Genomic DNA, 576,716 nt, shown 5'->3' on the forward strand with positions numbered 1-576,716 from the left:
ATTCCAAATGCGGATAGGCAAGTGAGGTCCGTGGGCCTCCTCTCCCTTGATAAAACATGGGGGGCAGTGCCTGTGGCTCAGTGAGTGGGGTGCTGGCCCCGTATACCGAGGGTGGCGGGTTTGAAACCAGCCCCGGCCAAACTGCAACAACAACAACAAAAAAAAGGGTACCAGGCAGGGCACAGAAACTAAATTTGATTGCCCTGGATGTCCCGCGCTTACTAACTGCATGGCCTTGAGGAAGGGACCTAACCCTTCTGAATCCTGCTTGCCTCATGCATGTAAAAGCAAGCCCTTGGTAAAGGAAAGCCGGTATCACTAACAAGGCAGCACAACCCAAGAATAAAACCATCTCGACGTATTCTCTCCCTGCTTGTCACCAATGGACCAGCCACCACATTCAGAAGAGCTTTTATGCTTCATCCGTGCTGATAAGAATGTACTTCAGTGGGCTTAGAAATCATGACCAAGACCACAGAACCCACGGATACAGGACGCTATAAATTTTCACATCACCCCTGACACACTTTGGAACATATTTTAAAGCTCATTATTGGGCCAGGCACGGTGACTCATGCCTAGAATACTAATACTCTGGGAGGCTGAGGCTGGTGGTGGATCGCTTGAGCTCAGGATTTTGATACCAGCCTGAGCAAGAGCAAGACCCTGTCTCTAAAAAAAGAGCTATGTATTATGGTGGGTGCCTGTAGTCCCAGGTACTTGGGAGGCTGAGGCAAGAGACTCACTTGAGCCTAAGAGTTTGAGGTTGCTGTGAGCTGTAAGCTGGCACTCTACCCAGGGTGACAGAGTAAGACTCTGCCTCAAAAATAAATACATACATAAATAAAAGCTCATTATTGCCATTATAATCATTATTATTTTGGTAAAAATGTGCAAACACACCTAACAGTAGAGTGAGTCAGTAATTACGACCATGCTATACTTGCTTTGACCAATCTTCCCTCCTTTTATTCCCCATTAATTTTGTTTTTTTTTTTGAGAGACAGGGTCTGGCTATGTTGTCCAGGCTGAAGTGGCAATTCACAGTACAATCTCACAATGGATCAGCTTGGGGAGTTTTGACCTATTTACAGTATGGGCTAGTTTACTCCCCTTTAGGCAACTGATGGTCCCCTGCTCCTGGGAGGTCACCATACTGATGCCCAACTTAGTGCAGACACCTGATCAACATATGTACGACCTCCCAGAACTGCTGGGCTCAATGATGCTCCCACATCAGCCTCTTGAGCAGTAGTAGTGGCACCTGACCCCCGCAAGTATTTTAAAGGATATCATACCATAGAATGACTATATTTAACAGCAATATATTATACAGATTCAATAGCTAGAAGTAGGGTATTGAATGCTTCCAATACAAAGAAATGATAAATGGGAAGGGTATGGTGGCTCACACCTGTAATTCCGACACTCTGGGAGGCTGGGGAGGGTATTTTGCTTGAGCTCAGGAGTTTGAGACCAGCCTGAGCAAGAGAGAACAACTGGGTGTTGAGTTAGGTGCCTGTAGTTCCAGCTGCTCAGGAAGCTGAGACAAGAGAATCACTAGAGCCCAAAGTTTGAGGTTGCTGTGAGCTTTGGCATCACAGCACTCTACTGAGGGCGACAAAGTGAGACTCTGTCTCAAAACAAAAAAAGAAACTGAAAACAAAGAAATGATAAATGTTTGGATGACAGATACCTAATTACCCTGATCCGATCACCATACACTATGTGTATTGCAATATATGTAAATATGTATAATTATCATGTGTCAATTAAAATCTTTTTAAAAATAAATCATATCAAAAGAAACGAAGGAAAAGAAGCAATGAAGAAAAAAGAAAATAGGGTGGCACCTGTGGCTCAAGGAGTAGGGCGCCGGTCCCATATGCCGGAGGTGGTGGGTTCAAACCCAGACCCGGCCAAAAACCACAAAAAAAAAAAAAAAGAGGAAAAAAGAAAATAAATTATATCACAGACTTCACGTCATTTTACATTTATTTTGTTATTCATGCATTTAAAAAAGTTTATCTAGGAAAAATGCCATTATCACATCCGACAAAATGAGCAATGATTCTTTGACATCACCTAACACCTAGTTCATATTCCAGTAGCCCCAGCATCTCCCAAAGGTCTGCTTCACCCTTGATTTGATTAAGTCGGGATCTAAACGAGGCCTACCTGCTGCCTTTGGTTGTCATATAAAACCCTTTTCTGTTAGAAATTATAGCAGGTGACTGTTGAACTTCTAACATCTTTAGCTTCCCTGGACCCCAAGCACAGAACTCAAACAAACAAACAAAAATCCCAACTGATTTTTCAAACATGTTTATCCAAGAGAAAAAGTAGCAAGCCAGGGGCCCCCAAAGAAGTGCAGGGGCAGTTAAGAAGTGTGTCGGGAGGGCCTGTGTTCTCTCAAAGCACAACCCAGCCTCCCTGACTGGGTCCAACATTATATCCAGGTGTTGGGCCTCAAGCCCACTTCAGCCCGTTGTTTCTTGCCCTCCCATGGATTAATCCCCTGTCAAGCCAGAGATGCTCTTGGGGAGACAGGCCTGCGTAGCATCCCATGTGTCAAGGTTCCCTTTGATACACTTTCTCTCCCCTTATCCCTTCAGACGCACCATGACTCCTCCGCTGGTCATGGCCCCAGAGCTTTAGAATCCCTGCACAGCGACTGACATCCCTCCTTTGGAGAGGAAGTGGGGGATTTTTCTTTTTTGGTCAGAAATCATTGTTGATCTGATAAGATGTTTTCTCAGCGAATCAAATGTCAAATTGGGAGTACTGTGAGTCAGGGATGCCATAGCACTTACAGGGACTAAGCAGCTTTGCCTGTTCATTTTGACTGCAAGGATGTCTCCTCGGGTCTTGTCAAAACTCATTTTGTTTGTTTTTTTTCTTTTTGATTGTGGAAGAGAGTGGTTCAGGAGGAGTGATGCATGAACAGGGTTTCAAATGCATGTGGGAGGTAACACATTGTCATGTATTTAAATTGCAATGCTAAACTGTCATAACTGTTCACCCAAGGAAAAAAGACAGGCAGGTATTCTGTTGTACAATAAATATAAACGTAGTAATACTAATTAATGAAGCCAATATGCTTGGTTGAATTTTTTTAGTGGCTACTGCTGTGTTTATTATTTTTTATTTATTTTTTAACATAAGTGCCTTACAGTTTTGCTTTTTTTTTTTTTTTTTGTGGACATAGAGTCTTGCTTTATGGCCCTCGGTAGAGTGCCGTGGCCTCACACAGCTCATAGCAACCTCCAACTCCTGGGCTTGCGCGCTTCTCTTGCCTCAGCCTCCCAAGTAGCTGGGACTACAGGCGCCCACCACAACACCCAGCTATTTTTTTTTTTTTGGTTGCAGTTCAGCTGGGGCCGGGTTTGAACCCGCCACCCTTGGTATGGGGCCGGTACCTTACTGACTGAGCCACAGGCGCCGCCCAATTGCCTTACAGTTTTAAAATCCATTTTTTTTTTTTTTTTTTTTTGCAGTTTTTGGCCGGGGCTGAGTTTGAACCTGCCACCTCCAGCATATGGGACCAGCATCCTACCCCTTTGAGCCACAGGCACTGCTCCTAAAATCAAATTTTAATTAATTACACAACCAATGTGTGAATCTGATTTATTCTGAAAAAGTATTAATACTTCAGAAATAAAGCTAAAAGTCCTTGACCATCATCCCTGAACTCAGTCCCTATTTCCTGAAGAGGGAGCTGCTGCTGTCAAGTTGCCATATACAAAAAACAGGACTTTATTTCTAAGCATATACATTCATATATACATATTAGACCTAATTTTGAAATTCTTCCAGGAGCAGCCTGTGTGTATTGCCTGCTGAAGGTAATGGTAATGCATTTTCAAGAGCTATCATCAAAAGTGTTAGGGTACCAATTGATTGATGCTTATTATATAAAATCTGACCCACAAAAATTCTTGGTGGGCGTCCATAAAAAATCAACTTTGGTTTCCTTTGATACACACAGTTTTGATATGAACCCAAACATTAGCTTGTTATGAGGACAATGTGGAAAATGATCATTCTCTTTTACCTCCAGCCTTACATCTTAGATTCCTAAAATTCACTATCAAAGTGGAATAAAAATGAATTTTCCTAGAGCGTGCCATTCACTTCACTTCTGTCCTCTCTCATTAATAATATTTTGCATTGTTTTGCTACTATTCCTTCTTCCCCCATTTATTAAATGTGTTAAAAAGATGGTGGAACAGGAATAAGATTGTTCTTAACCAAGCTGTTATCAGTTCCTGGTGAAAAATAGAAAACATTTAATGTGATTTTTTTGTCTCATGTGCTCTTAGATATTTCCCCAAACGAAATCTTTTTTTTTCTAACTCTGTCTAGATTTCTACTGTGTTAAAGTGATGGCTGCCCATTACCACGCATCCCTGTCCCGAAAACAAGATCAGGGAAGCACAATAGTCAAACACAGATACTTTTAATTCCCTCCTAAAATAAATCAAAGCACCAGAAGTCCGAGTTCACATAGTATGTGGTATTAATAAAAATAATTATCATTAAAATAATTATCATTAACAGGTACTAAATGCTTCATATTTTTCATGGATCATTTAGAGCACTTTTCACGTATCAACTCATTTCTTTTCAAAATGACCTTAGGAGGTAGATACTCTTGCTCTTAGAGATGCTAAATGTAAGGGGCGGCACCTGTGGCTCGAAGGAGTAGGGTGCCGGCCCCATATACCGGAGGTGGTGGGTTCAAACCCGGCCCTGGCCAAAAACTGCAAAAAAAAAAACACAGAAATGCTAAATGTAAGCATTGAGTGAAGTGGATAGATCAAAGCCTTTCAATGGTGGAAGTTGACATTTTCGGGGCAAATATAGATTATTAACAAGAAAACAAATGAATACACCAAATCCTTCAAAGAGTGATTAGCGCTATGAAGACCTAACGGGACCAACTTTCATCTTCAGAAAAACACAGCATGCAGTCATCCTGCCATTCTGTAGATGAAGAAATGGAGGCTTTGAGGGAGTGCCTAAGGTCACGAAGGTGACAGGAGGCAGAATTAAAGATGGCATCTAGGAGTTTGTGACTTTTTGATGCAATTTTACATGGAAGATTGCATCACGATCATTGGAGCCTTTTTCTTTCCCTCTGACCCTCCCATTGGGAAACCAAATACAGCTATCTCAACCCACCAAATGTGGATCATTTCTATATTTTTGTGCAGGTGAAAGTGTCAATCTGTTTCAGTCACTCAACTGGTATTCCTGAATAGCAGCAGCTGGGGGTGGTTGAGTGAGCTGGACAGAGGCGCTGGCACAGAACTCGCAGCCGGGGGTAGGGGATGTGACAGTAAACTAGAGGACAAATGAGTCTGCACATGTGACAAACAACAATACCTGTCATAAAGAAGAAAACCAGGGACCTGCGTGGACATGACTGGGTATACAAGGCTACTGAGCAAGGGTGGTCAGGGAGGGCTTTCTGAGGAGGTGAATTCTGAGCTGAAACCTGAGTGACGCCATTATGCAGAAAGCTCGGGGGCGGGGGAACGCATACTAGGAGGGGGATTAGCAGGGACAAAGCCCCTGCTGTGGGAACCAGTGTGGCACATTCAAGGACAGCAAAGGAGGCCGCAGTGTCCAACACGTGAGAGAGGCAGGGAACTGATGGTGCGGGTCCCTGGGGCCACCCTAAGTCAGATGGAACTTATTTGGGGATCTAAAGCGCAAAAATCGTGGCAGAATATATTCCTGTGTAGTGCTCCCATGGAATGTCCCAGAGAGTGAGGAATTTGGCATAAGAGCTGTCTCAAAAAGAACAGCTGAGCATCGTTCCCGTAGGACGCATAGGAAGGGCTCCCGCACAGGCATCACAGCCAGTTCTAGCAGCGTTGAGCACTTTATCCACATTGAAACCTTGCCGGCCAGGTACGGCATCACCTTGTTCAGAAGTCAGCCTTCAGCTTTTCTTGGCTATTTAAGTTGATTTAGAGTCTGCTAAAATGGGCGGTGCCTGTGGCTCAAGGAGTAGGGCACTGGTCCCATATGCCAGAGGTGGTGGGTTCAAACCCAGCCCCGGCCAAAAAAACCAAAAAAAAAAAAAAAAAAAAAAGAATCTGCTAAAATTACCATTTCAAGTATTAGAAATCAGAAAACCTAGAAGGTAAAATGCTAAATTACACATAACAAGAGCATCAGGGAGCATTTATATAAGGGATTGTCTATTTTGTTTCATACTCTGAATAAATCCACTGCATACAAGGGGCTCCCCAGCAAACTCCATGGTGCCTTCCGAGGAGGGAATGCAGGAAGGGGGACAGAGAGGATTTCCCTGCACGCCCCTTTGTGCTTTTAAATTTTGTAATATGAGACTATATTATCCTTTTTTTATGCAGCCATAAAAAAGATGGAGGGCGGCACCTGTGGCTCAGTGGGTAGGGCACCGGCCCCATATACCGAGGGTGGTGGGTTCAAGCCTGGCCCCGGCCGAACTGCAACAAAAAATAGCCGGGTGTTGTGGTGGGCACCTGTAGTCCCAGCTACTCGGGAGGCTGAGGCAAGAGAATGGTTGCCTCAGGAGGTTGCTGTGAGCTGTGACGTCACGCCACTCTACCGAGGGCGACAAAATGAAATGCTGTCTCTAAAAAAAAATAGATGGAGACTTTACCTCTTTTATGTTTACATGGATGGAGCTGGATCATATTCTTTTTAGTAAAGTATCTCAAGAATGGAAAAAAACATACCCAGTGTACTCAATACTATTATGAAATCAATATATAATCACCCACACTTTCGTATGAAAGATAAAACACAATTATAGCCCAGAAAGAAGCGGAGAAGAGGAGGGCGAGGGGAAGGGAGGGAGGGGACAGGTAGTAGGAGGTACTCGGGGGACCTCACCTACTGTGCACATTGCAAGGATACATGTCGAATATATTAATAGTAGAGTATAAATGTCAAACACAACTATTAAATAAGTGAGGTGAACGCTATGTTAACCGGTTTATGTATTTTTATGATCTAATAAAAAAAATAAAGTGGTTAAGTGAAAATGCTCCAAAAATAAATACATAAAACTAAGAAGCAATGTAAACAAGGCAAACTTGGGTTCGAATTCTGGTTTTACTATTTCCTGACTGCATAATTAATTTGGGGGACATCATTTTTCTCATCTATAAAATGGGATCGTAAAATCTATCCTCAAGGTTATTGGGAAGAATAGCTCAGAATCTGAAACTACATAAACCATTAGCAAATTCAAAAATTGATTCTTAAGGCTTGGCGCCTGTAGCTCAAGCAGCTAAGGCGCCAGCCACATACACCTGAGCTGGCGGGTTGGAATCTAGCCCGGACTGCCAAACAACAATGATGGCTGCAACCAAAAAATAGCCAGGCGTTGTGGCAGGCGCCTGTAATCCCACTTACTTGGGAAGCAGAGGCAGGAGAATTGCTTGAGCCCAGGCGTTGGATTGCTGTGAGCTGTGATGCCACAGCACTCTACTGAGGGCGACAGCTTGAGGCTCTGTCTCAAAAAAAAAAAAAAATCGATTCTTAAGCAGATACGGTGTCTCAGAAAAATAAAGATGAAAGTGCTAAAAATAAAGGCAAAAATACTAACAAATGAGAATTTGTGTAATGAGGGTTTTTATAATTTTGTAATGAGAGGAAAAGAATTTTCTAAGTATGTAATAGAAATCAGCAGCTATAAAGGAAAGATAAATTTGGCTACAAAATAATTTTTTAATCTATAACAAAAAAGCATAAATCCTCAAAAAAATAATTAAAAAAGGGAGGAGTAGTTATATAAATAAACACATTTACCGCATAAATTTTTATCAGTTAAATAGGCAGAACTTGTAACTGGTACATTGTTCTAAGTGCATCTTAAGCTGGTTAATTTTTTTTTTTTTTTTTTTTGGCCGGGGCTGGGTTTTGAACCCACCACCTCCGGCATATGGGACCAGCGCCCTACTCCTTGAGCCACAGGCGCCACTCTAAGCTGGTTAATTTTTTTGTTAGCTTCTGAGAATGTTTTTCATTATTATATCTTGAAGGGTTACCACGTGGGGGCCCTGGGCTGAATTCTTTTGTAAGAGAAAAACTTTCTTCATTAAAACTGAGATGAATGAATGGAAAATAACGTAAAAGTTAAACCATTAGTTGATTATACACCACGTTTAATCTATTGTATTCTTTAATGGATGTTTTTGTTGTCTCTGTTTAGAGAGAATTATATGAAATCATCGCTAAGGCATCGTTTACTTGGAGTGATTTATTTTGGGGGAAACCAGATGTTTGGGGCAGCTGATAATGCATGAAAAGCCGCATTCTTTGCTGTTTGTTTTCTAAGGGTGTGTTAGGCAATGATGACAAATATTAAGGAACCACATGACTTTGTCTTACTGACACGCCTGTGACTGATCTTTTTTATCAGTTGGTCCAAAACACAAAGAAAGAAAATTAAATAATGAGCCCTAATGTGTGCACAGTTCAAGAAGTTAATTTAGATTTAGATTGCCAGCCTGCCCTTTGTGTCTTTAAAAAATGTTAACAAACCCCCTACACACCCATACTCTCTCTCTCTCACACACACACCCCACATACAAACATATACGAACTCATGGTCATACGATCTGGTGGAAATGTTTCTAAAGGACCACTGTTAGGTCAGGAGGAAAAAAAAACACACTGTGGCCGTTTGGTTTGAATAAGCAGTACAATCGCCATTTGTCTATTTTTAAAATTCCAATTCTTATTGAATTAGATATGTGGACTCCGACGAAGTTGCAGGTAACCGCTGAGCTACTTGTGCGGCTAATTTCAGAAATGTAAAGTAAACACAGGCTTGAGTAAGTCACATGATACGGTTTTAAGGTAACATGCAGAATGGGGTGGTCCTGGCTGTTTGCGTAATTTCTCTCCTGGTGTCCAGGTGATCCCGCAGGTGACACGTGACGAACTGGGAGTCCCAGATCCACGCCCATAACCCACCAGGGCAGCCTGCCCCTCAACTCTGCCTCCGTTAGAGGTCAGATCCTACCATTGGGAGTTTCTTTGATGAATGAAGCCTTCTGGCCCATCCTGATGCTAGAGACCAGGCAACCCCAGATGTGACTTCAGCCCCTTTGGTATCACTGGCCCTGCCTCCATTTTCAAATCATACTCTCCAAGCGGTTCAACCTAAGTTGCCCTGTCAATGCCAAATATGGGTTGTACTTTGCCACCCAAAGTTTGCAATATCTTGGGCATAACTTTTTTCCTCTTACACTGAACTTAAAATAAAGTCACTCTTTCATGATTCAGAGATAGAAGCTTCCAGGCCTTTCTGAGCTAAACTTTATTTTTGATTTCTAGTGCCAGAAATAGCCAACAGTGGGCATTATCATCTGGCTTGACCAAAGGTCAGCTCCCTGGCTTTGTATGTTAATGAAAGATTGTAATGAGTTTAAATAGACAGCTACACGCACAATGCGGCTGTCCTTGGTGGCATTATCAGCAGGGAGATTTTTATCAGGAAAAACATGTCCTTTTTTTATAATGTGAGCCTCAGTGCACATTTTAAACATCACTGGGGGTAGCACGGTTTTTCCTCTTGTGAGTGGAGAACTTTGATGGCTCCAGCCACAGGGCTGGGGAGTGAGGCCCCACGGCGCTCAAACGCAGGCTGTGTCAATAGGACTAAAAATAGTGGTAAGTTGAAAGATTCGGTGAGTCAACACGTAGGGGTTAGTGAAGGGAGGGGAATGTAATCAATGACTCAGCTTGCAGACGTTCCTCCCCCTAATTAATTTGCTGTTATTTAAGAATCTATAAGAATGAGCCATCCTGCCGTGTTGCGCTAGGCGCGGTTCTCAGAGCTTTGCAAATGTTAACTTGCTTAGATCCGCCAGTAATTTTTCTTATCCACATTTTAATAATGATGGAACTGAGACACAAGGACTGTGAACCTCTGGCCCATGGGCCATCTCCAAGCTACAGAGTCTGGAAGGTTGAGAAAACTCACGTAAAAATGTGAACTTCTGGCTTTTCTAGAAAAATGGAAAGATTGGCTCTGGGCTCACATTTCCTATGTAAAGACCATTGGCTGGGGCACGTAGGTGAGATTGAGAGACTGTGCTGAGCAGCACACGGACGTGACCGCTAGAGACAGAATGGCTTTCTCCATCACTAGCGTTTCCGCCTGGCCTACTGCACACATTTCTGACCTGTGCCTGGGCCCTGAGGTCACTGGAGTTGTGACCCTTATATTTCAAGTGTTTAGAGTTCACTGAAGTCAGATCATTGGTGATAACAGGGGAGAGGAAATGCAGAGGTGGTGGAGAACACGAAATATTTGTTGAATGAATGAGTGAATGGTTCTCTGGTCTTGGGTTGAGTTTCCTGCGTGGCTAGAAAATATAACAAGATGGGGTGGCGCCTGTGGCTCAGTCGGTGGGGCGCCGGCCCCATATACTGAGGGTGGCGGGTTCAAACCCGGCCCCGGCCAAACTGCAACCAAAAAATAGCTAGGCGTTGTGGCGGGCGCCTGTAGTCCCAGCTACGTGGGAGGCTGAGGCAAGAGAATCACTTAAGCCCAGGAGTTGGAGGTTGCTGTGAGCTGGGTGAGGCCATGGCACTCTACTGAGGGCCATAAAGTGAGACTGTCTCTACAAAAAAGAAAAAGAAAATTTAACAAGAAATGCCCTAACATGATAGTTTGCTGCAGGGCTCTGCCGTCAAGCTGCAAGCATTCAACTCTCTCTTTATTAGCTGCTGCGTGGTCATCTCTGAACTTAAGGGTCACCATCTGTAAAATGGGTACAAGCAAAGTAGCTGCCCCCCCCAGGTAGCTGCATGAATTAATGGGATATAAGATGTTTGGCACAACGCCTGGCTCCCAGTAGGTGTTCAAAAAATATTAGCTGTAAAAGTCTTTTAAAAATGCACATTTTGGCTGGATGCAGTGGCTCACGTCTGTAATCCTAGCACTCTGGGAGGCCGAAGTGAGTGAATTGCCTGAGCTCAGGAGTTTAAGACTAGCCTGAGCCAGAGCAAGACCCCATCTTTAAAAACAGCTGGGCATTGTGGTAGGTGCGTGGAGTCCCAGCTACTCAAGAGGCTGAGGCAAGAGAATCTCTTGAGCCCAAGAGTTTGAGATTGCTGTGAGCTGTGACAGCATGGTACTCTACCCAGACCAAAAAAAAAAAAATTAATAATGTACTTTTTTGGCTGGTAGTGGTGGCTCACATCTATAATCCTGGTACTCTGGGAGGCCAAGGCAGGTGGATTGCTTGAGCTCAGGAGTTCGAGACCAGCCTGAGCAAGAATGAGAGCCCTGTCTCTACTAAAATAGAAAAACTAGCTGGGTGATATGGTGTGTACCTATAGTCCCAGCTCCTCGGGAAGCTGAGGCATGAGGATCACCTGAGCCCAAGAATTTGAGGTTGCTGTGAGCTCTGATAACACCATGGCACTCAACCCCAGAGTAACAGAGTGAGACTCTGTTTCATTAAAAAAAAATAAGCACCTATTAGGAAATCCAAATAAAAGTCTCTAGTTTAGTATATAATAATGCAATAAGGTTAGTTTCTTAACAAAGATACTTGCACCCTTGGTGAAGGGAAAAGAGGTGTACTGGAACTCTGTACTGTCTTTGTAACTTTTCTGTAAATCTAAATTTATTCTGTATTAAAAAGTGACTGTCAATTATGTAAGTCCCTTTTCATCAAGGGCAATACCAAATAGCTACTAAAGAAAATTCTGAAATATATCGTCAGGTTTTCATGCCATAAAATCTATGTTTGTGAAATCAATTCTTTCCCAAATTGCTTTTCTATTATTAATTTTTTTTTTTTCAGTTTTTGGCCAGGGCTGGGCTTGAACCCGCCACCTCTGGCATATGGGGCCAGCGCCCTACTCCCTTGAGCCACAGGTGCTGCCTGCTTTTTTATTATTTTAAAAACACAAGGTGATTTTGAGAAACAGCACTTTCTAAATCACTGGCTGACCCAATGTCATGACATGAACAGGCACTGGGGAGCCATAGTGGGCATCAGAGCAGAGAGAGAGCAACATTACCAAAGTCCCACTTTGGGATCAATGTCCTGGCTGAACCAAAGAGGCAGGATGAAGGACAGAAATCAGACCACCTGGTCTGAGTCTCAATTTTAAGATGCCACCCTCCTGTGCGACCCAGAGCAAGTCACTTAAATTCTTTGAGCCTCATCCAGCTGTAGGATGGGCATATTCCTAGTACTTACTAGAGGTGAGTTAGCAGAGGCCTGACCCACTGAAAACATTGAATAAATAATATTGTTGAGTATTTCCCTACCTCTTTTTGTCTGGACAACCATGTGTCTTATTATTTTTCCCCAAAACTCCAATCAGAAGACAGTGTTTATTTTAGAGGCTAAGATGGATTAGTTGGGTTTGTGAAGCTAAAGTTTCAGGGCCCCTTTCCTGGCCTGGGCAGGGGCCCTTGCAGTGTATTCACATGGTGATGTGGATTTGCAAAATTTGTGAACATGAGGTGATTTTATAGGCTTTGATTTGAAGATACCCCATCCCCCCTAACTGTAAAGTCTCAAGTCTCACAAAATCTATCTGAGCCCATGGAAGAGAGATACCAGCACAAGCTCCACAGAACCAACGGTTCTTTCTCTGCACTGGGATTCAACGGCATTCACAGCACCGTGATGAAGTCGGGACCCCTGGATATGGGACCTAGGTCAGCTGACTCCAGATGCCTCAGCTGTGTGGCCTCGGACACCTTCCCTCACCTCCCTGAGCCTCATCTCCTCACAGGTACCACGGGAATGAGTGAAGATGATACACAACTCTCCACAGACGTTTGCTTACTTTTTAAAAATTGAAAATGGCCTTAGTCATACTGGGATTCCACGTGCAAAGTTCTAAACATCAAGTAACATTCTTACGCATTAGTCTTCTTGTTCCTAAATGGTGCTGAGATACCCCACATTCAGGTCACCTTCCAAGCTTGATTGCCTTCAGATTCCAAAGGACAATGCCCCTCATATGACAACAGCCGTTATCTCTTAGGAGGATAATAAAACAACATCTAATCCCAGAACCCTGGAATGTGAGCGCTGAGTGGGGGGAGGGGTGCAGAAGCCCTAGTTGAATGATCAGTGACTATTCCAGGGACTGAAACAGACAAGCTGGAGACCAGGAAAGTCCTATCCCCTAACCCCCACTCCCGAGGCTCCTGCACCCAGTTCTGAGCAGCAGCTGATGTAAAGTGATGCCAGGTGGGGCATTGCTAGGAGAGTGGTTCAAATCCCAGTTCTACCACTTACCAGGAGTGTAGCTCTGGGCAAGTTGCATAAAATTTCTAGGCTTCACTTCGCTCATCATAAAATCAGGACAGTAGTAACTACTTGATAAAAGTACGGACATACAGCGCTGAGCATAGTGGTGGGTACACACTAGCTGCTCAGTAAGTGTAGCTCTAGGCAGCAGAAAGTGGCCTCTATTTTCCTATTTCTTGAATGTTTGGTGGAACTCTAAACCTGCTTATGCCCAGTGTGCATGGGTTTATGGACACGTGTGTGCCTGCGTGTACACGTCAGGTACTGATTTACTTTTTCAACAGCGTTAGGTCTATTTAGGTTTTCTGGATGATCTCGGTTCAGTTTTGGTAAATGATGTTTCTTTCGGAAGTTGTTAATTTTGCAGCATTCACTCTTTTTTCGCATGAAATTTTTTATGGTATTAAATTCCAATCATTACTCTCTTCTGCATCTGTCATTGTTAAGTCCTCTTTTTATCCCTGATCTTTTTTATTTACATGTGCTTTTTGATCTGTAATCCTAGCACTTTGGGAGGGCAAGGGAGGAGGACTGCTTGAGCCCAGGAGGGTGAGGTTGCAGGGAGCTATGAGGTCTGATCACACCACTCTACTCTAGCTGGGGTGACAGAGCAAGGCTCTGTCTTTAAAAAAAAAAAAGCCGGGCAGTGCCTGTGGCTCAAAGGGGTAGGGCGCTGGCCCCATATGCTGGAGGTGGTGGGTTCAAACCCAGCCCTGGCCAAAAACTGCAAAAAAAAAAAAAAAAGCCTGTTATTACTATTTTTTTTTTTTTTTTTTTTTTGTGGAGACTGAGTCTCACTTTATCGCCCTCAGTGGAGTGCCGTGGCATCACACGGCTCACAGCAACCTCCAACTCCTGGGCTTAAGCGATTCTCTTGCCTCAGCCTCCCGAGTAGCTGGGACTACAGGAGCCCGCCACAACGCCCGGCTATGTTATTACTATTTTGCTATCTTTAAAAGCTTTAGTTTTATCATCTCTAAAATGGGTCCACAGGAGGTTTAAGTGAGATCGTTGTGTACAGCACCTGGTCACACATGTTACTTGTGGTTGGTGTTACCCCTGAGTGTACCATATACTTGTTACCATCCATTATATCAGTCACAATTGTGCCTGGGGCTTCCTCAGGGGTCCTGGGGCCAGCTACAGAATATCCAGAGCTCAGTGCAAAATGAAAATGTGGGGCCTCCTGTTAAAATAGCATTAAGAATTTCAAGATGGTGACCACAGAGCCCTGAACCTTCTGAGTTGAGGGCCCTGGTGAGTGCATAGGTTGCATGCTCCTGAAATCGACCCCGTCCTCTCCCCAGGTCACCCAGATAGAGAGCTGGTATCCGGGTCTTGGAGGACGATTTTTACAAAGGCCTCCTCCCCTTCCCCTGCACACATATACCTTCTCCATTCTTCTGATTCCAGGAACTTGGAAATCCAACTGGCCCTTAAGGCCTGATCCTAATGCAATCAGGGGAACACCAGATCCACAGTCAGCCCCCAAATCCAAGGCCAGGACAAAACCCTGGATAAATTACAGCTGTTATACAAGCCACTTTTTCACCTTGTTCTCATATTTGTTACTTTTATAGTCATAACTTAGTGAAGCCAGCAAAATTGGCCATTGACAAACTTGATGGTTAAGCAAGGCTGATGGGTTGACAATAACTAAGGCACAAGAGAAAGTGATAAGCTTCAAATTGAAGTCCAAACTGTACTCTTATTTTTATTTATTTATATATTGACAGAGTCTCACTCAGTCGCCCAGGGTTCGAGTGCCATGGCGTCAGTCTAGCTCACAGTAGCATCAAACTCTAGGGTTCAAGCGATCCTTTTATGTCAGCCTCTGAAGTAGCTGGGACAACAGAGGCCCACCACAATGCCTGGTTATTTTTCCTATTTTTAGTAGAGATGGGGCTCTCACCCTTGCTCAGGTTGGTGTCAAACTCCTGAGCTCAGGCAATCAACCTACCTCAGCCTCCCAGAGTGCTAGGATTACAAGTGTGAGCCACCGTGCCTGGCCCAAACTGTACTTTTAAATATACTATACAAGGATACTTTGTTTGTTTTTGAGAGAAAGTTTTGTCACCCTTGGTAGAGTGCTGTGGCGTCACAGCACACAGCAACCTCAAACTTTTAGGCTTAAGCGACTCTCTTGCCTCAGCCTCCCAAGTAGCTGAGAGGCTGTAGCACCTGCCACAACACCTGGCTTTTTTTAGAGAGGAGGTCTCACTCTGGCCTAGGCTGGTCTCCAACTCCTGAGCTCAAGCAATCCACGTGCCGGTCTCCCAGAGTGCTAAGATTACAGGCGTGAGACACCGCACCCTGAACAAAGAGACTTTTCAAAAGAATGTGTGATGTTTTATATTGATGCAGCTCAGAATGAGATTTTTCTATAAGAAACTATTTCTGTGAATTTGCAAAAGGCTAAGTTAGCTTGTGTGCAGTATGCATGGCTGGACCGAAGATCATTGAGATGCTAGAGTTTTCTCTGCTGCAAACACTGCCGCTGTCCAGTGTGAGTAGGGACCAGGTCCTCCCCCATCAGCCATCATCCCTGCAGCACTGACCACATGCCATGGCTCCTGCTCAGAGCTTTAAAAGATTATCTCATTGAGTCCTCTCCACTCCTGTCTGGCTAGTAAGTTAACCAAGTTCCCTTAAGAAGTCATCATAAAGCGCTACCCAATACAGTTACTCTGTCATATAAACATGAGTGACAAAAAGAGATACATATACAGGAAAAATAACATCTTTAATGTAAATGGTGCCAAGGCCTTTACACCTACGGCTGCGTTTGAGTCTTACATTGGTTTTATGCGAAGACAACATTGTTATTATCCCATTAGACAGATGAGGAAACTAAGGCTTTAGCAAGTTGAGTGACTGGAGGCCGGGCAGCTACTGATGGCTTTATAGAAAGGGCCATAGAAGCTGTTACATCTCCAGAAACCTGAGAAGAGACCCTTCTTTACTTTCTTTCCAGCGAGGGCAAACTATGCTGCCAATGTTTTTGATTTTTACTCACTTATATTTTTGTCCAACACGGAACATGTTTAGCCTTCAGTGCTCAGAGAGACAGGGTAACAAAAGGCCTCAAAATCCTGAAGCCATAAGAAAAGAAAAAAAAGAATAGGTGGCTTGATACCAGTGATGAAAGAGTTAAAAAAAATTCTTTTCCTTATAAGCCTTAGATGTTGCTAAACCAGGACAGAAACTTTTACCCACCCACCCCCCGCCCCCTCAGGATATAAGTAAACACTGTATGTAACAGATCTGTGCTCCCTAATTACAGGCGCTGGGCAGCATTGCAATGCTAAGGAAACCCAGAGACAGACAATGATGAGTGAGGGCTGGAGGTGACACAGGCTTCCTATCTTTTGTTTAAGATGGACTCTTTTTTAAATTTGGAGAATAATTAAATCAATTGAAAAGTAATACCTGCAGCTGCGCTACTTCAGATTAGCAAATATAAATAAATATGCAGTGGTAGTATCTCAGATCTTATTTTATTTTATATTTTATTTCATTGAATTTATTTTTTAATTTATTTAAGGTTTTTGTTTTTTTTTTTCCTTGCAGTTTTTGGCCAGGGCCGGGTTTGAACCTGCCACCTCCAGTACATGGGACTGGCACCCTACTCCTTTGAGCCACAGGCGTTGCCCTTTCTATTTTATGTATTTATTTTTGAGACAGAGTCTCACTCTGTCACCTGGGTAGAGTGCCCTGGCATTATAGCTCACAGCAACTTCAAACTCCTAGGCTCAAGCGCCCCTTTTGCCTCAGCCTCCCCAGTAGCTGGCACTATAGGCACCTGCTATAACATCCAGGTAGTTTTTCTATTTTTAGTAGAGACAGGATCTTATTCTTGCTCAGGTTGGTCTTGAACTCCTGAGCTCAGGGGATCCACTTGGCCTCCCAAATGCTAGGCTTATAGGCGTGAGCCACCGTGCCCAGCCTCAGACGTTATTTTAATAAAAACTAGAACAATACCGACAAAATTGAGCCCACTGTATCTTTCTCAAGGCCTTCTTAAATGTCTTACTATCATGAAATTGATATGTTTCCTTCTTGCCTATGTTAACAAATTTAATATATGTATGTGCATGTCTACAAGCACATACAGAGGGTACCCAAAAATGTGTATACGGTTTAAGAAATGAAAAAAGCTGGGCGGTACCTGTGGCTTAAGGAGTAGGGTGCCAGCCCCATATGCCAGAGGTGGTGGGTTCAAACCCAGCCCTGGCCAAAAACCGCAAAAAAAAAATGAAAAAAGCTGTATTAAAATTGTAATACTCAAGTATTACTTCTGTAATTACAAGAGATACAAGATAACAAACCTTATTGGTATATATTGAGTATTATACTTTTAATACATTTTTTCCTTGTTAAAATGTGTATATATATTTCTTGTCACCCTCTGTGTGTGTATCTGTTACCTTTAAATGTTATAAGGTATTTTTAACTTTTAGACAAAGTTTTTCCTTGCACTTATCCTTCTGTTTTGAGATGTAGTGTGTGGAAACACATCATTCCTTTCTTTTTTTTGCTATTCTGGCCATGCCATGAACCTCCTAATGATAATCTTCATTCTTCTTTTTTTAAATTAAAAAAATTTCTAGGCTCAGCGTCTATACTCAGTGGTTAGGGCACCAGCCACATACACTGAGGGTGGCGGGTTCGAACACGGCCTGGACCTGCTAAACAACGACAACTACAAAAAAAAAAAATAGCTGGGTGTTGTGGCAAGTGCCTGTAGTCCCAGCTACTCGGGAGGCTGAGGCAAGAGAATTGCCCAAGAGTTTGAGGCTGCTATGAGCTGTGATGCCACAGTGCTCTACTGAGGGCAACATAGTGAGACTCTGTCTCAAAAAAAACCCCCCAAAACAATTTCTTGTTATTGCTCTGTTGCCCACGCTAGAGTGCAGTGGCGGGATCAAAGCTCACTGTAACCTTGAACCCCTGGGCTCCAGTCATCCTCCCGCCTCAGCCTCAGCTGGGAGGTTCTTCTCTAGACTTCTGCTGTCCAGGGGTCACCATGGAGGCTGCTCCACACTTGAGATCTGAGTATTGTGTCTGAGGAAGTGGATTTTAATTCTACTTCCTTTCCATCTACTTTAGAACTTCAAAACTGAGCCAGGTGTTGTGGTGGGTGCCTATAGTCCTACTTGGGGGGTTGAGGCAAGAGGGTCATTTGAGGCCGCGAGCTTGACGTTGCTGTGATCTGTGACACTCTGTTTCCAACAAACAAACTTCAAAACTGATACTTTAACCAGTTATTAGAAAACTTTTAAGTATATTTGATATAATTGTAGGGTATGGATCTACCTCTACCCAGGGTGACAGCGTGAGACTTTGTTCCCCACCCCTCCAAAACCATATTTCATCATTAAAAAAATGTTTTTTGAAAATCGTTTTGAAATGATAATATTTTGGAAAAACTGGGTTCACCAAAATAAAAGACATTATTAAACTTAATTTTACCTGACTTTTTTCTATTTATTTATTTATTTCTTAGAGATGAGGTTTTGCTCTGTTGCTAAGGCTGGTCTCAAACTCCTGGCTTTAAGCCATTCTCCTGCCTCAGCCTTCCAAGTAGCTGAGACTACAGCCACACACCACTGTGCTCAGCTTGTTTTACTTTTTTTTTTTTTGAGACAGAGTCTCACTATGTTACCCTGGGTAGAGTGCCGTGGCATCACAACTCATAGCAACCTCAAACTCTTGGGCGTAAACAATTCTCTTGCCTCAGCCTCCCAAGTAGCTGGGACTACAGGCACCCGCCACAACGCCCAGGTATATTTTTGTTGCAGTTGTCATTGTTGTTTAATTGTCCCGGGCCGGGTTTGAACCCACCAGCCTGAGTGTATGTGGCCAGCACCCTATCCACTGAGCTATGGGTGCCGCCAAAATAAATTATTAAGATAAAATCTAAAATACATGAAAGTTATTTCATCCATTTCTGTTTTTTTTTTTTGTGGCCGGGGCTGGGTTTGAACCCGCCACCTCTGGTATATGGGGCTGGCGCCTTACTCTTTGAGCCATAGGCGCTTTCCTCATCCATTTCTTTTTATCTTTTTAAATCTGGCTTCTAGAAAATCTAACATTCGGCTCAGTGCCTGTAGCACAGGGGTTATGGTGCCAGCCACACACACCGAGGGTGGCAGGTTTGAACCCGGCCAGGGCCAGCTAAAACTACGATGACAACTGCAACAAAAAATAGCTGGGCATTGTGGCGGGTGCCTGTAGTCCCAGGTACTTGGGAGGCTGAGGCAAGAGAATTGCTTGAGCCCAAGAGTTTGAGGTTGCTGTGAGCTGTGATGTCACAGCACTCTACCCAGGGTGACATAGTGAGACTGTGTCTCAAAAAAAAAAAGAAAAGAAAAAGAAAATCTAACATTCTATGGGATCCAAAATAATAAAATATATTGTTAAATGCATTTTAAAAATAAATAAAAAATGGATTACTATATGAGTAAAATGAAATCTAAAATATGTTAAAACGATTTTCATCCATTTCTTTTTTTTTTTTTTTTTTTTGTGGTTTTTGGCCAGGGCTGGGCTTGAACCCACCACCTCCAGCATATGGGGCTGGCGCCCTACCCCTTTGAGCCACAGGTGCCACCCTCATCCATTTCTTTTTACCTTTTTAAATCTGGCTACTGGTGAATTTAGCACTGCGTATCTGGCTCACAGTATCTTTCTACTGGACAGGGCTGGCTCCTTCTCCTGATTGATAACTCTAACATAACCTCCTCCCAGAGGTCCTTCCTAGCCGCCCGGACTGTCCAGTTAGCCCCAGTCTCATGGCTCTGTGTCATTCTCCTAAGGACACTTATTGCCACCTGCCGTTCTGGGGTTATTTCTTATTTTACTTTTTTAAAAATCTTTTTATATTTATATCCTTCTCGATGGATGTCTTCACTCTCTTATTGACTGCAGCCTGCTCAGTGCTAGAATAGCCTAGAATAGCGTCTCCTTCTGATTTCCGCCCATAAATATTGGTTGAGTCAACTCATCCTAATAATCTCTTATGAAAATTTCCAAGCATTATACAAAATGAACTACAAGTTTGCACGTGCCGCCAATTCAAAGTCTCAGGACTGTTTAACTGTTAACCCTGAGAGGCCATATCACTTTCTATCTTGGATTCCACGCAATGGGATCTAATTATTTTAAATCTACCACCCAGCCTTCCTGCAAAGTGGAAGCACCGGGATGGGAGGGAGAGGAAAAAAAAAAGATACGGTGTGGCTTTATGCAGGAAGCACGTTTGTCTGCAGCCTGATAAAAGATCATGGCCGGAACAAAAAGAAAATCAATCCATCATTCCTCTCTTGATGGCTATTTTAAATATTTAGCTGAAATTGTCCTCATCTGGGTGTCAGCTGTTTTCTCTGCAAACACCCATCACCCCCGGCTCCCTCACAATGCGGGCCGGCTGGGGGTGCTCCAGCTGCAGAAGCCCCCTCTTGTGTTTTCAATTTAAAGCCTCTGGGTTGATAGTTCACATGAACATGGAAAGAAATATACAACTCCCGAGTTGAGAAAGCGGTTTTTACTCATAAAACCCTTTGATAGGTTAGCCATCTGGTCAGAGTGAAGCCCTGCATAAGAGAGGCCCAAATAAGGTTAAAGGGCACACTCTCTTAGGGTCAAGGGGGCCCAGCAGACTTTGGTCTAGTGGACTCTGCTAAAAGGATGCCTGACAAATCATTGCACATTCCATAGCTTTTTGCGTAAGTATTTGATTACAGTGGACAGGAATGTTGTTGATATTTTCAACCTTGAGCCGGGGAGGAGGGGAGGCTGGAGCCGGGCTCACCAATGCTTTTCGGACCCTCATCTTTCCTGCCCGTGTGGGCAGCCTCCTCGTTCTAAGCATTTTTATCAAATGGTGGTTGCTCTGCTCTGGGCTGTATGGGTTCATTCAGAAGCCTGTCGGCTTTGGCCACGGGGTGAAGAGAGAGTTTCCTCCTTCTTAGGGAGAGAAAAAAAAAAAAAGAAAGAAAGAAGCGCAGTGCCCTGAGTTGCCAGGAAAACCCTTCTGCTGTTTTTCTTGCTGTTTAGTAATAAAATAGCAAAGGAGGCTACACTACTTGGAGGTCTGCTATTTCCGATGTGAATGTCAACAGAACTAAACATATTTATGGCTTTATTTCTCCAAGGGGATCACAGACAGAGGGGAATTTGAGGTGATTAAGTGTCATTTTCTTTAGAGGCCTGGACAAAAGCAGAGAAAGCACTTGATTTTTATGGGGTCTTTGATAACAGGAGTACAGTAAGGAAATGGCAGATCTGTCAACAGGGCTGGTACTCATCTTGGGTTTCTAACAAGTGCCAAGAAGACATCTTCTTCACGTGAAATCAGGAGGAATTAAGACAATAACTGTGAGCACGCTTTTTTTTTTTAAAAGACAGAGTCTCAAAAACAAGTGAGGTGACGTCGATGTTAATCAGTTTGATTTAATTAAGCATTCCACATTGTATATCAAATCATCACATTGTACCCCATAAATATATACTGTTGTCATTTTAATTAAAAAAAAAAAAAGGGCGCCGGCCCCATATGCCGAGGGTGGCGGGTTCGGACCCAGCCCCGGCCAAACTGCAACAGAAAAATAGCCGGGCGTTGCGGCGGGCGCCTGTAGTCCCAGCTGCTCGGGAGGCTGAGGCAAGAGAATCGCGTAGGCCCAAGACTTAGAGGTTGCTGTGAGCCGTGTGACGCCACAGCACTCTACCCGAGGGCGGTACAGTGAGACTCTGTCTCTACAAAACAAAACAAAACAAAAAAAAGACAGAGTCTTACTCTGTCACCCTGAGTGTTGTGGTGTCATAGCTCACAGCAACCTCAAACTCTTGGGCTCAAGAGATTCTCTTGTCTCAGGCTCTAGAGTAGCTGGGACTACAGGTGCCTGCCACAAAACCTGGCTAATTTTTAGAGACGGAGGTCTCACTCTTGCTCAGGCTGGTCTCGAACTCCTGAGCTTAGGTAATCCACCAGCTTTGGCCTCCCAGAGTGCTGGGATTATTGGCATTAGCCACCGTGCATGGCCTGGGATACACTTTTTGATGTGGTTTTGGAAGGTAATGGTTGTTAGGTGATAGAGACAGGGACCATTTCATTGGAGCTCTTTTTACGTCAGACTGGGGCTTTATTTGTAATTTTTCCAGCTGCCAGGCCAGGAGAACAGGCAGTGTCTCCTGGGTCAGTCCGAGAGGAAGCTAGTCTGCTGGAAACCCCATCTCCAGCAGATGGGATTGGCTAAGGTGGGGGGATCTGAGTGTTAGGCAAGCCCCCTTGTGTTTCCCTGGGAGGGACTGGCAGGTCCCCAGGCCATCTCTATTTTTTAAAATTGTGGTATAAGACACCCAATGTCCAATTTACCATTTTAAAGTGTATAGTTCACTGGCATTGAACACATTGACAGTGTCAGAAACCACGAGCTCTGCTTAGTTCCACAACTATTTATCAATCCAAAAGGAAAACCCCATGTCCACTCAGCAACCCCTCAGTCTTCCTGTAGAATAACATTACTCACGGGGGGACAACACAGTAAGTCCGTAAAAATGGTGGGAAAGTACCTACTGGAGCTATTTGTATACCGGATTAATTTCTTTCTGTTAGGACAAAAAGTCAAAAATGAAATAAATAAATACTGTCACATACATAGATGCATAAATGGAGCTATTTGTATGGGGGGGGGGTATGAGAAAGAGCCAGAAAAAGAGAGAGAAAGAGGGAGGGAGAATGATTCATGGGTGAAACAGATCAGGAGCAGGAGGAGAAGGGAAGGTCCATCTCACAGTCACCTGCTTGCGTGACATTTTAAGTTCTGCTGACAGTGAGGGCCACACAGGTCACTATCATCTTGGCAATTTTGCCACATGGCACATTAAAACATCACCTTCATAGGCCTCAGGTTTTCTCATGGGGTCAAAAGTTGGTGAAAATGATTGTGACTTAGAATATAGTTAAAGTCATAAAAAAATAAAGAGAGCTAACAAATGCTTACTTTGTGCCAGGCATGGTATTAGGTACTCACATCCCTCATCGCTTTATTCTTTATTTTCTTTTTTAGACAAAGTCTCACTCTGTCGCCCTGGGTAGAGTTCAAGGTGTCATCATAGCTCACAGCAACCTCAAAGTCTGAGGTCAAGAGATCAGATCCTCTTGCCTCAGCCTCACAAGTAGCTGGAACTACAGGCACCTTCCACAACACCCAGCTAGTTTTTCTGTTTTTAGTAGAAAAAGGGCTCTAACTCTGCTCAGACTGGTCTCAAACTCCTGAGCTCAAAATTCACCCAATTCTGCTTCCCAGAGTTCTGGGATTACAGATGTGAGCCTCTTCACCCGGCCTTCACCTCTTTATTCTATCAGAAGACCACATCTGAGAAATGGGAAGGATGGTCCACTACCCCATTTTACAGATTAGGAGACTGAGGTTCCCAGAGGTGAGGGCTATGCAAAAGGTATGTAGAACTGATTAGTGCCAGATCTGTTGGGTCTAAACTTACCCACGAAGCTTAATGACATGAAGAGAAGTATAAATTTAAGTCATGTACTGAAATGGCAGAAAAAATAGGTGCAGGTACTTAAAAGAGTACTCAGAGGCTGTATGTGCAATCTGAGTCCCTAAAGCGTGGCAGATATTCTTGCATGTCTGCTGAATAGCCATCACCTTTCTTTCTTTCTTTTTTTTTTTTTTTTTTTTGAGACGGTAGAGTGCTGTGACATCACAGCTCATATCCACTTCAAACTCTTGGGCTCAAGCGATCCTCTGGCCTCAGCCTCCCAGGTAGTTGGGACTACAGGTGTCTGCCACAACGCCCGGCTATTTTTTTTTTTTATTATTAGAGACAGGGTTTCATTCTTGCTCAGGCTGATCTGGAACTCCTAAGCTCAAGCAATCCATCTGCCTTGGCCTCCCAGAGTGCTAGGATTACAGGTGTGAGCTACCATGCCCAGCTCTTATAACTGGACTTTAATTCTGTATAAACCAAATGGTGCCTAATTCTTGGTTTTCTCTAACCTAGTAGAGAACTTTTTGTTCTGAAGATACCAACTTAGAATTAAAAACTGAGAAAATTTTAAAATTTATATATTAATTCACTTAAAACAACAATCCCATTACATATTAACAAATATAATTTTTATAAAATATGTTATGAATTACTATATTGACAAAAGAAAAAACCATTTTTGAGAAGAGCATAACATGGTCTTTCACACATTTTGCAAATCTTTTCAATGTCTAGCTTTAATATTTTCATATCCTCTTCGGTGTTCATTCTGTTGTGATTTTTGTTTTGTTTGAAGTATAAGGAAAAAAATCTGACAAGAGAGAAATATATTATTGATCTTTTTATATTTATTTATTTATGACAGTCTCACTATGTCACCCTTGGTAGAGTGCTGTGGCATCACAGCTCACAGCAACCTCAAATTCTTGGGCTTCAGTGATTCTCTTGCCTCAGCCTCCCAAGGAGCTGGGACTACAGGTGCCTGCCACAAGGCCTGTGCTTGTTGTAGTTGTCATTGGTGTTTAGCAGGCCCGGGCCGGCTTCAAACCCACCAGCCCCGGCGTATGACAGGTGCCCATAGCAATGTCTGGCTATTTTTAGAGATCTTGCTCTTGCTTAGGCTGGTCTCGAACCTGTGAGCTCAGGCAATCTACCTGCCTCAACCTGCCAGAGTGCTAGGATTACAGGTGTGCGCCACCATACCGGCCTTAAATGGTAGTTTCTTAAAAGTTAATTGTATGGGGCGGCGCCTGTGGCTCAGTGAGTAGGGCGCCGGCCCCATATTCCGAGGGTGGTGGGTTCAAACCCAGCCCCGGCCAAACTGCAACAACAACAAAAAATAAAAATAAAAAATTGTATGGCTCGGCATCTGTAGCACAGTGGTTATGGTGCCAGCCACATACACTGAGGGTGGTGGGTTCAAACCCAGCTTGGGAAAGCTAAACAACAATGACAACTACAACAGAAAATAGCTGGGCATTGTGGCAGGCGTCTATAGTCCCAGCTGCTTGGGAGGCTGAGGCAAGAGAATCACTTAAGCCCAAGAGTTTGAGATTGCTGTGAGCTGTGATGGCATAGTACTCTACTGAGGGTGATATAGTGAGACTGTCTCAAAAAAAAAAAAAAAAGAAGTTAATTGTAATATGGATTCTGAAACTGTGTCACTGAACTTTTCATACTATCTCTTATGTTAAATGGATTTTTCACCCATGCACGGTTTTGTAACAACATGCATTGGTTATATGAAAATGCATGGTGGCTCACATGTGTAGCCTCAGCACTCTGAGAGGCTGAGGCGAGCAGACTGCCTGAGCTTATGAGTTGGAGACCAGCCTGAGCAAGACAGAGACCCTGTCTCTACTAAAAATAAAAAAACTAGTTGGGCATTGTGGCAGGTGCCTGTAGTCCCAGCAACTCGGGAGGCTGAGGCAGGAGGATCGCTTGAGCCCAGGAGTTTGAGGTTGTTGTGAGCAACAATGCCACGACATTCTACCCAGGGTGACAGACTAAGACTCTACTCCCCCCAAAAAAAAAAGTCTGAAAATTCGAATTTTTAGCTTGAAATCTCAAGAGATACTATGGGTTGTTGTTCTTGAAATGACGGGTTTATCTCATTTGTTTTCAAGAAAAAGTTTGCCAAATACCAAGGTTTGAAAAACCATAACTTGTCAGCTGTAGGTGGGCCTAAAAACATATGTTCCATGGAAAATGCAGCTAGTTCAGTTTGTGACCCAGACAAGCCCACAGGCCTTTCTGCCCAGGTGCTGGGCCGCAGTGGGTGGGAGAAGCGCTTTCTTCGCGGTACTTTCCACTTAATCATGTAGATGTAAAAGATGTGTACTCGGGTGTCAAGATTTGACAAATTAAACCGCCGTGGGTGCCCATAGTCCCAGCTACTCAGGAAACTCAGGCAGGAGGATTGGTTGAACCCAGGAGTTTGAGGTTGCTGTGAGCTATGATGACACCACACACCACATACACTCTAGCCTAGGGCAACAGAATGAGACTATCCAAAAAAAAAAAAAAAGAAAGAAAGAAAAGAAAAGAAGGGGGAGGGAGAGGGAGAGGGAGAGAGATAGAAGGAAAAAGAAAGAAAATTAAAATCAGCCTATTAAGGCTGGAGGATCACTTAAAACCAGGAGTTTGGGACCAGCCTGGGCAAAATAGCAAGACCCTATCTCCTATCGTACTGTTACGTCAGGAAATGAAAAAAGGCAAATAACTTCTTAGTATTATTATGAAAATTGTTTTGACCTTGCAGCTCCTGGACTTGGAGGGTCTCAGAGACCCCTGGACTCAATGGACCACTCTCTATGGCTGGCTGGTCTATATCAGAGTAATTCTGCTGCATTTTGCAGGCGATTCTGTCTTAGGAGATCATGTGCCCCAGTTATGTCTGATGAAAGGGACATGAGGTGTGGGGGCGCTGCAAGAGATTTTCCTCCAGGAAGAAAACAGAGAGCCACAGGAAAGGAAAAAACTCTTCTGGTTCTACTCCTGTATCCTCTCACTGTGTGAGAATATGATACTGGATGCAGTGGCAGCCACTTTGGGACCATGAGGAAGACAGGAAGAGCCTGACATTGGATGACACTGTTGAATCATTGTATCAATTTGCAGATGCCAGACTTTGCTTTCTGAGAATATCTGTCTTTGTCTAAACCATACACGTGACCTTTGCATACATCACATTATAGAAAATACCAGAGATGGTGGTGCCCGTAGCACAGTGGTGATGACGTTGGCCACATACACTAAGGTTGGTGGGTTCAAACCCAGCCCGGGCCAGCTAAGCAACAATGACAACTGCAACAGAAAAATAGCTGGGTGTTGTGGTGGGCACCTGTAGTCCCAGCTACTTGGGAGGCTGAGGCAAGAGAAATGTTTAAGCCCAATCGTTTGAGGTTGCTGTGAGCTGTGATGCCATGACACTCTACTGAGGGTGACATAGTGAGACTCTGTCTCAAAAAAGAAAAGAAAAGAAAAGAAAATACCAGAAGAAAATACCATTAGTAGTAGATTTTGGAAGGTACAGCATTGAAAAAGTAATTTTTGACTTTTACCAAATTAAACAAGTTAGTGCTTGAGAAAATGCTTTGCGAAATGCAAATCTAGTCTTCATTATTACTTCTATCACTCAACAAGTATTTACTAAGCCCCAAGTGAATTAGGATTAGATCTGGCTGTGTAAGATAGAAAAGTCAAAGTGATAGTGGTTTAAACAAAGAGGGAAAGCTGGGTGCAGTGGCTCACACCTGTAATCCTAGCACACTGGGAGGCCGAGGTCCGCGGATTGACTGAGCTCAGGAGTTCAAGACCAGCCTGAGCTAGAGAGAGAGACCCCATCTCTACTAAAAATAGAAAAACTGAGACAACAGGATAGATGACATTTCCCAGATTCCCTTCCTTGTATATTCCCATGTAGGGGTAGGAAACAAAGCAGATTCTTCGGAGGATTAGAGGGTGGGAGGGAAGCAGCCATCACCACTAGCTCACTTAGGGTGCAGTGGGCTGCTGGATAGCCTGGATGGTGGGAAGCAGCAGCTGGGCCTGTAACCGTTCCCTCTTCCCTGACCTCTTCCTGCAGCTCCTCTTCCTCCTGGGCCAGATGTGTGCATTAAGCTTGGCTTCTGCAGGACATCCCCATCACCATGGTCAGCAGTAACAAGAATGGGGCGGCGCCTGGGGCTCAGTCGGTAAGGCGCCGGCCCCATATACCGAGGGTGGCGGGTTCAAACCCGGCCCCGGCTGAACTGCAACCAAAAAATAGCCGGGCGTTGTGGCGGGCGCCTGTGGTCCCAGCTACTCGGGAGGCTGAGGCAGGAGAATCGCTGAAGCCCAGGAGTTGGAGGTTGCTGTGAGCTGTGTGAGGCCACGGCACTCTACCAAGGGCCATAAAGTGAGACTCTGTCTCTACAAAAAAAAAAAAAGAAGTAACAAGAATGGATATGGATTTCAGTTTGTCCTGGTGGGGTTCCCACTGTGCTTTTCTTTTCCTTTCTCCTTCCCTTCTTCCTTCCTTTCTTCTCTTCCATCCTTCCTCCCTCCCTCCCTCCCTCCTTTCATTCTTTTGGTTCCAGCCTGCCTTTTGTCTCCTCCACCTCACTCACCTTCCCTTTGTGACTGGACTGTGAAGGTTCAAGCCCCAGCTTCAGATGCAGAGACACTGTCTTATGGACCCTTCAGCCCCACTCATATGCAGGCCAACTCCTAGTTTGCTTCTCTAATTGAGCCTGGCTGTGCATATGGACAAGCGTGCAGTTCATTATTTACTTATTTTTTCAGTGATAGGCTCTTGCTCTGCTAGCCAGGCAGTGCTGCGATTACAGCTCACTGTAACCAGAAGCGATCCTCCTTCCACAGCTTCCTGAGTAGCTAGGACCACAGGCATGTGCCATCAAGCCTGGCTAATTAAAAAAAAAAAAAAAAAAATATATATATATTTTTGTAGATATGGAGTCTCATTATGTTGTCGAGGCAGGTTGCAAGTGATCCTCCCACCTTGGCCTCCCAAAGTGCTGGGATTATAGGCTGAGCCACCTTCCCCAGCCCCCACACAGCTCATTATAAGGTTGTGCCACGGTAGAGGCACTCTGTTATGGACTGAGTGTCTGTGATCCCTCCTAAGTAGTATGTTGAAGCTCTTACCTATAATGTGACTACATTTGGAGATAAGGACTGTGAAGAGGAGATAAAGATAACTGAGGTCATCAGGGTGGGGTCCTGATCCGGTGGGGCAGATGCCCTTATGAGAAGAGGAAGAAACCACGCAGCCTCTCTCTGCCCTGTGAGGACACAGTGAGAAGGTTGCCATCTGCACCCCAAGGAGAGAGCCCTCACCAGACACTGACCCTGATGGCACCTTGAGCTCAGATTTCCAGTCTTCAGAACTGAGAAAATACATTTCTGTGGTGTAAGCTACCGTGATCTGTGGGATTTTGTAATGGCAGACTGAGCAGAGTAAGAAGGACGCACTAGTGTCCTGCAGCACAGGGCAGAGGCCGCGTGCATTATTCCCGGAAAACAGCAGCCCTCGAGCCGCCTGAAGCAATTCAGTTTCTTCATTTGTGAAACAGAACTGGTGATAACAGCTGTCTACCAACTTGGGTGGCTCAGATTAGAAGACTCAATACACCTAAGCCCCCGCAGAGAAGCAAATTGTATCTCGAGCCAGGAGGGGTACAGAGTTCAAATTTGAGACCTGGCACAGCCAGGCTTCTGAGTACCTTAAACTCACTGAGCCTCAGTTTCCTCATCTGTGAAATGGGAATAAGAAAGACTATCTCACAAGGACGCTGTGCCTGTTAAGTTCATTTTTTCCTTCAGGTAATAGTAACAGTGGCTTAAATACTAAGGATATTAATTATTTCACGTAACAGGTACCTTGGATGTGGGTTGTCCAAGATGGGTTGTCCCAGGTGGGTTGGGTGGCTCAACAGAGCAGTGAAAGGTTCATGTTTCCATCTTTCTACTCTACCCTCCTCTTTTTGGCTTTCTATCTTCAGGCTTGTCACACATTTGCAGAAAGTAAGCCATCCTGTCCTCACTTAGCCACATGCAAAAATAGGGGCGAATGATGAGGGTAAAGAGACTGTGTTCCAGGACTGAGTCTCCCTGGCCACAGACATCGAATCAAGCAAGGGGGAGCCCATGACCAATCCCAGGTTAATTAGAAAAACATGAAATTCTTGTTTAGAACCCCTGGTGTAATTTTTAGGAAAGATGTACGTACCTCTTGGTGCTAGATTGGAAGCTGAAAGGATATAAGCCTAGAGCTTCTGAGGACCCAGCACATAGAGGCAGCTTGAGGAAAACAAATCTCATGAACAATATTTGAGCTCCTAGACACAGCCATGCCTGAAGCCTGCCCAGACTGTCTTTTTAGTTATGTAAACTAATGAGTTCCTGTTCTCCTTAAGCCCCTTTGAGCTGGGTTTCTGACAAAACTGAAGGAGCCTTAACCAATACACCTCACGATAAGAAGGTTTCTTTATGTTCAAGATTTTGAGAGAGAAACAAATGTGTGACTTCTCTCAGTAAGTCCCAAGGCTTCACAAAAATAGTGCCAAATATCTTTTTAAAAAATCTAGTGTAGGGGTGGTGTCTGTGGCTCAACGGAGTAAGGCTCCAGCCCCATATGCCGGAGGTGGTGGGTTCAAACCCAGCCCTGGCCAAAAACTGCAAAAAAAAAAAAAAAAAAAAATCTAATGTAGCTTTCTTAATTTGGTAAGCAGTGCAATACGTGTCACCCAGCCTGGAATGTGCAATACGTGTCACCCAGCCTGGAATGCAGTGGTCCAATCTCAGCTCACTGGGCTCAAGTTCCTGGGCTCACGCAGGAAGAGATACTAGTGGGTGGTGGTGTTCAGAGGATTGCTACAATATACTTTTCTGTATTTACAAAGTCATTGCGGCATTATTGTTACAGAAAAAGTGTAGGACCGTGTAAATGGTAACCAGTAGGAAGTAATGAAAACCATGTAAGTACCGCTGTGCATGAAGCAGCGTGCAGCCTTGTTTTTAACCATGGTAGGTAGCTCTCTTTATGCTGATGAAATGGCTCAAGTTGGATATACAGCAGAACCTCCACAGTTGACCATCTCCCTACACTGACCACCTCTTTCAGTTGACCTAATTTTCATAGACTGGACATGCACCACATACACTTATCAGTACAGTAGGCCTAGTGCCTTATGTTGACAGCTCTGTATGTTGACCAGTTTGTTACAGTCCCTTGGGGGTCACAGAGCTTCTACTGCGTCCAGTGAAGAGAGCAAAGGGCAAATACAGACGCTTGTGTTTAGCGTGCTTCATTTGTAACAACGAAAAAAGACAGTGTGAAAATCTTCTGGGAGGCCAAGATAGGTGGATTATTTGAGCTCAGTAGTTCAAGATCAGCCTGAGCAAGAGCAAGACCTTGTCTCTATTAAAAACAGAAAAATTTGCTGTGCATTGTGGTGGGCACCTGTAGTCCTAGCTACTTGGGAGGCTGAGGAAAGAGGATCGCTTGAGCCCAAGAGCTTGAGGTTGCTGTGAGCTGTGACTCTGCAGCACTGTACCCAGGGTGACAGAGTGAGACACTGTCTCAAAAAAAAAAAATAAAAAACTCGGCGCCTGTGGCTCAAACGGCTAAGGCGCCAGCCACATACACCTGAGCTGGCGGGTTTAAATCCAGCCCGGGCCCACCAAACAACAATGACAGCTGCAACCAAAAAATAAAAAAATAGCTAGGCATTGTGGCAGGTGCCTGTAATCCCAGCTACTTGGGAGGCGGAGGCAGGAGAATCACTTGAGCCCAGGAGTTGGAGGTTGCTGTGAGCTGTGATGCCACAGCATTCTACCCAGGGTGACAGCTGAGTAGAAAAAAAAAGAATTTAAAGTTTCAGAAGAGTTGAGCACGGTGGCTCACGTCTATAATCCCAGCACTCTGGGAAGCTGAGGCTGGTGGATCGCTTGAGCTCAGGAGTTCAAGATCAGCTTGAACAAGTATGAGACCTGGTCTCTACTAAAAATAGAAGAACTAGCCAGTATTGTGGGAGGCACCTAGAGGCCCAGCTACTTGTGAGGCTGAGGCAAAAGGATCACTTGAGCCCAAGAGTTTGAGGTTGCCGTGAGCTATGATGATGCCATGGCACTCTACCCAGGGCAACAGAGTGAGACTCGGTCTCAAAAATAAATAAATAAAAAATAAATTAAGAGGCTCAGCATCTGTAGCTCAAGCGGCTAGAACACCAGCCACGTACACCAGAGCTGGCGGGTTTGAATCCCAGAGTCTGCCAAACAGCAATGACAATCGCAACCAAAAAATACCCGGGCATTGTGGTGGGTGCCTGTAGTCCCAGCTACTTGGGAGGTTGAGGCAAGAGAATCCCTTAAGCCCAGTAGTTGGAGGTTGCTGTGAGCTGTGACGCCATCGCACTCTACCCAGGGCGACAGCTTGAGGCTCTGTCTCAAAATAAATAAATAAATAAATAAATAAATAAATAAATAAATAAATTAAGAAAGCTTCTGTCTGGCTGTTGAAACTGGAAGGTATCTTTTCTTTCTTAGATATATTAAGCTCCCAACAAGTAGATTAAAAACTTTACCCTCCATTAAATCCTAAAACAGTGAAAGGAAGCGATCTATCCCCACAGTGTCATATTTCCGGAGGGGCCCGTGATTATAAATGTCTCTTGGCGCTGTATGCTCCATTAAGCCCTGTTAGGAAGAATACTTTCAAGCTCGCAGAGACAATTAATTTCTTACTGGCAATGGCATTCTTAAATAGACGACTGAGATTTTAATTACACTTGAGCAGAAAGTAATACTTTATAGGGCTGGGTGAAAACACTCATTTGGAAGTAAAGTTGGGGGTCATAAAAACTGGGGATTACTCTAGTTAGTCATTTGCAACAGGTAAAAGGTTGTGTTTTAACTTCCTGGAGTCAGAGTGGGGGAAGCAGATGGGATTTAATTTAGGAGGAAAGAGAGTTCAGTTGAGGGAAGGGAAGGTCCTTTTGAATTTTTCGAGAATTCATAAATAATAATAATATTTATTATTGGAAGGACAGAACTCGATGTAATTTGTAATTAACACACATTTGTAATTAACCCACTGCTCCAATTAAAAGGGCGGCTGTTGCTGACTTGCTGAGTCAATTATTATAAAAAATTCACACATCTCACTGAAAATTGCAAAGAAAAACTGGAAAACAATCACTAATTTTGAGCTGACTTGCATGGTCTAGCCTAGGTCTAGTAATTCTAATGGGGGAGTGATTTTGTTCCCCAGGGGATATATGGTACTGTCTGGAGACATTTTAGGTTTTTACAACTGGGGGATGCTGTTGGCACCTAATGGGTGGAGGTCAGGGATGTTCTAAACACCCCTCAGTGCACAGAATGGTCCTCACAGCAAAGAAGGGTCCATCTGGCCAGCAGTGGCAACACTGGCAAAACCTAGTCTGGAGGGGCAGCACCTGTGGCTCAAAGGAGTAGGGCACCAGCCCCATATGCCGGAGGTGGTGGGTTCAAAACCAGCCCCGGCCAAAAACTGCAAAAAAAAAAAAAAAAAAATACCTAGTATGGAGCTTTGATGTACTGGAAGGAACTCTTCTCTTGCAATTCAATACACCATAAATTCTGAACTGTAATTCTTTCTTTAAGGAGGGGCCTAGCTTGTGGCATTTCATTTGTTTGGGAGATCATTCAGATCCCAGAAGACTTGCCAGTAACTAAAGCAAGTCATTTTTCTGTTCTCTAAGATCATCTGGGGAGCAAGAAACATATTATTTGTTTCCACAATAGACAACACACATCCCATCTGTTGTGTGACCGAAGACGCGAACGAAATCCTATACCATCCCTTAAGAAATAGCTAAAAAAAAAAAGACATGGAAAATAAAAATAAGATACTTAGTTCTTACCTTGGGTAGGGAGGATGTGGGGATAATCAGAGCCCAAGTTGAGAGAGGAAGTTTGGCTTTGTGGTGATCTCTCTAATTGGAGTAACATTCTTTAAAAGTCTTGGATGGAGTTCAAGGGAGTCTGTGAAGTCCCTTGAAATTAAATGCAGAATGTAGTTTGTATGTGTGAGGGGCTGCAGCTTTCATCAGACTCCCAGTGGGATCTATAACCCTCCCAAAGATTAAGAATGGACCTTGCAAAAAGTTGCAAATACCACTTGTGGCCAAATGCACTTATTTTCTATTTTCGAATAGGCTATACTGCGCGCAGTGACAATAACATCAAACAGTCTGATAAAGGATCACCACGACAGGGATTCAGATGAAGCACGTGGTCCAAGGGGACACCAAAAATCTGAGACACTGCAGTGTTCTATTTATTATTTAGAGACAGAGTTTCACTGTCTTGCCCCGGTAGAATGCCATGGCATCATAGCTCACAGCAACTTCAAACCCTTGGGCTCAAGTGATGATCCTCTTGCCTCAGCCTCCCAAGTAGCCGAAACTACACGCACCCACCACAATACCCAGCTGTTTTTTAGAGACAGGGTGTCGCTCTTGCTCAGACTATTCTCAAACTCCTGAGCTCAAGCAATCCACTTGTCTCGGCCTCCCAGAGTGCTAGGATTGCAGGCGTAAACCACTGCGCCCGGCCCTCAATGCATAAGATTAAACATGTAAAATGAAATGAAAAAGTTAATAGGAAAAAAAATCGAGGGTGGGCAAAGTATCAAAATTTCAAATAAAAGCAGAGTCAGTATTATTAATATTTCCTTTTGTCTCATGCTCCAAAAAAGCCAGTGACGGAGGTTTCTCGTGAATTCTTTCAGAGATATTCTATGTAAATACAAGCAGATATGCGTTTTTTTTTTTTTTTTTGTAGAGACAGAGTGTCACTGTACCACCCTCGGGTAGAGTGCCGTGGCCTCACACGGCTCACAGCAACCTCCAACTCCTGGGCTTACGCGATTCTCTTGCCTCAGCCTCCCAAGCAGCTGGGACTACAGGCGCCCGCCACAACGCCCGGCTATTTTTTTGTTGCAGTTTGGCCGGGGCTGGGTTTGAACCCACCACCCTCGGCATATGGGGCCGGCGCCCTACTCACTGAGCCACAGGCGCCGCCCCAGATATGCGTTTATCTGCCACAAACGTGTATGCTTTCTGTGACACCACACAGTCCCTTTACACCTGGCATTCTACATTCGATAAATCTCTAAGATTGCTCTGTCTGAAAATGGAACATAATGCCTTACGTTATAAATATATATTTCCTATATTGCAATCATGCAAGGAAACCTACTTATTTTCTTCTCTTTTAAAGTGTTCTAACCAATTGCATTATGTAACTAAAATGCCTTCTGCAAAGCAGAGTTTTTTTCCTTTAAAAATCCATTTCTTTAATACTGGCTGCTACCTTTGTTTGCCAGGTAATAGCATATTTTTTAAAAAGTGCCTCCAGGGAAATATACTTAATTAGTTCTCTGTTTTAAAAAGCATATGCCCCCTCCCTACCTCCCTGGGGTCGGTAAAGGGGCTAGAAATGGCTGGATTGACTTGGGGAGACTCCCAGGTAGACTGAGAGTTTTAGAGGGCATGTTGGGCTCCTCAGGTTACTGGTCACTGCTAATTAGTTTAGAGAGTCTAAACCCTTCATATTCTCAAATTCCATTTTCAAAGAAACAGGAGTCTTAAGTCGCCACAGATGCGAATGATGTCAGTAAGAAGAATCTCAAGAGCTGTGGCCACAAGTCATCTGAAGCTGGTCAGGCAACATAAACCCACCTTGTGGTACTCGGTTAATATAATTTAGCCAAGAATATAGCTTGTCCCTTCTGGAACTCATGGAACCCTAACCAATGCTGAAGAAAATGTGTCTGTTACTGTTTCACTTTGAGCTTAAGAAAAAAGACAGTTATTAAAAAAAAAAAAAGTTAGAAATAATGGCTTTGTAGCTGTGCGTTGTGGCGGGTGCCTGAAGTCCCAATTACTTGAGAGGCTGAGGCAGGAGGATCACTTGAGCCCAAGAGTCTGAGGCTCCTGTGATCTATGATGATGCCACAGCACTCTACTCAGGGTGACAGAGTGAAACTTTGTTTAAAAAAAGGAAAAGAAAGAAAGAAAAAAAGAAACATTGCTTTTGTTGGAAATTTGACCAGTACATTGTCATGGGGTATTTTCTTCATGCTGGTTAAGAGAGCTTATTTAAAGGGGGGGGGGGGGGAGGGAACAGAGAGCTTATTTACTTTACATATGCAAATAAATGAAAATTTCCTCTACTATTTTTCTGATGACAAATCTACTATGTGTAATGATGCAGCAAATATCCGTAGAGGGTTTACTTTGTGCCTGGCACACTTCAAGGTCTGGCGATATAAAGACGAAGCAGCAAAACATGAATCAAATATTTCAAAATGTGTTTCATAAGGCCGGGCGCGGCTCACGCCTATAGTCCCAGCACTCTGGGAGGCTGAGGTGGGTGCATTGCCTGAGCTCATGGCTTTGAGACCAGCCTGAGCAAGAGTGAGACCCCATTTCTAAAAATAGCCTGGTGTTGTGGTGGACACCTGTAGTCCCAGCTACTTGGGAGGTGGAGGCAAGAGAATCGCTTGAGCCCAAGAATTTGAGGTTGCTGTGAGCTGTGATGTCACAGCACTCTACCAAGGGTGACAAAATGAGACTCTGTCTCAAAAAAAATAAAAAGACTAGACCACATGTGCCAATGGACAATGGCGGATTTCTCCAATTTTCCTCCTTTGGTGCATATGCTAACATGTTATTTTACAAATACCGGCTATTTGTGTGATAGGTGCCTACATGTAAACAGATACATTGAGATTCTCCAAGAACATCTGTGAAAGAATAAGAATCTCCCAGATAGCATAAAATACTCTTGTTTTTTTTTTTTTTTTTGAGACAGTTTCACTCTATCACCCTCTGTAGAGTGCTGTGATGGCATCATTGTAGCTTACAGTAACCTCAAACTGTTGGACTCAAGTGATCCTCCTGCCTCCACCTCCTGAGTAGCTGGGACTCCAGGCACCTGCTACTCTGTCTGGCTAGATTTTCTATTTTTAGCAGAGACGGAGTTTTGCACTAGCTCAGGCTAGTCTTGGAACTCCTGCTTTGGCCTCTCAGAGTGCCCAGCCTCTTGTTGTCTTTAATCTTTAAGCATTATCCTTAAAACTGCTCAAAACTTGAATCATATACTACATTTAAAAGAATTTTCTGTCTCGGGCAGCACCTGTGGCTCAGTGAGTAGGGCATCGGCTCCATATGCCGAGGGTGGCAGGTTCAAACCCAGCCCCGGCCAAACTGCAACAACAAAAAAAATAGCCGGGCATTGTGGTGGGCGCCTGTAGTCCCAGCTGCTCGGGAGGCTGAGGCAGGAGAATCGTGTAAGCCCAAGAGTTAGAGGTTGCTGTGAGCCGTGTGACGCCACGGCACTCTACCCGAGGGCGGTACAGTGAGACTCTGTCTCTACACACACACAAAAAAAGAATTTTCTGTCTTTAACAAATGACAGATAAATGGATAAAGAAAATGTAGTACATCTATGTATGTAGGTACACACCATGCACACACAATACTACATATGTGTATGTCTATATACGCAATGGAATATTTTCAGCCTGACAAAAGAAGAAAAAATCCTATAATCTGTGACAATACAGATGAAACTCGAGGACATTGTGTAAAGTAAACTAGTCACAGAAAGACACGTGTTGTGTGATTCTCCTTATACGAGTTACCTAAAGGAGTCGAATGTACAGAATCAAAGTGTGGAATGGTGGTCGGCAGCCCCTGGAGGAGGCGGAAACGGCCAGTTACCAACCAAGGGCTATAAAGTTTCCAGTTAAGTAAGAACAAGTTTTTGGAGTGCTGCTGCCCGGGCTCCGTAGGGCCAGCAATATGGCATCCTACACTTACACATGTGTTAAGAAGGTAGATCTCATGGTAAGGGCTCTTACCGCAAGAACAATTTTTTTTTAAAGAATTTTCTGCCTTTGACCATGGGCCAGCGTCACATTTACGTGAATAAATGTAGCAACAGTAACGATAAGCACAGAAGCAGAAATGATCTGTTATTGAGTACAAAGCGCAGTACCCAGGCTGGCTCTGGAAATCACACCGTGGCCCTGGAGGCTTGGGTGGGGCTTCATCCCCAGAGGAGAGGGGCTGGGGATAAGTAGGAAGCACTCGGGGCACTACTTAGCAGGTTCGCAGCCCTGCTGGGCTCCCTAAGGACGGCACTTTCCACTATAAAACTATTTCACAAGCGAAAAGCATCCACACGGGCGGCTCCTGTGGCTCAAAGGAGTAGGGCACCGGCTCTGTATGCTGGAGGTGGCGGGTTCAAACCCAGCCCCGGCCAAAAAACTGCAAATAAAAAAAGAAAAGCATCCATGCAACCTGTAAATCTGCTCTTGGAAAACTGCTGTATGTGATGGAACCCCTGCCACTGGAGAAAAGCTTGTCTCCAACAGGATGGGCGATGATAGGGGAGTCAGGTCCCTTTTCTTTAGCTGTAAAATGAGATGAATATTCAACATATGGATCTCAGACAGGTGTGGTGGCTCACAGCTGTAATCCCAGCACTCTGGGAGACTGAGGCCAATGGATCACTTGAGCTCAAGAGTTGGAGTCCAATGTACTCAATTTTGATATGAGGACAATTAATGACAATTAAGGCTATGGGTGGGGAGAAAAAGCAGAAAGAGGGATGGAGGGAGGGGGGTGGGGCCTTGGTGTGTGTCACCCTTTGTGGGGTCAAGACATGATTGCAAGAGGGACTTTGCCTAACAATTGCAATCAGTGTAACCTGGCTTATTGTACCCTCAATGAATCCCCAACAATAAAAAAAAAAAAAAAGAAAAGAAAAAAAGAGTTGGAGTCCAGTTTGAGCCAGAGCAAGATCCTGTTAAAAATAGAAAAACTAGCTAAGCGTAGTGACCGGATGTTGTGGCGGGCGCCTGTAGTTCCAGCTACTGAGGAGGCCGAGGCAAAGGGATGGCTTGACCTTAAGAAACGGAGGTTGTTGGCTCGGCACCTGTAGCTCAGCTGGCTAGGTTGCCAGCCATGTACACTGGATCTGGCGGGTTCGAATCCAGCTCAGGCCTGTCAAACCAAAAACAGCTGGGCATTGTGGCAGGCACCTGTAGTTCCAGCTACTTGAGAGGCTGAGGCAAGAGAATCGCTTAAGCCCAAGAATTGGAGGTTGCTGTGAGCCATGATGCCACGGTACTCTACTTAGAACGACATAATGAGACTTTGTCTAAAAAAAAAGAAAAAGAAAAAAGAAATAAAAAGAAACTGAGGTTGCTGTGAGCTATGATGATGTCAGGGCACTCTCCCCAATGTGACAGAGTCTCTGTCTCAAACAAACAAAAACAAAGGATTTCAGAGCGGTCCTATCCTTTGAGGATCAAGCCAGATACTGCATGTAAAAATAAGCAACAACAAAAAGAAAATGAAAAAAATTTTCTAAATTTTAAAGTACTTACCAAATCTTAATTACTCTATTATCTCTCTAAAAAATAGTCTTCTTTACTCTTTTTTCCACTGAGGTAAAATTCGCATAATGTACACTTATCCATTTTAAAGGGTATAATTAAGAGATATTTAGTGCTTTCGTGACACCAGACAGCCACTGAGCTAGATCATCTCAACAAACATATTCATGCTGCACATGGCTTTGGGCATCCCAGGCTTCTTTATTTTAGCAAGGAGTAATTTAGTGCCCCTCAAGGACGCTAGGCTCCTGCAAGAATTTCCTAACCTTAGGCCTCGGGCTCACACAGGGCTTCCTGCCTCTTCTAAATCTTGTCATTTGAATTTCAAAGCTTTATAACACACTCAACAAAGTGCTAAGGGTCTTTATTCATAGCCTTTTTGATATGTGGCTGGTTTACAAAGAAAGTGAATGTCTAGTGATTGGCCACAAAGCTAAAAATAATTCAAATAGCGAGAAAATTTTCATTCTAACCATACTTGGTTTTAAAGCCCCCCAGATACCGAGTATACAAACTCAAAATAAACCTTATGCCTCCCCACCCCGTCAGGTTATTTGATAGGGGCAGATGTGATGCTTACTTACGGTTGAAAATTTCCAGAATAAACATTGGGCTTAACAAAATTTAATACCTTTAAACGTACTCAACTACAGAAGGCAGGCCAAAGCCTTTCCTCCATCTGATAATTTGAACTGTCATTTCCTTTTAAATGCAAATACATTATTTGAGATATTATTAGGGAAAAAGTAACCTGCGTTATTTATATCCCAGTGCAAGAGGATTTTAAAAAAAAATGATGACTGCATCCACCAGCTCTGTTTTCACCTCTAGACAGGTACTATAATGAAGTCACCCAAAAAAAGAGACTCAAAAGGGTAGGGCACCAGCCCCATATGCCGGAGGTGGCGGGTTCAAACCCAGCCCTGGCCAAAAACTGCAAAAAAAAAAAAGAGACCTGGCTATTTGAAGCCACAACAAGCCCTGCATTTCTGTGCGTTCATTCTTATGAAATGCTCTGAGTTAAGCAGTTTTGTCGTCGTCGTTGTTTTTTTTTTTTTTTGTGATCACACTAGTAGCAGCATGGAGTTCAAAGTAGAGGGAAAAACAATTTGAACAATGCAAGAATTTCCCAAAGTCCAAACATCCCGAGCAAGGCCGCTCCCACAAATGGAAATGGTATCAGATCTGCATCATAATTGATCCTCCAGATTTCCCTCCACAAAAGAAGGATGTGGTTACTGAGAACAAATAACACGGGACGACCGAGAGAAGCTTTTCTGCAAACTTTCCCCTCACTCCGCCCACCAAAGTCAAGCAATCCCTGCCAGCATAACGGCTCGAGATACCGTTGAGTGAGAGGTTTAGGAAATGTTTTCTAGAGCAGTGGACAAGTACATGCACAGGCTGCATTTTTCCCCTCGGAGATGTGAACTGCTGATAAAAATCGATGGTTCCATTACTTTGATTCTACAAAAGCAAAAGCCAGTCCAAGGCATCAGAGATTTTTGCCCTTGCCCTCCTCACAACACAAGAGGGAGAAAAAACTTAATGAGGATGAGAATGAGGGGGAATAAGAGCCCAAAAAAAAATTGATAAAAGAAATTAAGCAAGCCATAGTGTCTGTGCTTTATTTTAACACGGTTGTCCTGTCCTGCTGTGAGGCCGTAATCCAAGCTGGGAGAGGGGCCCCCCGCTGGTTGGCTAATTAAAACAATTATAAATACAAAGAAGGTATCAATGGCATTCCAGGCCTCAAACAAAGAGATAAAGCATTGAAGATTTAGGTTGTCAATAGCCAATCTCTTTAGGCCATTCTGCAGAGGAGTCAGTGTCCCCGAGACTCCAAAGTCCTTTATGTACTGACTCATGTTTGGTTACAAGGGACCCTTCTCCTCCTTTTCTTGGAAAGGCTATCAACCTCTAAATATGTCAGAGCTGGAATTAAGGGATATTAATGCTTAGGCTCATCAATACTTCATTGTCCTAACATGTCAGAAGACCGGGGCCTAAGTTTCAAAATAAAATTTCATCTAGAAATTATGGGAATCAAGATTTTCAAAAACAAGAAAACAGAAAAGATCTTCAGACGTTTTTGCTCCAATGCAAAGTGACAAAATAAAAGCCAATGTAGTATTTTAAAAAAAAATACTGTGGGCAACTTTAGGAATGTTAAAAATATAGCAAGTGTGGGTGGCACTTGCGGCTCAAAGGAGTAAGGTGCCGGGCCTCATAAACCGGAGGTGGCAGATTCAAATCCAGCCCCCGCCAAAAATTGCAAAACAAACAAACAAACAAACAAAATATATATATAGCAAGTGGGCTAGAATACTCCCAGTTTTAGGAGGGTGGGGCATAGAATCTCACTCTGGTACCCAGACAAGAGTTCAGTGGCATCATCACAGCTCACTGCAACCTCAAGCTCCTGAGCACAAGTGATCCTCCTGCCTCGGCCTCCCAGCAGAGTAGCTGGGACTACAGGCATCCCCAGCTAATATTTCTATTTTTCATGGAGACAGGTCTTGCTATGTTGCTCAGGGTGCCTCATTGTAGTTTTTTTTTTTTTTTAACTTGTTTTATTTTATTTTTTTTTGAGACAGAGTCTCACTCAGTCACCCTGGGCTCAACCTATCCTCTTGCCTCAGCCTCCTGAGTAGCTGGGACTACAGGTGCCTGCCACAACACTCAGCTATTTTTTTTAGAGATGGGGTCTCACTCTTGCTCAAGCTGGATCACTATAGTTTTAAAAGGCGATTTACAGAGTTCAACTTATTATTCAACAAAAATAGGAAGATTCCCTGATTTCTTAGACCTAACATTTTTTTTCTCCTTGTTTCTGGCTTTCGAAGGTTGAAAGCTTAAAGGAGCACTCAGAGCATACAAGCTAAGAGCCAGTAGCTCAGTGAAGTTTAAGAACCTCAGGTCTGCAATCAGAATGGACTGCAGGAGATTCCAGGGGCCTCCCTGGGGTGGTCAGTTTGCTCTCAAGAGCCTACGGCCAGGCCTGGCCAGTACGCTATGAGCAATTTGCTGAGGCTCACTCTTAAAAGGAGGTAGTGATAGCAACTCTGCTCTTTCTTTTCACCACTGAACAAAGTACAGTAGCTGGTGTAAGTGGTTAAAGCCAAGAGCAAAGAGGGATGCAGTGGGCGGGGCGTGGTGGCTCATGCCTGTAATCCTAACACTGTGCAAGGCCAAAGCAGGTGGATCGCCTGAGTTCACGGGTTCAAGACCAGCCTGAACAAGAGCAAGACCGATAGCTAAAAATAGCTGGGCATTGTGGCAGGTGCCTGTAGTCCCAGCTACTCAGGAGCTGAGGCAAGATGATCACTTGAGCCCAAGAGTTTGAGGTTGGGGTGAGCTATGATGCCAGGGCACTCTACCGAGGGTGACAAAACAAGGCTCTGCCTAAAAAAGAACAAAGAGGATGCAGAAAATGATGACAACTCGGAGGCATCAGAGCCCATGGAGGAACCCTCTTTCCTCCTTTCTTTCTTCAAGGGGATTGAGACTTTCTTCTTTAAGAACATCCACGGTCTCTCAGTCTCTGTTATTTCTTCCACAAGTCACTGGAAGCCATATGGATGAAAATATTATCAATAAAATGGTCGGGGTCAGAGACTGAATGGAAAAGAAAACATTTGCAAAAATAATAGGATTTGATCAGGATGACTTTGTTTTCTGGGATAAAAGTGTTACCTAACAAAGCATCTTTGCCGCTGTGTGCATTTGTGCATATTATGTATCTAGAATATTAATATAAAGAAGCTTCTGTAGCTATAAATGTTCAATTCAGAACTTTCAACTTGAACACAACTCCACGCGAAGTGAAAGCAGGACAACTCTGCCCATGGCCAACAGAGGGCGATAGACACTGGGACCTGTCACTTTACTCTCCAAATGCACCTGGGGTAAGGCAAGGCCTGACACCCAGGTGTGCTGGAAGGGCGGAGCAAAACACAGCGGCAGAACTTCCGACTTTTGTGAGCCACGGCCCACACCCCATATGCCAGAATGTGTAGACGTCACAGATCAATCTTAAATAAAACATTTAATCCATCCATGTGGATGTTGTCATTATGAATGTGTATTTGTCAAAGTATATATGTCAAGTTATGCTTTACGTGTGGCCGAAAGTAAACTAGAGAAACTATTATGCACATACCTGTGTGTTCTGTGGATAGGCCTCTGATATTTTAGTATGAATAACAGACATAATTATTATGTTATTATACTAGTATAATTCTCCAACTCATTCTAGAAAAAGTGCTGTACACCTCTTTGCTGAATATCAAAATATGATATTCAGGGACTCCCCTTGGCAAGCTATGCACCAGACCAGTGCCAGTCTACCCACAAAGCAAGTTGTAAGGTGCTTTGAGGTAGGTAGCATTTTTTCTACACACACATATACTTGCTTTATAGTTTTTATACTTTTAAATATCTTCAGAGAACTCCATGGAGTGAATGCAACCCGTTGGAGCAGTTAAGTGGTTGCTGATCATTTGCTACCATGAATAAAAACTTCACAAGTATCACTTTGCTCATCGCTGAATATAGCTTAGGAAAAACTACACATTTTTAAAACCAGTTTTTAAATTTTTTTGGAGACAGAGTCTCACTTTGTTGTCCCAGCTGTGGAGTCATAGCTTGCAGCAACCACAAACTCCTAGGCTGAAGCAATCCTCCTGCCTCAGCCTCCCGAGTAGCTGGAACTACAAGGGCCTGCAACGATGCCCTAATTTTTCTATTTTTAGTAGACACAGGGTCTCAGTCTTTCTCAGACTGGTCTCACACTCCTGAGCTGAAGGGATGCTCCTACCTTGGCCTCCCAAAGTATTAGGATTATAGGAGTGAATCACTGTGCCCAGCAAAAACCAGTTTTAATATAAAACCAGTTTTAATATTACATTGGTTGGGCAGCACCTGTGGCTCAAAGGAGTAGGGCACTGGCTCCATATGCTGGAGGTGGCGGGTTCAAACCCAGCCCCGGCCAAAAACTGCAAAAAATTTATTACATTGGGCTGGGCATAGTGGCTCCCACCTATAATCCTAGCACTTGGGAGGCCGAGGCAGGCGGATTGCCTGAGCTCAGGAGTTTGAGACCAGCCTGAGCCACAGTAAGACCTCATCTCTAAAAATAGCCGGGCATTGTGGCAGGTGCCTGTAGTCCCAGCTACTCGGGAGGCGGCCCAAGAGTTTGAGGTTGCTGTGAGCTGTGACGCCATGGCACTCTACCGAAGGCAACAAAATGAGACTCTGTTTCAAAAAAACAAAAACAAAAATGCCTTTTGTTGTTGTTGTTGAGACAAGGTCTTTCTCTGTCACCCAGACTGCAGTGTGGTGGCATCATCACAGCTCCCCTCAACCTCCAACTTTCAAGCTCAAGTGATTGTCCTGGCTTGGCCTCTCTAGTAGCTAGGACTACAGGTGCACATTGCCATGCCTGGCTAACTTACTAAATTTATCATAGAGGGTCTTGCTATGTTGCCCAGGATGGTCTTGAACTTCTGGCTTCACGTGATCTTCCCGCCTCAGCCTCCCCAAACTGCTAGAATTATGGATATGAGACACTGTGCCCAGCAAAAGTACCTCCTTTTAATAGCTTAAGAAATAGCTTTCATAAGATTAAAAGTGAAAAAAAGAGATTCTCTCGGGTCACCTTGAGTTGGCACCCTTTCCAGCTTCCTGCTTTTCGTTTTTTTTTTTTGTAGAGACAGAGTCTCACTTTACTGCCCTTGGTAGAGTGCCGTGGCGTCACACGGCTCACAGCAACCTCCAGCTCTTGGGCTTATGTGATTCTCTTGCCTCAGCCTCCCGAGCAGCTGGGACTACAGGCGCCCGGCACAACGCCCGGCAGTTTGGCCGGGGCTGGGTTTGAACCTGCCACCCTCGGTATATGGGGCCGGCGCCCTACTCACTGAGCCACAGGTGCTGCCCCGCTTCCTGCTTTTCTAACTCGAGCTCTAGCCAACTCCAATAACCTCTTACAAATTGCACCTCTCATTATTTATTTTCCCAATATTTAAGCTCAATTATTCCTTTTTCTGAAATGACAGAAGGAAAAAGCTGACATGTTACGTATTTACCATATGCTGGTACATACTAGGAGCCGTGTTGTGTGTTATCTATGGAGTCCTGACAGCAGCCCTCTGAGATGGGCCTTGTTTAAAAATATGAAAACTAAGGCTCTGAGAGATTAAGTCACTAGCCCAAAGACACACAGCTGGTAGGTGATGAGGACAGAAACTCATTCCCAGGTCTGTTTGATTTCAGGGATTTCATCACTGCCTCTGGAGGGTTAGAACGTATATCTAGACCACCCAAGCCAATACTGTCTGTATACTTTTAATCATAATTTTGGACTGCTTTTAGAATTATGGGAACATTACAAAGCTAGTCCACGGAGTTCTCATATAGGTTTCACCCAGATTCTGCTAATGTTAGCATATTAGATAACCATGGCATATTCATCCAAGTAAGAAACTAACATTACAACACTGTCAATTAAACTAGAGGTTTTATTTGTGTTTTACCAGTTTTCTCACTAGTGGCCTTTTCTCTATTCCAGAAAATCATTGAGCACTTTTTTTTTTTTTTTGAGACGGAGTCACACTCTGTGATCCTGGGTAGAGTGCTATGTCATCACAGTTCATAGAAACCTCAGACTCTTGGGCTTGAGTGATCCTCTAGTCTCAGCCTCCCAAGTAGCTCGGACTATAGGCACCTGCCACTACTCCCAGCTATTTTTTTTCTATTTTTAGTAGAGAGTGGGTCTCGCTCTTGCTCAGGCTGGTCTCAAACTCCTGAGCTCAGGCAATCTACCCACCTCAGCCTCTCAGAGTGCTGGAATTATAGGCGGGAGCCACCACGCCTGCCTGGCCCATTGAACATTTCTCTTGAGCCTGTCGTGGCGACCTAGGGACAATATTGGACCCACTGCAGGCAGTCAATCCCCACGTGGCATGATTTACCCAGCATAGCCTGATTTATTAAGGCTCTGGTTGCAGCAGAAAACTGCTAGTTCCAGGGTTCTGGAACATAAGGTGTGCTAATGAGTGGCCTATGAAGCCTGGTGGAGCACATCAGTGCCTTGTCACCTTGTCTGCTAGGCACTGGAGGAAGTGGGAGATTTGTTCACAACACTGGGTCATTTCCTCCCTTCCTGTCCTGACCTCCCAGCCCTTTCCTAATACTCAGTGGAAATGCTGTGGCCCAAGTCATGCAGTGACATCTTAAGGTGAGGCAGAGAACTGACAGAGAGTGCTGGTCCCTAACTCAGAACGAACTTCCAAATCTAGTTTCTTTATTTGGATAGGCTATCACCTGGAAATAGAATCTGCAATGCAATGGCTCCATCCCAGCTCACTGCAGCCTTGAACTCCTGGGCTCAAGTGATCCTCCTGCCTCAGCCTCCAGAGTAGGCGGGACTATAGTATGTGCAACCATGCCTGGCTAATTATTTATTTTTGGAAGATGAGGACTAAGTTGCCCAGGCTGGTCTTGAATTCCTGGCCTCAAGCCATCTTCCTGCCTCAGTTTCCCAAAGTGCTAGGATTATAGACATGAAATACTGTGCCCTAGACACTAAATAGACATCAGAAAATACTCAGTTAAAAAGTTCTTTTGCTGGGCGGAGCCTGTGGCTCAAGAAGTAGGGCGCCAGTCCCATATGCCAGAGGTGGTGGGTTCAAACCTAGCCCCGGCCAAAAAAAAAAAAAAAAAAATTCTTTTGCTATGTAATTTCATCTAATCCCCATAACCAGCTAGTAGCTAATATCCATAATGAGGTTTTTAAAATACGTGAAGTTCGCTTATGTTTTCATTCAGCAAACATACACCGAACACCTACTATGTTCCAGATGTTGTTTTAGGGGGCTAGGTACAAGCAAGAAATGATAACCCAGGCCCTAAAAGAGCTCTCAAACACAGGAAGCAGACCTCCAACCATAGGAAGCATAGGAAGGAGGCAGGTGAAATGTTGATCAATTGTAGTGTTACATGCATTAAATAAGTATTTGAGCACCTGTGTGTGCCAGGCACTGTTCTACATCTTAGAGATTGACAGAGGGAAAAAAGAAGTCCTTTAGGCTGAGCACGGCAGCTCACGCCTGTAATCCTAGCACTCTAGGAGGCTGAGGTGGGTGGAATGCCTGAGCTCAGGAGTTGGAGACCAGCCTGAGCAAGAGTGAGACCCCATCTCTACTAAAAATAGAAAAACTAGCTGAGTGCAGTGGCCCACACTTGTAGTCCCAGCTATTTGGAGGCTGAGGCAAGAGGATTGTTCAAGCCCAAAAGTTTGAGGTTGCTGTGAGCTATGATGCAATGGCACTCTTACCCAGGGCTATGGAGTAAGACTCTGTCACAAAACAACAAAACAAAACACCCCTAGTCCTTTAGCTTTAAGAATCACCTTTAGGCCGGCGCCTATGGCTCAGTGGGTGAGGCGCCGGCCCCATATACCGAGGGTGAGGGTGGCGGGTTCAAACTCGGCCCCAGCCAAACTGCAACCAAAAAATAGCCGGGCGTTGTGGCAGGTGCCTGTAGTCCCAGCTACTCGGGAGGCTGAGGCAAGAGAATCGCCTTAAGCCCAGGAGTTGGAGGTTGCTGTGAGCTGTGTGAGGCCACGGCACTCTACCGAGGGCCATAAAGTGAGACTCTGTCTCTACAAAAAAAAAAAAAAAAAGCACCTTTAATAAAAGGGGAAACTTTTTTTTCTCAGAGTGGTAAGATTACAGGTGTGGTAAGATTACACACTTGCCCTTCACCTTTCTCTTTTTAAATTATAAGGTTTGAAAAAAAATATATAAGGTTTGAATTTTTTTTCCTTTTTGAGACAGAGTCTTACTTTGTCGCCCTCGGTAGAGTGCCATGGCATCACAGCTCACAGCAACCTCTAGTTCCTGGGATTAGGCAATTCTCTTGCCTCAGCCTCTCAAATAGCTGGGACTACAGGTGCCCACCACAACACCTGGCTATTTTCTGTTGCAGTTTGGCTGGGGCTAGTTTTGAACCTGCCACCCTTGGTATATGGGATCGGTGCCCTGCTCACTGAGCCACAGGTGCTGCCCAGGTTTGAATCTTTTGAAGATTGCATATTACTTATAATAACAATAAAAGAAATAAAATTACTTGAAAGGAATAAAATGTTTATCTTTTATTTTGAATTTTTTATTTAGTTTATCTTTATCACACTTCTCAGCGATCTCACACGATACCAGGCACATAGTATGTGCTCAGTAAATATTTCTGAACTGAAGGAACCAACTTCTCATACGTTCTCTGCTTCCTATTGAGTAGTCTATGAGCAAGGCATCCTTCATGATGGCTGTGGCATCAGTACAGGCATTTTGGGATAAGATCAGAATACGAAGGTTTTGTTCACTCAGTGTCAGATTATGTAGAATCCCATATATGAAAAGAGTACGATTGGGTTCCAGGATTCACTATCTGAAAAATGAAACTGACAAGCCACATACAATCTTTAAATGCGCTTATGCTCTTTATTAGATTATTCCCAACAGGCATTTTCAGCTATTCTGACAACGAAGCTACTTTGTAGCAATACTGAATCTTTCCCCACAGAATTAAAAGAGGTCACTGAAATGACAGCATAGGGAGGAGCCCGTAATAGATGCAGGATTTGCATTTCTCCTGCCTTCCTTTTAAATACATCCCATGTTAGAGGATCTCTGGGGGAGGATTCCCTCCACCCTCCCCACCCCTCTCCAAGGCCCCCACTCACTTTCTGACATAAGGAGTTTTGTCACCTGCTCCACATTTCTGCTGGTCAGGGTGCCCTCCGAGTTACTGAAAATCCAGCAAAGCTGTCCATTTATTTTATTGTGGCACCCACCCCCACTGCCTTCCCCAGATAGCTGCTTTGTTCAGCTCCCATGTACATTTAAACACAGGAATAGAAACCGCCTTCGAGGCTATTAGCAATGAAAGATAATCGATTGGAAATTGTTCCCCGCTGGACCAGTTTCAAGAAGAGGCATCACCGATTGTGTCAGCCGCTTTGGGTTTTCATGAACATCACTGACCAGTTAGAATTTACAGCCTTTGCTGAGTCCTGTGATGTGTCTATGAGTGATATTGATATTGTGGGAGCAAATCAAAGCATAAGGGAAAAATTCTCAACATTTGGGGGGCAAAAAATCCAGATTTTTAATAGTTTCCCTTTTTGCTGGTTATCATAGTTATGTACTAAAGTAGTGAAAGTTGGCCAGGTGCAGGGGCTCACACTTGCAATCCTAGCACTCTGGGAAGCCAAGGCAGGCAGATTGCTTGAGCTCAGGAGTTCAAGACCAGCCCAATCAAGAGATCTCATGTCTTTTTTTTTTTTTTTTTTTTGAGACAGAGTCTCACCATGTTGCTCTGGGTAGAATGCCATGGCATAACAGCTCACGGCAACCTCACACTCTTAGGCTTAAGCAATTCTCTTGCCTCAGCCTCCCAAGTAGCTGGGACTTCAGGTGCCCACCACAACGTCTGGCTATTTTTTGTTGCAGTTGTCATTGTTGTTTAGCAGGCTTGGGCCAAGTTTGAACCCGCCACCCTCGTTGTATGTGGCTGGTGCCTTAACCACTGTGCTACAGGAGCCAAGCCGAGATCTCATGTCTTAACAAAAAAGAAAAGAAAACTTCTGGGTGTTGTGGCAGGCACCTGTTGTCTCAGCTACTTGAGAGGCTGAGGCAAGAGACCATCTGAGCCTAAGAGTTTGAGGCTCCTGTGAGCTATGATGCCAGAGCACTCTACCCAGGGCAACAAAGTGAGACTTTGTCTCAAAAAAAAAAAAAAAAAAAAAAGTAGTGAAAATTCAAATTATTTCATGCTTACAGAACTGACTACATCGTCTGATGAAGGGGTCAGGACATTTTATACTTGCATACAGACACCAGGTCATCAGAACACTCATGATCCTTGATATTTTTTGTTATACTTTTATTTAATATACTATGTATCACTTGATGCAAAATAATAATCTTGCATAGATTTTTAAAAATTCCTCTACTAATGTCATTAAGAGTTATCAAGGCTATACTGATTATCAGCCAGGTGCAGTGGCTCACGCCTGTAATCCCAGCACTGTGGGAGGCTGACGTGGGAGGATTGCTTGGGCTCAGGAGTCTGAGACTTGTCTAAACGAGAATGAGGCCCTCAACTCAACAACAAAACAAAAACAAAAACCCAGCCAGGCACCGTGGTGAGTGCCAGTAATCCCCGCAGCTCAGGAGGCTGAGGCAGCAGGATGCTCACAGCCCAGGTCTGAGGTCGCAGTGAGCTATGATGATGCCCATTGCGCTCTGTTCAGGGCACAGGGTGAGACTCTGTCTCAACAATAACCAAAGAAGGCAACTATAATGATTATCAGTTTATCAAAATTAGTATATAGTACTTAACAAAATAATACCTAATTTAGAAAACTGGGCCTTTTAGCCTAATGACCATAAACCGGTGGAACCTTTGTGGAAAGCAATTTGGCAACGTTTAGCAAGAGCCTTAAAAATGTTCATAACCTTTGACCTAGTAATTCAATTTCTGGGAATCTGTCTGCAGACAATAATTGTGTATACGGAAAGAGCTTTAAGCATCAAAATGATAAATGCAGCATTATTTTTAATTACAAAAACTGCCAGTAGGGTGTGCCTGTAGTCTCAGCCACTTGAGACTTCTAGGCTGCAGTGAGCTATGATTGTACCAATGAACTCCAGACTAGGTGACAGAGCCCATCTCTTAAAAAAAAAAATAAAACGTCTAGGCTCAGTGCCTGTGGCTTAAGCAGCTAAGGCGCCAGCCACATACATCTGAGCTGGCAAGTTTGAATCCATCCCGGGCCTGCCAAACAACAATGACGGCTGCAACCAAAAAATAGCTGGGCATTGTGGTGGGCACCTGTGGTCCCAGCTACTTGGGAGGCGGAGGCAGGAGAATCGCTTGAGCCAGGAGTTGGAGGTTGCTGTGAGCTGTGATGCCACGGCACTCTACCCAGGGCGATAGCTTGAGGCTCTGTCTCAAAAAAAAAAAGTCTAAAGGTGGGAAGGGGAAAGTCAGTGCAGAGGCAGAAAGTGTGTGTGTGTGTATGACTTTTCCAACTTCTTGAAGGAAGAAGTAAAATCTGAGAGAAGTGATGTTCATAGAATTTTTTTTGTTGTTGTTGCAGTTTGGCCAGGGCCGGGTTTGAAGCCGCCACCCTTGATATATGGGGCCGGCACCCTACCCACTGAGCCACAGGCGCCACCCAGAATTTTTACATTCAAAAGGATTTTATGTATTTCAATTAATGTATATTTTTAGAACATCGACATTGCCTGAATCAATCAGAACCTGGTAGATAAATGTAAGAGTTATTTTTACTTTTTATGCAATAGTTGCTTGTTGCAAAATCCTAACAGGCGGGCCTGTCAGTTTACTTCCCCGAGCTAGCTGCCATTCAAGTTATTTCATGTCTTATAAGAATATAAATGTTCCTTCTTTTTAAGCAACAATGGGTATTATATAATGTCCACTGAGGGCTCTGAGACTTGTTTTGTCACTTAGTATTAATAAGTGACCTTCAATCACACTCCAGGTCAACACACAAGGTCAACCCTACCTTTCTAAGACTCCTGTGGTCATCCACCACACCGCTGCAGACTAACCTGACCAGCCCTGTCCTCACAGAAATTTCGGTTGCGTCCCACCAATCGCTCTTATGGAGAATGCTGCTCTGAACGACCTTGTACATATTCCTGTGCATATATATATATTTTTTGCAGTTTTTGGCCAGGGCCTGGGTTTGAACCCACCACCTCTGGCATGTGGGGCTGGCGTCCTACTCCTTGAGCCACAGGCACCGCCCTCCTGTGCATATTTAACCAAATTAATTCCATGAGAGAAATTCCTATAGAATTGCTGTGTCAAAAATATCAGAGTTTTTATTTTTATATTTTGGTAGCTATTTCTGAATTGTCCTCTGATCAATCTGGCTCCCAATAAAGCATAGGATTCTCTTTCACCAGTTTCTGGGTAAAGGATTAAATTTTCTTTCTTTCTTTTTTTGAGACAGAGCCTCAAGCTGTCGCCCTGGGTAGAGTGCTGTGGCATAACAGCTCACAGCAACCTCAAACTCCTGGGCTCAAGCGATTCTCTTGCCTCAGCTTCCCAAGTAGCTGGGACTACAGGTGCCACAATGCCTGGCTATTTTTTGAGACAGGGTCTCACTCCGGCTCAGGCTGGTCTGCAACTCCTGAACTCAGGCAATCCATCAGCCTTGGCCTTCCAGAGAGCTAGGATTACGGCGGAGCCACTGCACCCAGCCCAGGCTATATTTGAGATTCATTTTTAGGAAAGAAAGATGCACTCTGCAGTTTTCTAGAAAGCTGTTCATCATAGTATTTACAACAAGGGGAAAATCGCAAGTTCCTTACTTGCCTCTGAGTTATTTGGAGGTGCCCCTAACACCAAGATGCTGCTGTGACTGGATCATATGTTTTATTTTGCTTTTCTGTGTTTCCACTAGTGACCACATATTGCTTTTTGATAAAACAAAACAAACAAAACAAAGTGGTTGGCATGGTGGCTCACGCCTGTAATCCCAGCACGCTGGGAGGCCAAAGCAGGTGGAGTGCCTGAGCCTCAGGAGTTAAGAGATCAGCCAGAGCCAGAGCGAGACCCCGTCTCTGAAACTAGCTAGTCATTGTGGTGGGTGCCAGTAGTCCCAGCTACTTGGAGGCTAAGGCAAGAGGATCACTTGAGCCCAAGAGTTTGAGGTTGCTGTGAGCTGTGATCCCAAGGCACTTTCTTGAGGGTGACAAAGTGAGCCTTGTCTCAAAAAAAGAAAACAAAAAAAAACCAACGAAGTTACTTTAAAATATTGATAGATTTTAAGGACAGAGCATTTTCAATACCAGAATGTGGTTCACCTTGCAAATATCTCATCTAACCTCAAATACCAATAGCCACTCAGCACTGGGATGGTTTCATTACATGAAATCGTAAAACCACGTGGACATCAGAGGCAGTTTTACAGTTCCCAACTGTAACATACACACACAGACACACACACACACAGACACACAGACACACGATGTTGGTGTCTCATACACCAAATCTGGAAGACACACGTCTGCCTGTGAAACCGAATCCAGACCTCACAGCCTATGTCTCCACAGAGGTATTTACCCCTGGAGGGATGAAAGAAAGAAACAGATAAATGAAACAAACACAAAAGCAGGATTTTGTGAGAGCTATTATCCGCTACAGAAAAGAAAAAATACTTCTGCCTGGGGCAGGCTTAGGAGGTAGCATTTGAAATAGGCCTTAATGGCCTGGGCACCTTGGCTCTTGCCTGAAATTGCAGCATTCTGGGAGGCTGAGGCACGTGGATCACCTGAGCTCAGGAGTTCGAGACCAGTGTGAGCAAGAGTCAGACCCCTTCTCTACCAAAAACACAAAACTAACCAGGTGTTTTGGTGGGCGCCTGTAGTCCCAGCTGCTCAGGAGGCTGAGGCGGGAGGATCACTTGAGCCGGGGACCTCTGTGACCTTGGGCAAGTTCCATGACCACAGTTGACTCATGTGAAATAAAGAGGGGAAAGCCTCCTTCATACAATCTGTGCAAAGGAAGGAAGAAGGCAAAGTACTTAGATGTCCAGCACACGCTATTCAGGAGATGAGGGCATGGGGGTGCGGGTCCAGTGAGCGCCCACTGTGGCAAGTTACAGCAGGGGGGCTCTCGTCTTTTCTGCAAAGGGCCAGATCCTAAATACAGGGTGTCCCAAAAGTCACCTTTAAAGTCTCCATACATACGGAAAATGGGAAATCGTAGCTAACTGTAGCTTTATTTACAAAACACATACAAGATCTTCCGTACACATCGGCCCCTCTTTGATGACCAGTCTTGCACGCGGGCTTCCCTCTCGTGTGTGTTCTCTTTCCTTTAGAATAATGGCTGCAGAATTTGCAGAGCCTGATGCAAACTAAAAATGCAAGCCACCTTATTCAAGAAACTAAGAATTTAAAGACGTGAGCCCAGGAGTTTGAGGTTGCAGGGAGCTATGACTGCGCTGTGGCACTCCAGCCCAGGTAACAGAGACGGGTCTCTTACAAACAAAAGAATTCAATACCTGCATAGCGACAGCAGAGAGTGCAGCCAAATGCAGCACAGGTCACAGGCCCATGAAGATGGCCCAACTTTGGCACAGCGGCCGCAGCACAGTGGTTATGATGCCGGCCACATGCACCGAGGCTGGCAGGTTCGAACCCAGCCCGGGTCAGCTAAACAGTAACTGCAACAACACCACAAATAGCCTGGTGTTGTGGCGGGCGCCTGTAGTCCCAGCTACTTGGGAGGCTGAGGCAAGAGAATTGTTTAAGCCCAAGAATTTGAGCTGTGATGCCAAGGCACTCTACCGAGGGCGGCATAATGAGACTCCGTCTCAAAAAAATGGCCCAGCTTCTTCAACCCATGCAGCTCTTCCTGCCCTGGTGACACATGAGGATCCCCTGTGAGGCTGGCGTTCTTTCTTTCCCCCTTTGGGGTGCCATGGCATTCTCTCACTCCTCTCTCTTGCCATTTCCCCCCTTTTCACCCCCCACTCTCTTCCCTTTTCTAATACAAAATAACATATACTTTCCTAGCCTAATCTTGGCCAAAAGCAGTGTTTTTCAACCTTTTATCTCACGGCACACTTGAACCTGTAGTTAAACTTTGCAGCACACTTAAATAAAAAAAAAAGAAGAAGAAGAAAAGAAAAAGAAAAAGAAAAAAAAGAAAGAGAGAGAGAATCACCTATGAAACTTTACAAAGTACCAATGCCCAGGCCCCTTTCTCCAGAGAGATCAAACGCTGAAAGGCCTCCCCGGGGACTGCAGCAGGTACTGACGGTGGAGAACAGCTGGCCCAGAGCTGCAGACCAGCCAGGAAGACTGCCACAGGCTCACACAAGGGGAGGCACAGATGCTCCCAAGAATGTCCTGATGAAACAGAGATACCTGCATCAGGGTCTTCAGGAACTGTGCCAGGGGTAACATAGAAAAGCCACCCCCCCTTGAATCAGCCCATTCCCTCCAGGAGGGCCGAGGACACTCATTGGTCCTGCATCTCCCTCTAGGTTGCAACAGGCACAAGCCCATTCCAGAGGGATCTGCTTCCCAGCATCCTTTGCAGAGGTATGACGTGGGACTGGGTGGGGAGGTGAGCAGAAGTTGTGTGTGCAACTTTCTGGCAGTGTTAAGAGCAGGGGGCAGGCCTTCTGCCCTGGTTGAAGACCTGGGACAGGGGGTGTGGGAAAAAAGGCCGTGATCTCTACCAAGCAAAGGGCCACAGCACTAGTGCTTGGCAGTTCTTCCTCTAAAAAAGTGACACAAGGGAAAGCCAACTTCTGCTTTGTTAAGCTAGTAGATTTTCTTTTTGGGCCCAATGCCTGACATGGCCCATTTTATAGGTGAGAAAACTGAGACTCAGATGATATCCATCCCTGCCTGGATGAGGCAGGGTTTATCTTACCTCCTTGTCCAGCTCCACAGGCTTACACCACAAGGTGGGTGGTTTCCCAGAACAGAAGGGTAGTCGCCAGGGGCTGGGGAATCTGAGGATATAGTTTAGGTTATGCAATGAACAAGTCCTGGGCTCTCAGGCCTAGCCTGGGTGGGTGATGGTGGTTAGTCCGTGGTGGTCATTACATGAGGCTTCTGTATATCCAATCTTCACATTGCACACATACAGTCTTTGTCAGTTAAATATTTTTAAAAAGGCAATTTCTTTTTTTTTTTTCTTTGAGATTGTTCTATCTTCACCATCTAGATTTGTTTTGTTTTAGGAAATTTCTTCCTTTTCATCTTCAACATCTGCATTTGAAAGAGGGGCAGGGATGAGGTGTGGTGGGAGAGGCAGGGGGCCTCAGGCATAAATTTATGGTGATCCTACTGAATTTCAGTAGATCAAGGTAAATATTGTAATGCATGTTTTTTTAAGAATGCAAAAGAAGGGTGGCACCTGTGGCTCAAAGGAGTAGGGCGCTGGCCTCTTATGCCGGAGGTGGCGGGTTCAAACCCAGCCCAGGCCAATACCTGTAAAAAACACCAACAACAAAAACAAAAAACCCCCAAAACATCTAAGAATGCAAAAGAAATCCATTGTGAACAAAACATCAACTTCAGCCCCACACTTGCAAGGGCCTGCTTTGCCCTGTTTGCAGGGCAACTCTGATAAAACTTTCAAGCTACTGAGTCACGGGGCTATAGCTCATTGATTTTAACACATGATTTGATGACTGAGGTTTTTGGTTCTCCCTTAAATTTTGTGCTTGAGGTGAGGGCTGCACCTCACCTCAGTCTTGGCTCAGGAGAGCACCAGCTTCCAGGAGGCGAAACCAGGTCAAGGTCTCCACGTGGTGTCAGGCTTCAGGGGTTCAGTGTCTCGCTGAGTTGTGAAGGCAACAGCGCTGGGGTCCATGCTTGCTCGTAGAAGTACTTTATACAGGGACAAATTTTAAAAACATGTTCTACAGCATCTAAAAAGCAGCAAGAGACCTTGAGCAGAGAAGCAAAAGTGTATGGCCTTGATCTCTGGACTCTTTACCAGGGATTTTACAGATTTTACTGATCTGAATAGAGGCCAGAAGGGTCCATTCTTTTCTCAACACCTAACCCAGGACACATCCATCGGTGGCCTAACCAGCTCCGTGAACAAATACCAATAACCCCCTGTATGTTTTTATAATCCTCTCGGGTAACTTCTTGACCTTTAGAGAGTTGTCCAGGTTTGACCATTTTCTCCAAGACAAGGGAGATTCTGAAGGCCCCTGGGCAGACTTCCTAAAGCCAGGACTCATCCCTGGCTTGCCCAGTCCCAAGGCACATGGCCCCACCTTAAAACACCCATGCCATCCATTGGTCTGAGCAGTGGATTTGAGGTAGCTTCTCCAGTTCTCCCAACACGAAGTCTATTGTATTAAATTCCTCTCTTCCTTGACAATTCTCAGCTTAATAATTGGATCTTTGTTTGACAAGCAACTAGACTGAGGCCAAAACCCCCTTGCAGTTTTACCACCACCAAGAAAAAACTCATATTTATCTCTAGAAATCTTTTTTTTCCCTGCAGACAGGGTCTCACTATCCCCCAGGCTGGAGTATACTGGTGTCATCATAGCTCACAGCAACCTCAAACTCTTAGGCTTAAGTGATTGTCTTGCCTCAGCCTCCCAAGTAGCTGGGACTACAGGCGCCTGCTACAGCGCCTGGCTATTTTTTTTTTGTTGCAGTTGTCATTGTTGTTTTAGCAGGCCCAGGCCAGGTTCCAACCCACTAGCCTCTGGGTAGCCGTGGCTCTACCCACTGAGCACTGGCGCCACCTGCTACTTTGTTTCAGATCAGAACCCTCCAGCAAGGTTTGTTTGTTATTTTTTTTTATTTTATTTTTTTTGTAGAGACAGAGTTTCACTTTATTGCCCTCGGTAGAGTGTCGTGGCATCACACAGCTCACAGCAACCTCCAACTCGTGGGCTTAGGCAATTCTCCTGCCTCAGCCTCCGAGTAGCTGGGACTACAGGCACCCGCCACAACGCCCGGCTATTTTTTTGTTGCAGTTTGGCTGGGGCTGGGTTTGAACCCGCCACCCTTGGCATATGGGGCCGGCGCCCTGCTCACTGAGCCACAGGCGAAGAGTCTCATTGTACTGCCCTCAGGTAGAGTGTAGAGTGCCATGGCGTCACACGGCTCACAGCAACCTCTAACTCTTGGGCTTACGCGATTCTCTTGCCTCAGCCTTCCAAGCAGCTGGGACTACAGGCACCCGCCACAACGCCCGGCTATTTTTTTGTTGCAGTTTGGCTGGGGCTGGGTTTGAACCCGCCACCCTCAGCATATGCAAGGTTTGGTTTTTAATGAACTGGGCAGAATCCAGCTGGGCACCTGTTTTTGTAAAGTTTTATTGGCACACAGACACTTTTTTTCTTATAGTCTATGGTTGATTTAGTGCCAAAATCAGAGCTAAAATACAGGGTGGCCATAAAGTTTGTGTGCCATCTAGCCCAGAGCGTTTTGCTCACCTCTGTTCTATTTGAAATCCATATTTGCTAGGACATACCAGGTTGGATCTAAAAGCCTTGAAGTCCATGTAAATGTCAACAAAATTGCTTTCTTTTAAAAAGATTGGTATCTTTCCTGTTTAACTGAAGAGCTATAACACCAGAAGTACAAGGGACCTTTATGTGATTTCGATCTATGGGTTCCCACTTAAAAGGTCAACAACCCTTCTGTTTCTAGAATAGAAACGCAGATAAGACTCATGACAGACAGCAGAAAAGTAACAATAGAATCTATCCAACAGCACCCGCCTTCAGTAACTAAACACTTTTCTGATCAGAAACAATAGCTCAAAAGCAAAGGAGTGATGAACTCTACCTTGGGTCTCTGCCATCATTAATCTTTTTTCTTACAACAGAGATTCAAATAATATGCTATCATACACCTGTTGTAAAACAAGCAGTCAGATTTGTCCAAACTGTCATTAACAAAATAAGCTATGTAACTATGTCATAAGATAGTCCCCTGTATACAGTCTATAAATGTTTGCTTTCATATCCTTTTACTAGTTTACCAAAAACAATGGCTCCATTTAATGTTTTAAAAAATCATAGATGTTTAGCTTAAGAGCACACAAGAATTTGTATTTTAAAAAGGCAGTATTTGAAAAAAATGGCAAAAAGTAGATCAAATAAGTTATATATCCACTCAAATTCCATAGCCTCTTAAAGCTTAAGTAAAAGGTCCATTTATGAGAGGGTTGGATTTTCAGTTGTTTTCTACGATGAAAAAGATGCTGGTTTGAAGTTGTACCACACATCACATATCCCAGAACCAAGCGCCCATACCTGGGCCTCTCAGGTTTTTCTTCACAAATAAAAATACATGGAATTTTGAATTCAATGATCTGTTAAGGACAGGTTGTGTTACTGTTAGCCTGATCTTTGGCGCCCCCTCCAGGTCACACTGTGTGTCACTTTGCGTGGTACTCACTGAAAATCCCACATGTATTTATAATTAAGTTGCTGAACCGATGAGGGATCGAGAACCCCCCATCCCTATCACCTCTCTATGGGGGAATGCAGAGACTTGAGTGCTCCTTTTACATTGTTCTACCAAGAGTTTGCCTTTATTGTAAGACAATGGTAAGAAACCACACAAATGTGTGAGGTGAACACTCACGACCACCCAGGTTAAGAAACAACTTCTCCAGCCACCCTAGACCCTCCGAGGATGCCCCTTCCCACTAAAGGGGAGTTTCCCACTGATAAGTTTCATTTAAGTTTTCTATGTCATCTAACTAGTTTAATTCCATCAGAGATGGCTCAGTTTTAAAATTGGAATCCATCACGAAGCAGCTATCCGTATGGGATAGAGCAGTGCCCAGGGAACCTGTGAACAATGAGTTGGAAAAAGGGAAGATGGGGGTGTGGAGAAGTGTCTCCATAGCATCTCTTTGTCCTCACACCACTGTCACCCCAGCCATGGCTTGGGAGGCCTTGAAGCTGGAGCGGTCAGCTCTGTACCATGCCCAGAGTCTGGCTGAACGGCCTTGCCTTGGAGTTCTGAGCAACAGCAATGGTCTGGAATTCCCACCAGCAGACAATCCCTTTGGCTGAACTAAAGGTCTTGGCTGGGCTCCAGGGGAGCCTCGAGCTGTCCCACGGAGACCAGGGTGCCGAGCTGCCCAGAGGCGCTGCTTTCAGGAGGGAAGGTGACCAGGTCTGAGTTCTTGTGCTCACTCTGGTCACTATGCTGCTTCTTATGGCACCTCAGAGAGTCATCCCTGACAAAGGAGGCACCGCAGGTGTCACAGCGGAAGGCCCTCTGGGTCACTATCTTGGCTACATGTGGAGAGCTGCTCTCCCTGGGCCCTTCCTTGGCCTGTGGGGCCCTGTTCTCTGTCTTGGCCTCATCCCTATGCACCTTGTCGATGTGCTTGGCCAGGCTGCTGGGCCGCTTGGTGTCAAAGCTGCAGAAATCACACTTGAAGGGACGATCCTGGCAGTGGACCCTGCTGTGCACGCGCAGGGCGGCGGCGCTAGAACAGGAGTAGCTGCAGTCGGGACACTTCTCTGGGTGGTCGGCCTGGTGCAGTCGGCTGTGCGCCAGGAGGTCGGCCCGGTCCCGGCCCTGGAAGGCGCAGTGCAGACACTTGAACGTGTGCTTGATACGGATGTGCGACTTGAGGTTGGCCTTCATGGTGCAGCGGACGTCACAGAACTCGCACTTGAAGGGCTTCTCCCCCGAGTGCACGATCATGTGCCTTTTCAAGTCTGAGCTGATTTTGAACTTGGCGCTACAGAGCCAGCACTGGAAGGGGGTGTCCCCTAGCAACAATGGAAGGTGTGTTTCCATTAGAGCAGGCAGGCAACACAGATCCCCCCTCCCCACCCATGTCAACACAGCTGGCCACATGATGTGGCTGGGTCCTCTGAATTCTAACTACTTGCAATCTCCCAAGAATGACGCCACTTACTACCCGTATTAACTCACCCGATTTCACAATCCTATCAGTGAGTACTGCTGCCTCCATTTTAAAGATGGGACAACTGAGGCTTAGAGAGGTCAAACGGCAGGGATCTGAACACAGGAATAATAGAATCCAAGTCCCTACTCTTGACATTTCAGTTTTAAATCTAAATTCTCATTCAACTTGACATCTCAGAATTGAACATAGGAGACTTAAGTTACATACAACCATTCCGGATCAAGCTCAGACTATGACCACACATGTACTGTTTAAAGCTATGCCACTTTATTGGGTTATATTACAAGTTTTAGTTTTAAAACTACCTACTGAATTTATAAAATTAACATACGAATATGGCAGCAGGAACAGGGGACAAGTAATGAAAAGCCACAGTCTGCTCACAATAGTCCCTGGAGGCATTGCTCAGGGTTTTCAATTGTTTTGAAGGTTCTTACATCAAACTTCAGCAGCTGAACATAGCGAAGAGAAGAATCTTATCCTGCACACGGATCCCTGTCCCAGCCTCATCCTGCGTCTAATGGTTCCCTCTTCTTTACACTTGATTCCTCACTTGTTAGAGCAGCTTTATTTTCATATTTCAGTTCAAGGTCATTTCCATTCTGTCTCGTGAATTCCCCATACTTTAGTTCTTTTCAGATCAACTCAAGAATCAAACTGCAAATATTTAAATTGTGAATGGGAATGTGATAGTCACCAGAGCCAAATACTGCACCAGGATTACAGTTGCTTCCTTACGGGGCCACTGTCACATCTGGGCCAGTGGATAACGTCACTACCACAGATTTTTACTTATTTGTTAAGGCCGAGCGTGGTGGCTCACATCTGTAATCCTAGCACTCTGGGAGACTGAGGCGGGTGGTTGGCCTGAGCTCAGGAGTTCGAGACCAGCCTGAACCAGAGTGAGACCCCGTCTCTAAAAATAGCTGGGCATTGTGGTGGGCACCTGTATTCCCAGCTACTCAGGAGGCTGAGGCAAGAGCATCACTTCAGCTCAAGAGTTTGAGATTGCGGTGAGCTAAAATGCCATAGCACTCTACTGAGAGTGACAAAGTGAGACTGTCTCCAAAAAAAGAAAAAATATATATTTTCTTTTTTTTGAGACAGGGTCACTCTACACCCAGTCTGGAGTGCAGTGGTATAATCCCCAGATCACTGCAGCCTCAAACTCCTGGGCTCAAGAGTTCCTCCTATCTCAGTCTCCCTATGCGTACCTGCTACTACAGCCGGCTAATGGGGTCTCCTCTTACACGCTTACTTTGGGCCACATTTTAGCTGGGTTCTTGGACTATTTCTTTCTTTTTTTTTTTGAGACGGTCTCACATTGTCACTCTTGGTAGTGTGCTGTGGTGCCATAGCTCAGAGCAACCTCAAACTCTTGGGCTTAGGTGATTCTCTTGCCTCAGCCTTCCAAGTGGCTGGGACTACAGGCGCCCACCACAACACTTGGCAATTTTTTTTTTTTTTAAGAGATGAGGTCTTGCTCTGGTGTATGCTGGTCTCAAACTCATGAGCTCAGGCAATCCACCTGCCTCGGCTTCTCAGAGTGCTAGGATTACAGGTGTGAGCCACTGTGTCCAGCCACTTGGACTATATTTCTTGAAAACAGAATCTCAATTTCAGAACTTATTCAGTCTCTTGGTCATGTAACCTTTAAGTGGATTTGCTGAATTGCTGACTTAATTTTTTCTTATCTGTACAAGTATCATCCTGATATTTCACTTTGCTAAAATCCTCAGTTAGCTATATTCAGATATTCACACATATCTCATGCCAGATTTTGTTTTCTTCCTTCCTTCGTTAGCATTTATCTTCAAATAACTTCCACTAATATGGTGGCTGGGAATAAAATCGAGTCCTTTACTCAGTCATTCTATTCTGATCATACCTGAGATAGTTTGGCTGGGTATAAAATTCTCAGATCAAAATCACTTCCCAACTTTTAAGGGCACTGTTCTGTACTGTCCTAGGAACCAATACTATCCAGCCTTTCTGGATTACAGATTGCCTCTGCCAACTCCCTTTATCTTAATCAGAATCTCATGAGACTTTTCTTTCTCCCAGCCCTTTATAATGTAGGATTCCCCTCTACCCCCCATTTTTACTTTCTTTTCTTCTTAGACTTGGTCAGGAACCAGACTTTCAGCTGCTGCTTCTCAGTTCACTAACCCAATTTCTCCCCTTATCTCTTGGAATTTTATAGCTAGCCACCCCAGTTTTAATTCAGACCTCTCTATTCTATTTCTTCATAGAGCTCTACTTAGATTATTTCTGCCAGTGGGTGGACACCAATTAGAAGGTAAACACCCTTGTGCATATTACTCAACTACTCTGTTGCTTCAAGGACTTGTTATTTATGACACATGGCTCATTTTATTTCATTCATTTCCTGCAAATAATTTATAATCCTTGAGTGAGTGTATTTAGAAAGAGTAGACTAGACTGGTTTGAGGATTAGACAGACGCCTTGGGTTTTGCCTGCTATTGGGGGTAGTGGGCAGTTTTTCTAAGAGGCTTTGGCTTCTCCCCTCAAGCTTTGTGGCCTTGGTTGTCTACATGCTAATTCCAAGTTCAGAGCTCTCTGGACACTCAGTGGCTGGAAAGGCTGTTACCCAACTCTGTTGGGAGCTTTCCCAACTCTGTGGCTGCTTTCAACCTGTCTGCTGCCATAGCCGCTTTCTGTATGCATCCTTAATTGCTGGCAAATTCTTATCCACTTGCCATCTTCCATGAATTCACTGAAAATTCTCATTTTATGAGCCTCCTTTATGAGCATCTCAATTTCCATTTTTCTGCACCATGATAGGTTGTTCCTATCATTTCAGTGAGGTCCCACAGAGGGAAGGAAGTTTCTAGAAGTTTAGTTTACTATTACAGTCAGCTGAGTTAGCTACATTTCTGAAGCCAGTCATGAAATCAGAATATAAATTACTGACCCACTCAGACTTGTTGGAGATACACCCAATAGGTCAGACTTGTTGGAGATACACCCTTTGCTTCTCAGTGGCTGTACTGGGTACCCATCCTGGTTGTATTCCATGTTGTCAAATTATGACTGTCCTGACAGTTGGGTTTTATATTTTATTGCAAACTATGTTCTGCCCCTCCTGTAATCCCCCAAAGCCCCCCCAAAACAATCTCAAATCACGGAAACTCCAAATTTCTTTATTTCTACCACCCTAAGTCATTTAAGTCGCTTGTGTTTTAAGTAGACAAAGGTTAGGAGAGTAGAGAAGGGCTGAAGCCCTGAGCTTTCCAGGTCAGGGACTTACCCGTGTGGGAGCGCAGGTGCACGGTGAGCTGGCTGGAGTTGCGGCTGGCGTAGGGGCAGAGCTGGCATTTGTACGGCCGCTCGTCCGAGTGTATCCGCAGGTGCTTCTTGAGGCTGCTACTGTCCACGGCGGCGTAGTCACACAGGTGACACTTGTGTGGTTTCACGCTGGTGTGGCAACGCATGTGCATGGTCAGGTTGTCCTTCCGGCTGAAGCACTTGTCACAGAACTCACACTTGTGTGGTTTGTCTCCTTCAAACACATAAGGATTCAGGGTTTTAAGGGGTTCTTAAGATTATTAGAGAACTTCGACCAAGGTGGGAGCCTAAGCATACGGGTCTGCTTCCTCCTTCTGTCCAAATACACAGAGGTGGAAAGGAGATTGAAGTCGAGATCGCCATGAAGAGAGACAGGGTTTGGGTGCCATTCATTGATGGCTCAGAAACGGAGAAATCCTAAGAGGCAGATTAAAGTCAGACTGATGGAGAAAATCATCAGCCAAACCCAGTTTGGGAAAACGGGATTGGTGATAGATGTGTTTTAGGTAAGGGGTGCTGGTGTTGGGCTTTTAGGTTTCGGGCCACTGATCGATGAACCATCTAGAGAATGTTGAGCTTAATCCCTTCCTTCTTCTCACTTCTATGAAAAGGGCAGCGTGGCACCTCCTCCAGCCTTCAGGTAGATGAGGGTGCAGAGAAAGAACACTACACATACAAGGGCCTGACAGCTGGAGACAAACTGGACAACAGGACCCCATGCCCTGAACATCTCCACCACGCAGTGGGTTCCACTGCCATGTCCCCTGCGCCGTTCCACGTTGATCATACCCAAATAAAAATTAGTCCACCCAATGGCCAAATGTGCTTGGGAAAAGCCAGAACCAGAAAGAAACACTTCCCTCATTAGGGCACACCAAATAATGGAAACTAAGTAAATAAAAACTGAATATCAAGATAAGATTTCTAGTAAGTTGACATCAAAAAATGACATTAGTGGACGCATGTCATTATCCATTTGTCCAAACCTGCAGAATGTACCACACCAAGCGTGAACCCTAATGTAAACCATGGACTTGGGGCATGTGTCAATCCAGATTCTTCCATGGTTACAAGTACACCACTCTGGGGGGGGTTGTTGATAAAGGGGAAGACTGTGCACATGTGGGGGTGGGGAGGGCATAGAAAATACCTGTGCCTCCCGCTCATTAGGTTCACTTTGGTGGTGAACCTGAGACACTTAAGACAAATTTATTAAGTCTTAGAAGTAGATGATAAAAAACCAGAGATCCCAGATATAAAACCATCTTCAGATTGCCATCAGCTATTTTATCTTCTACAAAGCAGACAAAAACATAACCAGAATCTCTATTCAATGAATGGTGCCGGGAAACTGGATAATGACATGTGGAAAGCAAATGGGATCCATAGCTCTCACCACTCATGAAAATTAACCCAGGATGTATAACAGACCTGAACCTAGGACACGAAACTATGAGTTCTAGAAGAACAAGTTGGAAAAACTGTTATAGACATTGGCCTGGGCAAAGAATTTATGATGCAGACGCTAAAAGCCATCACAGCAACAAAAATAAATACATGGGACTTATTAGATGAAAAAGCTTCTGCATAGTCAAGGAAACAAATAGAAAAAGAAAAAGACAACCCACAGAATGGGAAAAAAAAATTGCATGCTATACATCCAATAAAGAACTCAAGCAAATCAATAAGAAAAAAAAAATCAAACAATCCCATTTAAAAGTAGGGAGAAAAGGCCGGGCAAGGTGTCTCACACCTGTAATTCTAGCACTCTGGGAGGCCAATGTGGGTCGACTGCCTGAGCTCATAGGTTTGAGATCAGCCTGAGCAAGTGCAAGACCCTGTCTCTAAAAAGTACCTGGGTGTTGTGGTGGGCACCTGTAGTCCCAGCTACTTGGGAATGAGGCAAAAGGATCACTTCAGCTCGAGAGAATGAGGTTGCTGTGAGCTATGATGCCACAGCACTCTACCCAGGGCAACAAAGTGAGACTCTGTCTCAAAAAAAAAAAAAAAAAAATAGTTTTAAAAAATATCTGGCGCCTGTGGCTCAGCGGGTAGGGCGCCGGCCCCATATGCCGCGGGTGGTGGGTTCAAACCCGGCCCCGGCCAAACTGCAACCAAAAAATAGCCGGGTGTTGTGGTGGGCGCCTGTAATCCCAGCTACTTGGGAGGCTGAGGCAAGAGAATCGCCTAAGCCCAGGAGTTGGAGGTTGCTGTGAGCTGTGTGAGGCCACGGCACTCTACCAAGGGCAATAAAGTGAGACTCTGTCTCTACAAAAAAAAAAAAAAAAAAAAAAAAAAAAAAATCTTGGGAAACCAAAGAAGATTCTGAGAAGAGTCTTCAGACTTTCTGGAATGGCCAGGAATTCATGGCAGAAAGCAGGTCAAGAAGGCTTTCACTGGCTAGTCTAGACAGAGAACCTGGTACCTGGCAGGGTCCCGAGAGAAGATCATAGGAGCTGAGCCTGAGAGGGGACGCTGGAATAAAAAACAGCTCTTTTCACTGGTCAGACATTGCTAACTCAGTTTAATTGTTACCATCTCTTCATGCTCCCAAGTAAAAATCATACATAAGCAAAGGATCCTTGACAAGTTATACCAAAGTATTTTTTTCTTTCTTTTTTTTTTTTTTTTTTTATTGTTGGGGATTCATTGAGGGTACAATAAGCCAGGTTACACTGATTGTATTTGTTAGGTAAAGTCCGTCTTGCAATCATGTCTTGCCCCGTATTTTTTTCTTTTTAAGAGATGGGGGGTCTCACTATATTGCCCAGGCTGAAGTTCAGTGGCCATTCACAGGTATAATTATAGCATAAGGAACATTCTCTTTTTGAGATAGAGTCTCACGCTGTTTTGCGCAGGGTAGACTGCTGGGGTATCAGTCCAGCTCACAGCAACCTCAAACTGCTGGGTTCAAGTAATCTTCTGGCCTTAGTCTCCTTAGTAGCTGGGATTATAGGTACCCACCACAATGCCTGGCTAGTTTTTTTGGCCGGGGGCTGGGTTTGAACCCACCACCTCTGGCATATGGGACCGGCGCTCTACCCCTTTGAGCCACAGGCACTGCCCTAGTTTTTTTTTTTTTTAATTTTTAGTAACGATGGGGTCTCACTCTTACTTAGGGTGGACTAAGCTTAAGGGAGCCTCCCACCTCGGCCTTGCAGAGTGCTAGGATTATAGGTGTGAGCTACTGTACCTGGCCGAACTTTAAACTCCTAGCCTCCAGGGATCATCCCACTCCAGGGGGCTACCGACTATGCCTGAGTCTCTCAAACTTACAGGGAGAGGTATCTCCACAGTCCCCTGTTTAAGAGCATAGAGAAAGATTTGAAAACGCCTCTACTCACTATATAATAGACACCTGATACCAACACCAAGTAAAACAATACAAGGTGGGATAAAAAGACAAAAGCCTTGGGTGGCGCCTATGGCTCAAGGAGTAGGGTGCCGGCCCCATATACTGGAGGTGGCGGGTTCAAACCTGGTCCTAGCCAAAAACTGGAAAAAAAACCCCCCAAAACAAACAAAAAAACATATATATATAGCACTTATATATATATAAGTCTTATAAATCAACCTACTTTAATAAGGCTAAATAAGTGCTACAGCATCATCTTAAAATGGTCAAACACTTGAAATTCAACCATCATCTCCGATTAAATATCCTCAACCTCTCCCCAACAACAACAACAACAACAAAATCCCAGAAGGGGCTTGGCTTCTGTGGCTCAGTGGCTAGGGCGCTGTGGTGCGTACCTATAGTACCCACGTACAACACAACTGGCAGCTGTAGCACTCTAATGAGCTTTCCAGAACAACAATGACAAATACAATGACAAAAAAAAAAAAAATAGCTGGGCACTGTGGCGGGTGCCTGTAGTCCCAGCTACCTGGGAGGCTGCGGCAAGAGAATCACTTAAACCCAAGAGTTTGAGGTTGCTGTAAGCTGTGATGCCACAGCACTCTACCAAGGGTGAGACAGTGAGACTGTCTCAAAAACAAAACAAAACAAAAACACCCCCCCCCCCCCAGAAGAATAAGAATAAACTTTATTTATTTTGAGACAGAGGCTTCTCTGTTGGTCCAGGCTTGAGAGCTATGGTGTCAGCCTAGCTTACAGCGATCTCAAACTCCTGGGCTCAAGTGATCCCCTTGCCTCAGCCTCTTGAGTAGCTGGGACTACAGGTGCCTGCCACAATACCTGGCTAGTTTTTCTATTTTTAGTTGAGAGGAAGTCTCATTTTTGCTCAGGCTGCTCTCCAACTCCTAAGCTCAAGAAACCTACCTGCCTCGGGATTATAGGCGTGAGCCACTGCACCCAGCCAGAATAAACTGTAATGTAGCAAGTGATCTTCACAAGAGTCCCAGGGATTCTAATCCTACATGATAGTAAAAAACGAAAGCATCCCATTATAATGAATAAGATGTAGATGATTTACTTTCCCAGCTGTTCTCCAGTTGGAAGTGAAGCACCAAAGCCAAGTCACTCAAGATCAAGTATAAGAAAAAAAGAAGAACTCTCATTTCCGTAGGTTAGTTTACCTAGGCAATGCAGGAGAACCAACTTGAGCTATCAGAACAAATGAGAGGTCAGCCAGGGGCCTGAAGACAACTCACTCAACTCATTCAGCACTCTAAAGGTTTACGTCGCCCTTCCACACATCTCTGATCTATCTTCCCCCTGAAACAACCAAATTTCTCTGAATTGGAAGGTGGGCAAGGAGGATGACAATGGTTAAATTCATGGTGATACTTGGTATTCTGTGATTCATGATTTTAATTATGCTCTTTTTAGCCAGCTTGATGCAGAAAATATAGTAATTGTGTTTAATTTGCACCTCATTGCTTATGGGCTTTTTGTGTGACTAATAGCATTTATTTTTCTTAGTCAATTGTCTGTTCATATCCTTTTCTGTTGCAATTTGTTGTCTTTGATTTGTAGAAGTCTTTATGGATTGTAAATATTAATTCCATCCAATGTTGCAATGTTTTGAATACTTTTTTTGGAGACGAATCTCACTTTGTTGCCCTCCATAGAATACCATGGCTTCCTGGCTCACAGCAACCTGTAACTCTTGGGCTCCAGTGATTCTCTTACCTCAGCCTCCCAAATAGCTGGGACTACAGGCGCCTGCCACAACACCCAGTTATTTACAGGGTCTCGCTCTTGCTCAGGCTGGTCTCGAATCTGTGAGCTCAGGCAATCCACCCATGTTGGCCTTCCAGAGTGCTCAGGATTACAGGCATGAGCCACCGCACCTGGCCTCTTGGATACTTTTTTTTTGGAGACAGAGTTTTATGTTGCCCTCGGTAGAGTGCCATGGCGTCATAGCTCACAGCAACTGTAACTCTTGGGCTCAAGTGATTCTCTTGCCTCAGCCACCCAAGTAGCTGGGACTATAGGCGCCCACCATAATGCCCAGCTATTTTTTTTTTTTGTAGTTGTCATAGTGATATTTTATTTTTTCTCTTTTTTTTATTAATTTTAAATCATAGCTGTGTACATTAATGCGATCATGGGGCACCATAATTGGTTTTATAAACAGTTTGACACATTTTCATCACACTGGTTAACATAGCCTTCCTGGTTTTTTCTTAGTTATTGTGTTAAGACAGTTACATTCTACATTTACTAAGTTTCACATGTACCCTTGTAAGATGCACCGCAGGTGTAATCCCACCTATCACCCTCTCTTCGCCCATCCTCCCCCTCCCTCCCTGTCATAGTGATATTTAACTAATATTTCCTCCTTTGTGGTTTTATTTGCCTGTCTCAACAGCAGTTCTCAATCTGTGGGTCATGACCCCTTTGTAACAATGAAAATACAGTGTAGCATTAAGGAAGACTGAGAACCACTGGCCTAGACCATGCATTTGTCCTATATTTCCAAGTATAGTGATAGATTAATTTTAGCTCACTGTGCTTAGAATTTGTGAAGGGCGAGGTGAAGAACTAACCTTAGTCCTAATAGCCGGCCAGAATGGTCCCAGCAGCCCATTGATTCACCCAGCAACATAACATTAGAATAAAGGTGATGAAAACAAGAACCAATTCAAGTTCAAGGCCTTCCTTTCAAAGACTTCACTGAGGTGATCATAGACCAGCAATCATAACTCAGCTGTTTTTAATTCACTTTCTGCCAAAATAAGTCCTCAGGGAGCCTGCAGACCAGCCACATAGGAGCCCTGTTCTTGGTCACTTTTGTATTTGCTGTGCACTTCTGTTTTATGTGTCAAACTCGGTTTTCCAAGTGTAGTTGGTAGATGCCCAGGCATCCCCAAAACTTCTCTAGTTGGACCCGTGGTCAGAGCTATTTTAAAGATACTAAACAAGGCCAGGCACGGTGGCTCACACTGTAATCCTAGCACTCTGGGAGGCCGAGGCAGGTGGATTGCTCTGAGCTCACAGAGAGACCAGCCTGAGCAAGAGTGAGACGCCCCCCCACCCCCCACCACGTCTCTAAAAAAAAATAGCTGGGTGTTGTGGTGGTGCCTGTTGTCCCAGCTACTTGGGAGGCTGAGGCAAGAGAATTGCTTGACTCAAGAGTTGGAGGTTGCTGTGAGCTGTGACACCATGGCTCTACCACGGTTACAAAGTGAGACTGTCTCAAAAAGAAAAAAAAAAAAAAGATACTAAACAATGATTTGCCTTTGTCCTGCCAACATTTGCATTGATGTAGGAGCAGTGGTGCAGGGTAAATCTGCGGGAGCCTTAGCACAAATCAGGGCAGTGGCACCCGTTGTCCCAGTAAACACACTCAGCATTGCCACCTGCTCTGGGGAGAAAAGCCTGGTCCACTTAGGAGTACCTTGGATGAAGCAGTAAAGTAAACCTGATTAAATCTCCCCCCCCGAAATAAGCCTTTTTAATGTTTTATGTGAGAAAACAAGAAGTACACTTAAGGTACATAGGTTTTATTGAAAAGACACTTGCATTACAAGTGGAACTAGCCTTTTTTCTCCATGCATTTTTTTTTTTTTTTTTTTTTAAAGGCAGTTGGTTGGGGCAGGGGGAGAGGTTCCTATATTGTCCAGGTTAGATGCAAACTTCTGGGTTCAAGCAATCTTCCTGCCTTAGCCTCTTAGGTAAGCTGGGACTACACGCTCCATAAAACGTCATTTTGACTTGAAATAACAACAAACTATGGCTTTTTCAGATTTGGTATAGGCAGAAAGTCTTAGATGAACTAGATGAACGTGCTAATTTCTTTTTTTTGTGGTTTTTGGCCGGGGCTGGGTTTGAACCCGCCACCTCCAGCATATGGGACCGGCGCCCTACTCCTTGAGCCACAGGCGCCACCTGAACGTGCCATTTCAATGAAAATTGCCAGGAGTGTCAGTGATAACATTTAGGCTCTAGTGATACAATTTCAGAAGACAGGCTTGGCGCCCATAGCACAGTGGTTACAGCACCAGCTACATGCACTGAGGTTGGCAGTTTGGAACCCAGCATTGGCCAGCTAAACAACGACAACTGCAACAACAACAAAAAAATAGCTGGGCGTTGTAGCAGGCACCTGTAGTCCCAGCTACTTGGGAAGCTGAAGCAAGAGAATCACTTAAGCCCAAGAGTTTGAGGTTGCTGTGAGCTGTGACACCACCGCACTCTACCAAGGGCGACAAAGTGAGACAAAATGTTCTCCTGTTTCCCTTGGTAATAGAACTTTCTTTATAGCTGGACACATGGCCACACGGAAGCAAGACTTCATTTTTCTGGCCTTCATTTCCGCAGCTATAGGTGGCCATGTGACTAGGTTCTGGCCAAAGGGGCATGAGCCCAAGTGATACAAATAATGTCCAAGATGTGCCTTTAAGGTGGCAGTAAGTCACCTTTGAACAGCCTAATGAGCAATGACCCTTAGATGGCAAAGCAACACAAGAGCTCAGGACCCTGCAACGATGGGGCTGCCATACCAACCTGGACCACATACATCTGCCCCAATGTAGGCAGAAACACTTGGGTTTTAAGGTGCTGTTACTTGGGTACCACTATTCTAGTAGTCACAAGGGATGCTACTTCTGGGTCATGCCCTGAGGGAGTGATCCTGTGAGCTCCCCAGGCCCTCTTCTACTTTCCTTTTCTTTTATTAATCCGTTTTTGGCAGGGGCTGGGTTTGAACCGCCACCTCCGGCATATGGGGCCGGCACCCTGCTCCTCTGAGCCACAGGCGCCGCCCCCTCTTCTACTTTCCATTAGTTAAGACAACTGGAGAAACAGGCCACTTCTGAGTCCAAGGTGACCGCTCTAAGTCTGCATCCACTAGGGCAACGGCCAGTCTACAACTCCACATCTGCTTCTCGGATACAAGGACAAGGTCGTGCCTTGCACCTCCTATATCCCTGGAATGCTCTGCAATACTTCAAAAGAACATGAATGTAGCCCCTGTCCATCGCTCTTCAGGGGTCCTCAAACTGCGGCCCATGGGCCACATGATGTGGTGTGATTGTATTTGTTCCCGTTTTTTTTACTTCAAAATAAGATATGTGCAGTGTGCAGAGGAATTTGTTCATGGGTTTTTTTTTTAATATAATCCGGCCCTCCAACAGTCTGAGGGACAGTGAATTGGCCCCCTGTTTAAAAAGGCCAGGATCTTGACCTGGTCTAGATCAACCTGGTCACTCTCCAGGCTGTCAAGTCTGGGACAGACTTGGGAACTAACTTGACCATTGCAGGATTTTGGCAGCACCTCTGGCCTCCACCCACTAGATGGCAGTAGCATAGCCCGAGTGAAGAACAACTGCTCAAGTACCCTCAGGACAGAGGCACGCATTTGGAAGCTCCTTAAACAGGTGCACCGTGTTGGCAAGAACGCTGCTTTTGTCCTCAGTTGGCTCCTGCAATCCGCATCTCTTACAGACATCGTTATGCTGGGAGCCTCGTGCACCCTCCCCAGGCAGACCTGCCCTCCCTTCTCTCATTTTTACAGCACAGGGTAAAATCCTCCGGCAGAGGATACTGGCTGCCCGGAAAGCTCTGTCTTCCTCACCGTTGAGCTCCCGAGTTCCAGCCGAGCGTGGCTACCCTTCCCAGCCTTCCTCGATGTTTACTGTGTCGGTGACCAAGTCACACTGTCGCCTCTCCAGATCACAGGGGATGTCGCTTCCGCATCATAGCCCGAGGAAGGGGGAAGTGATCTCCCAGGCCCCACTCGTGTTGCCCGCTGGTTAAGAGATTCAGGACCTGGAGCGGCTGCCTGGCACCCAGAGGTGAAGCCGTGTAAAGCATGGCACAGCCATCTCACCAGCTAGCTATAGACAACTGGCTTCTGAAGTTGTAGTTGAGAAACAGACCTGATTATGTTTAAGCCACTGAGTGTGGTTTCTGTGAAAAGAAACCAATATCCTTGCTCACGCAGGCAAGTAGAGAGTTTATACTATAGGGTAGGGCGTGGCAAAGTTTTATAAAGGGCTGGATGAATATTTTTAGGTTTGTGTGCTCCATACAGCCCCTATAGCAACTACTTAACCCTGCTGCTGTAGCGCCAGGTCAGACAAAGGCAGACAAAGGCAGGTGACAGGAGGCTAGAGTAGGCCCATAGACCACACAGTTTGCAAATTCTAGATCCGGGCATTTGTTGCTTTGCTTTATCACGCCTTATTTTCCTTTTATCAGCAGCTGGTTGCCTTTAAAAAAGAGCACCTTTAAGAAGCAACCTTGTGGCTTTTCTACAGCCTCTCTGTGGCTCATTCTCTGTCAATCTCTTCATTTTTATTTCATAGCCTGAGTGATCCTCCTCCCAAGCCCACTTCACTGGAGTAAGTTTTAGGGGGCATATAAGACTGTCTTGCTCACCTCCGTGTACCTAGCACTTAATCCATACACCCATGTTCTTGTTTTCTTACTGAGCCACTGAGCACGCGAAGGCATAACCTACCTGTGTGGATTCTTAAATGACGGTCCAAATCTTTCATGCCGTGGACTGTTTTGAAGTGGCAACCTAGGAGAGAAGAAAAACGGCTCTTCTCAGCACATAGCCTGGCAGTGGAAAGAAGCTACTGGGAGCCTGATGCTCAGTTGCATGCTGAGCTCTGGATGGTACAGGACTCTCAGGACCCACAGGGAAGGCTGTGTACACTAATATAGATGCCCACGAGTTGTGAACACACAAGAGGGACCTGAGGATTCCAGGAGGGAATTCACACAGAGCTTGAGAAGCAGAGAAGGGGCTCGATGCCTCAGGTTTTATTTTTTACCTGGATAGCAACAGTTGAATGTCCTCTCTCCCAGGGTGGCTGTCTGTTCCCTCGGCTCTGAGGAGAGGGTGATGACAGGAGCCTTCTGGGTGTCATCGCTTTCAGCAGAGATGCTGGTTGGTTTGGGGCCATCATTATCTAGTTTTGAAGCTGAAATTGAAGGATGAAGATTTAGTTTCTCGAATATAACCACCATGGTAAGCCTTAGGCTATAGTACATTTGGGTTAATTTCACCTTTCCCACCACTTCCCTAAGAAATTAAAAACAGCAGCCATGTACATCCTAGTCTTATAAATCTTCCTCCAGTTACAACTTCTGGGAAATATAAGGGACAGACGGACATGATAACACAACAGGGCAACGAATGGGAAAGTCCAGACTAACAAACTTCACAACATTTGAGTGCTTCTCAAACAACATAAAGACGGTTTTTTTTTTTTTCAAACTTCTGCTCCATCCTAGGCTAATACTTTTGTAAACGTAATAAATGTCAATTAGGAGAAAAATGAAAAGACAAAAAAGCCAAACATTAATACAACAGAAAGCTGGATGTCATGGCAATGTCAAACTGTTTCTTTCCCCCTCCTCAATGCTTATTCTCAATTTCTAATTTGTTTTGCCTCGGGTCAGCAAGAGGTCACAGACCACACATCACCAATCTCCAAGATAAAACACAGTTGTTTCAGCAAATAACTTGAAAGATAGAGAAACCCAGAGGCAGATTTCATGTTTCCATCAAATACAGAGGCTTCAAAATCTGTATAGCAGAGACTAAGCACTTTTAAAAGATACTAAAGTATCCCCAAATGCTTTAAATTCAAGAGAAAAAAGGTGCTATTAAAGTCTGAAATTTTAAAGAGATATTGATCAGTTTATGAGTTATCTGGGACTTTTCTGGCCCTAGATTATAAAAGGCAGATTCCATCCTTGTTAAAATGTTGGTAGGGGATCAAGAATTCTTGCTGCCAGGCGGTGAAGAACATGTGGTGAGGGCTTCCTTTCTAGGCAGCTTCCTTTCACACAGCTATGTGCTGTGTGACTGTGGGCAAGCTACTTAACCTTTCTGAGCAATTCATTCTTCAGTAAGAGGTGATAACTTATGTGCCTCAGTTATAGAGTTTGCCTTCAGAGGTTACTTGGCAAATACCTGGGGACATATGACTGCTGTGATCCTGCGTGCACACTTGGGTGTGACAGTGGCAGCTGGTGGACAGAGGGCAGAGGTGCTGCTAAACATCCTGTGGTGTGTAGGACAAGCACCCACAAGAACGAACCCCATGGCCCCCCACATCTCAGCGCCAGGGCCGAGAAAGCCACCACTAGTCCTGTTCTCAGTTTTCCCCCCCCGTATACACCTGACATCACCTGTGTCAGAGTCACCTAAATCACGGTGTGAAGTTGCTTCCCAGGCCTTACCCCAGACTCACTGAAGACTCGGAGTGGGGGTGTGTAGATCCCAGGGTCCTGCATTTATTTATTTGAAACAGAGTCACTTGTTAGGCGATTCTGTCACCTAGACTAAACCTTTGCTACTTGAAGGGTGTTCCCTAGGGCACCAGCATCACCCGGGAACTTGTTAGAAATTCAGTCTCAGCTTGGCACCTGTAGCTCAAGCGGCTAAGGCACCAGCCACATACACCAGAGTTGGTGGGTTCGAATCCAGCCCGGGCCTGCCAAACAACAATGACAACTACAACCAAAAAAATAGCTCGGCGTGTGGTAACACCTGTAGTCCCAGCTACTTGGGAGGCTGAGGCAAGAGAATTGCTTAAGCCCAGGAGCTGGAGGTTGTTGTGAGCTGTGATGCCATGGCACTCTACCCAGGGTGATAGCTTGAGGCTCTGTCTCAAAAAAAAAAAAAAAAAAAAAAAAGAAAGAAATGCAGAGTCTCTGCTGGGCGCCATAGCTCACACCTGTAATCCTAGCACTCTGGGAGGCTGAAGTGGGTGGATTGCCTGAGTTTAGGAGTTTGAGACCAGCCTGAACAAGAGCGAGACCTCAATAGCTGGGTATTGTGTTGAGCACCTGTAGTCCCCGCTACTAAAGAAGCTGAGGCAAGAGGATTGCTTGAGCACAAGAGTTTGAGATTTCTGTGAGCTATGACAACATGGCAATCTACCCAGGGTGACAAAGCAAGACTGTCTCAATAAAAAAAAGAAATGCAGAGTCTCAGGCCTCAACCCAGACCTGCAGATCTGCTTTCACAAGCTCCCCGGATGATTCCTGTGCACAACCCACAGCCAGTGGTTATCAGCTATGAATGTACATCAGAATCACCCAGAGGGCTTATGGCCTGGGGCCCCATGTAGAGTTACTACTTCAGTAGGCAAGTGGCCTGGGTCCTCCCATGGAGTTATATTTTAGTGGGTCTGGGGTAGAGCCAGTGATTTTCCCCTTTTTTTGGGAGACAAAGTCTCACTATGTTGCCGTAGGTGGAGTGCCGTGCCATCATCATAGCTCACAACAACCTGAAACTTTTGGGCTCAAGTGATTCTCTTGCCTCAGCCTACTGAGTAGCTGAGACTACAGGTACCCACCACTATGCCCAGCTAATTTTTCTATTTTTAGTAGAGATCAGGCCTTGCCCTTGCTCAGGCTGGTCTTGAACTCCTGAGCTCAAGGAATCCACCTGCAGCAGCCTCCCAGCATGCTAGGATTACAGGCGCGAGCCCCTGCACCTGGTTGATTTTTCACTTCTAACAAATTCTCAATTGATGCTGTTTCCTGTGAGGGAAGGAAAATGGCTCAGGAGTCTGCTCAGGGTCACAGGGATGGGCGTTTTCAACTGATTAGAGCCCAAGCTGGCCAGATCTGCAGCCCACTGCCATGCCCCCGGGGGAAGACACAAAACCTCATACCATTTAGCAAGAAAGAAAACAAACTCAAGGGTTTTTAATCCCACAGAACCCAAGCAAGACCGGAAACTGAAATCTAATAAGTGAGGTGTTGCATAATAGTGGCCTAAGGAGCCAAATGGGAAGCCAGGTGCTAAGTTTCAAATTCTAGTTCTACCATTTGTTAGCTGTGTGTCCTAAGTAAGTTACTCAACTTCAGGCTAAGCTGAACGTTAAATTCTTTACAGACCCTGTGCGTAAGTCAGCACTATATAACTGTTATTGGTGTCGTCCACTGATGTATATGGATGGAACTACCAGATTATCAGGGGGAGAGGAAATACACATTGTCAATGCGAACTGGAAAACAGGTAAAGAGGAGAGGGGTGAGTTAAAGGTATCAGAATGGTATCCGGTACTAAAGATATCCCAGGGGGAGCCCTGATGGGGCCTCCCACCTGCTTTCACCTTTAGACAGCCAGGACGCCAAGGAAGGTCTGAAGCCCCACTCTGAGAACCGTACAACTGGGAAAGAGACCCTTTGAATGTGGAAGTGGGGGTGGGTCACATTCCACAGAAACCAGTTCAGTACCCTGCTGCTGTTTCGGGTAAGGTGGTCCTCCAGCCCCTGTTACCTTACTGATGGCAAGTCCAGCAGTTAGCCTTTTTTCATTACATTTTCCTCCCAAAAATCCTATTTCAGTTGTAAAGCCACTTGCAAATTAAGAGTGGCCCAACCTTAAAATGAAGGTGGCTCCTTGCTCAGTGTCACAGACCTAAGATTCTAGGATAAAAATATTGGTTGGAAACTGCTTGTCCTCCCATGCAGTGCCTGGGCTGGAGACATAGTACAGGTTTACATCCTGCTCCCCGGGAAAGACCCCAGAACGCACAGCAGTCCCCCTGCAACATGGGGGCAGCTCCAGAAGGCACCTCCAAGCATTGTCTGCAGGAATAGCGCCAATTTCGAATTCTAGCTCTTGGTTGTTCAGCATTTCTCTTCTATAAATGCTTTTCTCTGCTTGGTGCCCGTAGCACAGTGGTTAGGGCACCCTCCACATGCACCGAGACCGGCGGTTTGAACCCAGCCTGGGCCAGATAAACAACAATGATAACTGCAACACAACAGCCGGGCGGTGTGGCAGGCACCTGTAGTCCCAGCTACTTGGGAGGCTGAGGCAAGAGAATGGCTTAAGCCCAAAAGTTTGAGGTTGCTGTGAGCTGTGACCATACAGCACGCTACAGAGGGCGACAAATTGAGACTCTGTCTCAAAAAAAAAAAAAAAAAAAAAAGATATAAACTCTTTCCCCAAACATTCAGCATCCCAGACCTCCCCACCCAACGCCAGCTCAGCTAAAGCCCCGCTCTTCACCCAGGAGAGTCCCATAGTTCCGGCCCGTCCACCTCCATTCTAGGCCGCCGGCGCATTGGTGGGTACCCTACTTCGGTTATGGTAGTTTCATCCATCAAGCTTTATTTTTCAAAACAGAATATTTAGGAGACACTTCATTCAACTACACCACCTCCCTGGGAAGGCGTGGTCCAAACCCACCCGACTGGCCTGGAAGATGGCGGGGAAGAGATGACGCAGTAAGGTTCACGAGCTTCCTTGGAGAAGGGGGTCATTCCCCCCTCCGTGCCAGAAGATGGGGGGAGAGAAAAGTCCAGTTAAGACCCTCTTCCCCGCCCCCTTAAGGGAAAGGCATCAACTCACCATGGGGAGAGGTGCCGGGCCGGTCAGAGGGAATGGAGAGACCTATCAGCTCTTAATCACAGCGCAAGATAAGGGGAAGCGCCTTAGAAATGCCGATTCCCCAACCCCACCCCTGAGATTGCGAAGGGCTGTGTGCCTGAGGGTGACCGAGAAGGTCGGCCAGTTAGAAAAGCTCCTTTCCCGCAGGATCCCGGGAGTAGGGAGTGAGAAGGGCTGCAGGGGCGGGCGGTTAGGGTAGCCACGATCGATCTCCCAACCACATCCCGACCCCCTTCAGCCTGCGGCCAGGAGATAGCCAGGGGTCTACTGAGTCCCGTCACTGTCCCCACCTCCAGCTTCCAGTGCACTCAGATAAGACGCAGTGTCCTGGCCCGGCGCGGCGGCTCACGCCTGTAATCCTAGCACTCAGGGAGGCCGAGGCGGTGACTGCCTGAGCTCACGAGATCCAGATCAGCCTGAGCTAGAGCGAGACCTTGTCTCTAAAAATAGCCAGGCGTTGTGGCGGGCGCCTGTAGTACCATCTACTTGGGAGGCTTAAGAATCGCTTAAGCCCTAGAGTTTGAGGTTGCTGTGACGCCAGAGCACTCTACCGAGGGCGACAAAGTGAGACTCTATCTTAAAAAAAAAAAATAATAATAATAATAAATGCAGTGTTCTTTCTCGGGCTCGTGGGGCCCCCAACGATCGCCCTCTACCCCCACCAGTTACCTCTCAGACCTCCCCAGGCTTCCTCCAGGCTCCAGCCGCGCTCCCTCCGCCCGGTATGTCCCGGGTATCTGCAGGGCTCGCTCCTTACATCCTTCCGGGCTTTACTCCGAGGTCCGCTGCTCCGTGAGGCCTTTCTCCTGACCACGCATTTGTAACAAGCCCCCCCCCCCCAACGCCCCCAAGCCACCGTGGCTGGGACGCCCAGGGCTCAGGTCCCAAAACGCGCGTCTTTCGTCCAGCGCGCTGCGAACGCCGGCGCCAAGGAGGTCTGGGACTCCGGCGCCCGCGCATCCGAAGACAGTATCGTTGGTGGGTTGGTGGGTGGGGGGGTCTCAGGGTACTAGCGCGTTTGGGAGGCGAACTGTCTTTCTTGGGGCTTGGGGGGAGTGGCTGGAGGAACCCGCGCGGGGAGGGGCAAGTTTATCTGAATACACTAAGGGGTGTCATTCACAAAGGAGGATGTCAGGCGCCCGGTCGGAGTCCCCCGGACTCGAGTGAAAGCTTCCCTTGCCCTTCTGCGTCCTCTGCCCAGTCCTTGCACCGACTCGGACCCAGTGGACGTCCGAGAAGTTGTCCGGAACCCGGAGCCGGGCGTCCGCAGCGCTACTCACCGCGTTCCGCCGTCACCGGTGGGGCCTCCGCCGCGACCTCCCCGCGCGCAGGCTGCGGGTCCCCGGAGTTGAGGTGCTGGGGCTTGGCCTGCTTGCGCCGCGACATGGCATGGGGACCCGGCTCCGGGCGAGTCCCCAGCAGTGGCCTACTTCACACGACGAATTCCCGGAGTTCAGAAATTACCCCCCCTTCGGCCGGAACGCGCATGTCCCGACAATTCTCATCAGCCGAGCCGGGCGATTTACACGAGTCCGGACGAGTTCCTGGACTGGAGCCAAGCCCTCGAGGGTCCGGTGGACTTGGGGTCGGGCACCCGGGCGACCCTCACCACCTGGGAGCTCGTTAGGAATGCAGCCTCTCGGGCTCCACCCCAGACCCGCAGAATCAGAATCTGCATTTTAACAAGATCCCCAGGTGACTCGCATGCCCATTACAGTTTGAGAAACCGTGTCTGCATTTTAACGAGATCCCCAGGTGATTCGTTTGCCCATTAAAATTTCAGAAGCACAGCGCTCCTCCAACTTTAATGTGAGCTGGAGTCGCTGGGGATCTCGTTAAAATGCAGATTCTGACTCAGTGGGTCTGGGGTGGGGCCTGAGCTTCTGTATTCCTAACAAGCTCCCAGGCGGTGGTGTCGCGGCGGCTGCTGCGCGGGCGGCGCTTTCAGATTCGCGCTTAATTGGTCTGGCCTGGGACCTGGGCATTGGTATACAGGATTTTTAAAAAGTCCCCCCCGCCCCGGGTTATTCTGATGGGCATCCGAGGTTCTCAACCTTGGCCGCATATTCAAATTTAAAATTTAAATGAGACCAGAGTGTCTCCAGTTGCTGGCTGAACCGCTGCTCCTGGAAAAGCGGGGTGGAATGCAGATTCTGCCGTGGATTCAGGCGGCAGAGGCTGGGAATGCGCATCTTTATAGACACAGGCCCGGCTTGTGCACGGGGGCTGGGGCGCTCGGAGTCCAGGACCACACTGGACAGGCCCCTCCTGCCCCCTGGGGCGCTTGGTCCTGGGGAGCGGGGGTTAAGCTAATTGGTCTTCGTGTAGGCCTTCAGACTGGCTGAGACCTTGATAAGACCCAAGGAACGGGGGGAACCCCTCCTTGTACCCATAACCGACATCCAACAAGGAGCGAGAGAGCCGCCTACAACCCCAGGTGTTTACTTTCTTCGAATTGGGGAGTTACTTAAGACTGGGCTGTGCCCCACGCTTGCCCCAACCTGAGAATCACGTGGGGGCTCTTGTGAAAAAAGACCCAGCCAGGGTCTGACTCTTTGGGGGCGGGACCCGAGAATCTGTATTTTTTTTTAATAGTGCCACGGGAGAGTTTTATGGTGTGGCAAGTCTGAGGAACACCCCGTGGGGTCTGTAATCAAACTTTCCGCGAGGTTACCGCTGGCAGACCCCAGGGCAGGGCCTGCCAGAGGAATCCTTTCACTTAATTGTTTACATTTCTCAAAAGCCGATCGTGTTCCTCAAACTTCCGGGTGATTTTCAGGTTGTAAATCAACTTAGGGACGTTTGTGTAATACTGGGTGAAGTCACTTGAGATTAGTGACTTAAAAAGGTTGTTTTAAACAATTTTTATAGTTTTCTTTGGGAGTGGGTCTAGCTACAGGTATTTGTAAAGACAGTTAAAAATACATGTACTCAAGTTTATCTTGGTTTCATTTGATTAGTAACAATAGTTGCCTTTGGGGATGCAGAAAAATGGGGTGCACAGAGGTGGGGGACGAGAGACGTCTGATACCCCTTTATACTGCTGGAGGTGTATGTGTGTATTTGGTATGTGTATTTTACACAATTGAAGTAATCAATTCTTAGCATATTGCTGATCTGCTGTCAGCCTACATTTGTTTGCTCCTGGATTTAATAAGTATCAGGGAACCTTCTAGCCCCAGCAACTAGGACCTTAACCTCAACCTACATCTCTATGTCCCACCCGCACTTCCCCCTCAATTTAATAACCATCCACCTGCATACTTCACCTGATTTTTGTCTTTATGTGTCTTATTGTACCTCTATGTATTCCTAAAAATATACAGAAGGTGCTAAAAAAGTATACATATTTTAAGAAAGAAAAAAAACTATGAAATTTGTAATACTTGAGTCACATTTGACTTCTGCAATTACAAGAGGTGCTCAACGTGACTTGTAGTCTTTTGTTATCAGTATATATTGAGTATTACGATTTTAATACCGTTTTTTCCTTTCTTCAGATGTGTATACATTTTGGGGGCACTTGTATACAATCTGAATTTTTAAAGCACTTCATAAAAAGGATGTGTAATCTCCCAGGAATTATTCCCCCTAACATTTAATATTATTTGCTAAGATCACCCAAATTGCTGTCATCACTCACCCATTCTGACTGTTTTGTAATATTTCATTGTGTGAAAATACCAGAGTTTATTCATTTCTTTTGTTGATGGGCACGTGGGCCTTTGCCAGGTCTTTGCTATGGTGTGGCTATGATCTTTGATCTTTCTAAAAAGTGTCAGTTTCTCTTGAGTAAATGTACCCCTGGGGCTGGTATTAGAGTTAATGCCAGAATGACTGTACCAACTTACACTTCCCCAGCAAGGTGTAAGAGATAACACAGAGATACATCCTGTCCCACACTTGGCATTTTAAGATGTCTTCATTTTTGCCAACCATATTGATAGAAAATGGTATCTCACTATGGTTTTGATTTGCATTTTCCCTGCATGTATACTTTCAACAAAAACCAAAGTTCAAATTAATGTTTTCCCCAAACACAAGACAACTAATTGTTTTTATAAATTACTTTCTAAATTTTAAGTCTAAGTATGGATCTTAAGTGTGCTTTTTTTTAGACAGTGTCTCACTCTGTTGCCCTGGGTAGAGCGCTGTGGTGTCACAGCTCACTGCAACCTCAAACCTCTTGGGCTCCAGCAATCCCCTTGCCTCAACCTCCCAAGTAGCTGGGACTACAGGCACCTGCCACAGGGCCAGGTGAGTGTTTCTATTTTTAGTGGAGATGAGGTCTCACTCTTGCTTGGGTCTCACTGTTTGTTGCTCAGGCTGGTCTTGAACTCCTGCACTCAAGCAATCCACCTGCCTCAGCCTCCCAGAGTGTTAGGATTGTTGAAATCCAGCTAGCAATTTTCATGTGCAAATTAAACTGAAGAGGACTCATCACTATACTGTTATCTTTAACAAATAGATCTCAAACCCACGGAAGCTCTTTTTTTAGAAGACCTTTAAACAGACTAGAAAATTCTGTTGCTAAGTTTAATCACATAGATTGAGGTTTTTATAGGTAACAGCTTTTCATTCATTGTTTTTAGCAACAATATCACATAACAAGGAAATCATGGCCCGACATGCATTTAAAAATACTTTCTCCATAGGATGTTTCTCTTGGAAACTACTTACTTCCTCATTCTTTATATATCGCCTTTATCCTTTTTTTTTTTTTTTTCCTAATGGTGGTTAGTAGTCCCCTTTCTTCACATAGAATGTCAATACATTTTCAATAAATTTTCAACACTTGTCACTTTGTAGAAGAATTTTCATAACTCTTAAGTATTTTGTCAAGAGATAAACAGTGCACCTCTGAGTTATACCAAGACAAAAGATTCTCCCAGTCTCTCATCTGTCTTTACAAAACAATAAAGATTCCAGAGGCTGGCCTGGAGAGGTGGCTAATGCCTATAATCCTAGCACTCTGGGAAGCTGAGGCAGGTGGATTGCTTGAACTCAGGAGTTTAAGACTAGCCTGAGCAAGCGTGAGACAGCCCCCATCCCCCTTTCTACCAAAAATAGAAAAACTAGCGAGCTGTTGTGGCACATGCCTGTAGTCCCAGCTACTCAGAAGGCTGAGGCAAGAGGATCACTTGAGCCCAAGAGTTGAGGTTGCTGTGAGCTATGACATCACAGCACTCTACCCAGGGCGGCAGAGTGAGACTCTGTCTAAAAAAATAGATTCCAGGCTCAGTGCTTGTAGCTCAGCGGCTAGGGCGCCAGCCATGTACACCGGAGCTGGCAAGTTTGAATCTGGCCAGGGCCTGCCAAACAACAATGATGACAACAACAACAACAAAAAATAGCCGGGCATTGTGGCGGGCACCTGTAGCCCCAGCTACTCCAGAGACTGAGGCAAGAGAATCACTTAAGCCCAAGAGTTTGACGTTGCTGTGAACTATGATGCCACAGCATTCTACTGCGGGCAACAAAGTGAGATTCTGTCTCAAAAACAAAAAACAAAAAACAAAACAAAACAAAAGATTCCAGAGGCATAGGAAATGTCATACCTCAGATCACAGAGAGGAGCCAGCCTGAGTTAGAATCCTGACTTTGTTACTCCTGGTTACATAATCTTGAGAAAGTAGCTCTGTGCTCTGTTTTTCTTATGAATAAAATGCCAATTTTAGTACACTAGGGTAGTTGTGAGGATGAGTGAATTTATATACGTGAAAAGCACAGAACAACATCTAATCCAGAGGCAATACTCTCTAAAGTATTACCACCTGTTCTTTATAATAGGGTAAGAGTTCTAGTTATCTATAAAAATAGTGTACACTCACCTATCTTTGGCCATTCCCCTAAGTAGGCACAGATATTCTGTTTTACATGGAAATAAATTTGAAACAAACAAGCACATGGTGACATCACTCTTCTGAGTCACAGAATCCCCATGCTTCTATACCAGGGGCAATCCATGTGTTAAATGAGTAAAGCTTCCTTTTCTAAAGAAAAAAAAGTAAAGCAGATGTTGTCTGACATTACTGGGCCTCCCAGGGCAGGAGCGCCGTGTTGGGTCATGTTCTCCTTTCCAAACATTCTTAACTTGGGTTGTTGCTACTACTGCTGTCTATATGATTACAGGAATGAAAGAATAAAAGCTTATCCAGGTACAAATCATTCCCCAAAGGGGTATAAAGCTAGATAGGAACACACTTATTTCTTCATCATTACCTTTGCCAGAAATTTGTTTGCTCATGTGACAAAAATGTTTTGAATCCACATTATTGCCTGTTATGTCTAGGTGTTGGAGTGATGTCCAAGACTGAGTCCAGCAGGGGAGGCAGGTCGCCAATCAATGGATGCACAAGGTCACTTCCATTAGTAACAGGCGCTATGATCAAATTCCATGGGAGCTGTGATTTGGGGTGAGGTCACTTCCGTTAGCGACAGGCGCTATGATCAAATTCCATGGGAGCTGTGATTTGGGGTGAGGTCACTTCCGTTAGCGACAGGCGCTATGATCAAATTCCATGGGAGCTGTGATTTGGAGTGACTGGGTGGTCAGGGGGACCACCAGTTTAACTAGAAGTGGCGTTTGAGCTAAACTACAAGTGTAATAGCCATAGCAAGAACCGGGAGAGAGCATTTTGGGAAAGGAATGGCAATAGCGAAGACTAATAAAGAGCAACTTTGATGTATTTGAAGCAAAGTAAGGAGATTCCGTGACTAAGCAGCTCCTAGAACAGAAAATCGTGGCTTAGACAATTTTTTAAAAATGTTCAAGTACACTGATGATGAAAGTAACACAAGTTAAAATAAACTGAAATGCTGTTTTCCACCTGCCAGACTAGAAAGGATGGAGCACACACCTAGGCCGAGCGTGACCAGCGATTCCAAGCCTACGCTGCTCACCTCAAACGGCACAGAAATCACCCGCGGACCTTGTTAAAATGCAGATTTGGATTCCAACGTGTGTCAAAATTTAACCTGTGTACAGATCACCTGGGGACCTTGTTAAAAAGCAGACCCTGATGTCAGCGTTTCTCAAACTTTAATTTGCAGGGGAATCATCTGGGGATCTTGTTAAATGCAGATTCTGGGCAACAAATATCAAGGAGGTGTTCAGTCTCACTAATTACAAGGGAAAGAGCAGTAAAACCCCCAATTCCCTCTTTTCTTTTCACCTATCAGATCAATAAAAATTAAAAATGCTGATGACATCTATTAGCAAGAGTGCAGGGAGATTGGTTTCCTAATGCATTGCTAGTAGAAGCGTGAATGTTTATTGTCACTTTGGAGAGCAATTTGGCAGTATGGTTTTTGTTTTTTTTATTGTTGGGGATTCATTGGGCAGTACGTTTTTAAATGTACACTGCCAATCTATCGATTCTATTTTCCATCTGTTTTCTTCCAATGGAGCACTTATTTGCACACGCACCTGGCGGGACTGTCCAAGACGTTTGTTGCACCACCATTGTCACAGCAAAAAAATCAAGAAACAGTCTAAATGTTTAACAAGAGGGAAACACCTAGATTAAATCGAAATTTAGCTGTATCTGTAAATAACAAGCAACAGATAAAAATAACCAGCCAGATTTACGCAGACCAGCCTGGGGAGAGTCCCAAGATCCACCGCAATAAAGGGAAAAATCAAGTTCTATAGATACAGAGTTAAACACACCTTCATGTCTGTTTTCAGTGGTGAAATATGTATTTATGTAAATTCAGACAAAAAAGCACTGGAAGAATACACACTGGCTGCCTTTTACACCAAGCAGGGGATGGGGGAGTGGTTTGAGAGAAAGAAGATTGGAGAATCTAAATTTTCTCATGTTTGTGTGTTTATGTGTGTGTCAGAGAACATGATCGTTAATCATATTTCTTATTCTTTTTGTATTCATATGCTACTTTTTAGTTAAAGAATAATAATTAAAATGAGTAACTAAATTTGTGGTACTTTCGTAGTACCAGGGTTGCACCAGACTTGTGTAAATACAATAAATTCTGTGCAACCATAAAAAAGAATGTGTTTCTGTATCCACTGATATGGCGGATTCAAGATATATGAAGAGAAATATCCAAAGGACAGAACGTATACAAATTATGTTGTTCTGCGTATGTATATAAATACATATATATCAGCACCTCTCTGTAAATTGTAACATAAATTATATAAATACACATTCATGCCTCTGCACACACCCATATGCTTATGAGTGTACCGGGGGCTAGAATTCATAAGATGAGTTTTCTCTCGGGATAAGTACTGGGGTATTTGCAATAAGGTTGAGTGACACCTTGCGAAATACCTTCTTTCCATCTTTTGAAGTTTTAAATCATAAAATTTGGCCTACACGCAAGAGGGGAGAACGTCATCGTGCTATATAAGGAATAAAATGAACACCTATGTAACCACCACTAACTTCAGATATGAGACATTCTGAGGGCGAAAGAGACCCTTCCCGTACCACACCCCCGCACCTGTTACTTCTTCCTTCTCTAATTTTGTGTCGTTATTGTTGAAGACGTTTTGTCGCCTAAACAATTTGTTGCTTTGTGCTGCCTCTGTTAGAACTTTACGGGTCTTTTTCCTCCCCTTGCTGCTTTAAGTTTGCGGGATTCAATACGTTGCTGGAGGCAGCCAGGGCTGCAGGATTTTGTGTAACTTCCATTGTGTGAATATATCATACTTTGCACCTTCTGGTGTGGGTGGGCGGTTTCCAATTTGGTGATGATGAGCGATGTCGCTATCCACGTCTCCCACAGGTTTCCTGATTCACGTGTGAAAGTTTCTCACCACTAGGAGATCCGCTTTTAACAAGATCCCCAGGTGATTCTTCTGCACATTAAAATGATCTGCTGAGTCAGTATCCGCTTTTAACAAGGTCCCCAAGTGATCTGTACACACGTTAAATTTTTTTTTTTTTTTTTTTTGAGACAGAGCCTCAAGCTGTTACTCTGGGTAGAGTGCTGTGGCATCACAGCTCACAGCAACCTCTGACTCCTGGGCTTAAGCGATTCTCTTGCCTCAGCCTCTCAAGTAGCTGGGACTACAGACACCCGCCACAATGCCTGACTATTTTTTGGTTGTAGTTGTCATTGTTGTTTGGCAGGCCAGGGCTGGATTTGAACCCGCCAGCTCAGGTATATGTGGCTGGAACCTTAGCCGCTTGAACTACAGGCACCGAGCCCACACGTTAACTTTTGAGACACCCTGGAATCAGAATCTGCATTTTAACAAGCTCCCCGTGACTGCTATGCATAGTCAGTTTGAGAAGTGCGTTGTAGACACGGAATAGCTGAGCCATAGAATGTGCTGGAATTCACCTTTCCTAGGAGATGGCAAACTGCTTTCCAAAGTGGCTGTATCAACTTAGATTCCCATCATCTACTACTGTTTACAGAAAACTAGTTGAAAAGTCACTATGGCATAGTCTGAGCTGGAAAGGAAGTAACCGCTATGCTGATCCTAGCTTCTCCCTCCTGGTCCCCTGCGGGGCTTAGAATCTGAAATGGAATAGCCGTGGAAGGAGATTCTGCCTGGGCAACAGCGTGAGTCAGGGTCTTCAACAGCCTCTAATTCTCCCGCGGGCTCCTGCAGGTTTGGGAGTTACCGAGCTGTAAGGAATATTCTTCAAGAATAGGAATTCTGAGCTTCCAGGTCCCCGGGCAAGGTGTGGCAGGTGGTCAGTTATTGTGCCCACTCCCGAGAAAAATGGGTACCTGGTGGCAACAGCGGAGTCATCCAGATCAGTTATTTTGAGGTCCCTTTACTGTCTGCACGTCTCATGCCACAGTCTCCCCAACATTTTCCACTGGGACCTATGCTGGAACCCTTTGTTTAGCAACATTAATTGGAGTCCCACTGGGTGCGAGGCTGTGCTAACACTTAGGTTGCAACACTAAGTCTTTAACAAAGTCACGGAACAATCAGGAAGATAAGTAAGCAGTCCATTACAATCCTGTGTGATTAAAGGTTCACACAGGGTGGGCAGGTAACGCTTTCTGCAAGGGGCAGATTTGTAGCCCGGGTTGCATAGCGTGAGTAGATCTTGGGGAGGTAAAGAAGTGAGGTGAAGAGGGTTTCAGGTGAAGGGGAGAGGACAGTCTATGCAAAGACCAGGAGGCGAAGAGGTGATGCTTCTGAGAAACATTAGACTGATGGAAGGTGGGTAGATTACTACAGATAAGGTGAAGAAGCTGGGTGTGGAGTAGATCTGAAAGCTTTTATATGGCCAGCAGGATACGATCAAATCATTTCCCGCTCCTTCTTCCCCTTCTGTAATGGGCTAAATGTTTGTGTCTCCCTGAAATTCATATGTTGAACTCCTAACCCCTATGTGATGGTTTTAAGAGGTAGGGATTTTAGGGGGCCAAAGTCCTCCTGGAAAGAATTGGTGCCTTTATAGAAGAGGCCCCAGAGAGGTAGATGGTGCCATCTCTGAGATGGCCCTCAGCAGTCCCTGAGTCTGCGGCTGCTGTGACCTTGGACTTCCCAGCCTGCAGAACTGTGAGAAATAAATTTCCATTGTTTATAAGCTACCCAGTCTCTCTGGTCCTTTGTTATAGAAGCCCAGCCTGACGGAGACACCCTCTGATCCTCTATTAAACCTCAAATATATCCAGTGGCAAATTTCAGGCCTGATTTGGGAAGGTTCCTGACCCTCTCCTAGCATGAAAGACAGTGATGGGTGATGATGATGCAGCTAGTGGTAATGGCCATGAAGATGAAGAGAGGAAACCTGTACAGATGGGCAGCCACAGGCTGAGCACCACAGGCACACCTCGTTAGGGCACTTTGAAGATATTACACTTTACATATTGGAGGTTTGCAGTGACCCTGGATCAAACAAGTCTTTGGGGGGCCATTTTTCCAACAGCATGTGCTCACTTCATGCCTCTGTGCCACATTTTGGTAATTGTTACAATATTTCAAACTTTCTCATTATAATTATATCTGTTACAGTGAGCTGTGATCACTGATCTTTGGTGTCACTATGGTGGCAAACTTATTCAATAAATGCTGAATGTGTCCTGACCGCTCTCCACTGACAAGCCACTCCCTCCCTCCGGGTTCTCTCTCCTTCTCCTCTGGCTTCCCTATTCCTTGAGACACACCAATATTGAAATTAGACCAAATGATAACCCTACAATGGCCCCAAAGTGCTCAAGTGAATGGAAGCATCACTCCTCTCTTACTTTAAAAGCTAGAAATGATTTTGTTTAGTGCATGTCAAAAGGCAAGAAGGACCTAAAGCTAGGCCTCTTATACCAAATGGTCAGCCAAGCTGTGAATGCAAAGGTAAAGTTCTTTTTTTTTTTTTTGTAGAGACAGAGTCTCACTTTATGGCCCTCTGTAGAGTGCCGTGGCCTCACACAGCTCACAGCAACCTCCAACTCCTGGGCTTAAGGCGATTCTCTTGCCTCAGCCTCCCAAGTAGCTGGGACTACAGGCACCCGCCACAACGCCCGGCTATTTTTTGGTTGCAGTTTGGCTGGGGCAGGGTTTGAACCCGCCACCCTCGGTATATGGGGCCGGCGCCTTACCGACTGAGCCATAGGCACCGCCTAAAGGTAAAGTTCTTAAAGGGAATTCATCGTGCTACTCCAGTGGACACACAAATGAGAAGAATGCAAAACAGGACACGTGTGGTGGCTCACGCCTGTAATCCTAGCATTCTGGGAGGCTGAAGCAGGTGGATTGCTTGAGTTCAGGAGTTTGAGACCAGCTTGAGCAAAGGCGAGACCCCCTCTCCACTAAAAATAGAAAAACTAGCTGGGCATTGTGGGTATGGGCCTGTAGTCCCAGCTACTTGGGAGCTGTGATCACTGATCTTTGGTGTCACTATTACACCAAAGTAATAGTGTGTTATTATATATGTGGGAGGCTGAGACAAGAGGTTCTCTTGAGCACAAGAATTTGAGGTTGCTGTGAGCTATGATGCTATGGCATTCTACCAAGGGTGACAGAGTAACACTCTGTTTCATAAAAAAGAAAGAGAGAAGAGAGAGGAAGGAAAGAAGGAAGGAAGGAAGGAAGGAAGGAAGGAAGGAAGGAAGGAAGGAAGGAAGGAAGGAAGGAAGGAAGGAAGGAAGGAAGGAAGGAAGGAAGGAAGGAAAAAACAGTCTTATTGCTGATGTGGAGAAAGTTTTAATAGTTTGGATGTAAGATCAAACCAGTTACAACATTCTCTTAACCAAAACCTAATCCAGAGCAAGTTCTTAACTCTCTTCAGTTCTCTGAAGTCTGAGATTGGTGAGGAAGCTGCAGAAGAAAAGTTGGAAGCCAGCAGAGGTTTATGAGGTTTAAGGAAAGAAGCCATCTCTGTAACATAAAAGTATAAGGTGAAGCAGCAAGTGCTGAGGTAGGAGCTTCAACAAGCTATCCAGATCTAGCTAAGATCGTTGATGAAGGTGGCTACACTAAACACAGGTTTTCTTTTCTTTCCTTTTTTTTTTTTTTTGAGACAGAGCCTCACTGTCACCCAGGGTAGAGCACTCACATATCACAGCTCACAGCAACCTCCAACTCCTGGGCTTAAGCGATTCTCGTGCCTCAGCCTCCCAAGTAGCTGGGACTACAGGTACCTGGCTATTTTTTGGTTGTAGTTGTTATTGTTTGGCAGGCCCAGGCTGGATTCAAACCCACCAGCTTTGGTGTATGTGGCTGGCACCTTAGCCACTTGAGCTACAGGTGCCAAGACTAAACACAGGTTTTCAATGCAGACCAAACAACCTTCTAGGGGGATAAGATGCCATCTAGGACTTCCACAGCAAGAGAGGAAAAGTCAGTGCCCAGCTTCAAAGCCTCAAATGAGAGGCCAGCTCTCTTTTCCACCCAATAGAAAGACTTCTATGACTAATTTCACATACAGTGATGATCCCATCTGTAGTTAAATTGCTTTGGGTCCTTTAACAGAGACCCATAACCACATGTAAATAAAATATTGGGTTTATTTCTGCTGGATGACACGCCACAGGCTCATCTAGGGCCCATCTTTTTCTAGCTCATTGTTCTATCAGCTGCTCAAGGGTTTTCCTGGAGCAAAAATCCACATCCATCATCCAGCCTGTGGGGAGGAAGGAGAGGGGGGCAAACTGTTGCCTTTGATAAAGGGGACAAGAGTATGTGTCACTCCCTGGTTGTGTCAAATTGGCCAGAATGTAGTCACATGGTCACACATAGCTGCAAGAGAGCCGAGGAATGAGTGTTCTCATTGAGTGCCCACGTGGCCAACTAAAACCCAGAGGTACGTTTGGGAATTTATCCTGGAGGTGTACTGGCACACATACAAGAATTTACATGAGAAAATTCAGTGTCTCCCTTTTTGAAATTGCAAATGCCCGGGAACGACCCACGTGTTTGTTTATAGCAGTGATTTTCAACCAAGGTGCCTTGGCCATAAGAGGATCCTAGGTATGCCTTGAAAATTTTTAAAGATGGTTAATGAAATTATTTTCAAAAGAAGTTCAAAGCACCGTAAGTATGTTCTTTTTTTTTTTTTTTTGATCAACATAATTTAAGTGTGCGTCCAAAGTTTAACTATAGGCTCGAGTGTGCCATGAGATAAAAAAAGTTTAAAAATGTTGGTGTATAGGTTTCTTGTTGAATAAACTACAGTAGGGCCACACAGGGATTATTTTACAGGAAGCTTTTTATGTACTAAGATGGTAAGATCTGAATATGTAATGTTAGGCAAAAAAGGCAAGGAATAGGATGGGGTAGGTAATATGCTATTTTTCTTTGGCAAAAGGGACGGGATAATGAAAGAACGTGCTCACATTTGCTAATGTTTGCATAAAGAAATATGGGAAGGTTACACTGTGAGCAAATGCTGCTGGTGCCCCACCCATCTCCCTTCAACTCCCGACTGCTGCACTTGAGTTTGTCTGCCTGTACTTCTCTGCTCGCTGCCCACCTTGGGGGGAAGTCTGACTGGGTTGGGCTGGTCATCCTTTGCCCTACCCAGCACATTCCTCAATCCACCAGGAAGCTGGTGGATAACACCTTGTTCCTTGGGTGGGATTAGTAACTCAGATATACGGTCTTCCTGGGCTACCCAGCTGAATTAAGCCCCAGTTGCCCCTGATTCACTCTGTACGGGCCCCCTTCTCTTCCCAGGCTTACTCCCCCACTGCCTTGATGACGTTTCCAGGGACCCCCTCCAATATAAACAGCTTCCTCTCTCATCCTTGTCTCAAGGGCTGCTACTAGGGAAACTGCACTTAAGATGGAAAAAAAAAATCCTTTTTTTTTTTTGCAGTTTTTGGCTGGGGCTGGGTTTGAACCCATCACCTCCAGTATATGGGGCCAGTACCCTACTCCTTTGAGCCATAGGCGCCACCCTTTTTCTTTTTTTTTTAAATCAGTTACCCATGACGAATAAGAAGGGACACACAATAGAAATGAGACTTCTCAATGTTTATCGTCTTATAATTATTTTGTACCATTGTTCATGTTCAACCCACGAGAGCCTCTGCTCCTACAAAGAAGAAAACACTGGGCCTTGGAGCATACTAAACAGTCCCGGCCACAGCACGCCCTTCCTTCTCATTTCCATGTGATGCCAAACCGCTTGCCATATTGCAGAGGCCTGAGTCTCCCTCGATCTTGTCCCTTCTGTTCTGTTAGAGGCACAAGTCCAAGGCTGCACATGGAACAGGGGAGTTGAGTGTGAAGGTGAACACTGGCATCGCCTGTCTGCCTGGCAACAAGCAAGGTGGATTGGTGGTGAATCTATGACTTTTATCATTGGAGAAGGGGGCTTAACGAACACCCACCCTTCCTTTCTCTTAATGTTGTAAGGAGCAGACGTTCACTGCAGGATCTGGTAACATTCACTCTCCCTGGTCCCAGGTCTGAGGAGCTCATGGATTTCAATCAATCAATGTGGAAAATGTGTTGAACTTGAGGTGCTGGATTAATGAAGAGTCTACAAAGAAGTAAAATGCAGGATCGCTTCTCCAAACAAATATTCACTGAAGAGTATTGTAGCTTAAAGCATGTTAAAAATATAGACTTTGATATAAGACAGAACTAGCAAGTATTTCTGTTGCTTTACAGAAAACATTCACTGGCCCTTGCTTTAGACCAATAACTTTGACCAAGGTCATGGGCTGCTATGATTGGCCAGGCATGGGACACATGTCCTCAATGCAGGAGCTCTGTCAGCCCCATTAGATGCGTGGGGACTGAAAGTGGGGTGGGGCAGGTCCCCAAGGACAACTTAGGGAATGCTAAGGGGAGGAGGAGGTTAGCCTGAGGCAGCCCTTGGTGGTGAGACTTTCTGGTTTGGGGTAACCCAGCCCACTCCTTCCTTTGGGGACCTGGGTGTGGTGGGGCTGACAGCTTTGGAAAGCCACCAGGAGTGTGGCCTTCTGGCCAGGATGGGGCTGTCATAGCTCTCCAGAAGCCTCTGACCTGCTCTAAACCCGTGCTTCATTCAACACTATTCCTGTGGGTATCTCCCGCAGGCGGGGAGAGAAAGAGACAGACTGTCCTCTGCGTTTGCTCAGTTGCTCTGTAGTTGCCCTGACCATATCCTTTTGCAGTGGACAAAAAACCCGTCTGCAAAAGAGAAGAAAGCCAGGCAAAAGCCAGCAGGGTGCGAGGACCACCTCGCTGGTTCCAGGGTCCCCCGAGCAGCCCTGACCCTGCGTTTCTTTCCTTCTATGAACTACTTCATATCTGTCCAGGGAGTCTCCTTTTTGCATCTGCAGTTTTAGTTGTGTTTTCTGTTACTTATAACCAAAAGAATGCTGACAAAAACCTGATTAAGCTGCACAGAAAGGCCAGAAAGGGACTCTCTTCACCTGAGGCCATGAAGCAGCAAACACTCTCAGAAGCAGAAGCCAGGAGGTGTGTAAAGATAAAACCCAGGGCAGGGTAGGATGTGGCAAATGGTCAGCAGAGCAGAAAACAACAAGAGCAATGAAAACAACCCCCCAACAGACGACAAAGGTGGAGAACTGGAATCTCATTCACGACAGAGGAAATTCCCAAGTGTTCTCAGAACTAATAAAGTTTAGTTCCAGCATCTGATTTGCACAGCCGGTGGTCAAGCTTTTATTGTTTTTCGTTGCAGAAACCTTCATACCTTTTGGTTGCTCTCTGGGCCTTATGGGAACGGTTTGAACTCTGGTTCAAAAGTCCCTTTGAGAATTAATTGGCTACACATGAGTTGATGTGAAATGATTTCTTAATCCTCAGCCTCTAGAGCAGTGATTTCCAGTTGGTGTGTTGTGAGGGGATCTTAGGTGTGCCTGAAAAAAAAATTTTTTAAGATGGTGTCTTGCTCTTGCTCAGGCTGGTTTCGAACTCCTGAGCCCAGACAGTCTAGCTGCCTTAGCCTCCCAGTGTGAGATTACAGGCGTGAGCCACCGTGCCTAGCCAGCCTCAAAAATGTTTAAAGACCATTAATTATTTTTGAAAGAAGTTCAATGCACAGTAAGTACTTTCTTTTTTTTACTCTTTTTAAAAAAATCAACATAATTTAAGTGTGTACGAGATAAAAAAAAGTTTGAAAAACACTGTTCTAGAGATTGAGGGGGTTCCACCCTTTAGGGGTATCTAATATACAGAAAAAGCACCTGCTACCTAGTAAGTGCTGCATAAACTTTCAATGAATGAATCCTGAATAAAAGATATGGTTGAATGGAAAGATGGAGAAAGGCAAGCTCTTGGCCAACAGTAGAGTAAGAATCTAAAACACAAATCTCCTTGTGGGAGCAGACACATTGTAGGATAATATTTAGTAATAAACATATCCTACATCAAGCACACAAAGTGAACTCAGTGTGAGTTTAAAATGACTTGCTTTTCTTCCAGAGGCTTAAGGGACCTGGGCCCCCCTGGGACACACGCAGAGTTGGCTCAATTCCACAAGCCCATTCTCTGAAGCTGTGCACCCCGTGAAGCCTGAGATCAAAGGGCATGCCACCCTTCCTCAGAGATACGGGCCAGAGGGTTGACAGATGTTAACAACGTATTGTCAGAGGTCTGTAGGTGCTCTGCCCTGAGGAGAAGACACAGTTGTTACTTCATACTGAGTAAACTGAGTGAACGCTTGAAGATACTCTTCCATTAACTCTGTTCCCCTGTGGCTACTTTCTTCTTTATGATCTCTATTTAGATACCTGCCCAGAGATTAGTCAGTGTCTAGAAGAAGATGTTTACTGCAAAAGTGATGGCGTTGATGTTGGTAACAGGATATTTCCTTTCAAGTTGATTTCAGATAGGTAAATGGAGGTCATGGGGAAACTAACAGATAATAGATTAAGTGTGTACGTGACTAGAAAGGTATAAAATCAAACCCCTAAATAAAGAACTTTGCTACACGCCATCCCATCCTGTGTAGTCTGTTTCTTGACTTAATAATTACAGGAGCGCGTTTACACCCACGGCAAAGCTGCTGTTCGTTTGCGTCTCAGGTCACGCAACACACATTTTTCTAAAAGCATAAAAAGAAAATACTACAAGTGGCTGCTATTGGACAAATTGGAGGTGGGGCTATTGGAGGTGGGGCTACAAAGAGAATAATTTTTAACTACCACACCACACTGAAATGTTTGAATTTCTTTTTCATTTTGTGCATGTATCACTTTCTAATGAAAAATTTAGTATAATGGGTAGAGATGCGATAAAGCAAAAATGTAGTAACATGTTGATGATAGAAACTTGCTGGTAAGACCTCAATTGAAAAAATTTACTTTTCTGTATGTTTGAAACTTCTCATAAAACAAAACAAACAAACAAAAAGGATGCTTTTGCTTTAAAAAGTCCCATTTCTATGATAAAATCAAAGCCCAGGCCTGAAGCCCTGGTACCATCCAGCTCACAGATGGAAAGAAAGTATTTGTGGGATGGTGAGGGCATATTTTTGGCATAAAGGGTGAAGGTTTGCACTGGTTGAGTAAAACCACTTAGGCCGGTGTCCTTGAGAAGGGCAAGGGCTGAATTTACAGCAGTAGGTCCTGTGTACATTGGTATGGTCAAAACTTCTGCCTAATTGAAGTCCTCAGCGTTGTGACAATAGACCAGGGTTTTTCAACGTTTTTTATCTCACAGCACACTTGAACCTAGTTAAACTTTTGTGGAATGCTTAAATATGTTAATCAAAAGAAAAGAGCTTAAAAAAAAGAAGAAGAAGAAGAAAAAGAATATATTTACTGTGCTTTGAACTTCTTTTGAAAATAATTTAATGATTTTTAAAAAATTTTCATGGCACACCAGTGTGCCTTGGCAATAGACCCAATGAAAATCACTGCAATAGACCCAATCAGAGATTCTCTCCTTGGGAGTGTAGCAACTAGAATTTGTTTTGTGGGTCACAAGCAACAGAAACTGATTCCAGGTCATTGAACCTGAATGGGTGTTTATGGCCATGTGAGGAGTGGAGAGCCGGGCTCAGGGGAGCAGCCCTGCCAACCATAGCCATGACCCAGGTATTCTGCATGGACTCTCTGCTTGGGGTACTACAGGTGGCACTTCTGATGCCAAAGCACCCAGCACCCCCTAAGCTGCACCCTGCCAGCCTCAGACGCCACAACAGTTACTACCCACACTGGTTAAACATCTGCGGAAATGTCACGACTGAGAATGAATATCCATCTTTTCCTCTGGTCTCCTGTGCTTGCTTAGGCTTGGGTGGGAGCATCTACCTGGCCAAGCCCAAGTCATGTGGGGAGAGTAGCTGGCGCAATAGAGAGTAGCTTCCTATCTTCCACCCAATGAACATATGATTGATGCCCTCTGCACAGGAAGGGGCTGGATCCTGAGCAGACATAATGATCACAACTGTAGGCTATTGATGGCTTAACATGAGATTCAGACACACTGAGAAAGCAGATTATTAGAGCTGTGAGCAAATATTGATTTTATTAACTGCCTACGGTCTGCTAGGTACTTAATGTATATTTTCCTTAATTCTTCCATATACCATTATAAGGTAGGCACTGTTATTATCCCCATTATACAGAAGAAGAAACTGAGGTTCAGATACATTCAGGGGTCCTCAAACTGTGGCCCATAGACCACATGAGGCAGTGTGATTGTATTTGTTCTTGTTTTGTTTTTTACTTCAAAATAAGATATGTGCAGTGTGCATAGGAATTTGTTCATAGTTTTTTTTTTAAACTATAGTCCGGCCCTCCAATGGTCTGAGGGACAGTGAACTGGCCCCCCGTTTAAAAAGTTTGAGGACGCCTGCTTTAGGTCATTCAACGGGAGCAGGTATCTGGGAAGATGTAAAGCTGGGATTTGAACCCAGTTCTTTCTGACTTCACAGCTCTTGTGCTTAACTATTTACTCTCTCCCTTGCTAATTGTTCTGGTTCTCCGTGGGCCTGTTTAGACCTACAAGTCAGGTTTAAAAGGTCGTTGAATGATAATACTTCACTGCGGGAAGGTAATGTGGGTATTGCCTCTGCTGTCTACACTGGATTAGGGTGAACGACACCCTCAGAGCGTGACTGCTGGTTTAGTGCAAGAAATTTTACCACGGAGAAAAACTTAAATTCCCATTGAGCCTTCAACATACCAATCTTTCATAGTAATCTGGAATCTGCTTCTCCTCCTTGTGACATGTGGTAACTTAGCTTTAGCCCCAAATGAATGGAATCCTTTTTAGGACTTAAAGTCTCATAAAAGTGGAGGCACCTCCAACCTTTATTCCTTTCATGCAACTGCTCCTGTGAGGTGCTGAGTCTCAGAGCCAGTAAGGAAGATGCTGCTTCTAATGACAGACGTCCCTATGCAGGCTGAGAGGTGGTGGGTAACGGGGGTGGGGAGTTTTAGGGACAGGTTGCCTTCAGTGAAAAGGGAATGGTCCAGATATTTTAAAAAAGGGGGGAGGGAGGCAAAGGAAACACAACAAGACAAGAGGGGAAGAATATTATAAGAACAAAATGCTTTCCCCACCATACTTGTATTTGAAAGTGACTCTACTATAGTATTGTATGGAAGACATGATTTCACGTATCCAAATACTGAACACTGTGTCTGGCAATTGAGCAGGAAATTCACAAATAGCCTGCTGTATTGGACAATCACTGCTATGTAACAACCTCAAAATCTCAGTGGTTTTCCACATACACGCTCATTTTTTTTCTGGGTTTGGGGGTTCATTGTGGCTCTGCTGAGCTTGACTCTGGGCTGTGGGCTGGGTTGAGGTCTTGTCTGGGTGTTTGCTCATGGGCACTTGGGCCACCAGCTACATGGGGTGTGTTCTTCCTATGGCAGCAGGAAGATGGGACAAATCCTACAGCCACATTTAAAGCCCTTCTTCCACCGGCCCAAGCAAGTCATGAAGCTCTGCCTGGATCAGTGCAGACAGCATTCCAACCTCCATAGCTGCTAACTTTGAAAATGGCAATAAAAATCACTAGGCTAAGATTAAACGGATTGACAAAGACTGATACACACATTTATAGTAATAATAAATTTATTTCCACTTAAAGTGTTGGGTGGAAAGTACACATTTCAATCTGCCTTGTGGCATATGACTTGTTATTTTTCCTGGTAAACGGACCCCAGGGAGGTAAGAAATTCTAAACTTTCCTCTGCTGAGGTGCGTTGCTGCGCTTCACCACTAGGGGACAGCATTGGCCACTGTTTTGAGCCGCCGGCCTTGGCCCTCCATCCGTAATAAGGGATGGTCTCCACCTGTTTTCCAGGAACAATTACCGAAGCACCACTTCAATTTCACCAGTGTCCCAGCTTGGAGGAGCTACACGATCATCTTGCATTAATCCATATGCTATAATCGTGGCCTTTCTTCTCCAGAAATGAACAACCTTCCGAGAAGCTAACACTTCACAAGGAGCACCCAGCTTTTTTCTATTTGCCTGTCCCCTTTTAGCAAAGTGCTCCGATTACAAACTACCTCAACCACTCCCGACCTTCCTATGGTCCAGGCCACCTTGAAATGCTCACCCTCCCACCCCCACCCATTTCAACTGTGTAACTCCCGTTTATTATTTCGACTCAACTCCGGTGTTAATCTCCCCACGCCTGTCCTCCTGGATTTCCCTGGGCCTCCACGTCTGGGTAATCTGCCTCTGTGTCCCCTGTTGGAGCAAGTGTGTGCTGTGACAACATGCCTGTCTCCCTCACTAGACCCTAAGCTCTCAGAGGGTAGAGGTCCTGGCTGCCCTGTGTCACCACTACCAAATGCCCCTTTGGTAACTGGTATTTGCTGAACGAATACAATAGTTAGTACTTTTAAAATTGTTATTATTATAAAATATATCAGGCACACAGAAGCCACAGGGAATGATGCTTTCTCAGCTCCGCTTTCTTTTCTTTCTTTCTTTCTTTTTTTGAGACAAGAGACTCACTTTGTCACCCTTGGTAGAGTGCCGTGGTGTCATAGTCACAGCAACCTCAAAGTCTTGGGCTCAAGTGATTCTCTTGCCTCAGCCTCCCAAGTAGCTGGGACTGCAGAGAGGGGGATCTTGCTCTGACACAGGCTGGTCTTGAACTCCTGAGCTCAGGCGATCTGCCTGCCTCCGCCTCCCGGAGTGGTGGGATTACAGGTGTGAGCCGCTGCTCCTCGCCTCAGCTTCACTTTCTCCTGCTCCCCAGCCGCATTCCTGTTCTGGGGCTTTTGCACTGGCTGTTCCCCTTGCCCTTTCCTCTCAATATCCACGTGGCTTCCTTGCTCCCTCATTCCAGTCTCTGCTCCAATCTGAACCTCTTAGGGAAACTTTCTCTGACCTGCAGTCCTTGCCCAAGCCCAACCTCTCACAGCACCTACCAGTTTCTCAGATACCCTACAAGGTACCCACACACTCCACTTAGCATTGCTTGGTTTTCCCTTTCGAGAAGGTAGACCTTGCAAGGGCAAGGTCACTTCCCTCCCTGACACTTCACAAGTTCCCAGAATAGCGTCTGGCACATAGGAGATCCTCAGAAAACATGTGCTGAACAAATAAATGGGCTCCATGAACGTTTACTGAGCACTTTTGTCCAAGGTTAAGGTGGTTAGAATCAGTCTCAGCCTACAAGATCTACAATTTTAGCAGAGAACACAACAATCCCAAAACAGTGGCTACATTAAGGCGGTGGCTCAATTGTACAAAATCAGTGTCCTCAGAGACCTTGGACCCCAAAGACCTTGGACCCCAATAAAAATTTCATACCTGCATCTCAGGATGAACCCATCGATGAATTGACAATATTGGACTAGTGATGGTGTCCAAGACATTTCAAGTCTTCCTTTTTCTGATAACTAAACAACGCCCAATTCCACCTTCAAAATTTAGTGAAATAACTCTCAGGGAATGAGAATACTGGAAAAATATAGCACAAGATAAATGACTATCATTACTGCTCAAGAACCACAAAATTGGCATTAAAAACTTAACTACTCTGGAAATTAATTTCTTCAAAATTTTATAGTTAATGTAGTTGAACAAAATAAAGGAAGAAAGAAATAGAGATTGGTTTACAGAAGACTATTCCAAAGTGCTATGTTATTTATAATTTTTTGAGTTAAAAAAAATCTTGACTATCCTAAGGGCCAATGTTTTTAAAAATACAAAGAAATACACCTTTGCATGGTTAAGAAAAATGCAGTAAGTGAGATGCATGCACAGCAGATCCTTGCCTCGCTCTGGTCTGCTCTTGGTTTTTAACAGTTGGCTGTGGAAAGCAGCAGTTAAATGCTGCAAGTTCCTGGCACATAATAAGTGCTCAATTAATGCTAGTTTGCTCAGAGATCAGAATAGCCCTTGGCCAGGACCTACCACTTTTTCTTCTCACCTGAGAGACCAGTATATCATTTCTTTCTTTTTTTTTTGAGACAGAGTCTCATTTTGTCACCCTCAATAGAGGGTGAGAGTAGAATCTCAAACTCTTGAGCTCAAGCAATTCTCTTGCCTCAGCCTCCCAAGTAGCTGGGACTACAGGCACCTGCCACAGTGCCTGGCTGTTTTTGTTTTTTTTTGGTGTGGTTGTCGTTGTTTAGCAGGCCCGGGCTGGGTTCAAACCTACCTGCCTTGGTGTATGTGGCCAGTTCCCTACCCACTGTGCTATTGGCGCAGAGCCAGCAACCTCAAACTCTTGAGCCCAGTTGATTCTCTTACCTCAGCCTCCCGAGTAGCTGGGACTACAGGCACCTGCCACAATGCCCAGCTATTTTTAGAGCCTGGGTTTTGCTCTGGCTTAGGCTGGTTTTGAACTCCTGAACTCAGGCAATCCATGTGCCTTGACCTCCCAGAGTGCTGGGATGACGGGTGCGAGCCACTCCGCTGCTAGAAGCATGTCATTTCCTTGCCACACCCTGCTACTTTCACATTGGCCACTGAGCTGGCATCAACTGCTCTTTCTGTTTTATACGAATATGGACAAATGCCCTCTGCTTTTTACTAGATTCCAACATGGGATTCTAGCTCCAGAACAGGATCTTAGTCACTAGCTCATTCGAGTTGAGTCTAATCTCAAATCCCCTATTAACTAGCTGTGCAACCAGGGCCAGATGCTTACCGCTTCTGTTGCATTGTCTAAAATGGTGATGATAATAACAGCTCCTGAAGACGGCTGTTCAACCAGGTTCATGTGACCGAGACAGAGTTCCTGCTCAAGAGGGAGCAGATATTATGATAAAAATTCACAAACAAATCTAAAAACATGGGCTGGGTGCAGCGGCTCACGGCTGTAATCCTAGCACTCTGGGAGGCAGGTGGATTGCCTGAGCTCACAGGTTTGAGACCAGCCTGAGCCAGACCTAGACCCCAACTCTAAAAATAGCTGGGCACTGTGGCAGGTGCCTGCAGTCCCAGCTTCTTGGGAGGCTGAGGCAAGAGACTCTCTTGGGCCCGAGAGTTTGAGGTTGCTGTGAGCTGTGATGCCACAGCACTCTACTGAGGGTGACAAAGTAAGATTTGTCTCACAAAAGAAAAAAATATAAAAGCATGAATATATTAGCATTTAGCCAATAGGACAAATAGTAGAAACAATCCAAATTTCCATCGACTGATAAAATTCGCTCTATGCACACAATGGAATATTATTTGGCCACAAGAAGGAATGAAGTGCTGCTACACGCGAAGACTTGGATGAACCCGGACAACACTGTACCGAGTGACAGAGGCCAGGCACAGAGACCACACGTAGCATGATCCTGTGTGTGTGAAATGTCCCTTCCAGGCAAATCCATGGAGGCAGGAAAAGGGTTGCTGGGGGCCGTGGCGGGGAAGGGGCTGGGGAGTGATTTCTGCTAATGGGGAGGGATTTCTTTTGGGGGCGACAAAACACCCTACAATTAGATACTGGTAATGGTTCTGTAATTCTGAATATACTAAAAACCACTGGGATTTGATGCTTTAAAAGGTGAATTTTATGGTGCGTGAATTAAATCTTGATACTGTTATTTTTTTAACAACTGGGCAAAACAAAGATACGTAATTATCTTTCTGCCCAATGTTTCTCTTCCCCCTGAAGAATGAAAACTTCTCTCGTATTTTCATGCCTTGGTTATAATCCCCCAGCCCCAGCTGGCCGACTTATCTGTCCAGCACGATGGGGATGGTACCCAGGGCTCATGGCTACACGTGGGAGCCAACCAAGTGCTTGAATGCTTTCTAATATCAGAAAAACATTTAATGTAAGGCAGTCTGGGTGATGTTCGCCTTTATACTCACAGTCACAAGCTAGTGCCGGGTACTACACTGCGGACGGGGGTATCATGGTGGGTAAGATGCTGGTTTCTGCCCTCGTGGGGCTCACTCGCTGCTAGTGAGAGCGGTAAGCAGAAAAGTAGGCAGATAAGCCTGCTCTAACCACGGTGAAAACTGCAAATAAAACCAGCGTCCCCTGAATGCACTGAATTGCAGCTTGAGTGGGAGGAGGTATTTTAGTTCTGGACTCTGCAGGAAAAGATACAGTTAGAGGGAGGAAAGAAATTTCTAAATAGAAGAGAAAACCACGCAAAGAAGCTTTGAGTGCATTAGAGAGCTGGAGAGGGGCCCTATTTATGTACATTTATCACACTTCTTTCATGCCCGGTTGGCATTGGTCTAACTCAGGGCTTCTCAGCGTCAGCACTCTTGACCATCTGGGCAAATTCAAGTTCTGTGCTTTAAAATTTTCCCTCCAGGGACCTGGGTTGCCACACACATTTCAAACACAAGATTGCTCTCTTTGCCACGCATAGCAACACCCTATGTCTGAGCTTTCTTTGTAATAATACTTCTACTTAATCCTCAAGCCAATTTTCATTGCAATTGCTGTAAAGCAATTATGGAAAATGCCAAGTGGAGAATGGAAATCTTCTGTTGGTCCTTGGTTACAAATTAGTTATTCAGAGGAATCATGATACTCAAGTTAATTTTTTTTAAGCATTCCTGTTAAGATGAAAAGCCAAAAGTGACAGAAAATGTGTTTTTTTCACACTCCTTCCTGAGAATATACCCAAAGACTTCTGCCCCGCCCTCTCCCCAAGAGTTTGTGGTTTCAAGTTTGGGAAACTCTGCTTTGAAACAATGTCATTTTACATGAGGATTCTGTTTCAGAGAAATCGTAAAGAACTAAAGCTCTTAAACATGAATTAATGAAATAGTTGGTTCTGAAATCTACAGAATTTTGGCTTCGCTCCAAATTCACATTCGGATTTTTATGACTTAAAATACCTGCCCAACTACTAAGCTACTTCAGTTATAGAATTAATCTGGGCATAGTCAAATGGGTGGAGATGAAATTGGGCTTTACTGTAAAAAACGATGAGCAGGAAAAGGTGCATTGTAATGAAAACTATACTGGCCGGGAAGGAACAAAGAAAATACGAAACAAGAATTACATACATTACAACTTTTCAATTTAAAGGTGGTTCTTTGAGATGCTTTCAGGAAGGGTGGCGTGTCAGGAGTTCAGAGGACATTCCCACAGCAGGGTCCAGGGTGACTTGGGCCATTTTAGGAAGAGGTTTCCTATGTTTGTAATCAGATGCCAATAATAATAATAATAATGATGATAGTTTCCAAAGGTGATCTAATTTTCAAACATAATTCTCCATTCTAATATAAAAAGATGCTATAACATGTAAATTCAATCTGAACACCCTTAAGTGCCTCACTTTTTCTTTCTTTTTTTTTTTTTTGTTGAGACAGAGTCTCACTATGTTGCCCTAGGTAGAGTGCTGTAGCATCCCAGCTCACAGCAACCTCAAACTCCTGGGCTTAAACAATTCTCTTGCCTCAGCCTCCCAAGTAACTGGGACTACAGGTGCCTGCTACAACGCCTGGCTAATTTTTTGGTTGCAGTTGTCATTGTTGTTTGGCAGGCCCTGGCCGGGTTTGAACCGGCAGCCTCTGTGTATGTGGCCAGCACCCTAGCCACTGTGCTACAGGCACAGTGAACCAAGTACCTCACTTTCTTAGGACTCATTTAGATTTTCACATTAACTCCTAATCTCAGAGGTCCAGCCAGTGGCCAGAACAGAGGCAGGCAAACTACAGCCCCTACCTGCTTGTGTGTGGCCTTTGAGCTAAGAATGATTTTCACATTTTTAAATGGTTGAAATAATTCAAAAGAAAAATAATATTTTTTGATGTGGCAAGTTCTGTGAAATTCAAGTCTCAGTCCCTCTAAGTAAGTCTGATTGGTGCACAGCTGCACGCGTTCTACCTTCCTGCTGCCCCGGCAGAGTTGAATAGTTGTTACAGAGGCCAAATAGTGCACACAGCTGAAAATATTTACTGGCCGACTCTTTATAGAAAAAGTTTGCTGACTTCTGGTCTGGGGCAAAAGGTCTTCAAATGGGGTTCTTGGGAATATACACAGATTTTTCAAGAGGAACAGAGGCGTGATTAAGGAAATCACTTTGTAGATCCTTACCTTTTAGGTGCACTTTTTCCTAAAATTGCTCACCTAAGCACACACCCAGAAGGTGGCCTGTTTATGCATAATCCACGCTGCATCAACCTATGGAGCTGAAAAATCTCTGGGCCATCACAGTGTTATGCTGAGACGGCAAGTGACTCCATGGCTGGGAAAGAAATCTCAGAAGGTTTTCAATTTTTGCTTTTAAGAAAATTGACCCTGGCAGGGATAAGGGAGGCACGGTGGCTCAGGCCTGTATTTCTAGCACTCTGCGAGGCCAAGGTGGGTGGATTGCTTGAGCTTAAGAGTTCAAGACCAGCCTAAGTAAAGTGAGACCCTGTCTCTACAAACAGAAAAACCAGCCAGGCGTTGCGGCGAGGGCCTGTAGTCCCAGCTACTTGGGTGGCTGAGATAAGAGGATCACATTTGCCCAAGAGTTTGGGTTGCCGCGAGCTATGATGTGACAGCACTCAACCCCAGGGCAACTGAGTGAGACTCTATCTCAAAAAAAAAAAAGAAAAAGAAAATTGAGCCAATTAATTCTGACTGATCAATATGTGATTTTCCAGCATATAATTCAGAAGAAATTAAAATAATTGAGAAATATTGCCATAGAATATAATTTCTATTTTTGTATACTTATTAATGTGACTAAAATTTAGTATAAACATCAATAAAAGAAAATTTAGAATATAACTGAAAATAAATTATGTCTTATTCTAGCAACTGGTAAAAACAGTTCTATAAAAAGTAATATTCATCAAGGATAATAAGCTGATTATTAAAAACCAGACTCATCTACCCCTATTCAGATATATAATACCAGTAAATTCTTGCTGATACTTAATAATCATTTTTAAAAATGTGTAATATGGGCCGGGCGAGGTGGCTCACACCTATAAACCTAGCACTCTGGGTGGGTGGATTGCCTGAGATCACAGGTTTGAAACCAGCCTGAGCCACATCTAGACCCCATCTCTAAAAATAGCTGGGCATTGTGGTGGGCACCTGTATACTCCCAGCTATTTGAGTGGCTGAGGCGAGAGGCTGAGGCAAGAGGCTTGCTTAAGCCCGTGAATTTGAGGTTGCAGTGAGCTATGACGCCACAGCACACTATCAAGGCCTACAAAGTGAGACTCCGTCTCAAAAAAAAGTGTAATATATGTATATTGCTTTGATTAAATGTTTCTAATGATAATTTGATATAGAAGAAATGTCTAAAGATTGGAGCCTTGTGATCATAAGAAATAAAAACAGTGAATTTCAATTTATACAACCATAATTTTGTTTCTAAGACGTAGGAGGAGATAAATAACAAAAGAAATTTCAAACATTAACAACGTTTCCTACTTTCAAGTTCCTGTCTCTATTCTAGAAGCTTTAGAGACTAGTTCTCTCAACCCAATTGGCTAAGGGGAGACACCGACCCCCTTTTTTTCCTGGCAACACCATCATGTGATCTCAACTTTGCTGGGCCACTGGACTTACAGCATTTGAGACTTGGATCAGATCAGATCAGATCACATTTTACATCTCCACCAGAACAGAGTTTAAAGAGTGCTGAGAAAAGAATCTTATTTCCAAAGGTATCATTCATCTACCAGGGCAAAAGAAGTTCCACCTATCTGCCTTTTCTGAGAAATATACTCCAGAATGTGCTCTAAATGAATAAAAATAAACTCAGAGTAAAAATGAGAAACAGGGGAAGATGAAGAGTGCAGTAAATTCTGAGAAATAATGAACATTATGATTTTTGGTTAAATCTAAATGGAGATGGTAATTTGGGAATTTTAATGCCACCATAGGGTAACACTTTAAAAAAGCATAGAGTAAATTTATAAGTGAGCTCAGCAAAAACTCTGTATTTGGGATGGGGGAGCTGTACAAAATGATGAGGCCTAAAAGCTTCCTCTCGTTGAGGCGAAGACTTCTTAATGGAAGACTGAGGCTAGTTAATATCTGCTTTTTACAGCACTGTAAAGAAATATAATTTTAATAATACAGTAGAATCTCTGTAAGTTGACCACCCAAGGGACTGTAACTAACTCGTCAACATATGGAAGTGGTCAACCTAGGAGCTAGGCCTGCTGTACTGATATGTACATGTTGGTCTATGAGAATTAGGTCACCTTAAGAAGGCGGTCAGTGTAGGGAGGTGGTTCACTATGGAGGTTCTACCGTATTACTGTGAGGTAAAGCATGATCCAGGGGTCCTTAAAATTTTTAAACAAGGGGCCAATTCACTGTCCCTCAGACTGTTGGAGGGCCGGACTATAGTTTAAAAAAAAAAACTATGAACAAATTCCTATGCACACTGCACATATCTTATTTTGAAGTAAAAAAATAAAACGGGAACATGTGGACCGCGGGCTGTAGTTTGAGGACCCCTGATTGCTGTTCAATGGAAAGAACAAGTATTAATATATAAGAAAAAAAGGTAAAATTGACAAAGAACACAGAAGGACCACAAACTTGTGTACGCATCAAACAACACAGGGCAAAATGTAATGAAACAGGACACCTCAGTAATACGAGAAAAGCTTGATTAAAATATCACAATCCCAGGGAGAGGTTTTAAAATACTTCTTTCAAATTTTGCCAAGTGGACAAACTAAAAGGGGACTAGAGGAATTAAATAACAAAGTCAACTCGATCTGTAAAATTTTGAACTCTACAGAGACTATACACTTTTCTCTGATATGCAGCAGACATTTACAGAAATTGGTCATGTGAATGGTGGTACAGAAAACTTAAATTTCAGAAAGCATATATTTTGCAGGTGACATTCTCAGACCCAAACCTAGTAGTATCAGAAAAGAAAAGCCAAAATACAGCTTTCCAAATTGTAACTACAGGTGGACCCCGATTGCCCTTGACTTTACTGTGCTTCCTAGATGCTGCTCTTTACAAGTTGAAGGTCTGTGGCAACCCTGTATCCAGCAAGTCTGTGAGTACAATTTCTCTAACAGCACGCACTAACTTTGTGTCTCCGTGTCAGATTTTAGTAATTCTCACAATATTTTCAACTTTTCACCATTATCTTACCAGGGTATCCCCAAAGTCACCATATTGGCCAAAGCACAGATTATCTTGGAATGTGTTTGCTGTGAGTTGGAGAGAAGACCTTAGCCTGTGTGTGTAGAAAGAGATGGCCTGGCTTGGTGCCCGCAGCTCAGTGGTTAGGGTGCCAGCCACATACACCAGGGTTGGCGGGTTTGAACCCGGCCCGGGCCTGCCAAATAACAATGACAACTACAACCAAAAACTAGCCGGGCATTGTGGCGGGTGCCTGTAGTCCCAGCTACTTGGGAGGCTGAGGCAAGAGAATCGCTAAAACCAAGAGTTTGAGGTTGCTGTGAGCTATGACACCGCAGCACTCTACAGAGAGTGACATAGTGAGACTCTGTCTCAGAAAAAAAAAGGAGATGGCCAACATGGAGAGGATGTTTTGTAAATATTTTGTAAAATTTTGCAATGGATATTAATAAGTAAAGGCACACTTAGTTACAAGTTCCCATTGTCCCTGTGCATGGTGACTTCTGGGTGCCCCAAATGGATGACAGCACATCTGTTTACAACATGGTTTATCAGTTAAGGTTGGTGATCTATGATCAGTGATCTTTGATATTATTGTTATAATTGTTTTAAGATCCCGTGAACTGCACCCATACTTATGCATGACAAACATAACCCATAAACACGTATCTGCCTGCTCCATCAACCAGCCAGCTCCACTTCTCCTTTCTTCTCATTGGTTCTCCCTATTCCCTAAGAAACAATGATACTGAAAATAGGCCAAATAATAACCCACAATGGACCCCAAGTGTTCAAGTGAAAGGGAGGTTGCACGTCTCTCATTTTAAATAAAAAGCTAGTCATGATCAAGCTTAGGGAAGAAGGCACATCAAAGGAGGAGATAGGCTGAAAGCTAAGTCTCTTGCACCACAGTAAGCCAAATTCTGAAGGTAACAAAATAGTTCCCGAAGGAAATTACAAAGTGCTTCTCCACTGAGCGTATGAATGATAAGAAAGCAAAATAGGGTTATTGCTGGGACAAAGAAAGTCGTGGGGGTCTAGATGGAAAATCAAATCAGCCATCAGAGTCCCTTAAGCCAAAACCCAATCCAGAGCAAGGTCCTAACTCTGTTCAAGTCTATGAAGGCCGAGAGAGGAGAGAACTGAAGAAGAAAAGTTTGAAGCCAGCAAGAAGTTGGTTCATGAGGTTTAAGGAAAGAGGCCGTGTCCAGAACATAAAGCTGCAGGATGTAGAAACCCCGGCAAGTTCTTAGATCCAGCTGAGACCACAGAAGAAGGTGGCCACGCTACACAACAGATTTTCAATGCAGATGAAACAGTACCTCTTGGAAGAAGCTGCCACCTAGGACTTTAATAACGAGAGAGGGAAAGTCAATGGTTGGCTTCCAAGCTTCAAAGGAAGGCTAACTCCCTTGTTAGGGGCTAATCAGCTGGTGACTTTAAGTTGAAGCCAAGGCTTATTTTACTATTCCAGAATCCCAGGACCTGTAAGAAGTATGCTAAATCTACTCTGCCTGTGCTCTAGCAATGGAATAACAAAGCCTGGATGACAGCACATCTGTTTACAACACTGTTTACTGAATATTTTAAGCCCACTGTTGAAATATGCTATTTAGAAAAATGATTCCTTACTAAAGATTACTGGTCATTAACATGGGACTTGGTCACTCACCCAAGAGCTCTGATGGAAATGTAAAAAAGATGAATATTGTTTCCTTGCCTGCTGATACAACACCCATTCTGCAGCCCACGGATCAGGGAAGAATTTTAACTTTCTAGTCTTACTATTTAAGAACTACATTTTGTAAGGCTACACCTGCCATAAATACTGATTCCTCTGATGGATGTTCTAAGCAAAATAAATTGAATACCTTCTGGAAGGGATTCACCATTCTAGATGCCATGAAGAACATTTGTGATTTATGGGAGGAGGTCAAAGTATCAACATTCACAGGAATTTGAAAGAAGTTGATTCTTTCATGAATGATCTTGAGGGGTTCAAGACTTCAGTATAGGAAGTAACTGCATATACGGTAGAGAAAGCACTAGAACTAGAATTAGAAATGGAGCCTGAAGAGGGACTGAATTCCTGCAATGCCATGGTAACATTTGAATGGATGAGGAGCTGCTTCTTGTAGATGAGCAAAACAAGTGGTTTCTTGAGATGGAATCTACTCCTGCTGAAGACGGTGTGAGCATGGTTGTAATGACAACAAGGGTTTCACATAACACATAAACTTTGTTGATAAAGCAGCCATGGGGGTTTGAGAGGATTGGCTCCAATTTTAAAAGAAGTTCTACCGTGGATTAAATGCTATCAAATAGGATTGCATGTTACAGAGAAATCTTTTATGAAAGGAAGAGTCAACTGAAATGGCCAACTTCATTGTTTTCTTATTTTAAGAAACTACCACAGCCACCTCAGCCTTCAGCTACCACCACCCTGATCAGTCAGCAGACATCAATTCAGAGACAAGACTCTCCACCAGCAAAAAGATTACAATTTGTTGAAGGCTCAGATGATTGCTAGGATTTTTAAGCAATAAAATTGTTTAAAATTAACATATGGGCTCGGTGCCTGTAGCTCTAGTGGCTAAGGCACCAGCCACATACACTGGAGCCGGCGAGTTTGAATCCAGCTTGGGCCTGCCAAACAATAATGACAACAACAACCAAAAAATAGCCGGGCGTTGTGGCGGGCGCCTGTAGTCCCAGCCACTTGGGAGGTTGAGGCAAGAGAACTGCTTAAGCCCAGGAGTCTGAGGTTGCTGTGAGCTGTGATGCCTTGGCACTCTACCCAGGGCGACAGCTCGAGGCTCTGTCTCAAAAAAACAAAAAAACAGAAGTATGTACATTGTGGCTGGGCATGGTGGCTCATGCCTTAACCCTAGCACTCTGGGAGGCTGAGGCAGGTGGATTGCCTGAGGTCATGAGTTCAAGACCAGCCTCAGCCAGAAGGAGACCCTGTCTCTAAAAATAGCCTGGGTGTTGTGGTGGGCGACTGCAGTCCCAGCTACTTGGGAGGCTGAGGCAAGAGAATCACTTGAGCTTAAGAGTTTGAGGTTGCTGTGAGCTGTGATGCCACAACACTCTACCAAGGGCGACAGAGTGAGCCTCGGTCTCAAATAAATAAATAAATAAATAAAGTATATACATTGCTTTCGTAGCTACAGTGCTATTGTACAATTAATAGACTATGGGAAGCAAAAGACTCGTGTGACTCACTTTATTGTGGTGGCCTGAAACTGAACTGCAATATCTCCGAGATATGCCTGTACTTGAAAAATAGGAAATATACCTTTATACAACCCCTGGATTCTGCCCTCTTTCTGTGCAAACCAACCAACCAATCAAGCGAGCAATCCTAAAAGCAAAAATAACAGAGTATCTAGAAATTTATGAAAAGGACACATCACATAAAGGTTTATAGGGATGTGGATGTAAGGAAAAATTTTAAATGATTTTGAAGCAGGCAGAAAAGGTTGCTGAGTGTCCTGTCAGTTTCTAAATCTGGGTCGTCAGATCTAGAGAGGATACCGCCTTTTATTATCATTGAGCTATTACACAACTCTGTGGGTCACGGAACACGTAAGAATGCACATACCTCGTCCACAGGTCTGAGAACAGGTTTTGTCTGATGGAACACAACTGATTCTCACTCTCAAGATGTTGATCAATTTTGCATCTGTTTGTAAATTCCCTTCAGCATTCCTGTTTCCCTGTGTGATTACGCATTTGTTCAATTCTCCTTTGAACCTGTTGTGGTATCTTACTGGTTCCCTCTTTAATTAATAAATTAAATAAAATCCTTGACACACGTTTGTGTTATGTTTGTACGGCAGTCATGATTTTAGCTTTTAAAAAATTGTCTTTTAACATAGGGTAAGGCATAATGGAAAAGACATAGCTTGAAATGTTTTTATTACTAAAGGCTGAATAAGTGAACTTAAGAGAGAACATTAGAATAACAAGAAAAATTGAAAGAAACCAAGGAAGGAATTATTAAAGCTAAAAGCTGAAAGCTGAAAAAAACAAATGGAAAAGGGGAAATTTCACTCTAATACAAATGACTAAATAAACAAGTCTTTGGCATCTAAGTAGAAGAATAAAAATACTAAAAAATCTACACTAGCAACAAGAAACTTGATAGACCCCCAAAATGTTGAAGATATTAAACTATTAAGTTAATTAATTAATTAATTAATTAGTTTAGAGACAGAGTCTCACTTTGTTGCCCTCAGTAGCATGCCGTGGTGTCATAGCTCACAGCAACCTCAAACTCTTTGGGCTCCAGAGATTTCTCTTGCCTCAGCTGAGACTAAGTAGCTGGGACTACTGGCACCCACCACAATGCCCAGCTATTTTTGTTGTTGTTGTTATAGTTGTCATTGTTGTTTGGCAGGCCTGGGCTGTGTTTGAACCCACCAGCCCCAGTGTATGTGGCCGACGCCCTAGCTGCTGAGCTACAGGCGCCAAGCTAATATTAAACTATTTTAAAGAGCATATTAAATGAAATAATAAGATTACAGATATGAAAATTTGGAGCAAAATGAATTTTATTCTCTTGCAGAATAAATATGAATTATTAAAATTGATCCAGATGAAGTATACAACCTGAACAAACCAGTTACTCAAGAAAAATATTGGAAAGTTTATTAAGGCTGATGAATGAAAAGGGTACTGGCCTCAATAATAGAACAGATAATTTCTAAGATAAACTATTGCAGGTCATTAAAAAAGAAGAAAAGAACTCTAATTTATTTTTAGAACAGCACAATCTAAAATAAACAAAAATCTGGCTGGCAACTGGCTCATGCCTGTAATTCCAGCACTCTGGGAGGCCGAGGCAGGTGGATCACCTGACATCAAGAGTTCGAGACAAGCCTCTGCAAGAGCAAGGCCTCCTACTTAGTACAATGAGTCTCTACTAAAAGTAGAGGAAAAAAGGAAATAAAATAAAATAACCAAAAATCAGAGATACCCGTCCCCCACAAAATACCTCCACATCAACTGCACTTATGTGCAGACACCTGTTGCTTATCTGTGGAGACCAACTCTGAGAAATATGTCCCTAGGCCATTTCATCACTGTGTTATGTTATCATTTGATTCTATGTGTGTTGATCAGAACACAGAAAACTTAACCTTATTTACTTTGGGTAGGGAGAGAATAAGGAAGGGCTAGAGGTTGTTGGCTTGGTTTTTATACAATTTTGTTTATAATGTATTGCAAGGAACGAGTTTTGCTGTTGTAGTTTGTAAAAAAAGAAAAAACAACCTAAAACACTAAACCAAATATTTGTGTCTGAGTATGTGTGTGTGTGTGTGTGTGTGTATGTCTATGAACATGTGGAGGGCAGCTGGTTGGTGGCAATATAAGGATATAAAAAGAAATATGGAATGTAAAAAGAAAATGATATGACTAATACAGCCTGAACTATAACTGGAGTGAAAAACATATATACGTAGGCACATACACACACACAAAATGGAAATGACGCCCATCAAAATGGGTACAGTGTTTGCATCTGGGTAGTAAGATTATTAGTACCTTTCTTTTCCTCAATAAGTAATATTCTGGGGCAGCACCCTGTGGCTCAGTGGGTAGGGCGCTGGCCTCATATACCGAGGGTGGCAGGTTCAAACCCGGCCCTGGCCAAACTTCAACAAAAAAATAGCCAGGCGTTGTGGTGGGCACTTGTAGTCCCAGCTACTGGGGAGGCTGAGGCAAAAGAATCGCCTAAGCCCAGGACTTGGAGGTTGCTGTGAGCTGTGTGACGCCACGGCACTCTACCGAGGGTGAGAAAATGAAACTCTGTCTCTACAAAAAAAAAAAAAAAAAAAAAAAAATTCTGCTTCTCAGCTCAGCTCCCGTAGCTTAGTGGTTAGGGCACCGGCCACATACACGGGAGTTGGCAGGTTCAAACCCGGCCCAGGCCTACTAAACAACAATGCCAACAACAACAAATAGCTGAGCATAGTCCCAGCTACTTGGGAGGCTGAGGCAAGAGAATCGCTTAAGCCCAAGAGTTTGAGGTTGCTGTGAGCTCTGACACCATGGCACTCTACCCAGGGTAACAAAGTGAGACTCTGTCTCAAAAAAAAAAAGTGCTTCTCATATTTTCTATCTTAAATACACATTATATTTACCACCAGGAAAAAAAATCCTTTGAAGTTGAAAAAGAGGCATTCCAGGGGGGAAAAGAAAGATGTGGAAAACAGGCTTGTGACAATAAAAGTTTCCCAGGTAAAATTCCACAGCTGAGCAGATGCCTATAAGAGCTGCAGCAGTAAGTCTAAAGAGATGAAATTACTCACATCGCTAACATCGTACCCTGTGGGTCTTTTCTGTTTCTTACCAACACTGTAGTTAATAACTCATTATTACCGCTGCTGATACAGAAACAAAGAAATTCTGGCAGATAAAGTAGCGCAAGTCATCAGAATTGTGTTGGAATCCTAAGGATCAAAGCAAGAGAGGATACAAATCGAGCTCTAACTCCAGCTATTCCTAAGGGAAGTGAACGTTGCATTTCTAACAGGCAAGTCATCACCGTTTCTAACACTACCATTTTGTATTTCCCTAGTTTATTAATATCAAAAAACCCTTCATATAAAATTGAGATGGTCTGCATAATAATTTTGATTAAATAAGTTTTTGTGTCAGGAAACAAAGTGTTAACAACTCAAGTAAAAATGTATCTAAGTGTTCTTGTAACATTCTAAACATGTCTCTTTCACAAGAGAAACCCCCACTCCTTATCAACTGACGCTAACACCAGAAATCAGAGCTATTAGAATCCTAGACAAAGAATGGTTGAAATATGGGTAATTCTAGCTTGCTCTCTGGTGCCACCTACAGAGAAAACAGAGCACAATTTGAATTTGAATTTTCTTCTCTTCCCCCAAATCCCATGTTTTAGAAAAACCTAGCTGTTTCCCAATTCACTCATTTGAACCCTGGATCCGCACAGATATCAAAATCAAAATAAACAGTATTCTAGAAAATCCTGTCTTAATTGTTAGTAGGAACTTGCATCCTATTTGCACCATTTAGATGTTGAGACTGTAAGTCTTGAGTTTCAAAATAAAATGATAGTTGCATGGATCACTTTAGGGATTGCATATATTTAATTTAACTGTGAAGGGGGTAAGATATTTGTGCAATGTTTATGAGAGGACTAAACACATTTGCTCTTTAAGTTCTCTTTAATTATATAATGCTTTATATAATTATCCCCACATCATACGTTGACTCTAAAGAAGCATTAACATTCAGTATGTTTTAATCAGAGATTAATTTATTAGGGAATCATTCCTTTTATGCTCATCAGCACTAAATTTTTTTTTTCTGGGGAGGGTCAAGTATCCACGTTGTGTTATGCAGAAAATGGTCCTTCATGCCTATAGATTTGTATTTACGTACTAAGACACGAGTGCCCCAAACTCTGAAGATTATTTCATAATAGGACAAAAGAGAATGGAAAAAGTATCACCTACTACCCAATTTTAATGGGATGGAAAAAAAGAACCCTTTATTAGAGTTGGAAATCAAGTTGGAAACAAACAAACAAATATATTCCCTATTTAATGCATTTCATTCCAACCCTTCATTGGAATCATCTTGGTAACATTATTCTGCAATTAACACGGCGATTCTGAGGTGGTCTCCAAGTTGTTACAGCGTTAAAAAATTATAGTAAGCAGTATAAAATTACAATTTATTACAGAGGGGGGAATTCACAACACTCCTTAAAAAACAATAAGAGCAAACCTCTTGAAGAGTTCTACTTAGTATTTTTCTTTCTTTCTTTCTTCTTCTTTTTTTTTTTTGTCATTAGTTTTCTCTCCTTTTGTTTTTTAAGTGCTTAATCTGGTATGGAGTCAGCGGGGCAGAGCAAAGCCGGGTGGGCTGTCCCCTGAATGATGGAGAACGTCTGCTTGGGTAGTTCTTGCTGTGAAGAGGAGAATATAGGGGGAGCCGCGGTGGCCACCGTGATGTCCTGGCCACCGTCGCTCACCACGGTCACTTCAGCCGTCCCTTCCTGAATCAAAGCATTGAGGCCTTCAAAGTCAGTACAAGTGATGCCCGAGCTGGTGATGAAAGTCTGGTTGCCGGAGCCTTCCTGGGGGCCGCCCGGGGCCGTGGGGATCAGAGTCTGGTGCAGGGTGGCCCCGTCCGTCTGGTCGTGAGTGGTCAGCAGGACAGCCGGCTGGGTCATGGGGCCTGCCTCGCTCGGACACCCCGAGGACTGAGGCGGAGCGATCAGACTGACCTGGCGCAGGATCTGCAGCCGGCCGTTCCCCGGCAGCTCCTCCGGGCTCGGGGCCACCACAGCGGGCGGCACCAGGTTCACGGCGGCCGCGGCGGCCTGGACGATCGTGTTGGCCTGGGGCACCTGATGCCCTACGATGATCTTGACTCTTCCCTCGCTGAACGCGGGCACTTGGCTGGGCTGCAGCGGCACCTGCAGGTGGCCCACCGCAAGGGGCGCTGCCGGCTGCTTGCCGGGGTCGATCTGAAACTGGAGGACGGTGACATCCGAGCTCTTACTGTCGCTGTACTCACTGTGCTGCCTCTTGTGGCTGCGCAGCGAGTCCTCCCGCATGAACGAGGCATCGCAAATGTCACAGTGGAAAGTCTTCTTGGCGTCCAGCTTAGCGATCTGCCGGCTGCTCTGCCTGCCCGCGTCCTTCCGCTCCGGGGCCTCGGCCTTGACCTTGTCCCCGTGGAACTTCTTCACGTGCTTGCTGAGGTTGCTGGGCTGCTTGGTGTCGAAGCTGCAGTAGCCGCAGCGGAAGGGCCGGTCGGCGCAGTGGGTGCGCGCGTGCACGCGCAGGGCGGCCTTGCTGGAGCAGGAGTAGCTGCACTCGGCGCACTTCTCGGGGTGCTCGGACTGGTGCACGCGGCTGTGCTTCCGGAGGGTGGCTTTGCTGTCACCCAGGAAGTCGCAGTGCGGACACTTGAAGTTATTCCCGCTGTGCTTGATGCGGATGTGCGACTTGAGGTTCCCCTTCATGGTACAGCGGACATTGCAGAACTCGCACTTGAAGGGCTTCTCCCCCGAGTGCACCCGCATGTGCCTTTTCAAGTCCGAGCTGATTTTGAACTTGGCGCTACAGAGCCAGCACTGGAAGGGGGCATCCCCTGTCAACACAAGGTGAGTTTCGATAAGAACAGGCAGGCAACAACCACAGCGGATCCCCCCGAAGCACATACCACACTCTCTCTCATCCCAAGGCGGGCGGGTGGAGACCTCCTAACTGCGGCTCCTAGGAGCCCCTGGGAGGGGGCTTACAGGGGAGGGTTTGTCTTCTTTCCCCAGACCCAAACCACTACCACCTTTATACAACCCAGAAGAAAAACCCGAGATTGAACAAGAGGTATTTAATCGTCCCCAATAAAATACGATGTGTAAATACACTTTGTATATTCTTTAAAATACTCAAATGCTACGATTCCTACAGTTAATGCACCAGCTCTGGTGGGTAATGATTTGCTCTTGTATACTTTTGCATAATCTGTGCATTTTTTATTTTTTTGAGACAGAGTCTCACTTTGTCACCCTTGGTGGAGTGCTGTGGTGTCATAGCTCACAGCAACCTGCAATTCTCGGGCTCAAGCGATTCTCTTGCCTCAGCCTCCCAAGTAGCTGAGACTATAGGCACCTGCCACACGCCCGGTTATTTTTTTTAGAGAGGGGAATCTCACTCTTGCTCAGGTTGATCTCAAACTCCTGAGCTCAAGCAGTCCGCCCATCTCATCCTCCCAGAGCGCTAGGATTACAGGTGTGAGCCACCCTGCCCAGCCCTAATCCGTGGATTTTGACTGTGTTACATGTCATAACAGATTTTCATATGGGTTAGTGTCCCACTGTACTCATCCGAGCATTCTTTTTACATTGATTGAAACACCCAGCTTATGCTTCATGAAGATTTTAATAAAGATGTGTTTATGGCACAAAATTTATTTATCCCACACTGCCAGCTGTGATCTATGTTTGTGAAGTTACAAAATCCAGCTGCTTAATTTTTTTGAAAAATTCATATGTGCTAAAAGATGAGCGGGAGGAGTGAAACTGCAAACATCTGAATGGATACAATATTTCAAATCTCTTTCCTTACTGTAAAACCAAGTCCCAATTATCTGTGGCAATGATAATCTAAACAAATGGGTTATACCACTCCCCATTTCAATATCACTTAAGCAAGTGAAATAACAGCAGCCAATAGTCTTCAATTGCTTCCAGAATGGCAGGAGCTATGCTGAGATCTCCACAAGAATGGTTTCACTGGGTGCTGACAAGATCCCCCCGTGATGGGTACTATTAACAATACTATTTTTACCACAATTGTAAAGATGGGAGGACTGAGGGCCAGGGAAGCTACAGAACTTGTTCAAAATCACCTAGTTGTACAAGGCAGAGCTTGGATTCCAATCCAGGCTAACTCTGAACCTGGTAATCTTAGATGCATATAACTGATGTTTGCATTCTTAGCCCAAAAACTCAAAAGACTGCGATTGCTCCCTCCAACCCCTGGTGTGTTGGCAGAGGGCCTACCACATCACCATGATGTTTGCTTAAGACACGCAAATAGATATGGCAAGAAGCAACTTAACAAAAATTGAGAAGCCTATACCTAAACAATGCTTTCTGTGATTAAATACCACCAAGATCATGCATACCAAATTAATAAGAAACAGTAAGTTATAGCCTATTGACCAAATCTTGCCCACAGCCTGTTTGTGTAAATAAAGTTTTATTAAAACACAGCCATGCCCATTTGTTGACACATGGTTACTTTCACTCTATAATGGCAGAGGTGTGCAGTTGTGACAAAGAATGTGTGGCCCACAAAGCTGAAAATAGTTACAATCTGGCCTTTTCCAGAAAAAGTTCACTTTTTCTGCTTCAGAATGTTGTTCTTAACCCTTTTTATGCGGTGGCCCTTTTCTGGCAGTTTAGTGAAGCCCATGGAACCCTTTTCAGATAATGTTTCAAATGTACAAAATAAGCTAACATGAAAACAATAATAATATAAAAGAAACTATATTAAAATAGTTGTCAAAAGAAAAAAAATTGTGATATGCCAATGCATGTGTTTTACTAATGCATTAAATAATAAGACTTAGCGGCGGGTCTATAAACTAATTTCTAAATAAAGAAGCATGTAGAAGATATTTTGTCTATTAGCAACAACTATTGTGCAAAGATTTATGATTTTTTACTGGTGACAAGTTCACATGCACTATTACCAGCTTGGTTGCCTATGTTCATAATCGAAGGATATGTCAAATTTCAGTATAGGTTAGCAAAAATGAAGATGTAATTTTTCTTTCCATCCAAGTTCATGGATCTCCCCCCCCAAATTTTATTCATGGATTTCTGGGGGGAAGATATCTGAGGACCCAGAATAACAAACACTACGCAGAACATCCTAGTAGGTTTACCAGTGATAGCCTTGCCAAAATTATAGTGACAGTCTTCATTGTTTTGGGGCAATTTGCATAGCTGAGATCTAGAGAAACTGGATAACCAAATCTCATAGCTCAATGGCAGAGCTTAACAACACTTTTTGACATGAAAGCAAAAGTCTTCAATCTCGTCATCATGGCCTTTTTTTTTTTCTTTAACCATAAAATTATTTCTTCATTGAGCCATATTTGTCACAGTCCCACTGGCCTGCATACTTCAAAGCTAATGACTGTGTTCATTCTTTTTTTTTTCTTTTTGTTGCAGTTTTTGGCTGGGGCTGGGTTTGAACTCACCACCTCCAGCATATGGGGCCGGCGCCCTACTCCTTTAGCCACCGCCCATGACTCTGTTCCTTCTTGCTCACTACCTGATGTCTACAATATCTGGCCCATGGTGAGGTTTAAAGAGTATTGAATGAATAAGTGATTTAAGATGATAGATCTTTCTTGAGTGTAGGTTGCTACTAAAGCAACTGATGATGTAGTCCATCAAATCAACGCAGGGGTAAAAACAGAATTCTATTAATTTAAAATTCTACAAGTGCCACCGATTTGTAACAGGGAAAATGAACGTTCCATGGAGACAATGCATAAATGGTACACATTTAAATTTTTATTTATTTATTTATTTTTGGAGACAGAGTCTCACTATGTTGCCCTCCATAGAGTGCTGTGGTGTCACAGCTCACATCAACCTCAAACACTTGGGCTCAAATGATTCTCTTGCCTCAGCCTTTCAAGTAGCTGGGACTACAGGCACCCGCCCCAACGCCCCAGCTATTTTTTGTTGCAGCTGTCATTGTTGTTTAGCTGGCCCGGGCCAGGTTCGAACTCACCAACTTCAGTGTACATGGCTGGTGCCATAACCACTGTGCTATAGGCACCAAGCCCACATTTAAATTTTTAGAAAACACGGCTTTTCCAGACCAATGTAAAGACGATACTATAAATGTTAAGTTCATCCTTGTAAGTCAAAATGAACCACATTCCTAAATGTATCCTTTGGTTTTTCTAATTTAGGCTGGGGGGGATTTCCAAAGACAATCAGTTGGGTATCAATCATGCCAATGTCTTAATTTCTTACAGTACATTCCAGAAATGTTCCCAAATCTCCCCATCTCCTGTGGTGTAGCCACTGCCAGGTGTGTAATTATCCACACTCTTCCAAAAGATAGATGACCTGCCATGACCCACAACGAATAGCTCAACCAGTTTATTGTATCTGGCTAATGGTATGTTGGCTACTGGTTTGAAATGGGATTGTGGTTTTGGGCTTGCTTGCAACTTGGTCATTGCCATGAGGAGGAGGTCAATCCTGGTCTAGCCTGCTGGTCCCAAGAGAGGATGACAGATCCCATAGGCAAAGCCAGTGAACAGCCAAGCCATAGAGAGCAGAGTCTCAGACTTACAAGTGAGCCCAGCAAGGTCAGCAGAGTCACCGAGATGACACCCAGCTGATCCCCAACATGGGAACAGAAGAGGCATATTATTATATCTCTTGAGGTTTTGTGGGTTTTTATTATGCCGCCATCATCGTGACAATAGAGGACTGATACAGATGTTGCTATCTAGGAATGGGGGGCTGCTGCAACACAGAACCAAAATCTATAGCATCGGTTTTGAGGCTGGGTAGCAGATGGAGGCTGGAAAAATGGCAACGCACGCTAGTGAATGGCAAACATTTGGTAGAGCTATCACCTGTGGCAGCTTAGAAGCCAGGAAATGCACACAATGAGTTTTGACCTTGAATAAAGAAAGAAATTCTAGGCAGAACAGAGAAAGTGTTTTATAAGCTGCATAAGACAAAGTCTATAAGAAAGAGACAAACAAAAAAGAACTAACCATTCTCCAACCAGAATTTAGAGAGAATAAAGACAATCGAAGATGTGCTGGATGTAGTTTCTCATCTCCAGCCAGATTTTCAAAGTAAGAGAAATGCCTGAGCACAGTGACCATATCCAAGGAATTGACCCTAGAGTGAAGAGCAAATAATAAATGAGGGGTCTAAATATAAGGAAGGCTCTGTTAAAATCTCCAGAAGAATTAAGTTGGTGCCAAGAATGTTTTCTAAGATGGACTCTAGAGGGTTATAGGCCAAAAGTGCCTATAATTGAGTTTAGGAAAAGAGACAAGATTCCAAAATAATTGTGGGTACGGCTTTTGGTATACGGGTATATAGGCAACTCACAAAGTTTTAAAGACAGGTCTACCAGCAACACTGGCACCAGCCTAGACAAAAACAAAATATAATAATTCGCTTTGAATTCTTACCTCCCTCCAGCTTTTGATAGGCAGGAAGTAGGGTAAGAAAGTTTTTCAAAGGTACCTTTTTAATTATTTTCAGAAGTGGCTTAGGAAAGTGATGGTAAAGATATTCCATAGGCAGATTCACAAACCAAAGAGCTGAGTTAAGGCCTAAGCAAGAAACATTCCCTGGCCGCTAAGTGAGAGGAACCTGGGAACGTTTGTCCAGAAGGGTTTAAAAAATACTATGGACCAGTGACTGCCAATGCCTCCCATTCTTACCCTTTCAAACAGCAGAATTATTCCAATTATCTTGGCTTGGTTTTTCTACTGTATATTAGGTGTATAGCGACAGACAGCTTGTCTTTTTTTTTTTTTTTTTGTAGAGACAGAGTCTCACTGTACCGCCCTCGGGTAGAGTGCCGTGGCATCACACGGCTCACAGCAACTTCTAACTCTTGGGCTTACGCGATTCTTTTGCCTCAGCCTCCCAAGCAGCTGGGACTACAGGCGCCCGCCACAACGCCCAGCTATTTTTTGTTGCAGTTTGGCCGGGGCTGGGTTTGAACCCGCCACCCTCGGCATATGGGGCCGGCGCCCTACTCACTGAGCCACAGGCGCCGCCGACAGCTTGTCTTTTACTTTAATGTTTTTGGATAATGAAAAGCTATATGTGGATCTGATGGAGATCACACGAGCCGGGTCTTTAAGCTTGATCCCATGATTGGATGAGACTTGTGGGGCTCTCTAGAAGGTGTAAGTGCACTTTGCATGTTAGAGAGATGTGAACGGTGGTGGGGATAGAGGCAGACTGTAATTGTGTGCAAAAAAATGGTCCCAATTCTTCACCCCTCCCTGAATCCCTGACCTTTGCCATGTGACCTTGTGGCAACCTCTCACCGTGGATGACCTCAGTCCCATTCCTGACATCAGGACCAACCAGGTGACCTGCTGTAGCCAATGTGATCAGCACAGAGACTTGATATACAACCAGAGCCTCGAAATGGACTGACATGTTGGGGATGGCTGGCTTGTACCTCTCCATCCTTGGGAGGACAAGGTGGGGTTAGTCAATGGTCCCAGGAGGAGGATGAAAGGAGGATAGAGCTGGGTTGCCTCAGACCAGGCCAGAGGACAGCCAGCTAGCCTACAGCCAGATCTCCAGCCTAGCTCGACACCCAGCCTGCCCCTCACAGGTGAGTCAGCCTAACAAAGATCAACAGAGATGTCTAGGCAACTTTCCTGACCTGAAGTCTGAGCACAAATGCTGATTCTATGCCACTGAGACTCTGTGCACCTTCGTGGTTGTCATGCAGTATCACTGTATCAATAGCTAACTGATACACAAGCCTAATGTAAAACAAATACAGTGTGTTGAGTTACCTACTCTCCAGATTTTGCTATATGTTTTTAGGTCAAGCTGTCTTATGCTGGATGAATCAGAGTATACTTTAAAAAATTATTGAAATGGCTGGGCCACAGTGGCTCACACCTGTAATTCTAGCACTCTGGGAGGCTGAGGCAGGTGGATTGCTTGAGCTCAAGAGTTTAAGACCAGCCTGAGTAAGAGCAAGACCCCAAGAGCAACACCCCATCTCTACTCAAAATAGAAAAAAAAAACAAAAAACCAAACAACTCGCTGGGCATTATGGTGGCCGCCTGTAGTCCCAACAACTGGGAAGGCTGAGGCAAGAGGATTACTCAAGCCCCAAGAGTTTGAGGTTGCTGTGAGCTATGACACCACAGCACTCTAGTCTGGGGCAACAGAGTGAGATTGTGTCTCAAAAAAAAAAAAAATTATTGAAATGCCTAGCCATAATTTCTTATGGCTGTATAATACGGATGCATTGCCTACATCCGTATTTCATTTAGTGGACCTCCTCAATTATAAACTTTACTAGTGGATCAGTTATAGCTATAAGATTTATAAAGTTATAAATGATGTCTTGGCTCCCTGTTTTACTGAGAAAGGCTCTTCTGGGCGGATTAAAAGCAGAACTGAAAACCACAGGATAACCACAAGTCTCAACCCGTCTTCTCATACGGTGACTACAGGTGCTTGTGACGTAAGCCACAGGAAGTCAGGAGCGCGGAGAGCGAACCCAAGGCGGGACTTACCGGTGTGGGAGCGCAGGTGCACGGTGAGCTGGCTGGAGTTGCGGCTGGCGTAGGGGCAGATCTGGCATTTGAAGGGCCGCTCGTCCGAGTGTATCCGCAGGTGCTTGTTGAGGCTGCTGCTGTCGGCGGCGGCGTAGTCGCACGTCTTACACTTGTAGGGCTTCACACCTGTGTGGCACCGCATGTGGGTTTTCAGCTTGTCCTTCCTGCTAAAGCACTTGCCACAGACTTCACACTTGTGGGGTTTGTCTCCTTCAAACACACACACAGATGGCAGCAGGAAAAAGATGCAAAAAGAAAAAAGCTTATTTCCTGCCACCTTAAGGAGAAAGCAACAGGTAACGACCAAAAAATATTCAGAAAACTCCAAAGGGCTGGGTGGATGATTGGCAAAGAGCTAACGTCTTGGAGAGAAGGGGAGAGTTTCTTTTTCTATTTTTCTTATTGGTATTTTCTAATTTTTTTTTTTTTTACAATGAATATGAATTCTTTATTAATAAAAAATCAAAAGCAGCTAAAATAAAAATTTTAAGTATAGCTAAGTAAACAAACTGTTCACTGGCTCCTACATTGAGTCTTTCTTTTTTTCCTTTCCATAAGAGATTCGTCCTAAAATTTAGAATTCCAAAGTTTTGGTAGAGTTCAAGGCTGAAGCCAAAGACGATATTTCTCAGCCTCTCTTGCAGCTAGGTGTGATCCTGTGACTACGTTTTCATCACTGCAATGACAGAAAAAGTAAATCTGTAAGAGGAAATTGCTAGCCTTTTACCTTTTTTTTTTTTTTGCCCGGGGCTGGGTTTGAACCCACCACCTCCGGCATATGGGGCCAGTGCCCTACTCCTCTGAGCCACAGGCGCCGCCCTTTTACTTTTTCTTTTTCTCCTCTTCCTATTAGCGGTAACCAAGATGTTGGGGTGAGTCAGCTGTGAAAACAGCACACCTGCAGTTAGTCAGGTCATGTGACCTAGTGAGGCAGGAGGAAGTTAATTTCCTGGAGGGTCTAGGGCAGAGCTTCTTACTTCAGTGCAGTTTCAGGAGGGAGACACAAACTCTTTGAACTTGTTAATCCTGTTTGAATTGGTGTTTGGGTTTCTTTGTTACAGCAGCTTACTCTGAACTTCACGGATAGACATGTCAACGTACCACCTGTGTACAATCGCTAACTTTTAAAAATAATTATCATTTTTTTTTAGAGACAAAGGTTTTACTCTATTGCCCAGGCTGGACTCAAATTCCTAGCCTCAAGCATTCCTGCTACCTCAGCTTCCCAAGTACTGCTAACTTTTCAATGTATTATATTTTCCAGTGATAATTTTTTGGCATTGTCAGCTGCTCAGTAGTTCCTGGGGTCACTGCCCTGTGTGTCTGTGAAATTGGGTAGATGGTGGATAGTGAGGCAGCTTGATAGTTTCCAGTCAGCTCTGCTGTAAAGAGCTGCTTTGCTGTTGCACTCCCCCAAACCCAAGAGGTGATTAAGTACGCCCCCCTCTCCGAAAGTCACTTAGGTAATGACACCTCCTTGTCAACCCTTGGACTTGAAGCTGTTGATGGAGATGCTTCCTGCAGAACGCATCCTACAAACACAAGCTTGGTCGTGTGTAGAAGATACTTTATGAAGACTTGCAGAAATAGATTCACACTTCACAATGCTCTCCCAGTCATCACTGATAATTGCTGTACTTCACTCTTTCAATGATAATGACGTTCTGCTTGATGAACGGAACATCAACATGTAACACCCACACACAGAGTTCCGCTCGTTACATTAAAATGCTTACCAATACTTGAAACTCAATTATTTGGATAATCAGAATAAATCCAAATGACAGGACACCGGGAGGGTGGTTAGATACGGTGGCAACCCCAATGCAGAAGGCACTCATTGGTCATGGCTGTTTCCACACATTGATTTTCCTTTTCTCTTAAAAAGGCATTTATTAAATTCTCCCATCGAGTGACAATAACAATACACCCTCATTGTATCTAATGAGAGTATGAAAATATATAAACGTTTTCATTCTTTCCCCTTTTTCTCCCTTTATTAATTACACACAAATACACCTAGGGGATCATCTCCTCAAAATGAGAATATGTGCACTTAATTTCTAATTCATTTTGGTAGGTTAGTTTTCCAAATGGCTGCAGCAGTTCACATTCCCATTAGCTAAGTTTGCTCACATCCCCTCCAGCACTGTATTTTATTGCTTTCAACTTTTTCTGCCAAAATCGTACATAAAAACAGGGTATTTTTATTGAATGTGGATTTCTATTCCCGTGATGACCAGTGAGATTTTGAGTCATATCATGAGTCTGACCTATCTGGACACCCAGCTCCTAGTACAGTGGTTCTCAACCTATGGGTTATGACCCTTTTGTAACAATGAAAATACATCCTGCGTATCAGATATTTACATTACGATTCATAACAGTAGCAACATTATAGTTATGAAGTAGCAACAAAAATAATGTTATGGTTGGGGGTCACCACAACATGAGGAATTGTATTAAAGGGTCACGGCATCAGGAGGCATTAGGAACGTTGAGAACCACTGTCCTAGTAGATAGCAGGTGTCTGGGGCATATGTGGTAAAGAAATTTCACTCACCTGTGTGAATTTTTAAATGACGCTCCATGTCCTTCATGCCATAGGCAGTCTTGAATTGGCAACCTACAAAAAAACAAAAAACAGGACAGATTCATTACTAAGGGGAACATTGTAACTTTCGAGTGGAGAAAACAGGCAGAAACTTTCTTAACCAAGGGACAAACGGTAACGTCACCGTAATGGGACCAATAGGGCTCACATGCCTCCTTATTTGATACTCAGAGAAGGACACATCACTTCTGTGGTTCATGCCAAAAGTGCATAACCTGAATCTAATAAAGAGGTCTATTTTACCATATGACTGTCGTATAATTTTCAAAAATGTCAAGACAGAAGCTTAGCCATTCCTGATGAGAGGGAACTAAAGACAAATAAAATCTAAATGCAAATAGTGATCATAGATTGAAACCTGACCCGGGGGAAAAATGTTTTTTTCTTTGACAAAGAGGACATTGGTAGGATAATTGGTGAAATTTTCTGACTAAGGTAGTACGTTTGGTAATAGTACACATACATGTTAATTTCCTGATTTAATGAACATTCTGTAGTTGTATAAAAGAATGCCCTACTTTCTAGGAAACAAACACTGAGGTATCTGAGGCTAAGGGGGTATCATGTCTGCAACATACTGTTTAACTGTTTGGGGAGAAGAAATATATATATAAAGAATGACAAAGCAAATATGGTAAAATGCTAACATTTGGGGAATCTTGATGAAGGGTATACAGGAATTTTTGGTATAACTTTTGCAATATCTCTTTAAGTCTGAAATTCTTTCCAAATAAAAAGTTAAAAACAAGTAAAGGAAGAAAATCTCACTGGGTATGTCTTCTTCCTAAACTGTAGCACAGGCAGGAAAATTTATAGCAATCTGAAGTTTTTATGAATTCTATTTCAAAGCCTGTGGCCATAAGAAGCTTGAGCCCACACACATCATGACCACAGAGAGCAGAGGAAGGCCGTGTGCACTGATGCAAATGCCATGGGGCTCTAGTTTTTATGCCAGATAGTTTGGCATGCCCACTTGCCAGAAATTCATAAGTAAAGGCCTTAGAACCTGAACTGGGATAAATGTCCCCCTCTCCTCCCCGACACACACAAATAGGGCCTAACACTGCCTTTACCTGGGTAGCAGCAGTTAAGCCTTTTCTGAGCAGGTGCCGTTGCAGGCTTTTTGGTACGTGATTTGGCGGGGAGAGAGATGACTGTGGCTGTCTGGTTTTCATTACTTTCCGTGGGCAGATAAGTTTGATAGCCATGTTCAAAAACAAATTCAGGAGCTGAAACTAAAAGATATAGTAATTATTAATTTTCATAATATGAATGCCCAATAGCTATTTATTCCCTTTGCTTACTTCTTTTGCAGAGAATGAACATGCTAGATTGCTTTCCAAGTCTCCTTTAGGGGTTAGGAGTGATTATGTGACCCTGTTCAATGAGACACTAGCGAGCATGTACTGGGGGGCAGTTTCTATAAAGGTTTTCGTTTCTAATTTTCTTGAGAATAAAAAAAAAAGAGGGGTCAGAAGGAGAAACAGTTGAGAAAAGTTCATTTTTGCTGCCTTATTGCCCCACTTCCTGCCTTTGATGTGCTGAAGTGATGATGTGATGCCTGGATCTGTGGCAGACATTCTGTCACCATAAGGGGAAAAGCACAAGAATCAGCTGCTGCGGCTGCGCATGGTGGCTCAATTCTGTAATCCTAGCACTCTGGGAGGCCAATGAGGTGAATTTCCTGGGCTCAAACTCAGGTTTGAGAATGGCCTGAGTCAGCGGGAGACCTTGTCTCTAAAAATAGCCAGGTGTTGTGGCGGACACCTGTAGTTTCAGCTACTCTGGAGGCTGAGGCAAGAGAATCATTTGAGCTCAAGGTTGCTGTGAGTTATGATGCCGCAGTACTCTACTGAGGGCGACAAAGTGAGACGCTGTCTCAAAAAAAAAAAAAAAAAAGCATCAGATGCTGAGCCACAGCTCTGAAATCACCCAAATCTAGACTTCTCAAATGAATAAGAAATGTCCCTTTAATTTATGCCAGGTAGGCTTTCTGATAACTGAAGCCAAATGGATTAGGCACTTTTATAATCTGTATCATATCATAAAATCCTCATAAACCACCAGAAAGGAATTAACTTAAGGAACTCTGAACACAACGAGTTGAATTAATATAGTCTTCAGCATAAGGATTCCTGAAGAAAAATAAAAATTCTTATACTCTCACAGATGCTCTGAGACAAAAAGAAAAAAATAGTAGAAGAGGGGCCAAATATGGACTATCGTCACTAAGATAAGATAGGTAGTTTTGAATTTCTTTCTTTCTTGTTCTTTTTCCTGTTTGGCTGATAAAGTATTTTGGGGCTATTTTGTTAACTAAGCTTATGGTTCAGAGCTTAGAAATTCTTCCTCCTTTAAAATGTAATTTGTCACATGAAGATTTGACTTCACATGAGGAGTAAATATAACTAATGGGTTGGGTGAAGTGAGGCTGAGAGACCCTATTGATGATTACCCTGTGATGTTTTCTTTCCCAACTTCAGCCACTGAGGCATCCAACCTTTGACATTTTTTGCCAATTATTTACAGAACGCATTTACTTAAATCAACACAGGCCTAATATCACTACTTATTTTAGCTTTGTTTAAAGCAAAAATATTCATGCCCCGGGTTTTGAGGTGCTAGTTTTAGTTCTCTTTTCTTGTTTTTTGAGACAGAGTCTCACTCCATAGGCCTGGGTAGAGCGTCAGCCTAGCTTGCAGCAACCTCAAACTCTTGGGTTCAAGCGATCCTGGCCTTAGCCTCCCAAGTAGCTGGGACTACAGGCAACCTCCACAACATCTGGCTATAGTTTTTCTATGTATTTTGTTGACACAGGGTCTTGCTCTTGGTCAAGTTGGTCTTGAACTCCTAAGCTCAAGCAATCCACCTGGCTTGGCCTTCCAGAGTGCTGGATTATAGGCATTAGCCACTGCGCCCAGCCTAGTTATAGTTGTCTTAAAACAAACATCAGATTTCTTTGAATTTAGGATGTTACAGATTGTGAGATACATCAGAACTTTTTATATATGATTAAAATGTTGCCGATTAAACACATGACATGATGCTGTCATATTCTCTACATATTTTATATTTCTTCAATGAGCTCTTTTAGACTTCTTTGGACATCTGACAGGAAATCCAGGCTCCCAGCATCTCGTTGGCACCTTCAGCAGTGACAGTGTCACCCTAATGCATGTCAAATAACAGCTGGGTTCCACCAGCCTGGACACTCCTGGTTTCCATTTTTCCCAATGGAAATCTGTCTGGGAAGTTAAATGACTTCTGGGTAGCTCAAAGATTTGCACTGCCTCCGTGCCAAGTCTCTCTGAGGCATGAATCAGCCACACTTGCCTCTTGTTGAAATACTTTCATTTACTCCTAGGATCTGGCTCTTGCCCTGCCTTTGTTTCCTCTGTTTTCAGAGTGTGGTGCCCAGCCAGCAGCACTAGAGCTGCCTGGCAACTTGTTACAAGGGCAAATGTTCAGGCCCCACCCAGACCTACTGCATCAGACACTCTGGGGGCCCACCCAGAAGCAGTCTATGGGGTTTTTGTTTTGTTGAGACAGAGTCTCACTCTGTTGCCCTGGGTAGAGTGCCGTGGCGTCAGCCTAGCTTGCCACAACCTCAAACTCCTGGGTTCGAGTGATCCTCCTGCTTTAGCCTCCCAAGTAGCTGGGACTACAGGCAACCATCATAATACCTGGCTAATATTTCTATTTCTTTGGTAGAGACAGGGTCTCGCTCTTGCTCAGGCTGGTCTTAAACTCCTGAGCTCAAGTGATCCTCTTGCCTCAGCCTCGCGAGTAGCTGGGACTACAGGCAGCTGGCTAATTTTTCTATTTTTAGTAGAGGTAAGGTCTTGGTCTTGTTCAGGCTGGTCTTAAACTCCTGAGCTCAAGCAATCCTCCCACCTCAGCCTCCCAGAGTGCTGGGATTACAGGCATGAGCCACCACACCCAGTCCAGCAAGTCTGTGTTCTAAAAAGCCCTCTGTACATCTGATACATGTTCAAGTTTGGGAACCACCAGCATATGCCATCCTTTCCATGATCTCAGAAGTAAAACTTAACCCAGCTTTGTCTAAATGAATTAATCCCCCTTTCTTGGTGGTGGCTTTGCAAGAAGACAGAATAGTGGCCATTCCTTCAAAAATAAACACTTGTTTCATTAATATCAGAATGACTCCCTGTTACTGTTTCCAGGCATTTATGGGTGAACAGTTACTTTTTATCTTCAACCCGAAATATCACCCAATATCTTGGAAGACTTTTTTTAAAATTTTGAGACAGGGTCTCACTGTGTTAACAGCACAGGCTGATCTTGAACTCCTAGGCTCAAGTGACCCTCCTGCCTCAGCCTCCAAACTAGCTGAGACAACAGGTGCATCATGGTACCTGGATTATATCTCAGAAGAAATTTTAAACAGCAATTAATCGCAATACATGTAGTTCCAAAACTGCACATGACTCAGCTGAGGTGACAAAAATGTGATCAACTGAAATCAAGTTTTTTCACATATGCAGAAAGTTAATTTTTTTGGCCTGCCAGTTGGTGGATGGCGATCCCATTGATTCTGAGACACACTGCTATTTCAGATATGCTAAAATGTGTCTTAGAATGGATATGAGTCTAGGTTTAGCCACTTATTATATGTGTGACCTCAGGCCAGATGGGTAACCTCTTTGAGCCTGTTTTGTTATCTGTAAATGGCATTAATCACTATGTCCACTAGTAAGGTTGTTGTCAAGCAACAGTAGCACAGGATGTGGCCACATTTGAGTCTCAATAAAAGTCAGCTTCTTCAGTTGAACAGAACCAGACTTGGGCCATTTTACATCAAATGCGCAACTGTCATGCTTATGAGTTAGGGTGTCAACTGTCCCTGTTTGCCTGGAAGTGGGTTTAGCACCATTTAAACACAAGACTTTTGGTGCTAAAAACATGCTGAGGCCATGCAAATATGACTTCCTAACTTTTTGCTCTACAGCTTTCTGAACAAGTGTCCCCCCTTGCTGGGCGTGGTGATTCATTCTGGTAATCCTAACACTCTGGGAGGATCGCTTGAGGCCAGGAGCTCAAGACCAGCCTGGGCAATAGAGAGGCCCATATCTACAGAAAATAGAAAAATTGATTGGTCATGGTGATGCACGCCTGTAGTCCCAGCTACTTGGGAGGCTGAGGCAGGAGGATCACTTGAACCCAGGAATGTGAAGCTGCAGTGACCTATGATGCCACTGTACTCTAGTCTGGATAACAGAATGAGACCCTGTCTCAAAACCAAACCAAACCAAACCAAGTGGCCTTTGTTAGAAGGCAGTCACCGTGGGGTGGGTGTGGGTGGCCAGGCCTATTATAGGTTGGTTCACAGGCTCCACTTTCCACCCTCCCTTCATCTCCTCTATGAAGAACCCAGGGCGGGGGGAAGGGGTGTCGCAGTAGAAGGAATCATGGGAGTTCTCTGGATATTAACTATGCTCCTTTAAAGATACGATTTGGAAACATTTCCTTCCATTCCATATGTTACATTTTCCCATTTTCATTCCTGTTGTGTCCTTTGATTACAATCGGATGCAGTCCTGTGTGCCTATTTTTGCTTTAGCTGCCTGTGTTTTTGGTATCTTAGGGTGGCAGCAGGAAGTTGTGTGCGTGGGCAGGTTAACACATTAAAGCAAGTCAGGCACCCAACTGTGGGCATCACTCGGGGGGTGTGGCCATTCACATGTCACCTGTGAGTAACTCCAAAGTAGATGGCTACTAGACCAGAAAGGGTTTGCTTAAGAGCGTGGGCTGCGAAGTCTTACCCCGAAGCCACAGCTTCTTTATCTGGAGGATGGGGACAATTTCCACTCCTATGTCCTAGGGCTGCTGCGAGTATCAGGCACCAGGCCCATAAAGCCATTATTGCGGTTTGCTGTTGTCATTATTCATTAAGGATGTTTTTTTTTTAAAGACAGGATCTCACTCGGTCAGGCATGCTGGAGTGTAGTGGCATGATCACAGTTCAGTGAAACCTCGAATGAACTCCTCTTGGCTCAGCCTCCAAGCAGGAACTACAGTGGGTATACCACCACCCCCATAGGGGTCTTGCTGTGTTGTCCAGGCTGGTCTCAAACTCCTAGGCTCAAGCAATTCTCCTTCCTCAGCCTCCCAAAGTATTGGGATTATGGGCATATGCTACTGCACTGAGCATTATTCATCAGTTTATTCAGTAAATATTTATTACAAATCTACCGTGTGCCAGGCACTGTTCTAGATATTAGAAACACAGCAGTGAGCCAAAGACACAAAAATCCCTGCCCTTGTAGAGCTGGACTTCTAGCCGAGAGTGTTGGAGGTAACGAATAACTTAAATATATAGCACATCAGGTGGTATAAATCCTATTGAGAAAAACAGAGCAGGGAAGGAATGAGGCAGTGCTGGGGGACATACAACTTTAAGTAGGTCCAGGAAGGCCTCTGTGAGAAGGTGCCATTTGAACATGAAACATGCAAACATGAAATGATTATATTAATTGTATTCTGTTGCAGTGTCTGGAATTCATAGCGACAAAGGGGCACTGGGTAATAAGGTCCTCATCAGCTGGCTGGAACCTCCTGGCTGCTCTTCCAGGTCAGCCTCTCCCACCCCTCCCCCACACCCAGTCCTTGCCAGGATCCCCTGTGTACGGGACCTGCACAGGGGAAACCTTCCCATGACCTTAATCGCTGGGGGGGCTGTAGGTGACCAGAGGCCTCCCTCAGCCCCTCTGAGCTTTGTGTGTGATTTGACCCACTCCCAGATGCAAGTGTGTAGTCAGATTGACCAAGACCAACTTCTGTCCCCACCACTGGCTAGCACTAGTGGTGGGACCTTGACCAAATCACTTCTGTGCTCTTCAGTTCTTTTGTCAGTAAAATAGGGCCATCAGCGGTGACCTTGGAGCTTAGATGTAATATTTATTTATTTAGTTTTTCGAGGCAGGGTCTCACTCTGGTGCTCCAGGCTGGAATGTAGTGGTGCGATCACAGCTAACTGCAGCCTCAAACTCCTGGGGTCAAGGTATCCTTCTGCCTCAGCCTCTTGAGTAGCCGAGACTACGGGCATGCACACCTCACCTGGCTAATTTTTAAATTTTGGGTAGAGACTGGGGGTGGGGGGAGGTGGCAGTGGAGGATAGCTGGTCTTCCTATGTTGCCCAGGCTGGTCTCAAACTCTTGGCCTCAAGCTATTCTCCCATCTCCTCCTAGGATGGATGGATCACAGTCTTGAGCCACCATATCCAGCTGAGTACAGATCTTATTGTTTTAGAAGAGATTTAAGAAGCTTAAGAAGAACTGAGAGCTGGGCATAGGGCAAGTGCTAGAGAGTTAACTGAGGATACAGTAATTTCACACAATCGTGGATTATTCCCCATTTGTCTGTATTCAGCTCTGGCGTAACAGTGGCATTAGCCTTGGGGGAATCTCTGAGCCCCAAGCAGAATTGAAAGCAGCACCCCAGATCTCTGAGATGGAACTACTCACAGCCTGGTTGTGGGGGGGAAGTGCTTCTAGCAGAGGAACGACTTTCCCACATACAAACATTCTTTAACCTCTTTTCGCTGAGAATGTGAAGGCAAGGGCCACTGCTTTGTGTGGAGCAGGTGTCCTCAAACTTTTTACACAGGGGGCCAATTCACTGTCCCTCAGACCATTGGAGGGCCGGACTGTAGTTTAAAAAAACAAAACAAAACTCTGAACAAATTCCTCTGCACACTGCACATATCTTATTTTGAAGTAAAAAACAAAACGGGAACAAATACAATCACACCGCTTCACATGGCCCACGAGCCGCAGTTTGAAGACGCCTGGGGTGGAGGGTCTCATTTCTAACTTTATGTAAGAGCTTGGTGCCTCATTCCCTACCCTGGTGTGGGCATTAAAATCAAGTCCCCTGTTCAGGGAGATCACATCTGCCCACCAATGCTCCCAGCAGCCGACAGCCCCACACACCTGCCGCCACTTTTGATTTTGTTTTTTGCCTCCTGGGGATTTCCCTGGCTTTCCTGTGTGCTCAGGCGTGCATCTGAGAGACCGTTCCTTATACATTTATTTAGACACATTCCGCTATTCAGTCATGATGTTGCTTAAAATGTTTGATGGTTATGTGAATTTCACAGAGAACCCAATTATTTTTTTCTCTGAAGTTTGTACCCATTGGTGTCTTAGACCTGCTGGTCTCACGTTAACCAATTGCAGCTCCTTTTCTACAGAATTGAATTTCAAATCTCTAGAAACAGCTCTCATGCCTCCCAGTCCAATTTGCTTCCCCCTTTTTTCTTCTTCAATTTAAAAACAGCATGAAAAATCCTTTTTTCCTTGTAATTATAATTTTTATTAATTTTGCAAAATAAAAATAACCACTAATTGTAGAAAATCTGGGAAGTGTAGAAAAGTGCAGAGAAGAAAATCAAAACTGCCCCAAATTGTCATAACATAGCAACATACACCCTTATAGTTTATGCTTATATACTTTTTCTCCAAAGCATCTATCTTTACTGCAATTAAATACTTATTTGAGGCTCGGCGCCTATAGCTCAGCAGCTAGGGTGCCAGCCACATACACTGAAGCTGGTGGGTTCGAATCCAGCCCGGGCTGCCCAAACAACAATGACAACTACAAACAAAAAATAACCCGGCGTTGTGCCGGGCGCCTGTAGTCCCAGCTACTTGGGAGGCTGAGGCAGGAGAATCGCTTAAGTCCAAGAGTTGGAGGTTGCTGTGAGCTGTGACACCACAGCACTGTACCTGGGGCGACATAGTGAGACTCTGTCTCCAAACAAACAAACAAACAAAAAAACTACTTATTTGAGAAAACAGATAACGACTGTCTTGTTTGGAAAGATCTTTGTCTCTCTTCATGTCTATCTCCCAGCACCTGACACAGACCCTGGTGATCGGCAGGGACTCAAAGAACATTAATCGAATTAAAGATCGACTAAATGGCTAATACATTTTTTGTACATAGATTTTTAAAGTATAAAACTGGAATCATGGCTTAATTCATTTTATAGTCTCTTTTCCTCTTGTTTATTAAACAATTTTGCCACATTTGATCATTCTGCCATGTGGTCACCCATTCAAATCATAGATTCTCATGGTCATATAACATTCCATCATTTTGGTTGTTTCATAGTTTAAGTAACCATTGTCCTTTCTTGGATACTGAGGAGGCTTCTAGGTACTTATTTTTATGAACAACACCTATCCAGAATTTTAAACTTATCCCTAGTTTCTCTGAATACATCCCTTTAAGTGGAACAACTGACTCAAACTGGTATGGATGTTTTATTGCTTGACCATATAAAATCATAAGATCCTTTCAGAAAACTGAAACCATTTGCATTCTCTCCTTTACCCTGGCTACCACAGAGACTACTTGACAGGACAAAATTAGATTCTTTTAGTTTAAATTGCATTTATCTGTAATTAATGAGGATAAACAATGTTTCAACATTTGTTTTCCAAAGACATATCTTCTTCAGCCAGTTTATGCTATCAGCTCATTTTTTTTTTCTATTGGAATTTTCACTTTTTCTCATTGATTTGCATTTTTGTTTTTACATATTAAGGATATTGTCATATATTCAAATCTCTTGATTTTTTTTTCTCTGTTGTTACTTCCAATGTTGTTCATGCTTAAGACGTATATTCAGGGCTCCTGATTTCCGGGCAAGCATCTCAATTGCAAACTCAGAAATTTACTGGGAAAAAGAATAACCCATCCCTTTTTCCTCTTCTATTCCCAAAGGGCTTTTACGCTTAGTAGTCAGCCCAACCATCCTCAGTCCTAAGGGGTGAGCCTTAGACAAGCTGGAAACCCTGGCCACGCCCCCTCCCTGCCACTGCTGATTGGTCCATCAGCAGATACGCCTGACCGCAGGAGAGCCAATCAGACTCTTGCTCAGGAAGGAATCAAGATCAGGATGTTTCAGTTCTCTGCGGACTTTCATTCTTGAACAAAGACCTAAGCGTTGAGCACAGCTGTGAGGGTAGCAATGCTTTTTCAACTGTAACAAGCACACAGACCATTTCAGAATGCACATTCTCTCTAAAATGTGCATTTCAATTCAGTAGTTCTGGGGGTGGCCGAGACTCCACCTTCCCAAGTCTTTCCAATAAGCTTCCAGGTGGTTGCCCTCATCCTCAGACCACTCTCTGAGCTGTGTGGGTGTCTAGGAAATCTTAAAATATTTCTAGTTTCTGGTTCAATCCCTTTCTGAGATGCAGCTGAGTGCCATTCCTGTATCCTGCTAAACAAAATCTCCCCCTTTGGCTTAACTTATAGCTGAAATAGGCAAACAGGGAAACAGTTGTAAGTAACAGAAAATTAACCTGCACCATATAGGGAAGTCTCCACTAAAATATCACCAGAGGAACAGAGCTTCCTTCCACACCCCACCCTTCTTTCCCACTCCTGTGGCCCAAATTTATTACTTGAGTGTGCTGAGCACCCACTGTGTGGCCGGACAAGGCTGCCAATGGGTGTCCACCTTCTTCCCCTTCTCCCAGTCAAGTGGTTCTCAAACTTGACCCTGTAGCAGAGATTCTGATGCAGATACGTGGGCTAAAGTCTCTGGATATTTTTTATAGCTGTATTTTAAACAAATTTCTAGATAATCCTCTTGCACAGTGACATTTGAGAACTCCTTTTCTCATGGGGCAGTAATAGGAATGTGACCTGAAGAGGGAACCTTGGGATAGGATTCCACTGCTGGGCCTCTTCTTCTTGTCCCTTGCTGGCCCAGCGACCTCCGTGACAGTGCACATGGGCGTAGACATATGTCCTCAGTTTTGGCCAGTGGGATCTGGCATTTCTGTATTTAATCAGGAAACATTTCCTCCCTTGTAAGTTGCCCCCTTTCCTCTCTCTGGATGTGGCTGCAAGATTCGGTGCCTAAAGCAGCAGCAGCCATCTTGTGACTATGAGGAGCGAGGGCAGAGTATAGAAGCCCACCAATGACGACAGCAAGAAAATGCAAAGAAATCACCATTTTGGATCTATCTGCCTTGCCTCTTCTTCTGGCTATGAGCGACAACGAATCTTTTCAGTTCACTTCTAGTTTGGTGTTAAGAGCAAGAGAAAGCATCTGAAGTGACCCAATCACTCATTGGCTGGTTCAGATTCCCAGGACCCAGCTCAGATCTGAAGTATCTGCATTTTTCACTGAATCTTCAGGTGGTTCTTAGGCACAGATAAGTTTGAGAAATGTTGCACTGAGGACTTTACTTAGGGGCAGTGGGTATACTAAATAAGAGCAGTTTCTGCAGCCAGAGAGCCTGGGTTTGAGACCCTCCACTTTCTGTTCCTGTCATCTTGGACAAGTTACTTAACCCCTCTGTGCCTCAGTTTCATTGTTGGTAAAATGGAGATAATAGTTACAAGTACTTAACTTTTGATTGTGAAAAACTACGTCATATAGATTATGTATGTACTGAGAAAAGTGCATAGCACATAATAAGCACTGTGTAGGAATTAGCTATTATTATTTTCAGACCTTCGCAATCACCACAGTTTGTCTGACTAACTCACTCCTGTGCTCAGCAACTTTGCACATGCTCCCCAGTTCCTTCACAATGAAGAATGGAGATGAGCTTCCTACCATATACCGCTGTGTCATCTCTAGCTGCTGTTGTGGATTTTGCCCAGAGCTTCCCTTGCTCCAAACCACCATTAGGAAATGCTTTCTTCCCACCATCTTCCTTCCAAAAGCCACTAGTCTTCCAAGGCCTATTACACACTTGACCTCTTTCACATTTCCACCCCTGACTTTTCTAGTTGAAACTGATGGACTCAGGTGAGTGTATGCATCTTTAAGACTATACTTGTCACAAACATCTGGGCTTGTATGTCTTAAAAACTAACTCCTCCTCTCCTCCCAGGAGGCTTGGAATTCTCCAAGGACAAGTGCTTCCATTTTCTCAGCTCTGGCATTTGGAGTTACCCTCACTGAGCCCTGATGATGGGGTGGACGCCACACCACATGCTTCCTGCACACAGATGCATCCAATGCTTCCAGCTGCCTTTTTCTGGGTTCCATTCCATAGCTGTTTTATTGAGTGCCTATGATGTGCCAGAACTGGTGCTGGGTAGCAGGAAAATAAGACTAATTCAGTCTCTGCTTGCAGGGAAATTTACAGTCTAGTAAACCAGAAATTAAGCCACTAATCTGGGGCTCACAGGCCAAACTGAACCTTCAGATTTTTTTTTTTTAAGGCTTTCAAATCAATTAGTAGGTGGTCTGGGTCTTCCATGTGTCAATTTCCTCTGGGCCAAGACCCCCCAGGGATACACCTGTACTTGAATTATTTTATTACTCTGCAATGAGGGAAACCTCACACCACAGAACTGTGGAGCTCCTCATAAGACTGTGCTAGAAAAAGATTAAAAGTCTGGGGCTCGTAGATGCTTTTGGAGAATTATCATAGAAAACCTGCATTGGAAGCATCAGGAAGTGGGGATAATTCTATGACTGTCATAAACCTTCCTGAGGGGGAGGGAAGATGAGAGCGAGGCCAAAACTTGAATAGGCCAAGATGTAGCTGCCACTCAGATGAACTGGGAAGGAGGATGTTTGGCATTTTGTGGCTTGAATAGTGTTCCCATCTTTTCTGGGCTCAGATAGGGTGATAGATGTGGCCTCACTATTATCTTGCTCCACTATGATCAGAATGGCCTTGGCTGATGTTGGTGTTTTGTGAAACTCTTATGTTCAACAGAACAGCACCGCCTACTTGTGAAAGGCAGCCGGGCTCCTGGCAACATTAAGAGCCAGCGATGATGGCTGCGAGCTGTCAGAGGCTGCTTTTCTCCATGTTGGTGAATTGACCACAGGCCTTCCCCCTCTATTGTAGTACCAGCTGCTGTCTGTGCTGCCATCCCTTACCTCCTGACCACCCTGCAATTCACGTCTCTGGCTAATTAAAGAGAGCTGTCACCAAACAATTAATTAACTATAAATATGATGAATGCTAGGTGAGAAAATAGGGAAAAACCTAACAGCCACATTGAGGACTAAGGGAAATCAGGGCTGGCTTCCAGGCAGAGGTGACTTTTAATCTGGAACCTGAAGAGTAGAAATTAACCAGAAGTGTTGGGAAAAATCATTCTTGGACAAATGTTCAAATCAATGAACACTGGCTGAGGGCGTGCCAGGAGCCAGGCTGTGTCATTTAATGTTCACAGCCCCCTGATTCAGTTAGGTAATGACAGTCCTCCACTAAAGCCTGCCTAGAACCCTCTGCTAAAATATTATCATCACTCTCCTAGCATGGGAAAAATGAAGACACGTACACTGTAAGTTACTTGCCCAAGGTCACATGGTTAGCAAATGGTGCAGCCAGGATTGGAACCCAGATAGTCTATTTCAGGACTCCAAACCCTGTATCCTCTCTATTTATTCTCATCTTTTCTTTAAAATGAGGCACCGAGGGCTCCTATAATTTGTTATAATCGTGTGGTTTCTACGGCTTTATGCAGTCAAGATTCAAACTCAGGGGCCTGACTCCAAAGCTATGAACTTCCAAAATGCATGTCAGATGCTGTTTTGTTTCTCACCTGCATCAATATCTAATTTTACTGCTCTTATATGAAAATTCTTAAAAATCATATGCCAAATAATAGGCATCCCTCAAAGCTGGCAGGCAAAGAATAAATTTTATTTTATACCCAACTATTATTGGGCAGGGAGATGTAAGAGCTGAGTAAGGAAGGCTTTGGCTTAATGAAGGATTGAAGATGAACACTCAAGTCTGGGAAATGCCTGGATGAGATGGTCTATAAAAAGTGCTATGTAGCAGACGGTGCATGTGGCTCAAAGGAGTAGGGCGCTGGCCCCATATACTGGAGGTGGCAGGTTCAAACCCAACCCTGGCCAAAAAAAAAGTGCTATGTAGGGGGCGGGTCTGCAGCATTGGGCAAGTGAGTGACTCTCCAACCTGGCTGATACCCAGAATCCTCTGGGAGCTTGTTATAAATACAGATGCCTGCGCCTCAGCTCCAGAGATTCAGATTCAGAAGGTGGGGCCTGGGCACCAGTATCAAGCTCCCAAGAGATGCTGGCCCAGAGGCAAGTCTGAGAACCGCCAGCCAATGGAACATGGATGCCCAATGTGTGAGCTGAGCCCAGAAAAGCAGGCTAATATGTGTGAAAGAGAAGAGAAAGCAGAGTTCCGCTTGTTTAGCTGGCAAAGATGCAGGAACAATCCGGAGGAACAGCTGAGTCAGGCAGGGACCACGCACACGGAAAATCTCACCACTCACTCACCACCTGTTCATTCATCACTACATTAATAAAAGCCAATGTGTACTGAGCCCAGTGACTCCGTTTCAGGCCCTTTATCAGTATCACAGAATCCCCACAATAACCCAATGATTACCAGGTATTATGATGACCTCTTTTTACAGACGAGGAATATTAAATGAGACGGAGAGTACATGATGCGTCTACAGGCTAGGACTGGTAGGTGGCAGGCTGGGATGCAAGGCCAGCAGTCTGCCTTTGAGCTTGGAGCGCCCCTCATTTCTGCACAGGCCTCTGTGTACCAAGAGGACACTACAGCTGGCCTGAATGTACAGGGTTGTCAGCGAGACTCGAGATACGGCAAGATCAAATGATCACAGGCCAAGGAAGTGTCCAGAGGATGGTGAACATCCCTGCACAATGAGCTAGAAGGACGAAAGATGGAATAGTTATTTGGTTGTGGGGTCAGCTTCACGGTGGATGTGAAGTTCAAGCAGTTGTTCACCCTCAACCAATACCGAGAGCTTCTGTGTCAATGCCATTCTAGACACTGGGGATCCGGTGGGGAAGAGGAGGGATGCTGGTGGGTCAGTGATGGGAGCAGACCTTAAATCTGACATGATCTAGTCTAGGAGAAGAGTGCACGTGTGGTGTCAAAGGGCTTTTTGAGAACACGCCTTTAAGCTCAGCTCGGATATATGTATAAGAATGAAGTCAGTTCCACATAGAAGGAACATCTGAGGCTCATTAATGGTGCCGGGCACAGAGGCTGAGACAGGAAGATCCCTTGAGGTAAGAGTTCAAGATCACACTGAGCAACTTAGTGAGACCCTGTCTCTGAAGAAAAATAGAAAAATTAGCCGGGTATGGTGGCATAGGCCTGTAGTCCCAGCTACTTGGGAGGCTAAGGTAGGAGGATTGCTTGAGCCCAGGAGTTCCAGGTTTCAGTGAGCTATGATGATACAACTCCACTCCAACCTAGATGACACAGAGAAAGATCCTGTTTCAAACAAACAAAAACCAGAATGACTGCTGAAATACAGAGGGGAGGAGAGTGTCCCAAGAGGAAGCTAGATCCTTTGTGTGCAGACTGCAATGAACTTCAGGTCTTCAGACTGAGTTGGTGTCAGCCAGGCAAAGGTGGGAAAGGTATTTCAGGCAGAGGGAACAGCATAAACAGAGACCAGAAAGATACAATGGGCACAAATAAAGCATGGGCTTTGAAACCGCCCACGTGGCAGGGCACCTCTTTGATAGGCTTTACATGCAGAGTGTGGGTTACAGGGACTTTGTTTTTAAGGACAGTACACCAAATACCAAGTCTGCAGACAGAAGACCACTAGGGTCAGGGCCAGAACACATCATGTCCCAGGACCGTCCTGACCTTGGTCCTGCCTCTTTCCCACACGTGGCTTCACTTTATCCAGCTGTAAAATAAAAAGCTTATACCAGCCTGGGGTTGGGGACCTGTGACCTCAAAGTCACATGTGCCCCTCCAGATCCCCAAGGGTGGCCCCTTGATGGAATCCAAACCTCCTAGTACAAATTCCTTTATTATTCATAAAAGTATTTCTTCCATAAAATTTGGATTCAGTCACAAGCCACACTCAAGGATCCAGAAGGCCACATGTAGCCCCAAGGCCACAGGGTATTTCCCAGTTCTTGTATTTTCTTAGTGACTTCCTCTAAGATGGGAATTAAGATAAATTCAGGAGAAAGTGGGAAGATCTCAAGATATTTTTATTAAGGTTAAATGATCAGTTTATTTCCATGTTTAAAGAAGTTGGCAGGCACATTATTTTAGATGCATTCAGAGAAAAACCCACAATACTTTGCTTAGTGCCAAAATATTCAAACATCACCCCTATGTACAATTCATGAGGGGAACGTTGGTCCCCTGACTTCTGATGTTCTCACTCCTCAGCTCCAGATTAACTATATGGTAAACATTCACTGAGCATAAACTAGATGAAGCTTGTAGACTTGATCAGGCTTACAGGTGTACTTTTTTTTGGCCAACAGTCTTAAAATTTGAAAAATTTCCCACTTTTCAGCTTCTCTGAAAAACCCAAATATCTAACTGGCTGGATCCAAAACGCAGCTGCACTTCTGAATGAGTCATGTATGATTCGTTCACTTTACCACACTCCCCACCACTCTCTAATACTCACACACAGCCTACTTCTCTTTTACATTATCTGCCTCGTGTCTGTTCTAGAAGCTTGCCTTTAATATAGTAATATTATATGCATGCTTATGTATATTTTTACACTCACCTTGAGGATATTTCTGTATCTGTACACAGAACTAGCTCCCCTTTCCAAGGCTAAGTCACTTTCCATGTTGGAATCATTGATAGCAATTTCTCTAATGGCCTCTCAATGTAGATACACCATACAGAGGATCTACTTTTTCTAGACAATATCCTGCACATGAATACCTTTGTGTATGTGTTTATACAGTTTTATAGGATAAATATCTAGAAGTAAACTTATCCAGTAAATGTGTTTATATACATTTAAAAACAAAAGGATTTTAAATTTAAGATTTAAAGTTTTAAAGTGATCACTAAATTGCCCAGGTTATATGAATTTACATCCCCAGAAAATATAAGTAGTATCCTTTTCCCAAGCCTTGTTTTGATTTGCATTTCTTTAATTACTAAGGCCTTCAAAGGAGCATCATTTTGAGGAGTCTCTTACATATCAGCTACTGACTTTTTAGGGGTGGGGGAGACACGGTCTCACTTTGTTGCTCTTGGTAGAGAGCCATGGTGTCATAGCTCACAGCAACTTCAAACTCTTGGGCTCAAGTGATCCTGTTGCATCAGCCTCCTGAGTAGCAAGGACTACACCTGCCTCCCATGACACTAGGCTATTTTTTTTTTTTTAAGAAATGGAGTCTCAGTGGCACCCGCAGCTCAATGGGTAGGGCACCGGCTACATACACACAGGCTGGCAGGTTTGAACCCAGCCCAGGCCAGCTAAACAACAATGACAAGTGCAACAAAATAAATAGCCCAGCATTGTGGCGGGTGCCTATAGTCCCAGCTACTTGGGAGGCTGAGGCAACAGAATTGCTTAAGCCCAAGTGTTTGAGGTTGCTGTGAGCTGTGATGCCACGGCCGTCTACCGAGGGCAACATAGTGAGACTCTGGCAAAAAAAAAAAAAGGAAAGGAAAGAAGGAAGCAAGGAAGGAAGACTCTCCCTTTTGCTCAGGCTGGTCTTGAACTCTTGAGCTCAAGTGATCCACCCGCCTCTGCCTCCCAGAGTGCTGGGATTATAGGTGTGAGCCACCCTGCTAGGCCTTTCAGCTACTGACTTCCTCTTTATTCTTTTCTTTCCACTTCTACTGGTTTTTAAAGATTTGAGGGATATTAGGCTTTAATCATATATGCTGCAAATTCTTTGTCTTTAGACTTTCTTTATACTGTGTTTTATACTTCGGAAAAATGACAACTTTGCAATCACATTTATGATTCTTCTCCTTTTGGGGGGTGAGAGTGGCCCACCATCTGCCTTCTTTAGTAGGCATATTAATATATTTTTTAGAATCAAATGCCTTTAGCTAAGGAATACATTCTCCATTCCCCCAGAAGTCTCAGTAATAGGTCATAAATGGGCTACTTCATACTTTGAAAGTTACCTTTCTGGCCTCTAAGATTATGTAGAGGTGTGGTTATATGTATGTGTTTGTGTATATCTGTACATATGGGAGTTTAATATTTCCTCTAGAATTTATGGTTTTATTACACACATTTAAGGGTCCGATCCATCTGTAATTTATTTTTGGTAAAGTGGAAAAAACAGAGAGCCAGGATGAACTTTCTGTTTTGCTGGTTAGCAGCACATGGGAGACATCAATGTCTGTTTGTAGATTTACAGAAAACAAAACAAAACACATTTGTTTGTCCCTTTACACAAGTAATGAGAACTCAGGGATCACACACATTCCCATCACGCCAAACAATAACATTTTTTTTTATTGCAACATATTTCCTACGAGTCTTTTTCTTCATATAGATTTTTGCTTTACAAACCTGTTTTTTGTCTGTTTTGTTTAACATGTGACAACATTTATAACTGCTAACACTTAATGTTTTAACCTGGCAGCTCCCTAGCCTGGCTGGGCAGCTGGCTTTTCTGCAGAGCTTGTTAAAAATAATGAATCAGCAACCCTAGGGGGTGAGCCCTGGGAATCTATATTTTTAACAGTTCCACAGAGGTGTTTTGAGACATGGCCAGACCAACTTTCGCCTGAATCCCCCAGCCCCCAGCTGTACCTGTGATTGTCTGGGTCTCCGAGGTGATGGTTCTGGTGGTGGTCTGGGTCTGGGTGGCAGGCACTGTTTCCTCCGATACAAACTGGACGGTGCTGGGGGCTGCTCCAGACGAGCTGGTCAGCTGGCAGCCACTTTGCTTGTGAGCTACAAAGGCGTCCAGGTTGTTAAACTGCTGTTTGCAGATGCCACAGATGTGGATGTCGGGAGTCAGCTCAACCAGCACCGTTGTACCACCTGGAACTCCATGGGACAAAGGGAAAGTCACAGATTAATCCTAAACAGCTTTAAATGATAATGCAAACCAGATTCACGGTAAGAAGAAAAGGCATGGTGGCCAACATGGCCAGGTGATAGCCCATTATCTAATCTACTGTCCTCTTTTTTCTTTTTTGAAACTGAGTCTCACTATGTCGCGCTTGGTAGAGTGTCATGGCGTCACAGCTCACAGCAACCTCAAACTCTTGGGCACAAGCGATTCTCTTGCCTCAGCCTCCCTTGCAGCTGGGACTACAGGCACCTGCCATAACGTCCGGCCATTTTTCTGTTGCAATTGTCATCGTTGTTTAGCTGGCCCAGGCTGGGTTCAAACCCACCAGCTTCAATGTATCCCTACCCAATGAGCTACGGGCACCGTCTGCCCTCTTTTTTCTTGCAAACAGAATTCCAGTTGTGTCCTAGCAGCAACGTACTCAGATCCAAGTGATGGCTTATGCTCCATGCTGCACACGGGGATCTCGTGGCATGGTTTGCAAGAAACTTCTCTGATGTGCAGGGCAGCCCTGCACTTTGCAGGACCAGTAGCTATCTCCTGCCCCAACTGATGTCATTATAAAAACTGATCCCCTATACTATACAGGGTGGACATAAAGTTTATGTACAATTTACTATATTACTATCTTAAATTGCATATGAACTTTATGTCCAATCCCCCCCTGTAACCACACATACTATGGGAACTCCTAGTCTAAATAATCTTGGCCCCCTCCAACACACTGCTAGTGGAGTTTCAGGGAAAAGTTTGGTATTCATGATAAAAAGGGAGAAGAAGCTGGTACTGTACGCCTCTTCTTTGGATGCAGATATGATGCCAGGAGCTTCTACAGCCATCCTGTAATTATGAGGAAAATGCCAAGATCCCTATAGATTCTGGCCCTTACTTCGCTGATTCCCTGATTCAGCCTGAAATCAACCAATTGCAGACTTCATTGGGCCAGTATAGTTTGGGTTTCTCTTGTAGTCAAAATTCATTCTCAACTGACAGGGCTCCTATTTTTTGATAGTAGATACTAAGAGTTAATAGCATGGGCCAGGCATAGTGGTTCATGCCTGTAATCCTAGAACTCTGGGAGGCCAAAATAGGGGGATTGTTTGAGCTTAGGAGTTCCAGACCAGTATGAGCAAGAAGGAGACTCCATCTCTAAAAATAGTCAGGTGTTGTGGTGGGCGCCTGTAATCCCAGCTACTTGGGAAGCTGAAGCAAGAGGATCACTTGAGCCCTAGAGTTTGAGGTTGCTGTGAGCTATGACGTCACAGCACTCTAGTGAGGGCAACAAAGTAAGACAGTCTCAAAAAGAAAAAAAAGGGTGGCGCCTGTGGCTCAAGGAGTAGGGCGCTGGTCCCATATGCTGGACGTGGCGGGTTCAAACCCAGCTCCGGCCAAAAACCACAAAAAAAAAAAAAAAGAAAGAAAAAAAAAGAGTTAATAATGGTTAATATTTCCAAAACACTTAACCTAGTACCTAGAATTACATTAGAAAGTAGTATATAAATATTTATTAAAGAAATAGAATTAACAAGTCTCTAATACGACTATCTAAATTTTTATTAAAAAAATCTTTTTTACTTTATAAGAAAATTCAAGTTTATAACAAAAAATTTGGAAGAAACATAAGAAGAGTAAAATCAGTCTTTTTACTTATGCCTGCCACGAACATTGTACAGAATATTTTCTTCCATTCTTTTTTCCAACACTTAAAAATAAGATCACAATGTATGTAAAACTAATCTTTTCCCTACATATAAAGCCTTGTGCTTTATCACTAAAATCTCTCTATAATGCCAGGGGTAGTGGCGCACGCCTGTAATCCTAGCACTCGCGGAGGCCAAGATGGGTGGATCACCTGAGCTCAGGAGTTTGAGACCAGCCTGAGCAAGAGCGAGACCCCATCTGTAAAAACTGGCCAGGCTTGTGGCTGGTGCCTTTAGTCCCAGTACCCTGGAGGCTGAGGCAAGAGGATGACTTGAGCCCAGGAGTTGGAGAGGGATGTGAGCTATGAGGCCAAGGCACTCTCAAAAAAAAAAAAAAAAAAAATCTCTTTATAGAGATAACAATTTAATGGCAACACATTCTTCCTCGGCATCCACGTGTCATACACTCATCAGCAACAGTAAGGTATTTACATTATTTCCAATTTCCCCCAAGTTAAATAATATCTTTGTGCATATATGGTTGGTGTCCGTCCATTACAATTTTCAGAAAAAAAATTTTTATTTTTTATTATTTATTTATTTAATAATATTATTATTATTTTTGAGACAGTGTCTCACTATGTTGCCCTCAGTAGAGTAAAGTGGTGTCACAGCTCACAGCAACCTCAAACACTTGGGCTTAAGTGACTCTCTTGCCTCAGCCTCCAGAGTAGCTGGGATTACAGGCGACGCCACAAGGCCCAGCTATTTTTTGTTGCAGTTGTCATCGTTGTTTAGCTGGCCCAGGCTGGGCTCAAAACCGCCAGCCTTGGTGTACATGGCTGGCGCCCTACTCATAGGGATACGGTGCCAAGCCAATTTTCTGAAAATTTATAAGATATTTACATTATGCCCAATTTTCCTCAGGTCGAAGTAAGACAAGAATTCTCCACGTGACTATACAATTTGGTTGATTTGCTAAGAAGAGAGACCACGTGCTGCACGTGGCCATGTTTTACAAACCTCCTGATGCGCAGAGAAATACTTTGAAACCAATGGATGGAAGGAATAAAACTTGTTCTTCTTGGAAGCTCTGTTTACTGCAGCCACCGGCAGCTAACTAACAGGGAAACAAGAAACTAAGAGATGAAGACTGGCATGGCCAAGGATTCCCTGATGATGAAACAGGACCGAAATCTAAAATGAAAGTCTTGGCAGAGCGCAGGGGCTCAGGCCTGTAATCCCAGCACTCTGGGAGGCCAAGGCGGGTGGATTGCTTGAGCTCAGGAGTGGGAGACCAGCCTGAGTAAGAGCTGAGACCCATCTCTACTAAAAACAGAAAAACTAGGTAGGCGTTATGGCGGATACCTGTAGTCCCAGCTGCTGGGAAGGTGAGGCAGGAGGATCATTTGGACCTAGCTGTGAGCTATGACATCACAGCATTCTACCTAGGGCGACAGAGTCTCAAAAAACAAACAAAAACTCCCCAAGATGAAAGAGTTTTAATAACAAATAATGTCATTGACGTGTGGAAGGTCCACACGTTAATGACCTAGACCTTCCTTAGAATCCTGACACCATCACTTACCAACAGTGATCTTGAATTTGGGTTTTGTCATCTGTAAAATGGGGAGAAGAGAGGTTTCTACTTCATGGGGTTGATGTGAGGATTAAATGAGATGGTGCTGGTAGAAGGCCAGCATAGTCACCCTTTCACCCCCGACCCCTCAGCATGTTACTTGGTGGAGTTATTACCAAGGGGCCCCATTTAGACAGGGCATGTCTGAGTCCCACCTAAAGGTACAGAGTCATGCTGAGGTTGGGATGAGGAGACTGGTGTTTAGGAAACTCTGTGCTTTTCACAAGTACCGGCAGTTCGAGGAATGCCCTGTGAAGTTTGGGAGCCAATATCTCCAAAATTGTCACCAGTAGCAGCTGATGAGATGAGCCCTTACTATGTGCCAGGCGTCTGCAAAACCCCCTGCCAGGGTTTCTCAAACTCTGTGCTTCAGAACCGCCCAGGCAGTTAGTAAGGACAGCAGCTCCCAAGCCCCACCTCCGAGATCTGATGGGTGGGGCGCAAAGAGCTTTTTAAAAATACACACTCGCGCTCCCAGGTGGCAGGTTTGCATTTAGTCCCTGGACCACACTTTGGGAAACAATGCACCAGGCGAAACCAGGGGCTTGAAAAACCTTGATGTCCTCTTCAGGAAAATAAAAATTGGACCCCAAACTCAAAGAGGGCGTCCACGGCCCCATTTCCCATTCAGATCCCCGCCCTTAATGTGGAAAAGGCTTTGCATAAGCCGGAAAGACCTCGTGAGCTCCTCCAATTCCCGGGCTCCAATTTTGAGCCACCGAGGCAGAAGTTTTCCCATCAGCGTTGCCCCTGTTACCCCACATTCCTCTCTCCCGGCAGCCCACCCCAAACTCCGCCTGGCTGGGCGGGAATGCCCTTAGGGGGTGGCGATTGTCTGCACAGCAAGCCCTCCCCCATCGCTCCCTGTCCAGGGGTCTCTCCAGGTTGGAGAGCGCCCCCAGTCTGGCGCCGGTTCGGGTGCACCCCTACCCCGAGCCCAGTCCGGCGTCCCCTTCACCGCGCGCCCGCCGCTGTCCCCGAGACGCGGCTCCGGGCCGTCACCCCGATTTCGGGGCCCCGGGCCTGCTGGCTGCGTCGCAGACGTGCTTGGGCCCGGGCCCCGGAGCGCGCACAGGGCCCCGGAGCGCGCGCTGCTCCCGGAAAAGCACTTACTTTGCACCGAGCCCGGGAAGCTCTCGCCCTCGCTGCTCGAGTTCATGGCGTAGACTGGTAGGTCCCCGCCCAGCCGGGGTGCCAGGGTAGGGGGCGCTGATCTACATGGTGCAAGGACTTTTCCTTTTATTTTTCCACACCCCCCCAGCCTGCCTTCTTCCAACTCTGCGAGGCGGGGAGGACGGATGTAAAGCTAGCTCCACTTCCGCTGCCTAGAGGGCGCTGGCCAGGCCCGGCCGCCCCAACCTGGCTTTGCAGCAGCGGCTCCCCGGGGAAGCGGCCGGCGAATCCCGAGGCCCCGGCTGCGCGGCTCTCAGGGATCCGGATGGCCACGGGCGTCCCGGCTGGCGCGACTGCGGGCGGCGAGTGATGAGTCCCCTGGGCGGCGGTGACCGGCGGCCCCCCGCACCCCTATGTTCTCGGAGGCCAGGATTGGCCTCCCCGACTTGGGGTGCCTCTGCACCTGCCGCCCCGCGAGCCTGGTCCCCAGCGCAGCAGTGCTGCGGCGGCGCTCCCGGGATGCCCGGGCGCTTTGCGGAGAGACCCACGTCCTGCTGATGTTTGGGGTGGGTGCGCGGGGCGCGGCGGGCTCCGGAGAAAACCCGGCTGGGCGTCAGCACTAGGCAAATCAGCAGAGCGCTGGGCGGGCCCCCTGTCCAGCAAGCGAAATAAGGAGGACCGTGATGAGGTGAACGATCAGAGTAACTACTGGCGTCGTGTCGCTGAGGGTCCCCTACTCCAGGGGGCTGCCATCTTCACCGCACATCACTGTGTCCTGGAGGGCTTGTTAGAATTCACGTGCCGGGCCCACCCCAGCACGTCTGACTGCGTGGTTCTGAGACCGGCCTGAGAATGGGCATTTCTAAGTTCCCAGATGATACTCCTGAGGTTTGTCGGTGTCTGCGCGCGGACGACACTGCCCTCTCTGCTCTGTACCCGCTCGCCTGACTCTCCCTCGCCTCCTCTCCATTGTCTCTCTGCTCGTCTCCCAAGTTCCAGCCCTAGCCAGCCTCCCAGACTTTGCCCTTAAGTTAAGCGAGTATCCACCTGCCACCTTCCCTGACCCCTGCTGGTCTTCATTCTAATTCGCATTCTTAGGCAGTTCTCGGCCAGCCCATTCTAACATCGCAACTCCCCCTACTCCCCACCCAGCCGCTCCCTGAATCGCTCCTGTCTGCTCTGCCTTTCTTAAAACACATTCCAGAGGACAAACTGTGGATCTCCAGTATCTCTATGTATGTGTTTATTTGTTTGCGTAGACAAAGATCAAATGCTTCTAAATAACCTGTTTCCTCCTCCCCTTGACTTTCAGTAAATACCCATGAATGTGGGGATTTAAAAACAATCTTCTTGAGTTGACCTAGTACCTAAAGTGTAGTAGGTTCTCAGTAAATACAACTTGCTTAACAAAAGGAACTTCCCCTGCTGCTTCCTTTAAGGGTTAGTTCATTCCTTCTGCAAATAGTTATTCATACGAGGTTGGTTGAACAATTAAGTTCACGAACTCATCCTGGAACAAGTGCCACAAACCTCATTGCTGAAGTACTCCCTTTGGGAGGCTATGCACTGATGCCAGTGCCCCGTCTACCCTTCAAAGCAATTTTGGAGCTCTTTTTCTGGAAAGGCCATCAGAATCGTCGTTCGAAGTATGACAATTAAGTTCGTGAACTCATTGGAGGGAAAAGTGCCTTTTTTTTTTTTTTTAAGACAGAGTCTCACTTTGTCACCCTTGGTGGAGTGCTGTGGCATCACAGCTCATAGCAACCTCAGACTCTTGGGCTCAAGCGTTCCTCTTGTCTCAGCCTCCCTAGGCTGGGACTACACATGCCCACCACAAGGCTGGACTATTTTTTAAAGATGAGGTCTGGCTGTGGTTCTGACTGGTCTCCAAATGCTGAGCTCAACTGATCCACCCACTTTGGCCCCCCAGAGTACTGGAATTACAGGTGTGAGCCACCGCACCCAGCCTAGAAAGGGGGATTAGATGTTGGCATCCATGCATAGCTTTTTTTAGGCCCATTCAGGAACTTAACTGTCAGACCTCATAAGTATTTGAAGTATGCCAGATCCTGTGCTGTCCTCCCAGGTAGAAACAGATAGGGTGTAGGCTCTAGCAGTACTTGGCTAGAGGTGAGCGAGGGAGACAACATGAAATAATCAAATGGTGATCAGCTCTCCAAAGACCATAAAATAGGGCCATGACAGTAGCTGCAGGAGTGGTCGAAGTGCCTCCTTGCAATTACTCAAACAAGCCTAGCTCTTGCTGACCCAGGGATTTTGCACCTGCTCTTCCCTCAGCCTAGATTGCTTTTCCTTGGTCTTTGCAGGACTGGCTCTTTTAGGTCATCCAGGGTCAAATGCAATGTCACCTTTCCAGAAAAACATTTTTCTATCTCTCATCCAGAGCACTGACTCCTCCAGGATGCTATCATTTCACCTTCATTATACCAATTTAGGTAATGATCCAGAAGGGCACTGCAGTGTAGGGCAATGGTTATTGTTCATTGCTTGATGAATGTTTACATATGTGCACACCTGGGCAGCTGCCCACCCACATCAAGACTAAGTATTTCCAGTCCCTGACCAGCTCCCTCATGTCTCTTCATGGTCCACCCTACTTATGCCCTCACACCACTACAGAGGTAACCACCATTCTAACTTCTGTTGCCACAAATTCCTTTTGTGGAGAGCGATATTCTTCCTATTTGCCTAAAGAGAAGAAGCCCCTTCTTCTCTTGGGAGGGCTTGCCAAAGAAAAATTTCTTGGGTATCAAACTATACCCACTGCACCTGAATTTCCTGGGACAAGACTTGGTAATCTGCACAGAGTTCACAAGTGCCGCAGGTGTTAGTAATTCTCATACACATCCGAGCTAAATTGGAATGAGTTGGGTGACCTGGAGTAAGAGATTCAACTGCTCTTTGTTCCAGATTTCTGCAAATTAGAGATAACAGTAGTAAGTACTTCATTAAGTTGTTTTGTAGAAGAAAAGAATCCATATGTGTAAAGCGCAACCTGGGTGACAAATCCTAGCTGTTATAATTTCCTACTTAAGCTCTGTTATCTGTCTCCCCACCAGATTGTAAGCTCCAGGAAGACATAGAGCTAGCCTATTTTTTGTTTTTCTCTGTATCCCCAGGGCTTAGAACAGGGCCTGCACACTTTCTCAGCTTCCTTTGTAGGTAGCATGGCTGTAGGAGTGATTTTTTTGGGTTATGGAATGATTTCATGCATGGTCCTACGAGGCCCATTTTAACTCTTTGCTACATGTCCAGCCAGACCTTCTCTATTACACATCTAGACCACTGCTAACATATTTTTCTGGTCTTATAATATTCTTTTCTAATTTCTTATTTTTTCTTTCTATACTTGTTTTTTCTCATCTCAAGAGTATAACAAGCTGTTGGTTAGAAATTTGAAAAAATATACAGAAAAATACATGTATAAGGAAGAAAATGAAACCTATTCATAATCCACTACCCAGAAATAATATTTTGATTTATGAATATATCTAATGTCACTTGGTTGTACGTGTGTATGTATGTATACATAGATGCACACAAGTTACACTAAAATGTTTTATTAAAATATGATTATGACTTGCATGTTGTTTTTAACCTTCATTTTTTGGTACATATTATGATGATTATTTTTTAAAAAGACCCCAAATATGCACAGCTACCGGAGAGCCCACAAATCCAGATACATGTAACAAGTATTTACATCTTTATATATTGTTTATCTTGCTAGTCTTTTTTTCTATAGAAATGTAATAGAATGAACCATATGAATTGCTGATATTTGTCTATTTTTTACTTAAAATAGTAATTCTGGTTCAAATCAATATGTATTCACAATATTAATATCAGACTTCAGATAGAGATTGTTTTTATTATACTCAATATCTATTCTCTCAATTTTCTTAGTAATGTAACTCCTGATTTATAGCTGAGCACATGGCCTCCTGAAAAAAAGACTTTTCTCAGCTTCCTTTGTAGCTAGCATGGCTATAGGAGTAAATTCTGACCATGCAAATGACTGTTGTGGTGTTACATATCTGGGAAATCTCTTACTAATAACAGTTGACATATGCCATTTACCCCTTCTTCTTTATCTCTTTCTTCCTTGCTTGGGATGATGGTGTGATGGCTGGAGCTCTAGGTGCTATTTTTGGACTGAGAGAACTAGCTATAGTCTAGTAAGACAGAGTGGTGAGCTGGAAGTATCCTATGTACCTAACTTCTTTGTGGAGCTGCCAACTGGATTGACTAGTTCTGGACTTCATTTACATGAAAAAAGCTTTTTTTTTTTTTCGTGTTTAGCAGACCTTAGCTGGTTCAAACCCACCACCCCCAGTGCACAGGCCGGCGCTCTAACCATTGAACTACAGGCACCCAGCAGAAAAAAAAAAAAAGAGCACTTTTGTCTTGTTTCAACTACCATTATTTGGGGGAAAAGTCTTCTTTCATGTGTAGCTGAACTGAATCTTAATTTAACACAGTGCTATAATACTGTTACACAAGTGGCTGTTGATTTTGAAGAGTTTGCTAAGGGTTGATTAGAATCACCTGGAAAGTTGTTAAATAGCTAGATGACCCCAAATCATCTGTGGAGACTGTCCGTCAGCAGGACTGGGGAGAGGCTTAGATAACTGTACATTTGACAAGCTCCCTGGGTCATCCTGCTGTACTTGGTGTTTGCACACCTCTGTTTCCCACCATTAGTTTTAATGTTTCATCATAGGGGGCCAGAGCGTGGTGGCTCACCCCTGTCATCCCAGCACTCTGGGAGGCCGAGGCAAGAGGAGGGCGTGGGGTTCCCTTGAGCTCAGGTGTTCAAGACCAGCCTGAGCAAGAGCTAGACCCCATCTCTACTAAAAATAAAAAAAACTAGCCCAGCCTGGTGGCACATGCCTGTAGTGCCGGCTACTCAGAAGGCTGAGGCAAGAGAATTGCTTGAGCCCAAGAGTTTGAGGTTGCTGTGAGCTACGAGGATGCCGTGATACTCTACCCAGAGTGAAAAGTGAAACTCCATCTAAAGAAAAAAAAAAGGGAGAGGGGAAAAAATGTTTCATTATGGAGTTCCACTGTCATTTATTTGCTGTGTTCGTTAATGGCTTTGTAGATATCACAAGTCATACACAGCAGTAACTATTGTTTTTTTTTTTTTTGAGACAGAGTCTCACTTTGTCGCCCTTGGTAGAGTGCTGTGGTGTCGCAGCTCACAGCAACCTTCAGCTCTTGGGCTTAGGAGATTCTCTTGCCTCAGCTTCCCAAGCAGCTGGGACTACAGGCGCCTGCCACAATGCCCAGCTATTTTTTTAGTTGTTGTTGCAGCTTGGCTGGAGCTCGGTTTGAATCCCCCACCCTGGGGGCCAGCGCCCTACTCACTGAGCCACAGGCGCCACTCAGCAGTAACTATCTTTTTATCAGCCCATGTGAACACATCTCTCTGTGCCAGCCTGAGCAGAGCTGCCAGGATGACTTGTTTCAGCACCATTTGGAAAGACGTTTTCTTCCTTTGTGTTTTTCGGATTATTTTTTCAATATGGACTCTTTCCAGATCTATTACTTGGTAACAATCATACTTCTTGACAAGTTAACAGCCTTTATTTGACTAGAAAGCTTGTGATTCCTTTTGTTCTTACGTTTTTGATCACTTCTCATTTAACAGTTAAGATACAGAAATGGTAAACGTCCTGCAGGGTGCAAACATCCTAGGAATCCTACTCCATATTCTAAATCTAGAAACTAAAATAAATTTGAGTCTATCACCAGTACTTAAATGTTGATGGGTTTCTCATTAAAATTGAGGATTAAATGTATAATTATTACAAATAATTATAATTATTTGTTTGTTTGTTTTGTTTTTTTAAGGGAAGATTTGGCAAATCTAGGCCTGAATTTTCAAATGATAACACTTGGCTGGGGCTGAGAAGCTGCCCCTTTGGACGAAATCCAACCTTTCCAATTAATTCATTGATCGCTCCTCCCTGTCACTTTTGTTAATAAAAAACTGAGTATCAGTTCCCCATTGTTCGTTGTCCTTGTGAGGCATGTATTTGAATTTATACAACATTTCCAGTGTGTTTCTAATAGAAAAAAAGAATTTCTTCCTCCCCATGGTTTAAATATTCGTGTTAACTAAAGGTCCCCTCCTCAGAGACAGAGTCTCACTATGTCGCCCTAGGTAGGGTGCTATGGCGTCACAGCTCACAGCAACCTCTAACTCTTGGGCTTAGGCGATTCTCTTGCCTCAGCCTCCAAGTAGCTGGGACTACACGTGCCCACCACAATGCCCGGCTATTTTTTGTTGTAGTTGTCATTGTTGTTTAGCAGGCCTGGGCTGGGTTTGAACCCACCAGCCTCCGTGTATGTGGCTGGTGCCCTAACCACTGAGCTGCAGGCGCCGAGCTTTAACTAAAGGTCTTTACTAAAGAATTACTGGCATTCCCTGTACTATGTCATTTAATCCTCAGAACAACAGTGCCGGCAGAAATTTATCCCCGTATTACAGATGAGGAAACTGAGTCTCACAAAATGTAAGTAAATTTCCTCCAGTCAGAGGCCAATAAAGAAGTATGTCAGCCAAGAATCTGTAAAAAACACACATTGTAGAAGAACAGAGATTCTTGTAGTATTTTAAATCCACCTATTAGAATTATTTCCTTGTTTTAATAACTTCTGGCAGGAGACTTCTGGATACTTTCTTAAAATATTAAGAGAATACACAGGTTTTTTTCCTTATTGATGTTGATCATAAGAATAATCGCTGTAAGTTCTATGAGCAAAGATATCCTTCTCTTAACAAAATTTAGATGCTTCTTAGGACGGGGTGACATAATCATGAGTTTATTGGGACATCACCTCATCATATGTTGACAGTATTGAAAGTCAAAAATGCATTTAATACACCTAACCCACCAAACAATAGCTTAAGCCAGCCTATCTTAAACATGCTTGGAACATTTATATTAGCCTACCATCAGAACACAAAATCATGAACACAAAAACTATTTTATAAGAAATCATGTTATTAAAATAAAAAAAAAGAAATCGTGTAAGGGCTTGCTGCCACCCCAGCCATCCTGAGCAAGCATGGGACTGCACATTACCAGCCAGGGAAAAGCACATCAAAGTGGAACATTGAGGCTCGGTGCCTGTGGCTCAAGCAGCTAAAGCGCCAGCCACATACACCTGAGCTGGCGGGTTCGAATCCAGCCCCGGCCTGCCAAACAACAATAACAACTACAACCAAAAAATAGCCAGGCATTGTAGCAGACTCCTATAGTCCCAGCTACTTTGGAGGCAGAGGCCAGAGAATCGCTTGAGCCCAGGAGTTGGAGGTTGCTGTAAGCTGTGATGCCACAGCACTCTACTGAGGGCGACACCTTGAGATTCTGTCTCAAAAAATAAATAAATACAAAGTCGAAAATTGAAAGTACACTTTCCACCGCATGCATGTGACTTTCAGGCCATCATAAAGTCAAAAAATAGTTGAACTACTGTAAGTCAGAGCCATCTTTAATTTGTAATTTCAAGTGGCTAAAATTTTTTCCACAGTGAATATTTTATTACCTAATTTACTTTCTTTCTTTTTTTTCTAATTTACTTTCCTATAGTAATCCTTCTTAGTCCACTAAAGTGTAAATTCTCCTCAGTGCAGGAAATTTGGTTCACTTTCTTCTTTGCATACCAGCGCCTAGAACAATGCCTGGTATAGAGAAGGGGGGCGGCTAGGTGAGTGGATGGATGGCCCAGTGAATAGCATCAAGGTGGCTTTGGCAAATAACTACTAAAGCAAACCTTTGACTATGACAGGAAAGCATCTTTCCTTTTTTTAGTAAACACCTAGGGGAAAATCTCATGATCACAGAATACAGTATGCTTATGGTAACTGGTAGTTTTAAACCTTTCTTAGGTTTCTAAAGAAGGTTAGCAACAATGGCTAAACCAGGGGTTTGCATTCTCAAGAGCACCATGTCATCCACCTTTCCACTCAAAAAGTACTACAGAGGCGGCGCCTGTGGCTCAAAGGAGTAGGGCGCTGACCCCATAGGCCGGAGGTGGCAGGTTCAAACCCAGCCCCGGCCAAAAACTGCAAAAAAAAAAAGTACTACAGAAAATTGTGGCCTAAGACTTCCACTGATAATTCAGCCAGGGCTTGAGGACCAGTGCTGACTCTCTTGCCCTGTGACCCACGCCTTGCTTCCCTGCTCAGCTCTGCCTTCAGAGTTGCTGACACGTGTCTCTATTTCCCAGGCTTCTAGGGCTTTTAGCTTCCTGTTGGGTTTGGCTAATGGGTAGAAAGGAGAAGTCAGAGTACTTTTCCCTCACCCTTTCTATCTTGGTGGCAGTGGATGTGTTTCTTTTATGGCCCCAGATCCACAGCTTGGGCCTCCTTTGGCCTCCGCTTGTTCTGGGTGACCCTGGACCCTAGTCTGTAAAACTATCATCTCCTCCCTTGGTCTCTCTCCCTGCCCCCTTCATGGGGCCATAAGGTAGTGGCTTCCAGCTCTTATTAATTTCTGGGTTGCCTAACTATTCCCTTTTGGCTCCTTGGGTCTTTAATCTCTTGTATATCACATTCCCTCTATTAACATTTACAGAAATCTGGGCGGCGCCTGTGGCTCAGTGGGTAGGGCGCCGGCCCCATATACCAAGGGTGGCAGGTTCAAACCCAGCTCCGGCCAAAACTGCAACAATAAAATAGCCAGATATCATGGCAGGCACCTGTAGTCCCAGCTACTCGGGAGGCTGAGGCAAAGAATTGCCTAAGCCCAGGAGTTGGAGGTTGCTGTGAGTTGTGTGACACCACGGCACTCTACTGTGGGCAACAAAGTGAAACTCTGTCTCTACAAAACAAACAAACAAAAAACCATTTACAGAAATCCGCAGAGCTGCTTCTGTTTTTCTGGATGGACCCTGACTGACTCAGCTGGATTGAAGTTTGTTAGGCTTATACTTTTCTCCTTACTTTTCTGCAGGTGACTCTTACCTGGGAAATATCTCAGCTTCTTCAAGGGAGCTTGTTGAGGACTTGCAGGCTTGGGCACCACCCAGATGTACTGGAACGGAATCTTGGACCATGTGGTCTAGGCATGCACAGCATGGGACACACTTTGGGTGATTCTCAGTGAGATCCTCCTGACTTTAACATCCTGACCCACAAGCTTGGAAGAGGATGAGGAGAAATTTCTATTCTAAACGGATTCACTAACAATATTTAGCAACTGCCAGCAATCCTTTACGTAAAGATACATGTCAAGGAAGAAAGACTTGAAACTTAAAATAAATGCTAAACCCTCTGTAATGAGACATGGTCAAGACTGAACCTGCTGGGCATTAGGTGGTAGTTACACAACCAATCATGGTGATGACAGCTGACTTGGAGTCTTGCCTGGCATCTCACCGAGTGGCACACCTGTGTTTTAATAGTATAGTAACTTAGAAAATTTCATACAAGTAAGCATGCACAGGCTTGATGATCTTTTCCTTTATATAATGAACACATGAACATGGAAATGCAGCAGGCTTCTCTTCAACCTTCCCCAGGCCCTCCTTCCCCCATTCCCCTTTCAGGAAGCAACTACTGTGACTAGTTTCTCGGGTGTTCTTCAGAACTTTTCCTACGTATATACAAAAAGTCACATGCATATTCATCCTTTTTTAAACCCAATTATACTATAATGCAATACACCCTGCTTTTTTGCATAACAAGGTATTTTGGAAACTATTCTATCAATGCATCTAGATTTACTGTTCGTATAAAATTTACTGAAGCAAGGGGGTCACGGTGTATGGCATACCTCTTGGGGGTGGGACACAATTATAAGAGGGATTTTCTCTAACAAATGCAATCAGTATAACCTAATTCTTTGTACCCTCAAGGAATCCTGAACAATAAAAAAAAATTTTTACTTAAGCAAATTCCATTCATGGACCATTTGTTTCCATTTTTTTGTTACTAAAAACATAGGTGGGCTCGGCGCTTGTAGCACAGTGGTAACAGCGCTGACCACATGCACTGAGGCTGGCCGGTTCAAACCTGGCTCAGGACAGCTAAACAACAATGACAACTGCAACAAAAAAATAGCCAGGCGTTGTGGTGGACACCTGTAGTCCCAGCTACTTGTGAGGCTAAGGCAAGAGTTTAAGCCCAAGAGTTTGAGGTTGCTGTGAGCTGTGGTGCCATGGCACTACCAAGGGTAACATAGTGACACTCTGTCTCAAAAAATAAAAAAGAATAAAAAAAAAATAAAAGGACAGGTGCAAAGAATACCTATATTTGTATCTATATCTGTACATGAAAAAAAAAAATCTGTACGCTGATTTCCTAAAATGGAATTGCTAGGTCAAAGGTGCATTTAACATTTTGACATTTTCCAGTGGGGTTGTACTTCTCAGAACTCCCAACAAGAACTAATTAGAGCACCTGTTTCCCTCACAGAATGTGCTATCAAACTTCTGATCTTTATCAAGTTGGTGGGTAAAATATGGTTTGCCATAAAATTAATCTACACTTCGTTAATTGTGATATAATCTGGATGGAAGCAAACAAAATCAAACCCTTACCACTCACCTCCAGTAAAACAAAACAGTGTTGTTACAATTATTTATTTGTTTATTTATTTTTTGTCGTTTTTTGGCCAGGGCTGGGTTTGAACTTGCCACCTCTGGCATATGGGACTGGTGCCCTACCCCTTTGAGCCCCAGAGGCCACCCATGTTGTTACAATCTTTGTAATTGTTGACTGTTAGAAGAAATTCCAATGCAAAGATAGCAAAGTAGACACTTTGTTCCAAAGTTTGAGTCTCAAAAAGTTCATTTGAAAGTGCTCCCTCATGTATTAAAAGTTAGAATGTGATAGTTTTGAGTGTGTGTTTCCAAACACTTGTAATAAGGTGTTACAGATGAAATTTAAATCAGACATTTGCTGAGCTGTTGGAGTACACCACGTTCGAAAACCTCTGAACTCATTCTCACTTTACAGAGGGGAAACTGAGGCCCTTTTCTTCTTATAGAAATCCAAAGCTGTTGATGGAAACTAAAAAAAATAAAAATAAATAAATTTAAAAATTTCAAAAATCTTTTCCTCAAAATATAGTATCTTTTCATTTTGAATTCGTTTAAAGACTCAAAAGAAGTTGCAACAATAATAGGAATACCACCTTCCCTAACAAAAGCATGGTATTCTTTGGGGGTTGAAAGAAATCTTGAACTGTTGATAACTTTTCAGTGTTCTTATCTATCCAAACTCACAGCCAATTCAGAAGGTATCCATATCACAATCGTATTGATAATATGGATTTTCATTAAAATGTTCTGGGTAAGATTCTAATTAGGTCTGAACAGGTTACTAAAATCATTAGACCCTAAGTGAAAAGATCACTTACTCGGGGCAGGCTTTGGTCTAGTGGAGACACACCCACTTCCTGCTTAAGTGCCATTGGCAGAATCCAGTCACATGGTCCACGTGCAAGGAGTGGGTGGGGCTTGTCAGCTGCAGCTATCCTGGGGATGGGCAATTTTTTTTTTTTTTTTAATTGGGGATTCATTGAGGGTACAATAAGCCAGGTTACACTGATTGCATTTGTTAGGTAAAGTCCCTCTTGCAATCATGTCTTGCGGGATGGGCAAATTTTGATGGTCAGATCATTGTCTCTGGTGCAGAGAAGATTCTCTACTTTTGCTCAGATGCTAGGTCACCAGGAGATTTGTGGACCTTGGCTTTAATTCAGTCTGTTATCATTTAACTAAATCTGGAAGACCCTTTTTTGTTTTTTAAATTTTTGTCTGGGACCCCTTTCTTCTGTTAACAAGACTTTTCCCCACCCACCCACCCCCACCAAAATTTCCTCCTGGGAATGGTTCTCGCATATTTTACATAATGTTAAGTAGTCTAGTGTCCCAAACGCAGCCAGTATCTCGTAATGTACTGAATTATTTGAAGCTGCTCCCGATTTCTGTGCTATGTACCTTTTGTTATGTTTCCCAAATGAAATTCCATCTCCTGTCTGATCTCCCAGGACGACTTCTACGCCTTCGGTTTGAGCTGAGACCTGCCCTGTGTGGGTCGGTTTAGCATCTCCCCAGCTCCTGAAGCATGGCCGCATCCGGCGACTTGGTGGCCTGTTTGGGTCAGGACGCTGCTGAGTGGACGCATCTTAGGCAGAGCCTGTCTCAGGCGGACTGATGGGGCATCCGGTGGGCAGTTTTAGGAGAAAGCTGAGATGCTGAGGTCCGAGCAGTGCGAGGATGAAGAAAACCTGGGTCCTTTTTTTTTTTTTATTGTTAAATCATAGCTGTGTACATTAGTGCAATCGAGGGGTACAATGTGCTGGTTTCATATACAATCTGAAATATTCTCATCAAACTGTTCAACGTAGCCTTCGTGGCATTTTCTTAGTTATTGTATGCAGACATTTGTATTCTGCCTTTAGTAAGTTTTGCCTGTACCCATTCTAAGATGCACCATAGGTGTGGCCCCACCCATTACTCTCCCTCCACCCTAACCTCCCCCCTCCCTTCCCCTTCCTTGGCCCTTTCCCCATAGTCTTGTGCTATAGTTGGGTTATAGCCTTCATGTGAAAGCTATAATTTAGCTTCATAGTAGGGCTGAGTACATTGGATACTTTTTCTTCCATTCCTGAGATACTTTGCTAAGAAGAATATGTTCCAGCTCCATCCACGTAAACATGAAAGAGGCAAAGTCTCCATCTTTCTTTAAGGCTGCATACTATTCCATGATATACATGTACCACAATTTGCTAGTCCATTCGTGGGTCGATGGGCACTTGGGCTTCTTCCATGACTTAGCAATTATGAATTGGGCTGCAATGAACATTCTGGTACAGATGTCTTTGTTATATTGTGATTTTTGGTCTTTTGGGTATAAACCTAGTAAAGGAATTATAGGATTGAATGGCAGGTCTATTTTTAGGTCTCTAAGTATTCTCCAAACATCCTTCCAGAAGGAACATATTAGTGACGCAGGGTTGTGAGGCTCCCGCAGTTCCTGGTCAGGGCATGCGGAGGCCCGGCTGGCACGGGTCACAGGTCGGGGGTCGAGGCACATCTCTTATGGAGGTCCGGGCGGCGCCAAGCCCAGGATCCCCCGTAGTGAGACTCTGTCTCAAAAAAAAAACAAAAAATTAATCACATTTGTATGTTATCTTCTTACAATATAAAAAAGTAGAAAGTTTTAGAAATAATAGTACATTTTTAGTACTATAAATGTTTAGTTACAAAATATCAGATTTTTATGTGAGAAACTTGAGCTCGCTTCCATGGACACAGCTTTCCTGTGTCAGATTTTATGTTCGAGATAACTACACACAATTCTTTTTTTTTTTTTTTTGGCCGGGGCTAGGTTTGAACCCGCCACCTCCGGCATATGGGACCGGCGCCCTACTCCTTGAGGGGGCGCCGCCCATACACACAATTCTTGTTCAAGCCACCGAGAACCTTTGTTCATACAAGGAGGCTATGTAAAACTGATTTTTAAAACAATTAGAACAATTTTGGAAATTTCCAACACTAACCTTTTATGCAAAGGCTCTATAACAAGCATTTCTTTTTGTTTAATTGACAAGTATTGGAATTTCTGGTGATAATGCAAGTAGCTTGCAAGGCCAATCAGACTTACAGATGGAATATCTATCATTTATTTCACAGTAATATTGATGTTTCCACTGGCAGAATGCACAGGCGTGGTTGGATCAATTCCCTACTACTAAAAGAGCTTAGAAGAGAAAATACAGATGTCACTAGATTCCAGAACTACTACTACCTAGAAATGGGCTGACAAGGACTTCTGGCCATCCACCCACCCAGGGTCATGTTGGTTTGAGTGCCGTGTTCCTTGGGTATTTGAAACACAATCTTTCCAGCAGCTCGACTGCCCCTTGGCCACTGTACACAGCAGAGAGCCCTGCACTTGGCTGTGAAGGTGGACGTCTGGCTGATGAGTACTTTTTTGATCACATGCCACATATCAAACACCATGGGTATCATTCAGTGGAGGACCTAATTAAAGACTGATACTACTTTTGGCACAAAAGGTCCATAGTTACTGTACTTGTCAGAATTCTTTTGGTTGCTAATGAAAAAACCCCCAAATCTGAACTGGCTTTAAACAAAGAAGGGAACTTAAGACTTTAGCTTCAGTGATCAGAAATTATGGCTTCACCAGAACTGTTTTTTTCTTTTTTTAGCCTTGCTTTAGAAAAAACCCTTTACTTTTGCATGTTAAATTTTTTAATGTAGTTTCGATTTACATCAAAATTATAAAGGCACATAGTTTAAAGAATTAAATAATCTACAAAGCTTGTTAAGGAAAAGAGAGATCTTCTCATCCCCATTTCCCGGACTTCAAAGGAATTATGGCATAATTATGTTTAGACAGATAGTCAATGTTTATGTTATGTAAATATCAGTCACAGCTGAGCCTTGGTGTATTCTGATTACTTTTCTTTTTCTGCACTTTTTATTTTCATTAGAGTTAAAAGAATTTTCCTTTGCTGTTTGTTTGCTTACTTTTCTATGTGCTAACTCATCTGCATTATTCGCCACTGAATCCTCTGGTGGTGTAAATCTGCCCTCAGTCATGACAGTCTCCATTGAGTTCATCTTTTTGAAGAGGGTTCTTCAATCTGGATTGAGGCATCTGAGCACTGATGTCTTAGGATGTGGTCTTCACGATTATCCTGGGATTTCTTATCTTTCTTTTTCATGTCAGATCCCCTGGCTTGGTCCTGCGTCTTCACCCACTTGGTTCATTATTATTTTTTGTGCAATATATTCCCATGGCAATGTACAAGGAGAAGTGAAGTACATTTTAAGATCTGACATGCATATCCTTATACTTTGTTGATAATTTACATTTAAAATTCTAAACTGTTACTCAGTAGTAAAGAATAATAAACTATTGATACTTGTAAAACCTTGGATGAGTCCCACAGCTATTACGTGGATAAGAAGAGTCAGTTTCAAAGGGTTGTATGCTGTATGATTCCATTTACATGACAAGGCATATAATTTTTAATATTGATGTTTTCCTTAGAAGTAGAAATTTCACACACAGAAAAAGAAGTCACCCTCTGTTCCTCAGCACTTACATTAAATCCCAAATTTGTGAAGTAGCCCTGGTCAGGTCTCTGTGCTGGGGTATCCTGATCCAAGCCTGGGGCGTGTACCCACTTCCACACAGAGGAATCTGTGGGGTGGTGATTCACAGCCAGGCCCTCTAAGGCAGCAGTTCTCAACCTATGGGTCGCAACCCCTAAGACCATTGGAAAACACATCCTGCATATCAGATATTTACATTATGATTCATAACAGTAGCAAAATTACAGTTAGGAAGTAGCAACGAAAATAATTTTCCTTGTTTGGTGTTGGGGGTCACCACAACATGAGGAACTGTATTAGCTCCTAGCTACTCAGGAGGCCAAGGCAGGAGGCTTGCTTGAGCCCAGTTTGAGGCTGCAGCGAGCTAAGTGTGTGCCACTGCACTCCAGCCTGGGCGAGAGAGCAAGACTCTGACTCTAAAAAAAAAAAAGAAAGAAAAGAGTGACCTATGTGACTCTGTTACCAGAGAAGGAAGGTAAGCAGGTCAGGTTAGATATGGAGGTTGTCAAACACAGCTGGACTCAATTCTCTCGCTCTCTCTTTTTTTTTTTTTTATCTTTTTCTTTTTTTCTTGAGACAGAGCCTCAAGCTGTCGCCCTGGGTAGAGTGCTGTGACATCACAGCTCACAGCAACCTCCAGCTCCTGGGCTCAAGCGATTCTCCTGCCTCTGCCTCTCAGGTAGCTGGGACTACAAGTGCCCGCCACAACGCCCGGCTATTTTTTGTTTTGTTTTTGGTTGCAGCCGTCATTGTTGTTGGGTGGGCCCAGGCTGGATTCGAACCTGCCAGCTCAGGTGTATGTGGCTGGCACCTTAGCTGCTTGAGCCACAGGCACTGAGCCTGGACTCGATTCTCAATGGAGTCTCAACTCCTCTGATATTATTTGTTTGATTATGTGAACGTGGGGGAAGGAGAGTGACATTGACATTGTCATGCCAGAGCTGGGCTCCAGGGGATGCGATTTGTGGGTCAGGGAAGGAGGGAGTGTGTTAATGCAGCCACACGCATACTCGTCCTCTGAAATCGTGTTGAAGACAGGTTGATTTCATAGTTCCCGTCTCCCCTCTTGTGATTGTCACAATAATGTCCTCCATATGTCCACTTCCTAATTCCAGGAACCTGCGAATATGTTACTGTTCATGGCAGAGGGGACTTTGCAGATGTGATACAAAGAGGATTTTCAAATGAGGAAGAGTAGCCAGGATTATCCAGGTGGATCTAATGTAATCACAAGAGTCCTTCTCAGGGAAAGGAGGAGGCAGGAGGGTGCGACTTGGAGAAGGAATGTGATGACAGGGTCAGAACAGAAGCTGGATGGGCGGGAGAGAGAGAGAGAGATTTGAAGATGCTGTTGACGGCGGCCACTGTTACCCTGGATAACCATGACATACAGAGCCCCGCCACACAGGGGCTCTGTGTTTATTCACTTCCAAGGCCTACTGTTACTGATAGATAAGTAGGGAAATTGGATTTCACGGTACTGATCAGGGCACTCTGCACTCAGTGAAGCATTAACTGACTGTAAATTTAGTGTAACTAGAAATACTTTGAAGATATAGCTACTCTGGCTGAGAGTGATGGCTCATGCCTGGAATCCCAGCACTCTGGGAGGCCAAAGCAAGTGGATGGCCTGAGCTCAGGAGTTCGAGATCAGCCTGAACAAGAGTGAGACCCGTTCTTTAAAAATTGCTGGATGTTGTTGGTGGGGCGGGGATGTGTGTGTGCCTGTAATCCCAGCTACTTGGGAGGCTAAGGCAAGAGGATCACTTGAGCCCAAGGGTTTGAGGTTGCTGTGAGCTATGACGCCACGTACTTTACTGAGGGTGACAAAGTGAGAGTCTGTCTCAAAAAAAAAAAGGCTCAGTGCCCGTAGCACAGTGGTTACAGTGCCAGTCACATACACCAATGTTGGCAGGTTTGAACCTGACCTGGGTCAGCTAAACAACAATAACTGAAAAAACAAGACAAAACAAAACAAAAAAATAGCCAGGCATTGTGGCAGGCACCTGTAGTCCCAGCTACTTGGAGGCTGAGGCAAGAGAATCACTTAAGCCCCAAGAGTTTGAGATTGCTGTGAGCTGTGACGCCACATTACTTTACCAAGGGCGACATAGTGAGACTCTCCCTCTCTCTCTCAAAATAAATAAATAGGGTGGCGCCTGTGGCTCAAAGGGGTAGGGCGCTGGTCCCATATGCCGGAGGTGGCGGGTTCAAACTCAGCCCTGGCCAAAAACTTCAAAAAATAGATAAAATAAATTACAAATAAATAAATAAACAAACAAAAAGATACAGCCACCTTGAAAGGAAGAGATTTTGACTTTGTAACCTGTAAGAGGAGGGTGTACCTGCTTAGCGTACACTCTGCTGATTAGTAACATTGCTGATGTGAGCTTCTGCTGTGAGGGTATAAAGCTAACAAAGAGAAACAGGGGAGCAGCCTGGCTCTCTGAGAAGGTAACCTTGCTATCCTCTGGATGGAACTGTTGCTGTCTCATCTGCTTCTCTGTTGATGGGCTTGGGGGACAAGGGGACAGAGCCTTGGTCCTGCAGACCATGTTGCTGAATTTGAAGAGGGAAGAAGGGACCAGAACCCAAGGATCACAGGCAGCCTCAAGAAGCTATAAAAGGCCAAGGAACAAGCTCGTGCGGGGCCTCTGGAAGGAAGCATCCTCTAAGACCTGGGTTCAGGACCTCCAGAGCCGCGACAGGGAGCTGCTTGGGCTTTTAAGCTCCTGCATTTGTGGTAAGTAAGTGATCAGAGCAGCAGGAAAACAGTATACACCTACTTGTATTTTTTTTTTTTTTGTCCAGGGCTGGGCTTGAACCTGCCACCCCCCGTATAGGGGCCGTGCCCTACTCCTTGAGCCACAGGCGCCGCCCAATACACACCTATTTATTGTACATGCATTTCAACAAGCTGGACCTATGAGTGTGTCTGTTTGGAGTCTCCTTTGAGCTGTTGCTGACGCCTCCCAGAGGAATCTGTAACACCTCGAATGTAGCCTAGTGAGGCTGAATCTGGACATCGAACCTCCAAGCCTGTGGGACATTAACTCTGTGTTGCCTCAAGCCACTGCCTTGGTGGCAGTTGGTTACAGCTGCAAAAGAAACTAATATACCTCCCCGTGCTTGGGGACACAAAGAGAATTTCAGTATCAGCGCCTGACCTGACATGGTTGGTGTGGAGAAGGTCTTGAAAAATTCACTAACTTAATAAATAACTCAGACTGAAGCCTGCAGCCTGAAGTCAGATACGGTTTTATTGAACCAGGATCCCTTATTTGGTTTCTGAAATGTATTCAAGTCCCCAGACTCCTATTAATGTAACAGACATTCAGCTGAAAGTGAGAGAAACAAAGATCTTGTTGGGTCAGCATCTGTGTCGGACCCTTGCACAATAAAGGTTCTGCAGACCTCCTGTAGTCAGAGGAAATGAAGGTGGTGTTAATGAGGCCGTTCTGAAGGTGGAACAAAGTTCGTCTCATTTCCCACATTGCAAGGATGACTTTACCATGGAAACATCACAACTTACTCCTTTTTTGATTTTCACCAGAGATCTCACTGCTCCATTTATTAATCTTTTCTGGCAGTTACGTGGCATTTTCTTTTCCTGAAAAACTCATTCAGCATTTCGAGGCATCATTACTTTTCAGTTTTGTGTTCTAGTATTTGTGGGTCAAGTTTAACAAAGAAAAAAGGATGATTTTAGTCTGTGGTGTTGGCTGACCAGGGCTTGAAAGAAAAGGGAAAAGAAAAAAAAAGTAAACAGAATTGATTAGCAGAAGATTTCTATAAAGACTCCTGACACTGTCGTAAGTTCTCTGTACTTATTTCTTGCTTAATGGTCTCTTACCTGGAGAGTGCTTAAAGAGACACAAAAACAGCTTTGTTTAGAGCACAGCTTTTGTTGTGGGGTGAATTGTGACTGCCCAAAAGGTCTGGTGAATTCTTTACTTCTTCTTCTTCTTTTTTTTTTGTTGAGACAGAGTCTCACTCTGTTACCCTCGGTAGAGTGCTATGGCGTCACAGCTCACAGCAACCTCAAACTCTTGGGCTCAAGCGATTCTCTTGCCTCAGCCTCCCAAGTAGCTGGGGCTACTGGCACCTGCCACAACACACAGCTATTTTTGGTTGTTGCAGTTGTCATTGTTGTTTTAGCTGGCTCAGCCGGAGTTCAAACCCACCACCCTCGGTGTATGTGGCCGGCACCCTACCCACTGAGCTATGGGCACTGCCCTACTTCTTTTATTTTTAATTAATTAATTAACTTATTTATTTTTGAGACAGAGTTTCACTTTGTCGTCCTCAGTAGAGTGCCATGGCATCACAGCTCACAGAACCCCAAACTCTTGGGCTCAAGCAATTCTCTTGCCCCAGACTCCTGAGTAGCTGGTACTACAGGCACCTGCCACACCACCCAGCTGTTTTTAGAGACAGGGGTCTCAGCTCTTGTTCAGGGTGGTCTTGAACTCCTGAGCTTAAGCAATCCGCCTGTCTCGGCCTCCCAGAGTGCTAAGATTAGAGGCCTGAGCCACCTCGCCCAGCTGGAATTCTTTACTTCTGATACCCGTGTCTGTGGCCTTATTTAGAAATAGAGTCTTTGCAGAAGGAACAGAGATCTAAGTTGCGATCAGGCTCTACTGCAGCAGATGGGGCACTTAACCCAAAATGACTGATATCCTTATAAAAGGAGAAGAGGCAGAGAGATGGACACGGGAGGACACCCGCCTAGATCATCTCAGGTGGTGCAAGTTGGTAAAATGCTGGTTTCTGGGCCCAGAATATTGACTCAGTGTGTGTCAGGGTGGAACACCAGAAGATGAACTTTACATGACTTCCTTAGCTGACACCAATACATCCAAAGTTTGTGATGGACTCACTTAAAAAACTGGAAACAACACAGATATCTTTCTGGTTCAGTCTGGTTAGATTGCATATTTTTAAAAAATGCTTGTATTTCTTCTCAGTTACCTAATGTGTTGGTGTATAATTGTTCTTAATAGTGTCTTAACAATCTTTTTTTTTTTTTTTTTGTAGAGACAGAGTCTCACTGTACCGCCCTCGGGTAGAGTGCCGTGGCGTCACACGGCTCACAGCAACCTCTAACTCTTGGGCTTACACGATTCTCCTGCCTCAGCCTCCCAAGCAGCTGGGACTACAGGCACCCACCACAACGCCCGGCTATTTTTTGTTGTTGTTGCAGTTTGGCCGGGGCTGGGTTTGAACCCGCCACCCTCGGCATATGGGGCTGGCGCCCTACTCACTGAGCCACAGGCGCCGCCCCCTTAACAATCTTTTTTTACTTCTGTGGCATCAGTTGTAAAATCTCCTTTCTCCCTTCTGATTTTTCTTACTTGTTTTCTTAGGCTAGCTAAGGATTTATCAATTTTACTGATTTTTTTCCCCAAAATGCCACTGCTTACTTTTCTTTTTTTTTCCTACTGTCTTTCTAGTCTTTATTTTGTTTATTTGTGGTGTATTTTTTAAATTTTCTTTTTCCTTCTATTAACTTTAGCTTTAGTTTGTTCTTTTTCTAGTTCCCTGATGAGTAAAGTTAGGTCATTGATTTGAAATCTTTCCTTTTAAAAATGTAGGTATTGGGCGGCGCCTGTGGCTCAGTCGGTAAGGCATCGGCCCCATATACCGAGGGTGGCGGGTTCAAACCCTGCCCCGGCCAAATGCAACCAAAAAATAGCCGGGCGTTGTGGCGGGCGCCTGTGGTCCCAGCTACTTGGGAGGCTGAGGCAAGAGAATCGCTTAAGCCCAGGAGCTGGAGGTTGCTGTGAGCTGTGTGAGGCCACGGCACTCTACCGAGGGCCATAGGGTGAGACTCTATCTCTACAAAAAAAAAAAAAAAGTAGGTATTTACTTGAATGTAATGATGTATTGTGCTTGGAAAAAAATGAGAGTAGGTGTTTACCCCTAGAAACTTCCCCTTTAGTCCTGCTTTTTCTGTGTCCCGTAAGTTCTGGTACGCTGTGTGTTTGTTTTCATTTGTCTTCAGATCTTTTCTATTTCCCCTTGTGGTTTCTTCTTTGACTCCTTGGTTATTCAAGACCATGTTTAATTTCCACATATTTGTGAATTTTCCAGTGTTCTTTTTGCTATTGATTGACTTGTAGTTGGTATGATTTTAATCTTAAATTGTTAAGCCTTGTTTTGTGGCCTTACATGTGGTCTGTGCTGGAGAATGTTCCATGAGCTTTAGAAGAACGTGCTTTCTGCTGTTGTTGGGTGGAGTGTTTCGACTATGTTTGTGTTTGACATAGACAAGTGTGTCGGTGCTGGTCAAGTCTTCCGTCTCCTTACTGATCTTCTGTTTGGTTGATCTATCCGTTATTGAAAATGGAATACTGAAATCTACTATTCTTGTGTTACTATCTATTTTTTCCCTTTAATTCTGTCAGTGTTGGCTGAACGCGAATGTTCTGATGTCAGCTGCGTATCTCTTTGAAATTGTCGCGTCTTCCTGGTGTATTGACCCTTACCATTACATAATGATGTTTCTAGCTCCTCTGTCTCAGGAGCTTGTGAGTGTGCGCTATCCTTCTTTGTCTCCTAGGACAGATTTTGACTCACAGTCTATTTCGTCTGATACAGGTGTGGCCACGCCTGCTCTCTTTAGAAAACATTTTTTTCATCATTTTACTTTCAGCTAATGAATGTTTTTGTATCTAAAGTGAATTTCTCATAGATTGCATATAGTTGGATTTTTAAAAAAAAATCTATTCAGCTACTCTGTGTCCTTTGACTGGGAAGTTTATTTTACATTTAAAGTAATTACTGATAGGGAAGAACTTACTATTGTCATTTTACAAACGTTTGTGTGTCCCACAGTCATTTCCTTTCCCTTTTCCTGCCTTGCGGCCTTCTTTAATGTTTTGCTAACTTTTTAGCCATGTGCTTTGGTATCTTTCTCATTTTCCTTTGTATATCTTCTGTAGCTATATTCCTTGTGGTTTCCATGGAAATTACATGAAACAGTTTTTTTTTTTTGAGACAGAGTCTCACTCGTCACCCTGGGTAGAGTGTTGTGGCGTCATAGCTCACAGCAACCTCAAGCTTTTAGGCTCAAGTGATTCTCTTGCCTCAGCCTCCCGAGTAGCTGGGACAACAGGCACCTGCCACAATGCCTAGCTGTTTTTAGAGAGAGGATCTCGTTCTGGCTTAGGCTGGTCTTGAACTTGTGAGCTCAGGGCCATCCACCCGCCTCAGCCTCCCAGAGTGCTAGGTTTACAGGCATGAGCCACTTCTCCTGGTCTTAGAGGAAACATTTTATAGCTATAACAATCTGTTTTAAACTGTTAACAACTTAACATCAGTTCCATACAAAAACTCTATGCCTTCCCCCCAATTTGTGTTCAGCGTCACAACTTACAACTCCTTTAGCTTTTATCTGGGAATGTCTTAATTTTCCCCTCACTTTTGAAGGACAACGTACTTGGATATATAATAGTATTCTTGATTGACAGGCCTTTTCTTGTCTTTCTTTCTCAGCACTTTGGACATAGTATCTCACTTTTTCCTGGCCTGGAAGGTTTCTGCTGGAAAATCTACTGATAATTTTATGGAAACTCTCTTGTAGGTGACAAGTTGCTTTTCTTTTCTTTTTTTTTTTCCTGCTTTCAAGATTTTTCTCTTTGTCTTGGACTTTTGATAATATTGTGTCTCAGAGTAGACCTCTTTGGGTTCATCCTAGCTGTAGTCTTGTGGGCTCCTTGAATTCAGGTATCTATTTTCTTCCTCACATTTGAAAGTTTTTGGTCATCATTTCTTCAAATAAGCCCCAAGTTTACCCTTTTCTGTCTCTGTCCATGTGATGGGGTCTCATAAGACACTTAGGTTTCCTTTTTACTTTTCTTCATTCTTTTTTGTTTTGTTCCTCTGACTTGACAATTTTAAATGAATTTTTTGAGTTTGCTGATTCTTTCTTCTACTTGTTTACATCTGTGTTTAAATCCTCCAGTACATTTTTTATGCAGTTATTGTATTCTACAGCCTCAATTATTTGGTTCTTCGTAGCTTTTCTATCCTTGTTGATATTTTCACTTTGTTTCATGTATTGTTTTCCTGCTTTTGTTTAGGTGTCTGTGTTCTCTCTCTCTCTTTTAAAATTTCAGGTTAATGTGAGGGTACAAACAACCAAATCACAACATTTGAATTGGCTAGGTAGAGTCCCTCTTGTAGTTATGTCTCGCCCCCAAAAGGTGTGGGTAGTTGACATTTTTAAAGACAGTTGTTTTGAATTAATTGGTAGGTAACTCACAGAACAATGTTTCTTTTCATGTTGGTTTCTGGGTATTTTTGTTCCTTTGATTGGATCACATTTCCCTGTTTCTTCATGTGCCTTCTTATTTTTTGCTGTGATTTGTGCACTTAGAAAAAAGTCACCTCTTCCAGACCTTATGGAATGGTTGTGTGCATTAAAAGACCTCGTCAGTCAGCCCAGCTGCCTCACAGATCTTTTCCGGGATGTGTGTTTTCTTTTTAGGGTGGAATATATGTTTTCTGCATGTGTATAGGAAGTTTAGAGACGTGTGGATTTCTGTTTCAGGACCTTGCAATGTCTTGCTCCCTCTGGTGTCTGTCTGTGATACTGCACGATCTTTGGCTCTAGAACAACCGGCTGAGCTTTTTGTTCTCAGGGGCCCCTGGATAACCCAAGAATACTGGTTCCCCATTTGCATTCACAAAGTAAGATGGAAACCAATATATAAGGCAGGTCCCCCACCCCCAAACCAGAATGTTGGATTATGTACTATTCCTTTCTTTCCTTCTCACAGGAGAAACCAGAAGCTGAGTTTGTTTCTTTCTTTTTCTTCCTGATTGCACTGAGCTGTGCCAGGTTGGGAGAAGGGCAATCCCAGGTGAAATGAAATGGCTTTTCTTACCTGTTTCAACGTGGCTGTTCTTGAGCTTGTTTGGGGTACTGTGACATCTGAATTGATTTCTGGATTTCTCTTGAAGATGTTTTCTACCATACATTGTTGTTAAGTCAGTGTCTCTGTGGGGAATGAGGTCAGGGGCTTTCTGATCTGCTATCTCGCTGGTATCACTAACCAATGACTGTGAATTTAAATGTGGTTATTTCTGCTCTTCATGCATATTAAAGAGAAGCTTCTGGGTCACAAGTATACTTTATAGTTGACCATGCTAAAAATATAACCTCACTAAAGTCTCACCTAGCTCTGGTAAATGTTTGCACAAATAGAAGCTGATAATAATTACAGATTTATCCTGAGGCTTTACTAAGCTGTCAGTTTCTTTGAATATGTAACTGTCAGGTTGGACCTCAAAGTTCCACGTGTGTGCAACACTTCTGTTCCACGACTTGTTGCTGACTTGCTAGGGGATTTTAGGGAAGTTACTCAACCTCTCACATCTGCTGTAAAATGGGGAAAATGATGCCACCTGTCCTGTAAGCTTGATGTGGCAATTAAAAGGAGATAATGTAATCAAAGTGTTTATTTGAATGCTGGGCTCAAGGTGAAGAAGTAGTAAGTATTAGGGTTTCTTATATGAACTTTAGAGAGTCTAAATAACTTTGAATCAGAATCCAAACCAAGGGTCTGTTTGCATCCGGAGCCTTCTTTCCTAATGTCAACTCTATGCTCCCGTATGATGTCAGACTTGAGGCAAGAGTGTTTCCTTAGCTCTGATGCCAGAAGCTGAGTCCACCTAGCTTGGTAGAGTAGCCACAACTCAATCTGGTTCTAAAATGGAAAGTTTCATATTCAAGGAAGCTTCTGAGCCCTGGGGGGCAAACCAGGACACGTTGGAAACCCTAGTGGCTTCCACAAGCCTGTGCACATGCATGTTCTTTTCATGGGAACAGAGAGGAGATGTTATCTATGTCTGATCGCAGTGAGGATGCCCCAGGGATTTCGGCGCTGATGATACGTAACGGTGGAATGGTGGGCAGGTGCAGCAGGCACTGTGGTGAGGCCGTGCATTGATTCATTTGATCTTCACACCCAAAACAAACCACCCGCCCAGGGGAGACAGGGAAGACCTTACCCAGAATCTGAACTTGGAAAGCATTAATGTGCTCTTGGGTCGACCCAGAGCAGCCCACAGACACCTGCATCCCTGTTCTTGGCTGTCCACTTTCAAATTCTGATGTAGAAAGTCAGAGTGGGGCTCAGGCATCTGCCTTTTAATTGGCACACCTCAGGGGACCCTGACCAGGCACTGTGAAATAGTTCTGGGCTGAGGTGTGAGAGATGATGTGGAGAGTGGGGTGAGGGGTTTAGCCAGACAGGGTCTTTCCTGTCTCTGCCGGGTGGGGCTATTTTTTGTGGTGTGAGGATTGAATGAGTCAGTGCATCTAAAAGTCTTTACAGGCCTGCTTGGTGCAATCGCCTCGCTGAGTTTTGTGGAAGCCAAATGTTTTTGCCCTGGAAACTTTACTTTCTTCTTCAGGTCAAAGGGCAGCTTCATTACATTGGATACTGTCATTTGGACATTGACCTGCCCCTTGACCCACTTCTTTCCTGAAATGCTGATTTAGAAGCAGACTTCCATAAGCACAGCAGCTGTCCTTCATTACCAGTTTGTTTGGGTGATATTTGGGTGGGCAAATCTGCCAAGATAATAGATGGCTTATGATCCAAGTAGGGAATTTAGGGACATGTGTGTGTGTGTGTATTTAAGAGGTCTGACGTATTGCTGAAACAGTTTTCTTGCACTGGGATTAATTTATTCAGCCCAATAACATGGTTTCAACACTGTTTGAAGACACTGTCCTAAGGACTGTCCATATGTCCCTCCTTTAATTCTAAAACCTACAACATAGTTGCTATTATTCTTCTCATAGTACAGACAAAAAAACTGAGGCATAGAAAAACTGAGTAACTTGTCCTAGGTTATGTAATTAGTAAACAGCAGAGTTCGTGGATACTAAAATGGTGTAACGTTTGAAAAATACATCCATAAATTCTTCGAATTCTTCCTATAGATTTTTTAGTCAATTGAAACATCTGGTCAGGAGTTAAAAGAGATGTTGGGAAAGTGCTCTAAACAGGGGACCAGTGGGAAGACCATATAAAATTCAGTATTCTGAGTCCAATCTATATTATTCCGGGCATAGAAACCATTTGAGGATCACATGGAAGCAGATGCTGTTTCCGAACAAGCACCTGCAGATCCAGATGCAGGTCCAGGGAGCACACTGAGCGGCAAGGCTAGGGAGTTCCCTTTATTTATAGGGAAAATGAGGACCAAGGACAGTCACTTTTCCAAGGCCATGTGGCTGGGTTAGGGACAGAGCCTGCACCAATAATTCCTATCATAGGTGAAGTTCCAATAGCTACCTAATGAAAGGTTTGGATCAGATGCCAGCAATATGTAATAAGATCATTTTTAAGGCAATCTTTGAGCCACCAGTATTGCTAAATGAGTATAGAAATGGGTATTTCTTAGAGTTTTGTCACTTGCCTATTACATGTTTTTTCTATATCCATGTCTTGGGGCTGAGTTCATCAGAAGCAGAGCCTAAGAGAAGGAGGGTGTTCATTAGGATGTGAGCCCGGGGAAGCCAGTGGGAGTGGGGATTTGTAACAGGGAAGAGACCAAGCAAGGACGTGGTATCAGGTCTCATGGAGAGTAACTTTAGTTGAATCCCCCAGGGAGCTCTATGGGAAGTGTGGGTCATACTCAGCTATCATCGTAGTTCGTTCAGGCTGCTGTAAAAAAGTACCATAGACTGGGTGGCTTACATAACAGGAATTTATTTGTCACCGTTCTTGAGGTTGGAAGGCCAAGATCAAAGTGCGGGTCCATTTGGTTCCTGGTGAAGGCTGTCTTTCTGTATCCCTACCTAGCAGAGAGAGAGAGCGTCTCTCTGTGTCTATTTTTAGAAGGGCACTAATCCATTCATGGAGGTTTCCCCCTCATGACCTAATTACCTCCCAACAGCCCTCCCAATGTCACCATGTTGGGGATTAGGGCTTCAAAGTATGAATGGTGTGGTCACACTCAGTCTGTAGTAGCTGTCTAGAACTGTGCTGTTTAAGATACGAACCCCTAGCCACGTGTGGCTAATGAGCCCTTGAATTGTGGCTGGTCCCAAATCAGTATACTGTAAGGATGAAATATGTACTTGAATTTGAAGACTTAGTTCAAAAAATGAAATATCTCATTGGTAATTTTTAATATTGATTTCATGTTGAACATCATATTTGGACTATCATGCATTAAATAGAACACATAAGCAAACTTCTTTCACTTATTTTTGATTTTTTAAAAAATGTAGCAACTAGAGTGTTTAAAATGATAAAAGTGGATGGAATTATATTTCTATTGGATGGTGCTAAGTTTATGCCCTTGCAGCCGTGGGTCCCTGGATAAGGGCACTGGTTCAGGCTGCAGTACGGGTTGGTGCCTGGTCTGTTGAGAAGTGGGCTGCCACACAGCAGGAGGTGAGTGGCAGGGAGCAAGGCTCCCCATGCCCTGCAACCCCGCCTGAGCTCCGCCTCCTGTCAGAGCATTAGATTCTCCTAGGAGGTCAAACCCTGCTGTAGGCGAAGCGTGGGAGGGACCTAGGTGGTGTGCTCCTTGTGAGAATCCAATGCCCAGGGATCTGAGGTGGAGCTGAGGCAGTGACGTGAGTGCGGGGGAGTGGCTGCAAACATGCATTATCATTAGCAGAGAGGTTTGACTGCCCAGAGACCCTAATAAATGAACTGCTTACAGATTCACATCAAAAACATCCCTCTGCCATCCACGGAAAAATTGCCTTCCATGAAACCAGTTCCTGGTACCAAAAAGGTTGGGGACTGCCTGGTTAAGGCATTTCTAGCTCTCCCTGATTTCAGGCAAAATGAGCTTCCAGCAGCTTAAGATGGACAGTACAGCTTGCTGTTGGAAGTAGGAACACACTAGGAGTTCAAGTGCAGGAAAATGGAAGAGGGATCCAAAGGGCTACGGTGGTGTAATGACATTGTCTGTTCTGATCTGTGTCACAATTGTGTACTGATTTAGGTATGTTTTCATTCATATGGACCTTTTAAAACAAAAGTTCATCTTAAGCAATAATATTAGTGGCATCTCTGGCTTGACAAGCTAGGAATATTTATTTTTAAGATACAATAAAATAAACATGTGACTATTAAAGCAGAATGATGTTTATCTCCTGTCCCACCAACGGCATATATTATAGAACATTCTGGCAAAACCCAATGTTCATTAATCTTCAGCAAAATAACTCTGTTAAAAGAATCATTAATCATCCTCTGATATGTGTAATTATGACTCTCCTTCCCTTCGATTTTATGAAGCCATTTGAATTTCTTCAACGTGTTCCTTTGACACTTAGTGGAATGTTTATGCAACAATCATAAAAATTAATTGTGTTCCTTTTTGAAACTATTTTAACTTCCCATCTTGGCCAGCCTTATTGACATGTGCACATTAAAGGATGAGGATGTGACAATAATAATTTTACAACAATGAATAAATGTCAAATTAATTATGTCAAAATAGTAATTTGTCTGCTTCTTCCTAGTATGTATAATTATTAATTTGGGGGAAGTGTGAAGAAAATATTAAGTATATTGTCAGAACTGAGGCTTAACCTCTGAAGTGAAGCCTGCTATTCTGAAGTGTCTTACTCAAGGGTTTCCTTCTTGGCAAAGTCTGTTACTTGGTGGACAATAACTTTTAGGGAAATTCTGGGTTATACATCAGATTACAAACCAATGGCTAAAAAGTGTCAATGGAAATATTACCAGAATTTCCTGTTCATGAAAACTGATTCAGTTATGTTTTCATTTATATGGACCTTTTTTTAAAACAAAAGTTCATCAGAAGCAATACTATTGGTGTTTTTTTTATCAATATTGGTTTTTTGGGGGAGGGGCAGGTAGATTTTTTTTCTTTTATGATAAAGATTAGACCATCTTCTTTTTCTTTTTTTTTTTTTTTTGTAGAGACAGAGTGTCACTTTATGCCCTTCGAGTAGAGTGCCATGGCATCACACAGCTCACAGCAACTTCCAACTCCTAGGCTTAAGCGATTCTCTTGCCTCAGCCTCCCGAGTAGCTGGGACGACAGGAGCCCGCCACCATGCCCAGCTATTTTTGGTTGCAGTTCAGCCGGGGCCAGGTTTGAACCCGCCACCCTCGGTATGTGGGGCCGGCGCCTTACCGACTGAGCCACAGGCGCCGCCCCGATTAGACCATCTTCTAATTTTGTTATCTGGGATATCATGTCACCTAAAAATAGAAAGTGCACGTTTCTTTTTGTACTTTAAATATTATCGTAAACACATTGGAGAATCTTTCCCAATTTAGGCTGAACATTTCTTTTCTTTCCTTTTTTCTTTTTTAGCCAGAGCCTCAAGCTGTTGCCCTGGGTTGAGTGCCGTGGCATCACAGCTCACAGCATAACTACAACTCCTGGGCTCAAGCAATTCTCCTGCCTCCTCTCCCAAGTAGCTGGGACTACAGGTGCCCACCGCAACGCCTGGCTATTTTTTGTTTTTATTTTTTTGGTTGCAGCCATCATTGTTGTTTGGTGGGCCCTGGCTGGATTTGAACCCGCCAGCTCAGGTGTATGTGGCTGGCGCCTTAGCCACTTGAGCCACAGGCGCTGAGCCAGGCTGAATATTTTTTATGGTGTCCTACTGATGGTCTGAAGAGATGAACTAACAGGTTTTTTCTTACAATTGTACTTAGTTTATACTTTTTATACACAGAAGTACTCATGTGCAGTATTTCCATACGACTCCTTCACTGGAGCTGATTCTGGGAAAAAGCACTGTGAATATGAATGGGGTTTAGGTGGGAGACCGGCAAGCTGAGGTTTAGTTCCTGGCTCCTTTCTATAGGAAATTACAGGGCGCAACTTTCAGCTTGATTTTACTGAGTACTCGGAAGCCTGAGACTGACTATTGGAGCTGTTGTGTGGCTGACTGACCATTGGAGCTGTTGCGTGGCTGCTCACAGAACCCCACCCATGCACAAAGCCCCTGTGAGCACAAGCCTGCCCCCCGCCGTGCAGGAGCCCACTCACCGCACTGTTCTGGGAGTGCTGAGGATCAATCACTCCCTGCTCTCCCAGGCTTGAACCTGCCCCTGAGTGCTAAGCCCTCTTCTCTTCCTGTCTCATTTCTCTCTCTCTTTTCCTCCTCCTCCTTTACCCACACTTCTCTTTTCTAGAATGCAGGATGTGGGACTAAGGGGAATGTGTAGGGTGTGCACACAGGTGCAGAGACAGATCCTATCTCTGGAGTACCAGGGCACGACGAGCCCGTTATGGAGGGGGCATTTAGCTGTTCTGGCACTGTGCTGTCATAGACTGTGCGTCAGTGGTTGTTCCTGAATACACTCTTGACGCTCACCGTTACAGGAGGACACCTGCCGGGGGCAGATGCCTAGAAATGGAATTGCTAAAATGAGGGAAATGTTGTAAGTTATAAAATATTACACACTCAGAACAAAAAGTTGAGTGTATAGAGGGTATAACGGGAAAGGAATGAAGACCTTCTCTTTGAAGTGCTTGTTTTCCTGATCTCAAAGACTACAGAGATATGTCCTAATGCTCCCTCTGTGAGGAACGTCTTCCCTGTGCACAGAGATTAGCACCTCAATATAGTGAGTGGAAGAGAGAGAGAGAGAAAGAGAGAGAGAGACCATATCAGTCAGAGGCAAGTGAGGACATCAAATGGAAAGACCCATTGGCATGGAGATTTGGGACTCCAAAATTTGGAGTCTTGTTTGATAATTTAGGCAATTTGCATCTTTCATATTTGCTTATTATACTATATTGTTGCACATTCATAAAATGATTAATATTACCTCGATTAGATCTAATTCTGATTAAGAAAGGAATGTATGTTAATTCTATTACAGAAGCATGAACTACCAAAGAGTTATTATACTATGTTTACTTTGCAGTATTCTGTATTTGTATGTAACAAATCATAAATATTTCTCCATCTCAATAATGTCCCATAATCTTTAATGGCTACCTTCTATTCCATCAAGTAAACATAGGCCAGCTTGTTGGTGAAGAATGCGGGCTTTCTAGACATAGAAAGTTGAATACTCACTAATGCTTTTGTGTGGAATCTAAAATAGTTAAACTGATGGAGGCAGAGAGCAGAATGGTGGTTGCCGGGGGACAGAGGTAGGGATGAAAGGGAAGGGGTAAGGTAAAGGAAAAACATTTTCAGCTCTGCAGGGTAAATATGTTCGGGAAAACTTCCATATGCCATAATGCCTATAGCTGTCAATACTGTATTGTCTACTTAAAATTTCTAAGAGGGTAGATCTTAGGTTAATTGTTCTTAACACAACCCCCTCCCCAAACCAATAATAATAACAGACACGTTGGCAGGAGGCTTTGGGATGCGACGTGTATGTTTATAGCCTTGATGGTGGTCATGGTTTCATGGGTGCATACTTTACCCCAAAGTCGTTGAGATATGAACATTAAATCTATATGGATTTTTATGTCTGTTATTTCTCAATAAAGTGGTTTGAAAAAAGGAAGAAAAAGAATGCAGGTTTTGGCATTTTGACTGCTAGGATCTGAGCCATGTCCTATTCCTTACTAACTATGGATTGTGGGCAAGTTGTAGAAACTGTATATATCTGTTTCCTCACGTGTAGAGGCAGGAAGTAATACTATATATATATACTAATATATAGTATTAGTATACTGTACTGTATATATATTATATCTAGTAATGCTATATATAATACTAATGCTCCCAGAGCATTACCAGGATTATTTGAGTGAATGTTGATTGAGCCCTTGGAACAATGAGTATCATGATGTAAATAACAATGAAGGTTATAGGTGTATAATAAGCATCGTGGTGTATGCTAGGTATCTAATCTGCTCTAATTGTGATGTATACTCTGTATCTAATCCTCTCTGATATATACTATGTACCTAATAATCCTCTCTGGCTAGATATTTACATTGTTTCTCACCCTGCTTTTTTTTTTTTCTTTGAGAGACAGGATCTGGTTCTGTGGCTCAGGCAGGAGTGCAACGGCATGATCAAAGCTCATTGCAGCTTTGAACTCCTGGGCTCAAGCAATCCTTTTGCCTCAGCCTCCTTGGTAGCTAGGACTACAAGCCTGTACCATTGCTCCTGGTTAATTTTTAATTGTTTTGTAAAGGCAGGGTCTCGCTGTGTTGCCAAGGCAGGTCTTAAACTCCTGGCCTCAAAGTCCTAGGTTTGTAGGCATGAGCCACCCCACCCAGCCTCCAACTTGCTTTTTAAAGTGGTGCTGTGATCATCGTTGTTTGCTTAGGCTGAATCCTTAGAAGTGAAAATATTAGATTTAAGAGCATGCATGTTTGTAAAATTCATAAGACGTAATGCAGAAGTGCTCGTTGGAGTTTCTGTGCTAATCTCTGTGCCCACCACCAGCTGGAACATTTTAAATACTCTTACTAAGTTAGAGGGCATTATTATTATTAGCTTGCATTTCTCTTACTAGGTATTTGTGCCTTTTTCTCCTCCTAGTCACTAGTATTCATACATCTTTTAGTATCATCTCCCTATACCTCATGTAAATAACATTTTCTTTTTCTTTTTTGAGACAGAGTCCCACTTTGTTGAATGAGTTGCCCTCAGTAGAGTGCTGTGGTATCATAGCTCACAGCAACCTCAAACTTCTGGGCTTAAGCAATCCTCTTGCCTCAGCCTCCTGAGTAGCTGAGATTATAGGCAGCTGCCACAATGCCTGGCTAGTTTTTCTAGTTTTAGTAGAGATAGGGTCTCCCTTTTGCTCAGGCTGGTCTCCAACCCCTGAGCTCAGGTGATCCACCTGCCTCAGCCTCCCAGCATGCTAAGGTTACAGGTGTGAGCTACCATGCTCAGCCATAACATTTCTTTCTTTTTTTTTTTTTTTTTATTGTTGGGGATTCATTGAGGGTACAATAAGCCAGGTTACACTGATTGCAATTGTTAGGTAAAGTCCCTCTTGCAATCATGTCTTGCCCCCATAAAGTGTGACACACACCAAGGCCCCACCCACCTCCCTCCTTCCCTCTTTCTGTTCCCCCCCATAACCATAATTGTCATTAATTGTCCTCATATCAAAATTGAGTACATAGGATTCATGCTTCTCCATTCTTGTGATGCTTTACTAAGAATAATGTCTTCCACGTCCATCCAGGTTAATACGAAGGATGTAAAGTCTCCATTTTTTTTAATGGCTGAATAGTATTCCATGGTATACATATACCACAGCTTGTTAATCCATTCCTGGGTTGGTGGGCATTTAGGCTGTTTCCACATTTTGGCGATTGTAAATTGAGCTGCAATAAACAGTCTAGTACAAGTGTCCTTATGATAAAAGGATTTTTTTCCTTCTGGGTAGATGCCTAGTAATGGGATTGCAGGATCAAATGGGAGGTCCAGCTTGAGTGCTTTGAGGTTTCTCCATACTTCCTTCCAGAAAGGTTGTACTAGTTTGCAGTCCCACCAGCAGTATCAAAGTGTTCTCCTTTCTTTCTTTTTTTAAATTTTATTTTAAAAAACAGTAATAGAGATAGGGGTACAAAAATGAAAGTCTTTCCGGGCACACCCTGCTTACCACAATAGCTATTAACAGGTTGTTTGGTACCTTTAAGGTGTCATTTAGAAGTAATACTGTGGGGCAATGCCTATGGCTCAGTGAGTAGGGTGCCAGCCCTATTTACTGAGGGTGGCGGGTTCAAACCCCACCCCAGCCGAACTGCAACAAAAAATAGCCGGGTGTTGTGGTGGGCGCCTGTAGTCCCAGCTACTCGGGAGGCTGAGGCAAGAGAATTGCCTAAGCCCAAGAGCTGGAGGTTGCTGTGAGCTGTGACACCATGGCAACTCTACCAAGGGCAATAAAGTGAGACTCTGTCTTTAAAAAAATAAAAAGTAATACTGTGAATAAGTGTATATATATACATATATATATATTTTAGACACAAAGTCTTAAGCTGTTGCCCTGGGTAGAGTGCCATCACATCATAGCTCACAGCAACCTCAAACTCTTGTGCTCAAGCGATCCTCTTGTCTCAGTTTTTCTATTTTCAGTAGAGACAGGGTCTCGCTTTTGTTCAGGTTGGTTTTGAACTCGTTAACTCAAACAATCCACCTGCTTGGGCCTCCCAGAGTGCTAGGATTACAGGTGTGAACCCCTGTGCCCAGCCTAATAAAAATATTCTTGTTATAAAAATGCAACATTCAAGTATATCTATGAATACTTGTTTATACACGACATCTTCCCTCCTTACTAAATGCCAAATGGTTTCACGCACGTCCTGGGTAAACGTCCACATCAGTCTGTGCAGATCTGTGAATTGTTTCAAACGGCTCTGAAGAATCCTGCATCTTGATGATATGACTCTTACCACAATTCATTAGCCCTCCGTGTTGATGGGCAATTGTCTCTAGTTTGTTAATATCATTGAGTCCATTCAACATCCACGCACCTGTGCTTACTGGTAGGCGGATAAATATCTCAATGTGGAATTGTTGGGCCGATTCATTTGAAAATGCTGATGCTGTCAGTAAACAAAGATAGGGACTGCTGAGAAGTGAGCCAATACAGTTGTAACCTCTCCTTTGCCTCCATTGTTATCTAGGTATTCCAGCTTCAGTACGAGATGTGCTTATCTAAAAACAAAAAACTAACCCAACCATAACAACAAAATGCCACCCCTACTCTTATTTGACTTTTAAGTTCTTATTTACACACAGCTGTTTCTTATTTTCCCTGCCTTTGTAGGAACTTTAATTTTTAACGGTAACCTAAACCACCTTTAAAACAAATCATTTCTTCCAAAGGTTTGCTATGTCATAATTGCGTGGTTATTTGGATGACAGATGTGTCATCTCTGAAAACAAACTAGTTATCTTTTGAAATTTATTTCGACATGCATTATCTATACCACCAAAGGTGAGAATTCTGTGTGGATAAATATGATAGGAAACGTGATGGATTTAGAAGCGCAGCGCTCAGGTTTAGTATTTAGTCATTTTTATTATTTTCTTGGGTCAAAAATGTAAAAGAAGCCCAGCAGAGGGACTGTCAAGACTCCTTGGCGTTTTTGTTTGCTCTCTTGCCTGGGGTAGAGGTAATTCTAGCCTAGAAGCTCTTGAATGCTTTGCAAGAAACCAAGTGGGAAAAGCATGTTCTATATTTTAATTCTGACATCCTCATAGAAAAAAAAATTAAAGATTCAGAATACTTGGCTGTGATTCAGTGCCTAAACACTTCCTTGTGTTTTTCAGAATTCCCTAGAGACTCATAAATGCTTCTATGCTAAAGGTAGCCTTTGTAGCTGTGCACTTAGGCCAGTTTATCAAACTAACGAGCTCAAGAGTGATGCTATTTCCAGGTTCAACCCCATGAGGGAGGGACAGAGAGAAAACAAAACCAAAATGCGGACAGAAGAATAATCCTAAGGGTAGTCCGACAAAAAATTTATTAACTCATACACATCAAATCTCACCCAGAGTAATATCCTTTGTGGAGATTTTACTCTACAAATCTTATGCAGGCTCCGCAGGTCCAAGCATTACAGATAAGGCGGGGTGGTTTTTACACGGGGTGAGGTTTATTAATCTAGACTTAAAAAACAGTACTGCAGGACTGTGTGGCTTTTTTCCCCACTAACATAATATTTGCAAATAAGTCTGGAATACAGAGAATCTTTTTTTCTCTCGTTAGGGGCTCAGTGCATCTTTTAAAACTAACAAAAGGGGGAAGGAGGCTTTAGAATTCATTTGGAGGAGCCTTTTATTTTTGAAATGGGAATGATGAGTAAGTTTGGGGGAAAATGAGTTTCTGTGTAATGTTTGTCATCAAAACAGCCACTGCATTAGGGCATGAGGCACAGTATCGATAGATAATGAGAAAAGAAAATGGAACTTAGGCACACTTGTATTTCTTTAAAGCTTTGGTTACCTATTATTTCCTGGCAGTGCAGGCAGAAATTAGATATGTGTATTGGATGGAGGTTGATTGATGGCAATCCATCATCTAATTTCAAATGGGAGGCTAGCTTGCTGGTTCGCCTCCTGCAATGCTGAATTATTTTGAAATTTAACTGGGGTTTAATGGATTATTCCAAGTTCGTCAAACATTGACAAAAACCTCTCCCAGGTGATTTACTACAGTTTGGTTTCAATGTTTACAACATAACCGGATTTGAAGTTTTGAGCTTGTAAAGTTGTTCTTTCGGCAGTATAAATTTGGGAGCTTCTCCTTCCTCTTCGTCCTCCTCTTTTTTCTTCATCTCTTCCTCTCCCCCCTTCTTCAACAAACGCAGGAAGGTAGGGAAGCCTTCTGTGTTAATTTTCTTATTTCCTGGTTTTAAAAACTTTTCATTTAGGCATATTTCAACATACAATTGAGATGAAGCAGGATCATCTTTAATTTATTTTATGAATTTGTTTTTGTCTCATGGTAGAAAAATGAAATATCTATACAATCTGCTTATACACGTATTCCTTAATCTTTATATTTGTGCTTAAGAGAAGACATTTTCCCTGGAATGGATTTTTTTTTTCTTTAAGAAAGTCAAATGTTATGTATATAAATCCAGAATTCCTGGTTATATTTTTTAAAGTTTAAACCATTATTCACACTAATATTCAAAGTATCTTTTCTTGAGTAACTGCCTTTTTTTTTTTGCATAATGTCCTAGATTTTAGCAGTAACAGTTTATTTTTTATTTTTATTTTTGAGACAGAGTCTCACTGTGTTGCCTTGGGTAGAGTGCTATGGCCTCACAGCTCATAGCAACCTCAAACTCTTGGCTTAAGTGATTCTCTTGCCTCAGCCTCCCAAGTAGCTGGGACTACAGGCACCTGCCACAATGCCTAGCTATTTTTTGTTGTAGTTAGGATTGTTGTTCAGCTGGCCTAGGCCAAGTTCGAACCTGCCAGTCTCGGTATATGTGGCTGGTGGTGTAACCACTGTGCATAGGCGCCGAGCCTGCACTAACAGGTTATAAACGCTGATGGTAAAATCTATTTTTTTTTTGCAGTTTTTGCTGGGGCTAGGCTTGAACCCACCACCTTCAGTATATGGGACCAACACCCTACTTCTTTGAGCCACAGGTGCCACCCTAAAATTTATGTTTTTAGACCTTCAGATCATGATGAATTCTGTTTAGACCCTAAAACAAGAACATTTTCCTTCTCAACATACTGGTCATGCCTCACATTTATTCTAGCTACATGATTTGCTACTTTTGCCTGAAAAAGGTATATTTGTTTGATTGTATTTCTATGACATCAGTAATTTTATTTTAGTTTTTAATTTTTTTATTAGTCAGGCCCAGGCAAGGTTTAAACTCACCACTCCAGGTCTGCAGGGCCAGCACTCTAACCACTTAGCTATGGTACCCAGCTCATCAGTAATTTTACTTTAATGAATGAATTTTTTTTTTTTTTGAGACAGAGTCTTATTATGTCACCCTTGGTGGAGTTGCCAAGGTGTCACAGCTCACAGCAACCTCAAAGCAATTCTCTTGCCTCAGCCTCTCAAATAGCTGGGACTGCAGGTGCCTGCCACAATGCCCGGCTTTTTTTTGTTGTTGTTGTTGTTGTAGTTGTAATTTTCAGAAATTATTTTTCCCTCATGACCATGGTCAAAGTATTCTGTCTTTCTACCATAGAGCCAAAGGGGTCTCCAGAGCCTTTTTTTTTTTTTTTTTTTTTAGAGACAGAGTGTCACTTTGTCACCCTCCATAGACTGCTGTGGATCACAGCTCACAGCAACCTCCAACTCCTGGGCTTAGGTGATTCTCTTGCCTTAGCCTCCTGAGTAGCTGGGACTACAGGTGCCTACCACAATGCCCGGCTATTTTTGTTGCAGTTTGGCTGGGGCCAGGTTTGAACCCGCCACCCTCAGTCTATGGGGCTGGTGCCCTGCAGACTGAGCCATAGGTACCACCCCAGAACTTTTTTCTTGTTCCGGGGCAACCCAAGGTGAGCAAGTAAACTAAGCTCAGAGAATCAGATGGTCTCCTCAGGACTTGAACTGTGAGCAGAATGACTCAGAGATGGAAATATGGCTCAAGGGCAATGGACCGTGATGGACACCCTAGCCTAGGCTGCTGATCCTTGTTCCTGCCTGACTTCACATAAATTCTGGGGCCTCCCAAATGCTCTTCTGTGAATTTCCTTTTGTGCTTTTTGCTGGCCAATATCAGTCTCTGTTGCTTGCCACCAACAAACTCTCTGGATATATCACATGGCCTCAGATGTTATTCTCGTTAACCAGACTAGAGTGGAGAGCAGGTGTCACCATCCCTATTCTATAGATAGAGATCTATCCAGTTCCTCAGTAGTTTAATTTTTCTGTTCTCATATAGTAAAGGCCATCACAATAGGACAGTTAAAATGTGCTTTTTGTTATATTCACCTGGTAGAGCTCACTGGATTTATTTATTTATCCATGATTTTCACAAATAGTAACTTTTGTCTTTAAGAGGAACAGTTAGTTAAGGACACAGTTAGAGATCTGTTTAGCAGATTAAATTATCAGATTTAATTTATCTAAAAAGTCGTATGTTTTAGTGTTATCTGCACAGTGCAGTTTTCTCTAACGTTTTAAAGTTTTTTTGCCATACATATGTAGGTGTGTGCTATTATTTTCTTGATTTTTTTGTTAAATTAGCTCATTAAAAAAGTCAAGCTTAATTTCTATTTTAGCATCCTCTTTAACAAGAATGTCTATGAGTCAAAGATTTGCTATGCTAAATTTTTCCTAATACACAGTAAAATAATCATATAACTAGCAGAGTATAGGACCTGAATGCTGAGTACCACACTTTGGGGGTATCCCAAATGTTTAGCTATTGAAGTGATGTTTTATGAATTGTACCTATTTGTTGAACTTGAGAGACAGGGTCTCTGAACTGAAAACTTGGTGGCCCTCTCCACAAAGAGAAAGTAGCTGGCTGTGTGACCAGTGGGCTAGGATTTTCCTGGTATAATCACTGAAAATCCTGGTTTCTGCCCCCTCCATTCTGGGCAAAGCAGAATGACTGGTCACCTGAGGCTAGCACAGTGATAATTTTAAGCCACCATCATTTTAGAGTTAGCTTGGTTAGTCCAAAGTCCCTGGGTCAAGGCCAAGTGGTAAAGGTGCAGGGGGGAAATAAAACCAATCCGAGACTTAGACGTAGGAAGACCGGGTCTGTCTCTACAGCTCATTTGCCTCTTGTCTTAGTTGGGGATTTCTTAGCAGTAGAGCCTGAGCCGTGGACGTGCGTGTAAGTAGATTCCTGGGAAGGTGATCCCAGAAAACACCTGTGAAGGAATGGGGAAGCGAGACTAGTGTGAGCCAGTCGGGGGCGCACTGTCACTGAGTTGCCACGGGGGTAACTGGAGTTCAGCTCCACGTGGGAACTCAGAGCCAGTGTGGAAAGCTGGGGACAGGGAGCCGGGGTGTTTATACACCAATCCTGTTAGTCACTGGTTGAGAACTGCTTCTAGGCATGTTAGTTCTAAAAACTTCTGACCTTCCCTAAGTGCATGAACAGAGTGGGTTCCTTCCAGCAGAAGCAGCCCTCGGGTGAAGAGATGGGATGCAGGCAGTGGGGGGGCTGCTTAGAGAATACTTCATTGAAGAGGCCTCGGGAGCCCTGAGCTGGGCACCAGCCCCATCGGCTATGATAACCGCGGGCAAGCACATTCCCTTCTTGAGCTTTATTTTCTCCATGAATCCTAGAGCAGTGGGAGTTCAACCAGTGCTCTAAAGTATGACACCAGCTTTAAATAACATTGAATCACAGCAAAAAAGGGATTGTGTTTTTTTTTTTTTTTTTTTTGAGACAGAGTCTCACTTTGTTGCCCTCAGTAGAGCGATATGGTGTCATAACTCACGGCAACCTCAAACTCTTGGGCTCAGAGAGATTCCCTTGCCTCAGACTCCCTGATAGCTGGGACTACAGGTGCCTGCCACAGCACCTGGCTAGTGTCTAGAGACAGGGTCTTGCTCTTGCTCAGGCTGGTCTCAAACTTCTAAACTCAGTCAATCCACCCACCTTGGCCTCGCAGCGTGCTGAGATGGTGTCAGCCACTGTGCCCTGCTGAGAAAGGGATTCTTGTATCTTGTTCAGATACACTGATTAGAAGCCCTGGGTACGTCTCTTCTCTCTCAATCCCCCCTTTTTAAAAATTATTTATTTTGGGTGGCACCTGTGGCTCAGTGAGTAAGGCACCGGCCCCATATACGGAGGAGGCGGGTTCAAACCCAGCCCTGGCCAAACTGCAACCAAAAAAAATTATTTATTTTCATGCCTACTGTCTATTTATGATATGTAGTCTTGATCTTCCTAAATAAAAGTCGAGCTCAAAGACCAACATTAAGTAAATAATAATTGGACAGATGGGATGTTAATACGGTAAAAATCGTGAAGGTGAGACACTGGGTAAAAATGAACTCTGAATGCTCTCCTAGTTCAAAAGTTCAACGCGTCTGTTTCTTTGTTGTTTTGGTGAAGCTTCCTGTAGCTGACTTTTTGGATCAGATCTTAAACCTCTTGATGTGCTAGATTTTGAAACCTTTCCCCCTTCGCTCCCCTGGCATGTTATTTAATGTATCAAACAGAGACAAACTATGGTTAATGGGTATATAAAGACCACTCGTTCTGGGCACTTTTCTGACATGTGCGGTGACGGATTTCCTCACATGTCTCAATTCTGCTGAAAGAGAGATTTTAATTTGGTCATTTGCATGGTCTGTATCAGACCACAAGGTAACATCAGCAGATTTTTGCTGAGCCCTCTCCCCCCCAGAAAAGAACTATTTAAGATGGGTAAATGTGTCCCCAATAGTCACTTGACATCATGCTTGTATTTAAGATTTCTAAACAAAGGAGAGTATTTAAATAAGAAAAGTGATTGTGGTTTCAAGCTTTGATATGCTTTAAGAGGAAAAAGACATTTTGAAGCTAACCAAAATTGCATTTAATTTAATAGCTGAAGAAACACCTGGCTTTAACAAAGAATGCTGTGATTTAAATATATTCTAAACATCGTCTGTTTTCTCCATAGCAAATCCGAGATGCAACATTTTCTGGAAATAGGTCAAATTCTCAGTATTTTTTATAAATACTATGTTCCACTAGAGGGCGCGATTTAGTTGTGTATTCAACATTCTTCTTTTTATAAGAATAATAAAAAAATGACTACAGGGCTATGGATTCTGATGTGATTCTTGTTGAGCATGTTATGAAATTTCCTCCCAGACATTGTTTTATTTTCAGTATATATGTGTGAAATTCCACCTTAAGAAGTATGCGTGACCCTGAATCTTTCAGTATGGATAAAGTCCCAGTGGTATTACGTTAGGATAGAAGCAAGAGATGTAAGGTTACATTATTGTAATCCCATAGGTCTTCTGACTATTGTTTCTGTCTATATGTTTCTGCACAAAGGAAATTTATTGTAAATATGCATACTGTCTGTTTAGCTCTTTTGTGAAAAGACAAAACAAGGCCGTAGGGCCTAGATGGGTGACTCTGCCAGTTTTTCAGAGTGACTTTTGTTACCTAAAACAACTTCCAGGATGGTCTTTCAGTTTGTTTTTTAGGATTTCAGTCTCTTGAGCTTGTGCTGTCTCCGCAATGACCATGGACTACTTCTCTTTGATTCCAATTCTAGAATTCCTAACTTTCTCTTTTGAGTTGGGTTTCTCAAACCATGTTGTGGGAATTGCTGGTGTTCTTAAAATGACGCTGAACTGTGTCACCTTTAGAAGTAAATCATGAATTTCCCTCTAATTTTAAGGAAAAAAAAATCAATCAGTCTGATTTTCTCAATTTAAATTATTTTACTGCGTTACATTTTTCTTAAAACTATTTCAGTTGAAGTCTCTAGTTTAACATATTAGTATAACACAGACATAAAAAATGTAGTTATTTAAAGCTTAGTAAATGAATTTTCAGATTGTTAGATAAAAGGCTTCACCTAAACATGTTTAGAAATTCTGAATTCTGAAGAATTCTAAATGCTAAAGAATTCTAACTTCTAAGAAATCTAAATTATTTTTTATTTTTATAATTATACATGTATGAACATATGCTTTTATAAAATTTGAATAACGTTTCATGATATCATTTTTAACAGAGGTAAAATGATAATCCCTCTTCGTTCTTTCTTTTTTTAAAATTTTTTTATTAAATCATAGCTGTGTACATTAATGCAATTGTGGAGTACAATGTGCTGGTTTTATATACAATTTGAAATATTTTTATCAAACTGGTTAACATAACCTTCATGGCATTTTCTTAGTTATTGTGTTAAGACATTTATATTCTACATTTAGTACGTTTCACATGTACCCTTGTAAGATGCACCGTAGGTGTGATCCCACCAGTCACCCTCCCTCCCCCATCCCCTCCCTCCCTATGCCTTTTCCCCATATTCTTGGGCTATAATTGGGTTATAGCTTTCATATCCTCTTCATTCTTTCTTATAAATCTTCTGTCTTCCCCCAAATTAGTCCCTGTTCAAATTTACATGTGTATACTTGGGACATTTCCTATGCACATGTGTAGTTACGTAGTTGTTGAAAAAGAAGACTTAGTTTTGGTTGCTTTTACCTACTGGAATCATAGTCTATGTACTGAGATGTTGCTTTTCTAGTTAACAGCGCATCTGGGCAATCTCTCCCTTTCCCTGCCTGTGCGTCTATCTGCTTCTTTATAACTTTGGGAGAATACTGGAGTCTGTGTGGATGTTCTTTCATTTATTTATCTGGAGATCATGGTTGGATCCACTTTTAAAATATTTTCAGCAACTCTGCAAGAGGTAATCTCATTTGTATACCTGTGGGTCTTTCTCCAGACTCTCTAGTGGGGTCTCTTGATTATAGGGCAAGTTTATATTTTTTGTCAGCTTGTTTTCCCTCAGAACCTGTCCTCTGCTCCACTCCCCTCCCCTCCCCCCTCTCCCTTCCCTCTCTGCCCCTCTCCTTTCCTTTCTTTTCAACAGGGCCTCACTCTGTTGCCCCAGTTGGAGTGCAGTGGCATCATCATAGCTCATAGCAACCTCGAACTCTTTGGCTCAAATATCCTCCTGCCTCAGCCTCCCAAGTAGCTGGGACTACATGCATGAGCCACCACACCAGGCTAATTTTTCTAATTTGTATAGAGATGGGATCTCACTGTGTTGCTCAGGATGGTCTCCAACATCTGATCTCAAGCAATCTTCCTGTCTCAGCTTCCCCAAATGCTGGGACGTTGTGAAAAATCACAGTGTGAGCCACTGCGTCTGGCCTTGTTCCCCCACTTCTTGATGCTGGGAGTCACCTATTGAAACTGTGACTTGGGAGATGGTCCCAGAAGTTCTCACAAGGATCTGCATGAGGCTTGTGAGATGGGAAAGCTTTTGAGCTTCCATAGTTAGATTTCATGAGACAACTCAGCCTCCAGTTTTGAGGATGTGGCTAGGTCCAAGATGATTCAATTTCTTAGAGAGAACTGGTGTTGGAGACCATTATTCTGATAAGGTAAATCTTCCTTGGCTAAAGAAGAATGTGAGATTTCAATTCTGTGAACATTTGTTGAGTAACTAACCTATGCAAGCTACTGTGTCAGTCAAGGCTTGATAGAAAAAAATAAATGAAACGAAGTTTATGTCCATAAAGAGGGCAACAGTGCCAGGGTAGTAAGAATCAAATCTTGGGCCAGACAGACCAGAGAGTGGAGCTGGCCAGAGGTCTTCCCTACCCAAGGAGGGCAGGGAACGTGAGAAAGAATGAGGTGGGGACACACACACACACACACACACACACACACATTGAATTTGAGACTGAATGAGAGAGAGAGGTATTAGGCTCGGAAAGCTGGGTACACTTCTCAGCAGTGATGATGAGGAGAGAGGGGTCACAGTGGGTAGATGGAACCGTATGAACTATTATTTTAAAAGATTGCATGTAGAGTATAGAAAATTTAGAAAATAAAATGGTAAAAAATCCTATTAATCCAATCTCCCTAAGACAACCTCTGCTATAGTTTTGGTATATTTCTTTGGAATATTTTCTGTAATGCATATTTTGTAACCCCAGGGTCCATGCATCCCAGATTTGGGAATCCCCTGTGGATGGGGAGGCTGGGAGGGGCGTGACAAGCAGGGTACAGAAGCCCCACCCCACAGAGCTTGCCGTGAAGGGCCTGACTGCTTATCCCAGAGGAACTCTGGATGCCAAGTCTGTAAAACTGGATCCTCCTTCCTCGAGGGCAGGGATGGTTCCGTCTTTGGGATTCGCCAGTGCCTGACACCATTTCTGGGAGGCACCGTCCAAAGTAGCAAAGAGAAAGTCAAACAAGTTGAATATTGGTATCAAAGCATGTTCTTATCTGCCTACACATGTCAAGATATCAATCAATGCCAGTCGGTGAGTTTTCTCCACAGAGCTTCATCATTCTGGTGCAGGAATAGTGGGAAGGGATGGCTGGGAGGACTCTGGATTAAGGGAGAAGTTTCTATTCATTCATCAAGCAATTTTTAAAAAATAAATGTTGTAGGTACCAGAAGGACAGGAAGAATGTTTGTCTCCCATCCTGGGGAAAGTCATCCTCCCTATAAGGACAGGTCCAACGTCTCCTTCTAAATGTAGTAAGAAGTAGAAGATGGTACTTTTTCTCATTAGAGACAGTTTGAAATTCCAGATTCTGCAATATATTTAAATATTTCAATGGAAGGTAGTTTGGACTAGCATTTCAACAGGCGGAAGAGAGAGCATCCTAGGGAGAGGACTTGGCATATATAAAATGGGATAACAAGGGTGGTGCCTGTGGCTCAAAGAAATAGGGCGCTGGCCCCATATGCCAGAGGTGGTGGGTTCAAACCCAGCCCCAGCCAAAAAAAAAAAAAAAAAAATGGGATAATAGATGTATTGTGGGTACAGGGACTCTGAATTGCTAGACTCGGATGGAACAGATGGAAACTTCTCAACATCCAAAGGTGCCATAGATGTGGATCTTTGAGAATTGTGGTGGATCTTTGCTTTTTCTTTGGGTTGTTCAAATTTTTTTTTTTTTTTTTGCATTTTTCCCTATTCTTGGGAGATGCCCCATGTTGTACATCCTCCTCATCTAGCGTAGAAGGCAGAGGCTCACCTTCCCAGCCTCCTTGTAGGGTCTGAGTCCAGAGGCGGACGGGGGGTCCTGCGTGGGCAGGTGTGCAGTGTGCTTTTGGGTGTTCTTCCTGGCTGAGCTGCCCCAAACCTGGCTCTTTGTTCCTCATGAGGATTCTTCAATCAAAAAATAGTCTTGATTAAATTCCTTTTCCACTCAAAGGAGCCAGAGATGGTTTCTGTTGCTTGCAACTCTGACTCCTGACTTTAGGATGGGTATGTTTGTTTGTTTGTTTTTTGTAGAGACAGAGTCTCGCTGTACTGTCCTTGGGTAGAGTGCCGTGGCGTCACACGGCTCACAGCAACCTCTAACTCTTGGGCTTACATGATTCTCTTGCCTTGGCCTCCCGAGCAGGATGGGTATGTTTGAGGAGTGGTGGGAAAAGGGGCTGGGTGAAGAATCTGTGATGTAATTTGACACTGAACAAACTTCTCTATGGACGTTGGCTACCATAATTACATTTACTATCCTCAGGCAATTCATAGAAGAATATATTAAGAATATAAAAATTATGATGTTTACATGGACGGAGCTGGAACATACTGTTCTTAGCAAAGTATCTTAAGAATGGAAGAAAAAGGGTCCAATGTACTCAGCCCTACTATGAAACTAATTTGTAGCTTTCATATGAAAACTATAACCCAACTATAACCCAAGAAGAAGGGGAAAGAGGAGAGGGAGGGGAGGGGGGGTGGTTGGAGAGAGGGTAATTGGTGGGAATACACCTATTGTGCATTTTACAAGGGTACATGTTAAATTTACTAAGTGTAGAGTATAAATGTCTGAACACAATAACTATGAAAATGTGGTGAAGGCTATGTTAACCAGTTTAATGAAAATATTTTAAATGGTATATAAAACCAGCACATTGTACCCCATGATTGCGTTAATGTACACAGCTATGATTTAATAAAAAAAGAAAGATATAAAAATTATTCAGGCTTAGTAATAACAACATTGCAAATAAAATCAGATACTATTTTTATTCTGCTAGGTGTAAAAGATTAAAAAGCCAATGTCCAGCACTGTTAAAATGCTGGAAAATACATTCAAGTTTTCACAAACTTTCTAGGAAGAAATTTGATGATAAGTATCACAACTTCATATGTGCAGGTGCTTGGATCCAGCAGTTTTCACTTGTAGGAAATCATCGAGGGAAATAATTGGATAAGTACATTAAGATATATATGCTAGAATGTTCATCACACTATTGCTTATTTTAGTGAAAAGTTGAAAGCATTCAATAGCCCGTCAATAGAGGATTGACCCCCCCATTATTGTGTAATTTATTAACACAATATAGGTAAGTATCCATTCAAATGGATAAATTACCTTTAACTACTCCAGTGGAAATGTGTCCATAAAGTCTGCCAACCAAATTGTGTATGCACTGGGGTTTGAGAGGGGCCTAATAAAATAATATCCTTCTTTTCTGTCCGAGTTCTGAATCAATGGAGAGAGAGCCACAAAAGTCAGACAGATGGGGATAAAAACATCAGCTTTATTACTGATGAATGTTTTATTGGAGGATGAAGTTTAGGGGTGGTCCACGGAGGTTTGCTATGGCCTACTCAGGCCAAAGTTTTACTTGTCAAATATTACTGCCTCAAAGATCGCATGGTTCTGGGGCAGAAAGAAAGGGAGCAAAAGGTAACCAGCTGTTCAGTATGTTAGCCTGCCTGACTGAGAAATATGGATCAACAGCTATCACCCATCAATCATTTAACTCATTCCTTTGTGGGGCAGGGAATGGAGTGTTACTATGATTGTGGTCCCTTCGTCTTCAAGGAAACACAAGGAATAAGGAATAAGTGTTCCTCCCCCTAGCATTTTGTGATTCCATTTCTGTTATTAAAAATGTATGCATGTTTGTATAGACAGACACAAAAATACTCCTGAGATGGATGTGTGAGAAGTAGTTTCCCTTATCGGTTAGGACTATGAGGGAGACTTCCAATTTCTCTTTATTTGACTTGTAAAAATAAACCATAATTATTTCTTGCGAGACAAAACCAAAAATATTTCCATTGGAAAATTAAGTCTCTATTCATATTGTATATAATTCATACTTTCTGTAAATGGAATTTGGTTATGCAGAATGTTTCTTTCATAGTTAGTTAAATAGTGAAAATCAATACCTACAGCTTGCATGATGAAAATACCTGCTGGGTTTTGATGCATCCTCCAATATCCTCTCAATGTTTGGATATAAACCAAGTCCTTCTTATGCTTTCCCTTTACAAATTCTCTTTACTAAAATGCGTTGCTCATACCTTGAGTGAGAAGTCACACTCAGTACCCAAATTGACTGTGCAAACACAAGAATAACAGGTAGTATCAGGTTTGAAAAACAAAGCCGTTTACAAATAATTATTCTCTGAGGGAATCTGAAGGCAGTGCAGCTGGAGTCTGGTTAACCCATCTCTCAGATTTTGCTGTGAGGGGAGACTGTTTCACAGGCAGTTCAGCTACATTCAAAAGAAAATTAAAAAAGAAAAAGAAAAAAGCAAGTGATTGGCATAAGAGGATTACTGGTCTTTTTCACTTACCTTTCATTTTCTCCTGCTCAATCAGCTCGCATTTAAGACTAAAAATAAACTGATTTAAACTCACACCTGAAAAAATCAGTGATCCTTAGGGAGTAATGACAAGGAGGGCCATAGCTTTTGTTTTCAGATTATCAATAGCAAAACCTGCTACGTCTGCTTCCAGGACCCTTTCTTAAAGTCCTATGTTATTCCAGGCATACGGCAGACAATGGTATCTGCTCATCTAATATCTACCCTCTGTTGTCTCTTAGTGGCAGAGCCCCAGTGTTTTAAGCACACAATGTGTCCAGATACCGAGTGTTTGTTTTCTCCATCTGTCTTACTACCATTTGGCAGAGTACTAACCAGTAAGACTGAAGCTGGACTTTCTAGGAAGACTTCTGCTTTCCTGATACTGTGCAGTCCTTTGCCTTTCTCATCCTTCACATCTGGAATATAGCTGTGAGACCTGGAGGAGATGCAGCCATTTTGTGACCATGGGGATCAATATCTCATGCTGAAGTTGGTGGAGCAGAAAGAAGAAAGTCTAGGTCTTAGGTGGCTTCATTGAGCAGCCCTGGCCTGCCAACTTCTAGTCTTCCTATTGTATAAGAAAAATTCTCTACTTTTTAAGGCACTGACTTATAATTTTCTGTTATGTACAGATAGAAGCATTCTTTTTAAAAGATGGAGGTGAAATTCATGTAACATAAAATGAACCATCTTAAAGTGAACAACTGAGTGATACTTAGTATGTTCATAATGTTGTACAACCTAGCCACCTCTATCTAACTCTCGAACATTCTAACCCCCAAACCAAAATAATTCTTTTTTTTTTTCCTTTCTTTCTTTTTTGAGACAGAGTCTCACTCTGTTGCCCTGGGTAGAGTGCTGTGGTGTCATCACAGCTCACAGCGACCTCAAGCTCTTGCGCTCAAGTGATCCTCTTGCCTCAGCCTCCCGAGTAGCTGGGACTAGAGGTGTATGCCACTACGTCAGGCTAGTTTTTCTGTTTTTAGTACAGTCGGGATCTTGTTCTTGCTCAACCTGGTCTTGAACTCCTGAGCTCAAGCAACCACCTGCCTTGGCCCCAAAAGAATTCTTTTTTTTTTTTTTTTTTTATTGTTGGGGATTCATTGAGGGTACAATAAGCCAGCTTACACTGATTGCATTTGTTAGGTAAAGTCCCTCTTGCAGTCACTCCTGAATCTGGCTGTGCTAGAAGCAAGCCTGTCTTCTATATGTTCAAGTATTTGAGTCAACAAAATTTCTCTTTCTTTTTAAAGTTGGTTTGAATTGGATTTTCCATTATTTACAGTCAAAAGAGCATTGTCACTCATAGTAGCATCAGTTGCACTACTAGTATAGTAGTCCCTTATTTTACAGAGGTGGGACCTCAGGCACATACGATTTGCCCAAGACCATGTAGCTTTGAACACAGGCTGGCATCACCCCAGGGCTGGTCAATATCACTACTGAGAAATCACTTTTCTGCTTCTGTTCCATGCTGGATGGGTCCAAAGACAGGGACTTCACCTCCACCATCTTGTTAGTGAATGTAGATCTCCAATTCTCTGGGGTTCTGCGCTGAAAACACTTGTTGGACTTAGGCAGGAAGAAAAGAAACATTTCCTTGAACAGATTAATTTCCGGACTTGGTGTTTATAATTAGCTAGTTTGGAGTTAGTTGCACTAACCTCCGTGGGTTATTTATTTGATCACACATGGCTTTGTGGAAAACAGCTTTGATTTGGTTTCCCGGTGACCCAGATGAACTGTGTCATTAGGCAGTTGGTAGAGGTCTGACTAATTATAAGAAATGAAAAGGAAAGTCTAAACACTCCTCCTCTCCTCAAATATTCTTTGCAAAACATGCTTTGCTGGGCCCTGGACGAGTTCATGAAAATGTGTCACTAACAAAATATGGAAGAGGCAGAAGAGCCTAATGGAAACAGTTTTATTGAGTGCCTCGGTGACAAAAATATCTTCAAAGGGAGTTCTATCAATTTTATTAAGCTACATTGTGCACTTTTACATGACAAGCATATCAAGCACAATAGCATTTGAATTAGCAATCAAGTTTTAATAGTATTTGACACTTCCCCACCTTGTACTGGCAGAAGCTGTCTCTCTGAGGAGAGACGCCTGGTGAGCTTTGGCAGAGAAATGGGTGGCGTCCGAAGTTCATTTGCGGATGGGCTGGTGGCTCCTCAGAACATATTTTCCTGCAGTAATAACAATAGTTAGTGTCTAGTGCTGACACATAAAAACTCATTGGACCCATTTTTACTGATTAAGGGGCTTTGGTTGCAAATCACAGAAACTCACCCTGGTTTATTTAAGCCAAAAAGGATGTACTGGATGGATATTGGGAACTCTGAATCAGTGGGAAGGCTGAGGGTCAGAACTTTCCAAGGGGCAGCACCCATGGGGACAGTCACCGTCTTCATTCCTGGTGTCACCGCGACCAGCGAGTGCCCATGGCGGTAATGGCACCTGCCTTTTCACAGACCCCCAGGACGTGTTGGGATGATCCCCGATTATTTTGTTCCCTTACAATCCAGCTCTAGTCTTTCCATACGTTTAGGCAGCTCTGCCTTCTAAATATTCCTCGAATTTGACGGTTTTCCATCCCCCCCCCCAGTTAGAATGCTGGTTTGGGGTAGCATATTTTCTTTAAAATGCCACCATCACCTCCTTGCTGGCTTCCTTCTTTCTCCTCCTGCAGACAGTCGCTTCTCCACCCATCAGCCAGAGAGAGGGTGTTAAAACCTAGGCCAGATGACATCACTTCCTGCATGGGCTTCTCATCTTAGTGAGAGACTCAAAAGCTTCATGTGGCTTCTGCCACTTGTCCAGCTTTCTCCTCAACCATCCTCCCCTCCTGCCCTTTGGCTCCAGCCACACTGTCTTCTTCCTTGATGTTCCTCAAATACACTAAGCACACTACTGCCTCAGGGCCTTTGCACTGGCTCTGCCTCCTGTCCGGAACATTCTTGTCAGAGCTTCTTGGCTCAAATATGGCTTCCTTAGAGAAGCTTCTCAGGCCATTCTCGAAAACATGAGTACCCTTTCCCCATTTATATGGAATCTGTTCTCTTTGCCCCCCTTAATTTTTCTTCACATCACTCATCACCAACTGATGTCACAAAAGACACTGACGTGTTTATTGTCTGGCCTCCCTCTCCTAGGAGATGAGTCCTTTGAATTTCTGTTTTCTTCAATTCCATGTCCTCACATTGGCGAATATTAGGTGCTCAATAAATGCACGTTTGGAAGGAATGAGCGACTAAATGGATGCATGGTTGAATATAGAACTACCCCCCTGGAAGGAATGAACTACAACAAACATTTCAGCTTTCAAATTTCAGGGAGAGGTTTCTGACTGAGGTGAGATAACCAACCGGCCCCTATCTTGGCTGAAGGAGAACAATTATAAATCCCAGGAAGGGAAGAAACACTTCCCAAAAGGAAATGTTTAAACTCTGCTGTTTACCATATGGTGAGGGATTCCCGGTACGAAGGTGAGCGAGCTAGCTCTGCCAATGCTTGAACTAGTACCCAGAAATCAAATACCTTTTTTTGTCCCAGTTGGGGATATTTTATGCTTTTAATAACAAAACCCTACTAATAGCAGCTTAGACACACCAGGGCTTAGCTTTCATGCTTACCAGTCTCTGGGAAGGTAGTTACTGGTCCTGGCTCAGTAGCTTAACAATGTCAGAATCTGGGCTGATGTTTTGTGATCCCCTGGCCTCTTCCCTTGCGGTCATAGTATGGCAGTCGTGTGCCCAAATTCCTACCTTCACACATTCTTCAAAGGAAGGAAGGGGATGGGGACTTCTCTCTCTAATTGCAGAAAGAAATATCTGAGACTTTCTGCTATTTCTCTTTGGCTGAGCTGGCCTTCCTGGTCTCTATGGTGAGAGGCGGGCTGGGAGTGCTTCTGAGTCTTCAGTTAGTGCTTCAGACTCAGTGCTTCTGAGTCTTCTGAGCCTGCCCAAGATCAAACAGCTTGAGGGATTAAAACGAGGCCTTTTGCCTGATGCCAAAGTCCATCTTTTAGGCACTGTGAAAGCTTTGCTTTCCCTTCTGTTTTGCTTTTTAAAATGATGCTTTCTAGGTAGCTGCAGACAAAAGGCTGCGTTCTGCATGTTTTCATTTGTACACGATGTCCAGAGTAGACAAATCTATAGACAGGAAGTAGGTTAGTGGTTGCCAGGGGTTAGGACGCTGTGGGGAATGAGGAGTGACTGCTGATGGATATGGGGTTTCTTTGCGGAGGGATGAAAATGTTCTGGGATCATCATGGCGATGGTTGCCCAATTCTGTGAATGTATTAAAAATCATTGTGTTGTACACTTTGAAATGGTGAATTTTATGGTATGTAAATTACAGCACAAATAAAGAAAAAAGGAAATGCAAAAAAAAAAATACACTGCAATTTCTCTAACTCCTTACATTTTGAAAATATTATCAGGAATTTCAGAAAGATCCAAAGGGTTCCAGGCCTCTCCTGGCTTCTAAGAGGACTTGGGCTTCATTCATCGCGGGGCCCTTCCCGGATTCCAATCCATCCATTATCTTCCACAGACTGGCACTCATTTTCTTTTATTGCTTTTAGGTTTCCTTTCTAGATAATTTTCCATATGTACACACATATGAAAAATATTTTATTTCCCTCACACTCTCATGACCTCATTAAATCGCAAACCCCACAAGACAGTACTTGATATAATCACTAATACTGTTTCCGTGCAGTTGCTCATGTTGCTAAGTGGAAGGCCCAATTATAAAATACTTGGGAAGGACCTGGTGAAGCACCATGGCCATAGGAGGCCAGTTGCTTTAGGATGGGGCTTCTCAATCCCGGCTGCACTTTAGAATCTTTTTAGAGCCACTGTCCCAATGCTGGGACCAGGGTTCCTATGCAGAGATTTTGATTCCATGGGAGACGTTTGAGCTGTCTAGGTGATGCTAATCTGTAGTAAGAGCTAGAATAGTGTTTTCAATCTGGGACAATTCCTTCCCTGTTATCTGCTCCCAGGAGACATTTGGCAATGTCTAGAGAAGTTTATGCTGGTCACGACTGATGTGTGTATTACTGGCATCTGATGGGTTGTGGTGGTGGGGGATGCCGCTAAATGTCACCAAAGCAGAGGACAGCCTCTGCAACAAAAACTATTGGCCCAAACTGTTAGTAGTGCTAAGACAGTGAACGCTGGGTTAGGGTAATCAAAGAGGAGGCCAGCCAGCTGCATCTTCAAGCTGTGACTTCAGGGCAGCCTGAGGGCTGGGATAGAAATGTGAAAGTAGCCCAGGTAGCCAAATGGCTAGTCACTGGGAATCACCATTCTGGTTCAGATCGTCAGAGAAATTCAAGTCCAAATCACAATGAGACACTAGCTTAGCGCTGTTAGGATGGCCATTATCAAAAACCAAAAGATAACAGCACTTGGCAACCTTGTACAGAGATTAGAACCCTTGTTACAGATGGGAATGGAAAATGGTGGAGCCTCTAGGGAAAACAACATGGAGGAGGGTCCTCAAAAAATTAAAAAGAGAACTACCATATGATCCAGCAATCCCACTTTTGCATATTTATCCAAAATTATCGAAATCAGGGTCTGGAAGACATGTTTGCACTTGTGTATTCATGGCAGCATTATTTGCAATAGCCAAGAGGTGGAAATAACTTATATGTCTATTGACAGATGAGCAAAGAAACTGTGGCATAGACAGACAAGAGAATATGAACCTTCCACCAAAAGAAGGAAATCTTGTCATACGCAACATGGCTGAGCCTTAAGGACAAGTGAAATAAACCAGACACAGAATGACGAGAACGGCACCATTCCATTTACGCGTGGCACCTAAAATCGTTAGACTCTTAGAAGAGAAAGTAGAATGTTGGGGGGTCGGAGGCTGGGGCTGGGGCTGGGAGAGCTGCTTTCAATGGATATAACTTTTTAGTTAAGCAGGATGAAAAAGTTCAAGGCATCTGCTGTACAACATGGTGCATGGAGTTGGCAACGCTGTATTGCCCACTTAAAAATATGTTAAGAGGGGAGCTCTCCTGTTACGTATTCTCTCTAATAATAAAAAAAGCATTGAACTTGAGGCCTTCATGAGTTCCATGGATTCAGGCCTCCTCTATTGATAAGTTCATCCAAAAGCAAGACAGACAATAGGTTGTTAAAATTCTTGTTATTTTTACACATATTCTACAGCTAAAAGCCATCAATTGTCAACCACGATGAGCAAATGCCTATTCACGTTCAAAATGAAGAAATTTTGACAATTACCATGCGTCTTTATTCCATCAGCAAGCTTTCAGAAGGATCGCTTTCATTAGCACAAAGCTGAGGCCACAGCGTCACCTTCCAGGAAAGAGTGCACCGTTATTGGTGATAAGGAGGGCGCAGTGAATAAGACCAAAGATGCATAAACTCTGGAGAAAAGTCTCAGTGGGCCGGACAGAACCCCTCCATTGCATGCAGAGCACAGGTGAGCCCCCAAAGCAGCAGGCGCCCCACACGCCTTATGACAAATGTTGACTCAGTGAATTTTTGTTTGTTTGTTTAAAACCAATCACGTGGTATGTTCTCATAAGCTATGCCAGAGATAGCTATCATGGATAATGACAACAAAATGACAGGCAGATAAATTTAGTTGCTGTTGAAGAAACCTTGTATGTTGTTCTCAATATATAAAGATGAGGAAATCCCATAATTGAAAGAGCTGAAAACAGCATTAGCACAAGACACAGAAGGAAGAGAGCAAGGAAATCGTTGTGGGGTGCAGGACAAAAGTTCAGTCAAGGCCAGGTTCACTTTGATGAGTAAAAATGTCCATTGTGGAAGCTGAAGGATCCAGGCCAGGGTTTCTCCACTTTGTCTGAAGAGTAGAACCTTTGGGAAAACTTCTGTACTGCTGGTGGGAATGCAAATTAATACATTCCTTTTGGAAAGATGTTTGGAGAACACTTAGAGAGCTAAAAATGGATCTGCCGTTCAATCCTATAATTCCTCTACTAGGCATATACCCAGAAGACCAAAAATCACATCATAACAAAGATATTTGTACCAGAATGTTTATTGCAGCCCAATTCATAATTGCTAAGTCATGGAAAAAGCCCAAGTGCCCATCGATCCACAAATGGATTAATAAATTGTGGTATATGTACATCATGGAATATTATGCAGCCTTAAAGAAAGATGGAGACTTTACCTCTTTCATGTTTACATGGATGGAGCTGGAACATATTCTTCTTAGTAAAGTATCTCAAGAATGGAAGAAAAAGTATCCAATGTACTCAGCCCTACTATGAAATTAATTCATGGCTTTCATATGAAAGCTATAACCCAGTTATAACCTAAGAATAGGGGGAAGGGGAAGATAGAGAGGAGGGAGGGGGGAGCATGGGCAGAGGGAGGGGGATTGGTGGGATTACACCTACGGTGCATCTTACAAGGGTACATGTGAAACTTAGTAAATGTAGAATGTAAATGTCTTAACACAATAACTAAGAAAATGCCAGGAAGGCTATGTTATGATGGCCAGTGTGATGAAAATGTGTCAAACGGTCTATAAAACCAGTGTATGGTGCCCCATGATCGCATTAAAGTACACAGCTATGATTTAATAATATAAAAAAAAGAATAGAATCCTTTGTAAAGCTGTAACAGCTCCTGATGTCCAAGTGATATATACTCAATAGAGTCTGAGCTTTTGGGGTGGGACCAGGTAGCAGAATGTTCTAAGCTCTCCAGCGCCTCAGTGGGCAGCTGAGTTTGAGACCCAGTAGTAGGTATTCCCTCTGCTGACCCACAGCACGGGCCTGGCATGTTGTCTTGGCCCCCGTCACGCTCTTAAGGGACACCAGTAAACTCCTTTAGAAAGTATTTGTGGCAAAGTCCCAGTGGCAGCCAGGTCCAGTAACAGCAGTGGCCACGGTCCTTATGGGAGTGAGGGTCCTAGTGAGAATGCCCTTCAGGGATGACCGTGAAAAAGTTCCTCTGACACAGCTTCCCGGGCTTGCTGCTCATCTTCTCTGTCTTGTTTTCCCCACTTTACCTCAGTTTTGAGGATGTCCTGATTTCCTGCCTATAAGTTGCATTTCTGCTAAGTTAACCGGAGTTGCTGCAATCAGGAACCCTGATAGCTATAAAGTTGAATGTTTTCCTTGAAATCACAAATGAAAAACTGTTTACAGCTTTTTCCTAAGTAATGATATTCACAGAGTTCCATTAGATGTGTCATTTACATTTTTTTGAGTGTGCATTAAAATACATATGTAATTATTGGACAAGCAACATCTCTGTACTACCTAAAATGGCCTTGCGTCCCACTGGCTGATGGGCCATTCTTTGGGAAAAGGCTGATTTATGATTCTCTTAGTGCTCTGAATGGAAAACAGATCTGAGGAGCTTGAGCCAGGAGGAATGAATCCTGGGGTTTTTTATAAAACCAAGGAAGCAACCACGGGCATCATAGCCATCTGGGAACTAGGGACTCAGCCAGGACTGGAGACCTTCCCTCTCAAGAGCTCTCAATACTATAACTTAACTCCTATTTCTCTCTGTTGAAAGTGCAAGCACAGGGAAGGAAGAGATTTAGCTGTGGCAGAAAGGAGGAGTCCTTGTTTTGAACAAGGTAATCAGCCCGTGAAGAGATGCTGTCCTCATTAGAGGAAAATATCCGTAAACTGAGGGACAGGCCATAAGTCAGGCAGGATATGTTAATTGCTAGTGACAAAGACCCAGCATGAACTGACTGAAGCAAAACAAAGTCAGCACAATGTTGAGTGTCTCAAAATTTAATAATGGGCTCTCATGAGTTGGTAAAAGTTGGCTCTGTTGCACTCTCAAGGCTAAAACCAGGGACAGGGAGTTTGCTCAAAGAAAATCATCATTGTGATGCCAGCACCAGAATACGGGGAAATAGACGTGGGGCAGGTGAAACCAATGTAATGAAGCTTCCGTTTATTTCCCTAAATACCTGTTGAATGTTTATTGCCATAAAGCATTAGGGAGCGTGTTCTAGAAGAGAATTCATGGTTCCTTCATTGGATTTTTTTTATCTACCAAGGACAGATCCTGTCTCATTTTTGGAACACAGGAATAAAATCATCCTTTAGTGCAGGAAGCCGACGTGTACTAAGAGTTTGTAGAACATACGGCAAGTGCCACCGTCATAGAGGACAGGTGGCAAAAAGCGGGGAGTAGCCAACATAAATGGAAAAGGGAGGACTGCTAGGGAATGTTCCATGAAGCAGGATGTGTCGGTGCTGGATCTGGAAGGCTGAGTGGGAATCTGTCAGACTGTTGGGAAGAGGCAGATGGTGCCGGGCTGAGTGTTTGGGAGGTCATGGGGGCGTGAAATAGCTCTCAGTGGTTTCAGATGGATGTGAGTGGGACATGGTCTGGGGCTGGATCTTGTATGATGTCTTAAGGGCATTGGGATTACATCCTTCTGGCATTGAGAGAACAATTAGGAGTGTTTCAAGTGGGGGAAAAGGATCATTATCCCATTGGCATTTTAAAATGATCTCTAGAACTGTTGTGTGGGGGGACTGATTCTGGAGAAGAGACATTGAAAACAAGGAAATCCTTTGGAATCTAGATGAGAGAAAGTGGGAGGATGAGGATTTGGGAAGGAATCAAGGTGGTGTCCAGCTTGGTGTGAGGGAGAGGTGAATTCAAGGGGAGGTTTTGTTGTTCTGATCCAAAAGTGGCTTGAGCCTTGGGAAGGACAGGCTTGTGTATTGGGGAGAAACTGACCAGCTACATTGCACAGAAGCAAGACCTTAGGTTAGTGTCGTAAACTATCGGTCAGTAAGGAGTATGATCAATAATGTTTGGGACAAATCAAGAAAATTCAAGGCAGAGGTAGGAGGGGAGATACATTGTAACTACTGGAGGTTGCACGTTTGAGAGGGGACCGAAGACTGCAGTGCAGTGATGAGCCCAGACCCTGCTTCTGGGCCCAGGGTTCCCATCTCTCACCACCCCTCTCTTTTTTCCTATATTGGCTTCACTCTCAGGCAAGCATGGACTCCATTTTTAAAAAGTCTCCCTTTTTCTGCAGAACAGGCATCTAAGAGTTTCAATTTTTGAGATATTGCAAATTTGAAGGTATATTTATTCTGTATTTCACAATTGACTGATAATTTAAGTAGCTATAGAATTCTTGGTTAGAAAGAAATACTCTTAATATTTAGTATTAAATATTATGTAGAAATGTATTTTATTTCTCCCTGTTTTGAGCATAGCTGTTGTGTGATGTTATGTTATTTTAGCATGATGTTATGTGCCTTAAAAAGAATTTCTCTCTCGGAAAAGGTTTTTTTTTTTTTTTGAGACAGAGCCTCAAGCTGTCACCCTGGGTAGAGTGCTGTGGCATCACAGCTCACAGCAACCTCCAACTCCTGGGCTTAAGTGATTCTCCTGCCTCCGCCTCCCAAGTAGCTGGGAGTACAGGCGCCCGCCACAACGCCTGGCTATTTTTTGGTTGCAGCCATCATTGTCGTTTGGCGGGCCGGGGCTGGATTTGAACCCACCAGCTCAGGTGTATGTGGCTGGTGCCTTAGCCATTTGAGCCACAGGCGCTGAGCCCTCTCTGGAAAGTTTTTAAGTTTTAAAATTTAGTAATGATAGGAATTGACATGGGACTTTTCTCGCTTACTGAGCCGGGTGAATTGGTTCTTGAAGCTGGTTTTCTTTGGTTTTGGGAAATTTTCTGGACTAACTTCTATGTTATTTCCCTTTTAAAATATTTTATTGTTGTTTTCTAAAACTCCTATTGTTTGGATGTTGTATCTTTAATTTTTCTCTGTAATACTTTATCTTTGATTATTCCTTTCTCTTTTTCTCCTGTGTTCTACTTTCTGGAAGAGTTTTCACTATCACCTTTCAGACTATCTTTTGAATTTTTGATGAATTCCCCAAAGCTACTTATGGTTCACATAATGTTCCTTTTTTTATGGATTTTATTCATGAATGTTATATCTCTCTGAAGATATTTCAGTATTTTTGATATTTTTTTCCCTTGCCACATGGTCTTTGTTTCCTCAGGATTATTTTTCCTCATCTGTTTTCCTATCTGAATGTGATGATAGAGGTTTTGATAAAAGGTATCGTGATGTTTGGACGCACATTTGTGTGTTGGCGAAGACACTAAGGTACAGACTCAACACTTTATACCTGGATTGATCTTACTAACCGGGGGGCTCTGAGGGGAAGCCCTGGCTGACGAATGGCCTGTTTCTTTGAGGGATCCCAGTATCTCAGTATCTGTAGTTTTTTCTCCTCTTAGGTAGACCTTTTTTTTTTTCCCCAGAGAGGAAGCAGTGGATCCCCAACTCGGGAAGGAGGTGGGTATAAAGCAGGTGGCCCAGGCGGGGAGCTGGGCAGAGAGAGGAGGCTGAGGGTCTTTCTCAGTGTGCAGACTCTCATTTCACCTGCTGGTGTCAGAACCAGACCTCAGCAGACAGCCCTCAGAATGGGAGAAGATATTTGCAGGTTATGTCTCCAACAAAGGTTTAATAACCAGAATCCACAGGGAACTCAAATGTATAAGCAAGAAAAGAACAAGGGATCCCATTGCAGGCTGGGCAAGGGACTTGAAGAGAAACTTCTCTGAAGAAGACAGGTGCACGGCCTACAGACATATGAAAAAATGCTCATCATCCTTAATCATCAGAGAAATGCAAATCAAAACCACTTTGAGATATCATCTAACTCCAGTAAGATTAACCCATATCACAAAATCCCAAGACCAGAGATGTTGGCGTGGATGTGGAGAAAAGGGAACACTTCTACACTGCTGGTGGGAATGCAAATTAATACATTCCTTTTGGAAAGATGTTTGGAGAACACTTAGGGATGTAAAAATAGATCTGCCATTCAATCCTATAATTCCTCTACTAGGCATATACCCAGAAGACCAAAAATCAGATCATAACAAAGATATTTGTACCAGAATGTTTATTGCAGCCCAATTCATAATTGCTAAGTCATGGAAAAAGCCCAAGTGCCCATCGATCCACAAATGGATTAATAAATTGTGGTATATGTACACCATGGAATATTATGCAGCCTTAAAGAAAGATGGAGACTTTACCTCTTTCATGTTTACATGGATGGAGCTGGAACATATTCTTCTTAGTAAAGTATCTCAAAATGGAAGAAAAACTATCCAATGTACTCAGCCCTACTATGAAACTAATTTATGGCTTTCACATGAAAGCTATAACCCAGTTATAACCTAAGAATATGGGAAAGGGGGAGAGGGAGGGGGGAGGATGGGCAGAGGGAGGGTGATTGGTGGGATTACACCTACCGTGCATCTTACAAGGGTACGCGTGAAACTTACTAAACGTAGAATATAAATGTCTTAACACAATAACTAGGAAAATGCCAGGAAGGCTATGTTAACCAGTGTGATGAAAATATGTCAAATGGTCTATAAAACCAGTGCCTGGTGCCCCATGATCGCCTTAATGTACACAGCTATGATTTAATAATAAAAAAAGAAAGAACGAGACCTCATTCTCACTCTGCCCATGCCTGGTGTCCTCCAGTCCAGCTTTAAACTCAAGTCCAAAGTCTCCTTTCTGCAGGAGAAAGATGGGCAAGGAGCTCTTCAAATCTCTGGTTTCATTCCTAGTCGGCATCCTCACTTCAGAAGAACCTGGGGTCTCCTATTCTTGAAGCTCCTCAGAGGCCTGGAGCTTGACTTGGCTTCACATTAACTTCCCACCCCCCAGTCCTCAGCAGATGGGAAAATACTAAGACCTCAATCATTTACCACTCACTATTCATCCACTTTCCATCTATCAAAATTTGGCTGACATTTCTCCTGTCACTGTCCATTCTTCCACTGTCTTTGCCTCTGTAAGTTTATACCTCTTTAATTCCTTTACTGTCACTTTAGTAGGGTTTTGAGAAGGAGAGAAGATGAACGGGTAAATTTAAGCCACCATTTTTAACCGGAAGTCCTTTAATAAGCTTCCCATTCATTTTTAATGCGTCCATCCATTCCATCTGGCTCTTTATCGCTAATCCACACTGGCTGGACACCTTGATTGAGCTGTCCTTGATGACTCTTCAAGTCTTTTCCTGTTGAGTATTTCACAAGGTCAGAATTCACCAGCGCTAAGGTCAGGCCCCCATGTATGCGATAACGCTGGCTTTAGAAGAGCATATTAATCCCCAATAATATATCGTTCCCTTACTCACTTTCTGTTCTTGTGGGGAGTGGGAAAGGGAGCAAAATAAGAGGGACTGTATAGATCTTTGACAGAATCTACAGTCTTCAAAAAAAAAAAAAAAGGCAAACAGGGGCTACAACATGGCTTTGCATTTTGCGGTTTTATTATATTTTGAAAGGCTTTAGTTTGTTTTTTTGGAATCAGAGTCTCACTCTTTCTCCCATGGTAGTGTGCCATGGTGTTACAGCTCAGAGGAACTTCAAACACTTTGGCTCCAGGGATCCTCTAGTCTCTCAGCCTGCTGTGTAGCTGAGACTGTAGGTGCCTGCCACGGTGCCCGGCTAGTTTTTCTATTATTAGTTGAGATGGGGGTCTTGTTCTTGTTCAGGCTGGTCTTGAACTTCTGACCTCAAACGATCCACCCAACTCAGTCTCCCAAAGTGCTAGGATTACAGGCCTGAGCTATTGTGCCTGGCTTTTTTTTTTTCCTTGATAAAGCCTTTTGAAAAATCTCATTCTAAAAATTCCAACAGGGCAAAAGATGGACATCACCTTCCCTGGTCTCTCTCTCCTTTAATCCTGTGCCTCCTCTCTTACGAGTTTGGTGCCTGTCCATCTTTTTAATTATGCTTATTCTCACACATGATTATCATTTATTCCACAAATGGCTTTTGATTCCCTGTAATGTGCCAGGCACCAGTTTAGGAACAGAAGCAGTATGTTGGCGAACAAGACAGGCCAAGTCCCTTCTCTCGTGGGGATTTAAATTCCAGTGGATGTATAAAGCTTTGCACACACAACACAGGCACGCCACACCCCCCCCAGATACTCACATCTACCCATATGCAATTGCTGGTCATATTACACATCGTGATTTGCGAGATACTTTTTTTTTTTCACTTTCCATCTTGTATATCTTTCCAGATTTGTACTACACATCTCCTTTATTTTTAATGGTTGTGGCATTTGACTATGTGAATGCCCCATGTATCTGCTCTCCCACTAATCATTTAGGTTGTTTCCAATATTCTACCATTACAGACAATGAAACAAGCATGATGTGTTCAAATAGTCCTCTGTTGACAGACCTTGAAATGTTTCTAGCTTTTTGATTTTTTTATTGTACAAAAAACTTCGTAAAATCTGTTTTGTACACTTGGCTTTATACGCATGTATGAGAATACAGGCAGTCCCCAACTTACAACCATCTGACTTTCATACAACTTGCACTTACAAATGACTGCCGTTATAGTTAGTCCCTGAGTTACAAACATCTGCAGATATAGGACTCGCACTTATGAACAGAGAGTGTTACAGGTAATAGGGAAATGTACCTGGTTCCAACTTACATACAAATTCAACTTAAGAACAAACCTACAGAACTGATCTCATTCATAACCTAGGGACTACCTGTATCTATAGCATATACTATAAGTAGAATAGTAGGGTTAAAAGGAATGACATTATGTATTTTAAGAGCTGTTGCCAAAAGAAGTGTGAATCCATTTATCCTCTCACCAGATATGAAGACATGTGCTTGGTTCTGAAAAAGGTGTTTTAGATGTGCGCTGTGATTTTTCTCCATTTTCTCATGTTTCACGTCTCATCATTTCCTTAGTTAATTAAAATTTGTCTTTGAAAGACCGTATGTTTCCATACAGTACGCTGAGTTTTCTTCTAAACTCCCTGGTACTTAATCACTCTCTGAAAACCATTTGGACATTAAAAACGTATCAGTTGTTTCCCCTCTAGGTCTTGAATAAACAAGCAGAAAATCTTAGTTCTAGATCTATCTTTAAGGCATTTGTTTTTAATCTCCGTTGATCCCTTTTATTTAGAAGCCCTGCATCTCTGTTTTGATGAAAAGTCACGTCGCCTTACATCAGCTTATTAAAAAAAATTATACCTAAAATATAGTTGTATGTTTTAAATAACAAATAAACATATTGCTGGCTCGTAGAGACCTGGGGGACCCAACGTTGTCTACAAACTTTATCATTTTTCTACAAATGTTGCCGCTGCCATCAGAGTCCTTATGCTTCCTCCTGCTGAAGCTGTCACTTCTTTGATCTCAGCATTTAATTTATATATTACCCATTCCATTGCTTCTTGGCTTTCACTAGTATTTGAAGATATGGGACTTGCCATGAGTCCTTCAAGGTAACTGCGAAGGTTCACTTCTTTCACAGTGATATTGAGTCAAAATAGTTTTTTGTGGGTCCTGCGGATGTGGTTTGTAGATGAGTCTCTCCTCTATTGAAACCATGTTTGTAAATGAAATATTAGCAAATTTAAGTTCCATTGAGGCATTTAATGATAAAAAAATTTAAGACGATTCCCAAACTAAATGTCTATACATCATCCTAAATCACTTTTAATCCATAGCAAAATGATATTCTTCAGTCCATAACAAGCAAAGCAAGTTTTACATATAAGGTCATCTTCGTTCAATATGTCAATAAGCCTTTTCAAAGAATTTTGTGCAGGTTGTAGCAGGATTTGATTCTAAATGAATGTGTGTAACTAGATATGAAAACAGGAGCTATCAGGAGAGAGGGGAGGGGAGGGGGAACATGGAAGGAGGGAGGGCATTTGGGACCTCACCTAATGTGCATGATGCAATGGTACATTTCAAAGCTATTAAGAAATGAGTGTAACTGTGATGGATGTGTTACTTAGTTCAATGTAAACATTTCACATTGTCTATTGAAGCAGTACCCTGAACCCCATAAATGCAACACTGTACAAAGTTATGATTTAATAAAAAATAATTAATGTAAAAAAAAAATAAAACCATTAAAAAAAACGGAGATGTCCATGTCTGGTAACTAAGATGGGTAATGTTACACATTAACGGTCACTCTCAATTACTTTTAGTAGTTATCACCAATCAACTACCTTCATCTTGGGTAAGATATTTCCTGTAGAGCTACTGATGCTGGATCCTTCCTCCTTTAATCCATTTCTCTGCAACCACATGCAAATTGTGCTCAACTTAACTAAGCAGCTCTACTTTCATTTGTTACCATGATGTGATGCATAACCAAAATGGATTTTTAGGCTCCTCAAATGGCTACGTTAAGTGGTTCAAAAGCAGAGTGGCCTTTACAACCTGCATTGTGCATTGCAAATCCAAAATTTGAGACCAAGATTGCAAATTCTCACACTCTTTTCCTTTCATGAGAGGAGAAAACAGCATTCAGCTGGACACATGCACTAAAATTAGATTCTTAAATAAACAGCCCCAGTCTTAATAATTCATGCAAAGATGCAGAAGAAAAAAATTGAGCAATGGCAGGCAAATACCATATTGCAGGCAAATACCATGTCGTTTTGTACTGCTTCAAATGAATCATCGGTACTGTGTATATCTCTGATATACAGGTTTATTAGTGAAACAAAAAGATGTCTACTATGGATAAATAATACATCCTTTGGGTTTCAGGCCTTCTCTGTATGATAGAGATCAGTGACACCTATCAATTCATTTTAAATCAGGCCAGGCGTATTTTGCTCAGTCTGCAGTTTGTCAATCTCTTCTTTCTACTTAGTAGCTGTCACAGTTTCCTACGCTTAAAAAAATACAATGTAGCAAGAGACCAGCTGAAATATAAAAATAATTACAAAAAATCAGCAAGACTAACACTGCCCACTAAAGGCAGCCTAAACAGTGATATATTTGTGCATTTATCATTACTAACATGGGCTCGTCGTAGAGATTTAGTGGAAGAATTCATCAGTGCCATTAAGGAATGAAGACATTTAAATAATTTCTTCTTTTTTTTTTGGAAAACTCTACAAACCTATTAGGATACTTATGACTTTGGATGAAGAAAAATTTATATTATCTACATGGAGGAGTGTCAGGGAGGGACAGGAAGCCAGGGGTCAGAGATGGGAGTCAGGAAAAAAAGGTATAAACCAAACTGCAAAAGTGAATTAAATAGAGGTTTCTAAAAAAAAAAAAATCAAAAAATAATTAGTGGTATAACATAAATAGACGTCATTAGCTGTAGTAATGTGACAAATAAATAACAGTTGAAAACAATAAAACTCCCGGTAATGTACTCTGTTGTAATATTGATGGCAGCATGTGGGTAGCATCTGACAGCTGTTAAACAGATGTGGCAATTAGCAAACCTTATGGTCATGCTGGTGAGATTATAATGCAACACGTTTCCCCAGCAAAATGAGATGAGTTCCTTCTTTGTATGGCTTTATCCACGTGGAGAGTGAGTCTCATGCTCCGTGTAAGCAATGTCGTTAGCTGGCACCGCCTAAGCCATATGAGGCGTGTGCACGCGCATATATATTTTTGGATGCCTTCTGAAAGACTTAGAGAAATTCAGCGTTTAAACAAGAACAATATCAATTCAGCTGGGTAGCAGATACTTCAATTATAATCGCTAATGGATAAATTGAGAGATAAAAGGACTTTTCGATCATGTTGAAATTCAATGAACAGTTTTCAATTAGGCTTAGGATATAAAAGGAAAAAAAGAAAGCGACTTTTCCTTGATGTTAACATTGCCGAGAAAGATGAGAGGAACTTTGCTTTTTCATTATACTGAAGAGATGCATATAAGGCTGCATATTTAAATTATAAATCAGGTCGCTATCTGCCAACTGAAAGCAATATCAATTAGAACTTAGGTGGATTAAGCTTTAAAATGCCTTCTATTTAATGACAAAAGTCTGACTGTTAATCTCCACAGCCATCAAAGGGATAATTTAAGGCAGCAAGAAATCAGAGAATGATGTCACAAAAATAGGCCCTTGCAGCTTTTTGGATAGTATTATCGTAATTAATGTACTTCGAATGACTTTTTTGTGGGTTATGAGCTTTCACAAAAGCATTTATTGCGGGCGTAAAATATAAAACTCTAAAGAGTGGGTTTGACTAGGGTTGACTGGAGGGTCCTTAGCCTTTCTGCTACAGTAATTCCTGTAAAATAATAGTTTCATTTACAGGCGTAATTTATAATGTTGAATTTATGCCAGTTCATCTGATATAAATCATGGTAATAGCATGATCTATTGTATGTCACTTGAGTGAATGCAAATTAAATATCGTTAAATTAAAGAAAAACTGTTAAGATAACATTAGGTTGTAACCAGAGCTGCTGGAATAAAGGAAATGGGGGGTTAAGGATAAAATTTCACCGCTGTGGGTCTTGAGCTGCCACCGGAAGGCGTTGCTGGAAGCAAATACACAGACACAGATAAGTAAATAAATAGATGGTAACGTGACATTGGGGACACAGTGGTACGCCCACCCTGGGGTGTTCTTTAATTTTAATTTCTAACAGCAACTCTAAAAATTACATTAGCTGTTTTTCAGTTGAGTTTTGCTTCCCATAATTCTTTAATGGTTTTATTTGGCAATTGCAAATGACGCTTCTTTCTTAATTACTTGGTGATTTTTTTTTTTTTTTTGTGGTTTTTGGCCGGGGCTGGGTTTGAACCCGCCACCTCTGGCATATGGGGCAGGCGCCCTGCTCACTGAGCCACAGGCGCCTCCCGTGATTTTTTTTTTCTTTTGACTCACAGTCCCCTAACCCCCCACTTTTCACCCTGGGGGCACTTTCGAAAAAGCTACTGTTTATTTAGTTTTCCAGACCAGGGTAGCTCCCTGTTAACAGGTCCAGAGAGTAGACTGGGCTCAGTTGGTTAGACAGCTAGCGTTGATTCTTTTCACTGCTTCTGTAGCGATACATTGTGAGACTGAATCAGTAGACTCAATTTTATCCTTTATTCTTGAGTGTGGTTCTAGCAAGCTGGAGTCATTAATAAACAGGAGTCATTAAAACGCATCTCTGGGACAAATCTACTTCTTTCCCACAAGTGAAAATTCCCTTTATTTCATTGCAGAAGTTGATTGCAACTCACTCTCAAAGTCAATCAGAGCCATCACCCTAAGATAAATCCAGAGGGGAGGGCAGCTAAGAAGAAACAGGGCCTATAGGTGATATTCTTTCCCTTTTCCATAGGAAAAAATACATTACAAATCATGTCATCAATGGATCACACTTGCTGCAGAGTAAGTTGGGGTTTTGGCCTGTGCGTGTGTGATCTGTTTCATGTGTAACTTAGCACGCTGTCAGAATCGACAAATGTGGATGGATGACAGGGTGACATACCCATTATAACATCAATTAATTTGCTGTCAAGAAAAAGTGGGCCCTTCAAATTATCCAGCCATAATTGCATGGGCTTTGCTAACTTCCCCCCCCAAAAAAACAGGTTATATGAGCAATTATCAACATGGATGCCTCAGGAATATTTTAATAGACGACCTCCCCCCCATTTTCTGTGATGGGAAAAAAAAGATATAATTTATTGTGGTGATTGTTAAGATGTGAATATGTGGTCATTCTCATGGCCCAAGGAAACAGTGTGGGGACTGTCAGAGGAGATACTTGCAGTGGTGCTGGGCAAGCCAGGGTTGAGAACGGACAGCACAGCTGTCACTTGTTAAGCACTTGGCCTCTGGGCCATGCGTGTGCCAACCAGGGACCAGGCCAGTGGGGCATTCCCTCTGGGTACAAACTTTACAGGGGTAGGAACACCCCAAACCTTGAGAACCAAGATAAATCACGTTTTATTTAAATATTACATCAAAATCAACACAAAAGTCTGCAATGAACAAAATATTGAAAATTTGAGTACAGACCAGTGACAGGGAGCCGTGTTAGAATTGGAGGCAAAAAGCAAACTGTGTAGCCCCCTGAGCCTGAACTTTTAGGTATTTATTTATTTATTTATTTAGTAGTTTTTGGCCAAGGCTGGGTTTGAACCCACCACCTCCGGCATATGGGGCCTATGCCCTACTCCTTTGAGCTACAGGTGCCACCCATTTTAGATTTTTTTTTTTTTTTTTTATTGTTGGGGATTCATTGAGGGTACAATAAGCCAGGTTACACTGATTGCAATTGTTAGGTAAAGTCCCTCTTGCAGTCATGTCTTGCCCCCATAAAGTGTGATACACCATTTTAGATATTTTTTTAACAAACTTTTTTTTTTCTCCCAGCATGTTAAAGAAATTGAAAATGATATTGAAAAACAGGTATACTAAGACCTGCGTTATTTTAAGTTTAAATATATATTTTTTGAGACAGAATCTCACTCAGTCACCCATGATAGAGTGCGGTGGCATCACAGCTCGCAGCAACTTCAGACTCTTGGGCTCAAGTGATCCTCTTGACTCAGTCTCCTCAGTAGCTGGAACTACAGGCACCTGCCACAATGCTGGCCTATTTTTAGAGGCTGGGCCTCACTCTTGCTCAGGCTGGTCTTGAACTCCTGACCTCAGGCAAACTACCCACCTCAGCCTCCTGGAGTGTTAGGATTATAGACATGAGACACCATGCCCAGCCTAAGCTTAAATATTTTGACCCCAGATAGAATATACTACAATTTCTCTCTCTTTTTTTTTAACTTTAATAGAAACAAAACCAGCAGTAATATATTTATTGATTGATTGATCTATTTCTTTATCTTTAGTGTATATATTTAAGGCATATAATATAATGTTCTGAAAATAATAATTTTAATGTCATTTGGAAAGAAAAAATACCATTAAAAAATACATAAAAGCTAATCGGTGCCCACAGAAGGAGACACAAATTCTCCTTTTGCTTCAGGGGGCAACATGGATCTCCACAGTGCAGTGAGTGATTCTGTTTTTAATTTGAAATTTTGATCTTTGGTCATGATGGATTTTTGGCATTGGTTATGATTTTTAAAAATATTATATTAAAATACGATTTATTTGATGATGAAATTTTTTGGTGCCCGGTGAAACGTTTTGTCCAGGGCAAATGCTTTATCTTTCTCTAACCCCCAGTCTTAAAGTTCTTGAAGAGATTTAATTTCCTTTTTCCACCCTGGCAGAGGCAGGTGTCATTGTGATGCCTACAGTGCACATGGGGAAGCCAAGTGCTGGCAGAGCTTTCAGGCCCACACCTCTGGCCTGGGCTTCATGGTTCCCTGGCCCAGTAAAGACTGCACGGCCCTGACTCTCTATCCCATGGCCTTGTCTGGCCTTGTTCACAGAGGGTAAGGGAGAGTGTGGGGTGTTAGCATTCTTGGGAGTCCTTCTTGATGATGGATTGTCAGATGATCAATACCCCATCCTTGCTACGTGGGGCAATGCTGTCACATGTCCCTTGCTGTCTCTCAGAAGACCCCTTTGCCCCAGCAGGAATCTCGTCACGGACGGGCCCGGCCTCTGTGTCCCTCTGTCCTCTGACTAACTTCCATCTTCCCAGAGCTTCTTGGGATCAGTTCCTGAACAAACTTCTTGCCTTTGGGGTCTGGGAAACCAAATCTGAGATGTTGAAGCCCAAAGACGTTGGTTAATTAACTCACCAAGTTTATACATGGAAGATGTTGTGAGAGCAGGAATTCAAAGCCAGGGAGGCAGCCTCCAGGCTCATGTTCTAAACACCCTCCCGCCCCCAACACCTGCCAGAAGCTTTGGCAAATGGTGGCCGGAGGACTGGGTTTGTTTTGCTGCCTGCTTCTGTCTGTCCATGAACTGGGAACAGGTTTTACATTTTAAAGTATTCAAAAAAAAAATCAAAGGAAGAATCATAATCACACATGAAAATGATATGAAATTGAAATGTCAGCTTCCATAAATAAAGTTTACTGGGAACGTAGCTACGCCCGTTTGTTTACATAGTTCAGTGGCTGTTTTTTGGTGCTCAGACCATGGCAAAGGGGACAGCAGAACTGAGTAGCTGAGACAGAGATCAAATGATGTGCGAAGCCAAAAATACCTCCTCTCTGGCCTTTTCCAGAAGCAGTTTGCTCGGCTCAGCTCTGCTGCTTTCCTCTTCTAGCTTTGTGACTGGTGACCCCTTCCCTAACTTCTCTGAGTCTTCAATTTTCCAAATGTAAAATGGGAATAAATAATTGCTCCCTACTACATGGGAAGTATGATTTGCAAAGTCTCTAGCATGCAGTTATAATCTCTAGCAAAATAAATTTTGTGAAAATATTTCTTAGCCTGAAGAAACCAGTGGCTTTTTCTGGTGGTTTGACCTGAGCGTTTGCCTTCCTTAGGTACCGGGGGCGCCTAATGGCCTGTTAGTCGAAGGTTCCTTGAGAGTTGGGCAAGACATGGAAAAGCGGAGAAAACAAATGCGTAGAAACAAGCAGCATGAAAAATGTCAGGGGTGGTACGTGAGAAACTGGAATCAATATTCAGAATGCACGCACGTCTCAATTTTTCTTTGTTACCGTGTCACTGTTTTGAAAAGTCTAAATTATGCTTGCAAAAACTTAACGTATGCATACATATGTATGAAAGTATACGACTTAGCAGGGTTGAGACAGACAAGCGCAATAGTAGGTTTTGCTTAAAACAAGAGGCAGAAGCCTGTAGGAAAATTCATTTCTGTATACAACTGGGTCATCCAGCAGACCCTTCTCAGGGATGTGGGAAGAGACCAAAGAGCAACTTCAAGGGTGTTTCTGTGGCTCTTTTCTAAATCCATTTCCTTTCCTCTACTGCAGTTTGGTCTGGCCTCGTCTCTCTCCCGTCTGAAACTGGTCTCCTCCCCTCCAGGGATTTTCAGCGGGGGGCAATTTCGCTGCTCAGGGTATATATTTTTTTGTCCCATAACCACAAGGATACTACTGGCATCTAGTGGGTACAGGCCGGGGATGCTGATGAAATTCTACAATGCAGCAGAGAATTGCCTGCCCCCAAATATCCATAGTGCTGAGGCTGAGGATCTGGGCTCTAGTCTTTCCCTCTAATGGATTCTCAGTTCAGCAGCCAGAAGGATTTTTATTTTCCAAAACATAAATCTTACGTTTTCTAAAGTACATTTCCATGCATAAGACCCTTTATTGCGTTCTCCTTGCCTGCAGGGTGAAATGTGAATCCTTATACAGAATCAGAAAACCTCCATCGCCTGTTTCTTGCCTACGTTCCCCTCATTTCTGGTTAGTAAATGCCTCCATGCTCGCCTATGGGGCTTAGGATACCCTGTTCTGGGCTCCGAGTCGCTCTTCCACAACCCTCTTTACCTTTCTCTGGTCCACTCCTGTGTACACATGACATCAAGTCTCAGCATAGGCCGCCTCCCCCTCCGTGGCAGCTGTCTCTTTAGTGCAGCTTAATCCTTTTTGTTATAAGCATTTACTCGTTTGCATTCCTGTTTAGACTCTGAGCTCTCAGAGGGCAGGGTTTGGCTGCTGCTTTTCACTACCACATGTACAGTGTAAGACATAGGTTCTCGGTTGGTAATGGTTCATGAATGGAATGCTTATGCTAGTTTGTTTAATAAAGGAGCAGCTTATTGAGAATGTTAAGACTTCTAAAAATGTAGATCGATGTGGCACTTCACATTTCTGAGTTGTGATCATGCTTATTTGCTGTGCAAATAGACCAACTAAAAATGAGGAAAGGAAGTAGAAAGTTAAATGGTGGCATTAGAGCAATGTCAATTAATAGGCTGTTCTGGATCCTCTGGAAATTTTTATTATTTTATGAATGAGTTTTTAAAAATACATTGAAAGATCACTAGCCAACGGACCATGCAGAGGGTCTGAGGTTTTACTTTGCTTGCAGGCTAACAAGTTAGCCCCTCACAGATTCTTAGATGCCTGCAGAAGACACGAGACTTGTGGGTCAGAAACAAAGGACTTGGTCACCCACGGCATGGCATATAGCCCCCACCCGCTGCCCACATGGGAATTGAGGGGACAGGGGAATAGTCCTATGGTCCCTTTTCTCCACGTCCATGCCATAAACATGAAGCTTATGCTGCAAGTCCTCTGTATGCTCATTTTTAGGCATGATAGTTGGGAGGAAGGAAAAACAAAGAACTATGTTTAACTTCTTTATTATGTGATTCTCATAAATGCACAGAACGTGCTGACAAACATTCGAAAATGTATTTCTCTCGGAAAGGCGCTAGCCACCCATCACCTACTACTATTGCTTTTGTCTTCCAAATACTTCTTTTCTCTTTTTATTGTTTGGGATTCATTGAAGGTACAAAGAATTAGGTTACCCTGGTTGCCTTTTCTAGGTAAAGTCCCTCTTCTAACTGTTTCCCAGCCCCGAGAGATGTGGCCACACCATGAACCCTCATCTTCCTCTCTCCTCCCCTCTCCCTGGTTCCTTATTTTCCTACTCCCCACTTTGTATTAGCTCATCTGGTGCTTTCATATTAGAATTGAGTACATTGGATTCTTGCTTCTCCATTCTTGTGATGCTTTGCTAAGAACCATGTGTTCCACCTCAATCCAGGTTAATATATAAGATGTAAAGTCTCCATCTTTTTTAATGGCTGAGTAGTATTCCGTGGTATCCATATACCACAGCTTGTTAATCCATTCCTGAGTTGATGGGCATTTAGGTCGTTTGCACATCTTAGCGATTGTAAATTAAACTGTGATAAACAGTTTAGTGCAAATATCCTTATAAGAAAGTGATTTGTTTTTTCTCTTCTGGGTAGATGTCTCATAAGAGGATTGCAGGATCAAATGGGAGGTTTAATTTGAGTTCTTTGAAGATTCTCCATACTTCCTTCTGAAAAGGTTGTATTAATTTGTAGTCCCACCAGCTGTGTAAAAGCATTCCCTTTTCTCCACATCCATGCCAGCATCTGCAGCTTTGAGACTTTGTGATGTGGGCCATTCTCACTGGGGTTAGGTGATACCTCAGGGTGGTTTCGGTTTTCTTTTTTTTTTTGAGATAGTCTCACTATGTCACCCTGGGTAGAGTGCCATGGTGTCACAGCTCACAGAAACCTCAAATTCTTGGGCTTAAGTGATTCTCTTGCCAGCCTCCCAAGTATCTGGGACTACAGGCTCCCACCACAATGCCAGGCCATTCTTTTGTTGCAGTTGTTTAGCTGGCCTGGGCCAAACCCACCTCCTTTGGTGAATGTGGCTGGCACCGTAACCACTGTGCTACGGGCACTGAGCCTCAGGGTGGTTTTGATTTGCATTTCTCTGATGATTAGAGATGATGAACATTTTTTCACCTGTTTGTTAGCCATTTGTCTGTTTTCCTTAGAGAGATTCTATTCATGTCTCTTGCTCAGTGATAGATGGAATCATTGGGTCTTTTTGTGTGTGGATTAATTGGAGTTCTCCATAGATCCAAGTTCTCAAGCCTTTGTCCAATTCATAATATGCAAATATCTTTTCCCATTCTGAAAGTTGTCTGTCTGTTTGCTTTGGTTGTTGTCTCCTTAGCTGTATAGAAGCTTTTTACCAAGTACTTCTCAATTTTGTCCACAGGTCTTTCCCTCATTGTCACATTTTGCTTCAAGCTGCCACCTTCTCTTGCGGTGGTTAATAACTATAGATTCCTATGTGGTTCCTTCTTCTCTGCTAGTCCTCGTTTAGTAGGCTTAGCTGGTTTCTTGAAGCCCAGTTACCTAATCTTTGAAATAGAGAGAGCAGCATTCCCACCTCATAGAATTTTTGTAGCAATTTCATAGAAAGATGCACGTCATCCCAACAGCGCTAAGATTTGACTAATGCTAGCTCTTATAATTTATCACTAATATATGCATAGGCCCTGAATTTCTATCCTCCAAGTTTGATTTTTTACTACAACATGTACTTTGAGGCAAAATCCGCTAGGTGAAATAACTCTCTATGAATGGAATCAGGGAAGCCAAAGCATTTTTTTTTTTTTTTTTTGTAGAGACAGAGTCTCACTGTACCGCCCTCAGGTAGAGTGCCGTGGCGTCACACGGCTCACAGCAACCTCTAACTCTTGGGCTTAGCGATTCTCTTGCCTCAGCCTCCCCAGCAGCTGGGACTACAGGCGCCCGCCACAACGCCCGGCTATTTTTTTGTTGCAGTTTGGCCGGGGCTGGGTTTGAACCTGCCACCCTCGGCATATGGGGCGGGCGCCCTACTCACTGAGCCACAGGCGCCACCCAGCCAAAGCATTTTTATTTTAAAGCTACAATGGAAGAAGGGGAGCTGAAATTGGGGAAAAAGGTAAATTAGATTAGTCAATGCTTACCCTGTAAAGAAATATAATCTGGATTATTCTTCTATTGCCAACCAACCCCATTTCACTGAGCATGTGCATTTGCTAACTAAGCACATCAGAATTGTTCCTTTTTGAAGATTTGAAAGCTCTGCTTCATTCTGTGATGAATTGAACACGTTTGGGCCATAAAATTACTGTATCATTATATGTATGTGAGATAAAATGTATGATTAAAAATATTTATTATACTGATGTGGAAAAGGATAATATGTTAAACAGGTAAGCATGTAGTAATGCATATTTCCTCCATAAAATTGAATTTATCCCTTGGGCTGGGCATAAACTTTCCTTTTGAACAACTTGCTTTCCAACTATAGATTGCTGAGCTAAACTGCTTAGTTTTATAGCAAATTGATCACGACTGTAATATTTCAGGAGCAAAATGATCCTTACCAGTCAATTTGATTTCAAAGGCCAAAATTTATAGTTTTGTTCCTGATTTAGGGATAAAAATGTTTAACCTATTGAGCATTTTATCACCTTCTATCAGGACATGGAGTTAAACTCACAAATGAAAAAAAAAAGCCCAACAAAAAAGGGACCGTAAATAATATACTACAGAATGACAGAAGAGTTTAATATTCCCTTTGGACCTGTGGGAAATTACTCAGATTTCTGTCCTTGTAAACATATGTCCTGGTCTCTATGGAAGATGTGTTATGCAATCTTTATGCTCCCAGAGAAGGAGGCACAAGGATGCTGGAACTCAAACCACAAGGACTTTGCTAAAGCATAAAGGAAACTTTATTATATATGCTCCCTGGTGTCTCAGCTCGACTTTATTCAAGGCAGATAAAATGTAGTTATTGGACACTTCTGATATGTTGAAAATAGGTGTAGACATTTAATGATGGGAAAGTTCATGACTCAGTAAAGATTACTCCCTAGCTGGTGGCTTAGGACAGAAAACTATAAAATCAAATTATGATAATCACAGGAGTCAGGAGAAAAAAGTAGGCCCGTGGAGCTCTATTTACTGAAATTTTGAATTCATTATATACCACCTACTTTGAAAGCACAGGGAAGAGTTTTTATTTTTTTATAATCTCAGTAGATTTGCAAAGTAAAACTATTTTGTGATGACTGCAGTGAATTTTTCAGAAAACTTAACATTTGTGAGGGAAAGAAGAGGACCGAGATGGAATATGGAGTAAAAGAAAATAAAAACAATCTTCCTACACCACAATTTACTCACATACATCTAGAATTTACCTTTTGAGACACTGCTTGGACAGGAAAGCAGTGAAAACAGATGTGGTTGTTTCAGTTTTTACCGCTAAAAATTGTTTTTTTCCATGCAACATTTCCATCACATAGTGGTGTCTACTTGTCCTGACATAAGAGTTAAACCATTGATCTAGGGCTTAAATAGGACTTAGAGCTGCGATGGTCTATTTTATCACATGTAACTTACGTGTTGAGTCAGCAAGGCCAGATACTCTTCTAGTAGACATCAAGTCCTGACATTTGGGGTCTGCAAGGTTTTTATTTTTTAACCTTCCCTCAGATCTGTGTTTTAGGAAGAGAGCTGACCTTTTCTACCTGTGATATTAAGAATATCTAGCTGGATAGTGCCCTTGAGTGACAAATCTCATTGATAATTTTCTGTGGAATGTCAGCTCTTGCTATGTCAAATTACATAGCCACCAGTGTTCTATACAATGCCTTTTTTTTCTTATGCTGTTAGCATTTATAGAATTTATAGACTATGCTTTGTTTCAAATTTGTATTTAATTTTTTAAATATAATTCTGTAACTTTGAATTGTCACAAAAGCTCAGTGACCTACAACATGAACGTTTATTGTTTTTGCTCAGGGGTGGTCAGCTAAGCAGCCCTGTTGAGCTTGTTTGGTCCACTCCCATATTTGGAAGTCAGCTGGATGTCAGTGGGGGCCGCCAGGTGACCAGGCTGTGCTGCACATCTCCCATCCTCTGGCAGGCCCCAGGGCATGTTATCAGGACGGAAGGGGGAGCGAGGCCGACCACACAGATCTTCTTTGAGGTTTCAACTCAGAATTGGCACACTGTCACTTCCACTGTATTCAGTTGGCCAGAGCAAGACATAAGGTCAGCTCAGATGTAACAGTCTCTACCTCTTTAGTGTGAGAATCTGCAAAGTGACATGGCAAAAATTGTAGACCTAGGGATGGGGAAGAATTGGGGCCCTTAATTCAATCTACCATATATAGCTCATTCATCCTCGCAGTAAGGCTGTGATGTAGGTACTCTTGTTAATCCAATTTGTGAGAGGAGGGAATAAAATGCTGAGGGTGCTAAGTCATTCACAAAAGGTCACACAGCTACTAAGTGGTGGAGCCAGGAATTGAGAAAGTCAGGGGCACTTTCTGTACCACTGTGCTTTTAGTTTTATTATAACAAACATAAAAACAACACATCATTGACTCGCACTTAAGTGAGTATGAATTTCAGTCTGTAAACTAAGATGTACAATAGAATTTTAATTTCTATACCTCAAGCTAATGGCTGACTTGGAGTGCCCATCCATCTGGAGATTTCTTCTTCTGCTTGACATTGGTCAGGGTTGTTGGCAGCTGAGCATCTGAGCTCCTTTCCCGTGTCTAAGGAGTCCTCAGCTTAGCAAAGCTGAGCACACCTCCCACTGCTGAAGATGAAACCACCACTCATGGGTTTTCCCAGCCTTTTTGGAAATTCCAGATTGCATGTAAAGCCAGAGATGGGAAAATGCAGGGATCACATGGAATCATTCTGGCAATAGCATAATGGCATAATGGCATAATAGTAGTAATGGCATTAGCCATATTCAGACAGGGGCAGAAATTGTTCAGATGTCAACGTCCAATGTCCAACACTGTTGGCATAAATACATAGAGTCTAAACTCTATGTCATGAAGGCATCATCATGGAACCATTATTATATCTTGATTTTAGGCATTGCTCTGTAGTACCTCCAAACCTGGCTATTTGGAGCTCCTGGGAGATTCATAAGCTACAAAGAATGCTTTAATACATTATTTTCCTGCTAACATGAGTCAACATTAACTTCTGTTGCTGGCACCCTTAAACCCTGACCCTTCTGGTTTGCACCATATGTTGGGTCCTTGCATTATACCTGGGCAAAAGAGGTGGGTCTTTTGACCTGTTGGATTTGGCCTCATAGGTTCCTGGAGGAATGTCCATTGCTCCATTTTCTCTATAGCCCAGCAGTTTTCTGCTACCTCTCAGCCATGTTTGGGATGAAGGGATTTGGGGGAATTTTCGTATGCTCACACCTATCTGGACTTGCTGTGTCATCATTCCTCTGCTGGGACTGTCTGCCTTTCTGGGGTCCCAGGGAGTTGAAGTTCAGGTCTCCTACTTCTCTGGGCCTGTAGACCTTTTTCTATCATCTTCCTTAGTCTGGGAAGATTCTCCTCTTATTCTAGGGGAAGTTTTTTCCTACTTATTATGTCTGATATATGATAGATCTGTTTGCACACTTCCTTTCTTTCATTAAAAAAAAAAGTCATATTAATGAATCACAGGGTTTGTGGAAAAATAAGCCCAGAAGACTTGAGGATAGTTTGTGCTCTGCCCTGAGCTACTGAACGCAGATTTGACTATTCAATTAAAGGTTAGAAGAAGATGGTGGAAAATTCTGGGATAAAATTCCCTTTTCCTACAAGGTCTGAGCCTGGGGGAATGGATTTCCAAACTGCTTGGAATGGCTTCCGTCCGTTACTTCAATCTTACCTCTTACTATTTACATTTCCTCCTGCCCAATGCAGCCTCCATTCCAGCTGAGCCAAACCAGCCAACGACTCCTGTCTGCCTGCTTCTGCAACTCTCGCATATAGAGACAAACTCTCTGCTTTTTAGAGACGAAATCCTATCTGCCTTTCAAGAAGAAAGAGACAGAAGAAATTCCTGACAATAGGCATGATTTATTACTTGAATAAGCATGTCTTTGAATGGTTTGGCCATTTGGGGGAAATTTTACATTCAAGGTCCTTTTTTCCTAGAGGCTTATGTGTTGATAGACTAACCAGTCCAGAACTTGAGCATCTGGGACTCGGTGGGTGGATAGACTTATTTGTTCATTGATTTAAGACGTAAGAATGGGTGGCAGGGAGGAATTTTCAAGTTCCCAGCATCGACTGAAATGATAATTTTAATGTCCTTTTAAATTTAGGTATGATAGAATTTATCTACAGGATTTTGTCTTCTTGCACTCACTCTTTTCATCTTGAAATGGCAATTTTTCAGCATTTCATCATTCTTTCAGGGACATTTATTGGGAATTTGCCGAGTGTAAGATGCGGTGCTAAGCAGCAGTTTTATCTATAGACTGGAACAAGAAATAGGTAGGAATAATGGGATGTAAACAGGAAGCAATTTTATTTGTCTTCCATAATCGCTTAAAAATTTATTAAACTGGGAAGGTTTGTCTCCCGCCCCTTGATGACTTTTTTGATCACGTGTTTTAAAAGAAATTTCTACAGTCACTTTCAGCTACTAAACATAGTCTTAGTTCAGAAATTAGAATGTTTTGCACCATATAATAAGCCAACCTCTGAACTTGACTTAAAATTAAATCTTCTTCTTCCCATAGATGTGCTCTCCAGGGAAGCCTACATCCAGTAAATAGTCACCTTCTTTTTTGCCTCACTCTGAGTCTACTAGCTTGTTAAAAGGGGTTTCTGACCTCTCTTCAGTCAGGGAAAGAAGATGGGAGAGAGGTTGGGGAGCAGGAAAGCGCACACTTCACTGCCCCCATTGTGGAATAGCTCCATGGTCTCTGGACCTTCTAGATGTTAAAGCTGATTCTTTTTCCTCTGGGCATTGTCATGGGTCCTTTGGAGATTCCCTTCCCATTGTTGGAAACCTCACATAAGAAAATTGCTATCTGTTTTTCTTCTTTTACATCTTGCTGAAAGGCCAAGGACTTTCCTTGGCATCCCTTTTCCTATTGAGACGTCCAAGCCCCTCGTGCTGTGTTCAGAGAGTTTAGAGATATTTAGGAGTATCCGACTGAACCATGTCTGGGGACATGCTAGTGCAAGGTCAGGTCAGGTCTATTTCATGCTGCTCTGTCCTGGGCCTAGAGACGAAAGCTCATTGATAATTAATTCTCTCTGGCAATTTCTAGGTTCTCCACTACTTCCTCAGTCTCAGTTACTCATCTCCCCTTCTCCTATTATCTGGGAGCCAAAGGCTCCCTCTATGATCATGCCTCCAAAATCTCTATATCTCATAGGTGCTCCTCTGTCCTCTCTGAATCTTTGTTTTTGGTTTGGGAGGAAACATTCCTTGGAATACCAGTGAGAAAACAGCATGTGAGGGAGCTAAATTGCAATGATGTGGAATCAAAGTTCAAGACTGATTCCTGCCACAGAGTTCTTCTAAGAGGTGTTATTTGATCTGTTACCAAAGCATAACTTTGTCTCTGAGGTAAAGAAAAAGGATGTTCTTGGAAGAAAAAAGTAGGACACAAATGGAAAATGTCTGAAAGCACACAAGGGCTGTAGGATTAGAAGGCATGGCCAGGAGGAGACTTGGCGAAGAAGGCTTGGCCTTTACTCAGCATGCATGAGGAACCCTTTGGAAGGTGTTAAAAAGAAAAGTAATACATTCTAGAAAGGCATAGTAACTATACTTAGGGAAAAAATAACAACAAGCCATCTAAGATGTCCATGGTGGCCAGTCATGGTGGCTCACACCTGTAATCCTAGAACTCTTGGGAGGCTGAGGCAGGTGGATTGCTTGAGCTCAGGAGTTCTAGACCATCCTGAACAAGAGTGAGATCCTATCTCTACAATAATAGAAAAAAATAGCTGGATGTGGTGGCTGGCACCTGTAGTCCCAGTTACTTGGGAGACTGAGGCAGGAGAATCTCTAGAAACCAGGAGTTTGAGGTTACTGTGAGCTCTGACACCATAGCACTCTACACAGGGCAACAGAGTGAGACTCTGTCTCATTAAAAAAAGAAAAAGATATCCATGGAGATAAGTATAAAGCATTAGTGACAGAAATAAAACAAGTCCTTTAGAAATAGAGAGTTTAGGGCAGCACCTGTAGCTCAAAGGAGTAGGGTGCTGGCCCCATATGCCAGAGGTGGTGGGTTCAAACCCAGCCCCGGCCAAAAACTGCAAAAAAAAAAAGAAATATGGAGTTCATCTTAGAGCCCTTAGCTGCCAATTCTAGGATTTCTGTTATAAGTTGCTCTAATTTTCCTGTCTACTTTTCCTTTCTTCCTTAAACTTTTCTGCCAAATGTGGGAAGGAGGGGGGAAGGAGTTAAATAACCCTAATTTAAACGTCTCTTCTTCCTTCCCTGCTGCTCTGCAGCCAATAGTTAGAAAAGTAAAAAACAAGCAACCCCAAACCATTTGGTGAAGATCAGATATGTGGGTTTATTTCTAGGTTCTCTATTATGTTCCATTGATCTATGTGTTTATTTTTATACCAGTGCCATGATGTTTTGGTTACTATAACCTTGTAGTATAATAACTCCAACTTTGTTCTTTTTTTTAAACTGTTTTTTATTAAATCGTAACTTTATAATTGATGCATTTACGGGGTTCAGGGTACTGCTTCAATATACAATGTGAAATGCTTACATTGAACTAAGTAACACATTGATCACAATTATACTCATTTCTTAATAGTTTTGAAATGTACCATTGCATCATGCACATTAGGTGAGGTCCCCCCAAATACCCTCCTTCCTCTCAGACCTCCCTGTCCCCTCTCTCTCCTCTACCCTTCTACTTTCTGGACTATAGTTATGTTTTGCCATTCGTATGGGTGTGTAGGTGGTTATATATTGATTTCATAGTAGTATTGAGTACATTGGATACTTTCTTTCTCATTCTTGAGATACTTTACTAAGAAGGATATGTTCCAGCTCCATCAAGGTAAACATAAAAGATCCCCATCTTTTTTATGGCTGCATAGTATTCCATGGTGTACATATACCACAATTTGTTAATCCATTCATGGGAAGATGGGCACTTGTGCTGTTTTCATGTCTTGGCTATTATGAATTGGGTTGCAATAAACATTCTGGTGCAAATGTCTTTGTTGTAAAATAATTTTTGATCATCTGGGTATATACCTAGCAGAGGAATTGCAGGGTCGAATAGTAGGTCTACTTTTAGTTCTCCAACTTTGTTCTTTTTGCTTAGGATTGCTTTGGCTATGTGGGCTCTGTTTGGTTCCATATGAATTTTAGGATTGTTTTTCTAATTCTGTGAAAAATGACATGGGTATTTTGATAGTAATTGCATAGAATCTTTGGAGTGCTTTGGGCAGGATAGTCATTTTAATGATATTGACTCTTCCAATCCATGAGCATGTGATGTTTTTCCATTCATTCGTGTCATCTGTGATTTCTTTCATCAGTGTTTTGTGGTTTTCCTTGTAGTAATATTTCACCTTCCTGGTTAAATGTATTCCTAGGTCTTTTGTTTTTGTTTTTTAACTATTAAAAACGGGATTGAGTTCTTGATTTGGTTCTCAGCTTGGTTGTTATTGGTGTATAGAAAGGCTACTCATTTTTTGTATGTTGATTTTGTATATTGAGACTTAACTGAATTTATTTATCAAACTTAGGAGTCTTTTGGAAGAGTCTTTAGGGTTTCATAGATATAAGATCATATCATCAGCAAGTGAAGATAATTTGACTTCCTTTTTTCCAATTCGGATGCCTTTTCTTTCTTTTTCTTTCCTTATTTGGCAAAGTAGACAAAAATATACACTGGAGAAAAGATGCCCTGTTCAATAAATTGTGCTAGAGAAGTTGGATAGCCATATGCAGAAGAATGAAAATGGACCTGTATCTCTCATCATATGCAAGAATCAACTCAAGATGGATTAAAGACTTAAATGTAAGACCTGAAACTATAAAAATTCTAGAAGAAAAACTAGGAAAGAGTTCTTTGGACATGGGCCTAGGCAAAGAATTTATGACTAAGATCTCAAAAGCAAACTCAATAAAAACAAAAATAGATAAATGGGACTTTATTAAACTAAAAGTTTCTGCCCAGCAAAAGAAATAATTAGTAGAGCAAACAGACAACCTACACAATGGGGGGAAATATTCACAAACTGCATCTGACAAAGAACTAACATCCAGACTCACAAGAAACTCAAACAACTCAACAAGAAAAACAAACAAACAAACAAATAACTCCATTAAAAAGCTGGCAAAGGACATGAACAGAAATTTTTTGAAAGAAACATACAAATGGCCAATAAACATGAAAAATATGAACATCACCAATTATCAAAGAAATGTGAATTAAAACCACAGTGAGATACCATCTTATACCAGTCAGAAAGGCTATTATTAAAAAGCCAAAAAAATAATAGCTGTTGATGAGGATGTGGTGAAAAGTGACCACTTATACATTTTTATTGGGAATATAAATTAGTATAACCTCTATGGAAAAAAACATGGAGGTATCTCAAAGAAGAAACAAAAAATAGAACTGCCATTTCATCCAGCAATCCCACTACTGGTTATGTACCCAAAGAAAAAGAAATCATTATACCAAAAGATGACTGCACTCATATGTTTATCACAGCACTATTCACAATAGCAAATATATGGAATCAACTGAAGTGTCCATAAATAGATGACCGAATAAAGAAAATGCTGTATACACACACACACCATGGAATGCTACTCAGCTTTGGAAAACAATGAAATCATGTCTTTTGCAGCAACATGGATGGAACATTATCTTAAGTGAAATAACTCAGACACTGAAAGTCAAATACCTCATGTTCTCACTTATAAGTAGGAGCTAAATAATGTGTATACACAGACATACTAGAGTAATAGACACTAGAGACTAGGAAGGATGGGAAGGTAATAGAGGGGTCAGAGATGAGAAATTACCTAATGGGTAGTATGTATACCATTCCTGTGATGGTTACACAGAAAGCCCACACTTTCCCTCTATGCAATATATCCATGTAAAAACCCTGCACTTGTACCTCCATATCTATAAAAATACAACCTCCCCAAGATCCCCCAAAACTAAAAGAAAAAAATAAAACTATTTGGGTTGAAGAAAAAAGAAAGTTGTGTTTATTTGTATAAGAGAATGAATGAACAAATAAATAGTACATGTATATGAATGGAAAAAAATTTGGAGGCATACATAATAAATTGTCAATATTGGTGTTTTAGTGTATTTTCAAGTGTCATATTTATAATATTTAATTTTTAAAAACAATGGACATGTTTTACTTTCAGAATCAAGAACACCCCTATATATACATATATCTGTATCTATGAATATGTCACAGTTAGTATAACATCCAAAGTCCTTACCAGGGCTCTCATGGCCCTGCGCTCTCTAGCTCCTTACTCCCCTGACCTGGTTTCCTTCCCTCTTCCTCTTGTTCACAGTGGCCTCCTTGGTTCACCTTGATCACACCAAGCACATTTCCACCTTGTAGTCTTTCCAGTTTCATTCTCTTTCCCAGGTATAACCCTTCCCCAGGTATCTGCTTGGGTTCCTTCTCCACCTCAATTAGGTCTTACTCAAATGTCACAACTGCAGAAAGGCCTTCTAACAGTTCCCCTCTCCTTAATTTGATTTATATTTCTTATAGTCCTTACCCACCACATTGCACTGTGTCTATTTATTACCTATCTATCATCTACCTACCTTTAATTTACATCTATGTATTGATATGTATCATTTATCAATGTTTCCCCTTGAAGAGTTTATCTAGAATAGGCTCTGACATACAATAGAAACTCAAGATTCATTGAATAAGTATATATATATATATACACACATCATTTACTTTTATTTTTTATTTTATTTTTATTTTTATTATTATTAAATCATAGCTGTGTACATTAATGCGATTATGGGCACCATACACTGGTTTTATAGACCATTTGACACATTTTCATCACATTGGTTAATGTAGCCTTCCTGGCATTTCCTTAGTCATTGTGTTAAGACATTTATATTCTACATTTACTAAGTTTCACATATACCTTTGTAAGATGCACCGCAGATGTAATCCCACCAATCACCCTCCCTCCGTCCACTTCCCCCCTTCCTCCCTTTCCTCTCCTCCTTCCCCATATGCTTAGGTTATAACTGGGTTATAGCTTTCATGTGAAAGCCATAAATTAGTTTCATAGTAGGGCTGAGTACATTGGATACTTTACTTGAGATACTTTACTAAGAAGAATATGTTCCAGCTCCATCCATGTAAACATGAAAGAGGTAAAGTCTCCATCTTTCTTTAAGGCTGCATAATATTCCATGGTGTACATATACCACAATTTATTAATCCGTTTGTGGATCGATGGGCACTTGGGCTTTTTCCATGACTTAACAATTATGAATTGGGCTGCAATAAACATGTGCAATAAACAAAATATCTTTGTTATGATGTGATTTTTGGTCTTCTGGGTATATGCCTAGTAGAGGAATTATAGGATTGAATGGAAGATCTATTTTTACATCTCTAAGTGTTCTCCAGACATCTTTCCAAAAGGAATGTATTAATTTGCATTCCCACCAGCAGTGTAGAAGTGTTCCCTTGTCTCCACATCCACGCCAACATCTCTGGTCTTGGGATTTTGTGATATGGGCTAATCTTGCTGGAGTTAGATGATATCTCAAAGTAGTTTTGATTGCATTTCTCTGATGATTAAAGATGATGAGCATTTTTTCTTTTTTTTTTTTTTTTTTTTTTTTTATTGTTGGGGATTCATTGAGGGTACAATAAGCCAGGTTACACTGATTGCAATTGTTAGGTAAAGTCCCTCTTGCAATCATGTCTTGCCCCCATAAAGTGTGACACACACCAAGGCCCCACCCACCTCCCTCCTTCCCTCTTTCTGTTTCCCCCCCCCATAACCATAATTGTCATTAATTGTCCTCATATCAAAATTGAGTACATAGGATTCATGCTTCTCCATTCTTGTGATGCTTTACTAAGAATAATATCTTCCACGTCCATCCAGGTTAATACGAAGGATGTAAAGTCTCCACTTTTTTTAATGGCTGAATAGTATTCCATGGTATACATATACCACAGCTTGTTAATCCATTCCTGGGTTGGTGGGCATTTAGGCTGTTTCCACATTTTGGCGACTGTAAATTGAGCTGCAATAAACAGTCTAGTACAAGTGTCCTTATGATAAAAGGATTTCTTTCCTTCTGGGTAGATGCCCAGTAATGGGATTGCAGGATCAAATGGGAGGTCTAGCTTGAGTGCTTTGAGGATTCTCCATACTTCCTTCCAGAAAGGTTGTACTAGTTTGCAGTCCCACCAGCAGTGTAAAAGTGTTCCCTTCTCTCCACATCCACGCCAGCATCTGCAGTTTTGAGATTTTGTGATGTGGGCCATTCTCACTGGGGTTAGATGATATCTCAGGGTTGTTTTGATTTGCATTTCTCTAATATATAGAGATGATGAACATTTTTTCATGTGTTTGTTAGCCATTCGTCTGTCGTCTTTAGAGAAAGTTCTATTCATGTCTCTTGCCCATTGATATAAGGGATTGTTGGCTTTTTTCATGTGGATTAATTTGAGTTCTCTATAGATCCTAGTTATCAAGCTTTTGTCTGATTGAAAATATGCAAATATCCTTTCCCATTGTGTAGGTTGTCTCTTTGCTTTGGTTATTGTCTCCTTAGCTGTACAGAAGCTTTTCAGTTTAATGAAGTCCCATTTGTTTATTTTTGTTGTTGTTGCAATTGCCATGGCAGTCTTCTTCATGAAGTCTTTCCCCAGGCCAATATCTTCCAGTGTTTTTCCTATGCTTTCTTGGAGGGTTTTTATTGTTTCATGCCTTAAGTTTAAGTCCTTTATCCATCTTGAATCAATTTTTGTGAGTGGGGAAAGGTGTGGGTCCAGTTTCAGTCTTTTACATGTAGACATCCAATTCTCCCAACACCATTTATTGAATAGGGAGTCTTTCCCCCAAGGTATGTTCTTGTTTGGTTTATCAAAGATTAGGTGGTTGTAAGATGTTAGTTTCATTTCTTGGTTTTCCATTCGATTCCAAGTGTCTATGTCTCTGTTTTTGTGCCAGTACCATGCTGTCTTGAGCACTATGGCTTTGTAGTACAGACTAAAATCTGGTATGCTGATGCCCCCAGCTTTATTTTTATTACAGAGAACTGCCTTAGCTATACGGGGTTTTTTCCAGTTCCATACAAAACGCAGAATCATTTTTTCCAAATCTTGAAAGTATGATGTTGGTATTTTGATAGGAATGGCATTGAATAGGTAGATTGCTTTGGGAAGTATGGACATTTTAACAATGTTGATTCTTCCCATCCATGAGCATGGTATGTTCTTCCATTTGTTAATATCCTCTGCTATTTCCTTTCTGAGGATTTCATAGTTTTCTTTATACAGGTCCTTCACCTCCTTCGTTAGGTATATTCCTAGGTATTTGATTTTCTTTGAGACTATGGTGAAGGGAGTTGTGTCCTTAATTAGCTTCTCATCTTGACTGTTATTGGTGTACACAAAGGCTACTGACTTGTGGACATTGATTTTATATCCTGAAACATTACTGTATTTTTTGATGACTTCTAGGAGTCTTGTGGTTGAGTCTTTGGGGTTCTCTAAGTATAAGATCATGTCGTCAGCAAAGAGGGAGAGTTTGACCTCCTCTGCTCCCATTTGGATTCCCTTTATTTCCTTGTCTTGCCTAATTGTATTGGCTAGAACTTCCAGCACTATGTTGAATAGTAAAGGTGACAGAGGGCAACCTTGTCTGGTTCCAGTTCTAAGAGGAAAAGCTTTCAGTTTTACTCCATTCAGTAAAATATTGGCTGTGGGTTTGTCATAGATAGCTTCAATCAGTTTTAGAAATGTGCCACCTATGCCTATACTCTTCAGAGTTCTAATTAGAAAAGGATGCTGGATTTTATCAAATGCTTTTTCTGCATCTATTGAGAGGATCATGTGATCTTTATTTTTGCCTCTGTTAATATGGTGGATAACGTTTATAGACTTGCGTATGTTAAACCAGCCTTGCATCCCTGGGATGAAGCCTACTTGATCATGATGAATGACTTTTTTGATGATAAGCTGTAATCTATTGGCTAGGATTTTGTTGAGAATTTTTGCGTCTATGTTCATGAGTGAGATTGGTCTGAAATTCTCCTTTTTGTTTGGGTCTTTTCCTGGTTTTGGTATCAGGGTGATGTTTGCTTCATAGAATGTGTTGGGGAAGATTCCTTCTTCCTCAATTTTTTGGAATAATTTCTGCAGTACAGGAATAAGCTCTTCCTTGAAGGTTTGATAGAATTCTGGAGTGAAGCCATCTGGACCAGGGCATTTTTTGGTTGGAAGCTTTTTTATTGTTTCTTTGATCTCAGTGCTTGAAATTGGTCTGTTCAGGAGCTCTATTTCTTCCTGGCTGAGTCTAGGGAGAGGGTGTGATTCCAAATATTGATCCATTTCTTTCACATTGTCAAATTTCTGGGCATAGAGTTTCTGGTAGTATTCAGAGATGATCTCTTGTATCTCTGTGGGATCAGTTGTTATTTCCCCTTTATCATTTCTGATTGAGGTTACTAGAGATTTTACTTTTCTATTCCTCGTTAGTCTGGCCAATGGTTTATCTATTTTATTTATTTTTTCAAAAAACCAACTCCTTGTTTCATTAATTTTCTGAATGATTCTTTTGTTTTCAATTTCATTGATCTCTGATTTGATTTTGGATATTTCTTTTCTTCTACTGAGTTTAGGCTTAGATTGTTCTTCTTTTTCCAATTCCATAAGATCTCTTGTGAGATTGTTGATGTGCTCTCTTTCAGTTTTTCGAATGTAGGCATCTAAAGCGATGAATTTTCCTCTCAAAACTGCTTTTGCAGTATCCCACAGGTTTTGGTAGCTTGTGTCTTCATTGTTGTTATGCTCGAGGAAGTTAATGATTTCCTGTTTTATTTCTTCCTGCACCCATCTGTTATTCAACAGAAGATTGTTTAGTTTCCAAGCCTTTGGGTGGGGTCGAGCATTTTTGTTAGAGTTGAGTTCCACCTTTAGTGCCTTATGGTCTGAGAAGATACAAGGTAAAATTTCAATTCTTTTGATTCTGTTGATATTTGTTTTGTGTCCCAGGATATGATCAATTTTGGAGAATGTTCCATGGGGTGATGAGAAGAATGTATATTCTTTATCTTTGGGGTGGAGTGTTCTATATGCGTCTATCAAGCACAGTTGTTCTAGAGTCTCATTTAAGTCTCTTATATCCTTGTTTAATTTCTGTTTAGAGGATCTGTCCAGCTCTGTAAGAGGAGTGTTAAAGTCCCCTGTTATGATGGTATTATCAGATATCATATTGCTCAGACTGAGTAAGGTCTGCTTCAAGAATCTGGGAGCATTTAAATTGGGTGCATAAATATTTAGAATTGAAATGTCTTCTTGTTGTATTTTTCCCTTGACCAATATAAAGTGACCATCTTTGTCTTTTTTGACTTTAGTTGCTTTAAATCCACATGTGTCTGAAAATAAGATTGCAACTCCTCTTTTCTTCTGAATTCCATTTGCCTGAAAAATTGTCTTCCAACCCTTGACTCGGAGCTTTAATTTGTCTTTTGAAGCCAGGTGTGTTTCTTGCAGACAGCAAATGGATGGCTTGTGTTTTTTAATCCAGTCAACCAATCTATGTCTCTTCAGTGGGGAATTCAAGCCATTAACATTTATTGAGATAATTGACAAGTGTGGTAGTATTCTATTCGTCTTATTTTGTGAGAGTCCATTGCTTAGTTTTATCTTTTGCATCAGTGTGGAGGTTAGGTTCTGTCCTTTAATTTCTGAGTTCTTACTTTGCTGCTGATCCATTGTGGTGGTCAGTGTGCAGAACAGGTTGAAGTATTACCTGTAGAGCTGGTCTTGTTGTGGCGAATTTCCTCAATGTTTGTATATCCGTAAATGATTTGATTTCTCCATCAATTTTGAAGCTTAGCTTAGCAGGGTACAGAATTCTGGGCTGAAAATTGTTCTGTTTAAGTAGATTAAAGGTAGATGACCATTGTCTTCTTGCTTGGAAAGTTTCATTAGAGAAGTCTGCGGTCAATCTGATGGATTTGCCCCTGTAGGTCAACTGGCGCTTACTCCTGGCAGCTTGCAGAATCTTTTCTTTGGTCTTGACTTTGGAGAGGTTCATCACAATGTGTCTTGGAGAAGCTCGGTTAGAGTTGAGGCGACCCGGGGTCCGATATCCCTCTGAAAGCAGTGTGTCAGAATCTTTGGTAATATTTGGGAAATTTTCTTTTATAATATTCTCTAGTATGGCTTCCATTCCTCTGGGGCATTCTTCTTCCCCTTCTGGAATTCCTATAACTCGTATGTTGGAACGCTTCATAAAGTCCCATAATTCTGACAGTGAACGTTCTGCTTTCTCTCTCTTCTTTTCTGCCTCTTTTACTATCTGAGTTATCTCAAGAACTTTGTCTTCTACCTCTGAGATTCTTTCTTCTGCATGGTCTAACCTGTTGCTGATACTTTCCATTGCATCTTTAAGTTCCCTGATTGACTGTTTCATTTCCTTCAGCTCTGCTATATCCTTTTTATATTCTTCATATCGTTCATCTCTTATTTGATTCTGTTTTTGAATTTCCTTTTGGTTATTTTCCACTTTATTAACAGTTTCCTTCATTGTTTCCATCATTTCCTTCATTGTTTTCAACATGTGTATTCTAAATTCCCTTTCTGTCATTCCTAACATTTCTGTATAGGTGGAGTCCTCTGCAGTAGCTACCTCATGGTCCCTTGGCGGGGTAGTTCTGGACTGGTTCTTCATGTTGCCTGGAGTTTTCTGCTGATTCTTCCTCATGGGTGATTTCTTTTATCTGTTTACTTGCCCTAATTTTCCTTTCAATTCCTCTTGCTCTTTAAGTTCTTGTGCCTGTGGACTAAGGGTTACAGGACCAGAAGGGTGAGAAGGTTGAAGAGCAAAAAAGCGATGAAAGAAATGAGGACTGAGTGATAAGAAAAAAAAAAAAAATGAAAAAAAAGAAAAATAGAGAAAGGAGAGTGGTTGGGTGAAAGGAATATTGACAAAAAGAAGAGAGGCACAGAAAGAGGGAGACAGAGCAATATAGGTGTACAGTAGGGTACTTTGATACAACCTTAAAAAAAAAAAAACACCTTCTGGGGGGTGCCAAGTGGGGTGGTTCCCTTGAGGTCAGCAGCTCTTTGCTAACCTGATCAGACACAGTACCCCACCTCCACCAAGTAGAGAGGAAAGACAAAAATGCTATAAATCAAACCAAAACAAGCAAACAGAAAACTTTACGGGATAAAATTAGCTGGAAAAACCAAATAATAGTGGTAGAAACACTAACAAAAATGAAGTTCAGATTTTTGAAATAGGCAGCAATGGGAAATTATAATTAAACTAGAAAAATTGAGAAAGAAAAAGGATCTGTATGGAAAAGGTTGAACTTAAAAAACAAAACAACAATCTAGAACGTCAAAATAAACAAAAAAAACAACCAAACCAAAAAAAAACCAAACAAAGAAACAAAAAAAACACACACGCAACCAAAAACAAAGCAGTATGTATATGGAATTCAATATTGTCTGGGCAACACGTGGTCTTCTGGGGTATGAGATGTTAATCACAGTTCTGATACGACTGGAGGCTGCTAGTTTCTCGAACCCCAGCAGGTAGACACCCTAAATCTCTCTTCAGCCCACTTAAAAGGCACTTTGAACTTGTTCACTTACTGGGCAGAAGCTTTCTCAGGGAAGTGCTTGTTGCTGGAATCACTGCTGAAGTGGCTATCCACTTACCCTGTGTGTCAAAACTGGTCTCCCTCTGCCCCCGAGGGTTAGGGCTGCAAGGCGGCTCAGACCCCGCCCTTAGGCTACTTGGTTGCTGGGTTACCAGCTCCCACCCAATTCCAGCTCTGAGACCCTGAGGGCGGAGCTTGCCAGGGCAGATCGCTCACAATGTCTGCCTGTGACCCAGAGCCAAACTCTATTAGCTCCGTCTGGCTCAGCGGCTCAGACTGGGGCCCTAGACAAAGGCCAGAGTTCTCCGCACTCCCGCTCAGGCTCTCCCCAAGGCAGTTCAGCTGAGTGCCAAGTCCAAAGACACCAAAACAGTTCACAGGTAAGGCCTTTCTGGTTTGCAGTCTCGCTGCTACTGAACTTACAGTTGCGGGCGGGTTTAGGCGGATTGAACACACGCGACCACTTGCCGGTTTTCCACTGTTTTAGTCCTCCTCTTGGGGTCCAGAAGTCTCTCGCTGACTCCCTGTATCCTCTCAGGGGTGATGATAGGCAGATCCCACCAGCCAGAGATGCCTGGAGTCCTATATCCCCAGACTCACGGTGCCCAGATGCAAGGAAGCTGTTACTCGGCTGCCATCTTGCTCCACCCTCGATGAGCATTTTTTCATATGTCTGTAGGCCGTGCACCTGTGTTCTTCAGAGAAGTTTCTTTTCAAGTCCCTTGCCCAGCCTGCCATGGGATCACTTGTTCTTTTCTTGCTTATACGTTTGAGTTCTCTGTGGATTCTGGTTATTAAACCTTTGTCGGAGACATAACCTGCAAATATCTTCTCCCATTCTGAGGGCTGTTTTCTTGCTTTACTTACTGTGTTCTTGGCTGTGCAGAAGCTTTTTAGTTTGATCAGGTCCCAGTTGTGTATTTTTGAAGCTGCTTCAATTGTCCGGGGAGTCCTCCTCATAAAATACTCACCCAGACTGATTTCTTCAAGGGTTTTCCCTGCACTCTCTTCTAGTATTTTTATAGTTTCATGTCTTAAGTTTAAATCTTTGATCCAGTGAGAGTCTATCTTAGTTAATGGTGAAAGGTGTGGGTCGAGTTTCAGTCTTCTACAGGTTGCTAGCCAGTTCACCCAGCACCATTTGTTAAATAGGGAATCTTTTCCCCACTGAATGTTTTTAATTGGCTTGTCAAAGATCAGATAATGGTAAGTAGCTGGATTCATCTCTTGGTTCTCTATTCTGTTCCAGACATCTACTTCTCTGCTTTTGTGCCAGTACCATGCTGTTTTGATAACTATTGATTTATAGTATAGTCTGAGGTCTGGTAGCGTGATTCCTCCTGCTTTGTTTTTATTTCTGAGCAATGTTTTGGCTATTTGAGTTTTTTCCTGATTCCATATAAAATGAAGTATTATTTTTTCAAGATTTTAAAAGTATGACAGTGGAGCTTTAATAGGGATTGCATTAAAATTGTATATTGCTTTGGGTAGTATGGACATTTTAACAAAGTTCATTCTTCCCAGCCATGAGCATGGTATGTTTTTCCATTTGTTAACATTTTCAGCTATTTCTTTTCTTAGAGTTTCATAGTTCTCTTTATAGAGATCTTTCATGTCCTTCGTTAGATAAACTCCCAAATATTTCACCATCTTTGGCACTACTGTGAATGGAATAGAGTCCTTAACTGTTTTTTCAGCTTGACTATTGGTGGTATATATAAAGGCTACTGATTTACGAATGTTGATTTTTGTAACCTGAGATGCTGCTCTATTCCTTGATCACTTCTAAGAGTTTTGTAGTAGAATCCCTGGTGTTTTCCAGATATACAATCATATCGTCTGTGAAGAGCGAAGGTTTGATCTCTTCTGACCCTATATGGATACCCTTGATCACCTTTTCTTCCCTAATTGTGGTGGCTAAAACTTCCATTACAATATTAAAGTGCACTGGAGACAATGGGAAGCCTTGTCTGGTTCCTGATCTGAGTGGAAATGATTTCAATTTAACTCCATTCAATACGGTATTGGCTGTGGGGTTTGCTCTAGATGGCCTCTATCAGTTTAAGAAATGTCCCTTCTATACCAATTTTCTTAAGTGTTCTGATCATGAAGGGATGTTGGATATTATCAAAAGCTTTTTCTGCATCAATTGAGAGAATCATATGCTCTTTGGGTTTTAATTTTTTTATGTGCTGAATTATACTTATAGATTTACGTATGTTGAACCAGCCTTGAGACCCTGAGATAAAATCTACTTACTTGGTCATGATGTATAATTTGTTTGATGTGTTGCTGGATTCTGTTTGTTAGGATCTTGTTGAATATTTTTGCATCTATATTCATTAGTGATATTGGTCTATAATTTTCTTTTCTTGTTGGGTCTTTTCCTGGTTTGGGGATCAGGGTGATGTTTGCTTCATAGAACATGTTGGGTAGTCTTCCTTCTTTTTCTACATTTTGGAACAGGGTGAGTAATATAGGCACTAATTACTCTTTAAAGGTTTGGTAGAATTCTGACGTGAAGCTATCTGGTCCAGGGCTTTTCTTTTTAGGGAGATTTTATATGGTTGATGCTATTTCAGAACTTGATATGGGCCTGTTCAACATTTCCACTTGATTCTGGCTAAGTCTTGGAAGGTGACATGCTTCCAAGTATTGGTCAATTTCCTTCAGATTTTCATATTTCTGAGAATAAATTTCTTATAATATTTATTAAAGGTTTTTTTAATTTCTGAGGAGTCTGTTGTTATTTCGTCTTTGTCGTTTCTGATTGATGAGATTAGACATTTTACTCTTTTTTTCCTGGTTAGGTTAGCCAAAGGTTTATGTATTTTATTGACCTTTTCAAAAAACCAACTTTTTGATTTATTGATCTGTTGTGTAATTCTTTTGTTTTCAGTTTCATTTAATTCTGCTCTAATTTTGGTTATTTATTTTCTTCTACTGGATTTGGGGTTGGAATGTTCTTCCTTTTCCAGTTGCTTGAGATGTCCCATTAAGTGGTTAACTTCCTCTCTTTCTGTTCTCTTGAGGAAGGTTTGCAGTGCTATAAATTTCCCTCTTAGGACTGCCTTTGTGGTATTCCAGAGGTTCTGATAATTCATGTGTCCATTGTCGTTTTGTTCCAAAAATTTGGCAATTTCCTTCTTAATCTCATCTCTGACCCAGATATCATTCAACATAAGGTTATTTAACTTCCATGTTTTTGCATGAGTATGCAGATACCTGTTGTTACTGAGTTCAACTTTTATTCCATGATGGTCTAAGAAGATGCAAGGAATAATTTCTATTCTTTTAAATTTACTGAGGTTTGATTTGTGACGTAAGATGTGATTGATTTTGGAGTATGTTCCGTGGGCTGATGAGAAGTATGAGTATTCAGTTTTGTTGGGATGAAATGTTCTGTAGATGTCTGCTAAATCCAAATGTTGGATGGTTAGGTTTAAATCTAAAATTTCTTTGCTCAGCTTCTTATTGGAGGATCGATCCAACACTGCCAAAGGAGTGTTGAAATCTCCAACTATTATGGAGCTGGAAGAAATCAAGTTGCTCATGTCTGTTAGAGTTTCTCTTATAAATTGAGGTGCATTCTGGTTGGGTGCATAGATATTAATAATTGAAATCTCATCATATTGAGTATTACCCTTAACAAAAATGAAGTGACCATTCTTATCCTTCCTTACTTTTGTTGGTTTAAAGCCTATTATATCTGCAAATAGAATTGCAACACCTGCTTTTTTCTGATTACCATTTGCCTGAAATATGGACGACCATCCTTTCACCCTGAGTCTATAATTATCTTTTAAGGTAAGATGTGACTCTTTTATGCAGCAAATATCTGGCCTGAGTTTTTGTATCCAGTCAGCTAATCTGTGCCTCTTTAGAGGACAGTTTAAGCCATTCACATTAATGGAGAATGTTGATAAGTCTGATAAAATTCTGGGTATTGAGTTTTTCATAAATCCATTGGACATTTTTAATCCTTTTGCCACTGTGGAAGTTGGAGTTCAATCAAAAGTTTCTGAGTGTGTTTATTTTTGTGGTAGAGGATTGGGCTGATCATTATGGAGGATAGGTCTGAGAATATCCTGAAGAGCTGGTTTGGTTATGGCAAATTTCTTCAACATATGAATGTCATTAAAGTATTTAATTTTTCCATCATAAATGAAACTCAGTTTAGCTGGATACAGGATCCAGGGTTGAAAGTTATTTTGCTTTAGGAGCTAATGTTGATGCTTAAAAGTCAATGACCACCCTCTTCTGGCTTGAAAAGTTTCAGCAGAGAGATCTTCAATCATTCTAATATTCTTCTCTTTGTAGGTAATGGATTTCTTACATCTGGCTGCTTTCAGAATTTTCTCCTTCATATTAACTTCAGTGAAGTTAATTATGATATGCCTGGGGGATGTCTTATTCAGATTGAGTCGTGCTGGGGTTCTGAAACTGTCTGCTTTCTGAATTTCAGAATCTCTTGGCATGTTTGGAAAATTCTCTTTCATAATTTCATGGAGAAGGGCCTCTGTGCCTTGTGAGGCCACTTCATCATTTTCAGGGATTCCAATGAGGCGAATATTAGCCTTCTTTGAATTATCCCAGAGCTCTCTGAGAGAATGATCCATTTTTGCTCTCCATTTCTCTTCCTCTTTGAGAGTTTGGGAGCGTTCAAAGGCTTTGTCTTCAATGTCAAAATCTTTTCTTCTGCTTGCCCCACTCTGTTACTGAGGGATTCTACTGTATTTTTCAGATCTTTGAGGGCTGAAAATTCTTGCTTCAGTGCATCAATTCTTTGGTGGTTTTGTCTTTAAATTCGTTAAATTCTTGAGACAACTTTTGAATTTCTCCTTGAATTTCTAATTCCGACTTTTGAATTGCTCCTCAAATTTCTAATTCTGAATTTTCCTCCATTCTATTAATCTTGTTTGCAATCGAAATTCTGAATTCGATTTCTGACATGTTGGCCAGCTGTTTATGAGTGGGATCTTCAGTTACATCTGCCATATCTTTCCTGGGGAGGGGGGGGTTGATGTATTCTGGTTATTCATTTTACCAGAGTTTTTCCGCTGATTCCACCCCATGATTGTTTTACACCATTTGATTTTTCCCCTGGAGCTTTGCTGAGTACCCATACAGTGCTATGGCCTGAGAAACTGGGGACCTGTTTGGTGTGGTGGGGCTAAGTGGTTTTGTCATGTTTTCAGACCAGCAATTAAGTCACCCTGACCCCCCCACAGGCAACAATTGGAAAAGGAAAATCAAACCTTCCTACAATCACACACCCAGGGCACCACCTGAATATTCCTCAGGTGATTGGCTCAGTTCAAAAGGTCCAAATCAATTGTCTCAGTTAGCACCTGTCTTAGGTGGGAGAGTTCAAAAGGTCTCTGACAACTGGATCGCAGGGGTCTAGTGACTACTTAACTATGGCTTGCTCTGATGCTCTGTGGAGTCAGGAGGACCCACCCAGCAAATAGATCAGTCTGGGAAGGTTGATGCCTCCTTCCCCACTTTGCACATCTGTCACTCCCAGTCACTGATAACCCGGCAGGTCTATGACCCAGTTGCCTGTAGAGAACAGATACTCCAGGGGTTTGCACCTGCCTGAATCATAAGGAAATCTATTTCTGCTCCACCAGGCCACTGCGATCTGCCTCTATCTAGCAGGGGGAGTGCTTGATGGAAGCTGGGGAGTGTTCACTCAGTTCCAGCCCTACCCCTGATTGCTGTTACTGACAGAACAGAACAGAACAACTTTGCAGGAATTTGTTTCTGTCCCTGCTAAATTCCCCTGCAGAAGAGAAGCTGTTTTGAGTTCCCAGAGCCTGCGCCTCAGGTCCTATCTTTGCTCCTGCAGGTTTGTATTCAGTTACCTGTCAGTTCTAGCCTCCTGTCTTCCTTTGTCTATAGGCTGACGATCCCCTGAGGGTCGGGTGCGTCTTAGGCTCAGTAAAGTGGTCCTCTATGTCAGCCCTGCTCGGGGAACTTCCCAGCTCTTTGCGTGCATTTCTAGTCCCCCGCGCTTTACCCAGGCCGGTATCGCCTCAGGCAAACATTTTATTCACGGGCCCTGCGTTTCAGTCCCAGATTTGTTCCGTGGTGGTTGCGACCTGAGTAGATGCCCGGCCTCCTCTGGTTGCCCAGCAAGACAGGGTGTGTGGCTTCAGAATATCCAGGAGTGAACGCTATTGTTGCCAAAATATGGCTGCTTCTCTGTGCCTCGGGACACCGCTGCTCCGGGGTGGTTCCCTCTCAGCCGACTGTCCTCTCCTCACTCCTTTTGTTTGTATACTTGGGGTTGCAGCTCGCCTCAGTGGGGTTGATGTGCATTCTTCAACCTTCTCTCTTGGTGCAGCTCTAATCCACCAGGTTACTTGCTAAATTTCTGTCCTTTAACTCTCCTTCTGGATGGGAGCCTCAAAATCTTTTTCTCCAGTGGGGACTGTTGGCCTGCAGCAATCCTAGGATCTTTAGATGATTTAGCCCAGGCCAATTTCTCTTGTGGACTCAGCGTGAACTATTCTGAATATTTTATCCTGGACTGTGAGTTGGAAGGGACAGGCTCCTTGGTGAGGTGTTGCCTAAGTACATGTTGGTCAGATCCCTCAGTCCTTGAGCCTTCTTTGTCTTCTCCATCATTTACTTTTTTTTTTTGTAGAGACAGAGTCTCACTGTACCGCCCTGGGGTAGAGTGCCGTGGCGTCACACGGCTCACAGCAACCTCTAACTCTTGGGCTTACACGATTCTCTTGCCTCAGCCTCCCGAGCAGCTGGGACTACAGGCGCCCGCCACAACACCCGGCTATTTTTTTGTTGCAGTTTGGCCGGGCTGGGTTTGAACCCGCCACCCTTGGCATATGGGGCTGGTACCCTACTCACTGAGCCACAGGCGCCTTAAGCAGAGATTTTGCTTTTACTTAGTAAAGGTTGACTTGTAGAAAATATTTGAAATTCTGTAGCCTCAACTTACTGCCATTCAAAATATTATTATTATTTTTTTGGACAGAGTCTCACTCTGTCACCCTGATATCACCCTGTGATGTCATAGCTCACAGCATTCTCCGACTCCTAGGTTTGAGCTATCCTCTTGCCTCAGCCTCACAAGTAGCTGGAACTACAGGGGCCCACACAACATCTGGCTAGTTTTTTTATTTTAGTAGGGATGGGGTCTTGCTCTTGCTCAGACTGGTCTCAAACTCCGGAGCTAAGATGATCCATGTGCCTCGGTCTCCCAAAGTGCTCAATATTTTTCAGTTCTCTTTCCTTTAAGACTTTTCTTCCTACAGGACAGGTTTCTTCAGAACCTCAGAACTATTGGCATTTTGGGATGGATAATTCTTTGGTTTGAAAGCTGTTCTGTTCATTGTAGGATGTTTAACAACATCCTAAGCTTCTACCAGTTAGATGTTAGTAATATCCTCCTGTGCCAACTCCCCACCAGTTATGACAATCAAATATAATTAGGTCAGGGCCAGGTGCAGTGGCTCATACCTATAATCCTAGCATTCTGGGAGGCTGAGGTGGGCGGATCCTTGAGCTCATGAGTTCGAGACCAGCCTGAGCAAGAACAAGACCCATCTCTAAAAATAGCCAGCTCTTGTGGCTATAATCCCACCTACTCAGGAGACTGAGGCAAGAGGTCTTGCTATGAGCTACGATGCTGCAACACTCTACTGAGGATGACAAAGTGAGACTCTGTTTCAAAAAACAAAGTAAGTCATGTAGGAAAGTTTTGACCCATCTCAAAAATCAAGAAACACAAAACCCACGTGGATGGCAACAAACAAAGCCCTCCCAGCAACACGATAAGCTGAGCAAGTTGGAACTTGCACGGGCAAATGAGAAAGGACACTGTTGACTGTGTTTCTTGGAAGTGAAATAATGGACCATAACACAGTCTGTCTCAATACTTTCATAATGACCCACATATGTTCAAACATTGCCAAATGTCCTCTGGGAACCCCAATCCTCTGCCCTCCCATGCTGAGAACTGCTACTATAAGAGAAACCAGAAAGGTCTCTATCTTTCTAAAATTATGGGCAGCCAGAAAGAGAAACGAGATGGGTCTCTGTCTTTCCAAAACACCTCTCCAACTGAGGTGGACTTGGACCTACTGTCATGTGATTTTAGAAGGGAGTGAGCTGATAATCATGTTATGACTTCTTAGGCTTTGAGGAGAGTTCCTCAGGTCTCAGCACCTCTCTGCAGTTTGGTTTTCTTCTTTAGTGTAAATGCAATCCAATTTAATCTGCATATAAACACATCTATTGCATATTAAAATCAACATATTATAAACACCAGGCTGAATGCTTTCTTGAAGAAGCAGCTTTCAAAAAATTCATGCATATTAATATCGCAAATAAGCCAATTATTATATAGAATGGTAAATAAAAAACAATATGATTAATCTAAAACTAGGAGCTTCATAAAGCAAAATGTATGATATCAAGATTACCCTGCTTTAGAAACAATATTATGAATTCTTGCATTTTACATGTAATTTGTTTAAAATTAATTTCCCAGTGTGCTATCTTATTTTTGTTTCACCTAGACCTACACTAATAAGTTTTATGAAACATTGATATTACTTAAAATCACAACAGAGAAGAAACCATTTCTCTGCTCTTAATTGAGGCAAACCACACTGCTTAGCTTCGCAGTTTCCAAGGCCCTGAGGACTTCCAGGTTATGTTGGAATTCTTGATTACTGACCTGGTTTATTAAAGAATCAACATTCTTTACTACCGAATAATAATAAGTTCTATAATAAAAGTAATGCAATTTTTGAGCACTTACTATGTGCCAAGCCCTTCGCATAATGGTTACTTAGTTCAATCTTTACAACTACCTGGAAGTTTGGTATTATTATTAACCCCATTTTACAAAAAGAAAAACAGTGAGATTAATCTGCCCAAGGTCACGTACCATGAGTAAGCAGTGAAGGTAGGCTTTGAACTCCCTCCTGTTAGACTCCAAAAACTCATGTTCTTCACCGTTATACCACTAACTGCGGAGATAATTAGCAGCACAATACGCTGTCCAAATTGCCATTGTTCGTGTTAAATAGATTTTCGTATTGATACTTTGTCAGTTTATATGTCCTCATTTATAATATGACTATTTGCAAGATCAAGTAGATGCTAGCAGGGGAAAAGATGCCCTGTGTAAATTAAAATGCAGATAGGAAGCTTAGGGAAAATGGCATTCCTAAGAGAAGGCTGCTGGAACAGTCTAGACAAGAGAAAGTGGGAGCCTGGACCAAGGTGGTGGCAGAAGGCAAGGAGAGAGAGGATGGATATCAGAGACTTTTAAGAAGCGGGATTGGCAGGGTTGGTGACTGGGACCTTGGGGACAGGGAAGAGGGAGCAGAGAAGAATGGTGCCCACTTGTCTGAGCTGAGGTCCTGGGAGGGCAGCATTTTTCATTGAATGGGAAGAGGATATGTGGATGGAGATGATGGATTCACACTTTCCCAGGCCGGGGGTGGAGGTCCTGAGGGACAATGAAGGGGTTCATCAGAATGCTGCGTAAGTAGGTCTCTCTGCTAGGCTGTTTACACTTTCTCCCTTGAATTGTAGATGTGCCAATGCTTGACCAGAGTATAAACTCTTTGAGGACAGTGTCCAGGGTTTGTCCATCTCTGTCTCCCTTAGAATGTGTAGTACATTGCTGGAACATCAAGAAATGTCAAGAAGAAGTCCAATCCAGAGCTCCCTTTGTTTTGCCCTCGTTCTCCTGAGTTGTGTTCTATATTTTCTCACTTACAACCTTTCATTTTTTCAGTTCCATCCAGCTAAAGACTGTTGGGTTCCAAGGCATATCTCTATGTGTTTTACTCCTTGAAGGATCAATTCAGCCTAGTTTCTAGCTGAATTAGGCCTTGGATAACTTCAAGGTCCACTACAACTTCAGCTTCCATGATGGAAACTCCTGCCAGGCTTCCTCTGTGCCCTTGATATAATAGTTTTCTGCTTTTCAACCTGAGAAGTATCTTATGTGTACCTTTTTTGCAACGTACACGTTTCTCTATGCTGATATATATTTGAAGAGCTTGGTCTCATATCTGAAAAATCCTAGGCAGGTATAGATGCTAGCTTTTTTGATTACATGCTTGGGTCATACTCAAGGGGAAAACATTCCAACACTTGCAGGGTCCTGCCACATGCTGGCAACGGATTTTGAATAAGTTACTTAACTTCATTTTTTTTTTGTGGTTTTTGGCCGGGGCTGGGTTTGAACCTGCCACCTCTGGCCTATGGGACCGGTACCCTTCCCCTTTGAGCCACAGGCACCGCCTGTTACTTAACTTTGTTAAGCCTCAGTTTTCTCATCTGTGAAATTGGATCATAATAATACCTCTCCCATAGACGATTGTGCAAACAAAATGAATTTAAATATATAAGGGGCTTAGAAAATCACCTTGCACATGCTAAGAGCTGTGTAAATATCATCTATTATTTTAACAAGGACCTCAGTAAGCCAAGTAAGCTGAAACGGAGATTTTATTTTTTTGAAGCACATGAATTCCTTGGTGTATCCTTTATTTTCTCACTTTAAAAAAATTTTTATTTTTGAGACAGAGTCTCACTCTGTTGTCCCAGGCTAGGAGGATGCCATGGTGTCATCATAGCTCACAGCAACCTCAAACTCCTGGGCTCAAGCGATGTTTCTGCCTCACCCTCTTGAGTAGCTGGGACTATAGGCACCTGACACTGTGCTTGACACCACACCTGGCTAGTTTTTCTGTTTATAGTAGAGACAGGGTCTCGCTCTTCCTCAGGCTGGTCTCAAACTCCTGAGCTCCAAAGATCCTCCTGCCTCAGCCTCCCAGAGTGAGCCCCCAGGCCCGGCCTAGTTTTCTTACTTTTAATAGAGATGTGGGTACAAGGAATACTATATAGGTTTCGTAAGTCCACTATAAGGGAAACAGTAGCGTATGCATAATGATAAATGGTAACTGGGATTCATTCTGTTTCTCCCCAGTCCCTGCCATTCCCTAATGTCTGAGCTTCTGCTGTCTGTCTGTAGGGGGAGCCCCTACGCTGATCCATTGTTGCCGTGCTAGAGCACAGATCTAAGGGCAGCTTATCAGATTGTCAAAGAGAAGACAGAAACCTGAACTTTTATATCCAATCTCCAAATTTTTAAATGTTGGCAGCTAAACAAAAAATAAAACCGAATACACTTAGAGTACTACAATGGGAGGGTGAAATAAAACCCGTCCGTAGGCCAACTGGGCCCCCAGGTCACACTGGTTTGCAGTCTCTGCTTTATCTGATGACTTCCTCTACAGTTTCATCTATGGCCTGATCGAGTAGATAGGTGAGAATAGATGTTGAACTAAGTTGAATTCTGGTGTAAGAATTCTGGAGTACTTTCCACACATAAAACGGGGCTTAAAAAAAATAATCCAAAGGATATTTTTCATAGTTGCTATTTTTCTGGTCTGGGTGCACATTGGTAAGCATGCCCTGAATGCAGAAAAGCCCTAAACTGGGTCATTTCCTTGGGCAGTGAAGTTCTCTGAAACAAAAGCAGCACAAAATTGATCATCTTCTTGCAGAAGAAGCCCCTTGCTTCTCCCCTGCAAACATACACACAGTGGAATACAATAAAATCATGTCTGACAGAAATGTAAGATGTATCCATTTTAAAAGTGGAAGTTTTAATCCCATTAATTCAAACAGAAATCTTAAATTCATTTTCCTGTAACAGCACGATCAACTACTTAGTTTCCCTAAAGATAGCGCTGACCTCTACAAAAAATGCTGTTATTTGTTTTTATTTTTTCGCGGGCCCTTGTAGATATTTTTTCCCCCCGTTCATTTTACGGAATTTAGTCATGGGTGAAGTAACCAATGAGAAGATAAAAATATTCCTGAACACTCTAGGGCACACATCACTATGTAAACAGACATTGTACCCATTTCCTGAAGTTACATCATTTGCTCGACTATTTGACTTTATAATTTGAACTCTCTGCTTATTACTAAATACAGCTTGTAAATGTGAGTGTGTGTCTGTTACAGAATTCCAGCAAATGGTAGATTCTGAGTCTAAAATGCCAAATTATCTATTTCATCTGTGTTTCTGTCGATTTATGTATCTGTCTGCTTATTGATCTATTTTAACCTGATCTACCAAGGAAGGCGTTTCTGCGTCTTTGTTTCTTATTCTTTCTTGTTTATGGAGACCAGGTCCCTCCCCACCCGAGTTCCAAATTGCCCTCTCATCTGGTCCGCCAATGTTCGTGGTATAGATATTTCCTTTATTATTCCCTCTAAACTTTCTTTGTTCCCGTCTGTGTCTTTTATGATTTCTACTGTGTCATCAGAAACAGACTGCTGGAGCCTGCCAATTAGCCTTTGTCTGTCAGCACCAGCCTCAGCCTCCAGAAGAGCCGTGTGCAAGGCAAGGCGGACAGGCCCTATTTCGTATGCAGTGCTGTGTCCCCACACAGATATGCGATTACTGACAAAAGAGCAGTAGATGGGCTCAGATTAGCTGCTTCTGGGGTGTGTGCTTGTGGGTGTGTGTGGGGGTTGGTGGTGGGACAGAGCAGGGAAAAGGAACCACGTCCCAGAAGACCAAAAAAGCAAATTTAACTTGCAAAGCAACTTACCAATCTCTACCAAAATATCAATTGTTCTTCAGTGATTTCCATCCCGGATGTTGCCCCCTGTTCAGGTGGGCGCCAATGGGCCGGTCACAGTGCCAGGAAAAATCCACCGTTTCTGCCTCTTGGTCCCGTCTGCTCAGCTGTCCCCCAGGAAGCACCCCATCCCCACATTAATATTTTCTGGTTGTCTCCAAGGGTGAGGCAAGTGAGGCATTTGCCTTGGTGCAGGATTTTAGAGGATACCAAGAAAAAAAAAAGCCTCAATTATATTTTACTGTATTTTTAAAAAATCAAAATTAATGCAAAACCCCCACAATGAACAAAATTATTCAACTTTTAAATAAAGAGGGTCAGTGTTACTCTGCGCAGTCCTGTGACTAGTCCTGTCTTTATAAATAGGATCGTGTATGTGTGTGTGTGTGTGTGTGTGTATAATATTTTGGTCATCATAGGTTTTTTGCCATTCATTTGTATTTTTTTAAATTTCTTTTTATTAAATCATAAACACATAGATCACGTATACATTAATGCATTTATGCGGTACAATGTGCTGATTTCATATAGAATTAGGAGTGTTTACATCACACTGGTTAATATATACCTCATCTCATTTACTTAATTATTGTGTTAAGACATTTACACTCTATACTAATAGATCCGACATGTACCCTTGCAATATGCGCCATAGGTGTGATCCCACCATTCACCCTCCCTCGATCTGACATTCATTTGTATTTTTAATAACATTGCATTAAAACAAGAGTTATCTTGATTACTGAGTTCTTTAGTGGCCCCTGGTCTCAGCCCTTGAGGGTTTCACACGGGCTCACATGAAATTCTCGCCTCTCTTAGGGGTTTCCCTTTGGCTAATCCCACTGGCCCAGGATGCACTCACAGGCAGAGGGCACAATCCTGCCCACCCGGCAAATCTATCTTTTGGAGGAAAATACTGAGAAATTGGGCCCTAAGATACAAAGGCATATTCTTTTCTGAGGACATGTAGGGGATTCCACAACAGTGCCCTCTGATATAAGGGCCCCCAGACAGTCTGCTGGTAGCCCACATCTTACAGAGCTCCTGGGGGACACTGCTGCTGTTTTTACTTGCGTTTTCTCATTTCTTCATTGGACTTGGGGACAAGAGACGCAGTCTTGGCCAGGAGACAAAGTCAAGAGTCCCACCCATGTTATAGTCAGAGTTCCCCCTTTCTTTAGCCAACTAGGGTCAGTGTCTCTATCTTGGAACACCCTTTCCCTGAGGGTGAGTTATCTCCCAGGTCCCTTCTCAGACCTGGAGGGGGACAGGCTCCCTGCAGGCTTTGCCACCCGCGTACCAGACCCACTGGCACCATCACCACCTCCCAGCACGTTCTGTTCACATTCGTTGAGTGCAAAGTATGCTGTTTCTCTTTTAGTTCTCACAATATCCCTGTTGGGTGGGAAAAATGGTTATTTGCCTTTTGCCAATGAGAAAGGTGAGAATCCACGGGTGTTTTCCCCAGGCAGAGTCTTTGCTTGTACACGTGTGGCTTGGATTTGAACTCACATCTATCTGACTCTCAATATCGAGCTCCTAACCTCTGCCTAGTCTTGAGTTTGCCCTCATCTCAAGAACCAGGATACTTTTATAGAATTTCATTTGCTTGACTTTGTATGATAAAACATTATCTTTTATTTTACACATACAAAGTTATCACAGGAAAGTTGGAAATAAACTTGAAATGTTTGTTTCAAACTGTGCTTTATCTATTTTCTGTCTTTCTCGCACATGTGCATGTATGCACACACTCACACACAAAAATATACTCTCAAAGTTCTGGTATTCTGATCCTGGTTAAAGTCTAGTCCTTGGTCACATGGTGATCAAGGCAGAAAAACCTCCCCCAAGAGACACTTCGGCCTGGTGCCAGAAAGAGCCACCTTATTATTCAGATTGTTAGCTATAAGCAACAGAAATTAGTTGTGGTTAACTTAGACTAGACAAAGCAAAGAATTTTTTTTTTTTTTTTGATACAGAGTCTCACTATGTTGCCCTCGGTGGAGTGCCTTGGTGGCACAGCTCACAGCAACCTCAAACTCTTGGGCTTAAGCAATTCTCTTGCCTCAGCCTCCCAAGTAGCTGGGATTACAGGTGTCCACCACAACGCTCGGCTATTTTTTTGTTGTAGTTGTCATTGTTGTTTGGCAGCCCCAGGCAGGGTACGAACCCACCAGCCCCGGTGTATGTAGCTGGTGCCCTAGCTGCTGAGCTACAGGTATCTTTTTATTACTGTCACCCCCAGGTGACAGATGAGGAGAGGCCGTGCGTGAGCACCCAATGACACTGCGTAAACACACGGCAGGGTTGAGATTGCAGCCCTGATGGTCGGCTCATTAAAAAAAATAAACTTTCACTTTTGGAATAATTTTAGACTGGCAAAAAAAGTTATAAAAAGTTGTAAGGATAGTATAAGCCTATTGTTTCACCCATTGCATTTTGCTGTCTCTAAGAAGACTCTAGTTCAGGGGGTCCTCAAACTTTTTAAACAGGGGGCTAGTTCACTGTCCCTCAGACCGTTGAAGGGCCGGACTATATTTAAGAAAAAAACAAGAAACTATGAACAAATTCCTATGCACACTGCATATATCTTATTTTGAAGTAAAAAAACAAAACGGGAAGAAATACAATCACACCGCCTCATGTGGCCCGATGGCCTTAGTTTTTGTTTACCAAATCATGTCAATTTCTTTTTTTTATCATGTCCATTTCATCACCATGTCCATTTCAACACTTCCCTTCTGCAGTGTTGATTGATCGACATCATTTAGAGGCACCAAAGATCTATATTTAAGATCTGATCAGAGAATACAACGCAAAATTTATTCTTTGGTTCAGCCAATAATGATTGAGTATTCTCCATGTGCCCGGCCTGGAGTTACATCCTGGTGTTACAGGAGGGAGCAACTCAGTCCTGCTGTTTATCTTTGGGGAAATGGACATTGCATACAGACGTGCAATCAGCTGAGTACGAAGTTATAAGAAACAGACTGGTAACGGAGATGGACCTGGTTTGGGGGCACAGGGAAGGGAATGAAGGTCATAACAGTGCCCCCCAGGAGGTGGTACTTAAGTTGATTCTTGGAAGGTGAAAGTGAATGAGAGGATGAAGCTGTAGGAGAGAACACTGTTACAGGCAGGCTCTGGCGTCTGCCTCCAGCTTGCCTTTAATGAGTTTCTGGCTCAAAAAGGTAAAAAAAAAAAAATAGTCTTTATTTCTTGGAATGCTTTTGCAGGTCCCTTCTAATTCTTCTGTCCCCTTTGCAGGATTCAGCCCCTCTGTAATTTTCTCCTAGGTTTACTCTCTCCTCCCCAGTATCAACTATTTTGTACTCCATCTGACTGACCTCTGTACATAAGTCTATTACTTAATAAATAAACCGTTTGAATTAATTTCCTAGATGTATCTGTCTCCTCCCAACACCGGTTGCTCCTTGAGGAGTGTGATTTACTTATATTTTATTTCTTCAAATAATGAGCCAATAGCATCTATGAGGCACATATTATGCACTGGGCACTTTGCTAATTTTTTTCATGTGATACCTTATTTCTTAAGACAAAGGAGTAAGACGATATTATTCATTTCCTATCATTCATTTTAGCTGACATTTATTGGGCACCGAGTATTGTGCCAGGCAGTGTTCTAAATCAGGGTTAGGTAACGAGGGCCTGCTGGTCAAATCTGGCCCTCCATCTGTTTATGTAAATAAAGTTTTATTGCAACACAGCCATGCTCATTTGCAAATTTTCTATGGCTGCTTTTATCTTATGCCACAATGGCAGAATTGAGTAGTTGTAACAGAAGGTGGATGACCCACAAAACCTATTTACTATTAAGCCTTTCGCAGAAAATGTTTGCTGATCTCTGTTTTAGATGCTGGGGACATAGTGTAAGAAAAAATAGACAAATATCTTTGCACTAAAGGGGCTTACACAGAACTTGTGTTAGAGACTGATACCTGTCAATAAGATTGGGCAATAGTGTTGTTTTTTAGACTGTTTTAAGAGTGGCCATGTGACAGTTCTAGCCAATAGAAGGTGAGTAGAAGCAATTTGAGCTACTTCCAGGCCTGAGCTTTAAAAATCTCCTGTATGTGACCATCCACGGTTCTTCCTCTTGGATGGAGATGACCCCAGTAAGCTGGAAGCCACCCAAGACTGTGTCACTCTATCATCTGGCCCTGAATGACAGTGTAGAGCCAAGATCCTTCCTCCCCTTATCACAGACACGACAATCTGGAACCCCTTAGTCTTGTTACGTCAGCAAGAAGTGTCAATTGTGTTTGAGCCATTTTATGTTTTTAGGTCAATTTGTGCCCTAAGCTAGAGTTCCCCTAACTAATGCAGTTTTACCATTATCTTCACTGTACACATATTATCCCCATTTTAACATGTCATAGCCACGGTATATTCTCTTTCACCTAAAGACTAGGGTGACAGGCAATGAGAGTGTCACATGATATTGACCAGCACCTAGACTCCCTCTCTCCCATGTTTTTTATCACCTCCTGGAGTGTTGTCCTTTGCACAGTCAAGCCTAGTTCACCATCCCTACTACAGAAAGGGGTGCATGGTTCACTCTAAGTTCTGCTCTTTGTTTCTACTTATATTCTCTTGGCTGGGCCATGAGTCATATGGCCACATTTAGCTCAAAGGGGCCAGGAAGTGGATCCTTCAGCTTGAGGGCCCTGGGCCACCTATAATCTCAAGACTTCTCTCAATAACAGGGAGAAAGACAGGCTGTATAGTGGGTGCAAGTCACTGTCTGTCATATACACAATGATGACTCAGAATTTATAGTCTGGAATAAACCGAGTCACTTGTGGCAAAAATAAGCCATTTATAAACATGCTTTTTTTCCCTGTTTTTAAAAATAAAAGATAGATTTAATTGGGAGGTATGATATTAATAGCTAGCAGGAAGAGTCTGGATTGAGGGTTGTGCACGGATTAGCTCATGTAAGTCTCATTACACCACCACAAGTAAAGGGTTATTTTAACTTACATTTTACAGATGAGGAAACTGAGACAAAAGCAGTTGAATGACTTGCTCAGAGTCTAAAAGTTAGAAAGAGTCAGGTCCAGAATCCAAAGGCAGAGAGGTGGGTTCCAGAATCTGCTTGCTTGTCTCTGTCTACTCTCCGGCTCATCTATGACATGGGGTTAAAACATACATTTTATCAGGATAAAATATGAAGAACTTATCTGGAAGATGATTCAAATTATGTCATAATGCACATATATGTACTCATAGCCACATAGGCACACAATTACATTTTTAGCTAACTGGAGTCATCCTATGTAATTGGTGTATATAATACGCCTTGGAGATTTTTCACTAACTAATGCCTCTAAAGATACTTGGTTATTTTCTTTAGTATGAATGCCAAACAATTTATTTGCTCATTCTTTTACTCCATAGATGAACATAAAGCTTGTTTCCAATTTCTGTCAACCATCTTGAATGAGTCGTCAAAATGTCTTTGGAAACCCAACTGTGGCCACCATTCATTTCATTTGTCAAATTTTAAATCTTTGCAACAGGGAGGCTAACTTCATTCCGTGCTAGAGTTTCTCACACATGGTAAACAGGACCAAAAATATATTCTGCATTTTGGATCTTAATTATGCATTATACACTTAATTAAAATGCACATTGTCAGTGAAAGGTAAGGACTATATTAGATTGTGGTTGTTGGCATCATAATTAATATACATTTCAGCTTTAAAATCTGTTGTTACATTATGGTAGATTTTCCAGAAAGAAGTATGAAACTTTAAAACGCTTTTTTAAAAAGACAGAAGGAGATAGGAAATCAGTGGAAGGAATCCAGCTTACTCTAGAACAGATGATAGCTATATATAATAAAAAACGGAGCCAAAGTCACACCTTAATTTGCGTGTTTAAAGCAGGCAGGTTCTTCTGTTTCTGAGAATTAGAAAACCAGAGGGTGATTATACAAGGTGTCAAAAGCCAGGGTTAAACGTGCGGGCAGTTTTTCTTTTCTTTTTAAAAATTATTTACTTATTTTGTATTGTTTGGGATTCATTGGGGGTACAAAGAACTAGGTTACATGGATTGCATTTGTTAAAGTCTCCTTTATAATTGTGTCCCGCCCCCAGGAGGTGTGCCATACACCGTGACCTCCCAACCCCTGGCCCCTCCCCACTTGCTCATTCCCTACCCTTCACCTTGTATTAGCTCATCTACTGCCTTCATATTCGAATGGAGGACATTGGATTCTTGCTTCTCCGTTCTTGTAAACGTGTACTATTTTTCTATTCCACAAAATCAGAAGCCCAAGCTTTACCAATCCTGAGACATGTTTGGTGTCTTCCCAAAGCTTCTGTTTCCTCTTGGTCACTTGTTCTATGTGAGAGACTCATTTTCATTTTTTTGACCCCCCAAAGCTTCCCTTTGTTCAGAGCCTTCTCTGTGGGTTTGATGTGAATTTTCCACTTTGTTTTGGTGTGTTTCCATTTATAAGCTGTGTTTTTCTCACCTTCCCTGCTTCACGCTCCATTTCTTTTTTTTTTTTTTCACGCTCCATTTCTTTCCCCTCAAGATGGAGACAAGGATTGTGAAGAGTTCCTTCATGGTGGAGGCAGCTGCAATTCTTCCACTGTTTCCGGGCCTCCACCTGGTCCCCCCCCCCCCACCACTGTGGGTTCTTCGTTTGCTCCTTTCTACTTCGGTAACTGGCCATAGAGAATCTGAAGACCTTTACTTTTTAATTATTAACATGAACTTTGCCCATTTAATGTTCACTTCTTTGTTCTTTTGCTCTCTGTTTTCGGTATTTCTGCCCTGTGCTTCTCCAGGGCTGCTTCTCCGAGGTAGACGCTGCGAGTCTTCTTCAACTATTTTCCTCCTTCCTTAGTAATTGGCCGCTCAAAAGTTACCCAGGCACGTGAAAATGACAGCACATAGCCCAGCTTTTTTAATTGCTGGGTGTGGCCATGCAACCAATGTTTGGCCATTGAGTTGTTAAGTGATAGAAACACTCTTGGCAGCTGTTCGGGGGGCTCTTTGCTTGCTTGGGGAATGTAGCCGGGGGGTTGGCAGGAGAGCACCCCTCTCGGGCCTCCATGGGGAGGCTGCGTGTTGACTTTGGGAGACCTGAGTAACCAGGGACAACAAAGGAATCTCAGTACGGGCTGAGAGATGTACAAGCCTGCAACACCAGAGCCCAGAACACGTCACCAGATGCTTACAGAGAGCAGAGGACAGGGAGAGACCAAACTCAGCTTTTTCATGTGACTATATTCTATATTCTAAAAATTGGAGGCTTGCCAAGGCGAAAGAAGGAGGGGTGTGTGTGTGCAGAATCCTAAATTTATTTATTTAACTCAAAATGATGGCATTTACCTGCAAGGGACTCAATTTGCTGCTATTAGGTAGATTGGGATCTCAACTAAAAATGAGATAATCAATTGAGTTACAGAGAAATAAAAGCAAATTTATTTCTTGCACACTCCAGTTTGTGTTCTTTGACAGTCATGTCTTCCATGAGAGTTTGGGCTCCAGGGGACAACTGAGAATCCTTGCCGAGTTTTAATCATGGCAGTGACACTGTCAGATTTGGGTTTTCTTCTGAAGCCTTTTTTCTCAGGGAGGTTGTGGCCACGTGGTGGTCACAGCTGCCTCCGTCCCCTCCCGGAGCCTCTCGACTGTCCTATATATGTCATTCTATTTTTGCAGCGTCAGATGGTCTTTTCTGAATGATTTTCTATTGTCATCATTTGTGATCTCCACCATAGCCCTGTCTTTATATATTTGCTTCAAAATAGACTCCCACTCGGTTTTCGGAGACAGTACTTGGATTTTCTTGGTCAAATTGAAGAGCTGCAACTGGTTCAGTCACTCCAGTGGCAAAGAAAACTCCCCCACACGGAACGTGACTTTTGTTTGAGAAATGCATTTTTAGGCCTTTAAAAAATTCTGTTGCCTTTTCATTCATCTTCTCTCAATTTGATTTATTGCTAACGTGATTTTATAGAGATGTTCAAAGACTTTTTAAAATTAAAAAAAAAAATTAACAGTGATCTCATTTGGGATTTTTGTTGCAAGCGACAAAAACCGAATTGAAACAAGCTGAGATGTAGAAAAACCATACAGGCGTAAGTCGCAGAAATATCTGGGAATAAGACTAGTTTCAGCTCAGCCTTGATCCAGAGACTCAGGCAGTGGTTTCCTCGCTTCTTAGGGTCTGTTTTCCAGGGTGTGGGCATCAATCTTGGGCAGGACCACCACCTGGGGTGGCAAAATGGCCAGAAGAAACTTCAGCCTCCTGCACTATGGGAGTCTTCTCCTTTTTAACTAACACATACACCCACACACGCACACACACAGAAGTGATTTTCATTGGTCTGCCTGGGCCCTCTCTGAGCAAAGTGCCGTGGCCAAAGCAATGGAATAACCCTGGGGGCTAAGGTCAGGTCTCTAGCATTTACTCTACTTTAACCCCATAGATTAAAGACGATGGACAGGTAGTTCTCTACTCCCTCCTGGTTAATCAGGGAGCCATTTCCAGATGAAAAAATAAATAGCCAAACACAACAGTGGGCCACCACGGATAATTCCCTTCCCCCAACAGAATGAGGGTTTCCATTCTTCTACTTTCCCTTTGTTGTTCGTAAACATTACTCCTTTATTTGATTATAATTGTAATACAGAATAGATCAGTGGTCAGTAAACTACAGTCCAGGGGCAAGTTTTGTCCATCACCTATGGTTGTAAATAAAGCTTTATTGGAACACAGCTGTTCTCATTCACTCACATATTATCAATGGAAAAACATCACACCACAACAGTGGAGTTCATCAGTTAAATCAGACTGCAGTGGTTCATGAAATCTAAAAATATTGACTATCTTGCCCTCCACACAAAAAATGTGCCATTCCCAGGTATATATTAGAGTTGGCATTCTGTTTTTTTCACTTAATAGTTTGTGAACAATTGCACATGTTTTCAAAGTCTTCGTAATTATTATTGCATATTTCTGCTACTTCCATTGGGTTGAATGACTCTCTTTTACTAGACTGTCTCTAGGTAGAGATCAATTCTGGAGGTTTCCTGTAGGAACACACTCCTTTCATCTGTGTTAAGTACTAGTTCCATGGTTGCCCCCACCCCCCAACCTTAACTCTACTGAAGGCTGTATCAAACTGTAATTATATTTTCCTTACACAAAATATCTCAAGGGCAAAGACAATGATTCATTAAGATTTTATCTTTAATATCTAGCACAATGGTAGGCTCTCAGTTGCAGATTTATCTGTTGTCAATTCACAACTTCTGCTTCTGGTGGCTCAAATAAAATCATTTGCAACCCGCACGAAAACTTTTGATGGTTCATCAATTGCTCTTAGGGTGAGATTGAAAAAAAATTTTTTTTTTTTTTTTTTTGAGACAGAGTCTCACTGTGTCATCCTCGGTAGAGCGCTGTGGCGTCACAGCTCACAGCAACCTCAAACTCTCGGACTTACGTGATTCTGTTGCCTCAGCCTCCCAAGTATCTGAGACTACAGGCACCCACCACAACACCTGGCTAGAGAATGAAAATTTTTAATGTGGTGTGTGAGGTCCTGTGTACTCTGACCTCGACTTTCTTTTGCAGCCTTCTTCTCTGGTTATCTGTGTTCCAGCCATGCTGGTCTATTTTCCATGTTACCAATGCTTCAGGCTCCTGTCTGCCTCAGGGCCTTTGCATGTGCTGTCCTTTCTGGCCCTCTTTCACTCACACTTACCTCTCACCCTAATTCTACCTACTCTGTAGTTTGCATAGAGTTGCTTAAGAATCTTCAGAGGGACTGGAAGGATAAGAACCAGGAAAAAGAAGGCTTTCCCAGGAGCAATGGGCATATTCTTGAACCTGGCATCTCCGGAGAGTAGAGTTTGGAATCAGACCTTTTTGTCTATGGATGCACCTCAATGCCTACGTGTGGCTGTAAAGAAATGGTGGGTTTTTTTTCCCCACAAGAAAATAGAGTTTGGGGGAATAATTATTTTTATTTCAAGGTTAAACTACCAAAGTTGTCTTCTAGTCCAAAGAAGTAGGAAGGTTTAGTATTTACTTTGGTTTTAATTTCTTGTTTCTAGAGAAAATAATGACTTTTGTGATGATTCCATGTATTTTGCAGTTCAAACCCACCTAGTGGTAAAAATTTGGGGTGAGGGAAAATTCTTATTTTTTTTTTTTCCCTAGGAAAGATGTTATTTCTTTTGGGAACCTTTATAACATCCACTTTGACAGCACTTTCTCCCCATGTGTGCTGGAATTAGTGGTAATATTTCTCTCGTTCCTCTGACTGTCTCTCACTCACCTTCCAGTCTCAGGTTCATCAACTCTTCCCTGATGCCACACTCTAAATTTGGGACAGTCCTTTGCCATTCTTTCACTTGTCTTTAAAGCATGCCGCCACTGTCCTGTTATCTCTGGGAGCGTGAGTATGATTATTTGTTCCGTGCCCCTCTTCTCCATTAGTGGGGAAGCCCTGCACGGCCAGGACCACAACCCCTGGCCTCACCTTTGCATTGCTGATGCTGGACTCAGGTTCTGCTGAATGAGTTAACATTTGGGTTGTTTTGCTGGCACAGAATTATGGAGAAATTTGAGGGGTACGAACGACTTTGAGCAACAGTTCCACAGTCATGTCAACTAGGAATAGTGTCTGCTACAAATAACAGACTATGAATAAACACTTACTCTAAAGAAAGCTGGTGGAGTCCTGCCTCAGCCCAACCTCCCAGTCCACTGTTCTGACCTCCCAGTCCCCTCACCTGGTGTTCTCCTGCGGGTCACTGGCTTAGCATGCAGCACTGGGGACTCTCCGCCTTGGGCTTTCTGCGCCCGTTGGGGCAGGTGGGAAGCCCTAGGTTCTTAGCACTCTCAGGAGCAGCCCTCAACAAATGACAAACAGGAGTTGTGGGTAAACATCCCAGTGTCTGTGCCCCGGCAGGACTGGGCTCTGGCTAAGGTGTGTCCCCAGCAGGACTGGGCTCTGCTGTCCACAGCATACTCTGCAATGTTTTCCTTCTTGTTCCGGCCTCACTTCCTGCCCCTACTGTTGCTCACTTCCTGGGATCACCTCCCTGTAAAAGAATTGCATCAAATGCTTGTCTGAGGCTGCTTCCAGAGGCTCCCACGCTCAGCAAGGCCACCAAGCACCCAGACTTTTCTCTCCTTCCCTTCTGCCTGCCTCTTCAGTCAGATTTGTTTATGATTGCAAGGTGGACAATCAGCTCTAGGTCAGGCACCTTCGCCGGAGCAGGCGAAGCCGGAAGAGCTGGGTGGGGATGAGAGTGAGGGAGCACAGGACGAAGGCGTCCTTCCTCGCATGGGTCTTGCCTCTAAACAAGAAGAAAGTCCATCCCAGAAGGCACTTGGTCATGTCTCATTGACCAGAACCGGATTCCATGGCTTCACTTGCTGCAAAGGAGGCGGGGAAGGTGAGCTGCTGGCTGTTTTTGTCTTCTGGGTGGGGGAGGAGGGTCCAGATGTCGGGAACGGGTCGGTGTAGCCACAACATTGGCCAGGGCAGGGCACACGCATTTCCTCTTTTTTAAGTTGTTTGTTGGCGATGGGTAGAAAGCCCCCTAATCTATCTGTCAGTTAAAAGAGGGAATGCAAGGCCAAATGTGCCTCCAGAAAGGAATTTTAATTTGTTCATGGCTGAAAAGTTTAAATTTTACAGCAAAAGTTTGAAATCTCTGTAAACGACACAGATGAAAAGGTCGGCATTTAAATCTGTTTCCCTTAACAGATGGCTCCCAGAGTGAGCTGAGATCGGAATGCACTTTCTGGGCTCAGCCACTCTCCATAAAGCTGATCGTATGGTTTCTGACATCAGCAGAGCCCCAGAGTGAATTACAGCTTATCGTCATGTTCACTCCGGTGCCATCTATTACGCTACTGTGTGTAATGTTGATTAGGAAGGTGTCTTGGATAGCTCAGTGGAGGAAAAAGCGCTTCTGTTAGAGGGCTGGATCACAATAACGATTAAAGACAAAGGTACGTAAAGAGGGGGTTGGACACTAACGGCCTTTTATCTTTTTTGTATGCCTGTGTGTGTGAGCAGGAAGAATGAGATTATATCAAGTCATTAAAAACTACACAGTCTCTATGCACAAAGACCTTCCTGATCCCTCACTGCTTCACGGAATGCTTAATTGAGATCTATGCATCTCCTTAATAAAGTCCTGCCATTTACTTAGAGCTGGGTGTTACACATATGTTTAATCAATAATTTTTGAGTCTCAAAAAAGAGCTATCTATCACTCTTGACATCTCAAAGTCAAAGGAAGAGGTCAAAGTTCATTATGATAAAATCAAAAGGCTGGTCAAAATGTATTTTCTCCCCTGGAATTTTACTGAGTGAAGTATTCTTGAACTGAGCCATTAGTTGTGGCTGGAACATTTTTTGGGTAATGAAATTCTTCTAGAAATGGTATTGGTGTTAAATATTATTTGACCTAGAAGAGTTAAAGAGATTTAAATAATCGATGCAAAGACAAACTTCTCCCATAAACTGTTCACGGTGCTCTCCTTCTTTGAGGTATGCCTCAAAGTCAAATGCCTGAATCTTTTGTGAAGTTGCTGCATCACAGTATTGGAGGAGGGGGGAGGGATGCCTATATTTTTAATAAGACCCTCCGGAAATTCTAATGCGTACCAAAATGCCATATTACTAGAGCTTCATTTAAAAGGCTCTCATAACATTATAGGCCCATTTACCACATGCTCTGCTTGGTCTTAGAGTTACCCCTGTCCAATATGATAGCCATCGGCCACATCAATTTTAGTTCTCATTGGTTAAAATGGAATAAAATAAAACATTCAGTTCCTCAATTGCACTTAGGTACATTTAGAGTTCAGTAGCCACAAGTGGCTAGTGGCCAACATATTGGACTTCAAAGACGCAGAACATTTCCCTCATCACAGAAAAGTCTATTGGACAGTGCTGGATTAGACAATAAACAAGACAGATACAATTTCTGCCCTCTTGAAGAAAACAGATCAGCCCCCCTCTCCCCTGCCAAAAAAAATACCTGACATGTCAACAATTACATATTCTCTTTTACAAAGGAAAGAAATGGCTGGCTACAGAGGGCCCAGCAAAAAAATGAAAAAGCAAGACCCCTTGTTAAAAAAATTACAAGTTTCAAACGGCTACAGCAGAATATTAAACAAATCTGGAGCCCCTTTGAGTGCAGTTGCAGGCTCAATCTAGCTGAGCCAGACCAGAGCCAAGGAGGATGGATGCTTGCACAGTTGAGGATGGTACAGATGCTTGTAGTAGAAAGTGACAAATAACCGGGAAATGCCACGTGTGCAAGGAAAAGAAGGTTTTAGGCAAAAAGAACAAATCGTGCAAAGGACCTGGCAGAAGTCAAATCTGAGATGGTCAGAGCCGGTGGTTGCATCTTGCAGCGGGTGGTCGTGTGTCCACCCCGTAGCCCTCTTCTGCCCCCCTTGTGTGGGTCACTATGCTCCATTGTTTGGTTTCCTTTGTGAGGTTGTGAACATCTCTAACTGGTAAGAAATTCTTACGCGTCAGTAAGTAATGGAATTTTACTTTTTAAGACAAGGAAGGAGAGGCCCAGGAAATGACTTGCTCTGATTCAGAGTCTGGCGAAGTAGCAAGGGAGGAGGTTGGGGAGCAGGGGCAGCGTTCTGCGCACGCGCGTGGCGTTTGGGCGCCCCTCCGTTTGGGGGGCTGGCGGGGAAGATTTCTGTCCCTTCCCTGCGCCCGAGGAAAGCGTTGCCTCGAATGCCTACTCCTTCCGAAAAGGTGTTTCATCAACAGAAATGCTGATTCTCTGGCTTCCCAGTGCTATATTTAGAAATGACATTTACATTTCCGCAGATCAACAGCTCCTGTTTGGATACAGTTCCGGGAGCTGTGCTGTGACAGTGAACGTGCAGCCTTTTCTTTTTCCCTGTTTCCCTTTCGTAGATGTTGGGAATCAGCAAGATTAGACAGCATCTGTGATTTGGTGGATGAAAATAGTTGATATGATACATTCGTTTATTTTTAAAAAGGCCAAAATGAACCAATATCTTGACTTTCAGAAAGGCTTGGGGGAAAATTTATCCTACAACTCTACTTTCTATCTCATTTAAAAATACCTTTGTAGATTCTAGCTAAAGCATCCCTCGGCCCCCCACATCCTTGTTTTAATATTTGTCTAATTTGGGATCTGGAAGGGCTTCTGATACCTTAGTGGATTATTTATTGATAGTTATAGTCAGGGAGAAATTTCTTTTATTCAACAGTAAAACGTTATTTGGTTGAGGCTTTATGTCTGTCGTGTGTGTGTGTGTGTGTGTGTGTGTGTGTATTGTTTTGCATCTGATAGAATTCAAATATCCTAAGTAACACTTCTGACATATTTCCATCTCGGTAAAATAGTCCTCGCAGCTATCAATAACAAAGGAAATGATCTAATATCATTAGATCACTTCCCTGCTAAGAAAGTGGGAAAAATGGAAGTGCTAAAGATAACCATTGGCTCCCGTGAGTGTTTAGGGCTATTGCTGACTTTAGGTAATGACTTTCTGCTGCTTCTGAAACCGGATCCAGGGACCCCATAAAACAATGAGCATGTGTCACCAGCAGAGGGCAGTGTGGCCTCTCTCCAAGAGCCCATAAAAATTATGTTTCCTGCCATAGCTAAAAGGATTTGTCTGGCAAAGGGCAAACCCATTAGGCATAAACATTCAGCATTTTTTGCTGTTGCCTGTCATGATGGAAACAATGATTTGAAAGTTCTGATTAAACCTGCAAGATTTCCTGTCCAGTGTTTGTCTTCCAGCATACACTTTTTAAAGTTACTTCTGTTGATTTCCACCTAGAGACATGAGTTAAATTTGGGACTTTTTCGGGATGTTGGTATGGAAGGCTCACTTTAGTCTCCATATTGATTCTGTCTTTTGAAGATAGTCATTAACAGGAAAATCTTTCTCGAAACATCAATAGCCAAAGATGTTTTTAAAGTTGTTTTTTTTTTTTGGAAAAAAATGTCACTCTTAGCTTCAAAAATGTCTGGAAATTCTCATCCACCCAAACCTAATGCAAACATAAAGAATTATTTCTTTCAGTTCTGGTTTTTTGAATGCATAAAAAAGAAATCTCTGTTTATATGATGACTGGTGGACCAGTGAACAAAGGCCAGAGAGAACCTTTGTACAAACTTGGCCTTTAAAATATGGTCTGTTGTTACTTTGCAGAGTATCGGAATTTGATTCATCTGTGGGCATAAAATCAGCGTGTTGGCAGGTGGACCAGGAATTGGCAAAATTACGATTGCGTCAGTGCGCGAGGCAACATCAGCTCCTTGTTCAGGTGTGAGATTGTAAAAGAGGGGTCTGCTAGACTCATCTTTCAAAAAATTCAGCAAATTGTTTGCTTTACAACTGCCAGGCGCGGTTGCCGCTGGCAGCGTTGTTTTTCTGCTGACTGCGACAGATGGAGCTCTTCTGCTGGAATTTCTCTAGAGGGCAGTAAAGGATTCGAGGCTCTTTCCCTATTTTTTCTGAAATGACACATCATCATTGTGCAGCTGCAAAGGTTAGAGAGTGGGGCACGTGTCTGGGTGCTGGGCGGAGCGGCTGGACACTCCAGAAAGGAGTCGCCGCCACTTCCTGTTAGGTCCTCGAAGCCAATGTTTTGTGATGACCTACAGAAAAGTATTCTCCTCTTATTTTCTCAGAAAAGGAATATCTGATTTATGAATAGAATATAGCTATGGATACAACATATATGTGCCCATGGCTGACCAAAGACTTAAAAAATTAAATGGCTCCTGGGATGGGCCTTGGAGGAAGCCAAGAAAAGAATACTTATGAAAGAGAAATTCTCATAACCCAGAGGTCCCCAACAACGAGGGACACTTTTGCTTCCAGGGGACATTTAAAGACATTTTTAATTGTTAGAATTGGCAGGGAGAGGGGCTGTTCTAACTAGTGTGTAGAGAGCAGGGAGGCTGCTAAAATACCGTAATGCATAAAACAGCCCCACAGCAGAGAATTATTCAGCCACGAGTATCAATAATGCTGAGGCTGAGACGCCCTGCCACAAACCGCCAGGTAATCAGGAAGCAAATGTGAAAATAGATCTTAGAAAGCCAAAGAGAATCGAATTTTTATTTTTGGTATCTTGGACTCTGAAGATGAAAAGCCAGAATATCTGTGATAGTCAGGATTTTTTTGTGTGTTTGTGCATTCTACATCAAAGCATTATGTCTGGGACACAAGTGAATTGGGAAGGGAGATATTTGGGTGAAGCTGCAGAGTGGCACCTTGGAGACCGCTGTGAATTTGCTGAGGCTTGGAGGCATTCCCCAGATGCAGGGCCTCTAGGTGCTAATGTTTTTTTAAACTGCAGGTTCAGCGTGGGAATGCTGATAGATCAGTGCAGAAACATTCTCTAGGTTAGCAGAGAGAAAGGGATCAAAATGGGATCTTTTTCCACTCTTGTGATACTTTCACTTAGGGGAATGGTTTCCAGTTCCATCCAGGTTGTTCTATATGGAAGTAAAATGAAAGGAAATTAAGTAGGTGGGAAGGGAGGGGGGAAGGGGGCAGGGCAGGGGGCAGGGCCCTTCACACCTAACTGCATAATGCAGATACGCAGTGTATATGTACGTGCCCTGTGAAGGGCACACTCAGAACCGACTTAAGATGTACAAAAGCAAAATGTGTAACCCAAGTATGTGTACCCCTGTATTATTCTGAAATTTAAAAACAAAATAGAATCTGTCACTAAATGGCAGGCTTTGGTTGGGTGTTTCAAAGCTCTTTGGCAGTGGTCTGCAATCAAGAGGGATTTTGCCCAGGCAGACAGTTGATAGTGTCTGGGGCCATTTTTGGTGGTCATGACTGTGTGTTGGGAGTGCTCCTGTCACCGAGGGGGTCGAGGGTAGAGGCTGGGGGTTCTGCAGTGCATCCTGTAATGCACAGGACAGCTTTTCTCCCTGCCTCAACACAGAACTGTCTGGTCTGCCATCCCAGTAGTGCCAAGGTTGAGACAACTTGTGTGGTTTTGGCTTTGCATAATAGAATTTCCTTCCCTATGGACCCCAGGATCAAAAGTGTCCGGAGTCAGGAAAATTTCCCATCCAACCTTACAGCCATGACTTGCTTGTAGGAGCAAAATGTGGAAATTGCATCTATTGTGTTTGTAAGGTGGAGTCATGTGTTTACTATGCATTTAAAGGGACAGCTCCGGGCTCAGAAGCAGGCATTTAGACAGAGAAAGCAGGCTGGGGACATGCAACTGCATCGTTCAGATGTGCATTTTTTGCCTGTAGTGAACCAGAGTGAGCGTGTGCAAAATGGTCTTGTGCACTCGATTAATTTTTAGAAGGCCTAGGCCCAGGGCTGATCTTTGCAAGAATTGGGAGGGCTGCTAGCAGCTGTTTTGTCACCATGAGGCATGAGCCTGAATTCATAGAAACATCCAGGAAAGAATGGAAGCAATGACTTCTCAGGAATAGGCAGATAAAATGAAGGTAAACAGGGTCAGGGCTGCAAAGCTTGCAGTCTGGGGTTAGTCTGAAAGGGTTTGAGTCTCAGCTCCACCAATTTACTCGCTGTAAGATTTGGGGCAAGACTCTTTACTTTTCTCAACTATAGTTTTGTTTTTATCTGTAAAATGGGGCTAATCATACTCTTCAATTTTAATTAAATTAGGTCCATACTTGTAATAGTATATTAAAAAGCTTTGTGGAATGCCTGGTGTATGGTAAGTGCTTAATAAACACCAGCTACTTTATTTTCTTATCATTATTTTTGATGTTCCAAAATCTTCAGTTATGTACACCAAGATTTTCTGTGTCCAAAGGAATTGCTTATACCCTGCCTATTTTTAAATCTGAGAGACTAGAATTTTAATTGTATGATTTTGGAGGGGTCTTTTTCATGTGGGGTTTTTCATATTCTGACATTTAGTATGCAAAATGGAAACACTTTAGAACATTAGGCAAAATATAATTGTTTTGGTTATTTGCTTATATAAATAGAGATACATTTATTTGCTATTTGAGTTAAAATTATCAGGAATTAAACAAATAATGAACAAGGAGGAAAAAAAAATTCCTGCCAGGTGGCTCTAGAAATTCTCAAAGGCATGAAAATTGTCTTTGTTTTGGAAAATACTAAGTTTGAGATGTAAGTAGGGCAGAAGTTGAGACCCTGAAAATCTTATAATTGTTGAGAAATGAGGTTTAGAAGAAAGGGAAACAGTTTTATGCATGAAACCAAGAGAAGCATTTGCTCTTTTGGCTAAGGAAGGAAGGGTGGGAAGATGAGGGAGAGAGGCCGGTGAAGGGGAGTAGCGCTAGACATGGACATGTGACCCAGACTTGGCCAATCAGAGGACAGCATCTCCCCAGCTCCAGCAACAGCTCTGGATGATGAGCAGAGCCAATCAGCGTGCATCTTGGGACTTGTACTAGAGCCAATGGGAGCACGAGTCTCTCTCCTAGCAGACAAGAGCTGTAAAGATGTTAGTCTGAGGCTGCTAGCAGATGTTTTGTCACCGTGAGGCATGAGCCTGAATTCAAATGAAGCTAACGAAAGAGAGAACAGAACCCAGAGCAGGGAGAAGACTAAATCCTGATGACGTTGACGAACCCCTAGACCCAGCTGTGCCCAGTAAGATTCATCTCAGACCTTTCCAGTTTCACAGGCCAATTATCTTTTGTACTTAAGCCAGTTTGAGTCGGTGTTTCTGTCTCCCCAAACCAAAAGAACACTTGCTAATACAGAGAGGCTCCAGATAATACATAATAGAGTAAGAACATCCCAGGTTGATCTGCTTACGAGGCACTGACTCTGTTACACTGAGACAGAAGAGTATTTAGATCCGTTTTTTTCTCATCTGTAAAATGGGAAGGTTGAGTGAATTGGTGGTTCCCAATATGATACGTTCAGACCCTCCAGCCACTTGAAGTTAAAAATGTGGATCCCAAGGCAATCCTAATTTTGCAATAGCGAACCTATAAAGTATCTAGAATATCATGTTTCTTTACTTTTTTTTTTGGGACTTACAACTTATTGGAGAAATAATCAATCAGTTAATGCTAGTCAGAAAAATCCAATGAGCAGTGCTGCGAATTTATTAAAAAAATGAGGATATAAAGATTTATTTTAGAAATGTATCTTAGTAGATACAAACTTTTCAGAACACTGGAGTCACTTAAAAATGGCTCATTGGGGTGAAAAGATTGGGCGTCCTTGGTCCTTTAGGTCTAAATATAGATGATGGAACATTTTTAGTGATCCAACTTGCTGTTAGGATTTAAAACCCTGTGTTCCTCCCTTTATTTGTTTCAGACTGTAATCTGTTAGTATGCTTTGTTTTTTATTTCGTGCAAAAAATTCATTGAAATACTCTTTCATCTTTTAATTTTTTTTAACTATTACTCACAACAAATAAGTCCCAGAGGGACAGACAACAATCAAATAAGAAGGTAAAATATATAGTGGGTGAGATGGTGATGTGTGCTGTGAAGAAAGTAGAGCAGGAAATGGGACAGAGGGCTCTGGGCTGGGTGGGATGCCACTTCAGATTGGGTGGCCAAGGATGCCTCAGTGATTAGGAGACTTCAAAGAAGAGACTTAGAGAAAGCGAAGGAAGGGAAGGGTCTTCCAGGCAGAGGAAGAGCAGGTGCAAAGGCCCTGAGGCAGCGGACATGTAGAGTAGTCAAGAAACACCTAGGAAGCCACTGTGGCCAGAAGGGGATGAGAGAGAAGACCAGATAGTCATGAAGTGGGATGATGTCAGGAAGGTCACCAGGGTCCTGCAGGGCAGGGATCCCAACCTGGACACTGCTAACCTATGGAGCTAGACTAGCAGTTCTCAACCTGTGGGTTGGGTTGCAACCCACAGGAACTGTGTTAAAGGGCCATGACATTAGGAAGGTTGAGAACCACCGAGCTAGACCATTCTTTGCTGTGGGGTTGTCCTGTGCATTACAGGATGTTTAATAGCCTCTGGTGGCCTCTAATCACCGGATGCCAGTAGTACCCTCTTCCTGCCCCCAAATGATGACAACCCCAAGTGTCTCCTGACAGTGCCACCTGATCTCTGGGAGTAAAGCTGCCCCCCACCTCCACTGAGAAGTGCTGCCATAGCAACATGAGGACAACTTTGGATTTAGCCTGAGTGAAGCAGGAGACTCAAGAGACATACTCGGATGTGAGTTTGACTAATTGGACTGGTGAGGACCTAAGGATGGAAGCTGGAGGCCCAGCAGGCTGGCCACTGTGACATCTGGCTGGAGTGAGCATGAAAGTCCATCATTTCTGAGGAACCAGGAGAAGGAAAAAGAATGAACAGTGAGGCTTGTTATTAGAGGGTGGTATTAGAGACCACGTGAGGGCCCACGTGACTTGGCCTACAGAATCAGAAAGGGTGTTGATACAGATAAAGAACAGGTGTGTCGCTGGCATCACTGTGCAAAAAGCATCGGGGCAGCTGTACTGGGCCAGCATCCTTGTATCTTGGGTTACTTTACTTTTTTTTTTTTTTTGGACACAGACCAGGCCTGATACAGAGGCCTCTCATCTCTAGTAGGTAACAGAGTGCTTTCCTTAACACAGGTGAGACCACATTCCCAGGCCAATGCATGTGGCTGGTGTGTAGGGCAGAAACTGCACATGGGGACATATCAGCATGGCAGGGTAGGGCAACTTTGCCATGGGCACACGTGCAGAGTATTCCTGACAGAGGAAAACCCACATTACGTGTCTTAGCTCATGATGTCTGATGGATAAAGATAGAGCCTAGCTTCCCATCCATTCCTCCCTTCATTCAGTCATTCAACAAACACTGACTTAGGGCCTCTCATGAATAAGGGTCTGCTCAGGCTTAGAGGTTGATCAGACAGGAACATTGTGCTTAGCAAGACTGCTGATGTGTGGGGCTGACCTAGATGTGCACGTGTTTGGTGTGGTCTTTGCATGGTCCGTGTGGATTCTGTGTCCATTCTAAGAATCTTCCAGGGAGGGGAGGTCTTTGTAACCTCATTCACTGTACAGGGTTATGTAGTTTGGGGACTGCAGTTCTCCCTGACTTATGGGGTATGACTGGCAAATAAATTTCATCTTAAATAAAAACTGAGGTTGACTTTTAATGGTTGTCTGGGGTCCTGTGTTAAGAAAGCTCCAGAGGGTGCCTCTAGATTCATATAAAAGGTTATCTTATTTAACTAGTGATGTTTGTGTTGGGCTTGGGGAGCTGTAGTTGCAGTTTATACAATATGTACATGACATCCTGACCAAAGAATCTGTTTGTTGCTTTCTGGATGAGCATATAATGGAAATTTCTTTTCTTGGGGGTAGGAACACGCCCCCAAGACAGTAAGGGCAGGGTCCTATAAGTGGGTTGGACAGAGTGGCTAGTTTAACTGATGCAGCTTAGTCAACTGGAATCCCAACTGTGATCAGTACCTAGCTGAGGTTATTGTATGGGAAACACTGGCCAGTGCTAAGGCCAAGGGTTAAGGCCAGAATGAGCATAAGCCTGGAAGCTGGGAGGAATGAGAGAAGCACAGAATGAATTATGCATCAATAAAATAATAGAAATAAGCAATTCTGAGTGGAGGAGAACTGGTAGAGCAGTAGGTTTCGTCTTGTGGTGATCCAAATCAATTAGTAGTATCTGCTGGTGGCTCTGTGTTGTGGGGGAGGGGACTCTGAGGTTGTGCCAGGCACTAGGGAGCATAAAAATCATGATTCATTGGTAATGTCTGCCACGGATGTAGACGTTTATGCAAGGCAGCACACATGTTACATGTTTGCAATCTCTGATTTTGAGGCAAGTTTGAGCTGGGGTTCAGGGACAGGAGTGTGATAGATTGATTATGCCTGCCATAGGTGGAAGAGTTGTGCAAGACGGCATGTTATCTTTTGGTGATTACTGACTTAAAATCATGTTTTGGTTATGGCATAAATAAATCCCCTAGTGGTCTTTAACAGGTGCATCTTTTGTTTCATGACTTATATATATTCGTTCATTTAATACATACCCATTTGTTGTCTAGATCTGGGATTGGGGTTCAGCTATATTCATCCGGTAATAATAAAATGAGTCTCTGAAAACACCAGTTAGTGGTAAGTGCCATTGAATAGGTGGACTGGGAGGTCAGGAATAGTGCCTTGAAAGATGTGGCATTTGAATGGAGCATTGGAGAGTGGGCAGTTTTAATATGTGGGGAGGAGGGAAAGAGCATGTGGGTGGCAGGGACAGCATATGCAAAGGGCAGCGTCAGGGAAGCTGAGTGTGGGGGCAGGCCCTGCAGGGAGGGGGATTTTGCAGGAGCTGGTGGTGCCTAGAAGGACAGTAGGAGAGAAGGTGAAGTGGATCCCTGATGGGCTTGGAATGCCAAAATAAGGAACTTGAACTTAACCAACTGACCACATGGAGTTATATGGATTATTCTGTTGCTTCCATAGCTTGCAACTCAAAAAGGTAGGTGCCACCACTGCCCAATATCCATCATCAGTAGCTTAAGTCCTCAGAGCCTCAAACAATTTATGCCTTTCTAGAGCTCCCAAAGAGTGGACAAGATAAAAATTAAATTAGTTATGGAACATTCCTGCCCCTTTCCATATTTCTTGCCGGCTAAAACGGCTCTGGCTTGCCTTGTTTCTCTCTTCCACTTTTCTGCCATCAAAGAGGGTCTCATGTCAATCCTTTGCAGGGGAGGAGAAAAAGGATAAACAAAAAAACATTCAGTGGATGAGAACAGGAGTTTGGGTGGATTAAGCACGTCAGTGTGGTTTGATGGGAAGTCTCGGGCTGTGCAGGCTGTGGCAGAGACAGAAAGAACATTTGAAGGGTCATTTCTTGCAGCCAAGAGACCCTAATAAAGGACTGTAGTGCTTCTGAAGTGACCTTTGGGTACAACATGCTCCTTTAATTATGACACAGGGCCCTGTGCAGCCCGGGTCTGGGGCGGCAGCTTCATGAGCGTTAGCCATGGTCACCGTCAATGTCCTGGAAGACACATCCCATACAGAGGTTGGGCTCTAAAGTCGTCCCTGAGGGCAGCATTCTCATGGAATCAAAACTGCCCACGCGCCCCAACCCTATCATACAAGTGTAGCAGTTGCCAGGAAGTCGGAGCAAGCTGGGCTACCCTGCTGTGGTGGAACTCTAGATCAAAGAGCTGGCTTGCATTTAGGGTCCAGTCCTATGAAAAATTTGCATCTTTTAACTCAAAAAATCTCCTCTCCGGGTGGTGAGAGGTCACCCTGAGAGGGGGCGTGGGGACGGAGCGCTCTGGAGGGAAGCGGGGCGACACTTTTCTCCTCACCCCTGTTCCAGGGCACGCACACTCACGGAGGGCGGCAGCAGCCCCCGCACGGCCTCTCTCCAGCTTGCCCCAGGGACGAGTCACGTGGTTGGTGAACGTGAGGCATGTGACGTCATGGCGTGGCGTGAGCGTGAACGTGCCAGGACAGCTTTGGGGCTGGGACTTGGAGCGAGGTAAGGACGTCTCCACTGCCGGCTTCCCACAGCCTCGCCTGTTACCAAGGAGAAGAACACTTGGATTGTTTGGAAGGCGGGGGAGGAACATTAACCAGAGTTTGCACGTTTCTCTGCTTCTGGTGCCGGTTCCTGGCTTTTCCATAAATACACAGATAGCAGGACAGATGCCGCGGCTTTACACACGTGCCCTCTCTCTGGAAGCCAGCTGATAATTTCTCATTAGCAAGAACAAGTAAACAAGATTGCTGTTCTTCCAGAAGCCTATGGAATGTGAACAAGGCAACCCTCCTCCTCGTCCCCACCCCGCCCGGTACCTTGATTGAGGTTGGAGACCCAACTGCACCTCCCTGCCCTGGCGCTGGGACGTGACTTTCTGGAAACTGTAAGAAGTCTGCATGACCAGGGAGAAAGAGGTGCCTGTCTGACCCTCAACGTATCAGAAGTGAAGGGGTGAAGGGTGGAGACACTGTGAAATCTGGTCATCGAGACAATGAGCACATTGTTTTCCTGCCACTTGTGATGTGACCAGTTGGGAGGTACCTGGCAAACTTTTCCTAGGTGGCACCTCTTTCTGCACTCTCATTTGACTCTAGCCTTTTCCTTCCACCATTTGAGCTCCCTTCTCTCTTGCCTTTTTCTCCTGAGCTGCCTCCTTGTGGCTTCCAAAAGGAAGAGTGACTTTTCCGTGGGAGAAGAGGTGACCTGCTCTGAGTTCCCTGGCAGAGGGCTGTTAGAGGCCTGCGACAATCATCTGTCCTCCCCCATCACAGCACCAGGCTATGCCACGGGGCCCACATGACCAGCAGTAGGTCCTCTTCGAAGCTGGCTTTTTTTGGGAAACAGGAGAGCTGGTAAAAATGAATGCAAGTGACCACAGCTTGATAATGTGGGAGCGCAGACAATTCTTTTCTTTCTTAGAAATCCTGACTCTGTTAGGTTTCAAAAGTTTGCATCTCAGTGAGGCTGGAGCATACACAGACTTTTTCTGCAAACTCTTTCAAGGGTCTTTGTTTTTGTATCCTTGGATTTAGGGAATTGTATCCAGGGTAGATACTAAAAAAATGCAAACGTAGGCACCATCAGTCAGAAGACAAACCCAACCAATCAGGACAGATGCTTGAAATGAGCCGTGGGACCCGTTGAGTGAGGCCCCGTTAATGTACCACATGAGGCTGGTGCATTCGTGTGTCTTGTGATCACGTGGGTGTCTTCGGTAGGGACTAGCGAAGCCCATCATATATGGTGTTAAGGTGTATCAACGGAGGCTACGTAAAGCAGTGGAGAACGAGGGAGAGATACTCTTAAGTAAAGCTGGTGAGTATGCTTACCAGTGAATTTGACACTCTGTGCTCTGGGGGAATGTGAGTTGGGAAATAAGAATCACTGCTCCTTCGGTTGGTCTTGGTTGCTGGCTGGCCCTTAACGAGTGAGCAGTGGGGCTAGCACTGAAAGAAGCATGTTGGTCTTACTTCTTAAATGCATGTGAGCTGCAGTGTGGCCTGAAAAAGCAACCTAGTCCGTAGGAAAAATGGTCTGTGATGGGTTCACTGGGGGATGGTGTGTGGGTGGTGGATGTGACACCCTTTTAAGGATGATTTTGACCATTTGTAAATTGCACCTGCCTTGCTGTCTTTGGAAGCTGACACCTGTGTAAGTCCCGGCTTCTCTGTGTGGTGGACGTGCTGGCCCACAGGCAGGCACTGCAGAGCTGCCTTCTCGGAAAATCACGGTCAGCCTAAAACCAACCCAGAGGATCCTCTTCTTCAAGTCATTGTTTATATCTTGGGGATTCTCGGTCAAATAATCTCCTCATTTTATCATCCTATGTCTTCCTACTATAACACACCAAGATACCCACGCTTCTAGGGTTTCTAGCACTGTGTCCATAGAGTAGAAATAATACAGACGTGTGTTCAACATCTGGACCCTTCATTTCACATCTCCCAAATAAATCTTAGTCCCATAACATCTGGGTTTCCCCCTTGTGAATGAATCCAGAATTGTGTAGGAGTTTAAATTAGACTTTTGTCCAAATGGTCTCACACATCTGAAAGGAGAAGATGGGTTTTGTTCAACGTAGTTGCAGATGGGCTACGTTATATAGGTGCCTCTGCCATCTCTTATCTGTTTTATTTGGCTTGAAGAATTTGGGCAAATTTGATTTTGAATGTGGTATTCCATCGAAACCTTAGATCCTAAAGTAAATTCCAAAAAGAATGTGTTCAAAAACGAAGCCATGTGTACACTCTGTTTGCTGATCAATACCGCCTCTTTCAGAATGAAAAACATTATTTGTTATTTACCTGCTCTAAATAATAACAATTTGGATGAAATTTCTTCTTTTGTCTCTTGAGTGGATTTGATAGTTAAAAAGTAGTGGTAGACACAAACAGATAAGAAAATTTGGTTTCTCGGTACTCAATGCTATATACTAATAACCAATATTCACAAAGTCTTGTTGATTTGACTTGAACTGAAAAGAGAAATGATTAATTGGCATTTCTTATGTTGGTGACATCTATGAAGACCAAAATAAAACTTCTCACGAAGTTCGATAAAGGTCAAACTTTGAAAGGCAATTATATGTTGTGTATTTCGAGGTAATGAGAACAGCAGTGTTACAGATTTGATAACAGACTACACGTCTACAATATAGAAAGATTTATCAGGCTGTGAACTCTTCTTAGAAAGCTGAAATCATCTTGACTTGTGCTTCTGTTTTTAAAAGATCATTTCTATTTGTGAAGTCATTGACTAGAAGAATAACTTTGGAATACACCCATTTATATATTTATTTTATTAAAATAAATTGTTAATTAAAAACCTTCCTTTAAAAAATATACACAATCAGACTTTACTCCACCTCCTGATGAATGGAATCCATTAGTTCAGCTGAGTTCTCACGCAGACGGTAAATCCTGAGAATGTGCTGCTCATGTTGATTTAGAAGTGGGTTCTAGCACAGGCATGCCTTGTTTTATAGCACTTTATAGCACTACATAGATATTATCTCCTTCCCTCCTTCCTTCCATTCAGCCATCTCTCTCCTCCCTCCTTCCCACCTCCCTCCATTCATTTTTTCCTCCTTCCCTTCCTTCCAAGAGTTGGGATTTCATTCTGACTTCTAGGCTGGAGTGCAGTGTACAATCATAGCTCACTGCAGCCTTGAACTCCTGACTTAAGCCATCCTTCTGCCTCAGCCTCCCAGGTAGTGGGACTACAGATGCATGCCCGCATGCCCAGGCAATTTTTTTATTTTTTGGTAGAGACAAGGGTCTTGCCATATTGCTCAGGTTGCTCTCAAACTCCTGGGCTCATGTAATCCACCTCATTCTCCTGAAGTGTCAGGATTACAAGTGTGAGCCACCCTGCCCCGCCAATGTTGTGTTTTTTACAAATCGAAGGTATGTGGCAACTCTGGGTCAAGTTAAGTCCGTAGGGGCCATCTTTCCAACAGCACATGCTCATCTCTGTGTCACATTTCTGGCCATATTTCAAAACTTTTCCTATGACTGCTGATCTGTGATCAGCGATCTTTTATTTTGTTATTGTAATTTTGGGGGGGGCACTACAAACTGCTCCCATGAAAGATGGTAGACTCGATTGACAAATGTTGTGTGTGTTCTGACAGCTCTAACAACCAGCTATTTCCCCTTCTTGGGCCTGAGACACAATGATGTTGAAGTTGGGCTAATTAATAACCCTACCATGGCCTCTAAGTGTTCAAATGAAAGGAAGAGTCCCACATCAACAGAGAGAAATGATTAAGCTGAGTGAGGAAGACATGCTGAAAGTTGAGATAAGCCAAAAACTGGCCTGCGGTCCCAGTTAGCCCAGTTGTGAATGCAAAGGAAAAATTCTTGAAGGAAAGTAAAAGTGCTAATCCAGTGAGTACATAGGGGATAAGAAAGGGAAACATCCTTATTGCTAATATAGAGAAAGTTTAATTGGCGTGGGTAGAAGATCAAACTTGCTATAACTCCCCTTAAGCCAAAGCCTAATCCAGAGCAAAGCCCTGACTCTCCTCAATTCCTTGAAGACTCAGAGAGGTGAGAGAGCTTCAAAGGAAAAGTGTGAAGCTAGCAGAGGTTGTTCCATGGGATTTAAGGAAAGAAACCATCTCCGTAACACCGAAGTGTAAGGTGAAGTGCTGATGGAGAAGCTGCAGCGCGTTCTCCAGAAGGTCTGGCTGATGTCTTTGATGAAGGTGACTGCCCTGAACTATGGATTTTCCATGTATTGAAAACAGCCTTAAAATAGAAGAAGATGCTGTCTAGGGCTTTTGAGAGAAGTCAGTGCCTGGCTTCAAAGCTTCAAAGGAGAGGCTGTTTCTCTCATTAGAGGCTAACACAGCTGATGACTTTTAAGTTGAAGCCAATGCTCATTTACCATGAGGGAGTCCCAGGGACCTTAAGAATTAGCTAAATCTACTTTGCCTGTGTCCAATAGATGGCTACCCAACAAAGCTTGGATGACAGTGCGTCTGTTTATGGCATGGTTTATTGAATATTTCAAGCCTACTATTGAGATCTACCTCTTAAAAAAATTAAGAGATTTCTTTCCAAAGATGTCTGCTAACTGACAGCGCACTCAATCATTTGGAGGTCAACATTGTTTTTATTCCTTTTAACATAAAATCTGTTCTGTAGCCCCCGGACCAAGGAGTAATTTCAACTGTCGAGTCTTACTATTTAAGAAATACATTTTGTAAGGCTATAGTTGCCAACAGATAGTGGTTCCTCTCATGGATCTGGGAAAAGTAAATTGAAAACCTCCTGAAAAGGATTCCCCATTCCAGATGCCATTGAGAATATTGGTAATTCATGGGAGAAGGTCAAAATATCCATTAATAGGAGTTTGGTAGAAGTTGATTCCAACACTCATGAATGATGTTGAAGGGTCCAAGACTTCAGTGTAGGAAGGAACTGCAGATGTGGTAGAAACATCAAGAGAACTGGAATTAGGAGTAGAGCCTGAAGATGGGAATGAATTGCTGCAATGTCATGATGAAACTTGGATGGGTAGTGCTTCTTATGGTTGAGCAAACGAAGTGGTTTCTTGAGATGGAAACTACTCCTGGTGAAGATGCTATGAAAATTGATAAAAGACAACAAAGTATTTAGAATATTATATCAGCTTAGTTTGATAAAGCCTCCGCAGGGCTGGAGAGGATTAACTTCAATCTTAAATGAAGTTCTGAGAGTAAAATGCCATCCAACAGCATCACATGCTACAGAGAAACCTTTCATGAAGAGAAGAGTCAGTAGATGTGGCAAACTTCATTGCTATCTTATTTTAATAAATTGCCAGCCCAATCTTTAGCAACTACTACCCAGAACAATCAGAATCCATCAACATTGAGGCGAGACTCTCCACCAGCAAAAAGATTACAAGTTGTTGAAGGCTCAGATGATCGTTAGCTATTTTTTGTTTGTTTTTTAGAGACACAATCTCACTCTGTCACCCAGGTTGGGGTGCAGTGGCTGAGCCTGCCTCAGCCTCTTTGGGAAAATACAGGTGTGCACCACCGCACCTGGCTAATTTTTAAAATTTTTTGTAGAGATGGGGGAGGGTCTCATTTTGTTGTCCAGGCTGGTCTCAAACTCCTGGATTCAACTGATCCCCTCACCTTGGCCTCTTAAAATGCTGGGATTACCATCATTTTCCCATTGGTTGAGTCACTAGGCCCAGATGATCATTGGCATTTTTAAGCAATAAAAGATTAAAAAATTATGTAGATGTGAAAATAAAAAAAAATTAAACATTCAGATACATACATTGTTTTTTTAGACATAATGCTATTGCAGATTTAACAGACCAGAAACTTTGTGTGACTCCCTTTATTGCAAAGTTTACTTTATCGTGGTGGTTTAAAATGGAACCTTGAGGATCTTTGAGATAGGCTTATATTTGATATTTCTTCTAAGGAAGACAGCAAGCAGTAGCCTTCATCTTTTCTCTGAAAATCAATACTTTCTTAGTTTCTTTTTTGGCCGGTTGGTTTTTTACTTGCTTCCTTCATTTCTAGAAAAAGGAATTTTGGTAGGATGTGCCTACCATGGCATAGACACTGGGGCCGCTGTGGGCTTCCATGTATGTCTCTGCTCTTCTGTGCCCTAGTTGTACCCAAGATCCCCCAGACTCTTAAATCCCCCCGTCTTTGCTCATTCCATTCCCTTTCTTTGGAATATATTTCTGCACTCTCCCTTCCCTTTCTAGAAAATCCTACTTGAACTTCAAGATACAGCTTAAGCAATCAGAAATTATGTGCCCCTGGCTCATTTAGACACCCACCTTGGCATTCTCCTTACCCTCTGGAAATACTCTTGTGGTAACATGTTGGTAATTATTATTGTACCAGCACCTCTCCCCTCTGAATCTGTGTTCTTCTTAGGGGTGGGGAATTTGTCTTTCATCTTGCTATCTCCAGCAGCCAGCAGGGTCTAGAACATGGCGAGTCTCAACTGGATAGTCTAGTTAGTGTAATCAATTACCTTTCAAACGCTTTTGTTTTTCATTGGGCAAAGATTGCCGAAGGCAGGCATAGCAGCACACTGGGCGGGGATAGGTTGGTCCGGGCATGTTTTGCCAACAGCACAGTGCTTTATTGCATTGCTTTGGTTTATTTTCCACAAAAAATATTTAATTTCTTTTTGAAGATCAAATAACATTTTTGGAGTGCCTAAGACTTTTTTTTTTTTTTTTTTGTTAAAGGGAAGGAAGGAGGGGCTTCGTATTTTAAGCATCAGAAAATATTTAGAAATAGTCCTTTAATCATAATAACAGCAAACATTTGTTGAGGACTTGCTGTGATCCTGACAGCCTTGCCAGAACAGACTCCTGCTACAGAGTACCAAAAGTTCACCATTTGAATCTGGTCTGGATGCACTGGATTGGCTGAGGATAGATCAGGTGCCTGCATCCTCGCTGCAAGGGTGACTTGGAATGTGAATAACTGGATTTGAGCTTCTGTAATTGTAAACGGTCACCACCTCCCATCAAGACTCATAAGTAGGAATTTACTCAAGCTTATAAAAGAAGGTGCATATTTAGGGCAAGCCAGCAAGTGTGGCAGTGGCCACTAAGTCTCACGAGCTGCAGCAGGTGTTCCCAATGTCCACCTCTACCCTCCTGCCCTCACCATGTTGTTGAACACTAGCCCAAGGTCAGCTCCCAGGGCTTGCATTTCTTTGCCAAAGGACTTTCTCTTGCAGCCAGAGCCAGCTTTGTTACTGGCAAAGCCAGCCAGAAACACTAAGAAATTAACATCCTTGGGATTAACCTTTATTAATCAATGACCAACAGGAGTCATTGGCATGTAAATAAGCCAGGATCCCTTATAAGGATGAGGCATGTTCTGCACGGGAGACCGGAAGTGATCTCCAGGTAGTCCGCATTGTCACAAGCCCGGTATTGGCTGTCTTCATTCTGGGTATCACTTCCCCATCCCCCTGCTCGTATTTCTTGGGATCACACACAAAATGAACAACTTGCTCTCTGTTCCCTTCTCAGGGTCAATTTTAGGGAGATTCTACACCAAGACCTAAGCAGGAAAGTTTTATGAAGCTTGACTTTTTGCACTCTGGTTTTAGCCAGCAAAACCAAACCAAACCAAACCTCAATGATGTTTAGTTTTTAAATTTAAGATTATAGTATCGAACATGCTATTCCAGATTCCTTCCTCTGTGACTCAAACTTCTCCTAAGAGGTTTGTCCCTCTAACGAGTATCGCTGGAATGGCACACTGTTAGCTCTGGCTCAAGAGCTACTTGTTGGTTTATTTATATACCAGGGCAGAGAACATTACCCTTATCTGTGCACAAGGTGGAACTCAGGGCGGAGGTCACGTCTGGAGCTATTGATTTGGGCTGGAAACATCGATTTGGAAGTCATCATGTAGAGTGAGAGTCAGAGCCAGGTGGGATGAAAACAATTGCCTGGGTGCAAAGCAACAGCAAGAAAGGGGAAGAATAGGAAAGACGAGCAGTTCTGCAGGAATGTACATGTTCAGGTAATGAGGAGGGAACAAGGGCCACTTAGGAAATCTGAAGGAAAAGGGAGACCAAAGACAGACGGTATGTGTTGCACAGGGTCATTCATATCAGAGAAGGGAAAAGTTTTACGAAGTTATAAATCACAGCATCAGATGTGGATGGCTGTATGAATTGGAGCTTAGGGAGGATTAGAGCCAAAACAAAGTTGAAGGAATCGGGAGTGAGAAATTGAGTGGTTGTGAGAAGCAGGTGCAGGGGAATCGCAGGGTTGTCAGATGAACTTGAATGGTGGCGGAGTGGGTGAAGACACAGAGAGTGAATACAGCCAGATCCTGAACTTCTAAAATCCCCAGAGCTCTGAGCTTTGAGGCTATATGTACATCTTAACTCATCACCTTTAAAGCAAATATTTACTTTTTTTTTTTTTTTTCTTTTCTTTGAGACAGAGTCTTACTTTGTTGCCCTTGGTAGAGTGCAGTGGTGTCACAGCTCACAGCAACCTCGAACTCCTGGGCCCAAGTGATTCTCTTGCCTCAGCCTCCCAAGTAGCTGGGACTCCTGAAGCCTGCCACAACACCAGGCTATTTTTAGAGACGAGATCTCGCTCTGGCTCAGGCTGGTCTCAAACTTGTGCATTCCTCCAGCCTCAGCCTCCCAGAGTGCTAGGATTACGGGTGTGAGCCACATTTTTTTTTCCTTTTCTTTTTGAGACAGAGTCTCACTTTGTCACCCTCTGTAGAGTGCTGTAGCATCACAGCTCACAGCACCTCAACCTTTTGGGTTCAAGCAATCTTCTTGCCTCAGCCTCCCAAGAAGATGGGGCTACAGGTGCCACCACCACACCCAGCTACTTTTTAGAGATGGAGTCTCGCTCTTGTTTAGGCTGTTTTCAAACTCCTGAACTCAGGCAATCCCCCACCTCCGCCTCCAAGAGTGCTGGGATTACAGGAGTGAGCCACCTCGCCTCATCTTCTCTTTTCTTCTTTTTTTTTTTTGGCAGCTCACATGGGTTCTTGCTCCCTGAAGGTGTGCGCTGCTGCTGCTGCAGGCTGGGCTTATATGTTTTTCTTGAGCGTGCATATTAATGTGATTGATTTTAGGGAGCTGTCTTGGACACCCTGCAGTGTTACATAAAATGCTATAGATACCCCAGAATAAGTCAGGATGGGAGAATTTATGCCACAGTCATAAGTCCCGAATAGCGGGGGCTTACATAATGTGACATGCCCTTCTTCATGAGAGACCCAGGCTGGTGGAGCAGATCATTATCTGGGATATTGCTAATCTCACACCATAGGGAAGCAAGGACGTGATGAAGTCACAGAATGGTTCTCAGAGCCCCCTGGAAGTGGCCCCATATCACTGCTACCCATTTGTCATGGGGCAAGCCAAGTCGTGCCATCTGAGCTCAAGAGAGTAAAACAGTATATTCCTCCTGCAAGGAGCACCAACCCAGGGGTAGACAGGTAATATTTTGAATAGCAAACGCAGTCTACCATTACCTTTTAAAACCTGCCTTCTGAAACTATGTGGCTCTCAGGATTTCAGAGAAGGGGATACAGACTTACATAATCTGCTCTTTTGAAAAATCTGGCTTCCGCAGAAGCTGAAATGAAGAAAGGATGTTCTCCTAAGAAGGATTTGGATATTGAATGAATTAAAAATTGTTTGGTTGGAATTAGACAACTCAATGTAAGCTACTTTAAGTAAAAAAAATAAATATTTTTAATGTTTGCTCATTGTCCTGGTTTCCTATGGGTGCTGTAATAAAATACCATAAACGATGTATTTTAAAACAATTGAAAGTTATTTGCTTTCAGTGATGGAGGTCAGAAATCTGAAATCAGCATCATGGGGCCAGACTCAGGGCACTGGTGGAGCTGTACTCTGCAGGAGGCTCTGGGGAGGCTGCATTTCCCATCTCTTCTGGGTGGTTGGCAGCATTCTTTGGTTTGTGGCTGCATCACTCCAATCTTTGTCCCCTTGGTCACTTTGCCTCCTCTTCTCCTCTCTGTCTCTCCATCCAAATCAAAATACATATCTGAAAAGTTCTTTTTTTACCATAGAAGATAACATTTACAGGCTTCAGTGCTTAGGAGGTGGGTATCTTTTGGAGAGCCATTATCTAGCCTACCACATTCATGTATCCAAAATGTGTGTGTGTGGGTAGCTCTCCTGTCAGGCATAGCCAGATCCAGTTGTTCAAACATCAGTGTCAGAAATCTGTCCTCTACTTTTTGGACACTTTCTATTACTGTTTCCTGCTTAGGTAGGTTCTTCCCACAAGTTGGTAAAGATGGCCATCAGAAATCTGGACAAGGGATCATCAAACTGTGATTTTTAAGGCCAAATGCTTGCTGCCTGTTCTTATGAATAAAGTTTTATTGGAACACAGCCAGGCTACTTTCATGAATCAGAGTTGAGCAGTTGCAACAGAGACATCAAGCCTTCAAAGTCTCAAATATTTATTCTTTTGGCCTTTACAAAGAAAAGTTTTTGCTGATTTTTATGCTTGACTGACATCTTACCAGCTTAGCAACTCCAGTGGAAAATTCCGGAATTGATACATGTTGGCCTAGCTTGAACCACATGCTCAACCTCGAACCCATCACTGTGGCCTAAATGGAAAGCTCTAATTGGACTAGCCAGGCCTGTGCTCCACCACTGTAACCTGGACTTGGGCTAAGCCCTACTTAAAACCTGTGGGTCACAGATGGGGGAGGCCTTGTTTTCCAAAGGAGATTTTGGGTGGATTTGCCAAATAGTGAAGAATGGAAGCCGAGCAAAAAAGAGTAGTCAACTCCAAGTGTGTTGGTCAGCAGAGTAGAAAACTGCACTGGGAGAAAGAGGAAGCGGGAGAGAGAAGGGGAAGAAAGGGAATCAGAGACAAGGGCTGGGTAGAAGGTTCTCGAAAAAATGAGGGAAAGAAATAGCCAGAATGTTAGGGGGAGAACTTGGGGTTGGAGCTATAGAGGCCAGTCAAATGTTCCTGAGGGCACCAGAGGAGCATTAATGGGACAAAAAGAGGAACTGAGATAGGGGCAGCAGTGGAGGGGGACCCTGGCTTACAAAGTGGCTGTAGGTCTGGATCAAATGCAGTTGTGTTTTCCCAGTCTGGCTCCTACACCTTTCTCACACTCTCAATGATCTGGTCCTAAGTTTAAGGTTTTGCCAGTCACGGCTCTCTAAAACAGGAATTGCTAAGAAAAATAAAGCTCTTACATTAAGAGCTGTGAACTTACAGGAAATCTTTGAAATGTGCTTAACGCTTGATCCTCACAAATAAGAAATTTTTAAAATGCCCAAACCATTTTATTATAACGTTACTTCTTCTCAACAAAGTATTCTGAGATAATTTTTTTATGGAAGATGCCATATAAAAATAAATTGGTTTGAAATGGCAGAGGCTTTAAGAGATTATAATAGATTGGTAAAGTGGGTCACCTCCCTGCATGTTTGGCATGATGCCCAGAGAAAGAAAGTAAAAAGTAAGAAAGAGACAAAAGTTGGGATAGGGCAGGAGGGCATTTTAGCTGAGAAAGGCAACCACACTAATAGTCAATGAAAATAGAGGTCTTTCAACTTTCAAAGAGTGATCTTTGTCCTCATGCCTAAAATACAGTCTAGTGGAAAATGCTCACACAACCTTAAGGTTCATGAAAGCTGAAAATAGTGTGAGCACATAGGTGTGCATACGTCTGAACTAATGTCGAAATCAAAAGCATGTTATAAGCATATGCTCGCCTCCATTTAATATTCTAGGAAAGATGGGAAAGGTAGTAAAACTTTTGCCCTTGGACATTTACTAGTGGTCTGGGAAACCCCGCTGGTGTCAGCTGATCCACACCCGAGCAAGTCTTTTGGACATTAGTGAATGTACCTCTTCCCAGCATGAGCTCTTTTTTTTTTTTAATTAACTTAAAGCATGCAATATTAATTTGGGCTCAGTGCTGAGATCTGAACAATATGAAATATCACAACGTATAGGACACTTCTAATCTATGAGAATTTAGACCAGGTTTCACAGGTATGCCCTGGTGTCAGAGCTACTTAAACTGTTTGCTGAAAATGCTGGAAATGATTTCACCTTAGACTGAGTGTGTCAGGGTCTGGAAACTGTTCTTTTTTTAAGGCTTCAAATGTTAAGTTCATTTGCACATTTAAATCTAAATTTTATTTATTTTTTGATTGGAAGACATTTGTACATGTTCATAAGTGTAAACTAAAAAGATTTTTTTTTTTTAAATTTTGGGGGGACAGAGTCTCTCTCTGTTGCCCAGGCTAGAGTGCTGTGGTGTCAGCCTAGCTCACTGAAACCTCAGTCTCCTGGGTTCAAGTGATCATCCTGTCTCACCCTCCTGAGTAGCTGGGACTACAGGCGCCTGCTATAATGCCCAGCTAATACTTTGTTTTTAATAGAGACAGGGTCTGGCTCTTTCTCAGGCTGGTCTTGAACTCCTGAGCTCAAGGGATTCTCCCACTCCAGCCTCCCAGAGTGCTAGGATTACAGCTGTGAGCCACTGAACCTGGCCCATAGTTATAAACTCAAATGATATAAAAGAACATATATGGGTATCTATATCCAATTTTCCATAGAGGTTGTGCTAGTTTTTAGTCCCATCAACAGTGTGAAAGAGTCCCTTTTACTTTGTATCTATACCAGCATCTGTTGTTTTGGGACTTTTTTACTATGAGCCATTCTCATTGGAGTTAGGTGATCTCTGTCTCATTGTGATTTTGATTTGCATTTCCCCAATGATTAGGGATGCTGAGCATTTTTTCATGAGTTTTTAGGCCACTAGCATATCTTCATTTGAAAAGTTTCTATTCACGTCTTTTGGCCACTTTTTAATTTTTTTTTATTAAGTCATTTGTACATAGATCATAAATACATTTATGCCATTATAGGATTCGATGTGCTGATTATTTGCACAAATTGGAGTGCTTACATCCTCCTAATCAACATAGCTTTCACCTCATTTACCCAATTACAGTGTTAAGACATTTGTGTTCTACACCTGATAGATCCAGCTTGTACTTGCAATGTGCTCCATAGGTGTGGTCCCCCTACTAACCCTCCCTCTATTAACCCACCCCACTCCCTTCCCCACTTCCTCCCTTCCCTCCTTCATCCTAGGCCATAGTTGTATTTCATTTTTCATATGAAAGTGTGAGTGATTATAAATTTGGTTTCACACTAGTACTGAGTACATTGGATATTTTTTTTCCATTCCTGAGATACTTTACTAAGAAGAATATTTTCCAACTCCATCCATGTAACATAAAAGAGGTAAAGTCTCCATTTTTTTTAATGCTGCATAGTATTCCACGGTATACATATACCACAATTTATTAATCCATTCATGGGTTGATGGGCACTTGGGCTTCTTCCATGACTTGGCAATTATGAATTGAGCTGCAAGGAATAATCTGGTGCAAATATCTTTATTGCCAAATGATTTTTGGTCCTTTGGATATACACCTAGAAGAGGAATTGTGGGATCAAACGTCAGGTCTACATTTAGATCCCTGAGTGTTCTCCAAACTTCCTTCCAAAAGGATCGTACTCCCAGTTGGCCACTTTTTTAATGGGATTGTTTGGTTGTTTCTTACTGATTTGCTTGAGTTCTTTGCGGATTCTGATTGTTAGTCCTTTATCAGGTGTATAGCATGCAAGTGTTTTCTCCCATTCTCCTCTTTGCTCCTTGGGTCATGTCCTTGGCTGTGTGGAGACTTTTTAATTTGGTCAGGTCCCATTTATTTAATTTTGTTGTTGTGATTGTTTTTGAGGTCTTCATGAATTTTCTGCTGAGGCTGATATCTGTAAGAGTTTCTCCAATATTTACTTCTAGGGTTCTGACAGTTTTCTGCCTTAAACTTAAGTTTTTTATCCACCAGGAGTTAATTTTTGTGAGTGTTGAGAAGTGTGGCTCCTGTTTCAGTCTTTCACATATTGCTATCTAGTTTTCCCAGCATCATTTATTTCCTAATTACCCAAAGAAAAAAAGGTCATTTTATGAAAAGGACACTTGAAAAGGAATGTTGATAGCAGCACAATTCACAATTGCAAAGACATGTAAACAAACACAAGTGCCCACCAATACATGAATGGATTAATAAAATGTGCTATATGCATACAATGCACAATGACTCAGCCATAAAAAATGGCCATCTAGTATCTTCTGTGACAACCTGGATGGAACTGGAAACCATCCTTCTAAGCAAAACATCATAAGAACAGAGAAACAAACACGTGCTCAATACCAAAACCAAACTAATTGATCAACACAGGGAAGTAAATCTCAATGAAAACCAACCTGGGGAGTGGGGGAAGGAGGGGATGGGTAAATTTCCATCTATTGGGTACAGTGCCCACTATCTGGGTGAAGGGCACACTTAGAATTTTGACTAAATCTGTACAAAAAAGAAGCACATAAACAAAACATGTGTACCGCCTAATATTATGAAATTAAAAAACATTGAAAATATAAAGAATATATAGGGAGATGGAAGACTTGGTCCTACATCCGCTTTTTAGTCTACTTGGTCCCCTCTTCAGATGGAAACCGTGTTTTCAGACCCTTCTAGAGACATTTAATACTTGTGAAAGCACATGGGATACTCTGTATGCATGTCTGTCTCTGCCTATGACAATACACAGGACTGGATATGCACACACATAGGGTGTACGTCTATATGAACATATATATGTATTTAAAACACAGATGGTAGCAAATTACATGTGTGATGCTGCTTTTAAAAAAAGTTAATCTTGGGATAATTCCATACATTCACATTCAGAGCTTTCTTGTTAGTTTTGAGCTGTCAGCTTGTTAATTGCTAATTTATAAGATGTGTCCTGATGGATATTTAGCTTGTCTCCAACATTTGCCTCTGACAATGTCATAATGAATATCATAACATACTATATTAGCAAGCCCTTTTAGTTTCAAGCCACAGAAAATGAACTCTGGTATATGGAGACAGAAAAGGAACTTATTATTAAAGGAACTACAGACAGGGCGGAGGACCAGAGTCACCAGAGAAGGGTCAAGGTCAGTCTGTGTGAAGGCGTGTGGCCTTCACTGCTGGGCCCAAGCACTGCTGCCTGGGTCACCTCACTGGATAGGATCAACACCCTCTCTGGAAACTGGAACTTTGGCTAAAGTCACCAAGCCACCATTTCTGGGAACTGGATGTAGCTCTGCCCCCACTGCAGGTACTTTTATCAGAGAAGGTTTCTTTTTTTAAATTAAATCATAGCTGTGTACATTAGTGCAATCATGGGGTACAATGTGCTGGTGTTATATGCAATTTGAAATGTTTTCATCATACTGGTTAACATAGCCTTCACGTCATTTTCTTAGTTATTGTAAAACATTTATATTCTACACCTAGTAAATTTCACATGTACCCTTGTAAGATGCACCATAGGTGTGGTCCCACCAATTACTCTCCCTCCACCCATCCTCCCGCATTCCCTCCCCTCCCTCTCCCCTTTCCCCTTCTTCTTAAGCTGTAATTGGGTTATAGCTTTCAAACCCAAGCCTTATGTTTTTGTGTCATAAACTGCCTAAGACTCACTTGGTTATTGGAGCCTATGTAGCATGTCCTATCTACATGGAGTTCAGAAAAATGAGATCAAACCTCTCCCATGGGAGTTTGTTTGCCTTTAACCCCCACCAAGTTTCATAAGAGAGTTGAGCCCTTAAACAAATGGGGTGCATTCATTGGGTATCTTCCCAAAGCAGACATTGTGTCAGGAGTTAGGGTGCAGACAGGGTATTTGGAAGATGATCCCAGGAAGTTCAGTGAAGGAGTGGACAAAGTGAGATGGGAAAGGGAGGAAAGCCAATAAAAGATGTACTAGTGAGCAGCTCGCCCCTGTGGGTACCTGGGCTTCCCCCCACTGGGCAACCTCTGAAGCTTGTGGTACAGAACAGCCATGAATGGACCCACCAAGCAGCGGGAAAACTAGGGTATGTGTCTTCTGACTTTCATCCATGTTAGCTGAGGCTTGTCCATAGGGGCCTTAAGTCTCTGGCTGCACAGCCTCTCCTAGTACAAGAGGAAGCTACCAGGTGGAAAAAGAGACATGAATGCTTGAGGTGGGAAGCATCTGTGTGCGTGGAGCACATCCACCTTGACTCCTGGTAAACCTGAAGAGGACGGCGCGAGTGGTGGCAGGCGTTAACTGTATCTGTACCATGAGTTCCTTTGCTGGGTAACCAACCATCAGAGGCTAAGAAGATCGCAAAAGAAGAAAGAAAATACTGGTAAATAACCTTATAAACAAAAGAGTAAACACAAATGTGGCTTCCTGATTGATTGTGGAACAAATGCCCTCTTGATACAACAGATCTCTAATGAAGAATATAAAAAACTACTGATAGTGGTAGGGTCGCTATTGTTAGCATCTTCTAATTTGTTTACTATTGATAGATATCAGCTCCTATGAGAACACCAGACACAATATTTGTTTTATAATTATCATCTGGTAAGAATATATTTCTACATGCCAATTTTTTTCCTGAGTGATACTGATGAGTACACACAAAATCATGACTGCGCCATTAGGTTTGATGAATCCTTCTAATTGCTGCACAAATATTTTGAATTTAATTGCATGTAATGTAGTTAACACTCAGTTCTCAGTGCCAATGAGAGGAGCAGGGGCACGGATAATTCAAAACAGTGGAAAATCCAAAATCATTTATGTGAGGCCTCTTTGGCCTATAGCTGACTCTCGGCTGCAGACTCACCTTCCTAATTCTATTTTGTTTCAGTTAGCAGGAAAATTTATTTTCATTTGGTAAAACATAGACCGAGGGAAGAGCAAAGTTGTTGAACTGTATTCTGGGTGTTGGCAGAAGCTGGCCTTTCAAGTTCTCAACAGATAGCCGCATTTAGGTAATTGAGTGTTTAGTGCCTCAAATCTCATTACAGTGGCTCAGATGATGTTTCTTTCTTCACGGCCACCATAATGAGCGGGTGTAGGGTGGTGCAAAAGCATGCAACTTCTAGAATTAATCCACGGTGAGTTCACCGCTTCGTTTCTACCAAGTTATTAGTTAGGGGAAATTGGTCAAGTTACTAAATCAGATGAGTTTCCTTATTTGCCTCCATAGTTAAGAGTGGTAGTCCCTGATGTTAGCAGAGGGAGGTGACTAAGTGAGGTGATCTCTGTAAAGCATGGTGACTGGCTTATGACGATAACATCCAGTTTGATTAACAGACTTAGTTGCAAAGTCAGCATTCAGGGCTTATTCCGCTTATCCTTCCAGCCTGAACTCTCAACGATCCCTCTAGAACAGTGGTTCTCAACCTTCCTAATGCCGCCATGTATTTACAAAGGGGTCGCGAGCCACAGGTTGAGAACCGCTGCTCTAGAAGCATGCTCCTTAAACTTTTAAGTCATACAGATCACCTGGGAAGCTTGTTGGAAAGCAGATTCTGACTCAGCAAGTCTGGATTAGAACCTGAACTTCCGCATTCTGGTAGCTCCCAGAGGATGCTCATATGGTGTGGCTTGGGGGCCACTCATGGAGTAGCAAGGCCTTGGGTAGCATTGATCAAACATTTTAATTTTACCTTAATTTTCTTCGTGTCCAGAGCAGGATGAGGGAAGAAGCGAAACTTTGCTTTTCTTTACCGTACAAGGTGCAATTCGAGTCTCAGACTTAATCTTCCTAGTCCCTCAGGTCACTTGCACATGTCTGCTTCCCACTTTCCTGGAATATACACGTAGTTTCATGCAGGAAAGCAATGAAGGGACATAGCTGTGAACTCAGACTCTGGGGTTACGCAGTCTTAGGTTTGAATGGAATCTCTGTTACTCACTAATTATATGACCTTGGGCAAGACATCTCTCAACTTCAGTTTCCTCATCTATCAAATGGGCATACAGTAAAACCCACACAACAGGGTCCTTGTAAGACTAAGATGAGATAAGGTAATGAGTCTTAGTCCACAGGCAAGCTTGTGAACAACACAGGGCAGGCATTGTGTATGTTTTGTAGATCATTTTGCAGGGGGTCTAATCTGAACCTGGTTGATTTCTTCTTTTGCAGAAACTTACTTTCTCAGCCTCCCTTTTTAGCTAGGGACAGCCAGAGGCCCAGTTCTGGTGAATGAAATATAAACCCTGGTCTTCCAGGGACTTCTGGGAACATTTCTAGGATCTGGGAAAGAAAAGAGCCAGTCAAGGAAAAGCTATTGCTGCAATGGCCAGCATATGGTAGCCCTTTTGTTACCACAGGGCCTCGAATCCTTCATTGAGGTAGGAGTGTAGCTCTGCTTCTCCCTCTGTCCAACCCTCCTGTTCTCCCCCTTCACAGGTGTTGATCCTAAGAGCACCTCCTACTAAAAGTCCTGCATGCTAATTTCTGTCTCAAAGTCAGCTTCCCAGAGACCCCAAATTATTCAAAGCTGTGTGTGAATGTGTAAATCAAACGACTGGGATTTTGGCTGCTCACAGGACTTTCCTGGCTACATAAAATAGGTAACCCTGACCTTGTTGTTGTTGTTTCTGAAGTCTGAATCCTCTTCTAATGTTTAAAAGACTTTCCCCAGCTTTTTAAGTCTTGGTAAGAGTCAGATTCTTTATTTCAAAACTGTATAGCCAGTGAGGGTCGAGAAACGCTGGCAGAGGCCTGTGTTTTTGGTGATGCTGCATCGCTAGTGCAGTGCCAGCTACAGCAGGGCCCGTTTCCAGGAGCAGCCTTTCTCCAGGGCCTCGAGACACCCCTGCCGGTGATGTCGGCCAACAGGCTGCAGCCTGCAGCTCTCTCTGCGGGGGCCCAGCACATCTTCACCAGACTGTTCTGCAACATGCTTTTTCTGTGCTTAGGGATAAAAAGCCACCTTTTGTGCTGCTCTCCCTCAAGGCCTCTTTCTCTAGACTTCCTAAGTGGCTCTGGGAACAGTCAGGTTCTCATTGGCATCACAGGAGCACAGCCCAGTGTACCAGGTAACGCTGTTTAATTTGCATCCATGGATGTTCAAAGTCTTGATAAATTTGTTGCATCATTACGGATAACAATGACATCATTTAAAGATGTATGGTTTACAGAATCTCTACACCCTCATTACTTCATTTATTTCTCACAGAACACTGTAGGTTAATGTATAATATTTATTTTAACTTTTATTTTGCACATTAGCATTTGAGAGGTGATAGGACTCTAACTCAGTACATCGCCGAGTTAGACTGGAACCTAGCTTTCTAGTTAATTATTCTAAAGTTGAATCTTTTGGTAGGAAATACTGTTACCAAAAATCTCAACATCTCATCCTGTTGGATAATGGAGATATTTTAAGTAAAAAAATTTAAGTCATAAAAGAAAATGTCTTTTTCTTAATTCAAACAATGCAAAAAAATGGAAGATCAACATTTTAACCAGGGGAAATAAATGCCAACAGTTTCTTTTGTGTTCTTCTAGAAACTTTCTAAATATGTGTATTTAAGCAGATTGAGGTATAGCATTTTAAAAATATAAATCGGAATATATTATGCATAATGTTCTTCAACCTTCTTTTTTCTTGCATTCAAGGAAGTAATGTAGACATCTTGTCAATATCGTCGTAAACAGCTTTGCTTAATTCCAACTGGCATTCGTTATTATGTGCTTATGTCTTAATTTAAGTGTCCAGCCTTCTATTGATATATGTTGTCTTAATTACAGGTTTCGTAGAAGCATTGCCTGAGATAGGCATTTCTGTAAGAATGATTTATGGAGGGAGTGAGGGAGGCAGAAGAGGACAGAGGAAGGACCCAGGTGATTCTACAGTCCTCTGGAGAAGCCATGAGTCTGAACTGTCAGCAGCCATCCCTACTGCTATCTGTAGGGGGGAAACACAAGCCCATTAAGGGGATCCGGGTGGGACCCCATAGCATCAGCTGCGTATTATATGTGGTTTCCACTTTTCTTTTTTCTTTATTAACCATGTCGTGATGAACATCCTCACAGCATTCACTTCTTCACAGGCTGTGAAAAATGTTTAGATGTGAAAATTCTGAACCGCAGAGTGTGGGAGCAGTTAGATGTCCATGACATGTTAATTTTTCCTTCATCCTACTGACAGAACAACAATTCTTTTTAAACTAGGGTGCATCAACATTCCTAGTTTAAAAAAATATTACACTTCTAAGCCTTTCTTAAAGATAAGAGACACAGTTTTGATCAATGAAATATAAGTAAAAGCTCCATGGGGGTGAGAGACAGAGGCAGCCATTCTGACCTGGAACATGTCCTTTGTTCACTTGACCCTCACCTTTTTTCCTACCTGGAACAGGGATGTAATGCTGGAGATAGTGCAGCCATTTTGTGATTGTGAGACAACATTAATCTAAGGAAACATGATGGAACACTGTGTGAGATATTTAGCAGCATCAGACTCCCTAACACTGGCTTCTCTTTATGTGAGGGACAAAAATGCCTTATTTGTTTAATGTTCTTATAGATATAGAGTATGTGAACTTAATGTTGGGACACACAAAGGAGTTTGATTTTATGGGACTTTGAGTTCTAGCGGGGGTGTCCAACTTTTTTTCTTTTCTGCCACACATTGGAAGAATAAAAGTTGTCTTGGGCCACATGCAAATACGCAAACAGTAATGAAAGCTGAATGAGCAGAAGAAAAGGTCCCTGGGTACTTTTTGTGGCATCTGATCCTACAGAGAATCAAAACTATCCTCAAATAAGCTGCGTGCAGCCAGCAGGTTTCAGGTTGGACACCCCTGTAAGTATGAAAGAAGATCTGTTAATCCCAGAGCTGTTGATATCCAGAGGCGGATAATTCTCTGTTGAAGGGGGGAGGGCTGTCTTATGCATTATGCAAGATGTTTAGAGAATCCTCGATCTTTACTCACTAGATGCAAGTAGCACCCTCCCTTCCCAATGGGGACAAGCAAACGTATCTCCAGGTGGACCCAGTTATAACCCCATTAAAAACGCAGTCTGCAGAGAGAGCACCTGGGTGCCAGAGCCTGACCTTTCACTCCTGCACTTTTCTGGAAGCCAGGGCCAGCAAGAAGTAAATCTAATAAACTAGAACCTAGGGAAAAAAGCTAAAGACTTCTACTTCCAAAACTTTTTCTGGAACAACAGATGAGAAGCTTTGCACAGGGTGGCAGAACCTGGAGAGCGTGCACAGGTGGCTAAGACAGTGATTGATTCTGATGTGACTGCTGTGGCTGCACAGGGCTGCTGTTACCCCGAGTCTTGTTAATACAGAAATATTAAGCCCGTTCTTGCTCGCTCTGTGCCCGTTCCTGCTGCCCTGATGAGAATGATACCGTGCAGAGGTAGGAAAAGCCAGGTCCTCCCCTGAAAATATGGCTTTCTGCGCTTCTCTTGTTCTGAGCTGCTGGGAGAAAGCACAAAAAAAAGAAAGGCGGCAGCGAATGCTGAGAATCATGAACTAGGACCACATTTGCCGGATCTGCGAACAGATAGTAAAAGTGCAAACTAGACTGCGGGGTTACAGTTGTGGTAGGACAGGTGCTGAGCTGGTGGTGTTAGCAGTGGAATTTTAAACTTCTCAATGGATATGATCTTGTGTGGATAGGAGAAAGGCATGTGGTCACCTGAATGGTACCACTCAACGCCTGAAAAATAAATTCCCGGCATTATTTGAATCTCCTGTGCTACAGCACTGAAGGTTGACCGCAAAGGGTCTTACCTTGGTGGAAAGGCATTTTTTTGATGGAGCATAAAGAATGGGGAATTTGACTTCTGCTGATAACTTAAGGTTTGTTTGAGTGCTGTATTAGCTATCTACCGCCAGGTAACAAATGACCCCAAAACTTAGGGGCTTACAACAGCAATAAACATTTATTTACCTTGCAGTGCTGTGGGTCTAGAATTCAGAAGTGGCTTAACTTCCTTAACTTAGTAGTTCTGGTTTAAGTGTCTCGTGAGATCGCCATTCCAGTGTTACCCGGCGTCACTGTCATCTGAAAGTTTGACTATCATGGGCTGGCTGATCCAGTTCCAAGACGGCTCACTCACATGGGGGCAGGCTGGTGCTGGTGCTGGCTGCTGGCAGGAGGTGTCAGTTCCTCGCCAGAGGGGCCTTTCCAGAAGCCTGCTTGGGTGTCTTTATGGCACGCCCGATGGCTTCCCCATCAGTCATGAGCTAAGAGACAAAGGCACGAGTTACAAAGTCTTCTGAGCCATTCTCAGAAGCCAGGCACCATCACTTCCACAATATTCGGCACAGCCCACCCCTATCTAATGGGAGAGGGGTCTAAGGAAAGTGAGCACCATGAGGCTGGACTCACTGGGGCCGCCTGAGGGGCTGGCCATCATAAGAACTCACCGTGGGGAAATACAGTTTCTATGTGCTTTACTTCACTCCATCTTTAGAGGAACAGAGCAATGCAAGTTAGAATTTGTTACCATAAGAAACCAAAGCCCACAGAGTTTCCCTAATCTGTCTAGAACCATATGGCTAGGGGGTGGTGGTGTTGGGCTTGTAATTTATACACCTGAGTTGAAGTCTGGAGATTGTGGGTGGTGGAACTGGGCTTGTAATTTACACGCCTGAAGTCTGGAGATTAACACTGGCTTCTTGGCAGCGCCCGTGGCTCAAAGGAGTAGGGCACCGGCCCCATATGCCGATGGTGGCAGGTTCAAACCTAGCCCCGGCCAAAAACTGCAAAAAGAAAAAAACAAAACACTGGCTTCCATATCTTCCCCAGAAAGACCTGAGTCCCAGTGGTCACCCTGCCCCTGGCTTGCACTTGTAGAGATAGTACAGTAACGGTAATGCATCATCATTGCACTTGAAAGATATAGTAACAGTAATGTATCCTGATCACTGCACCTGATCATTGCAGCTCAAAGGTAGTGAACAGTTTGGAAAACACAAATGTAGGGCTTGGCACCTGGAGGAACTCAGAAGATTTTTAAAAACCTTCTTTTCTTCCCCTTGAATTTTCTAAATCTGGGGTAGCTACAAAATAGGTAGTATGAGAGATAAATTTTACACGGTGCATGGATAAAATACTTTCTTCTTTTCAGGGTTATGTATTTTAATATATATTTAGGAGAAATTAATGAATTCTAATTGACTATTTACTTAACTGAAACTCAGTTTTGACATCTGTGAAATGAACATAAAAACACTAACCTCTCAGTGTTCTGTGGATTAAAAAGGATACTAGATACCAAGGGGTTAGTATTTTAAGGATCATAGCAAGCACTCAATATTTACTACTAGGACTCCCTGATGAATGTGAAGTGTTCAGGAAATATGCGAGTGGTGTTCGAGAATAAGAGTCTGCAGCCATGATCACGAGCACCCGCTTCTGTGCTCTCAGTGTTTTAAGGGAGATTCTCTTAGCAATTTGAGTTTTACTTAAGATTATGTGCCAGTGGTAGAGGAAGCTCAGTGGGAAGTGAGATTTTCTTCTTAGTTTTGTTAGTAGCATCAGTGAGAATTAACTTTTACAGCCACAATCTTGATAGAATAAGATGTGTAAAGGCAGATTTATTTATTTATTTGAGACAGAGCCTCAAGCTGTCACCTGGGTAGAGTGCCGTGGCATCACAGCTCGTAGCAACCTCCAACTCCTGGGCTTCAGCAATTATTCTCTTGCCTCAGCCTCCCAAGTAGCTGGGACTACAGGCGCCTGCTACAACGCCCAGCTATTTTTTGGTTGTAGTTGTCATTGTTGTTTGGCGGACCCAGCCTGAATTCGAACCCGCCAGCTCTGGTGAATGTGGCTGGTGCCTTAGCCGCTTGAGCAGCAGAGGTTTTTATATATAAGAAAACTGATTAGCTTCACTGGATATACAGGGTGTCCATGAAGTTCGTGTGCAAATTTAAATAGTTGGCTAATTTATTTATTTTCATTTATTTATTTTTTATTAAATCATAGCTGTGCACATTAATGCGATCATGGGGCACCATACACTGGTTTCATAGGCCGTTTGACACATTTTCATCACACTGGTTAACATAGCCTTCCTGACATTTTCTTAGTTATTGTGCTAAGACATTTACATTCCACATTTTAGTTGGCTAATTTAAATTGCACATGAACTTTATGGGTACCCTGTATAAACACACTTTGGAGAATTCTTGCTTCCTACTCTGAGGTTGCCTCATTGCTACAGGCACAGATGTTCTGCTGCGTGTTCCTTTGGGTGTGAATTCACACCACTCTGGCTCACCTTCACTAGAGGGATGTAGTCTCCCACAATTTAATTTCAAGCTCTAAGGCAAAGCAGGCTTATTTGCTTTGACAGGCGACTACAAGATAAACAGAAAGGACCACATTTATAGAGGCAGCTAGCATTCTGCCATTATGAGTAATATGGCTTAACAGGAAAGGAAATGAAGAAATAAAAAAAGACCCCAGACTCCACGAGATTTCCCCTAAAGAACTTATTTCCAATGAACCCTGGAAAATAGAACCAGGACTGGCCCTCAGAAGAACAAGAGAAACAAATTTTGATTGATTTATTCATATTTGCGTCCCATCTTCTGCAAATAATTTGATGTGATTTAGAAACAAGAAATGTCATAGAATCTTTTTTGGTGTGTGTTTGCTTTGCAGACTGTGATTGCCAGAGGCCTTCAAATAGATTTGGGATAAATGGTCAAATTTCGGGATGTCAAGCTCGAGGTTTCACTTTCTCTGAACTTGACATTCTTTAACTTAAAATATAATCTGAGTGAAAACAATTGTTGCTGAAAGAGGGTATTGTGATTTAAGATGTAATGCTTTTTCCTTTTATATAAAATCAAAATCAATACATGTTTCTGAATAAGTTAAACAGCGGCGAAGTGAAAGTAAAGCGCAGAAATAAGTCATGATTTATGGCTATCGACATTGTTCATAGTTCTGAGTATAAAGGAATAGTTCTCGCTTCTGGTTACTTTGTGCCCATTTCTCCGTTTCTAAAGACATCACAATTTCCTTGCGTGGAGACATTTTCCCCCTAATGTGACCTTCTCTGGGGGAGCTGAGGGCATCCTGAAATCCCTGAGACTGTCACCTCACAGGGAAGGATGGAATTGAATACTGGAAACTCCCTAGTATTGTTCAAGCCACCCTGGCATGAGGTTACGTGCTGCTATTAGTACTTTAGCAAATGCTTTCACTGGGCGTGCTTCCTGGATTGGAGGTTGGAGGCTAGGTTAGTATGATAGACCCGAAAAGGCAGTGTGAAGTTACGCAGAGAAATAAAGAGAGGGGAGCTGAGAAGCAAGGACGGACACACTCTCCCCCACTATTAGCCTGATGACCAGTGTTACGTGGAGGAGGAGGGTGAAGTCCTGTGGCGTTGGGCTGGTCCCTTACTCCAGAGACCACATCTGTTGTTGATGCCTGCCCAGACTGTGTCCCCCCTCTTCTGATGTCAGCAGTTCAGCTTTCCCGTGGGAATTTCTCTCTCACTTTCTGTCTGGGTCATTCAAATGGGGCTGACCTCCCCACCCCCTCTCCTGGGACAGGTGCATGATCCAGCTGTGGCCACTTGGCCAGGTCCACCCTCTTGGCCACTGAGGTTTCTTTGGGAATGGTCACATGACCCCAGTAGGCCCATAGGACTTGATTCTATTTCTTGTGTTGGAATCATAGGCTGAAGCCATTCTTTTTACTTCTGCTGGATTTGTTTCTGGCTTTGGAAATGGAGTGCTAAGGTCAGGGCTAACTCTGTGAACACAGCCCAGACAAGGCAGAATGAACCTGGTCTTGATGACGCTGTTTGAGCACCAAAAGGGCCTGAAAGTTGTGGCCCTTAAACTCCTCAGTGACGTGAATCAGAGCAATTTCTTTGTTTTTATTTCCTGCTAAGACATTTTGAGCTGCATTTCTGTAATTTTCAACCAGAGGAGTGTGACGGATATACCCGATCCCTGCAGTTGCAGGATCCAGCTCCCTGCAGCAGGAACCACGGCACTCTCTGCGTCCCCTGGGCAGATTTTTGTCATGTGCTCATGAACATATGAGGTCAGACACGTACGTTTGCGAATTCATCCTAGAAAAAGTCCTCCATACCTCACTGCTGATTATCACAATGGATGCCTTCGAAGTACTCTCCTTGGTCATCTGGTGACCATAGTGATATTCAGCAGTGAGGTATGGAGGAATTTTTCTAGGATGAGTTCTCAGACTTAATTGTTAGACCTCGCCTGGTGGCAGCTCTGATAGCCAATCCAGAGAAAGAGTTCCACAGTTGCTTTGAAGGGTGGCGTTGGTGCTGGCATCAGGGCATAGCTTTCCAAGCGTAGTACCTCGAAGGTGACCATAGTGATATTCAGCAACAAGCTACGCAGCCCTTTTTCTAGGACGAGTCCCCACATTAATTGTCCGACCTCGTCTGTGCTTGGTTTTCACAGTGCCTCGCTGGTCTTATCCTCATCTCCTGCCCTGGTTTCATCCTTCTCAGTGGGTCCCTGCCCTGCACATCCATCCTGAGCTGCAGGAGATCTGTCATCATCCTGCAAATTGAGAGAGGAAGCCGCTTCACCCCCCTTTCCTGTATCTCTCTGTTAAACTAGTTTATTTTGTGGGTGGTCTCATCTTATTAAGTTCTTAGCCAAATAACTCTTTATTTTTTTTTCTTAATTCCAGATTCAGACCTGAGTGCGTAGGGGTTAGGAGAAAATTGGATGTCAGTATCATTACGTATTTAGACTTTCCCTTCCTCTCACAGACTGACCAAGCTTTCCTCTGTATGATCTTGACTTCTGTTCTTAAATATTCCTGACTTCCTGGGCTGCTTCTGGTCACAGCCACATAGTGGATCTTGCAAAGCCACCAATGAACACGGTTGAAGCTCAGCCTGGCTCCTATTTCTGAGAGGGTCTCTTTTAGGACCAGAGTTTAGGGTTGCATTACTCTTTCATTGTTACAGCATGTGGATCCAATTTTTCTTTTATAGGTTTTCCCGAGGCGAATATAACAATCTGATCTGTCGCTTAAGAGGAAATTAATTACTTTTAGCAAAATTGACTTTTGTTAAAGCAGAGCTAACGTGCACATCTATCACTCAACACTGGGGCAGCAGACGCTGCTGGTTGATCATTGCAAATTAATTTCCTTTCTCCCTTGGTGCAGAGCCCCGCTTTGTTTAGTGAGGGCAGATGCTCTACATATTTACTTTTCAGCCTCCTTGTAAATAGGGCACAGGCATGTGGCTCACTCCAGCTAATGGAAGCTGAGGGGACATCTGCTTGGGAGCAGCTGCTGTGGATTCTGCCTCCTTCACCTTCTTTTGAACAGCTTTATTAAGGTATAATTAACATACTGTAAACTGCACGTAGTTATTGGGCACAATTTGACATATGTACCTACCTGAGAAACAATCACGACAGTCAAGGTAATGAACAGACCTATTGCCACCCAGATTCTTCTGGCCCTTGGTAATCCATTCCTCCTTCCTCTCCCTGTCCCTCTACCCCAAGCCCAGGTACCTGATTTGCTTTCTTTTAGTATACATATGTTATAACAAATGAATTCATGTACTGTGCATTCTTTTTTTTTTTTTTTTTTGCTTGACTTCTTTCTCTAGTCACAATTATCTTGAGATTCATTCATGTTACATGTCTTGGAGCTCATTTCTTTTCATTGCTAAATAGTATCCCCTGGTATGAATCTACCGCTGATTTGTTCATCCATTCTCCTGCTGGGTGAATGGGCATGTGGATTGTTTTCAGTTTGGGGAAATTGCAAAGAAAGCTGTTATGAATATTCATGTACAAGTCTTTGTGTGGCTGTATGCTTTCATTTCCTTTGGGGAAATACCAAGAAATGAAAGGACTCTGCCAGGTGGCTGGTTTATGTTTAATCGAATCTGACAGCTGTCTTCCTAAGCAGGTGTGCAAGTTTGCATTCCCGACAGCACTGTGTGAGATTTCCAGTTGCTCCACATCCTCGCCAACACTTGATGTAGTCATTCTTTTTAATTTTGGCCATTCTCTCAGAATGTTGTATCATTACTTTGTTGTGACTTTAATTTGAATTTTCCTGATGATTAATAGAACACCCTCTCATATGCTTACTTGTTTTCCCTACATTCTTTGATGAAGCATCTGTTCAAGGCTTTTTGGGTTGTTTGCTTTCTTATTATTGAGTATTGAGAGCTGTCTCTATGTTCTGAATATAAGTCATTATATATATGATTTGCAAATATTTTCTCCCAATCTGTGGCTTGTTTTTTCATCCTCCTAGTGCGATCTTTCAAGGACCAGACATTTAACATTTTGGTCAATATAGCCACTCCAGTTTTCTTTTGATCAGTATTAGCATTAACACTGTCCTTTTTTTTAAAAATCTATTTATATCTTTATATTTAAAGTGGGTATCATGTAGGCAGAATCAAGTCTGGCCTTGCTTCTTAATATCTCAATTTTTGTCTTTGAGTGTTTAGACCATTTGTAGTTAACATGAATATTGATATGATTATGTTTAAATCTACCTTTGCAATATTTATTTGTCCCATCTATATTTTGTTCTCTTTTCTAGTCTCTTTTGATTGATTAAATTTATTTGGTTCCATTTTATCTCCTTCATTGGCTTATTAGGTACAACTCTGTTATTTTACTGATTACTTTAGGTTACATAGTATAGATCTTTAACTTATCACAATTCCTTCAAATATTATACCACTTTACATGTAGTGTAAAAACTTTACAATTATAAACTTCCACTTCTCCATGAGAGAAATTATTTTGTCAGACATTTGACTTCTGTAGCACTTATTAGAAACCCCACAGTACATTGTTGCTATTTTTATCTAATTAGTCATTTTATCTTTTAAAGAGATCAAATACTAGGAAAAAATGTTATATCTTTTCTAATAGTCACCCATTGTGACTATTCTTTGTGTAAATTCCAGTTTCCTTATGGTATTAATTTCCTTTGGCCTGAAAGACTTCCTTTAACATTTTTCTATAGCTCAATTCTGTTGGTTAGGAAATCCTGTGTTAATTTTGCCTTTGCGTTTGAAATGAAATACATATTCATACTAACCACCCCTACTCCAAAGAGACCTTGTGGTTAAGGCTGCTGCCACCCCAAGTTCAACGTCCTCTCCTTACCCACAGGGTTGGTGAGCCTTGTGATCTAGTCTACCTAAGTATGCACATTTCTTTATGACTCGAACAACGGTATCTTCTCAAAAAACTCAACCCAGGCTTCTGAACTAAGACAAGAACCAAGGAAGAGTCCTTCATTCCTTTGGTGCTGTTGAAATATATTTCAAAAATGAAGGCAAAATTATTCACTGGTTATAAGAAATTAGGTTGATAAATTTAGTTTCTTTTCATTTCTTTAAAGATATTGCTCCACTCTCTTCTTCCTGGCATTATTTTTGATGAAATATTGCTGTCGTTCTTAGTTTTTGTTTTGTGTATAGCATGTGTATACATTGTGTGTACATATTGTGTATCCCCCCCCCCCAAGGCTACATTTAGGATAGTATCTTTAGCTTTGTTTTAAGCAATTTGATTATGACATGTCTTAATGTCTTCCTGTTACTGGTGCTTGGGGTTCATTGAGCTTCTTAGATCTGTGAGTTTACAGTTTTCATAAAACTTGGAAAATTATCTGCATTGTTTCTTCATGTACAATTTCTGCCCCTTTCATTCTTTAATTTTCAGGGACTCCAATTGCACATATATTTAGGCCCTTTGCTGATAGTCTGTTTACTTCTTTAAAAATTGTTTTGAATAGTTTCTATTGCTGTGCATCTATGTTCACTAGTATTTTCTTCTGCAATTTCTGATCTGCCATTAATCACATCTAGTTTATTTTTCATGTCAGATATAGTTTTCATTTTTTTTTAGATAAAACTTGCTCTGCTTTTTAAGACATTTCCACATTTCTACTAAAGTTATAAACTCTGTTTTAATGTTTTTGTCAGTGATTCTAACATCTGTGTCAGTTCTGGGTCTTTTCAATGAATTGATTTTCCTCCTAATTTTGAAATTTCCATTCTTGATGCTTTATATATCTGGCAATTTTTGATCAGATGCCAGACACTATGAATTTTACCTTTTTTGGAGGCTGAATGTTTTTTTGCATTTCTACAAAGTATTCTTGAACTTTGTTCTGAGACACAGTTTATTTATATGAGAATGGTCTGATCCTTTGGATTCTTGCTTTTAAGATTTGTTAAGCAATATCAGAGCAGCATTAAGGTTAGAGCTAACTATTTCCCACTACTGAGGTAAGACCCATGTTATCCCTGTGAGTGATGAAGTTTTCTGATCTGACTGGTGGGAAGAGGTCCCAGCCTCGGGTGAGGACTAGGTACGATTTCCTCTATTCTTTTCGGCTGGTTCTTTCCCCAGGCTGCCCTGTAAAAATCAAGGCCCTTTGTTCTCTTCAAACTCTCAGCTCCATCATTTCAGCTCAGAGCCGTTTGCTTGTTTCCACTTTAATTTACCAGCACCTAGAAATTCTCTCCCAGCTGTAGGAAGCTGGGTGACCAGGGAGCTTCCCTCATTTCCCCTGGTTCTTAGGAACCACTTCCCTTCATTGTCTGATGTTCAGTGTCTTAAAAACTAGTGTTTCATATATTTATTATCTGGATTTTTGTTGCTTTAGGTGGAAGGGTAAATCTGATTCCTATAGCTGCATCTTCTTTGGAAGCAAATCTGCCAGTGCTTTGCTTAGATATTTCTAAGAAAGGTTTTTCTTTCTGGTAAAAAGAAACATGTGAGGAAAAATTCCGATTTTTGCCTTCCTTTAATCTTGGTTTTGAGATGATGCGGTGCTTGCAGCTATGGCGGCCATAGTGTGAGCATGAAGGCAGAAGCCAACATGCTGAGGGTGATGGAGCAGATCGTTAGACCATGCCTGGACCCACGATGGCATGTAGATCCATGAAATCAACACCGGAGCAGTCCTGCTGCCCAGTGCTTCCTTGTGTGAGCTATTACCTATCTCTGTTATTTAAGCTTCTCTTAGTCGGCTATTCTGTTATGTGCAGCTCACGACATACCATTTGGTATAGTGTGGTATGCACATCACTAACGAAATCTAAGATTGTATTAAGTCAGAGATTTTAACAGTTTTTGAGCCATGGGTGGGCCATTTGGCAGCTTAGGGAAACTATAGACTCCTTTTCAGAATAATATTTTAAATGCATAAAATAAAATGCATCAGATTACAGATGAAATTGTTTATATTAATGAAATAAATTTATGTATAGTAACGTGTTTCTTTTTAAACTCAATAAATGACAAGATCTAATAGAAAATCTACTAACTAATAAGATGGCTAACTAGAGACATCTCTTCCCGGACTGTCCTGGAGGGGAGGAAGGCTTTCAGATAAAGGAGAGAGGATAATGGATGCAGCTCAGGTGTAAGTCTCAGAGAAAAATGGCAGGTCCTGCTGGGGACCTCATGGAGGAAAATTGTGTAGCAGAAAGGGAGAGGATAAGGAATATTGGTAAGGATCAAACCCAGAGAGGTTCAAGCCCAATGAAGAGGAAAGGAGGGAATCCATTTTTCCTTCCCATATTCCTTTGGTGACTAGTAGGCTACCAAGTTACTTGGAAGCTTTACCACTCCCACAAGCCCAGTCACTGCAGCAACTGCAGATTCTGAGGGGAACTTATGTGATCCTAGAGCCTGGACATTCTGTGAAGGGTTCCCCTCCACGGAGAGTGACCTGAGAGTCTAGAGAGCCTGCCTTCTCCCAGTCCAGAGAGCCTGCCTTCCTCACCATCCCCCACCCACTGCAAATGAGAGAGAAGTTTGAGCCGAGAATTTGGTGAATGGCCACCTCTCTCCAGCTGGTGTACCCTCCAGCCTGAGGATCCTACAGAGGGTGGGGTCCACACCTTTCCCCTTGAGGACCTGCAGTGGACCCAAGTACTCAAGCTGGAAGCTGCCTGCCTCATGGCATTTCTCAGAGACACCTGCCAGTGGGTCAGACATGCAGGCCAGATCCCATTCCCCTAGGAATCAAGCTTAAGAAATTTGCAATATCCACAATGTGTGATAATGAAATACTACATATCTATAATTTGTTATTGGTCCTGGCAGAGATATTGTGGTTTATTGTTTACATTCTCTATTAAAGAAAATGCTAACATTTTTATTAGTTGAAATAGAGCCCCTGAATTCTATACTTGGACCCTATAGTGATTTATGTATTCTAGGTTAAGTAAAGCATTTGAGGTGGGAGGTGAACAGTTTTTGAAAGTTTCAGAATTATGTATTTATTTTAATGTGTATTGAAAAACGATATAACTAGTACCTTAACCCCATAACTTCATGTGTATTGTTACTCTAGACAAGACTAACATTTTAAAAGGAAATCATTTATAGTTGATTTAAACAAAAATATCAAGTAAATTATAGAACAGATGGTAGGTGGATATGATGAAAATCATGAAGATGTATATGATGAGGTTTGGGGCAGTGCTGGTGTCCCCCCACACTCCATGTTCTTCTAGCCTTCATCTACATAACCATTCATTGTTTGGCATTACATTACCAGCATTCAGGAAGTAAAGAAATTCACAGACCGCTGGCTTTGAGGAAACACGTGACTGTATAGTCTTTGACAGGAAAGGTTCCAAAAGTTTCTTTTGAGTCTATAGTTCCCCTAGAATTGGAAGGAAGTTACTCAAAACTATTTGTTATTATTCAGGCAGTCAAAACAAAGGATTCAATCATGGTTCCATCTATTAACAATTTCCTACTGACTAGGATTTAAGCAGCAACAAACATCTGGGGTTGGCTTCTGCCCTTGCAGTGCCAGTGACTGCATAAGCAGGAGTAAAGAGACGATTTTAGGGAAACGATAAATTTTTATTCTTTATCTTTTTCTGAGACATAGCCATAACTAGCTATTTGGATTGAGAATTAGAACTATTTCCCTGGTTGCCAAATTAGGGTGGCCAAGCTATCCCACCATTCTGAAAAGTTGACGTGAGGCTTCTTGGTGTTTATGTGTGGTAAACAACAGGGGCTGATTTTATGGTCTGTTACAGGCTCCCTCCATAGACACATAACTCTTGTCCCTATCCCCATCTGTAATCAGGATCTTCTCCAGAAAAATTGTATTGATCATGAATCTCTACATAAACAGATTCTACTGGTAAAAAGCCTTTCCTTTCTCTTTGCCTTCCTGGAAGTGTGTTTTGCTTCTTCCTGAAGGCATTCATGTCTGGTAAGGCTCAGAGATGGATGTTGACATCATTCATAACCGCCATTGTGGTTTGGGTCATTTGTGGAATGGCTACAGACGGTTATCATCTGGGGAACAGATTTGTGTGGGTCATTTGATAAGAATGTTTGACCTCACCCATCTCTGTTTCTGATGCATGCAGGTGTTTGGAGGAGGAAATCCATTAGAGACAGTCTCAAATCAGTTTAATTCATTTTGGCAAATATGTGTTAAGGCCTCACTAGATGCCTGACCCTAAATAGGGGCAGAGAAAGACAAATCTCAGTCATTTCCTTCTTAAGGGAACTCACAGTGCAATGGGAAGAGACAGGCAAGCCAAAAAAAAAAAAAGTCACAGGTCTATGAATATAATAGGGAAAATATGTAAATATTAGACAGATTGGAGAAAGAAGGAGGGAATGCTATCTATTGATGAGAATGGGAGTAGGGATGAGAGGAAAATAAACAAATGTTGCTGAGGCCACCTTTGCTATATTCTTTCCTGTAGATTGTCTTTTGAAGCCTCTCACAGCTTGTCTGTAAAATGAGTTTTATAGAGATTGTTCTGTTACAGATAAAGAAATTGAGTTTCAGAATGATTAAAAAACTTGCCCTATCCTTGGTAACTTTGCTACCAAGTAAGTAAGGTTGGTGGAGATATTAAATGTTTTAAATATTTCTTGATTCTATCAACTCCTTTCTCTTTCCATGGTTACTGCTCTGGTCCAAGCCACTGCTACCTTGTCCCTTGTCCCTTCACTTTTGTAGTGGATTCTAGGCAGCCTCTAGGAAACCTTTGGAAATTCATTCCCCACACTGAAAGCAGAGACATATTTTAAAACTGTAACTCTGAACGTGTCCTGAAAATCTGTCAGTGGCTTCTCATTTTTCTTTATTTTGCTTTGGTGCTTCTTCCAGTCTTCTTTCTGAGTGACACATGATTTCTGCCTTTCACTTGCTCAAATACGCCATGTTATCTCCTACCTCAGGGCCTTTGCACATTCCAAATCCCAATCTTGTGTCCTCAAAACAGACGTTAATATTCTACCTCTTGGATTGTATCCTGTTCCTTCACTCTCATAGCTCTAAGATAACAGTAGCAAACGTCTGGAGCACTTACTAAGTATAGCCACTATTAGCTCTCAATGTAGCAGTTCATTTAAGTTTTATAACAGCTGTATGCAGTATATACTATTAGCTCACCTACACACATGTTGTTACTTGTTCAAGAAGACCTCACTACCTGGTGGAGAGATCTGCTTGATTCCTGGGTTCATACTCCCACTCTTCCCCTAGACTGCCTCCATGGCCTAGGGGGTGGTCAGGAACATATGTCCTCAGATCTCAGATCTGTGTAGAGCACAGTTAACTGAACCTGAAGGTCCTTTGCTGCTCCTTGCCAAGGTCACATTTCTCCCAGGTGGCCCTGGCTAATGACTGAGCATGTTGTGGACACTAGAGCTGGCCATTTTGCCCATCCCCATCTTTGCTCGGGGAATTCCTGTCAACTTTGCCAAGATTTTCTCAGGGTCCCAGTGTGCTCCACGGCCCTTCCCACCAAATGCTCCTTTCTTCCTGCTCTCCTCGGATGTTGTCAGACCTGTGGTGCATCCTGAAGTTTTTCCGTGCCTGTTGCTGCTTCCTCCGCCTTTATCTTCCACAGAAAATTTTTTTTTTTTTAAATTTGAGGCTAATGTGAGGGTACCAAAACCAAGTCACAATTTTTGAATTTGTTAGGTAGAGTCCCTCTTGTAGTTATGTCCCACACCCAAAAGGTGTGCGTCCACCCCTACGTTCTGCCCTTCCAGTGGGAGCATCCCAAACTCCCCTCCCTCATTCTCTCTCCCCCCAACTTGAATTAAATTGAGTCTTTCTCCTCTGTGGCCAGGAATTAGACCGTCTCCTGGCTTTTCTTCACAGGGCATAGCATGGGTTGTGATTATAAATTTATTTATATGATACTTTGTAAAGGTCTGTCTTTCTCACAAGACTTGGCACCATATGTAGTGCCCCCTAATTGATGGATGACTGAGTAAATCCAGGTCTGGCTGGCTCTGAACCTTCCTCTATTAACTGGAAGTTCATCTTCTGCTTCACTCAGCCTGGTGGTCTCCTACGGGCAGTGTCAGGGCAAACATCAGCATGTTTCAAGAGCTGTATTCAAGTTCAATCATGGTAGGGATGAAAATTAAACATAGATAAGCAGGGCGGCGCCTGTGGCTCAGTCGGTAAGGCGCCGGCCCCATATACCGAGGGTGGTGGGTTCAAACCCGGCCCCGGCTGAACTGCAACCAAAAAATAGCCGGGCGTTGTGGCGGGCGCCTGTAGTCCCAGCTACTCGGGAGGCTGAGGCAAGAGAATCGCGTAAGCCCAGGAGTTGGAGGTTGCTGTGAGCTGTGTGAGGCCACCGCACTCTACCGAGGGCCATAAAGTGAGACTCTGTCTCTACAAAAAAAAAAAAAGTAAAAACATGGATAAGCATATTAGTTGTTCCAGAATCACTTTTTACATCTCCTTTCCTTGCTTTTTATCCCAATACTTTGTTATGAGAATTTTCAAACGTGTAGCAAAGTTGAAAGAACTTTCAATGAAAACTTGCATACCTGCCTTAAATTCCATCCTTAACATACTGTATTTTTTTGTCATATTTTATCTATCCATTGATTTATTAAATCCATTGTATATTTTTGACTCATGTTAAAGTAAATTGCAGCCAGTATACGTCTACCTATATACTTTAGAATTGTTTTCTTTTGCTGTAAAATTCGCCTATCATGAAATGCACAAATCTTAAATATATATTTGACGAGTTTTGACAAATTGATTCACCTGTGTAACCTAAACTGCTGTCAAAGTCGAGAACATTAGCCTCATCCCAGGAAATTATTTTCTAGGCCTTTTCCAGTAAATGTTGCCCTCTCTTTTCCAGAGACAAACATTTTTGAATTTTTTCTACTGCAGTTGAATTTTTATCTGTTCTAGAACTTCTCATACATAAATGGAATAATAATGTACTCTTTTACATAAGACTTCATGTCACTGTTCTGCTTAAAATTCTTGGGTGGATTCCCATAGCTTCTGGTACAAAGCAAATACCTTCACTCTCTGCCTGCCTTAAATGGTCATTCTATGGCCTCATTCCTCAAATGCACCATTCTTAGTTGGAGCAGTTTTCTTCTTCCGTTCTGTGCCATCAGCTGGGATCGTGGTTGACTGTTGCTCTTCAGGCCCAGCACCTCTTCTCCTATCCCTGGCAGCATCAGCCCCATGTGTCCACGACCCATCCAGTCTCCACACAGTTCTGCTGGCATCAACAACAGTTCCCTGTTGCTCTGCCCTTAGTCCTGTCAAATCCTAGTCACTCATCTCATAAGCCCTGGCAATTAGTTAAGAGGGTGGGCAGGGTGACCTAAGGGGGACCAATCGTAATCTTCCCAAAGTTTTGATTATGAAAAAAATTTCAACCTGGCTTATTGTACCCTCAATGAATCCCCAACAATAAAAAAAAAAAAAAAAAGAAAAAAATTTCAAATGTATAGAGGAGTTGAAAAATACATGAATTCCCAGACACGCATCCTCTAGATTGTACAAGTACTTTTTGCTGTCCGTGCTTTTTTATCACATACATTTTCAACGATCTGTTCATTCCTCGGTGTATCCATCAGTTGATCTTAGTTTGGGGGGATGCATTTCAAAGTGAGCTGCAGCTATCAGTAAATACCCCTAAACAGTTCAGCCTGGGTGTTATTAACTAGAATTCAATATTCGTTTATGGTTTGGGAGAAACTTAATGAACAGTTAAGTTCCTTACAGGGAGTGAAATTCATAAGTGGGAAGTATACCACTGTATGCAGTTTTAACAAGTGCACCCATTTACCAACACAAGTCACTATTTAAGATATGTAGAACATTGTCATCAGCTCAGAATGCCCCCTCATGCCCCTTCCCAATTAACTGTTGTCCTCCCTCCTACCTACAGACATCTCTATTCTGATTTTTAAAAAGCTTAACCATAGGCTTGGCGCCCATAGCTCAGTGAGTAGGGTGTCAGCCACATACACTGAAGTTTCAATGGTCTGTTTGGATTTTAGTTTTCCCTGATCGCCCATCATTTCAGGAAGTGCAGAGACCTTGTCTGTCTGATCCGCTGCCCTGAGTAGTAGTTTAATAAATGTTTGTTTAAGGAAGAAGTGAATGATTGCTTCTAACTCTTTTAGCGTGGGGCCTGCTAAACAACAATGACAACTGCAACCAAAAAGTAGCCGGGCATTGTGGCAGGCACCTGTAGTCCCAGCTACTCAGGAGGCTGAGGCAAGAGAATCGCTTAAGTGCCAAGAGTTTGAGGTTGCAGTGAGCTGTGATGCTATGGCACTCTACCAAGGGGAACATAGTGAGACTTTGTCTCAAAAAAAAAAAAAAAAAAAATATATATATATATATATAAAACCAACTTAACCATAGATTAATTTCATTTATTCTAGAACTTCATATAAATGGAATCAATTAGCACGTATAAGGCCTCCTTTTCTTATCGTAATGTTTTGGAATCCTAATAGCATCTTTCAGTCTTCCTAATACATTCTCTTTAATGCTTAAATAATTTCTGGTTGGTTTCTTGTTTCAGACACCCTGAAGTCACTTGCCTGATCGCTATCACTTACCCATCAGGCTTTGGGATAAAGGCCATTATCTAACCTCACTAATGCAGGTTCCCCTTTCCATGGGCTTTCACAGCACGTAGTTTCAACGGTGTGTTTGGATTTTAGTTTTCCCTGATCGCCCGTCATTTCAGGAAGTGCAGAGACCTTGTCTCTCTGATCCACTGCCCTGAGTAGTAGTTCAATAAATGTTTGTTTAAGGAAGTGAATGATTGCTTCTAACTCTTTTAGCGGGCAGATTTAACTCTCAGTCTGCATTTGCCACAAAAGACTAAAAAATATATCGGACAAACAGCTGAGAAATCAAGTTTCTAACATTATGACCTGCTTTGCTTTTCGTTTTGTTGCCATTCCTTTTCACTTTCCTTATGATGACTTTTGCTTTCTGAGAGGTGTCTTGACTTCTGAACGATAAGACGGCGCACCTTCTTTCCGCCTTTTTACTTTAGAACGCTTCCCCTTTCTATAGATTTGCTAGTACATTCTGATGTGTTAATGACCATGGATAAGTATGTTTGCCTTTGTAGTTCACGTCCGTAGGGTATATTGGTGGCAATGCGTATTTCACATCAGTGGGATACACGCGTGGGACCCAGGGCATGAGATCCCTCATTGGCTGGGTTGATATTTGGGGCCAGATGCTCTGCTGTACCTCAGTTTCATATATTCCATTTCCTAGTTTCCTCATCCATAGGAAACCTCCCAAAAATAAAGATAAAAAGGTAGATTAATCAGACTTCATTATGTTGTGCTTAAGAAAAGAAAAAAAACCCCAAGATTTCATCAGCTTAAAACAACACAGCTTATGTCTTGCTCGTATAAAATCTGCCATGGTTTGTATAACATTGCAAGGTGGCGTCCCGTGACTTCATGATACCTCGTGGGCATTCGGTGCTTCCTTATTTGTGCAGGCAGGAGATGAGGAAGCTGTAAAATTATGCGCTGCCTTTTAAATGCATTTGCTCACATTTCATTGGACAGAGCAGTCCCGTGAGCACACCTCGTTTCCAGGAGGCAGGGCAGTGTAATCCTAGCAGATGTTTAAAAATATTGGCTACCGTTGCTTTGAGACTCTTGTATATATGGTAGGTTGAAAAGGGGTTGTAGGGACTTTTGAATTTTAATAGTTGAACTCTACATGGGATTTGAAGTGGGGTTCATTTGGAGTAAGATTTTGGGAGGTCTGATTCCCCCACCTTTTTTTTTTTTTTTTGTCTAAGCAGCTACATGCAAAGCAAGCGTGTTAAATAGGGCATCAATTTAAGTTCTCAGCAGAAAAAAATGTATTCTTCCCCAGGTGATTTCAGTGGTAGTCGGCATTCCATTGCAACCATTATGTTGTAGAAATGTGGGGAATTCTTAGATTTTCTGAGAGAATGAATTACGAAGGGGAAGCTCTTTAGGTAAGCCCGGAGTTTAGCTGTTTATCTTTGGAGAAATGTTGATTCTTATGCAGTAAATAGTTGGACCCCTGTGTTCATGAAAGAAGACAGAAGAAGAAATAAAAGGAGCTGCTTTTGTTTTTGGTTTAAGAGTCTTTTTAATAAGGAACAATGAACACCAACACCCAGTTATTCAGTAAACCAATTAAATTAAATTAGCACGGCCGGGAAACAAAGGAGCAATCCTTCAACGCTCTCATTTAAGCTATAGACTCGACAGTCACAATATGAGACAGAACAGTAACAATACAGTCTGTAAATACAATTAATATTAATTTTTCATTTCTTTTCCAACTACAATACTTTAAGATGCACCCCCTCCAGAAAAAGAAAAAAGAGACAGCTCTGGTATATTATTTCTTTTTTCTTTTCAATCACGATAAAGTTGAGATAAAATTAGCTTTTTGCACTTTTCTCCTTACTGGTTTATGTTCAAGGTTGTGTCTTTGAAACAGTTTTAACCAATCTCTTTTTGGGGGCATCCCCATTGCTCAGCCTGGTTAGGCTGTAACCAGGATGGATCATCCCAGCACAGAGTTCAGTAAAGAATGCCGGCTTTAGAGAATGGTCGTGGGTCAAGAATTATTGCTTGAGGTCTCCGAGATCTGGTTATGGGTTTCAGCAAACCCGGTGGGCTCTTATGATAATGCTTGGCTCCACTCTTATTGTTATAAGGTATTAAATCAGTCAGATTCATGAGCAACAAGAGGTCAATGTCTGATTGAAATTCATAAGGTCAAAAAGGAAACTAAAAATCAATTTATAAGATATGAAGATTTAGGTTCAAACTATATCCAGGAGCAATAAAACTTCACATCCATAAATGTAAGATAATCAGTTATTAAACTTGAGGGGGGAAAGAAGACTTATTAAGTTTTACACACACATAAGGCAGCGAACACATAATTTTATCAGACATTACTGAAATCCTGTGTGTAATATAGGGATGATGGGATAAAATGCTAAATGGTTTAGCACTAAATTATTAAGTGATGTATCCCTAAGGTATTAAACAGATAGAAAATGCAGAGCAGGTGTCTCTCCTAGCAAGAGTTTAAGTGCATATTGATAACAAATGCACTTCAGAGGGAAAATAGTATTAGTAATATTTTTGCTGCGTGAAAGCTTGGTGTCAGGATGACTAAAAGCTTCTCCCTGACAAAGAAATGTTCGTTTTTTCTTTCTTTCTTTTTTTTTTTAAGGAAAAAAATTTAATCATGTTAAATGTTAGGTCCCTATGGAGCAAAAGGGGAATTCTGGAGGGATTCGAGCGTTTCCTCGTCTCTTTCTGTCATCTCTGCGCGCAAAAAGTAGAATGAGTCGGAAGATGAGATCTAACTACGTTATGTAGTAAAAATCAAAAATATGAACAGAGTTAGTGTGGCAACATAAAAAAGATAATTTTGCCAGGATGAGCGCAAAGAAAACTTTGTAAAAGCAACGCTGGCATATGAACATCCACCTTAGAACCACAGCACAGTTAACACCCTTTGTTTGGCTTGATTTCCATTCTGTTCCGCTGATAAAAGGAAAATAGAACCTTTCTGGTCTACTTGGTAATCAGAGGCTCTGGCTGAAAATTAAATCGTGAAAATGTGTGTTTGTGAGTTGGAGGGCAGTTTTCTTTTGTCTCTTTGGACCTCGTAGAAATTTAAGTATAGCTCCTGCTGGGTTGATGGAAACACGATGTTAGCTAGTTTTCTCCGGCCTGTGAGAGTTAGGTGAGATTGACTCAAAACTCACTCCATACGTTACAGAAGTCCAGGGCTCTCTTCCCAGATTTGGCAAATTCTCACACATTCAATCGGTGTGTAAATGTACACTCACTCCTTATCCCACAGCACGAAATAGAGGCTCTGAAGTTCAGAAACTTGCTTGAGGCACTGTATGTGACCTTGTGTGTGAAGCTGGGACTGACTGGTTCTAAGTCTGTGGCCGTCTCTGAGCTCCTTTTCTGAACCTGAAATCTCCTGCTTGTCTAGACAGAGGCCAGCAAACCATGCCACGTGGGCACATCCAGCCTTTCATCTACACTAAGAAGTGAGGTTTGATTGGAACACAGCCATGCCCACTGTGACCAAGTTGAGTAACTGTGGCAAAGAACTGTATGCTCCCCAGAGCCCAAACTTTATTCTCTGACCCTTTACCCAAAAAGGTTTGCTGACTCCTATTGAAGATGATAGACAAGCAGGGACTTCCCAGGCAACTGGTCTCATAAATATGGACAGGTGGGACCTGATTTTTACAAAGGGTGCTCTGAGGTCAAATGAATTAGGGAACTGCTGGTTCAAACAAAATGGAACAGGCCCCTCTGCAGAGCCTTTAATGGATTGATATACACAGGTTGTCTTCAAGGTATGTGGCCAATTTGAACTCAGAACTCTCCGTGTGAGTGTGTGTGTTTTGTGTGAGTTAGGATTCATGGGAAACACTTGAGAAAGGCTGGGATTGGGTAATAATTTAGAGCTTAGACTTCCAAAAGGCTGACATTGGAATGTCTGGGTGTTCTGTGGGAAGGTGATTAATGCACTGCTGACCAGTCGCATGTGTTATCTGGTAACATGGATAGTTTCTGTGTAAAGTTGCCGGTCAACAGTGTGTTAAGATGTTAGAGGCACTAAGTGATTCTATCTTATAAGTGGCTGAGAGATGAGGAGTGAGGAAAGAAGACAGTGGGCTGAATTTGGGACAGGGAGGAATGGAGATTGGGAGAAACAAATCAGGGAACAACTGCTGTGTTAGCATACATTGACCAGCAATTGTATGCAGCAATTATCCATGTTCCCAGGTAACTTTTGACTGGTCAGTGAGGTGTTAAAGAAGGGTAGAATTACCATGTGTAATTTAGGATTAATTCACTTAATAACCTCTAATATTACTTTAGAAAAAGCCTCTCCGTCTATGTTCTAAGTGATCATTGGCATTTTCCATGGCCTGGGCAGAAGTTAATCTTTTTTGACTTTGTAGGAAAAAATAATCCACCAGATAGAATTTTGTTCATTTCATTTTCCTTCCCATAAATCTTTCTTGAGCTTGTCTATGAGTGCGGGCTACAGGTACCTAGTGAATAAACAAGAAGCACACAATTGTAAATAAAAAATTAAAAATGAGAGACCTTGTTTAGTTTGATGATTTTTTTTATTATTAAATCATAGCTGTGTACATTAATGTGATCAAGGGGTGCCATACACTGGTTTTATAGACCGTTTGATACATTTTCGTCACATTGGTTAACATAGCCTTCCTGGCATTTTCTTAGTTGTTGTGTTAAGACATTTACATTCTACATTTACTAAGTTTCACATATACCCTTGTAAGATGCACCGCAGGTGTAATCTCACCAATCACCCTCCCTCCGCCCACCTTCCCCCACCCTTCCCTCCTTCACCCCCTTCCCCATATGCTTAGGTTATAACTTGGTTATAGCTTTCATGTGAAAGCCATAAATTAGTTCATAGTAGGGCTGAGTACATTGGATACTTTTTCTTCCATTCTTGAAATACTTTACTAAGAAGAATATGTTCCAGCTCCGTCCATATTTCTGGTTGCTGCCTTGTACTTATATCATGTAGATATTTTCTGCCCACTGGATTGCTCTTTGCACACCTGGTAGAATTATGCAGAGTGTACTTTATAGTATTCTGCAAATAGCACATAGGACTCTAGCTGGATTTGGGAGCTGGAATAAGCAGTATTTAATGCTGGAAGATGTTATTACTTACAACTGATTTGGTTGTGGATGACAGAAACCCAGGTCACACATGACAAGTAAATATGTCTTGTATAACCAAGAGCAGGTGTGGATGTAGCTTCAGGCATCCCTGTTTCCAGGAACTCAAATGACATCATCAAAACTTTGTTTCTCTTCATTATTTTGTTGTTATTTCCTCTGGTTCATTTATCTTCATGGGGTATCTAAGGTTATTGGCATTACTAATCGTATTAGGTCTATATATAAAAATTCTAAATTTCTTAGCTTCATATTACTTCCCCAAAATGTCTTTGGTTCTGCCTGGCTCATCTGCCCAAGCCTGGAGTGGTCACTGGTCTAGAATGAGGTATTTTGAATGGCCAGGCCAGATCTGATAATTGGATACCTGCCAAAAAGGGGCCCTCTATGTTTGGCAGTCCCACAGTAGATAGAAAGAGAATTTTCCATCCAGGTTAATATGAAGGATGTAAAGTCTCCATTTTTTTTAATAGCTGAATAGTATTCCATGGTATACATATACCACAGCTTATTAATCCATTCTTGGGTTGGTGGGCATTTAGGCTGTTTCCACATTTTGGCGATTATAAATTGAGCTGCAATAAGTGGAAGACATTATTCTTAGTAAAGCATCACAAGAATGGAGAAGCATGAATCCTATGTACTCAATTTTGATATGAGGACAATTAATGACAATTAAGGTTATGGGGGGAAGCAGAAAGAGGGACGGAGGGAGGGGAGTGGGGCCTTGGTCTGTGTCACACTTTATGGGGGCCAGACATGATTGCAAGAGGGACTTTACCTAACAATTGCAATCAGTGTAACTGGCTTATTGTACCCTCAATGAATCCCCAACAATAAAAAAAAAAGAACTCACCCTGGAAGTGAGAACAATGTAACCTAAAAATTGTACCCTCATATTAATTTGAATAAAGTTTAAAAAAAAAAAAAAAGAAAGAGAATTTTCCAAAAGGAAAGAAACAAATCCATTGCCTGAAGAAAAGCAAAGGGACATTTGAGGTCAATTATTGGGTATAGAAGGCAGAGACATTGGCGGTGGTCAGAAAGAACCTGACTGGGGAGACGGGGAGCCACACTCGAAGGCAAGCTTCCTGAGGCCAGAATGTCTGTTTCCTTTACTCACTACTTCTAAAATGGGTGCTTGACACAAAATAAACACTCATTAATGGAGTGAATGGAGTATTCAAATGGACCATGGAAATTCTGGCTTTAATAGCCAATTTCATGAAAATGCTGGGGTCTGCAATTGTCCACTCCACCCATAAAGAGTCTATTTCCCCATCCCTGCATCCTTGACCTGCTTTGGTGACAAAGGCAAGGAACCTGGAAGCACGTGAGGACTGGGCTTATTCTCTTGCAGCTCTTGGAACTCTGCCACTGTCTAGATAAGCCTGAGCTAGCCTGCTGGGGCGTGGTACACCATGTGGATGGGAACCGAGGTGCTCCAGCCAACAGCCAGCCAGCTTCCTGGCTGACCCAGAAACCAACCACTCACTCACTAATGAGTCTTGGGCAAGGCTAACGAAAGCCTGACACAGATTAGCAGGCTCTCCCAACCCCATTAGCCAATTTATACACTCTTGAACTAAATAAAAGTTCATGTTTTTTTTTTTATATATTTTTTTGTAGAGACAGAGTTTCACTTTATTGCCCTCGGTAGAGTGCCGTGGCGTCACACAGCTCACAGCAACCTCCAACTCCTGGGCTTAGGCGATTCTCCTGCCTCAGCCTCCCGAGTAGCTGGGACCACAGGCGCCCGCCACAACGCCCGGCTATTTTTTTGTTGCAGTTTGGCCGGGGCCGGGTTTGAACCCGCCACCCTCGGTATATGGGGCCGGCGCCCTGCTCACTGAGCCACAGGCGCTGCCCAAACCATGGAGCTTTGAGGGAGGTTTGCTGTGCAACACGTGCTAACTGATACAGTTGCGTAGGTTCTTGCCTGAAGAGAAATACTGTCAGAGTTCAACTCCCTGGTGGCTAATTTTTTCTTTGTTATTGTTCTTAATTTCAAGCCTAGAGGGTTTAGAGTCCTCAAGTTCATGCCTCGGTTTTTCCTTCCCCTGGTGTGCAAATGTATGCTGAAAATTTGCATTTTTATCAGTCTTTCTATATTTCCTTGCCAGGTTTTCATGACAGTGTTTTACAATTATTAGTATTATTTTATTGTCACATATATATCTCAGTTAATGCCGACATGATTGTTCTTGCTGTTGTAACCTTGAATTAGGAATTTTCAGTCGGGTATTGATCATTCACGTAATTGTATGATGAAGGGAATACAATTCCCTCTCTGCCTTTGAGAAATCAAAACAATGAGGAAAAGGGATGAGGTGAATAAAAAATCAAAACGTGGTATTTTAAGAGGCACTGTCTCTATTCTTTTTTTCTTAAAAAAGGAAAGCTATTATTGTTTAGGGAGTTTCTATTATAATAAATATCAACAAAATGGTTTGTTTGGGAGTTCAGAAAAACACATGCTTATTTGAAATGATTTCCAGGTAAAGTTTTACAAAATTACTCTTGCTTTATGATATTATGTACATTTTTATTATATGAAAATATAAATTATATTACACAGCATTATAAATTGTTATGAAAATGATCTGCAGCATAACTAGCAGGGAACTTAAATATAACTGTAAAAACTGAAATAAAAATCTATTAATGCAATAAACCTACTTAATAAAAGTTACTTTCGTATTCGAAAACAAAATATTAAGGCATGCTTCCGATGTGAAAGTCAAAAATGAGGGAATAAATTAGTGAAGGTTAAGAACCTTAGAGCAGCTGACTAACCAAGCTCTAGGGGATTATAAAATTTCATGCTCTTGTAATAAAAAGGATAAAGGATTGGGTAGAAGATCAGTAAAAGTTAAAATAAATGAACATAAAGGAGATGAAACAGTCCAACATGAGTGAGACCAGTAATGTGGAAAGACTAAAGAGATGGTATTAAAGTGTTAGAGGCTGGAATTAAATGCAAAATGAATTCTGGTGGTAGATTAATAGAAAATTATAAAGGTAAATGAGTTCGGTTTCATGGTTTCAGAAAACTTTATATATCTCATTATTTTTCTTAGCACTTCAGAAGAAGCAGAGTAAGACAAATTAAAATCTGGCATCCACCATACTGGAGTGGGTGAAGTGCCAATTATCCCACCATGCTATTACTCCCTTGTTCCCTGTAACTGACCTTCAGTTGTTAAGTGACACATGGCAAACCCAGATAAAGCAAAATTTCCATATTCCCTTGTTCATAAATGGAACTGAGACTCTAAGTTCTTGTTCAATTAGCGGTAAGAGGAAGTGACATCTGGGGTATGTATAGAAAAGGAGGTGGTGCGTACTACTTTGCCTCCTCTGGCTCTTTCTCTTTGATGGCTGGAATGTGGTTACAGTAGCTGGTGCTCCAGCAACAATTTTGTGACATGAGGTGATCATGGCCATGGAAACTGTACATGGGGGAGCAAAAAGGAAGAGAGAGCCTGGAATCCTGCCACTGGGTAGCCACAGTCAACCTTGGGTTCCTAGTGCCCAACTTAAGACAATTCACCTACTATTATCTTGGGTTTCCTATCCTTAGAGTCAAATGCTAATCTTAACTAAGACAGAAATGGGTGTCTACTATCTCCAGGCCTACAGTGGAATCCAGTGTATAACAACCCCCAGCTCCCATGTTAGGGTTGGGATCGGGGAAGGGGCTCTGAGGATGTTAACACTATTCTGATTGGTGCTGATGCCAGAAACAGTTCACTATAAGCCAGGGTCTGCCCCAAAATTCAGTACAAGCGATGTTTCGAGAGAGCAACTTGGTGGTGGTGGCACTTGTCTTAAAGCTGGATTTGCACCAAAACACTAAAAAAATGTAGATTGCTTTACAGACCAGTACAAACAGCTGCTTTTAAAGATTGCTTTGTGTCATATTAAGATGGAGAAAATGTCAATTAATGAAAACTAAGATATTTTACTACTGCTTATTTGCAGTGACTTTTGAGGAAGGAAAACAGAATTTATGGAGGTGAGATGGGCTCCAGCCCCCAGTGAACTCCACCCCAACCCCGCACCATGGCTTGGCCCTTCCACTGCTATAAGCACATTTCCTCCCATTTCTCTTAGCTGTGACCTTTCCCAAGTTAACCTACCATAACAGTTGAAATGGCACTTAGCTGCTCTTAAGGAAATGTCCAGTACCTTTGCTATAAGTAACATTTGCCCTTGATCAGAGTAGATTTTCCAAACCATTAGAACAACTGCTGACCTATATAGAAATCCCTATGGTCTGAAATTAATAATGGCAAAACTTTCTCAGAACTGTTGAGAAAAGTATCTTTTGCCTTCTGTTTTAGTGCCTTGTCCAGGAAGCCTTCACACCCGTGCCCCTGCCCTCCACAGCTCCTGCCCCTCCTCGGGGTGCCCACGGCGTCTTGCCTTGTTCTTACCTCTGTCTTTGCGCATCTGGGTTGTGCTGCGGTTCATCTCTCCCTCCCTCTTTCTCTCCTTCCCTCCCTCCTCCCTTGGCTTCCTTTCTTTCTTCTTCTGCAATAGTTATTTAGAATCAGCTGTGTGTTAGGCATTTTCTAGGCACTAGAAAAATGGCAGAAAACAATATACCCCAAACCAGTATACCCTTTCATAGTTTCACTGATTCACTGGTCCCTGCCCTTCAAGACTAGTCATTTATGGTGTTTGCAGGTCCCATTTCAATTCAAGTGAGGCTGGGGTGCAGAAGGGAACCCCTTAGTCCACATGATTCTTGATCTTTCTGCTTCTCATATGCCCAGACATGCTCAGGAAATTGACAACAAAGACAAAAACAGGAACAATGACAAATTCGCTTCTGGTGACAAGTATGACGTGAACAAGAAAGCCTCCAGGTGATGGAGGTAGAAGAAGCCGCGGGAGATAGAAAAAGGTGGTTCTCAGCTTAAGAAAGAGTTTTTAAAATAAATCCAGGAGTTAAAAGAGTATTTGAATGATAGTTTGGATCTATGGCTTTGTCTCTATATATGAATTTAGAAAAATTATGTGGGAAATCCAATCAAGAAAGAAATTACGTTTTGATATGGAGATGGATAAGGAAAAGACTCAAATGATGGGGGATAAATGGGCCGTTTGGAATGTGAAAACTCACAAAGGACATATTTTTCATCACTGTAGGGTGGGTATCATTCAGGATGGGCTAGAATGATTAGGCAACAAGTAACAAGACTCCAATGTCAGTGGCTTAACACACCAAGTACATTTCTTGCTCATCCTGTCAATCCAGAAGCTATCTAGGTAGGGTGGGGGGACACTTTGCTCATAGTGGCCCCCCAGACCTAAGTGGAGAGAAGCAACCCTTCAACATTGACTCTTGTCACTGTAACAGTGGCCCAGGCCACAGCAAGTCACTCATTGCCTCTTAAACCTGCCACTAGGAAGTGACACCTGTAACTTTTGTTTACATTTATGGTCATGCCTGACCCAAGGTGGGCAGGGAATTATGATTCTACTACCTACCTGGCAAACAGAGCCCCAGAATTCACTGTTGAGCGGCTGCAATGTGTGTGACCTTAACCCTAAGGATGTCACTGTCACCACAGCTTGGGCAGCCCCTTAAAAGCAGAAACTGCATCATACAGGACTCTGGATCATCCCGGTCCAGCCAAGTGCTCGGCACATAATAATTTTTCTGTGAATGTTTGTTGTCCCGAATCAATCTCCACTCCACATACTTCCCCAAACCTCTAATGATTTATTGGTAAAATTTTCACCGTGAATTAGCGAAAAAAAGAAAGTCTTTCTATGAGTTTGTAAATTATTTACCCTACAAAGTCCTTCTGAACTCCTCGAGCACTCTGTAAATAATTTACATTCACACTTGCATGATTTCACATTTGTTTTTTTTTTTTTTTTTTAAATTTTGTTTTATTTATTTATTTTGTTGAGACAGAGTCTCACTTTGTGGCCCTCAGTAGAGTGCTTTGGCATCATAGCTCCACAGCAACCTCAAATTCTTGGGCTTAAGCAATTCTCTTAACTCAGCCTTCCAAGTATTTGGGAAAACAGGCACCTGCCACAACACCCGTTTTTTTTTTTTTTTTGTAGAGACAGGGTCTTGCTCTGGCTCAGGCTTGTTAATGTTATCGTGGAGATAGAAAACAGCCTAAGTGAAATCACCCTACACCTATTTTGCAGATCATTTGCAAAAAGAAAAAAAAGTCCTTTTCTTTTCATGTGGAAATGTTACTGACCCACCCTGAGTAGGGTGTGAAGGCCCAAATCTTTCCCAGCGGTCAGCAAATATTTCTGCTGGTTTAAGCCATGACATTTGAGCATTTATCATTTATTGAATTCCTACCATGTGCCACACGCTGAACTCACACTTAGTCGATACTGGTCAGCATTTCCGGCCTGGACCTTTCTCCTGAACTTGAGCTTTGTAGCCCCCATCCCCTCTCCACATTTCCATGTGGATATATCTTTTAAACACCTCAAACGTAACATGTCCAAGACAAAACCCCTCATTTCCATCCCCCTAACTCCCAGCTCCAAAATTCTTTTCCCACTTTAGTAACTTGAGTAGTAATTTTCACCGAGGATCTTAGGTGTGCCATGAACATTTTTAAAGATCATTAATTAAATTGCATTCAAAAGAAGTTCAAAGCACAGTAAGTATATTCTTTCTTGTTTAACTCTTTTTTATCAATTTTTTTTATTAAATCATAGCTGTGTACATTAATACAATCATGGTGTGCAATGTTTTGGTTTTCTATATAATTTAAAATATTTTCATCAAAGTATTTTTGCCTTCACGGCATTTTCTTAGTTATTATGTTAAGACATTTATATTCTACATTTAGTAAATTTCACATGTACCCTTGTAAGATGCACCGTAGATGTGGTCCCACCAATCACCCTCCCTCCACCCATTCCCTCCATTTCCTCCCCTCGCTCTCCCCTTTCCCCATATTTTTGGGCTATAATTGGGTTATAGCCTTCATATGAAAGCTATAAATTGGTTTCATAGTAGGGCTGAGTACATTGGATACTTTTTCTTCCATTCCTGAGATACTTTGCTAAGAAGAATATGTCCCAGCTCCATCCGTGTAAACATGAAAGAGGAAAAGTCTTTTCTTTAAGGCTGCATAATATTCCATGGTGTACATATACCACAATTTATTGATCCATTTGTGGGTCAATGGCAGTTGGGCTTCTTCCATAACTTAGCAATTATGAATTGGGCTGCAATAAACATTCTGGTACAAACATCTTTGTTATAATGTCATTTTGGGTCTTCTGGATATATACCTAGTAGAGGAATTGTAGGATCGAATGGCAGGTTATCAACATAATTTAAGTGTGTGCAGTTTAACTATAGGTTCAAGTGTGCCGTGAGCTAAAGAAAAAGGTTGAAAAAGCTGAACTAGAGGCTCCATCCACGCATTTTATTCCTGAAGTCAAAAACCCTATGTATGGCCTTGACTTTGTGCCTTTCCTCACAACCCGTATCTAATCTTCTGAAGGAACGTCAGCACTGTCCTCAATATGTCCATCCACTTTTTACCATCTCCACGGACACCACCAGAAGCCCTTCTGCCTTACTGCTCACCTGGTTTAGTTGTGACAATCCAATCAGGTTTCTTGTTTCCACCCGTGGCTTCTATACTCCTGCTACCATCCACAGAAACTTTTTGAAATTTAGTGTTTTCTTCAGAACTCCTCAGTGGCTCCCATGTCATGCCAACGAAAAGTCCAAGCCCTTGAGGACCTCCACGAGGTCCCATGTGAATTGCACCCACCCTCCCGGGGCGTCTGTGGTTTTATCTACTGTCACTCTTTCCCAGCTCACTCTGTGCCAGGGAAGAAACCGCCAGCCTGCTCCAGCCTCGGGGCTTTTACCGCTGCTTCCTCCCACTCAGTGGTTCCCTTCAGATAGTCACAGGTCTTGTTCTTCCTCCAGATCTCTGCTCAGGTGCCTGGGGTCACTGGGTCTGCTGGGCCTTCCCACCTCTGGAGCAACCCTCTTCCCACCTGCCCCCGGCGTGTCCTGTCCCCTTCACTCTGCTCTTTCCCATAACTCCTGTCACTGTTGGTTCTACAGAGCATTTATGTGTTTATTTATAGGTTGCTCGCCAGTAACCCTTTCTAGAATGTAAAATTGTGAGAACTGGGCTTGGATCATTTATGTCAATGCTATGTCCCCGGCTGTCCAATGGGGATAGCGCATGGTGGATGTTCAATAAAAACTTACTGGAAAAAATAAATCTTCTATATCTGTAAAATTTTGTTTATGAATTATTTCTTGCCATTATTATTTTTTCCAACTAAACCACACCATCTCCAGGCAGAGACTAGCATGGATTCTTTGGGATCCTCTTCATTTCCAAATGCAAAAATGATCAAGGACCAGCCTGCGGATGGTAGGAAGTGGGGTTGGGTGATGCGCTCAGCTTTTCCAAGGGGGTTGAATGTCCTGCAGGACACTGGTCACCCAAGATTGTCTTTGAATAAAACTGTGTATGGCTTAGAATCTTCTTTTGCAAATTTAGAAACGCAGATTCTTGGGCTTCGTCTCAGACCAACTAATTCAGAACCTGCATTTGAATGCGGCAGACATAGGTGCTGTCTTCATGTTAATATTCATACAGATCACCTGGGGATCCAGTTGGAACGTTCTGTGTTTCCTACCTGCTCCCGGGCGAGCTGATGCAGTGGACCTCTGGGTGCACTTGGATCATGGGGCCTGAGAGTTTGGGAAACACTGTCCCTACTCGCAGACATTCACAGTGTGCAGCCATATCTCAGGCTTTGAGAAGTCCTGAATTAGTGGCGTTAAAAAAATCATGTCTAGTGTTTGCCAGCTTACTTGGTGGCTTTGGTGAACATCACAGGACCTGCATTTCTGAACACATCATTTGGGAATCCTTGCATGGTTTTTTACTCTTAGTTGTCCTCTCCTGGCTCTTCCCTGGGCATCATGTTGATTTTTTTTAGGTTTTAAAGACACCTCTTTCAGTGTGGCCTTAGAGCTGGGCCTGGAGACTAGGGCCCTCCCCTGCTGCCTCTCCAGCTTCACCTCGCTCCTCCTCTCCCTTGAATCCATCCTCTGGTAAGGCCACACTGCCCCCTGTCCCCACCTTAATTCACAAACAGTCCTTTCCTCTTTAGGGCATTCTCCCCTCTCATCTTGATTTTCCCTGCTTCTAAAAATATGTCACATCTCAGTCTTGGTGCTCTCTCCTCCAGGAAGCCTGCCAAGACTTCCAGAATAGACTAAGTGCCCCTGACCTTCACTCCACTTCCGAGGGCAGCAGGTGAATGGAATCTCTGCAGATCTCATCATGTCCCTGTGGTTTTTGTCCTACCTCGAGATCTTCTTGACAGCAAATTCAGGGTCATCTTGTCTTTGCAATCCCAGAACTTAAGACCTTCCAAAGTACCTATGAGGTCATTATCTGCATTGAACTTTAAAACTGAACCTGAAAACTTGAACCAAATCTGCCCTTAAGGAGCCCCTCCCCCAGAGGACACCCTCTTAAAGACAATACCAGTAAAATCAAGTAAAAAACTCAGCAGAGTTTATTATTATTTTTTAAACAATAGTTGTTGTGAAGAGTCCAGAGAAACATCAAAAGTCAATTTTTCAACAATGCGCAGCTCTTTGAGCCAGAAAAATTTAATTTTAGGAAGAATAAAGCAGGGATGGATTGAACCTGGCATGAATGATCTGAACAGAGAATGTTTTGGCTGCAGGGGACGTAATAAGCAGAGGACAGGGACTCCAAAGGCTGGTGTGCCCAGCACTTCCCAAAGGAGGGAGGCAGGGCAGCAGGGCTTTTGTGCATTCTCGGTTTTAGTAATGTGAATTATTTTAATGAGTGTTAGAAAAATACCTGATTGTTCTACTTAAGATCACACGATTATCGGTTTCCCGAGTCAATGTTTTTATGTAAGGAAGAAATGAATCTGGTCAAGGAAAAAATGTAAAGAAAACATAGTGTAGGCGGTATGCAGGTGACTGGTGTAGTGATGATGGATGTGTGGCAAATATTTATTTTAAGGAATTGGACTGGCAATGGGGAATCCTATTACCTAGGCCTTCGGATCCACGCACTTGCTCTGTTGTCTTTTTTAGGGTAACAGCTCAGCTGACAAGGACAAAGAGTGCTCTCCTGATTTACCCTGGGCCCATCAGATTTTCCCCTTCAGGAATTTAGAACTGGGATCCAGGTAGACCCAAGGAAGTTCTGCCTGTGGTTTGGACCATGAACTTGGTTGTTCTGGGGTTGTCGTATTTTGCCATGTGAACTGAGAAGCTAAGGTAACTGTGAGATATACAAGGAAGAGAGGGAGACAGGAAAGAAAAGTAAAGCTGATAGACAGAGAGGTAGAGGCCCTGGAGCTTCCAGTGCCTTCCTGGGGTTTCAAGGGACACCCTCTCATTCTGATAATAAATCTCCACCTATCAACTCATTTCACCCCCAGCACTTTAATCTTAAGCTTCTTTGAGTTATTACTGTTCCTTGTAGAAAAAAAAAATCCTTTATCAATAAATATTGAGCAGGTAATTTGCATTTTGTAGGCTTTGGTCACTTCAACTGGAAATGGTAAAAGCTGGCTAGTGTGCCCCAAAAGGTAGACACAGAACTCTGGAGAAGGAGCCAATGGTCTTAGATAATACTTAGGTCCAACATCAAATAATATGAACTGTGCAGTGACTGCTTTTGTCCTGATTTATACATCAAGAAGGAAGTTAGTTTGATTCTAGTGTGTGTGTGTTTTTTAGATGCTTTTCTTTTTTTTTCAGTTTTTGGCCAGGGCTGGGTTTGAACCTACCACCTCCAGTATATGGGGCCAGCACCCTACTCCTTTGAGCCACAGGTGCCACCCTTTAATGGTTTTCTAATGCTTGTTCATTTCTCTTTTTAACAAAAGGAAAAAGACTTCAGATTAGGAACTTTCAAGGGTATAGTATCCAGCCAGAAACGGATAATACTTTTTTCAACAATCTTTTTTACTGTTATTATTTATCATTAAAATGCTCATTTTAATTCAGATTTTTTAATTTATGGCATTGAGACATAATTTGTTAAAAAAAAAAACACTTACAAATTGAGGAGAAAAACCAGCTACTCCTTATAGTATAATTCCAATAATAAATTTAGAATAATGGAAATAGAAAATCAACATTTGGCAGGCAAGAATCAGCAATGGATGCTAAAATTAGTGGGAAGAATTAAAATGAGAAATAGGATATTTACATAGTCTTATAGTCTAAAAGGATTATGTCAGTGGAGAAGCTGCAGATGCTGCTTTCACAAAGTGACCCAAGTTAACAGTCCACTGAGTACCCCGGATATGATGCCCTGAGCAGGCACAACACTCCTGTGGCATTCTTGGCAAAACCACTTCACTTCAGTCTAATCATGAGAAAACATCAGACAACCTAAACTGAGAAAATAACTGAGAAGTGCTCTTCAAACATGTCAAGGTCCTAAGAGGCAAAGAAAGACTGAGCACCAGTCACAGATTGGAGGAGCCTAAGGAGGCCATGATAAAGATATGCTGTCCAGGACTGTGCAGTGATGGGATCCTGGGTTGGGTGTGGGTTGGATCCTGGGTTGGGTGTTGGTTGGATCCTGGGTTGGATGTTGCTTTGGATCCTGGGTTGGGTGTTGGTTTGGATTCTGGGGTGGGTGCTGGTTGGATCCTGGGTGGGTGTGGGTTGGATCCTGGGTTGGGTGTTGGTTTGGATTCTGGGTTGGGTGTTGGTTGGATCCTGGGTTGAATGTTGGTTGGATCCTGGGTTGAATGTTGGTTGGATCCTTGGTTGGGTCTTGATTTGCATTCTGGATTGAGTCTCGGTTTGGATCCTGGGTTGAGTGTGGGTTGGATCCTGGGTGGGGTGTGGGTTGGATCCTGGGTGGGGTGTTGGTTGGATCCTGGGTGGGGTGTTGGTTTGGATTCTGGGTTGGGTGTTGGTTGGATCCTGGGTGGGGTGTGGGTTGGATCCTGGGTGGGGTGTTGGTTGGATCCTGGGTTGAATGTTGGTTGGATCCTTGGTCGGGTCTTGATTTGCATTCTGGATTGAGTTTCAGTTTGGATCCTGGATTGGGTCTTAGACTAGGAGAAGAACACTGGTAGACACTTGGTGATATTTGAGAAGGATCTGCAAATTACTTCATAGTATCATATTGATTTTAATTTCCTGCTTTTAATAATTGACTACCGTTACGTGGAATGGAAATATTTGGAAAATGTGGGTGAGGAGTTTACAGATATGCTATTTTTAGAACTTTTCTCCCCCTAAGTCTGAAATTCTTTAAATGCAAAAAACTAAAACATACCCTAATAACTACATTTTTCCCTTTAGATCAGTGGTTCTCAAATAGGGACAATTTTGCCTTCTGGAGACATGTTTGATCATCACAACTAGGGGAGGGGTGCTATTGGGATCTTGTGAGTAGGGGCCCCAGATGTTGTTAACATCTTACTGTGCACTGGATGACCCCCACAACAAGGAATTATCTGGCCCCATAATCATTAATTCTGAGATTGAGAAATACTGTTCTAGAATAATTCAGCCTTTTAAAAGTATGTAAAAATAAGAAATGGTAATAGAATAATAGGGTAGGAGCTAAGTGGATATATTGTGCAATTGGCATGCAAGTATGTCACCCTCTTTAGAATCTGATCTCGGCATTTTTACCTGGGTCTAACATTTGGAATTCTATGAGTTTAGTGGCACTGTCATTCAGGGTTAGAGGTGACAGGAGGGGAGTTTGTGACCATTTGCTGTGAATGGCCACGATTGTAAACTATTTCCTTTCTTTCACCTGGTCTAAAACAAGCACATCAATCTGACCATGTCTAATGAGATATAGGATAATACTGTGTGCATGACTTGCTGTCAGCCACTGCCTGGTGGATTTAGGGAAAGAGAGGATCCTTCATTAATTAACCTTCACTTTCTATGTAGATTCACTCATTGAGATGCAGGTAATTAAACCAAGGTCATTTCAAGGACTGACAGGGAAAAAAACAGCAGTTGGAAGGCGGTAGAGTTTTTTTTTTTTATGGACAGAGGACTTTGAATTCTATTTTTATCCTCATGCAGAACTGTGGAATCATCTTTTCTTGACTGTTAAATAATCTAACACTTTTTTAGTGGGAGATTCTTAAGTTCACCTCAAAACCATATCTCAGGAATTTTTAAAGATTTAGGTTATAGATAATCTCCTGTGGGTTTCAGAAATAAATGTTCAGGCAAAAATTTAATTTAGGGAGGTAAACCACAGAAAGGAAAGAAAGTTGAATTATGTTGGAGGGAGAAAGCCCACTTGTTTGGGGAGACAGTAGGAGCAGTGGAATTGCTACTATCTCTTAGCTTGGGCTATACATTTCTGGGGTTTTATTGCTTATAATATTTGGCCTTTATGAGATATTATAGTGACTAAGAACATAGATTTATAGTTAGGTAGATGTGATTTCATATCCTAGCTCTGCCATAGACTTCAACCTTGGCTAATTCATTTCACTTAGTTGACCTTGGTTTCCTTATCTGGTAGATGGGTCTAATGCTGGTCCTCATTTCCCCAGCTAGCAAAGGACCCATGCTCAGCGTGCTCACAGAGATAATGTTACCTCTTAAGTCATGTTTGCTATGTTCTAGACACTTTTCTAAGGGTTTTACTACCTCCCTGCAGGCTTCTGAGATCGGTAGTTACTGAATGTTTCACAGGTGAAGAAGCTGAGACACAGAGGGGAGAAAGGACTTTGCCCCAGGGAACACAGCCATGAAGTAGCAGAGCTGGGAATTGAACCCAGGTAGTCTGGGTCTAGCGTCCAGGTTTTTTACCGCCACACCATACCATCTCAGCATATAAATTGTTGGCTCTGATGATTACCATCCCACATCATGCCTGAAAATACATTGTTAAAGAAAACCCACTCAAGAATACTTTCCTCTTGAAAAAAAGAGGTGGTTCTTGGGTGGTAGAACTAACCAACTCTTTGAGGCCAGGAATAGGCATGTCACAAATGTAAGGGGGAAGCCCATTTTACTTTACAAAAAATCGTTTTAGCTGTTGAGGTGTATCGCCACCTTGTGGTAGGCTAAGGCATGACAGGACAGCCTGGGCTGCCCCTTTGCCTTCGCTGTGGACTCCTAACGTTTACTGTGCCAGCTCCTAACAACTGCTTTGAAAGATGTTTGCCATGCCTTAGTCGCAAAGCCACTTCAGCGTCTAACAGAAATGTATCTGGAATTGCGGTGTTGTGTTCAAGTTCCAGTATTACAACAGAAGCCAGTGATATTTGGCTTATTAGTTTCCCTTAAAGGAGATGGTGTGAATTTCCCAGTACGCCTTCCTGAGCACTTTACCTTTAGCCATAAAGACGAAATGCTTAATTTGTTAAACATATACAGAATCAGAAGTAGGGCCGTTCACTATATCTAATATCACTTGCAGTTATTAAAGTCAGATTTTATCTGTTTAAACAGGTCATAAAAAAAGTAAAATCTGAAATAAAGGACCAACTCCCTCTCTTCTGTAATATTTAATACGTGCTCAAAATTCTGATTAAGAATCGGTGCCAATCAGAAGAGAGAGAACAGCTTAAGAGGCAGAAATAAAGTTTCGGCCTGACCCGTCATTTATGTTCTGGTCAAGGTTGGGCAACCTTTAAATGATGCAGTGTTTTAACTCACACTAAAATCATAGCGAATCGGGTCTCTTCTGCACACACCCAGGTACACGTCCAGGACTTCTCTAAACCTGCAGGCTCACCTCTGTCCCTGACTAGTCCTTACCATGTGTGAGCTAAAGGCATCTCATTTACTATACTTTTGTTTCTCTTATTCTTTTTGCTCTTCCCCTTTTTCTTTCTTTTTTTTTTTTTGTAGAGACAGAGTTTCACTTTATTGCCCTCGGTAGAGTGCCGTGGCATCACACAGCTCACAGCAACCTCCAACTCCTGGGCTTAGGCAATTCTCTTGCCTCAGCCTCCCGAGTAGCTGGGACTACAGGCGCCCGCCACAACGCCCGGCTATTTTTTGGTTGCAGTTTGGCCAGGGCTGGGTTTGAACCCGCCACCGTCGGCATATGGGGCTGGTGCCCTGCTCACTGAGCCACAGGCGCCGCCCCATCTTCCCCTTTTTCTAATTCTTCCACTTCATGATATCACTAGGTGCAAACAATCGGACCCATCAGCAGCTAACAGAACTCTGCATGAAATCTTTGACTTTTGTAACCTAAATGGAAACTCCTTGCCTTATGGATGAAATACCATTTTATTCTTTTAAAAATTAATATATGTAAGAATTACTAAGAGGGCTACTGATTTAGTAATAAGTCATGGAGACATGTATAATCCTCCCCCCATCCCTCCATTTACAATATTTCGAGAATTCTGGTGTTAAGAACTTGGTGAACATGGGGCCGTGTTGCAGCCTCTGCTCACACACAGATGCACACACATACACACGCATTTAACCTGGGCCGAGGCATTCTCATCTGTGAAGTGACAGATAATGTTACATACCTCCAATCTCTTTCCCATAATTTTGAAACTCCAAGGGCTCTGATAAGTGCCTTTGACTTTTGTAACCTAAACACAAAAGTGTTTTCATAACTCATTCAGAAGCAAAACTCGTTTTCTGCCTCTGCAGCAATCACATTCCCTACTGACCAGCATCCACGTAGTTCCTCGTTATTCCTTGCTTTGTTTTGGCCACTCTAGACAATGCTGCAAAAATATATCTTGAGGATATTTTTAATTCAGCTGAGTAGTTAGAATCCAATTTTTCTGAAAGTCAAGTTTATGGAGTATGATATGCACACAGTGAAATTCGACTCTCTTGGTGAACAGCTCTTTGTGTTTTTGACAAATGCCCACAGTTGTGTAAGCACCACTGTAATCAAGCTATGTAACCATTCCATCATCTCCAAACAAATTTGGTTCTGCTTAATATCTTTTGTTTAAAAAGGTAGCAAGTCAAAAATAACTATCGTGCAACCATAGGCCATAACCATGTGAACTGTCCCCACCCCAGATTAAAAGAAAAATCCTGCCAAACTGGAATGGGTCTCCAATTACTCTCAAGTTTTTAAACCTTTGCCAAAAGTGTTTGAGCTTAATTAAGCTAAAATATTTCAAAGGGAGCTGAGTTGTAATAATTTGTTTATAATACAAGGTTCTCTTTGATCATGCATGTTCATTTTTATAGAAACCCTGTTATCATTCTTGGGATAAGGGATAAAGTAAATTAACTTTGGGTTGGAAAAAAAATACAGGAAATTAAAGAAGTACCTGAGGTGAACTGCCTTATTAATAATGGAAAGATGTGACTTTATTGAGCCATTGGACCAGTGGGGTAGAAACATAGGAAGTCTGTGGGGGAATGGTGTGAATTGCTTAGATATTATGGATCTGGTTTATTAAAAAGATAGCTTTAAAAAATGCGCTTAATATCTCTCTCTTTCTGGTCCCAGCCTGAACCCTCTTGGTTCTTGCAAAAGACAAACATTGCTTTGAGATAGGGAAGTTTGCAAACAATGGGGCAGAACTCTTTTTTAATTTGGCTGCAAGTAACTAGGAAGGACTTCACAGCGGTGGTGGTGAGCATGTCAGGCTGAAGACTGCTAGTTTTCCAGTTCTTCTCAAAGATTCTTACGTGCTTTGAAGAATAGGTCTATATATACTCTCGTTGTATTTAAAAGGCCGAGTTTCAGGCTAACCCCTTCTCTCCTACTATTTCCTCCTTTTCCTGGGCTTACTTTTGTTTTCTCGTGACAAATCATAGGCATTTCAAAAAGCTAGCTACATTAACATTAACTAGAGAATAGTTGGAATGCTCAAAGCCTTCTGGGCTGAAGCATCCTTTGCATTATGATATTAGCAATAGATGTTCTCTCTCTCTTTTTCTTTTTTTGCTAGAGACCTTGGTTCTGTTGTCAACTCAACCACTTAAAAGCTGTGAACACTTTGGAACTTTACTTTTCCTCTCCATAACTCCGTTGACTTTTGTTCACAGAATTATTGGAAATATCAAGAGAATGAGAACTGTAAAGAACTTGTCCAGTATAAATGATGGATGAAGCACTTGTGGAATTTAAGTGATAGGATTTGGGCTGTTTCCTGGGTCCACCTTCGCTAGTTACTTAAGCTGTGAAATGGAGAGAATACCATCTCCTTGGGTTTAACTGTGGCTTTCATAGAGTTAATGTAGGTTTCAGTGCTCTGTAAACTTTAAAGCAGGGATTCAAACACTTTTTATAAAAAAGGTCAGATAGTAAATGTGTGAGTAATAGTTTGCAACTATTAAATTATGCCATTGTAGTACAAAAGCTGATACAGAAAATACGTAAACAAGTGTGGCTATGTTCCAATAAAACTTTATTTATAAAAAACAACTGGTGGGCCTGATTTGGCATACCTGCCATACTTTGCTAGGCTCCTATTCTAAAGCACATGATCAGTTTCATTGAATTCTAATAATGCCTATCGCTACTATTAATTTATTTAGCCTCTCAGGTTGTTACAGGGAAAATGGGGTGGTGATTATGAGTTAATAGCGTGTGATCTCAAAAGAAAGTATGGTGGGAAATATGAACTGCTCAATAAGTGGTATAGAGACTTTGAAGGAAAAAGTTAGTTGAATTCATGCTTCAAATTGTACACAAAGAGAAATTACAAATGAATGAATGAATTATAGTTAAATTAATATTTCTATGTTAAAAAAATAAAAGCACTAGAAGAAACCATGAGATAATTGCTTTGTGACCTTGGTCTGAGAGCAGACATTTAAAATGTGACTTAAATTCCAGAAACCATAAAAGAAAAAAAATTGAAAAATTTAAGCATATTATTAAAAATATGCATGATCAAAAATACTAAAAGCAAGATAAAAATGTCAAATGACCAACTGGGGAATATTGCAACTTATCTCACAGACAAAAAGTTCACTTTCTGCTATAAAAGAGCTCCTAAGATGTTGATAAAAATACAATCAACAACCTAAGAAGGAAATAGCTAAAAAATATGAACAAATGATACACAGGAAAAAGAACACCACAAAGGGGAACCCAAGAGAATAGAGGCTAATAAAAGCCCTGAGGTCGTGGAGCCACTGAATTACCTGGCTCTTGAAGTACCTATCTGGAAATGTATTGTTATGAGATATAAATGTCTGTTGTTTGAGTGATTTTATTTCTGCCTTTCTGTTATTTATAGCCCAAATCATCCTGATATAGAAAGTAATGGCCAGGAGATTCTTTTTTTTTTTTTTTTGTGATTTTTTGGCCGGGGCTGGGTTTGAACCCGCCACCTCCGGCATATGGGACCGGCGCCCTACTCCTTGAGCCACAGGAGCTGCCCAATGGCCAGGAGATTCTTTCTCAAACATTGGGAAATTAAATAAAGACCTTGGAACTTAGATTCCTGGAGAGGCCTCCAAAGAGAAAGGAGAGGATCCTGAAGTAACTGAGTTTACACCCTGCCTCACAATGGGCCCTGGGCCACTTGCTAATTGAGTGTCCTCACAACATGGCATCTGGCTTTCCGCAGGGCAAGTAATCCAAGACAGACAAAACAGAAACTGCCGTGTGTTTTAGGATCTAGTCTCAGAAGTCACACCCCTTTGTTTCTACAATATCTTGTAGATTATACAGTCTGCTATTCATCCAAGAGAGGTCATTACAGAAGGCAAAGATTACTGGGGGCCACCTTGGCAGCTGTAGATTCCACAAGCCACTAGATTCCATTGTTGTCTGATAGTTCTGGGTTAAGTTCAGTTACAGAAAAATAAAACTACATCCATATCTGAGATTGTAAGATTTGTACAATAAATTTCTCTTGATAGGTTTATGATAGGAACTGGTCACAGATAATTAGAAAGTGAATACATCTTCTAATGAGCGTCTATGGTGAAAGTTCCATGACCAAGTTTATATGTTTTGCTAAGTAAATGGGGACTAATTTTGCATCCTATTTACCTATTTTCAGAGATTATTCTGTCAGATGATCTCACTGTCTTATAAACTAGGTTTCCTTGGAATCTCAAGCCAAGCCAGAAATCCCTAACTCATAATTTCTGCCACCCTCTTTAACAAACAAAGGATCCATCAGTTAACTCCTGAAATTCCCATGTTATAGAGCTGGGTGGGCCCACGTCATTTTTTCCTTGAAAAATTGTCACCACAGGTGTTACTGTCACCCAGTGCAGCAGCTGTAAAAAATCTCAAAGGTGCTTCTGTGAATCACCTTCATTTAAGCATCATAGTGAACTCATAGGCAAGAATTAATTGCAAAATGTGCCCCCAAGTAGCTAAGTAAATTAACTTGCTGTATGGGATTATAGGTGTTAAACCAATTAAATTTTAGAGAGCATCTGTCAAAAATAATGATTTTTGTTTTCAAAGTAGTTAATATTAAGCCATTTTAAACAGTAGTTAACAGTGAGACCAATGTATTTTGATGAATGTAAAAATTAGCATCAAAGGGTTAGAAGACCCCTGTCCTCATTTGTACCATAATATTTGCTCATCCTTTGAACAAATGTTTACTGAAGACTCACTACTTGTCAGTCACTGCACACAGAGTATACATACAGAGCACCCTCAAATGGCTTCATGTAATTAGAATAAGTAGGACAAAAATTTATTTTAAAATAAGAGGGAACCAGGAGTATGGGAGAGAGTTTTAACAAAACGATTTTCTTTTTAAACTATTTTTCTTTTAAAGAACTTTATTATACACATCTTACACTCTCCGATATGGATGTAGTTTTATTTTTCTGTAACTGAACTTAACCCAGAACTATCAGACAACCATGGACTCTAGTGGCTTGTGGAATCTACAGCTGCCAAGGTGGCCCCCAGTAATCTTTGCCTTTGGTAACATGATCTAATTATATTGCATTCCGTGACATTATCGAATTCTCCGTCAGCCCATTTTTGATAATCCTTCTTATTAGTTGTTAGGGAAATACAAACATATGTATATATATAGATATGTGCATGTGTTTATATTATTTTTCCACATAACCACCAGCATGCATTCGTTTTATGAAAAATTAGAAAAACAGAAAATATAGGAAGCAGATGATGATACTTAACACATAATATCACCGTATAGCCATTGTTAACGTTTTATTTCTATTCAGGTTTCCCCCCCTATCTTTATGGAAGTGCATAACATTGAATGCAATTGGCATCACACTCAATTCATTACTTTGTGAGCTATTTTTAAAATCAATAGCTATGATCATTTTCCAATGTCATTAAATAAACTTAGGGTATTTTAAACATTCTCATTACCTAATTCTGTTCCTGGTGGCCGGCTCTTCACTGTTATAAGAAGTACCACAATAAATGCCCTTGTAAATAAGTCCTTGTTTATGCTGGGCAAACACAAGTTGCTAGGAGTGGCTGTAAATATTTTAACATGTTTTAAGAACAGTGATAATTCTGATTCTAGTTTACACTTCCATCAGCAGAGCTGAGGGTGCGTCTCCCCGTGCCACCCTTACTGATAGTAAATATCATCTTTATTGTTCAGATTTGCCAATTGTGTTCACATTCTTTTATCTTGCAATTATTGACTACAGCTCGAATTGAACTTTTTTCATTTTTATTGGCCACCTGTGTTTTTTTCCTTTATGAATTGTCTGTTTATGCACATCATTTCATTTTCCAGAGCGAGGCCTTCCTTTTCTTGCTGATGCTAAGTATCTTTTTGACAACATCATGACTTTTGTCACTTTGGTCACTGTCATGCAGTTTATTTTTAATTTTTACTTATGATACTTTGATAAGGAAAATGTAAGTCCATTTAATGAAATGATACAATGATAAATTTAAAAATTAAGGTAAGTTAATTAAAAGTAAAAATATTGTCAAATTTGTTCTGTTGATTGGATTTAACTTGAAATTGCCCCCCTTCCCCATTTGCCCGGACTTATCACATGAACTTAAACGTTGCCTCTTGCTACCTTATAAATTGCCACTTTGTATGGGGTTTTTGTCTCTACTTATTTCTCTTCTATGTAAACAATATCCAGCCTTTATCAGCTTTTTCTTCTGGATTGTTTTTATTAGGCTCAGCGACCTATGCAAATTAATCTGGGAAAGAGGAATTTATTAGGAGGATAGATGTGGTTTGGAGCTGGAACCCAGTGAGTTCTATCCTGTCTCTCTTGTGGGTCTCGGGGCCCATCTCTTGATGGTCCATAGCCCTTACTACTGCCTTTGGTTGACCTTGTCTTTCATAGTCAAGGTCAAGTCTTTCATATTTTCTCTCTGCTTATGGAAACATCATCTTTAGACTGCCATTGGTTTTAATAACTGATTGCAATAGGAGAGGGCACAGGCAGGCTACTGTGGGACAACACTGCTTCAGACAGAACTGGAGCTGTAGAGAGAAAGGCTGGAAGGACTTGAGAGCTATTTGGAAGACTTGAAATTTGAGATATATCCTATCAAGACTTGCCGGGAGCCAGGAAATGGAGGGTGAGGGAAAGGGATGGATGAAGATTATTTTTAAAAATTCCAAAAGTAATGCCTATTCATTGCAGAAACAATTTAACTGTAATAAAAGCTTAAAGTTTAAAAAGTCCCGAATCCCATCATAAATGTTTTAGTATATGCCCTCTCAAGCTTTGATGTATGGCTGAAAACACAATGAACTTTCCAACTCTTTGTCTGAATTGATTTAAACCAAATGTGGAGGGTAGGTTTAGGATGACTCTCATAAGATAAAGGCTATGTACTATTTACAAAATCTACTTGTGGGAGACAATCTCAAAAGACTGTGGACATCTTGTATGTTGGGCTAAAAGAGCAAGATCCATGTACATATCCATGCACACATGTTTTAGAAATGGGAACGGTTCAATTGTCCAGGCTGGAATGTAGAGGCACCATCATAGCAGCCTTGTTGGACTCAAGTGATCCTCCTGCCTCAGCCTCTGAAGTAGCTGGGACTACAGGTGTGAACCCCTGGGCCAGTAAGATCTATATGTTTACGGAGATACTATGAACAGAGGAAACAGTGGCAACCCTGGGTCCCTGGTTGAAGGCTTTGGTAAGATACAAACCTATTCCCTGTGTTGATTGTTTTGATACTGTTTTTCTCACCTGGGCTGCTCTATACACTGCTCACAGGTGAATGGCAACCCAGCTTCCTTAATTTAATAGTTTCCCCAACACTGGTGAGGTTAAATCATTTACTTACCTCTATCCTTTATCTCTAAGAATCTCTTTCCATTTCTATTTCAATATTGAGATAATTGCGTGTGTGTGTGTGTGTGTTAAAGCCTGTTTTTCATCAACACTATATCACAAGCATTTCTGAATGTCACTGGCATATTCTCAACATTTACTCTGTATCTCGTCAATTCACTAAAGTTTTATTTCTAATTGTTTTTTAATTGATCCTCTTGAATTTTCTAGAGAATAGTAAGATAATCTGCTAATACTTTTGTCTTATAGTTATGTTTATAATTATTTTCTGATCTAGCTTTATTAGCCAATTTTTTCACAAAAATAATATGGCAAGAAGAGGTGCTTTCCCCCCTCTTTGTTCCTGGTTCTGCTTTTAATTTAGGGTTTAAACAGTATGATCTTGTCTGTTGATTTGAGATGGATGTTCCTCAGCGTATTTTTGAAATTCACTTTTATCTCAAGTTTATGGAGTTATTGTTCAACCAGAAATTAATCTTGAACTTTATCTAATGCCTTTTCAGATTCGGATGAGTCTGATTATGATACTTGATGATGTTTTTCTGGTTTACATTCACCTTTTAAATTTATTTTGAGCTGCAAGAATAATGCTTCTTGGAAAATAATAATTTTTATTTTAAATACCTAACTTCATTTGCAAAATCTCATTGACAATCTTCTGCACTTCAGACCTGTGGTGGGTACCTAGGATACCAAAGTGAGCAAAGTAGACATAGTTATTTCCCTAATGAATTTAATAATCTAGTCGGGGAAACAGGAAAAAAAGAAAGGTGTGATTTTTAAAGTTCGCTGGTTTCTTGGATGTGATTCCATGGGGTCAAAAGTCTTTTTAGAAGAATAAAGTTCTCTTTTTAAAATGGGAGAGAGTGGGCTGAGATTTACCACAGAGGTTCTTGCTTTTAAAGAAAAGTGGTTTTAGGAATGGACTCATTTTATGATGGAAAAGACCTATTTAAATTCAAATGAATATTTTCAGAGACATATTTATGACTCCAGGAAAGGCAATGCAATGCAAAGTTCATTACTTCATTGACGTTCAAGGCTTGTTGATTTCAACCAAGCTAGCATTCCTGGTTTTGATGCCTTGCCGAACTCTGTTTATGATCCTGTTGAAAGACGTGTCTCAAGAAAAAGAGATTTTTATATTTTTGATGCAATGAGTTTTCTATTAAGAGATGACTCCCATTCCTAGACCTCAACATGATAGACATTGCTAGTTGCTTGGATTCTACCCAGATTCCCTTCTATGTATTAATGAACCCCTGATTTTCTTGGGGAGGCAATATGCCCAACTAAAATGCTTATGTCTAAAACGTAATTGCAGCTGGGAATGGTTGATTAACCCAGTTTTATCTAGTGAGATGTGGGCAAAAGGGCTCCTAAGAAAAGTTTTGCAAAAAAGATTTAGACTTGGATGGCACATCCTATTCTTGTCCTGTCCCCTTTCTCATTCTGGAAGGCATATGTGATACCTGGAGTGTCAGCAGCCATGCTGTAGCCATGAGGATAAACCCATGCACTGTAAGAATGAAGAGGCAAGGGGCAGGAGAACCTTAGTCCTTGCTGAGATGCATATGCAGCAAAAGCAGCTCAGAATGGTTCCCACTGGATTTCTCATTACCTAAAAAAAAAAAAAAAAAATAGACCTGTATGTTATTTGAATTTTTTGTTACCCCTTAAAAGTTTTCTAACTAAAATATGGGCACGCGCTATTTAAAAATAAAAGGAAAATTAAAAAATTCTGCCACAGGGGGAATCAACTCCATCAAGACAAACTTTGTTAACAGAATTGACAGTACAGTAGCCCCACTATGTGTGGGGGATACATTCCAAGACCCACCATGGACGCCAGAAACCATGGGTGGCACTGGACCCTGTAGACGCTTTGTTTTTTCTGATAACCGAGATGGCTACTAAGTGACTAATGGGTCGGATGTGCCGGACAAGGGGATGATTTACATCTGGGGTAGGACAGAGCAGGATGAAGTGGGAAGCGACTACTGAGCATGGCAAGCAATTTAAAACTTATAAATTATTCATTTCTGTAATTTTCCACTCAATAGTTTCAGACTGCAGTTGGCCATGATCACTGAAATTGAAGAAAGTGAAATTACAGACAAAGGGGAACCACTTGTGTAAGAGCACCCATTTCCAGAGCACATGTCCCTGAAAACTTTTTGTAAGGTTTTGAGAGACTGTTGGGAGAAGACAGAAGGAGCCCTAGGGACCGGTGTCATAATTTGAAAACAAACATTCATCTGGCCCCCGATGAAGGGGCAGTGTTGATGTAATGCCTTGAACTCAGCACCTGATGAATGGATTTCTGCTGCTGATCACACAAGCAGCTCACCTGTGAATCTTAACCACCCTGGCTTTGAAGCCGCATTTTCTCCTCCCTGTAATTCAAGTGATGTAAATACTCAGTGAACTGTCGATACCTCCTGCTGCTTCTGGCTTTCATCTTAGAAAAGCAGGGGACAGTATCATGCATTGCAGATTTAAAAATTCATTTGTGAAAGGAGAATCTCCCTTTTAAACCTTGACTGTTCTTAATTGCAGCTTTATTATCGATCCTTGAAGGGATACAGATGACTTTTACATGTTCTCTTTCAGTACAACTCAATGGTTGGAAGGGAGCATTGTCTGGGATAGCACAGGTAGAACCCTGGGGGTTGGTCGCGTAGAAATCCAGCAAAGAGGAACCAGGTGTATGCAGCAAAATTCAAGTCCCTCGTAGACCAAAACCAGAACAGACTAGATCACAAATCATTACCAAATCAGCTTCATACAATTCTCAACAATTGCTGTTGGTTGTCAGGGTCATGGAACCAAGTAGGATTGGTTAATCCTACTTTCCCATAGAAAAGAAAGACTCACATTTTGCAAAATTTCTGGCTACTTGGCCATTCTGTCCATGTGAATCAGCAACATACATCTGGGATAGATAGAGTTCACCCTGGCAACAAAAGCTTCTTAGCTGGACATTTCTTTTAGCCAAATAAGGAAGTTTCTTATACATATAATGCAACCATGGCCATGACAATTTCCTTATCATTTCTGCATCTTTCTATGGGCACAGAACTGAATAATTTTTAAGAGAAAGATGAGAGAGATCCAGCTGTTCCCTCCCCAAAATACTGTCGTATAAAAATGTGTTTCCAGGCTGTTTACATTATTAGCATGTCACAGCGGAACTAAAGATCTCTTACCTCCTGGCAAAGGCCAGAGCTTCAGGATGTTATTGGGACTTTCTCAATGCTGTTGGAGAGAAAACCATTCAATAAAAATAAATGTTTCAAAGTTAGAAAGGAAACTCCTACTTACGGGACACCTGTGCTGTTGTAGGCACTTAGCAACATGTTTTCAGATATTTATCCACACAATGACACTGTGAAAAGTGTGCTAGTATCTCTCTCTCTCTTTTTTTTTTTTTAGCTTTAAAGAGACATTTATTTCACATACCATTAAGTAGTGTATTGCCTAATAATTTACTGTATAAAATTAAAAATAATTGAGTCAGCATTTTCCAGAACTGTTTTTTTTACTTATTGATAAAATTGCATTGTTCTTTTTTCCCTTTATGAATCAGTTTTTAAAATTTTTTGTTATTTTTTTAATTAATTTATTTTTATTGTTAAATCATAGCTGTGTACATTAGTGCAATTAAGGTGTACAATGTGCTGGTTTCATATACAATCTGAAATATTCTCATCAAACTGTTCAACGTAGCCTTCATGGCATTTTCTTAGTCACTGTATGTAGGCATTTGTATTCTGCATTTAGTAAGTTTCGCCTGTACCCATTCTAAGATGCACTGTAGGTGTGGCCCCACCCATTACCCTCTCTCCACCCTAACCGCCCCCCTCCCTTCCCCTCCCTTGGCCCTTTCCCCATAGTCTTGTGCTATAGTTGGGTTATAGCCTTTGTGTGAAAGCTATAATTTAGCTTCATAGTAGAGCTGAGTACATTGGATACTTTTTCTTCTGATAAAGTTCTAATAACCAGAATCCACAGAGAACTCAAACGTATTAGCAAATAAAGAACACGTGACCCCATCTCAGGGTGGGCAAGGGACTTGAAGAGAAACTTCTCTAAAGAAGACAGACACACGATCTACAAACACATGAAAAAAAGCTCATCATTCTTATTCATCAGAGAAATGCAAATCGAAACTACTTTGAGATATCACCTAACCCCAGTAAGAGTAGCCCACATAACAAAATCCCAAAACCAGAGATGTTGGCGTGGATGTGGAGAAAAGGGCACACTTCTACACTGCTGGTGAGAATGCACACTAATACATTCCTTCTGGAAGGATGTTTGGAGAATACTTAGAGAGCTAAAAATAGACCTGCCATTCGATCCTATAATTCCTTTACTAGGTTTATACCCAGAAGACCAAAAATCACAATATAACAAAGACATCTGTACCAGAATGTTTATTGCAGTCCAATTCATAATTGCTAAGTCATAGAAGAAGCCCAAGTGCCCATTGACCCACGAATGGACTAGAAAATTTATATCATGGAATATTATGCAGCCTTAAAGTATCTCTCTTTAATGATGGCAAAATGGAAGTTCAAGGTCACAACTACCCTGTTTCCCCGAAAATAAGACAGTGTCTTATTTTAAGGTGTGCTCCTAAAGATGCACTAGGTCTTATTTTCAGGGGACGTCTTATCTTTCCTGTAAGTAGGTCTTATTTTCGGAGGATGTCTTATTTTCGGGGAAATGGGGTAGTACATGACTGAGTTTCTGCACACGACCAGGTTGGTATGATTGCAAAATCACCTTCTTTCATCAAGCCATGTTTGTTGAGTCTCATTGTAGATGTTATGGTCATGGACTCGTTGGTGATTTGCATATAAACACATAGAATGTCAAGTAACATTAGAACACCAAGGATATGATAATGCCTCATGTGATTAACTGATAAGGAAGAGTTAGAAATTGTGAGTTTGCCTTGAACTAGAATAACTAGGAAGGCCTGGTCTCCCTGTAGGACTTCAGTAGGTAAAAGTGAAGTCTAGACAATTATAAAGCTGTGACCCTTGCCCATGGCAAGGACAAGATGTGATCATTGTTTTGTTAGTGGACCAGTTTCACTATAAGAAGTTTATGAAGGAGGCTTGAGTGTAGACGTCAGAGGACTTGGAATTTCACGCTCTCCAGACCTCATGTGGGAGGTCGGTGTTTCTGTTTCTGAGATGCGTGGATGTCCCTTCCATCCCCAACACGTTGAGTGTTCTAGTGTTTATTGTCAGGGGTTGGAAAATTCTCTAGGAAACTTTATTTTTAATTTTTATAATTTTTGATAATAATTAGTATTATAAACTGTGCAATCTCGTGATGGTCTGAATGTATTACAAAGGTCTCGCAGTTGTTTGCTCAGAGACAAGATGTGAAAGTTGAATCTACTCACAGCATCCAGTTGGCTGGACATACCAGCCCTCCTCTGTATCAGTGAGGGCCCTGTCAGTGTGAGCAGATCCTTGTAACCTTAAACCTGGCAGCTTGGGAAGAGGAGCTGTTAATGACCAATGAAGAAATGGTCTGCTTCTGGGGCAGGTGCTGCTGGTCTGGCACCAGCCATTCCCCCGTGTCTGGGCATCAGCTGTAAGCACCTTGGATTCTTTGCCGAAAGGCTTCCTCTGGGCCGGTGTGTGTTTGGGGCGAGGTAAATGTGCTAATTTCAGGAGCGTCCATCCACCCAAGACTGATGGGAGTTGGAGGATAAATACTACGGCTTCCTGGCCTCTCAGGCGGCTAATCCTGAGGTCTGGTCACTTGGTTTCCTGAAGTTGCCTGCAGTAGTCACTGTGTATTGATGCATGCTGGATTGGTTTCTGGTTTTTTCTATCACATCCCCACATTGCTCAGCGGTACTTACTGAGGTTATGTCCCAAAGAAACCCCTATATCTAAATACTAATCAAAGGTTTGAGGGAATCTAACCTAAAACAGTTCCCAGTTCCAAATCTTCGTTTGATGAAGATCTGTGTCACACGGTGCCAGCCTTATCTTTAGGTAAACAAAATAGTTCTGCAAAGTTGCCAACGGATATCTCAATACAACTTGATGCAAGGGTAATTCTTAGGCAGACATTTGGTTCTGATTATCCTGAATTCGAAACCAAAAAATTGCACTTATTAACACAATTTTATATAGCATGCTTATGAGAATGGTTGTTTCTTGCATTAACGTTATTGAAGTTGAAATACAAAAATAACTTAAATATACAAACTAATCCGAGACTATATATCCTTCCTCTGTTAAACTAAATATTGGCGACTTTGTTCCAGCAAAATAACATCATTGGTCACATTCAATTAATGTTGGGAATTTAAATTTTATTGGTTTTGTAGTTGTGTTTGAGTATGATTTAAACATTTACTCTGATTTGTTATTATATGAAAGCTGTCAGTATAAGGGGTTTATAACTAGTTTTATGTTTATACATATTAAATCAAATTACAATGAATTTTTAAAATTACATTGAGAGTCCTTAAGAATGAATATATATGTATATTCCCCCCCCCGTAGAAAACAATACATATGTATATATTTCCCCCATAAAGAAAACAAGTAAAGCCTAAAGAAAAACGTCTTTCGGTGACTAGAAGCCACAGAAAGGTTTTGATCAATGAAGTGACCTCATGAAAACCGTGTTTTAGAACAAATTAATGCAAGATGAACGTAAGCAGAGAGCCTGGAGTATAGTGGACAAACAACACGCAATACTGTTTACTGAATAAATGAATTAAATAAAAGTCAACCAAGTTGGAATTCTGCTGCAGGCAAGTATAAACTAAGTTATGTATGTGTATAACCCAGGGATTGGGATTAGAGCACAGAGTTCGGACGTTTGTGACTGTATAGGGGACGTGTCCTTGCTCCAGCTATGCCAGTGCAGAGCTCTGAGACAAGGGTTCATGTACACGTGATTTACTGGAGACACGTTCCCAGGAGAAACAAAAGTGCGAGGGAAGCTGACAGGGAGGGGACAGACACCAAGCAAGGGTGTGACTTCAGGCGAAGTCCCCAGACAGCAGCTTAAGCCTGAGAAACATGGGAATGGAAGTGACACCTCCGAGGTGATCCCAACTTGAGCCAAAGGAGCTTGGTTTTCCAGCCAGTCTTTGGCATGGGTGGAAACTCCCAGTGCTTCCTGCTTTCTGTAGTCAGAGAGCATCTTCCCAGGAGAGTGGCAGGTGACAATGTAGGAGCAGGCACAGGTCAGCCAGGAGGACAGCGCAGAAAGGATAAAGGCAGCTCACCACTGCGTGGACAGGTCAGCCTCCTCCAATGAAGGAGGCAAGGGTGACCCAACGTCCTGACCTGTGATGTGGCCAGGGGATATGTCACTGATAGACATGAGGCATTTGGGAAGGGCTCTGGAAGGGAGATGAAGGTCACGGCCCTGGGATTTTCCAGAAGAATGAAGCATAGTCTGAATCCATCTCCACGGCTGTGGCCTCCCAGCGGCCGTCATTTCTCAGGTGGATCTCAGCAGCAGCTTTCCAGCTGGTCCTCAGCTTGACTATGTGCCAAAGGAAGATCCATCTCTTTCAATCTCAAGTCACACTGTAGGACTTCTTCGCTTTGAGATCTTTCAGCAAATTCCAGTTTCCCCTTACAGGGCCTGATCATCACCAGCCTCTCCCACTGTGTTCTGGCCTCACTGGCTGGTTTTCTGCTCCTCCAAGTTCATCCCTGAGCCAAGGCCTTTGCTTCTGCTCTCCCCTCTGCCTGGAATGCCTTCCTGTTTGTCCTTGTTCAACCTTCAACCAAATCTCCTCTTCATGGAAATTTTTTTTGGGGTGTGGTTATTAGTCTTGCTTTGTGACTATTTCAGCTTCTCTGTCCTCCGGAATAGGATGGGGAAGAACTTGCTGCCCACCTATGGCAGGGCAGACCAGGTGTTGGATGCTGATCAATGAGATGGGAGTGGGGAAAGGTGGACGGGGAGTTCAGAATTGTGGGGGAAAGTATTTTGTTCAATTTTATACCACGTGACGTGGTGTCTAGGTTCACAAGTGGGACCTCCCTGGAGAAAGAGACCCTGTATTTAGCGGCTGTCTCCAGGGTGGTAAAATGAGAGGCCTTTTGTTCCCTGCTAGTTTGCAGAGAGCCTGGGAGGGCGTCCCGCTTGGGGGAAGAGTCTCCTGTCCTCTAGACAATAGCTTTGTACCTGTAATTTGTTTTCTTGAATGCTCTTCCTTGGAGTCACAGCTTGCCCAACTTGTTTCTTGGCTCAGCTCCCCACCTTTGGCTCCATAGTCTGATTCTGTCCAGTTTTTCTCCCTCTGGTCAGGAGCCTCTGCTGAGGGTTGCTACCAGGCGGCCATCTTCCCAGAATTCCTCACTTTATTTTCTTAAAATTGGTGTTTTTAAAAGTCTTAAATTAGCCTCCTAATGTGTTTAAATTTATAATGTAAAATCCACATAAACTCATCTAGACACAAGTGATTGGTTTTGGGGGTACAGACCATGACATTTCATTTCCCCAAAGCTCTTAGGAGACAAAGATTATTTGTTAAAAGTAAAGAAGCAATTATTTTTTCAAATAATAAAATAATATGTTCTTGGTGGACAATATACAAAATTTACATCAGCAAGAAGAAGAAAAAATAAACTACCTAATCTTTTTATCTCTTGATAAAAACGTAAGTGTAATACCATTTTAACTTGCCTTTTACGATTAATAATAAATGGAGAATATCTTTTTAGGTTATTTCCTATTATGTAATGATTGTGCTGTTTTAAAAATGTTTTAAGTCTTTTTGTACATGGAAGAAAGTTTGGAATTGATGGCAAAGAATGAGAGCAAAAGCAAAAATTACCTATAATTCCATCACACAAAAAATCACTTTTTAAATTGGAAGTAGAAAGGAATATATCCTTTTCAGTATCACTTTCATTTTCTTCCATGAAAATAGGAATAGTCTGTACATCTTATTTTGCACGCTGCATCAGTAACTTAACAATATACTGTGAACATTTTTCTAGGTTAAAATATTCTTTTCTATACAATTTTAAAATTGAACGTGTACATCTATCGATGGGCCATCATTTTGTTTACCGAACCTCAATCACTACACATTTGGTTCAAGTATTTTGCTGTTTTGTGCGGTGCTGTAAATGGGCATATTTGTAGCTAGTTATCATGCCCATCAGTGCTATTTCCTTGTCTGCCTTCTAGAAGCAGGATTGCTCATCAGAGGATTTGAAGCAGATGATCTTGATGTATAATTCTTGGTTTTGCAATTCTGGACTGGGCAAATAAAAATGGTTTAGAGATTATCAACTGTGGCGATCATGAAGAGAGAAATGCTATGTAGGTAGCCTCTCAAAACAAGTGCATTTTCCTTAGAATCACCAACTTCTTCATGTCTTCATTCCATGTTCATTCAGCTTGTTGGATGTCCAATGGTTTGGCTCCCAACGCTACAAAACTGCTTTCTTTTGTCCAAACACACTATGTGTGTGTTGATACTTCTGTGTCTCTTTATTCCCTCCCTGAGGGATAGCTCTTCATTCTTTCCCATCTTTTTCTTTTCTTACTGTTCTTTTTCTTTTCTCCTTTCCTTTCCTAGACAGAGTCACACTCTGTCACCCTCAGTAGAGTGCCGTGGCATCACAGCTCCTAGCATCCTCAAATTCTTGGGCTCAAGTGGTCCTCTTGCCTCAGTCTCCCGAGTAGGTGGGACTACAAGTGCCCAACACCACTATTTTTAGAGACAGAGTCTCACTCTTGCTCAAGCTGGTCTTGAACTCATGAGCTCAGCCATCCACCTTCCTCCATCTTCCAGAGTGCTAGGATTACAGGCGTGAGCCACAGTGCTTATTTCACGTGTTACCTGTTCTGTGAAGCCCATGCTAGTGTTAGTTAGTGTCTCCTTTGTCTCCCCACCATCCTTGGATCCCCCTGTAAGCAGAGCTCTTAGCCTTCCACACTATGCACCTGTTCATGTCTCTCTCTCCTGCAAAGTATGGGCCATGTCTTATGTTTATGTCTGCTATGCCCACCGGTGACTTGGGCTGCTTTCCACTGTGATCTTCAGTCTCATTAACTGCAACCCACAGTACGCAATACTTTACATCATGATCTATTACTGCATATATGTCTGTATCACATGCATGTACACATACACAGGGAGAGTGGAAACAAAAGCTTCACGGAACGATGTTTGCCATGCAGAAGGCCATGCACTTTGATATTTTCTCATAGAACATTCTAAAAAATGTTCTATAAGATTTTTAATGAGAAAAAATGTTATGGTCACAGTCTACTTAATCAGTTTACTTGCTAACGAGTCAAGATTCTGGGATTGCAAAACTCTACTTAGCATAAACTCAAGAGATTATTGTTGATCCAAATTGCAAAGTCTTGGCTCATTTTGTAGAGAATCTCAGACATTATGTAATTTTGTCCGTAACTCAGTAGTGTTAAGTATATTCACATTGTTGTGCAACAGCAGATCTTGAAGACTTTTCATCTGACACACTGAAACTCTATACACATAAAACACTAACTTGCTCTTCCCCTGCTCTTAGTCAACGGCAACCACCTTTCCGCTGTTTCTATGGTTTTGAATACTTTGATACTTCAGATGAATGGGCTCATTAAGTATTTTTTATTTATTACTGGCTTATTTCATTTGGCATAAAGTCCACGAGATTTATGCATGTTGTAACCTGTGACAGGATTTCCTACTTTTTTCAGGTTACATAATATTCCGTTGTATGTAGAGCGCACATTTCTTTACCCATTCATCTGTTGATGGCCATTTGAGTTGCTTTTACCTTTTGGCTATTATGAATAATGCTGCAGTGAACAGGGCTGTGCAAATGTCTTTTTAAGATCCTGCTTTGAATTATTTTGAATATATCCTCAGTAGAGAGATGCCTGGTAATTCTATTTTTAATGTTTTGAGGAACCTTCTTACTGTTTCCCATAAAGACTGCACCATTTTATATTCCCACTAACAGTGCACCAGGGCTCCAATTTCTCTGCAGGCTTGCCAAACAAATGCTTGTTCTTTTCTGTGTTTCTGGTAGTGGCCATCCTAATGGCCACAGTGAGGTGTCATCGCGCTGTGATTTTGATCTGCATTTTGATCTGACATCCAGCACATATTCTTGTGCTTACTGACCATATGTATGCCTTGGGAGAGTTGTCTAAATCAGATAATTCACCCAATTTTCAATCTGGTTATTTCTATTGTTGTTTTTTCCTTGTTTCTTTACAGGTGTTTTAAATGGATTTATTCCTCGTCGACTGTGATTCAGGCACCTTATTTTGCTCTGTGAACATTTCTGCTCTGTGACCTCGGTGTTAACTTGCCTACTAGTGTTCTTGGAACTTTCCATTGCATCAAGGCAATTTCCTATGTATCTCCGATGCAACCTAATTTTAAGATGGTGCTTGTAACTTTTAACACACTAATGGTGGAAGCTGTCAGTTGCTGGTCTAATCTCCCCCTTCTATTTACCTTCTAATAGAATGCTGATTTTATTCAGATGTTTATACATTCAATTGGTGTCTTCAAGGGAGACCAACTCCCTCCTTCCCCACCCAGTTTTCCAGTGCCCCTGATTGGTATAAGGTATTCCCATTCAGATCCCCCTCATCAGTGATAGCCTCAGGAAAGACCACTTGATATAATTCTGACCAATGAGTTGTGAATGAAAATCTGTGGACATAGAGGGTTTTCTGGGAAAATGTTCTCTAATCCTATGAGAGGAGGGACTCCACAGGAAGAAGGCTGTCTTCTTCCCGTATGTATTGGACCAAGAAACAACGCCTGCAGTTGCTACAAACATCTTGCCAATAACCCAGTGGGGGCGCAGAGAGGGAAGATCCTACCTTGCTGATGCAGACAAACCTGGGCTACTCAATCTACCTACCCCAGAACCACATTACCTCGTATCTTTATGTTTTTTAAATCTCTTCATTCTTGAAACCAGTTTTGGTCTAAGTTTTCATGTCTTAGCAAGCAAAAGCATCTTTCACTAAAATACCTCCAAACGTTATGATTTAAATTACTTAAACTGGTTATTTCTTAATATGACTGTAGACTATCAGCACTAGAATCATTTTGGAAGTTTCCTAATCATTTTGGAAGTTTGGGGCCCCACTGCAAACTTATCGATTTAGAACTTTAGTGAGACACCTACATTCGTATACACATCAAAGTGTCAGACTTAACATTGTAACTTTGATGAAATCTTTCAGAAAATTTATCCAAAACTTGCAAATAAAGCTGAGGGTGACTCCATGTACTTTCAGTGTGACTGTTGAGGAAAATCATCAAAGATGAATTATCTAGGAGAATGCATCTATGTTTAGCTCGCTGTTTGCTATTTAGTTAGAATCAGATACGAAAGACTTATATGTTAACTTGCAGATTTTTGTCTGGAAGAAAAATAACCTTGGATTGTTATAGTTTATTGAACGTATAGAACATTGCCCAGTTTTGAATTTCTGAATGGATTCATTTCAGCATCCTTGTGGCCTCCTTATGATATAAATGTGCACTTTTCGATTTCCTTTTTGAACCAACCTTGCCATCATATGGGTTTCTTCATTAATTAATGAATTAAATAACGTTTTCTCATATATCCTATATTAGTATGAGAACTGTGCTTTGGGGGGAAGCTTTAATGACAGGCTCAGCTCTTTTGTTCATTTTCCCATCCTAAGGAGATTGCATGAGTCCTTTGTTTTACCAGTAACAGTTGCTTGTATTGATACTGGTAGGAAAAAGGCTAAGAAAGGACTCGCTTTTTCCTTTCATACCAGCGGCTATTTGCATGTTTCTAAAATGAGCAAGATTGAGGCCATTGCTTTCACCTTTGACCACCATCCATGGCAATTGTCAGCAGTGTTTGAAGTGTATTTTGGTGCTGAGCCAATTTGCTGACCAAGTGATGGTTCTGTTCCCTGGAATATATTTAAAATACCCAGGGCATTTTTGATTAGCTGCTAATTTTTTGATTAGCTACTAGTTAAAAATCAAACTTCTTGCAGTTTGCATGATCATTGGGAGCAAGTTTCTCTGGAGGCAGAGTGACACAGCAGAGCGTGGTCAGCCAAGCTGACCTAGGTTGAATGGTAGCGAGGTCCCTCATCATTGCAGGACCTTGGCCAGGTGCCCTGAAGTCAGTTTTAAGGCACGTGACAGGGTGGATTTTCACAGCGTAGATCTTTAGGTGTGAAGGAAGAAGTTGAATGGAGCAGATCTCACCTCTGAGATAGAGAGTTAGGTTGAATTCAGGTTCTGCTACTCAGAGCCCTGTGGTTTTGAATGAGCTACCTAATGTCTTGGAGTATCACTTTCCTTATCCAAAATGTAAAGAATGGTTCCTACCTCATAGGATTACAGGGAATATCAAAGGAAGTGGTGCTGTGTTGTTCAACACTGGTTGTGCAAGACATTTTTTTGTCTTATCTTTATTGATCTTTATACCTGTCACAAATTTTGCCCTATCAGTACCACTTCTACCATCACTTAGTATTTTCATCTACTTCATGTCATTAAACAAATGCTTATTGACTGTCTATCAGCTACTGTTGAGGTTTCAAGGATGCAGCTGTGTATAAACAGGACAGAACTCCCTGCCCTCCTGAGGTTCATGTCTCAAATGCATTCATTAAAAAAATACCTTGATATCATCACCTCCATTCATTGGAAAACAACATCACTTGAAAAAGATGATGGGTTGAACACTGAAAATAGTGAAAGCAAAAACTATGCTGGTTTTACAACTTCTAGCTAGATATATTTGCCCTTTCTTTGTTTAAAAAAGAGATTTTGAGAGAGGTGTTTGAGACATACTGGTACTGCGCGGTGGCCTTGTCCTTGATGAAAGGGGGTGATTTTTTTCACTGTGGGATTCGACAGTGTTTAAATCTATGGGGCAAGTTGACACGAGGTTGATGGCATTTATCACTGGGTACACGGGACAGGTTCCATGCTTGGGCGTCACCACTCAGATGTACATAAAATAGTGAGCACGTTCCCGGCACAGAGCTGGAGGGAAGGAAGTTTTTGACTATAGTGACATTAATCATGAAGGCGGGCAGGTTCCTCTGTGCGTCTGCGTGGATAGAAAAGGTCTGGGTGGGTACCCTCCCCAGAGTTATTAATTACTCGTGGATTTTACGTGTATTTTCATGAAGCTGTGAGGCTCTTAGAATGTGCCTTCATTGCTCCGAGAGCTCCTGGGCGTCTCGTTTTTGTATCATTTGGCTCCTTGTACTAAAAGCCACATCCTGTTGTGTTTGGTTGCTAGGTGGAGAAATGTTATCATGGGCTTCAGCAATAATTTATCCACAGAGCTCAAGGAGTTGTCATGTTCTCCTGACAGTGAGCTGCGGCACTTTATCAGCTCGCCTGTAAATCAGGCGTGTGTGGGTGCGGATGCCAGCACTGTTTGATCTCTCCCAGACACTGTAATAATCTGCTTTTGTCTGATTGATTCCTTCACATCACCACGCACATTGCAACAGAGAGTGGAGTGCCCTCTGTTTATCTCGGCTGGTCATCTGTAGGAGGCCAGCAGGGCAGAAAATGCTCTCCTCGCCTGAGATGGAAGAGTTTTTGGAATTAGGGCCTTTCCATCATATCCCCGAGCTGGTTTCGTTCAATAAATCAATGATAGCAGAATTGAATGCACCATAAATACCTCAAACCATATCTCTTACAAGAATGTAAGAGTAATTCATAGAAACAGGAAAGGTAACTTTGTGAGAAAGAATTACGACCCCTACAAGCCACAGACACTCAGGGCCTTTTACTGCCTGTGTTCACATCTCACCCCTTGAACTTGGGGGGAAGGAGGGCGCGCTGCCGGCGGGAACAAGTGCGCGCGCTTGCGCATTTGGGTTGGCTCCTGTCACTCCTGATCTGATTTCACCCCCTCCGGTGAAGGACGCGTCACATCATCATAATGGAGCAACCGGACTCTACAGTTTGATAGAGTCTGAGTCGCCCTTTTGTCGGCCCCCCCCACACCCCCCCCCACCAAGCAGACCCTGGTGCGAGGATTGTCAACCTCTCTGACGCTTAGAATGTCTTCCCGCCAGGCCAACCTGTTCCCTGCTTCCTGGGCTTTTCTAATTGCTGACAGGTAGTTCAGGGCACGTTCTGGCATCTTGAGCCCGCAGGAGTCGGGCTGGAATCCTTGAGCTGATGACTGCCTGGAGCCGGGCAGCAGCTGGCCGCGAGGTGACCCCCGGGGCCAGCCCGCGAGTCCATGCCTGCCCCCGCTGAAAGCAGAGGTCGAGCTGCATTGTAGCTGTGATGGACGAAATCCCATCGGAGAGGCGGATTGTGTTGTAGCATCCGCGTCCTGGATGGAGGCAAGATGAAATTACATAAAGAAGTCCTTCAGCCCAGAAATGAATGCAGCTCCGGAAAAAAAAGAAAAATAACAAAAAGGAAAAAGACAGCTAGAGTTGACTGTTTAGAGCAATAGAAGGCACATAATACTTTGTATTTTCGTAATGGTTGTTGATCATATTAATTTTTTTTTTTTTAAGACATAGTCTCACTATGTCACCCTGGGTAGAGTGCTGAGGCATCACAGCTCACAGCAACCTCAAACTCTTGGGCTTAAGCGATTCTCTTGCCTCAGCCTCCTGAGTAGCTGTGACTACAGGCTCCTGCCACAAGGCACAGTTACTTTTTGGTTAGAGTTGTCATTGTTGTTTGGCAGACCTGGGCTGGGTTCCAACCCGCCAGCTCTTGTATATGTGGCTGGCACCCTAGCCACTGAGCCAATATTAATGATTTTTTATTTCACTCCTATTGTGTGGTTAGACATATATTAGCCCCTTGCTATTCCTTATTAGAAGTTTCTCTCAGTGATTAAGGTAGGAGTAGGCAAGCCCCAGTCAGTGGGCCAAATTTAGCCAGACACTTGTCTTTGCCAAAATTTTATTAGAACACATCCTTGCCTTTTTGTTTATCTATCGCTGATGACTGCTTTTCCTTACCCCAGCAGAGTTAAGCTAGTTGTGAGAGACTGAATGGCCTGAAAAGTTAAAAATATTTACTGCCTGATGGCCCTTTATAGAAAATATCTGCCAACCCCCTGGGTTAGAGATTAGAAGGCTGGCTCTGGTGCTACACTGCCTGTTCAAATCCTAACTTTACCACCTACCAGCTAGGAGACCTTGGGCAAGTTACACAAACCTCTCTGGTCCTTGATTTTTTCACATGTGAAAAGGGGATTATGATAACATTTCTGTTACTGAGTTTTTGGTCTGATGAGTACTGCTGTGGTTTGAATGTGTATCTCAAAAGCTCACATGTTGGAGACCTGAGCCCCAAATTTATAGTGAATGGTAGGTATCTGAAGGCAGAGACTTGGGGAGGTAATTAGGATTAGACAAGAGGGTCAGGGTAGGACTCCCATCATGGGACTAGTGGCTTCAGAAGACGGGGAAGAAAGACCTGAGTTGGCATGTTCTTGGCTTCTTGGTGTATCATGCCCTCTTTCATGTGGGGACAAAGAAGGCACTCACCAGATGCCAGGGCCAACTTCCCAGCCTCCAGAGCCATGAGCTAAACAAAACTCTTTTCTTTATAAATTATGCAGTTTGTGGTATTCTGTTCTAGCGACAGAAAAAGGACTCACGCAGGACATTAGCTTGAACACAAGTGGGTAACAGTCTTCCCTGTTTCTGTCTTTTTACCTGCTCCCTTACATGCCCTCTGAGAAGAAGCACCTGCCCGTCACCTGGCTTTTAGTCGCTGTCACCCTGCCTGAGCTGGACCTGTGCATTTGTTCACATGAATTTATGAGTGTGTACAAGTACAGCCCCAAACTCTTGAGAAAGACCAGGGCAGAGTTACGGGCTTCACAAACCACGGTGCTTTTACAAGTACTTCAAATATGTTCCTAAAATTAGTTGGAAGATTTATTCTGAGGTCTGCACAAAATCCAGTTAATCTGGCTGTTCAAATTAGAATGATGGTGGCTTTGGTGGTGTTTCAGGATGATCTATGGCACGTTTGGGAGTGCATGTTTGCTCTTTACCATTTTAAGAGGACTCAGACACAGTTTAAACAAATTGAAGGTTAAATCACCTATATGAAACCCTCCACTCCTGAGAACCAGATTTTGAAATTTACAATTCTATACTCTAGCCAAGGTGTCAGCAGACTCTTCCTGCAAAGGGCCAGAGAGGACACGTTTGGGGCTTGTATCTATTCAGCTCTGTCATCGTGGCATAAAAACAACCATAGACAATATGTACACATATTTGGTTTAGTGTTGCCAGAATGGAACACCAGGGCTGTGCCATTGATAAAGGAAAGAGGTTCAGTTGGCTTGTTATTTTGGTGGCTGGGTGGTTCAAGACTGGGCAGCTGCTTCTATTGAGGGCTTCAGGCTGCTTCCTCTCATGGCAGAAAGCAGGAGGGGTGTGGACATGTGCAGAGATGGCGTGGCGGGAGAGGAAGCGAGTGAGAGAAACCTAGGAAGCCAGAGAAACCAAGGCAGCGATTCTTTTTTGATTCTTTTTTTTGACAACACAGATTCTTTTTTGAACAACACAGTTTTGGGGGAACTATTCCATTCCTGTGAGGGCAAGAGCTCACCCTTGGGAGAGGGCATTAATCTATCCATGAGAGATTATCCCATGACCCAAACACCTCTTGCTAGACCTCATCTTCCAGCACTGCTACATTGGAGATCAAATTCCAGGGTAAGTTTTGGCCAAGACTCACCACATCCAAACCATAGCCAGTGCCGACTGAGCATGGTGGTATGCCAATAGAACTTCACTTACAAAACAGGTGTCAGGCTGTGGGCCCATAGCCAGCTAGTCCTGCTCCGCTGTCTCTATCTTAGGAAATTCATAGCTGGTAGCTGTTCTCAGTTCTTATGGGTATTAATTTATTAACCCAGCAAGGATATTAAGTAGTAGGTATGTTGAAAGCTTTGTATTTGGCCTTTATAAGTGAGGAAGTTGAGGGGCAAGAAATGTAAGTAATTTGCCTAAGATTAACAAGACTTGAACCCTGCCTGTCTGTCTCCAGAGTTGGTATGGTTAGCAACTATTCTAAACTGTCTCCATTAGTCTGAGTGCAGATAATACTGTTATTTACATGAAAAGTGTTCTAGCTTTTAAATTGCTTTCATATACCTCTAAAGACTCTTTAATAGAAGATAGTACTTTAACAATTTCTCTGTTTTTCTAATCGCAGAAAAGAACACTATACCCTTCTGGGTGCTAATGGTTTTGGGTCATACTTTTCCATGAATGGGTATGTGAGCCCCCAAACTCTTGCCCTTCACAGTCTGGTCTGTTTCAGACGCGTGGAACTGGTGCAGAGTCCTGTACTCAGAAGGGCGCCCTAGGCTTGGTGTTCAATGCTCCTGTGCTTACCATCTTGAGATTCTTAATTTTATTTTTGTATTTGTATTTTGTAAGTGCAGTCCGATGGGACATTACTTGTGCCAGTGACGCAAAGCCTCAGCTCACGTTACGTCTTGCCTTCCTCTGCCTGTCCACCTCTGTGGATGGTTCTCAGCACATGGCACCCTGGCACTGCCCAGTGATGGCGGCTGCCCTGTCTCCTGGTGGGACCTCATCCCGGAAACTTACCTCAAGAGCATCCTTGTGCTCAAGAGAGCACAATATTCAAAAGCAAATTTAAAAACACCGTGATAGATGGAAAGAGAAACTACAGAAGAAACACTTTTTTTTAAATTAAATTATAGCTGTGTGCAATAATGCAATCATGAGGTACAATGTGCCAGTTCCATATACAGTCTGAAATATTTTCACCGAACTGGTTAGCATAGCCTTCATGGCATTTTCTTAATTATTGTGTTCAAACCCTTATACTCTACACTTAGTAAACATCACCTGCACCCTTCAAGAAACACTTTTTAAATCTTTCTTTCTTTCCTTCCTACCTTCCTTTTTTTTTTTTTGAGACAGAGTCTCACTTTGTCAACCTGAGTAGAATGTGGTGGTGTCATAGCTCATAGCAACCTCAAAGAGCTGAGCTCAAGCAATCCTCATGCCTCAGCCTCTTGAGTAGTTGATTACAGCTTCCTGCCACAGTTCCTGGCTAGTTTTTCTATTTTCAGTAGAGACAGGGTCTCTACTTGCTCAGGTTGGTCTCAAACTCCTGAGCTCAAGTAATGCACCTGCCTGGGCCTCTCAGAGTGCTAGGATTATAGGTGTGAGCCACTGTGGGTAGCTCTAAATTCCTTTTTGAATAAGGAGCTCAGCATTTTCATTTTATGCTGAGCCTCACAAATAAACTGGTTGGTCCTGCCTGACTCTCTACAACGTGTCACCTGGAAACTTATTAAAAATGCAAAATCTCAGGCCCCACCCCAGACCCACAGAATCTGAATCTGCATTTTCCCAAGAGCCCCAGGTGATTTCTCGACACATTCGATTCTGAGAAGCACAGCCCCAAAGGTGGCTTCCAAGTGCCCCTGATAAGTCAGACACTTAACAGGCATCCCAGGTGCATCGGAGGCTCAGCTGAGTCTGAGACTCATGGTCCTCTGCTGAAGTTTTCCAGCCTTACCTGATGATCAGACTCACTGGGGCAATTTTATCACAGCAGCAGCTTCCACGCTCCCTGCCCCATTTTCTGAGTCTGCCTCTCTGAAGCAGGACCCTGGGAATATATATTTTTAACAAGCACTCTAGATGACCTTTCTTAGGTGGTAAGTTTGGAAAACTCCACTCTTCATAAATAATACATTAGAATCTGGAAGCGTCCCCCAACACCTAACTTGTGTCCATATCTGTCACTTACCTGTGGGACCTGGCTTAACCTCACTTGTAATTTACGAGCATTTTATTTTATTTTATTATTTATTTATTTTTTTATTGTTGGGGATTCATTGAGGGTTCAATAAGCCAGGTTACACTGATTGCAATTGTTAGGCAAAGTCCCTCTTGCAATCATGTCTGGCCCCCATAAAGTGTGACACACACCAAGAATTTACGAGCATTTTAACTGGAGCTGCCTCATCTCAGCCGTGTGTGTGTTTGCAGATAGCCGTAAAGAGCCACTTCAGTGGATTGCAGTAAAGAGGAAACCTGGTGTGCTTGGGTGTTTGGACACCCAGGCCTGGTATCATAAAGACATCTAGGTGGAGCAAGACAACAAGGCCCTGGGGGTGAAGCCTTTGAGGAACTGTTGCCAGCCTTAGAAGGATTGAGGGATACGGGGTGAGCAAGGCTTCCATCTATCGCCAGGTCTTCTGCCTGCACTGCTTGTTTACTAAGGCCATGCATGGTGGTAGCCGGAAAGGCCAGCAGAGCATTAGACATCAGCAATGAACTGAGAAATGGCAGAGACTTGACCTGGTACAAAACCACAGGACATGTGAATCTGTAAGCTGGGCACTTTGTCTGACTATGCTCCGAGGGGAGACATAAAGAGGCAGAAGTAAGTCTCGTAGGGAAACTGGTCCTTTCTGTGGGAGAGCCACTGTGTGGTCACCACCCAGAGTCAGAAGAAAGTAGCTAGAACTTTGCTGTCCCATGCACAGACTGTGAAAAAGCCCCTGCCAAAAGAACTTACTGAAGCCTTATAGCAGAGCTTGCAAACTCCAAATCCTCTAGTCCCGGGCTGCGGGAGGGAGGCAGGGCAACCTGTGACATTTCCCTCTACAGGAGATGAGCCCCCAGGTCAAGCCCACGCAGCCTTACAGAGATGTGGGTTCAGCAGTCCCTGCAATTCCGGTTTTCTGAGAGAAGCCTGGGTTTCTAATGTGAAATTTTCTCATTTAAAGACAATATTAAATGTAAGGAAAATTTAAACTATTGTTTAAGCCAAACACAACTTGTCTGTGGGAAGAGCTGGCCCGCAGGAATGGTAGTGACTTTGGGTTTAGATAACAAGGAGTTTGCACTGCAGCAACCAGAGGGGTCATGTGTTGGTGACATGGTCACAGAAGGAACACTGTATATGCAAGGAAGGCCGCGTGCATATTTATTTGTTCCCCAGAAATTAGGGTTTAAGCATGTTTGTCTTCTGGGGCTCTGGCTCTTGTGTAATCTCTCATATACACGTGCGTGTGTGTTTGTTTCTGTGTATACTGCTGTGCACACTTACGCCTGTGTGCACGTATATATATGTGTACACACACATTCCAATGTGTTACACTCCATGGTTATGGCCATACCTTTCACAGCTTTCATTGGCCAGTGACCATTATTCAGATTGGTGTTTATACAAATGTAAAGTAATTCACTATGCTAATCTATATTTATAGAGGAGAGCGTAATTTGTATTACGTTAAATTACATAACATTGTATCATGTCCTACTGTGCATATATCGACAGAGGTCAAGTCCTATCCAAGAGTCAGACCCTGCTCAAAGGGTGAGACCCACTTCTAGACCTGGGCCTAGATCATCCCAGGTGCTGTGAAAAATTTTAAAGATCATTAATTCAATTGTTTTTGAAAGAAGTTCAAAGTACAGTGAGTATGGCCTTTTTTATTTTCACTCTCTTTTTTGATCAACATAATGTAAGTGGAAATTTAAGTATAGGTTTAAATGTGCCTTGAGTTGAAAAAAGGTTGAAAACACTGGCCTAGTAGCTTGACTAACTCTGAACCACCTACTTTCAACTTTTCCTGGAGTGAACAACCCATGTCCTGGTGGCCCAGCCTGTGCGATGTAAAGTGTGAGTGTTGGATCAGCTGCATGGACATTCCCTGGCAGCTTGTGGGAAGAGCCGAGTCTCAGGCCCCACCTGCTGACTCAGAATTCCCACCTTAACAGTCACCCCTGGTGACTCGACTCCTGCGCACACGAGAACCTGAGGGGCACCTGTTGAGGTAGACCACAGCTTGTTCGTTCATCTTTGAACTTTTCTCATGCTGTTTCCTTCCTCTGAAAGCCTTTCATCATCCCTTGCTTCCTACCAGATGCTGAGAGCTTGCCCTAGCTCCTGGAGGATTAATACCTGGAGGGCCTCCTGACTTGCAGGTCAGCACTGCAGCTTCTGTTCTTAGGCAGACTGCGTAGCCCCTGTCTTAGTTTTCTCCTGCTGTGTACCACAGCACCCCTAAAGATGGCAGCTTAAAACACACATTATTGCATAGCTTCTCTGGGTCAGGGATCTGGGCACAGTTTAGCTGGGTCATCTGTTTCATGGCAGGTCCTAGGGCTGGGGTCAAGGTTTCAGTCCAGAGTGGGGTCTCTTCTGGGGGCTCCCCCACTCCCATGCTCATTCCCACGGTGGTTGCTCCTGAGCGCTGTGACACCAAAGGTTCTCTGCCTTGCTTGACTGCTGGCCAGAGGCCATCGCCAGTTTCTTGCAGGGCGAACCTTCCCAGTAGGGGAGCTTGTCTTATCAAAGTCAGCAAAGGAGAGAGCTTGCTAGCAAGACAGAAGCCACAGCTTTTGTAATCAAGTCACAGCGGCCATCAGGTCTCTTCAAGGCTGCCACATCCTGTTTGTAGAAGCAAGTCACTCTCTGGAGGGGGGGAGTTGCACAAGGCCAGGAAGCAGGTGTCACTGGAGCCGTCTAAGACTCTGCCGGCCACAGTCCTCTCTCAGTTCCCTGACTTATAAAAGGGGAGAAATAATAACACCCACTTCACCAGGATTGAATTAAATGTGTGGTTTAAGTCAGACAATTTCTCATAAAGCTCTTTGGTTCCTGTCCAGTAGTAAGTACTCAAGAACGTTAGCTATGCTGCTCTCTTACGTACGGGCATCTTTGCAGCCTCCCCATTGATTATTATTATGGTTATTAATGACAATAATTATACAAACAAGAGCCCAGTAAACAGAGATATGTACCAGATAATATGCCAAATATTTTACAAATGATTTCTCATTTAACCCTAACGTGAGGTGATGGTTAATTTATTAATCCCACCCTTCCTTTAATTGACTAAACTAGTCTTTATTTATTTTTTTATTAAAACATAGCTGTGTACATTAATGTAATCATGGGGTACAATGTGCTAAACCAGGCTTTAGAAAAACAAACTTGCCCAAGATCATACTGTTTATAGATGGCTAAAACAGGATTAAAATCTGTATTTTTCACCCTCAGATTCAAATTTATTTTCTATCATTGGGCATCAGCATGTTTAACATGGACATTTTCTCTCCCTCTTGCAGAGGTTTTCTTTTCTTTTCTTTTCTTTTTTTTTTTTGCTATCACTCAGAAGTCCTTGACAGAGGTGACCAGGCCATAGGAGTAACTCTGCCAGGCATGACCAACCCTCTGAGTTTTAAGAGAAAAGACATTATGTGACTGCTGTGGTTGGAAAGCTCATGTGTTAGAAACATAACTGCTAAGGCAACTATAGTGAGAGTTGGGGCCTTAAGAGGTGACTGGGGCCTGAGGGCAGACTCCTCATTGATGAATGCCATCATCTGGGGAGTGACTCAGTTCTCACGAGAGCAGGTTATTATAAAAATGAGCTTGGCTCCCACTCACGATCTCTCTCACACATGCTCATTGTCACTTCTGCTTTTCTACCATGTTCTGATGAGGCTTGAGGCCCCACCAGAACCTGCCACCACGTCCTTGAATTTGCTGGTTCTAGAACCGTGAGCCAAACAAATTTCCTTTCCTTCTACGTCCCCTAATCTTAGGTATTCTGTTACAGCAACAGAAAATGGACTAAGACAGTACATTTCTTTCGTAGGCAAGTATGTTATTTGCTTTCTCCCCCCCCCATTGTCTGAATATATGTGACCCCCCCATTCATATATTGGAACCTAATTATACAATGTAGCAGTATTAAGAGGCCAGGCCTCGAGTAGGTAGTTAGGACATGAGAGTAGAGTCCTCATGAGTGGGATTCGTGCCTTTATAATAGAGGCTTGAGGGAGACTCCCTCTCCTGCAACTTCTGCCATGTAAAGACACAGCTAGAAGGTGCCACCTTGGAAGGAGAGAACGCCGGCCCGCACCAGACAGCGAATCCACTGGCACCTCTGTCTTGGACTCCCAGCCTCCAGAACCGTGAGAAATACATTCCTGTTATTTGTAAATTATTCAGTCCAAGGCATTTTTCAGTCCTGATGGATCGAGTGAGGCACCTGCTACGTAAGAGGCATTCCCAAGTGTCAGGCCCTGAGGGCACAGAGATGAAAAAAGCATCATCCTTGCCGTCCATCAGCATCCTGTTTTAAGACCATGCTGTCCAGTGTCTGTCACGCTGCCTGGGACAGAGACACCTAGTTGTCCTCAACACCCATTGTTCCCCTGGATTCTTCACTAACAGGACCCTTGATTTTATTTGGAAACATGGCGGATCCACTAAAGATTACATTTTCTTTTTTTTATTATTATTATAATTTTATTTTATTTTTTATTGTTTTTAATTACATTATAACTTTGTACATTGATGCATTTATGAGGTTCAGGGTACTGCTTCAATAGACAATGTGAAATGCTTACATTGAACTAAGTAACACATCCATCACAATTAGACTCATTTCTTAATAGTTTTGAAGTGTACCATTGCATCATGCACATTAGGTGAGGTCCCCCCAAATATCCTCCCTCCTCCCATGTCCCCTCTCCCCTCTCCTCTCTTCTCTTCCCTTCTACTTTCTGGACTATAGTTATGTTTTGCCATTCATATGAGTATAAAGATTACATTTTCCAGCCTCCTTTGAACAGGAGCTGGGCCACAGAATGTGGCCAGAAGTGATAATCAGATCTTTAAAAGGTGAGGGCATTTCCTTTAGTCTTCTTCCCCCTCCCTCTGGCTGGAAAGCAGAACTTAGTAGAAGGTGCTGGCTCAGTTATTGTAGCCCAGGAGAAGTTGTGTGCTGAGAAAGACTATCCTTGTCATGACAGACTTACCATCTCAAGCCTGGAGGTCGACGCTTGGGCTGTTTCATTGAAACAAACATCCCTTTTCTTTAAGCCATTATCATTTCTGCCTTTGTTAACCTTGACCAGACCAGTTCCTTAATTTAGGCAGTACCTAAATTTCATGCATGGAAAAGTCATGTGCTTAACTAGTTGGTCTGTAAGAGCATCTTAACAGAATCAAACTGTTTAACTTAAGCAATATGCTCAGCCCAGTGTTTGAAACATGGTAAGTTCATCATAAAGGCTATTATTAGTATCAGTATTTTTGCTATGACTCATGAGAATAGAACAATTGTAGTTCAAGGGAGACTTTGATGTCACATTTAAAGAGTTGTGGGATAAAGTTCAGAAGATTCACCAGAATCTGTGGTGTGTAAACTATGTATAATCCCTAAACTTCCTGGGTACACCGTATGAATTAGAATGTGACCCAGAAGGAAGGGGGTATTGAGGAAAACAGAGCTGAGAGATGGACTCAGGAAGTTAGTTTCACATTGGTGTCTGAGCCTCTGCATCCCTCCTGACCCAAAGTCCCTTGCACACTGAGATTTTTGACTTTTGTGAGTCAATAATTTCCATCCTGAAGCATTTTCTTAATTACTTTTTAATTAATTAATTAATTCGTTTGTTTTTTAAGTAAGCCAGTTTAAATGGAGGTCCAGTGGCTTGAATCTGAAAAAAAAAAAAAATCCTTCCTCGTATCATAATACAGTCGAACCTCCATAGCTGACCACCTCCTTAAGTTGACCTAATTTTCATAGACCAGACACGCACCACATGTGTGTATTGGTACAATAGGCCTAGTTTCTTATGTTGACCACCTCTGTATGTTGACTAGTTTGGTACAGTCCCTTAGGTGGTCAACTTACAGAGGTTTTACTATAGTTCTTATACTTTGGGGTTGGGGGATTTGGGGAAAATTAAATGAGATGATCCATGTGAAATCCTTAGCACAGTGCTAACATTCTAAGTGTTTGGTTAATGTTAGCGTGGAAAGAGAAAATATAGATGCCTGCTACTTTTTCGGGCATTGAAACCTGCTTTGAAAGGGTTTATGATGACTACAAAAGACATTTACATTTTACTGACCACCATTAATTCATAGACCTGGAGCATCAGTGGGCTCCTATTTTTTCTAGAATTGTGCCCTGGGGAACACACAGATAAACAAATGACAGCCTCTTCCTGGGGCTGTTAGGGGGAGGCAGGGAAAGGTATAGTTAACAGCATGAATTCTACAGTCATGTTAGCCTGGGTCCTGGTTCTCTATCACTCCTTAGCTGTGTGGCTTCAGTCACCAAAGCTCCCCTCTGTCCTTGTCTATAAAATGGAGATAAAGGTGACACCTGTGTCAAGTTAAAGAGGTGGATGTGTGTGATAATGAGGTGTGTCAGAGTCTGGTCTTTAGCAAGTGTGCAATTAATGGAAGCCATCATTTTCTATTATACCCTTTTATATCCTATTATATCCTATTATAAATTCCTAGATTACAAACTCTCTTCTGACAAGAATCTTATTTGCATTTTTAAAAATTTATTTCTGGATCCCAGCTCAGTGTTTGGCACAGAATAACGCATGGTTGAAGTTAGTTGTATGCATCTTTTAATCTTTATCAAGTCATTTTAAAATCAACTACTACAAATCTGCCCTGACTGGACGCCAGTCTGACCTCCCTTTTGGCCCATTCACTATGAATTCATTTTTGAGGACAAGGTCATTGAGTGCCTCCTAGAGGCCAGGCATATTGGGAGACTCAGAGTCTAGTAAAATACAAACTGATGAACAAGTAAGTATGCACCAGAGTATCAGTGAGGGGTGAGAACTCTGGGGAAACAGAACAAGATGAGGGATAGAATGGCAGTGGGTATTTCTTTAGCTCAGCTCCACAGAGGAGACTATTTGAAAAGGACATTTGAGCAGAAAAAAATGTGAACAGAGTGAGGGAGTAAATGGAGCCGTGTAGCAGTGGGCGGGGAAGGGAACAGGAGGTTTAAAGGCCCTGAGGCTGGAACATGCTTGCTTTATTCAAGGAACAATGAGGGGCCATTCTAACCAAGCTTCGTGAGTGACATTGGAGAGATGGAGTTGAAAAGCTAAGCCAAGGTCAGTTGACCAAGGGCCTAGGCCAGTCTTTACGTTTTAGAAATGTCTCTTAAAATCCTACATTTGATTTTCACATTAGTAATCACAACATATTAATAATTACAGTTTTCTGTGACTCTCCATTGCTCTTTGAATAAAGTCTTATATGGATTTACAGCCTCTAAGCCTCTACCACACCCACTTCCCCTTTGCTTCAGCAATGCCATTCCTTGGCCTCAGGGCCTTTGCACCTGCGATTCTCAGTGACTTTTCTTTTCCTTGACCATCCAACACCTATTCATCTGCTGTGTCCTCAGGGAGCCTTCCTTGACCCCCATCCTGAGCAGGCTGAGTATTCTGAGGCAAGACCCGTCTATGCCACGTGAACTCACCTTGAGTCACCTGTACTTACCTGCACCTACTGTCACTCACCTGTACACACATAGACAGATAACATGCTGTCATTTCCAATGAGTGTTCTAGACAAATTGGGGGTTTAAAAATTAAAGGCAGGAGCAGTGGGTTTTGGTAAGCTGTGGGGAGGAGTGAGGGAACATTGAGAAAGTTCCCTGGAGGTGATGTACTTGGAGATGATGGTGAGAATTAGCCAACCTATGCTGTGGGCTTAGATGAGGATTTCTTGGGTTAGGGGTGAGCTGGGGTTAACATTTTCTGATATTAAGCAGAGGAACATCTAAATCGTGAGAAAAAAGAAAAAAGAGAACCATTTGTCGCCTCTCCCCCCAAAGGCAATACTATTGTGTGGAGCAGAGAGAGAGAGAAGTGGCAGGTGGAGCAACGATCCCGAGTTTGCACTGGGGGTGTCTCGCAGTCCAACCCCTTACAAAGCCTCCTTGCGGAAGAGCTGGCCTTTTAGTCTAGACCTGAGTGACTCTGGCTGCAGCATTTCCCATAGTGAGGTGAATGGAAAAAGAATGTCTAAACCTTTCCTATCATGTTTAATGAGAGGTGAGTTTGTCTCTACAATTTCTTAATGAAATGCTTCAAACATGACTTTTAAATCAAAAAGGGAAACCTGACCACTTCCTGTTCTCCTGAGCACTGCATCCCCTGAGCTGGGATGGGCCAAAAGGGATTGTCATATGACAAGGAAGACGTTTCCACAACATCCCACATAACGCACAAGCTTTAGGTGTTTTCCCAGCTGAGATGATGCTCTTTCCTCGAGCTCCAGGCTTGCAGCACTTGCTTTCTGTCTATGGCCTGGAGAGGTGCTGAGTGCCGTTTATGTCACTCCAGGGCTGTCATCATCTGCCCATCTCTGGGGAAATGGCAGAGGGAGGTTTAGAAAGATGCCTGAAAGGATCGCAGACTGAATGGTCCATGGAGCATGTCACTGTTTTTAGATGATCCCAAATCCTGAGCTGTTTGGCCTTCTGCACATGTGGTCACTGTCTCCATCTAATAGGGAACCATCCAGTGGGTATCCAGGGCTTAAAATGTCCTCTTCATTGTGCAAAATTATCTAAAGACAGATTTCACTGGGGATACAAACAAACAAATCAACCCTTACTTCTATCTGGATTTTGTTAAAGTAAGAATAAAGGTGTTTGTTTTTTATTTTTTTCCTTCTGGGTCTGTTCCTGATTAACCTCATAAGCACTTCATAAATCTTGCGTCTGGGCAGTATAACACTGCACAGTGCTTTTTAACCAGAACATTTTGTTTTCCCAATGCTAAGAAGGTAAAAAAGCAGCTGAGTTCTGGTCTGGGCAGAGCCAGGCCACATTCTGGAGTTTCTGGACCTTCCCAGGCGACGTTTTAGTCCTGTGGTGGTGCAGAAAAGGGGCTTCAAAGTTGCATGAAATTACTTGACTTCTTGCGTTTCTACATTTTTGAGTCCTGTGAAATAAAATAAAATAAAGTAAAATATTTTGAGATCCATTTTTTCTTTCCTTAAAACAGAGGTGTGTCTTATTTTTTCCTATGTCTTCCTCCTTTCCCCACATTCCAAGAAATTTACTTGCTGGTTTAAGCTTGTCAGGTGGTATCCAATCAATGCTTTCTTTGACTTGAGGATATAGAAAATGTGTTCTTGCTATTTAGAACCTGCTTTTTCCTAAAAGAAATATGAAGTAGTACACACACATACAAAACCAGCAAACAAAATGAAAGAATAAAAAAGAAGCAAACATAGAAATTCAGAATCATGGAAAATAGAAATTAAAGCATAAAATTGAGAATGTATAACAAAGAATTCAATAGGTGTATCACCAAGCTTAACTACAATTGAGCTTCAAATTAGTCTCTGAGCTTCCTGGTAGCCAAAGAGAAAAGGGGAGCAGGTGGTACCACGGGTTCTATAATTCTCACACTGAGAAAATCCAAAGTATTTCCAATCCTTGGGGTGAAAAGCATTTCATAAACCTGGATTTTGACAGGCACAGGGGGGAATAGTTGTATTAAGTGAAAAATAGGTTGGTGATTTTCATGAATAGTACTTTATAGCATTGTTCAAAAAAAGCCAAGGACATGACATTTAAACAAGGGACTCAGCGAGGAGGGTTCCATAAAGGTATTGTGGTCCAAGAACAAGGCATAGAGGTAGAAGGAATGATTAGGAGAATCTGTTACGTAGTGTGGTTGCACAGGGAAATGTCATGTTATTTCCGTGGAGCCTTGTGGTGACCAATGGGAGATGTAATGAAAAGCATCTGTTTAGATGGGGGAACAGGTAGGTGGACTAGCCGTGCTTGTGTTTGGGAATACTGAGCTCATCTGTGATTCATAGGGACACATCTGACCTTTTGGGTAGATTAATGGCTTCGTTGACAGGGACTGTTTAAGGGGGGTATCATAGGGGGTTCCCAGTCAGGGAAATTATATGTGTGGCTGTGATTGAGACTATGCCCCCAGGCAGGGCCCAAAGCTTTTATTATGTCTTAGAAGGTTGAATGCCTTGTTGGACCTCAAACTTTTTACTCATTACTGACGGTGGTAATAAAAATCATGACAACATTCAAACGAGGGGCGAACAAAGACAAAGCAATGACTGGAAGAGCTGAGTGAGGCGTCAGGGAAAGAGACCAGGCTGGACACTTCTGGGGGCTATTTCCGGTTTTGGCTCCCACGTGGTGTTGCAACCAGGCAATGCTTTCATATTTTTGGTTTTCTTCATTTGCAAGCAAGGCTATGGCAGTGGTTCTCAAAACTGTTATCTCACCACCAGCATCAGCAGAAGCAGGGAACTTACAAAAAATGCAATTTCCTCGGCCCCCAAACTACTGAGTCATAAACTCTGGGAATGCTTTTCGGCAGTTTGCTTTTCAAGGGGTGATGCCAGTAATTCTGTTGTCTGCTCAAACCTAAGAACCCCGAGTTGGACCACTGGATTACGTCTCCTTCCATGTTTTTAGTAGACTGACCTAAAAACGAGCTGAATTCCCCATCCATTTGCCTCCTCACCTTTTGCAAGCTCCTCACTGTAGAAGGTAGAGTTTATTTCTCCAACCCTTGGTATTTGCTGAACTAGTCCCTTGCTTTTGCCAACAGAATATGGCGGAGGTGATGGGGTTCTATTTCTGAGAGAGTTCCTTCTCTGTGTGTTTTTGTTTCTCTTCTTTAATTTCCCAGAACCCTATACAGCCATAAAATTGAGCCTGGACCAGTGTGCCTGGAGATGAGACTCTGTATCAAAGAGAGCTGAGGCCTTCCCACATGGCCATCCTGGACTGGCCAGTGCCCAGCCACCCTCCTAGCTGACCAAGACACATAATCGAGTTCAACCTGACGTCAGCTGGGTCTGACCTAGCCTGGAGCCCATGCTAAGCCAACCTACAGACCTGTGAGCCAAAATTAAGGGGCATTTCTTTAAACTGGCTTTGTGGTTGTTCATGACAACTGATACAAGATAGAAATTTCACCATTCTGGAAATCTAACTATCCCAACCTTAAATTTGTGTTAGCAATCCCAAAATCACAGATGGCACGTTCAGGTGTGAAAGCAGCGCAATTTTATTTTTCTTTGACAAATTATGTTTCCTCTTCTGAGGCCCCCTCTCCACTAGGAAGAAGTGGGAAGTTAGGTATTTAACTGTCAGTTAATTCCAGGTATCTAGGTCAATAGGTTTATGTTACGTTTTTTTCAATTACACACTGGTGATTGCAGTTCTGTCCTTCTGGGTGCCTGGGAAGATGGCATTTTCCCATTGAAATTAGGGCGATCATACAACTGTTTTTGCCAGTGCAGTGTGAACAGAAGTGGGTCGCTTCATGGTGGAGGCGTTGAAGAGTTGGTGTGCAATTGTCTGCATTCTCTCTTTCTCTGCCTTCAGTGTAGAAGGCTGAATTGATGGGCACATGCCATGAATCTTCCCAGCCCCAGCTTTCTGCACCTGAAGTTGGCTTTTTACAAGACAGACCCAGCCTTTATTTCCAGCCATTAAGGCCTGAGACTGTTACTACCACATAGCCTGTCTTGACAGACTCCCCAGATTTTCTCAGTCAGCGAAGGGCCTTCCCTGCTTCAAACTCTTTCTCTAGTGTATGTGGATTAGTTTGATAAGGCTGCCATAACCAAATGCAATAGACCGGGGAGCTTAAACAGCACAAATTTATTTTCTCACACTTCAGAGGCTATGATCAAGTTCAAGATCAAGGTGTTACCAGGTTTGGTTTCTTCTGAGGCCTCTGTCCTTGGCTGGCAGATGGTCATGCTGTGTTCTCATATGGTCTTTTGTCCATGGTTTCTATCTGTGCCTCCAAAGTTCCTTTTTTTCTTTTCATAAGGACCTCAGTCACATTGGATGAGGGCCATTGTAAGGCTGTCATTTTAACTTAATCACTTAAAAAGGCCCCATCTCTAAATCTAGTCACATTCTGAGGAACTGGGATTAGGGCTTCCTCATATGAGTTTTGGGGGAACAAAATTCAGCTCATGCCCTCCTGGAAATGCATGCATGTTCTGGAGGGACTTGAGTAGGATCCCAGGGTCAGCAGGAGGTTGGGATGGGAACAGCTCTTCCACTTTAACGTCTGTCATGGAGTCGGGCTGCCATGGGATAGCAGATCAAATGTTGCTACCGGGTCTCTAGTTCACGGCCCATGTGTGTGGCGTCTGTGTTCTACATGTTTTGACCCAGGTGTTCGTCAGAGGGAGAGAGAGAAAAACCCATTCTGAGAACCTTGGCTTGAACAAACATACGGACTGGGAAGTTCCCCAGATCCGTCTGATTTTTCTCCCTTGCTCTCACCCCACACTGGACTGAGAACAGCCCCCAAATTGCTGCCTCTCTGAGTTCCACCCCGGGGACACCTCCCGACCCCCTCTCCTTTGTGTCCCTCAAAACTCTCTGGGGTTTCTGCCATTTCCCTCCACTTGAGGGCTAGTCCAGGATATGTGTAGGCGAGTTTTGTGACTATGTCCGTGTGGTCGCGGACTCACGTTCAGGGACTTTCCAGGGACCAATAGTACTACCAGCATCTAAATCTACTTCCTTTGTCTTTTCCTCCCCAAGTCTTGTATTAGATGGGAAACATTGCTCTACCTAATCATATGTTCTTTTATAACTTTTAAGAAACTTTTCATTTTTTTTTTTTTTATCTTGGCTTTGAAAGTCAAAAGCTGAAACTTCGATATCTTTGTCTGTCAGATCCTTTGTAATACACTTGGCTGGGGGCAAGATATGCCCGTCTCTGCTCTAAATAGAGAAGATTCCCACCATGCTGTGGGAATAAATTACCAGGGATGAAACACTTAACATGTCCACGTACGTACCTCCTGAGTTAGAACGCGGAAGTTTGCCTGTTAGGATTTCTTCTTCTGATACCAACAGATAAGATTCTAAGTTATACTTTGAAAGAACTTAGCTTTCACGGTGAGAACTCAACACTTTGGTTTATAACGCAAGTTCAGGGTCCAGAAAGAGGAAGAAAGCTGCCCGGCTTTAGCTGACCAGTCATTAAATACTTCATCTGGATGCATTGTTTGAATAGGATGCTTTGAAAAGGAGCATTTTTGATATAAGAGCAACACAAACATTATGAGTGTTTCCAAGCAAAACATTTCAGTGTGGAAATGAATTTTTGTTTGATATAATGGAGGGTGAGTAGAGAAAGATGTATAACGTTTGTCTGAAACCTCCTAAAGATTGTACCTGATACTGGTCTCCCCCAATTTCATTCGCTGTGTATGAAGAATGTGTGTCCATGATAAACACGGGGGCCTAGGAGTTATATTCAAGGAAAAAAAAGTTTCATTCTCTAGAATGGTTTTCTTCTTATGATCATTTGGGTCTTAGATGCTCAGAGGAGGGTGTGTAACATCCGGTTTATCACTTTCCCTGGGGAATCCTCATGTGCCGCGGTCATTTGGCCTGGCCTGTAGTCCTTCTGTTTAGTATCTCTCAAGGTCGTCTTTTTCTCGTTCTTTCCATTCTTTTCTCTTTTACATTTTCTTCAAAAAAGAACCAAAGGAAAAGCAAAGTGAAATATATTTTTAAAAGGCAAATATTTAGACATGTAGGCCAAGTAGAGATCTGTAATTATTCAAGCCTGCAATGGGGAGCCCTGGTGAGATTCAGCTGTAGCAGCGCTTCTCAACAGGGGGTGAATGGGCCTCCTAGGGGACATGTGGAAATGTCTGGAAATGGGTGTGGTCATCACACCTTGGGCAGATCAACCTCTCACCACAAAGAATTATCCAGGTCCAAGAGTCAGTATTCCCAAGGTTGAGAAACCCTGAGTTCATAGGGTTTCTTTTTGATTCTTACCAACTTAAAACAAATTTTTAAAACTTATTATTAGCATTTTGTATATAAAACAAGAAACTGAGAAGTCCTTCCCCTCTGTTTTCTTTGCAGTTTTTTTTTTTTTTTGGGCTGGGACTGGGTTTGAACCCACCACCTCCAGTATATGGGGCCAGCGCCCTACTCCTTTGAGCCACAGGCACTGCCCTTCCCCTCCATTTTCTTAAATCAGAGGAGGAACCTGGTGACACTGAGCTCACACACACTGTGGCTGAGTAGAAGCCACGCTCCTTAGAGAATGTGTCACAACACCCTTGTTTGCAGTTGGATAACACAAAGGTCACTTCATTTATTTATATTCCTTTACTTACCCTTGTAGAAAATAGAGTTTTTAACCCTCTTATCCAGAGCTGGCAATCTGTGACCCACAGACCAAATCTGGCCTGCCACCTGTTTTTATAAATAAAGTTTTATTGGAACACAGCCATGTCCATTCATGTACATATTTTCTATGGCTACTTTTGTGCTACATTAAGAAGCTGCAAAAGGGTCTGCAGCCCTCAAAGCCAAAAATATTTGGCTTAAAAAAATAGTTTGTTGATTCTTGATCTGTTGAATCTGTTTATTATGAAAATTAATCTTTGAACTCAGACTTTGTGTCTGCGTAACTGTCATTAGTACAGACAGGAAATGACAATGTTTTTAATCACATAAACTGATGTAAATTTCAATTAGAGACCCAGGCTCAGTCAATATTTTCATATATTGATCACTGTAATACAACAGCATTTTCAACTGAAACATGATTAGCTTTCTGAATAGAATTAGTAATTTGGACCAGGCTAAAAGTGAGTATAGGCTAATTATTCTCCTTGGCTGTCAGTAAAACATTTAATCTCATTATGATTGGCTTAACATGTGGCCTGGTGTTTTATAAACAAAATGCCACCTTCTCTGTGGTCTTTCTTAGGTCATCTGTCTTAGGAAAAATGAGAAATGAGAGGTGGATTTCTTGACCTCGTCAGTTTATTGGTTAACCATCAAATAAAGAAAGCATTCAAACTATCCTTTGTTCATTTTCTCATTAATTTAGTGCAGGGGTCAATAAATGTTTTCTAAAAAGGGCCAGACCATATCTGTTGCAACTGCCCAACCCTGTCTGCAGAGAGGGAAAGTGCTATAGGTGGCCAGGAAACCAATGATTGTAGCTGTGTTCCAATAAAACTTTATTTACAAATCTAGTGGGCTAGATTTGGGCCTCAGGTTATAGTCTGTGACCCCAGATCTAAAGACTCCTTGTTCACCATTGGGAGTGGAGGTAGCAGAGCCACCGAATATACTCAACATGCCAAAAATAGCATTTTCTGGGTGATTTTTAGCCTCACTTTTTATTCCAAATGCTCAACCTTTCGTGCTTCAGTGTCTCAGGGAAATACGTGCTGATAGAACAGCTGGACAGGGATGAGCAGGTGCATTCTATTTTGGTTCTGAGGCTAGTTGAGTAGAAAGGGGACAACACTGAGATCGGGGGGCAGGGGGAGCTACAAAAATACCTGCTTACTCCTGAAACAGGACTAGGTTACATTTCATAAGGGGAGGAAAAAACTTGGATCTGCTTGCAACCAAGAAGCAGAGCTTTAGGCTGGCCAGGCCCCTGCATCCTCTCATCCGCACCTCCTTCATCCATCTTTGTGGGCTTCTCAAACATGTCCCATTCCCCATAGGATATGCACCCTGGTAAATGCCAAGTGAGCTAATGCTACCAGGATGGTGGGGTGTTTTCATTTTGTTTTACTTTTTCTTTCTTGAGACAGTCTTGCTCTGTTGCCCCAGGTGGAGTACAGTGGCATCATCATAGACCCCAGCAACCTCGAACTCCTGGGCTCAAGCAATCCTCTTAACTCAGCCTTCCAAGTAGCTGGGATTACAGGCACCCACCACTACGCCCAGCTAATTTTTCTATTTTTGGTAGAGAGGAGGCCTCGCTTTTGCTCAGGCTGGTCTCCAACTCCTGGTCTCAAGCAATCTACCCTCCTCAGCCTCCCACAGTGATAGGATATAGGTGTGAGCCACTGCACCAGGCTGGGGATTTTCTTTTATTACCAGTGGTTTTCAAATCTTTTTCTTTTCTCTCCTCTCCTCTCCTCCCCTACCCCATCACCTCACCTTCCCTCCCCTTTCCCTTCTTTATTTTTTTGAGACAGAGTCTCACTGTCACCCTGGGTAGAGTGCCGTGGCATCATAGCTCACACCAACCTCAAACTCTTGGGTTCAAGAGATTTTTTTTGCCTCAGCCTCCCAAATAGCTGGGACTACAGGCATCCGCCATATCGCCCAGCTAGTTTTTATTTTTTATTTTTAGTAGCTCTTGATCAGGCTGGTCTCAAACTCCTGAGCTCAAGCAAACCACTGGCCTCAGCCTCCTAGGGTGCTAAGATTACAGGTGTGAGCCACCATGCCCAACTTCAAATCTTTTGATTTATTTCATTCAGATTATAATAGTTGTATTTGTTAATCAAAATTAGGCAACTACAGAAAAAGTATAATGTTTGATAACCTGCCATTTATTGAGTGTCACTTTTACTCAGATTTGTGCAAATCCTTTTATGTGTGTATGTATGAGCATTTACATATTCCATACTCCCTCACATACACATAATCCTAAGGACTCATGAAAGTCTTTGAGGTAGGTAACTTTTAGGCAGGAAGAAGTTAAGCAACTTGCTCAAAGTAGATACTGGAGTTAGAGTTTAGAGACAGAGTCACCTGATTCAAAATCCATATCCAATTTCTTCTTAGGGTACCACTTTTCTTTTAAGAAGAAAGAAAAAACAGTTACCTATAATCTACTTGGGAGGAAACTACTGTTACCTTTTGCTGTATTTTTTCCCCATTGTTTTCTTTTTTTCTTTCATTTTTTAAAGCATAGTTTAGATCAGATTGCAAATATAATTTTATTCTTTTTTTCCACATTATTTAAGTAACATTTCAAAACCTAGTAAGTATCCTTACAGTGATGTGTACTATTTCTTCCCATAGGTCTATCTGTAAATTATTTAATCAACGTCACTCTGTTGAACATTTCAGTTATTGCTAGTTTTATAAAACTGTTTTGAATTGAGAGGCAACCAATACCTTTGAGTCTGAGAAATTTTCCCTTCATATCAAAATTCAAAAAGCTATCCAGAAACATGGGAATGCTGTTCTGTAAGAGAGATGGGTGAGGTTAAAGAAGCATTCATTTTGGATGACAAATTTAAAGAGGCATCAACAAAATCTCAGTTATCACGATAAAATAATACCGCATAACATGAAGAACAAAAAACCTAAATTAATACAATAAAAATCCAAATCCGTGATGAACAAAATGTCAACATTCTAAATAAAGGCAGGATCATCATATTGGCGATTGTATTTCCCTTTTAGCCTGAGCCTCCAGTAGGCTCTGCCCAGCACTGCTACTGAGCCTGTGCAGGCCCCGGGGAGGATGTAACTGGAAGGGGGTGCTCGGAACTGCCCTTATTATTATCATAATTCCTTTTTTTTTTTTTTTGCGGTTTTTGGCTGGGGCCAGGTTTGAACCCGCCACCTCTGGTAAATGGGGCCGGCGCCCTACTCACTGAGCCACAGGTGCTGCCCCTGCTCTCATTATTATTGAGCCCTATGAGAAGCTGTCCATTGAGTGTGCTTTCTTCTGAAATGGTGCAGTGTGATGGGTACAGAGACTGCAGGGATTTAAACTGACACTGTGCCACTTAGCGTGTGACCCTTGTCAAAATACTTACCGTCACTTGCCTTCATGGGGTAATTGATAATCATCTGCACCTCCCAGTTGATGGGGGACTTAGTGGGTCCCTCAGTATAGTGCTTGGCGTGTAGCAAAGACTCAATAAATGTCCACTGTTCTACTGTCCTCTGGTGAGCCTGTCCCCTTCACCATCTATGGGGCATTGTTAGATTTTTAAAAATTGTCAGCATTTTAAAAACATCACTAAATCTCATATAAAAATCCAGATTGTTTTTCCCTACAAAACCTAGAAGACCCGGCAGCCTGGGGTTAGCTCTGCCTTCCCTTGTGATAACATTCGGTCGATCGGCTCACCAGAGGACTCTTTAGGTGGAATGAGTTCTCTCCACTTCACCCCAGACAAGGGATGTCAGATTTAGCAAATTAAAAAACAAATACATGGCAACCAGTTAAGTTTGAATTTTAGATAAATGATTAATTTTTTATTAGTATAAGTATGTCCATGCAATCTTTGGGACATACTTGTACTACAATACTGATTTGTTGTTTTTCTGAAATTATGAGCCATATATTAAAGCTTGTTTATCTGCTATTCAAATCTAACCAGACATCCCGTGTTTTTTCTGGCCACCCTTCTCCAACAGTCCTCTCCCCCAACACCTTATATATAGCTGCACTGGACTGTGACTCCCACTTGAGCTCATAGGCATCAGGATCAGAGATAAAATTCTAAGCAGAGGTTGTATTTGATAAGCTTCACTTGTCTACCTTTGCTGCAGTGTAATTTTAAGTTGTGTAATGAACTTCCCTCAAGTTTTTTGGGGGGGCTTAACATGATAAAACCTTGGCAAAGAATAAAATCATCTAATACCACCTCACTAAACAGCGATGTTGAGCTCCCTGAGCAGGTGCTCACACTTAGGGGTGCAGTTAAATGCACTTGGAGCAGCCTGTGAGCTTTCTGCCTGCCCGAGAGTCAGGGCTGAGAGTTTCCCTGCAGAAGCAGCATCTCTTTGGACCAGCACGCAGAGGATGCACTTCATGTTTCCCTACGTCAGGTTGAGAGACTCTGCCTGATTTAAGAGAGAGGAGATACCCATAGTTTCTGTTTAAGGACTGAAGTTTCTCCTTCTGGCCTCTGTAGGCGGAAACACACGAGTCTTACCAGGAGAGGATCAGAATTAGCTTGAGTCATCTTTCAACACCAGCATTGTTGACACTTGGATCAGACAGTTCTTTGTAGACTTGGGGCTGGGACTGTCCTGTGCATCATAGAATGTTTACCAGCATCCCTGACCTCTGTCTACCAGATGCCAGCAGCATGTCCCCCCTGCCCCTACCTTCTTACCATAGTTGTGTTATCAAAAACCATTGCTACACACTGCTAGATGTTTTCTGGCGTGGCAGACTCACTCCCGGTTGAGAACCACTGTACTAGAAATATCATTACGAATTCTGCAAAGGCCAGGTGTTAACTTAATTGTACAAGTCGCATTTAAGACACTGGGGGAGGGGAAATGGGGGAGTTGGGTGTGTGTGTGCCTAGAGCTGCTATATCAGGTTCCCACCCAATGTGCTCAAAGGCAATTGCCAAGGTTATTGACCAAATAAGACCCTCCTGTAGGCAGAATGTGGGCTAAGAGAATCCAGCTTGCAACGAAAAGTCTGCTTATTTGCTTTATGGTGGCAATAATTATTGGTTTCACTTCTGTTGTGCCCACATGGAGAAGACCAAGCCATCTCCCACTTTGCTGGTCCCTCTGTCTTTCTCTACTCAAATCCGCTCCCCAACCCCGACAAGTGCCTTAGAGGCTTCTGCTTCTCAAGTGGGATAATTTTTCCTCCTTCTCTAGGGGACATGAGGCCATGTCTGGGGACATATTTGGTTGTCACAGTTGGGGGATGAGGGTGCTATTAGCAGGAGCTGCTGCTAAACATCTCACAACACATAGGGCAGTCCTCTGCACAAAGAACTTTCCAGCTCCAAATAGTCACAGTGCTGAGGCTGAGAAAATCTGGCCACAGCCGGCCAGGAGGAGAGCTTTTCCTACACACGCTGAGCACGTGGGGGTTAAAAGATCTGGCCCTGGGTCTGCAGCTAGGGAACTCTGTGCAGGGACATTCCTTTCCCCCTAGTTTTGCACTGGTGCCCAGAAATAGCTAGACCAGCAGTTCTGTAAAGTTACGGGTGCTTATGTAACCTTTCCCTTCTTCCCTTGGGAGCCCGGATATTTCACAGTTCACCTGGGTTTCAGATTCGCACCTGATTCTAATCTCTGATGAACACCATCCGATAAAGAGATTCTCCTAACATATTGGGGACACAGAACGAGGAAGTTTATTAAGTCTGGGGAGTTGAGAAGACCTGGGGGCAGCATGGGGGGGACAGAGACCGGATTCCAGTTCAGTGCATAGCCCTACATCATCTCAGTGTTATTATCAAGCACCATTTCCACCGTTTATGTGATTATAAATGTGCAACTGCCTTTTATACCCTACACTGGACTCAATGTAGCTGATATGACCTTCCCCTCCCCGTCTCTCCTCCTGTTCCCTTTGAAATACTATTTGGCTCTATTTTTTTTTTTTCCTCCCGGTCCTCTCTGTCTCTCTTCGTGTGTGTGTGTGTGTGTGTGTGTGTGTGCGCGCGCGCGCGCGCCTGTGACCACAATTGTAGTTTCAGTAAATAAAACGGCTGCTTGATAACGTGGAACGGCCGGGCGCTTAACTCTGCCCTCGGAGATCCTTTACATCAAACCAGCGATCAAAAAGTGGTGCAGATAAAATTTGTCATCAGGGATTTCCTACAAAAGAATTACAGTGGAGAAATGGCCTGATCGATACTATGGATTTTCACTGCAGGGGCTGGTGGTCCAATAGCTGGGAGATGCTCGCACAGAAAAGGGCAGCACAGCCGCAGGCCCAGACCGCTGACTCAGCGCCGAGCCTGGCAGGTATTTATAGGCCCGAGCGGTGCAGAATTATCACCTGGCAGGGCCCGCCTCGTGCTCCTTTGGAGATTGCCTTCCTTTATGGGATTGCTAAATGCAGGTGAATGGAAAAATGATGGCTAACAGCTGTCAAAATGCAACAGAATGAAGTACTTAAATCTTTTTTTATCCATTAAAAGGGTAACAGCCGTACATATATCATGGCACCGACATTGTAATGATATTTGGGGGCTGGTAAACATGGGGGTAATAAACAATGCACGTTCCGATCAGAAAGGCAGAGGAAATAGACTTGGGGGGAAGGGAGGTCTTCCCTGAGCCTTGTAATTACTTTAATGGTTGAATATTATCTAACAGAAAAAAAAAACAAACCCAAATTGCATTTGCTTCCCAATCTTTTCCCTTATGTTGGCATTTAGGAGGCATCGAACTATTCCCTATAGCCCTTACCCATGCTCTCTGCATCCTGAAATCACTGAAGTTTATTTATGCCAGCTAATTAAAGCATGCGGAATAACAATAACTTATTCGTCAGATTCTCCAAGTGTAAGGTCTATAATACGTGAGAACTTGCTCTGGTGTCGTCCCTAAACTCCAGTTGAATTTCAGATGTGTCATGAACAGCCTTGGAGGTGGAGGAGAGCACACGCACCTCCTCTCCCATGGAACGGAATCAGATCATTCCCAGGAAAGTTCCACCAGCTCTCGGTTTCCTTAGCCATGCCTTACCTAGATAAAGGTAGTGTAATTGCCTTGATTCCCAACTCATTTCCTCAAGGAACCCCTTTGGGAATATCTAAACCAATCCATCTTAGACCCATCTGTATTATACTTGTCTTATTTTTCAATTAGGGAGACTAACTTCCAGAAAGATTTGAAATAACACGTATGGTTGCCTCGTAGAATCTTGGCTTGTTTAAGAATACACCTTTTTTTTTTTTTTTTTGGGTGCTCTCTTTTCATTAATGGATTTTATTTAAATTTTCAATGAACCATTTTTGATGAGCTTGAACATTAAAAGAAAAATATTTGCCTCCTTTTCTTCAATATTGAAAATGTACTGTAAAGCAAGAGGGAAAGGAACCAGATTTATAGACTGTCATCAATAACAAGGCATCTGGACATTAATTAATTCTTCCTTCTCGAACACCTGTGGTGAGAAGGGCCTTGGGTAGGATGCCGAAGAAACACAGTGAGGCAAACAGGCTTTCAGGGAAAGAAAGAGCTTATGGAAAGGAGGACAAGTAAAAATATTTATTGAATAGATACTTTGTGCCAGATGCTTGGCATATGTTATCATGAAATAGCAAATAGCTACAAAACGCTAAGCAGACTCCTAAATCCTCTACCGACTCTTAGACTCCTCAGAACAGCCCTATGACAGTGTTACCATGCCCACCTGATGGAAAAGGAGACTGAGGCCACAGAGAGATTGATATTTGCCAAGGTCACCTGGCTGGGACATAGAGACCTGCTGGGACAGACAGGCTGTCTTGACTCAGGAATCTCGGCTCCCACCCTCAGTGCTACACACCATCTCAGTTTGGAAGCTTTCCACTTCATCTTTACAACAGCCTCACAAAGCAGCATTCCTATTGATCAAATAAGGGTAGTGAAGATCAGAAAAGTTGAACATTTTGCCTGGCCAGGTAGTCAGAGAAGTAGGCTTTGACCTGGTATATGCCTGTCTCCAAATTCTCTGCTGTTTTTTTTTTTTTGAGACAGATTCTCACTTAGTCACCCTCTGTAGAGTGCTTCGACGTCATAGCTCATAGCAACCTCAAACTCTTGGCGTCAAGAGATCCTCTTACCTCAGCTTCCCTAGGGACTACAGGCGCTCACCACAATGCCCAGCTATCTTTAGAGATGGGGTCCTGCTCAGGCAGGTCTCAAAGAGCTCAAGAATCCACCTGCCTTGGCCTCTCTGCTCGTTTTACGGTATCATTTACCATGGACCTAGCAAACCAACAAAGATTCTGCAGCTTCTAAATTCAGAAAACCAAATGCAGGCAGTGGAAGGCATAATGTGCAATCTGGGAGAAAGAATTGAATTTCAGGAAGCGTGCCACGGCCTGGAAGGAACATTAACAAGACTTCTGTACCCAAATCATCCCTGGCCAGTATCAGATAGGACTCAAAAATGTAACCCACACCTTCCGGAACTGTCCACGGGGAAATCATCTCTGTGCTTGTTTCAACTGCCTTATACTGGTAGAAATCATTGCTCCTCTCATCACAGCATTGTTGTATGGAAGTTTACTGTCATGGGCAATAAACAGAGATGAAAGGAGGCGGGGATAAGAAAACAAAAGGGAAACAGAGAAGCAAAAAATGCACCAGAGTGAAAAAAATATCCATAAACTCGTTGTTTTTTGTCTCTCGTTGCTCTGATGTGCACAAAGGAAATAGACGGAATAAAATCACATCTCAGGAACACCAACATAAATTCCCCCTTGCTTTGACAAGTACGTAATTTTCTTCAGAGATGCTCTTCACGTCTGGAGAGTTATGAGGCAATTTCATTCCCATCTGACAAATTTACAAAGAAACATTAGAGAGAAGGGATTAGGAAAGCGAGAAATCTTTATAGACTTTTTCCTCGGGCTGTATTTTCTTTCCATCTTTGGGCTCTTCCTTGAGGACCACGCATGAATGACTCCCAGAGGGTGGACCCCCCTCACCGGGGCGCTTAGGAGGGTACAAGACATGAAACGTGCTTTCCATCCACTAATTGTATTTACATTATTGGGGGATGGGAGGTAGGAAGCGGGGCGGGGGAGGAGTGAAGATTCTTACTGGCAGATACTGAAATGAAGTCTCCAAGGTATGGATTCAAAATGGTATTTGTAAATTTGGACATTGTGAAAAATCCACAGAGGGAGGGAGGGAGGGAGAGAAAGAGAGAACTGAATGGTCTAAAAGAGTTTGTGGTGCAGATCTGAATTCTGGGATGATCACAACAGCAAATCAATTGATAGCAAAGTGTATGTTTTTCAGGTAGAATCAGATTCTAAGACAACTTGGAGTCTTTTTTTCATTAAAAAAAAATCTGTGTTGCTAATTCCATTGTTCAGCTTTTAAAGTGACTAGCTTTTCCACTTTGCCTGGGATTCTGCTGTTTGTAGCACTAAAAAGATCGCATCCCAGACATCCTCGGGTCCTGGGCAAACTGGGATGGTTGGTCACCCTGTAACGGATGATTGTAATTCTCAGGGAAGTTACCTGGGCTTTTGACTCTAAGTATTTGCAGCCTCGACTTGTTCACTTTTGGTCTCTACTAACTAGCGAAGTGAGCGTATATACACACTCTGATTCTAGTGAAGTCTTTGATTAAGGTCACTGTGAGGGCTTAGAATTTTGGTGGAAAAAAATCACAATAGGAGTTTGGGAAATGTGTGTTTTTTTTTTTTTTGGAGTCAAGATTAAACATAATATAATGCAGATGCTGTCAGATACAGAGCCCAAATGACAAATGTTTTATAACTGAGACTTAGGGAATGGAGGAAAGTAATAGATGACATTGCTTCCAAGGCCTTAGTTGAGAGCCACAAAGCACTCCTAAGACTGTATGTGTAATTTGGCAGGAGAAAGGTGAGATATTTGTGTGTGTCTTAGTATTGTAGATTTTTCACAGTCTCACCAGATTTATGGGCAGCCATGTTTATGATTCACTGGCCATATCAGCAGACTGAAATGAACCCCATTTATAGAATTTCGGCTTTCTGTTCTTCAAGTTTTCTCATTGGTAGTTACAATTCAGCTCATTTGAATTAAAAAAAAATCATTTTGGACACTACTCGTTATTTTCCTTCTTTAAAGTTATAAGAAAACATTAATTATCTTTGTCAGAAATGTTGATTCCTATTGGAATAAGATGTTCCAAACATTGAGGCTGGAATAGAAACCAAGCATTTTTTCTTTTGCATGAAAAACTCACAGAGGTTTGTATTTTGGGGGTTCTGTTTAACATCCTAAACCCAAATGCTGAAGTTTAATTTGGAAATGATCTTGCTTGAAACTCTTACAATCAAACTCTCGCTTTAATCTGCCCGCTGAACATGAAAAAGGGGGCTTCTTTGAACTGCAAATGATTCTTTTTTTGCCTAAATGCAGAGAGATAAACAATGATAAGGGATGTTCCTATATAAAGAGGCTTGGTCAAGAGTCATATGAACGTTGTGAGTTATCTGCACTGCTCAGCCTCTGTAAAACGTGCCCTGGACTTTATAGAGGACAGTCTATCCTAATATAACTGATGGGGTGTGCAGATGGCTTTCTGCTTACAAGCAAGCTTAAGTACAGTGTTGCCGAGAAATTAGATTGATCATGATGAGAGATATAAAAATTTAAAATATCCCCTGGTAGGGAAAATTTTTTTCTTTTCATTCTGCATTTGAATCTTTTAAATACTGTAACTTTGGGGGGAAAGTTATTGAGACATAAAAGGAATATTTGAACTGCTTTGGAGTTTATGATAACCACTGTATAATACATTATCTTGAAAGCCTTTATAGTACATAGTTACAAACTTCCAGGAAATCTATTAAAATGCAGCATTAATTAACATAAACTTTTTATAGTGTTACTAATATTCTGCAAACAACTAAGAGTTTAAAAGCCCCTTTTACAGGCATTTCTTGCTGCCTACATGCTGCGATCGGAGTGAATTATGGGAAACACTAAAGAAACAGAAAGAAATGACTTTTCACTGCTTGTTCTAGATGGCAAATTCACCTCAATATCTGTCTTTCATTTGAACAAGTGCGAAGACAAGATACGTGCCCATTTGATCAGCATGATCTTTGTAAACTCATGCAGCCAACCAAAAGCAAAACATCGATGCTTCAATATTCATTCTCCCAAATGATGATGGATAACATCTTTGAAATAATTCTAGAAATCAGAATGATTTCCTTGACTCCCAGGAGATGGAACTTTTGCTGTGTCCTCTTATAAAATTTCCACACTCTCATCAGCGAATTAGCCCTTGCTACAGACCACATTTAGACACCTCCAGATGTGTCCAACAGTTACAGAAATTGAAGCAGTGTTTTTATTTTTTGATGTCTGGTTCCTGGTTGCACCGGCAAAGCTCTGAAACCTGACTCTTGACCTTTTTTTAGAGAGATGTTTTTCATTTCTGTTTTGAATTCCAAAGGGGAGGGGGCGTTTCAGTCTCCATGCCCAAAGGGCAAAACTGTCTGAATTTAGGACTGAAATGAAGATGAACTGGCCCTGAATTGTCCAGCCATAATGATTTCCCAACTATCCCCGGTCAAATATGTCTGCTTTCCCATGCATTAGGCAGGTTTCTTTGCTGCCTTTCTGCCGTGCCAATCTGCTTTTTGTAAACAGCTGAGTTGTGATTCAAAGCCTTCTCCCTTTCCTAGGTTTTTGGAGTCATCTGGGAAAGACTGAAGCTTTTCTACTTTCGTACATATTTTCAATGACATTCTCACTTGAAACTTTTTTGGATAAAATCCTTCCGGGTCACACGGATGCAGAATCTCTCAAAATTTCCCCCACCATTCTGCTTCTTTCTATTCTCCTGCCACCACCTGATTCTTGAGCCTTATGGTACTAGGACTCTGCTATGATAATACTAAAGCAGATTGTTATCCACATGCAAACAGGTATGTTTCCTCCATTACGTATTCCATTTCTCTGTTCAACAGCTGTTTGCCAAGTGTGTATTGTGTGCCAGGTGGTGAACATGACAGATGAGCTTTTTCTCCTGGACTTTGTCTTCCGGTGAGGACAGCCACGCAAAGGGCAGGCCCAGGAGTAGCAGAGGAGGGGATATGACATAGTTGTGCAGGCCACAAACAGATGAAGTGGCACTTGAAGCCATGTGGCTGCCATGTCTCCTGTGAGGAGGTCCCACAGAACAGATCAGGGTACCAGGATTCCAGGCGAATGGAGCAGCAGTTGCAAAGGCCGGGTGGACTTGAGCATGGTGTGGTCGGGCTGTAGAGGCTGGAGCAGGCTGAACAGGGATGTTTGAATTATAGAGTTCTTTTGGAGACTGGTTTCTTTTAAGAGGTATAAACAGAAGCATGGAGAAAAGAAAAGCAATCAAGTCCAGACGTAACAAATTCAGATCCCTGCAGAAAGTAGGCATGTAACACGCAGGGTGCCTCTGCAGGGTTTAAGACCAGGGCAGTCGTGGGGGCGATTAGTCAAACTAGAGTTTAGTGCACCCCTAAGATGATAGCAAATAAAAACAATTTAGAAACAAAGCAAAACAAGAAAGCTTGTGCTAGTCAAATCAAACTATTCGAAGGACAGATTCTCCCTGAAACCTGCCAATTGGAAAAACTGGTCATCAAGCTTGGCAGATTTGGGCCTATGTAAGGCAAGGTTTTGTTTTAAAAGAACATTATCTGTAGTGTGGCAAATCTCTCTCTCTCACCCTTCTTCGCTAGGCACTTCTTTGGTGAAAACGAACAAACAAAAAATGAACCTTTCTTTCTGCAACTGGGGCAAGAACTAGCTAGAGGGAATACTTTTACCTCTTTTGTCAAAGATAACTCTTCAGATTTTGTTTTTAATTCTCTTCTATCGTCCTGAATCCAAGTCTTTGTACAGAAAACCAGAACATGGGGGATAACTTGTGTTCTGTTTGAGTCATGATAAGGGCTGGAGAGGAGGGAGGAAGGGGAGGGACATTTAGGCAAAGCCCTGGGAGTTCTCTGTGTCTGATGCCGGAGGTGCAGAGATAACTCTCACTGTCAAGTTGTCCAAGCCTGTGTTTTCCACCCTGGGGGTGTCATTCTTTGACTCTGGAAAGCACCCAAGGCCAGTGTCGTGAAATCCAATGCTCACCAGAGGATTCCTGAATGTCCAGAGGATGTTTTGGAACTGGGATCAAGTAGGATGTAGGTCAGAATCAGTGGTCTCCAGTACATTCAGACTGTGGATACAGAGATATTTTGTTGGGCTTACACAGCAATTGTAAAATTGTGTGCATTTTAATTATCAGTTCTATATCGGCCAATATTTACAAACCGGGAGATTTTACATGAAATTGGTCTTTCTGGCTTCTTCAGGGATTTGGAAGCTCTGTCAGTAAGGAAGCTCTGCCCTGCCACAATCGGCTGAGAAACGTCTGCCCACTTTGTTAGGGGCAGCTTTCCAGCTCACCTCCATCCTGACCCCAGCCCACTCCACTCAATTACTTCACCTGGAAGGGTCTTTTAGACAACTGGGGTGGACTCCTGACCTCCACATATGTATGTATCATATCTGTGGCTATAACACACCTTGTTGTAAATGCCTCAGATATCATCTTTAATTTAAAGAGCAGCCTGCCCTTTAGATAATCAACTTCAGCTTTTAAAAACCAGAATTGTTAATTATCCTGGCAGTATTTTCTTTGCCTTAGACCTGATAAAGTCGCTGTTAAAGGATGTGATTCTTTGGTGTGTTAATCTAAACGGTACCCTATCTTTTTTCTCCCCCCTCCCCCACTTCTGCTGCTTTCTCTTTACTCACATCCTTCCTGCCAACCAATCCAACAGGCAAGAAAACCTTCAGGTGCTTAAAGGAGTTGGAAAATATTCCAGGAAACGCCAAAAGTTTGCCACGTTGTCAGAGGATAAAAGCAGTGTTCAATCCAAAGGTTTTGTGTAGTTCTTTTATTATTTTCAATGCAGGTTCCAAGTTAAATTTTTGGATGCTTATCTCTCTACATTTTAATGAGAAGCTTTTGCTAAGGATTTTCTTTCTTTTTTTTTTTATATTAAAACAAAGGCACTAAAGTTTAAACCCTTTGCACCATAGCAGTGAGTATTGAAGTGACATGCTGTTTTTACTTTTTGAAAAACACCAATGTTGAAATAACCAGCAGGAGCAGGCATATTAGACAAGTAAATATAGAATATTATGCTTGCAAGCAATAACTGTGTCTATTAACTATGCAGACCAGGCAGCAGCATATGGATTTTTTTTTCCCCATTGCCTCATTTTATAGGTGTCTCTGTGTGTAAGACGGGGTGTACTATAAACTTTTATGAGTGAAATCATTGTTTTCATTAGTTTTTGTTGTAATTACCAAGATGCTTATTGTAATTTCTGATTGATCTTCATTTGGCACTGCCTCATAATATTTTATCTTGAAAACTCTCTGCCTGTAGGCCTCTTAGGTAGGGAATGATTTGTCTATAAACCTTCAACATATTCAGGAGTTCAGTATTTAAAGGGAGCCATTTGAAAAGGAAGAATGCAGCTATAAAGCAAATAATCTGGTGGATATTTTTGCAGTGAGGTAGGTTAGTTACCCGGTACTGCTGAGTGAGACCTGTTCTTCACAGCAGTGACAGCGTGCGTGCTCATCCACTGATGTCTTGGTTTATTTCACGTACACCTCCCATTAGATTGTACTTTCTACAGGGCAGGGATCATACCTCTTGATTATTTTTCTTTCTTTAAAAACTCTTTTTTAGGCTTGGTGTGTGTGGCTCACGCCTGTAATCCTAGCACTCTGGGAAGCCAATGCAGGTGGATTGCCTGAGCTCAGGAGTTCGAGACAAGCCTGAGCAAGAGCGAGACCCCATCTCAAAAAAAAAAAAAAAATAGCCGGGCATCGTGGCAGGCGCCTGTAGTCCCAGCTACTTGTAAGGCTGAGGCAAGAGGATCGCTTGAGCCCAGGAGTTTGACGTGGCTGTGGGTTATGACACCACGGCACTCTACCCAGAGCAACAAAGTGAAACTGTCTCTAAAAAAAAAAAGTTTTTTTTTTTTTCTAAAGTGTAGTAACAAATACAAAACATAAAATCTACCATTATAATTTTTTTCTTTGTGACATAGTCTTACTCTGTTGTCAAACGTAGGGTGCTGTGGTGTCATCATAGCTCATAGCAATCTCAAACTCTTAGGCTCAAGCCATTCTCCTCCCTCAGCCTCCCGAGTAGCTGGGACTACAGTTGCCCACAACCACCCCTGGCTAGCTTTTCTATTTTTGTAGAAACTGGGTCTCACTCTTGCTCAGGCTAGTCCTGAACTCCTGAGCTCAGGCAATCTACCTGCCTCAGCCTCCCAGAGTGCTAGGATTACAGGCGTGAGCCACTGCACCTGCCCCATTTCAATGTTTTTAAAGTATGGGATTCAGTGGCTTTAAGCACACTCAGACTTTTGTGCTGTCCTCACCACTATGTCCAGGACTTTTCATCTTCCCAGACTGTCACTCTGTAACCAGTAACCAGTGACTTCCCATTTCTCCCTCTCTGCAGCCCCTGACAGCCATCCTTCCATTCTCCATCTCTGTGAATTCGACTCTTCCAGGGCACCTCACACAAGTGGAATCTCATACGATTTGTCCTCTGTGATTGGCTTTTTATACCCCGTATAGTGTCTTCAAGGTTTGTCCCTGTCATGGCCTGTGTCAGAATGTGCCTTTATTATTTATTTATTAAATCATAAACACATAGATCATGTATACATTAGTGCATTTATGGGGTACAATGTGCTGACTTCATATAGAATTAGGAATGCTTACATCACACTGGTTAATATATACCTCATCTCGTTTACTTAATCATCGTGTTAAGACATTCATACTCTATACTAATAGATCCGACATGTACCCTTGCATTATGCACCATAGGTGTGATCCCACCATTCACCCTCCCTCGATCTGACCCCCCCTCCTCTCCCATCTCCACCTCCTCCCTCCTTCATCTTGGGCCATAGTTGTGATCTATTCTTCATATGAAAGTGTGAGTGATTGTTAATTGGTTTCATAATAGTACTGAGTACATTGGTTATTTTTTCTTCCATTCTTGAGATACTTTACTAAGTAGGATATGTTCCAGCTCCATCCATGTAAATGTAAAAGAGGTAAAGTCTCCATTTTTTTAAAGGCTGCATAATAATCCATGGTATACATATACCACAATTTATTAATTCATTCATGGGTTGATGGGCACTTGGGCTTCTTCCATGACTTGGCTATTATGAATGGAGCTGCAATGAACAATCTGGTGCAAATACCTTTGTTATAAGGTGATTTTTGGTCTTTTGGATATATACCTAGTGGAGGAATTACAGGATAAAACAGTAGGTCTACTTTTAGATCCCTGAGTATTCTCCATACTTCTTTCCCAAAGAGACATATTAGCTTGCACTCCCACCAGCAGTGCAGAAGTGTTCCACATCCACACCAACATCTGTAGTTTTGGGATTTTGTTATGTGAGCCACTCTTACAGGAGTTAGATGATATCTCAAGGTGGTTTTGATTTGCATTTCTCTGATGATTAAAGATGATGAACATTTTTTCATGTGTCTGTAGGCCATGTGCCTATCATCTTCAGAGAAGCTTCTGTTCAAGTCCCTTGCCCACAAGGAAATGGGATTAATTGTTCTTTTCTTATTAATAAGTTTGAGTTTTCTATGGATTCTGGTTATCAATCCTTTGTCAGAAGCATAACGTGCAAATATCCTCTCCTGTTCTGAGGGCTGTCTATTTGCTTTTCTTAATGTGTTCTTGGCTGTGCAGAAGCTTTTTAGTTTGATCAGATCCCAGTAATGTATTTTTGGTGTTGCTTCAATAGTCCAGGGGGTCCTCCTCATAAAGTATTCTCCCAGGCTCTCCTGTACTCTCTCCAACAATCTTTATAGTTTCATGTCTTAAATTTAAATCTTTAATCCAGTGAGAGTCAATTTTTGTTAATGGTGAAAGGTGTGGGTCCAGTTTCAGTCTTCTATAAGTCACTAGCCAATTCTCCCAGCACCATTTGTTAAATAGGGAATCTTTCCCCCAATTTATATTTTTAATAGGCTTATCAAAGATCAAATGATGATAAATGTCTGGGTTCACCTCTTGGTTCTCAATTCTGTTCCATACATCTACCTCTCTATTTTTGCCAATACCATGCTGTTTTGATCACTATAGATTTATACTATAGTTTGGAGTCTGGTAACGTGATTCCTCTTGATTTGTTTTTATTTCTGAGTAATGTCCTGCCTATTTGAGGATTTTTCTGGTTCTATATAAAATGAAGTACTATTTTTTCCAGATCTTTAAAGTATGACGGTGGTGCTTTGATAGGGATTGCATTACATTTGTAAATTGCTTTGGGTAATATGGACATTTTTAACAATGTTGATTCTTCCTAACCATGAGCATGATATGTTTTTCCATTTGTTAACATCTTCAGCTATTTCTTTTCTCAGAGTTTCATAATTCTCTTTATAGAGATCTTTCATGTCCTTTGTTAGGTAAATTCCGAAATATTTCATATTCTTTGGCAAAACTAAAGGGAATAGAGTCTTTGACTATTTTTTTGGCTTGACTATTATTGGTATATATACAAGCTACTGATTTGTGAGTATTGATTTTGTATTCTGAGACGCTACTGTATTCCTTGATCACTTCACTTTGTGGTTGAGTCCCTGGGGTTTTCCAGGTATAAAATCATATCATCTGTGAAGAGTGAAAGTTTGATCTTGTCTGACCCTATTTGTATGCCCTTGATTGCCTTCTCTTGCCTGATTGTGATGGCTAAGACTTCCATTACAATGTTAAAAAGCAGTGGAGACAATGGGCAACCTTACCTGGTTCCTGATCTGAGTGGAATTATTTTCAACTTTACTCCATTCAAAATGATATTGGCTGTGGGTTTCCTGTAGAAGGCCTCTATCAGTTTATGAAAAGTCCCTTCTATACCTATTGTCTTAAGTGTTCTGATCATGAAAGGATGCTGGATATTGTCAAAAGCTTTTTCTGTATCTATTGAGAGAATCATATGGTCATTGTTTTTTATTTTGTTTATGTGATGTATGATATTTATAGATTTACGTATATTGAACCAACTTGAGACCCTGGGATAAAACTTGGTCATGGTGTATAATTTGTTTGATGTGTTGCTGGATTCTGTTTGCTAGGATCTTCTTGAATATTTTTGCATCTATGTTCATTAAAGATATTGGTCTATAGTTTTCTTTTCTTGTTGTTTTTTTTTCCTGGTTTGGGGATCAGGGTGGTATTTGCTTCATAGAATGTGCTGGGAAGTATTCCTTCTTTTTTGATGTTTGGAAAAGGTTGAATAATATAGGTACTAGTTCTTCTTTGAAGGTTTGGTAGAATTCTGATGTGAAGCCATCTGGTCCTAGACTCTTCTTTTTTGGGAGATTTTGTATAGTTGATTCTATTTCAGTACTTGGTATAGGTCTGTTCAGCATTTCCAATTTTTTTCTGATTAAGTCTAGGAAGTTGGCATGCTTCCAAGTATTGGTCAATTTCTTTCAGATTTTCATATTTCCGAGAATAAAGTTTTTTGTAGTATTCATTAAGGATTTTTAAATTTCTGAGGTGTCTGTTGTTATTTCACCTTTTTCATTTCTGATTAATGATACTATGGACTTTAATTTTCTATTTTTGGTTAGGTTGGCCAGAGGTTTATGAATTTTGTTGATTTTTTTTCAAAAAAACAACTTTTTGATTCATTGATCTTTTGAATAATTCTTTTGTTTTTGATTTCATTTAATTCTGCTGTAATTTTAGTTATTTCTTTTCTTCTGCTGGGTTTGGGGTTGGAATATTCTTCATTTTCTAGTTGCTTAAGATGTCCCATTAAGTTATTGACTTCCTTTCTTTCTGTTCTCTTGAGGAAGGCTTGCAAGACTATGAATTTCCCTCTTAAGACTGCCTTTGCAGTATCCCACAGGTTCTGAGAATTCATGTCTTCATTATTGTTTTGTTCCAAAAATTTGGCAATTTCCTTCTTAATCTCATCTATGACCTAGCTATCATTCGGCATAAGGTTATTTAGTTTCCATGTCTTTGTATGAGTATGCAGATACGTGCTATTGGTGAGTTCAACCTTTATTGCGTGATGATCCATGAAAATACAAGCCTGCCTGCCTTCCTTCCTTCCTTCCTTCCTTCCTTCCCTCACTCCCTCCCTCCTTCCTTCCCTCCTTCCTTCCCTCCTTCCTTCCTTCTGCAGTTTTTTGGCCAGGGCCAGGTTTGAACATGCCACCTCCAGTATATGGGGCCGACAGCCTACTCCTTGAGCCACAGATGCTGCCCCAAGGAATAATTTCTATACTTTTAAATTTGCTGAGGTTAGACTTGTGACCTAAAATGTGATCAATTTTGGAGGATGTTCCATGGGATGATGAGAAGCATGTGTATTCAGTTTTGTTAGGATGAAATGTTCTGTAGATGTCTGTTAAATTCAATTGTTGTATGGTGAAGTTTAAGTCCAAAATTTCTTTGCTTGGTTTCTTATTGGAAGATCTAGTCAACACTGCCAAAGGGATGTTAAAATCTCCAACTATTATGGTGCTGGAAGATATTAAATTGCTCATATCTGTTAGGGTCTCCCTTATAAATTGAGGAGAATTCTGGTTGGGTGCATAAATGTTAATAATTGACATCTCATCATGTTGAGTGTTTCCCTTAACAAATATGAAGTGACCATCCTTGTCTTTCCTTACTTTTTTTGGTTTAAAGCCTAGTGTATCTGCAAATAAAATTGCCACCCCTGCTTTTTTCTGATTTCTATTTGCCTGGATTACAGATGCCCATCCCTTCACCCTGAGTCTATGTTTATCCTTTGAGATAAGATGAGATTCTTGTATTCAGCAGATACCTGGCCTGAATTTTTGTATCCAGTCAGCCAACCTGGGCCTCTTACGAGGACAGTTTAAGCCATTCACATTAATTGAGAGTATTGATAAGCCTGGTAGTATTTTGGATGTCAAGTTTTTCGAAAGTCCAATGGACATTTTGAATCGTTTCACCACTGTGGAAAAGACTGGGTTTTGGTCAAGAATTTCAGAGTGCATTTATTTTGGTGTAAGGCATTGTGCAGGTCATTATGGAGGATGGGTCTGAGGATATCCTGAAGAGCTGGTTTGGTTATGGCAAATTTCTTCAATGTGTGTATGTCATTAAAGTATTTAACTTCTCCATCATAAATGAAGCTCAATTTAGCTGGATACAGGATCCTGGGCTGAAAGTTGTTTTGTTTTAGGAGATTGAAGGTCCATGACTATCCTCTTCTGGCTTGAAAAGTTTCACCAGTCATTCTAATATTCTTCCCCTTGTAGGTTATGATTTTCTTATGCTTGTGGGATTTTCTCCTTCATATTAACTTTGGTGAAGTTAATTGCCATGTGTCTAGAAGATGCTTTATTTGGGTTGAGTTATGCTGGGGTTCTGAAACTGTCTGGTATCTGAATTTCAGTGTCTCTTTCCATGCTTGGGAAGTTCTCCTCAATTATTTCTTGAAGTAGAGTATCCATGCCTTTTGGACCATCCTTTTCTCCTTCAGGGATTCCCATGAGGTGAATGTTTGCTCTTTTGGAGTGGTCCCACAATTCTCGCAGGGAATGATCTGTTTTTGCTCTCTACTTCTCTTTCTCTTTGAGCATTTGGGAGCATTCAAAAGCTTTCTCTTCAATGTCAGAAATGCTTCCTTCTACCTGCTCCATTTTGTTACTGAGGGATTCTACTATATTTCTCAAATCTTTGAGGACTGGAAGTTCTTGACTCAATGTGTCAAAATCTTTGGTGATTTTGTCTTTGAATTCATTGAATTCTTGAGACAAATTTTGAATTGCTCCTTGAATTTCTAATTCCATCTTTACCTCTAATCTGTTAATATTTGGAATCCAAATTCTGAATTCGATTTCTGACATCTCAGCCATTTGTTTATGAATGGGATCTTCTGTTGTGTCTCCTTTGTCATTCTTTTGGGGAGTTGATCTTCTCTGAATATTCATGTTGCCAGAGTTTTTCCACTGATTCTGCCCCATGATTATTTTTCACCATTTGGCTGGAGAACCTGGCAACGTGAAACTGAATTTAGGGCTCCTGGAGTTGTAATTAACCAGCCCTTTACCAAAGAACTGGGACTGGTGATTGTGGCTTTTCCTTTAGAGCTTTACAAAGGTCCCATTCAGAACTACTGCCTGAAACTCTGGGCACCTGCTTGGTGTGGTGGGGCTAGATAGCACTGACCAGTATTCAGCTAGTCTCTGTCCAATCCTAGTGAATCAGTGGCTTTGGGTGGAAATCTCAGCTGTGGAGATATATAAGCAACTAAGACACCCTGCTCCCCCACAAGTGACAACTGGAAGGGGAGAATCCCACACTCCCACAACACAACCAAGGTACAACCTTGGTGGGTCCCTGGGTGATCGGCCCAGGTGAAGAGTTCCAAACCAATTGTCCCAGTGGACACAAACACTGATCAGGTGGGAGAGTTCAAAAGGTCTTTGGCATCTAGGCAGTGGGGGTCCACTGGCAGGTCAATCTGAACCCAGTAGGAGGGAGTGTGGAGCTGCCACCACTGGCAGGGGTGGAGCTGCCCCTGTCAGGAGTGGTGCTGCTGGTCTGGGGTATTGCTGTGTGCAGGTTGCAGGAGCCAGTGGGGAACTGGAGGGGGTTGCCACTGCCACAAGGGTCACAGGAGCCTGGCAGGGAACTGAAGGGCGGGGCTGCTGACCCCCAGCCTTAGGCAGCAGGAGTCAGGCAGGAAGCTGGACGACAGAGTTGCCAGCCTAGGGGCCCTCAGGGAGGAGGAGGCCAGACAGGATTCACCATGGGTGAATTTGCCGTGGGTCTCAGGAGCTGTCTGGAGTCTCCAGGCATGGTCTGTGAGTTGCAGGAGCCAGATGGGGAGCCAGAAGGTGGAATCACCGGTCATGGGCCAGATGGGTTGTAGGAGCGAGGCGGGAGTCTCCCACCACGGGCTGTGGGTTGCAGGGTGTAGGCCAGAGTCACTGGTGGCTGATAGGCCTCAAGAGCTGGGTGGGGAGCCAAAGGGTAGAGTCTCTACCATGGGCTGCTGAGGTCACAGGAACCAGGTGAGAGTCACTGTCCCTGGGCTGCAGGTTTCAAGGGCTGGGCAGGGGTCCCTGGCCATGGGCCATGGGTCTCAGGAGCCAGATGGGAGTTGCCAGCTGCGGGCCGCAGGTTGCAGGAGCCTGGTGGGGAGCCAAGCTGCCTACTGTGGGCTGCTGAGCCGGGGAGCCGGTGGGCCACGGTCCCTGGTGGTCGGTAGTGAGGGACCCAAGCTATGCTCTTTCCAACACGGGGCAAGTCTCTCACCCCTTGGGACTCCCTGCCTCTATAAAGTTATATTTTCAGTGCAACTGTCCCACAGCTCATGAGGTGCCCCGCCCTAGCAAAAATCTGCCAAATGTTCTGGATTTTGCAGGGGGTAGTCTTCCAGACTGCCAGGAGAGGCGGGAGGGGTGGATTGGGAATTCAGGAAGGTAGGGAGAACATTAGATCAACTTTTGGCCCAGGCAAGAGACTGTCTGGGCTTGCAGCAGTATCTCTCCATGGAGGGAGTTCCGGCCCTCAGTCATTCTCTACCCTTTGGTGAAAGAGAAGGTCCTCTGTTGTCTACTCACCTCGAGCCACTCTCCTGGGGGAGGGGAGGGGAAGAATTCCCGTCCTCTTTGGGATGGGTTCTGTACCTGAAATTTGTTTTATTGGAGTCCCAGCTTGTCGCAGCAGAGGTGATGGGAACCTATTGATCCTCTCCCTCAGCTCAGCTCCTGATCTTCCGCTTTATTGGGTTATTTCTGGCCATGATTTCTCCCTCTGGATGGGAGCCTCTACTGAAAGGCAGCTTCAGTGGGCCATCTTGCCTCCTTCCTCTGCGCCTTTATTTTTTATAACCATATACCTAGAATCTAGCTCAGGGCTTGGAAAGAGTGGAAAGTGGTGGACAACAACACGTATTTGTTGAACAGTTCCATGGAAAAATGACTCACAGACACCTCACGTGCCTCTGCATAACCTTGGGAGCATGGGCACCGTGGGTCACTTCAGGAATTCCTTGAGAAATAAAAGAATTATTTGACTTCCTGGTTTCTGAAGAGGACACACAAGAGCAAAGGGGATACTTTTTGGAGCATGAAACATTCCCATTTCCCCTCACGTGTGTTGCTTGAATCCAGTGGATAAAAAGTGATTCTGTGGTGTATTTTCTTGGGCTTGTAATTTGGGCATCTTTGTGCTTGCTGCTAATTAACCAGTGAGTGAGGCGCTGTTTGTCTTTTTGTCTACATTGGAGCTTGTCAGGAGTCAGTGACGAGCCCTGTGAAGCTGGGGGGCACCCCGATAATTAAGGTTTGGAGGGCTTCCTACTGGCCCCATCATATGCCAATCGCCTCCTCTGCTTCACCTGAAGGGTGGCTGACATGTGACAACGCAGTGGCCTCCTCTTGAACACGCAGCAGCGGGACACTTCCCACATTTTAATGGCTGAGCAAATTTCATCCCCAGCAGCTCTGACAAAATGCAAGTGCCTTGTCAGGCTTGCTTGTGAAGATGACTGTGTTTAGGGAAGAAGAAAAGTCTTGGCACATCCGAATTGTCAGACACACACGCACACACGCAGCCTTTATCATTAGCGTCTCAATGCAAAACAGTAATCCAAAGCTTTATTCGAATATTTAAATGGGATGAGGAAAAATGGCTTGGTGTTCTGTATTATTCTTTCCTTCGGCCAGTGTCTTACCTATAAGGAACATCAGCAGTAGAAGAGTGTTGAGTAGTTTCTCTCGAACTGATAATATCGTCACGTGCAAGGTCTGTGTCTATCTTATAAAACCGTCCAATAATTGTAAGTCATGTGGTGAGGGTTCTTTACTACCCTGCTTGTGTTTATCTCCCGCTCTCTCTCTTTTTTTTTTTTTTCCACTTCGTTTAAATCCAGCATGGTTTGGCAACAGCACCATCCTAGGCCTACTAAGTCAGAATCTGTATTTTAAAAAGAGTCCAGGTGACATAAATGTTTGAGAAATCCTGGTCTTAGTCACTTAGCTCTCCTGTTCTCAGTTCTCTTCATTCTCACTCAGTTGAGGACTAAATATGGTTAAAGCAACCAAACAAAAACGCCAAATGCCTGGGTGATTCTAACAAACGATCAAGATTGAGAATAACTGACCTTAGCCCAAGAACTGTAGCTGCCTTAAAAAAAAGAGAAACACCACTGTGAATGGAATAGAGTCCTTGACTGTTTTTTCAGCTTGACTATTGTTGGTATATATAAAGGCTACCAGTTTATGAGTGTTGATTTTTGTAGCCTGAGATGCTGCTGTATTCCTTGATCACTTCTAAGAGTTTTGTAGTAGAATCCCTGGTGTTTTCCAGATATGCAATCATAAAGGGAGGGGGGGAGGTTGGGTGGAGGGAGGTTGATTGGTGGGATCACACCTACGGTGCATCTTACAAGGGTACATGTGAAACTTACTCAATGTAGAATATAAATGTCTTAACACAATAACTAAGAAAATGCCAGGAAGGCTATGTTAACCAGTGTGATGAAAATATTTCAAACTGTATATAAAACCAGCACATTGTACCCCATGACTGCATTAATGTACACAGTTATGATTTAATAAAAAAAAGAGAAACAAAGACAGGTAGAAAGAAAGAAAAAAGAAGGAAGGAAGGAGAGAAAGAAAGAGAGAGAGAGAGAGAGGAAGGAAGAAAGGAAGGAAGGAAGGAAGGAAGGAAGGAAGGAAGGAAGGAAGGAAGGAAGGAGGGAAGGAAGGAAGGAAGGAAGAAGGAAGAAGGAAGGAAGGAAGGAAGGAAGGGAGAGAGAGAGAGAGAGAGAGAAAGAAAAAAATGCCATCAGAACCTGGCAGGAACAAGGGCAGGAACATTGCTTGTTTTGTTCTTTCCTAGGAAGGTGCTTGAAATATCAAGAAAAATTATCTGCTGAATGAATCGGCTATGCAAAAATCCAAGGCTTACATTTTGTATTCACCATGTTTTCTTGCCTTCTTTTTCTCATTCAACAGGCATCTCTGTTGGGGACCCAGGTGGCATCTCCAGAATCAGGCACTGAGATAGAGTTTAGAGTGTTATGTGTTTATTTGGAATCCATCCCTGCTAAAGGAAAAAAGACTGAGCAGAGGCACAAGTCCGACTGCAGTAAGGACCCACAGGGGATCCTCTCCCTGGGAGATCTGAAGCCAGGGCTACCCTCAGAGTGTCCAGTGCTGGGCCCACACCTTGCTTGGTCACTGTGTATAGGCTGCTGAGGGAAGGGCATGACCTTGAGAAGGTATGGTTGTGCACCTGCAGACGCTGGAGGAGCAGATCTCTGCCTGTCTGCTGTCCTCTGACCACTCTCCCACAGCTGGGCAGCAAGTCCTTCCTGGGAGGTAAATCTTGGTAGCCCCCCACCACATGACTTGCAATTATTGGATGGTTTTATAAGACAGACACAAACCTTGCACATGAGGATATTATCAGCTCTGAAGAAACTACTCAACACGCTTCAACTGCTGATGTTCCTTAAAGGTAAGTCACTGGCAGAAGGAAAGAATAATGGCCAGTAGCCAAGGGACAGAGGAATGTTGGTGCTGAGGTTTGCCCGCCTAGATTTGATTCAGAATCAGCCGCTCCCTGGCTGCGTGACCTTGGCCAGTTATTGCCTCCTTCCTCTTCTCATTTTTAACGTGGTATTCATTGTACCTACCTGACAAGGTGATACCAGACTATGGTGAGAAAAATGGATTAAGGCATGTATTGGGCACTTACTTACTTAAGGTTACTTGTTATTATTCATAGACTACTTTGTATCACATATACATTAAAAGTTTATAATATTGTTGTAAAAATAAATGGAGTTTTCTTTTGGTTGTATGAAAGAATAGACTGGGACGATAAAATGCTGGTGAGAGAAAGGGCAGTTTTATCCATACTGAAGATAATAGAGATATGATTTTACCACTCAGGGTTTAAGGAGCGTCTTTGCCTCCTTGCACATTAGACAAGATACATTTGTTTGTGGCCCATGTGCATTTTTCTTTCTTGTCAGAGCAGCAAGAACCTTGACTCTTTGCCTTTTAGTGAAGTCTTTTGGGAGATGATACGATGATAAGATTTGTAATTTCCCCCTTCTCTGTTCTTGCAGGATCTTGGGCTGCACTCCAGCCGTGTCAGCTCCGTTTAACTCAATGATTTGGTGACTTCTTTTGGATCTCAGAAGGGCCCAAGGAACGCCACCCGTGAGTTTAGTAGTGAAGACATACTGCCGAGATTAAGCAAGGTTGGTTACATTTGAAAATGAAAAGGCTCAAAGCTTTGTTAGAACAAATCAGTGCAATAGATCTCAGGTAGAACAGAACTCTAGGGGAATGGTGAAGTTCCCATAAACCCCCCACACTGGTGCCTGTCAAGTTCCAGTGCTAACCAATCTATTTATGGGTGATTATGTTGATCATCACTGGTTCTTTTGTTTTCCGTCTTCCATTCGCTCTTGAGATCATAAAACTTGAACTCTGTAGAAGCTGGGATTATAGTCTCCTTTGCATAGACAGCCCCCTCCCCCAGCCCCAAAAGGGGACTTAAAAACAGTGGAATTTTATTTGGTGTCACAGAAATAAAGGCCCAAAAATATACAGTGACCCTGCTGTGAAAATCTGTTATGAACCCTGGGTCCTTCTGTCCTATTTCTATCACAGGGATGCTGGCTTTGTCATCATGGCCCGCGTGGCTGCCGTGGGGCTGGCGTTTCAGCCGGGGGCAGGGGAGGAGGACTAAAGCCTCCTTCTTTCAAGGACAAACTGTACATGTTATACAGCCTACTTCTCTGCACACATCTTTTTTTTTTTTTGAGACAGTCTCACTTTGTTGTCCTGGGTAGAGTGCTGTGACATCATGGCTCACAGCAACCTCAGATTCTTGGGCTCAAGGAATTCTCTTGCCACAGTGTCCTATGTAGGTAGGACTACAGGTGCTGCCATAATGCCCGGCTAGGTTTTTTTTTAGAGACGGGGTCTCCCTCGTGTTCAGGCTGGGTTTGAACTCCAGAGCTCAGGCACTCCACCTGCCTCGGCCTCCCAGAGTGCTGGTATTACAGGCGTGAGCCATGGCGTCCAGGCCTCTTCACACATCTTTTAACCATGTGGTCCCAGCAACTGCAAGCAAGACTGGGGAGTAAGGACTTGATGTGGCCGTGACTCAGCCAGAAACCCCATCAGTCTGTTTGCTCTGCTCTTTCGGCTCCGGCTCCCGGGGCCGAGGTGGGGACGTGGCGGCCAGACTGGGCACCTCCATTCTGCACAGGGCTGTGGACACTGAGCTTGGTTTACAGTGGCCGGTGCAACCCCAGCTGGGCCAAGGTCCTTCGGTGAGAGAGGAAGTTACAGTCGGCCGAACCACATGCGTTGGGGTCCTAACTCTGAAAGTCTGAGGCTTCTGTTCTCACAGTCCTTATCCTGTGCACCAGCAAACCCCGAGGCTGCTTTCCCCAGCCGGGCTCATGTTCTCACTCCCGCGCTTACAATTCCTGGGATCCCTCTGAAATAAACAACTTGCATTTACAATTTTCAGCTCCAGGTCTTCTTGTTCAGGAACTTGGCTTAAGACATCGCCTGCACTGTTTTATTTCCTTCCAGCATTTATTATTGTCTTGTTTACACTGTATCAGTGGTTCTAAGTGTATGTTCTCGACACCAGCTTCTCCTGAAAGCTTGCTGGGAATGCAGACAGACGCTCAGTGATGGCTAACTTGCCTCCAAGCCACCTGCACGGCTTGTTAGATCATAGATTGGGGGGCTCAACTCCTGAGTTTCTGACTCGCTGGGCCTGGAGGGAAGCCGGAGGCGGCCTAAAGAGTTCCTAGGGGCATAAGGCACCCCTCCAGGGCCAAGGGCTCAACTGCAAATCAGACTTTACCTAGCAAACACGAACATTGCAACCTAATTGTATTTACCTGTATGTTAATCTGAAAGTTTTAAATAAAAGTTCCCAACTGGTGGCGCCTGTGGCTTAAAGGAGTAGGGTGCAGGCCCCATATGCCGGAGGTGGCAGGTTCAAACTCAGCCCTGGTCAAAAAAAGCAAAAAAAAAAAAAAATTCCCAGCTGTGTTAAGGTCACAAAGAAACAGAACCAATAGGAGATCTCTCTCTCTCTCTAATATAGATATACACAGATATATAAGGGGGGACTTATTAAGGGAGTTGGCTCACTACATTATGGTGGCCCAGAGGTCCTATGACCTGCTGTCTGCAAGCTGGAGAACCAGGAAAGTTGGGGGTGTCATTCATTCTGAGTCCCAAACCTTGGGCAGCACGAAGCTGATGGTGTAACTCTCAGTCTAAGGCCTGACATGGTGGTGGGGGAAGCAGAGTGACTGGTAGAAGTCTTGCAGTCCGAAGGCCCAAGAACCAGGAGCTGCACTGAGGGCAGGAGAGGATGGACGTCGCAGCTCAAGATAAGTGAGGGGATTTGCCTTGTTTTTGCCTTTTTTCTTCTTCTATTTAGGCCTTTAAGGGATTGGACGATGCCTGCCCACACTGGGGAGGTTGATCTCCATGCAGTCTACAGATTCAAATACTGATCTCTTCTGGAGACATCTTCACAGACACCTCCAGAATTGACATTTCACCAGCTACCTGGGTTCCTTAACCCAGTGCAGGTGACATGTAGAATTAACCATCACTCTGGAGACGCTCGTGTTGCCGATCCAGGGAGCACAATGAGAATGACTGCTCTCCCCCTGGGGTGTGAGCTGCAGGACGGCAAGGACTTTAGTGTTTTTAATTCACCGCCATCACCCCAGCCTCAGGGTCAATCCTAGGACACAGTGAACACTCACTTTACCTTTTTTGAATGAATTTACTCCAGACACAGAACAAGTTTACCTGGACCAAATACCCTATTTCCCGAAAATAAGACAGTGTCTTATTTTAAGGTGTGCTCCCAAAGATGCGCTAGGTCTTATTTTCAGGGGACGTCTTATCGTTCCTGTAAGTAGGTCTTATTTTCGGAGGATGTCTTATTTTCGGGGAAACATGGTAAGTGATTAGAATGGAGTGTTGGGCTCTGGTTTGTCTGCCCAGTCCCTGCTCTTCATGGCTGTTACTGTAGATTTTGGTCTATCCACGGCATAAATATTTATGAAAATTGTGTTGATTGTGTTGTATTATAATTGCTAGAATGAGTGTTTATTGCAGACAATACCCATAGACGTCAGCCACTGTGTTAACCACTTCAATGCATTGTCTAATCTAATCCTTCCTTCAACCCTAGGATGCAGGTACTATTTAATCCCTGTTTTACAAACAAGGAAACTAAGGCTCAGAGACCTTAGCTGACTTGCCCGGTATCACCCTGTGAGGGGGTGTGGGAGGTCAGAATTCAAGCCAGATATGACTTCAAAGTCTGTGTTCCTAACACACGAACTGTTAGATTGTCTTCTTGCTACCTGCTGAGCATGACTCCCTCTAGCTAACTGAATCTCCTTTTGTAACGTGGTCATTAAGGTAATTGGCACTGGTTGAGTCACATTCCCAATACCAAGTGACACTACCAAGTGACACTAATGGCCCTAACTGGTACAGACTTCAGCCAACTCATAGCTTGATCTTTCTTTTCATTCCTGTCTTCTCATATGGTTGCATAGTACACTGTGGAACTGTCCCCGGTTGATGGACACTTAGGTTGTTTCCAAGTTTTGGATGTTCTCAAGAGAATGGTGAATAATATTGTGCACATAACTATAACTACAGGCATAGTGTTTTCCAGACAAGTTTTCTTTTGTACCATCCGTGGTAGGTAAAAGTTCTTTACCATATAGTCATATAGTATTAGTTAACCATTTGTGTCCCTTTCAAGGGCATTAACATTTCTTACTGTGCTCAGGCCCACCAGTCCACCCATCATGGTCAGCAGATCCTACCTCCAGAGACCGTCTGAGTTCATAAGACCCCTTCCTTTGTGAACTCTGCCTTTACCTGCTCTCTCATATGCAAGCTTTGCTCTTCAGACCTTTTCTTTTTGTGCTGAGACTTTGCATTCACCCTGCCTTTCTGCCTTCATGAAAGAGTTGTCCATATTATGAAGATTAAGAAACTGAGATTGGTCGTCCAATTACACCAATTATATATGAAAGAAGTCAACTCTTTTGATTTTTTAAGATGTCATCTCTGTAATCACTTAACTATCTTGTCTCTTAGGGGTTCTGTACCACATAGGCCTGAGGATTTTTCTGTTTTAACTGGCATTTCCACTTAAAATGTAGAAAAGTCGTTTTCCGCTCCTCCATGTTGGTCAAACAGCCTCTGTTAATGATGCAATTAGTGAAACTATGCAAGACAGAGGGGATATCTTTCAGTTTTACAAAGTCAATGAAGTGGCAAAATTTGCCACGTTTGCTGTATGTGCAAAATATTTCGCAGAGTTCTACTGCAGTAAATGTGTTTTTTGAGCAGCTACTGTAGTTGCTGAAGCTAAATTATAATAATTTGATGACTGTGTGCCAGATGAATTCACTGAAACTCCTACCTGCTGCATGGCTGTCAGACTTGGTTTGGAATGGGGAGAGGCTCTCTGTCATCCTTGGTCACACCCAGAATTTGTTCTGCGCTGGGGATTTCTTAACCTTGCTTGGTTCCCTTTGCTACTTTCTCTCCAGAACATCTCCCCCCACTTTTTTCTCCAGAATTCTGTTTCCAGGTGAACAAAGTCTGCTAAATTCTTATTCACATTTAAAGAATGATTGTTTTCTCTTCCCACTCAATTGACTTCCTGAGGTCTTCCCTGCTTCCAGGGGAGATGCTTATTCCTGTATCGCCTGTGTCCTTCTGGGTTGGGAAGTTGTATTGGTGATACCTCACTCACTGATACATCTTTCAGATTATTGTTCCTACACCATCATATAAAAATTTCTATCCTTTTGAAGTTCATGGTATGTGTCTATACCACCCAACCTCTACCTACCACCATGATTTGCTGGAGTTGGCCTGTACTGGCTCTTTTCATGAAATGGGCCATGGTGGGAGTAAATTACAACACGGACATTGGCCAGTGCTACAAGTCAGCCGGTTGTTGAATATGTTCTAGTGCCCCACCGATCCTCCCTCAGTGGCTATATATACCTTTTTCCTGGTTGCTTTCTGCATTTGTTGATGACTTTGGCTTCTGGATCACAACACTACTTTTTCCTCCAAGTCAGACAATAAACAGTCTCAGAGATTTTGACCTCTATGTTGAGTTAGCATGTTAGAGACAGGTTATTCCACATCCTGCCCTGAGAGGGCTGGACCAGCACAACAAAGGGTCGTTCCACCTCCTGCCTGGCTTTCTATCATCCTGTCAGACGTGCAGGCAGTTAAGACACTTAATCATAATTATTTGGACCTGGAACCAAATTCCATTTTATATACAGCACAAAGTATTCCTTGTACAGTTTGAATATACTTTGCACAGATTGAAGGAGAATTATATTCTATTTTATTTGGAAATGCACCAAGAGGGTTTTTTTTTTTTTTAAATCATGTTCCTGATGGCAATTCCACTCTTGTATTCGAGTCACCCATTTAACACACCTTATCAGTCTGTATTTGAAGCTATTGTATTCAGGGTGACTTCGCATGTAACTGTGAGCACCAGGCCTACTTTATCAGGTCTTCTAATACAGTCATATCTAAGATATAAAAAAATACATATTAGTTATTATAAATGGTATCTTTTAAAAATCTTCTTTATACTAGAGTTGGAGCTTTATGATTTTTTTAAAAAAATTATACAGGTGGAAAATTTGTATTATTTCATTTTAGGGTAGCAAACAGGGTGTAACAGAGGAGGCTATTGGATTGGGAAGGACTGAGAGACAAGCTGCTTTGATTTTCCAGTTTCTGGTGGTGATCACTTTCATGCCATGTCATTCCTTGGGATTTATTTTGGACATGTTCAATATCAAGACAAGCCTGCCTCTGAAATCTGAGCATTACTTTTTTATAAGCAACCTCTGATTTCTCCAGCCCTCTCCTTCTCTTACACCTGGTACAATGGTCTGCCACTTTAGAGAAACTTCCAGAATCTCGACCCTTCGATTCTCTCCTTTCTGTCTTCTCATGGATGGCACAGCATGTTATGAATCCAACCTCTATGGATCGACATTTGGATTGTGTCCAAGTTTTTGATGTTCGTGTGGTGAATAATACTGCATACATCTTCAATTGCAAGCTTAGGATAAATTCCCCAAAGAGGACTTGGTTACTTCTTTGAAAGAATTTTGATACTATTACCAGTTAACCTCCCTGCATTCTGGCCAGTGCTACTTTGTAAAAAGAAAATTACAGATTTCACTTAGCGAAACACAGATGTTTACAGAGGTGTTTGTCATTCCTGCCAGGCTTAAATAGTACCTGTTTTTCTAGCTTCCTTTTGCCCTTTTCTGTCAGCCTTGCTTAGGCATCCTTCACTGCTACCACCCTTGTTCAAGCCACCTGAATTATTGCAATGGTCTCTTAACAGTCTCCCAACTTCAGCTCCTGCCCCGAGTCAGTTCTCAATTCATACCCTTCCTCTTCTAAAACTCTTGAATGTATCCACCTGCCCCAAATCTGCCATGGCCTGTGTGCTGTGCTACTCACCAGCTACCCCTTCAACTAGGTCTCCCTCCATCCCCTTCTCACTCCTGATTAGCCCACCTGTCTTCTCAGGGCCTTGGCACTTGCTTCCTTCCTGGTCTGCCTTACTCCCAGCCACCCATCCCTTCTCTCACTTCCAGGATGCCTCTGCACATGGAGGACTTCTTAGATCCTGGGTAAAATATTAGACTCTCCCATTTCCCCTGAGTTACTTTTCTTAATAGCACTTATAACCCTCTGACATATTTATTGCTGCCTTTAATGAGGGCAGGGCTTGTTCTGTTTTCCTTTCCACTGTTATTTATTTTTTTCCATCTCCAGTACCAGGCATATAATAGATCAGGATCAGACGATACATATTTCAGGCTTTGCAGGCCAGAGGGCGGTGTAGACCCTTTTGAGCTCTGTCACCGTGGCATGAAAGCCATCACAGACAATACCTGAACAAATGCATGTGGCTGAGTTCCAATAAAACTTTATTTACAGGCAGTGTGAATTTAAATTTCATGTAATTTTCATGCATCAGGAAATATTGTTCTTTTGATTTAAAAAAGAGGTAAAAACCATTCTTAGCTTATGAGCTGCACAGAAAAACAGGCTGAGAGCTGAATTTGGTCTGTAGGTTGTGGTTTTCCAACTCCTGTACTAGGTACTTAAAACTTATTTATTTCATGAATGGATATGTATATAAGGAATTTGTATATATTTGTAAATATTTTAGGCTCATGTGAAACTCTGTTTTTAAGCCTGTGTATTTGAACAAATATGGCCCAGAATCAAATGTGCCTTCTGACCACATATATATTTCCGTATATCTTATTTACTTTAACATTTTTAAACTATCCCTCACATCCCTCAATGACAAAGGGATTAATACTGTGAATTTTAGGAACAGAACCTGGTTTAGCAAAGGTCTGAAAACTGCAGTGTAGCCTATGGGTCACGATACAAATCATCTCTAGTTTATTATATATGTATTTTTAAGGAACAGAAGGGGGGTGAAAAGTCTCTGTGTATTTTCAGCTGGAATGGACATCTATAGCTTTTTCCTTTGACTTTTAGAGTTTATCTTAATTGAACTTTCAGCACCACCGTCGTCTTTCTCTGCAAACTCTGTTTGGAAAAATAGACCTTCAGACCTCAGTAAGAGCACTCAAACTCCTTAGAGCAAATAACTTAAACATAACAAATTGAAGCTTACAAAAGTCAGAATTGTAAAACTAATAGGGCTGTTAAAACCAGCTTTCCTGAAAATTATGAATTGGTTGGCCTGTTTGTTATAATGGCAAATAGTGAATCTTGATCGTTCATCAGTGCACATGTCATAAATTAGGTGCTGAGAGAGGCTGCAAAATTCTTTATGGCATCACAGAAAGTGACTGTGGCTGCCTTCACATCACATTGTTGAGATTCCAGCAGTGCCAGCACACATCCGGCAATGAAAGTTTGAAAATTGTAACAAGTTGTCAAATGTTTATCAACGAATTTTATGAAGGACTAAAAAGTTATGTACGATACTGCACAGACCATTAGGGGAATAATAATAGTAATAAAGAGACTTTATTCTCATCAAGACTTATGTGGCAGCTCGCTTTTCTCCCCAAACTCCGTTAATGGAGGTTGGGAAAGGCAAATAATTCAATACTAGAAGGAGAACAGCTCTAAGTATTAGATGGAATATCTGTATTATGTGTTGAATAGAATGTAATGAATGTGTGGAGCTATATCTCTATGGATATGTAGATCTCCCTGTATTTATGGAGAAAGATACTCAGGATTGAAACCCAGCCATAACACAATTGTGCCCGTTGTGTTTTATGGGCTCTGCTGCAGCTTAGGCAGGGGGTGGCTTTGGGGACCAGAGCTGGATACAGTTCCTGACTCCACTGCTGTTTTTGTGTCCTTTTTAACACCGAAGTCCCTTTTGCATAAAAGAAAGGGTAGATAAAGCTACCTTATTAGGCTTGTTGTAATGTTTTAAAAAATAAAACATTTAGCACAATTCCTAACATACGGAGCCAAGATCAAATATAAAAATCTTGTCGACTTCCCTTTGTAGTTGCATGACCTTGAGCTGGTCGCTTTACCTCCCCCACTGACTTAGTGGTGGTGATAATTTCTACTCCTTCATCTTGTGGCATAGCGTGGGCATGCTATGAGCTAACCTACATGAAGAACCCAGCACAGAGTCAGCCACGTGGCGTGTGCTCTTAGAACTCCCCTTTTCTTTGACCAAGGGGAATAGTCTTAAAATAGAGACAAAATACACTATCTTTGGAGAGGCAGCCTTATAACTATGTTTTATAAGTCACCATTAACATTTCTTCAGAAGGTTCTAGAAATTTATTGAACATCACAAGTTCATGTGTCTACAACATTAGGCTGTAGGGAGCAGATATAGTTATTGGTGTCTTTTACTAGGCTGCGAGATCCCTTAGGGCAGGGATTTTGTGCCTTTTGTCCACCTCTGTATCCCTTGCAAGCTTATCGGGCACATATAGGTGCTCAATTTGTGGATGCTCTGTTAACATTTTTAAACAAATACGTTCCCATCTGGGCAAAGCCATAAATAAACCCACCAGTTCATGTTCTATTTGTTCCTCTGCACCGACGGAAGGGGTGCCCTTCGTCAGGATCCCTGCAGTAAACAGCACAGCCCAATCGGGTCATTTGAGGAGAATATACAAAGGGGTATTGAAATTGGTGTGGGCAGTGTGTAGAGAGGCCACCAGGGAATGCAGGGTCCTGGGGCACAGGGGGCGCTGGCATCTACCCGTCGACCTCTCTCTTGACCTGAAACGAGGAAGGGGAGGAGCGTTCCTTGACTGAGGACAATCCTCCAAGACTGTGAACTTTCTTCGAGAGAGGTGCCAGCTCTGCATGGATCCATATGGCCAGGCTGAACTATACTTCCTGGAATCTTTCTCTGATACGTGGTTGGAGTAGCATGAAACTGCAGCCCTTTTCATGGCTATGTGCCGTTTCACCTCCTTGGTCTGTGGCAGCCCCTGCGCCTGCTGCTGCCTCTTCTTTCCCCGACGCCTCCTGCAGCCTGACTCCCGGGCCAGGTATGTGTTGAGATCGGAGATGAAGGGCCTGGCCGTTTAGGACACCCACACCAAGTCAGAGCTAACAGAATGGACACGGGTTTCAGTCCATCTTTGCTGGCTCCAGCTCGTGCTTTTGGTTCCAGCTTGACCCTGTTCTCCTTAACTTTATATCCGTCTTCCCACCCGATAATCTGCCCTGAGGACCTCAAACACCAGGGAGTGTCACCTGCTCCCAGAAGCGCTTTGGGTCAGATCCGAGAGACGAATGCCTATGTCTGTATGTACCTCTGCGCCTGCGTCTGCGTCTACAGCTGCGTCTGTGTTTACGTCTGCGTCTGCGTCTACAGCTGCGTCTGTGTTTACGTCTGCGTCTGCGTCTACAGCTACGTCTTCGTATACATCTGCGTCTGCATCTGCGTCTGTGTATACGTCTGCATCAGTGTTTATGTCTGCATCTGCGTCTATGCCTAAGTCTGTGCATCTATATCTACGCCTGTGTTTACGTCTGCGGCTACGTCTGCGTCTACGTCTACGTCTACGTCTGTGTCTGCAGCTACCGCTGCGTCTGTGTTTACATCTGCGCTACGTCTGCGTCTACGTCTGTGTCTGTGTATACGTCTGTGTTGGGTTTACGTCTGCATCTGCGGCTGCGTCTATATGTTTACGTCTGCGTCTACGTCTGTGTATACGTCTGTGTTGGGTTTACGTCTGCATCTGCGGCTGCGTCTATATCTGCGCCTGTGTTTACGTCTGCGGCTACGTCTGCGGCTCCGCCTCTGTGTGAGTTCCCGCTCACAAACGCGGGTGTGGGCGTTTGTGTTTCTCGTCCTGGTTCTGCTTCCCTGATTAAACCTTCTCTCTGTACATTTGGGCGTCCACAGCAGCACCACTGACTGGTATCTTCTAACCGACGCAAACTTATCGGTCCCAGTTCTGGAGCCCGAAAGTCTTGAGATCAGGGTGCCAGTGTTGTCGGATCTAGTGGGAGCTTTGGTCCAGGTTGCAGACTGCCGGCTTTTTGCATCTGAAATTATTAGAGCTGGCAAGCTGTCTGGACGCCCTTCCTGGGGTCCTCAATCCACTCTCGAGGGCTCCACTTTCATGAGCTAATCACCCCCCACAGGTCCCTTCTAACGCATCACACTGCAGGTGAGATTTAAACGTGAGAACTTGGGGGGACATAAACATTCAGTCCACGACAAATATTTACTGAAACAAGGAACACGTGATCAGCAGTTGGAGACTATTAATACTGACCAAGAATGGGGAGAAATCATACACTGACGTTTCTCTCCTCCCTTCTTAAGGCTCCTGCAGTGCATGCAGTGATGCCAGCCACTCCAGAAGGCATAAGGTCAACCTCCTGGAGCCCCGAGAAGAGTGAAGACAGTGGAGAGGAATCTAGAAATGAAAACTACAGGTGAATTTTATTTGTTCATTGTGTCATGAATTCCACAACATTTATACCACACCTATGGACCAGGCACTGTGCTAAAAGCTGGGACACACGCACATACACACACACAAAGACCAATTGTAATGTGGCAGGTAATTTATTGGGTATCACCACATATTTTGTTCCCCTTGATGTATTTCTCCTGCCATGCAAAGAAGGAAACCGAGACTTTGAGTTTGCCTGGTTGAATTTCAACAAGTCTGTTTAAATGCCTCATTTAGCATTTCACAGCAGCTTGTGTGTGGCAGGGCCAAAGGCAAAATTTTCCAAGCTTAGAATTTGGAAAATCTAAAGTTCTTTGAAAGGTACTGTGCCAGAGAGGCGGAGGGGGCGCTTCTGGGAGGTGGAGGTGGAAGCAGATGGGACAGAAGGAGGCTGGAGGTCAACCTCAGAGCTGGGGAAGGGGATTTGTTTTTGCAATTTTGCAGGTAGAATGGATCTGATTCCCCCCTCTGCAGTGTCCAAGAAGTGGCTGAGCCTTAGGGGGGATGTCAGTGCTATGCTCCCCCCGTGCTATTCTTTAGGAGTGGTGGGTATGTTTGGAGGGCTACCGCATGTATCAGTAGTCATGACTATCACATGCACATCTTCGGAGTTGTATTCACCTCCCAACATTCACAGGTGACGCTAGATAAGATTAGAGCAGGAGTCCTCAAACTACGGCCGGGGGGCACATGCAGAGGTGTGATTGTATTTGTTTCCATTTTGTTTTTTAACTTCAAAATAAGATATGTGCAGTGTGTATAGGAATTTGTTCATAGTTTTTTTTAAAAACTATAGTCCGGCCCTCCAACCATCTGAGGGACAGTGAACTGGTCCCCTGTTTAAAAAGTTTGAGGACCCCTGGATTAGAGAGTCCCATCCAGGGATTGAGATCAAGTTTCTCAGCAGCCCAACACAGGGGACTTGGAGCTCATTAAACCGAATCTCTAGAAATAAAGAAATGTGACGTTTTATGGACTGGGTGTTGCTGACTAAAACGTGTATGTTTACCATGGTTAAATTCATGGCAGCTACGTTTAAAGGCCACCTACTGTATGCAAGGCACTGTGCTAGGTGCTTCTATTCTTTATGCCATCCCCAGACTTTTTGGCACCAGGGACCAGTTTCATGGAAGACAGTTTTTCCAGAGGATGGTGTTTTCAAGATAACTCAAGCACATCACATTTACTGTGCACTTTATTTCTATTACATTGTAATAATTATACAATTCACTATAATGTAGAATCAGTGGGAACCTTGAGCTGTTTTCCTGCAACTGGATGGTCCCATCTGAGGGGTGATGGGAGACAGTGTCTGATGAAGTTAATTTTTTATATCCTCAGCTTCACCTCAGATCATCAGGCATTAGGTTCTCATAAGGAGCATGTGATCCAGATCCCACGCATGCTTAGTTTATGGTGGGGTTCACGCTGCTGATCTGACAGGAGGTGGAGCTCAGGCAGCGATGTGAGTGATGGGGAGCGGCTGTAAATACAGATGAAGTTTTGCTTGCTTGCCCACTGTTCACTTACCCCTGTGTTCCTAACAGCCCTCAGACTGGTACCAGTCCATGGCCTAGGGTTGAGAAGCAGCTTTAATTCATTTTCCAAGTGAATATTTGTTGTGTACCTATTTTGTATCAGATACTACAAAGCTCCTTGTGGAGTTTAAATTATGGTGGGACACTGTAAGGGATTGGAAGAAACCTAAGTATTTCCCTTACTCTAACCCAGGGGTCCTCAAACTGTGGCCCATGGGCCACATGGAATGGTGTGATTGTATTTGTTCCTGTTTTGTTTTTTTTACTTCAAAATAAGGTATGTGCAGTGTGCATAGGAATTTGTTCATAGTTTGTTTTTTAAACTATAGTCCGGCCCTCCACCAGTCTGAGGGACAGTGAACTGGCCCCCTGTTTAAAAAGTTTGAGGACCTCTGCTCTAACCTATCACTCAACATAATACTTCCAACAAGGGCTCAATCTCACAGGACGGACCCTCTCCCTTTAGATGCTGCTGGCAAATAAGAGGTTATACGAAACTTATGACAGTGTCAACAGGAGCAGAGACCTGAATGAAATGTGGGAGGGAGTCATGGGACAGGCAGAAGGAAAAGCCTTTCGTGCTATGGGAATAGCAAGGACAAAGTCCTGAGGCTAGTGGACTAGTGTGGCTGCTAGAATGAGGATAGTGGAGCATAGTGGAGACTAGGTGAGCAAGATTAGGGTGAGGGGATGGGAGGGGATCATGTGCTAAGGGCTTTGTTTTAGCATCAGCTTTATTGATAAAATATTAATCAGTTTGGGCAGCACCTGTGGTTCAAAGGGATAGGGCGTTGGCCCCATATTTCTTTCTGGGCAGCGAATGTGGCTCAAAAGAGTAGGGCGCTGGCCCCATATACCAGAAGTGGCGGGTTCAAACCCAGCCCCAGCCAAAAACTGCAAACAAACAAACAAACAAATCTCAGTTCCTATTTTTAAGTCAGACCAACCTATAAGCTGGCAGTGTGCTTATGGGAAGCTCCATCCCATAAGAAAAAGAAAGAGCATGGTGTTTTTGTATGTGGAATACTACAGGAATTTGTCAAGAACTGTGAAAGATCTGATATTTTTATCCTATCTAGTTCTCTGTCACAGTTCTTTAAATGCTGGTGGAAGATGTGAAACTCTAGGGTTAGAGACAAAGGACTTACAATGCACATCACAGCCCGCAGCACAAGCCTTGTGTGTGCCAGACGTGGGACCATGTGGAATGGCCACGAGCCTTGTGCGTGCCAGACGTGGGACCATGTGGAATGGCCACGAGCCTTGTGTGTGCCAGACGTGGGACCATGTGGAAGGGCCTGGGTAGGTTGCACTGTGGGTCAGTGCACAGCTGGAGGAGTCATGAGTTGAAATGTCCCAATCTTTAATAAGGGGGTTCAAAAAAAATCCTGCCCTACTTTTATCTTGGAGGGAGACATTATCTTTATTGTAATGACCGGGAGACAAATCTTCTCTCTGCCCTAGAGGGAAACACTATTTTCCAAGGCTGTTATGCAGATGTCTCTTATAGAGCAAATGGTCTTTTTACCTGATGGGCACAGAAGCCAGTAACTATGCCACCAGCTTTTGAGAAAAGAAAGTCTTTTATTGCAAAAATGGTCAGCAAGGAGACATGAGCAGGCTTGTTTGCGGTCTGGGGGAAAATTAATGGGTAGAGAGGGCAACGGAGAGGATTTAGGAATATTTCCTTCCATCTTCTGGGTCATTGGACCTCTTGTTTCTGAAAGTCCTCTGGCATTCAGGTTCTGATCATGTCTGGATCATTTTGGTTCTGAGCAGAGGATTTGTTAGTTTGTGTTGTTGGAAGTCAAAATCTTTTCTAATGCACATGCCTGGGCTATATGACTTGCAATTTTATAGGCTCTGTTATACCTACACAGTAACTCAACACTTTTGTTTTTGGTAGACTAGCCCCAGCTGGTCCCATATACATCCCTGAAAAGACAGTGTGGACTCTGGAGCAAAAGTTGGTTGGCCTCTGGCCTCAGGACATGCAGAAACAGGAGAGATCCACAGAGAATTGCCAGTGTCAATTGGAAGAGCGCCACTGTCAGGGGCTGAGTTTGTGATGCCTAAACTCTGTTAGCAGTTAGATGAGTTGCTGTCTGTCCAGGGTAGCTAGTGGAGTTTCTGTTTTCCTGACTGTGGGACTTCTAGAGTGGAGCTAGGGATCACCAGGGAAGAGCGAGATGGTAATGAGGGGTAGGAAATAGGCTAAATGAGGCGCTTTAGGAAGTCCCAGTGTTCACTTCCTCACTAATTTTTCAACAAAAGTTCTGGAGCACCTACTATATTCCAGGCCCTGAACTGGAGACCCATTAGTGATGAAAAAAGGAGAAGGCCGGAGGTTTCCTGGGCAGGCAACGAGGAGTCAGAGCGGCCTGAGGCTAAGCCTGTTACAGGGGGTTTCTCAGCCCAGGTGCACATCGGAATCACCTGGTTAGCCTTCAAAACTTTCCTATTCCCAGAAGCCTCTAGAGCAGTGCTTTTCAACCTGTGGGTCGCTACCCTTTTGTAACAATGAAAACACATCCTGCATATCAGATATTTACATTATGATTCATAACAGTAGCAAAATTACAGTTACGAAGTAGCAATGAAAATAATTTTATGGTTGGAGGTCACCACAACATGAGGTTCTGTATTAAAGGGCTGCGGCATTAGGAGGCATTAGGAAGGTTGAGAACTACTGCTGTAGAGTAATGAAATTGAAATCTCTGGGACTGAGTGAGGCCTGGGCATTTAGCTTAAAGACAAGGCTGCAGGGCTGAGAACTTGGCTGTGGTGAATGGATGTGCCTGTGTTCCTCCAGCCCAGGCTGCCCCTGTGACACCTGTGGCTCCTTCCATTCTGATGGCTCTCCAACTGGAGCTGCTGCCCTCCTTGATTTTCTTCTCTGAAAGCCCAGTGTCCTCTGAGGTGAGGGCCTCTGGTCTGTACCTGCAGGATGAGGTCTGATTGAAGCCATGATTATTCTTGTTAGGAGACATAGAAAGCAGTTTCTCTCCACCTCTGAGGCCTGGCTGGGACACCTGAACACACCTTCCTTCTGGGCACTTTGGGTCTGTGGGAACTACACCCAGGAATGTGTATATACCCAGTAGTTTTTATTTGTGTAGACATCAGGATAGGAGTAAAACCGTGGAGTTTAGAATCAGAGGAACGTGGCTTTGAAATCTGCTCTGTTACTAGCTACGTGAACTTCCCCAAACTTCCTAACTTCCTTAGGGATCAGTCTCCTTTCTGGCAAGAAGTGGGTGACTCCACCTTCCCCATGGAGCTGTTTTGAGGATTAAATGAGATAATGTATCTCAGGCCCAGAACTGTCTCTTGGTACATTGCTAGGATTCAATATATTTTAATTGTTTTAAATTGTCTCACTTCTTAAAATGACTCTGGAAGTAAGAATTATAAATCTGCATTTTGCCAATGAGGAACCTGCGGCTCACAAGGATAAACAGGGACATGGAAGTCTAATAAGGCCGTTGCTTTCCAGGAGCTTAGGATCTTAGTGGAAATGACGTGACTTTTTGGGGGAAGAATTATAGGAAAGTAAACTCAGGTAATGATTGAGAACTCCATTATAATGAAATAATTGTGAGTACACGGAACATTGTCCCCCAATTATAATGTGCAGAAGATGCATTTGAGGATGGTAGAATTTGCAGAACAGAGCTCAGCCTCTGCTCCCGAAGTCAGAATTCTGCTGGTGCAGACAGATGGCTCCCAGAGGCACAGCCTGGTGGATGTGTCAGCCCCGCAGAAAGAAACGGTTTGAGAATTCCCAGTCAGAAGCAGCTTCTTGGAAGGGGCCAGCTTTGAATTGAGCCTTGAAAAAAAAAATCTAGGTACAATCCAGGACAAGCAAAGAGGATGAGAGAGGGTATTTTGTAAGAAAAGACAAGTTATGAGCAAATCTGAGAAGACAGAAATGGATCATATTTGCAGAAATAGCCATGTTAATATACGTAGTAATTCAAGTTTATTGGTTTTGCTGGACTTTAATAAGGTAAGTATTTTTTCATTTTCATGACCTTTTTCTTACAAAAAAAAAAAAAGACACTTAATTAACAAACCTTTTCATTTCTGGAAAGTCTTCTCTCTAACTCCCACATTTCTTTTGCTGAGCCCCACACTATGGTTTGGATCTTGATATTCAGATCTGCATGACGCAGAAAGTGAAGCTCTGAAAGTTAGGCAGGGGTAAGTGTTCTTTTGATTAACTGTGAGGCAACATAGAAAGTTCTAGGAACTCAGAATCTCTCTGAGACATGCGATTTGGGATAAATTCCACTGAAAACTGAGAGTTAAGGTTGAGCGGTGAAAAAGAAAATACTCCCTTGACCCCCCAGCCCCGCCCCATTGAAGTCTGTTTGTTTTAATCAGAGGGGACTTTTCTGTGTAATATTAAAATTTTAGTGATTACAATTTTTAAAAATGGAATTTATCACTTCTCTTGAAAAGTTAGAAGATTGCTGTATCATTTGGGGTGCTTTTGTCTGTAAGTAACAATTAAACCTTAACTAGGCTGGCTTCAACAATAAGAAAAATTACTAACTCCTATAATGCAAAACCCAGAGGTTGATTCTGGGTGTGATTCTCCTCCAGATGCCCTGGGCTCTGCAGATGGTAGTAACAGTTTCTGGTATTACAAGAAAATACAGCTCTGTCCAAAGGAAGACAAACTGTCCCTTCCTGTTGCTTTCTTTGGAAATCTAGGCTTCTGGGTGGCCTTCTTTCATGTCTCCTTGGCTAGAAATGGATTCCATACTCATTCTTTTACTAATCATTGACAAGGGGAGTGGAATTCTCTTGGTTGGCTTAGACCACTGTGGAGTCAGAATGGAAATAGGATCAACTTTCCTTAACTCATGTATGAGGAGGGGGTTGTACGAACAAAAGAAGGGAGAATGGACACCAGGGGTGCAACCAGTGATACCCATGGCGACCTGACATGGCTGCTTCTATATTCCTCTTGGCTGCAATCGTCTACAGCTGGGAATATGGTTCCCCTTTTAGAGGGGAGCATGAGGTCTTCAGCTTGCCACAGTGACCCTCACCGCTGTAATTTGGAACTCTCCTTGCCCTGGTATTTACCTGCTTAGGTCCTACAGACATTTGAGTTTGGAACCCCGAAGCTGCAGACTCCAGGTAATGCCATACTTTTGCTAAGTAGTGTTTCTCATCAACATCATCCAGCAGGCTTGGATAATCAGAGCGATTGTTTAATTGCTCTTTTCTCCCTTTGCCCCTTAGATGTTGTCAACCTTCAAAAGGATTGATCTCTTCTTTCCTGTTGTGGCCACCTTCACCTTTCACATCTTACTTTTGGTGATGTGCTGATCCCATGGCCACCAGGAAAACCTAACAAAAGTCCTTGGTTCATTCAAGCAGCTGTGAAAATGTCTTCAAGAATTTGAATCTTCAAAAAGCTGCTTCCATAATGAACTAGTCTTCGTGAAGAGAGAAAACATACAGTGTCAATCATGGCCAGTGACAGGGTGCAATTAACCCTGGATCAAATTGCAACAAGATGGATGGGGCCAGATGGTCCTGTTATCCTAACAAAGGGATTATGTAGTGAGTGCCCTTCAGAAGGGAGACATTTTTCTACACAGTCCATTGCTCTGGGCTGGTTCTTCCTCATGAGTGATTTCTTTTCTTTTTCTTTTTTTTTTTTTTTGAGACAGAGCCTCAAGCTGTAGAGTGCCATTGGCGGGCCCAGACTGGATTCGAACCCGCCAGCTCAGGTGTATATGGCTGGCGCCTTAGCTGCTTGAGCCACAGGCGCCGAGCCGAGTGATTTCTTTTATCTGTTTCCTTGCCTTAATTTTCCTTTGACTTCCTCTTGCTCTTTAAGTTGCCATGCCTGTGGACTAGGGTTTCGATGAGTCCTTTTGGCACAGGACCAGAAGGCTGAGAAGGGTGAAGAGCTAGAAGGGATAAAATAAAGAAAAAAAAAAAAGAAGAAAGAAAGAAAAGAAAAAAGAGAAAGGAGAGGGGGTGGATAAAAGGGAATATTGACAAAAAGAAGAGAGGCACAGAAAAAGGGAGACAGAGCAATATAGGTGTACAGTAGGGTACTTTGACCCAACCTTAAAAAAACCCCAACCTCTGGGGGTGCTGGGTTGGGTGGTTCCCTTGAGGTCAGCAGCTCTTTGCTAGCCTGTTTGGACCTGGTACCCCACCTCCACCAAGTAGAGAGGAAAGACAAAAATGCTACAAATCAAACCCAAACAAGCAAACAGAAAACTTTATGGGATAAAATTGAGGAAAAAACCAAATAGTAGGTAGAAATACTAGCAAAAATGAAGTTCTAATTATTGAAAAAGGCAACAATGGGAAATTGTATTTAAACTAGAAAAATGGAGGAAAAAAGAAAAGAAAAATCTATAAGGAAAAGGTTGAAATTAAAAAACAAAACAACAATCCCCCAAACAAAGCAGCATATATATCTTAAAACAAACAAACAAACAAAACAAAACCAAAGCAGTATATATATCTTGCTGAATATTGTCTGGGCAACAGGTGATCTTCTGGGGTATGAGATGTTTATCACAATGCTGATATGATTGGAGGCCTCTGCTGATTTCTTAGGCCCCACAGGGTGGAGAGCCTGAATCTCTCCTCAGCCCTCTTAAAGGCACTTTAAACTTCTAAACTTGGCTAAGCAGAAACGTTCCCAGGAAAGTGCTTGTTGCTGGGATCGCTGCTGAAGAGGCTATCCACTTACCCAGTGTGCCAAAACTGGTCTCACTCTGCCCCTGAGGGTTAAGGCTGTAAGGCAGCTCAGTACCCACCTTTAGGCTGCTCATTCACTAGGTTACTAGCTCTGGCCTGATCCTAGCTCTGCCACCCTGAGGGCGGAGCTTGCCGGGGCAGTTCTCACACAATGGCTTCGTGCGGCCTGCAGCTGAACACTATTAGCTCTGTCTGGCTCAGCGGCTCAGTCTGGGGCCATAGACAACACCCAAAGTTCTCCGCCCTCCTGCCCAAGCTCTCCCAAGGAAGTTCAACTGAGTGCCAAGTCCAAAAACACCACAACAGCTCACAGGTAAGGCCTTTCCAGTTTGCAGTCTCGCTGCTGCTGTACTTACAGCTGCTAGTGGGATTAGACTGAACAAATACATGTAACCACTTGCCAGTTTTCCACTGCTTTTGTCCTCCTCTTGGGCTCCAGAAGTCTCTCACTGACTCCCTGTGTCCTCAAAGGGATGATTGTAGTCAGATCCTACCAGCCAGAGATGCCTGGAGTCTTGTTTTCCCCAGACTCACCGTGCCCAGTTGCAAGGAAGCTGTTAACTTGGCCGCCATCTTGCTGGGATCAGCCTACACAGACACATGTTAGGAAGACATCAACAGTTTGGATAATGTCTTTGCTCTCTTTTTATTACATTCTACTGGGAAGAGGGAGTTTAAAAAGTAATGCATAGAAAAGATGATTTCAGAATGAGAGGTGGGGAATAGATGTGGATACTGATGTGTTGGAAAATATTCAACAGCTGGTTCTCTGGGCCATGATTCGCAGTTTGCCAATTTCTCTGGTATAAATATTCCCACCCTGGCTGATTTCAAACTACTAGCATGACGGTGCGTTGGGAAGATGTGCATTCCCTGTAAGCTGCAGGACACCTCTGGGAGGGTGTGATGTTACTTTCAGAAGAGATCATTAGGCAAGGATTCTTTGGGAAAGTGACATTTGAACCAAGAGGTGAATAAGTAGCTGACCATGTGAAGCAAGCTCCAGGGAAGAACTTTCCAGGCAGAGGGATATGTTGCACATACAAATATTCTGAGGCGAAAGCAAATTTAGCATATTGTCTAGGGTAAGAGAAGATTCGGGGTATAAGAGATTAGAAGCTGAAAATAAAGATATAAGTGGGTACTAAGCTATATAGATACTCAAGGGCCATTTGAAGAAATTTAGATGGGAATTCGTATGAGGTTTAAATAGGTGATCAACCACATTTATTTAGTAGGGGGCTGTTTTGAAGCTTTCATGAAAGGAATTCAGTGTGTTATTGTCCTACACCAGATGAAGGACAGGGAAATCGCTGCGTTGGTTGATTTTACAGTCTAGGTTTTGACGTACTTCTGTTCTCTCAAAGCCGTTGTGTGAGCCAATTAGCACAGTGCCTGGCATGCAGTAAGCGCTGGGTGTTTAGGATTGCTGGAGTCTCGGGGAAGGTCAGTGATGTGATGTATCAATGTCATGGGATAAATCCCAGAATAAGGACGCCACCGAGTAGGAGATACAGTGGACTCAGAATGTGTGGCCCAAGATGTGCTTCAGACCATCTTCAGCTTCGGGAACTCAGTGCAGGTTATGCAGAGATCAGGTTAACATTTATCCCTCAGAGATGAGAGCTGGCCAGATTATAAACCACGTTCAAGTCTTAAATGGTAGTGCATTTGTTCATTTATTCATTTCATCTGATCAGGGACTCTCATTCAGCCACAGAAGTGGACCACCATCTGCCACCCTCATACAGGGCTTTTTAAGTGCGAGGGTATGAAAAAACATTTCTCATGGGTTTTCTTTGTTGTTGTTGATTTTTTTTCCCTCCTTCCTTCCTCTTTCATTAACCAGTAAGAGGAAATCATTTTAAAAGAGAAATGTAGTAATATTATTATTATTTGTATTGGTAGCAACAAAAACGCCGATGGCAGCAGGAGGTAGAATTTGTTGCCTGCTTGTGAACTATGTGGGGTGTGTGCCCACTGCTTTATATCCCTAGTTAAACATCATAACATCCCTGTGAAGTGGGGTCATTGCCACCTTTTTCCACAGATGAAAAGTTCTGATGCTTAGAAAGATTGAGCAGTTGCCCCAGCAGAGCCCCGTGGGCGGCAGTGGTGGAGCCAGCATTCACGTTCTGGTGGACTCTCATAGCCTCTGCCCCCAGCCCCGACATCCTCCACGGGAAACCTGCGGCTTTGGGGACCTCCATTCTGAGTCTTCTGAGGTTCGCTCTTGGCTTCCCCTCTTTTTCTGCTGCTGCACCTCACACTCAGTCTCTCCAAAGGGGCCTCTGCACTTGTGCTGTCTCTGATTCATCTTGTGAAAAGCTCAAATCAAACTTGGTAAAAGACGTCTTGGCTCCTGTTGCACCTTGACTTAGAGACCTTAGTGGCTCCTTACTGAAGGAAGAGCCAACCTCTCATCCTGGCCACGGTGAGGGGGGCCGACGCTTCCAACAGGGGACTGAGAATGGTGTCTTGTTCCTTTCTGAAAGGCGGGACTGCACAGGCGCGTCTGTCGGTGGGCGGTGGGCATGACGCCTGCACACACCGTCCTATTCATTTTCTCTTTAAAATCACACCCAGTCTCTTTCAAGGCCGCCTCCCAGGTTGGGTGGAAAATCTGTCTTTTTGTTGCTGTTTGTTTGTAAGGGCTCTCACTCTCTAGGACAGCAAAAAGGCAACAGGGCTTTACGAATGGCCCCCAGAGAAGCCCTCTGGTCGGTAGTCACTCTCTGCATCTTGTCGTCCTGCCCCATGGGATTGTTTGAAGTCAGTACATTTCCTTCAGGGCTAAGTTCAGGCTCAGCTGGTTCACAAACAGTCAGAATGTAATCGTGGCCAAGGATGTGAGCTCTGGGTCTAACCTTCCTGGTGAAGCCCAGCCCCCACCATTTGCAGCCAGGTGCATACACACAGGCCGTCCCTTGCTCCTCTGTCTTCTGCGTCTGTCCAGCGTGGGTAGCGGTGCTATCCCCTGTGTGCTTGTTATGAGGACTGCAGAGGAGAAGAAGAAAGGCTTTAGAACAAAGCCTAGCAGATGATAAGTGCTTAGCTTTGTGTTGTTTTCCCCAGGCAGGAGTCTGAACTTCACTAGCAGTGTTACAGGATGAGGAAAGCAGGACCTGTAGCAGAGCCCAGCATCTCACAGGAATAGTGACCTCAGCTCTGCCAGCCTGGGGAGCCCGTCTCCCTCTTAGGACTCGGGGCGTCCAGCGAGGTGACTCGGGGTTGCTCAGTTTCTCACAGCACCAGTTTCTTCATCTGGAAACGGAGAGGGTGAGATTACTTGCAAGGTGTTGGGAAGGTGTTTTACACAATTAGCAAAGATCTTAGCACACAGTGAATGTTAGGAGTAAAGTAAGCAAGGAGCATAAGGTGCTCAGCACAGTGGATAGCAGGTAGGAAGGGCTCAGGGTCAGCTATCACCCTGTTTCATCCTTGTTTTCATCATCACTGTCACCTCTGACCTCGCACTGCAGACTGCCTGGGACCATGGCAGTGAATCAGTGAATATTACATACTGTTAACTAGTACAATTAATTTGGAAAACACCCCCAAAAGGAGGCTTACTTCAAACATAGTGCATCGCCACAAGTTTTATGTACATCCAATTCTTTTCTAAAAACCATTTCTTAATAGTTGATCCCCATGGTTTTGTACTTAATGACATCTAAATATATTAAAAATTTGCCTCATTGGGCTGTCTGAGTGATATAGGATTTTTATCAACCTTACTTGTGCTGGAAATGAATTGATTCAGTTTAAATACTTTGTCTAAAAGTTATTTAGCCTGGGAAATACCAATCTAATTCCCTTACAAGTAAGAAAATTATGAAGAGAGAGATCTAATCAGTGAATAGAATATAGCCTTAGAAAATGTGTATCAGCATACCTTAACGAAAGTAGAATAAATCTTGAAACTTTAATATTCCCCTTTCTCGGACCTAAATAGGCCCCTTTGGAAAACTATTTTATTGTTTCTCATTAAATTAGAATTGTGCTGAGGTGCCACTATCTACCGTTTCCTATTATTATTAATGTTAAAAAAAAATCACTGCATATTCAGCATTTCCCAGTTAAAGCCAACAGGAAAAAAAAAAAATCTTCACCACTTTTGTGCTTAACTCTGGCTTGTTTTTAAACAAAGTTCCTTTTATTTTTTTGTTTACATCTGCATTTAAAGATAACAATCTTTTCTAGTGACAATTAAGGAAATTTTAACGTATGGGCTTACTGCTGCTCGGTTAAATTAGCAGGCCTGTGGAAGCCTGGAAGGAGTTCCAGAGAAGAGAGGGGTCTCGTTAACCCCAGGGCAATACAGCAACCTCTGGGAAACAGAATTCTTAAGGCATCGTGGTTTTTGTAATAGTTTGATAATGAATTAGAGAGGATTCATTCAAATCGGTGACGTGGAAGCCTTGGCGAGGGCTGAGACTGGAGGTTCTTCCTGCTGTTAACAGACTCTTCCTGTCACAATATTTCTCAAAAAACACTCCATTGCAGTGTTTTCTTAACTTCAGAATATCACGGGGGTACATCCGTTTTGATTACATTTACATCGAAGTGTTTTATCTTCTTGATTTATTCAAGAAACAGATTTTGAGTGACAAAAGAGGCCATATGCTGTTGGCCTACAAGCCACAGGTGGCCCAGAGATGTGTGACATTTGAGTCCAGGGACCACATTTCACCTGCTAACACTGGTTGGAAACTCATTTAGAGCAGATAGCCCAACCAATCATTACTCCTATTTCTAGAAACTTCTTGGTCCTTCAGACAGGAATTTTCAATCTCTGCATCAGAGGCACTGAGCTACCTCTCAGAGGCTGTGGGCTGTGGGCTGAGTGTATCCCCGTGATGAATGGTGAAACTGAAATCATCAGTGTGATGGTATCGGGAGGTGGCCTCTTTCAGAAGTGATTAATTCGGAAAGATAGAACCCTCATGGATGAAGGGATTTTGGCCCTTATAAGGGGCTCACAGGAGTGGACCCACCCCCTGCCATCCCTTCTGCCTTGTGAGGACACACTGTCGCCTTTGGAGAAGCAGCGTTCCAGGTGCTGTCTTGGACGCAGGGAGTGGGTCCTCACCAGCTGGCACCTGCCACACCTTGTTCTGGGACCGTCCCACCTCCAGACTATGAGAAATAAGTTTCTGTTGCTGATAAAAACACTCAGGTATTTTGTTACAGCAGCATAAACTGACTAAAACACTTCTGTGTTAGGACATGGGTCCCACGGTACAAAAGGCACAGAAAAGGGAAAGGCTCTTTTTGCTATGAAAAGTAAACGTCAGAGCCCTCATTAAGGCTGTTGCAGCACTAATGAGCTCTTCTCTACTATCTCCCTGCCCCGACTCTGACCACACTGCCTATTGCTTTCTGCTGGGCTCTGCCCACTCTGCGCTGGCCACGCGGGCCCCTCACAGTGGTGTCCATGCCGCTCTCTCACTTCTGTGTGGACTTTGCTCGAAGCCCACTTTACCACTGTGCCTTTCTCTGGCCACACTTGCCAAACTTACAGGACTTTCCTCCAATTTAGAGTTTTACTAATTTTTATTCCAAGCTTATTTTCCTACCAAAGCCTTAACCACAATCTGATCTTCTAAATATTTTATGTGATTATTCCTTCATTGTCTGTCTTTTCCAAATTAAACTGTAGGCTTCATGAGGGGCAGGGACTGTGCCCTACTCGCTCCCGCCTTTCCTGTATCTAGGACAGTTGTGGGTACCTGGTAAAGATGTCGAGCAGTGATGTGAGTGTCTGAGATATGCTAAAAGAGGTGAGGACTGCAAGTAACTCAGAGGCGTGAAACTGGAGGTCGGGACAGAGAAATGAGGGGGGAGGTGGTGGACTTAGGTGACAAGAGAGAGCCTTAGACAGGTGAGTGTCCAGAAAGCAGAAGAGCTACAAGATGACCCAGAAAATTTTGTACCCTACTGTTTTGCAAATCAAAATGTTATTTAGCTACTAATCTCTATGAGTTTGTGAGTAGGACCCTTCTACAACTTTTACAAAATAAAATAAAAATGCTAATGGATCCGCTTAGATAAAATTTTAACAAGCTCCAAAGATTGCACTTTATTTTAATGCTGCCTTCGATAACCCCGAGATACTGGCTTAATTTCAAACAACCTCGGGCCTTAGAGAGTTCATCACAGAAGATAAAATTATGAGACGGTTTCAGCATGAGCGATAGGATCATCCAAATTGGATTCGAAGGTCCAGTTCTGCTGCTCGCTTGTCACGTGACCTTGGAAAAATTACTTAACCTCTCTGAACTTTTTTTTCCCGCATCTGCAAAAAAATGGGACACCTCCTGTTTCAAGCTGTTGTGAACATTAAATTAAAAAAATAAACTTGTCATATGTTTCCTATAGTGGGAGGTACTGAATATATAGAAGCCATATTTATTAAAGCAATTATGTATTTTCTTAATGATTATGCAAATTAATGCATCTTACTTTTAACATTTAGGCCAAACATAATTTTTATTATATAAGAAAAAGTGACTTACAATATTGTGGTTTTTTTCTATCTTTTTTTTTTTTTTTTGGTTCTTAAGCTTTTTGCTGACTGAAACATAAAATATACAACATATAACATATACGATAATATATATTTGTATTTTTTTATCTGTCATATAGGACTATATTTGCTATGTTAGTTGTTGGTATGGCAACTTAGAATATGTAGAGCCATTTCTATCTGCTGCGTCTTGTGTATTTCCCTCAGGTGGGTGTAAGTTGCTGCTTTAGTAGTAGAAGTGTGTGTACTCTTGAGTTGTAGACCAAGGATGTAAATGTCTCCCTCTTTTGAGGAGTCACATAAACTCTGCTTTGAAACCCCGGGAAGAGCGCTCATCATTTCTTGAATCCTGTGAGTACTATGGATTACACTTTATTTAATATATACAGTATGTAAATAAGTTTCACAGGCATAAAAGCTTTAAAACTAAACAAAAAAGAAAATTTAATAACCGGCAGATTTTTAGATTGTGCACTAAATAATCTGCTTTTCATTCTAAGAAAGAGGAGGAGGAAGGCAGGATTTAATAGACATATATAACAAATGAAAACCCAGTATCTGGGGGGTGTAAATCACATTCCATGAACCAGACAATGTGGTTCTTGTCAGGTCTCCTCCAGCCAGCCACCTGCCTGGGAGCCTGAGTGGGATTCAACCAGCTGTAAAACGAGAAGATTCTCTCAATAAAGGGCAGAAGATGACACATGGATCTTTGCCAACATCTGCCCAGCCCAGCCCAGCCATCTATACAATGACACGCCTGTAAAATGATGCGTTGAGAATCATCCTTCTAGGGCTGGGGGTAAGAGGAGGGAGGAGTGTCGCCGGAAGTAAGAGACTGGCACGCCTGTGACTGTCTTGAGGTCTAACAGGTAGAAATGGAACCAGGATTTGGAGAGCAAAGATTCAACTGGTGTAATCGTGGTCCCCAGGGGACATGTGACTGACAGTGGCCCCAACTGGGCAGGTGCCACTGGCATCTAGTGGGTAGAAGCCGGGGATGCCGCTTAACATCCTGCAATGCACGGGACAGCCCCCCTCGCCTCCCAGCAAAGAACTATCAGACCCAAATGTCAACAGTGCCAAGGCTGAGGTGCCTTGTCTGGAGGGTTCAACTCAACTGTTGGGGAGTTTGATAGTTGTTCACGCGATTCAGTCATCTAAAGAAAGTCCTTGGAATTGAGCACAGGGCTGGAAGGCCCAATGCTCCAGTATCTCGTGAAGGTTTGGCTCTACACTTGTCTTTCTCAGGCGGTGATGCAACTGGAGAGAACGCTCCATTCTTCTGTCTGTTCTGCACTTTTTGGTGTGTTACTTGGTACAGATCTCTGAGCAATTGGTTTGATCTGGCATGGTAAACAAGAGGGCGTCATTGTAGAAAGCCACCCTGTGTCCCGACAGAGAGAAATAAACAGTCTTTCCTTCACATGGCTAAGAATGTACACTCTGGTGAAGCCAACCTGTGAAATGGCCATGAATAGAACACAAGCCTAACCTACGGATCCCCGTTCTTCCATGAAAGTGTCTCGCTGTAAGTTTAAGGAGGAGGGGCAGGAGGGCAGGGAGGCCGATCCTCCATGTATAATCACATCAAATTCACTTTTAAAAATTCATGCTGTGGGCTTTGAGGAAACAACTGTAGCTCCAGGGAAGTTTGCTACAGATTGCATTAGATAGATTCTTTTTAATGGATGGTCTGTGTGCATGGGCATTTATACTTCATAATAGTTTATTTGGAGAAGAAAAAAAAAGCATGTGAGTTAGAGGTTTTTCAGCAAATTTCACTAAACCATTGCTGTCTGTGTCTGAAATGTCTGAAAATTTTATGGGAGGAAGAATTTTGTCCTTATTATGCTTGACTGAATATTTTGTTAAATTATGTTTTAAATCAGCATTTCGTCAAATTGAAGAACAACTAATGCTAAAGTGTATCACGGAGTATTATACATGTAATTTGCATAAAAGTTTAAAGAGTCAGAGTGCTGTCTGGAAAGATTGCACAAAACCAATGGCGAAGATGAACACTGTTGGTGTTCAGACCTTCCATTATCTAATTATAAAAAAGCATAACATAGCCACCCAATTCAGTGGGCTCATAATCAAATCATAACCATTCGGAATAAAATGGAAGCTTAATGTGGAATCGCTGATACAGCAATTTTAATTAAAACTGCTTTGTTTTGTATGTTGGGAACGAAATTCTGAATTTCAGTATTTTGATGTTTTCCGAGCTGTGCCCTGAGAATGCAGGGGGCAGCGGAGGGAGCCCGGGGCCTCCAGATGACAGGAGTTGCTGAGCTGCTGGATTCCAGGGTCCAGGCCAGTCGTGCTCCCCAGCCTTTCACCCCAGGCAGCCTCCCAAACAGCTCCGGGTGATCTGTTTTATTTATTGGACTTCTGCACAAAGTTCTGTGTGAAGACAAGAATCTATGCCTACAAAAAGTTGGAAAACTTTTCTTATACATAGTGAAGTGATTACTCCAGTCAAACAAATTAACATAATCTTATATGTAGTTACCCCCCTTTTTTTTCGTGGTAAATGATTTAAAATCTACACTCCTGGCAAATTATTGACACATAATAAAATATGATTAACCGTGGTCCCCGTATTGTGCATTAAATCTCTAGACTTATTTGTTTGTACTTTTTGGCTCATGTCTTTCTATTCCTACCCTTCCCTGTCTCCAGTAACCCACATTTTGCTCTCTGTTTCTACATATTTAATTTTTCTAAAATAAAAAGGAAACCTATGGATTGGAAGAAAAGTTTTGAAGCATATGTCTAATAAGGGGTTAATATCTGAAATCTGTAAGGAATTCACACAACTTAATAGCAACAAAAATGAATAACCCAATTAAAAAAATGGGCAAAGAATCTGTATAGACATTTTTCCAAAGAAGACATCAAAATGCTCATCAGATACATGCAGAGGTGTTCAGCATCACTCATCATCAGGGAAACGCAAATCAAAACCACAGTAAGATGTCAGCTCATACCCGTCAGGATGGCTCTTATCAGAAAGACAAAAAATGGCAAGTGTTGGGTGGAGTGTGGAAAAAGAGAAAACCACACCTTGCATGCTGCTGGTGTGAATGTGGACTGGTGATGTCATCAGAGGAAACAGTATGGAGGTTCCTAAACTGCCATACGACCCAGCAACCCTTGGCTGGGTACGTATCCTAAGGAGAAGAAATCTCCGCCTTGTGAAGATGTGTGCACTCCCATGGTCACCGCCGTTACTCACACAGTCACGATATCCCTGCCCTGTGAAGACATGTGCACTTCGTGGTCGTCGCTGTGTTACTCACACAGTCATGATATCCCTGCCCTGTGAAGATATGTGCACTCCATGGTCATTGCTGTGTTATTCACACAGTCATGATATCCCCGCCTTGTGAAGACGTGTGCACTCCATGGTCGTTGGCTGTGTTATTCACAGTAGTCAGGATACGGAAAACATTGGAATGTCTGTGGATGGATGAATGGGTGGAGAAAGTGTGGTATACACTTGCCATGGAATATTATTTAGCCTTAACAAAAGAGAGTCTTCCATTTATGACAACCTGGACCCACCCAGAGGACGTTGTGCTAGTGAAATAGGCAGGCACAGAAAGAAACATACTCTATATAGAGTCTATGAAAAAACTGAATCCATTCGCATTTATTTGTGTCATTATAGACTTACGGTTTTCTATTTTACCCAATAGGTTTTAATCTGTTACTGCGGTTACTTATTTTGGGGCTCACACTATTCCAGATTTGGCGCAAGGGTCCCATGAAGATGGCTCCTATGCCCTTTGGACATGCTCCATTATTATTTTGTACCAAAGATACTTCAGGCTTATTTTTGCTTTACTTGCCCTGGCTCAGAAAGCAACTATTTATCTAAGTTATCCTGGTTCCGTGTATTAGAAAATGGTTTTAGGAGTCAAAGTCTGGCCATTGAATGTGCTCATTGCCAGGGAGAGGTCTTTGCTGCTTGGTCCTCGCAGTGGTCAGAGTTAGAAGGTATGTGCATGGCCCTCTGTTCTTTCCGTCATAACCTTCAAGAAAACTGTCAATAAATTTACCTGTGAAATTTTTTATTGTTTGTTTCACCCCTTTTCATCCTCTGAATTTTATGAGTTAAGAAACGTGTCACCCTACAGTAAAATCACCTCTTAGGGATGTATATTACTAAAGTTAACTCATAAAATAAAAGTTGCTTATAGTAAAACATGAATGGCTTCAGTGATACTTGAGAATTCCTCAACTTTCTGATACATTTTAGTCCTTTATCAACCTTTAATAAGTCCAGCATAGCTAGTTTTACCTCCAGCACTAAAACCAATTGCCGTTTCATTATCTGAGCCACAGATAATCATCTTTAATCAATGGGATGCAGGATTGCTCATACCATGAGAAAAATAGAGCCCTCCCTTCACCCCGAACTCAACAGGAGATTCCTGCCGTCCACCTCACGTGTCTGAGTGTGGGCTCATTTGGTAACATGTTGGTGGAATATTGCACAGGATTTAAACTGTCCCTGCTCTCACGCTCTGTCTTTTGTTCTGAGTACACACAGACACATTTAAGGAAGTTATTTCAGAATATATCAGCGTCTCGGGCATACCCTGTTTCCCAGAAAATAAGACATCCTCCTAAAATAAGACCTACTTATAGGAAAGGTAAGACATCCCCTGAAAATAAGACCTAGTGCATCTTTGGGAGCACACCTTAAAATAAGACACCGTCTTATTTTCGGGGAAACAGGGTAGTTCTTTTCCATGTGGGCTCACTGCATGAGTGAAGGGAGTGTGTTTTGTAACCTTTAGCCTCTAACCTCCTTCCCAGGGGAGAATCAAAGAGAGGGAAGAATCCCAGAGCCTCGTCTGCCCTTTGATTTCCTTCAGGACACATTTTGCTGCTCTCTCTCTATTTCCCCTTTTTATTTTACTTGAACTTTTTTTTCCCAAATAAAACCGGCATTGATATTGAGGCCAGAAGAAGTCAATAATTCAAACATATCCCTACATTTGGCACGCTGTTTCCGAGGAGACACTGTGGACTTGAGGCCTTCACTGGAACACTGAGAAGGAGCAACCTTGGACTGTTGTTAAAAACACTGAAGCCCCCGAAGACTGTTTGGGGAGATGCTACCCACACTCTGTTTGAGGCTGTCGGCTTATCTACCGCCAAATCTGCAGCTTGTTCCCATCAAAGCTCTCCCTTTTCAAATTGCTCCAATTCTGGAAATTCCGATTCAGCAAACACATTGTCCAGACTTAACGCTACTGAGGGCCTCACAGACCTCAGGAAAGCTCTCCACCCCACACAAAATGCTTCCTGAGAATGCTTTCTCCTTTAAAGGAATATTAGAATTCCAAGCAGGCTATCCCATTGTTTTGATTAGACTTTATTGTTCCTACTTTTTTTTTTTACCTAGTTCACATGACAATTTTCTGTTCTGCCTCAAAAGGAAGGCAAGCAAATGATAGCATAAGGATCGGAAAAACAATGAGAATGGCTTCTGGGCAAAAGTTTAAGATGGTTTAGGAGAGCTACTCAGCTATTGTTTTAATCAATTCTGTTTTGCTACTGTTTAGAGGTTCAGAACTCCTCTTTAGAGGGATTGCCTCATCACTAAACATCTCTCTGCCAACAGCGTGGAAAAACAAATTGAGATGCATCACCCATGAAATGCCATTATTTCTGTTTTAGCTGGGGTAATTCTACTCTTATCCTCACCCCAATTCCATGGTTTGCTAATTGAAAACAAACAAAAAGGTAAGGTGTAAAGTCCTATTTTTTTTTCTTTCTCTCTGTCTCCCTCTTCTGCTCTCTCCCTTTCACTTCTTTTGTCTCTAATTCCTTATCAACAGGAAGGATAGGATAGGGCAGTGGTTGACAAGGCAGCTTTGTTCTCATCCAGACTTGGCGCCACCTCACATGTATGTGTCTAAATATTCATGGAAGGTGTTTAGCCCTTTAATTCCCACTTTCCTTGTCTCTACCATAGGTGTGATGAAACGGTAGCGTCAAAGCTTACTCAGAGTCCAAATTTTAAATTGACTCATGAGATATAAATTAGACATCGTTAATATTGTCCTTGGAGAACACTTGTATCACCAGGAAATAGGTACTGGTGGTTTCATATATATAGTTACAAGTCTAGGTGTTTACAAATGCGTAATAAAGTGCACTCTATAAAATTAAGCATGCATATACAAAATATAATTTTATGGTTTATAATCACACACCACATAACAGTGTTTTGGTCAATGATGGACCACATATATGATGGTGGTCCCATAAAATCATAGTACAGTATTTTTACTGTACATTTTCTATGTTTAGATGAGCTTAGATACTTACCATTATGTTACAGTTACCTACAATACTCAGTACAGTAACATGCCTTACAATTTTGTACACTTAGCCTAGGAGCCATAGACTGTCCCATAGAGCTTATGCGTGTTGAAGGGTATACCAGCTAGGTCTGTGTAAGCACATGCTTGATCTCCATGCCGCAACAGAATCATCCTGTGATGCGTTTCTCAGAATGGTCCTCATCAGTAAGTGGCACGTGACTCTACTAGGTAGGAGGTGAGGTCACTGTTTTCATTTCTTGCTCTTGTTTTTTTGCCCAATTCACATGGTGAAATTCACATATTATACTACTCCAATATATCCACTGCATGGAGTTGTGGGAAACACAGGTAATTGTTTGGAATGAAATTTGATTAGAAAATTGCTCCTTCTGTGTACATGGCAGAGGAGAGGGTGATGATAGAGATGACAAGATTGATAGTGATGAAGAAGATGACGGCGGTGAAGGTGGTGATGAGAGAGTGATGAAGACGAAGATGAGGATGGAGAAGCAGGTGAGGAGGAGGATGGACGTGATGGTCATTTAAAGATTCACCTTATTCCGGTTCCTGACACTAATATTTTTAGTTGTAGGATGTTCCATGCTAACAAAGAAGAGGAAAATCTCCATCATGAAATAAGACTACATTGTTTCCATTAAGCAATACATTTGAAATAATACAGTTTTATAATATAGTAATATGAAAATACAGACTATGATACTTAATATAGACAAACCTGCAATTCCAGGTTCAAATTAATTCTTTGATTTAATTCCACTCGAGTGTCTTGCAACCTGAACTACCTGACTTCGCCAGGTTTAGACCTTAAACATATATACCAAAGTACTTTTTGTTTTTGTTGATGCAAAAGATTAGTTAAAACATGATTTTGTAGTTACAAGACATTAAACCATGATGAATTTCAGCTCTTGAAGTAACTCTTCAAATATTTAATATCATGCTAAGAATGAACCAATGTGAGAACAGAGAGCAGCAGAGCGAACATCCCTGAGCAGAGGAGAGGAAGGGGCTCTTCGTGGAGAGTGGCATTAGGTCTTTCCTTCCCTCAAAAACCAAAAAAACAAATTGCATGCTTGGTTCTTTGGGCCATATCTCAGATTACAAATATTTTCCTGCAGTAATACAAATCAAAGCATTGTTATATTCAGATGAGATTAAAAAAAAGTTAATAAAAATGTCTTTTAAAAAATATACTGTTTAAATATAAACAAACCCCAGAGTCATCAGTACCTTAGAGAGTTCAGTATGTTGAGGTTGAACAAAGCAATGCCTCAGAACCCAGAATACCTGAATTCCAGGTTTTTCTCCAACATTTGGAAAATCCTGAATATGCCCCTCCTTTTTGATTCATGGTTCCTTAAATATTAGCTGATGATGGAAGCACCTGTCCTTGCTTAACCATGTCATGCAGGATCAAATGAGACCATGAATTTGGAAGTGTTTACTGGGCCACAATGCTGCTCACATGCAAGGCATCACTGTCTACTTTGTGTTCAAAGTCTGGGATGGTCCTGGTTCATGATTCTTAATTGTTTATTTTTTATCCCTAATTTTCAAATGTTTGGATGCCAGACATAACACTAAAAAGCAAAGTTACATTCACTATCAGAGAAATGCAAATCGAAACCACTCTGAGATATCACCTAACCCCAGTGAGAATGGCCCACATCACAGAGTCTCAAAGCTGCAGATGCTGGTGTGGATGTGGAGAGAAGGGAACACTTTTACACTGCAGGTGGGACTGCGAACTAAAAAGCCTTTTTAGAAGGCAGTCTAAAGACTGAAGGAGAAGGAGAAGGAGAATCCTCAAAGAACTTAAATTAGACCTTCCATTTGATGCTACAGTCCCATTACAGACACCTGGGTGTACAGGTGTCTACCCAGAAGAAAAAATATCCTTTTATCATAAGGACATTTGCACTAGACTGTTGATTGCAGCTCAATTTACAATCGCCAAAATGTGGAAACAACCTAAATCCCCACCAACCCAGGAATGGATTTACAAGCTGTGGTATATGTATACCATTGAATACTATTCAGCCACTAAAAAAGATAGAGACTTTACATCGTTTGTATTAACCTGGATGGAAGTGGAAAACCTTCTTAGTAAAGTATCACAAGAATGGAGAAGTAAGAATCCAATGTATTCAATTCTAATATGAAGGCGGTAGATGAGCTAATACAAGGGGTGGGGTATGGGGAGGAGGGAGGTGTATGGGGGTCATGGTATATGGCACACCTCTTGGAGGGCAGGACAAAATTATGAAAGGGACTTTATGTAACAAATGCAATCAGTGTAACCTAATTCTTTGTACCCTCAATGAATCCCAAAACGATATATATATATATATTATAGTTTATATATATTTTATTGTATATTATATATAATATAAATATATATATTATATTATTTCTAAAAGAAAAGAAAAAAGTTACATTCACTGAGCACGTCTAAGGCCCCAGGTATCAGGTCTGCTGTTAGCTTCCCAGATCCAAGAGTAACTTTTCTTGCAAAGGGAAGTGAGGGAGGCAACCGTTGGAGGGGTGCTCAGACTGTAGTGCTTTGCTGGGGTAGGGGCGAGCTGGTCCCTCTCCTATTTGGAAATGTGAAGCATGTGTGGGCGTGTATATATGTGTGCACGTGTGTGTGCGTGCACTGTGGTAAAGATACCTCCTCATACTGCACATGAAAAGGCCACAGGAAAGGAAATGAAAAAGGAGAGGAAAGCGGTATTGCAGACTGAGTTGTCTTCAGGGGCCAGGTGGGCGACCTGAACATGTGAAGGGCGGAGCGTGAGGGTGGGGACGGTGCTGAGGTCTTTAGCAAATCCACACACAGCCTCAAGGTACTCACGTTCAACATGTAAAAAAAGATCCCTTTCTAGAAAAGAGAGAGGCAGGCACCATGCTGTCCATGTGATTCTACTTTGGAATTGCCCAGAAGATGGAGACAGGGAGGAAGCCAGGACCCAAGAGAAACGATTCCTGGGCTGGTGGTGAATCCTGGATGGTCAGCTTCTTTAATTCATTCAGACACTTCAATGGCATGCAGACTTCCTCCAACAATATGGTGCTATTTGGCAGTAACTGCATCGTGAAATTTTGGTTTTTGTACCCTGTAAGTGATAGGTTGAGACTAACCCAGCAAAACAAGAGCATTTTTTTTTCTTTTCTAATCACAGCTTCCTGTGATATTTTTAACCTAAGGTGGCCGACTTTTTGAACTGATAAGTGGAATAATACTGATGTTTCTGGGTGCCTCTTCCCACAGATTTTCTTCTTCCTCATATTAATTTCTGATTTGGTTTCCAGAGTATGTACAGGGCATTCTACCCCTGTTATCTCTAATTAAGACCTTTGACATTTCCCTTCAGCCCAGTCTGGGCAGGTGATGCCACAGTGCCTGAGGACTCCGTGCGGGCACCTAGGTTAATGTCGGGCCACACTGAAGTCATACAGTGTGCGAGAATCCCTTTTTGGGCCAGACCTTCATTTTACATTTAATTATCTTAAACATTGCCAGCTCAGCTCTTCTCTTTGCTGTGATCTGTCAGGGAGTGAGAATGTTGATGGACTTTCCTTTAAGTTGCTCCAAAGAGCCCAGGGTTAGACCTTTATGAAGCTGCTCCAGCCAAAGGGCCTTGTGGCAGAACTGAGATTACAGAACTGGACAGAATTACCGTCTAATCCAGCACTTGCGTTTGCAAATGCATCCAGAGGCAGAAAATTAATTGAACCAACTGCTTAGAAGCATGCCTGTTTAGCAGGCGTGAAACGGAGGATGTTTACAGACGAAGTCTTGGCATTGTTTTCTCACTTTGTGTGTGGGGGGACCAATAGGGGAAGGGACAAATGAATACAGAAGCCCTGTCCTCCTGGGGCAGGGTGTATAGCTTAGAATACTAACATGGGCTGGAAGGCACCATTTGCCTGTTCTCTGAACATGTGTCCCCAGCAGTTCAAAGCAACCAGGAGGAAAAAAGAAAGGGATTGGAAAATGGAGGAACCCGGGCTCCACCTGCTAGTTCTCCTGATTGCCATCACCCGCGCTCCTAACAGCCCACAGTGCTACAGCCACCCACTCTCATATTTGTCACTGTCACTTCACAAGTGCCCGGCATTGTTCAGGAAATTGTATGTGTAAAGTAGAGCTGCCCGCGCCCAACTTCAACAAGGGAACAGCCTTGTGAGGGTGCTTGGAGCCAAAACAGAGGCTTATGTGTCCTATTATGTGCTCCAGCAAGAGTCATAAATAACTGTGACAAGATTTTTTCCCCATCCCATGTGACAGTCCTTGACTCTGCCTCCTGTCTCCTCTTCCCCCGCCTCATGGACTAGACCTGCCAGCCTGTGTGATGATAGATGTTACCGGGCAGCAAATGACAGCTGGATAGATTTTTTAGTTGGTGCTTTAGAGGGAATCAGATATGCTGTATAAAGCAAAAAAAAAAAAAAAAAGCACACTCACAAGGTGGATTAAAAATAGTGTAGCAGTAACCCACTTTATTGTTTATCAAAAGTTAAATCTCACATGGTAAGTCCTAGTGATGTGTTAATTTTTCAGACTCCCGTCAGAGGGACACTAAGGACAGCCACTATAAGGGGGGGGGGAGAAAAGCAATGGACCATTTTTGTAGTGTGTTTTTGTTTGTTTAATGAGACAAAACCATTTTCTTTTCTCCTTTAAATGGTATCTAAGAAGAGAAACGGGCTCCTGGTGCTTTGCCATATTGCTGTGATTTTTTTTTTTTTTAAATCCTTCTCAAACTTGAATTTTAAACATGAAATTGGAGATGGAATTATTCAGCCCCTGTTCAATTGAATAATTTGTAAACGTTGCTCATCTTCCTTCACACACAGAATCTAGATCTATTGATCTCGATTCTCTGTAACAAATGGTCTGGTTTCCCAGCCACCTTGGAAGTGTCATGTAGGAGTCAACAAAACTACTTAGTGTATGTTTTATAAAGAATTACAGCCTCCTCCGAATGACTCAGAAGTTCATCTCAGGCAGGCTGGCTTGGCTATCTCGTGTCACGATGGATGTGTGGAGCCACCAGAACATGATTCAGTGAACCACCCCACTCCCAGGTTCACGGACGTGACAGGCTGAGACGTACTCAGTCACCGTGTTTCTCTCTTCCCCTGCGCGGCTCGGGCAGTAGCTGCCATGTAATTTAAGAGCACTCAGTATATCAGATCACGACTATTTCCCCCCTTGATTTTTCTGATGAATCACGTTAGGAAGGCTGTAGCTCTCCCATGGCAGCGTGCGGAGGCGAGGCAGCACAAAATGTTTATTAAAAAAATATGTCTTTGGGGCTGGGTATCAGGCAAGGGGGATAATGTGAGTTATGCCTCTATAATTCAAATTTGGGGATAATTCAATACTGGTATTGTTACATTTGCAGCCGTATCAAGTTGTACATGTGTTATTGGGTGTTGTTTATTACTCTGGTGGTAGCATTATCTCCATAGGACGATTTCCATAATAAAACCTCTTTCCTATGGCTTTGTCACTCAGTGGGTTCAGTTTTTTTTCTTTCCTCCCAGCAGGCGTGGATTGACGAGATACACAAGTGCGGAGAAAATGCAGTGAAATGGTCCAGGGGGCAGGTTTGGTATTCTGCTGCCTGGGTTCAAAGCCCAGCTTGATTCTTCCTGCCTGGGTGACGCTGGGCCCGGTATCGAGCCCCTCTGTGCATCCGTATCTTTAACTAGAAAATGCTGAAGATAATTACCCCTTACAGAACAGGGCTGTTCTGAGGACTGAACAAAATGAATGTGCTCAGTACAATCCCTGCTAATAGCTGTTGAATAAATACTATTTTAATATTATTCTAGTTATTATAATAATTATTACTTAGTTATTAGAATCATAACTGAGATAGTTTTACTCAGCACCCCCCCGCCCCCCGCATCTCCTTACTCCAAATATTTCCGAATCTGGTGACTGTGTTGGATGGGTGGATGGGTGGTTTTAGAAATAGAGCCATCTTTGTGACTACAAGAACAGTGATGTTTTGCCTTGAGTGAGTGTAGTCTTTGACAAACCCTCTGTGTAATAAGAATGCATATTCTGTTGATCACTGATAGTACTTTTTTTGACTAATTTGGCCTCTTCCTCGTTGGAAAAGAACCTTGAATGAGATGCTTTATGTGGACATGGCAAGTAGAGTCTGCAGATTCATTAATCATCCAGGCGCCTGTGTAGATTTCACTGAGTTGTAGGCAAAAGACATGGGTAGGTTCTAATTTGATTTTAGAAACATTGAAACAATTTTGCTTGACCATGATAAGGAGTACACTTTGTATTGTGACCCAGAGTAAGTCTCCATACGCTCATCATATGTATACATTGGTTGAAGGGAATGTACCATAAAACAAGTAAACTTCCTGCATTTGATATATCTAGGCATTTTCTGTTCTTTTCTATTTCTCTTTTAAAAGTAATGATTTAGGCCAAGGTCAGCAAACTTTTTCTGTAAAAGGCCAGATAATAAACTTTACTTAGGGACACTGAAATTTCACTTCCTTCCTCCCTTCCTCCCTCCCTCCCTTTCTTCATTTTTTGACAGAGTCTCACTTTGTCACCCTTGGTAGAATGTGGTGGCATCATAGTTCACAGCAACCTCAAACTCTTAGGCTCAAGTGATCCTTTTGCCTCAGCCTCCCAAGTAACTGAGACTCCAGGCCCCCACCATCATGCTCAGCTATTTTTACAGAAGGAGTCTCACTGCAGCTCAGGCTGGTGTCCAAGGCCTGAGTTCAGGCAATCCACCTGCCTCGGCTCCCCAGAGTGCTAGGATTACAGGTGTGAGCCACCGCACCTGGCCTTGACATTTGAATTTCATATCATTTTCTTGTATCACGAATTATAACTCTTCTCCCTCTTCTTTTTTAAAATCATTCTCACCTTGAAGGCCGTACAGAAACGGGGGGTGGGTCACATTTCAGCCTGGTGAACCACTAAACTGATTTTACAACCTGTAGTTTGCAGAACACTCTCTGGGACATTTACTAAAGTGACTGCGAAGGGACACCTGTTTGGCAGGAATACAAATAGGTGCTAATGGAGAGAAAGTATCCTCTCCAAATAGGTTCGTGACACCCTAAAGTGAACAAAGATGTCTGCCTTTCAGAAGAAATTCTGTGACCTTTAACAGACTGTGAAACTTGATGACTGTCTAAGAGGGGTACGATAAAGTACACCCCTCACTTGTTTGGCCACAACAGTCTTATTCTGCAAAACATCTCTGGGACATGCATTCTGAGGCATACATTCTGGGGACCCCTATCTCACCAAGTGTGTCTGGGGAGGGCCACCTCTTTCTGTGATGGCAAACATCACGTGTAGAGAATACAGCGTCTGCTACTAAGAAAGGTCTCTGGTGACTGTCAGTCTCCCAGTTAAGGAACACATTTCGGGCGGTACTGTGAGCACAACAGTTCCCAAAGAAGCACATGGAAGGCACAGTGAACCCAAGTCTGTGTTGTCAGGGAATTTATAGTCAGATTTGACCTTGGTTATAAGCAGCATGTCTGCAAACACAAGGCAGCCTGGTCTCAGTCGGACGATAGATCCAGCTGTCGGTGATATCACGGTAGCAGATGATAATGGTAATATCCATCAGCATTTTATAATCCTGGGCCTCTCTCATTGTTTTTACATGGGTCATTTTGTTTGATTTTAGCAAGAGCTAAAAGATTGAGAGGCGAAGAGCCCTGGGCTTTTGCAGACAAGGAAATGTCTTCCTTAGAATTCTTGTAGTTTCCACTAACATTTGTGAAAAAAGGGAAAGTTTTGGATATGGATTGTTAAGAGAATCTGAGGCTGTTCAGCTTGTGTATGTGTGTGCGCATGTGTGTGTGAATGCTCACACGTGTAAGGTTGATTTTGGGAAAGGCACAGAACTAGAAATAGTGATTTCTACGTAAGAGGCAGCAAAGCCTTTAACAGAACTATCAATAGCTGCTAACTTAAAACCACCAACCAACACAATAACCTTTTAAACCCTAACCCTGGTAGAGACTATGCCAAGTTAGAAATCTCAGGTTCAGTAAGGCGAGGCACGGTGGCTCATCCTGTAATCCTAGGACTCTGGGAGGCCAAGGCAGGTAGATTGCCTGAGCTCAGTAGTTCAAGACCAGCCCAAGCAAGAGGGAGACCTTGTCTCTACTAAAAAATGGGCATTGTAGTGACTTGTCTCTACTAAAAAATGGGCATTATAGTGAGTTCCTCCCAGCTACTTGGGAGGCTGAGGCAGGAGGATCACTTGAACTCGGGAGTTCGAGGTTACAGTGAACTAGACTGAGGACAAAGTTCTCTAGCCTGAGCAACAGAGGGAGACTCTGTCTCAAAAATAAATAAATAAATAAATAAAATAAATAAAAAAGAAATCTTAAGTTCAGCTTTTTCTCCTAAGCCAACCCCAGGCACCAGCTTCCTGTTTTCAGAACTATTAGGAAGCCCACTTTAAACCTGTTTGAGAGAGAAAAAAAAAGTGCCATCAAATCTTTGGGGCTTGGGTTTGGAAGTCAGCCAGGAAATTCTGAGGAGAGCAGGGACATTGTTCACATGTGACCCGTCCCCTAAATGACAAGTTAAGCCTGGGATTCCTTTGTGATTCTCTGTTCTCCCCAAGAAATATTTTATGAGATAATTTTGCTTTTGCTTTTCCTTTTTTTTTTTTTTGAATACCTTAGTAACTGTGAAAAATAAAGTTACCATAGTTCAATAAGGTGTAAATAAAAGAGGCTCAGTCAATTCAAGGTTGTAATTTGAGAGCGCACTGTTATTTAGACTCCGTGAGTATTGAAACGAGAATAAAAATGACTTCAGGTCATGGCACTATTTCCAATTAAAAAAAAATTTTAAAACTGCTTTGAAAAACGGTGCTGCCTGTTTAAAACGCGTATTTCCTAGCGGCTGGGGATTAGACGTTCCAAACGACACCTGGAAATCTGTAAATATTAATAGGTCTGATTATTCTTACTAGTACATGCTTACCTTCCACAATTTTGATAACAGGGTTGAATGAATCAGTTGCTCTGTTTTACTGGTATTTTTCAGCATAAACAGAGGAATCATAATTAGGTGTAAGTGCAGGGGACTTAATAGAATTCGCAGTCTGCTCAGAGATGCCCAGGTGAACAGTGGGCCAGCTCTCTTTGTCGCTTGGGTCCCAGAGAGACCCTCCTGACAGCTTTATCTCCAGCAGCCGGCCTCCTCAGTCATTCTTCAGCAGGCCTTTCTGTTTTATTTCCTTCCTATCAGTTACTGTAACCCGATGTCATCTTGAGGATGCATTCTTTTACATCCTTACTGTCAGTGTTCCCTGCATGGCAGCCCCCACCTCTACACGCAGGGTCCCCAAACCACAGCCCCCGGGCCATACCCAGCCTGCTGCCTGTTTCTGAGTGGACCTCTAGCTAAGAATGCGCTTTACATTTTAAGTTGTTAAAAGAAGTAAAATCGGCTGGGCACAGTGGCTCACGCCTATAACCCAGCACTCTGGGAGGCTGAGGCAGATGGATCACTGTACATAACTCAGGAGTTGGAGACCAGCTTGACTGAGACTCAAGAGTGAGACTCCATCTCTAAAAACTAGCCAGGCGTTGTGGTGGGCACCTGTAGTCCCAGCTACTCTGGAGGCTGAGGCAAGAGGATCGCTTGAGTGCAAGAGTTTGAGGTTGTTGTGAGCTGTGATGCAATGGCACTCTACCCTGGGGGACAGATTGAGAGTTTTTCTCAAAACAAACAAACAACCCCCCCCCCCCCAAAAAAGCCTTAAGATCTTGTGACACATGAAAATTATCTGGGAATCAAGTCTCAGTGGACTCAGTGTCCAGGTGTGAAGCTTTATGGGAACGTCCCCACAGCCGTGCATTTATGCAGTGTCGTCACCTACAATGGTAGAGTAGTTGCCAGAAACTATATGGTCTGAAAAACCTAAAATATTTATTCCACTGCCCATTACACAAAACCAGTGCTGATCTCCTGTACGCCCAGCACAAGGCCTGGTAATTCATAGGTGCTTAGGAAGTGTAGATAACTAAGAGAGAGCAGAGCCTTGTAAGAGTCATTTTCAAATGTCCCGTCCCTGCATTAAAGAATGAGAGGGAGGAACAGATGAACTAAAATTATTCATTTGCTCCAGTTTCTCAAAAAAAAAGAAAAGAGCAATCACAGAGTCAAAGGGAGGAGTTAGAGGGCAGGGTAGGGTCTGCTCTAAAAATTTGCTTAACATTTCTATTAAGAGATGACAAAGTATGATCTCAGGTTCTAATTTCTAGAAACTGGGTCCTTTCCATTTTCTTTTGGTCTAATATTTTCTCTACCCCAGCTCTCTGCCTTCTTGCTTTTGATCTGTAATCTGACTAAAGCCAGAACTGTGTTTTTTACTGTCCCAAACTTAGCTGACCTTCCTTCCAAAAAAAAAAATGTCAGCCTCTTAATCCTCTTAATGAAAAGCCCGTGTAACTGGGAGAATACATTTGAAATAGTCCACAGTACAAAAGACAGTCTGAAAATAACAAGAGGAAAAAATGTCTCGAACGCATCTGCACACACACAAAGTTGCTAGGGAAACATGGCAGTGCCTTGCAAACTGCCAGCACAGCCACATTTATAAAGAATTGACAACAACTGACCTTTGTCTCCTCTCTTCCTGCCGGCCTTTTACCAGGCAGAGAAGAGCCTTGTGGCTTGAATGATGCTTTTGATAGGCAGATGTTCAGATTCTGTGCTGTCTGCCTGGATGGGGTGGGGGGAGGTCCTGGTTTACAGCTCTGCTAAGAGCTAGAAAATCTTTTATGAATGTCACCTCCATTATGACCCAGTCTATGCAATTGAAAGGTGCATTTTCACATTGCAATTCGGCTTCTATGGTCCTGAGGAGAGAAATGACATTATTTTGTTGCATTATTTAAATATTCCTGCTGAACACCAAATTAAAAATACCCATTAGAGGTTTATTTGATATCTTCCTAATTATTGCCCATTGCACATTTGACAAATTATTTACACATTTTAATAATTGCAACTTTCTTTGGAAGTGACACAAAAACAATTACTTTTTCGAAATTCCACTGTGTATATGCTTTTGAAACTACATAGCCATTAAAAACAGTCTGTCGAATTAAAGGTTGGGCAATTAATTAAGTGCAAATTCTGTAAAACTGGACCAAGGAGAAAATTCATCAAACCTGTGAAATATGACCTATCTTGTCCAAAAGACAAATATGTTTAAACAAAAGATGAAAATTGATGACAAAATTATGGGTGGCAAAATGCACACAGAGCAAATATAAGGCAGCTGTACTTGGTTTCAGTGTGTTGGGTTCACCCTTACAGAATTCATGATTCATTACCTTCACCGTCTTGTGAAACTTCTCCAAGTTAATCTCCAAAGTACTGTTTATCTGGGATAACGAAAGTTCTCAGTAAGAGCTGGGGAGGCCGTTATATTAATGATTTGCTGGCCTTTAGAAGAGCCCTAATTAAATGCAAGCCAGTTGGGGATGGTAGCCCAAGGGTAGTTCTCCCTAGGACAATGGAAAGCCATTTGCACACGTGGCTACTTCCTTTTGTTTCTCTCTTTTTGGATTTTCTGATGTGGTCTCCCTTTCTCCCTTCCTCACTCAACTCCAGTTTTCGATCTCAAAAGCTCCCATTCTGCTTTTATCTAGAAAGAATTCTGCCCATATGAAGGCTTTGGCTCTTACCAACAGCCACAAGCCCTGTTTGTTTTTAAAGTATCCGGCGGGGTCCACCAGAAGGCAGAACAGCGGTTTACGTGGGGTGTATCTGTAATGGGCCCTGTACACGTGTATTACAAGTTCTGCGTGTTACACTCAGGCGTTCAGGTTCACAAATCAGCATCAACAGAGGCATAAAGTGGGCGGAAGAGGGAGACGGATTTGCGGACTGTGGGGATTGTTAAGGATACAAGGCTGTTATTTCCATATTAAAATGTAATGGTCTCATTAAAGTTAAAACCACTGTTAAACTTGATTGAGTAAATTAGTTAATTAACCATAGCATCCAGAACATTCCTCGGGGTATACCTCTATTCCTGAAGACGCAGAACAAATGTAGACTCAGCTTCTAGGATCTGATCCAGGGTAGGCTGATAACACTCGTCTTAGACGGAAATTACTGTAGGATCTGTTAGAAAAGAAAATCAAAAGCTACAAGGTGAGGGTGTTACTGGGTGTTACGATGGGAAGGTGGAAGAAAGAGCTTACCGATGAAAGAAGGGGTATTTTATTTTTAAGCTGAAATCTCTGAAGATTTTCTTGATTAAATAGGCAGTTTGTGGCGTGACTGTGTTAGCTGGCTCTAGAAAGCCCTTCTTTTTTCTTGTGTATTTTTCTTTTCTTTTCTTCTCTTAGCCTGAATATACAACATTATCTCTATGGGGTTGGCTGAGATCTTTCAAAAGCTTTAGTTTTGGGTTATGTTTGGGATTCTAAATTGGGGTCGCAGTGAGTTTTTGTGGGGAGGGAGTGGCAGGATGGGCAGAGGTTTAGGAAATAGCTCCCATTTACCTGCCCAAAGCTTGCTTTTGAAATATTGGTTTCCATTAAATTGGCTGCCCAAGAAACAAATGGCCAACCTCATTGCTCTTAAAGGAAGTCTGCCTAATTCCTGGTATATCTTCACTACCTCTTAGGGTTGTACTAATGGTTAAACACGTGAACATATGTCAAGTGCTTCAAATAGTGTCAGGCCCACGATCAGTGAGTACTGACCATCGTTATAACTGAGTGGTGGGACAAAGAGGGGGCAGAGGTGGAGAATGGTCCAGAGATAGTGCAACCAGAACACTTGGTCAACAGAGTGCCTTCCAGATAGGGTTTACCTCGGATACTGTGTGTACGGAAAGGGGACAGGGACCCCTGACACTAAGTAGCCGGGAAACCTGGGTTATATTTGATTTTTTTTAAATCTGCCTTTCTCTAACTGTTTATTGCCTAATCAAAGCCTGGAGTGGGGATGGAGCCAAGGTAGAGTCTTGTTGATTCTTGTGTAAAGTTTGGCATTTAGAAAGATAAGTCTTGTAAATCCCATATGTAGAGGGATCCAAACTAAGATTAAACAGTGAGGCAGAACTAGAACGTAATGGGAGTGATTTTCTCATTCCTAATCAAAGATGGTACAAATGCAGTAAATACTTTAAAAATGTATTTTTGTATATTTTTAGTTGTTGGGGTTCCCCCTAAAAGGATAACTTGAAGGATTCACAAAAGAAGCAATTTGTGGAATTGGAGAAGTTAGGGCAGGAATCATGGTGAAAATTTGAGAAGGTGAAACAGAGCAGGGAGGAACGCCCACATATAATTTAAAAACTATGTAACTACATAAAGTGGCTTCCAGAAAGGGAACCAGGTCAGACTAATTATTTTCTAAAACTATTGGTTTGGAATGAAAACCAGATTTCAAGATACTCTTGAAGTGACACTCAACAAACCTCTGAAAAAAATGACAGTGTTGACAGGGCATTTATGTCGTGGCGAAGGAAGGCCTCCTAAGCCATTGTATGAATCCATTTGAACAACCCCGTGATTGATGTAGGTGCTAAGGTCATCCCCACTGCAGAGATGATGAAACAGAGGCACAGAGAGGTTCATAAACTGGCCCAAGGTTACCAAGCTGGAAAATGTGGTGGTCAAATTTGAAATGAGATAGTTTGACTTTGACTTCAAAGCCCGTATTCTTACCATTCTGCCCCATCACCTGCATTAATTTCGATTTCACCCTCTCCGTCAGTGTGTCTTGATTAAGAATAAAGCTCAGGGCAGTGCCTGTGGCTCAAAGGAGTAGGGCGCTGGCCCCATATGCTGGAAGTGGCGGGTTCAAATCCAGCCCCAGCCAAAAACTGCAAAAAAGAAAAAAAAGAATAAAGCTCAAGAGCAAGGTGGTCCTGGGGTTTTAGTTACAGTTCTTTAATTTCATGTGTGATCACAAAAACTTCCTTAACCTCTCTGAACTTTTCTATCTCCATTTATAAAATGGGGACAATGATCACTTCTGTCTTCAGCCGGGCAGGGGCTGCCTTGCCGGTATCTCTGTGCTCACCTGGAGGTACCCTGCTGTTAACGTGCCCACACCTGCTGGAAGCTTCTTACTGCAAGCAACAACTTCTTTCAACTTGAAGGATTTCCTTCCTGGCTGTTGAGAACCAGCTCACCCAGCACGTGGGCAGCCTGGGGTGATAAACATCCCAGTCTCCTTGCCCCACAGGGGCAGCTCCACATTCTACTCCATCTCCCAGAAGGTCCTCAGGCGGACTGAGTCTCAGACACCCTCAGTGTGACCAGCTGGTTACCACAGCCCCTGTTGCCTCTCCTCCCATTCTGTGTCACTTTCCCCACCCTTCACTATGTTCCTGTCCTAACTTCCCAAATAAAGAACTTGTTTTCAAATTCTGTAATTTCTCCTTTGGGGAAAACCCAAAGACACTAACCGTAAGGGTTAACATGAGAATTCAAAAAAACAATGTATATAAACAGTTGGTGCTGTGTCTGGCATGAGGTAGATTCCCAAATTAACTGTAAGTTGTGGGATTATCATTATATCAATATGTAAAACTGTGACTGTACCAGGGATGTTATAATAAAGAGTCTGATTCCACAGACTGGGGTCTGAGGGTGAGGAAGGCCAGGTCCAAATAAATTGAAAGATTCTGCAAGAAAGCATACCAAGTCTCCAGAAGTCCTAAGGATGCTACTCAAGAAGTGTCTTCATCTCACTGGCCGGCTGTTTGGTGAAGTTGCCAGGCCTAACGATTCCAAATTCCTGAACATGGTGTCTGTTTCTTGACAGGTCTTTGGCTGCGAGGAAGGAGGTATATGGCTGGTATCCGAGTCACACTTCTTACTCTGCACTCTTGGGGACACTGTGTTTTCTTAGCCTCTGCAGAGATAAGCCTCAAGATTTTGAGGATGAGCAAAGGGATTCAAAGAAACTTTGTGGAAAGGGGAAACCAGGTGGAGAAGAAGAGAAAAGAGTGTCAAAAAAAGAAAGACTGTTGGATCACCAAGAGAGAGAATTCTTCCTCAATAATTGAGAGAAGAAAGTAGATTTATTATCTTTCCACATATGAGAAGCTTCCTATGTGAAGGTTATTGTGGGGAGAGGGGGGGATAAAATAATTTCTGTGTTTAAGTAGAATCTGGTTAAATGGTGACTGGATTCTTGAATGCATTTGAACTTTGCAGAATTATTTTGGCCTTGGTTTTGTCAGCTGAAGTTTACCTAATTCTCTAATGAAATGGATACATTTTTTAAAACAAGAATCTGGCTCTCTTTATTGATGTTTCTCTGCTGACAGCCTTGAAGCCTTGTTCATCTGTCTTCCCATCTGCTCCACATCTGGGCAAACTGATAAGAAATTCTGTGTACTCCTGAGTTTGGCGCCAGCAGGCAGTTTAAACCGCACGTGGGAACCCTCCTGTGGGCCCGTCCCTTAGCCACCGTACAAGCCCCACGGTGTCTCATTTCCCTGCTCTCTCGAGGAATTTCAGATCTGCTTGGGAGCTTGCTTTGCTCTGCCCCAAGAGCCTCACGATTTGAGTAGCAAACCTCGCATGTTCCTGATATGTATGTCATATCATGAGTCTTGATAAATGACCCAAATGTTGGGTAGGGTCCATTTTGTTTATGTGGAGTGGTCACACTAGCAGTGATTCTATTTTTTATCACAAAAAGCGCCACTGGATTCCCCTAAGCTAACATAAGCTGCTGGGAGTTTTAATAATTGGAGTTATTTATTTAAGGTGGGGTTTATATGGCGGTGGTGAGAGATCGGGGCAGGGGTCTGAAGCTCAAGGGCAGAGATTGAAGACATGAGCCATGAAGGGCAACTGAAGGTCGGGGCATAGGTTGGAGTGAGCTCACCATCGCTTCCCAGCAGCAGAAGAAAGAGATGTGGATGAACACACGGCCTCTGCTTACAGGAAAGCATCCCTTTTTGAACTTTGCAACACAGTGGATGCTGTCATGACCTGGGATTTTAATGAGAAGAATTAATATCCCAGTGAAAAATCCATGCAGTATCCTACAGGTAAAAGATTTATTTGGGGCTCAGGCCAATGAACAAGCTAGAACCACTGATGCACAAAAATGTAATAAAAACTGTAAATGACTAAGGTCATATTCCACTGGTTGTAGAAAAGAATCTCCATTTTGGTTTTTCGCAATTTCTGAATAGGCTTCCCGAATCCAGGGCATTAAATCAGAATTATAGAACTTAGCTCCTAGCTTCTCTATTCCTCTATTTATAAACAGTTAAGTGCTGGCTTGTATATGCAAATTTAAAGTAAAGACTGCTTGCCTTATGATCCTGTGATCTTTGATTTTTATGGTAACTTCTTATCAGATAATGAGAGAAAAATTCTTTTCAGGTGTCAAGAATGGAAGAAAAAGTATCCGGTGTACTCAGTACTATTATATATTATGAAACCAATATATAATCACCCACACTTTCATATGAAAGATAAAACACAAGTCTAGCCCAGGATGAAGAAGGGAAGGGGAGGAGGAGGGGAGAGGGAGGGGAGAGCCTGGGTGGAGGGAGGGTAATCGGTGGGACCTCACCCATGATGTGTATTGCAAGGGTACATGTCAAATCTATTACGAGTAGAGTATAAATGTCTTAACACAGTAATTTGAAAGTGAGGTGAAGGCTGTTAACCAGTTTGATGTAAGCATTCCAAATTGTATATAAAATCAGCACATTGTACCCCATAAATGCATTAATGTACCCAGTTATGATTTAATGAAAAAAAATTCATTTATTAGAAAATCACAGTAAAATGAATACGAATATTTTAAAAGTCTGCAAAACCTTAATTTTTTTTTTGCAGTTTCTGGCCAGGGCTGCGTTTGAACCTGCCACCTCCGGCATATGGGGCCAGTGCCCTACTCCTCTGAGCCACAGGCGCTGCCCCCAAACCTTAATTTTTTTAACTAATAAAAAATCTGCTTTGTATAAACACTGAAGTATCAATGATACTAAAGCCAAGAATATTGCACAACTAATTGCCAGAAACATCACAGAGAATTATATATTTTAGTATATACATTTATACATCTCAAATATGTGTGAAATTAGAGTTTTCCAAGTGGATTTTTTAAATTTCCAAAATGACTTTAAAATCAAAGATTACAAAGAAGTGACTCATGAGAGGCACACGGGTGACAGTTTAGGCTCATTGTTAAAACTATAATCTTAAAAAAAAGATCATTTTTCAAAGCAAAAAATAAAACAAAATCCAAATCCCTAACTGTTGACGTTTTCTCCCTCATGCTGTAATTGACAGTGTTCATTGGTAAGAAAAGAATTAAAGAGTAAAATTACTTTTATTGGAAAGAAAATGGGCAGGGATTGAAATAAAAGTAACAAAATGCAGTTCCCTCTGTGGCGATGGACGTCTGTGTCCCACCCATTCTGGCTCAGAGCTCACAGAGCTCAAGTGCACCTTCTCACACCTGCCTGTGGCTTTTCGCCCAGAGCTGTGAATCTCAGCCACAGGGGTCTCTTGCTTTAGGAATGTTGGCCCTTTGCTTGTGGGTGGAGCTGGTGGATATATATTTCAACCTTCTCGTTCCTTAGCGAGGCTTTGGAGTTGGGTTCCTCGCTGCCTTCCCGAAGTCCTCCTTAGCCTTGCACTTGTCTGTTCTTTCTTACCCCCTTTAGGGAAGGGCTCCGTCCTTTGCCCTCTGCTTCCTTTCCCTACTCCGTTTTATTCTCTCTGGGATCACCTTCTAGTCAAATCCTTTCATGTTTACATGGATGGAGCTGGAACATATTCTTCTTAGTAAAGTATCTCAAGAATGGAAGAAAAAGTACCCAATGTACACAGCCCTACTATGAAACTAATTTGGGACTCTCACATGAAAGCTATAACCCAGCTACAACTTAACAATAGGGGGAAGTGGGAAAGGGGGGGGTGAGTAGAGGGAGGGGGATCGGTGGGATCACACCTGTGGTGCATATTACAGGGGTATTTGCGAAACTTGGTAAAGGTAGAATGTAAATGTTTTGGCACAGTAACTGAGATAACGCCGGAAAGGCTATGTTAACCACTGTGATAAAAATGTGTCAAATGGTTTATGAAGTGAGTGTATGATACCCCATGATCATATCAATGTATACAGTTATGATTTAATAAAAAAAAAAAAAATCCTTGTCTTCAGGTCTGCTCCTGGGGAACTCAACCTAAGTCACCTCCCAGGAAGGAAGTTGCATGGTATCCATTTTTCGCATCAGTCCTTCCTTCCTTCCTTCTTCCCCTCTCTCCCTTCTTCCCCCATCTTTGGAATGCCAGCTGTGTACAGACATAGTGCGTGAGCTTCTAGAAACTTCTGGTCAAGGAGACAGTACTGAAGGAGACAGAAATTATAGTAAGTACAGAGTTTAACTTTTGTGAATTCAACAGCATACAAGGTTTACGAAAATGAGAGAAAGAACTCATAATATAAATGGCCAGGGCTGCCATGGCGTTCAACATACATGCAGACCCCAGCTGGAGCAGGAGATGGGGGCAGGATGCTGGAGTTTTCTCAGCGAGGCTCAGGTTTGCCCGCACCTCTCAGAGAAAATCTTCCTGTGTTGAGTGTGATTCTCACATTTAAATACTCAACATGGTTCTGTTTTTCCTGCAATGTGGTCTCTAAACACAAGCCAACTACTACTTTAGGAAGTACTTAAACTGAAGGCACAGTGATTTTTTTTCCAACACAGGAGGAAAAACTAGCCACGATGGACTCACTGAGAAAGCATAGGTCCATCTGCATCATGGAACTCTTTGAAGGGATTCTGAAAGATAATTTCTCCCTAGCAAATTTCCTCTAGGCTCTGACTTTTCAAAGTGATTCTCATAAGTTGTGACTCGACTCTCATTACGACGTGACACAGAGCAGTGCTTTCTGGAATGGGTGTGCTAATGGGAGATGTGGGGACACAGAGACAGGACCAGCGCCGGCTGGTTAGACCAGGGAAGGTTTCTCAGAGCAGGTAATGCTTGAGCTAGGTTTCCAATGATAAGAAGATATTTGCCTAATGTTTAGGGGAAGGGAATAAATGCAGCTTTTAAGATTCTTCCACAGAGGGTGGTGCCTGTGGCTCAAAGGAGTAGGGTGACGGCCCCATATGCCGGAGGCGGTAGGTTCAAACTCAGCCCCGGCCAAAAACTGCAAAAAAAAAAAAAAAGATTCTTCTACAAAAATGTCACCTTTGCCTTCCTTAATCCCAGTGCACAGATCTTGTGGCTTTTTTTTTTTTCTTTAATAAACTATACAGACTATCGGGCGGCGCCTGTGGCTCAGTCGGTAAGGCGCCGGCTCCATATACCGAGGGTGGTGGGTTCAAACCCGGCCCCGGCCAAACTGCAACCAAAAAATAGCCAGGCGTTGTGGCGGGCGCCTGTAGTCCCAGCTACTCGGGAGGCTGAGGCAAGAGAATCGCTTAAGCCCAGGAGTTGGAGGTTGCTATGAGCTGTGTGAGGCCACCGCACTCTACCGAGGACCATAAAGTGAGACTCTGTCTCTACAAAAAAAAAAAAAAAACTATACAGACTATCTGCACTGTGGCAGCTTTGGGGAAGATTAGACTGAGAGTCACTCTGTCTGCTACTCATTGGAGGCATCTGATATTTGAACAAAACAGTTTAGTGGGATTTTTTCCTGCCTACTCATTTTGTCTCTTAAAATGGTTGTCCCCAACCCTTTTGGCTCCAGGGACCAGTTACATGGAAGATAATGTTTTTATGGACATGGGGAGAGGCATTAGATTCTGCTAAGGAGCTTGCAAGCTGGATCCCCGGCATGCTCAGATTACAATAGGGTTTGAGCTCCTGTGAGAATCTAATGCTGCCCCTGATCTGACGGGAGGTGGAGCTCAGATGGTGATGGGAGAGTTGAGGCGTAGCTGTAAATAGAAATGAAACTTCACTGGCTGCTCACCTCTTGCTGGGAGGCCTGGTTTCTAACAGGCCACTGACTGGTATTGGCCACAGCCTGGGGGTTGGGGACCACAGCTCTAAAAGATACATCAGGTTATGTCAATGTGTAAGTCTGGGTTTTCTGAGAAGTGGATATGGATACAGGGTTAGAAACACATGGGGCATCTTCAGGAAAATGCTCCCAAGGATGGGGGATCCTGGAGGATTGCCAGAGGAGTCATCAGACTGAGGAGTAGTCAGATCCTTGTAAAGGAGGGAAGGCAGGCAGGCAGGTTGGGTCGAAGCCTCGGGGACTGTGGCGCTGCTCCAGGAGTCCCAGGAAGGACTCCCTTGGAGGAATGGGCCTGTTTTCATGGAACCACCCCCCATGAAGTGTAGCCCCTTCGAGGACACGACAGGTTTCAGAGTGCAGCATTTAGGTCTGTCTGTCTGTCATGCTCCCCACTGTCAGAGACATGATAGATGCATTTTCATGGTCACTGCAATCTGTGTGTCCCCAAGTGTGGGACACACACCCCAGAGAGTACTGGGGATAATTCGAGGTAATACATGAGAAATGTTTAGTATGAAAATTATTTTCTTCATCATCCCCTTTCACTCTGGGTAATGAGGGAACAAAACTCGGGTTGGCTCCGTGATGCTGTACTCCCTTTGAACAACAGGTGTGCCTCAGGGTTACAAACACGAGACAGTTACCACATCTAGACAAAGGGGCATAATCTTGAATTGTTTTCATGCGTATTTTATCATTATGGGTATTTTTAATTCATTTCCATTTATGGTTAATGATGCTGGTTTTCAATTTCTATTACTCAAATCCACTGTTTTTCCTTTTAAAGTAAATCAAATGATGTCTATAAATGGGAATCAGCTTGAAGGAAAAAGTAAGTCACTAAAGCAGAGAGAGCAGGTGGCCACGGGAAAGGATCGTAAACATGTTTCTCCAGGGGCTAGAGTGCAGGTGACTCGGACTCAGGTCGTCTGCGAGTGGCATGCTTGATCCACGGCAGCTCAGCTTTTCACAGAAAAATGCCTTCCCAGCCTCGCTGCTTTAAGTTACGTCTTTTCCTTCAGGGCAGGGTCACTGGGAGGACCGCCCCGTTTTATAGCGTTTCTGCAATTTCTGCAGCAGAAGATGCTGTTCCCTCTGCTACTCATCCTTTAAACAAATCCCCAGAGGACAAATCCAGCTTGAATTTAGTTCTAGGGGGATTAAAAAGTATTGTCTCTGAACAAAAGTAGATACTTTTTCCTGTCAGAAAAAGACAAGTATACCTGTCATGCTCTTGCCTTACCTTCTAGAATCCTTAGGGCTGAATTTACTGCTTTTATGTTCTCATCTGTTCCAATCTGGCACCTGAAAGCACATTCTCCTCCCTAGTTCTTTCGGAGCACTGTCTTGCTTAAAAATATGTTTAAGAATTTCAGCTATCCCCAGGTCCTTCAGCCCCCCTACAGTACCCACACAGACAAGCTCCACCCACCTAGATCAGCGAGGATAGGCTAGCTTGTGCTGTGGTAATAAACAACCCTCAAATTTTAGTGGCGTATAAACAGCAAAGGTTGATTTCTAGCTGGTGCTCGACGTCGGTCTCAAGTTAGCTGGTGGGCTCTTTAAATCTCCTCGCTGAGAGAAGCTGGCGGAGACAGAGCCTTCCCTACCTGGCGGGTCGTTGGTTGCTATGGCATGACAACAAAGGAACATGGCTGTTTATTAATTTTCCTGTAAGGCATCACCATGGAAGTAATGCATTTCACTTCTGCTCATATTTCATTAGCCTAAAGCACATCTTACAACCATGCTGAACTTGAAGGAGGCCAGAGCTGCACTTTTCCAGGAAGGAGGGGATCTGTACCATCGCTGAATAGTCCTGAACTCAGCCTGCTGCCACGCCTCGTCGTGCGGGACTTCCACTAAGCCCTCTTTAACATCTCCAAGGCTTCCGCCTCAGCCTTTGCTAGAGGACATTGCTTGTTTTTGCCCATGACTCTTCCTCCCTGGGATTGTCATCTTGTGTTGCCACTTTTGTTTTAACTCCCACCGGGCAACCTCTGTCCTCTTTTATTCTCCCAAGGCACCATTAAAAACATTCCTGCTCGTAGTAGAATTTTGTTGCTTGTGTGGGATGCAGTGAAGGAAAATTACAACTTGGGGGCGGGAAATAACCTCCAGATACTGCGAGTGCCCTCTGGGTAATGTGCTATTTTGTTGACTGACTGTTGTGGCCCTGGATCCTAGAACAGAGCCTGACACACAGTAGAAGTTCAAAAAATACTTGGTGAATGAACACATTTCAGTGTCATCCCTGGTCCTGGACATTTGTGAATCCCTTTCTGCTGCATGGAATTTCCTGCTACGTGGCATGCTCTGAACTCCGAGTATTTTGCTGAGAATCATTTCTCATTCTCTTTAACTTGACATCATATTTTTTTTCTGCCCTAGATGCCTCACCTCTCAGCCTCTAGAGGTGCCAGCAAGGAGCTTTCAGACCCCCCTTTTCCCCTTACGTGAAAGGACTTAACCCAAAATGTTTTGCTTTTCCATACTATGAGGTTTCATGCTCTAAGGATCTTTCAGGACAGTTTTCTGGGTTCACAAAGGAGTGTTGAGACCATCCTTTGTATGAATCATGTCACTTCTCTTGAAAACAAAAGTGGTTGCAGTCAGCACTAACTTTCAATAATACGTCTGGTATTTCTGTCAAAATACATTTTAATATAAATCCTGTGGGTAAGCTTGTTTTTTAATTTTCAAAACAGGCACATATATCAATAAATAGTCCATTCCTTTTTATTGCTGAGTGATATTCCATGAAGAATGGCACATTTTGTTTATCTGCTCACCAAGTAATAGACATTTGGCTGTTTCAAGATTTTTTGGCTGTTATGAATAATGTAGCCATATATGAGGGTACTCCAAAAGCTTCATGGAAATTGTATATTATCATAAAACTATGCAGGTATTTCAATTTTTTTGGCATTAAAACTAACTCATACTGACTTCTTATAACATGACTGAACATGGCCTGTTTTAAGGCACTAAGAAGGATAAGCCATCGGTTTGAAAATAACCTTTATCAGAGCAACACGAACTCTGCTAACATCGAAGCAAGAACAAACATCAAGTTTATGGTGGCAGAGCTTGGGTGGCAGAATGGTGAAATCATTGAGGCTTCATGGGATCCGAAGAAATCATCAGTTTACAAATGGACAATTCATTTCAATAAAGGATGAGATGATGTTGAAGATGAAATGAAAAAAAAATGGAGACTTTACCTCTTTTATGTTTACATGGATGGAGCTGGAAAATATTCTTCTTAGTAAAATATCTCAGGAATGGAAAAAAATATCCAATGTACTCAGTACTACTATGAAACCAATTTATGAAGGTGGGAAGGGGAGGGAAAGGGAGGGAGGTGGGTCGATGGAGGGAGGGTTAGTAGGGGGACCACACCTATGGAGCACATTGCAAGTACAAGTTGGATCTATCAGGTGTAGAACACAAATGTCTTAACACTGTAATTGGGTAAATGAGGTGAAGGCTATGTTAATTAGTAGGATGTAAGCACTCCAATTTGTACAAATAATCAACACATTGAATCCCATAATGGCATAAATTTAAGCATGATCTATGCACAAATGACTTAATAAAAATAAATAAATCAAAGAAAAAAAAAAAAGATGAAATGGCAGACCATCCACATCCATTTTTGAGGAAAAATTTAATCTTATTCCTGCCCTCAATGAAAAGGACTGATGACTAACAGTGAAAATAATAGCCAACACCACGGACTTCTCTAGTGGTTCAGCTTACACAATTCTGCTGACAAACTCAAGTTGAGCAACCTTTCCACTCAGTGTGTACCAAAACTGTTGCACCCAGATCAGCTGCAGACTAAATTTCAATGGAAATTTTAAACAAGTGGGATCAAGATCCTGAAGCATGTCTTTGAGGAACTGCAGCAGGGATAAAGTCTAGTTTTACCGAGACAATCCTGAAGACAAACCACAATCAGAGTGGTGGCTACCAGGAGTTGGAAGTGGACCAGGCAAAGAAGTAAGTGGGCCAGTAAAGAGTACAGGTCATGACAACAGTTCTTTGAGATGCTCAAGGCATTTTGCTTGTTAACTTTCTGGAAGGCCAAAAACACATAACATCTGCTGATTATGGGAATGTTTTAAGAGTTAGCCAAAGCTTTATCAGAAAAATGCCCAGGAAAACCTCACCAGAGAGGCCTTTTCCATAACAGTGCTCTGGTTCATTCCTCTCATCAAACAAGGGCAATTGTGTTAAGAGTTTTGATCAGAAACCATATTACAGTTCTGAGCTGACTTCTTTTGTTTCCTCATCTTACAAAGTCTTTAAAGGGCGCCTATTTTTCTTCAGCTAATAATGTGAAAAAAGACAAAAAAGATCACATTGGCATGGTTACCTCCTCAGGTTCCTCAGTTCTTTAGGGATGGACTAAATGGATTGTGTCATGTCTTACAAAAGTTGTCTTGACCTTGATGGAGCTAATGTTGAGAAATAAGGCGTAATTTTTATCTTTGAATTTCATTTTTCTGCAAATGTCTTAAAGTACCCTCATATTTTTATTTCCTCTTAGAGTGAAATTACTAGATAGCATAATAACTGTATATATTTTTAATTTTTGAAAAAACCACCAATCTGCTTCCCAAGGAGACTGTATTTTATTTTAAATTTATAGGAGCAACATATGAGGGGTCCAGGTGTTCAATATCTTCGCCAACACTTGTCAGTCATTTTTATTTTATCTATTTGGTAGATTTATATGAGTATCCGGTTGTTTTGATTTGTGTTTCTTTGTGGCCCATGGTATTGATATTAAGTATCTTTTTTTATGTGTTTGTTGGTCATTTGTATATAGACATATCTTGGAGATACTGCAGGGTTTGGTTCCAGACCATAGTAATAAAACTAGTCACACTAGTTGTTTCCTAGAGTGTATAAAAGTTTTGTTTACACTAACGTGCAGTCTATTGAGTGTGCAATTATAGCTAATAAAAGTACATAGCTTAAGTAAAAAATACTTCATTCCTAAAAAATGTTAATGATCATCTGAGCCTTCAGTGCAGAGATGTGCTTTGATGTAAACAGCTGCTGACTAATCAGGGTGATCATTGCTGAAGGTTAGGTTGGGTGGCGATTGTTAAAAATAAGACAGCAATGGGGCAGTGCCTGTGGCTCAAAGGAATAGGGTGCCGGCCCCATATGCCGGAGGTGGAGGGTTCAAACCCAGCTCCGGCCAGAAACTGCAAAAAAAAAAGAAAAAGACAGAAATGAGATTTGCTGAATTGATTGACTCTTCCCTTCATAAAAGATTTTTCTATAGCATGAGATGGTGTTTGATAGCATTTTATCTGCAGTAGAACATTTTTCAAAATTGGAGTCAATTCTTTGTCAAACTTTGCCACTACTTTATCAACCAAGTGTGTGTACTATTCTAAATCCATTTAAACAATATTCATGGCATCTTCACCAGGAGAAGATTCTGTGTCAGTAAACCACTTTCTTTGCTTAGTTGCAAGGAGCAACCCCTCGTTTGCTGAAGTTTTGTCATAAGATTGACACATCTTCAGGCTCCGCTGACAATCCTCATTTTCTTGCTAGTCCGTCACATCCGCAGTTACTTCCTCCACTGAAGTCCGGAATCCCTCAAGGTCAGCCATGAATGTTGGAATCAGTTTCCTCCCAACTCCTATTAATGCTAAGATTTTGACCCCCTCCCATGAATCACAAATGTTCTTAACAGGATCAAGAATGGTGAATCTTTACCAGAAGGCTTTCAATTTACTTTGCTTACATCCATCAGAGGGATCACTATCTATGGTGGCTATAGCCTTAGGAAATAAGTATATTTCTCCAAAATAAGACTTGAAAGTTGAAATTACTCCTCCATCCATGGGCTACAGAATGAAAGTTTTGTTAACAGGCATGCAAACAACATTGTCTCTCTCTCTATATATATATGCATCAGAGCTCTTGGATGACTAAGTCCAGTCCATTGTCAATGATAGTAATGTTTTGAAAGGAACTTTTTGTGTAAGCAGTGGATCTCAACAGTGAGCTTAAAATATTTAGTAAGCAATGCTGTAAACTAATGTGCTGTCATCCACACTTTGTTTTTTCAACTATAGAGTACAGGCAGAGTAGATTTAGTATAATTCTTAGGGGCAGAGTCACCAAATTAGCCTCTAACGAGAGAAGCAGCCTGTCCTTTGAAACTGAAGTCAGGCAGACTTCTCCTCTCTAGCTATGACATTTCTACATGACAGCTTCTTACCATGGAAGGCTATTTTGTATGTACATAAAAAATCTCTTGCTTAGTGTAACCACATTTATCACTGATCTTAACTACATCTTCTGGATAACTTGCTGTAGCTTTTATTTCAGCACTTCCTGCCTCACATTGAGCTTTTATGTTACAGAAGTGGCTTCTTTCTTTAAACCTCACGAATCAATCTTCGCTAGCTCTCAACTTTTCTTCTGCAGCTTCCTCACCTCTCTCAGCCTTCATAGAATTGAAGAGAGTCGTGGCCTTACTCTAGATCAGGCTTTGGCTTGAAGAAATGATGTGGCTGGTTTGATCTTTCACCCAGACCACTAAAACTTTCTCCATATCAGCAAATACGGCTGTTTTGCTTCCTTACCATTTGTGTGTTCATGGAGTAACGCTTTTAATTTTCTTCAAGAACTTTTTCTTAGAATTTGGCTTTTTTCACAAGAAGCCTAGCTTTCAGCTGATTTGGGCTTTTGACGTGCCTTCCTAAGTGTAATCATTTCTAGCTTTTGATTTAAAGTGAGAGACATACAACTCTTCTTTTCACTTAGACACTTAGAGGCCACTGTAACGTTATTAATTGGCCTCATTTCTAATTGTTGTGTCTCAAGAAATAGGAAGACCTGAGGAGAGAGGGAAAGAGATGAGGTCTGACTGCTCTACTAGCTGGCCAGGGGAGTAGCAGACCACATAAAACACTTAATGATTAAGTTCTTATGGGACGTGGTTCACAGTGTCCCCAAACAATTAAAATACAACATCAAACATCACTGATCATGGATCACTGTTAAAGATATAATAACAATGAAAATACTTGAAATATTACTAGAATTGCCCAAATGTGACAAAAAGACATGAATTGAGCATATGCTGTTGGAACAGTGGTGCTGATAGATTTGTTTGACACAGGGTTGCCACCAACCTCAAATTGTAACATTACCTTTGAAACACAACACCTGTGAAGTCCAACGAAGTGAAAGGCAATAAAATGAGGTGTGTCTGTGTGTATGAGGTATATGTGTGTATGTTAAGAAGGATCTGTTTAAATCTTTCACCTATTTTTCTGTTGATTTATTTTCTTATAAGTTATTGTTTATATTGTAGATTGAATTCCTTATAGCATTTGCAAGTATGTTTTCTCATAATTTAGTCTTTTCTGTTTCTTACTTTGTTGAGGTTTAATTTGACTTTCTTTTTCTAGCTTTCAAAGGTAGAATTTCAGATAATTGATTTTACATATTTCTTCTTTTTATTTTTTACATTTAATATTTTTTATTTTTTATATTTATTTATGTACTTTGTTTATTTTTGAGACAGTCTCACTATGTCGCCCGTGGTAGAGTGCTGTGGCGTCACAGTTCACAGCAACCTCAAACTCTTGGGCTTAAGCGATTCTCTTTCCTCAGCCTCCCAACAGGTGCCAGCTTCAATGCCCGGCTATATTTCTTCTTTTTAAATGTAAGTGTAGAAAGTTGTACATTTTTCTCTAATCTATGCTTTAGCACAATTCCACAAATTTTGATATGTTGTGTTTTCATTATTGATTCCTAATTTAACTTTGTTATAATCAGAGGTAATAGTTATATGATTTCAATTCTTTATAATTTATTGAGACTTTCGAAAATAGACTCTGTCTTTTAGAATAGTTTTAAAATTTTAGAATAATTCAGAAGATAATACATATAATTCTCAGGTATCATACAGGCAGATTCCCATACTTATTATCACTGTACATCAATATGATGTAATTTTATTAATGAACATTGATATATTATTATTAACTAAGGTCAATAGTTTATTACAAACATTCGTTTTTAATCTAACATCCTTTTTCCTCTTCCAGGATCTCACCTAAAGTAGCAAATTACGTTTAGTCAACATATCTCCTAGGGTCCTGTTGTCTGAGTTGATTTCTCAGACTTTCCTTATTTTAATGATTTGAAAATTTTGAAAGATTCTGGTCAGGTATTTTATAAGTTGCTTCTCTATTGGAATTTGTCTAATGTTTTTATCATGCTAAGACTGGAGATATGAATTTCTGGGAGGACGATGACAGGTATCAAGTATCACTTTCACATTATATCAAGGGCTTATGATATTGGTATGATTTTTGAGTGTGGTTGTTGACCCTGATCACATGGCTGAGGTAGCATTTGTCAGGTTTCTCTGCTATAAAGTTACTCTTTTGTCACTATTTTATACTGTGCTCCTTAGAAATAGGTCACTATACACAGCCCACGCTTAAGGAGTATGGCAGCCGTTTTCCCCAGGAATAGAATTCTTGGATAACGGATTTTGTTTTCTTTCTTAGCTCTGTGGATATGTTATTCCAGTACCTTCTGACCTCCATTGTTTCCGGTGGGAAATTAGTAGTTGATCTCATCTTTGTTCCTCTCTGCATCTGTTTTTTGTTTTGATGCTTTCAAGATTTTCTTGTAATTTTCAGAGAACTTTTTTATTAAATCATAGTTGTGTACATTAATGCAATTATGGGGTACAATGTGCTGGTTTTATATACAATTTGAAATACTTTCATCAAACTGGTTAACATAGCCTTCACCTTTTTTAAGTAGAGAAAGCGTTTTCTTGCTTCTAGATCCTGAAGCCCCGTCCCTCTAGTGGTAAGAAGTAATGGTAAATAAAAATGATGTAGCTCCTAAGTCGCAGTTAGAAGAATCACCAAGAAAGCTGAAGTAGTTTAATTTAATCAATTAATAATTTAGTTGTGAGTTGTTTAGAACTTCTAATAGAAAAAATAGGAGAAGTTACTATGAAAGAAGGTAGGAGAAAAATAGGAGAATGGCAGTTCTGGATTCTTACTTCTCCAGTATCCATCTTTTCTCCCTTCACTTCTTGAGTATTTCTGTTGGCTTTTTGCAGAAGCTTGCTTGAAATTTCATAGTGACTTTTTTTGGGAGGGTGGTGGGGGCTCTTATGAGCTGTTATATCCTTAAAACTACTTTGTCTAAACTATCCTATGGGGAAAGAAAAAAAAAAACCTGTTATTTAAGAATCATCTTTTCCCAAATTCTAACCCATTGTTGTGACTTTCTTGTTGTGTACAAAGTTTGTTGTCTGTATTAGATTCTCTGATCCATAGAAACATCATGAGCAACATCATGGGAACATTTTGATGGAATAGAATTGAATAGCCAGAGAATCCCATGAGTATTCAAGCTCTGATGGTAGGTAAGATATAAAGAAAGAGAAATAAGATTGATTGAGAATCCATCATCTGTTGGGTGCCATCATAGACAATTTTACATACTTTGTTTCTTAGTTAAAGCTTACAACAATCCTTCAAGGTAAGTATTAATATACAGATTTTACCCTGAATATTATACTAAGTTAATATTTTTTTTTACTTTACTCTTTTCTATTGAAATTTTGGCTTCTCAGCTAAGGTTGTGTTTGTTAAAGTGAAGGTTAGCTCATGGTTTGAACCCTAAGAATCTATTATTCCCCTGACCACAGTTTTGTTTGGTAGTGGTCACATACCAATTTTATCACATGATAGACCCAGGACTTTTATCCAAATTGTATTTTCCTGCTGGGTTTGACCATCAGAGAATGTCTCCATGTGGCTGCTCGTAGCTATCTGGCCACCACATGAAGTATGAGGAAGAAAACATGGCTGACAGCACAGGGAAATGGAAAGAGTCAGGTCTTGCTGAAACTGTTTAATTCCTAGAATATCCTACATCTAAAGCCAAGTACATCTGTACTTTTTAGTTACATGAGCCAACAAATTCTCCTTTACTTAATTCAGTCTGAGTAGGTTTTTCTGCCTTTTATAACTGAAATAGCACTGACTGATATAACCTTCTTTCTCATTCTTCCATTAAGCCCATCATTGAAAAGAGAATTACACTGAGATTAATGCAATAGTCTCTGATTCTTTGATCCTATAGTTTGAGGAATAAGTGTTCTTGAATCAGTCCTGTTCTCTTTCTGTACTTTGATTTTTCCCTTCTGAGAAATAAGTTCATGTCCTTATCAGTGAATTAAACCATATATTTAACAATCCTTCTTGGTGTAAAATTCTCTGATTCTAGAAAATCTTTACTTAGACTAAAGTGTGAATAACTCTATGATTTAATGGAGGTTAAGAGCTTTAGTTTTGAAGTTATACACATATACGTTTGAAAGGTGATTTTGCCACTTACTAATTATAAAATTAAAAGCCAATTTCTTAACCTATTTACATTTCAATATTCCTAATTATAAAGGGGGACATTTATACCCAGAAGACCAAAAAGCACATCATAACAAAGATATTTGTACCAGAATGTTTATTGCAGCTCAATTCATAATTGCTAAGTCATGGAAGAAGCCCAAGTGCCCATCGATCCATGAATGGATTAAAAAATTGTGGTACATGTACACCATGGAATATTATGCAGCCTTAAAGAAAGATGGAGACTTTACCTCTTTCATGTTTACATGGATGGAGCTGGAACATATTCTTCTTAGTAAAGTATCTCAAGAATGGAAGAAAAAGTACCCAATGTACTCAGCCCTACTATGAAACTAATTTAGGGTTTGCACATGAAAGCTATAACCCAGTTACAACTTAAGAATAGGGGGAAGGGGGAAAGAGAGGGGAGGGAGGGGCGAGGTGGGTAGAGGGAAGGGGATTGGTGGGATTACACCAGCGGTGCATCTTACAAGAGTATATGTGAAACTTGGTAAACGGTCTGTAAAGCTAGTGAATGATGCCCCATGATCATATCAATGTACACAGCTATGATTTAATAAAAAAAATAAAAAACAAATAAAGGGGGACATCATTTCTAGACTTACTGAAAAGATTAAATGACATAATGAATATGGATTCATATATAATAAGCACTTAATAAATATTATTACTTGTTACTCCTTCCCAGTGTCATCCTTTTCTTAAAATAGCATTTCTAAAGATGCGTTTGTTGGAAAACAGTCCAGCAAGATGCCTTTACAAAAGGATTTTGGAGTCATGTACATAGTACATTCAAGAAATGCTTATGGTCTACCTTACCCTATTTTTGAGGAATATTAGCATATTAAAAGTTCTAAAAAATGTACGCAAATAAATCTGTTTAAATTTGTTGATATGCCAATCTAGCATTCAAAATGTATTTGATTACACAATGCTTTTTATCCTTCACAGGTAATTGCTTATTAACATATACAAGTATTAAGAAGAATTGAAGCCTTTACAGTGTGAGTTCAGAGATCCAACACTTGGTGGAAGGAGAAGGGAAGATTTTTGAGGGGATTTCAGATCTTCTGAGATGTATGCTCTTATGAATGCCTCACTAGAAAATCTGGCTTTAGCTGAAACTTTGGCCTAGATCAGAGATTAGCAAACTATGGCTTGTAGGCTAGCTACCTATTTTTTATAAATAAAGCTTTATTAGAACACAGCCATGTCCATTCATTCATGCATTGTTTCCAGCTGCTTTAATGTAACAAGACCAAAGTTGAGTGGTTGTAACCAAAACTCTATGGCCTGAAAAGCCTAAAATATTTACTATATGGCCCTTTTGGAAAAAAGGTTGTTGGCTGTTGCTATGATGACAAGGTTATATTTATAAGAACTGCATGGGCTCAGAGCAGTTTTTTTTTTTTTTTTTGTCTATCTTAGTAAATTCCTATTTTCCAGTTCATAAACTGAGATGCTGTCTTTTTACATTAACAATCCTGACTTTAGAAAAGATACCAAAAGAACCCAAAACTTGTTTACTCAAAGAGACTAGAAAAGGAAACTCCCTGAAAAGATAAGGCACTTAGTTGCCCTTCAGCTACTCTACCCTTAAATCTGAACTTATCGTCTCTGGGGGACAAGATGGTTGCCCCACTTTCTCAAGAAGTTTCCCCATGTTCTCTCTGTGTACTACTGAGTTGTCCTATAGAATAATGACATTGTTACAAGATACTGTTATATCTTTCTTGTGGTCTCTTAAATTTCATGGTAATTTCTGTTGAATTGTTTTTTGGGTTGCAGTGCCACCGAGGGAGGAAATAAACAGAGTTTCTTTACTGAAGTGGTTAAGAACAGCCTAATTTAGGGAGTGTGGGTTTGGACTTTTGGTTGGTACCACATCAGTGGTTCTCAGGGAAATGAATGGGACCTCTGAGAAGAGGCACCAAAGTTTTTGTTTTGTATCATATCATAGAGACTTTAAAGTGGATTGCATATAACTATCTGGCTAAAGTTTCTCTCTTCCAATGTAATTGGCTTTGCAAATTGACCTCCTCCCTAAGTTATTTTGTGTTCTCACCCAATACCGGTGAAGCCTAATGAGCAGAATTAACTTCTCCACAGGACTTGCTGATGACTCACTGCCATCACCAACAACTGACTCTTGAGTGAGAACACCTGAGACCCCATGACATCAAACTCTACACAACCTGATCTGCATTCCACAGCCCACTATTGAAGCCCTTGCCCTTAGTCGATAAAAAAGATAGATTTGAGGGTTCCCCCTCCCCGTTCTCCAAGCTGATGTCATCTGTGTTAGAAATTCCTTGGCATTCCTCATTGTCTCAGTAATTGACTTTCTGTGTGACAAGCAACGAGGCCTACCCTGAACCCTTTTTGGGTTTGATGACACCATTTTTTGGAAGAGAGGAAGAAACTGTGCCTTATCTTACAAACTAAGAATCTTTGGTCTCACAGCAGATTCGCTTCTGATTGCAGAAATTAATTTTGAGCTCTGAGTTTTATGAGTCTCCATCTGCTCATTCATTCAACAATTTACTGGAAACCTGCTCCATGCCATGTTTTAAGTATACAGCAGAGAAAATTAGATAAAGTCCTTGCCCGCATGGAGATGGAAAGTCTAATGGGGGACATAGTATTCAGATAACTATATAATCATCACCTTTGAAACATGGCCTGCAAGAATAAAAATTTGCAGTGATAGGAAACAGGAGGGATCACTTAGAGAGAGAGAGAAGGATTTGGAGTATTTTATCCAAGCGTTTCACTTGAATCCTAAAAACTGTGATGGAACCAGGTATTTTGGGGAGAAGAGGAGGTGTTCTCTTTTGAGGAAGAGGGGGCAGCATGTGGAGAAGTCTTTTAATCTGGGGGCCACAGGCCTGACAATTAAGTTTGTGAACTCATTCTAGAATAAGTACTACGTACCGCATTGCTGAATATCAATCACTATAGTCATCAGAGGGCCCTGGGGAGTATTCGAAGGTGACGGTAGGATATGAGTTTGCAACTTAATTGTCTGACATTTGGAAGAAGACCTCAGACTCTGAGTTCTGATCTTGACACATTCTTGAATTAATTTTATTTCAAGTAACTTTATAATTCTTGGTCCTTAACTTCCCATATTCTAAAATGGCAAGCATAGCTTCACCATGAGTGAGTGCTTTATAAAAAACCATGGAAAATCTCGCTAACATTTTGATCATAACTGATGGCAGAAAGTAACGCTTATGTTCACATCAGCTCATTTGTTCAAAGCCTGGATAAAGATACCCGACCAAATCTTAGAGGTCACTCAAGCATCTTTCTAAAGGGATATTTGTAAAGGGGAAGGGTGGAGGCAGAATTTGAACAGAATTACAATTACATTTCACATTTTTATAATTTCAGGCAAATATTACACATCTGAGATAACCTTTCATTCTTCTAACCTGCCAACTGGAAGAAAATTCCCCTGTGATATTCACGCGATTTATTGTGAATTAGGAAACTAAAGTAAATAAAATAAAATTCCTTTCTTAAGCAATTTGCCCCAAACTCAACTGTGCTAATTAAGTCTCCATGGATAAATATATTCATAAACAGTCACATTTTATCAAAGTCAAATATAGGGCAAATGCTTATGTTCATGCACTGCTAAACCTGAGTTATTAAATAAAATCTTTGCTGTACTCTTTACATTAAGATTCTATCCATTAACAAATGTTTAATACAAACGTAAAGATGGAATATTGTTTGCAGAAGAAAAAAATCCCCAGTAATTCCAGCCAAATCCAGCTTAGTGAAATGCAAATGTTATAAATCCTAATCTATCAAATAGAAATTTTACTATAAAAGGTTTTCATGGAAATAATAGCTGTCAACTATCAATTAATGCACAGTCCCATTTTCCTTAAGTACTGTATTGAACTTTAATGAAAGGTTACTTATTCTATCAAATTGCTTTCTGCTTTGTAAGACTAAACTTAACCAAAAATTAACATCAGTATTCCATGAAGAGAGCATGAAAACAAAATTCACCAAAATGACAGGGGAAGCCTAAATGTTTTTGTTGCACACTGAGAAATATGCTTCCACACACACTTAAAAAATGCAAGGAGTTCATTTTTCAAACCAGTGCTATCAGGAAATTTAACCCATTCTCCACTGCATGTCTCCCCTGTATTTCTTGGCCTCCTCACTTAGAGTGTGTGTGATGAGTGAATACCGTTTTTATGAATGTGAGCAGGGCAGAAGCTCAACTTGGTAGCACTCAGCAGCACCGGGTAAAGTAGCCAGACGAGGGGCTTGAACCCAACATGTCTGGATTCAAATTCCAGCTCGGTCATTGGTCAGCTGTGTAAACTGGATCTAGCTGGTTGGTCTTCCTGAGACTTAAATTCTTTATCTGGAAAGCAAGAACAATAAACTTATCTTTGAGGATTGCTTTGAGTACTAAGGAGAGAAGTTGAAAGATGAAGTTTTAAACATAGGGGGTGTCCACTAAGTGGTAGCTATATTTATGATTACAGAATTGGCACGGGAATGCTGGCATCCTAATTAGCAGGTCAGCGCCCACTCAGATTCAAGATGCGTATAGACGGGAAGGTCTCAATAGATTTAGAGTTTTAGAAAATGATTTTTATTCAGATCTTCTAGGAGTAATAGTGTACATGTAAAGAGTCATTGATAATGATGCTAACGACCCAGGCATGCTCTACGCCCTTTAAAACCCCCTCAACACGGAGTTGGAATTTTTCTTCCTAAAACCATTCCACATCAGTGTGAAATGGCATTGAATGATGCTAAATAAATAAATATAATAGCATCAGGAGATTGGGTTCTCATCCCAGCGCTGACACTAACTCAATACATGTCCTTGGATCACCCTTCTTCCTTCCTAGACGTCCATTTCCTCATCTTTCAGGTGTGTGGGGCAGGTGTAAGTGGTCATCCATGACCACCAGGGTGGGGTGGGGTTATGGCCACGGAGCGTGAGCATCTCCTTATCACATCCTTCCTCCATTCCAGCTGCCTGTCGCCTGGCTCGAACTTGGACCTGCTATTGCTAGACCTGTAAGAAAAATCAAAAATTCATACTTTGCGAACAATTAAAAATGACTATTTTAAAAGACTGTGCTCTTCGAGGAAATCACACCTACTAGAGGATTTCCTGTTTGTGGGCTGCCTGTGTAGAGCTCTGGGCTAGATGTTTCTGAAAGCCTTGTCCAGATGTGCAGTTCTGTCATTTTAGGAAGTCTCCTTTTTGGTCTGATCCTCCCTACTATGATCCCGAAAAATGATTTACAAAACCCAAATATATTTTGGGATGAACTAAGTTTAAATTGACTGCTTGCTACCATGAATTAATATTAACCAGAGCTTGTCAGACACTAAATATTTGTTTTAGGAATACACACAGCCTCCACTTTCATCTGGGTTAAGTGCTAATCTTTGGCCTGTCATTTGCAGGATGTAGCGCTGAATAAATCATGCTCTCTTGAACAGATAGATGCCAGGGTGGTTGTATACAAATGGAACAATGTGTCGATGAACACCCGAGCTTGGGTTACATGGACTATAAACATCGACATTCCTTTGCAGTGAGCCCATTTGCTGGTTAAGCAGTTACAGCTTTGGAAGGTTTGATGCTTCTGTGCTCAATCAGAGTCTAATGATTTCAGATGTTTGCAATTAATGACCCATTAGATTAATTGCTGGAGTACCATAAGAAAAGTTTAAGGATTGAGTCAAAAGCACAGACAAGCTATCACCCAAAGGGACAGCAAGCACCAGAGGCAGATGGTGAGAAATGGAATTAATGATTTTATTCACTGCTTCCCACTCCTTCCGCACACTTTCTTTCTCTTTAAAACGTCAGTGTCTGAGTTTGGCAAACCCAAGAGAGGAAGGAGAAGGCTGAAAGGAAAATAAAGAAAAGTCATTGTCTCCTGTTCCTCCTGTTCAGACTTGATCTTCTGAAGATCAGCCTTTCCTTTGGTACCAAGAAGTGACACCGTTTCTCTGAGTTTGCCTGAACCTCTTTCTCTGGGCTTTCCTCCTAAACTCTTGTGTTTTATTAATTATGTAACACATGGACCATCTTAAGAAAATGATTAATAGTACTTCAGAAACGTGGGAATAAATAAGCCAGGCTTCAATATATGATGATGTAGGCTTGATATAAACCCCAGGGTAGCCATCTTTTAGGAAGTGTGTGTAAGGAGTTTAACACCAGCCGTCGCTAAGTACTTAAAATCTGACAGCACCCTGAGTTATTGCCCGGCAGTGGATGGCGCTTTAGATGAATCTGTAATTTGAAAAGGGAAATTTACCCTGAAATATATTATTTGTTGTCTGTTTTCCATTCGGGAAAGAGATCCTCATGTAAACAGACTGTCTCTCGCTGGCTGATGTAAAGAGTCACTCTGTGCAAAGCTCAGATATGTGCTAAATTGATGGGGCTGTTATTTTCATAACATAGAAAGTCAATTTTTGAAAAAGGACATTATTAGCACACTCACAAAAAAATGTTTCCGAAGAAAATGCCAGGGCTTTCTTTGTACCCTGCATTGTAACTTGATGTTTTCTTCTGCGTTTATTTGCCTGTTGTGTTCATTTGAGTTTCCCCACCACAGTGTGAGCTGCACAAGGCCAGAAATGTGGTCGTTTAGTTCATGGTCTGTCCCCACTACAAGAATCCTGGCGCACAGCAGGTGCTCAGTAAATACTTGTTGAGTGAATGCAGAAATATGAGTGTTTGTTGTTAAGAGAAAATGATTTTGTAATTGTATGTTTTCCCGGAGGAATATTAATGGCTGTAGGCAATGACCTCTCTGTTCTGTGGATAGGCTCATTGGTTTGTTTACTCAATCAACCTTGATTGAAGCCTTACTATGTACTAGATCCTGTTCTAAGAAATGTCGATTCAGCAGTTAAGAATACATGATTCCCTAACCTCATAGAATTTACCTTCATAAGAGGAAAACAGAAATTAAACACATGCTCATTCAAGGTATCAATTTAAGTAAAAGATTGATTATTATTTTGAAGAAAAAAGTGTGGGGTCTTAGCATATGTGATATGGGAGCCTACAATCTTTCTTGGGGAGATGGGGAAATCTTCCCAGGCAACGTGACATTTAACCCAAGACCTTAAGAATAAATAGGAGTTGGAGAGCATCTGGAGCAAAGGTAAAGCATGTGCAAAGGTCCTAAGGTAGGAGCAGCAAGAAACTGGTGTCTGTCCTGTAGCAAGAAACCGGTGTGGCTTCAGCAGAGAGAGTAAGGAGAAGAGTGGGAAGCATGAGATTGCAAAGAAAGCTTTGGGTCAAATACTAGATCTGTGATGGTCAGTTTCTGCCTTTATCCTGAGAGAAATGGGATGTCAGTGAAATATTACAAGGAAAGCAGTAAAGCAATCAAATTTTAACTTACTAAATTTTATTCAAATAAATTAGAAATGAAATAATTTGGGAGGGAGGGTGATTGGTGGGATTACACCTCCAGTGCATCTTACAAGGGTACATGTGAAACTTAGTAAATGTAGAATGTAAATGTCTTAACACAATAACTAAGAAAATGCCAGGAAAGCTATGTTAACCAGTGTGATGAAAATGTGTCAAACGGTCTATAAAACCAGTGTATGGTGCCCCATGATTGCATTAATGTACACAGCTATGATTTAATAAAAAAAAAAAAAGAAATAATTTTTCAATAGCAAGAAGGGTCCATCCTTAGTTTTCCTTGGATCTTTTTTTTTTTTTTTAAACAGTAAATTGGGGTAAAATAAGAAAGTGAATAGTTGGGGACAAAATGCCTGACCTCCAATTAGCCATGCATTTATCCTTTTGTGTAAGTCTTCTTCTAACCTCAGGGATTTTTAGATTGGTTTTTGTCTTGAATTAGTAATTGTTACCATGCTAGGTGGTCCGACTCTATTTTTTTCCTTTGTTAAATTTGCATGAATAGTACTTTCAATTCAAAACATAATTTGGCTAATCCATTCTTTCTTCATTTGTAGGACAATCATCTTATGAGCATCATGGAATGCCTCAGTTGCTAGGGCTAGAAATGAATATAGAGTCATTCTCTATGGGCCACGTAAGTGGTGCTCAACAAGTGTGTGATGCACGGCTGAATGACAGGCAGGGTATCCTAGTCAGGAGTGTACATGGATCTGGTCCTTGTTGTAAGAGGTATAAGAAAGTGTTTGGGGACAAACCAATCCTACTCTGAGATAACAAGAAGATCAGGAAAGACAATAGTAAGGGGATAATATTTGAATTGGGCTTCGAAGAATACATAGGAGTTTCTGAGCAAAGAGCATAAAACAAACAATGGCTAACATGTGTAACTGCCCAAATCTTAGTCATTTTGTAATTTTAGAGTATAGTAACTCATATTTAATGTATATTTTTTATTTCAATAGACTTACAAAAAACTATTTAGCCTCATCCTAGTAATAAGAGGTAGGAAAGTATGAATTCAATGTGTTAATTTTAGCTTTTTCTAATGTGCATTTCAATAAAGAAGCATGCTATAGATTGCCTATCCGATGTCCATTTTCCACCTTCCTCTTTTCTAGCAGAACCCCACTGTGTTGGGTTATCCATCCTTCCTCCATGTGGTCATGCTCTTCAAGGGACGCTGACCCTATGCCTAGCTCAAGAAGACAGAACATGATTCATCTAAGCCAGTTATCAGAATTTTGTTTCTCTCTGCAGTGGCTGGTTCGGAGGAGGTCATATTACCTAGTTCTGGCCAATGAGGAGTAAGAAGTAATGATAAAGGGGAGAGTTCTTCTTGGAAAGGAGACATCAGAAGAGGGTATTTCTGCATCTGGAAGCTGCAGGCTCTTTTCTTTCCCTTTATGAAAGGAGCCAGCTTGGAAGTGTCGCTCATAGACTGAGGATGACCCAGCGGACACAGCAAAGAATGTTTGTGAATCACAGGCCCACTCTCCTTACCAGCTACTGGGAGTTGCTTCGCTTCCAGGAATTTCGTACTGTATGAGGAATAGGAAAGAGTCAGATAGTAAATATTTATGGCTTTATGAGCTGAAAGAAAAAATCAAGGATGTTATGTAGGTACTTCTGTAACAAGAGGGAAAACAAATTTTCACCAATATTCTATGATTAAATTAAAATATAATAATAGATCATATATTCTTTTGCAATATGGGCCTAGTAATAAAAATGGGATTCTTTTATTTTTAGTTCTCCCTATCATTGAATTGTCTGCAAATACTCCTCTGTGAAAACCGCTCATGATTGGCAGACCATACAAAAACAGGTAATGGGCTCGATTGGATTTGTGGACTAATAGTTTGCCAGCCCCTGCTGTAGGTACTTTTTATTCTAAATTTTTTATTTGTTGAAATTGTTCCTGTCACACAACATCTGCTATTCACAGCCACAGTATCATAATCAATACACATGAAGATTAAAAGAAAAATTCCTCTGTGCATCACAGCGAACCATCTTACATCCATAAAGGGGGTGATTAGCAAATGTTGGGAAATAATAGTTTGTACTTATTAAGTGCTTATTGGGTTCTAACTATTTCATATGTATGAACCGATTTCATCCTCATAAAACCTAGACAGGATTATCATTGCCGTTTTGTGGATGGGGAAATTCTGTCACAGAGCATTCCAGAGCTTTGAAATAATTCTCAGCTAAAGCGAGACTGGTAAGTCTCTACTACTGTGATGTTCAATTCTGGTCTTTCATTCTGATTGTGTGCGAATGAATCATATACATAAGGTTGTTTCCAACTTCCTAAACTAACCAGCACATTGCAGGGAAGTCAGCTATGGAAACAGATGATGCAGCTTTAAAAAAAATTATCATTACATTTCTTTATGGTTAAAGAGCATCTGGAACAATTTAAGAAGTTAGAAGGGGAATAAGATGTTTTACAACATAATATGCCCCAGGATTGCTATACAAGTGGGAAACGGGTGAGTTGAATAATGGCTCTCTTTTCCCTTTTTTCGTATGCTTTATCCAGACCTTGACACCGTTCATGTAGTGAGGTTGCTTCCTCAGTTAGTTTTGAAAATTTTTCTTTAATTCTAGCATTCCAGGGAATAAAATAGCACTCCAAATAATAATTCCCCCTAAAAAAAAAAATGGAGAAATTGTACCCTTCCTTGGGAAAGAACAAGCATAAAAGTGTGTATCATTTAAAAGCAAAAAAAAAAAAAAAAAAGATCATAAGTAAACTTCTATAATTATGCATCACAGAAGAAAAGTCAACTCCAGATGGTTCAGTAATCTCATCGCTGGCCTCACTAATAATCATTGTGGACATTCTCAGCCTCTCCCTTAAGATAATGAGTAGCTCACATTGGAAAAAAAAAAGTATATACATGAACAACAATTTCTCATCTAAATGTAAAACAAAATGGAAAGACTCACCTTCAGGTTAGCTACTGAACCTCAGTGTAAAGAGTTTTAATTTATAATGCGTTCCTTCCTTTAAAAGGTTAACCAAGAGGGAACTACAACAAAATTATGAAAGTTGCTCTTCCTCCTGACCTCCCCTAATGGCAGTCCCATCTGAAATGAACTCAGAAGATGAATGCTTCAATAATTAACCAGATGTAAAGACAGTAATTAGTGAAAGACTTTGTCATCCTTAAAGTTATACTGCTATTGTTAACATTTCTAAAGTTTCCCAATTAAATTATAAGTCAAAAGTAATATAAAAAGACAATGTAATAATGAAGATGCAGAGGCTACATCAGACATTTGGATACCAGCTCATCTCTCTCTCTCTGCCTTCCCTTCTGTTAATTTATTTTATTTTCTCAAATGAGGGAGCCACAAACGCATCATTCTAATAAACACCTTTTTTTTTTTTAACCTCAAAAAATGATTATCAGTTGAGGCAAAACACAGTATCATGTACGGGATTTATTATTATTTTCTCCATACCTGGTTTTCCTTCTCTAGAATTTACTTTGAAAACTCCCTCTGCACTCCCCTCTCAAATGAAACAAAACACAGCAAACCAAAAAACTTCATGAATGGAGAAGAAAGGACCGGAAGAAACATTACACAAGACAGATGTAAAACTCTATCGCATGTACTATTGATACTTTATTTCTGTCTTTTTTGCCTGTCAAGGCAATTCATAAGAGTTCTGCCCCAGACTCTGTTTCCTCTCAATTATGGCTGTTCAATATAAAATTGGATCATCTCAAACATATTTACCAGGATAGAGAAAGAAAGATGAGTTAGATTTTCTTAAGATGATGTTTTATCTGTTGGAGTGGGCTAAATTGCTGTAGTCTTCGAGCACATTCTATTTTCCTTCTTCCAGAAATCATCTGAGGCTGTGCTTCTGGGGTATTGTAGCTCACTTCATCAAAAAAAGAGCAGCTTTCATTCTGTTGCATATACATGGGCTTCTGGACTCGGGGATGTTTGGGTATCACACACCTAATTCAAGGGCTCTCTTTGACTTTTCTGTCCTGGGCAGATGGAACTCATTCAAATGTTTTATCATCAGCTACTCAAATGCCCGTGCAAGGATGTTACACAGGGGTGAGTGATGTGGTTCAGGAAGATTTTAAAGTCTATTTAAGTTTTTCAAGAGGTGGTTTACATCTCAGTTGCACACTCCTAGTTATAAGAAGTCCCAGCCAGTCCTGTCAGGTCGCCTATTGGATTTTAAAAATATGAAGCTACTCTATCCCTTTTTGCTGCAGCCTCTGCCTCATTTTGGAGCTTAAAGATTATTTCCATCAAGTCCCTAGTTCCATCAGTTCATTCAATAAATACGTACAGAGTAGCTGCCCTATGTTCCAGGACCCGAGGATGCAAATTCTGGGATCGACAGCGCTGTGGTACTGGAATTTTAGTGGGAGCTGCACAGCACAGAAGGGCCCCAAAGCCCTTTCAAGCCCATGCACCTTTCACTTGAAAGATGTTTTACTGATGTGCTAGAGTAAGCCATAGTTAGAAATGACAATTCCTCAAGGAAATTGGGGCTAGAAACTGCTATTCTGTTAGGTGAGAATCGTCGTTTTTTTTCCTTTCTGAGGCCACATTGCTTTGGGGCTTCTCTTTTTTCTGTGTGTCTACTCCAGTATTTTGCTTCTGCCTGAAAACCAGCTTCTTTTTGTTTTGTTTTGATTCTTCTATCCAGCGTAAACTTGGCAGAAAAGGGCCACTCCAGCTTGATGCCAGGTGATCAGATAGTTCTTGAGCCCAGCGGCCTCTTAGAACACGGTCTTGAGAAGGAATCTGATTGGCTGCTGCTGTGTCAGTGGGTGGTCCCTGCTTGTGCGCTCTGTCCGCTATTGGTGCCACTTACTGCCAGTCCGTTAGCCGGTGCAAGTGTGGTTCTGGGGAAAACCTGGCGTTTGTGTTAAGTCTACGCTGGAACGTGATGCAACTCTTAGACTCCAGAAGGTCAATGTACTCTGAAAAACAGACGGACTATGCTTTGGGAAAACTCCAAGTCCATGAATTCTAATTTCAAGTAGAGGGTTAGTTATAAAAAGATTGTTCACTTTTGGGGCATAAATGGAAATGTTCTCTTAACTAGGCAGATCCTTAACACATCTGAAAGAGGATTTGTTTCTAAACTCACTAGAGCTGCATTTGTTGCACGAACTTTCTAATATACCACTTGGGGCGAGAGTGATATTTAGCTGTAAATATTTTCTCGGAAGAAAAATGGAGGGTCAAATTTTACGTGTGTGTGTGTGTGTGTGTGTGTTTTAAATCTAGTTTCTATTCGCTGGGAAAGTTATAATCAGAAGTAGATCCAAATCAGTTGTCCTACTTTGCTTTTGTGATTTCATTTAAAAGCTTAGCAAAGTCTACTCAACAAAGGGCTTGAAAACATTGTTTCCTATTCTTCCCAACCATCGGTCTTGCTCATCTGAACCTACCTGAGCAGAATTATTTCTAAGTATACTGAATTCTGTGTGCTCTCTGAGTCGCTGTTCATTATGGTAAGCTCCAGAAAAAAAAATAAAAGAAATATTAAAGAAAGAAAAGAAAGGAAAAGAAAAAAGTTCTGCTTATTAAGAAATCCTTTTCAGCCGTGGGGCGCCAGAAGGATCCAGGGACATCAATAGCTCCTGAACTGCAAAAATATTTCTTAGTCTTGTGAATTCTTAAAGTCTCTGAAGTCCAATATGGATCCCAAATATACTGATAGGATTAGAAATAGCATTTCCAATAAAAAATGCAGAACAGAGTAGGACATGAAATAATGTATTTCTCTTTGAAACCATGAAAGTACACCATATTTGTCTGGAAATGTGTATGTGAAATTTAAACAACCCTTGAAGACATCCATCTCATTTTTTTTTTTTTTTTGAGTTTGTTCTCAATTGAAATTCCACTCTCTCAAAGTTTGTGCTGCCAGCTTCCAACTTCACTCTGCTGCTCTCCTGTTTCCCTCAATTTCCTTCTCTTTATGACCCTTTTCGGTTGCACTCCCTGACTGATGGTCATTTGTGTGATTGCACTGCTTTGCTTTATGGCTGTTTATGTCATCCCAGTCTTGTCATAAATGACTACCATAAAGTGAGGTAAAATGTCATAAAACATTAGTGAGTCCCTGATACTCAAGGTTCTTCAGAATAAGCCTTGACAGGTACCAAGCATAGAAAAACAGATTTGGCCATTTGAAAGGTGCAGCATTTGTAAAAATAATCATCATAAAAAAATAAGGTTTGCTGAACTCTTTCTCTGCACCAATCACTGGGTTAAGTGCATTTCATACATTATGATGTAGCATCCCCAGTACCTCCCTATATGGCCAAAACTGTGATCACCCCCCTTGTGAAGATGAAGAAACTGAGGCATGAAGAGGTTTAACACAGCCAGTGAGCAGAACTTAAATACAGTCCACGGTTTTACTCTGGAGCCCATGCCCTTTACCATAATGCGTTCAGGGGCTGCAACTCACCCTGTGCGCACATAAGGGGTGAGTTGATTGAAATACAGGTTTACCATTTGGTAAACAGTTTTCTTGATTGACAAGCTTGAGTCACCCTTAGGCCTTTTCTGCTCTCTTCCCCTCCCAACTCTCAGGTGTCTTGAACCAGCACAGCCCGAGGGAGGCTCCTATGCAAGCTGTGAGTTTTCTCACCTCACCACACTCTAGTCCACCAATGACTTGTAAAACCATTTCCTTCTTGATTCATTCAGCTCACACCTGACCTTGTCCTTCAGAGTCTTGGCCCGGCTAGTGCATCCTCTAGCTAGAAGCCTGGAGTCAGCATGGCCTCCTCCTCTCAACTAGCCAGTCCTGCCTTTGCCGCCTCCAACAGGTGCCCCACTCTCATCCACTCCTCTGTCTCACTTTCCCGATGGCTGCTGCAGGCTGCTTTCATCACCCTCCTGCACCGTAGGAGACCAGACTCAGCAAATGCTCCTGACCACCTCTCCTCGGGCTCCACGCAGGAGCAACGACACTTACAGACTGTCACTGGCTTCCTTTTGTCCTCTCTGCCTTCTGCCACCCTCAGCACCTCTGTCATGCCCCTGTTCCTGCCGCCACGGCCTCCCCCTGAACCGGGTGAATCCTTTTCTAAGAACACTCACATCACGAGCTTTTCTCACTGCTTAGAATTCCCAGTCCCTAATTGTGCCATAGCCATCCTTGTCTTTATACTATGAATCTGCTCATCATTGTTCTCGCCTTGGGCTAACTCACCTCCACTCTTTTTTAAATTCTCCACCTTGGCAGGTCTTCCCTTCCTATTTCTGACCATAGATAGTGGGGATTGATGTGCTTGCTTATTGAAGAGCTCTTTCCCCACGTAGAGTGTAAACTCCTTGGGGACAGGAGTGCATTTGTCAGGTTCACGGCCATGCTCCTAGCGTTTGGCACAGAGCCCAGCACGACCATACAGAAAATATTTCCGGAGTGGGTGCTTGCGAGGGCTGGAAGGACAGGCACGCGCCATCTGTTTCTGTCACATATGTTAGAGCACCAGCATTCACATCTTCAGAACAAGGATGATAATTGGACACATAGTGGTTGGCTGAATTAGGGCAATCCTCACAAACCTTGGCTTGTAGGACTCAGCAATTGTCCTGCGTTGGGGATGGAGGGATTTAATATAAGGGGGGAGTGGGTCATAAGACAAATTAGGACAACAGTTTCTGTGGTGTAATCAATTCATTAAAATAAAGATCTGAGCATCTTGATTAAAAAAGAAAAAGAGAAGAAAAAAATAGGAACCAGCAGGAAAAATGGAATCAGTGTATTTTTTTTTCCTTTTTTATTTCCCTCTCATCTACTATCTTCTCCAAAAAAATCTTTCTAGGTTTCCTCTGTCACATCCATAGTGAAGTGTAAATTATAGTTTGCAGTATAAATGGCCATTTTCAGGGAATTTTAGCAAGGAGAAAAATTTCATTAAAGACTGAAATTTGGCATCCCTTTGCCTCTTCCTGCTGGGAACTATTTTTTGTCTTTACAAAACGCAATGAGAAATAAATCCTGTTGCTTTTATTTCTAAGTGGTACTACAACAAGTCAAAAATGTACTGGGAAAATAGGAGCGCCTCCAACCTTGGGCCAGCCTTTGCAATCCTGATTTATAGACAGTGCTGCAGAACAAGGGAGAAGGCAGATCGGGATCCTACAAACATGTGAGCCTATTTTTAACTGTCTGTTCCCACTTCCAATCCTTTTCCTCTCCTTGGAAATTTCTTTTTCACCCTGGCACTCCTAGCTAACTACATTGCCACCCATAAGAAGCCTGATGCGCTCAACAGCTAACATGTGATTTGACAATGTTTGGGAGGCTGGCAACTCAAAAAGCATATGGAAGGTTTCAGACAGGCTCCAAGGCCCATTTGGCTCTTCTGTGTTGGAAAGTACACGCTGGTGCACGGAGCAGGCCAGTTCTTTATTTTGTCCCATCCATGGTCAGATGTTAGGTATCCTTAGACCCCTGGCATTCCATGGCAATCTAAGCCTCCTAGGTTACTGTGACAAATAGAAGCATCCCTCTGCACATTGCCTTTGGGAGACCTTATTTGTTTGGTTGAAAACCATTAAAACTTTATCCCATCACCTCAGGATGAAGGTTCTTGAGTTGTGGCCATGAATGAAAACATCAAAAATAAATTCTTAGATGTTTTTTAGGCAGTGGTCAGAATAACAGCCATAATAAATAGTGTCTGAGCATGCTAGGTCCTCCATGAGGTATTAGTGCTATAGTGACACATTTAACACTGAGACCCTTGTAATCCTGAGGACTGGACACCAAGGAGGTCATGGCTGAAGGAACCTGCATTGTTCCTCTGTCTTAGAGTCTACTTTTGCTTTTCTTCTCTTTCTGTATCCTTTTTTTTTCCACTGCATTTAAATTATTTTTTTTCTTTTTCAATGGCTTCTTGCTTCTCTTCAAAGATCATTTAAATCTATAAAAATAAGGTGAATTTTCTATATGCTGGTTATAGCATTATACAATCATAGCCTGGTGGATAGTTACCACATTTAGAGGGTAGCGTTCAGAATATTTGGACTTGTAGTTTTTGTAGAGTTGGTGAAGTTCACTTTGTGGTGGTAGGAGGGACGTCAAAGAGCTGGGTGGGGATTTACTAGTGTAGCAAAACAGGTTCAACATAAGACCCATGTGACTGTCCATCAGAGATGAGATGGTTCACATGACGATGGTTGGAGTAACAGTGCATTTTCTGAGCTCTAATTCACAAGTCTCAGGGTAAATGTTGGAGTCCAGGAGTCAGTCTCCAGGTGAGCGCTGCTTTGTGGGCAACTCTACGTGGCATCCTCCAGGGAGGGCAGCAGGCGTCTCTTTATTTCCTAGTGTTTAATGGTCTTCCTGTGCAGATGTGTACTGAGACCTGTTCTGTGCTAAGGATGGGGTAGGAGATGAGCCCGTTGGAGCATGAGCTCACCACGTGCATCGTAACAGAGCAGCTTTCTCAGCCTCAGCACGGCCAATGTTAGGGGTGGGTTAATTCTTTGTTGTGTGGGGGGCTGTGCTGTGCATTGTGGGAGGTCCAGCACCATCCCTGGCCTCTATTCCCTAGATGCCAGTAGCACCCCCTAGTCCTGAAAACCAACATTGTCCCTGACATTGACAAATGTCTTCTGGGAGTAAAACCTCCACTTGGTTGAGAACTGATGTAATGGAGTGGTGAGCTGAACGTTGTTGTTGGGGGGAGGTAGGCTTTTCTGGAAAGATTTCTGGTTCCCCTCAATCACAGATTGGTCCTGTCTGGCCAGTACCATGTGCCCAGTATCAAGGACAAATTACCAGTGCCCAGTGTGTGCTTCATGGGTTGAGTGATTGAATATTTTTGCTAAGGTGGAGGAGAACCATGAGGGAAGTTTCCCAGAGGAAGCAATGTTTGAACTGAAGGTGGATGGGTGACTAGGAGTTCCCTAGTTGGAGGCGTGGGAACCCAGGCATTGCAGGAGCAGAGATGGGAACCAGCCCAGACTAGAGGAGTGACAATGAGGCTTTCTGCGGGCACAAACCATCCTACCCTCTTGCCATTCTTAGGGTAGGGGAGCATTGGGATGAAGTGGTGAAATATAGATGTGAGAAGGAAGCTTGTGGGCAGATTTTAAGTATACTTTAATATTACCCCTGGTGATATTAAAAATATTTAAAGAGTACAGTGGCCAGACACAGAGTAGACAAAACCGATGCCCAACTGCAAGCAGCCTGAACTCAGAATATTTAGCATTGCGCCAATGTGAATTTAAAGTCTTTAAATTCAGTGAGTAGGGCGCCGGCCCCATATGCCGAGGGTGGCAGGTTCCAACCCAGCTCTGGCCAAAACTGCAACCAAAAAAAAAAAATAAATAAAAATAAAAAAATAAAGTCTTTAAATTTTTATTAAAAATTCTTATTATGAAAGCAATACTTATTTATTGGGAAAAATAGAATGTGGAGATAAGCAAAATGAAAATAAAATAAAATCATTCGTAAGTATCCAATGTACTCAGCCCTACTATGAAACTAATTTATGGCTTTCATATGAAAGCTATAACCCAGTTATAACCTAAGAATATGGGGAAGGGGGAGAGGGAGGGGAGGGAAGGAGGGAGGATGGGCAGAGGGAGGGTAATTGGTGGGATTACACCTGCGGTGCATCTTACAAGGGTACATGTGAAACTTACTAAATGTAGAATATAAATGTCTTAATACAATAACTAAGAAAATGCCAGGAAGGCTATGTTAACTAGTGTGATGAAAATATGTCAAATGGTCTATAATACCAGTGTATGGTGCCCCATGATCGCATTGATGTACACAGCTATGATTTAATAATAATAAAAAAATAAAAATCATTTGTGTTTCTTCCAACCTAGTGATAATCGCAGTTAATCCTTTTTTCTGCTTATTTTGTCTATATGTATCACACAGGTGAGCTGGGGTCAGGTTGTCCCTGTCCCTTGGACTCTAGATAAGATGAACTAAATGTCTATTCCATGCTTGGAGCAGAGTCTAATGCTGTCCCCAATATTTCTGTCCATTCCTGAGAAGATGGTCCCATGTTTCTGCTGAATAGTACATTAAAAAAAAATCCTTTCTGCATCCTATGTACTGCTTCTGTTTTGTGCTATATTGGCACAAAACTTTTAATGCCTCCCTTAAATTTCCATAATCTTTTACTCATACAAAGCATTTAGGCCTGTATCAGACTTGTCCAAAGATTGGAGCGATAAGAGGAGGCCTACATCAGTGCCAAACAATGTCAGAAATCGTATATTTTTGTTCTCACTATTTCAGCCAAACTGAGTCACTGTTCTCAGCCTTCCCATCCGTTACCTCTTTTTGGTCCAGCCTTCTCTTTCTCTTCCCCTGTTTCCTTCTAAGACATGAAGTTCACCTCTTTTGTTTGATTCACTATGGCTGCTCACTCCCTCGAGTCAAGCTATTTTCTTAAAAGTAGTAACCTCTCCAGGAAGCCTTCGTTTTGTGCCTCGTAGGATATTAGAATTTCAAATTATTTATCTTTTGACAAACACATATTCTTTTAAAAATAAAAATACTTCAATATGTAAAGATTGTAATGTATTGTCTTCATATGTTTTTTCTACTCAGAGATATTTTAGCTGCAAAGACTAAAAAGAAGTCACTTTGAACTTGAATTAGACTACATATGGGTGCAGAGAGAGGGAGTGAGCAGGAGCCAGGATTCTGCAGAAGCCCCAAATGGCAGCCCCAGGGGAGAAGGTGGGGTCATTCGGTAGAGGCTGAGAGTAACTGAGTCATCACAAAGCTGGGAGCCGGGGGGCGAGGATGGAGAATGTCAGGGTCAGGGACACCGTGGTGTCCCCATAGCTCCTGCTGGATGACATTGCTTCTTCTGGGGGGCCTAGGTATGAGGCAATGCATGTTTCCCTGACTTCCCTCTGTATCCTCACAGTAAACCGTGACACTGGAGGTGGCAGGAGCAGAGCCCCTCCCAGCAAGGGAAATAAGGGCCTTGATGACATCAGGTTGAAGGGAAAGAGGGGAGAGGCTAGCTCACCTTTCAGGACAAATACACGTTTTGCTAAGGTGTATGAATCACTTGAAAGCCTATCAGTTAAAGGAAGTGGAATTCTTTCATACATGCCAACCCACAGCAGAGAAGTGATCTAGAATCATGTGAGAAAGTAAAGTGGTCCACGAACAAAGGTTTGATTCACAATTCATCAAGATTTAGTCAAGACAGGGTGGTGCCTGTGGCTCGAGGAGTAGGGCGCCGGTCCCATATGCCGGAGGTGGCGGGTTCAAACCCAGCCCTGGCCAAAAACCACCAAAAAAAAAAAAAAAAAAAAAAAGATTTAGTCAAGACAATAAGAAAAGTATTTGAGAAGGGAAAGGGATGCATTTCAGACCTCACCTTCTCTTCTGACATCCTCCCTGTGCAAGACTGACCTTCATCCCTTTCCTCGAGGGGCCCCTACACCCTCTGGACCCTTCTATCCTCGGTCATACCGCACTGGATTATAATCATCTGTTTACTCGTCTGCTTCTCTGCGGGGCTCTAGTGATCCCCGGAGGCAGGGCCTGTGTCTAATTCATCTTCATATCCTCAGCCTCTCCCTGCTGCCTTCATGTAATAGATGCTCAATGGATTGCGGAGTGAGTGAACGAACAGAATCACTCCTACGGCTTATCCTGGGCACTTTCTAAGGAGCGGAAAAGAATTCATTTTTATTTGAATATAGGTTTTCTTCCCTGAAGAGCATATGGATAAAGGACAGCTACTGATTTCTTCAGAGAGAGAAAAATGATAGGACAGACCTCCATGCTATAATTCAAACTTATGTCAACTTTTCTTTAAAAAAAAGAATCTGTCCACTAGTCTGCGTATCATTTTTCAAATTTCATGTCGTCCATTTTTAGAGGCTCCCCATCCGTCATTTTAGGCAGAGAGTATCCATCATGATAGAAGCTAAATAATTTTCAAAGCTGTCAGGGAGTAGACACAAAAAAGGTCCCATTTTACTGCCACAGAGTTGTCCCGGGCTGGCGGTGAGGACGCAGTTGGAGAAGGATGGATTGTATCCTGGGAGTGCTTCTCAAATTGGTTCCAAATGGAACAAAGGAAAAACTTCCTTGGACAAGCTAGACCTCAATTCTCCACGTAAAACGTCACACGTGCACTCATCACTCTGAGGGTTAGGTAAGAGTTTATTTAGAGCAAATGTTTCTGTAGAAATAAAGTTCATTTTCTAATGATTACCTTCTCCTTTAAACATAGTCGTGTAATCTTTTTTTTTTTGCAGTTTTTGGCCAGGGCTGGGCTTGAACCCGCAACCTCCAGCATATGGGGCTGGCACCCTACTCCTTTGAGCCATAGGCACTGCCATAGTTGTGAAATCTTAATAGTATTGTTTAATAGTTTTTTCTCCTTTTGAAAGTCGTGTGTTAAGCATCACAAGAATGGAGAAGCATGAATCCTATATACTCAATTTGGATATGAGGACAATTAATGACAATTAAGGTCATGGTGGGGGGAAGAAAAGCAGAGAGAGGGAAGGAGGGAGGGGGCGGGGCCTTGGTGTGTGCCACACCTTCTGGGGGCAAGACATGATTGCAAGAGGGACTTTACCTAACAAATGCAATCAGTGTACCCTGGCTTATTGTACCCTCAATGAATCTCCAACAATAAAAAAAATAAAAAATAAAAAATTTTGAAGCTAAAAAAAAAAAAGAAAGTCGGTGTTATCCCAGCACTACTAGTATTTTTATTTATTTTATTATTTTTTTTTTATTGTTGGGGATTCATTGAGGGTACAATAAGCCAGGTTACACTGATACTATTAGTATTTTTATGTGTGTGTTCCTTTTTGTTCCCATCACACACCCACACACAATGTGTATGTATTTGTATATGTGTACATATACTATAATTACTTTTTACAAATTTGGCATTATATTCTTTATGGAGTTTTATTTACTGCTTTTCTCACTCAATTATATCTTAAACTTGCAAATCATTAAGGATTCTGTGCAACGTGATTTTACTTTATATGTTATAGATATGCTATAATTTATCTATTGCTAGACACGCTGGTTGTCCTGGCTTTTTGCAACATGGTATTTTATTTATTGTATTTCCCCCATCTTTTAGCTATTCTGTGTTTATCATCTATATAATTCTCAAGGATCATAATCTTATCTTTTTATTAGAATGTCAACAATACATAAATGGAATTTTTTTTTTTATAACTCACAAAAATGCAACCTACAAGGAGCTTTTTGGTTGTCTCTTAAATCAGCAAGAGGGATTACATATATTCACTTTTATAATATAGATTAAATTCTGTCAATTAAGTGAGTGTGCTTGTATTTCTTTCCTGTTTACTGATTTGTTGTGAGTTGATGTGCAAGTTTTCATTTTAGATCAGAAGAGGCAACAGATCTGTCCAGAATAGAACCCAAAAGGTTTCTTTAAGAGAGAGAATTAAAGTATTATTTAACTCTTGTTAGATTAGAAACCCCACCTCTGCCATTTACATGCTTGGACATCTATTTTTGGCTCACATTTCCCATCTACAAATTTGTGGAAGATAATGTCATCTAAGGTTTTGCAGATTAGATGTGAGCATTAGGTGGGACAAATCATATCAAGTCATTATCATGGAGTGTGATATTCCAGGAGTACCCATACACGACAGAGATTGTTATTGAACTCATCTGTCCTGGTTATCATAAAGCAGGTTAAAATGTGGATGCAATGTGGATGGTGGACTGGCAGAAGCCTCGCTTTATCTGACCAGGCAGTTAAAAATGTGGTTCTGAGTAACCTGATGTCTGGCTTTTCTTTTTAATTTTTCACAGCTCAATTGGAGTGTAGTTTACATACCGTAAAATTTGCTTGTTTAAATGTACAATTCCATGACTTTTAGTACATTTATAGAGATGTGCAATTATCCACAATCCATTTTTGAGCACTCTGGGAGACCGAGGTGGGTGGATTGCCTGAGCTCAGGAGTGCAAGACCAGCCTGAGCAAAAGCAAGACCCTGTCTCTACTAAAAGAAGGAAAACTAGCTGGACATGCTGGCAGGTGCCTGTATAGTTCCAGCTACTTGGGAAGCTAAGGCAAGTGGATCACTTGAGCCTAAGGATTTGAGGTTGCTGTGAGCAATGATACCACAGTACTCTACCCAGGGCGACAGTGAGACTCTGTCTCCAAAAAAAAAAAAAAAATACATGTTTGAACTTTTCCATCACTGCCAAAAGAGATCCCTCCTTGGCAGTCACTCTAATTTCTACTTCCAACTCCAGACAACCAATAATCTACTGTCTGCCAGTAAAGATTTGCTTTTCTGTATATTTCTGTATATTTGTATGATGAAATCATACAATATGTGATCTTTTGTATCTATTTTCTTTTACTTCATATCGTGTTTTTGAGGTTTATCCATGTCATCTCATATACTGGAAGTTGTTCCTTTTTTATTGCTGAATAGTATTCCATTGTGTGGGCTTTGATTATCCACTCACCAGTTGATGGTTATTTGCACTGTTCCTACTTTTTTATTTACTGTGACTACTGCTGCTGTGAACATTTACACATACCTCTTTGTGTGGCTATAGATTTTCAGTTCTTTAGGTTATATACACAGGTGTGAAATTGCTAACTTGTACGGTAATTTATATTGAACTTTAAACACTGTTTTCAAACTGTTTTCCAAAGTGGCTGCACCATTTTACATTCCTACCCACAACTATCCTGCTTTTTGAATATTTTATCATTTAAGAAAAGGCTTTCAATATACCCATCCATTTTCAGCAAATTTGTGTCCTTTCTTTACACAAAAGGGGAGAATATCTAAAAGGGAGGACAATAGGCAAATAACCTGGTCCTTAAAGTCACACTTTAAGGACCCATTATGGGTAAGGCACGTGCCACTTGAAATAAATTCTCTATGAATGTAAAACAATCACGTGAGATATTATTGTTAATCCCTTTCATAGACTAACAAAGAAGAAGAAGAACGAAGCTCAGTGAGTCTGTAGAGCAGTTCGGTGACTTGTAGTAGCAGAATCAGGATTCGAACCCAGGTCCATCTAATCTGAAGGCCAGCGCTGGGCTGATTACCAAAGCAAGAAACACATGTGTGCTGGTCTGAGCATCTTAAAATAGTTGGTTGTTAATGGCCCCAGGGTTAGGCTTTCTTTCCCTTAGCCACAGACTATTGTCTTCACCCAAAGCAGAGGGAACAATAAGGATCAATAGTTCCTGATCAATGTGCTGAGAGTTTGGAATAAAAACAAAAGTTAGGTGGAGGTCCCTGAGAGGAAGCAGTGGGAATGGTAGGGGTGTTTGTTGCGCTGCCAGTGGCCAGGCCCCAGCTCTACCCTTGTTGAGCTGTGTGGCTCTGAGCATTTGGGTCAAACTCTCTGAGCCTGTTCCACCATCTGTAAATGAGGGTGACACTGGCTCCTCCTGGGCTAGTGAGGATTGTAAGATCTGATGCACTTGAAGTACTTCACATAACAAATCGGTGTCACCGCTGCACAGTCTTACCCTGGTGCTGACAATGGAACCCTCCCCTCTGTTTGGAGGGGTATTCTCAGTCTGTTTGGCTGCTAGTCCAGGATACTATGGACTGGGTGGCTTATAAACAAGAGAAATTTATGTCTCCCGGTTCTGGAGGCTGGGAAGTCCACGGTCAAGGCACTGACAGACTTGCTGTCTGGTGAGGGCATAGTGCTTGGTTCATACATGGCTGCCTTTCTGCTGCATCCTCACAGGGTGGAAGGGGCTCCCTGGGATCTCTTGTATGAGGGCCGTAATCCCAGTCATGAAGTCTCAACCCTCATGGCCTAATCCCCTCCCAAAGACCTCACTTTCTACTATCAAGTTGGGGGTTAAGGTTTCAAGAGGTGCCTTTTGAGGGAACATGATTGTGTAGTCTACAAACTTCTACTCTGCCCCTCTGCCTCTTTTGACTGGCTTGTGAGTGTCCTGAACTGTTGAAAAAAGAGGACTGGCTATTTGGGAGCAGTCCTGATGTGGCTCAGCAAAGTCTCAAGGGCACATATGGGAGACACTTCTGTAGGACAATTCAAGGGTGAGGAGAGGTGGCCTGCAAGGGTTAGCACCTCCCTTTCCTGAGAAGAGAGCAGCCAGTGGAGGAGGTTGCACAGGCTCCCTGCTGTGGGCAGGGGACAGCCCACTGGACTAGTTCAGGGCTGACAGCCTCTTCCAGGTGGTCACACTTATAACCGAGTTCTTGTTCCACCCATTTCTCCAAAGCTCTCTGAGCTCCACTGAGTCCTCCTCCCAGCTCAGGTGACTCCCCCCTCCTCTCTCCAGGCCCAGGCTAGTCAGTCCTTCCCTCCGTCCTGTGCGTTCTCAACCTCAGCTGCACATCGGAATCACTTGGCAGAACATAAAAAGATAATGGTGCTGGCAGCCTGCTCCCAGAGACTCTGATTTAATTGCTCTGGGGTGGGGCCCTGGCATTGGAGTTTTTAAGAGCCACCCAGGTTGAGAAACACTGCTTGTTCTCACTGTAGATCAACATCATGCTACTCCCTGTCTACTGGGTGACCTAGAACTAGCTGGCTCATACTGCTTTATGAAAGCCAATCAGTAAACTTTTAGGAATTTCTAAATTAGTTTTTAAGCACAGCCATTATTTTAAAAAGTCAACTTTCAATTAAATAAGTTATATTATTAATAGCAAAGGTGATACATTCCTAAAAGTCATTACTCCCTAATTATTTTATAACATTTAACTATTACCTATGTTCTTGAGGTATTTATATCTACTGTATGTATACTGTGAATCATTTCCCAGTTCCACATTCAGTAATGTCATGTTCATAGCCTGAGCTGGTCCACCGTGGTAATATTTACACCACAGACATTGGCAAACACTAGGAAGCATGGCTTTCTTTATTGTTTTGCTGATTGTTTATACTTAAGAAGATGATAGAAAAACTGTTAATTCAGGTCAAACTTAAAAATCTTTCAATCTCTATAGCTATTGAGAATACTATAAAAAGCCGAGGGCATATTCTTTAAGTATTTGAAACCTGCTATGACTCACCACCACCACCACCAAGAACAAAAAAACAAAAAACAAAAGACCAAGCTCATATCATTGATGAATCAGTCAAATTCCTATATTTTTGTATTTGCACTTTAATTTTACTCATTACGGCAACAAAAACATTAACCAATAATCATGTCCCAGCTACACTCATTTGTCAATTGTAACCATAGTGTGCCCATGGATACAAGAGCTATAAAGAAAATCAATGAAAGCATTATGTGAGAATCAATTAACTCTATGGAATTTATATAAAGAAATATTGCTGGGTGCAGTGGCTCACACATGTAATCCCAACGCTTGGGAGGCTGAGATGAGTGGATTGCCTGAGCTCATAGGTTTGAGGCCAGCCTGTGCCAAAGCGAGATCTCGTCTCTAAACCTAGCTGGGTGTTGTGGCAGGGGTCAGTAGTCCCAGCTACTCAGGAGGCTGAGGCAAGAGAATTGCTTGAGCCCAAGAGTTTGAGGCTGCTGTGAGCTACGATGCCACAGCGCTGTACTGAGGGCAACAAACTGAGATTGTGTCTCAAAAAACAAACAAACAAAAACAAAAACAGACAAACAAACAAAAAATATATATAATTTTTAAAGTGTGTGAGACACATCTTTTATATCAGTAAAATTTGTAACAAACCTGTATGTGTATACATACATCCATTTTTCCCCCCTAGAAAGCCAGTTTTTGAACATTCACCGGCATGCTACCACCTACCTACAGTCCTCACTTCAACAGCTCTTTATTGCCTGACTCACTCCCCTTCCTCTACACTCCTGGTGAGCCCAGAGAGCACTGGTGGGAGAGCAGAGGTGTGAGATGAGAAAGGGTGGAAAACAAATAAAGCGAGAACTACCTACTGAGTCATGACTGTGCAGCTCACGGGTACAGCGGAGAACAGAGGTCTAGAGTCACGCTCGAGGGAGCTAGGCCCAAATCCCATCAGTTAGCCATTAAAAGCTGCTCCCAAGAGTACTAAACTGCCAACCCATCCAGCCCACCTCGTGTGAGGGGCTGACCATCTCTAGCAGCAAAAACCCTCTTGCAAGGGATCCCAGGGGCTCCTGGTTGGAATCCGCCATGCGAGCACACCTGGGCATGTTGCTTCCTTAGGGATACAGAGGGATCTCCTCAGCTTCTGCTATGCTTCCCATTCTGATCGTCTGGAACCAGATTTAAGGGAATTAGAGAAGCATTTGTAAAATTAGGTATTTGTTGTCTAACCATTAAGAGTGAAATGTTCTCTTTTCTTAAATGAAGTGAACAGGTAAAGATCCTGTATGGCTAAGCCATCCCAGCTTCCAGGAGGAAGAGGTTAGGAGATAATTGTGTTATGGCTAACTAGTTGTGGAAAGAGTGACGCTAACTCCCCATTGCTTGAGGGAATGAGTAAATTAAATGCTGAATGACATTGACCAGGCAGCAAACTACGTTCCTTGATTATTTTAATTTTCTCTAGTCTGCACTCAGTTAGGCATCCATAGCAGTGGATTTCAAGGTAACTAATAAGTTGTTTAGCACATTTTTAAAAGAGTCATGAATAAGCAGAATAAAAAGATTCCTATCAAACCAAAGGAAGAGTAGCCGGTCTGCTGTGTGCGCCGTGCACGTAGGTACACGGGAGTGATTATTGGTCTCTGTTCCCCAAAGAGATACATGTGTGCTTCAGCAGAAGGCAAGAAAGAGTGAAAAATGACAGGTGGGACAGGTAAGTAGGAGAAATGGCTAGAAAATGAAAACTTTAAGGGAACAATAAAACGATGAAAGGAAGAGGTGAATTTCTGTAGTTCCATCCTCTGAAATTTCCACTGCCTTTATCTGAAAAAGGAACTCAACCTGCTTGGGAGTGGAGGCGTAAACAAAAAACAAGACAGCTGGAAGATATGTTCAGAACGACTTCCTGGATGTTGAGTTTTCATGGGGATGATACTAAGTCAGAAATAGTAAGCCAAATTTAAAAATTAATAAGAAAATTATTTCAGTTGTAGTGAAGAGTCTTTTGAAGAGAAAATAATCTAACTGCATGCTGCTTAAATATACTTTTCTGTTTTCACTGTTTGATGATAAGTAGTGATTAATTTGGTGAAGGACTGAGGCTGTGCTATGGTTTGAATGTGTCTCCCTAAAAGCCTGGGTTGAAGACTTAATCCCCAAAGCAGTGGTGCTGGGAGGCGGAGCCTAATGGGAGGCGATTAGGACATGGGACATGGGACATGGAGGCGATTAGGACATTAGGACATGGAGACGATTAGGACATTCTGCCCTCTAGAATGGATTAATTACTGTTGTTACCATGGGAGGGGGTTTGAGCCATGCCAAGGGTTGGTTCATTATAAAAAGCAAGTTCAGTTCTCTCTCCCTCCCTGCTCCATCTGCACAACCCTGTCCCCTGCCTCCATGAGATGACTCAGGTAGAAGGCCCTGGCCACAGGCCAGCACCTTGATATTAGATTTCTCAGACTTAAGAACTGTGAAAAATAAATGTCTTTTCTTTATAAGTTACCTAGTCTCTAGGATTCTATCACGGTGGTACAAAATAGACCAAGAAAGACTATAACGTGAAAAGTGGTTATTTGAACACAAAAGTTTGTTCTTTCTGGTTAGTGGGACCATGATGGTGGTCCTTGGGCTTTAAGAAGAAGAAGCAATGTCTAGATAAACCTCTGACACTATGGGATTCATATTAGAAAAATGTTAATGACAAGAGTTGTGGTGGAAAAAATGATAACGTACTTGTACAGTATTAAGCACTTTTACCTTTGTATAAAAAGTCCAAATTCCAAGAGGTCATTCACCCCACTTCTCTTTTAGTGTCCATTTCTTGAGTCTTTCCAACATTTTAGTGAGGTGGAGACAGCACATTTTAAAGGATGGAGTTTTCTCCATCTGCATAAGAAAGATGTATGTACCTTGATCAACTTTCTCTTAAGTTTATTGGACTTAGGGCTGCCACATCTCAAAATTCCAAGTTGCCTTCAACTCAAGTACATATCTCGTGCAGGAAAGGTCACTGGAATTGAGGAACTGTGCAGATACATCATGAATTGCAAGCTGTTGAGCTCTGAGTCCTACTGGGTGAAAGGCTAGAAGGCATGCAATTTCCATTATATTCCAAAGTTCACAGAACTTACCTTCCAGTATCACTGCTATTCCATTTTGAAGTCTTTTACCTTTGAGAAAAAACGTGAAAAAATATCTTATTAAAAAAGCCATTCTACAAAAGTATCACACGAATACAAGAGGTAAATAATTGGAGAAACTGGCACATGGTGGGAGGAAGGTGGGAATTCCCAGTGCATTCAGATCCGTTTTTCTGTAAACCTAAAACTACCCTGAAAAATAGTCTATGAATTTTTAAAAATTCTGTAAAAGGGCGCAGCCACTATGTAAAAAAGTTTGGCAGGTGCTCAAAACATTGAACAGAGAATTACCATAAGAATCAGCAATTCCACTCATTGGTATATACCCAAAAGTACTGAAAGCAGGTACTCAAACAAATATCTGCACACAAATGTTCACACAGCATTACTCACAACAGCTCAAAGGGGGAAATGATTCAAATGGCCATCATAGACAAATGGATAAACAAAATATGTGACATCTACGTATCATGGACTATTATTCAGCCATAACAAGTGAAGGTCTGATACAGCAATATGGTTGAATTCTGAAAATATTATATTAAGTGAAAGAAGCCAGCCATAAAGAGTCACATGTTGTATGATTCCATTTATATGAAATAAAGAATAGACAATTCCACAGACACAGAAAGTAGATTAGTGATTCTGGAACTGGGGGAGAGGGAAAGGAGTGACTGTAGTAGGTCTTGGTTTTCTTTTGGGAAGATGAAAGTGTGAGTAGATGGTGGTGACTGTTGCACCCGTTGTGAATATGCTAAGTGCCCCTAAATTGTACACTTTAAAATGATGATTTTATGTTCTATAAATTCTACCAAGAAGAGGGCATCTTCCCAAAGAGCTGACCAGTACTCCTCAAAATTGACATGATTACCAGAAACAGGGAAAGACCGAGAAACGGTTGCATCCAAGTAGATCCTAAGGACACATAACAACTAAATTTATTGGGGGGTCCTCAGTGGCACCTCGGAATACAAAAGGATATTAGATAAACACTAGGAAAATCTGAATCAAGTATAGACTTTAGTTTATAATAAAATATCCATACTGGTTCATTAACTGCAACAAATGTACCATCTAAGGTAAGATGTTAGGAGGAAGGAAAGCTGGATGCAGAGTGCATGGGAATTCTTGATAACATCTTTTAATTTTTTTGTATATCTAAAGTACTCTAAGTTTTCTTTAAAGCAGATTTAAAGGGAGGAGTGGCTGCTTATGCCTTTTTGTGCTGGTCTTTCCTCTTTGTCTCCTACCAAGCACGTAAGAGGAGGCTCAGTTCATCAGCCTGAGGATAAGAACCTTCCACCAGGGACAGTAAGTGAGAGGCAGAGAAGCTACCTGCCTCCTGTCCTGTGCGGCCATCTTCACACTTGTCACGTGAGAATAAGAAAGTAAAAGAATTTACCCACCTCTCCCTCCCCCTTACTTGAATGTAATTGAGCACCTCTCCCAGGAGAGCTCGTAGTTGTTAATCTACTGGTTCTAATTATACTGCACACTTTCTGGGGGAAGGGCAGCCACAGCCCAGACTTTAACCTTACAAAAGCAAACTATGGAACTTAGTCACACGTACCCCATATTAAACTGAAATAAAAAATACGTTTTAGTAACAAAACAGAAAAGAGAAAGGAAAAGAAAAATTTGAAAAGTATTCTTTTAAATAAAATATATTTTTAAAAATTAAAAGTTCACTGGTACCATATGTTTTCATTTCTTAGGTTTGTCATCATAAAGTACCACAAACTGGTTGGCTCAACACAACAGAAATTTATATTGCTTAACAGTTGTAGAGACCAGAAGTTCAAAATCAAGGTGGCAGGCTATGCACCGTCTGAATTCTGGACAGAATCTTTCCCTGTCTCTTTGGAGCTTTGGCGGTTAAATTGTTTATCGTTTGAATTGTTCTGCTGGCTGCTGCATCACTCCAGTCTGCCTCCATCACCAGGGCTCTCCCTGTGTGTCTTGGTCTTCAGGTGGTATTTCCCTTGTTCTAGTAGGAAACCAGAATATTGGATTGGCTAGGCCCCCCTTCCCCCCGCAGGCCTCATCTTACCTTGACACAGTATAAAGACCAATTTCCAAATAAAGAAACATTCATAGATGCCAGCACTTAGAACATCAACATATTTTGGGGTGGTGGGGGGGTGGTGGACACAGTTCAACACATAACTCACATTTCCCCCGTTCTGTGGTGGACACATGGAAACATTTTTAGAGACCAGCATGGGCCTATGGACAGGCATTTGGGACGAATGACCTGTGGGATTGTTTTTTTTTTTTTTTAATTTTCACGACAACTTTATGAGGCAGGTAAGACCTTATTCAAACCCTCTGACCTTCTTTCCCACTTTACGGGCTGTGAAATTGAGAAACAGGGAATTGAAGTCAGTTTTTCCTGGGTTGTACAATCAAGGAATGATGGATCCAGAATTCAAACCTAGACTATTTTCAATGTTCTTGCACCATTTATCAAATTATATCGGGTTAGACCAGTTTTTGATGAATCAAATCAAGAAATTCCAAGATAATGGGTTGCTGAGGGAGGCTTATCCTGATCCATTCTGACCGGCCCTCATGTTGCCTTAGTTTTGCCCTCTCTTGTTTTTCCTGCCGCTGTGTCCTTACTGAGCTGAAGGCCTGCCTCATGCCCTGGTTTGCAAGTGCCTCTCTCTCCCTGTACCATTCTGGCTTTCGCGTTTGATTTACTGATATCTACTTGTCTAAATGATAAAATTGAGAATGCTTTTACCAAGTAAGTTTATCATAGAAATGTAACTATGACGTATATTGTGCAAAATGGTTCTTTTTAAAAAAAAAAACAGGCAAATACATTGGAGTCATTAATTTGAATACTAAGTACAAGGGTCTGTTTAAAAATCTACAAGACGAATAACAAATCATACTTGTGGCAAGACAAAGACATTCTTCAAAGCCATCGTTTGTATAATCCATTGAAGATACTATGATAGTGGCTCGTTGATGGCTGATTTAGAGCCCAGCACATGTGCCATTACCTTTCCGGGGGGGCTATATTTCATGCATCTTCCCATTACAAGCAGTTGCTGACTCCGAGATGGATTGGGTTGCAGGAGTTCATCTGAACTATATTCCTTGAGATTCAGAACGTTTAGCACATTCTTAGGAAGCACCTACTCTGTGACTGTCTTTTGCTTAGTTGTGGAGATAAAGCAATTTAAAAAAGAAAATGGGGTCCTTGCTGTCAGAGAGTTAAAATGTGATGGGTGTGATGCACTGAGTCACTGCTCCCAGTTTTCATGGTTCCCTGGGCATCCTCGCCCTGTGCCACCTGACTTTTCTATGACTCTGAGGCAGGCTAAATGTACTTCCCTTTGATTGGCTGGGAGGTTAACCATGTGACTTGCTCTTGACCAATGAGATGTTAGCAGATCTGCACGCTCGAGTTTGCAAAGTGCCGGTGCAGTTTGACTTCCCGCAGATAACGTCGGTAAAGAGAGACCCGTCAAGGTGCTGTTGTGTTTCACGCTGAGCTGCATCCTTATTGTTCTAAGTTGCTGAGATTTTGTGTTGCACAGCGCGTTGGTGGTGATAGTTAAAAGGCAGATAGTTAAAATCAAGAACTCCCACTCCACACAAATAGTTCCCAAAATAGCTTTGTAATTACTGGGGCATGGTGTGGGACCTAGAGGATTGGACATGGAGCAGCATAAGGAATTCTGAGAATCAAGCAAGGACTCTCCAAGCCAGTGACTTCCAAACTGACACCCAAAGGAGGGACGAGAGTTGGTTTGGTGAAGAGAGGGGGGAAGGGAATCTTGGGCAGAGGGACTGGCACATGCAGAGGCTCCAAGGGAGGAATAAATTTGGTGCCAAGATGAAGAAGTTGGTGAGGGGACCAGACCATACATGGCTTTGTCGAATGAGGATTTTAAAATTTATCCTAAGATTAAGGAAGGGAGGAGGAGAGCATTGTATAGTTGTGGTACAGTCAGCCCTTGATACACAAGGGTTGGGTTCCAGGACCCCCACGAGTACTAAAATCTTCTCATCGCCCAAGTCTTACCGTCAGTCTTAGGTAAGCTGCATACATGAAAAGTTGGCCCTTCATCCTACAAATATTGCATTTTCAATCTGTGTTTGGTTACCCCTCTGTTCTGTGTACCTGCAAGGTAATCAATTCTGGTTTTCTCTGTTGCTCCTTCTGTATTCAGGTGTATCCTTCTTGCCCTTTGGAGAGTGGATCCCTTCCACCGTGACACCTCAGGCAGATTGCATAACTTTTTCATTCCTTTTAATGGTTAAAGTTCTATCTAGTTTAAAATTTTATTGTTGTATTCATTTTAAACATTCCCTCTAGTTATCACCAGGCAGGCTTGTGGCTAGAAACCTGTGAAGCTGGGGGAGGAAGATGTGATTGTGCATTACCTGGTCTTACCCCTCATTCCCTGGGAGCGGTGAGGGCTGTGGTCCCAGGTCCCCTTCAGGTCAAAAGACTGTGAAGAGTGACACAGGCAGCTGGCCCCAGGTGGCCGCTCCACTGTGAGGGTGCTGCAGCTGCAGAGAGACACTTTGCCTCCTGTGTCCAGTGACTACGTCTACTTGATGTGGAGGCGTAAAGGCCAAGCCTCTGCCCTAGTTGAAGAGATAGCTCTGAAGGTAACCCCCATGTCACAACGCCCTGCCTGATCAGCTGAGGCTGGCATAAAGGACACGTCACAGCTCGGCTTCTCCTGTCGCCCAATCCTGCTCTTTCCCTTCCCTTCCTAGTCCATTTGGGCTGCCATAACAAAATGCCACAGTCTGTGTGGCTTGAACAATGGACATTCATTTTCTTACAGTTTTGGAGGCTAGAAGTCCAAGATCAAGGTAATAATAAGGTTGGTTTCTGGCGGGGCCCCTCTTCCTGGCTTTCATAAGGTTGATTTCTAGCTCTGTCCTTACGTGTCTTTTCTGATGCTTACGTAAGAAGAGAGAGAGACCTCTGCCATCGCTTCTTCTTCTTATAATAACATTGGACCCATTGAATTAGGGACCAAGCCTTAACCTCAACGATCTCCTTAAAGGCCCTGTCTTCAAATACTGTTATATTGGGGTTAGAGTTGAAACACATGAATTTGGGGGGTGCGGTGGGGGACACACAATTTAGTCCATAATAGCTCCCTAAAGTACTGATCTCTGTCTCAGAGCCTGTTTCCAGGAAACCCAACCACCAGCAAGCCGCCTCTGCTCCCTCATCTGGCCCTATCACCTCAAATTGCTTTCTGGAGGAAATAGCAAGAAGGAAAGGGAGAATCTCTTATTTTAAAAAGGTCTTTTAGATTTATGGAAAAGTTGCAAAGATGGTGCAGAGATTTCCTGTATTCCTCACTCAGTTCCTGTAATGGTTTCATCCTATATGACCAGGACACGTTTGTCAAGATTAAGCAACATGACTCCATTCCTAGAAACTAAACTCCAGGCCTTATTTGGGTTTCACTAGTATTTCTCTAATGTCCTATTTCTAGTCCAGGAGCAAGTTCAAGACACCCCTTTGCATTTAGTCATCATGTCTCTGTGACAGTTTCAGTCTTTCCTTGTTTTACAACCTTGACAACTTTGAGGAGTACCAGTTGGGTATTTTGTAGAATGTCTGTCACTTTGCATTTATCTGTTTCTTCATGTGTGTGACTAGACTGGGGTTTGGGGTTTTATAGAAGGGAACCATGGAGGTTAAGTGTCCTCTCGTCACATCCTGTCAGGTATATGGTGTGCATGTGGCATCACTGTGATGTGAGCCTTGATCATTTGGTTGAAGTGGTGTTTCTGGGTTTCTGTGTGGAATGCTGCCCTTTATCCCTCTGCATACTCTGCTTGTTGGAGGGAGACCAGCATTTTACTAAGGGTTCTTGTCTTCTCTCTGGCCATTGCGTCTCTGTTAATGCTGTGTGGCCTGCGGGCTTCTACAAGGTGGGTGTCCAGATGTTGCCCTTCTTGGAGCATCTGACACTCCAACAGCAGGTGACATGGGGCACTGGCTCTGGTTCAATTTGCTCAGCTCTTACATGTACTCCTGGTGGAAAATGAGGCCAAAGGGAGTTAAAGACCTAGAGAATGCAGATGAGCCTTTGGTTTAATGTCAAGTCTTATGCTACTCATCCAGCATTGTTTACTTTTTATTTATTTTATTTATTTATTAATTTTTAGCATAGCTGTGCACATTAATGCAATCATGGGGCACCATACACTGGTTTTATAGACCATTTGACATATTTTCATCACACTGGTTAACATAGACTTCCTGGCATTTTCTTAGTTATTGTGTTAAGACATTTATATTCTACGTTTAGTAAGTTTCACATGTACCCTTGTAAGATGCGCAGTAGGTGTGGTCCCACCAATTACCCTCCCTCCACCCATCCTCTCCCCTCCCTCCCTTCCCTCCCCTCCCTCTCCCCCTTCCCCATATTCTTAGGTATAACTGGGTTATAGCCTTCGTATGAAAGCCATAAATTAGTTTCATAGTAGGGCTGAGTACATTGGATACTTTTTCCTCCATTCTTGAGATACTTTACTCAGAAGACTATGTTCCAGCTCCATCCATGTAAACATGAAAGAGGTAAAGTCTCCGTCTTTCTTTAAGGCTGCATAATATTCCATGGTGTACATATACCACAACTTATTAATCCATTCATGGATCAATGGGCACTTGGGCTTCTTACAAGACTTAGCAATTATGAACTGGGCTGCAATAAACATTCTGGCACAAATATCTTCGTTGTTTCTTTATGTGATGTGAATATGGACATAGAGAGAAAGAGAACTTGTAGGGGAGAGCTGGGGCAGGGCGAGTGGTGGCTCTGTTCTCATGCCCCATCCACCTCTGCTTCTCTCTCCTCAGGCTTAGGTCAGACTTTCACCTCCAGAGGTAGGAGTTGAGATCAGCCGACCCTATTCTCAAGGATGACAGGGCAAGAGGGTGGTTTCCAAAAAAAAAATCAAGATTTCATCCTGGGAGGAGCAACAGATGCCAAACAGGACAGAACAAAAAGACACCCAGTACAGGCATGAAATTCCAAGTGGTGGCGGCAGGAGGCTGAGGATTTCTATGATTCCTGGGCCTCTTTGCTGGGGCATCTTTAATGCATAAGTGACTTACTGTGTGTCCCTAATTTAGGCCTGGTTTGTACATTTTACCTGAGCTGATTCTTGCTTCTTTGTCACAGACAAGAAAAAGAAAATAACCCAATAGGGCAACAGTATTGCCCGTAGTATATTTGACAGCCCTTTCCAACACACAGTCCAAGTTAATTCTTGCAGTGATCCCCGAAAAATGAGTATCACAAATGTGAATGTCACCACCATTTTGCAAGTGAAGCAAGAGGGGATTAGAAGTATTCAGCAAGTTGCTTGAGAACAGACGTGATGAGCACCTTGCTCTGTTCCCAGTCAGCAGTCCCATGAACCCCTCCCGGTTCTGCTCACCCCCGCAGCTCTCCTCCTGAGACCCTTCTGCTGTCAGGGGGCAGGCTGGAGATGCTGAGGCACAAATGTCCCTAGAAACAGCCTCTGATCCCATGATAGGTATGAGGTGGAGGTTAAAGACCCCAGCTTCCTTGCTCCTGGAGCAAAGAGCAACGAGGTGGAATAATCCTGAGGCATGATCTACCCCATGTCGCTCAATTCTCCAGCAGGATGGAGCCCCAGCTGTCCACAGCGCCAGCCTGCTCGACCATGAACCATTTGGCTGCCTTCCCTTCCCTGTCTTAATTCTCTGCCCTACCTCCAGCACTTCCTGGGATCACCTCCCTAATCAATGACTTTCACTCAGATCTTTGTCTCAGGGCTTGCTTTTTGGTAGGACCCAACCCAAGAGAGCCGCAATGTTAGATAGTGGTTGTGTATTTCCATTGTAAGTGACAGAAACTCCCACTTAAACTAGCTCAAGCGGGAAAAGAATTTATTGGTTCATGTAATTGAATAATCTGATCTAATCACTCTAGCTGTGGGCATGATTGAATCTATTTCTTTAAGAACTGGACTTCTTGGGTGGCGCCTATGGCTCAAGGAGTAGGGCGCCGGTCCCATATGCCTGAGGTGGCAGGTTCAAACCCAGCCCCGGCCAAAAAAAAAAAAAAAAAAAAAAAGAAGAAAGAACTGGACTTCTCTCTTCCCACCACTCTGCTTTGCTTTCCTCTGGTTTGGCTTCTTTTTCAGGGAGACTGTCTTTCCAGAAGCTTACGGGAGCCCGGGTTCAAGTCCCATGGAAAACAAAGCATCTCCCTTCAGACGCCATCTAAATTCTGGGATCTTATCTAATTGGCTCTGACTCCATCATGTGCTTATCTTTGAACCAATCACTGTGCCCAGTGAGGTATAAATGGGGAGCCTTGGGCCGGAAATCTGCTTAGTGAGCAGGTGCTCCTGTCAACTGCCTCAGGCAGCAGGAAGTAAAACTGGATGATGGCGATTCTCCAAGGAAGATGCTGATTCTTTTACAGAAAAAGGAGGAACAAAGTTGTACATATTCACACCCACAACTTCTCATTCTTCCTACTGTCCTCTGAGAATAAGTGCTATCTTTTGAGAAAAAAGCAATCTCAGTTTCCAGTTAATTTCAAGAAAAATGTAAGTCACAAATGCCTTACTATTTTAAATATTGGAAAGGACTGAAGTCCTTAAGAACTATAAAGTAATTATTTTGCAGTGCATAGATCCTTCCTTTCAGGCAGCTGATTTGGTGGGTCTGGTGGAGTTTTTTTGTATAGGGCAGAAACTTAAGAAGCAAAAATGGTTGCATTTCATTTCTTCTCTTACAACAATAGTGTACTAACTTGCTGTGATTCTGATGGTATATTCCAGACGACTGAATTATAATAGCTTAACATAGGGGTGAGAAAACTGCTTCAGCAAAGGGGCAGAGAATAAATAGGTTAAGCTTCATGAGCCAAGAGGCAAAATAGAGAATATTATGTGATGCTTATACGGCAAGAGAGGAAACACATTTTCACAAATTTTTGAATGAAAAATTCAAAATATAATAATCAAGCTTACATTTTTATAATACATGGCTACCCTGTTTTCCCGAAAATAAGACAGTGTCTTATTTTAAGGTGTGCTCCCAAAGATGCGCTAGGTCTTATTTTCAGGGGACGGCTTATCTTTCCTGTAAATAGGTCTTATTTTCGGAGGATGTCTTATTTTCGGGGAAACAGGGTACTAATTAAAAAAATAGAGTACTTATTTTGAGGAAGCTGGCTGCAGTGGTACATGTCTATAGTCCTCACACTCTGGAGGTTAAGGTGGGAGGACCTTTTGAGCCCAGGAGTTTGACGTTGTTGTGAGCTGAGTAGCTCAAACCTCTAAGTAGCCACTGCACTCTAACCTGGACAATATAGTGAGATCTCATCTCTTAAAAACGTCATAACTTGAGGGCAATAACATTTTCCTTAATTAGGATTCAAAGTTGGTAGTCTCTATCATCTATCACAAATATTTATCTATAAAAACTGTTGTTGACTCACTGGCCATCCAAAACCAGAATGGACTGGATAAATGACTCATAAATTGTCATTTACTGACCCCTGACCTATCCAAAAAGGAAGTTTATTGACTCATATAGTTAAAAAAAATTAGATAGAGGAGACTTCAATCTTGAAACCTAATTCAGAACTCCAGTTTCATTTCTTTGAGGTACCTTTTTGCTGCATCCTTCCTGGGCTGGCTTTATTCTAAGCCTGATTCCTTCCAGGCTGCCCTTGGATGCTAGAACTGAATGTTTCCTCATTCACATGGAGGAAGAAAGAGAGTCACTTCTTAGAGCTGCTGAACAAAAGTCCCAAGCTTTACTCTGATAAAGAACCAAGTTGAGCCAACGCTTGTAACAAGGGTGCAGGACCAACTGGGAACTGCACTGGGTCCACATCTAATAGCTGCTGTGCAGTGGAGCACAGGGTGGAGGGAGAGAAGAACAGCCACCGCAAGGCAATTCAGGGGAGAGAAGAACAGCCACTGCAAGGCAATTCAGGGGAGAGAAGAACAGCCACCGCAAGGCAATTCAGGGGAGAGAAGAACAGCCACTGCAAGGCAATTCAGAAGAATAAGCAGAAAAGAGGGAATAGATGGGCAGCTTTTCCTGCCACCTCCCTACTACAAACAAATACCGTCCCAGGTCATGTTATGGAAGCTCCAAACACTGCCAAATTCTGCCAGGAAGAGAATTACTTTTCCTGCAGTTCCTTGAGTTACCTCTCATTAGATTAATCTTTCATATGAATCAACGGACGTGGCAAGAGAGACAGAAAGTATCGATGGTCAGATTTGGGACATAGTTTCTATGTATCTGGAAGGAGATTAGCACCAAGCAAACCACATGGACTGATGAAGTCCCTGGGGCCTTTAAAGAAAAAATATAGGGATACCATTATGGTAAGGAGGAGGGATAAATGCTGGAAAGGCGAAAACAACAGGCACTCATTAGAAGCAAATCAAAGTCAACACCCCCGAGGAAGTGAATTATGAATAACATAAGAGATGCATTTGTTCATTCAATGTTTTCTTCAATAAACATTTATTATATGTTTTCTGTTAGCAGACACTGCTGATTACCAATATCTATTCCTTTCTCCTGTTAGAGCCATTGACTTTGCTCAACTCGTCCCCCTTTAAGTGGACATGTATTTGAGAGATGGTGGCTCCATCTCAAAACCCAAGGGTGACTCTTGATTTTCTAAGCCAAAGCTAATTATGTTAGCACCATTTCTTTGCTATTGATTTAAGGTATAAAAATAAGCGACATTTGGGGCAATGAAATATGAAGTGACTGTTCAGGAAGCTTCCAAGAAAGTTTTTCTTGTTCTTAAAAATATAATGCAATTAGGGGATCTTCAAAGGGAGCTCCCTGGTAGATTTAACCTACATAAATAACATGGGTTCTTAGACTATTTTGTTGAGGAAATTAATGACTCTGGAGGTGACCCTCACCTCTAGATTTCTAGTTGTATGAGAAAATAGTTTTCCTTATTTTGAGTTGCCTCGGGGTTTTAATGTTAGTTGAAGCTAATGCACCTCCTCTATGTAAAGGGTCCAGGACCATGCATTGAACATGAGACATAGTAGGGTATATCGCCCTGCTCATGTGATGCTTACAGCCTACGGGGGTAAAAGTTGTTATTTTTTCCTACTTTATTCTACTTTTTCTTCTCTGTGAAGTTAACCAATGTACCTAAAGGAAACTGGACCAAGAAAACCATGAGGGCAAACTCAATATGTTTCTCTCTAAGTGGTCTCTGGTCAAATCCTATGACCTTGTCAAGAGAAGCAGAAGCTCTTTGGCAAATATCTCTCCTTCCCAGTAACAAAATTTGAAGTGCATGGCCCTCCACTGGTGGGTCAAGAACACCATCTACACAGACAAAGGAAAACACACACTTCTCCATTCCCACTTTTAAATCCCCAATTATGGGCACAATGAGGATCTGTGGAACCCCACCAGCACGGACAAAAATAAAGCACTTAGCTCATGCAATCTTGTCTCTTTATTTTCAATATCACTTACAATGTAAGCTTTTTACAAAATCAAATCCTTTCTCACCAATGATATGATTTTCCCTGAAAAGCCTTTGAAGTATCCCACCGTTATCACTTCTGTACACAAACATTAGCAGAAGCCCTGCTAGGCAGGAGGACAGAAATAATCGTTCAGCCTTCATTTTAATTTAACCTTTTGCAAATTCCCACTTTAAAAAAGTTCCCCTTGAGTTGCTGGCGTCATATCGAGATAATTTATGAGGCAGTCCATTCTTGTTAAGACAGCAAATCTCCATGAATCTTTTTCCCCCATCCAAGACTGTCCTGGACCCTTCACCTCTTTTAATTTAGGCATCTTGCTCTCTTTCTTTACCATTTGCAGGGGTCCCTTTGTCACCTTAACATTCTTGTCTAATGGTTTCGGTACAATTAAGGCATTATGGAGGTGAACGTTAATATGTCTGTGAAAATTTACAGGTGCCATATATCTTGATGTGCAAAGGGATGTGCCAGAAATTGGCTAGGAATACGGGTGCTCAGTTTTTCCAGCTGATAGGAGAAAGGGAGTTCATTATCTGTCATCCTGGTAGTGGGACACAGCAGAGACCTTTGCCAGAAAGGTGTGAAAAGAGAAAGAGTAGCTAGCCTGGTATAAATCAGGAGAGAGATACAGGTTGAAGCTATTTAGGTAACAGATTTAGTAGGAGAGTAGTTAAAAGCATGGGATCTGCATGCAAATTGCCCTGTTGTTGGATTCCTGCTCAGGTATTTACCAGCCATTTGATTTTGAATCAGAGCCTCTCTAGTTTTCATTTTCCTCGTTTGTGAAACAAAGGCACATTTAAAACTCAATGCTGATTCCTTCCTGTGGCCTGCCGGATTCACGGATCTGGTCCCTGCCTTGGTCTCAGCCCCAGGTCATGCTCCTGTCTGGGGTTGCGCCATATTGGTCTTTTCTCAGCCTCTCCAATGTAACAACAGCACTTCTCACCTTGGGGCCTTGGGCCATGCTCTTACTTCCTCTCCCATGAAATACTTTTTTCCTAGAAGCTCACAGGATGGGCTCCTCCTCTTCCTTCAGGAACCAGGTTAAATTTTACTTTCTCACTAGGTCCTGATCTTAGCATGGTTTCCCTAAAAGCAAATTTGAATAGTTTATTTAGGGGTGGGGAGGTGATTGCAGGAATATAAGAAACAGAGAGAATGGTGTTTTGAGACAAGGTGATATTAATAAAAAATTTATGACTGTGGGCAACTGGGACTCAGTCCTGCTGGGAAGTCTCTAGGGGACTGTGTAAAACCTCCTCACAGTTGTCCTAGGAAGGGGCAGGGAAGCTGGGGTGGTTGCCCACCAACTTTATTCCTTCACAGATAGGAGGTCAGTCCTGGACATGGTAATTATTTGACACTTCCAGCCTCTGCTTTCAGGGACTGAGCATGATGGTCATGGGTCAGAGAAAGTAGTATAGGTAGGAAGCTCCTGGTGAGAGTACAGCCCAGCAGGTAACAGGTGGCATCATGGGTGCACCAAGGAAACATGGGTAGGGGACAGGCTGTCCCCTACACTCTTCCATAGTTCTCTATCCCTTCATCCTGCCCTTGGCTTTGAAAGCATTTAGCACAATTGGTAAGCATGCCCTTCTTCATGTATTTATTGAATTAATACATTAGAGAGTTCAAGAGTATAGGACTATGTTTGTCAATTCTTGAGTGTTTCTTTGGTGATCAGCAAAAAGTGATATACAAAGTATATAAAACACCAGCATAGCAGCAGTGTCGATCAAAAGTTTACTCACCCTGCTTTACCGTAAATTTCTGTAAGTAAAAATTGCTATACCTAAGATATAAAGTGATTAAAGTAGGGCATGCCTTTGTTAGTAACATTTTTAAGAGTCTTCATGAGCCCAAACAGTCCGGATTTAAATTGCAGGAATAGTGCGAATTAAATCCCAAGTGAGTGTCTGGTAATGAACATGAAAAAATGTTCTTTTTTTAAAAGCAGCATAAGCAAAATGATTTTAAATGTTTAAAAATGAGTGTTTGTGTATGTTTGGGGTTTTTCTAAAAGCCCATTTAAAACCTTCATGAGTGCTTTTTCGTTTTGTTTATAAGTATTCAGAACCAAAGAATAAAATCTCAACTTTAGGCAAGACTCTACCCTGTCAAGCTAGGACGTATGACTGAAAAATCAAAAAAAGGAAAATTTTACTTTGACAAATGTAACACCTACATTGGGAATATGCAAACGAGTTTCTCCCTAAAAGGTTAACTAGAGACAATAATTACTTTCTCCAGAGATCACCGAAGTGACGTGCTGCTGTCTTGATTTCATTGCTGTTTTATGATGTGCATTTCTTGCCACTTATAAATGAAACAAATGAGGTTAGATGGCAAAGATGATGAAAGGAATTAGCAATAATGAGGCTGGTAACAAAAAACATTATTATAGAAAATTGAGTTGACCTTACTTTCATAATTATTCACCTTAATTGTTTTTTTGTGGTGTAATTTGAATAAAATTAAATAATACTAATATTCCCCCTGCCACTGACTAGGAATTTCACATAATGATTAATAACTTTCAAAGCCAAAGATTTGGCTGTCTCTTGGAGGTCAGTGTTGCTATTCCAGGAAGCTTGATGTCCTCAACATGATGATCCTGACTCACTTATGTCAAGATCATAATTACACTTCTCAGATGTGTTAGGTGGCGCAGTTGTGTGGCTTGGGAATCACACCTACTTCCAGTCTTCATGGGATTCACTTCTCTCCTGATCCTGGACTCTTGGTTGTCCCAATTTTCCCACAAGAATGTTCTCAGTCAATTGTTTAGGGTCACATTGATGAGTGATGCCACCAGACTTTTTCAGTTAATTGGATGGCCACAATTTGAATTGAAATTTTTATATAAAAATTTCCTAGGCGTGCCTTGAAGGCAAGCAAGTAAATATACAACTTTCTATTTGTTCATAACTTTGGACAAAACTATCATCAAGATGTATTGAACATTCACTGTGTATCAGGCACCGAGGCAGGTGGTTCACAAGCCTTATCTCACTTAATCCTTTCTACAACCCTAGGATGTAAACACTATTGTCTCTCCATTTTGCAGATAAGAAAACTGAAGCTTGAAAGGTCAAGTTAGTTGCCAATGTCCAAGCAAGGCTGAGCCAAGATTTGAGTTCTTACACCTGATCCTTGAATTTGACCTCTTAACCAGAAGGAGAGACTCAAAGAGAACCAGTCAGCAGAAAGACTGGTGTGGGCATCAGGTGGCTTGTGGTTCATCTCTGCTCTCTCACTTAACCTCTTTGCATCTTCTCTTGGTTCCAGTTTATACTTAAATAATTGGAATAACAACACTTAGCTGAGTTGCAGTGAATATTAAATAGAAAACATAGTCAAGTGCCTTGAACGCTGGCGAACTACAGTGGTGTTCAATCAATGGTCACTTCTCCCCATTCCTCATGGGAACTTTTCTCTCTAATGCTTAGAAATCATTTAGCACAATTCCTGGCACAGAGACGCGACTCAGTAATAATATTAAATAGCATTTGTTGAGCTCCTGCTGTACGCTGGGCCCCCCGTTAACATGCTTTGCAGGTGATGTCTCTTGAATCCTCACTGCTCTCCTGTGCTGTGCACACAATTCTTGCCTTCATTTCTGAAAGAGCAGTGGGGTGGTTACCATCTGGTGAGCAGTGGATCTGGCATTCAGGCTGAGTTAGTCAGCTGTTGTGTCAGCTACTATGGTTAATTGTGATGTTGTTATTAAACCCTATGAGTCTATGATTGGCTTGTAACATCTTTCCTTTTCATCACATTCGGAGTGATCTTCCTCTCCTTTGAACTCCAGTGGCTTGCTTTTACGGTCTGTCTAGATCAGTAAGCAATAAATCATGGCCTCTAGTCTATCATGGCCTCCCATGCTTTCCCGAATGTTTAAATTGCTATGGCCTTTGTTCATTCATTGATTTGGTCACTCAGCAAACATAATTGTGTGACTGTTATATTCCAGGCACTGTGGGAGGTGCTGGGAATCCAGAGAAGAGCAGGAGAGACATGAGCATTGCGCAAAGAGCCAGATTTCACAGGCACTGAAACCATCATGGGGGAAGGGGTTGTGCTCCTCTTTGTGACGAGGACATTGCGTGACATATACACAGCTAGATTCAGAACAAAGGAAGGTACCTGTGCAGTTGATGGTATTGGAATTTAAACTTTGTTTGCTTCATAGTAAATCCACTATGGGTCCCTGCTGTTGTGTATCTTAGAATTCTAGATTCTAGTGTAACCCCAATGTAGCAGAGAGGCTTTCGGACCCTGATCACTATCAATAAATCAAGTCAAAATAAAACAGAACACAAATGTGATTTGCAAACCTTGGCAAATTATGAAAACCCTTATTGCAGGTTCCTGTGAAGGGACTGACCTTGCCGCTGGATTGACACAGCGCGCCATTCATAAGGATTGCTAGAAGTCTTTTGCCCCACATGTTGATATTTCTCACCTTGAACTTCTTACTACCCTCATCACCCTACTGCTCTTCATGTTCTGTTCTGTTCCTTGCCTAAAACTTTAAAACCCCAGAAACCCTCCCACTCACTACACTCAGATCCCAAACTGGGACTGTTTTCTACTATGAACCATTTTGTAGACACTAGACTCTACCACATCCCCCTCCACACACACAGCGCACACACACTTGTGGAGAATTAAATTATTCTGCTCTTGGTCGGCCTCCATTAAAAGTTTAAACTTTTGTGTATCATTTCCCAAACGTGGTGGCGGGGACCCATTTATACTTTTGTGATTTCTGGCATGACTGGACCCTCTCCTGCTAAATAGTTCAAAAAGGGGGGGTAGTAATTTTAAAACAGCAGTTAAAATAAATAATAATTGCCAATTCTATTTTTAAAAAATTAGGAAGGCTCAAAATTCCATACGCAGTTGAGTTATTAAATTCAGGTGAGAACACTGGAAATCATGAGGGTGGGGGTTAGAGGGAAATGAGATGTAAAAGTAAATGGCAGACAGAGCAAATTAACATGATGTAAATATTTGGCATGTTGGGCTAGAGTAGTGATTGTCAACCCAGGGAACACATGGCCATGTCTGGGGACCTTTCTGGTTGTCGCAACTGGGACTAGGGAAGTATTATGGCCCTGGTGGTTAGAGGCCTAGGATGCTGCTATACATTCTTCAACACACAGGACAGCCCTGCCAACAGAGAATTATTGGCTACAATGTCAGTAATGTTGAGATTTTTAGATCCTGAACCAGAGAACCAGCCAGAGAAACATATAAATTATTATACCATAAGTCATTTTGCCTTATACTAAATAGTCAATCACCTAAGCAACTAATCCGTTAACTATCCAGCAGACTTTTGATATGGACATCTTTCAACTGAATTGACTCGCTTCTTTTCCCCAATTAGGGTGCCAGTCCCATACGCCGGAGGTGACGGGTTCAAACCCAGCCCCGGCCAAAAAAATCACAAAAATAAATAAATAAATAAATAAATAAATAAATAAAAATAATAAATAAATTTATAAATAGAAAAAGTCGGTCCATTTGGTTATTTTATAAAATTGGCCTCTTCAGCTAATTAAAATGGCAGTGTGTGTGCATGTGTGTGTATATAGTGATGTTTTATGGCATAATAATAACTTGTTTTTCTTATCCTAAAATGTTCTGAATGTTTATACATCAGGCATAAGGTTGACTGTATGTGAATGATCATCACTATAACACTATGAGTGTGATTAACTCCATCCAAAGATGATAGCTTGTGGCTTAGAAATCAGTAATTTGTCAAAGATTACATGAGTCTTGATAGGAGGCAAAGGCAGAGGTCAGACTGTGCCTGTCCTGGTCCAAAGCCCACCTTGTTAGCTGGATCTTGGCCACTCATTCCACACCCCCCTTCCAAGAGTTCTTTTATGTCTATGAGACACCTGCATTATTATTTTCCTGCTTTTAAAAAATTTAGATAAATTTACCCTTAGCGTCCAGCAGTAATGGCCTAGAATCATCAGTTTGGTACCCTAGCATACATTATTTTTCTAAAAAACATGGAGGAATCACTGTCTTGGAACCACAATGGTAAGTCTTTCCTTGCCTATTTCAAACTGAGTTTTTAATGATCAAGTACTATACAAGTGGAAATTATAGTAAGAATTGATTAATTAATCCATGTGAGGGCCACAAGGCACTCTTTAGGAGAAGTTTTGAATGGCCAAATTACGATCAGCAAAATAAAGAGTGATGATAGAGAAAAAGGTTAAAGGAGAATGCTTTTAAGGGGCTCCTGTGATTAAACACAATCAAAGGAGAGCTAACGGGTTAACTCATTTCTGCCGAGCACAGTTACATACTGTTCAATTTGATAAAGGACCTCGCAGTAGCTTTCAAATGGAGAAAAGGGAATTAGCAGCATTCCCTCTCCAATTACTACTTTTACAGAAACACGAACAGCTCAGCAGAGGGACATATTGTCTATTCCAAGGTTTTCTGTGAACAAATATATTTGATAGTTGAGACGGCATCCTGGGTGAAACGGGCCCTGATTTTCAATGTATCTTTGAATTCTTTTATTTTCTTGTCAATAGATTTAATAATTGTGGGGGGAGAACACAATATAGTAAGAACAATACTAGGGTTATCTCGAGAGTTCTAGAGGAATGATTTGTATCAAATTAGGTGAGTTGATTTTTATCTTATGGGCAGTGCTGTCACAACCTAAATTCTCACGGATTTAACCTCTGTCTTCCCTGTTCCATTTAACTGGAATAAACCCTGGTGACTAATCTTCTATGAATAAAATCCTCAGCCTCTCCTAGGAATGAATCAATCTCTATATTGGTAGAAAGCAAATAAAAATGTGGCTGGCATGGGGACATAATTGGAAGAATAAAAAGAAAAGGAAGTGGATTCTTCCATTAGTCTGAATATTTGAAAATAGTGACTGTTATGGCTAAATTGAAGTATTCTCTGATACAATTCCCTCATATCAGCTTGCGTCAGGCCAATACAAAGAGATGCTTGGGTGAAACAGATACAGTAATCTCACCTCTTATAATATGTGTCATTTAGAGTCCTTCAATAATAGGAAAGAGGTTTGTCTTGGGTTCCTACAGTGTCTCTGATAGCTTTGTTATGGCACTTACTGCATTCTACTAAAATCCATTGTGTCCTGTGAGTCTTCCCAGCTGCACCATGCATGGCCTTGTGCAAAGTAAGCTTCCGCAGGGCTTTGAACATAATAGATACTCAGTGAACACTCACTAAGAATTTAAGTTATTCTCCCCCTGAAATCTGTCTGTAGAGACAGAATTTAAGTTATTCTCTCTCTGAATTCTGTCTGTTGAAAACCACAGGGACAATGTTACCCCTCAGGAGACATCTGGAAATGTCTGGAGATAATTTGGTTATCAAGACTGGAGTGGGAATAGGGCCCTACTGGCATCTGGTGAGTAGAGGCTGAAGGTGTGGCTAAACACTGCAGTGTGCAGGGCAGTCCACCACAGCGAGGAATTAATTCAGCCCCAAACGTTGATAGTACCCAAGTAGGGAAGTCCTCCAGAGGCATCTCGTACAAACCCAGAAGGGGGATGAATTTTCTGCTAGGCTTATAAAGCCTTAGGGTCTCTCACTCACTTGCTCAGCCCTTCTAAGGCCCAGGAAGACCCCCAGCAAAATGCTCATATGGTCATGTGTTCTTGTTCAATTTGCCCGTAGCTGGCTATGGGCAGATTGTTTTGTTTTTCTCTTTTTTCAGCAGAGTCTCACTCTATCACCCTGACTAGTATGCGGTGGCATCAGCCTAGCTCACAGCAACCTCAAACTCCTGGGTTCAAGCGACCCTCTTGCCTCAGCCTCCCGAGTAGCTGGGGCTACAGGTGCCCACCATGATGACTGGCTAATTTTTCTACTTTTAGTAGACTCAGGGTCTCACTTTTCTCAGGCTGGTTTGAACTCCTGAGCCCAAGGAATCCTCCTGCCTTGGCCTCCTGTGCTAGGATTACAGGCGTGAGCAGCCGTGCCCTGCCCAATTTCATGTATAGTTACTGCTCTTGTACTGGCATAGGAATGGCTTCTGGAATATTTCTAATGTCCACTTTGCCAGCTTTCCTGGCATCAGGTGGTACAAAGACAGACTCCAGAGGCACCATCGGGCTGTGTGTGTTTCCTAGGCACTCAGCATTCAGTGTAATGTTTAGTGAAGGAGACACAGGTTTAAAATACAATATATGGGGTAAGAAGCTGGACTTTGAAAAATTTTTTCAATTATCAAATGTGTAAATTGAAGTGGAGGATGAATTTCTCATTGATGCCATGGCAAAAGTGGAATTTCTTCCTCCCTGGAATACAGTTGATAGCACAGTGTGTACAATTATAAAAACATCACACATTTTTGTTTTAGAAAATGTCAAGTGTCCAGCCTGAGCAAGAGCAAAACCCCATCTCTAAAAAAGAAACTAGCTGGGCATTGTGGCGGGCACCTGTAGTCCCAGCTACTCAGGAGGCTGAGGCAAGAGAATCATTTGAATGCAAGAGTTTGAGGTTGCTGTGACTTATGATGCTACTGCCCAGGGCAATAGTCAAAAGAAAAAAAAAAAAAAGAGTCAAGTGAGTTGTAGTAGCATTCCTGAATTGTAGACATAAATCTAGAACAGGAGTGGGAAGGCAAATATGTCTATGAAGGCACATGTTTTATGTAAATTATCAATAACACAGAACCAATTTAAATTAACCATGTTAGGGGAAGGTCTGAATTCCTATTCTTTGTGGGAAATATTAAAAAATCATTGTTATGAAAAAAGATATCAAATTGTAGACAGCCTAAAATGTGGAAAAGTGATCTCTTGTGATGGTGAATTGGGCAATTAATTGCTTAGAACAGTTGGGTTGTGTTTCTGAATCTTGTGAATCTAGGGATATTTTCAGTTTTTCAAAATTTGTAATTTGTTGTGATTTCTTATTTTCTTTCTAAATAAATACAGTAGAGCCTGTATAGCTGACCACTTGCCTACACTGACCACCTCCTCAAGTTGGCTTAATTCTCATAGACCGCACATGCACCAGGTGTGTGTATCAGTACGGTAGGCCTAGTTCCTTACATTGATCACCTCCGTATGCTGACCAGTTTGTCACAGTTCCTTGGGTGGTCAACTTGCAGAGGTTCTACTGTAGATACTTAGGTACCTAATTGTATATTTTTGTGTTATTACTCTTAACTAAGGTCCCCAAATTGCACAAGCTTCAGCTGCCACATAGCCAGCATCCTCCAGACTCACAGGCTGGTATCTCTGAACCAGACCTTTCCTATGAGCTCCTTAGAGTGCTGGACTCATAATAAATCATCTTGACATCACTTCTGATATACCAAAGAGGCATCTCCAAACTCTGTATGTCCAAAGTCAAGCTTGTCATAAACTCCCCCAGGTCCTAACCTGGTTGTAACCTTAAGTGGTCTTCAGTGAATGGCAAAACGCCTGTTAGGAAAGCTAGTGGTCTAGGGCCCACCCTTGCCACCTGCTTCTACCCTCACCCCCATATCCAATCCATGCTGTCCTGCCACTTTTATCTTTAAATGCCACCTAAATTCATTTATTTTTTTCTACTTCTACCACTTCCGTCACTCTTCTGGTCCAAGGCACCATCACTGTCTTCTTGGACTCTGGAAACCTCAGCTATGCACCAGTTTCATTCTTGGATTCCATATCAAACCACTCTCCAAAGAAAGCCCAGAATGATCTTTACAAAACACAAATGTAATCATGCCAGCTCCCCCATGCAAAATCTCAATTGCTCCTCAGTGTCTTTAAGGTTACAGAACAAACAAAACTATCAAACAAAACCTTTTGAATGGTCTAGAAAGCACAGCATGATCTGGCTTCTTGTTACCGCTCCAGCTTTCTCTTGCATCCCTGCTGTTCTCTTCCTCCCTGTTTCTGCCTTTTTCTGATGCATACTCCACCCTCGTCACCTCCTCCTGGTGAACTCCTGTTCATCCCTCAGGTCCTTGCACAAGCATCTCTCTGCATGAGAATCCTTTCTCCCTTCTCAACTTCTTGAATGGTTCCAATCTCTCCATTACAGGCTCTCATCACAGAGGGCACATTCAGAGCAGTTGTCACAGTCACAATCTTACATTTGTGATGCCTACTTTTTAATGACTGTCTATTTTTCTTAAAGAAGATGAGTCCCCAAGGGCGGGGACCAAATCTGATTTTGCCTATCGCTGTATCCTTTGCACTTACACAATATTTGCATGTAGTTGCTGGTTTACAAATATCCACTGAAGGAATGAATTGATAAATGGCATGGGGGAGGGGTTAGCCAGTCAGACTATGATTTTCAAGGGAGCACTGGCAAAGACATTTTATTGTATGCGACAATTTTGATGGATTGGGTGGCTCTTCAAGCACAGTGCTGAGGAGAATCCTGGGACCACATTCAGCCTTAGGTGAATATGATACCAGGCTTGACTCAAATATTTGCAATAGTAACTGGAGGATCTTGGGAATCTTCCCTATGTGGATAAATCCTGAAGAGAAGGTTCTCTCACTTATATCAGACAAGGCCACAGTGTAACTGACCTAGCAGGTGGAGTTTTTGGTGGGAAGTTAGAAGAGCAAGTGAGGAAAAGTATACTTTTGTTATTTTAATATGGTTTGTCCTCTAAGCACTTACTCTTTTAAGATCCTCATTTTATCTTTTATTTATGTCTTTTCATTGCTTCTCTTGCCCAGAACACTGCCTGGCTTTTGTACATGTACATAGATGACCTCTGCTACCATTTAGACATAGCTGCCTACCAATGGAAAACCTAGAAGACCACAGTAGGACTCAAGGGAAAAGTGATGCAACATATGGAGTTAAGATAGTGTAGTGGGCTGGATGGTGGCTGCTATGGACTGAATTGTGTGTCACTAAAATCAGTATGTTAAGGCCCTAAACTCTGATGTGACTGTATTTGGAGTTAAGACCTGTGAGGAGGTGATAAAAGTCAAATGAAGTTGTAAGGGTGGGTCCTTAATCTAATAGGGCTGGTGCTTTCATAAGAAGAGAGATGCCAGAGATCTTTCTCTTTGCATCATGTGAGGACAGAGCAAGAACGTGGCCATCTGCAAGCCAGGAAGAGAGCCCTCACCAGGAACTGAATCTTGATGGGGCCTTGATCTTGGACTTTCCAGCCTCTAGGAAATACATTTCTTTCATTTAATACATTAAGCATTGTGCAAGTTATGAATTTGTTTTTAAGTTTCCATGTTACTTTTTACATTATGAATTTTCAAGTTTTTATTTTTTATTTATTTATTTTTTTTGGTGGGGCCTAAACGCTGGCTTTCTTTTTTTTTTTTTATTAAATCATAGCTGTGTACATTGATATGATCATGGGGCATCATTCACTAGCTTTACAGACCGTTTACCAAGTTTCACATATACCCTTGTAAGATGCACCGCTGGTGTAATCCCACCAATCCCCTTCCCTCTACCCACCTCGCCCCTCCCTCCCCTCTCTTTCCCCCTTCCCCCTATTCTTAGGTTGTAACTGGGTTATAGCTTTCATGTGCAAACCCTAAATTAGTTTCATAGTAGGGGTGAGTACATTGGGTACTTTTTCTTCCATTCTTGAGATACTTTACTAAGAAGAATATGTTCCAGTTCCATCCATGTAAACATGAAAGAGGTAAAGTCTCCATCTTTCTTTAAGGCTGCATAATATTCCATGGTGTACATGTACCACAATTTATTAATCCATTCATGGATCGATGGGCACTTGGGCTTCTTCCATGACTTAGCAATTATGAATTGGGCTGCAATAAACATTCTGGTACAAATATCTTTGTTATGATGTGCTTTTTGGTCTTCTGGGTATATGCCCAGTAGAGGGATTACAGGATTGAATGGCAGATCTATTTTTAGATCTCTAAGTGTTCTCCATATCTCTTTCCAAAAGGAATGTATAATTTGCATTCGCACCAGCAGTGCAAAAGTGTTCCCTTTTCTCAACATCCACGCCAACATCTCTGGTCTTGGGATTTTGTGATATAGGCTAGTCTCACTGGAGTTAGATGGTATCTCAAAGTAGTTTTGATTTGCATTTCTCTGATGATTAAAGATGATAAGCATTTTTTCATATGTCTGAAGGCCGCGTGCCTGTCTTCTTCAGAGAAGTTTCTCTTCAAATCCCTTGCCCAGCCTGCGATGGGATCCCTTGTTCTTTTCTTGCTTATACGTTTGAGTTCTCTGTGGATTCTGGTTATTAAACCTTTGTCAGAGACATAACCTGCAAATATCTTCTCCCATTCTGAGGGCTGTTTGCTTGCTTTACTTACTGTGTTCTTGGCTGTGCAGAAGCTTTTTAGTTTGATCAGGTCCCAGTAGTGTATTTTTGAAGCTGCTTCAATTGCCTGGGGGGTCCTCCTCATAAAATACTCGCCTAGCCCGATTTCTTCAAGGGTTTTCCCTGCACTCTCCTCTAGTATTTTTATAGTTTCATGTCTTAAGTTTAAATCTTTGATCCAGTGAGAGTCTATCTTAGTTAATGGTGAAAGGTGTGGGTCCAGTTTCAGTCTTCTACAGGTTGCCAACCAGTTCACCCAGCACCATTTGTTAAATAGGGAATCTTTTCCCCACTGAATGTTTTTAATTGGCTTGTCAAAGATTAAATAACAGTAAGTAGCTGGATTCATCTCTTGGTTCTCTATTCTGTTCCAGACATCTACTCTGTTTTTGTGCCAATACCATGCTGTTTTGATCACTATTGATTGTAGTATAGTCTGAGGTCTGGTAGCGTAATTCCTCCTGCTTTATTTTTATTTCTGAGTAATGTCTTGGCTATTTGAGGTTTTTTCTGATTCCATATAAAACGAAGTATTGTTTTTTCAAGATCTTTAAAGTATGACAGTGGAGCTTTAATAGGGATTGCATTGAAATTATATATTGCTTTGGGTAGTATAGACATTTTAACAATATTGATTCTTCCCAGCCATGAGCATGGTATGTTTTTCCATTTGTTAATATTTTCAGCTATTTCTTTTCTTAGAGTTTCATAGTTCTCTTTATAGAGATCTTTCATGTCCTTTGTTAGATAAATTCCCAACTATTTCATCTTCTTTGGCACTACTGTGAATGGGATAGAGTCCTTAACTGTTTTTTCAACTTGACTGTTGTTGGTATATATAAAGGCTACCGATTTATGAATGTTGATTTTGTAACCTGAGACGCTGCTGTATTCCTTGATCACTTCTAAAAGTTTTGTAGTAGAGTCCCTAGTGTTTTCCAGATACACTGTCATATCATCTGCGAAGAGCGAGAGTTTGATCTCTTCTGACCCTATATGGATACCCTTGATCGCCTTTTCTTCCCTAATTGCAGTGGCTAAAACTTCCATTACAATGTTAAAAAGCAATGGAGACAATGGGTAGCCTTGTCTGGTTCCTGATCTGAGTGGAAATGATTCCAATTTAACTCCATTCTATATGATATTGGCTGTGGGTTTGCTGTAGATGGCCTCTATCAGTTTAAGAAATGTCCCTTCTATACCGATCTTCTTAAGTGTTCTGATCATGAAGGGATGCTGGATATTATCAAAAGCTTTTTCTGCATCGATTGAGAGAATCATATGGTCTTTGTTTTTTAATTTGTTTATGTTCTGGATTACATTTATAGATTTATGTATATTGAACCAGCCTTGAGATCCTGGGATAAAACCGACTTGGTCATGATGTATAATTTGTTTGATGTGTTGCTGGATTCTGTTTGTTAGGATCTTGTTGAATATTTTTGCATCTATATTCATTAGTGATATCGGTCTATAATTTTCTTTTCTTGTTGGGTCTTTTCCTGGTTTGGGGATCAGGGTGATGTTTGCTTCATAGAACGTGTTGGGTAGTCTTCCTTCTTTTTCTACCTTTTGGAACAGGTTAAGTAATATAGGTACTAATTCCTCTTTAAAGGTTTGGTAGAATTCAGACGTGAAACCATCTGGTCCCGGGCTTTTCTTTTTAGGGAGGTTTTGTATGGTTGATGCTATTTCCGAACTTGATATAGGCCTGTTCAACATTTCCACTTGATTCTGGCTAAGTCTTGGAAGGTGACGTGCTTCCAAGTATTGGTCAATTTCCTTCAGATTTTCATATTTCTGAGAATAAAGTTTCTTGTAATATTCATTAAGGATTTTTTTGATTTCTGAGGAGTCTGTTGTTATTTCATCTTTGTAGTTTCTGATTGATGAGATTAGAGATTTTACTCTTTTTTTCCTGATTAGGTTGGCCAAAGGTTTATCTATTTTATTGACCTTTTCAAAAAACCAGCTTTTTGATTTATTGATCTGTTATATTATTCGTTTTCAATTTCATTTAATTCTGCTCTAATTTTGGTCATTTCTTTTCTTCTACTGGGTTTGGGGTTGGAATGTTCTTCCTTTTCCAGTTGCTTGAGATATCCCATTAAGTTGTTAACTTCCTCTCTTTCCATTCTCTTGAGGAAGGCTTGTAGTGCTATAAATTTCCCTCTTAGTACTGCCTTTGCGGTGTCCCAGAGGTTCTGATAGTTCGTGTCTTCATTGTTGTTTTCTTCTAAAAAATTGGCAATTTCTTTCTTAATCTCATCTCTGACCCAGCTATCATTCAGCATAAGGTTATTTAACTTCCATGTTTTTGTATGAGTATGCAGATTCCTGTTGTTACTCAGCTCAAGTTTTATTCCATGGTGGTCCGAGAAGATGCATGGAATAATTTCTATTCCTTTAAATTTACTAAGGTTAGACTTGTGACCTAAGATGTGATCGATTTTGGAGTAAGTTCCACGGGCTGATGAGAAGTATGTGTATTCAGTTTTGTTGGGATGAAATGTTCTGTAGATGTCTGCTAAATCCAAATGTTGGATGGTTAGGTTAAAATCTAAGATTTCTTTGCTCAGCGTCTTGTTGGAGGATCGATCCAACACTGCCAAAGGAGTGTTGAAATCTCCGACGATTATGGAGCTGGAGGAAATCAAGTTGCTCATGTCTGTTAGAGTTTCTCTTATAAATTGAGGTGCATTCTGGTTTGGTGCATAGATATTAATAATTGAGATCTCATCATATTGAGTATTACCCTTAACAAATATGAAGTGACCATTCTTGTCCTTCCTTACTTTTATTGGTTTAAAGCCTATTGTATCTGCAAATAAAATTGCAACACCTGCTTTTTTCTGATTACCATTTGCCTGAAATATGGACGACCATCCTTTCACCCTGAGTCTGTATTTGTCTTTTAAGTTAAGATGTGACTCTTGTATGCAACAAATATCTGGCCTGAGTTTTTGTATCCAATCAGCTAATGTATGCCTCTTTAGAGGACAGTTTAAGCCATTCACATTAATGGAGAATATTGATAAGTCTGGTGAAGTTTTGGGTATTGAGTTTTTCAAAAGTCCAGTGGGCATTTTTAATCCTTTCGCCAGTGTGGAAATTGGAGTTTGATCTGAAGTTTCTGAGTGAGTTTACTTTTGTGGTATAGGATTGGGTTGGTCATTATGGAGCATAGGTCTGAGAATATCCTGAAGAGCTGGTTTTGTTATGGCAAATTTCTTCAACATATGAATGTCATTAAAGTATTTAATTTCTCCATCGTAAATGAAACTCAGTTTAGCTGGATAGAAGATCCGAGGTTGAAAGTTATTTTGCTTTAGGAGATTAAAAGTTGGTGACCACCCTCTTCTGGCTTGAAAAGTTTCAGCAGAGAGATCTGCAGTCATTCTAATATTCTTCCCTTTGAAGGTAATGGTTTTCTTTCTCCTGGCAGCTTTGAGGATTTTCTCCTTCATATTAACTTTAGTGAAGTTAATTATGATATGCCTGGGGGATGTCTTATTGGGGTTGAGTCGTGCTGGGGTTCTGAAGCTGTCTGCTATCTGAATTTTAGAATCTCTAGGCATGTCTGGAAAATTCTCTTTCATAATTTCATGCAGAAGGGCCTCTGTGCCCAGCGAGGCCACTTCATCTGTTTCTGGAACCCCTATGATTCGGATATTCACCTTCTTCGAATTATCCCAGAGCTCTCGGAGAGAATGATCTGTTTTTGCTCTTCATTTCTCTTCCTCTTTGAGAGTTTGGGAGCGTTCAAAGGCTTTATCTTCGATGTCAGAAATCCTTTCTTCGGTTTGCTCCATTCTGTTGCTGAGGGATTCTACTGTATTTTTCAAATCTTTGAGGGCTGCAAATTCTTGCTTCAGTGTGTCTAAGTCTTTGGTGGTTTTGTCTTTAAATTCGTTAATTTCTTGAGACAGTTTTTGAATTTCTCCTCGAATTCCTAATTCCACTTTGTTAATCTTGTCTGCAATCCAAATTCTGAATTCGATTTCTGACATCTCAGCCAGTTGTTTATGAATGGGATCTTCAATTGCATCTGCCATGTCTTTCCTTGAGGGGGTTGATCTATTCCGGTTATTCATGTTACCAGAGTTTTTCTGCTGATTCTGCCCCATGGTTGTTTTACTCCCTCTGATTTTTTCCCCTGGGGCTTTGTTGAGGGCCCATACAGTGTTGTGGCCTGAGAAACTGGGGTCCTGTCTGGTGTGGTGGGGCTAAGTCTGTCTTGCTTTCAACTGGTTTCTGTTCCACCCTAGTGAAACAGATACTTTGGATTTAAGTCTCAGCTGTGGAGAAATATCAGCAATTAAGTCACCCCACCCCCAACTGGCAAACAATTGGAGAAGAAAAATCAAACCTTCCTACCACCGTGCACCCAGGGTACCACCTGATTTGTCCTCAGGCGATTGGTTCAGTTCAAAAAGGTCCAAATCAATTGTCTCAGTCTGCACCTGTCTTGGGTGAGAGAGTTTAAGAGGTCTCTGGGAACTGGATCACAGGGGTCTGGTGACTACTCTGGTGTGGCTTGCTCCAGTGCTGCGTGGAGTCAGGAGAAGCCACCCAGCCAATAAATCAGTCTGGGAAGGTTGCTGCCTCCTTCCCCACCTTGCACCACTTCATATCCAGTCACTGATAACCCTGCAGTTGGCTGACCCAGTTGCCTGTAGTGAATCGGTACTCCAAGAGTTTGTACCTGCCTGAATCACAAGGAAGTCTGCCAGGCCGCTGTGCTCTGCCTCTCTCCAGCAGGAGGAGGTGAGGCCTGACAACCTCGGGTGCTTGATGAAGGTTGAGGGGTTTTCACTCAGGTCCAGTCTCGCCCCTGATTAATGTTACTGACAGAACAGAACAGAACAACTCTGCAGTTCCCCTGCAGAAGAGAAGCTGAACTGAGCTCCAAATCAGCTTGTCTTTGCTCCTGTATTGTCTATAGGCTGACGATCTCCTGAGGGCCAGGTGCGTCTTAGGTTTAGTAAAGCGGACCTCTGGTTCAACCCCACCCTGGGTGTTTCCCTGGTTTGCAAGTTGGAGTTGCCTCAGGCAAACTCAAAGTCTCTGGTTGCCCAGAGAAACAGGGGGTGTGGCTTCAGAATATTCGGTAGTGAGCCGTATTGCTAGCAAAAGAGGGCCACTGCTTTATGGCTCAGGCAACGGCTGCTCCAGTGTAGCTCCCCTCTGGCCAACCGTCCTCTCTCCGCTCCCATACCCCAGAGTCTGCACCAACAGGCTGCAGCCCAGCACTATCTACACCCCTCAAGCAATTGCCTAAGAGTCTGGACCCCTGGGGGACAGGCCTCCAGACCTTGGAGCGACAGCAGAAGGGAGTGCGGGGAGCGCTGAGAGCGCTGGGAGCCTGGGGTTGCGGGCAGAGAACACACAGAGCTTTACACAGTTTTATGCCTGGCCGTATTGTCACCAAAAGACGGCTGTCGCACTGTGCCTCAGGGAACCGCCACTCCGGTGCAGTCCCGTCTCCACTGACCGACCGGAATTGGCCTCCCCTTCGCTCACACTCAGACCCCAGTGTGAGCGAAGGGGAGCGCTGGGAGCTCAGAATTCCAGGTAGAGACTATATACAGTTTATACAGTTTTATGCCTGGCAGGAGGACACCATGGCACCCTAGTAGGGGAGGTAGGTCCAGTTTTTAGGGGGTCTCTCCCGTGGAGTGTAGTGGGAGGACCTTTGAACTCTGACCGGTTGTTTGTGGGGCACTCTGAGCCGTTCTCATGGGGGAGGGGACTCCCATCCACTTGGTGATGGATTTTGTATCTTTTGTTTGTATCCTTGTGGTCACAGCGGGGTTGACATGTGTTCTACAACCTTCTCTCTTAGTGCAGCTCAAATCCACCAGGTTACTTGCTGAATTTTTGTCCTTTAACTCTCCTTCTGGACGGGAGCCTCTGTGGAAAGCTGGCTTCAGTCAGCCATCTTGTCTCCTCCATTTTCAAGTTTTTATATTACTTTTCCCGCAAAGTTTTTATTCTATTCTTGGAATGAAATACTGTAGCCTCAAGGAAGAAAATATTTCTTTGTGTGTGTGTGTGTGTGGCAGTCAATGTGTTAAGCTACATAGTCAGTGCTATTTTGTTATGGCAACCTGAGGAGACTAAATAGCCCCCCAAAGATATCTGATCCTAATATCTGAAATCTACAAGCATTATTTTATTTGGAAAAAATAAATCACATTCTTGAAGATGTGATGAAGTTATAAGCATTGTTTTATTTGGAAAAAGAAATCAGATCCTTGAAGATGTGATGAAGTTAAGGATCCTGAGATGAAGAGATAATCCTGGAATACTCAGATGTGTCCCAAATGCCATCACATATGTCGCAAAAGGGATAGAATATCTCTCTCTCTCTCTCTCTCTCTCACACACACACACACACACACACACACACACACACACACACACACACACACACACAATGTGAAGATAGAGGTAAAAACTGAAGTTTGCTGTCCACAAACCATTGAATTGCCAGCAGACACCCAAAACTGGAAGAAGTGAGCAATGTATTTTCACCTGGGGCCTCTGGAGGAATCGTGGATCTGCCAACACCTTTATTTCAGAATTTTGGCCTCCAGAACAGCAAGAGCATACATTTATGTTGATTTAGACATGAAGTTTATAGAAATGTATTGTAGAATCCACAGGAAACTAATATAGAAACAAATAATAATTTTTTTATTGAATTCTTTTTTATTTTTCCTGTAATTCTTTTCGCTTTTATGGCAGAAAGAACTTAATGTTCTAGATTAGGCTTGGTTATGGAGAAAAGAAGCAAAGAGCGCAGGGGCTTATTTTTCGATAGAATTTTGGGATTAAAATCTGCAGTAGTAACAGAGTACATTGTTTAGAGGATTCTGAAGTTGGTAGACACTACTTGGGAACTTAATAAAATTTATGGTAGGTGGATTCAGGACCTTGAAGATCTTTAATTTTTCCCATGGCAATAAGATCTCCTATATATAAGGAATTAGTGATTGCATAACCGTAAATCATAGGATCATAGGTGACAAATCAGACAGAGTAGTCAGTCCTCACTAAGTGGTGATATTTGGACAAAGATCCAAGTAAGGTGAGGAGGAAAACTTGGAGGAAGTGAGTTTCAGGCAGAGGAAACTGTAAGCACAAAGGCCCAGAATTAGGAACTACTTTGTTATTTGGAAATAACAAGAAGGAGGAAAAAACTGGAACTCGGGAAAGATGTTATATTATTTGGTGCACATATGTTTACAGTTATAGCATTTTCTTTGGAAAAGAAACACATCTTTTATTATTGCATTACATTCCTCTTTGTCTTATTTTTACCTTAAATTCTACTTTGTCTACTATTAACATTGACTTTTCTTGCCTTGTATAACCTTGTCCATAACTTTATTTCCATTTTTTAAAAAAATCTCTTTGTTTAAACTGTATAACAGATATCTAGAACAAATTATGTTATATCTCTCCTGTTTGAGAAGATAGAAAAATGTGTATTTTATTTAGGAATATTTCTATCAAAATTTTTAATATGAAAATGTCTTGGTGCTAAGGTGACACATCCATTATCTAAAGATGATTTACATATACTAAATAACTCATTTCCTAATGAGTTTAAGTAATTAAGTATTTGAGTATTACTGAACATGTCATTCAACAGTTTAAAATTTCAAAACATCTGTATACATGAGTTTTTAAATTAAAGTCATGGCTCCATTGAGCCATAAAGACTGCATTTAAAATTTATAGAGTGTAAGCAAAAATGGTTAATTTATTCAACTAATAACAATGTTGGGTTTTATTTATATCCATAGTCGCACCATCAGTATGGCATGTGTTTTGAATTGTTCCAATAGTGCAGATGGAGTTATTATGATTTAGCAAGACTTTCTCAACTGCAATTATGACCAATATGATGCTCTTGGGAAGGGCCCAGCTGTGGTCTAGGCCACAGCCTGTGACTATGGGAAGGAAGCATTGAGTTTCAGCCCATAAGGGAATTGAACCCCTGACCTTGGCCTCATTAGCACCATGTTCTAGCCAACTGTGATAATTGGTCACACATGACAAAAAATTTGGAGACAAGGAAAAGATGTCAGAGCATAGGATTCTTGGTTTTCATGTGTGTGTTTCAATGCAATTGAAAAACCTTAGACGTTGAAATCAGATCTAGATTGTTCTGACTATCAGCTCCTTCTGTTGGTGCTTGAGTTACTTTGCTTTGCTCTCTGAACAGGATAATGATGTCAGTATTAAAGAAACATTTAAAAATGTGTGTATAAGTAAAAATAATTTACATGAAAATACCTGGTATGCAGTGTAGCACATAGTACTTCTTTAGTAAATATTCTTCTATAGATTGGTTTAAACCATTGTAGGATGAACTGATGATGCAGAAAACTGTGGTACTTTCCCTCCACTTGAATTTTCTCCCCCTCTATTTATACCTTCTATCACTTCCAGTGATACAACTAATATGTCAGGGGACCTTTCAATTGCAAAGTGACATATTAATGCCATAAAAATAAGTGCCAGAAAGAATAGAAGCACATTATTCAAGTGTTCTTAAATGGGCTATCCCTGGCTTGAGGAAATTGGTGAATTTGGTGCCCCGGTCCTCCCATGCAGTAGAAGCCTCCAGAGAGTACAGCCCAAGAGCCAAGACAGGAAGTCTTCAAGACTGACTGCTGGGCTTTAAATCCTTACTTTGTAGCTCTGTAGCCTTAGGACAAGCGTTTAACCTCTCAAACCCTTGGTTTCCTCATCTATAAAGTGGAAGTCACAGTTGTTGCTATCTCAGAAGATTGTTGTGAGATGACATTAGATAGAACAGGTGAATAATTTGGCCTGACACATGGGAAATACTCAGTAAACTCATTACCAACATCAACACTGCAACGCCAAGTTTTTGCTGCCATCTCTCAGGGGAAAGGTCACATGTCTCATCCAATGATTATGCACTTTATTATCACAGCAGAGTTTTTAACTTCTTTAAATTGTCTTTTTATTTTATTTTTTTGTAAGCAGGGAGATTTTGAGCCTTAATAAACTTATCTACTAAGTATGTAAAACACCTTGACTATAGTATATAAACTATATACACACAAGTATCGATTTCATTTATTTTAGAAATGAGTGTATTATGTTGGTTTCTTAAAAGGTTGATACTAAGGGCTTCAGTCCAACATCAGCCTTGGTGTTAACCCAAGTTTCCTAAGCCTCTCTGTCATATCCCTGGCTCTACCCTTTAATTCCATATCGAATTATTTTCTCCAGCAGTCTTATCCTGAATCAGTGGTGTTGACCTCTCATGGAACCCATAGGACCATTCCCCTCATTTCCTTTCTGTTTCATTCCCTACTGAATTGTTCCAGGTGTTATTCATGTTGTGTATTCACTAGGCTAAGGCATTTTTTTTTCCCTGAAAGGGTTTCTAATGTATTTCTTCCACTGCCAAAATTTCTTTGTCTCTTTGTATCTTTCACAACCTCTACATAGATTAATCACCATTTCCCATCTACAGGGATTGAGCTTGGAATTCCCCAACATCAGCCTCACAGTTGTTTCCTCTTCTTTACTCTGAGCCCGCCCTTTCTTCTCCATTTGAGGACACATTTCTTGGCTTCACGCAGCTTCCCTTTTCAATGGCAATATTTAGAATATTATGATTACTTTCTGCTCTGCCATAAAAATACCCTGCAAAATATCTATATAATCAGTGTAGAACACTGATTCTCAATCAGGGAGGGGTGGTTGTGCCCACCAAGGCACGTTTGCAAATGTCTGGAGACATTTTTGTGGCCACACCTGTGGTGAGGGAAGGTGCTTCTGGCATCTTAGTGGGGAAAGACCAGGGATGCTGAGGATGACCTTCCACAGCTTAGGACTGCCCCCCTCACACACACACTAAGAAACACCCAGCCACACATTTCAATAGTTCTGAGGATGAATAACTCTGGTGTAGATTATAAAGTGTATTTATCTTAAAAAGCTAAAATAAAATTAAAATTAAAAGACAAACCAGTGTATGGTGCCCCATGATCGCATTAATGTACATAGCTATGATTAAAAAAAAAAGATAAAGCAGTCATAGGTATAGTTAATAATAAAATAATAATAACTGACGTTTATTGGTCATTTGTTTTGCGGCCAGTATCGTGTGAATTGTTTTCCTTCTTTTTTCTTATTTGATTCTAATAATTACTTTATGAGGTAAAAATTAGTATGATCCCCATTGCAAATGATAAAGTATGGCCCAAATAGGTTAAGTACAATAACCAAGGTCATGCAGCTGGTTAAGGACCAAGGTGAGACACAATAATCCAAGGTTGTTGTGGGAAGGGCTTCTTTATTTTGCACCACTGTGGTAATCCCTGATGCCTCTAGAATCAGATGTGTAATACTGTGGGGCAAGGATGCTTGAACTGGAGTTCCTTGGACAAACCTCAGGAGGTCTGCGAACCCCCTGGAAATACGTGCAGTATTTTCATGAGTGTGCATTTTTGGGAATGGGGGAAGTGGCTCAAATGATTAAATTCTCTCAACAGGATCTGCAACACTGGAAAATCATGAGCTTCTTGCTCTTGACTTTTGGGAAAAGAAAAGAGGGTTTGGGACCTGGAAAAGGCTGTATGTCTGGAAAGGTGTGAATCTTTGCTAATGGGCTCAAAATTTCTGACTCAGACTATTCACTGTCATTTATTGAACTTGATCAATTATTGGGCAGTCTTGAACAGGGACTGTTAAACAAAGGGCACAAAGCAAGTTTAAGAAATTAGGTGACCTCAGGTGGTTTAGTTAAGTACAGTTAAGAAATGTAATGGCTTCAGGTGCTATGTGGTTTCAAAGTATTGACATATCCATGTCACAAGACAGTGTTTGCCTGGGCATAGCTAATATTGTCTTCTGTGAGTCTTGCTGTCCCTGAATTCATGGCTCACCTAGTCCTCTAAGTATTTACATATTTGCTTATCTATGTTAAAACAAATCTGGTTACCTTCAGCATTATGGGTTTAGGAATCACGTCGCTGCATCTTTACATTTTCTAATTGATTATTTCTAGTGTCTAGGACATTTTGAATGCCTGTCTGATGTCTACCAACTTTGATAAACATTCCCCTTAGTTGCAATCATTTGTTGACTCTGTTTTCCTGATTGATGGGCTTAGCTGCAAATGATGATGTATTTGCTCACTTCAAACCATAGGCCCCTAATTTGCTTATCTTTCCTTAATGTATTGGTGGGGAACTTCAGAACAATCTTATCAAAAAAAAAAAAGTGATGGGCATGCTTGTTTTACTGCTAGCTTTGATAGCAATTCTTTTAAATTTTCACAATCGCTACAGACTGAATATTTGTCTCTCTAAAATTCACATGTTAAAATAATAAACCCCAAGGTAATAGTATTGGGAGGTGGGGACTTGGTAGGTGATTAGGTATGAGATGAGTGCCCTAATAACAGAGACCTGGAGAGCTCTCTCACTTCTTCCACCACATAAGGATAAGGAAGGGGATGGCTTCTATAAACCAGGAAGTGACACCTCAACACAAATCTGTTGGTGCCTTGATCTGGGACTTCCCAGCCTCTAGAACCATGGGAAATATACATTTGTTGTTTGTAAGCCACCCAGTCTATGGTAGTTTGTTATAGTGGCTTGAACGGACTAAGTCAAGCATTAAGAAGGATGCTTGCTATAGGTGCTTATCCAATCACAGATTTTCATTTCTACTGCTATGTCGCTAATCTCTCGTTATTATAAAAATCACTTAAAGGGATTGAATTTTATCCCTTTTGTGTAAGAGGTAGATAGGTTGAGTTCTCAGTGGGGAGCCCCACCTCAATCTTTGGGTATCCAGGGGAATAGTTTGCAGATGGACAGTCCCTGGGGGTTTGTTTAAACCACAGAAGAGGAAAAGAATCAGAAGTGCCCAGACAGGCTGACTAGGCCTATGCATTCTTGAGTCAACAGATGGGAGGGATTAAACTCTTTGAATATGTAGTTAGATTAGGTAGTAAACCTAGTTTGCTTCCCCTACATGAATAGAGCTCACTTGACCCTCCCCCTTTATTTAAATACACTAAGCTGTTACCAACCCCCTGCTGCTTACCCAGTCTGTCTCTCTACCCAGTCTCTCCTCTCTCTATCCAGTCTTCCTGGGGACTTGGGATTCTTTCAACCCTCTCTTGTCCATAAGCACCTTTGTTGGAAATCAATAACAGTCTTCTGAAGCGGCCAGAGAGGGGCTACATTTTCTCGATCTTACTACTCAGACTTCTCAAGGCATTCTCAGACATTATGTATTTTTAAATTGGCGTGAGTTATTTATTTTCAGCAGAGTTTTCCCAGCCGGCTTTTAAGCCAGGTCCAGGTTCATGTTCAAAGACCCCCGACACTTTTGCATCTACTAAGGAAGTCAGATGGCTTTTAAAATTTCATTTCTAAGTTGACTTTGCATTTCAGTGCCAAAGCATACTATGTCCACAGTATTGCAGTTTCCCAGAGAAAAATCATATTCAGAAGACATTCAGAAGACTTTGAGGTGGGAGATGCTCCCGGTAACTACCTAAGGGCATCCTACAGCTACACTCAATATGCTCTTGAAAATACATGGGCTGAAATGTAAGGACTATTCAACATGTTGCCAACATGACCTACTTAGACATAAGGTAGAGGAGAAAAAATATTTAGCATTTTCCATAAATATATATGTCTCCAGATGTATGTATTCACAGGGAGTGAGAGCAAAACAGCGTTATACAATGTTCCATGAGGTCTCCAGGGCCATAAATCAACCAGACTCCACCAGCAGCGAGTCTTCCTCAGTTGTCTATCTTTAGTCTTTGGGTCTGCCCATGACCAGAAAAAGAAACAAGAATATTGTATAATAAAGTTTATTTTTCCAATATTTAAGTGCTGGCAGTCCTTGCTTTGCACAGTTCCAATATGGTGCCAATTTCAGTAACCGTGTTTTAATTAACTAACTCCAGTCCCCCAACAGTGTGGTACAATTTTTAGTTACTGTGGTATGTTAACTGTGAATAATTGGGTAAAGTGTAAACTGCACTGCCAGCTCGTCAGCTCACAGATCACTGTGTAAATAACAGGTGCACATCATGCTCCCTGACTGATCATGTCACTTCTTCAAAGTCTGTCATCACTGACCCCTCACTGCACACCTGTAGGCATCTGTATTCTGTTCACGCACAGACAGCAAAGCATGAAGTTGTGCTGTCTCCCAGCAATAAACCCACGTGACTTTTATTATAAAAGTGAGCAATCAAAAGAGAGAATCAGAAGCAAAGATAGTTCATTAAAGAAATGAAAACCAGCGATGCTGGAAGTGAAATTCACATTGAATGCAAATGCAGTTATTGAAGAAATAGCTGATCGTGGGGAATGTTGACACCACTGAGGCTGGAGACACTTTACCTGTGCAGCCACAGGAACTTCATGGAGGCAAACTTACCAACATAATTGAAAAAAATGGTTGTGACAGAAAGGAGGACAATGGCCCAGAGGAGGTGATGCTTCTCAAGATACTTTACAACACTGACAGTGCTAAGGTCAAAATGTTGGAACCCGATCCCAACTTAGAAGAAAGTATGACAATTCACCAGTGCATGGAAAAGACATTTACTTTGTATCCTAAGTTATACAATGAGAAGAAGACAAAAACTGTTTAGACTACTCTTAAGTTTTTCATAAAGAATAAAAACAGTTTAATTCTCAATGTTTCTAATATTTTAAATTGTGGTGGACTAAGAAAATATTTACTTTAACTAGTTTCATATATCCCTATGCATTTATAAGAGAATTTTTCACATTTTTACAAATATTTTTGAAGGTCGTGGAACAGTTGGAATTTTTACTGCCGATTATTAAAATGACTTTCCACAGTTGCAGCTTGCACAGTCATTTTTATGACCCCACACTAGTCTGCAAAGTGAGGACAGCTTGTGCAATTTGTTCATTGAAGAAGATTTGGAAAATGAAGCAAGAGAAAAAATTTACACATAACCCTCCCCCTCAAAGACACTTACTAGGTAAATGCATTTTTTTTCTAACAGTCATAGATTGGTATAACTTTATAGCTTCATGTTTTACCTACTTGTGATTATTCTGCTTAAGGAATTTTTATTTGCTGCTTTTTTGATAGTCTTTATTTATTTTTTATTTTTTTCTGAAAATTGAAAAATAGGAAATTACTTTTAATGATGAAAGTAGCCTTTGGCAATACCTTCAACAATGACTAAACAGTGGACAGGTTAACAATTTGAGCTTTGGATGTTCCATATTTTTTTTTTTTTTTTTGTAGAGACAGAGTCTCACTGTACTGCCCTCAGGTAGAGTGCCGTGGCGTCACACAGCTCACAGCAACCTCTAACTCTTGGGCTTAAGTGATTCTCTTGCCTCAGCCTCCCGAGCAGCTGGGACTACAGGCGCCCGCCACAACGCCCAGCTATTTTGTTGTTGCAGTTTGGCCGGGGCTGGGTTTGAACCCGCCACCCTTGGCATATGGGGCCGGCACCCTACTCACTGAGCCACAGGCGCCGCCCTGAGCCACAGGCGCCGCTCTGTTCCATATTTTATTTATCTGAGATTGCTATGTATTTTGAAGGACAAACACATGCCCTTTGATTTTAAAGCTTAATATTTTCTCCAATATTTGGAAATTTGAGGGGAAAAATTTCTTCACTGCTAAATTTCACCATTTTTAAATTAAGATCTCAAATCATAGATTTTTTTTATTTTAATTTCTTTTATTGTTTCAGGTTAACTGAAGACACAATGAATTAGGTTACATGGTTTGCATTTGTTAAGGAAAACCCTTCTTATAATTATGTCCCACCCCCAAAAGGTGTACCATATACCCTAACATTGTGCCCATTGAGTGGGAGCACACCCATCCCCTCCTCCCCTCTCCCTGCTCCCTCAATCCTCCTTCCTTCACCTTGAATTGATTTGAGTTTTCCTTTTATGTGGGTATGTGTGTTAGATCATCTACTGGCTTCATATTAGAATTGAGTACATTGGATTCTTTGTTTTCCATTTTTGTGATACTTTATTAAGCAGAAGGCCTTCCAACTCTATCCAGTTAATACAAAAGATGTAAAGTCTCCATCTTTTTAATGGCTGAATAGTATTCCACAGTCTACACATACCACAGTTTGTTAATTCATTCCCGCGTTGCTGGGCATTCAGGTTGTTTCTACATCTTGGTGATTGTGACCTGTGCTATGATAAACAATTAGTGCAGACGTCCTTATTTTAAAATGATTTCTTTTGGGTAGATGCCTAGTAGTGATTTAGATAGCCTTTATTTTTAAGAACAGTTTTAAGTTCTTAGCAAAATTGAGGGAGAAAGCACAAAGAGTTCCCATTTGCCACGAGTCCCCACACACCCCAAACTCAGAGCTTCCGTGACTGTGAACATCTTGCACCAGGAGGGTACATCTGTTATAATTGATGAATCTACATTGGCAAATCATTGTTACTCAAAGTCCACAGGTTACATCAGGGCTCACTCTTGGCGTTACAGATTCTGTGGCTTTTAACGTATTTATAATGACATGTATCCACCATTGTAATATTATACAGAATAATTTCACTGTCTTAAAAACCCTCTATGCATTGCCTGTTTTCTCAATTCTCCCTTCCCCATCCCTTGGCAACCACTGATCTTTTTACTATCTCCATAGTTTTGCTACTTACTTTTTAGTGTGAATTTTCCATGTCAATATGTAGGCTTTATTAACATTTTTTAAATCTGTGTACTAGTCCGTTGAGTGGATACATCATAGCTTATTTAACTTTTTTAATTTGTTAGACTGTGTTGTCTTCAGGTTTTTTTTTTTTGTCTTCAGGTTTTAATTTGTATATAGATTTTTCTTTGGTATTTTGTATTCTGTTGATAGGACTGATTTCAGAAGCACAACCACTGGGTCAGAGATCTGAAACTAGTGGCCAGTGTATCAAATCCAGCCTTCAGACAACTTACGTTTGGCCAGCCCACTTGTTTTCATCTATTTTGTTTTTATGGAGCCAATAGTAAGGACGATTCACGCACAAATCTAAATTTCCTATTTTTTCTTGAAAAATCAGGAGATTTGTTAACACCAGGTATTCCCATGTGTCAGCAGGAAGCTACTGTCCCTCAGAGGGAAAACCTTCATATCCCCTGGGAGTATTTGAGTTGGATTTTTACTAGGGATGATTAGTAAATGATTTTCAAATAAGGATAAGCCACGATTTTGTTTGTTGTTTTGCATTTTGATTTACAGTCCACATTTATTTCAAAGGAATTTAAGACACCTCTATAGACTGGTATACACATGTATGGGAAATACTTCTGTAACAAGGAACTAACCAGAGTTTGTGTAGCATTAGAAAGTGTTTTGATTCAAGCTGTTCTATTTTGCTCCTTCAAAAGTTGGGCTCTTCCCTGAATCATTATTCAGTTTACTATCTACAAGTAGCATGGTATTTCGTGTCTTTGCTTCCAGTTTGACCTTCACAAGGGCCAACAGCAACTATACATGTTTAAGTCTTTTGTATTCTGAAATAACCCTGCAAGTTTACATGACAGATGACCAGTACCTAGTTTTATCTTCAATGGCTCCCTACAGCCTCTACAATACTCCTTGGGCGTTCAAGGCCATTCGTTAAGCTTCTCCCTGACGTCATCCACTTCATAATTCTACTGATCCCCTCTCCAGTGGTTCATTTCAAGTGTGGCCTTTTCTCTCATCCTCCAGAGATATTTTCTCTCCTGTGAATTTCTGTGGCAGCCCTTCCTGCCTTACCACTTTGTATTTAAGGTGGTTGGTTGGATGACTTCTCTTCTACAAGCCCCTGAGAGTGTTTATGTCTCTAAGATGCTGCCTGAGAACAATGTGAATCCTTCATTATTTTTTTTCTCCAAAGTTTGTCTGAAGTATATTGAATGGGTAGATGAAAGTCATCCATGCCTTCCATCCCCGCATCCCACTATGAGGAAGAGATGGAGGGAAGTTAAATTCTAAATAACAAGATTAGGAGGGCACCTGACAGTATCTTCTTCACTGAGGTAGAAATATAAGTGATGAGTAGGTATTAAAGAATTGAAAAGAACCATTTACCAGCTCAGCCACACAAGATAATTTGACAACAGATAACACATACCAGGAAAGAAACTCCTCAAGAATACAAGGGTATACTCCTCTGTATAATTCATCGTGGACAACTCCACTGAAGTTCCCCAAACTCTGCAATTTGCAGTTTCAGAGAAGTTTCTTTCTGACATAAGGAGGGCTCTGTAGAGCTCTGTCTGAGCATTGAAGATTGATATTTATTGTGAAAAATAAAATGGGAAAATTAAGTAAGTAAAAAAATCAGAAGATCAAGAATGCTTGATACCTACTGAAAATTTTATCCCCAAATAATGTATTTCCTATCTGTTAAACTTGATAAATATTATCTAAGTTAGTATTTTGCTGAGCTATAAGGGGCAAAAGCAGATGTTTATTTTTCTTATGTAATAACAGGTTCAAGCGTGTGTTTAATGACAGTGCAGTGAGTTGGCCACTAACTACGGTGTTCTTGGCTTTAACTTCATGGTCATAATATGGTTGCTTCAGTACCAGTTTTATTTTAATCTACAATCAAGGAAGGAAAAACAATAGGGGAACAAATACTTTTGTAAACTGTATCTATCTTCCTTTATTGGAAAAGCAAATATGTTCCTAGAAGGCCACTGGTGGACATGAGTGTCTCACATGGCTACACTTGGCCAAAAAGGAAACTGTGAAAGGGAAATTTCCCTGAACATTTTTGTAGTCTGGACAAAAAGTCATTGTTCGTTATGCATGCCCTAAAAGGGAACAGTCATTAAACAAGTAACAGACAGAATCTGTCACTGTCATATAACTCCAACGTCAGCAGTTCCCAAAGCTGACATTTAAAGCTCAAATAGTGTTCTCTTGGCCCTCGTTCCAACTAAGGGGTCTCTGTCTCCCTCCATGTTGGGCGCCTGAAAATCTCCATCTCTATCATACAGACCAATTAGCCTCCGGTTTGCAACGTTAGACCCTGAACTTACCTTTCACAGCCAAACAAGCCATCCAGAAGATTTTCTCAGCGAAAAGCCGTCAATGCCGATCTAAATTAGGGATAAAAATTAATCATCCCTAGCATAGAAAAATGCTTCTCAACACAAATGAAAATAAACACATGTCATTTTCAAGTTCCTTAAGATACATAGGTTCATACAGAACCAAAGGAGTCACTGCGACATGACTCTTCTCCATTTAAATTGGTATTCAAGTACATCAAGATGGGTTGTGTGATGCACTACAGTGCATCAGCTGACTGCCTCTGAATGTGCTATGACTGATGAAACAGTGTCGTAGGCACCAAAGTCAGGAAAAAGTGACTTACCATATTATTCTCAAGACTTGTGATTAAACTAGTGCTGAACTGTGTTGTGAATAGTGATCATAAATTTTGGCCGCTGAACTGTATGCAAACCATATACAATTGTCCTAACCTTATGCAAATTTCTCTTTGGGATGGTCACCATCACTCATAGTTTAGAAAATATTGTGGTTGGTTCTCCCTCAGCTCCAGGGGTGTGCCCAGATTTGCTTAAGCCAACCAGCATATGCCACTATCTTTAGTGATAGGCAGCTTCTGAAATCTCTCCGGTGGCCCTTACCTCCTGGTATTGACGTCCTGTGTAATGCCCTCCCTTTAAGCATGGAATGGACTTATCACTTGCTACTAATGGCTAAAACGTGGCAAATGGCATGGGGCATCACTTCCAAGATTATGTAGTCAATGACTGACTTTGGTCTCTATAGTTTATTTGCTCTGATGAAACCAGCTATCTTGTTATGAACTTCCCAGGTGGAAAAGAGCTGAGAGTGGCCTCTGCCCAATCTTAGTTCAACATCCCACAAGGAATTGAATCCTGCCATCAGCCACTGAACGAGTTTGGAAGAAGATCTTGCCCCAGTTGACTTTTGAGACGACTGGAGCCTTGGCCAACACCTTGATTGCAACTTGCTAAAGATTGTGAGCTGGGGGACCTAGATGATCCATATTTGGATCTCTGAACAATGGAAACTGCAAGATATTAAATGCATGTTGCTTTGGGAGGCCAAGTTTGAGGGGGAGGTAGTTCGTTATGCAGCAATGGGTAACTGATATGCTCTTGGTTACAATAGTTGGTACAGGTATGTCCATATTAGCAACTGAGCCAATGGTAGGCTGGCCCTTGACTTTTTAACTGTCAGGGAGAGAGAGAGACAGAGAGAGAGACTGTTCTCTGCTGGATAGGAAACAAAGAAGCTTCTCTGGAACTATTGCTGTTGTGTGACGCGTCTTAAACTAAAGCTAACCAAATCAGAAGCAAGGCTGAGAGATGAGGGGATACCGGCTTCTGGTGACATCATTTGAATACATTTATCAGACTCTGTCTGAAGCCCGTGGTTGTGGGCCAGCAGGTTCTCTTTTTTTGTAAGCCAGTTTCTGTTTTGTGTAACCCAAATACTTTGACCTGGTACAGACTGTAATCAGCTAATGATCAAAGCCTCAGCTGTCCAAAGGAGAACTTGTCACCCGAAAACAGATGCACCAAATTTTGTCTCAACTGACACAACTTACAGAATCTGCTTACAGCTTTACAGGAATGGGAAAAAGCCATTTTTAAGTTTGTGAGCACAGGTTAAAAAAGTAATTGGAAACGAGGTAAGTACAAAAAACATCTTCAATCAAAGAAACATTTTGTAAGCTGAAATATTGTTCATTTTTATGATGGCACATGTATATCTTCATATATAAAACTTCACCACCATTAGGAAATGTCGCACAAAATAACAAACATACCTTTTTCAATCTGGTTATAAATATGCAGAATGGAGTTTATTTCACAAAAGCATTACACACTTCCAGCTGATAATATATCAATAAAGGCTCTCACTCCAAGATGTCATGAAATCCACATTTGTTCATTTCTGTTTATTATGAGAAAAAAACGAAATGAAAAAAGTGGATTCAAGTCATATTTCCTGTGAGTTCATCACTTGGTGGCATATAACACTTGTGAATTTTATTCAATTCATTTAAAATGATTTCTAACATACATCCAGAAAGTTAAGGACGGCAAAAAATTCAAAGTGATCGGCAAGCCTCCAAGATTTCTCAGGAGACAGATTTAGAATCACAACTAAGGTATGTTTTCCTGTATCTCAGAAAAATTGGGTTTAATGAACTAGAATTTTTCCTAATAAATTCAGTTAATTTGTGTTTTGAAATCAGTAACTCAAATGACATTTCTAAAATAAAAGTGTTTTTTTTTTTTTTCCTTCTTAAGACTGGGTCAGATATAGGTCAAGATCTATGGTAATCATTTCAGAGGCTCTTAGAACCCACTGTTTTTTTCTTGTTTGTTTTGTAACACTGGGTGATAATAAGAAGAAAATTGGGCTAAAGTGATGGGAAGTGCCATAAGTCTTCACTCGGAATTTGAACAAACCCCTTTAGATATTGAGAACATCCAGAAAATTTTCAGAAGAAAAAGAGAATTTAAAGAAAAAAGATAAAAAACAAAACAAAAAAACCCAAAAAACCAGTAATGCATAAAACCAAATGAAAAAGGTTTGTTTCCTGCCTTTAAAATTCTCTGATTGTCTTTGGGAGTTGAAATGTATAAAAATCATTTGCTTTGCAGTGATTTTATCCTTTAGAAATCAGTTATCTAGAATGTAACCTATCCCCCTATAATTCTAGCTAAACCAGGGAGAGAGTTACAGACCCAGGGAAAGAGTTACAGACCCAGGGAGAGAGTTATAGACCCCGAGAATTTGTAACCGTTCACATGGATGAACCTGAGCAGCAGCATCTCAGTAACCATTCACATCTCCCGAGATATTCAGGGAAGCCTTTGCTTGAGATGTTTGGACCCAGCCTCTTACACTCCATTTCTCCCTCCTTTTTGGAAAGATTGGAAAGCTTAATACAGTACCATGTTTCCCAGATTCCCTCGCATCCAGAGTTTTGGGTTAGAGTCCAGCTCTGTTCACTAGTTGCTGTTGTGGAAGACTGGGAGGCTGGGAGTGGGGCAGAGGCAGCCCTTTGTGACTGTAAGGGCTGATGAGGCAGCTGTTACTCAGAGTGAGCTTATGTCAGCTCAACACTATGTTCCAGTGTCTCCTTGCCAGATTCGTGGGTGACGGGCAGTGGGGATGGTAACAACAGTGCCAGGACCTCCAAATCAATGTCCTCCTTTCAGTCTTTCCAACAATTGGATAGACACTTTCTCAGCCCTTTTGACCAGGCTCCAACTCTTCAACCATCCTGTAGCCACATCCTTGCTGCAGGGTGAGCAACTGGTCCCAGTTTGTCCAAGATATTCTCAATTTTAGCACTGATAGTCCTGCTTCCTGGAAAACCTCTCAGGCCCTGGAAATTCAGGATAATTGGTCACCCTATAACCCAGGCACTCTGGGTGGGGACCATTCTGTGTATCTTCACCCTTGCCTATAGACCCAACATGTTAATCTGCCTTGGCCAGTGGGACATTAGCCAATATCACCCAAGGAGAGGCTCTTTTGCTCCTATGTCTCTGCTGGGAAAATGGCCCAGTCATCCCACTGGAGAACTACATGTTTGGCTCAGATGCACCAGCCAACAGCCACGGTGAGCCAAGAAGACCAGAAGAACTGCCCAGCTGAGTCTATCACAAATCTCTGATCTACAGACCTGGATTTGCCTAAACACTCATTGTCTCAAGCCACTATGTCTGTGCGTGTGCACATGTGTGCGTGCACAAGCATGTGTTTCCAAAGAGTATCATGGTAGCAAGTGACTGGTGTGTCACTGGTGTCCACCTAATGCCCGAATTAACTCATCATGTGCTGGAAATGTCCAGAATGATTCCTGCTTCCTGCACTGAATCCTGACTGATACAGAAGTTTCAGCACATTAGCTCATTTACTTGTCACAACCACCTTGGTGCTGTGCTCCTCCCATTTTACAGATGAAGTCCATGGGTGGTAATGGCATCATTCAAGTCCATATAAGTAGGAAATGGCAGAATGAGAATCAAACCAGGGATGCTGAACTTGAAAGTCCACATTCTCATCAGACAACACTGACTGACTCCGTTTCCACCACTGGGATGGGGGCAGAATATTACCACATTTTCTCTGGAGAGATTTAGAAAAAGATAGGTTTATAAGGTCTAAGTTGGATGGGAACTATAAAGGAAGAACAAGTTTCATGCAGAGAAGCCAAGGCTCCCAGGGTGTTTGCATATTCCAGAGCTGAATTCTTTGGGGGTTGTGCAACCTCCTCATCTAATCTGATTGGATTTGGCCCTATCTTCAGATTTACTCATTGCTTCCATGACAGCATATTAAGTGGCAATTTCGAATAAAGACCCACTCATCTGAACAAAGGGAGTATCCCTCACTCAGGCCCCTCTTGGATTTATAACCAATTCTTTTAACATGTGGACCCAACAAACCGGAGATCACTGACGAGCTCAAACAATGAACTTGTTAGTTAACAGAATTAACAGCGTGTTGTTTCACTGTGATGACAGTAATAAAACAGGAGATGTGAAGCTGATATAGTCACAACTGAATCGTAATGGAAGAGATATTTACAGCAAAGCTGTTAAAACATTGAATAAAATATGGGAAGAGCAAAAGCAGATGTGTTTTTATTCTTCTGAGTTGAAGCCTGCAAGGTAAAAAGATAGTTTGAGTAATAATCACAGGTTCTGATTCACAATGCATTAATAAATATTCATATGGTACCAGCCGCTGAAACTTTCCAGATACAGAAATAAAGTGAGAAAGCCTGTTCTTGCCTTACACTTTGCTAAGTTTAGATTTCCAGACACACATGTCAATATCTCCATTAGGTTCCTGTAAAAGTTCCTTTATTTCCCACTGTATTCCTAGTCTTGCTGGTGAAACACTCATTTTCTCTTTTTTTTTTTCCTTCCAATGGCACAGTATTTTCCCCACTCAAACCACAAGAAAGTAGAAAGAAATGATGGTCTATTAATAAAGAAGAGACCTATAATTTAAGAAGAAGATAGAGATGGGAGGAAATAGAACTTCTCTTTTGAATTGGGTTCAGGTAAATGAGCCGTATGTCTCACCGGACATCCACAATCCCAAATGAATCCGACTCATGAGATGCTTGATTTTGCAAGAGTAATCAAAACATATCTATGTGCTTTTTCTTTTGTTGTTATCATCGTCTTTGTTTTCAACGGAGCAGGACATTTCTTGAGGGCACAAGAGAATGCTACCACTTGATTCAGGTTTGAAGCAATTTGGAAGACATAACTCGGGGGGATGTGAAAGCATCAGGGTGCTGGGTTCTGCTTTCCTGCATTTCAGAGAAACAACTGGTTTTTGAAAAGAGGAGAGGGGCTTGGCACAGACCAGGTTTGGATTTGGGGGAGGGAGGAAGGAAGAAAGGAAGACAAGAGGGCAGGGGCCTGGACCGCTCGGGCTGGGGGCTGCCCCCACCCCACCTTGAGCATCCGCTCTGGGTATCAGGAGCTTCTTGATGGATGCCCATGTGCGCTGCAGCCGGGAGCACAACGGGGCTGGTTGAGGTTGCTATGACAGCCTTTGTTCCCCATTTGCCTGCTTTTATTGGCGTGTGTACGTACCTCGGCTTGTACGTAGAACCGTAGGGCTTCGTGTTGCGTTTTCGTTTTCCCCTCTGTTTTATTAATACCCGTGTCCTTTTGTCATTCTGCACAACGCCGAGTCCTTTCCCTGGACTCGCATGCAATCTTTCTTGTGGCTTCCATTCTCTGCTTTCCCTCAGACGATCTCTCTTGGCTCCAAATGAGGATTTGTTGTTGTTTTCCACCCTTTCTCCCCTCCCTGGCCTTATCATTCTATTTTCTTTTCAACCAATTCCATCCCTGCAGACCTATATTGTGTTTTTCATTTTTGTTTTGCTCTTTCTCTGTCTTCCTTGAAAATGTTGATGTGATGTTCGAGTCACGTGTGTGGCTCAGAGTTCTAGGAAAAGAGAGGTGGGAGAAAGTGGCTTCTGGGTAGCAGGGCCACAAGACCGTCACGGAGGAGCAGCCAAGAACAGGGGAAGCCCCTTCTTACCCTCTTGCATCCTGGCCAAGACAAGGTCATCCCCAGAAGAACCTTCCTTACACACAAATCCTAAGGCAAGCAGGCCATTCAGGGAAGAGTCCCAGCCATTTCCATTTGGGGGGGGTCTCTGAATGCATTAAGCAATAAGGATGGACTGAAGGAGAGTTATAAAAATGGCAGCATGTTTAAAATATTTACTCTTAATATATTGACACTCTTCCTATAAATCTAAGAACTGTGTCACTATCCTAGGTGTAAACACATTAGCAGATTTTAAAACAATACTGAATCCCTTTGCACTACCGATGGCCTTGTGAGCAAGACTCACTCACAAAATCCAGCCCTAGGAGATACCTTGGAAAGCATGTGAGGTTGGAAAGCTAATGTCGCTTGTGGCTAAACTCTGAAAGAGTCATTTTATTCCCTGATTATGCAGGTATTTTTTTTCCTGAATAGGGGCAAGTGTGTGGGGATGGTGGTATGAGTTTTAGAAGCCTCACATTTTTTTTCTAGTAACTTTAACAGAGGAATTAACTATTATTAATAATATGCAATCATCTTTTCTTGAAGACTATTTAGAAGGTGAGTCTTATCTCTTTTTCCTTCAGACGTTTTTCTTTTCTTCTTCTTTGAATTGGACAGCCTAAATGTTAGCTTTACTGGAGCTGAACACACTGTAACACTTAACCCAGGTGAAAAATGATGGCTTGCCAGCGACTTTTACATCTATATTAAGACTATGCTGGTTGCATAGCACTGTTGAATGTAATACGGATGTTCAAATATGGACAGTACAGTGGATCCAGGCATCAGTGATATTCTTCCTGTGCAAATAAAAGGATTACAAGAAGAGAGTCAGGTATGGACGCTTAGAAATTTGTGCAAAATAATAAAAATATAGTTATTACTTTTTAAGGTATCAGCCTGTACATAACTTTGCTCTATGTTGGGCTTATTTACTCATTGGCTAATAAAGATTTTCAGCTATAGGTAGGGGTTTGTTTTCTCCATCAGTAATTGGCAAATGAATAACCATGCATCTGATAAATTGATTAAATAAATGATTAAATAGTTGGCAAAGCTAGGCTACAATTTTATCCCAGTTTAGATCTTCAGTGGAGTATGCTCTTAGGACCTTCTTAAGATAAGGCTCTTTTTTATGAATGAAATTTATTTACAGAAAATGAAACATTTGGCTGAGTCTGTGCCTTACTTAAGATTGCACAGCAAGTCGGAATTAAGTCTGTGTAACAGGTTTTAATCCCATGGTCCACCAATTGGACCATTCTCCCTAAGCTTCTTTGAGAATTAATTTCTCATTACAAATAAATACATTCTGCACTACAGGCTGAACATTCTAATGCTAAGCACATTTTCTAACAGATATTTAAAGGATACAGATGAGCTCTTGTATGTTGACTAAAGCAACGCAAGGGACATTGATGCAGCAGGTGGAGGCAGAGCTCCCCTGCCCCCGGCAGACAGAGGGGTTGCAGAAGTTCCCCTCTATCCGGTTTTCCTGAACAAGCTTGTCTGTGCACCTCCGGTAAACATGGACACTTTTAGTGCTCAAAACTGGGCCCCTGGCTCTCACAATGAACCTGACAACCTGACCAATCAAATCCAAGTCTACCATGTTGCCAGGGTAACTAATACAGTCACAAAAACAGGATGATCACAGTGGGGACAAGAAATACAAAATGCAGCATTTTCATGCTTAGAGAGAGAGAAAGGTAATATAGGCTGACCATATGTAGCAGGAATTGGTACTTGTTTCTCCCTTGAATAATGCACTGTGTACGCGTCTATTGGCATTCACAGAAAATATCATATGCCTCTCTGTGAATTTAGTGAGGGAAAGATGGCAGATTATGATTGGAGGTAGAAAGATCTGGAGACTCAAGAAAAAAGAGCACATGACCTGTTTTCCTGAGCAGCTCCTGGGTCCACAGAATGGCTGCGGGGCTTGCTTCACTCAGTTGAAGGTCCCCTCCTTCAGCCTGTAAAGCAGGGGTCCTCAAACTCCACGGGAGGCGGCGTGATTGTATTTGCTCCCGTTTTGTTTTTTTACTTCAAAATAAGATATGTGCAGTGTGCATAGGAATTTGTTCATATATTTTTTTTAAACTATAGCCCAGCCCTCCAACGGTCTGAGGGACAGTGAACTGGCCCCCTGTTTAAAAAGTTTGAGGACCCCTGCTGTAAAGGATGCTCCTGACGAGGTCATAGGAACCACCCTGTGCTCTTAATGATGACTATCTCCAGCCTCACTGGTCCTCCAGCTTTGTCAAGTGTCCCCATGTCACACATGTGGCTCTTGTCCCCCTGGCTACTTGTCCGCTGGCCCCCAACTTCCTACTGCTGGCTGAGTAGCCGGCGGTGTTCTCCCCATGGTCCACCAGGTCCTACTGAGCCTCCCTTTTCCTAACTCCACATTCTCATTTCTTGTTTCTTTCCTTCTTCAAAATTTTTTGGTATGATTCCTTTTCAAAAAACTTTTTTTGGCCTCCTTTATTTTCTTTTTTATTGATACATAGTAGTTGCCCATATTTGTAGAGGGCATGCGTTTTTTGATACATACATACAGCGTGAAGTGATCAAATCAGGGAATCTGGGATATTCATCACCTCAAACCGATCATTTCCTCGTGTTGAGAACTTTCCAAATCTTCTCTTATAGTTATTTAAAAATATGCTATAATTCTCATTAACTATAGTTGCCCTATTCTGCTAGCTAGCACTAAAACTTTCTCCTTCTATCTAACTGTATGTTTTTTTCCATCAACAAACTCTTCATCTGTCTCTTCTCTCTGCCCTTCCCAGACTCGGGTGACCATCATTCCACTCTCTCCTTCCCCGAGATCAATCGTTTCTTAGCTCCCACACATGACAGAGAACATCTTTCTGTGCTTGGTATTTTACTCAGCATGGTGTCCTCTAGTTTGAACCATTTTTCTTGCAAATGACAGGAGTTTTTCTTTTTTTTTTTTTTTATAGCTGAATAGTATTCCATTGTGTATATAGACACATTTTCTTTATGGAGCCGTAGGTTGATTTTATGTCTTGGCTATTATGAATAGCGCTTCAGTAAACATAAGAGTGCAGACATATCTTTGATACATTGATTTCCTTTCTTTTGAATATAAATCCCCCAGGGAGATTTCTAGATCAGATGTTGTTCTATTATTAGTTTTTTGAGGAACCTACATACTGTTTTTCCATAGTTGCTATACTAATTTACATCCCCAACAACAGTGTACAAGTGTTTCCCCCCTTTTTTTTATAATAGCCATTTTAACTGTAGTGAGGTGGTATTTCATTGTGTTTTTTTTTTGTAGAGACAGAGTCTTATTTTGTCACCCTTGGTAGAGGGCCGTGGCGTCACAGCTCACAGCAACCTCTAACTCCTAGGCTTAGGCAATTCCCTTGCCTCAACTTCCCAAGTAGTTGGGACTACAGGCGCCCGCCACAATGCCTGGCTATTTTTTTGTTGCAGTTTGGTTGGGGCGGGGTTTGAACCCACCATCCTCGGTATATGTGGCCACAGGCGCTGCCCTATCTCATTGTGGTTTTGATTTGCATGTCTCTGATCAGTGATGCTGAGCTTTTTTTCTTCTACCTGTTGGACATTTGTATCTCTTCTTTTGAAAGATGTCTATTCAGATCTTTTGCCCACTTTTAAAATCAGATTATTTGTTCTTTCACTATTGAGTTGTTTTAATTATTTATGTATTCTGGTTATTAAACCCTTGTTAGATAGTTTACAAATATTTTCTCTCATTCTATAGGTTGTCTCTTTGTTGATTATTTTCTTTGCTGTGCAGAAGCTATTTAGTTTGATGTAATCTCATTTGTTTATTTTTTCTTTGTTTCCTGTGCTTTTGAGGTTTTATCAAAAAATCTTTTTTCAGATCAATGTTCTCAATTGTTTCCCTGATGTTTTCTTCTGGTAGTTTCATAGTTTGAGGTCTTAGATTTAAGTTTTTCATCCATTTTCATTTGATTTTTATATACAGTGAGAGATAGGGTCAAGTTTCACTCTTCTGCATATGAATATCCAGTTTTCCCACCATCACTAATTAGAGAGGCTTCCCTTTTCCCAATGTATATTTCACCTTTATTGAAAATGAGTTGGCTATACTATAAATGTGCAGATTTATTTCTGGCTTCTCTGTTAATTGTCTAGTGTGCGTGTTGTTATGCCAGTACCAGGCTTTTCTGCTTACTATAGCTTTTTTTTTTTTTTTAATTTTTTTTAATTTTTTTATTAAATCATAACTGTATACAATGATATGATTATGGGGCATCATACACTCACTATAGCTTTATAGTATATTTTGAAGTCAGATAGTGTGATGCCTCCAATTCTGTTTTCTTTGCTATTAGGGGTCTTCTTTGATTTCCTACAAATGTTTCGATTGTTTTTTCTATTTCTGTGAAGAATGTCGTTGGTATTTTGATAGAAATTGCATTGAATCTGTAGATGGCCTTAGATAGTGGACATCTTTACAATATTATATCATCCCATCTTTGAACATGGAATCTCTTTTCACTTTTTGGTATCTACTTCAGGAGATCATTTTAAAATGATAAAGGGATCAGTTCAATAACAGGATATCATACTTGTAAATATCTACATCCAACATTAGAAAACCCAAATATACAAATCAAATGTTAATAGAAGTGAATGACTACAATGAAATAATAGTAGGGGCTTCAACACCCCACCTTGAGCAATAGACAGAGTATCCAGACAGAAAATTAACAGAGAAATATCAGAATTAAACTGCTGTCTATATCCAATAGATGTAACTAACATTTATGAAACATTTCTGCTTTTAATCAATCAATAAATAAAATAATAAACCTTTTTATTTATATTTTTAATTTACACATCATAATTATACATATTTATGGGGTGTATTATGATATTTTGACACCTGTATCCAATGTATCATGATCAAAGCAGGGTCATTAGAATATCACCTCAAACATTTATTATTTCTTTGTCTTGGGAACATTGGAAATTCTCTCTTCCAGCTGTTTGAAAATAAAGAGTAAATTATTGTTAACCATAGATACTCTACAGTGCTATAGAGCACTACAAATTATTTCTCTTATCCAGCTACTCTTTTGTATCCCTTAACCAACCTCTCCCTACCCCCTGTATTTCCAGCCTCTAGTAACCACCATTCTACTCTCTATTTCTATGAGATAAGCTTATTTAGCTTCCATCTATGATCGAGAACATGCGGTATTTATTTTTCTGTGCCTGGCCAATTTCACTTAGCATGGGGACATCCGTTTCTTGACTGTCTCCCCTGCAGTCCACCGTCACTTTTCTTCCTTTTGGTTCATTGGAACCTGCCATGCTTATTCCCACGTGTGTTAGTTTCCTGGGGCTACTATAACAAGTACCACAAACTGGGTGGCTAAAAACAAGAGAAGTGTATTCTCTCACAGTTCTAGAAGCTTGGAGTCTGAACTCAGGGTGTTAACATGGCCATACTCCCTCGGAAAGCTCTATAGGAATTTATTCCATGGCACTCTAAGCTTCTGGTATTGCTGGCAATCCTTGGCATCTATGGCTTATGCACACATGACTCCCATCTCTGTCTCTGTCATTGCTTGGTGTTTCTCCATCTCCTCTTTTCACAGGGACACCAGTCACCAAGTATGACTAACCAAGTATGACCATATGTTAACTTGACTACATCTGCGAAGGGCCAATAGTCACAGGTAGTGGGAGTCAGGACTTCAGCATATCATTTTGGGGACACAATTCCTTACCTTGAATTCCCTCTCCTACCTTTTTGCATGCTTGCCCCTTCCCATCTTTCTGGGGTCAGCTCAAATCTACCCTCTCAGGAGGCTTCCTGTCATCCTGTGCTTGGTTTCTTTCTTAGACCTTATCTCCACCTAATGGACAGTCTCCCTCCCTCTCTCTTTTCCCAGGGCAATATAATCTCCCAGGCACAGCTGCTCTGCACGTTCCTGGCTATTTCCAGCATGTAGATGAACACCTGAAACAAAATAGGTACCTGATAACTATCCATTGAATATAAAATCCCAATCAGAAAATTTGGGGAATACAAGAAGTGGCGGAAGAGAAGGCTGAGGGCAGATGTGACATTGAATTAATGTTAAGTATTCGACTGTTTATTTAACAATTATTTATTGAACACCTATTATGAACCAGGCACTGCTCTAAGTTACAGCTCAATTAAGATGAAAATCCTTGTCCTCATGAGACTTGCATCTGAGTGAGAGGAGGAACTTCACAGCTCCTGCAGCCACCATATGTTGAGTGCTTGCAGTCAGCCAGGCACGGTTCAGTATGTCTGTGATGTTAATCCCACAAAAATGTAGCTGGCAAGTACTGTGATCAATTTTCCTCTTCTCAGGAGAAGAAATAGTTTCAGAACAGTTAAATAAATCGTCCAAGCTTACCTAGCCAGTGAGCAGAAGAACAGACTCCTCCCAACCCTGGGGCTCATTCCATTCCCTACCCCTTTAGCTGTTCCACTACCCAAATCTTAAAGAAAACACTATTTCATGTAATGCTGGCCAGAACTTCATGCAGTTGGTAATCAGCTACAGTTTCTTTTTTTTTTTTTTTTTTTTTTTTTGTAGAGACAGAGTCTCACTGTACCGCCCTTGGTAGAGTGCCGTGGCATCACACGGCTCACAGCAACCTCTAAGTCTTGGGCTTACGCGATTCTCTTGCCTCAGCTTCCCGAGCAGCTGGGACTACAGGCGCCCGCCACAACGCCCGGCTATTTTTTGGTTGCAGTTTGGCCGGGGCTGGGTTTGAACCCGCCACCCTCGGTATATGGGGCCGGCGCCCTACTCACTGAGCCACAGGCGCCGCCCTTTCTTGATGAGGAAATGAAACTCAAGATAATTTAAATCACTTGTACACATCACAAGCCAACAGAAGGTAGGGCAAAGGGACTGCAGAGCCCATGTTCACACACGCTATCTTCAGTGCCCCCTTCTCAAGTTGATGGGTTTATGGGCAGATATAGCAGAGGTGTCTTTTTTTTTTAATCATCATTCAGGTCCCAAGGGCTCTCAAACTCCAAAGAGTGTAGGATTCACTGGGGACTCCAATTGCAGACTTTGAATCAACAGCTCAGATGTTTCCAGTATCCTTGTGTGACCTGAGGCTCCCTGGGCTCCTTGGTTTCTTATTCATATGCATGAATGAGAAGCCCACCACAGGGCAGACTTTGTGCTACAGATAGTCTGCAGATGGTCCAGGCGACTCCATGGCCCAAATCGTTCCCTCTCCTTATCCCTTGGAATAGACACATGTTCCTTTGTTTACCCAAGTCTAGTCCTTCTGATAATGACATCTCAGATTTCCTTTTGAGAAGCATACTTCCTTCATCACAATTCATGGGGTTTGAATAGATATGATACCTCTCCCACTGGCTCCAAGTATGACAGTTGACCCATATGTGGCCAATGATGGTGATAGCAGGTACTTTCATAGGCTCTACTGGGAATAAAAGGCTGTCTTTCCACTAGGGTTACAAAGTGCACAGGGTGCAGGCCTGGTGCTCTGCTACTATGAAAAGAGAGTCAGCCGGAGAAGAAAGACAACATTAACTAACATAAGCAAGGATGAAAAATAAAGAGAGAAAAAATCCTGATGAAGTCTTGGAGTTTCTGGATCTAGCCTTGCAAGATAGGCTCTGATCATGTAAACTTCTATGATATGGTAGACAATTAAAGACCCCTTTTTACATCAATCAGATTAAATTAGATTTTGATACTTGCTGCCAAAAGAACACCAAGTAAAACATCCCCTTTAGACAAAATTCCCTTGTACTCCAGAGGAATCTCCCTCAAAAACTGGCTTGGCCCATGACAGCATTTCAAACTAAAGTGCAAATGACTATGTGTGTTGACTCAACCATAGGAATGTTTTGAAGCTTAAATCAATATTTGAAAGCAGCTGGAAGGTGATTGACAGCCAGTGGGTACTTAAAAATTATTCTGAGTATATATCTAAATTGCATATTTTCACTTTTTAAGTATAGAAAATACATAATTGGCAAATCTCAAATGCGTTTCCAATTTGGAGAGTATCATAGAAGACATTTTATGTGAGAAAACATTCTTAGCATTACTTCTCGCCTACTTGGTTTGTTTCACACAGATTCGAAATGCAGAATTCAAGAGCTTAACTTTCTGCATCATCTTTTCCCCTCTTCCATCTCTTTTCCCTCCATACTTTCTCCTTAGATCCTTGAAAAATACAGGATCCACTACGTGAAACACCAACTTTTATTTTGTTTTATTTCATTTTATTTCAGGTTAATGTGAGGGTACAAGCAAGTGGGTTACAATATTTGCATTTGCTAGGTAGAGTCGCTCTTGTGGTTGTGTCCTGCACCCAAGATGTGTACCATATATGTGCACGCCTCTCACACTGTGCTCACTAAATGGAAGCACACACACCCTCCCTCGTTCCTCTTCCCCTCAACTTGAATTGATTTTTTTTCTCTTATGTGGGTCTGTATTAGATCATTTACTGGCTTCATATTAGTACATTGGATACTTGCTTTTCCATTCTTGTGATACTTTACTAAGAAGAATGTGCTTCAGCCCCATCCAGGTTAGTACAAAAGATGTAAAGTCTCCATCTTTTTAATGGCTGAATAGTATTCCACGGTGTTCATATACCAGTTTGTTAATCCACTCCTGGGTTGGGGGACACCAACATTTAAAGACTGCAAAGTCTCTTTCATGAGATAGAAGGGTGTGTGACTTAGTTTAAAAAAAAATTACTGATGAAATACCAGTTCATTACAGCAAGGGTAACAATGTGGCAAAGAAGAAATTTTTTTACTCTGTCCCTATCCTGTATCCTCTGTTTTTATTCCTGTTGTCTTATAACAAGATATAAATACATGTATGTATTTACTTGGGTCATTACGCAAGTTTCGATATGCACAAAAATCAAGAAATGTAAAATCCTTGTGGACAGAGACTGTCAACTGTGTTTTTTAGAAATGAAATAATGGACCATAACACAGCCTGTCTCAGAACTTTTGTAGTAACCATTTTATATGTCCATGTACACACACACACACACACATTTTTAACATACTCCTATACATTTTTACTTTTGGATATATTTCAAAGGTAGGATTGCTGGGTCAAAATATGTGTGTAATTTTAATTTAAGCAAACGTATCAGATTACTTTCCCAAAAGTTTATGTGATTTCACGTTCTCACCACTATATTCCTCCAAATCACCTCTATCCCAGAATGTTTTTATACTTAGTACTCTCAGTTTAATAGATAAAACCATCGTTTTTTTTTGTGTGTGTGTGTGTGTTTTGGTGTTATTTTTGCTGTTTTATTGATGCTTTGGGATCATTTGGACTTCCTTTCCCATAACTGGCCATTTAGCAAATGGGGTGCTGGTATATTTCTTATTTATTTGCAGAAACTCTTTATATTTTAAGGATTAACTATAAGTTTACAATATGTGTTGCTAATGTTCTTCCTAGTCCATTGTTTGTCTTACTTAATTTGTCTTTTGCTAAGCAACATGTTTACATTTTTATATGGTTTAAGATATTGTTAAAAGGGGGTGGGTGCCTCACACTCCTGTGGGTTAGAAAAAAGAATTTGATGAAGGTTTTGGGTGACAAACTGATCTATGGTGAGATTGCCTTTGTTCAGGACATTAGTGTTTGAGTATCTCACAGAAAGTTCTAGAAAATAGTCATTATGGTTAGAATCAAGATGCCTAGTCTGTTTTAATGAGATGTGACAAACCAGCTTTAGTTCTGTCCCCCCTTACTGAGCTCACTGGAAATATCCAAACCCTTTCTTATGCTGGAAATAACAGGTTTCGACCCTGACGTAACTTATGATGATAATGGTTTCTTCTTAATTACCACAATCATATTGTCTCTAAAATGAGAGAATTCAGGAAACCAACCCTCTTTTTCCCCAACTAAAGTCTCTCTCTTAGGAGTCCCATTTCTCTCCCTACTTTGGTATTTGTCTTCCAAGAAAACAGCATTATTGACTCTGCTGGAGAGGTGGCTACAGGCCAGCCATGTTGGGCAGGGGTTTGAAGAGGAACAGAAAAGGACCATGTAGACACATCGCTGGGGGCAGATCCCAGAAACAGAAAAGAATGATGTAGACACACCTCTGGGGGTGGATTCCAGAAATGGAAAAGGACAATGTAGACACACCTCTGGGGGCAGATCCCAGGAGTGCCTGTCTATCAGTTTGTGATTCCCATCCAAACAAAGTCTGCAGGATCTTCTCATCCTCTAGAAATAAAATATGCATGTCATCTTGAATGTGTCCAAAACTCAGAATAAGGCCTTTCTATTCCCCACTTGGCCCCACCACCCAGCTCAGGGTAAAATCTTCCTACCCTCAGCTCCACCCTACCACCCAGCTGCTTCAGCCTCTGACATTGACTCCTGTGCAGATGATATGTCCAGAGACGCTTTACTGAGCAATTATAATTCCTCTGGTTTGTCTTTATGAAACTGAGCACCTTTCCCATTTTTTTTTTGAGACAGAGTTTCACTTTGTCACCCTCGGTAGGGTGCTGTGGTGTCACAGCTCACAGCAACCTCCAACTCCTGGGCTTAAGCGATTCTCTTGCCTCAGCCTCCCAAGTAGCTGGGATGACAGGTGCCTGCCACGATGCCCGGCTAGCCTTTCCTGTTTGATTATAGAACCACCCCCAAGTGTCCACCACACAGGACCATGTCACACACTTTTCCTACCTTTCCTGTGTTCTTTTGGAGGCTGCCCCTCCCTGAGGATGATGATGACAGCTCGAGTGTTGACAACCTGTGGCAACGCTGCAACCCACATGCTCCACCAAGTGGGGCCTTGACAGAAATGTTTTTCCTTTGATCTTCGCAATAACTCTATGAGCCATTTAGTCTTATAAATCTCTGTCTACAGATCAGGAAACTGAGGCTCAGAAAGAGTTTAGAGTAATTTGCCTCCACTCACAGAGTGAGAAGCAGACGGGGACTGGAGCTCAAGAGGCCTGGCAGCCACAGCACGGCATGTGCGTAAGCGCCAGGCATATTACCTTCTACGGTCGCAAGATGAGATTTCCTACATCTCAGGGTCTGGGCCTCTGTGATAGAAGTCCAAGACCATCCTCAGAAATTCTATGCACAATGTTGGGTGAGTTTTGATTTATTTTGTTCACTTCCCCGGGGCTAGAACTTTAATCATTCACCCTAGTTCTAAAATCGGTTAAGTGGGGCAGCGCCTGTGGCTCAAAGGAGTAGGGTGCCAGCTGCATATGCCAGAGCTGGTGGGTTCAAACCCAGCCACAACCAACTGCAAAATAAATAAATAAATAAATAAGCGGGCATTTTATTTACATATTTGTTTACAAATTACGTCCTAGCATTTACATATTTATTTGCAAATTACGTATTCGCACTAAAGTTTTGATCTGTTATGTCCATCATAAATCATAAATAAGCCTCTGGAATTTTAAATGGTGTCTTAATCAGTTTGAGCTATTATAACAAGAATATCCCGAACTGGGTGGCTTAAGCAGCAAACATTCATTTCTTGTAGTTCTGGAGGCTAGAAGTCTGAGAGCGGGGCAGCCATGTGCTCAGCTTCTCCTTCTAGGTTACAGAGCGTTGGCTTCTCAGTGTATCCTCACGTGGTGGAAGGGCTGTGGAGCCTCTCTGGGGTCCTCTTCACAAGAATGCTAATCCCCTTTGTGAAGGTTTCACCCTTCTGACTCAATTGCCTATCAGAGGCCCCACCTCCTAATACCATCACATTGGGAGTTAGGAATAGAATTTCAACATGTAAATTTTTGGTGGACAGCTCAGTGCAAATGGTTGTAATAAAACTTAAATAAACTACTTGTAACCTAATTATTTTATTCATTAACAGAACAGAAAACTCTTTGCTCTCACTAAACATAATTAGTATTAGAAATTAACCGCATGCTTAATTTTGCATGTTGTATAATTTGTGATGGATTCATACTGTTATTTAAAAAATATCTTAAGCCATACACATATTTAGGATGAAGTTCATTGTTTCAGTTACTTAGTACTGTGTAGCAAATTATACCAACATGATTTCTGGGTTAGGAATTAAGAGAGAGGCTCATCTGGCTGGTTCTGGCTTGGAGTTCCTCCCGTAGTGGAGTCTGACATTGGCTGGGGCTGCGTCACCTGAAGGACATCAGAGTGGTCCCATTTGCGTGGCTGGTGCTCCTGGGAGCGTAACTGGGGCTGTTGACCAGAGCATTGTGTGACCCCTTTCCAGAGGTGGTCCCAGTACAGCTGGAGTTCTTACACATCAGCTTCCTTCCTTCAGAATGAGCATCTCAGAAGAAGGAGATAGGGAAACCGTGTGGCTTTTCCTGACATAGCCTTAGAAGTCACGTAACATTCCTTCCACCATAATCTATCCATCAAAGTCGTTATAAGCTGGCCTCCGTTCACGGGCTGGGGAGTTACACATACTTTAGATGAAGGAACAGCAAGATTGCACTGGCATGTGGGGTGGGAGATATGGCTGAAGCCATCTGTGGAAAAATGTAATCTACCCATTCCTTGTTACAGATTCAGCCATGATGCATAGATATTTATGGGCTGGGCTCAGTGGCTCACACCTGTAATCCTAGCACTTTGGGAGGCCAAGGCAGAAGGATGTCTTGAGGCCAAAAGTTTGAGACCAGCCAGAGCAAGAGCAAGATCCCATCTCTACAAAAAAAAAATAGAAAAAGTAGCTGGGTGTGGTGAGGTGCACCTGTAGTTATAGCTACTTGGCAGGCTGAGGCAGGAGGATCGCTTGAGCCTAGGAATTCAAAGTTGCAGGGAGCTATGATGGTGCCACTGCACTCTAGCCTGGGCAATAGAGGGAGACCTTGTTTTAAAAAATCCCAGATATTTGTGGAACACCTACTATATGCCATGCTAAGAATATGAGGAAACAGCCAAGATCAACACAAGATCTCTGCCCTTCTGGAGTCCATACCCTAGTGTAGACAGTGGATCTACACATAATCTATGTTCTAAATAACCCTCTTGATAACTTCATCTTTTGTTTGACTTCTTGACAGATATGAGTTGGTCACTGTTATTTTTGACATCACAGCATAACTGATGAAAAGCTCCTAGTAGGGGTGGGAGGAGTTCCAGCTCTGCCCTGCACAGTCCAAAGCACGCAGACCTTTGCACTGCTGACTTCCATTCGGATTGCTCCGGGTGAATCTGTAAGCCACTAGTCTTGGTGAGCACTGCTGTCATTAAGAGGAGGCAGTGCAGCCTGAGTCCCATTATAGGGCTCGTGTGGAGTGCGAGGAACTCAGTAAGCTAGAGGCCGCACGCATTCCACCCCAAACCCAGCTCCACCAAGTGGTAGAATCCCCATCTTCTCTCAGCATTTTTTTAGTACCATCTGCAGCCAACACAGAGCGAGTGAGACAAGTGTCAAGCTGCTCATTAAAATATAACACAGTTTAATTTTCCTTCTTATTTTTAGTATGAAAATAAGTATAAATAGAAGAACTAATGTTGTCCCTTTTTCCTACTTATTTTCCACTTTGGAGGCCACTGCTCTAGACAAAATCAGAAAACGTGTCTTTGTCTTGCACCAGTTAAAGTGGGCGGCGCTTCTAGAAAGGGCACTGTTCTTGGTAATAAAACAGCCCCCACACCTCTTCTCCTTCAGAGCCTTCTCCTGAGTGGCAAAGCAAAAGGAGCTGAAATGACTTGTATCTCATAGGAAGTAGCCTGACATATAATGTTTAAATTACAGCGAATGCAAAACAGATGCTTGTTATAGTTTAAATAGATTGGGGAGGGGAATCTGTCTCTCTCTTTTTTTTTTCCTCCAGTTGGCTTGTCTGCCTTGGGTAGAGACTATGTTCTTTGAAGAATCTTACAAACATTTGTGTTCATATGTGTATTAGAATATCTCTAGTTTTTTCTCTCTGGAAGCCTTTGTGCTCTTGTCTGAAGCTTCTATACAGAGAGATAAGCCATCTTGTAAATGAAGCTGGAATCTGCAACGTTCTTGTTCCTTCCTTGCTGGGGGCCACTGGCAGCTATTCCTGAGTTGATGCCTCAGTGACCAGCATTGTTGCTCCCAGAATCTGTGTTAAACCACCCAAGTGACAGAGATTTTTCTCAGCTGTGCTGTGAACTCCATCTAGTCTTATTTCAATCCTGGCTAAATAACTCAAATATGAATAGCCATGAAGCTACAGACAGCAGTGCTAATATTAATTATTAATTCTAATAGCTAAGAGTAGTCAGTGCCTACTCCTTGCCAGGAGCTGTGGTAAGTAGGCACGTGGATCTATGTGTTGCTTACAAGAGCCCTATGAAGTATAGACTATCATTTATCTGACATCAAAGCAAGAAATTTCTCTGAGGTTCAGAGAGATTAAACAATTTGAATAACAGAGGCTGAGCCCAGAGAGAACCCTTATAGTCTGACTCTAGGGTTGCAAGGTTAATTCATAACTTGCATGTATATATTATTTATTAGAAGTTCATGTGGTTCAGCTTCAAACTGCTTTGTGATCCTCCAAGGTCTAGGCCTCATTCTAGAGCTGCCAGGTGTAATAGGCAGAATGCTAAGATCACCCTCGGTGAACTCCACCTTGTGTAATACCCTCTCCTGAGCATGGGAAGAACCTGCAAATATGAGGAGCTGTCGCTGCTACGGAAAAAGAATTTTGCTGTTGTAATCACAATGCATAATTAGTCGACTTTAACACAGGGAGGTAGTTCTGGGTGGGCCTGGCCTAATCAGTGAGGTCTGGACTGAGACTGTGCTTTTCCTGGAGAGAGAGTCAAAGAAAGAGAGCAATTCCACATGAGGGAGACTCTCCAGTGGGAGAATGGATGTAAGGGCTTACTTGGAACAGCTGGGAAGAAAATGGGGCCTTTAGTCCTACAACCTTCAGGATCTGAATTCTATCAATCACCTGCATGAGCTCAGATGTGGAGCCTTCTCTGGATCCTTCAGATACGAATGCCATTCAGTCAGCACCTTGATTTCACCCTTGTGAGATCCTGAGCAGACAACCCAACCACACCATGCCTTTGATAGTAGATCAGTGGAACTGGGAGCTCACGCATAGGGATTGTGTTAAACTATTAAATTGGTGGTAATTTGTTACATGACAATAGAAATTTAACGCACCACATGTTCCCATGGGCTTTTCTATAGACTGACTGAAGTGCCACAAAAATGTACCTTTATTTCTTTCTTATTTTTTTTTTTTTAAGCATCATCTCCATCACATTGTGCTTAGACGCGGCAGGTGCTATGAGTGTAGGCTAGAGAGGCTGTGTGTCTGCCTGGGCTTAAACCTGATGTTGGCTCTTCCTGGCTGTGGGATCTTGGACAAATTACTGAACTGGCATATGTGAATAAGCATGGAATAATCAGATTCACTTATTAAGGTGGGGGTGAGGGTGAGATGACATTTTCATGTAAAGAGTCTGGTACAGAGTAAGGACTCAATAAAGAATCATTTATTATTGTGAATTTTAACCCTGGTGGGAAAAACCTAAAAATATCCCAAACATGTTTCTACCAACTTAAGATACGTTTAAGGAAGTTGGCTTTTTTTTTTCCTTAAGGAAGCTGTTTTTTTTTTTTTTCTTTTTTTTTTAATTAAGACCGAGTCTCACTCTGTTGTTCCAAGTTAGAATGCCATGGCATCAGTCTCGCTCACAGCAACCTCAAACTCCTGGGCTCAAGGCATCCTCCTACCTCAGCCTCCCAAGTAGCTGGGACTACAGACATTTGCCCCAAGGCCCAGCTACTTTTTCTATTTATAGTAGCGATGAGGTCTTCCTTTTGCTCTGGCTGGTCTCAAACTCCTGGGCTCAAGAACTTCCCACCTTAGGTGCCCAGAGTGGTAGGATTATAGACATGAGCCTCTGTGCCCACCCTATTTAAGGAATTTTAAAAAAGCTTTTCTGGTTACTAGTTAGTAAATTATTGAGGTATCTGCAATATTCTTGCATGATGGAGAACTGGAGCTCAATCTTAAATGGTCCCATTGCATGTAACTTTAATCTGAACTCCTTTGAGGAAAGAAATTGTACTCTTTGCATGAACTTTGTAAACACTCCTGTCCGCAGTTCAGAACGGCATCTGCAGGAAAAATTGATTTCTTCTTTGTTGTCAGATGTCCCTTCCTGGGCATGGCCGTGTTCTGCATCTAGCAGGACCCTTCTGGTTTCCTCACACATGCTGTGGGCTGAGAAACCCACAACTGTCAATCAAGCATGCTCTCCTCTCCTGTCCGGCCTTGGCAGAGCCACCTGCCACTCTTTCCCACTCTGTTCTCTGGCCACAAGGCTGACCTTCAGGGGAAGCATCAACTGGCTGCCTTTCTGTCCAGCTTTTGTCCATGCAAACTGGCAAGAAATGAGAGGGAAGGGAGGAAGCTGGGGTATTTACTTCCCAGGCTCACCTCCTGCAGTGGAGGTTGCCTGGTCTGGTTGTTTCTTCCATGGTCAATGTTGCTCTTCAGGGACCCTTTCCATGCAGCTCTTCCTTGTGCCAGATTCTGGGAAGCACTCCCGCCTCTGTCCCTTCGGACCTCTGGCTCCTTGACGTCCCTACACCAAATCCTTTTGTAAATAGTGCCTTTCCTAGACTGCCCTTGAATCCCATTTGGAGTGTGCCATCAGATTTAGATCTCTCGACTGATCCACAGAGATCTTTAGATATTTACGGATAGTTAAGGACGGGTCCCTAGGTTCTCACTGTAGCTTTCTCAACCGCAAAGAGCTTGAGTTTGGCCAAATCTGTTTGGCTGTTCGGAGAACCACTCCTTTTGCTTCTCACTGGGTTTTCTGTTCTATTCTAGATGATGAGAGTTGGCAGCGAAGTGACCCCTGCAGGAATGAGATATTTCAGGATGTTTTGCTCTCAGTACACCCCACTGCACTGCATCTTATTTTGAAGCAAGCGCAGGTCTGAATCCATTAAAATGGGAGCTGACAGACTGAAGGAGCAAACCCTCCAACGAGACAATTTTTAAAGGTTGTTTGTACATGTCGCTGGTGCGATCAAATTGTCCCTTGAATTCCATTTCCTGCAGATTATTTTGGGAACCTGTAGAAATGGAGAGTGCATTCAGTTCTGATAGGGAACACTTCTATTTTGCATACTGACGTGCATTTTAACAAGGAAAAGGTCAGTGATGGGAACAGCACTGCTTGTTGGTGTGACAGTCGACATTTACCTAAGCCTTCTTGATACAATGCAGTTGCAAATAATTTAGTAAAATAATTGCCATGATTGATTTTTATTTTCTTTTTGGACCCAGAGTTCACCCTTGTTGCTCTTGGGCTAGGTAACTATCAAAAGCTTACATTTCCTTTTGATGGAAATTCATTTCTTAAGTTCTGGGTGGATGACAAACTTTGATTAAAATCGCAAACTCTTTTATGATCTGTTGGCGAAAGCTGGTGAACTCCATTGCTGTTGACATATTCTTTGACTGACATCTGTTTATCGGGTGATGTGAGAATGGCAGAAAAGGAATGGGGAGGAATATTTGAGCATAATATTCTTACTTATAAATTGCACATCTTCTGAGAACTTTGGTGGGAACCTTGAGACAAAGATAGGCACTTAAACACATTGTCATCACAATCACAGCAGCCATGTGGCTTTACCGAGTAATGCCTTGTCCACCAACAGTATGATTATACTTTTGGGAAAAGAGAAAAAGAAATAATTCATAGTTAGAATAGTTTACTACTTTCCCTGATGAGTAAAGGATATCCTTGAAGAATAACGCATGGTGCTCTGACCAAAGGAAAGGAAGAGATGTCCAAAGAGGGCCAGCAAAGGACCCGAAGAAAGAAAATCTTGGTTCAATTTGAGGAACATTTACTAACTATGTGCTGGGGGCTCTGTCTGGTATTGCTTCTCACAAAATCAAAGGAGACAGACGCCGTGCTTTAGCTCTACCTGCTTAGAAACTTCTGGGGAAGAAGGACCAGAAGACTACCTATAATAAATATTTTCTAACCATACATCCATTCTTCTTGATTTTCCATAGTTTCGTTCTTCCTTTTTATTCTCAGGCATTGTAGGAAGGGATGGCATCATTTCCATTCTCAACTCCAGGGTGGACATAAGACCAGGCTGAGCCAATCAGCACAATAAGAGGTTCCGGTGCTCACCTGACCCAAAGTACTGCAATAATATTCAATCACAAACCTGTCGGAAATTAGAGGAAGACAATTTTTGTCTGTTGTATTTGCACCTAATACAGATTCCAGGTGTAAGGGTAAAGTGGGCCCATGATTTCTGGAGGCTACCACTTAGAGAAAGGTTGCCGAAAATGAAGCTAAGTATACTGGAATTCCAAGTTTAGAGGCTGACAGAGATCAAGCCCTTTCAATGGCATTCGAGCCCCTGGATCCAGCTATGCCTGAAGCTAAATTGATCCCTCTGATATGTAAATCAATATGTTCTCCTCTTTCACTTGAATGTATTTGGTGGGATTTCTCTCATTTTACATTCAAAGAGCAACACATTTAATTATTAACATACCAATTGATATGGGTTGAATTGTATCTCACAAAAAGATATGTTGAAGCCCTAACACCCAGAAGCTTAGAACATGAGTTTATTTGGAAATGGGATCATTGCAGATATAATTCATTAACATGAGGTAAAACCAGAGCCAGGTGGGCCTTTAATGCCATATGACTGGTGTCCTTTTAAGAAGACTAACACCACCCAGGGATCAGAGGATCACCCAGGGATCAGAGGGCCACCCAGGGATCAGAGGACCACCCAGGGATCAGAGGTCCACCCAGGGATCAGAGGGCCACCCAGGGATCAGAGGATCACCCAGGAATCAGAGGACCACCCAGGGATCAGAGGATCACCCAGGAATCAGAGGGCCACCCAGGGATCAGAGGGCCACCCAGGGATCAGAGGGCCACCCAGGGATCAGAGGATCACCCAGGAATCAGAGGACCACCCAGGGATCAGAGGGCCACCCAGGGATCAGAGGGCCACCCAGGGATCAGAGGATCACCCAGGGATCAGAGGGCCACCCAGGGATCAGAGGGCCACCCAGGGATCAGAGGATCACCCAGGAATCAGAGGACCACCCAGGGATCAGAGGGCCACTCAGGGATCAGAGGATCACCCAGGAATCAGAGGGCCACCCAGGGATCAGAGGGCCACCCAGGGATCAGAGGGCCACCCAGGGATCAGAGGATCACCCAGGAATCAGAGGACCACCCAGGGATCAGAGGATCACCCAGGAATCAGAGGACCACCCAGGGATCAGAGGACCACCCAGGGATCAGAGGGCCACTCAGGGATCAGAGGATCACCCAGGGATCAGAGGATCACCCAGGGATCAGAGGGCCACCCAGGGATCAGAGGGCCACCCAGGGATCAGAGGATCACCCAGGAATCAGAGGATCACCCAGGGATCAGAGGACCACCCAGGGATCAGAGGGCCACTCAGGGATCAGAGGATCACCCAGGGATCAGAGGATCACCCAGGGATCAGAGGGCCACCCAGGGATCAGAGGGCCACCCAGGGATCAGAGGGCCACCCAGGGATCAGAGGATCACCCAGGAATCAGAGGACCACCCAGGGATCAGAGGGCCACCCAGGGATCAGAGGATCACCCAGGAATCAGAGGATCACCCAGGGATCAGAGGATCACCCAGGGATCAGAGGATCACCCAGGAATCAGAGGACCACCCAGGGATCAGAGGGCCACTCAGGGATCAGAGGGCCATGTGAAGATGGACGCAGAGCTGAGCTATGTTGCCACGATCCATGGATCTCTTGAGGGTACCAGAAGGTGGAAGAGGCAAGGAAGGACCCTTTTTTTCTAGAGGCTTCGGAGAAAGCGTGGTCTGGCTGACGACTTGATTCGGGGTTTCTAGCCTCCAGAACTGTGAAGAAGTAAGTCTTTGTTACTTTAAGCCGACCAATTTGTGACATTTCACAATAGTAGCCCCAGGAAACTAACATGCTAGTAAAAAATGACATGCCATGATGAGATTATTATGGGATTTAGGCAAAAACATGATTCACTCTTTTGGGAAGATGAAAAAGATTTTGAAAGAAGTCTCCAAAAGGAAAATGGTCCTCGCACTGGAACTTAGGGAGACAAATAAATAAAACAGGTGACTAAGGAGGGAGAAGTGTCCTGAGCAAAGGGGCTCAAGGATGTGGAGATGTGCGTGGTGACCTGTAAGATGGGGGTGTTTGTTCCAGGAGGCATGACGTAAGACAGGCAGGTGCAGCCAAACCCCAGGGCCTCCCGCTTCACCTCGGTGGGATCTGAATTCTGACATGAGGCGTCCTAGCAGAGAGTTCATGGTGGGCAAGTTCAAACAAATTCAGAATTCGGGGTTCAAGAATTTCTGACAGCCTATCCGAGAGCAGAGTTGCTAAACCGTGGCACTGGTGACACTTGGCTCTGGATAGTTCTCTGCAATGGGGGCTGTCCTGTCTTGGCAGCATCCTTGGTCTCTGCCCCTAGTGACCAGTAGTACCTTTGTATTGATGTCATGGCACCAAGTGTCTCCAGACATTGGCAAATAGCCCCTGGGGGCCACATCACATCTGATTGAGAACCTCTGCTCTGGACCTTAAAGAGATCAAATTCGTTCTTCAGTCAACCACGACTGCTAACCAGCTGGGCACCAGCCACTGTTGTAGGCTGTGGGGATAAGAAGTGAGCCTGAAAGACAAAGTCTGCCCTTCGCAAAGCCTAGAGTCCCACAGGAACGGCTTCATCCCACATGTTTACAGCCCATGGCTGGGCAGCAAGGTCTCAGCTGCTGTTCAGGCTCCATGGGAGAGAACAGGCAGTGGAAAGAGAAGGGTTTTACAGTTATGACACCTCCATTTCAGCTGGGTGGACGGCTCAGGGACCCCTCATTTCTATTTCTGCTTCTGTCTCAGTAACAAACCTTCATTTTGAGCTGGGCACACATCCCCTGGAATACAATCTGCATTTATTTGCCTCTCTTGTATTTCCTTAGAACGGATGGTGCCGTGATTAAATCTAACTGAGGAGAAGTGAGAGACGGTGCCGTGGGGACTTCTGGGAAGGCTCCTTACAGCAGGAGCAGGTGGGGTACTCCCCCTCCTGCTTCCGTCTGCTGTCTGGAGCTCTGGCTGCCACCCTGGAGAATGCGATGTGTGGTAGAGGGAATAATGGCCTCCCAAAGACGTGCACGTCCCAGTTTCCAATCCTGTGAACATGTCACCTTGCCTGGAAAAAGGAACCTTACTAAGTTAAACATCTTGAAATGGGGCAGTTATCCAGCTGGGCCCAATGTCACCGGGAGGGTTCTTAAGAAAGGGAGGCAAGAGGCTCTGTCTGGAAGAGGAGGTGTGAGGATGGAGGCAGAGGGAGGAGTGATGTCCTTATGAGGCAGGAGGGAAGGAGCCCAGGAATGCGGCAGCACAGTGGGGGCTGGAAAGGACAAGAAGCTGAGTCCTCCCTCAAGCCTCGGGAAGGAACATGGTATTACTGACACCGTTTTCTTAGCCCCACAAGGTTCATTTTGGATTGTGACCTCCAGAATGGTATGTTTTTGTGTGTGTGTGTGTGTTTTTTTTTTGTAGAGACAGAGTCTCACTGTACCGCACTCGGGTAGAGTGCCGTGGCATCACACGGCTCACAGCAACCTCCAACTCTTGGGCTTACGCGGTTCTCTTGCCTCAGCCTCCCGAGCAGCTGGGACTACAGGCGCCCGCCACAACGCCCGGCTATTTTTTGGTTGCAGTTCGGCCGGGGCTGGGTTTGAACCCGCCACCCTCGGCATATGGGGCTGGCGCCCTACTCACTGAGCCACAGGCGCCGTCCCAGAATGGTATGTTAATAAATTGATGTTGTTTTAAGCCACTAAAGTTAGTGGCCATCTGTCAAAACAGAAGCAGGAAACGAACACAAACTGATGTTCAGAAGAGAAACTTGTGTTGGGATAGTGACGCAGGAATGCAGAGACATCCCTGATGACACCACGAGCCACCCAGGGCCCTGTATTTGCCACCTCTGGACTGCCTTTATGCAAAAGGAAAATAAACTTCCATCTTACATAAAACTCTTATCTTGGACTTGGTGTTATGCACAACTGTTCCATGTTGTTTTCAATACTGAATTTGTCTATTTGGCACCCACTAATTCATTACAAACCCAAACTAACCACATCCCATACCGAGGACCTTTAGTTGACTCTCACATCCCTATCCCATATTTTCCCTGCCCTAAATCAACCAGGTACTATACAAGAAGGAGCAGCTCTATGCCCTTGAGGGCACCAGAATTATTTCAACTGGCCAGTCCCAGCTACTCACCCTGCCCTTTCTGTCCTCTCCTGCAGAAACCCCAAGGAAAGCTGTGGCTTATACCTCCCCCTGGATTCTTTCTGCCTCCTGGTGCATTTTCCCGTGGCCCTGAAGGAGGTGCCTCTCACTTTTGGGGGTCTATGAGTCATGTTAAACTTTTCTTACAAGGACCTTGGCCTCTCTGTGTCCCCACCCAGTCACTTTTATGGAGAGAGAAACCAGTGCAAGTGAGCCACCGGATTACATTTTAAGCAATATAATCACAATAAACAATAAAACCCACAAAAAGCCCAAATAAATGAAACCATCATTTCAGAGAGTAATAATGATCTGAAGATAATAAACAGGGCAATGTGAGACCCAGTGATTAGATAAAGGTGGGACCCAGGACATTTCTGGGTTGGTGACCTTCAAGCTGAAACTCCACGCTGAAGGAAAGCTGTTTGAGTTCAAGGTTGGGCATTCTCCATCTTTCAGGGAAAAGGAGGCAATGGGGCTGAAGTGGGTGGGAGTTTTGCAAATTGAAGATCAGGTGGTTGGAGGATCAGGAGAGATGGAGGAAGAGGCGGTCACATGGTGCCAGACCTAGGCAAAGCCTGTGACCTTTCCTCCAGGGGCTGGGGACGCCACCGGAGGGGTGTTAGTGGAAGCCATCGGCTCCAGCATGTATTTTAAAGACATTGTTCCAGACGTTGCTATCTCAAGCATGGGGAAGGCGACCCACCATATGGCATGGTCCGATTCTGTCACATCGGCTCTCATTGGTCCCTCCTGCGGCCTTAAACATTATATTACCTTATAAGGGTACATGTGAAACTTAGTAAATGTAGAATGTAAATGTCTTAACACAGTAACTAAGAAAATGCCAGGAAGGCTATGTTAACCAGTGTGATGAAAACCAGTCTATAAAACCAGTGTATGGTGCCCCATGATTGCATTAATGTACACAGCTATGATTTAATAATAATAAAAAAAATGAGAATAATAAAAAAAAAGAAAAAAATTATATTACCGCTGACTCCTAAGGTTCATGTGAATTATGACCCAGGACACCAGCACAGGGCTGCTTTTCTTTCTGTGTGCGGTTTCTACATCAGACATAGTCTTTCTACGAGGCTGATAAATACAAGTACTTGGAAGTATTTTATGGATCAATGAAATATTAATGGACCTGGAGGTGCTTTAAGTTTATTTATAAAGCTGGGTCATCTATAGGTCAAATACCATTATAGCAAATGCAATTGTAATGAATATCTTTGATAAATTTGGTTTCTAAGTCCCAACTCATGTCCTGCTTATTTCAAACAATATGAGCTGTGGGCCCATGATTTCTTTCGTATGATCTGGAAATCCAAAAGACCACATGAAGGCAAAAGTTAATTTAAACATTTTTTTTTTTTATGATTAATTTGATGGCCCAAATTGAGCTAACCTGGAAGGAGAGTGTGGTTTGTGTATGCAGGTGTATATACATATATATTTTAATATACGGCCTTTCTTTATCCTACTGAGTAGGAATATTTATGTTTCACTACAGAAACATCGTTTGATTACAGGGATCTCCCCCAGTCCTCTTTTAGTTATTATTTAATGTATCTAAACTTAATAACCTAAGATCCAAGTAAAATTTGAATTCTGAAATATATTTGGCCGAAAGCAGCCTTCACTGTGGGGAGTAGCTGTAAATAGACATGAAGCTTTTTCTTTGGTCACTGTTCAGCTTCCTCCTGCTGTGCAGCCTTGTTCCTATTAGGCCACCAACCAGTATCCTAGGCCACAGCCTGGGGCTTGGGCGTCACCACCCTCCAGATGATGGATTATGGACATTTACAACCATATGTGATTACTTCTTTTTTCTTTCTTTCTTTTCTTTTTTTTTTTTTTGCATGTTTTGGCTGGGGCTGGGTTTGAACCCGCCACCTCTGGCATATGGGGCCAGCCCTACTCCTTTGAGCCACAGGCGCTGCCCGATTATTTCTTTACAATATGTAAAAGAAGCACCTAAATTGTAACTGATAACATTAGAAAGGATAGACAATGAAAAGACTGTAGATAGAAAAATCACACAAAGTCTAATGATGTGTCACTGGCTAACACAAACTTTAATAACATGGCACAAAGTAAACAACTACAAAATATTTTGTGATTAAAGCTAGGGAATTTGATCTTTCTATAAATCCTGTGAGGTCAGGGACTAGAAGGACTTTATCATTTATCACTATGTTCCCAATCTATCACTGAGCCTAAAATATTAGTAGTAGCTACTCAGTAGATCTTTGCACCATGTGACTATTAAGTCGGTTGAGCAACCTGGGGACCAGATGTCGGTGACCCACCCAAGTGCCAAGGTTGGTGGACATGAGTACACGTCTTTTGACACCTGCTCCAGGGTTTTCCTCCTTCTCCCATCACTGCCTTGTTGGACTGGAAAGGAACTGTAGCCCTCTCTGAGATAATCAAAGAGTTTGGGACACGCAGGCATAAAAGGAATGCAAGGGGTCGTTCTTTCAGTCAAAGTTAACCCATCTGTAAATAGCCAAGGGCCTTGTTTCTAGATAAAAGGAGACTCTCTAATCAGCCCTAATCCAAGAGCATCCTTGGCAGCGAGAGATTGTAAAAGCAAAATATTCACTTTGAAAAATGAGACCTGTTAAATTCAGGGCATTGTAATTTCCCGTGGTGAGACCGGGTACTGCAGTTAAATTCTACTGTGTGGCTACCTTCCTTGTTGCCAACGAGGCTTAGTATTATTAACTGAGATTCTAAGAATATCAGCTCTCCATCGCTAACGTGCTGTTCTGTCCCTCCTGGGAAACAGTTTGCATATATCCCGAATTCATCCCAGATTCGTCTCTTTCCTGCTTGTCCCCTGCATCTTATGTACGAGCCAGTCCTGTGGACTTCACGCCCAAACCCCCGCTGGGTATGCTCACTTCTCTGCCCTGGTGGTCACATGGGGACATCGCTGGCAGCTTCTGAATTGGTATTCTTTCTGCTGTCTGTTCTCCACATGGCAGGCGAAATGCTTTCTTGAAAGTTGGAAGCTGCTTTGAATTGTGTTCCCCAAAAGCAGGTCCCGAGAGGACAATTTGTGCGAAAGTCATTTTTAGGAAGTGCCCCCAGGAGGGAGCAGAAAGGCAGTTGGGGAAATGAGACTGGGAGAATAAGGCCAAAGAAGCAAGGTCAACACGTCCTGAGCACGTCCCGTGGGTTCTATCCCTCAGGAGAGATTTAGAGTGCAGGCTGTGCCTGAGATTGTCCCCTGAGTATGAAGCCCCATGGAGAAGCATTGTGTTGGGCACATGGGCTCCCTTTGATGACATGATCAGAGAAGACTCTTCTGGTCCTGAGACCCGTCCAGGAGGAGAACCAGTTGCGGATAAGGTTGGGAGAAAAATGTGCCAGGAGGAGAAGCCAGTGGTGGATAAGGCTGGGAGAAAAATGTGCCAGGAAAAAGAAATAGCCCAGGCAAGGGCCTTGAAATATTATTGAGGCTGACATAGTCTGGGACATGGAAGATGTTACATGAGGTACAATGGAGATCTTGAAAGAGTTTTAAGGAAAATAGAATATGATTTGTGTTTTTAAGTGATAGTTTTGCCCTGTTGGGAAGAAAACAGACACAAGACCACACCCCCAGAGGCTATTGCACCGAATCATCAGAGATGGAATGAAGTGGATAGATTCGCAATGTAATGTGGAGTTAACTGTTGAACCTGCTGGTGGATTGGCTATAGGAAAGAAGGAGAGAGAAATTAATGAAAATTCCTAACATCTTGAATAAATCAGTGGAGATGGTGGCTGGGTGGTGATGGAGCCCTGATAAGGAGTGAAGACTTGGGCAGGAAAGTGTAGGAGGGTTGGGTTCCTAATTCCATTGCTAACGCACACCTACCTACTCGTGATCTTTCAAGTAGTATGAGAGAACATGGCTCTTCCAGATGGGATGCTCCTCTTCTGACATCAAGCATCATAATGGATATAAGATAGCTGATAAAAAAAAAATGTTCAAAGCTGTGTGTTTTCAGAATAAGGCTTTTATTTAGTTGGCAATTTATTAATGGCACTGTTTACATTTGCACTTTGCTGCCTTGCTAGGATGAAAATAGCTCCTGAATTTATCCATTGAGCCCCTAAATTAAAGACTTGTTGAAGGCTCTGCATGATGGAATCAATCTTCATCATCTATTCATTTAGATATGGACAACCATATACATTTTTTTTTGACACGTGTCATGTTTGACATCAGTCAAAAAAAAGTTTGACAGAAATATTCCATGTTTAAAGCAGAGCTGGAAAAAAAAAAAAGGCAAGAAAAATTCCCTATTGCAAAAAAGAAAGAGTTAGATTGTCACCAAAGTGAAAGGAAATCAATGGGACGACTTTGGAGACTCGCTTCAATCTGTTGTTGACATTGTTTTCTGGTAGTAATTTTCTCAAAATGTTAACAGTATTGAGTTTGCCTATTGATTCTATTATTTTTGACCTTGCATTAGTGTGGGCTAATCTTAACATGCCATAAAAATTTTTTTTTTCACAGCTTAAATTATTGTATGACTCTGGAGTAAACCTCCAATCAGGTCAAACATGCCCCCTTAGGATTTTGACAAGTGTGTAAGCGGCTGTAATGAGTTATGTTAACTTCTAATACACTTTCGTGTTGTTTACATTTTATTAAATAGTTTAAGCAGGGTCATCATATAAATGATCAACATATTGACTGGAACACTCAAGCCTGCAAGAATTGAAGGCCAGAGACAGCCAACTAGATTGGTCAGCTTGACTTTGAGTCAATAGCATAAATATATATTTGGCTACTGAATCACAGCCAACTTTATATTCATTATTCTTTTTTTTAACCCTGCTAAATAAACAGCCCCAATGTGTCACACTCAAAGATGCCCATTCTATTTACTCAGTGACCCCCCCTCCCCAAGCTATGCCCCCTCCAAAGAAAAAATAATCCAAGCTGAAAGAATTCAGCCAAACTGAGAGCAATTGATGAGACTAAGTGAATGGAAACCCAAAAGCTCTTGAATGGTTTTCCTGGGAAAAGAATAGATTTATTGTTGGCTCTAGGGAGGGAAGTTTGGCAGCTATATTTTCAAAGGGTTTAGGAAATATAGTCACAACATGCCATTAGCATCCCATCTCTTCCCCACCCTGACCCTCCCGAATACGTCCACGGTGGATCACGTCACATGTGCACTGCACTCCCTGCCCCCTCCCTTGCCTTTGAAGCTATAGTTACTTAGTCTGCGGGCAAAGAAATTTCAGGATTTACTGGCACAATGCTAATGGGTTTTCCCACAAATACTGAGAAGAGTATTGCTAGAGGAGTTAATTTGCCTCTTAATGATTTAATTATATGCTACAGCTCTGCTCTACAAGAATAACAATGTTCTGTGCTTCCTGCTACTGCTGGGGTTGCTGATTTTGGAAACTTTGGGGGAGAGAATGACATTCACTCTCTAGCAAGAGGGAAATTGAGTTACTGGGGAAGAGCAGAGCGTTTTGCTCTTGCTGTGAGTAACTGTTCCCGTCCATGCACACTGGAAAGAGGGATCTGTCCGGGTGACAGTGACGAACATGATCAAATGCACTTTGATTTGTATTTACAGAGTCTTGATTGATCCCGTAAAGTAATGTAAGTCTTAATTTTCATGTAAGGTTCAGGGAGGTCACCTGGGTGACCTGACACAGAGAGAGAAATTGGATAAATGAGGAGTACAGTTGAAGTCTTTTGATTCCAAACCCAACTTCTCATGAGTGGAGCCTACCGTTTCACGTCTTAAAAGGCCTGAGCTCCCTGGGCCCCCTGAATAGGAGCAACTGTAATTTTAGGATCAGACTGATCTATAGAGCCCACTGCACTTTGCTTTGCAATGCAAACTGTGTTCTTTGGAAGCAGAAGTAAACTCACATGCAGCCCGAAAAAGACTGCTAACTCTGGGGCAGCTCTGGGTCTGAGATTGCCCGTCAGAGTGCCCCATGCTGGGCAGAAATGGCTGTGTCTTTATACCCCCACCTTGATCTATCACTGTGGGAGGTGTCCCGTGGACATCTGAGCAGCTCTGTAGACCCTCTGCAGCTGAGGCAGCCTCTGCATTAAAGAACAGACAGTGAGGAGCGGTGCCTGTGGCTCAGTGAGTAGGGCGCTGGCCCCATATGCCGAGGGTGGCAGGTTCAAACCCAGCCCCGGCCAAACTGCAACAACAAAAAAAATAGCCAGGCGTTGTGGCGGGCGCCTGTAGTCCCAGCTGCTCAGGAAGCTGAGGCAAGAGAATCGCGTAAGCCCAAGAGTTAGAGGTTGCTGTGAGCTGTGTGATGCCACGGCACTCTACCGAGGGCGGTACAGTGAGACTCTGTCTCTACAAAAAAAAAAAAAAGAACAGACAGTGAGGGGCTGTCTGCTGACCACACGCCCCTCAGCTGGGCAGCACGCCTTCCTTGAGGGGAGATTGAGTTGAGCTGTGCGTCTCTGTGTCTGCAACCCATTCTTCAGATTATCTATAGAAACTCATGTCAGGAGAGACATGGAGAGGGGGGTGTAAAGCAATTATAGGGTTCAAGAGCAGGATGTCTGGATTCTAAACCTACCCCTTCCCAGACGGGGCATTGTGGTAGCTGTGTTAAACCTTGAGCTCAATCCGGTCTATAAAATGGGGATAGTGGTGCCATTTTATTGACTTACAGGGAGGACTAGTAATAATCGAAGGTATCTTCGGTCAATTAGGGAATATTTTTGTGAACATTTCTGTAAAGAAAACGTTCCTGTTCTGGGCTGCTCATCCTTCTCCCTTTGATTATAAACACTCAGGTTCTGCTCCGCATATCCCAAGGAAGCATGAGAATGCACGCACCCACAGCTGATCGTCCTCTAGACTGTTCACTGTAAGATCCTATCCCAGGGGGCTGCAAATGAGGGAGGGCACTCTCCTGACCTGGCAGTCTTGTTACTGGTTATAGGATCTGTGCAAGAGTTTCTTCCTGGAACCAGGTGCAGAAGCCACTTGACCTAATCCAGGTTTCTCTCCTTTGCTCTGCACTTCAAAGGGGAATCAAGCGTAGGTGTCTGGGTAGTGCTGCAACCAGCACTGTGGCTGGGCGCAGGTGCAGCTGCCTGGCCCTCCCAGCCTTCGGGCGCGGGCAGAAGGACATCCATGGATATGTCCCAAGTGCCTGTGATGCTCTGAACACTGAGTCGAGCCTTTTATGTGCATGTCTCATTTAATCTTGACAATAATCCTCTGAGGAAGGTATTATCCCCTGGCCATATTTCAGTGAGAAAAACAGAGGCTCACAAAAGATGAGGAAACTTCTTGATCCCCTACCGCTAGCAAGTGTGGGAGCTCAGAGTTGCAGCAAGGCAGTCTGACACCAGGCTCAGAGTGTGAGGCAGATGGTGAACGCGAGGCGAGTTTAACACATTCGCTTCTGAGGAAGCTGTGAGGTTCTGCAGTTGCAGTGTCGGTCTGGTTTGGGGAGACATGGGTCTCTTTTCCTCACTTTCTTTAGTGAGAGTAACTTCATCTCTAATTTCTCTATCAGTTCAATGACTCCCGGCTTTCATTTCATCTTCTTATAGTTTAGATTCCTTGACAACGGTGTTGTAGCACATGCCCATTTGACACACACGTGAGAAATAAAGTTTACGATGATTATAGAATCTTAGATAGAGGCCTTTGCTTTCCATGCAACAATTATTTCCTATTTATTGGACTTTTCCCTCTGATGATTGTCAGTTTTTATGTTTCCCATCTCCACACCTGAAATCTAGTAGAATAATGGCCAGCTTTAACCGGGTGATGTTTATCAGTTACATTGTACCGAAGTTTCACATAAAGTGGTCCCTGCCTGCAGAATTCTGAAACAGACTCTCCTGAGTTAAAAATACCAGCCCCAGTATTCTGCAGCTACATAACATGACCTTGGCAAACTGTTAAAGCTTTGCTTCTCAACCTCTCCCTCTGTAAAGTGGATATGCTATTACTTATCTCACGCAGTTGTTCAGTAAGGTAATAAGTCTTAACGCCTTGTACATAACTGCCATGGTTTGAATGGTTGTTCCCTCCAAACTCCTGTTGAAACTTAACCCTCAATGTAATAGTATCGGGAGGTGGGAACTTTCAGAGCATTCATGAAAGAATTAATCCATTCATAGATTGATGGATTAATGGGCTGTCGTGGGAGTGGGGCTGGTGGCTTTGTAAAGAAGAAAGACCTGAGCTAGCAGGTCAGCCACCTCACCACTTAATGCCCTGTGCCACCTTGCAGAGTCCCCAGCACTGAGAAGGCCCTCACCAGACACACAACCTTGACTTTGCACTCCTCAGCCTCTATAACTGTACAAAATAGATGTCTTTTCTTTATAAATTACTCACTTTCAGGTTTTCTATTATAAGCAATAAAATACGGACTTAGACACACAGTAATTGCTCAACAAATTCTTACTCGTATCTTTACCTGGTTTTCCATGATGGATAAAGGAATAGATTTGAGGTTGTATTTTAATCACACAGCAGGATGGGGTTCTGTCATTACTTGTTCGTTTGATTTCCTTCCTCCAGGTTAAGAGGAACAGCGCTGGTTGCTAAGGCACTGCCTGCTTTCAACTCCGAGGAATACTTTCGGAATGAAATGATCTGTGCTTTTAAGGGCTGGGGGCAGCGGGGTACTGAGAACTTTCCAACCTTTGAAGAGGTGGAGCGAACCCAATTTCTCGGTGGAAACAAAGGAACTTCTCTCTTTTCCTTACTGGGAAGGAGACACCAAGTGATAAAACAAGCACCCTCTTTGAAGATTTCCGGGTATATTTGTCCCCAGAGGAGTGTGCCGCGGGGAGATTTATTGTTGGAAGCTTTTAGCCTCGAGCATAATTTTTAAAAGTATGTATTTCCCTAGAAACAGTAGCTCTATTTAAAAGTCACAGGTGCCCCCAAGCTCTGCTCGGAAGATTACCTCAAGTTTCACTAAATGCCAGGCTCAGACCTGGAGGTGTCTTATTTATTTTTATCACTTTGAGAATGGATTTTCTTTCTTCTGCTTCCCGGTTCAGCCCCTGCCATCTCCTGGGCAGGGACACACTCCTGGAGAGGTGAGGAGCAAGCGGGCAGGAGGCCTGAGTCCAAGTGCTCTTAGGGAGCGATTTCTTGACGCCCACTCATATGCAACAGTATTTAAGTAGAAATATCATTTTCCTGGAGAACTGCGTCCAACCCACCCTGGTAGTGTTGTGTTAATTGCAGTCCCCCAGGAGCCAGCTCTGAGACCGGGATGGGAGTACAGTGGTGTATGTGGGAGGTGAAGTGAAAAAACACCAGTAGAGTACAGGAAAGGTGAGACAGGGCAGGGGGGCAACAAATAACTGGCCTGCTGTCAAGCGAAGCTCCACTCTGGGCAATTGGGGCTTGCTCCTGCTGGGGAAGCCTGGGAGGCCGTGCAGAACAGGCTCCGCAGAGTAATCCACGCACTTATCTGGATTAACTTATTTGATCCCCACAGGAGCTCTTCAAGGCAGGTGCTTTTAGCGTCTGTTTTAGAGGTAAGGACCTGGAGGTACAGAGACATTATGGTGCTCAGCTAATGCATAGTGAGGGCAGGATTTGAGCACCAGCCACCTGGTTCCAGCACCCTGTCCTTATCTGCTACGCTGTGTGTATCAAGCTTTCCTCAACCTTGGCACTATTGCCATTGTGAGCAGGATAATTCTCTGTTATGTGAGCTGTCCTGTGCATTGTAGGAGATGTCACAGCGTCCCCCATCTCTATCACCAGAAGCCAGTAGTACCTGCCTCCTCACCTCCCATCGTGACAACCAGAAATGTCTCCCGACATTTCCAAATGTCCACAAGGATGCAAATGGCTCCTGTAGAGAACCTGTAGTCTGTTATAAGACAACCAGTTTTGTCTGGGGGAAGTGTTTATTGAAGGCAGATGGAAGTTTCTTTTTGCTTAAGCTTCCCTGTTAAAAAATAAGGAGAGAAATAGTATTTTGGAGCTAACTGCATTGGTAAATCAACAGCCAAAATATCTTCCCGTGCAGAGAAAACAGAAGTAGGAATCAAGCTATTGAAAAATCAAATTAAGTATTTCTGTGCGCCTGTGAACAGGGCATCCGTGCACACTGCTCTCTGCCTCATGCCTCACAGCATGCTGTCTCCATTGTTGTTTGTTAAAATCTTTTCTTGCCGTTGATTAACTGAGAAATTAGTGAGAAGACCGGAAGATAAGAATAGACAGGGAGCTTATATGGAATTGGTTATTTCACTGTTTTTTCATTTTCCTTGGGTTATTTGTGAGCTTTTAAGAGTTCTGTTTTGAACCCTCCTTATCCAAGTGAATAAATCCGTCATCTTTCTGTCAAAAGCCAGGAGATTCTAAGCTTTATTTTCCAAATCCTCCAAACCCCATTTTATCCACATGGCTTTGGGAGCTGGTCAAGTTTAAAAACTGATCCTTGAGATTTGAAGGTGTTCTAGGGGAAGACAACAGCCATAACTTTGGCATTAAGCTGTCCTGATTTAGTTCCTTTCTTTCTTCTGCCCAAATGCTCTTTAATTCAATCTCCTCTAAATTTGGCTTCATAGCTAATCTATGTGTGATTAAGGAGGCTTCATTTCAGTGTTGGAAGGCTGAAGAATTCGCTTTTTTAATTGGTCATGAAAGCAAACTCCCATGAGCTTCAAGCACTCTTTCTAACAAAGCATTTCCACATGCCTTTGGATAAGTTATTGAACTGTACTTTGTTAATCTGCTTACTTCACTATGACTAATGCTTTTGATGGTCTGTGGTCATGCTCATGAAATAAACAGCCACCCTGGTGACTTCAATTCTGTTTGTGTGCTATTTGTGAGAGGTACAAGTCCACCATGGTCGAGAGTATAGACTCTGGGTCAGAGGGAACTGAGTTTGAATCTTGGCTTTCCCACTTGCAGCCCTGAGACCCAGCAGGTGTGGCAGGCAGAGTTATGCCTCTCACAAAGATGCCCTCTGCCCCAAACGTGTCCTAATCTTTCAAACCTGTGAATATGTTACATGACTTGGCAAAAGGGACTTTTCAGATACTATTAAGTTAAGAATTTGAGGTGGAAAATTATCCTGCATTATCTGTATGGGTCCAATGTCATCAGAAGAGCAAGGACAGAGCCAGACAGATTAGAATATGCTCTGAAAATGGAGGAAGGAGCCACAGTCCAAGAAGTACCAGCAGTTTCTAGAAGCTGGAAAAATTAAGAAAAGGGACTCTCCCCTACAACCTCCAGAATGAATGTAGTGCTACAAATAGACACCTTGCTTCTAGCTCAGTGTGACCCATTTTGAACTTTTGATCTCCAGAATGATAAGATAATGTATTTTTGTTATTTTAGGGCACTAAGTGTGTGCTAATTTGTTATAGCAACGGTAGGAAACAGAAGAGCAAGGGGTGCAGTCTCTCATTCTTTGGTCATGTACAATGTGGAATAGCAACACTATTGATCCCTGGGGTTACTGTGAGCTGTAAGAGACAGAGGAGTTTGGCCTGGGGCCTGGCACAGATTAATGTTTAAAGGTACTGAATTAGTTATGCTTTTTAATTTTGTTATATACTACCCCGTTTCCCCGAAAATAAGACATCCTCCAAAAATAAGACCTACTTACATGAAAGATAAGACGTCCCCTGAAAATAAGACCTAGCGCATCTTTGGGAGCATGCCTTAAAATAAGACCCTGTCTTATTTTCAGGGAAACAGGGTAGCAGCTCCATCACCCTGCCTGCTCTTAAGTTTGCAAAATAAATATCTGTGATGGTTAACTTTATGTGTCAACTTGGCTATGATGCCCAGTTATTTGGTCCAACACTAGTCTAGATGCTACTGTGAAGGTATCTGTGCCTATGATTAACCTTAGAACCAGTTGAGTTTAAGTAAAGCAGATACATTCTGTCATGAGGCTGGCCCTCCTCCTCTCAGCTGATCACTATGTGAGCAAACGCTGAGGTTTTCAGAGGAGAGACACTCTTCAGTCTCAAGACTGAGACATAGCAACCCTGCCTGAGTTTTCTGCCTGCTCACCTATCTCGCATACTTAGACTCAAGACCGCAACATCAGAGGTTACTTGCATTTTCAGCCTGCAGACCTACCCTACATACAGATTTTGGACTTGCCAGCCCTCACAATTGCATGAGCAAATTTTTTGAAGCAAACCTCTTTCTCTCTATGTCCCATTGGTTGTTTCCCTAGTGAATACTAATTAATCCACCATCCAGGTCAAATGCAACATACCAAAAAGTTTGAGAGGTAGAAAAAGGAAGATGTGGTAATAACCGGCACGTGGTGCCAAAACTTTCTGTGTTGCCAAGAGCTTTGCAAATCCTCATCGGCATGTAAAGAGACCACACTTTAGTAGTTTTCTTCACCTTTAAACCAAAATACGAGGAATTAGGATTATGGCATCAATAAAGTCTTTTAAGACAAAATATTACCCCAGAAAGCATTGAA

At 42.4% G+C, this 576,716-nt stretch overlaps 1 protein-coding gene and 1 long non-coding RNA gene across 5 annotated transcripts; one reads left to right on the plus strand and one right to left on the minus strand.

Annotated features, from left to right (window-relative positions):
• Positions 1–59,387: 59,387 nt before the first annotated feature.
• Positions 59,388–151,775, minus strand: ZFP64 (ZFP64 zinc finger protein). Of its 4 annotated transcripts, XM_053574232.1 has the most exons (9): positions 150,379–151,775; positions 145,719–145,958; positions 128,266–128,427; positions 127,142–127,204; positions 124,537–124,788; positions 74,267–74,416; positions 73,948–74,010; positions 64,038–64,289; positions 59,388–60,604 (listed from the first exon to the last, which is right to left on the minus strand). In XM_053574232.1, exons 1-9 carry the CDS (start codon positions 150,422–150,424, stop codon positions 59,895–59,897), a joined length of 1,938 nt encoding a protein of 645 aa, XP_053430207.1. In that variant the 5' UTR covers positions 150,425–151,775; the 3' UTR covers positions 59,388–59,894. The 4 variants fall into 4 exon arrangements, with proteins under 4 accessions (XP_053430207.1, XP_053430208.1, XP_053430206.1 ...); XM_053574231.1 differs by lacking the exons at positions 59,388–60,604; positions 64,038–64,289; positions 73,948–74,010; positions 74,267–74,416 and adding an exon at positions 115,935–117,846 and having other exon boundaries at positions 145,719–145,952; positions 150,379–151,767; XM_053574229.1 differs by lacking the exons at positions 59,388–60,604; positions 64,038–64,289; positions 73,948–74,010; positions 74,267–74,416 and adding an exon at positions 115,935–117,846 and having other exon boundaries at positions 150,379–151,766.
• Positions 149,871–413,571, plus strand: LOC128573807 (uncharacterized). Its single transcript, XR_008376552.1, has 3 exons — positions 149,871–150,435; positions 402,656–402,790; positions 413,479–413,571. It is a non-coding gene; the product is annotated as an uncharacterized LOC128573807 (long non-coding RNA).
• Positions 413,572–576,716: the final 163,145 nt, after the last annotated feature.

The sequence above is a fragment of the Nycticebus coucang genome, chromosome 21, assembly GCF_027406575.1.
Source record: "Nycticebus coucang isolate mNycCou1 chromosome 21, mNycCou1.pri, whole genome shotgun sequence".
Classification (NCBI taxonomy): domain Eukaryota; kingdom Metazoa; phylum Chordata; class Mammalia; order Primates; family Lorisidae; genus Nycticebus; species Nycticebus coucang.

Bases quoted from the DNA above. Each gene is read 5' to 3' on its own strand.
- ZFP64 (XM_053574229.1), bottom strand. From the start codon at position 150,424: ATGAACTCGAGCAGCGAGGGCGAGAGCTTCCCGGGCTCGGTGCAAA. The intron at 127,205-128,265 runs GTAAAGGCAGTG...GTTTTTTTGTAG, and splicing joins GCTTAACTGCTGCTACCCAG to GTTGCCAATTCAAGACTGCC. The intron at 117,847-124,536 runs GTAAGTCCCGCC...TTGTGTTGACAG, and splicing joins GCACCTGCGCTCCCACACCG to GGGATGCCCCCTTCCAGTGC.